The sequence below is a fragment of the Podarcis pityusensis genome (genome assembly GCF_964106645.2).
Source record: "Podarcis pityusensis genome assembly, chromosome: 6".
NCBI lineage: Eukaryota > Metazoa > Chordata > Lepidosauria > Squamata > Lacertidae > Podarcis > Podarcis pityusensis.
The window spans coordinates 81748762-82273516 of NC_138030.1; the positions used below are offsets into that span (position 1 = coordinate 81748762).

The 524755-nt window shown below is 43.4% G+C and overlaps 7 protein-coding genes and 2 long non-coding RNA genes across 21 annotated transcripts; 7 read left to right on the plus strand and 2 right to left on the minus strand.

Moving 5' to 3' along the window:
• The first annotated feature begins 37474 nt into the window (after positions 1 to 37474).
• On the plus strand, positions 37475 to 223127 carry DENND1B (DENN domain containing 1B). 2 transcript variants are annotated; one of them, XM_081010763.1, is made up of 23 exons: positions 37475 to 37540; positions 37612 to 38441; positions 43612 to 43676; positions 86815 to 86858; positions 104561 to 104610; positions 114335 to 114448; positions 125021 to 125090; positions 126878 to 126958; positions 134150 to 134203; positions 134794 to 134904; positions 159254 to 159354; positions 164350 to 164395; positions 166204 to 166305; positions 172947 to 173072; positions 179963 to 180064; positions 186124 to 186214; positions 188314 to 188354; positions 188837 to 188905; positions 194966 to 195022; positions 195972 to 196082; positions 210476 to 210564; positions 212787 to 213003; positions 213720 to 223127. In XM_081010763.1, the coding sequence occupies exons 2-23, from the start codon at positions 38425 to 38427 to the stop codon at positions 214260 to 214262; spliced, it is 2301 nt and encodes a 766-aa protein (XP_080866889.1). In that variant the 5' UTR covers positions 37475 to 37540; positions 37612 to 38424; the 3' UTR covers positions 214263 to 223127. The 2 variants fall into 2 exon arrangements, with proteins under 2 accessions (XP_080866889.1, XP_080866890.1); XM_081010764.1 differs by having other exon boundaries at positions 212835 to 213003.
• Positions 223128 to 240119: 16992 nt separating this feature from the next.
• CRB1 (crumbs cell polarity complex component 1) lies at positions 240120 to 393589 on the minus strand. Its single transcript, XM_081010755.1, has 12 exons — positions 393254 to 393589; positions 357879 to 358466; positions 329834 to 330029; positions 324949 to 325088; positions 322954 to 323136; positions 290633 to 291589; positions 277516 to 278069; positions 273617 to 273782; positions 271593 to 272496; positions 270421 to 270549; positions 269343 to 269469; positions 240120 to 241018 (listed from the first exon to the last, which is right to left on the minus strand). Exons 1-12 carry the CDS (start codon positions 393321 to 393323, stop codon positions 240803 to 240805), a joined length of 4230 nt encoding a protein of 1409 aa, XP_080866881.1. The 5' UTR covers positions 393324 to 393589; the 3' UTR covers positions 240120 to 240802.
• On the plus strand, positions 245589 to 265778 carry LOC308479837. 2 transcript variants are annotated; one of them, XR_013987841.1, is made up of 3 exons: positions 245589 to 247710; positions 255716 to 255939; positions 265495 to 265778. It is a non-coding gene; the product is annotated as an uncharacterized lncRNA (long non-coding RNA). The 2 variants fall into 2 exon arrangements; XR_013987842.1 differs by having other exon boundaries at positions 255716 to 255865.
• A 31493-nt stretch (positions 393590 to 425082) lies between the features above and the next one.
• Positions 425083 to 437733, plus strand: ZBTB41 (zinc finger and BTB domain containing 41). Its single transcript, XM_081010806.1, is given in 11 exon segments — positions 425083 to 425115; positions 425117 to 426269; positions 428299 to 428506; positions 429826 to 429892; positions 430880 to 431027; positions 431364 to 431493; positions 431753 to 431848; positions 432845 to 432951; positions 433234 to 433339; positions 433910 to 433998; positions 434854 to 437733. Coding segments are annotated over 11 exon segments (2778 nt in total). The 5' UTR covers positions 425083 to 425097; the 3' UTR covers positions 435510 to 437733.
• Positions 437734 to 443697: 5964 nt separating this feature from the next.
• On the plus strand, positions 443698 to 467991 carry ASPM (assembly factor for spindle microtubules; the record flags this gene model as incomplete). 2 transcript variants are annotated; one of them, XM_081010749.1, is made up of 25 exons in its annotated part: positions 443698 to 444018; positions 445693 to 445836; positions 447116 to 448409; positions 449699 to 449794; positions 450147 to 450293; positions 452046 to 452288; positions 452510 to 452577; positions 453066 to 453207; positions 453298 to 453428; positions 454101 to 454276; positions 454371 to 454516; positions 454604 to 454689; positions 456012 to 456227; positions 457531 to 457735; positions 457843 to 457988; positions 458098 to 458220; positions 458335 to 458469; positions 458776 to 462123; positions 463306 to 463440; positions 463891 to 464061; positions 464863 to 465055; positions 465951 to 466105; positions 466416 to 466592; positions 467363 to 467535; positions 467626 to 467991. In XM_081010749.1, the coding sequence occupies 25 exons, from the start codon at positions 443698 to 443700 to the stop codon at positions 467729 to 467731; spliced, it is 8277 nt and encodes a 2758-aa protein (XP_080866875.1). In that variant the 3' UTR covers positions 467732 to 467991. The 2 variants fall into 2 exon arrangements, 1 of the variants encoding a protein (XP_080866875.1); XR_013987824.1 differs by lacking the exons at positions 465951 to 466105; positions 466416 to 466592; positions 467363 to 467535; positions 467626 to 467991 and having other exon boundaries at positions 458776 to 462131; positions 464863 to 465001.
• A 775-nt stretch (positions 467992 to 468766) lies between these two features.
• Positions 468767 to 488084, plus strand: F13B (coagulation factor XIII B chain). Of its 4 annotated transcripts, none has more exons than XM_081010323.1 (11): positions 468767 to 468892; positions 476163 to 476363; positions 478465 to 478650; positions 481114 to 481290; positions 481444 to 481620; positions 482281 to 482460; positions 483984 to 484217; positions 485063 to 485305; positions 486323 to 486505; positions 487058 to 487268; positions 487809 to 488084. In XM_081010323.1, the coding sequence occupies exons 1-11, from the start codon at positions 468829 to 468831 to the stop codon at positions 487810 to 487812; spliced, it is 1860 nt and encodes a 619-aa protein (XP_080866449.1). In that variant the 5' UTR covers positions 468767 to 468828; the 3' UTR covers positions 487813 to 488084. The 4 variants fall into 4 exon arrangements, with proteins under 4 accessions (XP_080866449.1, XP_080866450.1, XP_080866452.1 ...); XM_081010324.1 differs by having other exon boundaries at positions 468768 to 468892; positions 485099 to 485305; XM_081010325.1 differs by having other exon boundaries at positions 468793 to 468892; positions 476167 to 476363.
• A 2922-nt stretch (positions 488085 to 491006) lies between these two features.
• Positions 491007 to 508546, plus strand: LOC308479614 (complement factor H-related protein 2-like). Its single transcript, XM_081010356.1, has 5 exons — positions 491007 to 491144; positions 494931 to 494990; positions 498709 to 498891; positions 499761 to 499961; positions 507896 to 508546. Exons 1-4 carry the CDS (start codon positions 491084 to 491086, stop codon positions 499955 to 499957), a joined length of 501 nt encoding a protein of 166 aa, XP_080866482.1. The 5' UTR covers positions 491007 to 491083; the 3' UTR covers positions 499958 to 499961; positions 507896 to 508546.
• Positions 500048 to 511862, minus strand: LOC308479616. Its single transcript, XR_013987759.1, has 2 exons — positions 511492 to 511862; positions 500048 to 500370 (listed from the first exon to the last, which is right to left on the minus strand). It is a non-coding gene; the product is annotated as an uncharacterized lncRNA (long non-coding RNA).
• Positions 511863 to 512098: 236 nt separating this feature from the next.
• LOC308479613 (complement factor H-like) lies at positions 512099 to 522935 on the plus strand. Of its 7 annotated transcripts, XM_081010351.1 has the most exons (9): positions 512197 to 512355; positions 512919 to 513018; positions 514319 to 514483; positions 516156 to 516347; positions 518091 to 518186; positions 518648 to 518818; positions 519790 to 519990; positions 520889 to 521068; positions 522733 to 522935. In XM_081010351.1, exons 2-9 carry the CDS (start codon positions 512955 to 512957, stop codon positions 522762 to 522764), a joined length of 1101 nt encoding a protein of 366 aa, XP_080866477.1. In that variant the 5' UTR covers positions 512197 to 512355; positions 512919 to 512954; the 3' UTR covers positions 522765 to 522935. The 7 variants fall into 7 exon arrangements, with proteins under 7 accessions (XP_080866480.1, XP_080866479.1, XP_080866481.1 ...); XM_081010354.1 differs by having other exon boundaries at positions 512099 to 513018; positions 514275 to 514483; positions 518648 to 518814; positions 519817 to 519990; positions 520991 to 521068; XM_081010353.1 differs by having other exon boundaries at positions 512174 to 513018; positions 514275 to 514483; positions 520991 to 521068.
• The last annotated feature ends 1820 nt before the right edge of the window (positions 522936 to 524755 follow it).

A 524755-nucleotide genomic window follows, 5' to 3' on the forward strand; every position in this document is an offset into this window, starting at 1 on the left:
TGGGTGGGCTGGCCCTGGTTTGTGTATTCCCCACCACCACTCTGTCTAAAATTTTCTGGACAGATCCCTTGGAGGAAGAGGAGAATGCCCGAAATTTGCATACCACTGGGTTGGAAAACATAGATGTTACAGGCAACAGGAATGCTGCTGGATCTCCTACTGAAAGCAATAGGAAGCGAAAATGATTGCAAGGAAGGAAAACAAATTAATAATGAAACAAATGTGGATTTTAACAAATTACTAAGGCAGGGGTCAGCAACCTAAGGCCCATGGGCCACAAGCGGCCCATGGGGGTCGTTTAACCGGCCCACGAGCCGCCCACGAACCAAGCCGTCCGCTTCACAAGTCCCGGTGCGCTGCACTAAATCAGCGCAGTGCGGCACAGGGACTTGCTTCAGCGGTGTCAGAAATCGCGACTGCGCATGCGTAGATGCCGGAAATCACTTCTGCAAATGCGCAGATTCTGGAAATCGTGTCTGCGCAGACACAGAAACCGGAAATCACATCTGTGCAGATGCAGACACCGGAAATCGCAGGTACGCACACTCACAAGTGCGCACAATCCAGCCTATGGAGGGATCTCCGCTGGAGTGAAGCAGTCCAGACAAGGTAAACCTTGCTGACCCCTGTACTAAGGCAATGAATGAGGTTTTTAGTAAGGAAAACTAATGGAATGATGGACCACTTAAAAAAATGCATATCACCCCTAGTTGGTACAAAGTGGCAGTTGTACAAGAGAACCTATGTATAATGTGTGCCACCCCTAGCCCGAGTTTATGCAAGCAGGTCAATTCTGCATGTGGCAAACCCTACCTGTGACTAGCTCACTGTGAGCTGGGAAGTCCTGCCTGTCTGGGCAGTGTTCATGTATGCAAACTGGTCATGAGAAATCTTTAGAGGAAGAGATTATGTCCCTAAGAGATGCGAGTAAGGTTGACAGTTGCCAAGGTGACTAGTTGTGTTGCTTCAGGCAAGTTGCCGGAATAGCAAGAGGTTTGGCCATTTTTATTTTTTTTAATATTATTTTTTTTAGATAATTTTTATTAAAGTTTTAAACAACACAGAAATAAATGAAAAACATACACAATACATGTAACAAAAACACAAAAAACAAAAAAAAACCAAAAGCAAAATTCAACAATAAAAATACAAAAAACATAACAATTTAAAAACAATATCTCTGTTTCATTTCCGTTTTTTAGTTGCTTATTTTCTGGACTTCCTCATACCTCCCTCTTTTGTATTCCAATCCAAATTTATTTGTCCAGCAGTTTCTTTTCCACTTTTTAATCCCAATCTTTAATTTAATAAAATATTATAATATATAACTTCAACTTCTTTAAAGCTAATCCTTGGTCTTAATATCATATACCATTAAAATTTTCCCTCTTAATATCAAATTTCCATTTCTTTAAACATCTTTAATCTTAATCTTTAATCTTAGTCTATCATTAACTTTAACCTGTACAGCTGGAAACCTCTTGTTTTCAGTCCAACATCACTCTAACATTCCTTAATTTTACAGTGTTTCTGAAGGTAGTCTTTGAATTTCTTCCAATCTTCCTCCATCAACTCTTCTCCCTGGTCACGGATTCTACCAGTCATTTCCGCCATTTCCATATAGTCCATAAGTTTCATCTGCCATTCCTCCAGCGTGGGAAGTTCTTGTGTCTTCCAATACTTTGCGATAAGTATTCTTGCTGCTGTTGTTGCATACATAAAGAAAGTTCTATCCTTTTTTAACACCATTTGGCCGACTATGCCCAGGAGAAAGGCCTCTGGTTTCTTAGGGAAGGTATACTTAAATACCTTTTAAAATTCATTATATATCATTTCCCAGAAAGCCTTAATCTTTGGGCACGTCCACCAAAGGTGAAAAAATGTACCTTCAGTTTCTTTACATTTCCAACATTTGTTATCGGGCAAGTGATAGATTTTCGCAAGCTTGACTGGGGTTATGTACCACCTATATATCATTTTCATAATATTCTCTCTTAAGGCATTACATGCCGTAAATTTCATACCTGTGGTCCATAACTGTTCCCAGTCAGCAAGCATAATGTTATGTCCAACGTCCTGTGCCCATTTAATCATAGCCGATTTTACCGTTTCATCTTGAGTGTTCCATTTCAGCAGCAAGTTATACATTCTTGACAAATTCTTAGTCTTGGGTTCTAACAATTCTGTTTCTAATTTGGATCTTTCCACCTGGAAGCCAATTTTCCTGTCCAATTTAAATACCTCCATTATCTGATAATAATGAAGCCAGTCTCGCACTTTGTTTTTTAGTTTTTCAAAACTCTGCAATTTCAATCTATCTCCGTCTTGTTCCAAAATTTCCCAATATTTCGGCCATTTGACCTCCATATTGACCTTTTTCAAGGCTTTCGCTTCCATTGGTGACAGCCACCTTGGGGTTTTGTTTTCTAACAAATCCTTATATCTTAGCCAAACATTAAATAGCGCTTTCCTGACAATATGGTTTCTAAATGCTTTATGTGCTTTGACCTTATCATACCATAGATATGCATGCCATCCAAATACATTATTAAAACCTTCCAAGTCCAAAATGTCAGTGTTTTCAAGGAGTAGCCATTCTTTCAACCAGCAGAAAGCTGCTGATTCATAATAAAGTTTAAGGTCTGGCAGGGCAAATCCACCTCTTTCCTTTGCAGAGGTTCGGCCATTTTTAAAGCCAAATATCATTGGCTTGGCGGGATGAGGGTGGCGCTGTGGTCTAAACAACTGAGCCTAGGGCTTGCCGATCGGAAGGTCGGCGGCAGTGGCAGAGCTTCATGCTCTGGCACCGGGGGGGCGGAGAGCAGGTGGGGGCGGGGCTGGCACATGTCCCGGAGGTGGGGCGTGCCGCCCACAGGGGCGGGGTGTGCGTTCTGAGGGCGGGGGGCGCCGCCTGCAGGGGCAGGACGCCCAGCGCAGGTGGGGGGCAGCCGCAATGGAACCCCAATGGGATCGCGTTGCCGGGGCGGTGTGCTCCCCCCGCACTCCTCTTCCTCCACCAGTGGTCGGGGGTTCAAATCCCTGTGACGGGGTGAGCTCCCATTGCTCGGTCCCTGCTCCTGCCAACCTAGCAGTTCAAAAGCACGTCAAAGTGCAAGCAGATAAATAGATACCGCTTCGGTAGGAAGGTAAACAGTGTTTCTGTGCGCTGCTCTGGTTTCGCCAGAAGCGGCTTAGTCATGCTGGCCACATGACCTGGAAAAACTGTCTGCATACAAACGTCGGCTCCTTCGGCCAATAAAGCAAGATGAGCGCCGCAACCCCAGAGTCATTTGCGACTGGACTTAACTGTCAGGGGTCCTTTACCTTTATCTTTTTATCATTGGCTTGATCCTCAGAGCCTCCCAAAAACTACTGGGCTTGTGCTTCAACCAGGTGCTCAGTTGATCATCACATGATACAATCAGACCACCTAGAAGAACGTCATATGCACACAGTAGAGTTTAGGCATGGTGAGGGGGCAAGGATGGATAAGGGATATAAAAAGGGGGTAGTTCTTGTGAGCTAGGGAATCCTTTGACATCCAGCTGCTGGGATTGAGGCTTCCTGAGGGAAAGCCTCCACAGAAACATGAGCTCACAGTTGCATAGGATGGTAGGGAAGACATTTTGGGCAAAGCGATCTCCAAAGTGTACGTGTCAGAGCTTGCAAAAGGAATAGTGACTGAAATATGCCACTTGCTTTGATTAGGGGTAGCAAAGAAAGGACCGATTTAGATTCCTTGGGGTGGGGACCATGTATACTCCTTGGACAAAGAACTGGGTGAATTGTGTAATGGCTTTAAAAAATAATAATTTGAACCTGCTGTTGAAGTTTGCATAGAGTGAGGCTGGAAATGCAATAAGGATGTACCGTATTTTTTGCTCTATAAGACTCACTCTTTCCCTGCTAAAAAGTGAGGGGAAATGTGTGTGCGTCTTATGGAGCGAATGCAGGCTGCACAGCTATCCCAGAAGCCAGAACAGCAAGAGGGATTGCTGCTTTCACTGCGCAGTGATCCCTCTTGCTGTTCTGGCTTCTGAGATTCAGAATATTTTTTTTCTTGTTTTCCTCCTCCAAAAACTAGGTGTGTCTTGTGGTCCGGTGCATCTTATAGAGCGAAAAATATGGTACCTATTACTATAGCCACCCTGATTGCCCTGCTTTGCAAGTTCTCCACTATGAATTCATCCTTCTTGAATATGAACCTGATCCTTGAATATGAACCTTGAAAGTGAACCTACCTAGACCCTGAGATCATCTTCTGAGGCTCTTCTTCATGTGCCGCCTCAGTGAGAGGTCCAGAGGGTGGCACCATGAGAACGGGCCTTTTCTGCAGTGGCTCCCCATTTGCAGAATGCTTTCCCCAGGGAAGTTCAGCTGGCACCTTCATTATAAAACTTTAGGCACCAGGCAAAAATGTTCCTCTTCAACCAGACCTTGGGCTGATTGATATCTGATGCCCTTTTAAATGTGTTGTGGGCGGTATTGGTTTGTTTTTGTTTTTATTATGTATTTTGTGTGTTTTCTATCTCGTATTTCTGTGTTGTGAAATGAAGGCCGGTATGCAAATCTAAATGATAATAATAAAGGAAGATTATTTGTTTAATTACGGGTAATATGTAGCCCTCCCTTCCTGAAGGAGCCCAGGGCAGCAAACACACAATGAAAACATCTAAAAACAATTCCAGTACAAATACAAATGCAGACTGGGAAAGATTTCTATAGCAGTATGTGGCAGGGAATTCCAAGGGGTAGCTATAAACAAGACTAAAGACCCAAATCCTACACTGTGTGGAACGGACCTCTAGATGAGATCGCATCTGCAGGAGGCCCTGTAGACACACAGTTCTAGACATGATCTGACCAGTCTGTTGTGTAAAAGGTACCATTAATTTATTATCCTGCATTGCAGAGGGATTTACCCTTGTGGTCCTTTCCAACTTTACAATTCTATGATTCCAAGTCACTGTGTGCTTAAGAAACAATTAAAAATATACCCCATGGTAAGCCCAAGAGTGGGGATACCACTCTGCAATGGTTTGGTTTTTTCTGCATAATTTATTCCGCATCTGCCACTTTTGGAGAGAGGCACCAAAAACCCCACTCTCTGGTCACTGAAAATCATATTCAACAACTCCTCTGGCTTTTGAGATTTCGCCAGATATTGCCCCTAGACTTTCAAACATATCTTTACAATTTAAGGGTTAGAAAAGTTTGTGTGTGTGTGTGTTTTTAATGAAAGGTGAGGTCAATTCTTGAAGTCACATCTCCCCCAAGCATTTGCAGTGCCTCCTAGCTTGATGTCATGAGCAGACCTCATCAATACACTACTATTTCCTTCCCCCTGGTAAAGAATGAAATATTGAACGAAGTAGGCCGACGGCTGATCCCAGGGGGAGTTCCACTGGCTACTCCTCTCCAATTTGAAAATGTTGCCTTTTAGCAAAATACTTTGTACTCCGTTACGTGGCTGAACAACCCCTCCTGTCCAAGTCAATGGGATTTAAGCAGTCTTAACTGTTCATAGGTTGGCAGCGCCCGTCTCTGCTCTTTAACCAGTTCCTTACCTCCCTGACAATACGCAAGGTTGATTCCAAATAGACCAGTTTGAATACTGTACTAGCTCATTGTGTATGCTATATCAACAGTGTTACTAAAATACAAATGGTCTAGATTTGCTGTACAGTTGCCTTGAGTTTTCCTTTTCCTTTTTTTAATATATGAAAATGTGGTGCCTCGGTTTCTTAAGCAGATATTTTCTCATCTTCCTAATACAGTTGTTTTCTTCACAAGAAAGGATATCAGTAGGTCAGCATTATAGAGTTGTAGTGCTCTTAAAAGGTAAAGGGACCCCTGACCGTTAGGTCCAGTTGTGGATGACTCTGGGGTTGTGGCGCTCATCACGCTTTACTGGCTATGGGAGCTGGCATACAGCTTCCGGGTCATGTGGCCAGCATGACTAAGCGGCTTCTGGCGAACCAGAGCGGCGCACGGAAACACCATTTACCTTCCCGTCGGAGCGGTACCTATTTATCTACTTGCACTTCATGCTTTTGAACTGCTAGGTTAGCAGGAGCAGGGACCGAGCAACGGGAGCGCACCCCGTCGCGGGGATTCGAACTGCTGACCTTCTGATCGGCAAGCCCTAGGCTCAGTGGTTTAACCCACAGCGGCACCTGTGTAGTGCTCTTACGTGCACCCAATCTGCACTTCTTCTTCCATATTATGAATTGTACATTCTTTTAGCCTTCATTTTAAACAGAAGTATTTTTATTGAAAGTTTTCAATGTAAAATACAATAAAAATCAAACTAATCCAAATAACAGAAATAATAAGAAAACAAGAAATGAAAAGAAAGGAGGAAAAAGAAAAGACAGAAAGAGAAAAAGAGAGAGAAAGGAGGGGGAAAATAACCATAAGGGCCCTTTATCACATCTATATCAGATATCATATCATTTAGCCACACACAGGAAAATAGACCTTTCCAGCGCCAACCTGGGAGCCTACTTTTCCCAGTCTCTACCTTTCCTGCAGGGAACACCTTTCTCCAACTATCCCCTTCCTATGCGTGTCCTCAATCCAAAATAAAGGGCTTCTAATAGTGAAAATAGGGACGCGGGTGGCTCTGTGGGTTAAACCACAGAGCCTAGGGCTTGCCGAGCAGAAGGTTGGCGGTTTGAATCCCCGTGACGGGGTGAGCTCCCGTTGCTCGGTCCCTGCTCCTGCCAACCTAGCAGTTCGAAAGCACCTGAAAGTGCAAGTAGATAAATAGGTACCGCTCCGGCGGGAAGGTAAACGGCATTTCCGTGCGCTGCTCTGGTTCGCGAGAAGCGGCTTAGTCATGCTGGCCACATGACCCGGAAGCTGTACGCCAGCTCCCTCGGCCAATAAAGCGAGATGAGCGCCGCAACCCCAGAGTCAGTCACGACTGGACCAAATGGTCAGGGGTCCCTTTACCTTTACCTTAATAGTGAAAATGAAATGAAATGAAATGAAATGAAACAGCAGTTCTTCCCCCTCTCTGTCACTTACATTATTTTAGCCTTCAGATGATGTTGTATGCAATAGTAGCTATTTTCCAGTCACAATATTCTCCCTCCTCCTTTCTCCATTGAGTTGATGGATTGAAATTTCTGCTAGTGGGACTACCAGTTCATTTGCCAATGAACTTCAACAGAGATTATACCCTGGATTTAAAGAAGGTTGACTTGGGGGTGTTTCAGATATTACACGATGCCGGGGATACAAGAAGCAGAAGCGACTTGTACTTTGTATTCTTCACAACGTCTTAATTGGAAAATGTGCATTTCCTCCCAGGGTAATGTGTTAATCCCCCTGCCCTCTTAATCAGAGGACTGCTTGCACACCGCTCACCATAAAGTGAGGTCCATAAGTTCTCTGCCTGGTTGCCTGTAACCTCACTTCTCTCAGTGAGGGAACCAGCAGAGGACCCTTGGAGGAAGACTTCAGTGTCTGGGCTGAATGATGGGGGTAGAGATGCTCCTTCAGGTATACTGGGCCGAGGCTGTTTAGGGCTTTAAAGGTCAGCACCAACACTTTGAATTGTGCTCGGAAACGTACTGGGAGCCAATGTAGGTCTTTCAGGACCGGTGTTATATGGTCTCGGCGGCCACCCCCAGTCACCAGCCTAGCTGCCACATTCTGGATTAGTTGTAGTTTCTGGGTCACCTTCAACGGTAGCCCCACGTGGAGTGCATCGCAGTAGTCCAAGCGAGAGATAACTAGAGCATGCACCACTCTGGCAAGACAGTCCATGGGCAGGTAGGGTCTCAGCCTGCGTACCAGATGGAGCTGGTAGGCAGCTTCCCTGGACACGGAACTGACCTGCACCCCCATGGACAGCTGTGAGTCCAAAATTATTCCCAGGCTGCACACCTGGTCCTTCGGGAGCACAGTTACCCCATTCAGGACCAGGGAGTCCCCCACACCTGCCTGTCCCCCAAAGAGTACTTCTGTACTTCTTAAATCTAGCCACCATCCATCCTCCAACTGCCTCCAGACACTCACACAGGACATTCACCGCCTTCAGTGGTTCTGATTTTAAAGAGAGGTAGAGCTGAGTATCATCCACATACTGATGAACACCCAGCCCCAAATGGTTGATGTTTTCTTGTGTTTTAGTTTTTGTCGGGAGCTGCCCAGAGTGGCTGGGGCAACCCTGTCAGATGGGCAGCATATAAATAATAAATAAAATTATTATTATTATTATCCAATCCAACCCCCTGCAATGTAGGGATCCTGTCCACAGCTGACCCTGGTGGGCTCAAACCACCAACCTTCTGATGAACAGCTAGACGCACTGACCCATTGCTCTGTGGTTATTATGCAATCTTCTTAACTGTACATGCCTGTTTAAAAGCTGCTGAGCAGCTTGGCACCAGCCAGTCTTTGTCTGGCTCTTGTCTCTGGGTCTTGATCTCCTACTGCTTTCCCTTCCAGACCCCGTGCTTCCCTGGTGACAGTTCACCTTTCTCGCCTCTTCATTTGGCTCTTGTTTCCAGCTCCTCATTTAGCATGTCACCTTAGTTTCAAATTCAGGGCTCCGATGTCAGATTCCAGTTAACTTGACGGTTGGCCAGGACATTCTATGTGACTGGAAAGCTCCAGAAATATACTTTGCAGAGTGGCTTCATTCAGTAACAAAGGAATCAAATACAGTGGTGCCTTGGTTTAAGAACAGCTTAGTTTATGAACAACTTGGATTAGGAACGCCGCAAACCCAGAAGTAGGTGTTTTGGTTTGTGAACTTTGCCTTGGAAGCAGAACATGTTCCGCTTCCTGTTGAGTGTAAATTGAGTCGCCTGTTGCTATGGGAAAACACACCTTGGTTTAAGAACGCTTTGGTTTAAGGACGGACTTCTGGAACGGATTAAGTTCATAAACCAAGGTACCACTGTATTTACGTGTATGTGACTATAGAGTGCTTAGATTTGTGCTAAGCACAAAAATAAAGACACAATCGAAAATATTTGATACAAAAAGAGGGGGGGAATTAGAGAGACTCTCAACAAAGGATGGGGGATAAATTAAGTTCAGTTTGCATTTAAAGGTTGACTTGCTGAATCACACTTTCCATAGCAGTTTTCAAACTGAAACCCAGGAAAGGTGGCAAGGGCACTGGATTAGTGTCTATGGGGCTACTGCTGCACTGATCCAAGGAGGCTGGAACATAGGCCACCAGATCCCATATTACACCCTGTTTCTGGGCAGATGAGGATGCCTCCCTTTCACAGAAGGGATAAACTCTGCACATGAACAGAAACCCTTGGACCAAATGTTCCACATTTTTTGTGTGGGGGGGAATAGAAAGAAAGCAAAAAAAGAGGGAAAATGGCAGCCCTATTGTGAACATGGTCTATTATTCAAATATGGTCTGTTACATTTTTAATATCCTACATGGTAGGATGATATATGCTCTTAGTTGAACTAAAGGCTGCAATGTAATCAGATTCAACTGATAGGAATAGGAAAAAGTCTAGTCCAAGCGCTAATAATCTGCTTTGGAATCTGCACAGGCAACGGGTTTTGATGCTACATCTGCTGTTTTAATGTAATCAGAGAGGGATGATTAAAATGTAAGGGAGCCTTAGTTAAGTGATTAATATAGGTGGCTTTCAGATAGAAAAGACAATTTTTTTCATTTGCTTATGCCAGTACTTTTAGGTATATATAAATACAGCATCCAGCCACGTCTTTCTATATGCATCTTGCCAGATCATAGGGCAGCAAACTAGAATTCTGATAGCCAAAGCGGAATTTTATTCACTTGGAAAAGCACAATGTTCAAACCATACATATTCTAGATTTCAGTCCTGTCTCTGGGACTGGATTTACACACAGTTCAGAACACGAAGTCTCATTCTGAGAAAGAGGGACTGAATTCCTTCAGCCTCTGTGATAATGCCCTGTATCCATACAGCTACCTTGTATAAAAGCTGTGCTACTTCTCTTTGCTTAGAACACCCTTAATCAAGGGTGCCAACTTGAATAAAATATGGGGGTGGGGGTGGGCTAGGTAAGCCCCACCCCGCATCATCACATGATGTGGTGCACACACACCATTTGAATGGCAATGCCAATCAACTGGGGGGGCAGACCCCTCAAATATTTTATTGGGGGCCCCAAAGACCCTTCGGCTCCTAGGAGTTGGCTCCCATGCCTTTAATGCTATATGCTCAGAATCCTTTGTCCTTGCAGAGCAGCCAACCAGTTACAAGCAAATTGAAAGCAATATCTGAAAGCTCCACTTTAAACAGCCAACAAGATACTTGGAGCAGCATCCTTGTTCAATAGGATGCCCCTTAAAAACAATCTGTATACAGTGGTACCTTGGGTTAAAGACACTTCAGGTTACATACGCTTCAGGTTACAGACTCCGCTAACCCAGAAATAGTACCTTGGGTTAAGAACTTTGCTTCAGGATGAGAACAGAAATCGTGCGGTGACGGCGTGGCAGCAGCTGGAGGCCCCATTAGCTAAAGTGGTGCTTCAGGTTAAGAACAGTTTCAGGTTAGTAACGGACCTCCGGGACAAATTAAGTACGTAACCAGAGGTACCACTGTACTTTCTAGATTTAGAAAAGACTAAAATGGATTTTTTAAATAAAAAAATATTGCTAGTATTACAAAAATGGCCAAAGCACTTTTAATTCCTAGCTTTCTCTTTGCAGCTTCTGCCCCTTATTGCTTCCCGTTCAGTGTGGCAACAGCATCCCTCCTTAATAGCTGCTTAATTGTCCTTTAATTAGTTTCTGTTTCCCACAGGGAGCGAGCGGAGAGGGGCCTTTTATAACTGGTTCCTTCTCATGTTGTGTTGCAAAATAGTAATATTAAATAATTAAGGGTGCTGCAATTGTGGATTATTATTTTTTAAGTCGCCGCGGATCTAGTCTGAAAAAAAGGAAGGACAACAGAGAAAACACGAGTGCAACAAATTGGCAAAAGTGGTATCTAGAGCTGAAGGCATCCCTGCATCAGGAAGTTATCAATATCTGATGTTTCATTGTATTTACATTCTGTTGGAAGCTGCCCAAATGGTGTGTGTGTGTGCCTTGTCATGCAATTGATTATGTAGGGTGGGGCTTACCTGGGCCCCCCCCAATGTTTTATTCAAGTTGACACTCATGGATGAATGCCAACCAACCAAACCCAAGTATGACAAGTGTTCTGCCTGCACAAGCAGTTTAGCTTGCCAGAGAGAACAGGACACCCCTCTTCCCCCGACTGCACACTGTTCTGGGGATTCTCCTGACTCCTTCCCAAAGACAACACCTGAGGGTGGGGGCAGCATCTGATGTGCCCAATCTTTGCAAAGCTAGGTCTGCTATGACCCCCCCTTCTCGCTGCCAGCTGTGCCTCTGCTTCTTAGGGCAACCCCACCCCTTGCCGCCTGTCTGCTACTTGCCATGCCTGGGTGGGAGGTCTGCTGCTATGCTCTCCTCCTCTGCCTGTTTGGGGCTGGGGACTCATTTCTGTCACTCAAACAAATAACATTCCAAGCACTGTTTTCCCTGGTTCCATGTGGCTCTGCAGTTTGTTGGTATGTGCATGAACCAGGCAGCATGCCATACGGGGCTGGGCCGGCGCTGAGGGGTGTGGCCTCTGTGAACATGCAATGCTGTTCCCACTGCCGCCATCACATGTGTTTGTTCATGGTGGGTGGAATACATTTAGGTGCCTGCACTGACCATGTGTAGGTGGGCGGATGAGATGGCTGTGCATGATGGGAGCTGGGTCTGGATGGGCTGCCCTGTGCATCATGGCTGTGGACACTACATGCAGATCAGCGCTTCTTTCCCTGCACTCCCCACCCCTTTCCCCAGCACTAATGAATCCAGTATTATACCCGCAAAACAAAAAGAGCCACATTTTTCTAGATGACACTACATCAAGACGTTCTTCGATTAAACATCAAGTTTAGGATGTGCAACTTCTCTGCAAGACAGATGGCTCGTCCACCAAGGAGCATGAAGCTGAAAATGCACCTTATTGACGTTTTGTATGAACACCACCACATTTTGTAACTGGGTTATCTGCCCATTAATTCATGCTCTTTGTTGCTGAGTGATATTAATCTACATAGTTTTATATAGGCTTAATCCTTCATAATGCTTTGTAATTTAACTTAAGGGGAATAAGATCCATTAAATGCTCACTATTTCATATAGTAATACCATAGAAGCTGGTAATGTGATGAAATAAGTTTTAATCTGATAATGGTGCACAATGGATGCTTTTGCTGGGCACTGCTATTTTGATATATGGAGAAGGTGGTACTATTATTTTATCCTCCAGTCTTCCCTTTCACAGAACTCCCAAATTCTTGGCACCATTTTTGGCAACAGATTAGCTGAATCTGTGAGATAGTTTGCATATGCAAATTATACTTGCAATTATTTTTCTGTAGCAGTCACAGCAGACGTAGGTGACAATACAACTGCCTTCAAGTTTTTGCCAAAATGTAAATCCATCCCACTGCATTTGGTGAGGGAGTGCATATGTCTTTCGCAACTTGTGCCCAGAAGGAGCTAGTAAAATTAGAATGGCAAAGCAATATGGGACACTGATTGCTGTCTCTTAAGTCCTGACGTATAAATGGGATGCATCAAACCCCCAACCCCCAACTTTAAAAATCAAGCTGGTGATTTTCACTTATCTACCTTCAGCTGTTTACTACTAACATAACAGAACTGATGCTGTCACTTCGGCAATATTTCTGGGCAAGAGGTGTGAAAGAGAGGCACAATATAATATTCAATGTCTCTGTTGACTTTTTTGGGGGAGGCCAGAGCCAGCGCAAACAAAAAGTTAAAAATAGAATGTGCAAGAATGACCTTGGCATTTCCAGTGCACTATGCGCCTTCCTTAACAAATAGGTGGTTTTATTGCCACAGAACTTTTCAGGTTACACTAGAAAACAAGGGCTGTGAGGGCCTTGCACGTAAATTCACAGACATCCTTTACAAATGCCAGTTTGTAAGCCAGGGGAAAGGCGTTCTGGCCCAGCCACACGCAGGCTCCATTCCAACAAGGTCAGCAGTAAGCAGTGATGTAGCATGCATTGCCAGAGGCTGGGGCAAGGCAAGGATTGCTCCCTGTAACCTCAGTTACGTAGGAATCAACAGGCGGACTTAGCTCGCTGTGCCCCTGAGAAGGTCACCTGCCAGTCACTGTGTTTGCCCTCATAGGTCAGCAGCCTCCTGGCGGGAGTGCTGGCTGGCACTCCTTGGTGGGCTTGGTGGTGTCCCAGCAGCCTCTCCTCCTCCTCACCTGCTCTCCATCAGTTGCTGCCCAAGGGAGGAGGCTGGCAGCAGAGGCCACGGAGAGGCAACGGGATGCTCCCTCACCGCTGCTGCTGCTGCTGCTGCTGCTCAGGACAAGTGCCAGCTCTTCTTCCTTCCCAAGTTCGGCAGTGGTAGCAGCACTGGAGGGGGAAATAGGGACATTCCAGGATCAAATCAGAAGCCAGGATGGCTTATGTAATTCCAGAAGTGTCTCTGGAAAGTCGGGACACTCAGAGGGTATGGAATTTCATGGGGAGACAATAGACGTTGAGTGGGCTTCTTTCTTAATCCTCTAGCTAAGCAACTATCCAGGATTGGTTTTACAGTTTTGCTGCTATGGTCTAGACCTTAACAGCTTTATTCTGACTTCTCCACTACCTCTTTGCCTGCAATTTGTTCCTCTGTTAACACAATCACCATCTTGGCTATGACCTCATCCCTTTCATCCCTTTCAGCAGTTTATCCAATTATTTCTTACTAATAAGTCTTCTTCTTCTTTGGCGATCACTTGTAGCCGAGTAAGATTGTTTTTCATGAACACGGTTTTAACAGTGGGTCTGTAAGTGACTATGGAGGCCAGTTCTGGATCCACACGTCCTTCCACAGTGGGGACAAAGGTTTCTGGGCAGGAGTTGATCAAGGTGAGGGTTTGCCAAGCGTCCCTTCCTCTTAACACGTTTCTCCCTGCCTTCCTCTTAGCACGTTTCTCCCTTTCATCCTGAGTTCAAGCGTCTTCAAAGCCCGTGACACCTTTGGTAAAGGCTTTTCTCCAATTGGAGCACTCGCAGGCCAGTGTTTCCCAGTTGTTGGTGTTTATAAGACATTTTTTAAGATTTGCCTTGAGAGAGTCTTCAAACCTCTTTTGTTGACCACCAGCATTACGCTTCCCATTTTTAAGTTTGGAATAGAGTAGTTGCTTTGGAAGACGATAGTCAGTCATCCACACAACATGACAAGTCCAACAAAGTTGATGTTGAAGAATCATTGCTTCGACACTGGTGATCTTTGCTTCCTCCAGTACACTGGCATTGGTTCGCCTGTCTTTCCAAGTGATGTGTAAAAATTTTCGGAGACACCGCAGTTCATCCAATTATTTCTTATTAATAAGTATATAAGCCTTGACCATTCAGATATAAAGCAGCATTATAAATGCAACCCTAAGAGAAAGGAGAAAGGGATGCAGTTTGTTATATCCTACTGTATATCATACTGAAGTACAACTTCCACTCCCTGGTATTTTGTGGGCCCTACAGGTAAGCTTGTAAGTAGCACCTTTAAATAATACTAGCACACGCAGTGTGCATGCGAAGAGTTCAAAGTGCTTCTCAGATCTTATGCTGGCAAACCTTGCAAGGAAGGTCCAGATCGGCTAGGGCAATGCAATCAGATGGACAGGGTGCAAATAATAAAATCATTATTGTTGTTGTTTTCATCATACTGCAGATCGGAACAGAGGCCGAGAGGTGGCTGGCTTGCCTAAGGCCACCTAGCAAGTTGGTGGCCGAGGTCACATTTCAGCCAGGATCAGTCATCATTATTTTACACTCATCTGAAATCTTCCCTTCGTATTGGTAGTGGAAATGAGTAACCTTGTCCTTCAATCTGAATGTATTTTCTGCACTCCTGTGTTGAAATCCATACTCGGAACAAAGCTTCCAGGCTTCCAACGCTGTATAATGAGGAGCTGAGAACAGGTGTGCTACATTTGGTACTAATATGCAGGGATTAAATAAGAGATGAATGTCAACTTGCTGCCTATTACCCGTCCATTTATACTAATTTTCTTTGCAATCCAGGCATGGCTGAGTTCTAATACTCTCCCCATTTTCTTTTGCTTAATTAAAAGTGGAATTCTGAATGTCAACTGTATTGGAAACGCTAGGCAAGTTGGGGTTTGCTTACAGTTGTAAAATCTAGTTTTCCAAAGTTGATGGAAATTCAAGGGAAGATGTTTGTGAGTCTCTCCGGGCTGTGGTTTATGATTGCATTATCATTCTCATGCCCCTGGCATGCTTTAAGGGACAGTTGCTTGAATCCCATAAGAACATGAACATTTTAAATGGCCAAAAGACATGTCAAGAAATATATATTCTCTGTTTTTTAATGAAATAATTTGTCCAGGTTTGGGGCATAGTTAGAAAAGAGGGCAGGATTGGTGTTGTTTTGTTTTGCCATGAATTAATTTAACAATCGTTCTTAAAACAAAATCTACAGCATTTTAGAAAATTGACCTAAGAAGATTTAATTACATTTGCTAGTGATTTGATCGCTTATTCTTCTGTATTCCCAGCTCGAACAATGGGTGCTTGGTGAACCTGATTTCTGCCCTTGTCTTTCTCTGTCTTACACAACCCCTTGACACATTAATCATGATGGCAAACATGATTGAGAAGCGCCATTGCTCAGTGCTGGAGGCACATGGTTCGCATGCAAAAAGGACTCAGGTTTAAACTTTGCCATCTGGGAATCTGGGTTTTGCAAAGGATTTAAATGTAAGAAAGTTGTTCTCTCTCTCTCTCTCTCTGTGTGTGTGTGTGTGTGTAGTCTGTAAAACATTAACCAAACAAATGCGGAAAGTTTGGCAGATGTCTTTATTTCTCTCTGTCATATTTCTTTTCTTTCTTAAAAAAAAAAAATCAAAATCAGTTATAGATGCAAAATAATAACCAGTGAAATACAGCTAAACAAATACATAAGAATCACACAAAAATTCCACCAGCAAACATCCGGCATGGAGACTGAAATACAAAATGTGTGACATGAAGACACCTGAGTACAAGCACAAAAGAGAGTCCGTGCAATAAAAAATAGATGTTGCAATATCATCAATCTGGAGACAGTACCTACACATTCCATACATGCAAGGAAGCAGAGGGCAGCATTTGATGTAACTGCTTAGTGTTCATTTCTTAGAGCCTCTTGACTGTCTTTAATGATCCTTGAATAGCTCTAACTTACCAAGTTAGTTTTTGCACGATTGCTGTGTTCCACACATCATTCCACCAGGATGCGAGAATAACAATAGGTAGACCTGCTGCATCCTGCCAACCTAGCAGTTTGAAAGCACATCAAAGTGCAAGTAGATAAATAGGTACCACTCTGGCGGGAAGGTAAACGGCGTTTCCGTGCACTGCTCTGGTTCGCCAGAAGCGGTTTAGTCATGCTGGCCACATGACCCAGAAGCTGTACACTGGCTCCCTTGGCCAATAAAGCGAGATGAATGCCGCAACCCCAGAGTCGTTCACTACTGGACCTAACAGTCAGGGGTCCTTTTACCTTTTTAGACCTGCTGCCACCAGCAGGAATATCACAAGGTCTTTAGATTTCACAGTCTTGTTGTCGTCATCAAACATGTTGAACGATGCGTTATTTTATAATTTTGGTAAACTCCTTTGTCACATCAGGCCAAAAGGATTTAGCCAAGGGGCAGCCCCACCACAGGTGGTAACAGCTGCCATGTGAACCGCATCTTCTCCAACAGTCTGGAGTCATTCTAGATGTAATAGGAGAGAGTTGGATGGGAATTCAATACCATTTGTGGTTGAGTGTGAGAGAGGACTCAGCTACATTGGCAAAGAAAAAGCCCTTTATATGCTTTGTTTATACATTCTAACACTGGGACACCAGATGGCGTTGTGGAGTTCTGTTTTTGTTAACCTGATTTCTCGTACAGTGGTACCTCGGGTTACATACGCTTCAGGTTACATATGCTTCAGGTTACAGACTCTGCTAACCCAGAAATAGTACCTCAGGTTAAGAACTTTGCTTCAGGATGAGAACAGAAATCGTGCTCCGGCGGCGTGGCAGCAGCAGGAGGCCCCATTAGCTAAAGTGGTGCTTCAAGTTAAGAACCGTTTCAGGTTAAGTACAGACCTCCGGAACGAATTAAGTACTTAACCTGAGGTACCACTGTACAAAGTTTGCAGTGCTTTTAACTGAAACGCTTATTTGATGTGTCTAGATCCAGCCAGTCAGTTCTTCAATTTGAGCAGACCTCCAACCAGAGATGGTGTGGACTGGGGGGTGGGGAACCAGGACAATGTAGGGCTCTGTGGACAGTGACTTTATTTACTATTGCCAAGAAGATACTGAAGATGCATGGTTTACAAAAGAGTGAAATGGCAGTGCTTGGAACCATAAGAAGCCTTAAGCCATGGGTAGGCAAACTAAGGCCCGGGGCCCGGATCTGGCCCATTCGCCTTCTAAATCTGGCTTGCGGATGGTCCGGGAATCAGCGTGTTTTTACATGAGTAGAATGTGTCCTTTTATGTAAAAATGCATCTCTGGGTTGTTTGTGGGGCATAGCAATTCGTTCATTCCCCCCCCCCCCAATATAGTCCACCGCCCCCCCCCAAGGTCTGAGGGACAGTGAACTGGCCCCCTGCCGAAAAAGTTTGCTAACCCCTGCACTTGTTTAAACCTTTCCTCCTTCATATCTGAACTGGAGCAAGTTCCTAACATTCCCTCCTTCCACAGTGCTTCACCACTGGGAAAACTCCACATATAACATGTGTCAAGGCTGCCTCAGGTCTCAGCTCACAAAAGACCAACGCCAATCTCTTCTTATATACAAAAGTGTTTATTGCAGTTCATTGTTTGCTTCATATCCGAGGCGCGCAGCCCCACGTCTGTACGCTTAGACCGTTGAAGTCCCCTCTGAGTCAGTCCCTCCCCTGCACCAGTTTAAGAGCCTTGCGCTGCTCCACCTCTTTCTCTCTTTCCTTTTCCTCAGGGTCTTCCTGCCCGCTGGGGTTTCGCCCCTCCTGGATTCCCCTGACGCGCTATCCCCCGACTGCTCTTCCCCCCTCCTGCGGGCTTTAGGACCTGGCTCTTCTTCCGGGCTCCCTGTACTTCCGCGCGCCTCTACATTTGAACTTGGCGCGCGCGCCCAACCTCTAACTTTCCTTTTGACAGTTACACTACTCCCTTCACTACTCCCCTCCCCTTCCGGGAGGGTGGCTTGCTCCGACCTCCCTCCCTTCTCTGCTGCCGGAGCTGCTTCCCCTGATACACTGGAACCTCCACCCCCTTCGCTGCACTCTGGCGGGGAGGCTGGTCCTGACGCCCAGCTGCCACTTTGGGATCCCCCGCTGGCCCCCTGTTCCTGACACGTCCCCCCTGGGGCTCCCCTGGCCTTGACCACTGGCGCCCCCTTCTGGGAATCCTCTGATTCGCTGGAAAGACTCATGGAATCTCTTGAGTCATTGTCATCCTCTTCCTCGCTGTCCTGGGATTCATCCCCATCGCTCTCCATCTCCTCCCTACCCTGTGCCTCTGTCCCTGAACCCCTGACAACATGCTTCTAGATTATCTGTTTTTTTGAGCATCCATCCTGATTTGCTTGCAGGTCAATTAAGGTACATGATGTTGACTGGTGAATAATTGAGCATTCATCCTGATTTGTTTGTGGGGAGGCTAGCTGACACTGTTTCAAAGCAAGTGTTATCATGCATTTTTCAGTTGTGTTGCTTGTTGCAAGAAGTCTGAACATTTTGGGAAGCAGCTTTGATGCACAAGACCTTCCAACCAACTATAATTTCATGACCCGAATTTGTCAGTATGTGGTTGGATCCCAGTTGAAAATACAGACCATCCGGAAGTGCCCTTAGAGGGTAAAAACTTCCACCTAGAGAGAAATAAATTAAGTAACCGAGTTGCCACATAACGGAGGCAACAGTGGTAGGATATTTAAAATCCTATTAATTGGAGATAGCAGTGGGATAGTGAGCCTCAACAGGGTGTGTGAGCCTCAACAGGGTGTGCGTTGTGATTTCTCAGTCCAGAATGACTTGTAGTTGCTGTTATTGTTATTATTATTATTAGGATGGACAGATGCAAAAGAGGAACAGGGCTCCTGGACTTCTTATCGTTCATTTCAATTATTATATTTTTATGCCACCTTTCCACAGTTAAAACCATGCTCACAGTTTACTATCCCCCAGCTATCTCCAGTACACGGGGTTTTAAATATCCTACCTGAAATATACTCAGAGTCGCAAAGTGATTTCATGCTCTTTATTCAGCTCATAGTGGTGAGGAGGAATGAATAAATGTCCCCTCACAGTATCTGCTTTATATGCATTATTACACAATGGGCTGCACATGATTGGCTAATTCTGGAATTCTACTGTAAGCCAATCAGGTTGTGGATTCACTTCTATCTGGAGCAGGATTGGGTGGTTCCTGCCAACCAATCATACTGCTGCATTGTTCTAGGACCAATCAGACTGCTGCATTCTGAATCCTATTGTTCTAGGACCAATCAGACTGCTTCAGTTTGGATCCTATTCAACTCAGTACATAACACCCCTCCCCTCTAAGTTCCAGTCCTGCCCGGGAGGTCGCATTCATAGTCCTCAAGGTATGCCGGCGGCCTACGTGTGCGTTGTGGCCTGGGGTGTTCCCTGGTCCGGGCTCCGGGTTCTGGCTCGTGTTCCAAGGATGCTGGCTGTGATGCGGCTGTTTGGTCTGGTGCAACCGGCTCGCTCAGTCGTGGTTCTGGTTCCGGTGTCCTTTCGGCCTCACGGGTCCTCTCTGTATTTACTGATTCTGCCTCTCCTGCTGGACCCTCCTGCTCTATGGGCCTCACTGCCCCGCTGTTCCCTTGAGACTCCTCTGACCTGTCCTCCTCCTGGTTTTCTCCCGGGAATCGTCGCCGTATCTGGTCGCAGTGGCGGCGCCAGCATTGCCCCCCATCCGTTAGCACCTCGTACGACACGGGGCCAGTGACCCTGGTGATTGTGGCGGGTACCCATGCTGGGCCTGCCCCAAAATTCTTTGCGTACACTGGGTCCTGGGCCTCGAAGGTCCGGGGGTTCCTGCCTTCCCCCACCACTACCTCATCCTGAGCTCTATCGGGGTGAAGGCGGTCCAATCTGATTGCAAGGCGCCGACCCATTAGTAGTTCAGCGGGGCTCCGGCCAGTCGTTGAGCTGGGGGTGCTGTGCTGTGCTAGAAGGAATGTGGCAAGGCGGTACTCCCAGTCCCCTTGCGTCATGCGGCGAAGGGTGTCCTTGGTGGTCCGCACCATGCGTTCTGCTTGGCCATTGGTGGCAGGGTGGAACGGCGCCGAACGGATGTGGCGGATGGCGTTCTGCGCTGTGAAGGTTTGGAATTCTCCTGACGTAAATGCAGTCCCGTTGTCTGAGACGAGAGTGTCAGGGAGCCCGTGGGTTGCAAACAGCCTGCGTAGTACCCGGATGGCTGCGGACGTGGAAGTGGACGGTACCAGTGCGACTTCCAGCCATTTGGTGTAGGAGTCCACCACTATGAAGAATGTTTTCCCCTGAAAGGGGCCAGCGAAATCCACATGCAGGCGTGACCATGGTGCTCGGGCGGACTCCCAGGACTGGACTGGGGCCCTTGGGGGATCTGGGCGGGATTCTTGGCAGGCCTGGCAGTGTTTGACCCAGGCCTCTATCTCTCCATCGATCCCCGGCCACCACATATAACTCCTGGCAAGGGCCTTCATTCTTACTACCCCTGGATGTGTCTCGTGTAGGGCTGTGAGGACCCTTTTGCAGAGGGGCTGGGGAACAACGACTCTGCTTCCCCATAACAGGCACCCCTTGTGGGCCGACAGTTCATGTATGCGGGTTGTGTAGCCGGCGAATTCTGGCCCGGGGCTGCTGCTGGGCCATCCCCTCCACACCCAGTCCAGGACCCGGGAGATGACCCTATCTTTCTTGGAATGGTGTGCAACTTCTTGTGCCTGAATGGGGCGGTCGGGAAGCAGCTCCAGGCTCATAACCTCTTGTGCAGGTGCTGGGTCAGGGCCTGTTTCCGGTAGTGGTAGCCTGCTGAGGGCGTCCGCATGGCCCATCGCCTTCCCAGGTCGGTGAATCAGTGCATACTGGTAGCTGGCAAGGAAAATTGACCACCTGAGGACGCGAGGAGACAGCACTTGGGGGGTCTGCTTTTCGGGGGCAAACAAGCCAAGCAACGGCTTGTGGTCAGTCACCACGGTGAAGGGCCGCCCGTACAAGAAATCATGGAATTTTTTTACTCCCTTTACGATTGCCAGACCCTCCTTGTCGATTTGCGAGTAGTTCCGCTCGGTTGTGTTGAGTGTCTGGGAAAAGTACGCCACCGGTACCTCTCTTCCATCCGGGAGTTGGTGCCCCAGGACAGCTCCAATGCCATAGGGTGAGGCGTCGCATGCTAGCACCACCGGCAGCCTCTCGTCGAAGTGTGCCAAGACCGAGTTTGAGACAAGCAAGTCCTTGACTGCCTGGAATGCGGCCTCCTGGCGCTGGCCCCACACCCAAGGGGCCCGCTTGTCCAGGAGTCTGTGTAGGGGCTCCGCTACCGCCGCCTTGTGGGGAAGGAAGGAATGGTAAAAGTTCAATAGTCCCAAGAAGGCCTGAAGTTCAGTCTTGCTCTTGGGCGCTGGGGCATCACAAATGGCCCGTACCTTGTCCCCAGTCGGGTGGACCCCTTCTGCGTCCACCATAAATCCCAGAAAGTCCACCTGAGGCACTCCTAGTAGACATTTTTCCCGCTTCACCTTGAGACCCGCCGTCTGGAAACGGTGCAGAACGGTGCGGAGGCGGTCCTCAAACTCCTCTGGTGTGGGGCCGGCAATCAACACATCATCGAAGAAGGGGGTGACGCCAGGAATCCCTTTAAGGAGAGAGTCCATTATATTCTGGAATATGCCTGGTGCCACGCTGACACCGAATTGCAGCCGCTTTACCCTGAACGCTCCTCTGTGCGTCACAATCGTCTGTGCCTCTGCTGTGGCCTCATCTACTGGCAGCTGTTGATATGCTTGGGCCAAGTCCAGCTTGCCAAAAATTTTCGACCCAGCCAGGGTGGCAAGGACATGGCTGACCACTGGCACTGGGTATGCGTGGGCCGTGAGGGCCTTGTTTATGGTACATTTGTAGTCTGCGCAGATGCGGACCGAACCATTAGGCTTGACGGGTGTGACGATTGGGGTTTCCCAGGGAGCATTAGGCACCGGCTCCAGCACTCCTTGCTCTACGAGTCGGTCCAATTCCTCGTCTATACGGGGTTTCAAGGCGAACGGGACCCGGCGGGCCTTGAGCCTGACCGGTCGTACTGCGGGGTCAAGCTGTAGCGCAATGGGGGGGCCCGTATACTGTCCCAATTTCCCATCGAAAACCCCTGGAAATTCCTTGCATATGGCGTCCACGTCCACTTGTAAGCTAGTGTGGTTCACCCCGGTGACAGCTAGCCCCAGTGGTCCAAACCATGCCAATCCCAGTAAGCTAATGTAGGGGCCCTTGACCACAAGCAAGTCCAGTTGCCGCGTCCGCCCTCGGTATTGCACCCTGAAGGTCCCCACCCCCATTGTGGGGACCTTACGTTTCTGGAAGTCCCGGAGGGTGAATGGGGCCGGCCTGAGTTTGGGACCCCCAGTGGGACACAGTTTCCTTAAGGTCCTTGCCGAGATTATGGATAGAGTTGAACCCGTGTCGAGCTCCATGCGGCATGGGGCCCCCTCTATCTGTACCTCTACATAAATTTTCTCTACGTTGGGGTGGGGCAACTGGTATACCTGGAAGTCCGTGAGCTCCGTCGAGTTGCCTTGGTGCGTTGGGCCCCGGGACCTGGGGCTCTTGGATTGGTCATCTGATGCCTGGTGTCGGGTGGGCCGAGCCCGACACACCCGGGCGATGTGTCCCGATTTTCTACACTGCCTGCACTCTGCGTTGCGGAAACGGCAGGTCCTCCTCTCGTGACTCTCCCCGCAGCTTGCGCAGTTCCCTCCTTCTCGTCGAGGCAGCTGTGGTCTGTGCGCTGCTTGAGTGCGCTGCTGTACTCGGTGCACCTCCTCCCTGTCGGATCCTGAGTCGTCGGTGAGGTCTTCATGGTGGACCCTCGGTTGGGATGGCAGGCTCGGCCGTGCCTCTTGGGTCGACCTCTCGGCAGCTTCTGTTGCCAGGGCCTCCTCCAGAGCGACCTGGAACGTTAGGTCCTTCTTAGCGTAGAGGCGTCGTTGCAGCTTCTCATCCTTCAGGCCACCGACGAGGCGGTCACGAAGCATGTTCTCCAGCTCTGAGAAGTTGCAGAACCGGGCGGCTTGGCGGAGAGAGGTCACAAACCCAGTTATGGTTTCCCCAGGGGCTTGCCGCTTTGCGTAGAAGGCATTTCGACGAGCCACCACTGAGGGCTGCGGCGAAAAGTGCCCCTTCAGCTGTTCCATTATTGTTTTGTATGGAACAGTAGCGACGTCTTCAGGCGCAAGGAGAGCCCGGGCAATTTCAAACGTCTCCTCTCCGCAGACGCTGAAGAATATCGCCCTCTTCTTGGCGTCTTCTTCGTCGGTGACCCCTTTGGCTTCTAGGAGGAAGGTGAAACGGGAGGCGTACGCTTCCCAGTCTCCAGATGCTGGGTTGAATGGCGAGAAGCTGCTGTTGGCTGCCATTCTGAGTTCCTTGTGCCCCGGAGCTGAAGCCTGGATACACGGTGCGAGGCAGCGGTGCGGCAGTTGGCGGTGCTGCGGTGCTGTGTGTGGCAGTCAGCTCAGCGGGATCCCATCCTCGTCGCCAGTGAAATATACTCAGAGTCGCAAAGTGATTTCATGCTCTTTATTCAGCTCATAGTGGTGAGGAGGAATGAATAAATGTCCCCTCACAGTATCTGCTTTATATGCATTATTACACAATGGGCTGCACATGATTGGCTAATTCTGGAATTCTACTGTAAGCCAATCAGGTTGTGGATTCACTTCTATCTGGAGCAGGATTGGGTGGTTCCTGCCAACCAATCATACTGCTGCATTGTTCTAGGACCAATCAGACTGCTGCATTCTGAATCCTATTGTTCTAGGACCAATCAGACTGCTTCAGTTTGGATCCTATTCAACTCAGTACATAACACTACCACTGTGGCCTCCACTATGTGGCAACTCGGTTACTTACCGCAACTTATTTCTCTCTAGGTGGAAGTTTTCACCCTCTAAGGGCACCTCTGGCAGTTTACAATGTATAAAAAATTACAAAATTATAAACGTAACAAAAACAATAAATAAAACATCAAAAAGTGCACAACCAAACGGAACAATTTCCAAATAAATCATAAGAAGATTAAAAAAAACCAAAAATGAAGACCAATAACAGCAACAACCCACACAAACAAAAACCCCTAAATAACACCCCAGCCCAAGAGTCTGATCAGCAGCCTCAGCTTTTGTAGCTGGAGTCAGTCAGGGCCCAGACCTCCAAGGCCAAGTGGAAAAACACCTATAAGTCTGGGAGCAGGTCTTCCAGGACTCATAGCTGTGTACAAGAGATAATTTAAGCAGGTGTGGCCTGCATTAAAGGTACAGGATCCTTAGCCTCTATTTGCCTCTGTTCCACCCCCATCCCCATTAAAGGGACAGGATCCCTAGCCTCTATTTGCCTCTGTTCCACCCCCATCCCTAATTATTTTGCTACTTGTTTTGGCTTTGACTGGGAATTTGGAAGTTAAGCAAGCCAAGTCATACTGGTTTTTTTGCTGCTGAGGAGGGTGAGCCTACCTAGAGACATTAGAGGAGACAAAGAGCTGCTGCTCCCCTGTCCTGCTTTTCCTGTCCCAGCAATGTCTAGTTCTACACAACATGTGTCACGATGTGATCACTCTGTGCATTTCCCCTCCCCCTCCCACCTCAGATCACTTACTGTCAGGGGCAGAAAAACATACAGACAGATGACAGGGCATCACGCAACGCCTTAACAGTAGATGTTACTAGAAGGAGAGGGAAAGAGGGAGTGTTTGCAGTTCTGCGCTCTTCTCGTGGCTAATTTGCACCTCTCTGCGTATTGTTGGCTAGCTAATTATTATGGTTGCTTGAGAAGCGGAATGGCAATAGGAGAATAGGGTGGGGAATAAGGAACTTATACAGTGGTACCTCGGGTTACATACGCTTCAGGTTACACACTCCGCTAACCCAGAAACAGTGCTTCAGGTTAAGAACTTTGCATCAGGATAAGAACAGAAATCGGGCTCCGGCGGCGCGGCAGCAGCTGGAGGCCCCATTAGCTAAAGTGGTGCTTCAGATTAAGAACGGACCTCCGGAACGAATTAAGTACTTAACCCGAGGTACCACTGTAAAGCCATTCCTGAGACACTGGTGAAGATTTGCTGTGTGAAGCAGAATTTAAGAGGCAGTCCGGTTCCAGGTCTAGCATTGGGTAGCAAATATTTCAAGAGCTGTTTGCTGAAGCAGATCTCAGGCTTACCACAGATTTTGTGGAGCACAACAGTCCCACAGGCCCAGCCACATGGACCATTTCCCAGAGTTGCGAACCATCCTACCTGTCTTTCTGATGGCTCCCCATCTATAAAAGAAAATGCAGGTGCCACAGTTCCTTGCCCTGTTCCCATTTTTCTGCCTGCCCCCCCCCCCGCCCATTTTACAAAGGGGCAGAATGAGGATTCTTCATCTAGTAGCCAACAAGATGCAAAGGCATCACATTTCTGCTCCCCCTGGAAGAATCCTTGGAGTTGCCTCTCTCTCTGCCGTAATAGTGAGAGCCTCTGCCATCATCGTAAGACTTGGATCATTGATCGTTTCAAGAGTGAACTCCCTGCTGAATGGGTATGCGACCGGAATAATGCAGAGCTCAGCTGCAGTACATTAAAACCTTTTGGCAAATTGACTGTATAGCAATATATTACTTCTGATTGTTTAGGTAATTGATTTTGGACCATTTCTTGCCAAAAGGAAAACTGACAGCGACAGATGATGCAACTCCCCCCCCCCCCACCGCAAGCAATTAAAGGGGAAAAAATCATCTTCTGTCCTGGTTCTGCTTAGGTGAAGAGTTGTTGCCAGTGTACACTGAGAGAATAATGGGGAGAAGGAAGATGAGAGCAGCCAAGGTCCAGCAAGAAAATCAAACAGGACCAGTCTTAAGGAGAGTTATTGGAAGGCAGCCAACAAGAAGTTGTTCGGAGTCCAGAGATCTGGAAGGCAAAGGATGAAGCTGAGCAGGCTACAAGGACTGACATGGAAGGCAGAAGCTGAGCAAATGTAAGAAATTGCGCTAGTGATTGTTTCCTTTCTAGAAGCTGTGGCTCTGCCCTTTGGCAAGTGAAGTCTCTCATCGTTCACCAGTACTTTAGCCTATACACCAAGGGTGGTTAACTCATGATCCTTCTCCAGATGTTGCTGACCTACACCTCCCATCACCTCTCGACTGTTGTCCATGTTGGCTGATGCTCAGTGGAGCAACATCTGGAAGGAGGGCTGAGGGAAGGAGTGTGTGAAATGAAAAAGAGAGAGAGAATGTTAAAATAACATTCAATAACTTTTTTTTTGTAAAAACCACTTGGGGATTCCACTGCCATTAAGAGACACATGTGTTTTCTTAAACAAAACAAAACACCTGCAAATAACGAACACGCCTGCACCTGAGCAGCTTTTTCTACTGGTGGGCTGCCATGCTGGCAAAGGGGGTTAAAATGCTGAAAGCTGCAATCCTAATACCCTTGCTCAGAAGTAAGCTCATTGAGTTAACTCAATGGGACCTGCTTCTGTGTAGGGCTGTGCACAGGATGGTTAACACCATTGCAGGTGCATTTGGCCAGTTTTCGGACCCTTGGGGTCCGAAAGATAAGAGCCAGTGTGGTGTAGTGGTTAAGAGTGGTAGGCTCGTAATCTGGTGAACCGGGTTCGATTCCCCGCTCCTCCACATGCAGCTGCTGGGTGACCTTGGGCCAGTCACACTTCTCTGAAGTCTCTCAGCCCCACTCACCTCACAGAGTGTTTGTTGTGGGGGAGGAAGGGAAAGGAGAATGTTAGCCGCTTTGAGACTCCTGAAGGGGAGTGAAAGGCGGGATATCAAATCCAAACTCTTCTTCTTCTACAAAACAGGATCGAGTACAAGGCAGAGACACCATCTTTCTAAATTATAAAACAATATCCTATTTCCTGCCCCCCCCCCAATAACAACAGCTACTGATCGCACTGTACACTTGGCTTTTGCATTCTATAAATGCGGATTAAAAAAAATTATATATCAGAGGACTTCTGATGCAACCTCAAAATAGTCATAATGGCCAGCATTTAATTTACAACATGCTGCTGAATCAGAAGGCAGTATGAAAAAGGATTTTCTTAAAGCTTATGGTGACAGTGATTTAAAGCCTGGATTGTGGCCATGGATGTGGGCTGAAGCAGAAACTTTTTATTACTGAAATCAACTTGCTCTTCCTTCCCTTCCTGTCCTGAGGGGGGGGGGGGAGGAATATCCTGCCGTGCAGAAAGGATATTTAGAAGCTAATTCATCAGCCTGGAAAAAAAATTATAGCTCTACATGTAGCTGTTTAAAGCAGAGATGTCTTTCAATGACACCTCCCGAAACCAGCACTGGATGGAGAAGTCAATGAGCTGGAACTCCAACTTGGAATAGAAGAACATGAAATCAATTGACTAACTGGGATGCCAAGTCCAAGAAATATATAAATTGCTTGGAAAATGACTAAGCCTTTTGGCAATGACTCCTATGCAGTGGAATAGTGGCTGAAATCTAAACATGGGTAAAATCACTGACAGGTTTCTCTCCTTGCACAGAATTCCCCAGGTGATGATTCCCATGTAGGTACTGGCCTCAGTATTAATAGTAAACTTTGTTGGCTTTTTGGCTTGAATAAATTTGTGAGTTGTTTTTTTTAAAGAAAAGAATAGCAGGACTGTAATTTTAACTAACCTTAGACATCAGTTAATATTGGAAGGGAAAGGGAGCGATATTAGCTGACAGACTTGAGTGAATGAATTGGAGGTTTGCGAAAGGACTTCTTCCTTGTCTTGACAGTTCCATCCCACCTTTTGTTAAAAGAACTCAGGATACTGTAAGAGTTTGGATTTGATATCCCGCTTTATCACTACCTGAAGGAGTCTCAAAGCGGCTAACATTCTCCTTTCCCTTCCTCCCCCACAACAAACACTCTGTCAGGTGAGTGGGGCTGAGAGACTTCAAAGAAGTGTGACTAGCCCAAGGTCACCCAGCAGCTGCATGTGGAGGAGCGGGGAATCGAACCTGGTTCACCAGATTACGAGTCTACCACTCTTATCCACTACAAGGACCCCTGACAATTAAGTCCAGCCGCGAACAACTCTGGGGTTGCGGCGCTCATTTCGCTTTACAGGCCGCTGGCGTTTGTCCGCTTCCGCAGACAGTTTTTCCGGGTCATGTGGCCAACATGACTAAGCTGCTTCTGGTGAAACCAGAGCAGCGCACGGAAACGCCATTTACCTTCATGCTGTACTTGGGATTATCTCTTGTTGACTTCACAAAAACCCTGTGAAGTGGGCCAGGCTGGGAAAGAGAGATTCACTGCCACTCACCGAGGTCTACACCCCGTGTTACTGGAAGATATAAGGGTGGTGTGCACCCCATCTCTTCCCTGGTGTCGAGCTTGGTGATAGGAAGTTGAAAATAAAGTGTGATGGGACAGCATCACATCGGCAGTTCTGTAAGGGGATGATATCTCTTTGAAACGTATGTTCCTAGAGTGCTGTGTACTCACTAGATTTTGGGAGAAAGTGCTGAACTATATAAACATGATCACACGGGGAAACCTAAAAAATTACAGAGGAAAATATACTGTATTTTTCACTCTATAGGAGGTACTTTTTCCCCTCCAAAAATTAAGGGGAAATGTGTGTGCGTCCTATGGAGTGAATGCAGGCTCCTTGGCTTCAGCGAAAGCAATGTGAAGCCTCCGAAGCGCAGAGGGAGCGCTCCCTCCACGCTCCAGAGGCTTTGCGTTGCTTTCGCTGAAGCCTGGAGAGCAAGAGGGGTCGGTGCGCAACGACCCCTCTTGCTCTCCAGGCTTCAGGGATAGCCGCCTGAAGCCTCCGGAGTGCAGCTGGCTTCAGCAGAGAGGGAGAGCTGCGCAGCGCCCCTTCAGCCAAGCGGGAGGAGAAATGGAAGGGGCTCCGTTTCTCCTGCCACTTCACTGAAGGGGTGCTGAGCAGAGAGGGGGAGAATTTTTTTTTCTTGTTCTCCCCCTCTAAAACAAGGTGCGTCCTATGGTCGGGTGCATCCTGTAGAGCGAAAAATACGGTACTTTTAAAAAATTGCTTTTATTAAATATTTTCTTGGGCAACAAAAGTACATACCGTGCCTTTGCTTTCAGTTCAAAGAGTCCTTTTTATTGATCAGTTACATTCAATGTGAGACACTAATGTTATAGACAGTGTGAGATTTTTTTGGAGGGGGGAGAAAAGGGGGGGTGGAGCGGGGAAGAGAGAAGGGGGCGGGGAGAGCACACTTTCATTCTTTTACATAGTATATGTGCAAGGTTTTCGTGGCAGCGTCACGTGGATAGGTTCATTTTCCATTCATTTATTAGAGGAAAATAGACTTTAGGACTATATTCCTATCGTATGGAAGCTGACAACTGGACAACGAAAATGGATTCTGCATGCCCTAACTGTGCCTAAGAGACTGGAATTGATGACTTGGAAGAGTAAAGATATGATCCCCTTTAATCAATGAATTGATGATATGACAGCACCTGCAACATATGAACGGATTGCCTACAGATGTGGACTTTGGATAAATATATCGACATTTGGAATGAGTTCATACAAAATATAGTAGGTTATTAATAATCATATATTTGTTTCGACAATAATATTTTATATCTATCTATAAAATGTAACTGATTATATTTACCATATTACAGTGGTACCTCAGGTTAAGTACTTAATTCATTCCGGAGGTCTGTACTTAACCTGAAACTGTTCTTAACCTGAAGCACCACTTTAGCTAATGGGGCCTCCCGCCGCCGCTGCACCACCGGAGCACGATTTCTGTTCTCATCCTGAAGCAAAGTTCTTAGCCCGACGTACTATTTCTGGGTTAGTGGAGTCTGTAACCTGAAGCGAATGTAACCTGAAGCGTATGTAACCCGAGGTACCGGTGTATATGTTTTTTAATCATTGTACTTTCCCACACTTTTTCTTTCTCCCTCTTTTTTCTTTGTTCTTTCGTCGTTTTTGTAACTGAAACTGTTTCAAAAAAATATTAATTTAAAAAATAAATAAGGGGCACCCAGTGAAGTGGTGTCAGGGTGGAGGAGCACAAGTGCAATCACCTGTCAGTCCTAGACAGTACTGTAGCCAATATCAGTGATGTTATGCTTGGCCTCTTTCCTGCATTGCAAGGGTGAAACTGTATGCATTCACATTTATACCATGATACCCTTGTGCTCTGGAGTTAATGTATCCAGAATAGCTGTAACTCGGAAGTTGATGCATCAGAAGGAACCACTTCATTGGCTCTGTCCACATATTTCCTGTATCCAAACATGACTTAAAACAATGTGGGAAGAAGAAGACAAACACTTCTCACAGTGCCGTGGTAAAGAATGGCTTAGCTCTTAATGCTCCTACAAATGAATAAGAGTACTCTTCGAATGACAGTAAGGGCCGTGTTCAGCGGACAGTGCCTCTCTCTTCATGAATATGCATTTTGAAGATCGCAGTTGCAGCCTACTTTTGTCACATCAGAAGCGGAAAAAAGTACTGTAAACACACACACAAAAAGGGAACTACAGTTCCATTGATATTTCTGAAGAGTTCCCCATCTGCCCTCCATTGTTTGATTCCTATGTGCGGAAGGAAAACAGACTCACATCTTGAATTTTTTGAAAGGAGAAAGACTCAGTCGTGTCAAGCCACGTAATACAAGAATGGATGCATTTATTTAAGCTCAGTCGGTGCTTGTGAAATGCGCACATTTAAGAAGATCTTAGCTAGGCTTCCCATAGGCATCTGGTCGGCCACTATGAGAACAAGCTAGCTTCTGTGACACATGGTACATGCACCAGTTGTGTTCACATTCTGGACTAAGCTTAGACTATGAACAGAAAAGTAGGCTACAGAAAGGCAGAATAACATACCCTAACTGGAAATGGATACAATAGCTAATCTTGCAAGCATATGATTATTATTATTTATTAATTCCATTTTTTTATTGGTTTTCACAATTTTACAAACAAACATACAAGACAAACAAACATAAATCATAACCTTATTGAAAATTACACTTATTAACTTTGTTAAGTGACTTCTTCACTTCCCCTTGGTTGAATTTCATTGCATGTCCTTTTAACGGTTTTCCAAATCACAATTCTTATGAAATTTAACTTAAACATTAGCATCCTTAAATCTTCACATTATGGAATTAAACATATTAATTAACATAAATAAAATCCTAAGCCAATTAAGTATCTGCAAGCTGTTTTCAGTTAATTTAACTTAGCATATTTAACTAAATAATCATTAAATTTAATCCTCTCTTCCTGATACTCCTCCTCCTTCTGGTCGCAGACTCTTCCAGTCAGGTTGGCTAGCTCCGAAAAGTCCATCATCTTCATCTGCCATTCTTCTATCGTTGGTAATTCTTGGGTTTTCCACTTTTTAGCTAACAAAATATGAGCAGCAGTTGTGGCATACAATTTTTTTATTTATTATTATTTATTAAATGTGAATACAGCCCTTCATCAGTTCACAACATAAAAATACAATATACCATATTTTTTGCTCTATAAGACTCACTTTTTCCTTCCTAAAAAGTAAGGGGAAATGTGTGCGTCTTATGGAGTGAATGCAGGCTACGCAGCTATCCTAGAAGCCAGAACAGCAAGAGGGATTGCTGCTTTCACTGCACAGCGATCCCTCTTGCTGTTCTGGCTTCTGAGATTCAGAATATTTTTTTTCTTGTTTTCCTCCTCCAAAAACTAGGTGCATCTTGTGGTCTGGTGCTATATATTTAAAAATTTAATAAAAATAATAACAAAACAAAACCAAGAATTAACCAACATTTAAAAGATTATTGCTGATTAATCAACCAAAGGCCTGGTAGAAGAGGAACATTTTCATCTGTCACCTAAAGGTGTATAACGAAGGTATCAGCTGAACCTCCCTGGGGAGAGAATTCCACAAATGGGATCCAGTGAAGAAAAGGTCCGTTCCTGTGTGGCCAGATCCAGATCTTGTGGAGGAGGCACATGAAGAAAGGACTGACATAATTGATACCGATTCTCATTTGTTTTCAAGGTTGACCCTTCCCTGTCAATTTGGTTTATTGGTGGTGGATGGTGAACTGGTCCTCAGGGTGACTCACCATTATAAATCCTTGTGCTTTGTGAGTCCAGTGTAGGATATGTGACAAGGCTGAAGCTATTTTTAGTTTGCAGTTCCTTATTCCCACAAAAGTTTGAAACAGGGCTGGAGATATTTGCTGAGGTAGCAAATTTTTTTTTTAGGCAGGGACATATACTTTTTAGTGGCATATTGAGGTGGTTCATTTAACCTTGTTTTGCACTTTTCCAGAAATAAGTAGTAATCAACTTCAGGATTGTGGTTTGTTGGCAGTTTGAGATCATAGTGGACCAAAGCATTACGTACAAATTTGGGTGCTGGTGAAGTGAGATCTTAGAATACTATTGATGGCTTTTTTGAAAATCCAAAGAAATCCTTCAGATGTGAATTTAGAACCAAACCTTAAACTCCATAATCAGTGTCATTATTTTTGTGTGGAAGAGTGGCATACAAAGAATGAATGAATGTGATATCATTATGATTCTGTTATAAGTCTCATTATAAGAAGGGGAGCAAGGTTTTGTTAGCATTGATAAGTCAATAAAAAGTGGACTAACCAACAACCATTAAAAGCATAGGCTTTGCTTTGAATAATTTAATCAAAAGGCATCTCAAAGATATTATTAAGCCTTGGCTTTGTTGCTTAAAGTTAGCACTATATATTTTTAAAATTTCCTGGAAATCCACTTGGCACTGAGAATACTGCGCATTGTATAGTTGACGCTAGAGGTCTAGGACTGGCAATTGTTGGAGAGTTCTGGGGCCGTGACAAAAAACGGGCAGGAACAAGTTCATAGAAGAGGCTGGTAGGTTTCTGGGAGTATCAGGCAGCAAATCATAGCATGAAATCTAGGATCATGATCAGGTATTAAGTTAGATAAGAGGGCACTAATAAGTCAAAGCAGTGTGTGTGTGTGTTCATACAAGCATAGTTCAGATATTCATTGGCTCTACTGAAAGGATATGTAAAGCAGGAACTAATGGTAATAAGGGTGGATAAACAGTTACCAAAAAACGTAGAGAACAGGTTGGCTATAAACTCTGCTATAAAATAGAACTGTTGACAGACCTGTATAAGCAACCTTTACTTGTATAGTGTATAATATTGGAATAGTGGTTTTTACAGCGAAACCTGACAAAAGAGAACTATAACATGTGTTTATTTAACACAGTTTGAATGCTAGGGCTCCAGAAACTATGCAAGTAGCTAAAACAACACACACACAAAACAAAGCAAGAACGACGACTGTGTCAAAGTTAAGGCATCAGGACTCTTGTTGTATAACACACTTTTCTGGCAGCTCTCCTCATTGACCATAGTAAGATTTACTTCAGAGCAAGCATGCATAAGATTGCACTGAATAAACTCTTTAGCCAAGATTTCTATTTACTTTTTGCTATGATTCACAGCCATACATAAGGCGGGGCGGGAGGAGCTGTTGCAGTCAAGAGCCACATGCCAAAAGATTAAACTTTATTAGCAATTAAGTGGAATTGTACAGAAAGTTCCTCGCAGTGAGGTGAGAATCCTCACTTCTTGTTGAACACCACTTCCCATGTGTCTAACGATAAATAAGTGCTGAAACATTTGGATCAGATTACAAATGGCTATGATTAGACTGTTTTAGATCTCTCCTGCTAAGCATGGGACAAAATTAACTACAGGCTGGATAGGTTGTGTCATGGAAAGGGTTAGAGGACAAGGCAATAGAGTGACCAGGTGAAAAAGCAAGACAGCTTAACAGTTATTTGGAAGAGAGGATTTAATCAGCAGGTATTGCTTGTATTAAATTTCCTCTGCAACTATTAAAGGTGCATGAGCCTTGTTCTCTTTTTCACCTGGCCACCCTACATACCAAGTCAGGAAACCGCACAATAACTTTATGGTCTGTCTGAAACAAGAACGGGGAACAGTAACAGGAAACTTCTGGCTCCGTCAAGACACAACTAAGTCCAGTTTCTCCTGTCCATTGCAGGTTACTATCAGAATGCTACATATAATTTACAGTGGCAAGATGCAACCAAGCAACCTGAAATAAACAAACAACGTGAAGCAGAAATAAAATGTGTAAATATTCGAGACAGTTTTGTTAGTAACACTGACGACACATTTCTACGCCTCCATCTAGTAAACTCCTTTGTACATACACCGGAGACTGCATGTCTAACAGGCTTTTTGTAAGATTTCTTTCTTTTTTCTTTTTCTTTTTTAAAAAAAGCTATCCCAGAAACTGCTTTTGAAATTCCCTACTTAAAAACCAAAACAAAACCAAAGCTGAATGTATTTGATTAAAAAGCAATCCAAACAACCACAAAGTTAGTCAAAATGGAAAATCAGAGTGTTTCTCTGAAATACATTGTGATATTTAGGCATTTCAGCTGGCTGGCTGACTAAAGGTTCATTCCTCCCTCCCCCATCCCTTTTTAATTTGGTGAGGAGATGGGGAGGGGGCTTTGTGTACGATTCACGTTCATTCAGTGACTGCAGCATTGCTTTGTAACCCTGTGTAAATGTTTCAGTGACAAGAAATGGGAATAAAACTGCCCCCTTCTTTCCTCTTTGTAACCTTTTTTTAAAAAAAAAATATTTTGTCCAAAACAGGGAAGCACTATTTATAATGAAAGGAGAAGTATATACTGTAGAGGAAATATAAATGACTGGTTCTTTTAAACAATAACCCACCACAAGGCAGTGCAAAGCAAGACAGGATTAAAACCTTAATGTCAGTTATAGGACAATACAACCCATGGTTCAGGGGTGAGTAACCTGTGGCCCACCAGATGCTGCTGGACTACAGCTCCCATCATCCATGACCACTATGTTGGCAGGGGCTGATGGGACTTGGAGTCTAACATCTGGAAATTTAGGTTTCTCCACCCTTGCTCCAGATAACTCAATCACATCAGTGGTGCCTTAAGCTGCAGGAGTCCCAGAAATTGTAGCAGAATAGACATGCATATGCAAGATTACTTTTGCGCTCTTGCGTTGTTTGATCCTAATTAACCACCGCCCACTGGCTCTACTCAAAATCACAAACACAGGGAAGAATCCTGACGTTCACCCATAAGCATATACTGTACTGAAAGAGTAAGGAAGAGCTGCTGTTTAATCACCCTAATTAGAGGTATGACAAGGCGGCTAAACAGTAATTAATCTGTGTTAAGTGGCCCTGAGAATGTCCCCAGATTGTTTGTACAGCCGAGTAGTTATAGCTCATTTAAGGAAAGCTAATATGTATCAAGAGATTCTGAGACAGCAACTATGGAAGATCTAATATATACCCTTGCCCAATTTCCTGTATCCTATAAATGATTTTTAATTTTTTTTTAAAGCCTTGCCGATCAGAAGGTCGGTGGTTCGAATCCCCACGACGGGGTGAGCTCCTGTTGCTCGGTCCCAGCTCCTGCCCACCTAGCAGTTCAAAAGCATGTCAAAGTTTGCAAGGAGATAAGTAGGTACCACTGTGGTGGGAAGGTAAACGGTGTTTCCATGCGCTGCTCTGGCTTGCCAGAAGTGGCTTAGTCATGCTGGCCACATGGCCCAGAAACTGTCTGAGGATAAACGCCGGCTCCCTTGGCCTATAGAGTGAGATGAGCGTGCAACCCCAGAGTCGTCTGCGACTGGACCTAATCGTCAGGGGTTACCTTTACCTTTATGGTTGAGGCAAGTTTGTATTGTTTGAAAGGTAGCAAAGAGTCAGTTTTTATTGTTCAAAAGACAATCTCTGGACACCACTTCTGCAACATACGTTATCGACAAGATTGAAAAACAAAGACATCCTGATAACACACTGCAGAGTCAAACTGACAGAAATTAAGCATTGTTGGGGTAGAGGGATAGGCAGACAAACCAGAAAGGAAGGGTTACAAAGTGTCTTCAGCCACTTTAAAACACACATATACAAATACTTTCATATTCTGTGGAACAATAGCTCTGCAGTGTGTGAACCTATGCATGTTTATTTGGAAGTAAGACCCACGGTGTTCAACAGAGCTGTCTTCTGGGTAAGTGTGCAACAGGAATGTAACCATAGCCAAGTTTTTTTCTGAAAGGACTGCATTTTAATTATGGTGGAAGTTTTAAAATTGTGAGTAACTGGGCCATGAGGAAAAAAGTGGGATGACATTGGGAAAGACATTGGAATGCAATGGTTTGGAATGAGCAGCATCTGGATTCTCTAGTCTAGGACCAATGGGTAGTTAGTCAATACCTAAAAGATTAGTGTGGAAGCACCATGCTATTATTTCCTGTGAAATTATTACAGGGATCAAACCTGCAACCTACCAGTTTCCATCGTAAAGATTGTAGAAGTCCAACTTTCACCCTTGAAAGTGTATGTTGGTAGTGCACGAGACTCTTAATTTCACTTTCATAGGTTCAAGCCCCATGCTGGGCAGAAGATTCCTATATTTGCAGGGGCTGGACTGGATTGGCCCCTGGTGTCCCTTCCAACTCTACCATTCTATGATTCTAAGATAGTTGCTCAACTGCTTGGAAATAAACTCCTTTGATTTACTTCTGAACACAAGAGGGGCAACTAATGTGCATTATTGAGAATATGCTTGTGCGTACGTTCATAGGCTGTGTGGGCTGAAAACAGAGAGGAAGTTTTCCATCCTGGAAGTGGGAGCCGGGTTGCCATATGTCCGCTTTTTCCAGGACACGTCCTCTTTTCCATGACTCATCATAGTGATCCATAGTTAAAAAGTAGAAGTCAGCAAATGTGTCCTCTTTTTTGCTCTTCAGAATACGACAACCCCTTCCTCCCCTTGCAGACTGCTTGTATGTTTAACAGCTGCAACAAGAGGTAAAAATTCAACATACAAGATTAGGTCCCTCCACGTCAGTTGCACCTGTTAAATGTATTTCGTCAAAGTAGCTGTGAAAAGCACAGGAGCCCTGCCAGGGGCAGAAATATGGCAACTTGTCTAAAAAGGAAGGGAGAGGTGGACAGAGGGAAGAGGCACCCTAACTTGCTGGATATCTAAATAGCAAGCAATTTTTATTTTTTTGGAGAGTCATTTTTCAAATCAAAGAAGTGTTGGAAGGGGCCACCAGGATCATAGTCCAACTCCCTGCCACGCAGGAATCTTTCACCAACTCACTACCCTGAGACTGAGTTAACCAACAAGAAATACTGGGGAGAATCTGCAGCCACGAACAATATGTTCTTAGCATACACTTCCAATTTATTGTGTGTGTGTGTGTATCACACCCAGTCCTCCCCTCCAGCTTCAGACTGGGTGGCTCCCACGGGGACAGGTGGAGGGAGCCTCTTCCACCCTTCCAGAGGGAAACTATCAGGCCCAGGAAAACAAGGCCGGGCGCAAGCAGCGATTCGAACCCAGATCTCGCGCGCCGTGGACTGTGTCCCTTGAGGTGGACGGTTGGCAACTTCCCTCCACCTCCCTCCAAAAAAGGGGCTGTTCAGCAGAGTCGGCGGCGAGTCGTCCCGCTCCTGCGCTATAAAAGTGCAACTTTCTGGTTCCCGCGGGCCGGTGGCCGAAAAAGGCCGGCAGGAGCGCGCGCGCCCCGCGTCAGTTGGCAACCTCCCTGAGTCGCTGTACCACTACCACTACTACTACGTATTACTAGTACGGCGAGAAGCGGCGGCGGTTCCTGCGGCTTCTCCTCCCCTCACGCCTGGCCAGGACAGCCTCAGCCCCGGGAAGCGTCTCTCGTCCGGGCTTCCTGCTTCCCGCCAGGTGCCGGCGGAGCCGCGACAGGAACTGGGAGAGAGACGCCTCTGAGGGGAGAGAGAGGGAGGCGCCGCTGCCGCCGCCGCTGCTCTGGCTGGCGACGAAGCGAGCGAGAGGCCGCCGGCGGCCACCTTCGGCCCGGACGCCCCCGGGAGCCTGGCCCGGCCTCCGCCCCGGGGCCTAGAGCGAGCGAGCGAGCGCCGAGCAGGGAGGAGGGCCGAGGAGACCCTCGCGCCCCTTTTCCCGCCTCCTCCTCCGCCCAGGCCGGGCCGGCGCCCGCCTCGCGTCTCCTCCGCGCCGGGGGTGGTGGTGCTGCCGCCCTCCTCCTTCGAGGCGCCCCCGAGATGCGACCATGGACTGCCGGATCAAGTGAGTGGACGCGGGGAGGGCGAGGCGCCGAGAACCAGGAGGGAGGAGGGAGGAGGAGGAAGGGGTCGCGGCTCCTGGAGCCACTGCTGAGGGGACGCCGGGGGAGGCGTCGGCGTGGGGCTAGGCCGCGAAGCCTTCTCCCCTCGCTCGCCCCACACCTCAGCCCCACTGCCAGCAGGAGAGAGGGGCGCCGCGGAGGAAAGACCTTCGCCCCCTCCCCCTGTCTCCGCGGGTCAGGGTCAGCAGCCACCTTACCTGGATGACGCAAAGGCCACCTGCACGCCCTCCATCTCCCCCCCCATCCCGTCTTATTCATTTGTATATTTATATTTGCACCGATATACCTACCATCAAGGAGCTCAAGGTGGTGCACCTGGTTCTGCCCCCCCCACCTACAGTTCATCCTCACAACGACCCTGTGAGGTTAGAGGCTAAGTAAGAGATGGTGAGGGACGCAGGTGGCGCTGTGGGTTAAACCGCAGAGCCTAGGGCTTGCCAATCAGAAAGTCGGCGGTTGGAATCCCCGCAACAGGGTGAGCTCCCGTTGTGCCAACCTAGCAGTTCGAAAGCACATCAAAAGTGCAAGTAGATAAATAGGTACCGCTCCGGCGGGAAGGTAAACGGCGTTTCCGTGCGCTGCTCTGGTTCGCCAGAAGCGGCTTTGTCATGCTGGCCACATGACCTGAAAGCTGTACGCCGCCTCCCTCGGCCAATAAAGCGAGATGAGCGCTGCCACCCCAGAGTCGGTCACGACTGGACCTAATGGTCAGGGGTCCCTTTACCTTTACAAGATGGTGACTGGCCCAAGGTCACCCAAATGAGCTGCTGAGTTGGGGAGATTCGAACCCTGATCCCCACCTCCCCCCAGCACTCTGGCCATTTCAGCAGGCTTGGGAGTGTCCCACCCTTCAGCTGTAGATCTCGGGGCTGTAGATCTCAGCTGTAGATTTGCAGCATGAAAAAGCAAGGTAAAAATACAAAGTACCTAATAAAAAACAAGAACGAAACAAACCAATAACCCCCCCCCCAATATTATTCTTCCTTTTATGTATGTATAAACACTTCACAAACATCATAGGTAACTGAAGATTTCCACTGTCCTTGACACATCTGACAGCTTAAACTTAATTAAAAATGTCTCCTCCTCCTCCTGGGTCCTTTTAAACAGCAGCTTGACCTCTGCACAGTTCACCAGGTGACAGTGCTGTGAAAAGCTTCTCCCCGTGACTTTCAGGAACTAAGCAGCTGCTAAAGGTACAAGAGCAGGCTAGGGTGGAGGATGTTTTGAAGTTGGCAACTCTACTGCCAGCCGGCATGGGGAACCCCTCCCTCAGCATCTCCAGTGCACATTTTCAGCCTCCTTTATGAACATCTGGCACTCAGACTCCTATACCTTACTGGAGGAGTCCTCCTCCTCTCTTCTATCTCCCTCCCTGACTGTCAGCCACATATTTGACAGGAACTGGGTGCTGCTTTAATTTCTGCGAAGATCATCGCGCCTTTCCCTGAAGCCTGCACGTGGTTGGCTGAATATGCATGGCATATCATGGGAACCCTGCAACCTGTCAAAACACTCATACTAGAGTCTATGAAATAGTGGTTTGGCATTGGGGGGCCCTGCAGTGGTATGGGGACCCCTCCCCAATTGCAATAGAGGGCATTTTAGGGTTGTGGGGTATTAGTTTGGTAAATAAATTCCGGTGACTAGTCAAGATGTGAACAGAAGATGCCAAAGAATTCCTAAATCGGTCTTTGTTTACTGTTTTGACATTGAATTGTAAGCCAATATACATTTTGACTGCATTAGCCAATTCTAAAGCAGATATATTTGCAAAGTGAATGATTGGGCTTTCCCCTCTTATTTGCAGTTAAAGCCTTGACCCTGTGAGACTTGCTGAACTTTAGGTTCCGAGTAGTTTTAAAGTGATAAGAAGTTTAACCTCCACTCTAACAAAGTGACAGTAATCTATTTATGATGAACCGTTTGGAATAGACCTGAAAGCCTGTCTGACATTTATTGCTCTGGGTTGACACTTTAAAATATGGTGTGAAGGACAAATAAACTTGAAAGGCCTTCTTGTGGAAGCAAATTTGTAGATATGCACAGCAGGAAGCACAAAAATTTACTACTATCATTTCAGAGACTGAATTGATGAGATGCTTATCTAGTTCCTGAGACAAGAAGTTGTGGTTACAGTTAGAGGGCCTGTTATGATAAAAAGTTTCTTATTTAGTCATTGTGGGTACCTCTGCTGTTAGAAGCAGACTGAACTGCCCAAATTTTATTGCAGCTGTTTTAGGAGGGATCCAAATTGGACACTCAAATAAGGCTACATTCCTATGCACACTTACCTGGGAGCAAGCTCCATTGAACGCATCGGGACTTATTTCTGAGTAAACATGCAGAGGATTGTATGGCAAATCATATTTTGTATGTGGATAGGCATGATAGTATTAATTCCCCACCCCAAATTGAAGTTGGGTATGTGTGTGTTGGAATTTTCAGGGGATTAAGGACTAAGAAGGTGGGCGCTTTTACCTTCTGTGAATTTTGGTTCAGGACGTACAGTACAATATTGTAGTAAACAGAAGAAAAGGAAGTGTGTGATAGAAATGGCTCACAGTCACAACCATATTGTTCAATTTAGCTTGCATTTTACATCACACAAATTAAAATGATCTCTATGCATCCTTTTGGGTGTCTTGTCCCACTCTCCATTTGACCTTCTTGAGTGCAGCATGTACATCTTCAGTTGCTTCTACTACATCTGCTTTGACTTACGTACTTACTATTCAGTCACATGATCAAGAGAAGATGACTTCTGACTCTGTATTTACCTGTTTTGTTCATCAGGGGCTACAAGGGCATGGTAACACATGCTATTTGAGAATCTATTATTACTTTTTTAAAAAATATCTTTTTATTTCTGACAATTTAAATTACAAATACAGAAAGAACATAAACATTAAAACAAAATTAGTACCTTCTTCAATATGAGCTTTTAGTTTGCTCATAGCTCCTCAGGTGTCATTCCGATATTTTTACCATTATCACTTAGAACCTAGCAAAATTATATCATAATTGGTATGTGTGTTAATATTTCAATTTCAGTTCAAATTTTCAGCTGATACCTGATTACCCCCCAAAATTAATTACAAAAAACAAAACAGAGAAAAGGAAAAAAACCCCAAAGGGTTTCAAAGACAAACCCTATTAAAACTATAAAGTTTCAAGGGATACCTCTGCTCTATATATTGGAATCCAATAAGGAAGCAGATCAGCACAAGATTACGTGGCTCAGTTCTTGTTATGATGAATTAAAGAGTTCCTTTGTCTGATCCAAGATGGCAAACAAATCTTACATTTCTCTATGGGGCCTAACTTTGTTTCTTGTTTGTATTATTATTATTATTATTATTATTATTATTATTATTTTAAAAAAGTGGTTCAAAAAAGGCAGTGGTAAAATGGACAAAATTCTTCCTACCTGAAGAGCGACTCTCCTTCCTTCAGTCTAACCCTTAGGTTCTGGATTCTGGTCTCTTGGTTTAAACAAACATTTCTTCATTAGTGAAGCTGCAGTGTAACTCTCTTTTGTTCTCTTACATTGGTTATTTTGGGTGGTGGTTTTCTGCTAATCCCCCCTCCAATGCACAACCCTCTAGTGACTTTTATTCCTCTTGTAACTTCAGAGGAAACTTCTTTTTCTCTCTGCATCTACATGCTGTTCCTGTTCCTGAAATAATTACTGCTTGCTTGTATACTGGTTTCTCTGTTGTTATTAGTCGTGCTGAGCCCAGCATTCTTCTTGAAGAGGTTACGTGCATATGAAGTAAACTGCATTTGATAAGCACTTTTTAGCCAATAATCTCTGAAGTAATCATTTAGAATCCTGGCATTATCCCAAGTTTGCAAATAGCACATAGTTAATTCCCAGACCAATAAACTGGTTTGTGTAACTAGGATTGTTAAGTGAACACCAGACTGGCCCAAGGTCATGCAGTGAGATTGGGTTCATGGCTGAGTGAGGATTTAAACCCAGTTTTCTCTAGTCCAGATCTGTCTGCTTGGTACATTACACCGACTCCCAAAACATTTACATGACATTAGAAGGAAATACTGGTACTGTCATAAGAACTTGGGACGGAGTTTGCATGGGAAGCAGTCGCTCCATGCTATTTTTTTCAGAGCCATATTCACAACATGAAACCAACTCTGAAGCAGTTTAATCCTGAATGCTTTATTTATTTATACGGTTTCATTTATTTATAGCCCACTCTTCCACACATGGCCCCAGGGTGGGCTACATAAAATATCACCATTTCAAAACAATATGCAATTAATGAAAGTTTAAAACCACAAAACTAAATCAAGTTACAAGAGCAGCAAAATAGCAGTGCAACAATGTAGCGGGAGGAAAACCATCCACTCATCCAAAAAAAAACTAGCTAAAGAGGTATCTATACACTGATGGCCCTTGTGTGGGAGAATGGTCCACAATCTGATGGCTTTAAATAGGGAGTGGTTTTCAGCCACTGAGCTCTCAGTTCTTTTTTCAAAAACAAGACATTCTTTGACTTTAAAAGTTTGATTTTTATTTCAGCATTTTAATATGAGCTGGCTGAGGTACAGGACTGTAAGGAAACATGCTAACAAGTTAACAGATAACACATTTTTGTATACGTTGCCCCCCTGAAATAAGTAATCTCATTTTTGTAGTTGGTTTTTTTGCTCACTGTTGGGGAGAAAAGTAATCATTTTTCTCAGAACATAAAAGCAAATGTTACTTCTGATTTGTGACAGGGTATCTGAGTCATTGCATTTGTCAGCCTCCGTGTGGATTCACATGACTATTTTCCCCCCACATGAGCCCTTGCTCCCATCATCCAGTGATCAGATCCACGTGGAAACAGATTGTGTATTACTTGAAGACCACCTGTCCTGCAAGATTGAAAATTGTTTGTTGGACATGAATCTTGATGCAATTATGTGTGTATCTCATCATGGATTGATAGAGAGGAATATCTTTGTGATATGAGGAGGAGAACAATTTAAAGTCAACATGCAGTTGAATGTTAACCAAAAGCAGCGATAATACCCTTGTAATCAGATAGTTTGCATTCTTGTGATGCACGCATAACTAATTAAATGTTTTGTTTTTACTTCCAGGGAAAATCCAGAGAGTACTTTTGATTTGGTGCTACAGGTAAAATGCCAGGCTTCTGAAAATGAAGGTAATATACTTTAGCCATTTGTATTCATCCATATAAATCAAAGGTGCAAAATATATGTTCAGGTTATTTATTTCACATATCTTTTTAAATGTAGGCAATATATCGAAAGACATATGCTTAATTATTGCTTAAATTGGTTTTTTTATGACACTAGATTTTCAATAATAGGAAAATTAATTACAGCTTACTATGTTACATGTGTTTTATTTACCCCTATTATTGTTAGTTGCGACAAATATAATATTTAATTGGAGACATGCAGCTTACTTTAAGTTCATGCTTTAGCTTTTCTGACCTTTTTCAATTTGCACATTCTAATGAATTTAATAAGTTGTGTTTAGCAGTATGTATAATTAGAATGTTTTAAGCAGGTGATTTTCTCTTTGGCTATGCCCCTGTAAGTAGCCATGCTATTTCAGGACTGTACCATTTAAGGATCTAGGTAGGGAGCCATGTCTTAGTTTCTGGCACGCAGCATCATATAATTTGCTTGTGGAGAGTTAGTGTGTATGGGAGAGGCTGCTGGCTAGTGCTAATTTTCTACTTGGAGGGAATTTTTCTTGAATGAAAGTCGTCACATGTGCTGTCTTCCCTGCATCTTGAAATGGTACCATCCTGGGAGTGCTGTGTCATGTGATTTTTCTTTCCTAACTGTGTAAATCAGTTCTTTTTATTTGTTTGGTTCTTTCGTTAGGCTTGGGGCACTGGGATGGCCTATTCCTTCCTTATTACAGACACCTCTGCAACTTGGGTTGTGAACAAACCTGTTAGGACTAAATTACTTGAGGCAGCAGATACTAGACTTTTTAGATAATACAAACATGAGAAAAATATACACAATATCTTGTTTCTAGCATGTCTGTGACAAATAAAATGAGGTGAAATGAAGATGCATGTTTCAAAAAGGAAAAAGCATCTCTTCTACTGTTGACTGTTGGTGGCTACCTCTGGTCCACTCTGTATGAAAGGTACAGGAATAACATGCTTAAACAACCTCTTCAGAAATATGCTATGTGGTTTATGTGACCACAAACTTTGAAATTTTTTCTAGTGTTGTGGGAAGAAAATCAGTATGCCAAAGCAGAAGTGTTTTTGTGCCTTTATGCGGAGCTTTTGAAATGGTATGATCAGCACTGAGGTCTCTAGTCACTGAGCAATAGCAATGATCAGTTGTTGACAATACTGCCATATAAGACATTGCCAAGATTTCTCATTTCCAACATTTGTTGTTTGCAATATTATGGGCTGCTTCTATACCGAATGTCAGCTGGTTTGTTTCACCAAGGTATTGTTGCCCTGTGGGTTGTTTTGTCTTTGGATTGCATCATTGTTCAGGTTGCCATAGGCTAAACTTATTCATGTCATCGACTTGTCCCATTCCCTGATCCGCTGTGTGCAACACCATTTCATGGTTCCTGTTGGATTGCATGTCTTTCCAACACTGCATTTTGCTTTCCTTCTTTACATGTGTTTCTGTTTCCTTACTTAAAGTTCACTCTTTGGTCCTCCATTCAGTTCCTCCTATACTTGACTCCTGATTCTATTCTCATTCTTGGTTAAAACAAACAATTTTCTGATCATGAGACTTTTTTGTGTGCAGTCCAGTACTTTGTACTTCTCATATTAGATCTCTTATAAAGCATCTAGGCATGTCTCAGCTTTTCTTTGTTTTTGTGTAGTCACTTTTTTTTGATAATTCAGTTCTTCTTTTCTAGAATAATCACACTTGGCACTATGTGTATTTTATTTTTGCCCTTCATGCTTCTTGAATGAATGGGGCTGCTCTTGAAAACAGTCTGGAAACTTCAGTTGACCCAAAATGCTGCAGTAGGATTATTAACAGCCACTTTGCTTGGACTGTATCGTGCAAGAGTTGCTATACTTTTGCTGGCTGGTTGGCCTGTCATCTGTGTGTGTGGCTTTTGTGGTGAACTCCATGTGCATATGTGTGTAAAACTGCTGGACTCAGAATATATTGTTTGAGTTGGCAACCCCATATTATTCTGCTTGTTGCCAGTTAATTTTCAAGCGAAATTCAAAGGGCCAGAGCTGACCTTTTAGATTCCTCAATGGCTTGGGCCTTTATAAAAGGCCTTCTATATAAACTCCTACCACACTGGGCTGGTTTGACTGCAGTGCTAAGCAATAGTTTAGTGTTAATGGAATGAGTCTGAATGAACTGTGGGTTTGTTCATTTGCTCCTCTGATATGGCCATGAAGAGCAGATTGAACGCTTCTGCTTTTAAACTAATCAGAGTTCCCTATTAGCCTGAACTTGTGAAACTCTGATTACTTCAAACTCTTGTTAGTGAACAAGCCACAATAGATCCTGGCCTGTTTGAGTAAATTAACAACAGTTCCTTTGGCTTTGGAAGAAATAGTGAAATTGTATTTCGTCAAAAATGGAAGCAGAAGCTTTTGATCTTCTTGTGTCCACACTAGAAGGGGGAGTGTGTAAGCCAGAGGCTTCTGCAGATGTAGTCACGTAGCTTTTAAGCATTATGTACCATTAAGACCATTTAAGTGGTTGTCAGGTACATTTTTTATCTGAGCTTACAATGACATTCTCTAGGAGTGGGGTTTCTTTGGTAGCTGTTTTGTGTAATACACTTCTTCACAAAGACTGCAGGTTGACCTCCATAAAGGTTGTTGGGAAGGACACCCAAGGCCTGTTTGGGCAGGGTAAAATTATTATGTTTGGTTTTTATTCAGTCCTGTCGTTTATCGTTTTAGTGACTTTCATTGGGATAGATCCAAAGTTTACCTTCCTCTGATGGAATAAGGAAATCATTGAATCAAACTCATTCTGGTTTTGGGACTAATAGTTCAGACTTCTTGATAATTCATTGTTGCAAGCTTTCTTTCAGGGCACTATGACTGGAAAGTGGGCTGTAACTTGGTGGGGAGGGGAAGGTGGAAAATATTCTTGAGCCAAGCCTTCTCAAGAGCGATATCCTTGTCTGTTTTCTTTGAATTTCATACCTGCCTTAGCAGGTTACCATTTCTTTAATTTTTTTGTTAAGGTTTAACTTCCCTCACATGCTCCTGCAGCTGCCACCTTAGTTATGATTTGGGTCAGAGAGACTGATGCTTTTAGATGTCTCTTTTGTATGTGTTCCTCTGCCTTCCCCTTTTCATTTTGCCCTTTGTGTCTAGGTTGCTCTTTCATATGGTGAGAGTTGGGTAGTTACACTCTGCACTTTGGAAATAATCGCTGTATGACTTAGATTTTCATACCAGCCTTCCAGGCCACATCCTAGTCAATGTATTTTTAAATGAGAGGATTTGCTGGCAATAACAAGTAAACACTTTTTGAAAAGTCTTAATTATTTTCTTACAGGTGTAAGGTTCCACCCTGTATTACTTATTATCACTTCTGTCTGTGTTATATTTAATTTAGTTTGGTCTCAGGGCAGAGTCCTATCATAGTCTGTCAATTGTTGGTAGCACAGTATAATGAGGACACAGCATTATACTGGGAATACTATGAATTCATCTGACTGTTAAGGCACAGTATGTGTAAATAATATTTTCAGCTTTGCAAGAGATTAGTTTGGTCATTTTTCTATCTTGAATTCACAAATTCAGCACATGCTTATTTCCTAAATAGGACCCTTTCAAGGTCAATATCACAGAATTGTAGGATTTGAAGGAACTTAATGATAATCTGGGGCCATAGAGGATAAATTCACTTCCAAATAATTTTGATCTTCATCTTGTGTCCCAGGTCTTCAGCTGCATCCATTTTACTACCATTCCCTCCCATTTTTGGATTTAATTCTGAATCAAATAAATTTTTTAAAGGACCTGGTCTTTTTCAAATGACAAGTAAAACAGTGCCCTGCCTAGGGCTTCATCCATATGATAGAGTCATTTATTAAACTTTATTCCAGGATCACAGGAAACAACTCTTAAAAATGTAGTTCCAGTGCCACATATCAATGGTGGGTAGGGTCAGAGGCAAAAGTGGGCAGAGCACCTCAGGTGAATTTTACTTCTGTACAGTAGGCAGCTTTCTACATGCACTCACAAATTCTTATCTGTGTTCCACCAAGGCAAGGAAGAAGCATAGTCACAGTTCAAGAACACAGAACTGGTGGGAGATGTGGCCTGGGAAGAGTCTCAAGGGCCAGACAGACAGGCCTGGAGGGTTGCATTTGGCCCCCAGGACTGATGTTCCACATCCCTCCACTAACAGGGTCCCTAATGTTGTATAGGAAGGCATATGTACATTTGGTGAAGGTGGGGGACTTTCTGTTTGAGGTTGTGTGTTTAAAACCATAACTCTTTTATTTCCCCCCACTTTCTAAACATTTTCCCCTACTCTGTCTTGATACTGATAACAGTCCTTCCTCTGACTAGCATTTTCTACCTTCCACTTAAATTAATAAATTTAACATAAAATGTACTGAATTATACAGTTACTTGGTCTGTTGCAGGTCTAGCCTTAAATAGATTTTCATGCTAGGATAATCTTTTGAATATGTCATACTTAGAAATGAGACCCATTCACCCTCTGTGCCTGCACCCTTTTCTTCTTTATGAAAGAGATTTGTATTTTAAATGGGCTTTCTTCTTTGCATCCCATCTGCTCACTGTGCTTGATCTTGCTGTGAAGTTGGGGTTGAGTTTATGACATCACAGTCATAAGTGTTGCTGTAGAAATATCAGAAGCAGAAAATTATGGTCTCCCTGCAAAGACTGAGCAGCAGGAAAGACTGGGCTAGGAGGCAAAAAGACCTTAATATGACCTATATAGTTATCGGATTTTTGTTGAAAAATGTCCACTGGTGGAAATTTTCCAAATCTTTCTGTATTTCTTAAAAACCCTTTTGCTGAAGTATTTTTTAAAAATAGTGTAATGCTGGCTTGTTATCTTATAATTAATATGTATCTTCTGATAGGAGTCAGTTTATTCACATTAACACTTCACTAGTTTGCAGTTGATGGAAAGGTTGTGTCGTGTTACTTATATGTAATATTTGGGCATCAGTGACAGTTTCTCCCCATCATTGTTCAGATTTCCCTCCCACCTCTGATTACTGTTGCCTTACCTCATCCAAAACCTTGCTTTGTGACTTCCTTCTCCCCCTGCCCGGCTGTCTGGTATGAGGCAGGTGTTCACATATGATAGGGCCTTTTTAGTAACTGAATCTGGGGTTTGGAACTCCAGTTCCCAGGAAGCCTGTTTAGCTTTGTTGCTCCTTGGTTTTTTGGCATATTGTGATTATGCTGTTATTTCGGGGGGGGGGGGGGGCTTTGGGGATTAAGCCAAGCTTGCCTTGATGCTGAAAAATAAAATATATTTTCTGAGCTTCCTAGGAACTTTTGTATTAGCTTTTTAATATTATAAGCTGCCTTGGATCTTGAAGTGAGGTAAAATAGACTACAAGAATTCCTCAAAAAAGAAAACACGAGACTCTTCAAGCCAATTGCAGCTCACCAACTGTGTGTTATAGGTGGCCACTTGCTTGACATGCCATCCCCACTCTCCTTTCAGAGAACTTTTCATTTTCAGTTAGTGGGCTGTTGTATGTGGCTGCTGAGGTTGGTAGAAACAGGTTGAAAAATATAGTTTGAGCAGACAACATTACATTTTAAAAAATATATATTGTAAAATCATGTGGAGGCCTTAAGAAAGCAGAAATCCTAGTGTGTTATCACTAATATTAAGATTTGTCAGTTTCACGTTGACAGCTTCTTCCACTTTTGTTGTGTGATTGAGGAAGAAAGATGCTTTTCTACGTAACAAAATGACACTAGTCTTTGCTGGACCAGAAAGGAACCTGGTGCTTACTGTTTAAGCCCACAGTGGGCATCACTTTTGGGTGGAGAGCAACTTCCCTGATGGTTTGGTTGCTAACCAAAACATTTATTTCCTTCTCAGTGAGGTTTTCCAGCTCATATTGCAATTCAGTCTAATATTAGGAACATAGGAAGCTGTCTTATACAGAGTCAGACCATTTATCCATCTAGCTCAGGATTTGCCAAACTTGGATCTCCAGCTGGTTTTTGACTACAACTCCCATCATCCCTAGCTGTCAGGAATGATGGGAATTGTAGTCTAAAAACAGCTGGAGACCCACATTTGGGAAACCCTGATCTAACACATTATTATCTACTCTCCATGGTCTCAGGCTTTTCTACCCCTACCTGGAGATTCTGGGTATTGAACATTGGATCTTTTGCACACCAAGAATATGCTCTGCCACTGAGTTACAACCCTTCCCCAGAACTGGAAATATTGCTGGACCAAACTAACTTTGCAAGGCATACTACTGGTTACATTTCAATTTGTGTTGAGTCTTCACAGACATCCTGGCCAAAGCATTTCAGGCCACACCTGCAGGATGCTGCTGATAACTGCTTGCAAGTTGACAGCCCTTGGCTTTGTGGCTTGTGCAGGTGAACATACAAAGGCATCAAGCAGATGGTTCTGCCCTATATATCTTGCTGAAAAAAGTATGTGGTATCCAAGAACAAGTAAAAGGAGACAAGTGCTTGACAATTACTGCTGAACAACTGCTGGCTTCTTGTTAAGCTCAAGCTTTTGATTCAAACATGTCTGAACCTTCATTTGAACTTTACTATTATTTAGTGGACTGTACATTGTAAGGGATGAATGGATGCGTTCAAAGCAAAATTCAGTGGAAACCTAGTCATATATGTGTGCTTCAGCACCAGGGACCCAGGTTCCAGGAGTGTGCATTGCCATGGCACAAGTATAGTCTTGAGTCTGGCAAATGGGGAAGACTGTTTGACTCTGTTCCACTTGCTAGGCAGCCTTCTGGCCCAGTCTGTATGAGAACAGATGCCATAAAAGAATGACTGGCATCCTATATAGCAGCCTTTTCTCTTCAGCATAGTGCCAGTCACCACCCCTGCACTGACATGGTGGGAAAGAGATATGGTCTCAGTGCTGGTACAGGGTGCATTGCACCCCATGAGAAATTGCACTGATGCAGTGCTTCAGAAGGCAGGATGTTAGCCAAGCCCTGCTGCAAGGAACGGCTTCCTGCCCAACAGCTGTTGAGTGGAGTAGTGCAGCATTAGAGAGAACTCATAAAGTCCTTTTAAAACATTTTAAAACTTTACTTCTGGACCTTTACCTTGAACCTTCTTCATTTGGTGGCTATAGAAGGGATTCTACTCAGGGGAGTTCCTCTGCCTCAGAGCACCACAAGCCCAGAGACGCTGGGAAAGCCACACAGAGAAGACCTGCTGGAAACCAGCTTTCCTGCCTCTCACCTCTGAGCGCGGTAGCACAGCAGCAGCAGGGGCCCCACATGCCTTTTTCAAGCCAGCAAGCACCAGAGTGCTGCTCCTTCATAATCTATAGGGAAAATTCTCTTTGGGCTCCAGGGAGGGTCTCCTCACGAGCCATGAGGACTTTCCAGTATTGTGATGCTGAAGTCTGTAAGCAGAGGGGAAGACTGAGAAAGGCTTTATGGTGACTTAAAAAGTATCCAGGTTTCAGGAACGGAAGTCACATTTGGGTTTGTGCTGCTAAGTTGCGTCAAACAGAGATAGGCAGTGAGCAGTCGATGGGTCACATTTTGCAATCTGCAGCCCTTTGTTGAAATACTGGGAAATGTGCTCCTGTTTGGAGGGTGTTTTATTAGCAGGAATAACGACTGTGTTAATCAGTTACCCTTCTAACTTCTTAAGATGTAGAGGCCTCTGCAATCAATTATATATCTGAAAATGAATTCTTAGGCATCCAGACCTGAAAGTGAGGGAGATGTGTGTCAAGTGATTTGCATGTTGTTGTGTGAGGGCCAGCTGGGATAGTACAGTGGTACCTTGGGTTACATACGCTTCAGGTTACATATGCTTCAGGTTACGGACTCCGCTAACCCAGAAATAGTACCTCAGGTTAAGAACTTTGCTTCAGGATGAGAACAGAAATTGTGCTTCAGTGGCGTGGCGGCAGCAGGAGGCCCCATTAGCTAAAGTAGTGCTTCAGGTTAAGAACAGTTTCAGGTTAAGTACAGACCTCCGAAATGAATTAAGTACTTAACCCGAGGTACCACTGTATTGATTGCTAATTTCATTTAATAGGCTTGAAGAGTGTAATTTAGTAACTTTGGTGGGCTACTTTTGAAAAATCATCTTATGCTCTTAGAATTTCCATTAAGTCTCAGAACAATAGTGTTAGCATGTTGTTTTCCCTAAATGGTAACATTATGTTTCAAGTAGAATTTAGGTTGTTTGCATGCTGATACCTGGATGTACATTGTGGTTGTATGTTAATCTGTTCATTAGATAAACTTTTGATATCCTTGTAGGAGGTAGTCAACTAAGTTTTACTCAGAGTAGACCTGTTGAAAATAATGGCCCTAACTTGGTCATGTTCATTAATTTCAGTGAGTCTGATTAAAACATAGTTGAACACCACCCTATATCTGTAGTGTAGGCAACTTAATGCTAAATTAGGGATCGTTTACTGTATATGGATTTGGTTCTCGGAATAGAAATGACGGGGGGGGGGTGGTATAAATAATGAAGGAAATTTGATTATCCCCTTTGTGTTTTAAATTTAGTTGTACATCTTTGTTCTCCTTTGAGCAAACAGGAAGTTGTATGTGATCATCTCAACCACGTTTGCCTTAAATAGACAAATAGTGCCATAGTGTTGTCATAACAGTTGTGTGCTAAAGGCTCACTGAAACCACATTTCAGTTACAGAAGCTGATGTTTTAAATTTGTACATCTGATTCTGGACAATAACACCAGCTGTTAAAAGGAGATAACCTTATTTATTTAAATAATTTATAAACTGCCCACCACTCAAGAATATTGTGGTGGTATACCTGAAAGAAACAGAAATAAAATACAAAATTAGACCAATCAAAGTATGTTAATTCACTTTGAAAAACCAGCATGAACATTATGCTACCATGTAAAAGCCTGGTTGAATAAAAAAGCCTGAAGGAGATGTCTAAAATAACAAATTGTTGATTTGATTACAAATTCCAGGGAGGAGTGCATTGCAAAGTGCACTAAAAGTTCTGGGCCTAGTACTTGTTAAAATAACATTTTGGGCATGTAGCAGAAGAGTTCAAGCAGGGTTGCATGAAGAGGTGAACTTCCATGCAAACAGGTTCTAGGCTGGTTAGGGCTTTGTATATCAGCAGTAAAAACCTCAGACTCTTTCCAGTAGGTAATTGGCAGCCAGTGAAGATTATTTTATGTACTGTTACATACTGGTGGTAGGTTGCTCCTAACAGCAGCTTAGCCACAGCATTCTGCACCAGCTGCAGCTTCTAGACCGGCCTTAATGGCAACCCCACATAGAGCACAGTGGTACCTCGGGTTACGAACTTAATTCGTTCTGGAGGTTTGTTCTTAACCTGAAACATTTCTTAACCTGAGGTACCACTTTCGGTAATGGGGCCTCCCGCTGCCGCCGTGCGTTTTCTGTTCTCATCCTGGGGCAAAGTTTGCAAGCCGAGGTACCACTTCTGGGTTAGTGGAGTTTGTAACCCGAAGTGTTTGTAACCTGAAGCGTTTGTAGCCCAAGGTACCACTGTCATTCAACCTCGAGGTTACCAATGCATGGATCACCGTGGCCAAACTGTTGCTATCCAAGAATTATTATAGTTGCCAATACTGATAGAAGGTGCTCCAAGACACTGAGGCTATTTGGATTAGTGACAAAGATGAATCCAGGAATATCCCCAACCAACACATGATCCTCGTGTGTGTGTGTGTGTTTCTCCCCAACCCTGTTTAGAACAGGCAATCAACTTATCTACCAGACCTAGGAACCACTCACCCACAGGGCCTCCATCTTGCCAGAATTCAGCTTCAGTCTACTGGCCCTCATCCAGTCCACCACTGCATATCGGGACTGGTTTAAGACTTACACAACCTTTATGACTGACACACATACATACAGATGCAGAATATGTACACATATAGGCAACAGCCTACAAATTTGTTTTCAGACGGCAACCCCCTTTCTTTTTCCCAAGCTGTCTAATCAGAAAAAAGTTTTGAAGTATCAATTTATTTTTGACAAGTAGAATACCACCCCTTCCAGTAATTCTGAAATAAGGTAGAAAGAGGGATAAAAGCCAGAAAAAATAGGTGGAAATGAAGGAACAAACTCTGATGGGATGAAAGAATGAGACAGTTTTCGGAGGCTCTGGGAGCCACATAAAATGAGGTTGGGGGCTGCATGCAGACTACCTGCGCTCTGTCCAGCCATCACACTCTCAGTTTCTGGGTCAAGCATTCTCAAACTTTGTTACTAAAGTGACAATTGCAACAATTAGTGACCTGATTCTGATCATTTATTCATTCTCACCATGATCCTGTGAGATGCATATTAAACTGAATGATAGTGAGTAGCCCAAGGTAACCCAAATTATCTTCCTGGCTGAGTAAGGATTTTTTTTTTAAAATGCAAAAGTCAGTCCTGCTGATATCAAAAGACTCCCTTGCATACAAAGACTTGGTCCAAAGTGCTATTTTAGGTGCATCCAAGGGCATAGGCTTGCCTAGGGTTGTTTTTTTTATTACTTTGAACAGCAAGCCACCATGTCATATCACAAACTGCCTTTGAACTCTCAGCTTCAAAAGTGGCTTGTGAGTTGGCATTGTTTACAAATTCAAAACCCCATTGGGCACACAAAGCTAGTTGTATGGTTCTTTGGGTCCTGGCTTTGTTCTTCTGGATATAGGAGCTGGACAAACCATTCAGCTAGCTGAAGATCTATAGTTTTTTGCACAAACATGAAAAGCTCCTCTTTGCATGTGGTTTGCTGTGGTTTCAAATATGTCTCTTGGGACAATTGTGGCCTAAATGTGCCTTTAAGAAGAGAGGTGTTTTCTGAGCTGTTTTCGGTGGGGTATAGTTTCTTGACATTTTTTCCTCTTCTCTTTCTGTTCCTATTATCTACTTACGTCTTCACCTTACTACTTAATGATTCTTGGCCCTTTGGGAAAACCCACTTCACACTTTAAGAACATTGATTTTAGCCACAGACGTATTTTCTTTGTAAAAAAATGTGTGTTTTAAATGTCATCTTCTTTTTAAAAGTGTTTTATCACATTACAAGCATGATAAATGACAAAAAGTCAGCCTCTTATAATGTTAGAACACTATAGTATTGTGGTGTAATTTAACAGATTCTTTGTTGAAAACTAATTATATCATATTTAGAGGATGTCTTGAACCAGTGTTTTTCAAGAGACATGCTCTCTTCAAATAGCGATTATAATGGGACTTACAAACACAGGAATAGAAAAGATTAGATATTTTATGTTCCTATGGGGGTTTGAAGAGGAGGAGAGTTATTAGGGTCTTCACAGTATAACTTGGAAATTGTGTGCTCAGTGACTATGATTACTACTGTGTAATCTGGCGGTGGGTGGGTGGGTGGGTGAAGGAGAGAGATTGCTACTGTCTTGTTCCCTTATCTCCTGTCTGCAAAGAATTTTCTGCAGCACTCTTCACCACTGCTGGCAAGATAGTTGGTATGCATATCATGGAAGAGATAGGAGAAGCAGGTCAAGGAAACTTTATTATTGTGACCCTCCCCCATTCCTAACCTTTTAGAAGTAGGGAGGGCTGACCCAGTTCTTAAAGACCTGGGAGATGCAGGGTGGAAGGGAGTGTGGGGAGTTTGGTATCACCTTGCCAGTTCGGACCAAAAAATGTAGAGCAGGCTGTCTGATAGGATGTTGATGAAGATGAATTTAGTGTGGTCTGGTATCTGTTTCTGTAGAATTCCTCATGTTAGTGAAAACAGAAAGAAAAGAGGTCAGCTATAAACAACACACAGAAGGCTTTGTAAACCTTGATTCCCAAATGTTACAAGTTTGGATTGTTCTCTTTTGCACACATCATTTCTGCAGAAAGCAGCAGCCCAGTCAGTGTGCTATTGCTGATTTTATTTCAGGCCCAGAAGACTGCTTTGATCCAAACACAGCACTGCCCAACTATAGTGTAGGGAGGAGATTCCAGCTCCTTTCAGCCACATGCTCTTTTTGTTGTTAAAAATAGTCTCCCCCCATCTTGTAGCTTATATTTGAACAGGTTGGCATATGAAAAAGCAAATGTGGCTTCTGGCATAGCACCTCATTTCTTCCTGAGGTGACCACCTCTGATGATTTTGCTTTATATGTTTTTTTAAACTATTCAGAACTAGAACTGGCATACTTCTGGTGTCCTCCGTTATAATGGCAAAAGTGTGTGGGGTTGGGGTGAAGCCCATGTTTGTGATAAGCTAGGCAAAGTCATTGATACCAGAGAGCTGAATTGAAGCTAGTGCACTGCATTTCTTCAAATGAAATGTGTTGGTCAGGATTCAAAGTGCTCTTCGACAGAACTTCTCATGACATCCTTTCCGCAACATCTGTCTTGTGATGCTTATGAATCAGGGATGGCTTGCTGGATCATGGGGTAGGGAGAAAGGCACCCAGGACTCCTCCTGCATGTGAAGTCTAGGCACACAATTCTTTGGCTCATAGCTATCAACTTTGATTCATATTCTACAACACATTGTTTTCATAAGAGGATCTTTTTCCTAATTGCTTTCAAGTTTGCATGCTCTGTATTTTGCTAAAGAGCAATATATGTCTTGCTCTGCCTGTATTGTGTCCTCCCACACCTTGAAGAGGATGGAATGCTGTGTCTCCTCTGTGATTCACTGCAACATTACTTTAATGCTATGGTAAGGATCTGGTTTTAAAGGGATGCCGGTGGTGCTGTGTGTTAAACCACAGAGCCTAGGGCTTGCCGATCAGACTGTTGGCGGTTTGAATCCCCATGATGGGGTGAGCTCCCATTGCTCGGTCCCTGGTCCTGCCAACCTAGCAGTTCGAAAGCATGCAGTGCAAGTAGATAAATAGGTACCGCTCCAGCACGAAGGTAAATGACATTTACGTGCACTGCTCTGGTTCACCAGAAGCAGCTTAGTCATGCTAGCCACATGACCCGGAAGCTGTATGCTGGTTCCCTCGGCCAGTAAAGCGAGATGAGTGCTGCAACCCCAGAGTCGTCTGCAACTGGACCTAATGGTCATGGGTCCCTTTACCTAAGTATCTGGTTGGGACAGGTGTTTTGGTTATGTAAATCCAGTAAACCCAATTGTAATTTATTGTAAAATAGGTTCTTTTCTCCATTGTTCCATTGTCCACTGCTAGCACTGTGAATGCCAACAGCATGCCCATAATGCTGTAGAGCACATCCTTCCCACTGAGGAATTCAAATGTAAGGCTTTGTTGTTTGGACAGATACTTCTTATGACTGGATGACCCAACACAAGCCCTGACCTTACTCTGGTGTTGCAGGAACGCCAACAGGAATGCACGCAGATATGCTGGTGCTGACGTCTAAGATCAGACTGCAGTAAGACCACAATTTATGCAGGACGGATTGCACCTAAAGCCAAAATCGTGTATAGTCAAAACCCATTGGGTTCAATGGCGGGTGCGATTTCCAGTGCCGTTTTCCCCGCACTCCCACTACCTTTCTAACTTTTCTTTTAAAAATGTCATGCACATAAATATAAATACATAAGTTGCAGACATAAATATAAATACATAAGTTGCAGACTTCCTGTGTAGTTCATTGAATACAACAAAGTTAACATTTACCAGTCTACAACCATTTCTTATGGGTGCTACACAAGTTGGCGGAGCATGTATAAGCATGCTGCGCCCCATCACACCCCGCCCCGTCCCACCCCCATTCTGTTCCACCCTACCCCATTCCACCCTTTTTATTATGTGTTTTGTGACTTTTTCAGTCACTTCCTAGTTCAGCACACATGTGTAATTGTGTGTCTTTTGGACACATGTTAATTGGTTGTTGCCTTTATTAGCTGAAATGTTGTGAGCTTAAACCTAAAAAAGAGTAATGATAAAACTAGGCACTGATTGTATGGCAAATATGTAGGGTTGTATTCAAGTAAGTTTTAGTCAGGGTAGGCCCATTGAAATTCATGAACATAGCTGAGGTAAGACCACTAATTTCAGTGGGTCTAATATTGAGTAATACGTAGTTGAATTCTACCTGTAATCTGCTGTAGTTCTTTATTTTTCTCAAATTTTTTGCTTTTTAAGTTAGAACACTAAATAGGTGAGATACTTATTTCCAAAGCTACTATCTGCAGGCTATTCTGATAGTTTCATGATTATTAATTTGCTGGAAGAGTGGATCCAGATATATATTGGCTTGCTTAATTCCAGTGAACAAAAGGAGCAAAAGTGATGAGCAGTGCTCAAAATAATTTATAGAAAATTCTAGCACTGTGTAACAGGGTAGCCAGAAAATTTCCCTGTGTAGCAGTGCTAGAATTAATTTAACAACTGTAGGACTTATTCAGAAGAGAAGGGAGGGGGGAATCCAGCAGTTATTTCTGAATGGAACACAAAACGACTTCCCACTGTGAATGCACTCTTTAAGAAACAAGGATATGCTTTGAGCGGTCTTTATTTAGACTACTGATGAGTGCAGTTTTCCTTTCCATAGAATGTTTGTGTCTTGATGGTGTTCAAGGAAATTATTTTTACAAGATAGGAAATCACTTTGTATCTTGCAGTGTTATTTGGCGGCAGCATCCTTAAAGGAAATCCAGTGTTTTCCCCTTGACTATAAAAGGTTACGTAGGAAGGCTTAAAATGGTAGCTCTTAAGATATTGTGGCTAGTGCTTGGGGGTCACAGTCAGGATTTCACCAGCTGATTTGCTAGCAGAGGCAGGGGCCCTATCAGAGCTGATCCATATGCAGTGGCCCAACATGTGGTAGGAGTTGAGCCAGGAAGCCAAAGTCAGGGAACAAGTCTGGTGTTGGAGCCACGAGCAAAGCAGGAATTGGCACAGAGAAGCAATGCAGAAATTGTGTCCAAGGCCAGAAATGAAGACAGAAGAGCAGTTCCAATGACCTTCTAAGGTGGATGTGGCCAGTCCAAGGCCTGAGGGTATTTAGCCCTTCAGTTCTGTGGCTCTCACTTGGCCACATGTGAGAGCTCTTGGTCACACCTACAAGCCTACTTGTGTAATGTTTGTATACGTGTAAGGCTGAACACATGTATGTTGGGGGAGAGCCAAGGCCTGTCATCCCAGCCCATGCATGTGTGCTGAGTGTATATACCATGTCATCTAGAAAGAGCTAAAGTTAAAAACTAACCAAATAATGAAAAGTTCTATAGAATTGCAATGAGGAGGAATGCTGGAGATAAAGCAATAAACCTGTGGAGAGTTTCTGGAGCCTCTTGTGGGGGCCAATCTACTGGCTTTAATTCTAGTGCCTGCTATCCTTGCCTTTTAGGCTCAGAGCAATGCTTTGCCACATGTTGTTTCCATGATGACCCGGAGTTCCCCAGATTTCTGTTGGATGGTGGCAGTTGCTTCTCTTCCTGCTCTCTACCAACAGTTCTCTTACTTCTTTTCTTTAATTGTTCCTCACAATTGCTTGGGCAGGGGAATTATGACCCTCAGCCTAGTTCACACGTACAAATGAATCAGGTGGTGCTGATAGACCACATGTGATCTTTTGCTAAAGTCCCACAGAAACCTAGGAACCTATATGCTCTGTGGATAGCAGTACAAACACATATCTCTGTAAATGTAACTTTCAGATACCGTATTTTTCGCTCCATAAGGCGCACCTGACCATAAGGCGCACCTCCTTTTTTGGGGGGGCGGAATTCAAGAAAAAAACACGCGGCTCTTGTGGGCTTTTGTGGGAGGTGGGGGAAGTGAGAGAGCCTCGCTCTGTCCCTTCCCCCACCTCCTGCAAAAGCCAGGGATAGCCGTGTGAAGCCTCCCCAGGGCAGCAGGATGAAGGCTCCCCACTGCCCTGCGGAGGCTTTGCGCCGCTAAGGCAGAAGCTAAAACAGCTAGACGGAGCGATGCGCAGCGCTCTCTCTAGCTGTTCTGGCTTCTGGGGTAGCCCACGAAGCCTCTGCAGGGCAGCGGGGAGCCTTCATCCTGCTGTCCTGCGGAGGCTTCGCAGGCTACCCCAGAGCTGCTCAGGAGCTTGTCGGGGCTGGCGGGGGAAGCCCGGCTTTCCCCCAACGCCAGCCCCAAAGAGCAGATCGGGGCTGGCAGGGGAAGCCCAGGTTCTCCCCCCCAGCCCCAGGGACCACACATTCGCTCCATAAGACGCACAGACATTTCCCCTTAGATTTTAAGAGGAAAAAAGTGCGTCTTATGGAGCGAAAAATACATGAGAACTTCAGGGATCTTGTTCCCACAAGTGATTTTTCTTAGTATTGTGTGCATGTGTGTGTGGTATTATTTTTATTTCTTACTATGTTACATATTTTTGTGTTATTATATTGTAAACTGCCCTGTGATTCTCAGATGAACGACGCCTCAGAAAAATGAATGAATTAATTAATGTCTAGTTTGTTCAACATAATTTTGTCAATACAAATCTTAGCATAGATTGAGTTATCTCTACTGACTTTGCCTCTCGTCATTAGAACTTACTTCCAAAACCAATGAAGTTTCCTAAGCATGCTATAGTTGCTCATTTACTTGCTATGTAAAGGGGTCAACAAGGAATTTAAATGTGTTATTGCATAAGAAACTCATTTCAGCAGAGCAGAAGTTACAGAGGATACAGGTGAGTAAGCTTTTAAAAATAGAAACTTAGATCCTTCCGATTTAATAACACCCTGTGCAATTAAATGCAGAATGTTGTTATTAATGTTTAGGTGCCTTGCCCTCCCATAGAGATGCATGAGCAACACTGTGCTGAAGTGTTAATCTTACATTTCCTTCCTGAGTCACTCATTTCCACGAAAGTGCTGTTCAGCTTGGGGATGAGAAGATAGTAAAAAAATGCATCTTGCAGGAGATAATGGCTACTTCTTTCAGTCACACAAGTTTTGGGGCTGTGGTTTAAGTATAGGATTGTGCCAGTGATAAAGCTCAGAGAGTACACTCACGGATTCAGCTCAAGAGAAACTTAGGTTGCAGTCCTCTGGTGCATTTACCTGGCAGTAAACTCATCTGAATGTACTAGTAGAACTGACTTGGTAGAGGATTATGTTGCTTGTCACGGTTCTGATTGTACCCACTTCTTGAACAGTATACCCAACTCTGGTTTTTTTCTCCCTTTCAGGCCAGCTAAAGAAAGGGAGGGTTTTTTTCCATCTTGTTAAGCTCTTACTTCCTTGCTTCCTGTTTGATGTGCATGGGGACGTGGCTGCTGCCGCATGCATCCCCCCCAGCAGGATAGAGGCCACTGCCACTGCTGGGGGGGGGGGGAACAGAGTGCAGAAGTTGAACAGCACCCTCTATGCCCTGACCACCCCCCAGCACATGAGTGTCTGCTCATCAGCAGTGGGGACTGGGTGAGCATGGAGGGCATTCTCTCCCAGCCCCCGCACACATATGCCAGGCGGGGCACAGAGGGTGAAGAGCATGCTCCATACTCTATCCCTGCCCAAGCACCAGTAGGGCGTGGAGGGTGCTCTTTACCCTCCATTCCCACACACACACACTTAGCGCCTGCCTACTGATGGGTGAGTGCTTGGGTGCCAGGTGCATGGGGGGGGGGCTTGTTTGTGCCCCCCAAGATTCTGCACCCGGGGCAATCTTCCTGTCTTCTCCATGCTATACCCCTGGGTCCAAGCAGTCTTCCCCTTGCTCAGCTCCTTTCCCAGGGACAACCTGCTGTTCAGTGCTAAATCAGAGTAAACGTTAATTGCCTTTTGCTCCAATTTAGCACTAAATAGTGCTAAACCTCCTGACAAAATCAGTGCAAACAAACCAGAATGCTCAATGCACAGGTCACCTGTAAGTGACCAATGTTTTGTCAAACCTGAAAATAGCAAAAACCTGGGAGGAGGAAGTTGAGGTAATAGCAAACAATTTTAGAATAGTAACTAGGACTGGAATTGGGGTGTGTGACTTTGGGATAGGTTTCTGTATTTTAATTACGCACCTACCTTGTTTCAAATACTTTGATATTTTAGCTTTTTAATCTTTGAAATCCTAACCTGGATATTTTTAGTGCTACATGGAAATGCTGTTCTATGCTTTTTCTTGGTAGTTTGGTTTGTGCTGACATAGCCTTCTGAACAGCTATCCATATGAGCTGGAAGGTCACTCATGACAAACCCTGTATAGAGGGTCTTGCTGCTTCTAGCCATGGTGGGGTAGGAGACTTTTAAGGCCACAAGAGAAGTAGTGAGCCATGCATGTGGTTATCCAAGTACTGGCCTACATTTAAATGGCAGCACTAAGCAGGCTATCCATGCATCTTTTCATTTATATGTTAGTCTTACATCCTGCGTCTGTGGAAATTGTAGTCCCTTCCCACCTGCAATAGATTAGTCCTAGCTCTTCTTCTTGCTGCAGCTAACAGAATCTTCTCGTCTCACTTTATGTTAAACTATTTATGTTCTCTTTTAACTAGGCTATCTCTGTCTGGGAGGGGTTGCAGTTTGGCGCATCAGGCATACTTGGTATTTGGTGGTTATATAACACTGTGTGTGCCATGGGCCTCCCGTGACAAAGCTGGATTAGTCAGTGTCTCAGCACTGCAGACTGGATCTTTCATGGGGAGTGCAATTCCATCCCATCCCGTCCAGGCTGAACATCACTATCCTGGTTAGACAAATGACCAGCTGTTTGCCTTGCCTGGACTGAGCTTGAATTTGTTTATCGCCATCCAGTTCATTACTGATCCTAAGCACCAAATTTAGCACAGATTTGAAGCATGTGCCTCATGACCACTGCTCATGAAAACTATGCATGGATGGATGGTGCAATTGTTAGTGCTGTTGCTGTCTCTAACATCCACAGGAAGTCAGAATACAGCCTAGGTGGTGTGGTGCTCTCTGCTCAACCAGGAGCCGAATGCATGTAAAGTTGTGTACACACAGGCTTTATTCTGGCCTTCAGCTAAACACGTGAGGGTTGGGAGCAAGGCCAGTGTGCACAGCTCTGTCCTTTCTCTCTCCCTCTCCCTCCCTCCACACACACACACTCGGTGACCAGCTCTCTACAGGTGATCAGTTGAGAACTGTGGCAATAGTGATCTTTTTCTCCCACCGTGCTAGGTGAGGAGAGACAGAAAAAACAAAACAAAAAAACCTCAGAGGACAGGTTTCAGTTCCACCTACAATTGGCATGTAGCCCCAACAGAAAACTCCCAAGAAAAATATGACCTTTGACAGAGAAGAGTTTCCTAGCTCCCTCTGAGTAACGTGTTTCTTAAATAATTGTTAAGGTGATGGGAATGGAATGGTAGATTGAACAGAAAGGGTGCTATGATGTGTTGTGCCTCTTTCAAAAGTGTGGGAGGAGTGTTTAAGGACAATATCAAACATGTTGAAGACTAGGCATGCAGTAAGAATGGCCAAATATTTCTGACACACATTGTATAATGAAGCTGATAACTAGCTCTCATAAAATTATCTGTTGATAGTAGTGTAGTAAATGTGTGAACATAAATCTCAAGTTGATTTAAGGTTCGTTAGATGAGCTTGAAACCTGGAAACACCTGAATCAAATTTCTTTTTAAGTAACTTTCTCAAGTTGATTTAAGGTTCGTTAGATGAGCTTGAAACCTGGAAACACCTGAATCAAATTTCTTTTTAAGTAACTTTCTTACGTATTTTCCTTCCTCTTCTCCATTCAAGTTTGCTTGTCTTCCTATCCTGTGTTTGTTTTTGCTATTTACTGCTTCTGCCAGTAAGTGCATAAACTTGCTGGACTGCTAGAAGATGGCACGAGTGTAGTCACTGCAGCAGAACAGATGCCTGTAGACAAAGAAGCACCAAGGTGTCTTCATTCAGAGCCCCTGAGCTCTTTAAATTCTAGCAAGCTGGATACTGATTAAATTTCTTTGCTCAGCCTGGGTAATTGTTACCAGTAAACTAGGCAGAAATATAAGCATGTTTCTGCCCAATGCCATTGGTGTGTCTTGGTGACTTTATTCAAGACCCACAATATATGTGGCTATCAGTTGATGAAATGCTTTCATTTTCATTCTAAAGCATCAATGATATTGAAATCCCAAGCCTATAAAACTGCATCCTCAGTACCAAGGCACACTATGGCTTGTGAGTTGCTCCATTGCCATATGCCTCACCATAGGAATCTTTTTTGTTGCCACACAAAAAACTTTTAATTTTTTAAAAAATATATATATAAATGACTTGCTTTAGACTAAATAAAGTAGGGGCAAATATATTTTCAATAACAAGCAGTTTGAATGTCATCTTGTACTCTGTGTACTTTAAAGGAGCAGAGAGGGCTGGTAGCTGCATCCCAATAAAATGCACGTACTGACCCATAAGGGAATTAGTGCCAATGATTGTTTAAAGCTCAGGCCTCTTAAAGTTTTCTCCTATCTCTCTATTAAACAATGGAAAGTTTTACCGTATGTTCAAATAACATCTTCATCAGGTTCACAACAGGGTACCTTAGTTAATTTTCAGTTGAGTGCTTGATAGGATTTTCTTTTTCTGGCTGGTTGGGTGAAAGTCTAGACACTGAGAGACGAGGCTTTAGTGGGGCCTCACAATACAGTTATTGTGAATGTTAAGTAGGAGCAGCTTCCTCTGATGTACAGACTCCATGCCCAAACCAGCGATACAAAGACGTGGCTTTTGTTCCAAAGGAGAGGGGCTAATCTAAATGCTCACAGTGTGAAAAACTTTTTTTTTATGCAAGAGAGGAGAAAAACTTGCCTTAAAGGTGAGAGGTCAGGAGTTTAACCTCTGACCGTAAAATAAGAGACCAGCAAAGAGTGGGATAAAACAAGGGCAGGAAAAAACCCCTTCAAGTACCCTGCGTATTGTTTACTCAAAATGGGTCAAGCAAATGATTGTCAGGTGTGGTTACATGAATTCTCGTAAGACGGCATGATTTCTGCGGACTTTAGTTTCTTGTAACTTGCGCAGGTTCTCCCCCCTCCCTCCCCCCAGTTAGATAGTTTGAAGTATGAGGAGTGCTAAAGTAGATTTTTGGGGGGGTTTTTTAGAGCATACATTCAAACACCCCGTGGGATTCCATATAAGGATACCTCAGTTTGCAACATCTGTACACACAACTAAATTTATTCCCTGGAATCTCCATATTTTTTTGTTTCTCAGTAAGAAATTTTATCCTTCCTTAGGGCAGTTATAAAGGACAGCCTACATTGTGGGCTTTCCTCATGCCCGTTTCTTTGGCAGGCAGTGGGAAGAGTGTCCATAGTTAATGCAGAGGTCTTTGGGTGGTCACTGCTATTGTGCAACACCAGGGGAGAGCTGTTCCCAGTTGTAATGCAAAAGAAATCAGGACATTTCTCTCTCTGATCTTGTTTTGGCATTATAAGAACTGTGGAACTTAGGCACAATCTAATTATAAATGATGGGGGTGGATGCTGATAGTTAATAGACATATTTCACATGCTCAGATTTACTGGTCTAAGCCTAACTGGTTACCCTCCTTTTCCCCCCTCTAAGTCAAGCATCAACAATCAAGAGTATGCAATGTAGTGCTGGGATTTTGAGCTTGTTGTCTGGGTCTGCTGTATAGTATAATTTGCAATAGGAAATGGACAGTAACTTAAAGTTTTTGTCTTCCTCTCCTTAAAAATACTATAATCCTAATGACTTGGAAATGAAGTCAATATTTATTTGAATAGAAGGGCATGTGTTATAGATGTATATACAGTGGTACCTCGGTTTATGAACTTAATCCTTTCCGGAAGTCCGTTCTTAAACCCTAATGAAGCCTCCCGCTGCCAGTACCCTTCTACTGTTCGGATTCCGTGCTTAGACCAAGGTAAATTTCGCAAACCGGGACACTACTTCCGGTTTTGCGGAGTTCGTAAACTGAATAGTTCGTAAACAGGGCTGTTTTTAAACTGAGGTACCACTGTATAGTATACTCTCTTTATTTATATGTATTGTATGTATAATGTTAATAGGTTTGAAATCATACTGCAGTAAGCATAATGGACACATGATGCTGCTTTATACTGGCTTGTTTTGCATGTCACATTATGCCAAACTATGCTTATGAACAAACCATGGCTTATCTGAGTGCAACACAGCAACAGTACAACAGGGAAGGAGCAAAGCAGCTGGCATTTCCTCTATGGAAACCTGTGTGCTCATATGTTTGGCTTAGTATGAAGTGCAAACAAGACTATAGGTACATCCAGCCCCTTACTCTCCATTCCAGCTATCATCAGTTCTCCAGGGTTTCAGGCAAAGTAGCCTTGCCCACTCGTGCTTTTGGAGAACTGTTTTTTTCCCCCTATTTTACCATATTTTTTGCTCCACAAGACGCACCTGACCATAAGACGCACCTAGTTTTTAGAGGAGGAAAACAAGAAAAAAAAAATCGGAAACAAAACAGTGGATGTATGATTTTTGTGGTGCAGGCTGTAGCCATGGACATGCTATGTGATCTGATGGTGAATTTGGGGTGACCCAATGCAAAAATCCTGAGGATCCATGGGCTTTTACCTCCCCCTTCCCAGGCAGCCTCCTTTATCCCTAGTGTCCCTTATCTCCCTCCCCGATCGCTTGCTTCCTTTCAACTCCCACTTCCCTCTTTCAAAAAAAGAAAAGAAAAGAAAAGAAAAGTGTGATCTGCTTTTCGTCTCTGGGCAATTTGGCTCCAGGGACCACGCATTCGCTTCATAAGACACACAGACATTTCCCCTTACTTTTTAGAAAGAAAAAAGTGCGTCTTATGGAGCGAAAAATACGGTAACCACAGGAGCTTTCTACATGCAACACATGTGCTATGACTCTCACATAGGTTTCTAGCGGTACTGAGTCTAGACTGGCATAGCAGAAGATGGGATCAGAATCTGCTGTCCCAGTGGCCTACTCTGGATCAAAAGTGCCATGATTAATATAAATAACTGCATCTTCCCGGGGCCTCTGCCTTCTCAAGAAGCAACCCCCTTTTCAAAACTGTTTTCTTCAGAGAGTTGAAAGCATTGTGTCTCTGATCCAGCCTTCATGTTGTGATGTATTTCACAGTTTTGATCTCATTTTCTATCCTAAAGGATGTCTTGTTACCCTTCCTGCTCCTTACGGTGAGTATTGTTGAAATACTTTAAAAAATATCATCCATTACTGCAGAAATATTTTATAAGGCGATGCTTAGGAATAATTAACTAAAAGTATGGGAATTGGTGTTGTCATCTATTTAAGATCATTGTTCACAACACAAACATCACTTTGGCTAGTAATTGCCAGCCTCATTCAGTGAGTCAGCTCCTGTGGTATTTACTGTGTTTTTGTCACTATGTTTTAATATTAATTTAAGATTTCAGTTCACACAACCCCAGACTTCCTGCTTCTTCTCTTCTTTATCTAAACAATGTTTTTGACTTGAAGCTTCTTATTTCCATTAATAATAGAAGTTAGTGGCTTTTGAGGTTATATGAATGCTGAATAAACAAACAAATATACAGAAAAATAAAAATAATTGAATTAAATTTCTCACAATGGCACTAATGTTAGAAGGTTTGTAATCTGACACTTCGCGGACATAGAAAAAGACTCTTTACTCTTCTCAGAATTTAGAGACTCCTTCCAATAGGGTTTCTCTATCAGAAAGGGGTACCGCTACAATTAATTATAAAATCATTAGTTTGGAACCTATTTTTACAAATAGTAAAAACGTTGCCATTAGCAAAGTTACTACTAGTCCATGGTAAAAAGGTAAAGGGACCCCTGACCATTAGGTCCAGTCGTGGCCGACTCTGGGGTTGCGGCGCTCATCTCGCTTTATTGGCCGAGGGAGCCGGCGTACAGCTTCCAGGTCATGTGGCCAGAATGACTAAGTCGCTTCTGGCGAACCAGAGCAGCGCACAGAAATGCCATTTACCTTCCCGCCGGAGCGGTACCTATTTATCTACTTGCACTTTGAGGTGCTTTTGAACTGCTAGGTTGGCAGGAGCAGGGACCGAGCAACGGGAGCTCACCCCGTTGTGGGGATTCGAACTGCCGACCTTCTGATCGGCAAGTCCTAGGCTCTGTGGTTTAACCCACAGCGCCACCCGTAACTTGTTAAAGGACACTTTGAAAGTTTCTTAGAGCAGATAGCCACTTTAGTTGAGGCTACTTTGAAGTCAAGAAGATTTATCTGGGACTTTTCCCCAACACGCTAAATCTTTTCCATACTTTGCTCACAATGCTTTGAAACATTGTGATACTCCTTGGGTCAGAACTGGGGCACCTGTGCCCCCCCTCCCCAGATGTTGCTGTACTACACCTGATATCATAACTGATTATTGACCCTTCTGCCTGGGGTTTGGAATTGGAGACCAACAAGATCTGGAAGTGCCCAAGTTCCTCACATCTGCTGTACAGTAAATAAATACTTTGCAAAGCAGCATTTCCAGTTAACAGGAATAACCAGCCAAGATGGCCATCCAGCTTAATATTCAGTGTGCCTGGTGAGTGATGTGGGCTGAAGCGTACCAATTTTACTGAGAGTTCTTTCAAATATCCATGAGTTTCCAGCTCAGAATTCAGTTTACCTCCTTTCTGTAGATATCCAGTGAGACAGTAATTCAGCATTCATGTGGATTATTGAATTTTGTGATTCTCAAGCCACTTAGTGCTGTTTTGAGGGCCTTGGGCATTTTGCATCATTGTTCTACCCATGTGTTTTGTTTTGTTTTTGGTCCTGCTGAACAGTAATCTGGCTCAATCCTGTATGTACAAATATCACATAAATATAGGTACAAGTGTAACAATCGATAGAAGCGATGTGTGAACTGAATCTCTGCATAAGGCAGAAGGCCTGTAAGTTAGCCTAGTGATATAATTCCATTAAAAGGTTTCTTAGCTGTTGGAGTAACACTGATTTTTCTCTGAGCAGTTCTATTAACCTGCCTTCTTGCTTTGTTCTTACCAGAAGTTTGGTGTTGACTTTAAAGACTGGTATGTGAAGTACGTCAAAACATAGATTTTCAGCTACATGTTGCCTGTCATAGATAAATCAATGCTTGAATGTATGCGGAGCAGCATTTAAATTTTTTTCCTTGTGTTCATGTGGAAGGCCCTTGGGACAGATGGCCCCTCACTGTTGATGGTTCGATTTCAGTGATCACCCACAGCTTCAGAGGAGTGCGAAGAAAAGAAATTGCTTTCTTTGTCAAGGTGTTTTCAATTCAATTCTCACCCATTAGCCCTGTTTCGTTAAGTTTTGAATTACTCCATCAGGTGACTGATGAGTGTATTTCCCCCTCTTAGGCTATTGAAATAGGCCTGGTATAAAATGGAAAAGGAAAATAAAAAAGGTTTATAGTTATTGATTATTAAAGTGTCTTTAAACCATGACACTGCTTGGTATATTTGAACAGTCAACAATATTGAACATGAATAGTACGACAAAAGATGAAGTTTACGGGTAGAGTAGTAAACTTGGCCTTTGAAGTACACTTTTTATATTTACAAGCAGTAATGGTCACAGTTTTAAATTTGATTGTGATTTTCTGTTTAAATCTGGAAGAGCTTTTAAAGACTTCTTTGTGCAAGTAAGAAAGGTTAGGTTCTCAAGTTAAATTCCTAGTGGAATTACCAAGCTGCAAAATATAATCTGATACAGTTGGCAATGTCACAATCAGAGTGGTTTGAATTATGGTATCCTGGATACTCCCCAGAATGGGAATTGATCTATCAGGTCAGGTTTGGCTTCTTAGTGTCAGTGAAGTTCCCTTGTGTGTCCCTGCATTACCTGTGTTTTTAACTGAGGCTTTACATTTCCTTAGTGGGGAAAGGAAAATAAAAAAGGAAGAAATGGTTTTTGGGAACTATTTTTTTAAAAAGGGATTTTCAGGTTGTTTTTTTTAAAAAAACCTGCAGCAGCTCAGTTTTGTATTCTAGGTTTTTATTTACGGAAACACTACTGAGATAACAACTTACAGTTCACTGATATTTGAATGTCATTCCAATTCATTTGTATATGCTTTAATAAGCATGATTAGATTTCCCTTTGTAAAAAGGCTTGAAATTTTCAAGTTATGCAGTACCAACCAACACAGTATTGTTACAGCCCAGTGTCTGCCAAGAGGTAGCAAGATTCCAGGGGGTTCCAGGTGTTTCCATCACGAAATCAAGGCAAATGGTCTCTTGGTGCAGCCTCCTCCAGCCAGCGCTGCATGGAGTTCTGCCTACTTGCTGCTGCTTCTTCCCAGCAGCCTTTGCAGAAAACAACTCCTTCCCTTCCTCATCCAGTACCCCCCCTGTAACACTGGGAACCTATGATTCAAAAGCCTCCTGCAAAAAGCACCTCCTTCTGTCGTGACATTTTGCCATGCTCCCTGTAATCCTAGTAGTCTCCTGCTTTCTTGTCTGATGCTGAATGTCTCACCTATTGTCAGGTTAATGACTCTGTCACCACCTGTCTTTGTTCTTTGCTGGCACCTCTCTAAGCTCCCGAGGAAGCTGTCTTGGCTTGACTTCAAACCCCAAATTTACTAATTTCAGAGATTATGGGGAGAACCTAGCACCCAGGTTTTGGTCCCCTTGCAAACCCATTAACAGTATTGTGCAAGTTGAAGGGCATGATCCTGTACTGAAGACCTGTCTGCTGGGGCATTTTGGGATTTGGTAGAAGCTCTGCTTTGCTGGCAGAATGCCAGATATGCTACAGTTAGGATTTATATGCTCGCATGCCTTCATGGAACACTCCCTTGCTGGTACTGTTCCACTGGAAGGGACAAGAATGGAGTCACAGGCATAATGTGGGGTGGAATGAGGAGGAGCTGTTCACAACCTACCCTGATTGACAATTACAGATAGGTAGCCGTGTTGGTCTGCCATAGTCAAAATAAAAAAAATCCTTCCAGTAGCACCTTTAAGACCAACTAAGTTAGTTCTTGGTATGAGCTTTCGTGTGCAAGCACACAGTGTATCTGAAGAAGTGTGCTTGCACACGAAAGCTCATACCAAGAACTAACTTAGTTGGTCTTAAAGGTGCTACTGGAAGGATTTTTTTTATCCTGATTGACAATGCAACTTTACACCAGCCACAGACATGGTGCAATGAATTGGAGGGGATTCTCCCCCCCTCAAAAAAAAATGGTTGCCAAAAAACATCATAAATTAGGGTATAACTCAGTACCCAGTCACAGCATATACCACCAGTATCAAAACCCCACATCATAGCTCAGATGACAGACTACTCGTCTGGCCTCATGCTGTGCACATTTAAGAACTTTGGTGATTAGAAACTATTGAAAAAGGGGCATTTTCCACAGAAAGGGAGCATTTTGCACAAAGCAACCTAGATTAACAGTTACACAGGAACATGAACATATTGTTGACACCTCTTTGGAATTAAGTGCATGGATGCTGATTTTCCACCACTGTTGTATTTCTATGCTCTTGTGGAGCACACAGTAGGTATGTTGACTATCCCAACATACCAGTCTTTGTACTGGATTTTCGCCCTTGTCTTTTATAGTAACTGTCCTGCACAGCATCTTGTGTTGAGTTAAGGACTTCAGAGGTAAGAATTACGTGCTTTTTCCTGAAGTTCTGGTCTTTCTGCATTCTGGGCTTCATGAACAACAACAACCACCATAACTGGATTTCTTATCCACCCTTTACCATCAAGCCTCAGTTCAGGTTACAACAATCTAAAAATGCAGTGTTGAAATCAGTTAAAGCAAATTTATCTTCTTTGAGTGGCGGAAATAGAAGATATGTTCAGCTGTTAGGTGCATATTATTTTATGCAAGCTTTGTCGTGCTTATCTTTTGTAAAAGATGTGCAACAGCTCTACAGCTTTTTTCTATTAAACACGAAATGATAAGTGCCATCACCAGCCAATGTGCTGTAGGATATTAGCAGTGATAATTCTATTATTTCATTATTATTATTTATTTAAAATATTTCTTGCATCACCGCTGAAGCAATCCCAGAGCAGATTACATTAAAAGCCAGATATATGATGCTTATTAAAACAGGAGCAAGAACTAGAGAAAAAATCCCCATGAAACCAAAAGCACAGCAGTTTAGTGGGGTCCACAAAAGCCTGAATGAATAAATGAATCTTCCACTAGCACTAAAAACTCACCAGAATTGGAACCAACCATATCTGAGAGGAGATGAAATTCCATTACTGAGAGTACCCTCTCCTGCATTGCTGCTTACCACATTTTAACTGTGTCCTTGTGGAGGGATTATTGTAATCTATTGTTCTTTAAAATGAACTCCATAGTGGGCTGTCAGGGAACTGCCATCGGAAGGAAGGGAAGTGAAAGGGCTCACACAGGTTGGGAGAGACTCAGCAGCTGAAGAGGGAACCAGTAGGGGGAGAGGAGCTGAGCTGAGGGAAAGGGAGCTGGAGGGATGGCTCAGAGACACTTCCAGCGAAAACAGTGGGGAGGTTTCAGGACCTCCTGTAGGGACACCCACTCCTCGCCGGAAACTGTCACGCAGAGAGTCCAGAAGACGTGTTTCCGTTAAGGAGCTTTTATGTTGGAAGCGATTCCGAAAGCAACCACTGTCGGAATCTGCCAGCGACTGACGGAGCCATGTTTAAGGGGCTCCGTTACAGACAGAGGTTTGCAAACTTGACCAAACTCTGAGGGACTAGGATTTTACACACAAGCAGCTCATCGTCCCATCACAGCATTCCGACAGTCTTCGTGAGCAGCTTGTGCAGGAGAAGGCATCATGAGCAACCCAGCCGGAACCGGAGAAGCAGGAGCTGGAGCGGGTCCAAGCCTGGAAGAAAGGTACCGGGTGTTGGAGGTCCAGCTAGCGCTGCAGACGGCGAGGCTTGAGGAGAGGAGGGCTCAGGATGCAGACAAAAAGGGGAAAGACACCCAGCTCGTCAGAAAGGTACCAGGATTGGTGCAGAAGTTTGGGGGGGAGCCCAAAGACTATCATGGCTTTCGGACAGAGATGCAATATGCCCTCAATCTGCAGTTTGATGAATTCCCTGACGAGGAATCACGAGTGGCTTTCGTGATTGGGCATCTTGAAAAGGGGGCGAGAGACTGGGTTAGACCCCTGATGGCAGCGAATAGTGACGTCCTAAAGGACACGATGAAGTTCTTTCGCGCCATGGATCTGATGTTTTCCAGCGATATTGAACAGGGAGTGGTCCGCAGACAGTTAATGGCTTGCAAACAGGGGAGCCGATCTGTCCGTGAGTACTGGACTGAGTTCACCATGTTGATCCATAAATTGGGGTGGGATCTATCGGCGGAACCCATTCAAATGCTCTTTGAAGAAGGGCTTTCTTCGGCTGTGAAAGACGAACTTTCCCGGGCGCCCAGGGCGGAGTCTATGGACCAGCTGACCAAATCAGCGCTGACCATAGGAGCGCGCCAGGAGGCGAGAGCATTGGAGAGGCGGGAAGGGAAGGGGGAACGTTGGAAGGAGTTCCGCATTCCAGACATTCCAGAGCCAACTTTCCCGCCGGCAGAGCCGATGGAAATCGGAACAGCGCGCGCGCGCGCAGTTTCAAAGCCCAGTGAGGGGGGAAAGAAGGAGGGAAAAGGCGCCCGGAAATGCTATCTCTGCCAACAGCCAGGTCACTTTGCCAGAGTCTGCCCCCAGAGGAAGGAATGGCAAGGGATGGTAGGAGCTGTGGAGGGAAGAGAGGAAGAAATACCGAAGCAAGTAAAAGCCAACGCCTGGCTGCCACCGTCGGGGCACAGCAGCCAGGCCAAAGAGCAGTGAAAGTGCCCACGCCAGAACCTCCTAAACCCGCCCTAGTGATAGAAGTGGCGCTAGAGCTGCCAAACGGACACCCTCTAAAGATAAAGGCGCTGTTGGACTCAGGCAGCTCCTGCAATTTCATGAGCAAAGAGTTTGCAGCTGAACACCAGATACAGACGATCCCTTTAAGCAACCCCCTGCAGGTGACCACGATCGATGGCAGGGAGCTGTTGGGAGGAGAAGTCAGCTTGCAGACCGTCCCAATGATAATGAAGGTGGCAAGGCACACCGAACTGATAGCGTTTAATGTGGCCACCTTGGGAGGAGCTCCCATTATATTGGGGATGAGCTGGCTAGCGTTACATGATCCGCTGGTGGGCTGGCATCAGAGAGTGGTTTCTTTTGGTTCAGCACATTGCTTAGAACACTGCAAAGAGGGAAAGGGTTTGGCAGGGGCCCAAGCCACCCTAGCAGGGACTGAAGTAACGGAGAATGTGAAGGTACCACGACAATACGCAGATCTCCGCGACGTCTTCAGCGAAAGGGAAGCTGACCAACTACCCCCGCATAGACCCTTTGACTGTCAAATCAATTTACTCCCTGGGGCACAGCTCCCTGTAGGCAAGCTGTACGCCATGTCAGACAGAGAGATGCAGGAGCTAAGAGAGTTCATTGACAAGAACCTGAAGAGAGGGTTCATCAGAGAGTCCAGGGCGGTGGGGGGCAGTCCAGTGTTTTTTGTGGATAAAAAAAACACGAACAAGCCGAGGCTTGTGTGTGACTTCAGGGCCTTAAATGCAGTGTCAGAACCAGTGGCTTTCCCTATGCCCAGGATTGACGACATTTTGACAAGGGTCAGGAAGGGAAAGATTTTTACTAAACTGGACCTAAGGGGGGCGTACAACCTGATACGAATAAGGAAGGGGGATGAATGGAAAACCACCATGTTCACCCCTTTGGGGGCATTTGAATATTTAGTTATGCCCTTCGGCCTACAAGGAGGCTCCGCGTGCTTTCAATCGTTTATGAACCACGTCCTGGGGCCTTTGCTTTACAAGAATTGTGTGGCCTTCTTAGACGACGTGTTGGTGTATTCTGAGAATGAGGAGCAGCATGTGAGAGACGTCAGAGAAGTGTTGAGCAGGCTGCAAGCCAACCAGCTGTGGGTGAAACTGGAGAAGTGTCAGTTTCATACCAAGGAGGTGGAATTCCTGGGGTATCGCCTGTCAGACAAGGGATTGGCCATGGATCCCGGCAAGGTCCAGGCGGTGCTGGAATGGAAAACACCCAAAACAAGGAAGGATGTGCAGAGGTTCCTAGGATTTGGGAACTTCTATCGTAAGTTCATCCGAAACTTTGCCCACCTGACGGCGCCCATTACGGACTGTCTCAGCAGTAAGAAGAAGTTCGTTTGGACTGAGGAGGCGGAGCGAGCATTTGAGGAACTAAAAAGGGCCTTCGCCTCGGAACAACAACTCCTGCATGTGGATTTACAAAAACCGATGAGAGTGGAAACTGACGCATCAGACAGAGCTATTGGGGCGGTGCTTCTGCAGCCAGGGAAGGAGGAGTCAGAGTGGAGACCGTGTGCCTTTTTTTCGCGAAAGCTGAACAAATCCGAGAGGAACTACACGGTGTATGACCGAGAACTACTAGCCATTCATGAGGCGTTCCGGAGATGGAGGCACCTGCTAATTGGCGCACAACATAAGGTGCAAGTGTGCACTGACCACAAGAACCTAGAGTATTGGAGGACGGCACGAGTGCTCAACCAACGGCAAGTGAGATGGGCCCAGGAGTTCTCCAAATTTAACTTTGAGATTTGTTACGTGCCAGGCCCAGAGAACATTAGGGCGGACGCTCTCTCACGCAAACCTGAATATTTGGAGGGGGAGGGAGCAACCCGAAGGAGTTGTTGTTCCGAGGCGAAGGCCCTTTTTAGTTCCTCAAATGCTCGCTCCGCCTCCTCAGTCCAAACGAACTTCTTCTTACTGCTGAGACATGTCATTCCAGAGGACCGCTGGGTGTGTGGGGCGGCATTGGTGGGACAAAGAGAACTGGTAGAGGAAACAGAGAATGATGAATACGCCCAGAATAAGCTCAGAGGTCTTAGGGGTGAGGGAGAGGAACCAGGGGGTTTCGAGGAAAGAAATGGAGCTTTGTATTACAAAGGGGCACTGTATATCCCTGAAGGAGACTTAAGGGGGAGGGTACTCAAGCAGTTGCACGACAGCCCCACGGCGGGGCATTTTGGACAACACAAAACCATGTGGTTGGTCACCAGGGAATTTTGGTGGCCTAAGGTGAGGGAAGATGTACGGGAGTATGTAAGAGGGTGTGAGCAATGCCAGCGAGCCAAAGGGGAGAGGCGGGCACCGGCGGGGCTATTAGAACCCTTACCAACCCCAGAACGACCTTGGGAGGCAGTGTCGATAGATTTTATGACTGATCTGCCGAAGTCCAAGGGGAAAACAGCCATCATGGTGGTGGTAGACCTACTAACAAAGATGTGCCACTTTGTAGCCTGCTCGCATGCAGTCACGGCGGAAGAGACAGCGAAGTTATTTGTAGAACACATTTTTAGGTTGCACGGGGTGCCATTGAGGGTGGTCTCAGACCGAGGAAAACAATTTACTTCCAGGTTCTGGAGGAAGCTCATGAGCTTACTGCAGGTGGAGGTCAACTTTTCGACTGCCCGGCACCCTGAAACCAACGGGCAGGCGGAAAGAGCAAACGGGGTCCTCCAGCAATACCTGAGGTGTTATGTCAATGACAGAGAGAATGACTGGGTAGAAAAGTTGGCGCTGGCGGAATTTGCCTACAACAATGCCGAGAATGTGTCCACAGGGATGAGCCCCTTCTTGGCTAATTATGGGTGTCATCCCAGGGCTTTCCCAGGGGGAGAAGGGGAGAGATGGGGTGTCCCGGCAGCCGAGCATTTTGTAGAAGAAATGGAAGCAATCCATCGTCAGCTCCAACTCAACTTAGAAAAGGCGAAGGAAGAATACAAGAGGCAGGCAGACAAGAACCGAAGGGAAGGTGAAACCATAAGGGTGGGAGATAGGGTGTGGCTGTCAACCCAAGGGTTGCCGTTCAAAGGAGGTTGTAAGAAATTAAGACCCAGGAGATTGGGTCCCTTTGAGGTCATTCAACAGGTCAACCCAGTGGCTTTCAGGCTCCGGTTACCCAACCACATGAAACTGCACCCAGTATTTCACAGGTCGTTACTGTCACCGTATGAGGGGGGACGAGAAGGGATGGCCACTCGGGGACCGGTCATAGAAGAAAGGGAATGCAGCAGCCATGTGGCAGAAATCCTCGACGCCAGATGGAAGGGGGATCAGGTGGAGTATTTGGTAGCGTGGGAAGGAGAACCGGAGTCAGAAAACACTTGGGTAATGGCAGAAGATATCAATGACGAGGTATTGATAGAAACGTTCCATCAAAGGTTCCCAAGGAAACCTCAGCCTGTGGAGAGGTTCCGGAGGGAATACTTTGGGACCACCGATGAGGAGGAGGAGTTGGAAGGATTCTCGGAATCGGAAGGGGAAGGGGAGATGGACTCTGAGGAGGAGGAGTACTTCGAGACCAGGAACTGCAACAGGTGGAGAGAAGTGTTCGGGACATCGGAAGATGAAGGAAGTTCATTCCGGGGTTTTGCCTCCTCACCGCCCGTAGAGGAGGGGGCGAGAGGGGATGAAGGGGGCCCTGGAGGGGAGGTGGATGTCAGGGAACTGCCATCGGAAGGAAGGGAAGTGAAAGGGCTCACACAGGTTGGGAGAGACTCAGCAGCTGAAGAGGGAACCAGTAGGGGGAGAGGAGCTGAGCTGAGGGAAAGGGAGCTGGAGGGATGGCTCAGAGACACTTCCAGCGAAAACAGTGGGGAGGTTTCAGGACCTCCTGTAGGGACACCCACTCCTCGCCGGAAACTGTCACGCAGAGAGTCCAGAAGACGTGTTTCCGTTAAGGAGCTTTTATGTTGGAAGCGATTCCGAAAGCAACCACTGTCGGAATCTGCCAGCGACTGACGGAGCCATGTTTAAGGGGCTCCGTTACAGACAGAGGTTTGCAAACTTGACCAAACTCTGAGGGACTAGGATTTTACACACAAGCAGCTCATCGTCCCATCACATGGGCTATATCATTAAATATATAATACATACAAATTACATAATAAACAATCTGAGAAATGAAATCACAAAAGCAATAAATCAAATGCACACCATCAGAGTGACCAAACATCTCAGCTAACCAAATGCCTGCATAAAAAGGTTTTTACAGTACATCAGGAGAATCTGTGTGGGAAGGGTCTTTCAAGAACCTTGCTCTCACCTTGATAGTATTTAGTATACAGTATAAAGGCTACCATATAACCCAGTGTAGCTGCAGCTTCTGAACCAACTTCAAATGCAGGCTGACACTGTGTGCATCACACTAGTCTACCTGAGGTTACCAGCCTGTGGCCAGGCAGTCCCTGTCCAGTAATGACTGTAGCTTTTTGCCAAATGTTAGGTGTTCTGAGGACAGTTGTACAGTGTTTGCCTGCCATTTTAAAAAAATGTACCATCTTCACTTTGAGGTTTTAAATTCAAGGTTTTAAATTAAAAGTGTTAATTTAATTTAATTTAATTTAAAGGGCAGTTAATTTTACATCTGCTTGTTGACGTTTTAAAAGGTGGCATGTCTTTCAAGCCTACTTGTTAACCCAGGAGATAAGCTGGGGAATTCGTTTCTTGAAATCCCTTAGTTTGTAGGAAGCCAAGCTAAAAGCTTGGCAGGTTCAATTTCATCTTTGTACTTTCTGTGCAATGAACCTTCACCTGATTAAGGTTTTCATTTTGTAGCATAACTAATGGCATTGTAGCAAAACAGGCTTTCCTTTATGCTCCCAGTGACTTTCCATTCTGTTTTTAAATGGTATAGCACAATATTGGGCAAAGAGGATTGACCTTCAGTTAAAGTAGCTCAAAGCTGGATCTGTCTTGTTAGTACCAAAAAAGAAAAAAAAGTGGGGCAGGGGAGAGACACAGGCTCACAGTTATTAGGAAGTTGGCTATTAGTGATCAGCTGAATCTGAAGGGGCTTCCCTTATTATGTGATGGATTTCCAACTGGAGTGGGAATGTTGATTGACTAGGATTCCTGTCCTTGAGTTGGAAACCTTCCATGCAATGAAGTGGGTCTTTTCAGACTCTGCCAAACATGTGTCTGCTTGCTCCCTGGGCATTATCAAGGTGATATAGCTAGTCTCACACATTCCTGAAGGCTCCTTCAAATGTCCAACAGTGAATGCCTGGAGACAGCTTCTCTATCTAGTCTTTTCTGATATATTTGTAGGAATATTATGGACCTTTGTTGTGTGTAAAGTCTCCTTAAATGGATGCTGTTAATTTCAGAATCAGGTTTAAAAAGTTGTGGGCAAGATTTCATATTCTCTTCTTACTCCATGGGCGTACCGGGGCAGGGGTAGGGAGAGCTGCCTTTCCCTGAATCAAGTAAATAAATAAAAATACTTAACTAAAAGTAGAAATTGTAGAAAGATATTGACAGATTTTTTTGAGCACTTGGGGTCAAAATAAAGTAGTTTAAAACAACTGTTGTTGAGACATTTCATTCTGAATATGATAGACAGAGCCAGACAGAGGATGATGACAGGCGGGTGCTCTGTCTTCCCAACATAAATCCTGTCTACTTGCTCCCCCCAACATAAGTCCTGGCTATGCCCATGTCTTACTCTGTTCCTACTTGGAAGTCTTAAGCATGCTTAGGTTCATGCTGGCAGTATCTTTAGCAGTGGTTCCTAATTTGCTGTCCAGCATCATCCTTCTGATTCATGACTAGAGTCCTGTGATTAAGAGCAGATCAGTTTGGGATTAAGAGAAGATCATTGGCCGGATAAGGTAAATGCTGAAATACACCTTTAATCTTGGATCAGGGTGGCGAGAGAACACATAATCTGAGAATTTGCTCTCAGGCCCTTAGCTATGCATAAGAGATTGGAAGCATTATATGTGAACCAGCCCTTCATTATTTGTTTCCATAGATGCTAGGCGGAAGGAACCCTTTAAATAGGTGAAATATGTGCACATTACATTGAGGTCTTTGGGTAAAATATGTCATTAATGAATCTAGATTATTGGTACTGTCAAGTTTGGCAAATAGCTGTATTGGTAAGACCTCAAGTAATGAGAGGTCAAAGAAAGTCACTCAAGTTTTGGGCAGGTTGGTATTTGTTTATTGATTTTATAAATAGCCAGGAATTTGGTAATTACAACTGTATATAAAATGGCTTGGGAAGATAGGATCAATTGAAGAAAGATTAGATGAATTAAGAAAAATGAAATGTGGATCTAATTAACGCCATGATTTGTTTTGATTATAGCCTATGGAAAACAAGGATGCTGTAGATGAAAAATTAATATTATACATTATAATAGATCAAATATTATGCTAAATAGAATATTTTTAATATTATTTATAGAATAGATTGTTTATTAAAGAAATGCCCTTTAAAGAATCTTGAAATACTCTTCATAGGGGCAGTTATATATGTTTATATTTGTGTTTACTTTCGTAATACAGTTTGGTATGGAATTGTTAAATAAAAATATCATTGTTTTGGTTGACAGAACTGCAGAGTCAAAAATAATGTGTTTTACTATCACATATGAACATAGAGACATGCATTTACAAACAAAACTAAAATGTTTCAGTACATGTATTTTCAGTACAGATATTTATTGTTAACTATAAAGTTCCTTGGCATATGGGGAGAATTAAAAAAAATAAAATATAATATTTGTGATGATTAACTATTCCAATTGCCAGATGTGTTTCAACATCATGGACTTCTTCAGTATCACAGATGTTGCAGATAACAGATTAGCTACTCTAGAGTATAATGAGACAACTCATGCTTGAGTTGATCAAAGGTCATGTTCATGTGTTTCTATATATATAAATTTGTTTTGATGGGCAACCATCCACTTTTCTCTGAATCTGGATGAGGGCTTCTTTCCTACTCTGCTGCAGGCTAGGGACACTGTGACAGACATCTTCAGAATAAATCTCAGTCCCTCATGATCTCCTCTACCATGCCATACTCCTTGGATCAGGTCAGAAGCCACCAGAGAAGGCAGTCATTTCTGCCTTTTAGTAACCATAGCAGTGCACTCTACTGACTTGCCGTTATATTGCACCATACAAGAATTATATTTACATTTCAAAGGAAGCATTTTCATTTTAACAACAGCAGCTACAAGAAACTTCCTAGAAAGCAAGCTGAGGACTCAAGGTACATGATGATAGTGTTGTTTTCAGTGTTGCTCTAAACTCTGATAATACAATGAAAAATCAGCTTTTTTTTTTCAGTTGTCCACAAAACTGAATAGAAGTTCCCCCCAAAAAGTTTCTTTCCTAGATTGTCCACACACAACTAATAGTTCAATCCATTCTTTAAAATTGGAGTAATTGGATTCACACATGCACACACACCTCTTTTGGCCAAATATTCCTTATAACAGATTGCCTGATTTTACAAGGTACGACTGCTATAGTAAAGAGTGGACTGATAACATCAGCAAAATTCTTTTCATGAGCATAAATCCACCAAGTCTATGATTTGCATTAAAGTGTGCTTTCAAGTATGTCTTAAAGTGGCACTGTCATTTGCATATTGTCTTTAATCTAACATATTTTAAGTGCCAGACAAGATAGCAAGTGTTCTTTAAGGTTCTCTGCACCCCCCTCTTTTTTTTTTTATTAAGTTCCTCTACTCTGTTTTGCCCTTGTTCTTTCTTTTGATTACTGTTCCTTGGCAAATACTGACTGCTTTCTTCCATACTTGCCCATGCAGCTTTTCATTCAGCTACTAAAACATCTTCCACTTTTATCCTCCTGAGATAAGATTCTGAGACCCTCACCTAAAGTCAGATGTGCCTGACAGTAATATTTCTGGTTTATAATGTGTATCCCTTATATGAAATCTGTTAAAAAATTAATCTGATATACTTTCCTAGCCACTAGCAGCCAATTCTTTTTAATGTGTGTATATATAATAACCTAATAATTCCAACTTTAAAAAGTTCAGTGCTGCACACCAGAACTGTCCCCTTTCAGTTTGCTGGAAGAGAGTTTAAAAACAGTAAATTCTTCCAGTTATAGAATGTGTGTGGTTTTTTTAAAATAAAAAGCCATCTTTTTGTGCTAAAAACTGGCATGACTACAGACTGCTTACCAGGGGTCAGCAAACTTTTTTAGCAGGGGGCCAGTCCACTGTCCCTCAGATCTTGTGGGGCTGGACTATATTTTGAAAAAATAATAATGAACATTTTCTATGCTCCACAAATAACCCAGAGATGCATTTTAAATAAAAGGAACACTTTCTACTCATGTAAAAACACGCTGATTCCTGGACTGTCCGCAGCCGGATTTAGAAGGTGATTGGGCCGTATCCAGGCCCCGGCCCTTAGTTTGCCTACCCATGGTTTACACTGTTCCTTCAGCAGGAATTACTGTAACCAATATAATTTGCTGTGCTGAAATGACAAACAGAAAATCGGTTACAGTATTTCTAACCTTTCTAGTTTGCTCATTAGTATTTAGAGTTCTGGAGTACTCTATGGTATTTTTGTAACCAATTAACTGCAAATGGTACAGAAGTAATGAATGAATAGATAAACTCAATAGATACACTTTGTGAAACTTTTCACTGAAGTCCTTTGGTACACCTCTATTTCTCCCATAACTGGTGGGCAAATACTGTGCATTTTGCAACCCTCTTACAGATGCCAACCAGGCACTGAAGCCTCAAAGGCCAGCAATTTGTTCCAGGTGAAGGACTGTGCATGGTACATTCAGTGACAGTGATTGCACATTACAGAAAATCATAGCTAGTGGGTTATTGTGAAATTGCAGAGGGCTTCCATTCCAGTCGTACCTGCTAGGCAGTGGGAGCCACAACCCTAATATCCTTTACTTAGTATTATGTCCAGAGCAAGAATAGTGATTGGTTTCACTCCAAACCAACCATAGTGTCAAGCCAAGGTTTGTTTGAGTTAAACAAACCATGCTTCCTAGTTAGGACGTACAGCAAAATTAGAAATCATAGTTTGTTGCTCATGCTAGTGGGGGAGCAAAACAGAAGCAATCTCTGCATTCATGGTTTACAGTTAAGTACATTTTACATTAACACGTGTGATATTAATGCGCTAACCATTTAAGCCAGAATGGTGGTCTTTTAGCCACTTTTGAACAAGTAACTTGCGGTGAGAGGATTTGGACTATTGATGATTAACTAATTGATTGTTTAACTATCAATCAATTTTTATTGTATACAGTATAGCCAAAGGCCTTTACAATGGATGACAGAGAATAAAAGGAATCTTTCATCTAAAATCATACACGTAACCTGTAGCAGTTTACAACATAAAAAGAAATTTACAACATTAAGACTTAAGATTGGGGTGCATTTACATAGCTGGAAGGAAGCTTCTTGGCTGCCAGTGCAAATTTGGCTACTTGGTGTGATTGACTAACTAAATGATGTTTGAGCTTTTCTTCTTCTCCTTTCTTTGTTTCTTAAAACAGCTCCTCTTTTTTTAGCCTTTTCTCTTCAACTTCTTTCAAATCACTCCTAAAAACCCACCTTTTCCCATGGAGCCTTTGAGTTAACCCCCAAGCTCCCATGCTCACTCTAGCTAAGCTCAAGTACATTTAGTGTAAACAATTGCATTTTCTTTCCCTGATTACTTTTGCCTTCACTTCCTTTTCTTTTCTCTGATGTTTCTCCTGGCTCAAATTTTAGAGTGTAAGCTCTTCTGGGTGGGAACCTTCCCTCCTGTGCTCAGGAAAGTGCCATATATGCTGATGGTGTGCTCTGTCTACCATGTGCAATTTATTGTTCTGCATTCTTGGACAAAAGGTGGTGTATAAATTGTACATCATTTTCCAGACACCTAACTTTGGAATTGAAGCTGTGCACCGAGGCTTCTGATACAACCCTGCATCTGCTCCCAGTGCAGATCAGAGATATTTTACCAGTTGGATTTCTGCCAACCTCTCTAAAACTGATGGTCAGTGAGAAGGCAGTTCTCCACCAGTCTCCCAACTCAGTGTCTGCCTCGGGGAGAGTAGTCTGTCTTGGAAAAGCTGGTGGCTAGAAAGTGAGCTGTGTGCCATGCCAGCTGCTCTGAAGCCAAAGCTCAGCTTGAGAGAGTTGTATTGCTTCCCAGCTTGATGGGGAGCCTAGTTGCACTGCATCCCAACTGAGCATCTGCTTTGGGAATGTTGGGGTGTGTGTGTGTGAGAGAGAGAGAGACAGAGAGAGAGAGAGAGAGAAAGAGAGAGAGAGAGAGAGAGAGAAACTGTATTAAAAATACATTTTTAAAAAATAGAAAAATAGTTGAGATGCTTGTGCAGATGTTATTAATCTGCATGCATCTTAATAAAAGGATGTGTGCAGTCATGTTTCCTAAAAATAATGTGACCAAGTCTGCACAACATCTTGTTTTTTGCTTGCTATGCCACTTTCAGAGCCTTAGGGAAAAGTTGAAGTAAACCTATTTATTTCCCTCTAAACTGGTTTCTAGTTCTAAAACCTATGGAGTTTATCAGCTGGTCCAATGAAAACAATATGGTGCAAGATTAATTTTTATACAAAATAGTAAAGTTACCAGTAAAAAATTGCCTTTTTATTAGAAATGTTATATATTGACCTCTTGCTGTTTGTATTTCTCTTTTTGGAAACATTTCACTCCATATTGATATTGGCACAAAATAAGATGTTTTGAATATTAATTAACTAAGATGTAGAAATCTGATTTCAAAATGGGATCAAAGCTTAACTAACCATTAACCATTCAGTTCTTGTAGGGTATATTTTCTAATGCAGAGAAAACTGTTGGGAAAGCTTAGATGGTAGAGCATGGGGCTCTTGTTTTCAGGGTTCTGGGTTTGGGCTCCACATTGGGCAAGATTTCTATGTAGCAGGGGCTTGTACTAGATGAGCCTTGTGGTCCCTTCCAACTCTACAATTCTGTGATTCTGTGTTTCCTTTAAATATCTAAAATTAATTGACAGTAACAAAAATATGTGAAAAGTAATTTTTCCTTTGTTTAGATAATTTCTGAGGCTACTTTTAGCAGGTTTCCTTCATACGTTCTCTGTCTTGAGTTTAATATTGATATCCTGTAATTTTTATTAGAGGACACCTGACGCTATGTTAACTTCACTTCTAGTTTTTATTATGTTTTGATTTTTGCGGTTTGCTTTAATATTGTATTGGTGTTTGAATTTTTAAAATGTGTACCACCCTAGAATCCATGTTTGGACACAGGTTTAGACATTTACGAAATTAAAAAATAACTTTTAAATACGGAGGAAGGCATTTAATTTTAACCACCATTAGTCTATCTTAAATTTGCTATAATTAAGATAAGTGTATTGTAGTTTCAATAAATATGAAGTAACTTGTTCATAGTGAAAGTAGGATAGATTATTGAACTGTATGATAATCCCAGGGGCTTGGATCCAAACCTTACTATTTACACGAGTGGAAAGGGATTATTTGCACATAGTGGGGGGCGGGGAGAGGTTCACATGGTGACACTTGCTTGTGTCTTATGGAATGCCTTTCCTGGAGGAGGACCTGGCACACGTGGAAGCAACTTTGTGCAAACCTGTAACCAATATAATGTTCATAAAATCTACATTAGTTGGAAATACTTGGTGAGTCTTATGGTCACTTAAAAATATAAATGAAAAGTGTTTAATCCAGCGCTAATATATATTGAATTGTTATAAGGCATATGTTGATCTAAGCTGTGTAGTGAGTTACAAGTCATCTATGGTGACAGTGTTTTCTTTAGCTATTCCTGTTCTCTCATCCATAAAATCAGCATAAAATTGACTTAACGTTGTTGGGTGTCTAGAAATCAGTCTTCCCAGGAAAAGTAAATTTGGTCTCAGTAGTTCTGAAGAGGAAGTACATAACTGCAGAATAGGATTATGCTTCCTCCTTCTTGTCAAGATGTAGCCTCTTGCTTCTTGTCAACACACTCCTTCCATTCACTTAATCAATTTCCCAGTACACAAAGAATTCTGAACAAAAGTTTTCATACCTGTCAACTCAGGGGGTAGGAGACTCACATTCAGGATTGTGGTGCTGGGTACACCAAAATATCCATCTCTTTTTTTGTGATGGAAAACTCCCCTTCTTACTGTATCTTAAATGAAAATGATGGGAGCACTTCAGAAAGGAAGTGTGAAAATTAATTGATCCTTTGAATATTTGTTAGTGGCCAGTAAGACCTTTGAAGGGATGCAAAGTCAATATCATAATACAAAGTAACATGACTATATTTACTGGTTTTTATTTTGTGGAATGGATTAGAGCAAATGTGGACAGATTTCAAGCTTGTGGGATCTATTGTGTTTTATATATTCATATGGCAATTACCGTATTTTTCGCTCTATAAGACGCACCAGACCATAAGACGCACCTAGTTTTTGGAGGAGGAAAACAAGGGGAAAAAAATTCTGAATCCCAGAAGCCAGAACAGCAAGAGGGATCGCTGTGCAGTGAAAGCAGCAATCCCTCTTGCTGTTCTGGCTTCTGGGATAGCTGTGCAGCCTGCATTCACCACATAAGACGCACACACATTTCCCCTTACTTTTTAGGAGGGAAAAAGTGAGTCTTATAGAGCAAAAAATACGGTAACTGCTGCATGTGTGTTTTATTACTACCTAATAACATACCATAATTGCATATAACAAAGACTGAAGTAGCAGCAAATTTCAAAACAACAGTATCAGACAGAATTATTTAAGTGTTGTGCAGACTGAAGCTTTATTTACTTGACAACTTTTTTATCACACGGAACATCCCTCAGAATGAAGTATTTGGGAGTTCTGCCAGATAAGAGTTCCAGGTACACATCCTACATGGGGTTAGGATTGAAAGAAAAACTTTAAAAAATGCCTCCCTTAAGCTATCAAATTTATTTCTTTAGCCAGTGCTAGTTTGCATAAAACCAAATGATTTTTGGATGTAGCAGGTCCCAAACTTCAACTGGTGAATGTGTAGTATTCTGTGATATTCTTAACTTGTAATTTTAAATTGTAAATGTCAAAAAAAGCTTGGTGAACTGCTTTAAAAAACAGTGATATTTGTGACATTTGAAAAACATTTTGCATTTTTTCTACTTTTAATTCCCTTTTGCAAAAATGAATATTGGAATACCATCTTTAAAAAGGCATTAAAACAGCCACAGAGTAAAAGGCAATGGAAAACACACACACACCACAAAATAACCTTCTATTATTGTGTTAACAAATATGCATGGAGTTTCATAAATATGAAATTAATTTTTTTTTTTTTGAATAATCCCGTATCTGAGTTTTGAGACACATTTTTTTGTACCTGTCTGTGAGCCTGAAGCTACGTTGACCCTCTTTAATATTAATGTACTCTACTCTAAGACTCTGTTCTTTTGTCTCTGATTAATGCTGTCTGTCAATTATTTACAGATCCTGTGGTTTTGTGGAAGTTCCCGGAGGACTTTGGAGACAAGGTTAGAAACATGAGATTGATCCCTTTAAAATGATGGAATAATAATAATAATAATAATAATAATATCAGAATAACCTGCCTTTCTACAGCTTTTTAAAGCTTTCCTATTCAACTGTAGAAAGGCAGATGGCTGATGATAACAATAAAAGACTCTTCACCAGCTGATTTGATCATTAGAATGTGTTTATGGCAGGAAGTATTGCACACTATGATAGTTGCTTTCATGGATTTATCACATTATTATTTTTAATCTGTGTGGATATTATGACCAAACGCCAGTGGTGGCATTTCTTCTTCTGAAGTCATGAATATAGTTCCAGAGGAATAAATTTGGGAAATTATGATTGACATACAGCACTGAAATTGCCACCAGGCGCACATCACCAGTGATAATCTAAGAGGTTGCACAACTGTTAGTATCAGCACTGATGTTAACATGTTGGTTGTGTATATACTGTTGGTGGTATTTCAGTATTCATGAAAATGTTCTCTCTTTCACCAGAGCTACTTTGACACTTGGGCATGTTAGCAGTTTTAAACAGGAGCGTAATGCTTGCAACAAACAGGTGGTTGTCTAAAACAGTGGTTTCATTAAAAACAACAACCAAGTCCTCTAAAAATTATGGGGTTTTTTTTTTATAGGCTTCTTCATTGAATGCATTTCACTCTTTTCATTTTGGTTTTATTGAACAGCATACTTTCTTCTTTCTGTGGCTCAGACAGATTTCTCAGTTTTGCTTTAAATAGTGCCAGATCCTTGGAGAAAAACACCATAAACAACAGTTTGAATTCTGTTTTGAATAGAGGAACCTATATAAAAAGTATGTTGCAATAGCAGTTTGCAGTTTGGCCCTGAAATTCCAAACAAAATTGTCACTTGTTCATGTGTGAAACTCATTCAGATCAATGATACTTCTTTATGACAACACAGAGAACCCCAGTTTATGTGTGTTGTTACTTGGCAACATGTTGCTCACACATTAATATGAAGTTGCAATCTATTCCAGTAGTCAAGAGCTTTAGCTGGACTGCAAATACCATTTGAATGAATGAGACTTTTTGCCTGGGAGCAGCTGTGTTTTTGATTTCACTCTGTCTCTCTTATTCAAATGTTACTATCAAAGGTGCATTTGAGGTTGATTGTATTCAAAGCTTGTGTCCATGCAAAAAGCAAGTTTTATGAAGTCTGTCAGTTGCAAATGTTAGTATTTTTATATGTGTGTGTTCTGTTAAATTGAGCTACAAATGTGTAGAGTTGAATGGCATAGGAAAGGGTCAATGGCAAGGGGAACTGTCCTTGCGATTTGGGCTAAATGCCATAGTAGCAGCTTTGTATGTGGGAGGTGTAAACCTGTGTCCTTTTTCAGCTGTAAATCTTACTGGCTAAATTATTAGAAGCCAACCTAATGAACATTATGTTGCTGTTGGATAAACCAAGGTAAAGGCACATAAGTATTGTGTTCTGTTCCTTTGAGTAGAATAGGTGAGAAATCTAAACAAATGTGAAAAAGCATTACCTTGATAAACTAGAGAAATGGGCTAAAGTTAGTAGCTTGCCACATAAAGATGTTCCTGAGAAAAAGATGCAGAATACAATGCTTTGGTTAAGCATTAACCAAGATAACTGTCAGTGGCTTAGTTCGTTTGTCACTTTAAACTATGGTTAAACTAACATATGGTTTAAAGGTGAATTTACATCATACTGGTGCTGAAATTTCGAGTGTTTCACTCTTCCCCTGCTGCTGCTACTAGTTAAGTTCTGTTCTAGTTTAGAGTTACATCCCAATCTGAGTTTATGGTTTATTTCTCCTGAAACAAACTGCAAGCTCTTTGACATCAGCAAGTACAGTGGACGCTCAGGTTGCGAACGTGATCCATGTGAGATGCACGTTCACAACCAGCATGCGCGGCCGCCGAAACCTGGAAGTAACCTGTTCCAGTACTTCCGGGTTTTGGCAGTTTGCAACCTGAAAAATGCAACCTGAAGAGGTTGTAACCCGAGGTATGACTGTATAGTTAAAAGAAAATGTGTACAATTCATAAAAAAGGTAAAGGGACCCCTGACCGTTAGGTCCAGTCGTGACCGACTCTGGGGTTGCGGTGCTCATCTCGCTTTATTGGCCGAGGGAGCCGGCGTACAGCTTCCGGGTCATGTGGCCAGTATAACTAAGCTGCTTCTGGCGAACCAGAGCAGCGCACGGAAACGCCGTTTACCTTCCCGCCAGAGCGGTACCTATTTATCTACTTGCACTTTGACGTGCTTTTGAACTGCTAGGTTGGCAGGAGCAGGGACCAAGCAACGGGAGCTCATCCCGTCATGGGGATTCAAACCGCCGACCTTCTGATCGGCAAGTCCTAGGCTCTGTGGTTTAACCCACAGCGCCACCCGCGTCCCTTGTACAATTCATACATTCATTCATAATAACAAACCATGAGCCTAGCTTTGAATGTCACTCTTAAGATGATGCCTTAGCTTGTGGCAGCCTGGCATCAGCAGGAGCTGAACAGGTTCCCCTTTAAACCAAAGTTTGGCTTGATGATGGTTTGGCATACAAATGAGACCAAAGTATAAGTAAACTTTATGCTGCTTCTTTTAATTATACTTGCTGAAATCAAAGACTTCCAGACCCCTCTGAAGACAAGTGGACCACAATGGCAACTCGTGTTTTAAGGTAGAATGATGCCTTACCTGTCAAATAGAATAAAGAAAGACTGTTACTGTCTCTCATGCCAGCTTTGGTTTTGTGTGTGTTTGTTTGTATTTTGGCTTACTATGGAACTTAAAAACAAATAGAGACAATTAAGAAGTTCAGAATTTTTGAAAGTATTAGCCCGTATAATTATATTTTGAAATATGTGTTTAGTAATTCTGAAGATACCAGTTTTTGTACTGAATATCTGTAACCAAACTGGTGTGGTGATCTTTGGGTATCTGCACCAAACAGCACAATTAAGCTATTTTTGCTTCATCCTTTGAAAAGAATACATATAGACAATCCTGTATGCACGAAATCTTCAATATAATTATTTGTGTGCACAGACACACTCACTTTTCCTTTCAACATTTGACATGACACTAGAACCATAAAGAGATATGCCTGGACAGCACTAAGGTAAAGGTAAAGGTACCCCTGCCCGTACGGGCCAGTCTTGACAGACTCTAGGGTTGTGTGCTCATCTCACTCTAGAGGCCGGGAGCCAGCGCTGTCTGCAGACACTTCCGGGTCACGTGGCCAGCGTGACGAAGCTGCTCTGGCAAGCCGGCACCAGCGCAGCACACGGAAACGCCGTTTACCTTCCCGCTAGTAAGCAGTCCCTATTTATCTACTTGCACCCGGGGTGCTTTTGAACTGCTAGGTTGGCAGGCGCTGGGACCAAGCAATGGGAGCGCACCCCGCCGCGGGGATTCGAACCGCCGACCATGCGATCGGCAAGTCCTAGGCGCTGAGGTTTTACCCACAGCGCCACCCGCGTCCCCTGGACAGCACTAGCACCTTCTTAACCACAATTTCACTGTTTAGTTCACTACTGAACATACTGGATTCTAAAATTTGTCTGTAAGAGCAGCCTCTTGCTTGCCTCCCCAGCTTGGTTTTTTTTAAATAAAATATTTGCTCTTACAGATCTGCAGCAGCAGTTGCTTTTTCTGGGTTGGTACTTTAAAGCTTGCCAGAAGACGCAGCACGGTCACCACCTCCCTCCCTCCCTCCTAACTCTCCTGTGTGGAGGAAGAGAACTATGGGCATATTGAATCATTGTCTTGCAAGGCTCTGCATGTTTTCTTAGTGCTTTCAGGTACCTGTATGTGCAAGGCTGTTCCCTAGTGGTGATTCTGCATCATTTTGTTTCCACCCCTCTATTTGCTCTTGCTCCTTGTTGCCTGAACTGATGTTGTCCGACAAGTGAAGGCAGAACTTGGTTTGGCAGTTGAGGAGCCAAGTAGCACCTTTAGTAGGATGGCATTTGGCTCAGAGTTGTCAGCTCCTATTTTGTAATCGCTGTTTTAAGACACAGTAGGGTAAATAAAGACAACAATGTTGCAGACTGCCCTGGAATCAGTATGAAGGGTGGCTCAGAACAACTAGGAAAAAATAGGTTTCACTTATCATAAATAAGTGGGCCATTCAGGTTAAAAGGAGATGAGAACTGGAGTGATTTTATTTTGGGCCTAGGGTCAAGTCCAGTTACAGTGCCAAATTGTCTGCTGCTTCCCTTTGCCTTCCTCCTCAAGTTCTAGACATTCACTGTTATGGTTTGCCCTAAACTTTCATTATCTGCCAGGTGAAAACTGGTCAGATTAGGGTGGCATTGTATACTACACTGAAGTGGGGAGAGAGAAAGTGCCATGTGTCTCTTTGAATAATGCTTCCAATGTAATGTATGAAAAAGATTGACCTGAAGTTGGGCTTATTTTTTTGAGGCCAACCGGAGTAGACATAAAGCTGAGGGTGAGCGAGCCTACATAGGAACATAGGTGCCTTATACTGAGTTTGACCAATGACCCATCTAGCTCAGTATTGTCTATGCTGTCTGGCAGTGACTTTCCAGAGTTTCAGAGAGGAAGTTTCTCCCAGTCTTACCTGGAGATGTCAGGGATTGGACCTGGGACCTTCTCATGCAAAGCAAGATGTTCCGTCACTCAGCTGCAGACCTTCATTCTAGGAATGTGGAAGTCTGCATGTGTTGAGACTGCAGACCTTTCAAACATACAAGCACCCTTGAAGGCCCAAGTCAGCTTGTCCCAACCTGATGTTCCAAGCCTCATCGGCCCCAGCCCATGTGACCAATTGTTATGGATAACAAGAGTTGTAGCCCAGCAACATCTGAAGGGCACCACTCTGGAGAAGCCTGAACTAAGTGGTGAAAAGGTAGGGTATAAATAAATTTAATAATATTTAACTCTAAGGTCCATATAGTTAAAGCTATGGTTTCCCCAGTAGTGATGTATGGAAGTGAGAGCTGGACCATAAAGAAGGCTGATCGCCGAAGAATTGATGCTTTTGAATTATGGTGCTGGAAGAGACTTTTGAGAGTCCCATAGACTGCAAGAAGATCAAACCGATCCATTCTGAAGGAAATCAGCCCTGAGTGCTCACTGGAAGGACAGATCCTGAAGCTGAGACTCTTAATATTTTGGCCACCTCATGAGAAGAGAAGACTCCCTGGAAAAGACCCTGATGTTGGGAAAGATGGAGGGCACAAGGAGAAGGGGACGACAGAGGACGAGATGGTTGGATAGTGTTCTCGAAGCTACCAGCATGAGTTTGACTAAACTGCGGGAGGCAGTGGAAGACAGAAGTGCCTGGCGTGCTCTGGTCCATGGGGTCACAAAGAGTCGGACACGACTAAACGACTAAACAACAACAACAACTCTGAGACTTTGGAGGGGAAAGTTCAGAGGGGGAGAATCATCAAACCAGTTCATAAACAAACATTTTTATCACAATTACTTTGCTTGCCTGAATAATTTTAGTGCTTTATTAAATAAATAAAGGATGACAAAAATAGATAGTTTTGATTTGGCAGACTTCAGCCTTTGCTGTGGCAGAGCTGCCTCAGCCTTAGCTGGAGTGAATTGACAGCAGATGTTGGTACAGGTAGCAGTGGCAGATCCCTAGCCAATGCTCTCAAGCCCATCGGCCACTCTCCTAGGTTGGAGGACAGAGCTGTGTATGCCACATGACCTGTCCTGCAACCCCAAAGCTAGTCTCTTTCCTTCAGGTATAGGCCACTGTCCCATTGCTAGTGCTGAAGTAAGATTCAATTGCCTGTCCAGTTGGCTTCAGTACATGGCGTGGGGGGTGGCATTTTGTCCTTTGCCTCAGGCTAGGAAATTTCTTGGTCCAGCCACATGTGTATAAAGGAATAAAGGAAAGAAAGAGGTGGGAGTGAAGGAGAAATGTTGTTGCTACCTGAAAACGGGGGTAATTGGAAAATGGGTTCTTTTCCTAGGGCATAACTCTAAACAATGCAGCTTTCCTGGCTAAAACAGGACCACTGGAGGCTATAATATGCACATAGAGCTATGATATGCACACAGAACTACACATTATGTTTTGTGATTTCGTCTAGGGACTGATATGGATTCCTGGATCTTTTCCATTGCTGGGATATTAGCAGTTTTAGAGGGTGATTTTCAGTGGGAAATGGTGCAAGGGGGAACTGGTTACATGCTGTTCTTTTGCTTCAAGTGCTGCCCGTAAATTGAATGTGGTCCCCCCCCCCAGAAAAAAAGAATAATGGAACTGCACATAATGTTTCCCCTCAGCAACTAGTACAAGTTATTTGATGCTTGCTATAATTTTATAGATGCACATAGAAAAAACCCTGTTAATTAAAAGGCTTTCATTTAAAAAACAAACAAATTCAAATTGGAAATGTTATGTTTAATGATGGAATCAACAGCCCTGCACATGCCCAACACGGTTGTAAGACTAACAGACTATACACCTTTAACTGTGAAAATGTTAGGAACATGCACATGCAACTTTAAACCATTTCATGTTTTTCACCATGAAATTGCAGCTAATGGATTAATGCATTGGTTGATCCAATCCATTTTATGAACATGGTGGGTTTTGGCTCTTATTTTGGGAAGAAAACAGACATTTTGAAGACACAAGGGAGATCCCCTGACAATTGTGGTCTAAAGACTTGGAAGGACCTTTAATCGTCATCTTTCACCTCTGAGCAGACATTAATATCACTTGTACATGAAGGCTCTGTGTGCTTGCAAATAAATGTTTGATGATTTTAAAAGTTGACTTTCCTTGCATTTGGAAGGACAAATGGCAAGCCCAATATATGTATCATGGTTTTGTTTTATAGATTTTTTCCACTAGTTCAAAATTTTGCACTTGATCAGCATATGGTATAGCCAAGCCTCATCTCGAGCAACTCTTTTGTTATCTTGTTATTGTTATAGGTCTTAATGACAGTTGTAAGCCACAGCTCTGGATGTAGGGGTTAGTCTACCCTGGGGAGAAGAGGGAGAAACAGCAGTGTGGATTATGGAAATATGAATTGATCTAAGAAGCAGCTCTCTTGTAATAGAATAGGGCTCAAAGAAAGACAGAGGAGAAGCTGGTGAAAAGACGATGGAATATGATGTGAAAATGATCATTTGAATGCTTTCCTTTTCATTCCCAGCTGCTGTGTTCTGGTGAAAAGGCATGCATTTGTATATCTTAAGGCTGGGTGAAAAAGGGCCAGATGAATAGAATTACTTGTTAGATATGTTTTCATTTTGAGCTGGGTAAATTATGTGCATTTTAATAGACTGTATGCATATGTTACCCATTTTATAGTACAGCTGTAATATTAGAGATTACTTTGTTAAAAATGTTCTCATTTTTATCAAGTGTAACATTTAATTTAATATTGGACAGTCTTTCAGATACTGCGTATTAACCAACAAAAAGTGAATGCTGAATTTGGCCTCTATCCATTGCCTTAAGCAGCAGTGTAATAAAAGCGCAAACATTCCATTGACGGTTATGTGTTCATCATTCCATGAGTTGAACAAAATAATTATTGTTCAGCGTTAAAGCAGTATCTTTAGCTGAAACTCTTGCAGTATCTTTCTGAGTGGTGCGTCCAATAATGTTTGCTCTAATAAGCATATGAAGACTGTTTGACTGATTCTCCTATTCATGTCCAGTGCAGAAGGCAGCTCAATTACTCACCCGTTACCACATTGTCAGTCTTTAGTGACCATTGTCAAACTCCTGCTCTTCCTTTCTAAAGTTTTGACCATGTGCATTGCCATTTTCTTGCATGCTTCTCTTGGTCAAGTTGCCTTCATGACACAGAGAACGTTTTCCACAAACCTGTACCTTGCTTACATGATTTGTGGTGAAGATTCACTTTTGCCACTGGCAAAAGGTCCAGTAGGAAATTATTGAGGTTATTGCAGAGTTTTCCTGTAACTATTTGCAATTTTTTAAAGCAGCGACTGCCAGATCAACTTCCCAAATAATAGGTTTTCTCTGAGGTAAACACAGTGAGAGGCTACCAAATCATGTTGCTAATAACTGGCTCATTTTGGATGTGATGTCAAAGAACCTTGGGCTCATGCATGTTCCCCTTCTCTTTTCTCAGGCAGGGCCAGGATGAGGAGATTGAAAGCTTTCACTTTACTTTACTATGCTTAGCCTTAGCTATAGTTTAGGGAAACAAGCTGATTTCAAACAATGGTTTATTATTTTGACTTGTTTCCTTAAACTATAATTATGATTAAGTGCAATTTTGGGTTCAGATGTAACAAACTGAGTTAAAAATGAAAGTGAACACTTCCATTGTCCTCCTTGTGACTACATTAGAGGAGGAGAGCAGAAAGGGAAATTCACAAGCACTGGTTCTGAAAAGGGAAAGGGAATGATCATGGTTTCCAGCCAAGAAAAGGCAGTTGAGGACGCTGGGCAGGTCCATTGATGGATATAGTCTAAGAATAGGGGATATGGACTGGGAAAGTGTGTGGCCTAGGAAGAGCCCCAAAAGCCAAATAGAGTGGCCTAGAGGACTGTATTTTGTTCCCAAGGTTCCCCACCCCTGACTTAGCTTGAGTACAGAGGCTGTGGACATGATGATGTTTCTTCCTATATCATTTTCAACCAGTATTGGAAAATAGCTTTTGCCTTGGAGAATTTAGGAGTCTATCTTCAAATTGCAGTTTTTGTAATTACTGCCAGAATCCCTTTGAACAACTCATAGCATCTGCACTTTGGCAATATTCATGCCAAGTGTGGTGTAATGGTTAAAATGTTGGACTGTGACCTGGGAGACCAGAGTTCGAATCCCCATTCAGCCATGAAGCTCACTGGGTGACCTTGGCCAGTCACCATTTCTCAGCATAACCTACCTCACTGGGTTGCTGCGAGGACGAAATGGGGAAGAGAACACCACTTTGAGCTCCTGGGGATAAAGAGGTGATATATAAATGTAATAAACACAAACGCAGAGATAAATGTTTGTGGAAGTAATGTGCTAATTATATTATGCATTTCAAATTATCAGGGATCATCCTCCTGTTATGTTTCTGATGTGGTTCTCAGAACTTAATATACCAAACCCTGGCGCAGTTCACAGATTATCAAGTAGTGGATGTGCATAGCTAAAATTATTATTTTGGGGGATCTGAACACAGTATTCAAAAGTATTGTTGTTGGAGCTTCCTATCACCTATCTTGTGATTTCTGTTCTGTGTTTCACACATTGAACAGATTATCTTTAAAAGAAGCAGGCCTGATAGCTGCGGTTATTCTTTACGCTGATCATATAAGTTCAGAGTGGATTCAGAATGAAAATTCAGAAGGACTGGGATTCCAAAGCTGAATCCACTAAAACACTAATTTGTAGTATTCACAACTTCCATATGGTGTTTCTAAAGCCCTGCAAAATGCATGCATTTGTATATCTTAAGGCTGGGTGGAAAAGGTGTTAGATCCCCTTCTGTCTCCCTTCTCCGATTTTCATTGTAAAGAAATGATGGTGTCATTGGATAAATTATTCATTTTTCTTGCTGTAGCACCCAGAGCCCAACTAATTAGATACTGCACAAATATGACTCACATAAGAGTGGTTTTGAGTCTTGCTATGTTTGCCAACCACAGGGTATAATGGAATCTCTGACTATAACAGCTCTAGAATCAGGTGTGTACTCACTTTCTAGAGACTCTTTTTGCTCTGGATGTCTGTGGTGTAGCTCAGCAAATATTTCCGTCGAGGCGTATTTCTTTGGAAGCAGGTTGAGCTACCATGTCTAGAAATCCGCCTTATTTTTATCTTAATTGTGTGATCAGAAAACTTAAATCCGGCACTTGGAGACCAGCATTAAGCAGATTTGTAAACAGTAGAACTACAATGCTACAATGCTACTCTCTGACATTTGTAAATAAATGGGATAAGAGGCAGTAGATTGATTGTTACAACTTTTGCTTTTGGTTTATCAGGAATATTTACCTAAAATTGTTTGCTTCTGTCCTGCATGCAGTTATTGTTTTGGTTTCAGAGGAACCTGAGTAATTGTAACTGCACAGCATCATAGACAATGTGGTATTAGGGGCTGAAGAATGGCTTTTATCTCAATACTTTTTGATTTTAACAATTATAAAATCTTATTGTAATAGATTTCATCCCAATATTCTAATCATACGTTGGATAAACATTAGTTGCACATTATTTTGGTACAATTTACCCTAACCCAATGCAGAGATAATATGATTCAATTTCACATTTCCGTCTAGTTCTAAATGCTTGTTATTCAAGGTTATCTAGGTACCTGGGGAAAACAGACTCTGATAAACAGATTCAGGCTAATCAGGATTTTATCACTTAGGGCCAAACTAGATATTATGATAGGCATGCTTTATTTATTTATTTTAAAACGCATGGTGAACATTGGCCACTAATTATTTTTTATAAAAATTAGTTGCATAGAGCAAGAAGGAGGGAGTTTGCCCCTTTTCTCCTGCAATGTTTTCCCACAGGAAGCAGCCCCCTCAGCTGCTGTTTAGCTCTCAAAGTGCTATTTTTGATAATATAGGTCATAGTTAAGCACAAGAAGCTATGAGGTGGGATTTTGTGTGTGTGTGTGTGAGAGAGAGAGAGAGAGAGAGAGAGAGAGAGACAGAGACAGACAGACAAAGCGTGAGAGAGAAAAAATGGCGCTAAGAGGAAAGGCTTCACCCTTCCTGCGCACCATGATTCTGATCTGGATTGTGGGAAAATTTAAGCAGTCAGCATACTTGTTAATGACTGTGCTTAACATAGCATTCAATTTTACCCTCAGTATCTCCTAGTCCTTGCTTTATAGGTTCTTCATCGCTTTAAGCAAAAATATTAAAACAATCCTTACTTTGGTCTCTGGCTCCAATTACAAAGTTGTTCTGATTATATCTGTATTCCTGCTGGTCTACAGTTCATGTAGGCCGCTTCCCGATGGGAATGGATGGATCTATTCAAGTCTGTCCCATTCCTCTTTCTGCATGAGGATAGGACTGAGGTCTTCTTGTTCCATTATATGTGGATTTCCAACAGAAAATCCTTTAAAATCCACAGGCACAAAACTTTTTTTTTTAATAGTACTTGTGAGGCATTTTGAATGCTGTATCTGTTCCTGTTAAATATTTGTTTGCCTTTGAAACTTTAAAAAATTCATAATACAGCTGCTCATAGCCTGCAGTGATTAGCACGCCTCCAGGAGTGATGGGACTTGATGATTTTCTCTGGCACTCCATGGGAACTATATGGAAAAGATATGGCTGCTCACATGTGAACAGTAAAGTGTTTATTAAGTGTTCATTCCGATTGGTTTGCAAAGAGGTTATATGGTACCATATCAAGCAGTTGTTATTCCACACACTGAAGTTCATTTTCTTGTCATTTTTCTTAATGTTTATGTTTATATTTATTGTGCAAGAGCCAAATGCACATTAATAGCACAGCCTCTTAAGTTTTCTTAACTTCAGTGGGACTTACTCCAAGATCAGTGGGTACAGCATTGCAACCTAAAGCTTTGGAGTCCCTTTATGAAGCCATTGGGAGAGGTCCTTAGGAATATTGGAGCATGACGCCATCAGTCAGCTAATGACACACAACTCTGTTTCTCAATATTATCTGAACCAGGAGAGGCTGTGCAAGCACTAGACTGGTGCTATAATGCTGTAGTGGACTGGATGTGGTCTAATAAACTGAATTTGAACCCTGAGAACACTGAGGCTCTGTTGGCAAGTGGTTCTTGTGTCCAGCAATCTTGCCAGTTGCCTATTCTGGACAGGATTGTACTCCCTCTAAAGAAGGAGTTATGTAGCTTTGTGGTAACTCCTGGATACATTTAGGTGGCCTCCATGACTAGAAGTGCCTTTTACCAGATTTACCGCTGTGGACACACCTGAATTGGGATCACTTTGCCGCTATTGTCTGTGCTCTGGTAATCTTGTGACTACATTAATGCAATGCACTCTATGTGAAGCTGCCTTTGGGCCTGGTTCAGAAGCTCCAATGGCTAGATTGCTGATTGGGGCAGACAGCTGATAGCATGTGATACCTCTTCTGAAACATCTGCAGTGGTTATCCATATGCTGTCAGGTCAGGTTCAACGTTCTTGTATTGCCATACAAAGCCTTGAACAACTTGGACACAGGATACCTCAAGAATCGCCTGAGTCCTTATATCCCAGCTTGTTCACTGAGATCATCTGGAGGAGTGCTGATTGTCTCTCATGTTACAGAGGCCTGGTCTAGACTGTAAGTTAAGCATTTAGTGTAGGTTCCATGCTGTGCGACATTCTTTCAGTAGAGATTTGGCAGCCACCCTCCCTTCCGACTTCTCTTGACGACCTTTTTATGCTGACAGGCCTTTGTAGCTGTTTAATAATTTTTTGATTAGCCACTTCAGTGATTTATCTGTATTGTTTTTAAGGTTGTCTTATATTTTAATGTAATACACCACCCAGGTATTTTATGATATAGCAGCATAGAAATACTTCTATAAACATACATGCATGCATGCATAGAGTTCTCAAGGAACTGAAAAGTGGAATGGTGCAACCACATTTGGAGTACAGGCAACTCCCCATTTGCATGTGAATGCATGCACACACTGTGCTGGGAACCCAGAAATGGGGAGCACCCCGGAGAGGACATCTTTGGGCTCTGGGGAGGGTCTCCTCACAAACCAGAGGTGCAGTGGGGCCTTTTGAGGCTGATCAGCCTTCCTGCCCGACAGCTGACATGTGGGCTAGTGCAGCAGCCACCACTGCTTCCCCATGCGTCAGCTGAGCAAGCCCTGTTGCCCCCTCCCACTCCCCAGTGAAGTGAAGGACATGAGGCAGGAGTTGGTAATGCAGGTGAGCTGTGCATAAGCAAGCTGCCAGCTAGCTCTGCCGAGGCTCTTTTTATTAGCATAATATGCAAAACCAGTCAGATAAATTTTGGACTGTGCCCTTTATACATCTTCCAATCACGCGATCGTCGGGTGGTACAAAGTTATTTGGCACCTGTTTCCACCGCTTTACTTTCCCCTTGAACAGTGTATGACAAAGGAGACAATGGTCACAGACAGGGCACGGCAGACCACTGAGAAAGCCAAAGGTTAGATAGAGGGCATGATGTTCAGACAGCTGTGGCTTGTCTGCAGGTGGAAGTGTGCTCCATACCCAGCAGTCATTCCAGATTCTTCTATTCCGGGCATGCCTTTTTTTAAAACAGACAAGTGCCGTGCTCCATAATATGTTCTGATAATTTGGGAATTGGCATAAATTATAAATATTTAGAGTTATTTAAAATATTATCAAATTTTAGAGATTCTCAGTTTAAGAATGGCAAATAAAATGGTTTCTAATTCTCGACAGAACTGTAATGATAACAAGATTCCTCAATGTTTACTGTGATGTTATACAGATACTAAAAGTGGAAAAAGAGCTATGTTGGTCCATGAGAAAAATTCAAAAACCATGATAGAGCTATACCGTTATTAAGCCAACCAAAATAAATCAAGACAGTATGCAAGCTTTTGTGTACTCCAGAATTCTTCATCAGGCTAGTTGGTACACAAAGCAAGGTGTGGGAAGGGAAAATCTTGGCTGATGGCAATGCCATGAGTCTATATCTGGTGGGAGTCTTGAGACATAATTTGAGAGGAGGTAGCAGGCATTCAAATGAGGTCCTTTAGGTGCTATGAAGGTATCAGATTGCTTGAAGGCCTATTGGGAACCAGAAGCATAGCAGTGGTGGACGCCCCATCCCTAGGAACCGAAAAACTGGCTCTTACCCAAACCAATCTTCATCCTTAGGTGAAACACAAGTTAAAGAGATCTTGTTTCCATCCTCTGGATACTTTTTTTGGGGGGGTGAGGAAGGTTTAAAGAGGAAGGAATTCTAGTTCTGGTTTTTTATTCTTGGCAGATGAAGGTTTCGTGACATTGTCTCCTTTCCAGTACAACAAATGCTCTTAAATGGGAAACAGCAATTTGCCTTTAAATATGTCACCACCAATTAATTAATTAATTAATTAATTAATACCTGCACTATATAAGTGGCTAAAATTGATTTCCTGTGGCCTCCACTAAGCCATTGACTGTGTGATTGTTGATGCCAATGCATGTTCAGCTACTGAGGAGGGAACGCTAAGAAATGAAACGTTTCCAAACTTGGCACTTCCGTCACTGAGGCCTATGGTCAGGAGGCCTTGTGTTGTGCTGACAAAAAGCAGGCGACAGAGGCACTGGCAGGCAACATTGCTGGAAAGCTCAGTGAAAAGGTCCAGGAGATGGAGAACCCAAGGGGCAAAGAGAACAAGAAGGAAAGGCTGAAGGAAAAGAGATGAACTAGCAGAGTGCCAAGCAGCATAGGTCTCCGAGGATTGGAAGTGATGGTCTTCATACAAGATGTCTCCCTTTTTATATCCATTATCCAGGTCTGCCCCTTGATGATACTCCAGACCTACTTGGCATGATATTTCTAAGTCAACTGTTTCGGTCATCGTTCCTCTTTGGTGGCACCTCTCTTGTCTGTACTAGTGGCGCAGATGAGGAAGTGAACAGATGCAGGCTTATATATGGAACATTATCATCTAAAGAGAGTTTACTTTAACTTGCCATTTCCCAGTTCAGTGGCATGTCAGGTTGAAGTGAATTCAGACTGAGAACAGGAGGATAACTGGATCCCCCCCCCCCGAGTATTTTTAATCAGTATGGTCTTTGGGCTGCTTGAGTACTCTAGAGCATCATATTCTAGATTAGTAAAATTATTCCTTTTCCCTCAACAAAGGATGTTGTTTCAGTTTTGTGCCTTGGAGCTTATGCCATTCGTCTAAGAACAAACAGAAATTCAATAAAATACATATTTCGTTGTTGCAAGGGCAGTGTCCAGCATTTGTTTGATAAGTAATTAAATTGTGGACCATTTCTAACAACTGTTTCTAAATTTAAACCATTTCTAACGAGCAAAGTGGTAACTGATTGATCTGATAGCTTTGTTGTTGACGCATAACGGTAAGATTCCCAGTTGCCTGCACTATATACAGAGATGCATTTCTTTCTCTGATTTCCTGAACTGTACATATGACTCCTAGAACATCCAGATGTGTCCAGGACATAGCCAAAAGGCATTATCCAGTAGACATCTTCCTTGTATACAGATATCTATATAATATTTTTTCATTAGCAGAGAATGAACACTTCAGTCCATCTTTGCAGCAAGAGTGGCAGCAATTCTTTACAAATCTGTCAACTTGGTCTGTCTACCAGCCAAGGCACGCCTTAAGTGCAAGTTTAATGGCTTTTTATTTTTCGTAGAACAATGGCCTGTCATAGAAATATTGTCAGTGCTATGCAAAATCAGCACTAAGATGCATAGTAATACTTTCTAAATATATCATTATTTTTACATTGTGTAATGAATATTTTAAACCAACTGCACAGTAGGCATTTAGAAAGCTTCTGGACAGCATGTTATTTTCATTCATTTAAAAATCTGAATAACACCTGTAATTAAGGGAGAAAACTGAGCCCTGCAAGCTAGGTAGGTTTCCATCTATTGATCTGTGTAAACCTGGCTTACACTGTCAGGGGAGAAACAGTCAACTGCTGAGCTGCTTTGTCACTGACATAAGCTGAGAGGATTTTTCCTCCCTATACTGTTTATACACCAGTCTATAGACCTGCTGGCTGGTTGAATTTTAAAGAGTGCGGAGGTTTAAAGACTTGTCCCCTGAGGGATGATCCTGCCAGTTGGGAAGCGAGCTGAGGCTGTGCTTTGCAGACGTTTGTGTTGTGTCTTTGTATACGCATGCGCGCCAATTGAGGATAGGGGGAGGGATGGAAAACAGCAGTGGGAAAGTCTTGTAGTTCATCTGCCTCGTACAATATTGCAGAGGAGACTGATACGTTTATCTATATCTATCTATCTATCTATCTATCTATCTATCTATCATCCATCTATCTATCATCTATCTTCTTTCTCTGTGTGCTCATTTTGGATTGAGGAGCGGAAATATCACAGGAATGTAATGAATTTTTGCAAATACAGATCCCCAGCAATGCCATCATCTGTGCTTACTAATCAGTGTTGTTAAGAAATGAGGGCTAAGTATAGTTTCAGGTGCTCTGTTAACAGGAATCTATATTTAGCACTGTGAAAGCCCAGCATATAAAAAACATACCCTACAGAACACAGAAATGCTGATTTCTCTACTGTGATAGTCCAAATAATCTGAGTAATTATTCAACACTGATTGTTGTTGTTGTTTTTAAAGGACCTGGGCATTAATTTGTATATCTGTATTTAGAGATGAGCGTGCAAACCCAGAGTTGTCTGTGACTGGACCTAACAGTCAGGGGTACCTTTACCTTTTCATTTAGATAGTTTCCTACCCATGTTGACCTGGTCCTAGGAGTGTCTTTAAAGTTTTCAGGTGTCCTCATTGTATTCCAAGCTTCCATCCACACTTGGACCACATATTACATGGGAATGCCTATTGCCAAGCTGTCTCAAAATACTGCCTTCCATTCATGTCAGAAGACTCTTGAGCAGGCAGTATGACAATCACTGATTTGTCATGTATGTGAAGTTGGTATCTGAAATAAGGTGCATCTGTTCTGATGTGTAATTCTCTAACCTAGCTACTCCTTTCCTTAAAAAAAGCCTTTTACTCACAAGTTTCTTATCTCCAGATGTACTAAGGCCTAAATAAATTTTATTTAGCACTTGCTCATATTCATCCTTCCTATGTGTGCTTTTCCCTTTCTCTCTCTCAAAATTTAGATTGTAAATTCCTAATGGCAGAATCCAGTTTCATTGTTTTGTTACTCTGCACAACACAGTGCACACTGCCGGCATTGCTACACTGTACTACTAATGTTCTGTGTGATTTTCATTTTCTAGACTTAAAGTCAGCTGGCAACCCTACTGATGTTGTCTATTTGGGATAATAGTTTCCATTATTACTCTACTAATTTTTCCAGGCATTGTGTAGTTTTTTATACCAACATTATTTCTATATTAACACACATTACTTGCTGCAAAACAACATCTTAAATAGAAAAGCGAAAAACAAGTTTACAATTCTTGTAGGATTATGGAGACATTAGGTTTATTTTCTTTTAAAATTAAGAATGAATTGCGCTTGTGACCTTGTTCTGCTGCCGCTGCCCTAAAGGGTTAACTGTACAATTTATGCTTTGTACCCAGTGAAGAGTTCCAGCTTTTTAAAGCATTAGCTTATGAAACGCATATAGAGTTGTTTAGCTCTCAGTAAATTCAGTTTGCTGCCAACTTGGTTCCCCTTTCTCTGCTTGCATTTTAATTGAAACAACATTTGTATTTTTGAGCCAGGATCTGTCAGAAGTCCCTGTGGCTAGTCTGTAGTACAAGTAGCAGCAGACGTGGCCTACCCATATGGTACGGTGCTTCTTGTAAAATCCATATGGCCTTGTTGAAGGGAATCCCAGCGGGGATGTGAAGGGTGTTAATACCCTTCAGGCCAGGCCTTTTCCTCCTGGGGTTTCCATGGCATTGTCTTTGCAATCTGCCAAAGCACAAACTTAATTCCTTTTTAATAATCAATTATTTCAGTCCAGGAACGTGTGCTATCGTTATATTCTCCCCGAAGCCAAATATTGTTTATTTATTTATTATCTTAAAAACCCAAACAGTATTACAAGTAATTTTTAAGCACCTAACATTCTTTCTTCTGCATTTACAGGAAGTACTCCAGAGTGTACCCAAATTCTGCTTTCCTTTTGACATTGCAAGGTACGTCTGTCTTTGCTTCTTTTAATAACCAAAATTAATACCACTTGTACACAAATCTATTTGTCCTGGAAAGTATGGTTTATTTATTTTTGGGAGACTAAAGTGATGTGTAGCAGCAATGTTTCAGAGAAATTAAGAAGCAAAGTGCTTTTCCAACTGCAGTCTTCAGTTTATAATCTTGTCAGTGTCTTAGATTTTCAAATGTGCCTTTAGGCTTTTAATGGAAAAATGTATACTTTTGCTTTTAATATATTGTTTATCAGAATAGACTTCTTATAACAACATGTGGTCTTTCAGTTTGCGCCAATTGAACTGGAAATGCATTGGTATAAAAGAGATAACAATATGCTTTCTTGATAAAGGTGGCATTGTAGCCTAGTTCAATACTTGGATATAATATTGTGTTCTGAGTAGGTATTAGAGAATCTTCAGAATAATTTCTTTCCTGCTTAAGCAGTGTTGAATTGGAGTTGTATAAACATACAACTCATCTAGGCTGTTGTGCCATGTCTATTCATTTAAGTGGCAGTGGTGCAGAAGAACTTATTGGAAAGTGTCTTGAAAATGTGCAAGCCCAGATGTGCTCTGAGAGTTAGTTTTAAGAATATTGTATGGTTATAAATTTCTAATATCCTTACATTTGCTTAAAATATCCACTGTAGGGCTGCAACATTGAATCACTTGGCTAGAATAATTGATCACAAAGTTTCCTCACTTTATAGATTTTATAGAAAACATGAATTATTTTGAATACAGGTAGTTACAAAAACCAGATGTGGCAGGTGCTATATTAGAAGTGTCATTGCTCCTTTACTATCATGCCTCTTCTATAATAGTGCCTGCTGTGATGTGTGCTTACTTATTTAAAAACAAAGTGTCCCCCCCCCTTAAAAACTGTTGTTTTTTTCACATGGAAATCTGGAAATCTCTGTAATTATAGTTGATTAAATTTCATGTGATTAGTAGGCTATGATTTCTTTAATCAGGTAAGAGCCTTCCTGTATAGTATCATTCAATGGGCAAAATTCTCCACAATTCTTTAATCCAATTGAAAGAAACTCTTCTATTTCTGTCTGATGTTGAATGCCCCTAACCCACACATTGAGCTTCAGTGCCAAGCAGAAATTTTAATCAGAATCATTCATATTTAAACCCAACATTCTCTCAACTGCAGTACACTGTTCTGCCACACATATTGTAGCCCAAATTGAATTTTGGGTAGATTCACAGGTCTTATCCCCCACCCCCAGTGCAAGCAGCCGGCATAACTTATTTTGGATAGATTTGCATATTTGGTTACCTTGAGAATGATTCCAGATGTGTATAGATACGAGATTTGGAAGGTTTCCAGGCATATATTGTTTTGTGACTTCAACATACTGGACTGATGCAGGATTAAAATCTAGATAGTTTAACTGTGCTTAAACTACATGTTCTGGCTCCCACCCAAAACATGCAGACAGAGACTCTCACTTGTAAGAGGAAAGAAAGAAATCTTTAGTCAGGCAAGTAATGGCCCAGGCTTGGCAGCAGATACAAACAGGTAATTGAAGCCAGGGTCTGAAGTGGTTTGGAAACTCATAAGCAACAGGGAAATGGTTAGAGATAGCCTTGGTTAAGGTTGGTGCAGAAAGGCTGTCAAGGGAAGGGCTAGAAAAAGTTGAGTGTGAGAAGAGAGGAAGAGTAGCGAGGGCAGGCCCAGTTCTGTGATCCTCTTCTGATCTGTGGTTAAGTGTCTGGAAGATACACCTATATTGGCCCATTCATATATAAACTCTGACTGAAGTTGATTGACAGTATCAAACTATGCTTAAAAAACAGGTAAATCAAGATTCAAGAAATGGAAGAACTGGAATGTTCAGAAAAGTAGGGCCGAGTGAGAACACAACAAAAAATCCACACATTTCAATATCCTACCTAGAATGATAGTGGCACGTTAAAACCCTATTCTGTTTTCTTGAGGCATCAGCTTTCATAGAGTACAGTCCACTTCATTAGATGAGCTACCTGAATTGAGGATGCCATCATGCATCTGATGAAGCATGCTCTAGATCATGAGAGCAGATGCCACAAAATAAGCCAGTTAGTGTTTGAGGTGATACAAGACTCTGGCACAGCCTGGATGTAATGGGAAACCATGGTCTCCTGTTATTTGACAAAGCTTCAGAGAGCCCCAGGCTCATGTGCTCCCCCTCTCCTCTCCTCTCCTCCTCTTTCATACATTTGTGGAAGAGATCAGAAGCTCTCACTTCTGATTTAAAACAAACCACAGATCTCCATGATGTCCATATTTGGAGAATTGAGTAGCTGCGGCTTTTGAGACTGAGCCAGGATCAAACTGTGATTTCAGATTCTGGCTTGTTGTAAAAGGATAGTTTAAACAAACCACATTAAAAATAATGTAATGTTTGCCTGCATGCCATTGAATCTAAAACTGGTAACGAAGGTAAAGCGAATGAAAATTAGGGACATTAAAAGCACATGAGGCTCTCTTGCTGCCATCCAGTGGTTAGGATTTCGGTAAATAGCATGATTATACGAAGTAATAAATTAAAGAAGCTGAGAACAGCTCGATCGTAGGGATTTGTGTGAGAATAAATGCATAGCAACATTTTAGAGACATGTAGCATATGTATTATTATAGATATAGACAGTATCTTTGTTGATGTGTGATTTCCATTAGCACACATTTTATTTTACTCTTTTTTATGCTACCAAACTACTGCATCATTTTCTATTACAATCCAAGAAGAACTGAATATTCTAAATTGTACATCATGCATATATGATGTACTGTAGTGTTACATCCATAAAAATGCAATACCTCAACAGGCAATTTACCTAAATTCCTATTTGAACTAAATGGAATTTTTCACTGAATAGTGGAAGATGCAGTAACTGCAATATGGAATAGAATTTCAGCTTGTAGAATAGAAAGTTGTGTTTTCTCAAAAGACATGGAAAGGTGGTTAAAGATATAATTTTTTTTTTTGTTTAAATGGATAAATGAAATTAGGTGAAGTGTCCTATATCATTGAATTCATATATTTTATTTTATTAAGAGTTAATTACATGGAGTTACACCACATTATTCACCTAACATAGCATTCAAGGACAGAAGAGACTATAAAAATGCTGTTATATAGTGATTTTTAGGAATATGAATCCACTGTTTCATCTCCAATGAATTACTACTTGCACATGCAGTGAACTGAAGTGGGTTTGAATAACAGTTTTAGCTTATTTGAGAATATGGAATCATCAAGGTTTTCAGAGCCTCCCTGAGAGCTAGGAACTTGGAGCTGAAGGTTTTTTTCTTCTAATAAACAAAAGACCAAATGGTCATCCCTTTATATAAAAGTATTTTAAGGTCTGTTTGTTGCTTTTACTTAACTTACAATACATTTTGTTTGCCTGCTGCTCAGTTAAGCAAATCAATATAACACAGCAGTTCTTAAACAGTTTTTTTTCTATGAACCATTTGAAAATTGTGGAAGTTTGAGATTACTTAATTTCTTTTTAATTTCAAAGCATGCATGCATATAACATATTTTAATAACCATAGCTTTGCCTTTCTAATGCAATGAATATGTCTAATTTATGAGGAAAGTTTTTTGAAGTCTATTTCCATCATCTGTAAAAAAATTAATCAAGTTCAGGACCAAGAATGGATATTCTCCATTGTTTTATCAACTTTTCCATATAAGTTTTATGGTATGTGCTGATTTGGTGTACTTCTCTTTATGAAGTGGATCGTGACAATACAGTTTAGCGTCCAAATATTCTGGAGTAGTATTTCCATGTTGGTGGGTTAAAAAGAATTGCTACTATTAGCTATTTTCAGACTATGTTCTATTGACAGCTACGGTTGAGAAGCACTGTTTCGTATGGTTCATATCTCCATCATCACCATCATCATTTATTATTTATACCCTGCCTATCTGGCTGGGTTTCTCCAGCCACTCTAGGTGGCTTCCAACAAAATATTAAAAAATACATTAAAACATCAAATTAAAAGCTTCCCTAAACAGGGCTGCCTTCAGATGTCTTCTAAGAGTCAGATAGTTGTTTATTTCCCTGACATCTGATGTAAAGGCATTCTATAGGGTAGGCGCCACAACTGAAAAGGCTCTCTGCCTGGTTCCCTGTAACCTCACTTCTCGCAGTGAGGGAACCGCCAGAAGGCCCTTGGAGCTGGACCTCAGTGTCTAGGCTGAACAATGGGGGTGGAGACGCTCCTTCAGGTATACTGGGCTGAGGCTGTTTAGGGCTTTAAAGGTCAGCACCAACACTTTGAATTGTGCCCGGAAACGTACTGGGAGCCAATGTAGGTCTTTCAAGACCGGTGTTATGTGGTCTTGGCAGCCATTCCCAGTCACTAGTCTAGCTGCCACATTCTGAATTAGTTGTAGTTTCTGGGTCACCTTCAAAGGTAGCCCCACGTAGAGCGCATTGCAGTACATGTCCATAACCTGTTCATATAATGTTGCAGCTTTTTGGATAGTATTCTAAGCTTTCAATCTAGGCAGGGTTCTGCTACATTTTTGTTCTAACCCGTTGAAATTTGGAGCCTGACCTATGGAAGGTAGATCCAGAAGTAAAAGTTAAAAGTATGCTCAATTCAAGGATGGAGGTGCATTTCTAGTAAATGTTTGAAGTATTAACAAAGTGAAAAAAATAGTATGGAACTATTTTTGTTCTGTTTGCTCTTCATAACATTGTTAGTTTGTGGGGTGGGTGGGTCAGTTTTCCAATTCTTTGAGTCTTTTCCCCAGTAAGGATTAAAATCTAGACCCAAACTAGACAATTGGCCTTAGCTGACCACTTAAGCACCATACTTAGCATAACCAAAGAAATTGCTCTGTGCCATAGGGTAAATGGGTGGGCCTTTCCTCTTCCCCCATGGCTGGTAGATAGAAGTGCAACGGGAGTGTAGTTGTATGTGAACGTAAGAGAAAGCAGTCGTAAGAATCTAGATACAGAGACATTGCTTGAGCTGTGCTGAATTCAAACTTGTGATGAATGAAGGAGCAAGATCTTTTGGTGTGTTAATGCTATGAGTCCCTCCATTTATGCTCAGGTTGTATATATGTGTAAATAAAACCATATACCTTAAAAGACACCACAGGCTCCACTAACCTTCATTCCATGGAAGCCAAATCCTGGTAAGAGCTGAAACCCCTGGATTCTCTCACCACTAGGATATTGGGGTGGCGTGCAGTAATAATGTTGCTTTTGTTGACACGCCTTTGTTAATTAATTTTTGGAGAAAAATGTTTGCCATGCATAACAAACATTGGAGAGATATGTGGCACCTTACTTGTATTGTAAAGAAATATTTAAGGTATGCAAAATACATTTTTCTTTCAGCAGTGAGATCAAAATGTAGCATGAAACCTAAAGCTTCATGTTGTTGCCACATTCCACAGTGTCACTGTACTTTTCTCATCCCTGTATAATGGCACTAAAGAATAAATATAATAATGGAACTGCCTTTTGTGGATCACATGAAGAATCTTATCTAGACAGGATTTCTGCCCCCAACATTAGCAGATTCTCTTAGGGAACCTTACAAGCTTATCCCTATTGTTTCTCATCAGAAACCTGTATTGACGTATATGCTGCGTACAGGGGGTTTTCATTTAGCACTTATAGCTAATAACCTATTTATAGACCTTCTAACCAGAAGCTTAGAAGTATTAAAAAAAATGTTTAAAGTTGTCTAAACTTATGGTTAGTGAGATTCATAATTTAGTTATGAACAGTTAGAATTTTATTTTATGTATCCCAGATCTGTTGCCACATACTTTCCTTGGATGATCCCATGTTCAAGAATACCATTATGAAATCTCTTGTTTACTCTCTTCATACAAATCATACTTTTATGAACTTCTGTCCTGTTCATTTACAAATACTAACTGAACTACTGTTTTACTACACAACTTTAATTCTTATTTTAAAGCCAGCTTGTATGACAATTTACTAAATATAACATAATAATTTTCAGAGGAATAGCTATATTAGTTTGTTGCAACGAAACAGCAGTCTTGTGGCACCATAAAGGTTAACAGTTTTACAATGGCTTAAGCTTTCATGGACCAGAGTCCACTATTCATTAAATACATGGTGTCTATGGGCTATACATAACTTTTGTGCAAAAACATTCTCTCATATGAATAACTCCCCATTCCTAAATGATTGCACAGAGCCATAAATCTAGAAGAAAGTGCGTTCTTCCTCCAAGGCCAAACAACTTACATTTGATGCTGATGGTGCGAATTTTCATACCTAAAGAGAGAAAATTCTTAATCAGTCCTCAAAGAAAACTTGAAAACACGCCTTGATAATGAACATAACAGTATAAATACTCCCTACCAGTTTTGTTCACTGAAGAACATGTATATTGATTTTAAAACTTTATTCATATAGTAGAGACATTGAGTGTAGGTTTGATGTTTATATACATTAAACATTATTTTTGAACAAAGAAGCAAGGAGAGGAGTATGTGCTGGAATATACGTTTGTGGGTTGTTTGGGGTTTTTGCCTTTGGCTCATTCATTCACTATAGCAAGGAAATTCTGATGAACAATTTTGAGTTTGCAGTATTATTATATAAATACTTCATTTAACCATTTGTATTTGTGCTCCAGTTCAAGGACTGGTGACAATGCCAACAGCTTCCAAGAATATTTTTTAAAAAGCAGTTTCCTTTATTAATTTGTTCTCTTTGGAGTGGCCTGCCTCCTATTTATTACAGGTTGTGTTTTCATCTTTGGTTTGTGGAGTCAGGAATCCTTACAAATCCTACAAAGGGTGGAATGGCCAGTGTAAGGCCTGCCTCTGTGTCAAGAGTGGGGAAGCTTTTTCAGTCTGTGGGCCACATTGCCACATGTTTAACCTTCTAGGGGCAGCACGCCAGTGGTGCGCATGGCCGGAGCCACAAAACCCCTACCCGCACACTCTTTCTTCCATGCTCATACAACCATGGGGTGTATAGGGTGTTAGGAGAGGGGTAGTACCGCTTGTGTGGGAAATGTGCTGTAGAGGGAAGTGAGGGCTCATCAACCTAGGAAGGTAGCCCACCTAGGAGAAGAAATACTCTGACCCTAAACCTATACTGTCTTGCAGGATATCTTTGAGAGAAGAAAAAGCTAAGGACAAAATGGTGACACGAGAAAACAATAATATCCCCAAATAACAAAGTATAAGAGTGGGGACAATAAATAACAATGCTTACTTGAAGGAGCGTCTCCACCCCCATTGTTCCACCTGGACACTGAGGTCCAGCGCCGAGGGCCTTCTGGCGGTTCCCTCGCTGCGAGAAGCCAAGTTACAGGGAACTAGGCAGAGGGCCTTCTTGGTAGTGGCACCTGCCCTGTGGAACGCCCTCCCACCAGATGTCAAAGAGAAAACAACTACCAGACTTTTAGAAGACACCTGAAGGCAGCCCTGTTTAGGGAAGCTTTTCATGTTTGACAGACTATTTTATTTTAATATTTTGTTGGAAGCCGCCCAGAGTGGCTGGGGAAACCCAGCCAGATGGGCAGGGTATAAATTATAAATCATCATCATCTTTATTATTATTACTGTCTTTATCATGACATTGGATTAGAACAGAAAATGATGAAGGCACACGAGCAGAAATAAAGCACAAAGGACTCTGTTACATCACTCAGCACTAGGTCACACTGTTACTTTTTAAGTGTCTCTCCTTCAGATCTTTGCAAGTTGTTCCATCTGGTCTTTTAATCATGCACTTATGAAGCATGGAGAGCTGGTGTGGAGTGGTGGTTAGAATGTCAGGCTGCGACTGGAAAGTCCCATTTCAGATTCCTACTCAGCCATGAAATTCACTGGCATTGGACCAGTTACTTTCTCTCAGCCTAACCTAGCCTAGCCTGGCCCCCAGGGCTGTTCAGATGATAATGGGAGATGGGGATGGGGCAGACCATGTATAGCATTGTGTAGCAACTGGAATATGTGCTGGTATAAGGCAGCTTCCTGGTTGTATGAAGGGCTGTAAAGCAGGTTGCTTTTAATATTCAGATACAGTGGTACCTCGGGTTACAAATGCTTCAGGTTACAGACTCCACTAACCCAGAAATAGTACCTCAGGTTAAGAACTTTGCTTCAGGATGAGAACGGAAATTGTGCGGCGGTGGCGGCAGCAGTAGCAGCAGCAGCAGCGGGAGGCCCCATTAGCTAAAGTGGTACCTCAGGTTAAGAACAGTTTCAGGTTAAGAACGGACCTCCAGAATGAATTAAGTTCTTAACCCGAGGTACCACTGTAGTGATAAATAACGATAAAAACTACTGGGGTCAAGTTGGAAATAGAATTCCGTGCTGAACCTTTCCATTTCCTCATGTAGTCTGTGAATCTTAGCTGGAGGGAGCAGCAGGCTATCAGAACTGAGGCAGCCAAGACCCCAGGGTTCTAGAGGCCAAGCCCTACTGGGATGAGACCAGAATTTCTAAGACACTGCACTGGCAGAAATTGCAGGAGGTCTGAATAAGTTGGGCAAATCAGACAGAGGTTGGGGACAGGGGAGTGCAGTTCTTTCAAAGGCACCTGGGCAGCCAAATGACCGAAGCCAGAATGAAAGAACATTAACAGCCAAGCCAGGGGGAACTGATGGGGAGCCTGAGCAGGTGGAGCTACGCTAGAGGCGGGGTGTGTAATAAACATTATTTCCGTCTGCTTTCTTCAGCCTTGAGTTACTCCTGGTAAAAGACCTTCGAAACTGATCACTCGGCACCTGGTTTTGATCCTGGATGCTCCTGATGGGAGCAATATAATTTGGAAAACTGCTATCGTAATAATATCTGAGCACTTTTTAATAAACCTTGAAATGTAGTCAATTTTTAAAACTTTTAAATAAAATAAAGACTGAAGAATTCTTTCTGCTATTCAATCTTTAATGTGGCAGGCCCTGGCAGGGGCAAAATGTGTGTGTGGGGGGGGGGAGAGGGCAGGGGGGTTATAACCCTGGGTGCACAATTTTGGGGGGGCACGAACCAGGTGTACCCATGCAGCGATCTCCGTCCTGCCCTGCCTGCTGCCAGGGTCTCTAGGCCTGGGAGCCTGGCCTGGCCTCGCTACAGCATCCCTGGCCCCCTCACTGAATGGCTGCTCAGCCATTGTGTGTGTGTGTGGGGGGGTTGTCCAAGGGCCACGTCAGCCACCCGGGCTCCTCCTTGCATGGTGGCAGGTGGCACAGCACAGCCCCGCTTGGCTCCGGTGGCGAGGTGAGACTGGGCAGGCAAGGCAAGCTCTGTGAACCCTCCACGCCTCACCCGCACCTGGTGGCAAGTTCTGTTCACACTCCACCCCCTCCTGGTGTAACGCTACTGAGCCCTGTTTCCCTTGTTCAGTGTTAGAGCGCATGCTTTGAATGGAAAAGGTCCCGGCTTCAGCCCCTGCTATCACAAGGTGAGGATGGAACAGTCTGAAGCCCTGGTGAAATTCTGCTAGTCGATGCAGATGCTACTTGTGCCATGGAGACATAGGCAAATGAACAAACAATTGCCTTTAGTAGTGAATCTAGGGTGAATCAAGTTGTCAGGGGTCCCTCCCCGCCCAGTGACTATTTATAAAACTTTATCTTGTTTGATTTATTAGATTAGAATATTTTTTCCGGTTAGTGTCAGTGTACATACGGTAAATGAATTCTAAGCTCATCTTTCTGGGTTAGAACAGCCTAATATATTTCTTGTCCTCCTAGGGTGACCCAGGTTGGACAGCACTTTACCTTTGTGCTTACTGACATTGAAAGCAAACAAAGATTTGGATTTTGCCGGTTAACATCAGGAGGCAAAGTCTGCCTATGCATTCTAAGGTAAGTAGCTATCTACAACAAATTAGTAATTTCCTTATCCTGTCCAACTACTCTCTCTTAGTTAATTATTAATCATTGGCTGAAAATTGTAGATTCCCTGCTTATCTGAAAAACTTTTATGTGTCCTGGCCTGCTACCATCACAATAGCACTTCTTGACAGTTATAAATGATTTTATTTACTTATTTTTTCCATAAGGTAAGAAGCTTTAATGAGGTGTTTTGAAAATGTACCATATCTGGCCTGGCTTAGCAGGAACTTGTGTAACTTTTTTTTAAAAGGAGAAAAATTCGCCGCATGAGTTGCAATTGAAATTGTCCTAGGACAATGAAGAGAAGTAGTTCTAGTGCAAATAAGTAGATATACTTCTCTTCCTTCCTGACCCAAAAGAAAGAAAAGAAGTTGCATCATAAGAAAGTGTATATGTGAATTTTTCATCCTAAGCTTAGTCACAAGACTGCATTATACCCTTACTTTGCATCCATCTTGAATCAAAGTAGGCTGGTATTTGTGTTACAGGATCCTCGCAGCACTGCTAGAAGCAATGCATTTTTGCAAAACTTTCTCAGAAAGGACTGGGTGTTGGGCTGGTTCAGACAGTTATTCATAGGTCTGATTTCGTTCAGCCCTGCCTCTGTCATCCCGGACTTTCTGTGCCAGGGGCAGCCCATCCAAATTCAGCCTGTGTGTGTACAATACTATGCATATAAGGCAAAATCCAACCTTTTAAGGATTGTCTGAACTGACCTTTTGCAGTTGTCTCTTGTGGATGGATTACTGTTTTGTGTCCTGTTTTGCCCAGTTCATGCTATGTTTTTTTGCACGTTTGTTAACATTCTGTTCTAGTATTTCACAAATAATCATCATCATCAAGCCTGTATTTCACAAATGCAAAGAAGTGACATTTTTGCACCTTCTACAGTAAAAGCAGCGGTACTCTTTATTGTGGGGTATTTAGATGGGCTGATGCAGATGTAACACTGGCTCCACATGAGCCCACTGAAATACTAAAACTGGTGCTGGATGAATGTCAAACATATGACCACAACTTGAAGTGATATTCTGGGCTGGTGCAGATGTAATAATGGTTTTTGTTCCTTGCACTTAAGAGATTTGAAACCAGTGTTGAACATGTGTTCTCTTTCTCCCATTTCCTCCTGTCTTAGGAACATATTCACCCCTCATGCTAAGCAGAATTTGATTTTAAACAGGATCTGAACCCAATAATAAATCACAGTTTCAAATCCTTATTAAATGAGAATCTTAGTTAATATTAGCTGTGACAAAGCTGGCATTCGTCATAACTATACAGGAGGATGCAACTTGCTTCTAAGTGTTAAGCGAGCAGGAAAGGGTTGCTTATGTCCTTCTTGGGGCTATTTCTTTTTTGACCAGTTGCTTTTTCATTGCCACAGCATTTATACTGTTATGTAATCTATGCAATACCCTGAGGCAGCCAGCACTGGAAATGTCCTATCTGACATAGGTAACTGAATCCTCCCTCCATGAACATTGCACTTGTTATCTTCTTGCAAATTAGGCCTGTCTTTCCTCCAGCCCTCAGTTTCCATTTCTCTATAAGCCCTCAAGATTGAAATGTGGTTGTTGCCACATAGAAAATTATCAACTACTTATATTTGGAAGAGATGCTGTTTCTTGCATGTGAAATGTGAGCCCTGATAGCTGAAGGTCTGCTTAGATTTTCAAATGTATGTGTGAGGTAGCATAAATCTTTTTGGTTTCTTTTAAACCAGAAATGAGGTAGCTGTGGCTCTCTAGATGTTGCTGCCTGCACTATCTGTGGCCATTATGCTGAGTGGGACTGATGGGAGTCGAAGGGCCGCAGTTTCCGTAACCCTGTTTTAAGCTGTTGTTTTCAAATTGCCTCTGTGTGTCCTATGATAGGTATTTAATTCAGGGGTGGCTAATCCTTTTTTTAGGGACGTGGGTGGCTCTGTGGGTTAAACCACAGAGCCTAGGACTTGTCGATCATAAGATTGGTGGTTTGAATCCCTGCGACGGGGTGAGCTGCCGTTGCTCGGTCCTTGCTCCTGCCAACCTAGCAGTTCAAAAGCACGTCAGAGTGCAAGTAGATAAATAGGTACCGCTCTGGCAGGAAGGTAAACGGCGTTTCCGTGCGCTGCTCTGGTTCGCCAGAAGCGGCTTAGTCATGCTGGCCACATGACCCAGAATCTGTATGCTGGCTCCCTTGGCCAATAAAGTGAGATGAGCACCGCAACCCCAGAGTCGGCAACGACTGGACCTAATGGTCAGGGGTCCCTTTACCTTTTTAATCCTTTTTTGATTGAGGGCTACATTAAGGAAGTAATAATAGGGGCTATGACTGGAAAGACCTGCTGTCCTACCCTGACATACCTGCTTCCAAATAACCTCCACTAGGGCACTTCATATGAAAGGGAGGAAGGGAACAAGAAAGGAGGAGACAGTAGCATACTGTAGTCAAATGTGTCAAAACAGGCAAGTTCTTGAGTCAAAGAAGGCTTGGTAATCAGAGGACAAACCTTGGTTGCTGCTTGTGTCTGAAGAGAGCTAAACCATAAACCTGGGTTTGGATGACACACTTAGCAAAACCATGGCTTAGCTCAGTGCAACAGCGGAATGACTTGCCCGAGCAAAGGGGCCGTGATCTCCTCTCCAGGAGCCCACATGTTTGCCCTTTTGTGCTAAGCCATAGTCTGGCTAGTGTTACATGTGAACGGGACCAGTGAGTTGATAGTTTGAATTGGGTCAGTGTTTCATCTGTACCAGACCATTGAGAGAAGATGTCTAGAATGTTCACAATAAATAGGTAAAATAGCAGAATGCTTACTGTACGAAGAAGAGGGAATGCCTTTCATGGGCCAATTTTTGCCATTCAACAAGAATTGCATACTGAAGCAGTAATGTATTTTTTTGGTTTTTTTATGAGCATGGAACTGCAGGAAGTGACTCATTTGCTAGTACGGTTCAAGCATAGCAGAATTAGGAGAACACTTAATGGTAAACAGAAGTGCTATAAACAACAAAACACCACAGGCCAAGGTGATTAAAAATGTTATTACAACTGTGGATTTTCACAGTGAATGTTACCTTGTCATCAGTTTGCTCCAAAATAGATATTAAAACATAAACAGCACGACCACAATAAACTGCTTAATTAAAAGCCAAATGAAAGAAACATTTTGCCTCTTTAAAGGAGAGCCTGGGTGCCTGTAAATGCAGCTGAAAACAAATGTTCAAGCAACCTGCCATGCATATGAGCAGCAAAGGAAATGGAGAAACTGCTTGGAGACTTGAGCTATCAGTGGTCGTACTAAAGCAAGAAGTGACAAAGGAAGATGGCAGGCCAACCAGTGGCACTGCGATACATGTGGGAAGAAGGGGACAGACGTACAAAGATGAACTATGAAGTAGAGGACCAGTGATACCCTGGAGAAACCAAGTCAGGGCAGCTAGCCAGAAGTGTAAGGCTGATGTACTAGGAAGCAGCAAAGCTTATAGAGTGATCATTATTTCATGGAAATTAGTTTACTGGGGTTATTGTTTATTGTCTAGGTTATAAATAATCACTGCATGTAGGGTAGCTTACAAGGGTAGCTTAAAGAAGGCTAAGAATAATACTTTTTTTTTTAATCAAAATCAAATAAAATTATTTACATCACCAAATATGTGGTTTCAATTTTATCCTATATCTAGGTTTACCTCTTTAATTATTACTACTGCTACTTAACAGAGAAGTGGCAATTTTATACCACAGCAGGACTGCTGAGAGGGGACATGTACTGGGCCCAGGTGAAACAGGGGGCCAAGATTCTGAGCTTCCTTTCCTTTCTTGTTTAAAAAGTAGAATCTCTGGCCCCAATCAGCCTATTTTGTCTGCAGCTTCCTCCCCAACACTCCCTGTTGCTGGGAGTGGTGTTGAAATATTTTTCTCTCACACCTGATTGGCAAATGGTATGAGGTTTTTGCCTTTCCCTCCCCAAGAAATGAATATTCTGTTAGGTATTTTACATAGCCTGTTACAATTTGGGTTGGATAAGGCATTGGACAGGCCAATCATGTAGCAGAGAACCCGCCCCCCGGCGGGGGCAATCTTACAGGCCTTGGACCTGATTCTGGATGAAGGGGTGACTTTCACCACTCACCCCAGTTTGCCAGCTAGAACTGAGGTGCTTGGCTGCAACCACATTGGGACTGCAACGTAAACACCTCTTTAGGGAGGCCCCAGCGTTTGAACAGGGATGGGGCCATCAGATGGTCCTTGCCCTATGCTTTGCTAGCCCTGCATCCTCTGTATTCAGTAAAGGAAACTTTCAGTAGAGCAGAGGAAGGAACACCAGAAGGGATTCTACACAAGCTGCAAAACACAGGGTACTGAAACAGAATCCCTTCTGCTGTTCCTTCCTCTGCTCAGCTATTCTCACTAAGCAGACACATAGACACCCAACCCAGTGGGCTGCATGCATTGAACCCGCAACTCCTAATGCTTACCTTGTAGCTTCTACTGCAACTGCAACTACTATTTAACGTATAATAATGGTTGTAAATGCCCATTGCATTTGGACAAAGCTCATACTAATCCATTTACTTTGGTTTTGGGTATATCACAGGAAATTAAGCACCTCACTTTACACTTCATTTTCTGGTGTGCACCTTTGCTGAAAGTTAAGGGATTTGCTGATGCCACTCTTCCTATTTTGTTTGTGCATTTCCTTCGCAAATCAGATTACAGAATGGTATTTTGCACGTTGATTCTCACATTGGCTGCTTCCAGACAGAGAGTGCTTTCAAATGTCCAGGCCGTTTTGATTCAGTACGCCTATGAAGCATTGCGCCAGTCTCCATGCTACTGACCCAAGTTAATCTGAGCTGGTAAATTAGCAGGAGTAGTCTAGGTTTCCCTCCTTCAGTAACATATCCCCCCCCTCCCCCACTTCTGGTTTAATGTCTTAACTGTGCAACCATAGTTAGGGATGCGGGTGGCGCTGTGGGTTAAACCACAGAGCCTAGGGCTTGCTGATCGGAAGGTTGGCGGTTCGAATCCCCGCGACGAGGTGAGCTCCCATTGTTGGGTCCCAGCTCCTGCCCACCTAGCAGTTTGAAAGCACGTCAAAGTGCAAATAGAAAAATAGGTACCGCTCTGGCGGGAAGGTAAACAGCATTTCCATGTGCTGCTCTGGTTCGCCAGAAGCGGCTTAGGCATGCTAGCCACATGACCTGGAAGCTGTATGCCGGCTCCCTCGGCCAGTAAAGCGAGATGAGCGCTGCAACCCCAGAGTCGTCCGCGACTGGACCTAACGGTCAAGGGTCCCTTTACCTTTATGCAACCACAGTGCAGAAATTTGCTGTATAGTGGATGTAGTCTAACCTTCTTAGGTTAGGTTATCAATGTTGATTGATCTTCATGTTAAGAGGCAGTGTATTTCTGAATGCAAGATTCCGTGGACAAACAACAACACAAAGCAATCGTCTCCATGCGTCCTTGCCAAATTCCTAGGAGCATCTTTCTGGACCGTGTTATGCTGATCTAGCTAGATCCTTCTTATATTCTTAAGGCACCACATTTGCCTACTTTAATTGAATACTTTAGTTTTGGTCTGTTATTTTGTAGAAGTAACTGCTCAAATAAAAAGTGGCAAGCTATAATTTTTCAGCAAGCTTTAATAAGAATACTGCCATTATTCCTTCCATTGTGACAATTTCAAATTTACAATGCAATGCTAAATGCTTACCAGGCCAGCTTTTTTTTTATTAAAAAAATACTCTGTATGTATAGTTTGGAAACACATCCATCTTTTACTCTTGAGGGCAGTGGGGGGAAATAATTTGAGTGTAAGGAATATATTTAAAGTGAACAGGTCTCTTCTCTGGTTTTTAAAAATTTCAGATATTACAACCTTAACTGTTATCGATGGGCTCTGAAGAGATGCAGATTGCACAAAGGGAAAGACAAAAGCAGATAATAGTGAACTGAAGCATGACTGAATCCATTTGGATAGTCATGTAAGATAGTGTATATCTTTATTTATATTTAAACCTAGAATGTCTATTTTCTGCCATAAAAGGCACAGAAAGGAATGGAGCACAGATCCATAACAGCAGTAAAATTGAACACTGTACAATCAGCCTCTGCATAGCTCACAGATCAAACAAAGATGGAAAAGTGCATTTCTGTCCATAGCTATGGCTTGGGTGCCTTAAAGCAACATCAGGAGTGCTATCAAGGGACTGTGACCCCCAACAAACACACAGCACAGATCAGTGCCCCCTGCACCAATGTGATATAGATTTAGTGCACCCTTCCATCTGAGGGTTGGAGCTAGAGATGCACTAGCGAAAGCAATTCTGGCAATGGCTCGGTTCCATGAATCATTGTGCAAGAACTAGTGCAAGATGGGGTGCAGTGCCTTTTTCTAACATGCGTTTTGAGAGGGGGAAGGCAGTGGGGATCTTAGCCTGGTGCTGACACAGTGTCAGTAGCGTTGAATTGACTCTGCCCGCACCCAGCTACCTGCTGCCTTCCCCTCTTGGTAACTGGCAACGATGCAGGACAGTGGGAAGTCAGGTGAGCAATGTCATGCTGCCTCATCAGCCACTACTGTATCCAGGGGCCAGCAAACTTTTTCAGCAGGGGGCTGGTCCACTGTCCCTCAGACCTTGTGGGGGACCGGACTATATTTTGGGGAAAAAATAGAACAAATTCCTGTGCCCCAAAAATAACCCAGAGATGCATTTTAAATAAAAGGACACACTCTACTCATGTAAAAACATGCTGATTCCCGGACTGTCTGTGGGCCGGATTTAGAAGGCGATTGGGCAGGATCCGGCCCCCGGGCCTTAGTTTGCCTATCCATGGTATATGGCCTTGATTGCTTTTATTAATATAATAATTAAATTCTGCCCTGCGGATTTGTTGAAGGGGAGGGTATAAATCCCTAACATCTATTTAAGAATCTACACCATTTTTTATTTTTATTTTATTGGGTTTTATAAACAAGAATAATGTTGTACAAATAAGTATACCAAGTTTTCTCATGTCATTTGAATATCACAAAAATAGCATAATAAATGTGGAAATATATCTGCAACATATGTTTCTTTGTTAGTGGTCAATGTATAAGTTCTTGGTTCATGAATTGGTTTAAACAATTAGGAAGAAAGGAGGGGGAATGGTGAGTGGAGTGGGGTCGGGTCAGGTGATCTACACTGTTTTGAGGAAGAAAAGTGTATTTTTTTTTGGAAGGGTAAAGAAAAATCACAATATGTTGCAAATTTACCGCACCAGGTTCACTTTATTGGCTACTATTTTCATAGACCACTTAACTCGCCTGCGACTCTGTCACTTAACAATGGCTGCTGTGTGTCGCTTTGGTCTTTATCAGTATCTGTGCTCGATACTTTTATAGTTGGAAAAGAAGAAGAAAGATGAATCATTTTGCTCTCCCCCACTGCAGCTACTAAAATGGAAGCAAAACTGCAAACGGATACGAAATGGCAATATAAACAGCTTAAACAGCACAAGAGGTGGCTAGAACTTTCTGCAGGCTTTCTGTGTGTTGCTTTGCAGCATAGTATTTTCCATTCGTCTGCCTCTTCTGTGGAGCTCACAGTCTGGATTCCTGCTGTTGCCGAGGCTTCTACAGAACCTTTAATCTGCCTTTCACTATTTAGACTGAAAAAGATGTCTCAAGTCCTGTTTAACACACGTTTTGCTATGCTAAATTTGCTGTCTAAATTTAATTTTTCACGTTAATGATGGTGCAGACTTGAGAGTTCCAGTGTAAATTACTGGGTTAACTTTGATGTGTCATTGTTAAAGAACAGTATGCTTTGGGGGTTTTTTTGTTTTGTTTTGTTAATACTCCCTCTCGTAAGAAACCAGGTATATATCTTCCTAAATGCATGAAAATAATTTGACTGGGTTCATTTTGTTAAACTACTGTCTGTGTCTCTAGCTGACCTTATGCATCCTGTGAAATGCAGACGGCATCATTAAAATTTTCAGCCTTGGATTTGATTAATGAAATTTTATGACTGTAAAATTGTCACCTAGATTTCTAAACGAAATGTTCTAATAAGGTAGACAGGTTTATTTGGGAAGCCTTTGTAGTTCTTCATCTCAGACTGTGCTTGAAGCTCTCCCCCCCTTCTTCCTTTAGGCAAATCCCTCAGAAGCAGAATGTTTCAATTTTACACATTTTGTGTCAATTTTCCAGACAGAAAGTAGCCCCTAGACATTAGACATTTAGCTACGGAAAGGCGGTTTCCTTAGTTTTATTTGATTACTAGAAGTTAGATTCCTGCTGATAGTTCAGGACTGTTAGTGGTTACCTGACTGTTTGACAGAAAACATTTCCTTTCCTTTATTTAACCTTTGACTTGCGAATATAAAAGCTTTATCAGAACTGTAGTGGAAGCGCAAGCGAGGTGGAAGTCTACTTAGTGCAACAAAGCTGAAGAATGACTTTGAATGAAAGCCTGAGCGCCTGCCTTGTGGCTCCTTGGATTAAAAGAATATGCTAAATACGTTTTTAATTAGCAATGAAATATATGCTGCCGTTGTTTATGTGACAGGTAAGGGCCACTCTTTAGGTAGGACTGAATGGATTTTAAAAGCATAACACTTCCACATCCGTGATTGATTCTGCAGATGTCATTTTAAAGATTTTGTGCTTTACATGGCAGGCAGGAAATTTGTTGAAGCACTCTCTGAATTATTGAAATTAGGAGATACTGATTAAGCCGGTTTTGTGATCCAGCTTTTTCATGGTTTCTCTGTGTTATGCATTGTACAGAGGTGACCAAATCCTAATTGGCTTCCTCTCCTCAGCTGTATTATTGTGTAGCATAATCATTATTCCTGCCTTAACTGTGGCATATGCTGAAGTGAGTAAGAAAGTTCCTAAGTTTAGGTTCAGAGGATAAACATCACCCTCTTCCACAATAGTTGTTATGCTTAATTTAGGAAGAAGAAAAGGTTAAGGAGGATCTATGGGAGCTTCAGTAGGAAGGGGGAGACAGGAAAGTCCTCTTCCGTGAGCAGAATTTCATTCACGATAGTTTGTATTGAAGTCGATATGTATAGGGTAAGAATGTCAGAGCCAAGCTGGGCAGCATCATCCTTATATGTACATAAACACATGGCGTCTTGCATGTCTCCTCCTGGCAGCTCCTGCAGCCAAATGTATTGCTCTGCTTTCCTTTGGACCACATCAGGGAAGCCAAGAGGGGGGGTCTTGTCATCTGGGCAGCCCAGGACCTCTGTACGCACTGCCCAGGCTTGCGCCCCGGAGAGGTCCCTTCGGTGCAGTTAAAGCAGCAAAAACAATGTGGGAGGCAGCAGTAATGGGTTACTGGGTCTCGGCAGCCACAGCAGGCGCTGTGATTCTCCAGTGGTTTGACTTCAACCCTAGAGGCACACTCCATTGTTTCTCAAGATAGACGGATGCCAACCATATTATTTATATTGGTAGAAAGTAATCTGGGATCAGGGCTGTACACTTGCCCCCTTGTAATAGTGCTCCTTAATGAGAAATGAGGAATGCTTGTGTGTATCTGGGTACCCATAGCTATGACAGCACATTGTTACGATAGCTATGCTCTGCGTCCACTGCTCTGCTTTTGAATACCAGTTTCTGGAAACCAACTGGGAGGGGGAGTACCCTTGTGCTTGGGTTGTACTTGTGGGTTTCCCACAGCCATCTGGTTGGCCACTGTGAGCGCAGGTTGCTGGACTATATTGGCCTTCGGGTCCAGCAGACCCTTCTTATGTTACAAAGAGTGACATCATTCTGCACATGGTGGAGCTGGTTATACCAGTCATATATATGGTTAAGCTGGTGAAAATGTCTAGAGCAGGTTGCCAAAGTCTCTGTTATAATTGTGATAGGTATATTCCTCTCTGAATGCTAATGTACGGTTCAATCTGAACTTTTGGTTTTAAATAATGGATCTATATTATCTGCATCTAGCATTTTTGTCGTTTTAACAGTTGTAGGTTAATGGTAGCTGTTGTTTCATTTTTTAAGCATTATTTTTCAGTTTCTGAAAATAGGGGAAGCTGTTGTTAGTCTTACCAGCGTTGAAAGGAAAATAATTCTAGTATCTAGTATTTCAATATGCAATTAGCTGGACTCTTTCATTCTTCATACTTTAGTGTGTATGTGTATAAAACATATCTCTGCGTGCTTGTTTTTCATAATATATCAAGTTTGTCCCTTTGCATCCAAGCTTTGTGGACTTCCTGTGATATGGTTTTAATGAATGGTAAGTATCAAATGCCCTCTTGAGGATTTAAGGAAAAGCTAAACAAACCAAGAATTGTTTAAAAAAACCACAGCCATCACCATGTACTATCTTTTAAGTATTTTCTTACAAATGAGAAAAAAGTTAGATACATTTTGTTTTGTTTTGCAGGATCAAGTCAATACACTTTTTTCTTATGAACTACTTAGATCTAAAACTTTATTGTTCAATCTTGCTTGAATGCTTTCAAAAAGTGCATCACGATGAAGTCGTTTTCATATTGTGTTTCTCCTTTTTTTAATAAAAGCTTTTATGTCTCTCTTTTCAGCTACTTGCCATGGTTCGAGGTATACTACAAACTTTTAAATACGCTGGCAGATTATTTGTCTAAAGGACAGGTAATTTTATGTTGGTTGTCTTTATTAATTAAATATATGCTTGTTAGAAGAAAAGTCGGCAGTGTTGTTGCCTCTCTCCTTAGCTGGGCTGCGCGCCCTGTGCCTGTCCACAGCTGTGCTCGTAGGTCAAGCCTTAACCAGGGGACGAAGTGTCAAAGAAGCAATCTTGCTTTTCCGGATGCTGGCCTGGCAGGTCGCTCCCCACCCTGGGTGGTGACCATGGGATACTACACCCATGCATGCAACAAAATGTTATAGTATGTGTACCCAGGATGAAGCTCATGCAGTCTATTCTTGGTATTTGTGTCTCTCCCCCCCCCCCATTAGTTCCTAATCTGTTCTGTCTTACTTGCGTGTGACTGCAAGTTTCATCCCTTTCTCTTGACATGACAACCGCTTTGGGTTTTTTTACAATCAAGCGGGATATAAATTTAATAATAATAATAATAATAATATCATCTGTACTCCACCCGTCTTGACTGGGTAGCATTTAAAAAAGAAATAACCAACTTGCCAAAGCGGATGGAACTGGACCAAAATGATGGCTATATCAGTCATCTAAGTAGCATGCTAGTGGAATGGAAAGTGGGCCAACCAGTTATAAAGGTGATGGTTACTATTTTGTACAAGCAAATACTGGAGTGCATTTACCGCTGTGTTGAAAATGCACCAATGTGTTGACTGTTAGTCACACAAACTCTTTTCACACATTCACCGAATACAGCCTATGTACATACAAGCTATATCTGTGCAGCTTTCTCTCTGCGCAAAAGTTCAGTTCATCCCAATGGCTGGTCACCTGAAGGTCAGGAGGTTGGGGCAGTGAGCATGATATCGTTCTCTCTTCATGCACTCAGTTGTTAAAAAAACTGCTGGAACAGGCCAATGGCCCATCTAGTCCAGCATCCTGTTCTCACAGTGGCCGACCAGTTGCCTGTGGAAGCCAGCAAGCAGGATTCAGGCACATGAGCCCTCTTCCCTCCTGTGGTTTCTAGCAATTGGTATTCAGAAGCGCTGCTGGAAGCAGATCATAGCCATCACGGCTAGTAGCCATTGATAGCCCTCTCCTGCATGAATTTGTCTAATCCTCTTTTAAAGCTAATCCAAGTTGGAGAGATGATGGATTTCTGGCATGCGTTCACAGAATATAAATGCAAACATTCGAGATGCTAGCAAGCTTTGTTGTCCTAGTTCCAACTAGGACTCTGTCTCTTATAATATTGACACTGCGATTCGTTTACTTATCTGTTTTTTACAGTTATATACCAATTTTCATTAGATTTTGGAATGACTTTTTATAAGGTTTGCTTTATTGGAATGTTAAAGAATAGATATTATAGAAAGAAATGATAGGGCAACTGGGGTCGTTTTAACCTGCTGCCCAGATAATGGGATAAAAGTAGAACAATATGTGATTTGTTTTTTAGATACTTTCAATGTGATTCCTAGGAAGAAGTGGGGCAGAAATAAAGGCCTGGGAAAGGAGGAGGTAGAAGAAGCAACGACTTTGGAAAGCAGGACAAGAGAAGTAGGAAGGTTCAGGTGTGGAAGAAGAAATGATTGAGGTGGAGAGTAGACCAGAGGGGACAGAGTGAGAAAAGCAGTAAAACCAGAGAGTGAGCAGGGCTTCAATTAGGATTTGCAGAGGTGAGAAATCAGATATTGGTTTAAATTACTAGGAGTTTTAGAATTCATTTGTTACTGTGCACATATCTGAAGTACTGCATTACAGTGACCATGGTTTATATAACTACTGAATAAACATTTTAAAATCTTATTTTTTATAGGAAGATGACTTGAATGACTTGTTAGAAACCTGGTATACGCATTCTGTGCCAAAGGCAAATACTCCGATCAGCTTAAATTTGGTAGGTATTGTCTTCATTACAGAGCCTCATACCAATTAATAATAATAAGCAACAAAAACGGCCCTTTTTATTTACTCTGTATAAGTTGGGGAGCTTGATGCCATGATAAAGTATCCAAATTATATTCTCACTTCTCTCAAAGTGGGAGGCAGATCTCCCCAAGGAGGCACAGGAATTTACTAAGGGAATTGTTAAGGTGGCTTTTGACATCCCCCCAACTCAATATCTGGGCATGTTTTCCCCCTTCCCCTTTTCTTAACGCCACACATGAGCTAATATTGTACCCATTTTTTGTGCTTACGTGCTTGGGGCTATTCTCACAACCTACCTGTGTTTGACCCATGTGTGGATCCCCTGCTATTTTAGACACTAGACTAATTGTCACAAGTTTCTTAGGTTCCATTTCAAATCTTTGACTTGGATGTCCAGATACAGGTAGCTTCAAAAGCTTGTGCTATGGACATTGCCAGGAGAACAGCACTCTTTAGTTGCTGTACCACAGAAAGGAGCTCTATTTTTCTAGGATCTATGGACAAACATACAGTCTTGCACAATGGAGACTTTATATGACTTAGGGATTGCAAATGCTAACTGCTTGTAGTTGTTGCTCAAAACGTCTGGAGGGCACCAAATTGGGGAAGGCAGGGGTAGAATGAGTACCGGTAATAGCCACAGTCTTCACTTGAACACAGCCTCCCAGAAGTCTAGTCCTTGTCACCAAGCTGGATAGATGACACAGATTCAGTATCTCCTTGGTTCCTTGCCTGATTTACCAGATTTTCTTGTTCCTATTTTAATTATTGTTTTGTATTGTTTTTAATGTTTGTGTTTGTGTTTTGTATGATATTTTATGAGAAGGCAATATATTAATAAAAAAGCCCATGCCTGTTTGTTTGGGTTGTGTTTTGACATCCACTATGTGATGACAAGGGGCTAGCTAGACCTGTTTTAAAATACAGTGGTACCTCAGGTTACATAAGCTTCAGGTTACATACGCTTCAGGTTACAGACTCTGCTAACCCAGAAATAGTACTGTCAGGGAACTGCCATCGGAAGGAAGGGAGGTGAAGGGGCTCACACAGGTTGGGAGAGACTCAGCAGCTGAAGAGGGAACCAGTAGGGGGAGAGGAGGTGAGCTGAGGGAAAGTGAGCTGGAGGGATGGCTCAGAGACACTTCCAGCGAAAACAGTGGGGAGGTTTCAGGACCTCCTGTAGGGACACCCACTCCTCGCCGGAAACTGTCACGCAGAGAGTCCAGAAGACGTGTTTCCGTTAAGGAGCTTTTATGTTGGAAGCGATTCCGAAAGCAACCACTGTCGGAATCTGCTAGTGACTAGAGGAGCCATGTCTGAGGGGCTCCGTCACAGACAGAGGTTTGTGGACTTGAACAAACTCTGAGGGGATACGATTTTACGCACAAGCAGCTCATCATCCCATCACAAGTACCTCGGGTTAAGAACTTTGCTTCAGGATGAGAACAGAAATCGCGCAGCAGTGGTGCGGTGGCAGCAGGAGGCCCCATTAGCTGAAGTGGTGCTTCTGGTTAAGAACAGTTTCAGGTTAAGAACAGACCTCTAGAACGAATTAAGTTCATAACCCAAGGTACCACTGTACTTCTTACTGTTTTTTCACTGGCATATCTCCCTTAGAAACCTTAACACACATACTTGTTATGGCACCCTGGATGTAGAACTTCCTCCTTTTGCAGATACTGTTGTCGCCCCCATTACTTGTTTTCCATTGTCAATATGCCACTCTTTCTTCAAGACTTATGGAGATGACTGACTTAATTAGTTCGCTTCTTCTGCTTGTGAACTGTTATGATGATGGTTTCATGGTTGTTATGTGATGTTGCTGTGTTGCATTTTAATGAATTGTTTGTGGATCGCCCCAGAAGCCTTAAGGTTGAAGGGTAATGTCAGGTAACTGCCATCAGTGCCGGAGGGAGAGAGCAAGATCCAGAGGGATTCCAGAGAGCGTCCCGGGATTGGGAGAGGCAGCCCATCTTCTGGGGAAGAGAATCAGCGTAGCACCAGTGGAGAAGGGGGGCAGATGGGGGAAGCGACGAGGCGGTCCCATGACTCCTTGCCAGGGACCAGTGGGGAGAGTAGGGGTCCTCCCTGCCTACGCCCTCCTTGCGCAGAAGGCTTTCACGCAGAGAGAGTAGGAGGAGACTAGGCGTCAAAGAGCTTCTTTGCTGGAAAAAGTTTAAGAAACGCCCACTGACTGATTCTGCCAGCGATTGAGACAGCCACGGGTGAGTGGCTGTCCGGACAGAAAAGGTTCACTCAGGCAACCCAGCCAGGTGTTTGCACCGGCTTACGCACGAGCAACCCCTAGAACCACTACAGGTAGGTTAGAAATAAAAAAGTTATATCTAGATTTGACTCATATGAATTAATAAACCTATGTGAGTAAGGTCTGTTGACCTTAGTGGGCCTACTCTGAGTAGGACTAACATTGGATACAATCCAGAATAAAAATAATATCAATATTGGTAGGCTTTACTGCCCTCCCCTTCTTTTGTTCTACACACATAATCACATGGCGCACAATATTAGCAAGCACTATGTTGCAAGCCACCAATCTTTAATTTGCTCGGGGATGCAGGTAGGGCATGGACACTCGCTTTGTTGATGCACAAATTATTCAGACCAAAATGATCATCTGCACAATTCTAATAGACGTTACATAATTAGGTTTTGAAAAGTGCTTGAAAAGCTGGCAGTCTGGAATGCCATGTTTGACAGCACTCAGTCAGTCCAATAAATTAGCTTGGTGCTGTAGTAAAAACATTTTCCCCTTCTAATTGTCTCTGCCATATACTCCTCTGGGGATCTGGATGCCAAGCTGTGTTCTCTGAGGCTCACACATCAACACCAGTTTTACATAAAATACTCTGAAAATGGAACTTTCTGTAACCAGCCATTTGGCTGGATGAACCAGAACCAGCATGAAAGCAAAGATGGATATTCATTAAGAAAATTTGCACCTAGCAGGAACTGAGAAACACAGTATTCATAATGTAGAGTACCATTGTTGCGGAACAAACTCGAAACTCATGTTACACACAGCTAATAAGAGTATACCGTATTTTTCACACCATAGGGCGCACTGGACCATAGGGCACACCCAGTTTTTTTTGGGGGGGAAATCAAGAAAAAAAATCTTTCCCCCCCAGCCCCAAAGAGCAGCGTACAGGCTGCGCACAACCTCTCCCTGCCGGAGGGGTTGCGCGCAGCTATGGAAGAAGCCAAGGCAGCGAGCGGGATGGATCCCGCTCGCGGTTTTGGCTTCCCCTTTAGCCCCGTGCAGCCTCTTCTTGCCGGGAGACGCTGCGCAGGGCTTTCCTGGCTTTACTGGGAGGTGGGGGGGTTCCCTCACCTCTCGCAAAAGCCCGCAGAAGCCGCGCAACCCCTTTAAAGAGATCGCGGCTTCTCCTGGCTTTTCTGGGAGGTGGGAGAAGGGACTGATGCGGCCAGTCAGTCCCTTCTCCCTCCTGTGGAAAAGCCCGCAAGAGCGCACGGAGCTTGTGTGCGGCTCTTGGGGGCTTTTCCCGCCTGCCTCCCCCCTGCATTCGCTCCATAGGACGCACACACATTTTCCCTTGCTTTTCAGGAGGGAAAAATTGCGTCCTATGGTGCAAAAAATACGGTACATGCAAAGATATGGACATTTATGAACACAAAAGTTTAAACTTAACAGTGCAACGGATATCATACTTTGCTAGTTGCTAATGCATCTTTCTGTTCCTAGAATATCATTGCTGGTTGTTTAAAAAAACAACTGATCCTGATTGCTAGGCGCAGCTTTAATTTATATGTGCAGTTCTGCATGTCATGAAAGGATTTCAGATATTTGGCTGAATATATGCCCAATTACTTCAATACATAGCTCAGTCCTTTGCCATTCCATCTGTTGCTGTGATAATTCCTCATTCATCTTTGGTATTCCCATTTCTGTTTCTTCTGCAAAGAAAAAGAGAAAATGACCTCACACCCTACACCTTACAAACCAAAAGCCCTATATTGTAAAGTTTGAAAACAACAAGGTAGATTGATTGAACTGTTTGTTTTTGCCTTTGAAACATTACATGATGTTAAAGAGAATGGAGTCAAGCTATTTCAGAAAAGTGCGGCTTTGCAAGTTAAACTCAGTTCTTTGGTTTCAAAACTTGAATTTGTTCAATTTTCTCTCTAATATTGGAAAAAGAACAACGAGATCTTTTTTGCAAGTGAGCAAGTTTTGAAAAATCAACCTTGTTTAATGGCGGTGAGTTTAAACTGCTCTGGCTACTCATAGCCCCTCTTGAAAGAAATAATTGCCTGCCAAATGATGTCTCTGTTGATTGCAAGTGATTCATAAATGTCCCCTGAGAAATTATTATGTTGCAGCTCTGGTATAAAAGAAAAAAAATTCTTGAATGTATTTTCTGTTTAGACTAAACCAGAATTGGAAGTATATGTGCAAATTGTATGCTAAATATCCTCTTTACATTTAATAGAGTGACAATAGTTTATTCTTACTGACTTTTTGCTTTTAATTTTTTTTTAATGCCTTTCAACTGTTTACGAATTTCTGAGAAGGCCTCTTTGTAGAACAGGAATAAAAATGTATTATTTTCACTGAATATATTTACACTTGGCACTGTTGGCAGCATGTGAGCAATGCCTTAACATCATATTTCTACTGATATTTCAGTGGTACATACCGTTTTTATCATAATATTTCAGCAGAGGTTGAATATTTTGTTTTTTAATGACTGAATCTAGCTCCTTGGAAGAAAAAAGTTGAATAATTAGCCACCAAAATGAAAAAGAAGGGCTGCACCCCACCCAAAAGTGAGAAAGGTGGTGGTGATGATAGGAAAGAATCCTATATTTCACCTCCCCCCCCCATAAAAAATCTAAAAGGGTTTAAGCTAACTAGTGAAAGATAATATAAAAGTATAGTTATTTTTGCTAGTGATGACTATCTGAAGATCATCTGACATTTTTTTTAATGTTCAGCTTTGTAAATATCCCTGAAGAAGAATGTCAGGTTGAAATTTAAATACATTTGAGGGTTTGGCACCCTTGGGATTTCCCCCTCCATCTTCAAATAAGCATTTTAAATATAAGAATAGTATAAACAGAAAATATTTTTCAGAATTTGGGATGCTTTCTTGGTTTCATAATATCTGAATTTATCCCTTTTCTATGTTATATGAATTCTGTCATTCTGTACATGTACTGGATTAAAAAACACATTCCTAATGTTTTGTGGTTTTTTTTGCTAATTCTTTCTTTTTCTACCACTGTTTGTGTTTTATTTAGCTATCAACTAATTCTGAATGTGAAAAACGTGTTAGTTGTCAGAATTGCCCAATAAGGCTGTAATTGGACAGGGATAATAAAGACCTAGTGGCATAAACACCTTACTTTAACAAGTAGCTATAAATGAACTTACCCAGGTCCTTTCCTTAGTACAAAATTCTAGATCCCATTAATATGGTCTTAGTCTAGTAACATTTTCCCCATTCACAATTATGAGGCTAGCTAAGAGCTTCTGTGATGCTTGTTCTCTCATTGATCCTGAGTTTAATTTGTACACGGAGGCTGTAGTCCTCACCTGGGAGTAAGCCCCATTGATTTCAACGAGACTTCAGAGTAGACATGTGTGGGATTGTGCTGAGGATGTACCTCCATCAGTGCTACAATTAAAAATGCAACTTCCACATTCCCCATCATGAGAAGCAGAGCAGGCCAGCTGTTCACAATAATTGGCAGTTGGTGAATGAGAGTAAGGAAGAGGCAGACCTTACACACCTAAGTTTCCTGTGGTTTCTGGATCCTCAAGTTGGACCAACCCTCACTTTAGTCAATCCTCACCTGCTAATCTCTCCCATTGTCTTGATAAAAACAGCCTAGCGGTGATTTCTGCCCATTGTTGTTGTTTAGTCGTTTAGTCGTGTCCGACTCTTCGTGACCCCATGGACCAGAGCACGCCAGGCACATATGCCTGTTGTCTTTGTCCATGGAGTTTTCTTGGCAGGGATACTGGAGTGGCTTGTCGGGTTCTGCCCATATTGTATTGGTAATCCCATAATGTTTTTCCTTAGAATAGGAATTGCTTTCCCAACATACAGTGGTGGTCCACTTCTCCTTGACCTTCATGGTGATCGTGACTGGTGTCAGAAATAGAGACGATGTATATCTGTAACCCAAGAAAACCTTTAATTAAAACATTATTATTTTTTTAAGCCAGTTTTTCAGCTGGAGGCCTCATACCCTGTGTTTATTATCCATGCTTGTGGACTAGTGAAGCTTTTGACACCTCCTGCGGATCACATTAAAATATGCATGCAGAACCTTGTTAAGTTACATTTCTCATAAACTATTGTGTGTGGGGGGGAAACTTGGGTTGTTTTGCAACCTGCTTGTAAATATTTAACAGAATGAACCCAGTTTTGTAACAATCTGCAACTGGAAGCCCAAGGCTATATTCAACCCTGTGAGGAGTACAGGCTCCCCCCCCCCAGCTGCCAATCTATGAACAAGGGAGATACAAGAAGAAAATCGTGGCTAGGAATGCAGGATTTGTAATGAGGCCACACCCCTCCATCTCCTTATGATTGTTAAAGTACTCTGGGAATTGAAGCTTTATGAGTAGAATAGGGGTCTCCTATCAATACTTGGCACCAGTAACAAACAACAGTTATTTGGGGGAAGACATGTTTAAAGTGGTATGATACTGCTTTAAATGTGTAGGGCAGGTGGGGATCTGGTGTCTGCTGTCTAGGGCAGTAGCGGCTACAGAAGCAACTGTATGTATAGTTCCTTTCTTCTATTTTTCTTCCTGTTCTCCTGATTTTTTCTCCTCCTTCAGCTCCAAGGTTTGAAAAGAGCCTTGTCACATACTCTTTAACACTGATGATGCTCTACATATACGCTGTTGTGTTTTTTAAACTCCTGGAATTAGCAAAACTGTGATTTCAGTAGAAAACAAACACTTTTCTGAAAAGGGTATTTCATGCCTGTGGTCTATTGAATCAAACTATCTGGTGCTCCTGATTACTTTACTAATCATGTCATTCTGCCACAAGAACAAAAGCTAACTAGCCTACATAAACAGCAGTTTATAATACTGCTATCACTTTCAGGACCAATAACTCTGTGTTTTGTTTTGTTTTGTTTTCCTTTCCTTGACCAGCAATCGTATTTCATTACTCCTGATCTAACTGGATTACCAACAGTACCTGAAAGTGTAAGTTTTGTAAGATTTATATGGGGTAAGATGAGATATTTAGCACATATCCACTGAATTATAAGGCTGGATAGAACCTGAAAATAAACTGGTTCAGCTCTCTCCTCAATGGCTTTATTCTCCTTTAATTCATTTACACATCCCAACACCCGCCACTTTCTCCCTTCACAGGCTGTTTCAATTCCATAGTGCTGGGGATTTGCATACTCTAGTGTATATCCATTTATGTAATTTAAAACAATCATTTGCCCACAGTGGATGCAAGGATCGCTCTCATTCTCTCTGTGTGTGTGTGTTTGCAGGCATGAATGTTTAAGAAGTGGTTATGTTTAATAAGCTAAACTAAAAAACTGGTGAGGGAGGGCAGCCTTGTTCAAAAAATGAAATCTGAATATTTTGAAGCACAGTTTTTAATATTGCAAAGGATAACAAGGTGACAAATTTCAGTTAAAGATGCTTATTGCGCAGACATATTTCTTTAACGAGATAAAAAAAATCCCCCTTCAGCAGGGAAATTGGTAGTTATAAGTTTATGCTCCACTCAATTACCACTATTAATGTGTTAACAGTACTTATTCTTTATTAAACAGAGAAATCTTACTGAATATTTTGTTGCTGTGGATGTGAACAACATGCTGCAACTTTATGCCAGCATGTTGCATGAGAGACGCATCATTATTACCTCCAGCAAACTAAGCACTGTAAGTACTTCACACTTCTTTCAAGCAGAATACATTGAGCATCTCAAAAAGACCCTTGCAGATTTAAATATGTTCAGTAGGTACTTATGAGACAATATCTACATACTTTTAAAAATATATGGTTTTAATCTGACTCTTGAAGCACAAAAGTCTGATTTATATAAAGCCTTCTCAGATACATTAAGTCAGGTTAATTATTTTTTGTTATCCAGAGATGAGAGTTCTCTAACTCACTAGAGTTCATTTCTGTGCCTTCCACCCTATAAAGAATCCTTAAGGGCTATTATAAGATCTTTATTATTCACTTGTGGCTTATTCCATTGGAGCTACTTGAAAGAAATCAAGGGGGCATGATAATAGCTAGTATCCTAAACCTGGTAATAGGTAAATTCATCTTGGTTGCAGAGTAGTGTTTGGGGAGCGTATACTGTAATAGCTCTGATTTTGGAGCAGCTCTTCAGGCTGATAATAACTTACTATTCCAAATAGCCTTTTTTATTACAGGTTTTATGCTTCTGCCTATGCTGAAATGGCTTTCTTATGTCATTGCAGATGGCACAGAGATAAAGAGCGCCATGTTTTAACTCTACAGCCATGCCTAAATCTTTTGATAGCCCCTTTTTGTTCTATCCTTTCCCATGGGGTGTAATATACAGGTCTACACCCATCTCAATTAAGTTGCAAGCAACATTGCTTTCAAGCCAATGGGCATCATTGTGTATGCAGAGTGTTGTCTGTTAAGTATAGAAATATATTACTTAGGATTCCTTCAAATCTATTGCATGACATACTTTCTAGTCTGGTAATAGGTGTGTTCAAATGATTCACTGAATGCAAAACCACTTACAGTATGTTCAGTATAATCAGAAATAGTACAAAAATAGTTTTGCACTGTTAGCTAATCTGGATGTACACTAGGCAAGCCTGTACACAAGCTAATTTTAATTTCCTTTAATTTAATGGAATTTATGAGGTTAAACTCAGTTGAGCTGCTTAACTCTGCAGGATTACTATCTGAGTCTTTATAGATAGCAAGAACAGGGCTTTAAAAGCACGAACAAATAAAATCTTGCACTGAGTGATCAAAATACAGTCAACAACTTTATTGGTGCTTAGCTCTCATTCAAATGTGCTGAAAGCTTTGAAATTTGAGATACCCTGAAGTTTTGTTATGCAGGGACGAGAGTGTGCTGAGTAAATAGCATTCTTCGTTTCAAGAGATAAAAATAAGTCCAACATCCATTTATTGACTATAGTTGTCATTCCCTTGTTAAGCTTGTACGCCAGTTGTTAATCCATGGACTTTCTGTGGATTTCTGTTGGTTCTGATTCCGCGGGAAAGAGTGCGTTTTCCAGGGAAAAGCGGTGGGTCAAAATAAATAAATAAATAAATAAATACTCGGACCTGTGTCTAGGGACAACCAGAAGTGCCCCTCTTGAACTTGTGAATATGCTTTACATGGTGAAGGGTGCCTATATCAGTCAGTCTTGCAGTTCAGATTTGGCTTCAGTTTGTTGAAGTGCAATTCAAGCAATAGCTCCTTTTTCAGCAGGAACAACTTAATGCAGGGCAACTGTCATGTAGACGCTGCCCACTGTACTGAAACGGATTGCGTCAGTCGGCAGTGTGACCAGTGCAGAGTGAGTGTAGAGTCAGTGCACATTATTATTATTATTATTATTATTATTATTATTATTATTATTTATATGCCGCCCTGTACCCGGGGGGGGGGTCTCAGGGTGGTTCACAGAATAAAAATCAAGATATAAAACCACAACATATATACTCAAAATAAAAACAACAACCCAATAACACCCCCCCAAAAGAGCCACATTTTAAAAGGGTATAGGATGTCAATCATGGCAATCAGATTTCCATTAGAGTAGAACCACCCTCTCGGTGGTATCTGATGCTGTACAAGCACAGTTCTGGTTTTGCAATTGGACTTTTCCTCTCTCTGCTCTCTCTGCCTCTGCCCAATCTGCTTCCGAAGGCCTCCCAATCCCTGGGAGCAGATTTTGACAGTGCGTGTGTGGGGGGGAGGGACTGCAGATGAGAGTAGGGGAGGTTTCATTGTGTGAGTGAAAATCTGCAGCTTGATTGGATGCAACCCCCTGAATATGTATCATGTTGGGCATTCCCAAAGGTCCAGGGTTTGTTTTGTGGCTCCTTCCTTTAAGGTTGAGGTATCTTACGTGGTGTCCTCCATATGTTGTTGGACTATAACCCCCATCACCCTTGAATATTGGCTGTGCTGACTGGAGCTAATGGGAAGTAAAGTCTGACAACAACTTTGTTAGCTACATTTAAGGAATTTCAGGTAGTAGGCCTCTGTATTCAAATTGCACTTCTACTTGTGGTTGAAATTATTGACCATTGTAGAAATATTGTAGTGGCATTTTTTGCAATGGAATTTTTTAGCACCAGTCACTGTTCCTGTTTTCCAAAGGGGTGTGTGTTGTAAATGGCGTTTCTGTGCTCTCTGGCTTCCGTCACAGTGTGTCCCATTGCACCAGTAGCAATTTAGTCATGCTGGCCACATGACCCAGAAAGCTGTCTGTGGACAAACGCCAGCTCCCTCTGCCTGAAAGCGGAGATCCTGCACCCCATAGTTGAATTCGACTGGACTTAACCGCCCAGGAGTCCTTTACCTTTACCTGTATCATAGTACATTGGGGTAGGCAACCTAAGGCCCGTGGGCCACAAGTGGCCCATGAGCCACCCCTGAACTGAGCTGCCTGCTCAGCAAATCCCTGCACACTGTTCTAAACCAGTGCAGCGCGGTGCGTGGACTCGCTTCCACGGTGTCGGAAATCGCATCTGCGCATGCTCAGACGCCCACGGAGGGATCTCTGCTGGAGTGAACCAGCCCAGGCGAGGTAAACCTTGCTAACCCCTGTAGTACATGGACTGCATGCATGACGTTCCAGGTTTATCTCTGCTTCAGAGAAATAAAAATATATATTAGTCTCCTGATATCTTGGAGATCCCTTCATTAATAGTAGGAAACACTGTTCCAGCTGGATGGAACTGTTGTCTGCATCAATGTAGGGCAATATCAAATGTTCATGTATCCCATCTAGGACCCATTAAGAGTTACCACTTAAAGTAGTAACTGGATTATATCCTAATTTTGCACTCTTCTACACAGACTGTAGACTGAAAGTGTGTGTAGCATGCCGATTATCTATTTTGCATTTCTGCACTTTTACCAGTGTCAGAATTTTTTAAAAATTAGTTAAGTTTAGAGTCTTATGAGGAGTATCTTGGCTAAGTTTGGAGGAAGAAATATTGGCTTATTAAGATGGGATATGAGTGAACCTTTTGCCCACACATAGCCCCTTTATGACATGAGGAATGAAACCCAGAAGTTTGTAAGTAACTGTGCTTTGGTTTCTTTTGAAGGTGGTAACCATATTATCTTCTGGTCCACTTTTTATATTTCTGTATTAAACATTGTGTTTCATGTTTGCACTAACAGCCAAGCCACCTCAATTAGTCTTTTGTATTGCATATTCTCTGATTCTAATGGGTTGTAGCCAACTTGAGTCATACTCTTTGTAGATCCATGTAATGAATGGACATGACTAATTTAGATCCATTAATTTCAATGGATCTATCCTGAGTAGACTTTAGTTGGATGCCACCCTTTGTTTTTATGGTTACCACTTGCATAAAATAAAGCAAATTTTGACTTTATATCCCCAGTGAAAATGTAACCCCTGCATTAGAGTTTTGCTTTCTGAATAAGCGCCTTTTCCTTTGAAAATAGTGTTATCAAATCCATTCTATTGTTAGGGGAGTTGTCCTTTTATCTTTGAGGTTAACTTAATACCAAGTGTTTATGACAGTTCATGCAGACTGAGTTGTGATGTCACCTCCAAGTTATCAGCTCTGTTTCGGTTCACTATCTAAGGGCAGTTGCACCAATAACAAAAGACATAATTCAAGCTCTCTCTCAAGCTCTCCTTACTCTTCTTGTTTTGTGGAGGATAGAAAATTCTCTGAATTTATAAATCACTATTTTTTAAAGATTTAGCACCTTTGCCATTTCAGTCTACCCTGTGGTTTTAAAGGACTAATCCTGATATGTATAGAAATGAAAAAGGGGGTTCTGTTTTTGGAGAGCGCAGCATATAGTGATCAACCTATTTTAATGGGGAAAGAAGTACGTGTAACAAAATAACGATCAGTTCTTTATTTACATATATGCATTTTTACATAAATACACGGTTGCCTTTTGCATAGGTAAAACGTTTACTTTGTATCTGTTTCTCTGTCTTGCAATTCTCTTTTATTTCCATCTTCCTGCATCAACAAGCATCCTGCATGCACTCAGCACTTAAAAAAGGTATGAGAATATAACAACTTGAATGCAGCTTTTTGTATTGCAGTTGCTGTGTGAATTAAGCTAGCGTGGAAACCTTTTCCAGAAAGCCAGTGCTAGAACATTGATTTTATGCCTGCTGTAGGCAGGCAAGCCCTGGATGTTTGGGCCCCAAGTGAACCTGCAGTGGTAGTCTACCAGAACATCATGCTGTAGTCTTGTGTATTCAAAGCAAAGGAATAAATCATGATTTTACAACGGTGCATCAGTTGACTTATTGCTGTTTTGTGACCGCTGGGTAGGAAGGATTGCTGTTTAATGCCATGTCATCGGTTCTCAAGTCAGTCAAGCATGAAGGCTTGTCATATGCCTCTATAATTGTACCTCTCCAGACTTTCTCTAACTAGTCAGCTGGGGCTGTGCATTTTGTCTCCAACACCCGGCTGGCCCGTGCCTGACAGGAGCTTTCTCATCATTCTGTCAGTAATATGTTAAGTAGTGTGTGCCTGTTTTGTGGCCTCTGCTATAGAAGCAGGTGGAAATACTTTAATGCAGATGTTGAAATGTTCTCTCTCCTCCCCGCCTTTTAATAATAATAATAATAATAATAATAATAATAATTGTTTCAACTAACGCTGGACTGATAATTTTGTAAGAGCTGTTCTTGCATTCCACCTGCATAATCCAGGAGAGTTTTTCATTTCTGCAAAATAGGAATCGGGAGGTGAGCTAAAAACAATTTCAAAATTGTTTTGGAGGAACCCCAGTTATTGAAATGTTCACTGTCTTTGCCTTCCATGAAGAACAAACACCCCCCTTTATCCCCAGTGGATCCGTGATGATTGCGCCTTTGGTTAGGCTAAATCATGGTGTATCATAACTCTTAACTAGCCCATATGTGTAAATAATATATATTTCTTCCAATTCCCTTCCAAAACTTGGGGTTTTATTTATAGCTGCCAAGGGACTTTAAAACACTTGAAGGCAGCAGAACAACTGACCAGATGCTTGGGCACGCAAAGCGCTCTCGGTTTGCCATAATTGCATTGTACTTCATCATGCTCGTCTTCCAGCTGATTCTAAGGATCCCCTAATGTGGTACTTTGTCCTAGTGATTCATAGAGTATCCTCATGCTGATTATTACCACCCTTGTATTGAATGATTCTTTGTGAGGAGTCATTGAAACTCACTTGCATCTGATTTTTTTTCAGCAGAATGCTGACTTTAAATGCTTTAAAAACTCCACTGAGTGCTGAAAAACAGGGATAAGTGACTTTTGTTCCCCACAATTCCCAGTGCCAGACTACCAAATGGGTAGGCACCTATTTGGGCCCCATGGTTTTTAGGGCCCCCGCTACAACTCATCAAAATACAATTTATTTGATGTTGAAGGAAAATTACAATCAAGCTTTTTTAGTTCAATGTGAGGGCGGCCCCCAAGAATTCGACTGCCTAGGGACCTCCACGGGGTTTAATCCGGCACTGCCAACTCCTAGGGGCTGAGGTCTCTTCGCCCTCCCTAAAATATTTGAGGGGATTGCCCCCCCCCTCAGTTTATGGGCATTACCATTCAAATGACGTGTGTGTGCCACATCTTGTAATCGATCGTGTGGGGCAGGGCTTACCTGACCCCCCCATGTTTTATTCAAGTTGGCACCCATGGTGAGCCATCTTTCCTTTCTAAACAGTACTCTGACCTGAAGATCCCCCAGACTTTGTGCCCAGTCCAGTTTGTGTGATGCCGGTAGAGGAGAGGCCTGGGTAGAAGACTAAATGTAGGGGCAGTCAGTATATGGGAAGGGGCAGAATAGGATTGTGCCTGTCCGTTCCGTTCTGACCACGCATTGCTTGGCTCTTCTGTGCAGAGTTGACTGATGTGTAGCGTTCGAGATTAGGGCCATTGGGTATGTGAATATGTCTTGCACATTCATTAACCCCATATTTGTAAATAGCTTCTTCATAGAGTGGAGATTTTTTTTTTTTGCTAGTGTAGCCTGAGTTGTTAAAAATAAATACTACCAGGTCACGCGCAATAAAAATGGAATACATGCTGAGATCAAAATATAAGGGCCTGCAGGCCGCATGCAGTTCATCATCCACAAATTGCCCATTTCACTGATGGATAAAGGACCAGGATTTGATTTACACTTACTTCCTCAGTATAAACAATTCTGATTTTAACTGTAAACACATTTTAAATACCCCAGTCTCAGTCACCAATACACTGCTATTACCAAGATGATACAATGGATTTCAAATGGACTGTGTACTGTGCAGCTGCATGAAGTGTCTCTCGCCCTGCCAGGGACACGCGCCAATGATGAGTGGACATTCTACATGGGCAGGTTGCACATTATACAACAATAAAAAAATGTAAATACAAAAAAACCCCTGCACAGAAAGGATTACAATATTTAGCATCATTGTTTTGAATTGTTGAGACTTCCTTTATATGTGCCTCAGTGTCATAGGATTGTGGTGTTCTGAATTTCATGGAGTGTCATCCAAATGTTTGCTTGTGTCATTCTGAAGATGGGGTCCTGTGAAAAAGTGCTTGCTGGTCCACAGCCTGGCTTAACTACGATTTCATCATTTTCAAGGAAATCTATTCTAAAGGCCCTAAAGTGTATTTTGAGTCTTACCTGCTGAGGTAATTTAAAATATTTATGCACTTATTTAAATATGTTGTTGTTTGCTTTATAGATGGTTGCCACCTTATTTTGCAGCATTTTTGTTTTAAAAAAGTGAGCATAAATTAAATATTTAGACTTTGAACAGATGGTTTCCTTCTGTTGCTTTCAAAAGGAACACTACCATTTTCTTTTAGAACGTGTTGCATTGTACTCTGCAGCAGTTTATTGTTTATAGTTGCCAAGGTTTTTATTTTCCTCACCTGAAAAGTAGATGGAGTAGCTTGCTGATAATAACTAAATAAAAGCAGATAAAGGAACTCTTGCTTCTCATAATATATATTACTGTCCTATACACAGGACAAGGCTCATGTAGGCATTTTACTCTGAAACAGACCCAAAGAGGCTATGAGTAAAGGAACTCCCAGTCCTTTTTTCCAGTACTGGTACCTTCATAAAAGTGCAGTGGGTACAAAAAAAGACTCCGTCAGTACTCCGTACCTGTGAATACTGTCACAAAAAGCCCTAGTAACACCTATTTCACCTATCCCTGGAAATGCATCATTGTGGATAAGTTAACCTTTGACCCAGCTTGTTCACAACTACAGTGGTGCTTCGGGTTAAGTACTTAATTCGTTCTGGAGGTCTGTTCTTAACCTGAAGCACCACTTTAGCTAATGGGGCCTCCTGCTGCTGCCATGCCACCGGAGCACAATTTCTGTTCTCATCCTGAAGCAAAGTTCTTAACCTGAAGCACTATTTCTGGGTTAGCAGAGTCTGTAACCTGAAGCGTATGTAACCCGAAGTACCACTGTACAGTGATCTTTCTATCAGCGTTCCTACGAATTGGATGGCTTGAAAAATTGCAAGAGCCATTGTAGGAATCCCTTCCAAGTCAACATAGAGCTAGATTGCGCACTACATCCTCATGTAAGAGCCAGGAAGTACACATGTCCATCATTGTTTTATTTGCATGCCACCTTTCGATAACTAAAACCATGGTTGAGACAGTTTACAACACAATCTACACAATTGCAAACATAGCAAAAGTCATAAACAATAAATGACACATATCACAAAGTACCCAACCAAACTGAACAATTGCTTCACAAATAAAGATATTGAAAACAAAGATACAGAAAATTAACATCAGTAACAACACCTAAACAATACTGCAACCCAAGAGTCAGCAGCTTTTGTAGCTGGAGTCAATCAGGATGCTACCCTCTGTGGCCAGGTGGGAAAAGGCTGTCAAGGCAGGGAACAGGTCTCCTAGGACTCGTAGCCAAGATGGATACACAGTTGAAGACTGTTGGGTGTAAGCATCATGAGTAAGAGATTACTGATGAGCAAACTAGTTTGTGCCGTTTTGCATATTCCTGCACCAATATAAAGAAAGCCCACTACTCCCCCCCTTTTTTTGGTGTTTTTAATAACTTGTTTCTTACGTCAGTATTCTTTGTTAATGGGAATGGAAGCCTTCAAAAAAACTTCCAAGCTTGACTTATTGCCTGGCTGTGGACCAAGCTGCAAGGAGTATTATTGTTCATATTCCATTTCAAATCACAAATTCTTGGAAAAGTTCCTCGTACTTTAATGACTCCGCTGGATCACATCAGCTTTTGAACTGAACCTGCATACAACATTTTTGCCGTCAGTCAGCCAACCAGCCATTTAGCTGCATTGCATCATTTATTTATTTGATTTTATTTATTATGGTTTCTTTCTGCTGTGTGTTTTCCCTTTCTTGAAATCTACTGTTTAATAAGATGAATTCCATCATAGTTACCCCTGTGTCCAATTGGTAGGGGATAAGATGTGGGTGTGCCTTGCCAAAAGTTCATTCATCTTGAGTCTCAAAATTATTATGAGGAGCAGTCTTCAGAGGCCTGCATATATTATGAAATATTTCAGATCTAGAACCTGCTATTCTGACTGCTGGAGATCTAAAAATGTGCATCAGATCCACCCTCCCAGTTCAGAAGTTGCGTGTAACACACACAGAGAGAGAGAGACTTAAAGAGCATTCTGTGAAGATCGTGTGGAAGAGGAATAATGGGGAGGAAGAAGGCAGGTTCTGAACTTTCTGTTACTGTACTCCTGTCTTAAGACAAGAATCCAGTGCAAAAATCCAATACGTTTCTACAGTTTGCATGACTTGGCTTCACACTATAAAGTCAGATGAGAGTATGATCTAAACAGCTTTACTGAATCACAAACTCCCCAGAGTAGTTCCACTCAGTCATGTGTGGGATATGCATCTTACTTTTCCAACTCCGCATAATTCAAATTTTGCTCTTGGTTCCATAAGTTATTTGCAGTACACTTGTTATTTATTTTTCCACTGTAGTACAGAAGCTAGAAATGTTATGTGTGCAAATTTTAACTGTCCTATTTCTCCTCATCCCGTTGAAATGTTCATTCCATTTGTTTCAATTTGGCATGAATCTTGGATCAGAAATTCTGTATGTCAGAGTTTAAGATTTAGTGTCAAGAGACACAAGAAAGCCACAGCACTGGAAGATCTGGACAGATATCCAACTTATTCCCTCAGTAAAAGATCAGAAAATATCATTATTCTTCTTCTTTGGCGATTACTCATAGCCAAGTAAGATTGTCTTCCATTAACAGTGAATCCAGAAGTGACTGTGGAGGCCAATTCTGGATCCACACATCCTTCCACAGTGGGGACATAGGTTTCTGGGCAGGAGTTGATCATGGTGAGGGTTTGCCAAATGTGCCTTCCTCTTAGCACGTTTCTCCCTTTTATCCTGAGTTTGAGTGTCTTCAAAGTCCATGATACCTTTGGTAAAGGCTGTTCTCCGACTGGAGCGCTCGCAGGCCAGTGTTTCCCAATTGTTGGTGATTATACTACTTTTTTTTTTTTTAGATTTGCCTTGAGAGAGTCTTTAAACCTCTTTTGTTGACCACCAGCATTATGCTTTCCATTTTTAAGTTCGGAATAGAATAGTTGCTTTGGAAGATGATAATCAGGCATCTGCACAACATGACCAGTCCAAAGAAGTTGATGTTGAAGAATCTGCCCAGCCCCACAGGCCACTTCAGTTACTAACTGAACTACAAGCAAAGAAGTTCATGTCTTCAGTTTGCTTCTAACTGAGATGCTGTTCCAAATATCATCTTCCTAGGGTCCCGGGAGCAATTTTTTAAGTGTTCCTCTCTCCTGCAAAAGAGTTTAATTTAGGTCATTGCAGGAACACCTTTGTACAGAAATAAAATTCAAATATGTAAATATTCAGTGTTGTCAAAGAAGTGGGAGAAGAATAACATATCAATTAAGGGGAGGATATAGTTGGAGAACAGATAGCTTAAGCAAGAAACAAGATTTTTTAAAATTAAATTTGCTTTTCTTTATCTAGAACTATTCATGTTCGCTTTACAATGAACAGGTATGAAATTCCCCAATTCAAGGGACATGCAATCTAACATATACAGCAGGGATAGTCAGCTCAATAAAGACAAATTGTAGTGAAGAACATAATATGAACAAGATGGTTAGGATGGGAATATAAGGGGATAAAATTGTTCAAGCATTTGGGAGCAAAATGGGGTGGTGAGAATGTCACAGTAGCAATTATTTCAGAAATTGGATACTAAAAGTCACCAAAACAGTAGGCCATATTCAACTCTGCAATTTTGCTGGCTCAATGGATTTCAGTGCTCACAGCAGAATTTCGTCTCCTTTCCCCTCTAGCATCCTGCACACCCTCAAAATGGGTTACCCCCGGAAGTGATTTTCAGCACACATTGGGGCGGGGGGGGGGGGAGGAGAAAGGGAAGTCCTGTTGTGCCAGTGGAATCCCCGCAAAACAGAATTAAGAAAGTCAATAAAGAGTATTTGGAGATTTAACTGTGTGGCATATTAGCAATTTAGTCAAATACAAAGGTTATACTGTAAATGTTACACATTTTTGAGATTGTTAAATATATTCAGGAAGGATAACCTTGTTGAGTCATGATATTAGCATGGAACCTATTTACTAGCTAAGGAATTAAGCAATTCCTCTGGTCACTTCATTAATTAGACAGAGTTGTTTTTAAGCATTCTCATAAGCTTCATAATCCAGCCGGTGGTGTTTTGACAGTTTCCAGAATTAGGCAGAGACAATTACTTTGCTTTAAAAGCAACTTTGTCAAAGTTTCCTGAATTAAGCAAAGGTGTGAACATCTTGTTTTAGGTAGAATAATAGGTGTTTGCAAATCAAGTAGATGGATTTGCATGAATAAGAAAGACGTACGGTTGATTTTGAGCACTACAGTAAGTAGTCTATCAAATACAAGAAAAATATTTAAGTGCTTGCAGATTACTTTATCATCAGGATATTTCTCTAAGGGCATGTGGATATCACACAAAACTATGGTAAAGCAGGATGTGAAAGCACAACCCCATTCCAAGGCATCGTTCTCCCTCCTACCCCCACGGGGTGACCCCACGTGGGGGGGGGGGGTTGGGAGGGAGGAGGGGTGGGGGGAGTAAAATGAACATGCCTGGCAAGGAAGTTTTTGAAGAAAAGGAAAATAGCTGTCCTTTACAGTGAGCCAAAATGAAGTGGAAATATAAACTGTGGGTTAACCTGGACTTTTCAGTAAGGTACTATAAGCCAAAACCTTTTTTGTTGTTGTTGTTTAAAAGTGGTTTTCTTTAGGGAGCCTGTACTGGCAAGTGAAGCCAATGACAAGAACCAGGCAAAGGCACACCTTCAAAGGTTCTAAACGTATAAACGTGCAGTGCTGAGGAATGGTTCCCTGATCAGAAACCCTGAATTGTCCACCCCAAGCCCTGCCTTATTTCTTCCCCCAAACATCAAGCGAAGGGGGGGGGTTGGCTTAGAGAAACCAAGAGGGGTGAGGTTTAAGCGCACAGTCTATTCCAAGCCCCGGCAGCCTTTAAAATTTTACAGGGGGCTCCCGATTTAAGTGGTACCAATGGAAGGGATTGCAGGGTAAATTAAACCCACGCTAGAAGAGTAATAAATCAATAAACGGCAGGCACAATAAACAGCAGGCACAAACACACAAATCAATAAACGGCAGGCACAAACACACGCTGCAAGCACACACACACACACGACTTAAAATTAGAGAGGAACAGGAAAAGGAACCCTGAGGATCATCTAGTCCAACCCAAGCAATGCAGAAATATTCAGCTGTCCCATACAGGGATCGAACTTGCAACCTTGGCATTATCAGCACCATGCTCTAACCAACTGAGCTATCCAGGCTCTCAAGGACAGTGGAGGGGGAAAACGCAGCAGCACCCTGGCCAACAAATTAAAATGTAAGGCAAACCCACTCAGTCACCCAGACCAGCCATGCAATTGGACAGGCAAGGGCAATAGAGGGGAAAACGTACAAGCACCCTGGCCAAAAATTAAATAAAAACGCACAGCCACCAAGGCAGAGGCAGGGGAAGGAAAGCGAGGAGACGAGGGAGAAAGAAAGACAGAGCCACACTCACACTCAGACCTCACTGGGGGCACGTGCTGGGCAAGGGAACAAGCTGCAGCTTAAGAAAGGTAATTCGCACTCAGACCGCACAAACAAATCAAGCACCAGGAGTGGGGGGAAATAGAAGGTTAAATGTAGGTTTTTACACGGAAAAGAGGACACAGCAAGGCAAACCTGGATGCCTGGGTTTTTAAAAGCAGTAAAGCAATGAGTGCACGCAAGCCTCCTAAAGTTAAAAGGCAAGCCAGGAACCAGGCAGCCTCCACACACACAGACCCCCCCCCCGACTCCAAACCTCGTGGCTCTTCCCTGTGATGACTGTGATGACTCCTAGCTGATGACTCACGACGAGAGGACGGAGAAGAATGAGGCCGAGGAGAGGCTGGCACCACCGCAAAAGGCTGCTGAACACGCCCCCTCGAAGGCACCTGGTTGGATGCCTGCCAAGGGGGCGTGGGCACCAGCCAGGTGAGAGGAGGAGGCAGGGGGCTAATGCTCCCTGCTAGGGGCGGTGCTCGGGCTCCCGCCCACAACCACTCCCCTCTCTTCCAGGGAGGAGAGTCTATATCACACAAAACTATGGTAAAGCAGGATGTGAAAGCACAACCCCATTCCAAGGCATTGTTCTCCCTCCTACCCCCACGGGGTGACAGGAATTTGAAAGCTTCTGCTTTTAGTCAAAATTTGTCATATTGTCTGGACTAACCAACAGTAGTTAACATGACTAAGGTTCTGCTTATAGCTGGCATGGCTTGCCATGTCATCTGAACTGTGATCTGTGATTATTGCTAGATTAAACTGAACCAACGTCAAGCTGTGGTTTCTGAAGCCAACTTGCTTAAAATATGTATAGTTAATGTTAACCACGGTTCGCAGTTCAGATGACATGCGAAACTTGAGAAATCCTCTTAATGACACAGCAGGAAAAGCGGGGGGCAGAACAGACAAGCCCGGGAGGAGCCTAGGCCTTTTCACATCTAGCAGAATTATAGTTTACCATTCTGGACATGATCTCAGAGTTGCTTAGATGCCAGATGATTTTCTTGAATTTAGTTTTTGAAATCCTGGACTTCATGTGTTGACATTATAAATCTTTCCCATATTCTGTATTGAGGTGGGAAACCTTTTCTAGCTTGTGGGCTGAACCCTTCTCTCCCCACCCCTGGAGAGCTTGCCCACCTTTCAATATCCTAGCGACATCAGCTGATGTCGTGCTTTAAAATTCCCAATGGAGGCACTTCAAAGTCCAGTGCGGGGTTGTTCAAAAGCCCTTATGCAAACAGTTATGCATTGCTGTTTAAATCTCCAGTTTTCAGAGGTTTAAAGATCAGTACCCAGCTGCTTTCAAATAGCCTTCTGCTTTTCCGTGGACCTCTGGCTAATGAGTGTGGTTAAATCATGCTCAGTTTGACTGCATGCGCCAGTTCCCAGCAGAATCAACCCCCACCCATCAAATGGCATCACCTCCATCTGAGTGACACCAGTTGATTGGCAGGTGGGCATGGTTTTAAAAAAAACGGCCTCCAGGGCCAAATTCGAGCACTCTGGCAGACTAAGACTGGGCAAGGGAGTCCTCACACCTGTTCTATATGATTGTACAAAATTGCCGAGAGTACTTGAGGATAATAATTTAGATTGTTTGGAACTGCTGAGGACTATAGAGAGATGTTCTTGAATGATACACTGTTTTAAGATTGCTCACTTGAATTGTATGAATTTGAAGAGAACTTGAAGACTAAGTAGTCTTGGAGAAAACCATTGGATAAAACCCAAATAGCAATGTGATTTGCAAAAGCTTGCTTCATATGAACAAACACAATAGCAGTATCACCATTGAAGCTGGAAGCAATAGTACTGGAGGCAATAGTGTTTGGTAGTCACATTAAGAGTTAAAACTTTAGGCTACCTTTTTAATCCATGAATTTGCTAGAGCCGTCTAGATAAATGCTTGGTGACTGTACAACTAATGAATACGTAAACATGTTGCAGTAAATGTTAACTGGTATTAGAATCAGTATTTCTTAAGTATTTTGAAATCAGGAGCATTTCACCTAAACATTCTTGTACGTATTCCCAACCTAAGGTATTGTTATATTACTTGGATCTCAAATCGGTGTTTCTCAGACTTTGTGAAATTCTATTCCTTCTCATCTGCTCCTCCAAACTAAAATCTCATGGGAAGATCAGGTATCTGCACAGGTCCCACATTCACCAACCCATCATGTTGGCTCCCTACATATCATCTTTCTATGCGCTGCTTCATCTATGCAAGAAATGAGAATTCTCTTCCTCCTCAGGTGTCCCTTTAGGGTTGCAGCTCGGTGAAACTGCTTTGGTGGTAACCCACTGTGAGTGCAACATCAAACCACACATATCTCTAGCATTAGACTGCAGTATAATGTCTTGTCAGGTAACGGTGGAATCAGACGAAAACATTCCCAGTCAAAACCTGACAGCGTTGCAGAATGCACTGAACAATGACATCAAATGCTTTAGACAACTATAATAATATCAGCAGCGGCAGCCCTTGTGCTTTGCGATAAGATTGGTTCCCAAAGGTCTGTTTTTCTCAGTACCATTCCCCCCCTCCTGCCCCATTTGATATCTAGCAGGCAGTCATTTCCAGGCATGCTTGTTCCTAGGGTTGCCCCCCCAACCAACATTGTAGATCTCAGTTCCAGAAAGTTTCAAAACAATTGCTTTTGCCAAGGAAATGGTCTATTTTCAACTCTGTTAAACTCATTCAGTGTGTGTGTTCCTGGTTCTTTAAAGAGAATGAGGTGGTTGTTATTTTTTTGTCCACACACACAAACTTAAATATTTTATATTAGGAATGAAGATGATGTGCAGGATGTATTACACTGAGCGCTGAAATCTTTTCAAAAATCTGATGATATCTTTGAGAGTGTATTTGTTTTGCAGGATAGATCTCAGAATCTCACATGTCTAAAGCAGCTGTAGAAATATAAAAAATAATAATCAGAGCAATGTGAAGTTTTTATCAGTTCTTGAATCTTGAACATTAATCATTCTTTAAACAAAATAGTAGCTGGAATCAGATTTCTAAAAACATGCATCTGACACAGTAGGTTCTTGTGATAGGTCACAATAGTCACAAAAAATAGTTAGCCTTTAGGGTGACTCTTAAGTCATGTACACACCATACATTCAAACCACATTGCTTCTGCCCTAGTTCTTCTAGGAACTATACATTTATATTTTGCATATGTCAGAGTATGTGCATATATATTGTATTATATGTAGCATAGTACAAATCACTTATTTTTGCCACCATTACATAGAACCTATACCTGTATGGACATGGATGCTTGGATAGTCTAAACCTGAGTTTCAAGTCATAAAAAAATGTAGCATCATACACTCTGCTAAAGGCTTGAAGAAACTTCAGAATAATCTGTTGAAGGAAGGGTGTTCTTTATAAACGCCTGTAAGCCACTACAGCGCACAGCCTGGCTTCATGATTCTCCTGATGGCTCTGTTCTGCTCTTTGCCATGTTGCAGCAAATCCACAGCTTTGGTATAGATGGGTTTTACTTTCTCTTCTGCTAAATGCACACTGACCTTTAGGAATCTGGACTCTCTCCAATGCTGCTAACCTCCTACAGAATGGAGTGTGTTTCCTACTCTTACGGTAGATACCCAAGAGCAATAAATTGGTTAATTCTCTGTGACTAGGCAATTTTGTTTTCAATTTTTTTTATTAATTTTCCAAAATTTTAAACTAACAAACATACATCATAAGTGTACTTAATCCAATCTTAATAACATTGTTAAGAGACTTCCTCAAATTCCCTTGAATGAATTTCATTATATACCATTGTAACAGATTTCCAAAACAAAATCTCATAAAATTTACTTAGTCGTCTTAACATCTTTGTTTCTTTTCATCTTTGCTTTAAACATAATATTCTATAAGTGACTAGGCAATTTTGACAATATTTGTCAGTAGCATTGGCTCCCAGTCTGTTTCTGGGCCCAATTCAAAGTGCTGACTACCCAAACTTAAGATCTTCTATGAGAGTCTGTGCTCCAAGTACCCCTGCAGAATAAAGTGAGATCAGCAATCCCCAGAAAGAGAGCCTTTTCAGTAGACCTATAGCCATCTTATGTAACAGAATTCCCAAGGTGGCTTGCCTGACACCATCTTTGTTGCCTCCACTCTACCCAGTGCCAGCTGAACACATTCCTATTAAATACCTAAAATAACCTAGGCTTCTGTTTTTAATTTGGGAGCAGCAGCAAATTGTATTTTTGTTTACATTGGTTTCTTCTTCTTTTTATTGAATTTATATACCGCCCTATACCTAGGGGTCTCAGGGTGGTTCACAGAATAAAATCAAGATATAAAACCACAAAATACATGATAAAAATAGAAAGAACGACCCTATAGCCCCCCACCACACACAAAAAAAAACACATTTTAAAAGGGTATAGGATGTCCCCCTTTCTTCCTCCTTAAGTGTTTTTATGTTTTACTTTGTCTTTCACTTGTTTTTTATTTAATTCATTTTAGTGCGTCCAAAGAACTTTTGGGTGGCATAAAAATGTCTTGAATAAATGTCAAATTTATTCAAAAGTAAACCTTCTAGTGGTGCAGCAATAAAACTGCTAGGATATTTGCAAAGCTAAGCAGGGTGTGATATGGTTTCAAATTGGATTGGGGGTGTGTGGCGTGTTGAGATTCCTGCATTGCAGGGGGTTGGACTAGATGACCCTCAGGGTCCCCTCCAACTCTACAATTCTAGGATTCTATGAAAATGTTTAAGCTTCTGCAAGACCTAGTTGTTTTTCCTGTAACAGACTAACACAGCTAATCCTCTGGAAAATGGAAAATGAAAAAATTAATATAGATAATGTTTTAAAAAAATTAGGTCAGCATGACTCCTTTTAAATATAATCTAGCAATAAACAATCCACCTAATGGATAATGTTTCAAACTGCATTCCAAAAATTGATAAATAGTTGCAGTTTTCATAGTAAGTTTTACTATTACTTGTCTGTTCTTTTTTGATATCTTATTAACTGTGTAACCTTTATCCATAAACAAAACACCTCAAATAATAAGAAGAAATAATAAAACATCCGAACTAGTCGACTATACTTGGTTTTTCAGCATTTCCCCACCTCCTGGTCACTTCAGTTCTTGCTGCTGCTGCTGCTAGATTAACCATTGTTATTTGAGCAACATGGTCAACGTAGTTAAGAGAAACTTAAGTAGTTTTAGTGTTGTTCTGAATGATAATTTGCTTCTATTAATAGCCAGAACATCATTCCAATAATCCTTAATGCTATCACAATTCCATCATATATTCTTACCATTTGCATTTGGTGCAGAACCCCATCAACATTTCCTGAAATGTTCTTATTACATTGGCTTAATCATATTCACCCCCATTCCCATATTTTCTACTGCCTCCTTTTGGCAACCACTCTTTTGGACTCCTCCATTTTCACATTAACCCTCTTTTTTATTGCTTCTTTTCTCAGCTACCCCTTGCACACAGACCATCCCCATTTCCATGTCTCCTCCTCTCTTCTATTCTGCAACCCTCTTCTTCAGAGGATCTGTTAACTAGATCTTTAAGATGAATCAAATCTTAAGAGCAAACCTGACAGCTTGGTCAGTTATAGAGGATTATGTGATGGATGTTGTACATACATACGTGTTAGCTTGTTAATAAAACACCTGCTTTAATTTACTGTATTGAATCTGAAACTTTATGTAGAAGACAACACATGATACAATATTTGGGGGTATGTTTATTTCTCACACATGATGCAACTGAAGAATGGGAGAGATTTGAATAAAGGAGATATGGAGTAACATTGAGAGGAAAAAAGTGGCAGTGTTAAACAACAGAGGTTTGAGTAGAGTGAGTGGGGGAAACATTGAGAGTGAAAAAGTGGTGGTTTAAAGTAAGTTTTGAGTACAGCGTTAAGGGAATTGAGGAAGGCTTGGTTGTGTTAGCTTTTTGTGTTGGCTTCTCTGTTGTACACTTCTCCACTATTTCTACTTTTAGAAAACTTTTTTTGAAGACAACAACCCTTTAGTCTTCCTCTCTCCCCAGTCTATTCAGTCCTTTTCTCTTTCTCTTTCGTGTTTTTATTTGGATTAGTTTCTTTTATTTATTGTATTATGAAAAAGCTAATAAAATCTTCCAGTAAAAAAACCCTCTCCCATTATTTTTAAACACCAGATTTTGCTATCTCAATGTCCTTCCCTTTCTGCTCCCATGTTATGGCTATTGCTGTTCTGCAACCTGTGTTCTCTTATGCTCCTCTACCCCACCCTGAATCCGTGCAAATCCAGGCTCACAATGCAGTGCTACAAATTCTTCAATGGGAGCTGCATGGTGATGGACTGGTACAAATATAGTATTGAGAGAAAAATTGAGTTGGAGAATGTTGTTAGTTGAAGGAAAGAAAAGTTGTGAAGTTACAGAGTTGAGAAGTCAAGGAGCTGGAGCTGAATAGCTGCAAGAAATTTAAAAAAGGCTGAAACACTTTTAAGCAAGCTGGAATACTGAAAAGAGTTAGAGAGTAGTTGAGTACTGAAGCAGAAAATGTCCAGGAGAAGGCCAGGAAGGGAAATAGAAGCTGAACTCAGAAATACATATTGATAAGTATTAGCTTCCTTATGGAAACAGTCCAGAAATATTGGGTGTGAAGACTTATGCCACATGCTCGGTTCTTTGGATTATAGTTAGTGAGAGTTTTAATATTTAAATTCCCAATTTGTTTCTTTGTAAAGATTACCTGAAAAAAGCCTTTCTTAATGATGATAGAGCATCATGAGGATTTCAGAAATTATTTAGGAAGGTAATTGGAAATGCAGCCAGTGGAATAAACATTAGGGAGGGAGGCAAGCTATTCATTTGCTGAAACATTAAATTATCTCTAGCAAGAAAACAGTAATTAAAATGGCACTTATCTTAAGTAACAATGGGGGAAGAAACACAACTCTGTAACATTGCAGCTGTTTTGTTTAGAAGTAGGAAGCAAAATTTAATCAGAAATGGGCAGCTTAACAGTGGAATTATGACATCTTTGGCTGCCTGTAGTATAGCTGTCAAGCTTGGGCAGTTCGGTGGTCAATAGTGACATTCTATGTGTCAGTGAACAGAGTCTGTAACCCGCAGTTCACACATTACTGAAGCTCCAACTGTCGAACATTCAAGTCCCTTGGTATTACTGCATCTTCCAGCCTCCCCTGGCTGGCTCATGTTTCATTCTTTGGCAATTTGCCCTAATGATATCCCTCAGGAGCTTTCAGACCCCTCTTCTTTTCCATATTTAATCCTGTTAGATTAATCCGAGCGAAGAGCAAACAGGGCTGCACAAAACAGTTGTCTCTTGTTTTTTTGTGTGTGGCTTATTATTATTATTATTTAAAGCATTTTCTTTCCCCACTCCTTCCCCCCCCCCTTTTTAAATGATAGAAATTTATAACTCAGATGGTAGAATGACTCTGAAATGCAAGCATCCTTCTCTGAAATACCCTAGGTTTGCTCAGTCTGTTCATTGAGGATCTCTATGCAAAAGTCCCTTAGAGCATGAGGTATGAACAGCTGTCAGAAGCATTTGAGCTCCCCTGACCACTCCTAGGCAGTGCAGTCCAGGTGGCTGGTGCCCCACCCCTTTTCCAGGACCCATAGGAGAGCCTAGCCTTGATTTCCACCAGCCATTTTCCTTTGTGGGCCTAGATGGTTCTGCTTCTTTCCCTTTTATTTAACTGGACTGCTGTGTCCCACTCATCTCCCTCAACCAGCCTTCCATATTCTATTCTTTACTTTGTTGTTCTTTACTTAGTCGTTTAGTCGTGTCCGACTCTTTGTGACCCCATGGATCAGAGCACGCCAGGCACTCCTGTCTTCCACTGCCTCCCACAGTTTGGTCAAACTCATGCTGGTAGCTTCAAGAACACTGTCCAACCATCTCGTCCTCTGTCGTCCCCTTCTCCTTGTGCCCTCAATCTTTCCCAACATCATGGTCTTTTCCAGGGAGTCTTGTCTTCTCATGAGGTGGCCAAAGTATTGGAGCCTCAGCTTCAGGATCTGTCCTTCCAGTGAGCACTCAGGGCTGATTTCCTTAAGAATGGATAGGTTTGATCTTCTTGCAGTCCATGGGACCCTCAAGAGTCTCCTCCAACACCATAATTCAAAAGCATCAATTCTTTGGTGATCAGCCTTCTTTATGGTCCAGCTCTCACTTCCATACATCACTACTGGGAAAACCATAGCTTTAACTATACGAACCTTTGTTGGAAAGGTTATGTCTCTGCTTTTTAAGATGCTGTCTAGGTTTCTTTACTTTGCGGACACCTAATTTAAGCCCCATTCTCACGTTAGCAGTGTAGGAGGCTCTTCCTTGCTGCTATTGGCATGATGACAGAATCCCTGGACCACAAGGAAGGAATCCACAGAAGTGGCTCCTCTCTCCAGTGGAACCATGTTTTAAAACCTGTGCAGTTGCACGGTGATATTGTCAGAATGGGTCCTGTGACGTGCATCTTCTAAGAGGTCCCCTCTTGGACAGAGAGTGCTCGACCCCTACATAAATTTAAGATCTAACAAATAAAAAGAAGGCCTCTTGTTTTATTGCAGTCCCACAATGGTTTCTAAGCTGTCCTCGGTCAGAAGTATACAATGAGTTAAGCAGTTTTCTGTTATAGCAGCAGGAAATGTATAGTAGATTGGCAGAGTCTAAAAATAACAAAGCAATGCAACGGGTTATATTCAGCTTGCTGTATCTGCCCTTGCCGTATCTGCTGGAAAGGAATATATCTCATTCATATGAAATCACTCTAGCTCTCTTTAACAACGGAAGGGGCTTGTCCAAAGAAGCATATTCATGTTAATCCCTCTCGTATTTCAAATGGTGCTAACAATATGAGAAGGCCCCAAACTGGATACTACGCAGAAGAAGGATTGTTTGTACCCTTTGTGAATTGTACAGCAGACTGGGCTCTTGAGACAATTGTTAGCAGAGATTAACACCTCATTACAGAGAAGCATGATCCCGGCTTTCATCAAACAAGATGCTGTTTGGGCGTTTATTCAGAAAGTTGTTCCGTAAATGGTGCCAGCTTTGTTCTGTCTTCTTGCCATTTTAGTGCCGCCACCCCCCACCCCGTCTCATGTTGCTGTAGTGAAGCATATTAGGATTGCCTCACCCTTGGCACACTAAGCTTTTATTCAGATCTCCTGTGCTGCCCTTCCATTTTCCATTATATTGAGTCAGACCACTGGTCCATCTAGTCTGGCATTGTCAGCACTGGCAGCTACTCTCCAGGGTTTCAGACGGAGGTCTTCTTTCCCAGCCCTACCCAGAAATGCCAAGTATTTTGCATGAAGAACATGCTTCCTTTTCTCTTGGTTTGAGCCACCTTAATGTCACTTGTTTTTTTTACTTAGCAAGATTTGGTGCGGCAAAATTGGAAAAGTGCTTTCCGAGTAAAACGAGCACACACTAATGTCCAAAGCTGCATATGGTGGCCTCCCCAGTTTGGCATGTACAGTGGTACCTCTAGATGCGAACGGGATCTGTTCTGAACCACGTAACCAGCGACGGCACGTCTGCGCACACATGCATTGCTTTTCGCAGCTTCCATGCATGCACGTGACATTGTGAGCGTCTGCGCATGCGCAAGCGGCGAAACCCGGAAGTAACGTGCTCCGTTACTTTGGAGTTGCCGCAGAGTGTAACTCGAACGCGCTCATCCCGAAGCACATTCAACCCGAGGTATGACTGTAGTGTTTAGTAAGCAAAGAGACAGGCATTTCCCGTAACACATCACCTTTCTATGTGTTCCATAATCCATGTTGGAAAAGCATACATACAAACAAATACTAAATAAAATTACTGAATAAAAGATTCCACATTGTTGTCAGAAGGAAATTCCTCCCTTCCCGGTCTAAATATGGCTCAGGCGCCAATTTTGGACGAGGTGTCATCTGGGGAAGGGAGGGTGAATTCTTCCTCTCTGTACAATAAGTTCCCTCCACTCCCCTTCCCCCTGCATCACAGCTAGTCTCTCACTCTAACCTCTGTCACCCCCCAGAACTGGGCTCAGGAAAAACTTATACAGTGGTGCCCCGCAAGACGAATGCCTCGCAAGACGAAAAACTCGCTAGACAAAAGAGTTTTCCGTTTTTTGAGTCGTTCCGCAAGACGAATTTCCCTATGGGCTTGCTTCGCAAGACGAAACGTCTTGTGAGTTCTTGCGAGTTTGTTTCCTTTTTCTTAAAGCTGCTAAGCTGTTAATAGCCGCTAAGCCGCTAATAGCCGCTAAGCCGCTAATAGCCGTGCTTCGCAAGACGAAAAAACCGCAAGACAAAGAGACTCGCGGAACGGGTTAATTTCGTCTTGCGAGGCACCACTGTACTTGGTTTCCATAGGAGACTTTACTAAAGCCAAATTAGAGCCTGGAGAGGGCTTGAGTTAGAGTGAAAGCCTGATGTGTGTGTATGTGAAAGAGAACAAATGTACGTGGTGTGAAAGAGTGTGGGATGGCCAGCCCACTTTCAACTTATCCACGCCCACTTTCAGTTTGGCCACACCCACCGTGGTGGCATGTGGCTCCTGGAAAGTTAGCCACAAGGGAATGCTGCAAAAGTTCCCTAAATAGATTTAGACTGTCATCCTATGCACAGCTGCCTGAGAGTAACCCCCGAAATAAACTGGTATAGATAGGATTGCTCTCCAAACAGTTATTTTCAGCTCACTGCAGTACAGTGGTACCTCAAATGCCTTGGTACTCAAACAACTTGGAACCCAAACACTGCAAACTTGGAAGTAAGTGTTTCAGTTTGCGAACTATTTTCGGAAGCCGAATGTTCTCTGTTTTGAGTGTTACACTTCCATTTTAAGTGCCACACTTCCGTTTTGAGTGTTACGCTGAGGTCTGTCTGTTTTTGCTATTTATTTAGAGTTTTTGTTTTTGTGGCTTTTTGTTTTTGTGACGTGTGGAACCCAGTTCAGCTACTGATTGACTGATTGTGTGACTGCAGTACATTGTTTATTACTTTCATTTTATGGATCAATGGTCTCGTTAGACAGTAAAATTCATATTAAATTGCTGTTTTAGGGGTTGTTTCTAAAATTCTGGAATGGATTAATCCATTTTGCATTACTTTCTCTGGGAAAGCGCGCCTTGGTTTTGGAATGGACTTCCATAACGTATTAAGTTTGAGAACCAAGGTACCACTGTGTGAACTAGAGAAAACAAAACATTAGTCTTTTTTTACTACTTTCTATTACCTATATATTTGCCTGTAGCAGTTGAGTTTTTCAGGAGCCTTTTTCTGTTTAGTTTAATTACAGGTGTCACTTTAAATTTTCATGGGGATGGGGGTGGGGCGAGTTTATTCCATTATGTGTTCCTGTAAGAGCCAATCTTCTACTTTTGTTCACATCAGAGTTTTTTGGATCTATATGTCTAATAATCCTGGGCAATGATAGCAGCCCAGGGAAAAAATTATTTTAAAACAAAACATCCTTTGCTGTGATCACAGTCTGAATAGTACCTGAGTATGGGAGGGCAGCAGAACTAGTTGCCTTTGTCACTTTCTGTGGCAGTATTGTTCCTGTAGATTCATGTCTCAAGAAAAATATTTGTTTGAGGAAGGCTTGCAAATCTGAATCGGCTCCTTTTGAAATGAGAACACAATTGTTTCTCTATGCCTTTATGAGAATGTGACTAATTGTGGTGTTGCCTTTATATTGTTTATATTCATATGACATTCATTCAGATGTTTTAGATACATCTCAGTTCTTGGTAAAATACATTTCAGTTCTTGGTAAAATGTATTCTGCCTCGGAAATTTCTTTTCTTGGTGTTTAAATTAAAATCAGGAATTTGTTACTTTGTTCTCAGCTCTGTGTTTTGTTTTTACTTTTAGTTAACTGCTTGCATTCATGGGTCATCCGCATTGCTGTATCCAATGTACTGGCAACACATATACATCCCAGTGCTCCCTCCACATCTGCTGGACTACTGCTGGTAAGATAGAAAAAAATATATTATTTCCCACTATGGCGACAATCCTTTGCATGCTTTACTAGGAGGCAGCTGCACTGAACACAGTGGGACTTCCTTCTGATTAAACATGCATCAAATTGCATTGTGTGATAATTATGCAAGGTATAAAGCATTCTAAAATGCACTCCTATAGATTGCTTGTTACTATTTCCAACTTCTAGATCGGAACTGACTTGCCTAATGCTGCCCAGTTACAAAGCAGCAGGACTTGAATTCAAACCCAGATTTAAATTCAACATTGATCATTGGTTTGCTGACTAAAACGTGACCACGTTCAACAATGAAATCTCTTTTAAGCCAACAAAACTGAATGTCATATGCAGCACTTTCTGCATACACAAAGTGGCATTCCCCCAGCCCAAGTAATCTATTCACATTCGCAAGGTGTGCCATTACAAAGATATCCTTGACATTTCTGATGTTTGTGAGCAGTATGGAAGTCGTAAGTGACTTTTTCAGCTACTGTTTCTTTCTGTCTTATTTACCCAAGAAGGAGCGAGCACTAAGGTGGTTTTTAGGTAGTTTGCTGCCAGAATTATCTACATTCTGGGGAAATATTGTTGCAGTTCAGCTCATTCTAGCTTCCCCTGCTTTATCCAACATCCCCTACTGCTTCGTGATACAGTATCATTGTGTCTCAGGTGAACCTGGTGTTAGGTCATCTGTGCCTACGATGCATGTCATGAATGAGGGACATAAATTGGTCCCAGCACACATTCCCTATGTTGCAAGTCATTCCCCTGCTGAATCCCTTCTGTGACCCTTGTATTTTGCTGGCCACGTGCATCTGAGCACAAAAGACTATGCTATGACAGATAATCAATACCATCAAAATGGGCACCTGTTTGGGAAAATGCAGGGCAAGCTGCATGCAATATGAACTTTATATATATGTAAAAACAATATTGGGAGAGCTCCCAACTTTGGTTTCAGATCACTTTGATTGTTCTATTTATGTGCAGTGGCTGTTGAAAATCCATAAATGCAGAAAAGAGTGGGTTGTGTTCTCTCATAAGGGAGAAAGCCTATCAAGATGCTGAAGGACTTGTGTTGGATAACCAGTAGAGCAATGCAACTATTGTGGGTATTTTGCAAATAATTTTTGGGTAGCCATTCTAGCACCAGCTGCATCTCACAGCAAGTAAACAAAATATTAGGATTATCAGATCCTAGATGGAATCCAGATGCCATTGACTGGACTGGACATGGTCTGGACAGAATGCTTGTCCCATTTGCTGGCAGGTTATTAGACTTAAAAATGCTGGAATTCTCTAGCTTAGAACATCTAATTTTATGTTTTCATGAAGATGATAAAATAACAGTATTTTAATATTCTTTTGGAAGCCGCCCAGAGTGGCTGGGGAAACCCAGCCAGATGGGCGGGGTATAAATAATAAATTCTTCTTCTTCTTCTTCTTCTTCTTCTTCTTCTTCTTCTTCTAAATATAAGTAAAATGAACTTTTAAAACATTGTAGAAGCTACACCAAATAGTCAGGTATGAAAATATATTTGTAAATTCAATTTGTAAATTGAATCAATAAATTGTAAATTGTAAATTGCAACCTCATCCTGATCCAAACGTATGAATCTTATTTAATAGGCATCAGCTCACAACCTTTTATTTCTTTCTATTGATCAGATCTGGATGCCTTTTAACAAAATAAACCAGAGCAAATCTTCCCTCCCCCCTTTACATAAAGATGTCTAGAGATGAAAGGCAACAATCATCTATGTCTGTGTAGTCATTTGATGTTTTCTGATCTCTACTTCAGATTTTTATGGTCCCCATGGCCTTTGTTGTTTCAGTGCAATCTACTACATTCTTTAAAATATCCCTTCTGTCAGGCAAAATATTTCCCAAATGAGGGAGGAGGGTTGTTTTTCTGCCACCATTGCCTTCTCAAGTCGTCATCCAGCAGAGCTTTTCCAAGTGGTGAATGGGCTTTTGTCATCTGGTTAAAAGAGTTTTGCTTGGAAGCCACTTGTGACAACTTTGCAAGGCGCTTCAGGCACAGAAGCAGTTTGGACAGAGTTGGATGCCACAGTCTAATGGGAGGCATCCAGAGTGGTACTGAGTTCCCTTAAAGAAGTACAGCTTCAGGCATGCTTGGGAGACTGTGATTACTTGTATTCATTATAGTCCGTCTTCAGGTCTAGCCATGGTACTGAAATTGCTGTGGTTGCTTTCCCTGATTGATTACATTTGTCAGGAAATGGGGAGGGGGGATGACTCTGCCTTTTCTCCTTGATCTTGTGGTGATTTTTGATACTGTTGGGTGTCTCAGAGAAGTGGGGGCTTGGCAGCATTGTACTTTGGTGGTACCTCCTGGATCATGTCCAGAAAGTAGTTATGGGAGGCTATTGTTCAGCACCGTGGGAGTGGTCCTGTTGTTTCCTGCAGGGTTCCATCTTGTTTCCTATGCTATTTAATAATATTATATCATATTATATTATATTATATTATATTATATTATATTATATTATATTATTATATTATAATGTTATATTAGTGGGTGAAACCCATCTCTATATCACTGCTCCATCTGAATCAAGAGAGGCGGCCGATATGTTAGACCGGTGTCTGGAGTTGGCGATGAACTAGATGTGAGCCAGTAAATCCTGAAAAGACAGAGGTGTTAGGTGTCATGAGTTCTCATGTCCAGGAGGTGGGGAGATAGCATGTCCTAGATGGGGTTGCACACCCCTGGAAGGATCAGGCCCAAAACTTGGGTGTGATTCTTGATTCAGCCTTGTCACTTGAGGCTCAGGTAGCCTTGGTAACTAGGAGAGCTCCCCCCCCCCCAGCTCCTGCTGGTTCAGCAGTTCTGACCCCTTTTGAATGGATATGACTTGGCCAACGTAGTCCATGCCTTGGTACCTTCCAGATGGGATTATTGCAATGCACCCATGTGGAGCTGGCCCATGAAAACTCGGAAAACTCAGCTCATCCCTGATGCAGTGACCAGATTACTGGCTGGGTTTCCTTTAAAACTCACATAATCCCTGTTTTAAAACAGCTGTACTGGCTGCCAGTTTGATTCTGGGCCCAATTAGGTTTAAAGCCCTAATTGATTTAGGCCTCAAGTGTCTGAAAGACTGCCTTCTTCCCTACATACTCTTTTGGGTGTTAAGATTAGCATAAGTGGCCTTCTTGGTAGTTCCTCTGCCCTCAGCTGTTTTGAAGGGGTGGATGATAAATATTTTTTATTTATTTATGCCCTGCCCACCCAGCTGGGTTTCCCCAGCCACTCTGGGCAGCTTACAGAAGTAGGCTCTGCCTGCAAAAGTGTGTCTGGCTCCTTCATTGTACAGCTTCCATCATATGCCAAAGATGTACCTCTTTACCCTGGCCTTTGACATTTAAGGTATATATATTTTAGGACCCACTCTGGTTATGATTGCAAGTTGTTTTAAACTGTTTTTAATACTGTATTTTATATTGCTGTCACCTCCCATGGATGGTTAATAAAGCTAATCATAATAATTACTTTGGAGGTGGCCAAGAGGAGGGATAATTGATGTAGTAGAGCAGTTCTGGAAACAATAAGAGCTACCAGCATTTTGAGACTTCAGACTTCCAGTACTGAAGAAAAGAAACCATGTATAACCAAAACTCTTTGTAGCAGTCCAGCAAGGCATAACATTGTCGTGGGGATTTGATCTATTTTAAAATGCAATAATTTCAAATACACACTGTGACACAGGTGAAAGAGAATTTTCCTGCATATATTCAATATCACTTCAATTAATTTCCTGTAGCTTTATCATATAGGTTGTAATAACTGATCGTGAAGTGACAAGATTACTCATAACGACAGCTATATCTAATCGCCAAAGAGAATGGTTGTGTCATCATATGTCACATTATGTCATTTTCTTTGGCCACAGTCCTGCCTTCCCTGTGGGGAGGTTTTCAGTGAAATTTCCAGTTGGATGTTGGATGCCATGACTTTCTGATCAATTAGCAAGAAGCAAAGGAGAATGAGTCGGTCTAGACCCCAGCTTTAGCCACTCTACACACGGATTGTCTTGGTTAATTCCCTCGATTCCTCACCATGAAGCACTCAGTGTGAGTGGCTAATGTGTGGAGTCTTTGAATAGCCGAGTTCAGCTTTCCTCTAACCTTGTGTGCTCCAGGTCTTTTGAAATAGAAAACCCATCAGCTCTAGTCAATGTGGCCCAAAGCTGATGGAAATTGTATTCCAAAATATCAGAAGAGCACCAGATTGGGGAAGACTAGTCTGGTGGTATGAATGGAGGTGTGCAATGTCATCACCCGGTACAGTATCTCATACTCTGCCCCTGCACACAGAGGGCAGGATTACTCTATACTATAGTGACACTTCACATAATGAAGCAGCTATGGCAAGCTTAACCTAAAAAAATCTACTTCTGTAATAGTTGAACTCTGATTTTAAATTTTTAACTGTATGGTTTTATTGTTGTAAGATGCTCTGATTTTTTAAAAAAATAAATAGTTCTATATAAATACTTTTTATAACTTACTTTAAAATGAGTAATTAGGAAATCAACTTAAATATGCTGGGCTGAAACCTGGGGCGGGGGGAGTGCTATCATAAATGAAAGCTTGTGTATAGTATCCTCTGGACCACATATCTCCAGCCTTTTAAGACCCAAGACCCACTTTTAAACCAAACATGCATTTAGAGACCCATTTCTTAATTTCTACCATATATATTCATGGTGGTGATGCTCCTGTTGTGATTCACCTTGGATCATGGCACAACCCATTTGTGCATCCTGACCTGTCAATTGAAGATGAGATCTCTAGACCGATTGCCATTCTTAAATATCCAGTGTCACACCGCCATTGAAAGTTGCAAACTACCATCTTACAGTAGCTTTGCAGGCAAATACGGCAAAGTGAATGGAGATGCTAGCCTTTTAGGTTTTCTAACTGTAGTTCACTTTGTTTCATTTTCTTTTAATTTCAGTGCACCCATGCCATACTTGATTGGAGTTCACTTCAGTTTAATGGAGGTGAGTCAGGCTGCCTTTTCATTTCTCTATGCATTTGGCGCATGAGCATATATATATATATATATATATATATATATATATATGGTTTGTTCTCCTACAACTTCCTCCTTTGTCCTGAAAAGTATTCAGAGTGAAAAAAGTGAAGCTATCTTCAGCAGAAATTTGAAAAGTAACCCTGGCATTATTGCAGGAGATGAACTGGAAACGACTGTACGGAAAGTGGGTCCCTTCAGCGACATGTGCTTTTATTTGGTATCCCGTGTTGCTGGGAAATGGAATTAGATGGGGGATTCACATTTTCAGTTGCTGCAGTGTAGGAGTACATTTCTTCGGGTGAACCACCGAACCTATCCTGAATATTCCTCAGCCTGTTTTTGTCCTTCTTTTGTGGTCCTTTTCAGCATGGGCATTTGCTAGCACTGCAACGGTCACTTTGTACTCTGCACTTTTTTGCAGCATCTAGGCCTCTAATATGGAAGGGGAGGTAACTGGAAAAGAAAGAGAACCAGCTGCTTGCTACATGCTGTTATTGATTATATATTGCTTCTTAAAATATATAGCTAATAAGTGAATACTGATTTTTCAGATAGCTAGTGTTTGTGTGTGTACAACTTGTTGCTTGGTAACAAGTAAGTTACATGTGTGATTTTTTTCCTGGTATTTCATTCAGATATTATATAGCATGTTGTATATATGTATATTTTAGGAAGTAATCTATGTCTTGGCAAGTTTGAAAAATTACACCTGTTATACAGCTTCCTTGGCAGGACTGGTGCTTATTTTGTTGTTTTAGCTGGAATATGATAGAACTTTTTTCTAAGGAATTTGAAAGCATCAGTCAGTTGCATGAACTTGAGTGAGATTCATCACAGGTGATTCATAACCCCCACCAAATGTACCTACCCTCTTATCCCAATTTGTCAGAAGGCAAAGAAAGTGCTCCAAGATGGCAGCAGTGAAGCTTTTTTTGCTTGTAGTTCAGTTAGTAACTGCAGTGGCCTGTGGGGCTGGGCAGATTCTTCAAAATCAACTTTTTTGGACTGGTCATGTTGTGCGGATGCCTGATTATCGTCTTCCAAAGCAACTACTCTATTCCAAACTTATAAATGGAAAGTGTAATGCTGGTAGTCAACAAAAGAAGTTCAAAGACTCTCTCAAGGCAAATCTTTAAAAATGTAGTATAAACACCGACAACTGGGAAACACTGGCCTGCAAGCGCTCCAGTTGGAGAACAGCCTTTACCAAAGGTATCATGGGCTTTGAAGACGCTCAAACTCAGGACAAAAGGGAGAAATGTGCTAAGAGGACGGCATGCTTGGCAAACCCTCACCGTGATCGACTCTCGCCCAGAAACCTGAGGATGTGTGGATCCAGAATTGGCCTCCACAGTCACTTACGGACTCACTATTAAAACCGTGTTCATGGAAGACAATCTTACTCGGCTATGAGTGATCACCAAAGCAGAAAGAAGAATTCAGTGGCATACTGTATCTGATCCTAGAGAACTATACAACCCCCATGATAAATAGCCTGATCCTCTATGCATTTGTTTAATCCCACTTTAAAGCCATGTAAGATAGCAGACATTTGCCATATCTTCTGGTGATTAATTCCATAAATTAATTTTGTGTTGTGTAAAGATTCTCTGCTGGCCCTTAGGACAAGAAGAAGCAGGCTAGGAAAAATATTGCCATATTTCTTTATGTTCCTACTCTGCTGAATCCCCAGTTACCAGTAGCATTTTACCTTATTAAAATAAGCAAATGATGCATTAAGATGCTTGTAACCAATTCTGTTTCCTTGTACAGAGAGTGAAAAGTAAATCACTGGAGGATGTGGTGATGCTAAACGTTGACACAAACACTTTGGAAACTCCATTTAATGACCTGAGCAACCTACCAAGTGAAGTGGTAAGCCTGAGAGGTTTCATTCGTTGGTTTTATCCTCTTAGCTGCTTGAATCGCTGACGTTTGTGCCTGCTTTTACTAGCTGAAATGAAAAGAATGCCCCTTCCCCCACAAAAATAACACTATGCCACCAGCTGTATATTTCCTATTTAAGAGTGTTTGGTGTGTTTTTTTTACCTGTTTTTGACAGTTGAGGACACGTTGAGTGGAGCATCATGCTTCGTATTGTAAATAAAAGAAAGAGAAAAAAGATAATTATAAAGCTAGCTGCATTCATTAGGCATAGCTGCTTTAAACGCAAGAGTCTCTTCATCTCATTTTAATCATTATATTACAAAGTAGGCATTTCTGTCTGCCTAGTGGCATAGCTTGCAAAAGAAGAAGAAGAAGAAGAAGAAGAAGAGTTTTTGAAGGCAAAAAGAAGAAGGGGGCCAATTATCGGCTTCTGGTTCCCTGCCACCTGCCAGCACATCTCCTTTTAATTAATGATCTGATGACACTGGTCAATATAATAAGAAATGCTTGTACAGTTGGGGTCAGAAAATGCACACTTTGATCTCATTCAACTTTCTGAAACATTTATTTGTTTTCTCTAAATTATTTCAGTTTTATTTTAATCTCTTCTATCCTGCTGAGGGCTGCATGAACTGAAAATCCTACTCTGTTTGTCATTTGCTTTGGCAGAGCAAAGACTGCTTACTTATAATTCTATTTGTAAATTAAACTGCAAACCCAGTTTGTCATAAAAGACATTGGATCCTTTTGAAAATGACGAAAACTGTCTTTTGTCTGTAAAGGAAGATAAATTAAATGCCAGTTCCTCCTGGACTTTGATCTTATAGAGATTTCCCCCTCCTGCTGCTTATAATGGAACATATTCTACATTTCATGTTAAATAAGATCTCTCCCCCCCCAAAATAGTATTTTACTTTCCCTTGCTATCCTGCATCATGGTTCTGAAAAAAATGCTCAAATTATCATGTGTGCATTTTTGAGGCAGAATTTAGTAAAAGCTGTTGTTACATATCTAGATGTTGGTAAATGTTCCATAATGAGAATGAAATAATAATCTATTATTCATAAAATGAGTGCTAGGTTTTATGTGCTTTTTAAGAAATATGCCACAGTTCAAGGTGATAGGACATTGAAGGCATTTTTATATTTTTATTTTCATTGTAAATTAATTTGAGACTACAAGTTATTTAGTTCCTGTATTAAATTATCATATACTTTCTGAAGTAATTAATCTTGACCAGAAGCAGATTAAATATTCAGCTGAATACATTTGTTCTTTGCTGTTGGGTGGGAGTGGGGGCAGAAAAAAGAAACAAAAATGGGTGTTTTCTCGACTGACTGTGGTGCTCAAATTATTTTTAGATGTATAACCCACCTTATCCACAAGTCTACTTATTCTCATAAATTTGAATCGTATTTTATTGTGCCAAAAACAAACCACTCATTCCTTAATCTTAATACATATATGTTGACCTTGCCGCCTGAATCACCGAAATGAAATTAGCTTATTAGACCCTGAAGCTAGAGTAGTTGCAAAGCGCATGCAGAGTTCTGAACACACAGGGGACTCTCAGTTCTCTTTTGTGAACAGCAGAATGCACTTTGCACCCAGTGGGGATTTCCCATTACATAGGGGGTTTTTTTTGTGTGTCTATAGGTTACAACCCAGCTCTCTTTATGCTCACTAGTCAAAACTGGCTAGAGGGATTGTGTAAACTTATGCAAAATGATGGGTGAGTCACAACTTCATCATGCGAATTTTACAGTTTCCTTAATGACCATATCTTGGCTTGGCATGAGAGGAAACAACATTTCTTAGGCCCATTTTACACACGCCATAGTTACAACTAACAGTACTAATAGCAACTGAGTACAATTTCTGCATCCCTGTATGCCTTTGTTTTCTAACTGAAAATATATATACAGAGATTTCCTAAAACAAGTACATCCAGTGGGGAGATGTCTGAGGCTTTTGAATAATCTCACCAAGATACCCTGGATTAAATATGGTACCTTAAGGTCCTTAGGTACTTCAAATGCCATATTTACTCAAGTCGAATGCACCATCAAATCTAATGAGCACCTCAATTCTCAGAACCTTGAAACCAAAAAAAGTATTTGCTGGCAAATGTACCGGTAAATGTGCCGTCGGATCTAATGCGCACCTTAATTTTCGCAACACAATTTGGCCAAAAAAGGTGAGTGTTAGATTCAAGTAAATACGGGAACTCACTGAGCTCTTACATGAGCAGACTCGCTTTTTCACATGGTATGTGCATTGGATTCTTGTACCTCTCTGAATGGGGGCAAATAGTAAGTGAAAACACTTCAACCTTTTTGGATCAGTGTCTGCAACTACTTGCAAGCCTACAAGCCTACAAGCTACTAATATTAATTAGGCTTTCTTGTATTCACTCAGTAAACAACAGGCTTTTTACAAAGGTGCTTCATTGTATAAAATATATAGCAAAATAAGGAAATACCTTATGTATACTCCATAATTCTATTCCACCCCTCTGCTAAAACAAAGTTTGTTTTGTTATTTGATATTTTTACTGTCCTGATCCCTTTCATTCTAACTCTACCATAAAAACCTTCCTCATGGAGCTAATTTGTTAATTAAAAACACATACAGGCATAGGCTATGTGCACTGTGCAGCCTCTACAGACTTTTTACTTGATAACCTGATAAACACTGTATTATTCAACAGTAAGAGTAAGTATTCATATGCCTGTATCAGTGTTGATAGTAAATTGCAACAATATTGTTGACATTCTATTGAGTAACCATAAGTCCAAAAAAACTGATGTCAAATTTTATAAGTATTTACACAATTATTTAATATACGGTAGATGTAAGTATATTCCTGCATATATGACATAAGGCTCATCATTTTATATCTGTAATCTGTCATTGCCAACTTTTATATTCAAAAAGATAAAAAAAAAGAGTAGCAGTGAAGGCAACTGAAAAATGAAGGATAAACATATGAAGTTGTACTGTCATTGTCTAAAAACTAATTTAATTTTTTTTGGAAAAAAGATTTCCTTAAACAGCAATGTTCTCAAATTAGAATGGCTTTTTAATCTTTTCAGTGATTTGTGATTCCGCCCCCCCCCCCCCACATGAAGGCTAAAGCTTATATCGTTATATAAAGTTTTTATCTACTGTTCAGCCTACAGTAGTTTTAACAGCATATGTTCTCAGTACTGTTTAATATGGAAATGTCTCACTTACTGTGGACGGTTTTTCATTCTAAAGAAAAAGTTATCAGTTGAAATCTGAAAAACATTACTGTTCGGCATTGTGCCTAATCAACTCTTTAATAAATTACCTGAGACTAACGGGCCTTTTTAAATCATTCGCCAAAGCATTTAAATTATACTTACAGGCTAGATGACTTTCTATGCATGTGAACTCTATTAGTTTGTCAGATTGACCAGTGGTCTCGACTGTTCAGAGGTCAGCGGTCACAGTTGTCCTGAATTACCCGTCCTTTTTTTCATGTGGACCCTCTGCTGTGCTGTGTGCTGTAATCTTCTTAATGGCTTCATTCCAATATTCACACATAATATTTTAGATTTATTGACTGTTAGTAATACTACCATGCCAGTAGCAGTTCCGCTACTCCTAAGGTATTCAAAATTGGAAAAATAAATCAATGTAAGGCTTTTCGGGAATCCTTTGTTTCTCTTTCAGGAGGAAAAAGCCCTATTCCTGTCTTCTGCCAAACATACTTGGCTTTTGCAATACATCATTTCACTGTGCATTTGTCTCACACTTGAGAGATATAGCCTCCTCCCCTAAATGAATAGTGGCTTCATTAGGAATAGAAGTTTACTTTTGATACAGTAGTTTAATAATTCTCATTAGTTTTTCTTGTACGCCAGTTAGATTGGAGTCCTGAAGTGTGGTGGAAATCAGTAGGGATGAGAATCAAGCAACCTGATTCATGATTCTAAGGTTTTTATGTCAACAGAGTGTAGTAAATGTGTGAGATTATATCTATGTGTATGTCTGTGTAGTGTGTGTGTGTGTGTGTAATATATTAATCTGAAGTACCAACATAGTGTTCATCTCTTAATATGTAGTATTGAATTCATTTTATTTATTTATTTAAAGTATTTATATACTGTGTTTGGAGACAAAGTCCTCCTGATGTGGCTTACAAATGACTAAAATCCCAACTATAAAGGTAAAACAGTAGCCATCCTCGTAACATACATAAAAGATGCAAATGGAAACAGTTCATATATTGGACCATATGTATCTGTTTTGCAGAGACATTTTCAGTGGTGAGACACTAGCACCAAAAAGGCTAGCAAGCTAGTGCCTGCTAGTCTGATGGAACTAGGCCTGTGAGCAGGGCCTCCAGTTATGAACTTAAGGTCTAGGCAGGTTCATATGGGTATAGGAGATGCTTTAAATAACATGATACCAAACTATTTAGGACTTTAAAGGTCATCATCAGCACTATTTCGGAGTCTGTAACCTGAAGCGTATGTAACCTGAGGTACCACTGTACAACAAATTCTTCACACTAAAGAGCGTCCCACAGCAGGAGGACAACAGCCACTAGTAAATTCAAGTCAATCATTCGTAGTGGTACCACTCGGCTTTTCTGAAAATGCGTATCTTGTCATCTTTCTCTAAAAACTTTACATGAACTAACCTGACACAAGATTCCCTCCAGAATGAGTTCCACAGGGAGGAAAGTGCTTCAAATAGGTGGCCTTAGACCTGGTAACCACTTGCCAAGTTTCAGATGGACTTGTAACCTACAACAGGGTATTTCTGGCTGACCTTGATGCTCACACAGAGTGGGGGGGGGGGCACCTGTACAAAGAGATGCATCTTCAGGTAATCACAGGCCAAAACCATTCAGGACTTTATAAATCAAAACCAGCACACAGAATTCAACCTGCAAGTTAATTGGTAGCTAGTGCAATTCCTTTTGGATTACGGTCAGTCTATATGGTTCCATGGGCTATATTACCTCTTAGCCTGGCACTTGCATTCTGTAGCATTTTTTTGAACCTACTGAAAATGTCCAATTAAAGAAGAACAAAACATTTTTGGCCATACTTCAAAGCCAGCCCCACACTGCAGTGATTGAGAAATGTACACCATATTGAGATCCTTGGAAGATAAAAGTGGTATATAAATGTAAATAAATAAATATAAGTGCAGTTGTTATTGCACCTAGTTTTTTCAAAGGTTGTATATGACATATATATACTTTAATTTAAAAAAACAACTCAGTGTAATAGTAAACTAACTCACAGGTAACAAAATTGCATAAATTTATTTTGCAACCTTGAACTCTGTAACTTTAAAAATTGTAGATTGTAATTTTTTTGTAGTTTTTAAAGATGTTTTAGTGAACATTGGTGTAGGCTCTCCATGGACTAAATGAATCAGACTCTAAACTTTTATCTGGATCTATGGAGTTTGGATATAAATTGAAAAGATCACAGCTATAGGGAAAAGACCTATACTGTAAAGGCCTTTCTGCATAGATTATGAACATCATAACTCAATATTTCCCCCCACAAAACTATAGTTATAATTGGACCCAATGGGGGTCTGTTTCTTTGATCAGATCACAGTAACCATGACTTTACACTGGAAAATGTCACTACTGTGAAGGTTTATCACCTGTAGAGCTGGTCTTTTCTCTGATGCCGTGTTCAGCTCTCATTAGCATTATTCAGAGTTTAGTTGTTAATTAGATTGATGCTTCAATTACAGTCATCACTGACAAGAATAGCCGTGACTGCTTGCATGAAGAAGAAACAAAAGGATATTCATTTGTGCAGGCGGTTTTTCCCCTTCAAAGTATGACATCTGCACTGCTATCTTCATATATGCATAAATGCAGCGGCTGTAACCCCAAAATTTTGCATATGCTGCACACAGGGCCCTGATCTGCCTATCACATTAAACCACAGTTAAATGTTTAATTGTGAGTTACTGCAAACACGCTTGTCCCTCCCTGGCTTCTGCAATCACCTTATGATGCAACAATTATTATTTTTTAAAGATATAATGACCACACCACCACCAACTAGTTAGCAGGGCCCGTTCAGTATCAGAGTGAGACTTTCGTGAAGTCTGTTCTGGAAAGGTAAAGACCTTGTGCGCTTGTGAGTTTGTCTCCTATAGCCATCAGTAAGAGCCCTGGGACTATATAGGGCTGCCCTAAGTGACAAGCTGAGCTTCAACTGAGCCTCCCAGAAAAACCTTAGTAACACACACAAATGAAAGAAACCCGGTCGGTGCCGCCTTAGACAAGTAGGCACATGTTATGATGGTGGCAAGAAATCTGCAGTAGGAGAGGCTCACAAGCCATTTACTGTAAAATAATTAAAGCTTATTTATGTCAAGAGGCCTTGGAGAAAAAAAGAGAGCATAAACCAATTTGCATTAGCCGTTTACTATCCCCCCCTGCTTTCATTTCAATTAACAGACCAGCAGGTGTTCTTTGCAGTTAAAAAGATAAGCTATCAAGGAAGAGGATGACTTTTTGGCTGACCTGCAGACACCATGGTTTGCCTGCTGATTGGGTTCGTGTCTCCCTGTACCAATTTCTGAGGTGTTAATTTAACTGCTCCTCTCTGTCACGCAGGTCTCGGCCTTGAAAAATAAACTGAAGAAGCAGTCCACAGCTACCGGTGATGGAGTAGCCAGGGCCTTCCTGAGGGCACAAGCAGCGTTATTTGGATCCTACAGAGATGCTCTAAGATACAAACCAGTAAGCGATGCAGTTCAAGTATCCATTTCCCATTGACTCTTAAGAGTGCAAATGTTCTTAATGTCTGTGAGGAGGAATGCTAAACATCTCACCAGAGTTAGAAAAAAACACACCCCTCCAGGTAAACAAGTCCAAAGGTTGGTTGTGGAAAGGCAAAGTCCAGTGAACGCAGACTACAGCAGCTGTTGGTAAAAGCCTTTGTGAGCTCATGGGCCAAAACACCCAACAAATACCCCAGCATTTATGTGTCACGTTAGAGACCCAGTGTGGTTGGTATATGGAAAATGTCTGGGTGCGAGTGACAGTTGTGTTGGGCTGTGGGCACACTTTCCAGATACTGCCTCCCAGTTTGCAAATTAAGTTTTGATTTGCAAACAGCCAGAAGTGGCCCAGACTCAGTTTTCCCCAAGTTGCTGAATGCCAGGGGTGCCAACTTGAATAAAATATTGGGGGCGGGGAGCAGGTAAGCCCCCTGCCCCCAATCAGTCACATGACACAGTTCACGCTCACCATTGGGATAGCAATTCCCATCAACTTGGGGGAGGAGCTAGCCCCCTCAACTATTTTATTGGGGAGCCAAAGACCCTAGGAGTTGGCTGCTATGCTGAATGCTGTGGCACTGAGTGCTGTGAATCAACTCCTTTGCATCCTAGTATCTTGCTGAAAAGCTGTACATTTGTAGGTTAGGTTAATATCTGAGGTTAGGTTCTCCTAGAGCAGGTGGCCAACAGTGGCCCTCCAGATGTGGTCAGACTCCAGCTTCTATCAACCCCAGCGAGCATGGACAAAAGTTGGGGATGGTGGGAGTTGTGGTCCAGCAGTATCTGGCCAGCCATAGGTTAGCCCCCTCTGTTCTAAAGCTAATATTTCTACAGCCCTGAAGTTCTTTACTTAGAATGTTGCTTTGCAGCCAACAGCTTATCCATTTTTTAAAAAACCTAATGCTTTGTAACTATTTCATAATTTTAAATATTCTTTCTAGCACCTCATCATAGGCTAGAAGCACTGCTTCTGTTTTTGCACGGGAGCAACTGATGCACAGAGGAAATAAGTTATTGTAGTTCTAAAATTGGTAACTGTGAACGTGGGGTTAAAAAATAGTACTGACCCAGTACTATCGTACTCAGACTTACTGTGATTTTTCCAAGGCTCCAAGCAAAGGTCTTTCCCAGCCTTGCTATCCGAGTTTCTCTGAACTAAAGATTAAACTTGGCACCTGAAGTATCCAAAACATTAGCTCTGCTCTTCTTCCTAACCTTGTTAGGAGGAGTAGATTTAGAAGGGTCCAGCTAAATGATATCTAGTTCAGCTATATTTAGACAAAAATAGGATAAATGTCCAAAACTATGAAAGTAGTTCAAGGGACATAATCATCTTTGCACCGAGATCAATAGTGGATGTGCAGTAAAATGTGGCATTAACAGAGCAATTGAAAAAAGATTTTTGTTCTCAAATATTTTTTCCAGTAGTAAATAGTAATTCCGATACCTTGAAAGCTTTGGATTTTGTTCTGTACCAGTATTGCAGAACTCGTTGTGATTTTGAAGTGAAAGTATAAATTCATTTTCTATATATAAATATTTCAGCACTTTACTGAACATCCCATATCCATTTTCTACTATATGCCAACATTTTGGTTCATGAAGTACTCTTAAAGTTTTTTCTCCCCCTCCCCACTATAGATCTGGTTGAGTTTTACAGTACGTTAATTGTGTGTATACAAATTGAAGAATAAATTTCTAACTAAAATTGCAGCAGACTGCTATATAATCTGCCTACACCCCCAGTAATGTTGTTCCTCTAGTTTGAGTCTAAAGGCTTCTAAGACCTGCTTAGGACAAATCTTAGTACTGCTATCCCAAATATTTAAGTTGCCTCTTCTTGCACTGTTCTCTGCTTGCATTTATCAACATGAGAGGATGCTGCAGGATGTTTAATAGTTAAGAATAAGAGACAAATAGACCTCAAGCCTTTCTCTAATTTTTCGAATCAGTAATCAGTAAGCCTTAGTGTTTAAACAAAGTTATGGGGGTAAATTTCTGTTTAAAATGTTAACATACCCCCCCGCCTCTCTCTGTGTGGTTGCCTTTATTCTTGCAGAGGTGCCACTATCTTTTTTCACAGAGTTATCTTTTTCTTAGCTAGCTTTCTGAAACAATGCCAGCTTTTTAAAAGTGCAATATAAATCAGGTTAGCTGTTTATGTTCCTTACAATCTTTTAACGATGCATGTTTTTAAGAGTGGTGATTTCTTTCAGGTATTCCCCCCCCCCCTTCATGCTTTATCATGAAGACGTACACATTTATCATGCATAATGTCCCCTCCCGCTCTCCCGAGCCATTTCACAAATTATCAAGAAGTTTTTCTGTTCTCCTTTTCTGAATAAGCTTTGTTCATAATAAATGTGATCAAACTTCTGCCGTGGTCTCTTGTCCACTTCTTTTGACCTAGACAGCAAGATTTTCATTGACTTAATCGTTTTTGGCATAGCCTGCTATAACAGAGAAACAGAGAAAAGAAAATTAAGAATGGGAAGGATGACATACTCTCCTATTCTTATCTTTTACATAGAGTTCAGAAAAGAGCTCTGATTCTAAAACCCTCCTCCCCTATCCCACAGGACTCTACCCTCAGCTTCCCCTACTACCCAATCTAACTTTTCCTTCTCCCTTCAGAGTAGGAGTGAAAGAAAAAGCAGAAAAAGTAGTTTGTGACCTACTAGTGGAAGAAGCACAATGGACAGCTTTCCCATCGCACGGGTCACAACTTCACTCTGTTTTTCTTTGCCTCTAGATCAGCCTAAGAAGCACTGCTTCAGGAAAGCAGTAGCAACAGCTCTTTCCAGGGGAGGTGTGCAGTTTAAAATAATTTGACTCCCGGTGCCTCTCTGCTTGTATCCAGCATGGTTTTGAAATGAGCCTGGCTATTAAAAAAAAAAGGAAAAAAAATCAGGAAATAACTCGACACATTTTCAACCTAGTCCAAGTCCTTACTGGCACCGACCTCTTCCCCTTCTGCTCCCTAGTCTCAGTCCCCCAGCTAGGAATTTCCCAGGAATTTTGGGGAGTGTGCCTTCTTTGTCTGCTGTCTACTCTGATAGACAGACACTCACCAGGGTCTAATTTGTTTTTTATTTGTTTGTTAAATTTCTGGACTGTGCTTTATCTGAGGGTCGCAGGGCAGTTTACAATATAAAAAACACAAAAATTCAAAACATGGTAACAAACAAACAAAAATACCTGCTCCCTCACAGTTTAAAAGGCCATAAATGACTGAAGGCCTGGGACAAGAATAATATTTTTGCGTATAGGGAAACTAAAGCAGTTTCTGTGCCAAAGCCAAGCCTAAACCCCTATTGAAGTGGATCTAGAAAAGATATAGTTTCCCCCAAGAGTGCCTGCATCTAGTCCGTGACTGTACACTCATTGCTTATTGAACCTGGTCTTTTCTGAGCGCAAAACATTTTCTCTATCCCTGTGCTTTTCCGTAGCTACCACGTTACTCCTAGGTTTCTAAATCTATCCTGTGTGAACCATGGTTAAAGGTAAAGGGACCCCTGACCATTAGGTCCAGTTGTGGCCAACTCTGGGGTTGCGGTGCTCATCTCACTTTATTGGCCGAGGGAGCCGGCCTACAGCTTCCGGGTCATGTGGCCAGCATGACTAAGCCGCTTCTGGCGAACCAGAGCAGCGCACGGAAACGCCATTTACCTTCCCACTGGAGCGGTACCTATTTATCTACTTGCACTTTGACGTGCTTTCGAACTGCTAGATTGGCAGGAACAGGGACCGAGTTATGGGAGCTCACCCCGTCACGGGGATTCGAACTGCCCACCTTCTGATCAGCAAGTCCTGGGCTCTGTGGTTTAACCCACAGCGCCACCCGTGTCCCTGTGTGAACCATGGTTAAAGAGTGACAAATAAGCGACCCTATTAGTTAAACAACAGAAACATCTAAATCGGTTTGTAATATCTCAGGCAAGAAGACAGCAATCATGTATTACAAACTGAGCAAGTGCCTTGTTTTGCATGGAAAGAATTCTGGTTCATATTGCTTAGCATATTTAGAAGCAAGAATATCTCCTTTGCTAGGCTAGATTTCCCTTTCCTTCTAATAAAATTGGATAGGTTAAGCTCTTGTGCTCAAGATGATTATTCTGTTTAAGTCAATGCATCAGAGTTATTTCCAGTGATATTAAGGCGCTTGCTTAAAATGTGAATGCATCTTAAATGGAATCAGTCCTGCTGTGCCCACCAGTCCATGAAGATGAGTTGGGGAGGGATGGAATTCTACAATAACTGTTGTTAAAGAGGACAGATATCTTGTTTGGCATAGATTTTTGGGGGTCCAAGTATTAGCAGTCTCCTCTTCTGTATAGAATCCCTACTAGGCTTTGATCGAACAACTTTGAAAGTATGTTGTAAATCAATACTAAAAGGACCATTAGAGCATGTGTCCGCTAAGTATCAGCACAGCATTCCTCCAAAGGCTACGTTCTAGACCGAAGCATCACAAGGAACAAACAAGTCAATGGCAGAAATTTATTGCATTAGAAAGACTCTAGGGAATTGCATTGGCAACAGTTGCTAATTTTTGTTTCTGAAGCCTCTTGCAGTAACAATAACTTCCACGAAATCTCAGGAAGAGATCTGAATAAATGGCAAACAGATAAAAAAGAAAGTGCTAGTATCCAAAGAGCTCAGTGCACAAAACACTTCCATGTGTATGTGGAATTGTAGACTGCTGACTGCTGGGTTGAGAATTTCCCCTCTCGTTCTTATACACAACAACGGCAGCGAGGTTGTTGCTGGCTCAGGTATGGAAACAGCAAAAATTGCCTACAATAGAAGAATGACAGTACAAGGTTATGGAGTACGCAGAAATAGCCAAATGAACAGCAAAAATTCGACATCAGGGGGATGAAACATATCAAAAAGAATGAGGAAAATTTATGTTGTATATAGAGAAGATGATGTGAAATAGGGAAACAAATAGAATTAAAATAATATCTCATAACGGGAAAATACAAGAAATTTACTGGATAATAATAACAAAATGAATTAAAAATGTATATTAGGACTATTATTGAATAATATTTGTAAATGAATATAGACAGACAGCAAGAATTTGTATATATATGTAGTGGTTCTAGGGGTTGCTCGTGCGTAAGCCGGTGCTTATCTGCCCGGCTGGATGCAAACACCTGGCTGGGTTGCCTAAGTGAACCTTTTCGGTCCGGACAGCCACTCACCCGTGGCTGACTCAATCGCTGGCAGAATCCGTCAGTGGGCGTTTCTTAAACTTCTTCCAGCAAAGAAGCTCTTTGACGCCTAGTCTCCTCCTACTCTCTCTGCGCGAAACCCTTCTGCGCAAGGAGGGCATGGGCAACGGAGGACCCCTACTCTCCCCGCTGGCCCAGGCAAGGAGTCATGGGACCGCCTCGCCGCTTCGCCCATCTGCCCCCCTTCTCCACTGGTGCTACGCTGATTCTCTTCCCCAGAAGATGGGCTGCTTCTCCCAATCCCTGGACGCTCTCTGGAATCCCTCTGGCTTTTGCTCTCTCCCTCCAGCACTGATGGCAGTTCCCTGACAATATAGAAAGATTTATTTGTTTACGGACATTTAATGGAAAAAATGAAGAAGAACAATCTTATTGAAAATGGACAAAGACAATGCGAAAAGTCAAAGAGGACACAAAAAAGCCAGAAGAAGGAAGGAGGGAAGTCAGCTCGGGAGAGCAAGAACAAATGTGAAATATAATGTATGTGTATTTACAGTATGTAACTAAAAATTCAATAAAGATAATCTTGGGGGGGGGGGGGGAGAGAATTTCCCCTCTCTAGCATAAGCACTTAGTGGCTCATGACAGACCTCTTTTGAGACTCCCACAACTCTCACAGAATCTTTTCAGGAAGATCCAAGTGTAAGCGTAGTCCCATTGATTTCAGAGGGCAATGTAGGCATAAGCTTTTATCTCTGATTTAAGTCAACGGGGCTAAAATGCATACAATTTTGACTGGATTGTGCAGCAAGAATTCAATGGAATATTGTTCATGTAAATATCTCGGAGCCTATTCAGATCTTTTGGATAAACAGACTCAGATAAATTCAGGTGTACCCAGTAGAGAACTAAGCAGCCACTGGAGCCTTATGGGAAATCCACGATGAATCTGCAGGACTGAAGGATTTGATTGGGGAAATGGAGCTCACTGTAGTTTATTATAGAATTTCAGGAAAGTAAAGGTTTCAAAGTCTCCCCACGGGTCATACTTGGCAAATCTTATAACCATGGAGGTCTCGTTCATTCTGCTCTTATATATCTCTTTACCACATTTCAAAGATTTTCCCCACAGGCCAAAAAAATACATAGATATTGCTTTTAACAAACTGCTTGCCTTTCAGAAGAAAGGGGTTAAAAAAAAGTTGCATGGGGAAAAATAAATATAGTTTCAGTTGTGTGGTAAAGGGGGCATATGTGTGGTAAAGGGGGCATAAAAATTATTAGATTTTTTTTTTTTTACTGTTATATGCTTAATAAGATTATGATAAGAATTTCAATGACTTAGCGGCCATGCCAAGTTCCCTTCGGAAGTTTCATGATGTTAAAACTGCAGTCTTGCATAGGTAAGAATGGTCTCAAATCTTGTTCTCTGTGTAAAATGTAAATTAAGATTTGTTACATGTGAACTTCGGGTTTTTGTTACTTCTGTCTCCTGCATTTGTTTGGGAGTCAGCAGATGCCCACATGGCTTGAAGGATATGTAATTCTTCAGGGCTGAAAATTAGTGAGTGATCTGTCTGTCTATATCTATATATATCCATCTCTCGAATAGAACTGCACTGACTGTTCCCAAATAAATATCTTACTAATTTCCTTTCTTGTAATTTAGGGCGAGCCTGTCAGTTTCTGTGAAGAAAGTTTTGTCAAGCATCGATCCAGCACTTTTAAGCAGTTTTTGGAAACTGCAGTGAACCTTCAACTTTTTAAACAGGTACAGAGTGAGTGGATTCTCAGTTTAGTTCTCCTCTATTGTACATGTACAAAAACTGTAGAATGGATTCAATCTGTGCAATATGTTTCCCGCATTTAATATCTATTGACCATTTCTATCAGCAACTCTGGAGATTATGCAAGGAGAATTCAAGAGGTCTAGTCAATCTACTACAGTTCCAAAACTATGCTTTGTTCAAACAAGCCAGGATCAAACTGTAACTTCTGGCCCTGATTCGTTTGCAAATCATGTTTTAAACTAATCAGAGTTCTGCGTTCTGACATAATAAGGAACACTGGTTAGGTTATAAGCAGATGCCTCTGATCTATTCTTCACTGCTACAACAGATTCAGTTCTTCCTCACTGAATCCTAAATTCTAGATTTGAAGCTAGATGTTCAGAGGTGGGGGCTGAATGGAAGCAGTCTAGAAATACTGTACTCTTAACTTGCTGGACTTAGGGAGGTGCTTCAATTCTGCCCTGGACATATCCTTGCCAGTGCTGGCTGCTATTTTCTATCCATTTCTTTTGAGCCTGTAAATGTCTAATTAAATATTAAGAAAGGCGTCATAAGACTTGTTCCTCCCTTGTTGGAAGAAACTGATCCTTAAATGGCTGCCATGAAGATATCCACTGCTTGGATGGGGAGAGGAAAATATAATATAAATATGGCCAAGGGGTCAGTCCAGAAAGGTTATTTTTATAGTGCTGGATAAACACTGCGGCACAAGCTACAGGTCAAAGCAGAAAACGTCATCTCTGATTAAAGCATCAGGAATCTTAGGTAGGGAGGCCGTGTTTAACTAATCTGCTAGCTCTCTTTGAAGATATACTACCATGATAGATAAGTGAAATTCAGAGGGTGGTAGCCAACTTTCACTATAAAAAATGGTAAGTTTGTGTCTGAGATTTAATGGCTGAGGTAGAGATTTACGACAATATAAGTGAAATATGTGCAGCTTTTAATTGGGTAGAACAGAAATAATATTATCTTCCAAGAGGCAAAGGAAGATGTTATAAAACTATTTCATTTTTATAGCCAATGTATTGCCTCTTCTTCAGTTTATTTTGGATATCATCCTTCCTCCTTATCCTTCATCCAGCTGCCTCTTATCCAAGAGTTCTTGTTTGTAATTGGGTCTCTTTCAAGGTTATTTGAGTTATAAGAAGGCTCAATTTAAAACTTTGCTCTATCCAGTGCAAAGCATTCTTCCTTTGCAACAGGAAATAAATCTTTTAAACAGTCCGAAGGCCTATAGTGGAATAATATGTAGATAGGAGAAAGCAGTTTTATTACGGTAGTTTTGGGAGACACATCCATGTGTTAACTCTGGCTCTTTGGGGAAAGTTGAATCATAATAAATTTATAGGCTAGATTATAAGGGCTGTGAATACCAGTGTTATATAGCACCGATAAAACAAATAGGTCATAGAAGACTTTTGACTAGATTGGTGGCTCCGCAAAGGGGCAACTACTGATGTGCCTCCTCTTCACTGCCTTCTAATCCTCTTCAAAACCCACCTACTTCGAAATGGAAATCAACAGGGAAGATATGCAACTGGGAGAGAATGAGAAGGGTATCCTATGTGGCTACAGAGCAAAGCTATGTTATAACAACAATGATGGTATATCACTGCTAATGCTCAAGATCTCCACATTTGCGGTGCTTATTTCACCAATATTATTTGGTTGTGCAGATAAGAGGCCACAGATGGGATGATTTCAGTCTGATGATGATTAGTATGGGACTGCTGGCACCAGCACACTTGAACGAATGAACCCACAATTACTCCAGCCTTGAGTATATCTCATATTTGGTGTTAACTCCTGCACTGTTGCTTACAGCTGCATTGGAAAACCATGGCTGCTACAGCTGATGGCAGCTAGCTGTTACGAAAGGAATCATAAGTAAGAATCAAAGGTCAAGAAGGAAAGATCAAAGCTTGTCTTCATAATCCTAAATCTTAGCACAAAAAAGGTCCCTTAGGGGGAGAAAAAGGACAGCATCTTGATGTAATTTGGAATCGGGAAGTCAGGCTTGCATGTAATTTGGCAAATAGATAACTGGGAGATCTCTTTCCATGATGGTAAATACTGTAAGAAACAGAACATTATTTTTTGCACTTCTTTGCGTGTACTTACTGCAGCATTCAGAAGTGCATCCAGCATTTCCAGCCCTTCTGAAATTTTTGTACAAATGTGCTCTTGGTTCAACGACCACTTATTTAATCTTAGAGGCCACTACGTGGTCAGAGGTGGTCAGTTCCATAATAAAGTTGATACCTACCTATCAGAAAAATGTCATGGCTAATGGAGCATACTGTATTTTTTGCTCTATAAGACTCACTTTTTCCCTCCTAAAAAGTAAGGGGAGATGTGTGTGCGTCTCATGGAGCGAATGCAGGCTGCGCAGCTATCCCAGAAGCCAGAACAGCAAGAGGGATCGCTGCTTTCGCTGTGCAGCGATCCCTCTTGTTGTTCTGGCTTCTGAGATTTAGAATTTTTTTTTTCTTGTTTTCCTCCTCCAAAAACTAGGTGCTTCTTATAGAGCGAAAAATACGGTAGTTCCCAGTTGCACCAATCCTTAGGATTGTGTGTGCACAACGTTAAATCATGACAGTGTGAGACTTTTGTTCCTAAATCAGGGCTACTAGGGGCTAAATGAAGGGTGAGATCCAGTGCTAGTCGTACTCAAAGCAACCCATTGAAATGACTAACATTGGGTATCACCCAAAATTGCTTTGGGAGCCGCATCCAGCTCAATCACTATAAAACAATATACTGTTTTATAGTACACTGTTAGTTTTGTAGGTGAAATAAAATCCAGTCCACCTAACACTGCTCTGTGGAACCACTGCTCATTTCAGTGCAATTCCCATTTGTCTTAAAATGGTCTCCTATGCAAGGTTTCAGCTCCCCACTCCCACCCCAAATCCTAAAGCTTAGCAGCTCAGTTTGTGTCTGTGTAACTTTACCTAATGATTAGACTATCCATAAATCATGTGCTGGTTTTATAGCAAGGGATGAATTTTTAGCTTTTCCCTGAATAGATAATGTCTTGTGGTTCAAGGGATGTTTTCTGCACCCTGGTAGCTAAAGGTGCTTTATCTCATTCTTGCTGTGAAACAATCCAGCGATCCCATACTGTGGTCTGACCATGAACCAAACCCATTTGGGAAAAAGCCAGCTTAAGTGGGGTGGGTAAAAAAAGTTAGCTGAGGAGAAGAGGAAATAATCGCCAGTGATAGTGTGTACTTTGCTACTGCTGTGTCTGCGTTTATCTTCTTCTTTTTTAAAAAATGTACTCGTGGAACAGTTTGTTTCATGTCATCAGTCTATCCATTGACAAGCATCAGATTGTCACTGACGGGTCTGTTTGGATAATCTGTGATAATGTATGACAGTCAGCCAAATAATTAATTTCTATTGGCTCCTGTGTACTGTTTCGGTTAACAGCAATTCGGTAGTAATTCATGTTGAAAAATGTGCAATCAGTCAAATGCTTTCCCCGTTTATCTCATACTTGGGCTACCACCTAACCCTGACCAAAATAGATTACTGCTTGAAAGCATTCTAAAAATGTCAGTGCTTTTGAAGAGTGGGGGAAGACTCTTTGTTTTTATTAATCCTTTAAGGCAAATTAAAGCTTTTAACAAAACATTGTAGTTTCTTTTATTAAGTTGTTTACCATTGTGAACAATTCTTGATCTTGTGTTCTTAATCTGGTGTTACTTCACACCATGCATCTGTGTATAGACAGACTCTAAATTTCTCTGTGGCTCAGATTAGCATTTTCCATGGTTTGGTGAATTGCAGGCATGTCTTAGTCTCACATGCTGATTTCTTATTCTGTTTCCTAGTTTGTTCTAATCAGATAGAGCCATGAGGTCCAAATGGGCTTAAATGGCAACTGTCTCCAAAGCGTGATTTGAAAACAAGTGGGTTAGCATGGTTAGCATTAACCATAGTTTGTCTGATTTTAGCACTGGGAAAAAAGATAGTTAGGCAAACCAGGAAAGAGAAGGGAGAATACATGTGAGGGAAAGGACGGTATAAACCTCTGGCATGTTCCCAGTCCTTCAAACTATGGTGTAAAATGAGCCAATGTATGTACCTAAATAATAAACTTTACAAAGGTAAGTCACAAAGTGTTTGTGGCTATAATTAAATTTGGACCATGTGTGGGTATATATACAACTAAATATGAAGAAATTAATGAAGAGAAAGTGCTATGGAAGGTTCAGTTCTCTGGCCTTGGCCTATAATAATACTAAGGAAATGAATGGACTCTTCTTTGAGTCATCCTGTAAAACTGACTGGAGCATAGTTCTGTTACTCAGTTGAGTAAATCATGAACTTTGCTTCATGAAACAATATGAAATATAAATGCTCAGGTACAATACCGTACAATTCACAGCATTATTTAATGACTATGGAGGTACCCTGGGGAAGAATCAGAATTTGCAAATTAGGCCCTGTAGAATATGTGCATATTACTCTCACTGCCCTCTTGTGTAACACATGCAAATGTCTTCCACATCTGTACATTCCAGATGTGTGTGTGTGGAACTCTCACATTTCTTCACAGGGAGATGAGAGTCCAAGTCTTCTGAGAGGGGTCGTTACTCATTTGTTTTTGTTTTATTATGTATTTTATATTATTATTTTGCATTTTTCCCTTTAAGAACTGCCCTGAGATCTTCAGATGAAGGGCAGTATACTAATAATGATGATTAATAATGATGATGATGATGATGATGATGTCACTCAGTATCTCCATGTCCTCCTCCTGCTGCTACTTTGTTAACATGTTAAGCCACACTCAATTGGTTTGGTTTCTCAACTACATTCATCAAACATCAGCACTGGCACCAACCATGCATCAAGTGGGAAGGTGTTCCATAATTGGGTGCCACAACAGAGTAAGTTCTTTCTCTGGTTGTTGCAAAGCAGATTCATCATTATTTCATTGATGTCAACAATTTGTTTGCTGCTTAATCAAAGTTATCTCTAGGCTGTGTACAAGAAAACCAGTACAAGAAAACTAAAAACGAGTTAAAACAACAACAACAATTTTATTATTTGTACCCCACCCATCTGACTGGATTGCCCCAGCCACTCTGGGCGGCTTCCAACATATATAAAAACATATTAAAACATTAAACCTTAAAAAGCTTCCCTATAAAGGGCAGCCTTCAGATGTCTTCTAAAGGTTATATCTCCTTGACATCTGATGGGAGGGTGTTCCACAGGGTGGGTGCCACTACCAAGAAGGCCCTCTGCCTGGTTCCCTATGGATTCACTTCTCGCAGTGTGGGAACAGCCAGAAGGCCCTCGGTGCTGGATCTCAGTGTCCAGTCTGAACGATGGGAGTGGAGATGCTCCTTCAGGTATACAGGGCCGAGTCCTTTTAGGGCTTTAAAGGTCAGCACCAACACTTCAAATTGTCCTCGGAAACGTACTGGGAGCCAATGTAGGTCTTTCAGGACCGATGTTATAAAATCAGATTTCAATTAAAAGGCTGCCTGCAACAAAAGCGCCCGGGGTTCAGCAGGAAGGGGCCTGTCTGACCTCACCTGGTAGGGAGTTTCACAAAACCGGGCCCTTGATACTGAATGCATGGCTTCTTATGGATGCATGCCATGCATCTGAGCCATGAAGGGACACTAGCAGTGACTCTCCCAAAGGTGCCAGTGATCAAGCAGGAATCAGGCAGTGCTCCTTGGATGCAGGACAGCCAGGAGGATTTCAGCAGCCGATCTTAACACATGGGTAGATTCATATGGGCGGAGATGCTAATTCAAACATTTAGGGTCCAGGTTGCTTTGAACTTTTTAATATAATTGCTAGCACCTTAGATATGGCCCATTAGCAGATTGGCAGCTTGTGGAATCCTCTCAGGAGCATCATCAGAGAATTATCTGACAATAATGGGGCTCCTTCTGTAACTCTGGCGCTTTCTGTAGGGCTGTGAACAAATAAGAATTAAACAGAAGATTTGAAACGTGAACCTTCAACAAAGACGTAATTGCTTTCATCCACTTTTTTCTTTTTGCAGTTCATTGAAGGTCGACTTGCAAAGCTAAATGCAGGAAAAGGGTTTTCTGATGTGTTTGAAGAAGAAATCTCTTCGGGTGGCTTTGGTGGAGGTAAAGATTTTTGTCCATACTGTTTTGGGTCTTTTCATTCTCGTTGCGTTGAAATTATCGTCGTCGTCGTTAAAATTTCTATACCACCCTTCATCCAAGAACCACAAGGCAGTTTACAATGTAAAAACACAGAAATACATACCATAGTAACGAACAAAAACAATAACACCCCCCTCCCCCATTTAAAAGGGCATAGATGGTTGTGAAAGAAATAATGGTGGTTGACAATAGTTTTTAAAATTGGTTTTCAACATGTTGTTGACCTTCACCAACACGGTGCCCAGTGGCCACGACTGAGGTTGTGGGAGGTGTAGTCAGAAACAGCTGGATGGCACCAGGCAGCTGTAGAGAGTTCTCATTATTTCACTAAACAGATAAATCGATATACAAAATGGATGCCGTGTTACTCAAAAGGCAGAACAGCAAAATGACTTCTCCCAAAGTTGGAGGGGAGAGGAAGTTCCCATTGCTCTTCCTCATGCAACCCATGTATCCTAGCCGTTTTTGTCCCACCTGAGCTCTGAGTGCAGAAAGGAAAAACAACCTGGATTTCGCAACCACCTGCCATGCAGAAAACCTAGGAAGCTGCCTTATATACCAGTACAGTGGTGCCCCGCAAGACGAATGCCTCGCAAGATGGAAAACCCGCTAGATGAAAGGGTTTTCCGTTTTGGAGGTGCTTCGCAAAACGAATTTCCTATGGGCTTGCTTCGTAAGACGAAAATGTCTTGCGAGTTCCTGCGGGGTTTTTTTCCTCCCCCCCCCCTTTTCCCCAAGCCGCTAAGCCGCTTATCAGCTGATCCGCTAAGCCGCTAAGCCGCTTAACAGCTGATCGCTAAGCCGCTTATCAGCTGATCCGCTAAGCCGCTTAACAGCTGATCTGTTAAGCCACTAAGCCGCTTATCAGCTGATCCGCTAAGCCGCTTATCAGCTGACCCGCTAAGCCGCTAATAGCGCTAATCCGCTAAACCGCTAATGGGCTTGCTTCGCAAGACGAAAAAACCGCAAGACGAAGAGACTCGTGGAACAGATTCTTTTCGTCTTGCGAGGCACCACTGTATTGTCTATTCTGCCTGACTTCAGCTCTCCAGACTCTAATGGCGGAGCTGTTTCTCCCTACCTGCTACCTCATCCTTTAAACCAGAGCTTGAGCCTGGCACCTTTTTTCATTGTCAGGCATGCACTCTCATCATTGAGAGTCCCTTCCCATTTCTTCGCTAGAATTTGCTGCCGCCTGCTATACAGGCGTTGGTTTGACAGCAACGTGCATTTTGGAAGACGTGGTTCTGCCACCATCGTGTGTAGTATGCAGAAGTGGTTTATAAGAGGTGAGGTGTTTTTCTGGCTTTACCCCAATGTGCAAAGTAAACAGAATTTCACTCCGCCTCTAGCTGTTAGGTTTATTATTGAGTTTAAGAGGCTTTTGAAGCACTGTTGTAAAAGCCATATGTAGCTTGGGAAAGCCTTCACGTTCTCTTTCTTTTTAGCTCCATTTATTGGATTGGAAGTTTCCATTGCAGCAATTGTCATTGCCTCTCACATTGTCTCAAAATCAACAATCCGTTCGCTCTTAATATTCTCTAAAAACCAAACTCACGAGTCTTGCTTGTGCTGCTAAGTAAAAGGAAAGCTTCCTCTTTCAAGCAGTCAAATTTTAACTCGACCGTTGTGAGCAGTTTAATAGAGTAATAGTGCCCTGTAAACGTGTATCTGTTTGTAGTTCTTCCATTTGCCTAATTTTCCTCACCTACAAGGCAGTAGCTACTGTGGACAGCAGAGAAAAAGAAAAATGTCATTTAATACTCTAATATATTACCCCTTATTTCCACTGTATGAAACTAATATTTTATTACAAATTCCTGCAGTTTTATTCAGTTTTCTTCATATTTGGTATGGGCATTCTCTGGAAAACCAACACATCTTTTTGTTTTGTAATAAAGCAGAATACTTCATGCTGATGTTCAGTGAGGTTTCAGTCTTTTACATTCCATAGAAAGTTGGGACTGCATGTAAATATGTAAAGAATATTATGTGTTTTTGAACAAACAACATTTTAAAGGAATCCTACCTTTCTGGTTTCTCTCTCATTTGTGTTTTAGGAAATTCAAGATCCTATCACCAGTGGATGTATACAGTTAAGGTAAGGAAGTGTGTCAATGGTATTTAAAATGTGCCCATGGCTTCCATCTATTCCTATAATGTTGTAGTATTCTCATTTAGCAAATTACAGGAAGATGTCTAGGAATTTGTACAATAGATATGGGAGCATATGCACAATGAACTTCTGTGCAAGCCTCTCTTACACAACTTCTGTTTATACAATCAGAGCTTATGAAGGAGAACTTCCTGGTAGATTGTGCCCTATATGGTTACATTAAAAAGCATTGATAAATGTGTCAGCCATAGGGATGACATATTATAATGCTTGGGCTGTAGCAGACAAAGGCTGACAAAATGCAGCTGTATAAATCTTCTGAGAGGGATATCAGGGAGTGACAATGGCAGTGGTGAGGCCATTGCATTTTATTTTTGCTTTGCAAAACCTTAACCTTTAATTATGCTGGGAAGGTGATCAATGTGTGTTTTGTGTATTTCAGAATATTTATGCATTGTATATTTCAGAAAGGAGGAGCCCTGATCAACACAGCTATGACCAGAGCCAGCCCAGCTATGAAAACAGCATACCAATATGTAAGCTCTAGCCCTGTTCTGTTTCATTTTTCTGCAAACTGCATGTACTATTCTAATCTAAATTACTGCAAAAAAAATGTAAAAAATGAATTTATTTCCAGAACAGCTATTACAGCTTCCAGGAACTAGGGTTGGCAAGAACAGGACCATAACTCCCCCAGTCCTCCTGTTCTTCTTGCCAAGCTTAACTCCAGGATGCAGATAGTATTTTCTCATTTTCACCGTGATGCAGGACCCAACCTAGTTCCTTGCTTAGAAAGGGAACGGAATAATAGAGCAGGCTGCAAGCAGAGAAGAGGACTAATTTAGAGTTCCACCAATTTCCAGGCTTCCTAGTATGCTGGAGTTTGCATGCACATCGTACTCACTGCTCACGATCCAAACTGAAGGCCATTTTTGCCAAGGATACACTGCTACCTTGGTTCTCAAACTTAATCCGTTCTGGAAGTCCGTTCCAAAACCAAAGCATCCCAAAACCAGCGTGTGCTTTCCCAGAGAAAGCAATGCAAAACAGATTAATCCGTTCCAGACTTTTAAAAACAACCCCCAAAACAGCAATTTAACATGAATTTTACTATCTAACGAGACCATTGATCCATAAAATGAAAGCAATAATCAATGTACTGTACTATAAAACAAATAAGACAGTATTGTAGATGATAAAAATTAAAATTATTATTTTTTCTTACCTGCACTGATGATAGTCATTGTTTGCTTTTATCCATTTCCACAGTCACACAATCAATCAATCAGTTACAAAAACAAATTAACCAAAAAAGCCTCAAAAATAAAAGCGCAAAATAAATAGCAAAAACAAAAGTGCCAAACTTAATCTGTTCTGGAAGTCTGTTTGATTTCCAAAATGTTCGAAAACCAAGGCTCAGCTTCTGATTGGTGCAGGCGTCCCGGAAACAATAGCCGACAGCCGCATTGAACGTTTGGCTTCCGAAAAACATTTGAAAACCGGAACACTTACTTTCGGGTTTTCGGTGTTTGGGAACCAAGGCGTTTGAGTACCAAGGTACCACTGTAAAGGGGAAATTCATTTCACTCAAACACAACACAGTTTCAGCTTGGTAAACTTACTTTACACAGGCCTTCATCTCCATCTAAGTACTGCACCGCAGCACTGACTTTCGGATGAGCATTATCTGCCTCTTACTAATATTTTTTTCTTCAGCATTGCATCAAATTCCACATCATCACATTCCTAGATAAAGATGGAATGGGAAGTCAGTTTCCCCATCCATTTTTTAAAATTAGTTTTTATTAAAGATGTTCTTGTCTTACAAAACAAGCAAACCAACAAGTACATATAGTGTCTCCACTTTCAAGTCATAGTCTTTTTCACAGTTGGTTTACATTCATGATGAGACACTATTGTCATAGACATTGTGTGGTTGGGAGAAAAGGCCGTAGGGATTATGATATTCCACCTATTGCATAGTGTTTGTGCAGTGCTTTGTGCCAGCGTCATGTGGGTAGTTCATATATATATATATATATATATATATATATATAGGCATTGCAAGAGATTGGAGGGTTCAGAGCTTGGTTGGTTGCATTCAGTTGGTTGCAGTATGGTTTGTTTTTTTATGTGTGTGTATCTGGGCCAGGGTTGTTGGGTCAGTTTAGCCATATTGATTTGTATTGGGTCATTGTCTTGTTATGCTGTATATGCGATTACGGGGAGCCACACTGGGGTGACGGCATCCTCCTTTGCTTGTCCTCATGCTAGTTTAAGTTGGTTGGTTAACTTTTCCAGTAGGGCGACTTCCCATACATTTTGGTACCAGTGGCCTATGTTCACTCCTGAAAGGTCCTTCCAGTGTCTAGTTATGATATTTCTAGAGTTCCTTCATCAATTTATGGATTGTTAAGATATTGGGGTTATATGTCATTGACTTAGGGCTCACCCATACTTCTACTTGTTTTCCACTTGTCCTGTGTTTTCTAGGGATGGGCCTGAGCAGTTTTGCTTTTGTCCCACCACTTTCCTCCAGAAAAACCACTCTTTAGCACTAAATCGGAACAAACAGCAATCCACAGAAACCCAGATTGCTGTTTGTTCCAATTCAGGTTTTGTTGGGGGAAAGCAGCAGGGCAAACGGGTGTGTGACTAAAACAAGAGTTTCAGGGCACCGGTTTTAGAGCTTCTCTGAAAAATTTGCATAGTCATTTCTAGGCATATTAAAATTTTACATTGAAAAAAAGTAATGTATTTTCCAGAGCCTTTGCTGAGGTTACTTGTTACTGCATCATAACAACTTTAGCCATTTTACTGGCAACCACCCTTTCCCCAAGCAAAACTGTCAGTACTTTTTGGCATTCGTACCTACAGCATAAGCCCAGTTTAATTATATATCATGTGAAACTTAACTCAGTTGGTCAGAAAAATGGATGCCCCTGAGGTGTAATCCCATATGGTCTTAATGGCTTTTCTTTACTGAGACTCAGTTGGAATGAGTGGTTTGAGAATTACCTCTTCTTGACTAGACTTTGCAGCAGTCAAGTATTCATGCCCATAGCACCTGACATTTTGCCACAAGTACACACACTTGGCTTCACAGCAACATTGCAAGTTTAGTAACCCTTCCTTCTACATGGGGATTATCTTCACGTTGGGAACGCTCTGCGTGTGAAGGAACAGCAAGGTTAAATGCCAAACACTGAGGCAAAGGAGAGCCTTCCTTGCCTGAAAACTATTATTCCAAATCACAGCCTTCCTTTGAGGCTCCAGTCATCAATAAATAAATCAGTTCCTTAATCTCTTTTTTTAAAAGAGAATTTTTAATTGTACATCAATTCAAAATCATACCGAACATATGAAGAAAAATAATCCAGGTAAATACATTAAAAGCACTGTGGATTCATGTGCTCATTTATAATTTACACGCAGCTCATTAACAGGTTGTCAGAAAATTACCCTTCTCTTTTTTCCACTAGATTTTCCTCCCTCTATTTTGCCAATTATATCTCTTCATCTGTTAGTGCTGAATGTGCCCACTGCTGGGTCCCTCCTATGTTGTTGTGGCCCCCTTGGGGCTCAGCTGATGGTGGCTATGGCAGTGACCATCTGAATTTCCCACAATGCCCTGACCTAGCATCACTCTGTAGCATTGTGGGAAATTAAAATGGCAGCTCACCATATATTGCCACTGGGAAACCCAGGCATCACTGCTGTGTTGCAGCAAAGCGTTGGTAACCCATTGCTACCCCAAGGTGCCGTGTCATGATGCTACTCCTTCCTATACCCAAACTAAACTTATCAGACTTGCCTAAATCAGTCTGAAAAGATCGCTCAAATGTACATCAGAGTATGGATACTGCTTTGCTGTGTTGCAATGCTTTCAAATAGGCATATGGAGACATCTGAGTGTGTTGTCACTTGCAAGCAGAGCAGTGCAGAGGGACCATCCAAATGCACATAGATATTTAAATTCAGTCTCAGTTACCAGTTTTATTGTGTTTGTTGCGAGGCCCATTTTTCTCCCCAGATCCTTGAAATTGTGAGTGACAGTCCCCATCATAATTTAGAGTTAGTTGCCCCCGGTTGACTTCTGTTTTGCCCAACAGCTATATCTGTGTGGAAAGCTGCTAATCATTGTAGGAATTCTGCTTTAGGAATTTCAATAGCTAAGCTGCATCCAAATCGGGGGTGGTTGGAGCTCCCCTTGCTCTCTTAAAACTTCACCTTTTCTTTAAGAAAACATCCACTACCTTTTATGCAATGGGTGTGTGTGGTTTGAAGCAATTCAGACAACACTGGATTTTTTTTGTGTTAATTATGAATCCCAGTTTGATGTATTAATTACTCAGTTCATGGGGCGCTGCAAAACACTGGAAAATGATGCAAAACAACCTCAAAACTTTGGCACCAGTTTGGAGGTGATCACAAATTTAGGGGTTCATAGTTGATTAAGCTGTGTGAGGTTATTGCATCTCTAAGATTCATTTTTATGCAAGCTGATACCACATAGTGGAATGAAACTTGACTGATATTTTTGGTGCAACAAAATGTAAACCTAATAATGGTGTCAACTCAAAGATGCCACAGTTAGCAACATCGCTGCATAAAATGACACAACTGGAACTCCATTGCCATAACTTTTTCACTATTCAACAAGTGGTTGAACTAAGTCTTTCTCCAAATATACCAGTTACAGATAGGTAGCTGTGTTGGTCTGCCATAGTCAAAGCAAAAAAATTCCTTCCAGTAGCACCTTAAAGACCAACTAAGTAGAAAATCTGTGGTGTCACGTACATAGCTGGGAGCACTGATGGCATATGGTTTCAGAACAGAGTCCATATAACCGGAGACACCCACTGTAATAGTGCCACAGATTTTCTATTGGCACTATTACAGTGGGTGTCTCCGGTTATATGGACTCTGTTCTGAAACCATATGCCATCAGTGCTCCCAGCTATGTACGTGACACCACAGATTTTCTATGGAAGGCACCACATTGAGCCGCATGAAATGGAAGTCCATCAACCTCACCAAGAAACTTGCACAGGTACAGACTGATATCTTCTTTCTTACTAAATGCAAGAACCTGGACATTATACCCAAGGGTCTTAGAATTAAGAACCCTCTACAATCCACGTATCCCACTGAATATGCAAGAAAACTATGCAACACTTTCTCTAAGAAGCTGCTCAAACATCTGATCAGCGTTCTCTACTCTAAACAGAAGCTAATAAAGGAGGAACTCCTTGTATTAGACAACTCTATCAGGAACCACCAAACTTGGCAAGAGTTCCAAAAGGAAAAACAAAACATTTACCACTCTCAACTGGAGCTACTGAAAAAACAGAAAAACAAGAAACTCTCTAACCTTTCCAACCTACAGGCTACTAATCAAAACAAGATCAACAATATTGTCAATCTCTCACAGCAAGCACTCAGCCCAGCTGAGGAATCAGTCCTTTCACGTGGACTGTCATTCTGCCCTGCCAAATCCCCACACATGATTCAGTTCTACGGGGACTTGGAAGCATTTTTCCGCCGTTTACGCCTGAAGGAGTATTTTCAACACACACAACAACAAGACAAATCAGAACAAACAACAACTTCACAACACAACACCTCTCAACCCACTGGAGAACAACAACCACCCTCCCAACAGAACACTGACCACCAACTACCACCGAAAAAGTGTTACACAAAAAGGGACTCCACATGGACCCCTCCTGATGGACGCAATACCACACTGGACTTGTACATTGACTGCTTCCGCCTCAGAATCCAAACAGATGTGACCAGAAAACACCATCGCTTACAACAAAATCTAAACCATGCTGAAAGGAGAGCCATAGATAATCTCAGAAACAACCCAGACATTATAATTAAAGAAGCAGACAAAGGTGGAGCTGTCGTCATCATGAACAAAACTGACTACATTCAGGAGGCTCACAGACAACTTTCCAGTACCGCCTTTTACATAAAATTGGACTCAGACCCCACACAAGAATACAAAAAAGAACTGAACAAGATTGTTAAGGAGCTACCCCCACACATCCAAGAACAGATCCTCACCAACACACCAACAGAACCTCGACCAGGAACTTTCTATCTTCTACCTAAAATACACAAACCAGGAAATCCAGGACGCCCCATCATTTCAGGTATTGGCACTATTACAGTGGGTGTCTCCGGTTATATGGACTCTGTTCTGAAACCATATGCCATCAGTGCTCCCAGCTATGTACGTGACACCACAGATTTTCTACTTAGTTGGTCTTTAAGGTGCTACTGGAAGGAATTTTTTTGCTCCAAATATACCATTATGCGCAAAAGAACTATTAAAGAAATATCATTTAATTAGTGGCGGTTGTTTTTTCTTTTTGGTAACCCAGATATACATATACTGAGATACAATTTTTAATGCACTCAAACCTTATTAACAATCATGTGTGAAATTAGCAAGGAAGTAATTTCCTTTCATTATACCACATAATGTGAGAGATTTAATTTTTAATTAAATTTCACCTCATATGCAGCACTCGTCAAACCATTGTTTTGCAAAGCCATTTAGTTCTTTTTTCTTTTTTTCCTAGGCAAAAAATCATGCAAAACAGGGGATAAAGGAGGTGAGAAGTAAGTTAAAATACAAGGTATGTAACAGAATTTGTACTTTCTTACCTTGTTTCTTTCTTCAGTTTGAAGCACATACCTTACAAATCCCACAAGATTTGTGTTTTTAATGACTTTTGAAATATGCTTAGCCCTTTGTTCAACAATACATTTTTTATAACAAGCCCTCTGGCAACTATCTGTCATTCTATGCATCCACTCGAATAATCTCTTTATTGTTTGCATATTTATCATGGAAAAACAGAGGTCTTCAAAGATACGTTAACAGGATGTATGTTTTCATAAAGCTGATTGCTTTGATATCACAATTGAAGCCTTTGCTTCAAGCTGAGAATTTAAGGCAAGCCAGCATTACCAGAGAAATGTAATTCAGAAGGTGTAGTTGTCTAACTTTCATGAGATCTGTAAATGGTGGCAGTATTTTAGCATGCTGAAATCCCTTAACTTTCAAGAGCAGCAATATAAACGTTTTGGAGGCATGTCCTCAAGGCATTGTTTGTTCGTTTTAAATTTTTATTTGTTTGCCTGCAATATTTAATTGTATAGCGAGTATTTTTAATATTATTTCTCTTCTCCTTCAAGCGTGAAGGCTGATTACATGAATTGGTTGTTAATTGTTCTTCATGAAAGCTTCACTCTATTTAAAAGTTATTTGGCAGCTTAAACATCTTACTATGAAGTTTAAGTTAATTTTGGTGACAGTTTTTATGATATCTTTCCCCCCATCTGTTTAGCAAAAGTGATTTAGTACCATATATGTGTGTGTATGCAGTGACTAACAAAACAGAGATATTAAACTCTTAAAGAAATATCTCTGTTTGTTAGTCTCTGTAATAAATAAATGGTTTCAGTGATTAACTGTGTCTTTTGGAATACAGTGTAAAACTGTCTGAAATTCTGTTTGACGCTTTAAATGTTGCACATATAGTAAGTGCATAAGGATTTTTCAATCTTAATTTTATTCTGTAGGAAACAGAAGATGAGTATGGAATTTGTAGCTCGGGTTTTGTGCAATATACTCCTGTCTACACATTGCATAATCCACAAAGACTTAGCACAGAGAAAAGAAGACTTGGGCAGGTAAGATAATTTCAAGAAGAAAAATCCTCTTGAAAGATATTGAAGAAATATGATTTATTCTCTTTGTCTGATGGGTAGCATAAAAATGTATAAATTTGCCTTATACTGAGTCAGACCACTTCTTCATCTCCTTCAATGAAGGCTAGTAGAGGCTTTCCAGTCCCTGCCCCCTTCAAATTGGAGATACTTGGAATTGAAAGTATTTGGAATTGAGAGCATTTGGACCACTGAACTGTGGTCTGGCCCTGTATAAAGCATGTAAGTTTGCATGCTTTTGTTGAAATAGAAAAGAATGCTACTTGTGTGTGTTGAAATTTGCTTTAAAGGGGCACAAAAATTTGGATGAGTGTGATTTTCAAACATCTACTCCAACTCATCTCCATGCATGCCTGTGATTTTGTTATTTCAAAAATATGTCAAACCAAAACACTAAGTAAGAAGCTTAAGTAAATATCATTTATGTTCATGCCAATGTTGAGCATTAACTGCCACATTAAAAGGATTTGTACAGAATTATTAATGGAACAAGGTACCATAGTCAGAGATTCAAGAATTATAAGACACATATACATTTTAGATTCGTGCTGCCTGGACTTACTATCTAGTAAGGCATTTTCTTGCTCTCATTTTCATACTTTGTACAAGCATTAATCAGAAAGGATAAACAAAAATATTTTATTAATTGATATATTTGTAGATACTCTACTGATTCTGTAATTTTTCCTATCTTACATAGTGTCAAATTATCGATTTGACTTGGTCTAGAAGTTAGATAGCTTTTTAAAGAGGGCCATTAATTGTTATGATTGGTTATGTTGCCTAGTTTTGGAAGTGGGAGAGCTGTTTGGAAACAACAAGCTTTTTATGATACGAGACAAAACCTCCTTAAATTTTGGCTCAGCTCATAAATAAGATCGGGCTTCTTTCGAGCTACTGCTTTTGTAGCTACCCTGAAATCCTAACAAACTGCAATTCCAAAATTCCCCGTTGCATTGACAACTTCCTGTTACTATGGGTTTCGGGCCAAATGACGTCCTAGAGGAGCAGTCCCCTTCCTTGCACCCTCCAATCAACGCTGTTGGAAGGTAGGTTTAGGGAAAAGGAAATGGGACCAAGCTTGCAAGGGAGTTCCTTGGGGAGGGCAACTGCTGAAGAGAAAGCTGGAGATGGTGGATGCCTTGCGGGTACGCATTTGGCATGAGAAAAGTCTCTTTGCACTCTGAAAAGAATGACTCCCTTCAAATCAAGATAGGGACAGTTTGTCCCTCTTTTGTCATGTCTAGTTGCAATCAGTAATGTATGCTAGCAGGTCCTGTGTGTGTCACCTTTTAAGATTGCTTGCCCATTTTAATGGGTGGAATAGTGCCAAGCCAGAACAGTTGAACTCCAGGATCTATTTAAGCAATGCTTTATCTAACTGCGATTGCCAGCATTCATATGCCAGTGTTGGTACTCGCCAAACTTCAGAAATCCATTGTAACATTACATAAGATCTATGCAAGTAGGCAGTCTTGACAGAATCTTCAAAAACTGGGAAGAAAATTATACCGAATATTATTTAAATGTATATAAAATGACATAAATCATTTCATTAAATTTCCCCGATGCTGAGAATAGATATTTTGCACTGTTTGGATGTGCACAAGGCAAATACTGACAATTCCATTTAGGTGACTGCTGACGTGCATTTGTATATCAGTTAAGCAGTTCACAAAATTCCTGTGGGATTGCCCTCGTTCTTAAGTATACGTTGACATTCACCAAGTACCTGATGTTCTCAGTGAAATATACATGCAGAACTACTATTAGATCAGGAGCAGCAAAAGTACAGCATTTGGACCTCCATCCTGGAAGAGCGTGTATATTCGTGTGTGTATATTTGTTGTTACAGTTGTTACTTGCATTTGTTTCCCACCCTTCCCCAGATAAATGGCTCTCCTCTTGCTGTCTCGGGAAGCATTGGGCTGGAAGATTATGACTAAATTTTTGTATGTTGCAGCTCTGCATGTACAGATGTGCACTAGGTGCTTTGCATCTAAGGAAAAAGGTGCAACCTCAATCCAGAGTTCTCTCTGCAATAGAAGTATTACCTGTCTATTTGGGTTAGGGTGTACGTGTTGTCTAGCATGTTCCTCAGTCCCCTACACAGTGTGTTCAAATATACCCATACTCATCCACCTATTGAGGCAGTGGGTGGCACTGTAGGTTAAACCACAGAGCCTAGGACTTGCCGATCAGAAGGTCGGCGGTTCGAATCCCCGCGATGGGGTGAGCTCCCGTTGCTCGGTCCCTGCTCCTGCCAACCTAGCAGTTCGAAAGCACATCAAAGTGCAAGTAGATAAATAGGTAGATTGGAGCTCCTATGAGTGAGTATTCCATGTAAACATATTTCTTGCACAGAGAAAAATAGCATCTCAGGCGAGAACCCTTCTTCCTGACATTTAATATTCACATATGAATGGAGCATACTATTGTGTGAGCTCCCCACCAGTCATCTGAAATGGCACAGTCCAGACACAGGTTTACATACCTCAGTGAGAGCTAGGTGTGAAAAAGGTACAGAACAAGAAACCCCTGTGTTGTACACATTTTGTTTTTGTTGTACTAAATCATGTGTATCATGCAATAAGAATTGCAGTGCTATCTAGTATACTGGTCTTCGTGTTGCTCGTATTGTTAGGTGTGAAAAAGGTACCTGGGCTCTTTGAGAGCGGGAGTTATAACCCCAAGTCTCCAAATTTTAGGCATATGCTTCATTACTTTGGTTACTAGTGCCAGAAAACTAGGAAGATTGTTAGTTTTCTAAGCAAAATGCATACACATGTTTTCAGATTTTAACCTCCATGTTATAAGAATATCGGAAAGCATGCTTGTAGTCAAAGAATATATTTATCACTCACAAAATGAAATGTGCTCAGGACACTTTCCCCCTTTTTTTCTACATTCAAATCTTCTAAATAACTTCCTCTTTACTAATGCTTTGGGTGCACATTGGTTCCCAGAGTTATGATGACAAAAAGTCAATCTCTGCTGTTGATGGTAAGCGCTGCAAATAAAGCTATATATCCAGACCTATGCATCATGCCATGAGCTTTGATGTAAAACATGCCACAAAATGTTTGTTAAACTTTTAGGGTGCTGACTCTGTTGTGGCTGAAACAACAAGCACAGCTACCCCTCTGAAAATGGTTCATGTTTATACGTATTTAGAGGCTCCATATGCTACAGTAGTCAAGAGTATTTTTGTTGACCTGGGAAGTCCTTACAACTCAAGGACTGTGAGCTCCCTGGGTGGACTTTGAGCCTCGGCTCCAAAGTGGAAGGAGATTGCTTCTCGGTTGTTTTCTAAGATAAGATTTGTAGTTCACTTTGCTTGGCTAAACTGTAAATGGTGGCAGATGATAATGATGATTAGTAATTAGTAATAATGATTATGATGAATTAGTCGGCATGAATTAATGTTAGCATAATGCTTCTCGCTTTCCCACCATGTGCAGATAAACATTAAATAAGCTTTGTATTTCTACCCACCTTGAGCATCACTTTATATAAAAGGGTAACCTGGTTTTGTTCATGACTGCTGTGACACAGGCTGTGCAAGGCAATGGGCACAGATTTTCACATTTGCCATGCTTGCTTGCTACATAATCTAAGACAGGTTAAAGAATTTAGCTGATACTGTATTGTGCAATTATGTTGGAGTTTGGTGTGTGTATGAAGGAGAAAGCAAGATAGATAATTCATCTTTGGTGTGTCTCCATATATTTCCCAACCCTCTTTGCTGCATAAATCATTTCCCCCATGCCAACATAACAATGTCTATGTCAGCAGAACATAGGAACAAGAGTTGTGCTTAAGAATCGGTGCCCAAATCTTGATCTTTCATATATGTGTGTGTGCGTGCGTGCGTGTGTGTGTGTGTGTGTGTGTGTGTAGAGCAGCAAAAGGGTGTAGGAAGAGATTCAGTTGTGTGAGTAGCAATTTTAGACTTACTTCTGAATCCCTTAGTCTACAAATTATTAGAAGTATTTTATGCATATTTGTGTTTTAATTAGGCAAGAAGGCTGTATTCACTTTTAAAGAGATTCATTTTTGGTATATGGTGGTAAACGACTATATCTGTAGCTTCTCAGTGTATGTTCCATATAGACACCTAGTTCATCAATTTTTTTAGCAACCCACTTCTGTAAATATTTAATATATTGACAACTGAGAAAGCAAATAGTACATGTGAAAAAATCTGAACTGCAAATGTATAGTTAACACGTTTAAGCATTATGACAGCTAGTGTGTTATCTTCTACCACAAGTTCAGTATGTTCTGTAAACTGATATGGCAAGATCTGTGTTATCTTTGTTTTCAACATATAGGTATCTTTTAAATGTAAAAGACATGGACAATTTGTAGTTTTAATTTGAATTTTTACACTGATCGATTTTTATCCATTTGTTACATTCATGAAAATTAGAAATCTACTGATATATTGCCCAGTTTGTTCTATCTGCTGTTCCACATTAATTGTTCAGTAATGGAGCTAATCTTAATAAATCATAATTGTGTTGCATCATTACTGAGAGCTGCATGCTGGCAGAACACAATTTATTATCTATTTTACATATTTTGTACAAGTTTTGAGAACAGTATATTCTACGTTCTATGCATAAACTAGGTAATCAAGACACCCAACATTTAACGATGGGCTAAGGAGTCTAGAATTATATTGTTAAACAAATGATTTTTACTATTAGATCCCAAACATTTTTGTCTAGGCCAGGTTTTTTAAAATCTGTTTTGTACTGTAAGATAAAGCTTAGCAGTCTTTAATTAGTACCTATGTGTGTGTCTGAATTACAATTTATATATACTGTATTTAATTTCAAATGAATGTGGTCTTTACTACACTTACCCTAATATTGGTTTCTGTTCAGCAACCTTTAAAAGAGTGCCAGTGCAAATTTTACATCTACAGATTGCTTATCCTGTTCTACCTTGGGAAATATAATGTGGTCTTTTAAATAAAAATGAGCCCAAAGATACATAATATTTTCTGTTCAATCCTAGCTCGGGGGGGGGGGGGAGTTTTAAGGTGTTTTCTATTGCTTTCTCCTGAGAGATAAATATTCAACTCGTCATTTGCAAATTTATTTAAAAGGCGGAAATTATTTGGGGCCGAGGAGTTTGACGAATTGGCATTATGAAGCAGTATATAAAACCAAAGTCATCTTCCTTCTTGAAGATCACGTTAATGCCATTGTTTCTGACATCATCATTAGTAGCACTGTCATTTTCTAGAGCAGAATATGAATATGCTTTTCTACCCCAACAAATAGTAGTTTGTATGCCAGTCCACTAATTAGTTCAGTTATTTCCTGTTTTTTTGATGAGGTTTAAATAAATGTCAGGGGTACAGCCATGAAGATCTCCCAATTAGGCTTTTCGTTTGTAAAACCCAGCCCCCTTTGCTTTTGTGTGAAGATGACAGTTCCAACTGCCGCGTCAGTCTAACAGGGCTCAAGGGAAAGGCTACTTCTCTGCTTTTATTGAAAACAAGGCCAGTTTGCCCATTGAGAATAACCGCATTGGTCACAGTGCAGATCAGTTGTTAACAATGAATATTTACTAATCTCTATCACAGCCAGCATAGACTTCTTCTTTTTCGTGTTGTCCAATCGGGAAGGCACTTTAGGAAATCAGTGAATTAAAATGCACCAAAAGGAAACGAGACGGAGAAGTAAATAATTTTCACCGCAAACTATTTTACCGTTAGCAGGGCCTGCACCATTTGTTGTATTAATCCTGCAAGTGGTGGAGGGGGAGACCCCAAAACGAAACACAAATGAGAAATGCACAATTGATCTTTGCCTAAGATGTTCCGAAAAGAATTGTTCTATTTCTGTAAGGCGTGCGTGTCGGCCCCCTCATAGCTATTCTGGGCTGTTTGGTTGTGGGTGTGCAGAGGAGGGGGGTGGTGGAAGAAGAGAGCGCTTAACTGCACTGCAAGTCAAAATTAACAGATGGATTGCCCTAAGCAAGGGAAAAACCACCACAACAAAATCTAGTGAAAGTGGAGGACTGAAGCTTTTTATTGTAAAGCCTTATTAAAACCTTGGCATGTATTTTACTGTTAACTCTTTCGTGCCTTCACGCCTAACTGATAATTCCTGTCTCCTGCGTAAATTAGATCGAACATAGCTTTTCTGATAAAGATCAGAATGGATCCTAAAAAGGAAAGTGAAAGCAGATTATGATATTTTTCAGCATTCACAGTTTGATCGCAGCTACATGTCTTTCTCCTTACTTCTTTCCTTCCTTCAAAAACAGGCATCATAAACTATTGAGCTCTTACTTCTACAGATTCTGGTGGTGGAGGTTTTTTTTGGGGGGGGGCATTGTTTGTTTGGCGTCCATATATGTCACTTTTCAGCTGAATGGTAAAACAAAAAAATCTGTTTCCGCAGCATTGCTTAAAAATAAGGATTTCCGACAGAACAAAGGCAAATATACTGGCAGTTTTCTTTGCTATCGTGAATTTGATTTCCCTAGTATTCCTTTTCACACAAGCATCTTCTCAGCTGATGGGATAGGCCTTGATCCATTTAAAATGAAACATTTGAGAGCTTTAAATAGTTACTGGCTTATAAAATATTGTTGCACTTTTGGCAGAGTCCTGTGTAGCAGAGCCATGAGAACATTTTATAATTAATAAGTTAGCAGTGCATCCTTGTCTCCAATGAAATATATATAAGATTTGTACCTTGAGGCATGCGGTAACTTGTAGCTGCAGTAAAAAAAATGACATTTGGGTACAAAGTGTAGATTTTCCAGTAATCCCAGCAAGCCCAGCGCACCTCGTATCAATATGCATGTTTCAAAAGAGCAAATGAATTACTTCTCCTAAAGATACTGTATTTAAAATACCGTGTGCTTTATTGCTGAAACTTTGTTTTAACAAAGCTCCAGCAACAAAATAGCAACGTAATGTTTGGATTTTGTTAGCTGGACTTTCCGTTGCATCCTGTCCCAAAGATTACGGCATGTGAAATACCATCAGTAATAAAATCTCAAATAGAATTAACGAAGCCTTCAGAAAAGCACCTCAAAATTTGTTGTATGTTGCTTCATGGGGGGGGGGGAATCGGAGTGACGCAACTGATATTTTGAAGTTTTATCCTTGAATAAGAAAAACCAAAGGCCATATTAAACGATGCAGCTTCCTAAGCGAATGTATGCCATCCATGTTGCAGTGTGTGTTCATTTGTAGATTCTGTTTTATACATGGCAAATCTCTTGCAGGCTGGCATGTTGGATCGTTTTCAGAAAGGAGCATGTTCCTTATACATCAGGAACCTCCCTTCCACTCTCCACCCCCCCCTCCCGCCTGCCTGCCCGACCAGCAGAGAAATGGCATACTCAATAGTTCGCTGCCCTCCCGTCCTGTCAGTAAGGAGTAGGTAGGGATGAATACAGTGAGCAAATAAAACTCAATCCTGGCAGGACAATAATCTCATACTGTGATCTGAAGATTGCATGCAACAAATTCAACGTCCCGCTTGCACAGAATAATTTCAGAAACTGGAAGAGGAATACCTGTATGTTTTCATTCGGAATTAGATCAGCTGAAAGCTTTGGAGAATCGTATTGTGGTTTATGCCCACATAACTCCAGTCCTTCCACTGTGTAGTTCTCTGCTGGAAATTCCGCACAATTCTGGGGTAGCGTTAAGCCCTATCTGGCAATTTAAGTAATGTGAATAAAATATTATATGTGACAGATGTCATATACAGTAACAGTGAGCAGTATTGAATGTGTGGTTTGGTAGCATGCTTCGTTTTAAAGAGAAGATTTCCAATGGAAAAATGGTTAATTCAGTCAATTAGGAAAATATTTTGGACAAGAGAAATCATAATCTATAAATTCACTTGGTAATGGCAGTTTTTGTTTTAAAAGAGGATCTTTTGTCTTTTGCATGTCAATTATGATCCCTCTGTATTGCAAAACACTCAGCATATCTTTTAATTAAAAATGAAAAACCTATACGGCTAAAAATTTACATTGTAGATTACAAGACTGCCCTCTGGTGGTGTAAATGCTTTCACTGTATGTAGACAGTGAATGCTTCATGCTGAGCCGTAATTCTTTACAGCTGATCAGCTTTAAGAAACAAAATATTTATTCTTGTCATAGATTTTTTAAAATAGCAATAGTTCCTTCAGTGTTTCATCTGATATGATCTTTTGATGCTTATACCAGTCTAGACCTGCCTTCACTGTGACTTCCGCATAAAGCCATCACCCCCTGTTTTTCATAGCTGTTTGAGGCACACAAACACACTGTTCTCCTGGGCTTGCCCAATAAGTGTGGGTTTTTGGCCCCTGATCTTCTGAGTGTGCTGTGAAAACCCAAATGGAACAATAAATGGCAATGGCGCATTTCCTGAGCACTTTTGCATGTCCTACCCCCTTAATTCACTTTCCCACATTTAACAGGCTTAACATGCAATGTGTTCTTCCCACTAAAAACAAATAGTGCCTGAACCAACACAGCTTTCTCTGTTTTGATCAGCCTTTTCTGCTCAGACTAGCTTAAGGGGAGCTATAAACATGAAATGTAAGGGTTTGGCTAGATTTGTGGTGTTTTATGGTGAACACAAATTCCCGAAAGTTAGTTTAGCCTGGCTAAATTCAACCAAAGTCCATTTTCTCCAGGATGCTGTTTCTAACTGTTGCCTGCCAGATGATCTGGAAAACACGCAAGCAGAGGCAGAAGGCAACAGACTTTGTCCTGTAGCTTGACCTCAAATAACTGGCATTCATAGCTACAGTGCCTCTGAACATGGAGTTTCATCTAGTCATGGTTGGTCGAATGCCCTATTCGGGTCATTTAAGTAAGTGGCTTTCGCTACACATTTAGCATGAAAGTCCCTAAATAAATTATGCATCGGTGAAGAAGTATTTTCTTTTGTGCATTTTGAATATACTACCAAGTGGTTGAATTTGGTTAAAGAATCTGGTATCAGATTTAGTTATTTGAAACAAAGCTTTGTGGGCAAAATGGTTTTGCCAAGTGACAGGTAGGTAGCCGTGTTGGTCTGCCGTAGTCGAAACAAAATAATCATCATAATAATAATAAATTCCTTCCAGTAGCACCTTAGAGACCAACTAAGTTTGTTATTGGTATGAGCTTTTGTGTGCATATCTGAAGAAATGTGCATGCACACGAAAGCTCATACCAATAACAAACTTAGTTGGTCTCTAAGGTGCTACTGGAAGGAATGTTTGTTTGTTTTTGGTTTTGGCAAATTTGAGATCTTGAATATCGCTATATCATGACAGTTGCCTATGATTATGGAAATGGAGACACTAAGCATTTTAAAATATACTGAATTACATAGAATCAGTTCCATAGAATTCATTATTGAAATAATAATAATAATAATAATAATAACAACAACAACAACAATAATAATAATACATAACAGGTCCAATAAAAGGTGGCATTTCATCTGTTCTGCATCTCTTGATTATTATTTTTTAATGGACAATGTTCAGAGAAAGTTTGCATCCATGATTTTTCTGTATGTTAGCATACAACATGGCTATTTATCATGGCAACGTTTCTGCCATTCTGCTACTAGTTTTAATTTTTGTAAAAATTAACAAATGAACTTGTGAAGTATATCTCTTCATTTTGGCCTATTTTTTCTTTTCTTCAAATTTAGTTCCCTTCCAGGACACTTTTCCATACAGCTCCAAAGGAAAATTGCTAGTTGTTCAGTGTGAAGGTACCAGTAAGATATTAGTAAACACACTGTTTTATTATACAGATATCACCAGCAACACCTAGTGGATTCTGCAGCCCTTTTCCTTCCCTTGTTATATTACAGTAATAGATTCATGCTTGAATACCAAATGTAACCGTGGGTGTTTCTTGTATCATGACGTTCATGGTCTTGGCCTTCTTTTTTGGCAGTGTGCCCACTATTTTGAAACACACCACAAGAATTTGCGATTCGCTCTGGGTCTCCACAGTATGGGAAAAGACACCTTTGCACCATGCACATTTTTTTATTACTGTGGGCAGTTCATATCCTCTCTCTCTTCAAGGGTAACAACAGTTGAAAATAAAACTCACAAGAAAATCCTTAGTTAAATTAAAATTTAACCCCAGCTTCGTTTAGTTTAGGGTTTTTTTTTTTACAGTTTTTCGCAGACTTCTGCTGCCTTCTGGCAGGGAAAGAGCTTCATAATCGTAGGGCAGCCAAATAAGACACCTATCTGCTTGCCTTTGCTGTTCTAATATAACATAAAAATAGTCCTAAAGTTTTAATAAGGTTTCTATGAAAGGCGTTTCATAGGGGTGGACAAAAACCTCATCCTGGTTAAATGCAACAAGCAAGAACATGGCTGTTTTTCAACACAAAGATAAGAAATTACACTGACACAGCATTCATTTTACAAAGGGAAAGAAAGGTATTTCTATAAACAGAAATCACACAAAAAATGTAAGCTGGTTTCTAACTTTGTGCAAATGCTCTCCAAATTAAACCTTTATAAACTTTCCTAGAACTTGAAACCAGTTCTGTTTCCCCCCTTCTGTTTTAGCAAATGGAAGAGGGCTGGTGGTTATTAGAATACTGATCAGAAAAGAAGTCCTCCACTCTCAACCCCACCCCCATTCCCCACCTCCCCCACCAAAAAAAAGCCAGAGAAAATTGTGCACAGTTGAAAATGCAGAAAAGACAGAAATTAAAATCTTAAGTAACTGTGAACAGCAGGGGGACATCAGTAAAGGAAAGTTATCCTAAATGACTTTGACAGTTTTTGCAGGTGTGCATTCTATGCTGCTTCATCTAGTAGAGCTTTGAAAAGGATTTACTGCTCTCCTTTTGGGATTTATTAAGGGTTTCTTTCCTCTCTCCCCCTCCCCCCTTTTCTTTACACTGGTGTTCCCTTCCATTTTATAAGCAGGTTGTTTTGCAAGTTATTTGCCACAGATACCTATCGAGTACTGTCCGTTACTTCACGGATGATGAGTGACAGAAATGTTCTCTCCTCCCCCATCTACACACTTCAACCCGTGAACTCGGGGCACTGAAAACAGAGCGGATCCAACAGAGTTTACTTGGTTCCATTTCGCTTTTATTATTGTTAAAAAGCACCTCAGGTTTTCTGTGTGCCTTTGACCGCCCCCTTGAAAGTTTGCCTATTTTTCACCTGAATTCTGGACTGTAGAAGAAAGTGTGCAAATAAATTAAAAAGCCTAAAGGGGGATTTTAAGGGTCCAGGGAACTGTGTAGTTACTCACCTACCCCTAACAAGGCACAGCTCAAGGAGGTTCCCAAACCTTGAAAGCGAAAGAACTGCGATACCCCTGAGCTTGCTGGACTGACCTCAAAGGAAATCCTTGACCAGCTGAGCCAAAGATTTTCCCTCCCCAGCTTATATGACTGGTAACAGTCCGGTCACAACACTGACCGTGCTCTGCCTGTGGTCACAGGGGCTAAGAGTGCTTTGGAAAAGAACAAAAAGGTTGCTCCTAACTTTTAGCTCCATCTTGAAAGAGTACTGGAAACTCAGGAAAATTCCAGTAAACAAGTGCTCGAAGTCTGCAAATGAGAGCTGGACTAGCACATAGAAGAACTAGTCTCATAGTGAAATATAAAAAGCCTCTTATCAGTTTCACTCCCAATCCCTATCTGTATGACTCAGAGCATCCTTTACCAAACTTAGTTGGTGCACCAGCTATTACCGTAGGGATGCAGGCGGTGCTGTGGTCTAAATCACTGAGCCTCTTGGGCCTGCCAATCAGAAGGTTGGTGGTTTGAATCCCCGCAATGGAGTGAGCTCCCGTTGCTCGGTCCCTGCTCCTGCCAACCTAGCAGTTTGAAAGCACGCAAGTGCAAGTAGATAAATAGGTACCTCTGTGGCGGGAAGGTAAACGGCATTTCCATGCATTCTGGTTTCTGTCACGGTGTCCCATTGTGCCAGATGTGGTTTAGTCTTGCTGGCTGCATGACCCGGAAAGCTGTCTGTGGATAAATACTGGCTCCCTCGGCCTGAAAGCGAGATGAGTGCCACAACCCCATAGTCGCCTTCGACTGGACTTAACCATCTAGGGTTCCTTTACCTTTACCATTTCCAGACAAGGGGAGCCTTATCGCAATAGTCCGTAAATATCATGATTGGACTACTGTGTAATTTGCTGTTTGTAGGGCTCTCTTGACCCTTTTTTGGAAGTTGCAGCTGGCTGCCTACTAGCTAATGAGCCAAGTTCATGGTTTTGTTGTTGACATTCAAAGCCCTGGAGAACATGGGCCCAGGTTATGTAGCATGCCAGCTCCCCTGGTACTGATGAGGTTGATCTTTAAGATCTTCCACGACTAGCAGATGGTCACTTTGTGACAAGGTGGAAGCAGGCCTTATGGGTGATAGCACCCTCTGCATTGGCCTTCCTCAGGTAATTCACAAGGCTGAGACACTATTAGCTTTAAATGCCTCTTTAAAATGCGTATGTTTACCCAAGCATTCTCTGAATTTTTATTTTATTATTTTATATACTGCTCTGTTTTACTTGTGACTTACTGTTGCTGTTTTATCTCTAGTTTTTAGGAAGTTTTATTCAATATTGTGTTTTTATGTAAAAAGCCTCACTATGTTTATTATATTTAAATGTTTTATAAATTAAAAAATGGTATAGAAAGAAAATAATAACTGATAAGCCCTGGGTGGTCGTAGAGAAGGCACTGCCACCTCCCGTTTTCTGTATTTAAAGGGGGAACAGTGGTGACCTTTCTCATAGGATTGTTTCAAAAATTAGCAGGATAAAGATTGTAAAACAAGTTTTCTCATTAAAAGAGCTTTTAAGTGACAGGTGATAATATTAAACCTTTAAAAGGTTTGGAGACAGTGACATTTCTCCTCTAATTTTATGCCAGGGTTGTTCTGTATATAGCTATCTCTTTAAATAAAAATACACACAACTAAATGTCACCATCTTTATAGCATATGTCTAGGTATAAGGGAAAACAGAAAGGTGGCCCCACCCTTCCACAATTAGAATTGAGAAAGTACCTATTAATTTTTATTTTCCCATTGGAATATGATCTGCCCCGTCTTAATACAAAATGTTGGCAGAACCACAGTTTTCTGTGGACCTTTTTGATGAAATGAAGATGAGCGTAACAGTACCAGTGGAATTTTGCCAATTTTAATTGGAGAATTCATTTTTCATTCCCCAAAGGCATCCTTTTCTTTCCTTTTCCTTTTCTTTTAACCCTGCCATATTTACAAACTGAATATTCATTGTTTTCAGAAGCTATTCTGTGGACCTTCACAGTAATCCCATGAGGTTTTATTCTGATGTAAAAAACAAAAAACAAAACCCATCCGTGTTTTCTTTAAAAGAAGAATACTACCATCTTATCTTTATATTAGGTAAGCTCAGGGCAAGAATGAACAGAACGAAATAACACAAATTCATGCTACATCCCATCTGTAGGATTTTTTTTTTTTAAATAAAGAGGCAAGATAGAAATTCTTTAATAAATATTGGAATCAGTAGAGCTGGCTAAGACCCCAGCAGAGACTTTGTTTGTGTATGAGAGTAGATATACATTTATTGGCACTTAAATGTCCAAGTGCCTTGTGACATTACATTTGAGTCATGTTCCTCTTGTAGCCTGCCATTCTGTAATATGTCTTGGCTATCCCCTTATTTTTTATTCAACCTGCTAATGCTTCTCCATGGTAGCACATTTCCTAAAGAGTTCCACTTACCTTTTACATTTGTTAAGTGAGGAATAATAGTAATAAAAAATAATAATAATAATAATAATAATAATAATAATAATAATAATGGCTGTCATATCCAGAAGCTTAAATGTACTTTTAGCTATGTCTTCATATTCCTGATGGTGACTTCTTCAATAGTAATATATTAATTTTTATTTTGTACATGTCTTCAGTGCTAGTCTAGAAATTTCTGCTGCACTTTAGAGGATATCTAGTGTATTTTCATCTGTTTTTAGCTTTGATTTCATTTCTGCTTCAGTTTTAATATGTCATTTTGAATTGAGAGAGAGAGTTTACTGGTAACTATATATATGAACTATATATATATGAACAAAATAGTCCTTGCTTCATTTGTGATTTCAACCCCGGTCTGAAACAAACTTTGCTCTGTCCATTGCCTGTCAATTCACCCTGAATTTTTCATCTGAACTACTTTGGATAAGCGATGAATCCATTTGAATACTTCACATATGACTATAACTGATTCTGTGGAAACTTCAGTTGAAATTACTGGGCAGTCTTGCTTATGAATACTTCTGTCCCTTGGCAGCCTATGTGAAAATCAGCAAGAAGCCCTGAAGTGTATAACTTTTGCCTTTGCAGACACGGTTTGGGCATCTCCATGCCAATACATATAACCATGATCCTGCCTTGGACGATGATGCGGACGATGAGATGGATGGAGGAAGCAAGTAAGATGAGTTGTTAAGAAGCCCAGCTTGCATTCAGTTCTTCATCAGAGCAGTTTTAGATGCAGGATAAATGTTCCATTTTGCTGTGTGGAGAGAGTTCTGAGCTGCTGCTAAACTCTGAACATAACCCTGGTGGTGTGGGGAGAAATGGGTCAGGGAAATGCACTCAAGATATTAAGATATTATTAAGCAGCATTCAAAAGCATGTGTAGGACAGAAGAAGCAGTATCTTGACCCAGGAAAGAGCAGAACCAAAGGTTAGAGGCAGGTCCATTCGGGCAAGCAGGACATATCTCCACCAGCCTCGGCCAGCCCCCACCTGCCTGCCTTCTTACTTGCCACCAGCCGTAGGATGTCATTGACTCTGGCTTCACTTCCTCTTGAACTCCCTGCCTCCCGCCGTACCCTTTCCAATGTCCAATGGGCATCAGCCACCACTGGAAAGGAGATTACAGGGAACCCCTCAAGTAGGAATTCCAAACCTGTGCTCTAAGCCACCCTAGTCCATCATGACTCAACTGGTCATGTGCTACAAAAATGGATTGATTGGTGCCTTTGAGTACCCACCCAGAAGAGAGACTTTCTACTGCACCTTTGCACAGTTTCATACTCTCTGCTGGTTCATTCAAAGCAGCCTCTGCATTCGAGCATACAGTGGTACCTCTGGTTACTTACTTAGTTCATTCCGGATGTCAGTTCTTAACCTGAAACTGTTCTTAACCTGAAGCACCACTTTAGCTAATGGGGCCTCCCACTGCTGCTGTGCTGCCGACGCACAATTTTTGTTCTTATTCTGAAGCAAAGTTCTTAACCTGAGGTACTATTTCTGGGTTAGTGGAGTCTGTAACCTGAAGTGTATGTAACCTGAAGCGTATGTAACCCGAGGTATCACTGTAATTAGATTATTCAGGGTAGAATCCTATACACACTAGGAATAAGTTCAGTGAATTCATTGGAGCTTGTTTCTGAGTAGATGTGTCTGAAATTGCACTGCCAGTTGTTCCTGATCAGAGTTGTGCACCCTTAGAGGAGACTGTCCATTGTGTCTCTGCATGACTCACTGCTTGCATTGCCTCTTCACGATTTCAGGGACAGATCGGCATCTTGTAAAGCAACTTATATGACACAGACTCTTCTGAGAGTCAGTACTTCTTACTTACTGTACTAAAAACTGGTCTTTTCATCTACAACAGTGCAATGTACAAAAATTACAAAGAAGTGTGCCCCAGCTGTACATGCATACGTAATTTTATTTGTGTGCAGCCTTTCTACTATTCAAACCATGTTCAACATGAAAAAAACACATAACCACAACATAACGAAAGCATACTATAAATAAAACATGAAAGAAAAAAAACAAAACCAAACTGAGCAATTCCCACATAAATCACAACAAAAGCTAAAATAAAGATACTAAAAAACAAACCAACAACCCGGAAACAACACCCTAGCTTAATAGTGTGTTCAGCACTCAGCTTTTGTTGTTGGAGTCAGTCTGGGTTGTGCTCTCCCAGGCCACATGGAAAAAAGCTTCAAGGCAGGGAGCAGATCTTCCAGGACTCAGAGTCAACCTATCAGAAGTTTAGGAAAGGCTGCTGTAAGACTGAATTGCAGTTGTAACCATGATCCCTTGATCTATGAAATACATTAGGGATTTGCTCTAGAAGAATGTCTGTCATAAAGAAAAAACATGTTGAAATCTAGATAGGCTTCTGAACAATTAATCATATCAAAACAAGTATGATCATAAGGCTTCGAGACTCTCCCAAAACATTATTTGCAAATAAAAAGTTTTGAAAGAGGTGAGTCTGAGTCTATCCTTTTGCAAAGTTAGATTTTCACACACAAAAAGTATATGCATCAAGGCATTGTCACAATGCGTTATAGGTGTACATTTTTTTATTTTTGCCTGCAGCAAGAAACCATTTCCTAGCCTGCCATTTGAAGCAAAGGACACGAAGAGCCATTCATACGCACACACATGAAATTTTAAATAGACACTAAAAAGTTATTTATTATATCTGAATATGCTGCAAGATGAAATGGTTTAAAATAATGCTATGCTGAATCCTTTTTGGTTTCTTATGATGAATACAAAGGGTTCAGAAGTCACTTATTTTATTGAAATTTATCTTTATAATAATTCTCCTGTAAAAAGCTCATTCATTTTCAGATTCATTGTTGCGGTCATAGCTATGAAGTGGTTTTCTGTTTTCCTTTAGATTGTCATCTGAAGATAGTGAGGAAACATCTTGTTGTTTGTATGACAGTGATGACTCTGGGGAATTGGCCAAAACATCTCTTCCTCCTGGAGAAATGGACTTGCTAGGAGAGATTTTGGATAGTCTGAGTACACACAGTTCGGATCAAGGGAAGCTCTCAGGAGCAAAAAGCCTGGACTTCTTTCGATCAATGGATGATATTGATTACAAGGCAACGGTTAGTTATCCCACCACTTGCGTTTCCAGTGTTAAAACTTCTTTGCATCCACATAATCTTCTGTTGGTGATAGGTGCTGCTTGGATGACAGAGTGTTTTAGGGTCTCTCATACATCCTCATTCTTCTGTGATAACCAGGTATTGCTCCTCAATGTCTGACTGTGGTGTAAAAGTGATGTGTACCCTGAAATCTAAAGCAGAGAAAGTGTGCTTTGGCTGCACAACACATTGAGAACACTTCTTTTTACCTTGAAATGGAATTATCTTGGTTTCAGTTTAGCTGCTTAATGTTGGAAAGAGAAAAGGAATTAAAATTTGAATCCTATTAAGAGGTCGTTAGCAAAAAATAAATTGTGATTCAGTTTAGCACATCATTACAATCTTTACAAAACTTTAGTCTATGGTTGCCATCAATTTTGACTTTAATTAATTTTTATAATGTTTTTATAATGTTGCACTATTTTAGTGTTGTTAGCCGCCCTGAGCCCGGCTTCGGCTGGGGAGGGCGGGACATAAATAAAATTTTTTATTATTATTATTATTATTATTATTATTATTATTATCATCAGTACAATGAACAACAAGTCGTTCAGTCATTTTTTTAAAAAAAATATTAGTTTAATATTTACACCCCACTTTTCTGTAAAAACAAAGTGGCTGTTTCGGAGACCCTAGTGCCAAGAATCCTCATGTGTTGCCTGTTCTTCTTATTTCAGAATAAATCCAACACGCCAAGTGAGAGCAATCTGGCTCTGCTTTGCAGTGGTCGAACGTCTGACCCAGCTGACTGGAATCTTGGGCAAGATGACAGCATCCTCACTGGGAAGCAACTTCCCCCGTCTCCAAGGAAACGTGTTCCTTCGACTGGATACAGAGAAAATCTCTTTGTGCCAAAAACAGGAAGTCCCGCCCATATCCCTAGTGCCGATGATGTGAACTTCTTCAAAACTCATGCAGAATCTCCAAGCCCATCTCAAGAAACTATGCAGTTGTGTTCTCCAGGAGTCTTTCAAGTAAAAAAGACTAAGTGGAGCGAAACACTAAGCAGTACCTCAGCAGACGAGATACCACCAAACTTGAGCCAAAATCCATCCTCTCAGGTTCCTTGGGAGAGAGAAGCCAGAACAGGAAACGAAATCCTGGAAGAGGGTGGTCTTCTTCACGAAGTGGTGTCTTTGTGTAAAATGACTTCTGCATTCAACCATGGTTTAAACATTTCAGGGGACAGGTTTTCCAGTAGCAGCGGGAATAAAGCGTAATTTTTTTATTTTTATTTTTTTGAGGGGAGAAATAACGCTCCTGACAAAAGACTTAAGGAAGACAACTCAGGATTCCATATCGCATAGCAAACCAAAACATCACAGAGGAAATGACAAACCTTCCGTTTTGCTAACCTTCATTGTGGTTTGCCTTACATGCCCATTTTCTCCCTCTTGCTTTGAACGTATCTTCGGAACACATTGCTTTGCTGCATAATTTCACAGCGTGGGCCTGGATTGGGGTGGGTGGGGCCATAGCTCGGTGTCAGAGAATATGCTCTGCATCCCGAGCGGCCCATGTTCAGCCCCTGACATCTCCAGGTAGGTCTAAGAAATGTCTGAAACCCCAGGAAGCTGTTTTCCATTGGTCTGGACCACAGGTGGGAAGCCTGTGACGTTTGGGCACATTTCATGTGGGTGAGTGAGCCCGGAAAGAAGAGAAGGGTGCTTTGCCCACTGCCAAAATGCACCCTCCCCTATAGATCACCCACAAGGGAATGTGGTGATCCTTGGAAGTATTTAGGGGCCCCCATCTTGGTGTAGATAACACTGAGCTAGATGGACCTATAGTTTGACTCAGTATAGGGCAGCTTCTCGTTCAGCTACTGCATTCTCAAGTCAAGCTAATAGTTTGGCTCCATATTTAAGCTTCAGCTGGTATTTGGCACCTGCTAGTTTTTACCATTTCCCCCTTTCCCTTTCCAGAAAGGATCTTCCCAGGTAGGCATTGACTTTTATCTTGCCGAGCACAAAGTGAACAAATGCAACATTGTTCGTCTGGAACTCATTAAGTCCTGTCAATCCATGATCCAGTTGCCTTAACGTTTTAGGGACTCGCTTAAATATTGTACAGGATGAAATGCAAATTGTTGGAAAAGAGATGCCATGATTTCACAGCAGTGAAGCGCATGAACAAAGGGAAATATGGGTCGTTTCCAAACCACAGGAACTCATACAACCAACAGTGGTCACTCATGTGACCGTGTGTTATGTAGCAATGTAGTTACCACACAAGAGCCTGGTTCAAATGGGAGCCTCTCCCACATGTTTGTCTTCCTTGGTGAGAACTGTTTTCACCTAGCCAAGCAATAGCCATCAGTGAGAGGAAAGGTCTCTTGATGTATTTATCACCATATGAATTAACTGTTAATGGTTTGTCTGAATTTACCCCCAAATTGGGTCCTTTACCAAGTAGGCACTGTGGCTCTGTCTTCCAAATTCTGAAAAAATGGTACTGTGTGTTTTTAATCTTTTTTGAAGTGCTGAAATACAATGTGAAGTTTACAACTTTTAAAAGGTGTTACTCACTGTCATTATTTTTGCATCTTCAGTTTTCTCAAAAGGAAAAAGCTTGAGCGGAACAGGTAGATTTTTATTGGCATAGAATTTCCACTGTTTTAATATTTCTGTGTTACAATTGATCTGCTCTACTGGGGTTCATGCCAATTTAACCTTCAGAGGTAGTGTTTTAAGGTGATGTTTAGGACTTGGATCATTATTCGATGTGCTCCTTGAACAAATTCTAATGTTTTCTTTTTTAAAACAAAAATGATATCAGCGGCTGAAAAATAATAATATAAAGAAAGTAATTTAACTGTAAATCTGGAAATCTCTTTCTAGGCCTAAGCAAAGGAATCAAGGGCCACACACAATTTCTGAAGCTTAATCATAACCTATAAAAAGATGCATCCAAAACAACGTCCCTGCAATCCAGTGGCTCAAAACTGGCCTGCTATGGATGCACCACAATGCTCACAAATGGCAACTTTTAAAAGTTGTCTTCCGAAAAGTCTTCTCTTAAAAGCAAACCTTTGGTGCGTAACATCAGTGTCCAAAGGTGCCTTTCAAATGAATGGAACGTTTTGTTAAACCATTTGGAAGTGGTATTCCACATATTTATAAAGTGGGTAGAACACTTTTAGGCACTATACGAGTAACAATTTAGCGTGGAAGCCCATGGCAGTGTCCTTTTTCCAGGACCTATCTGCTTAGTTAGAAGGACCTGTTTTCCCTGTGTTTGTGCTGTTCCCTCCTTCCCCCTCCCAATGTCTGTGTTTGTCCTTTCAATTGTCACTGGTGGTGGTCTAGATTGCTTGAGTCAAGGGAGTAGTGATTAGGTGAGGGTATATTTATGTCTCTGTGTACACGTGTGGATGAAGGTGCATGTTCCATAGCCCAGTGCATACAGCAGCTTCCAGTTCTTCCTTCATGAAAAGAAAAACTCTATGCATATGGAAACTTCCTACTACAGCCATAACGGGTTTCTTTCAGTAAACGAGAGTGACAAAATCCTGCATGGATGGTTTCTGAATCATAGGGGGTGGGAGGCTGGAGGAGAGAAAACTAAGAAATGTCTGGAAAAACATGCAGGTTTTCAGTGACTCACATTGTCAGTGAATGTGTTTAGAGTTGCCACGCTAATGTCAAATACCGTTTTTATGTAATTCTTACAGTAACATGAGTAATGTGTAGTCTTGTTGATGAACCTTTGAAATGCTACTTCTTTTTGACCCCACTTAAACTGCAATGTATGTAGATTTGCTAGAACTGTTAGCATTCACGCATCGTTTATCACGGATAAGATTTTTAGAAGGCTAATAGTTGTGCCTTACATTTTTGCCCTGAATAGTTGCCAGTTAGCTTTCTTACTGTCAAAAGAACATTAGACTTGCCAAATGAATCAATTTATCAAATATTTAGTCAGTGTCTACTCTGTTCTCCACTGATTATGATGTAAAATTCTCAAATCACTCGCATCTGTAGCATTTCGATGTTTACTATAGTGTCATAGGAAAACAAATGGTTCAAGTTCTGCTTCGTTGTCACATTTTCCCCAGCATATTCAATGTTCATAGGAACTTATGAAATCACAGATTTTAATATAGTGCTCACAGACTTCAGGTACCCCTTAAAGTTTCTCAGGAATCCCAATTAAGTAAAACTGCTTTGGACCATTAGATTCCTTTCTCCACCTACAAAATTTCATTGAAAGTTAACCTAGTTATTTAAGACAATTCAGTACTAACAGTGCTCTAGCCTTTTTTAGTTGCAAACAAAGCTTGTCACATTTTATTTTATTTTTTTCAAAGATATTTATTAAGGTTTTCAATATATTACAAAAATAAAAAAAAGAAAAAAGAAAAATACAAAATAAAAATAGTTAAAAACAATTCAGTTTTTCAATCACTTATCTTTCATTTGCTTATTTCCCGGACCTCCTCACACCTCCCTTTTCTGTATTCCAATTCAGTTTGTTAGTTCAGCAAATCCCTCCCCTCTTTGTTTATCCTAATCTTCAATCTTAAAGTATTGTAACATTAGATTTTTACCTATTAATAGTCTATTTTTTCATATTCCCTTATAACATTACAGCTGGAAACCACTTAGTTTCTATCCAACATCATTCTAACATTCATTAATTTTACAGTATTTCTGTAGATAGTCTTTAAACTTTTTCCAATCTTCTTCCACCGACTCTTCTCCCTGGTCTCGGATTCTGCCAGTCATTTCTGCCAGTTCCATATAGTCCATCATCTTCATCTGCCATTCTTCCAAAGTGGGTAGATCTTGTGTCTTCCAATACTTTGCAATAAGTATTCTTGCTGCTGTTGTGGCATACATAAAGAAAGTCCTATCCTTCTTTGGCACCAATTGGCCGACTATGCCCAACAGGAAGGCCTCTGGTTTCTTTAGAAAGGTATATTTAAATACCTTTTTCAGTTCATTATAGATCATCTCCCAGAAAGCCTTGATCTTTGGGCACGTCCACCAAAGGTGAAAGAATGTACCTTCGTTTTCCTTACATTTCCAACATTTATTATCGGGCAAATGATAGATTTTTGCAAGCTTGACTGGTGTCATGTACCACCTGTATATCATTTTCATAATATTCTCTCTTAGGGCATTACATGCCGTAAATTTCATACCTGTGGTCCACAACTGTTCCCAGTCAGCAAACATAATGTTATGTCCAACATCTTGTGCCCATTTAATCATAGCAGATTTCACCGTTTCATCCTGAGTATTCCATTTCAACAGCAAGTTATACATCTTTGACAAAATCTTAGTTTTGGGTTCTAACAGTTCTGTTTCTAATTTTGATTTTTCCACCTGGAAGCCAATTTTCTTGTCCAAATTATATGCCTCCATTATCTGATAATAACAAAGGTTGTCACATTTTATTTTAGTATATTAAATTCACCAGATTTTAATATATTATTGGAGCTTGCCATGGTGTTCCTCGGATGTTTGGGGTCATTAAGCCCTTTGTTTTAAATCCCCAAACTTGTAAGGTTCTGACAGCATCTACATATTAGGGGATCTAGCCAACAAGGACTTTCCTTGACATTAGCTATACTCCAAAATTGGAAAAGGCTGTCACAGTAGCTGATGGAGCTAATGGATAATAAACTGTTCTGCCATCTCCTTTCCAAACCCTTGAATAGTGCTCAAGATCATGAAAAGATCTTTGCCAAGTTTCGGAAACGAAAGTTTCTTAAACTAACAGGAGACCTTACGTGTTCACCTGGAATTCTGTGCACTGAGAATGAGCTAGAATGTTGGTCACAGATTGTAAACATTATGCAAAGAAATGAAAACCCTGAAATGACCCAACATTTTGCATGGTGTGTTGTTGGAAATAATGAAAGAAGTCACTTTTTACTGAAACTTGTACTGTTCCCTAGCATTTCAAAGAGTGATATTGCTGCTTTTTGATCGCTAAGAGTTGGGTTATCAAAAGCTGTCAGTACTGGCTAACTCTGCTCCCAAAGATGTCAACAGTAGTTTTCCAATTGATTGAATGTGCAGCCTGCACTGATGAGCACCTTTGAAAATGTTAATTTTCATTGTTATAGAATAGATAAAACAATACAATCTACCAGAAGATTCTCCTGCAGATGTCCCACTGATGTGAATTCTTTGGGGCTTTCACAAGAGAACTTTATGGTGGATTGTGCCCCAAATTATATTAGACAGACTATCTCAAGCAGAATGAAAATCTCTTTTTCTTTTCTCTTTTACATTGTGTCCTTGCAAAAGGAGGATTTTAAATAGCTTGCTTTGTGCAGAAAATGAAAAATAGTAACTAGCTAGTTACCAAATTGAAGCCTTTCATTTTCATAATCATCTGCTAAAACTTTTGTTCATCTGACCAGAGATAATTCAGGATCCTGTTAAGCTACAAAACTAGAAAAGTAGTTCTGTTATCATAGGCTTTTCTTCAGATATTTTTGCTCATAATAGGGCAAGACTGGAGCTGAAGTTATTGCTAACAATACCATCTACTTCTCAATGTAATGCAAGGAGGATAGGTACAAGAGAAAGTCACCTCTCTCCCTAATCTGTGTGGCCAGAGGGGAAAGATTAAATTCCTGCATAGGATATCAGCTGCCTTTGACACCTACATCTTTTAACTTCTTAAAAGAAAGATCACAGGTAGAGATGTAAGAAGGCATTATTTTATATTCCGCAGTATATTCACATGCAGAACTGTTTCCATTCTGCTGCAATTCATCTTCACCCAAAACCATGTTATTCATTTTGCTGTCTGCCGCAGTGAAATTACATAATTTACATAATTACATAAATTAAGTTGTTGTAGCATTATTCCATCCCATTCATTTCAATGCAAAAGAAACGTAATAGAAAAGGGAGGTGGGGGTGGAACATAATTATGTACTGTTTGTGGATTGAGAGCAACATCAACAGTGAATACTTAAATTCACTGGATTGATTTCTATTCTGGACATGGGGAAAATCAACAAAAATGGCCATTTCCATTTCCATTGGTATTCTCCAACATGCCTAGTCACAGGATGACTGCAAGCTCTGCTGATTTTAGCTCTGAAGACCATTGACATCACTCATAAACCAAACTCCTTAATTCTTACAGAAGGCAGCAAACCACCCTAGATTTATTTATATATATATATTTCCAGATCCGAGGCAGGAAAAGGGTGCTTAGGGACCCTGTTTCCTTTTAGTTTAACTTGCCTAGGGGCTGCTTTATAGCTTCCAGGCAGTTAGGACTGGTTCTTTTTCCACTTCAAGGACACCACGATACTCTGTGTGCCATTCCAGACGTTATGACTTATGAGATGCATTGGATCTTAGACGAGTGTAAGATGTTTGCCACCTGTGGTGGAAAATCCAAATGGTGTCTCTCACATTAAAATGGGTCAGAGTAGAGTTGTGCGGTGTGCTGTTATGTAGATCCCATGTGTTTCAGTTGTGTTTGTGTAGGGAGACTTGTGTCTTGGGGCCCCTTTAGTCAGATCTGCCTTTCTCCTCCTTGCCATTCTCGGTGGCCCCCAAAGGCTGCCTTGATATGAGGGAGCCAAACAAGGAATCCTCCATTATGAAGTCGTCTTGAGTGCTAAGCATTAAAAAAAAGGAACTCATTGTTGCATTATGTCCCACCAGCTTTTCACACGCAGCAATCGCCTCTCTCCTCGGATACACTGTACTGGGGGTTCTCCTGGCCCCTTTGCCCCGCCAATTTTGGGGGAGCCCTCTTGTGCACATGGGCATCCTTTCACAGGGCTTCCTCTGATAGGGTGCATCAGGTAAATCCCATGAAAAGAGTTTGTGGACAGCAGACCCATCTCTCACGCCCCACCTGCAACTCTTCTTTGACGAAAAGGTGTTTATAGACTAGTTTGGATGGATTCAGTACACTTCTGAGTGCTTCCCTAACATCAGACATAAATAATATTGTATGTATATTAATAAGCTTTTTAATTTAGATTCTAGGATCAGTATTAATATGGGTGGGTTGAGGAGGAAAGGGACAAGAAAGAAACCGAGATTCTTGGTGAACCTTCTCTCCCCTTCGCCAATCCCAGATATCATGATAACAGCTGCAATCCTATACACATCTACCTGGAAATAAGTCTCATTGAACTCAATGGTACTTAACTTCAGAGTAGATCTGTATTGAATTGCACTGCAAGGGAGATTCCGGGATGTGAGGGAAAGTACTAGATCACAACAAAAGATGGATTTTGTGCAATATCTTTGCTTGCTTTTCTTGTGTGTATATGTGTTTTTAAAAGAATTCATTTTGACAACTAAAAACATCTGCTTTCCCAGTAGATCTTTGAGATTAATTTTTCTGGGGTGTTCGTTTTGCTTTGCTTTGTTTCAGGATCGTGTAGAGTTACATGTAGCATTTAATTACAGTTGTCTTGTGGATGAAAGTACTGTACATTGTCAGTAGACAAATGGCATTTCTGTTGACTGAAGATGACTAGGGACGCCACATTGTTGTGCTATAATGATAAACAGAAGTGTTGCCAATTGCATAGTAGACAACAAACTCACAGCTAATGACGTCTATATTCCACACAGTACTTTGTAAGTACACAGCAGGGTAGTTTTTGTGTTTAATTCACCTGGAAATTCTGCTGCTAACTTCCTCTGTCCTTTGAGCAAGCAAAATAATGTTTGTTCCATACGATCGATGGTAGGTGGCAACTTATGGTAGACATTTGCAGCTTCATAATCCAGCATGTGGCATCCTTAATTGATATAAATGATCGCTCAGATCAATAGATGTTGCAAGTATCTTTTAAATTGTTTGTTAATGATGTTAATCCATGTATTTGATGTACATTTTCTTCTCATGGCCAAGCGTTTTATCAGGAGCTATTTTAAATTAACTTACTTGAATGAGTTAACTGAAGCACTGTGTAATTTATCTAGCTCTAGACGCAACTTACAAACAAGGTTTGTGGTGAATTTCTTTTTCTGTACACACCCATGCTACCCATGAAGCTGTTTCATGGAGGTCGTGAAAATCTAGCATATTTCAATTTATGTCTCAGAGAAGAGAGGGGGAAATTTCTCTTTCTGTGAACAGAAGAACCTACCTTTGTAACGGGCCTTATCTCTAAACAGTTTCATAGCTGCCTTTTACCCAGTTTTGAAGAAATCATTTGATACAGGCATTGTGGGATAAATAATCGTTTGCATGGAAACGCATTTCTTGATCTCTTCTGACAATGCAAAGCTATGTAAATGAATCGAAACTGTGTTACAAATAAAGCCAACAAGGGTTGTTCCTTTTTTTAAAAAAACAAAACAAAAACCAATTAGGGCTTCGATCTGTAGTGTTGCACACCTTAGCTTAGATAACAGGAGATTTTCCTCTAGAGCACCAGTTTCAGCTGAAGGCACCAGGACCCACAGGTGGGGCATACGCTTATGAAAGCAGTGTCATGCCAGCAACCATTTAAAGCAGTAATTTGAGAGAGAGAAGGAGACCACATAAAGGAGTATGAAGCTCCTTGAACATTAATGAAGCTGTGAAGAGGAGAAATTCAGCACATGCAGCTTCTCAGTTAGTTCTCCTTTCCCTTGCTTGACCAGCTGCATCTGCCAACATCTCTTTTGTACAGGAGTCGTATCCTCCTTGCACTTCAAGGAGACGAATGGAGAGAAGATGTGGAGGGAAGGACCCTGGCTCAAAGGTAGGACCATCTCCAGGGATGGTTGGGAAGGCTCCTTTCTTGGAACCCAGGAGAACACACTGCCAGTCAGTCTACTGAGCTAGTGGAACCAGCGGCCTAATTCAACTTGGGGAAGCTTCTTGCATTCCTATGAACATATAGCAGTTGCAGGGGATTAAAAGCCAGTCCCTCATTTTAGGTTGGGATTAGGGATGGGTCCTGGGCCTGAAAGTGTTGGGACTACTGCCCTAGAGTTTAAAGACTGTGGAACTCAAACTCCTGTCATATGTCAAACTCCTCTATATGCACTTTAAATTGACTGTTTTTGCTAATGTTGGTACAAAGTATTTGGTAAACACGTTGCCATAAAGTGCCCCACGGTGTAATATAAAATAAAAATTACTGAACTCAGAAATACATATTGGGTCTTGTTTTTGGCTTGATTGCTCATTTGGATTACATTTGGCTAAAAGCTACATTTGAGAATCGAACTGTTAGGTTATACCAAGGCGGTTTGGAAGCAAGACCGTTGCTCTGCAACATTTGTTTGTTTTGAACATATTTCACAGCTTTCCAGAAGTTAGGGAAGTGGGGAGCCTTTAAAGCTGGACATGGAACCATAGAATAATAGAATTGTAGAATTGGAAGGGACCCTAAGGGTCATCTACTCCAATCTCCCGCAATGCAGGAATCTCAGCTAAAGCATCCATGACAGATGGCCACCCAACCTCTGCTTATAGACCTCCAAGGAAGCAGAGTCCACAGTCTCCCAAGGAAGACGGTTCCATGGTCAAACAGCTCTTACTGTCAGAAAGTTCTTCCTGATGTTTAGTTGGAATCTCCTTTCTTGTAACTTGAAGCCATTGGTTTGAGTCCTGCCCTCCAGAGCAGGAGAAAACAAGCTTGTTCCCCCTTCAATATGTTGGCCCTTGGGATATTTGAAGACGGCTATCCTATCTCAGTCGCCTCTTTCCCAGTCTTAATGCACACTTTTCACAGGTAAACTGTTCTAATTTGTTGGTTTATTTGAGCATTGCAGGGAATTGATCTCCTCTCTCAAAGCAGTGGGATTTTCATTCAGCTCCAGCTCTGACCTGAGATTTTAGCAAGCATTGCCAACCATGTCTTTGCAGTCATAAGACCGAGAAGGTTGTTTACAAAAACCAGACGGTAAATGGTGCACCCAGTGTAACATTCTATGCTTTTTTCTGTGCTCCCGTGATATAATGACCTGGTTAACACATCATGCTAAGCCAAATCATGGCTTGCAGATGCTTCATGCATCCTTGGATGTTTTGCAGCTGTGCTGCAGTGAGCCCAAGCCATAGTTTAGCATAGTTTGCTGTAGGAACCTGTGCTCTTCAAGCTCGTGACAAGCAGTAACCAAGATTTGCCCTATGATTTTATTACTGTTTTTATTAATTTTTTTAAGAATGGTTTAACTGTACAAAATAAAATCAAAAAGGAGGGAGACAAAAAGAGAAACGGCATACTATATCATTATAAGAGTTAATTACAATTTCATATATGCTTATCTAATGTACAGGTATTATTATTATCCAGATACATATATGTTTATTTTTAACCTACTATATTTTGAATAAATGTGTTCCAGATGTCATTATGCTTGGCCATGCAAAGTCTCCATCTATAAGCAATCCGTTCATCAGTTGCAAGTGTAGTTGTATCTTCAATTCATTGATTAAATGGAGCCGGACGCTTACCTTTCCAGTGCATCGGTATCAGTCTTTTGGCCGTATCAAGGAATCCATTTACATTGTCCCGTTGTCAAATTCCATAAAGTAGGTATGTAGTTCTAAATAATATTTTCTTCTGAAAACTTTAGCTCCCCCCCTCCACAGTTATATAATCCACTGCTTTCTCCCAAGACGTAATAAGTGTAAGGCATTGTAAAAACATGTGTTTTAAAGAAGCATTATCCCTACTACATCTCCAACCTTTCCACCTGGTGGTCCGTCCTCAAGTCCTATTGTTACTATTGCCGCTTCCTCTTTTGGTTCTGGTTTAGCAATTGTGGCATGATTTGGCAGAGGGGGCTGCTACTCGCTAATACCTGCATTAGCACCAACTGTGCACATGGAAGAATGCAAAGGAAGATAAATCCGCTAGCATAATCCTGGCCTCACTTAGGACAGAAGCATCTCATGGTTGGCATTCACTTTGGGGCCCTGATGTATCACTTCTGGAGAAACATGCCTTGCGCTTTCTTGAAAAATGTTCTTTTGTGCATTACATGAGAACATGAGATTCCGGGGAGCTGGAAAGCCAGCACTCGCAGGCATGTCAGTAAGACGGACACAGCATCTCAGCAGTTGAAGAAAAATGGCCGTCCAGCCTGCAAAATGACATCTACAAACTGACTTTGACATGAGGTGGGCATGGCACACAATCTGGCTGGCACGGAATTAAAGCCATTCCTTAGAAACAAATGGCAGGTGCGGTTAGCTGCCCTCTATGAACAACGGCATCCCGGCTGCCAGATCAATGTTGGCAGCTTTGATCCCCAGTCAATCTTTTAAGAAAAAAAGAGAGAGGATCCCATCTACTGAGTCATCTCTCAAGCCTGACAGCTACAGTAGCAAGCAAGCTTGTTGGATGTCCAGCTAACGAAACAACAACAGGGGATGCTGCAAAGATGGAAACCCCTTTGAGTTATTCCTGACAGAATCACAGTAATATTGTCAACCCTGAGCAGACCATTCCTCCTTGGATGCGCTGTGAATTCTTCTCACGGTTCTACACAGTCCTCTAAACATACTTTATTTGTTTAACATTTAGTATCTGTCCCATCCTTCCAAGCTTGGGGTTGTGTGGAAATATTCACAAAGGGTTCAAATGCAATAAAAAAGGTCTAAAATTTCCCTCTTGCAACCACTTGATTCCTGGCCACTGAATGCTAGAGTGCCACAATTTTACTGAAAAAATAATAATGGTTCAGGGAGTACTTGTGGGCACAAATAAGGGGTGGAGATATTGTGCTGAATTTCTTCAGGATGCTGTGAAATTCTCCAAACAGTTTATCAGGGGCGCAACTTGCCACTAGCAGTAGGTCCATCACCTTGCCAAGATTTTGTGTTGCAGTTGCTGCAAATGGCAGCTTCTTGCTTGCCTGGATGCAAGGAGTGAGTGTATCTGTGTGTGTTACTCTACTGTACAAGAGTCCAGTTTACATTTCCTGCCCCATCCACATTTGCCTCTGGCCCCATTCACCCTTGGCATATGGCCTCCTGGAGCTTGCCTAGAGGCAATGTGGCCCTGAAAAAGCTTCCCCATCCCTGATTTGGAGGGACCTGACATGATCATTCAGGACAACACTTCAACAAAGGCTAGTAGAATAGGGTCCAATCCTGACTAAACTGCTTTGATTTCAGAGGGACAGATTTACGGACACCCTTAACCTTCCCGCTGAAATCCCTTTGGCCTTCGCTTAGCCTGGGACATGCCCATGGCAGTGTGTGCTTAACAGTAAGGTAAAGGTAAAGGGACCCCTGACCATTAGGTCCAGTCGTGACCGACTGGGGTTGCGGTGCTCATCTCGCTTTATTGGCCGAGGGAGCCGGCGTACAGCTTCAGGGTCATGTGGTCAGCATGACTAAGCAGCTTCTGGCGAACCAGAGCAGCGCACGGAAACGCCGTTTACTTTCCCGCTGGAGCGGTACCTATTTATCTACTTGCACTTTGACGTGCTTTTGAACTGCTAGGTTGGCAGGAGCAGGGACCAAGGAATGGAAGCTCACCCCGTCGCAGGGATTTGAATCGCCGACCTTCTGATCATCAAGTCCTAGGCTCTGTGGTTTAACCCACAGAGCCACCCGTGTCCCTTGCTTAACAGTAAATTTCGTTAAATGATATTTAAAAAAGTAAGACTGGCGTGGAAAATGTGTTACAGCATAAGTCTATATATGTCTAATCAGAAGTAAGCCCTACGGAGTTCAGTGAGGCTTACACGCAGGTAAGCATGCACAGGATTGCAGCCTTTGTGATTTTTTGCGTGGCTGTTTCTCAGGCTGCCTGCAATTCTGCATTCTGCTCTTGCCAGGTATTTTTGTGTGGCTCCCCAAAGGAAGACGGAAGAATTCCAACTCCCTCTCGGGGATTCCCCCTGCTTTTATCGCCGCAATGATCATCACAGGGAAAGTAACGATATCAGATCCAGCGACTTGGATTTTTATCAAGTCTGACAAGGAACAACAACCAAAAACAAAAAAAACTTCCGCGATGCCTCCAGTTATGATGTGGGTTTGCTGGTATGCAGCTAAAGCAAGGGAGAGACTTCGTGGTTTTTCATCAGCCAAGGAGGGGGGAAATGGCTGGCAGCAGCTTTAAATCCCTGGAGGTTGTCAGTCTGGTTGCAAATTCCGCATGAAATCCATCAAGGAGGACGAGGTTTGTGCCTTTAAAAATGCCTGCACGGAGCTCGAAGTTTGTGCTAATTTCTGCAGCTCTGTTTCTTTTCCAAGGCACCTTCTATGCTTCTGAGCTGACGGATGGATTTGAGGATGGTTCACAAGTGCGTAAAGAACACTTGATTACTCAGCTCTCAACAATCCCAAAGCCCAGTGCATAGGTATGGTGTGGCTTTTCAGGTGATGGGCCGTGGCAGGAAAGCTCTGCCTCAGGTTTGGATCTGGGATGGCTCATCCACACATGCAAGTTGAGTCAGCCTGGAGTGAACATGCACGTTTGAATCAGGCCACACATACATGCAATTTATTTACGAGCAACTGACTTGGAATGTGGTCAATGGAAGTGTTTGCTTTTAAAGCAATAAAACAGTGGAGCAGAATCTATGGCCCTTTGGATGTTATTGGACTATTGGCTCCTACCATGCCTGGCTATATTGGTCCTGCTTGCTGGGGCTGCCCATTCCTGTGGCAACAGTGAAGTTTAGGTTGCTGTGTGCATAGTCTCTTGCTCAGCATTTATATACAGTCATACCTTGGAAGCCGAACACCTTGGCTCCCGAACAAATCGGCTCCTGAATGATTGAAACCCGGAAGTGAGTGTTCCGGTTTTCAAATGATTTTTGGAAGCTGAATGTCCGGTGCGGCTTCTGCTGCTTCTGATTGGCTGCAGGATGCTCCTGCAGCCAATCAGAAGCTGTGATTTGGTTTTTGAATAGTTCCGGGAGTTGAGCGGCCTCCCGGAATGCATTCTGTTTTAAAACCAAGGTACCACTGCATTAGGGATGCGGGTGGCGCTGTGGGTCAAAGCACAGAGCCTAGGACTTGACGATCCAAAGGTCGGCGGTTCAAATCCCCGTGACGGGGTGAGCTTCCGTTGCTCGGTCCCTGCTCCTGCCAACCTAGCAGTTCGAAAGCACGTCAAAGTACAAGTAGATAAATAGGTACCGCTCTGGCGGGAAGGTAACGGCGTTTCCCTGCGCTGCTCTGGTTCGCCAGAAGCGGCTTAGTCATGCTGGCCACATGACCCGGAAGCTGTACGCCGGCTCCCTCGTCCAATAAAGCGAGATGAGCGCCGCAACCCCAGAGTCAGCGATGACTGGACCTAATGGTCAGGGGTCCCTTTACCTTTACCACTACATTGGGCACGTGATCTTACAGGATCACATTTTACATGTTCGCTGAGCTAAAGTTGGCTTTAGCCTGCAAACATTTATGCCCCAATAAACTCTGTTAGCCTTTTGCGATGCTACAGAGCGCTCTGCTTATTTTGCCGTGTGGCAAAAGGCCAACATGGTTAGCCCTCTGAAAAATGGGAACCTGGTAGCCATGGAAAGAGACTGTGAAATCGTCTCCTGCCTTCCAGCAGCTCATCTCCTGAACCTATGTGGTGGCATTCCCAAAAGCTGGCTCCTTCCTGTGATGAATGAGGACGATAGAGGATGCCCACACTCAGTTTGCTGTAGGGTAGGAGAGCTGCCACATGCAAGATTTTGTCATGGGTTGCATGAGTAAGCCACTGTTCTGTGCCTGAATCACTCTGCATTCTTAAAGTTTTGCATATGCAATTCCAACATGGTGCAGGGATCAACATTCCCATTCCATGCAATGTGTTGAAGGATGCCTATGATTGTAAGCAGGGGAAATATGGAGAGAATGTAGCTTCCTGTATGCTTGGATCCTTTGGCGATTACTCGTAGCTGAGTAAGATTGTCTTCCATAAACACGGTTTTAAAAATGAGTCCATAAGTGACTGTGGAGGCCAATTCTGGATCCACACGTCCTTCCACAGTGGGGACATAGGTTACCAGGTGGGAGTTGATCATGGTGAGGGTTTGCCAAGCATGTCTTCCTCTTAGCACGTTTCTCCCTTTTATCCTGAGTTCGAGTGTCTTCAAAGTCCATGATATCTTTGGTGAAGGCTGTTCTCCAGCTGGAGTGCTTGCAGGCCAGTGTTTCCCAGTTGTCAGAATTTATACTACATTTTTTTAGATTTGCCTTGAGAGAGTCTTTAAACCTCTTTGGTTGACCACCAGCATTGCGCTTTCCATTTTTAAGTTCGGAATAGAGTAGTTGCTTTGGAAGACGATAAACAACATGACCAGTCCAACAAAGTTGATGTTGAAGAATCATTGCTTCGACACTGGTGATCTTTGCTTCTTCCAGTACCCTGGTATTAGTTCGCTTGTCTTCCCAGGTAATGTGTAATTTTTTTCAGAGACACCATTGATGGAATCTTTCGAGGAGTTGGAGATGGTGTTTATAAGTGCTCCATGTTTCACAAGCACACAGTAAGGTTGGTAGTACAGTAGCTTTGTAAACAAGCATTTTGGTTTCCCAGCGAATGTCCCGGTCCTCAAATGCTCTGCACTTCAATCGGGAGAAGATATATGCTTGGATATCTACCTTTCAAACCAGAGCCTGAAAATCCCATTTATTTACAGTATCTGGTGCTCTCTTGCCTTATATAGAACTTCACTAGTACAGTCAGCCAGAGAACCACCTCTGTGAATCATTACTTTCCTTCCTGCTCTTCACATCTGGTGGGCATTGATGGTTGTGTGTGAAAAGGCGAGAGGAAGCCTTCCTGGTGTTTTGCTTATTTAAAAGAAATGCAATACCAGATTAGTGTTCCTGCATCGGTCTGGCAAAAAAGAGAAAAGAATAGCATATAAACTGCACATAATTTTCTTTGAAAACAAGCTTAGCAACTAACGACAATTCAAAATAAAATAGCACAAGATCATGCCAGAGTTTGCTGAAGGAAGGCAACTTTTTCCTAGTGGCAAACTATTGCAGCCTTGATTGTCGGGGCGAAATAAGCTTGCCCCACTGCAGAAATAATGTGGTTAGAGAATGTGTTTGCATCTGAAACAAAAGGTAGGCGAAAAGTGTGCATTGACTGTGTAAAAAAAGCAAGAAACACTACCACCCTGCTTGCATGGTGATCTCCCTTGAGAAAAAGGCCACAAACCAAATTACTTTTCACATATGTAACCTTTTATTGAATCAGGTCATTGATGAATCTAGACCAATATGGTTCACTTTAACTTGCAGAACTCTCCAAAACCTCAGCAGAAGTTTCTGCTCTAATATCTTTCTCCACTCCAAATATTCAGTGGAATTTGCTTTTCTGTCAGGGTTCAACATAGGGCCAAACCATATGTGATTCCCCCTTCTCCTTTAAAACATTTCACATGCTATTGGAGCCGGGAGAGGGGTGTTTAATCATTCGCCGCATGATGCTTCCCCTGTTGACCGCAGTCCTGCATGCAAGATGATATTTGTGTATGTTTCCCCCAGAGATCTGAGATGGGGTGTGACTTAAATTGGGAAATGGCCAATTGTCCTCTAAGCCTTGATCTTGTAGGGACTTTTGGGGGCTTGCCCCTGCTAGCCTCTGTGAGCGAGATATGCTATCTTTTTTCTCTCCATTTGATATTCCAAGACTCCACCAGAACCTGTGCAGTGACAAGAAAGGTAAAATGCTATGCATGTATCATTAAGTTACACACATAAAACATCTGACATTTTGATCTATTCCAAGGCTGGATGATATGCTTCTGCTGTTTGAAATATATATTAAAGCAGCTTGCTGGGAATTAAAATGTCATTTACAAATATTTGTATTTGACTTCTCGAGTCAGTGCTTGCTCCAGATCCCCCTGGCATATTTAAACCGCAGGGTCAGGATTAGCACTGACAGTTAGGATACTTTGAACAGTGTTGGCATTTCAGCCTAATTAGTTAGGATTTATTTTATTTTTTGACTTTTGGACCTTTTGGTTACTGGCCAGAGGTTTCCCCGCCCTTCGCCTTTCCCTTCTTAGTGTGCTTGTCTCATTTGTTGCTTTTTAAAATGTCAAACAGCCTGTCTTTGTTTATTCCACCCCACTGTGTTTCTCCTTCCCATAAAAAAAAATAGGACTTAGCATTTTCCTGATGCAGATCAGCTAGGCCTGTGCCGAATATTCTCTCATTTCATTATTCACTCCGAAGGCAGCACATTTACCAATGCCCACCACAACCACCACTCTGGAACCTCCTGTTCCAACACTGTTCTGTGCTCATTGCTCTTGCTGCTCTTTCCCAGCCTGCATCTATCTTTTGCCCAAACCGCCACTGGACATTATTGGCGGAGCAACCCACCTGACCTCGTCAGTGAGCAAACATGGGATCATTGCATTCTTGGCATTAGTCTGTCTCGAGAGACAATGGAGTGTGCCTCTGGGGGTGAAGTCAAACGGCTGCATTAGCAGCACTGAAGTGACTTCCCTGGGTTGCAAGCCTGGACAGTGTGTACAGAGGTCCTGGGCTGCCCAGACGACAAGACCCCACTCTTGTCATCGCTGGTGTGGTCCAGAGGAAAGCAGAGCAATGTGTTTGACACCAGGGCTGCAGGAGGCATACGAGGTACCATCCAACCACCTTAGATACTCCACTCTTGATTTTTGTAGGATTTACTCCAGATGTCAGCAAACTTTTTCAGCAGGGGGCCGGTCCACTGTCCCTCAGACCTTGTGGGGGGCCACACTATATTTGGGGGGTGGGGAAATGAACAAATTCCTATGCCCCACAAATAACCCAGAGATGCATTTTAAATAAAAGGACACGTTCTACTCATGTAAAAACACGCTGATTCCTGGACTGTCCGCTGACTGGATTTAGAAGGAGATTGGGCCGGATCCGGCCCCTGGGCCTTACTTTGCCTACCCCTGATTTACTCCTTAGCTTTTTCTTCTCCTGATGATATCCCGCAAGGATCAGAGTTTTCCTTCTCCTAGATAGCTCCTTGGCTGGCCAGCTGTGGCTCGCTAGCTCTGGGAGGTGTGTGATTCTTCAGCTGGAACAGGTGAGGGTCCCCTGCCTCATCAAGCCCAGATGCTGCAATCAGCAGGCATAGTGTAGAAGGGCAGCAGAGTGGAGAGGCTGTGGCTTGGGTGCTCCAGAATCTCTGTGGGACTGTGCTTTGGTTTGGGCTTCAGACACGTGGCTTGATCCTGTACTGGGGATTTGACATGCTGACTTGCTGCCAGGTAGGCCAGGGTTTTTTTAGGGGGATGCGGATGGCGCTGTGGGTAAAACCTCAGCGCCTAGGACTTGCCGATGGTCGCATGGTCGGCGGTTCGAATCCCCGCGGCGGGATGCACTCCCATTGCTCGGTCCCAGCGCCTGCCAACCTAGCAGTTCGAAAGCACCCCCGGGTGCAAGTAGATAAATAGGGACCGCTTACTAGTGGGAAGGTAAACAGCGTTTCCGTGTGCGGTTCTGGCTCGCCAGAGCAGCTTCATCACGCTGGCCATGTGACCTGGAAGTGTCTGCGGACAGCGCTGGCTCCCGGCCTATAGAGTGAGATGAGCACACAACCCTAGAGTCTGCCAAGACTGGTCCGTACGGGCAGGGGTACCTTTAGCTTTACCTAGGCCAGGGGTTTAGGACAACTGTTTTGGTACTTCCAGATTTCACAGATCCAGATTCAGAGCTCTTCTTTTGTTCTGTTTGTGCTTTAGATCTGCATCCAAAGAATTTCATGGGAGTTTTATTTTTTGGGGGGGGGGGAGGGTTGTGGCCATAGGGGCAGTCATCTCTCCACCCCCGCCACCACCAAATGCCTTTGGGGATGATGCTGCAGGTTCCAATCAAGCAGAATAAATTTTTTTTGCACCAAATTCAGTTTTGCACAGATCTTGGAAGTGCATGGAAAGAAATCTACGAATAACTCATTTGCAAAGTTTCTGCTCTTAAAGACTGCATTTTCTCTTTGTGTCTGACAGTGTAAGTTTTGCCTTTGTATAGCAAAGGAGAAACAAAATCAGCACAGGTGTGAAGGGAGCTGAAGGGGCTTTAGACAAGAACCCCAGACTTCTGCTAATCTGTATTTTATAGCTATACATGCCAATGTAAATTACACTTGTGAGGAACTACAGGTGACATCTGAAAGGTCGCCTACAATATTGAGGAAAGGAAAATGATGGACTTTGACTTCTACCACCAAGAGCATAAAAACCAGATGAAGGCTCAGGTAGATTTGGTATGATCAAAAGGATGATTTAAAGTCACAATTTTGGACCCGTCAGCCTTGCTGCCATTTGACAATATTGGATGAATTAGTGGCGTGTGGAATTGCTTTGCCAAACAAGTTGAAGATGGGGATGGAAATTACAGTCTAATAAAACCATAAAGGAAGAAACAACAGTGGTGGCAGAAAGTCAAAGTGGTGCCCCAACCTTTCCAATGATGATTGCTTTACAGTATTTGCTTTGCAATCCTAAGCATAGTAGTTTTGAAGTAAATCCCCCTGGAATAAAAAGAGCTTATGAGAAAACGTTGCCTGAGAGCAAGAAGGGTTTGGTCAGCTGACATTACTGAAAAGCAGTGAGATGATGTGGAAGTGCTGGTCATCCCTTGAAGTTGTAGCCAGGGGGTGAGCATCTGCATGTGTGAACCAGCCCTTAATTTTATCCATTTCATAAAAGGAGTGACGGGATGCATTGCAGTAGAAATGGTACTCTCTCCCATCGAAGCAAGACTTCTCAAGCAGAAGTAAGGGATTCTAGAATATTTTCATGACAGCTTTCATTCTGAAATTTGCCTAGTGCTTTCTGCCCCCCCCCCTTTCAGTGTCAACAAAGCACGAACAGTTTGCAATATGCACTGAGGGGGATGGTAAGGCATACTTTTATTTCAGGACAAGGGTTAGGGTTAGGTTCCCTGATTTATTTCTGCCTAGGGCCTAGGGGCTTCCTGCAGCCAATCAGAAGCTGCACTTTGGAAGTTGAACGGACTTCCAGAACGGATACCATTCGACTTCCAAGGTACGACTGTACTGTGGACTGCAAGCCTATGTAGGAGAGGAAAGCCCCACATAGGGTGCATTGCAGTAATCCTGTCTTGATGTCACCAATGCCTCAACTACTGTGGTTAACCTCCTCTGGTCCAAGAATGGTCAAAGCTGTTGTATCAAGTGCAGCTGGTAGAAAGTGCTTTTAGCCATTTGAGGCTACTTGGCCTCTGTTGACAAAGCTGGATCCAGAAGCATCTTCAGATTGAATGTCTGCTCCTTTGGGGGAATGCAGGTAATTGAGCAGTTTTCTCAGCATACTTTGTGTACCAAGAGGAAAGTCAACAGAGTTTTATGTGACTTAAGGCCTAGCGAATGTGTTTAAGATCGCAGTTAGCATCCTTATATTAAAAAGGGAAATGCTCTTAACATCTGAAAGACGGTAGACTTTCATTCTATGTAATTAACAAAAGAAAACTGCCTTTCAGATTGCAAATCCTCTTCCTTCCAAGATGACCAACGGCTCCAAACACATTTTAATAGCCTTAAAGAGTTATCTACTAGCACTAAAGTTAATGGGACAGTGGCACTGGCCACCAGTCTGGGATAAGAGCCTAATGTTTGTCCTTCGTGGAATGGATGGGAGTTCAGTTTTATTGAAAGAGGAATCGTCTTGCTCTGGGCCAATGTTTTTCATTAGTTCTTTAAGACTGCAATATATACACTTTCCCGGATACAAGTTCAACTGAATTGGACTTTCCCTCCCTCAGTGGACTTGCACTGTAAAGTGGTTGGGGGTGGGCGGGGGCAGGGACTGCAAAATGGAAGTGCATTGCCTAAAAACACAGAGGCTAGGGCATTGTTTTAACATTTTACCGTATATACTCGAGTATGAGCCAACCCGAATATAAGGAACTGGGAGGGACTAGGAGGAGAAAGTATATCCCAGCTTTGAGTCATTTACACAGCTGTCCTGACTTTCACGGCTGCTTCTTACAGACCAGAACCTGTCTCTCTCCAAATATTGTGGGATTGCACTTCCACCAGCCTCAGCCAGCATGGCCAATGGTTTAGGGTGTTGGGAGTTGGGGTGATGGGAGTTGTAGTCCAACAATATCTGAAAGGCTGGAAATTCTTTGTCCCTGTTTAAAAAAAAAAAAAAAAAAACTAAGAGGAGGGACTGGGGGAACTAGGTGGAGGAACTAGGAGGGACTAGGGGAACTAATAGGAGGGACTAGGAGGGACTAGGAGGTGGAACTAAGGAGGGACTGGGGGAACTAGGTGGAGGAACTAGGAGGGACTAGGGGAACTAGGTGGAGGAATTAGGAGGGACTAGGAGGTGGAACTAAGAGGAGGGACGGGGAACTAGGTGGAGGAACTAGGAGGGACTAGGGGAACTAATAGGAGGGACTAGGAGGGACTAGGAGGTGGAACTAAGAGGAGGGACTGGGGGAACTAGGTGGAGGAACTAGGAGGGACTAGGAGGTGGAACTAAGAGGAGGGACTGGGGGAACTAGGTGGAGGAACTAGGAGGCACTAGGGGGAACTAGGTGAGGGATTAGGAGGGACTAGGAGGGACTTGGAGGGGGAACTAAGAGGAGGGACTGGGGGAACTAGGTGGAGGAACTAGGAGGGACTAGAGGGAACTAGGTGGAGGAACTAGGAGGGACTAGGAGGTGGAACTGAGAGGAGGGACTGGGGGAACTAGGTGGAGGAACTAGGAGGGACTAGGGGGAACTAGGTGAGGGACTAGGAGGGACTTGGAGGTGGAACTAAGAGGAGGGACTGGGGGAACTAGGTGGAAGAACTAGGAGGGACTAGGGGGAACTAGGTGGAGGAACTAGGAGGGACTAGGGGAACTAACAGGAGGGACTAAGAGAGGGACTAGGGGGAACTAGGCGGAGGAACTAGGAGGGACTAGGAGGGACTAGGTGGAGGAACTAGGAGGGACTAGGGGAACTAAGAGGAGGGACTGGGGGAACTAGGTGGAGGAACTAGGAGGGACTAGAGGGAACTAGGTGGAGGAACTAGGAGGGACTAGGGGGAACTAGGTGAGGGACTAGGAGGGACTTGGAGGTGGAACTAAGAGGAGGGACTGGGGGAACTAGGTGGAGGAACTAGGAGGGACTAGGAGGGACTAGGAGGTGGAACTAAGAGGAGGGACTGGGGGAACTAGGTGGAGGAACTAGGAGGGATTAGGGGAACTAACAGGAGGGACTAGGAGAGGGGCTAGGGGGAACTAGGTGGAGGAACTAGTAGGGACTAGGAGGGACTAGGAGGTGGAACTAAGAGGAGGGACTGGGGGAACTAGGTGGAGGAACTAGGAGGGACTAGGAGGGACTAGGAGGTGGAACTAAGAGGAGGGACTGGGGGAACTAGGTGGAGGAACTAGGAGGGACTAGGGGGAACTAGGTGGAGGAACTAGGAGGGACTAGGAGGTGGAACTAAGAGGAGGGACTGGGGGAACTAGGTGGAGGAACTAGGAGGGACTAGGAGGTGGAACTAAGAGGAGGGACTGGGGGAACTAGGTGGAGGAACTAGGAGGGACTAGGGGGAACTAGGTGGAGGGACTAGGAGGGACTAGGGGGGACTAATAGGTGGAACTAAGAGGAGGGACTGGGGGAACTAGGTGGAGGAACTAGGAGGGATTAGGGGAACTAACAGGAGGGACTAGGAGAGGGGCTAGGGGGAACTAGGTGGAGGAACTAGTAGGGACTAGGAGGGACTAGGAGGTGGAACTAAGAGGATGGACTGGGGGAACTAGGTGGAGGAACTAGGAGGGACTAGAGGAACTAACAGGAGGGACTAGGAGAGGGACGAGGGGGAACTAGGTGGAGGAACTAGGAGGGACTGGGGGAACTAACAGGAGGGACTAGGAGGGACTAGGGGAAATAATAGGAGGGACTAGGAGGGACTAGGAGGTGGAACTGAGAGGAGGCACTGGGGGAACTAGGTGGAGGAACTAGGGGGGACTAGGGGGAACTAGGTGGAGGAACTAGGAGGGACTAGGAGGTGGAACTAAGAGGAGGGACTGGGGGAACTAGGTGGAGGAACTAGGAGGGACTAGGGGGAACTAGGTGGAGGAACAAGGAGGGACTAGGGGAACTAACAGGAGGGACTAGGAGAGGGACTAGGGGGAACTAGGTGGAGGGACTAGGAGGGACTAGGGGAACTAACAGGAGGGACTAGGAGGGACTAGGAGGTGGAACTGAGAGGAGGGACTGGGGGAACTAGGTGGAGGAACTAGGAGGGACTAGGGGAACTAATAGGAGGGACTAGGAGGGACTAGGAGGTGGAACTAAGAGGAGGGACTGGGGGAACTAGGTGGAGGAACTAGGAGGGACTAGGAGGGACTAATAGGTGGAACTAAGAGGAGGGACTGGGGGAACTAGGTGGAGGAACTAGGAGGGACTAGGGAACTAACAGGAGGGACTAGGAGAGGGGCTAGGGGGAACTAGGTGGAGGAACTAGGAGGGACTAGGAGGGACTAGGAGGTGGAACTAAGAGGAGGGACTGGGGGAACTAGGTGGAGGAACTAGGAGGGACTAGAGGGAACTAGGTGGAGGAACTAGGAGGGACTAGGGGGAACTAGGTGAGGGACTAGGAGGGACTAGGGGGAACTAGGTGAGGGACTAGGAGGGAACTAGGTGGAGGAACTAGGAGGGACTAGGGGAACTAATAGGTGGAACTAAGAGGAGGGACTGGGGGAACTAGGTGGAGGGACTAGGAGGGACTGGGGGAACTAGGTGGAGGAACTAGGAGGCACTAGGGGGAACTAGAGGAGGGACTAGGAGGGACTTGAGGTGGAACTAAGAGGAGGGACTGGGGGAACTAGGTGGAGGAACTAGCAGGGACTAGGGGGAACTAGGTGGAGGAACTAGGAGGGACTAGGAGGGACTAATAGGTGGAACTAAGAGGAGGGACTGGGGGAACTAGGTGGAGGTACTAGGAGGGACTAGGGGGAACTAGGTGGAGGGACTAGGAGGGACTAGGAGGGACTAATAGGTGGAACTAAGAGGAGTGACTGGGGGAACTAGGTGGAGGAACTAGGAGGGACTAGGGGAACTAACAGGAGGGACTAGGAGAGGGGCTAGGGGGAACTAGGTGGAGGAACTAGGAGGGACTAGGAGGTGGAACTAAGCGGAGGGACTGGGGGAACTAGGTGGAGGAACTAGGAGGGACTAGGGGAACTAACAGGAGGGACTAGGAGAGGGACTAGGGGGAACTAGGTGGAGGAACTAGGAGGGACTAGGAGGGACTAGGTGGAGGAACTAGGAGGGACTAGGGGAACTAACAGGAGGGACTAGGAGGGACTAGGGGAACTAATAGGAGGGACTAGGAGGGACTAGGAGGTGGACCTGAGAGGAGGGACTGGGGGAACTAGGTGGAGGAACTAGGAGGGACTAGGAGGTGGAACTAAGGAGGGACTGGGGTAACTAGGTGGAGGAACTAGGAGGGACTAGGAGGTGGAACTAAGAGGAGGGACTGGGGGAACTAGGTGGAGGGACTAGGAGGGACTAGGAGGTGGAACTAAGAGGAGGGACTGGGGGAACTAGGTGGAGGGACTAGGAGGGACTAGGGGAACTAATAGGAGGGACTAGGAGGTGGAACTGAGAGGAGGGACTGGGGGAACTAGGTGGAGGAACTAGGAGGGACTAGGAGGGACTAGGAGGTGGAACTAAGAGGAGGGACTGGGGGAACTAGGTGGAGGAACTAGGAGGGACTAGGGGAACTAACAGGAGGGACTAGGAGAGGGGCTAGGGGGAACTAGGTGGAGGAACTAGGAGGGACTAGGAGGGACTAGGAGGTGGAACTAAGGAGGGACTAGGAGGGACTAGGAGGTGGAACTAAGAGGAGTGACTGGGGGAACTAGGTGGAGGAACTAGGAGGGACTAGGGGAACTAATAGGTGGAACTAAGAGGAGGCGCTGGGGGGACTAGGTGGAGGAACTAGGAGGGACTAGGAGGGACTAGGAGGTGGAACTAAGAGGAGGGACTGGGGGAACTAGGTGGAGGAACTAGGAGGGACTGGATGCATTTCTTAGAAATGTGACATTATGCCGGCATTTTGACGTGTGCCAGTAGGCAACAGAACATATCCATTCAGTGAACTGTGGTGTTTGCAGTACAGAACTAGGGGGAACTAGGTGGAGGAACTAGTAGGGACTACAGGAACCAATAGGAGGGACTAGGGGGAACTAGGTGGAGGAACTAGGATGGACTAGGGGAACTAATAGGAGGGACTAGGAGGAGGTACTAGGGGGAACTAGGTGGAGGAACTAGGAGGGACTAGGGGAACTAATAGGTGGGACTAGGAGGAGGGACTAGGGGGAACTAGGTGGAGGAACTAGGAGGGACTAGGGGAACTAATAGGAGGGACTAGGAGGAGGGACTAGGGGAACTAGGTGGAGGAACTAGTAGGGACTACGGGAACTAATAGGAGGGACTAGGAGGGGGGACTAGGAGGGACTAGGAGGTGGAACTAGGAGGGATTAGGAGGAGGGACTAGGAGGGACTAGGAGGCGGGACTAGGAGGGACTACGGGGACTAATTGGAGGGACTAGGAGGAGGGACTAGGAGGAGGAACTAGGAGGAACTAGGAGGGACCAGGTGGAGGAACTAGGAGGGACTAGGAGGTGAAACTAGGAGGGACTAGGAGGAGGGACTAGGAGGGACTAGGAGGAGGAACTAGTAGGAGGAACTAGGAGGGACTAGCAGGAGGGAGTAGGAGGGAATAGGAGGTGGATATAGTATCTGGTAGGTCATTGCAGGGTGTTGGTTTCTTATTTTACAATTCTGGCTGCTTTGAATTTCATTAGAAAAGTAGGTCAATCGGGGTGGGTAACCTGTGGCCCTCCAGATGTTGGGTGTTTAAACTCAATATCAACCCCACCCAGCAAGATCAATAGTCCAAAATTATGGGGGGGGTCTAGCAAGCTGTAGGTTCACAACTTGATGTAAATTAAGGAACTACATTTTTAAAAAAACCAACAGTTTATTCTCCGTGAAAGGAACTATAGCTTCCTCTAGATCTGTAACAGATGCAGAGAATATTTGTCCTCCAGATGTTGCTCCCATCACTCCTGGTTATTGGCCATGTTCACCTTGGGCTGATGGGAGTTGTAGTTCAGCAACATCTAGATCCCCAAACATGATCTAGAACAACCTGGTGGAAAAAGAGGTGCAATGAACACACCAAGCAGTGATCATTTGAAATGTTTATTTTGCTGCATGAAGAGCTTTCCCCCGCAGTATTAATTTAGTCCCTGATTAAAGAATTAAGATAGCTGTGCTGCTGAGAAAGACCTCTACTCCTAAAACTTCTTGAGATGATTGAATGGCAGACAGATTATCTGGGGTTACATGAGTGTTCCGCTTTGTCTTTTGCAGTGATGGTGAATGCCAGGCAGATGCACAGGGAATGAAACAAAATATGTGGCTTCAGTTGTATCTGAAATGCAGGCACTTAACAAGTATACTAGAGTCATTGCAGTCTTTATAGCCTACAGGCGATTCGACTAAAGCTAAAATTTCCAGTGCAATAAATAAGAATTTCCAGAAAGTGGGAAATGAGATCTGCGGCCCCATAGTATTTCCAGGTATGTGTGTCTGAGTGCTCAGTTCCCTTTCCAAATGCAGTCCCTCACATCTCATGAAGGCTTCCATGAATATCAGAAGAATCGGAGGCTACTGGTGAAAGGGGCAAGCAGAAAAGCCCCCAGGTACACCTGGGATAATGTGCATGATGCTTTGGATACTGACCAAGGTGTCGAGTTAAATGGCAGAGGTCATCATGGTCTAGAGGGGTTTCCTTTCCCTGGTCTCCAGAACAACCCATTGTAGCCGGAGGCTTCCATATACGTAAGAGGTACAGCAAGAGTTCAAGCTAGATCAACCTTTCCATTGGGGGAGGTTGTACCATGTTCCACATTTCGACTCGGGACCCCTCTTTCTCCTGGCGGCTGGGGCTGTAGGTTCCTTGGGTAGCCCGTTTGTTGGAAGTTATGACGGAAGCTGTGGCCGCAAGAAGGAAGATCAGTAACAAGGCCAGTGTCACTGAGCCAATGGCGGTGAAAATATTGGAGGCCAGGTCAGTTGTTAGCTGGAAGGGTGGAAACAACACACAATGTGGTTGGTGTGGAAAGAGAAAAGGAACATGCATAGGAGTTACCATGAAGGGAAACCATGTGACGTGAACAATTTCCATTTAAAGGTATACCTACCAAGGAAAGTCCATCTGGTTAGTCTGTATTTGTAAGTGATGGAGGTATGCCGTTCTGTATTTGCCAAGGAATTAATTCATTTTTCGCTGTGCAAAAAAACCCCTGTCGACTGTTTTGTATACTGAAAAAGTCATAGTTTTGCTGCTATATTTTCTGAATGGCTAAAATCACATATTAAGCAAGATGGCAAGTTTCTGGGCTATAGCCAACATGATAGTTCCACTGGTGCAAGGGACTTCCTCTCCTTTCCCACACCAGAGACGGCTTTAGGGGAGCGCAACCAGTTCATTCACACTGGGTGTAGAGCCTTGGGGGTGCAGCAACTACAGTGGTACCTCGGTTTTCGAGCATCTCTGAAGCTGAATGTTTTGGTTTTCAAACGCTGAAAACCCAGAAGTAATTGCTTCTGTTTTTGAACACTTCTCGGAAGTTGAACAGCTTTTGCTACGTGTTTTTCAGTTTTTCCAATTGAACTTGCAGCCAGCCCTTTGCACCTCGGTCTTCAAACGTTTCAGAAGTCGAATGCTATTCCGGAAGAGATTATGTCCGAGAACCAAGGTACCACTGTATTATGTGGAATGGAAGGTGAGAGGCAGTGGGAGACACAGAAATTTGAGACCCCAGGGTCTGGCACTGCCCACTTTCCCATAATCAGCTCTGGGCAGTTGGGGGACCCTCCAGTGAAGATTAGAGTGTGGCAGGGAGAGGAGAGCAAACAGAAGTCCAATTGTTCCAGTGAGATTTCTCACATGGAGCATTTGATACAATTATTTCTACCCCGCTTTTCAAACTATTCCCCCCCCCCAAACTAGCTTACTTTATCAAAACAGTTTACATGTGCCAAGGGAATCTGCATGTTGAAATTTGTTATATATGATTAATGATGCAAATGACTTCAAATATCTCTCCCAACCAGACTCCCACATTTCCCTGTAGTCTTCAGTGATGCCACCTGTCTGCAGCTGCTTTAGTGGCAAAAAAAAAAAAAAGTCTCCCAGTTGCTTCCTCCACATAATCACAATCATTCTGATCTCCCCCCTGCTTTGTTTTGTTTTTAAGGGAAAAAACGTGTAGGATGGATGGATCTATTATGCTCTTTGATGCGCAGGTTTTATAAATGCAAGGACGTTTTCATGAAATCATTGCCCATAAAGCCAGTATAATCAAACATTCTTCCAATCAGCTGTTGGAAGAAGCTAGAATTTTGAGAGAGGAGGAAACTGTTTTAATGTTATCTCTCTGTTTCTAGTCCAATTTGCACTGGAAACCTCTGAAACAGCAGGAAGTACTATAGGAAAAACACGGTCATTGTGGACAACATCACCCTGGGAGGATTTTGATCGTCCAGGCAGATTTTGCTTTGGGTTTTTTTGATATGTATCCCTAGTGACAATTGAACTGTCAGAGATGGAACATGTGCTTGGGGCAGAACTTTCAAATCCAAAATGTTTTTTTAAGAACAAACGAAAGAACTTGAGAGGTCAAAAGTCTCAAAAGCACTTCCTGGAGACTAGGGAACCTGATTTAGCTACCTGCATGGAGGAATCTTTCTGACGTTGATTCCTACCGATAATGCTTTGAGTAAAAGCTCATCACTGTTTGGGGTTACTTTCTATATAGAAATGGCCTGTAGAATAGCATTTACTTTGCAATGTAAGGAAGTGATAGCATGCCAGGAGAAACATTAAGAGATCCTTGAAGTGGAGGATAAGTAAATCCATGTAGCATTCAAGAAATGTAAACTTGGCTCAGGGCTCATGATCAGCAGATATTACAGCCTCCTTCTGCCCTCATGATTGCCCTCTGTCTGAGGAAATAAAATCAATTATGATTATATTTAGAAAATGTGTTAATTATTATCTACAACACTCATGCCTCTTTTAGGCAAATCTTACAGGACGTGGGTGGCACTGTGGGTTAAACCACAGAGCCTAGGACTTGCTGATCAGAAGGTCGGCGGTTCGAATCCCCGCGACGGGGTGAGCTCCCGTTCGGCCCCAGCTCCTGCGCACCTAGCAGTTTGAAAGCACATCAAAGTACAAGTAGATAAATAGGTACTGCTCTGGCGGGAAGGAAAACGGCGTTTCCGTGTGCTGCTCTGGTTCACCAGAAGCAGCTTAGTCATGCTGGCCACATGACCCGGAAGCTGCACGCCGGCTCCCTCGGCCAATAAAGCGAGATGAGCGCCGCAACCCCAGAGTCGGTCACGACTGGACCTAATGGTCAGGGGTCCCTTTACCTTTACCTTTACCTTTACCTAGGATTAGAAACCACATTTCCTTAAAAGTTATTTTTTAAAAATAATAAAGTCACTCTTAATTCCACCCCAGAGAGATGTGGCATTGATTGGGAAACACTTTCCCATGACCACAACCATTGAGGGGAAGCCAGCACAACTTAAGTCCTCCCCATGCACTGCCCCGTAGTTTTTGCCTTAGGATCGCAGCCCAAACTAATATCCTTGCATTTTGTGATGTGGTGTTTGATACAAAAGCAGTATGTATTGATTGGTAGGCTCGTCGAGGGAACATGGTATCTCTCCAAAATGTAAACCCATGAATATAGCTTGGGAAAATATGAAATATGAAATAGGGGACCTATTCTGTGCAAAATTAATATTGTATAGTGGTAAGGTAAAGGTAAAGGGACCCCTGACCATTAGGTCCAGTCGTGACTGACTCTGGGGTTGCGGCACTCATCTCACTTTATTGGCCGAGGGAGCCGGCGTACAGCTTCCGGGTCATGTGGCCAGCATGACTAAGCCGCTTCTGGGGAACCAGAGCAGCACATGGAAACGCCGTTTACCTTCCCGCCGGAGCGGTACCTATTTATCTACTTGCATTTTGATGTGCTTTCAAACTGCTAGGTTGGCAGGAGCAGGGACCGAGCAACGGCAGCGCACCCCATCATGGGGATTCGAACTACCGACCTTCTGATCGGCAAGTCCTAGGCTCTGTCGTTTAGCCCACAGCGCCACCCGCGTCCCCTATTGTATAGTGGTACCTCAGGTTAAGTACTTAATTCGTTCTGGAGATCCGTACTTAACCTGAAACTGTTCTTAATCTGAAGCGCCACTTTAGCTAATGGAGCCTCCCGCTGCTGCCGCACCGCTGGACCACAATTTCTGTTCTCATCCTGAAGCAAAGTTCTTAACCCAAGGTACTATTTCTGGGTTAGCAGAGTCTGTAACCTGAAGCGTATGTAACCCGAGGTACCACTGTACTCTGAAGTAAACCCCCTCCTCCAAGAAGTGGAAATTCTTCAAAGGTATTGAACTCACTCTTGATAGCAATGAAATCCTAATTAAAAACTTACTTTTTAAAAGAGTTGAACCCTTGGCAGACCAGCATGCATGATTGTTGGGCTGATGAATCATAAACTGAACTTTCGTGTTCCTGATATAAGGGATTGTTTCTTCATTCCTAAAGTATAATGGATTCAGGCCCCACCCCCTGCACCTTGGTTGGTTGGTTGGCCAATTCAGATACTAGCCCTACATAAGAGCCCTTTCCCTTGATCACTAAGTAACTTAGCTGCATGGCACGACACACAACTTTCAGCAGGCTTACAATCTGCTACTTTCATTTCAAAGTAAATTACGCACAGCTTGATGGAGTAATCCTTTGCAACAGTTCAGTTCTCTCATCCAATTTCACAGCTATTCCCACTGCCACCTTCCCTTTCCCATTGCACTAGATAGCAGCATAAACCCCTGGTTCCCACGGCAAGGTCCTGGTCTTCTGGGCAGGTTGCCTTGCTAGCTGTGGACTGACTTTAAAATTGCCAGCAGGCTCGCCAGTCGAGTCCCATCAGGATCAAGTATATATTGCTTGGCCAGCTGATAGCTGGGTGATTAATTAACATAAAAGAACTTGGCTTATTGGAGAGAAGTGCTTCATTAGGTTTTTGTTTTGTTTTTGAAATGGTGACGACGGAAGAGGTTTTGGCTGACCCTAAACATTAGGGTCTGCTAGCCACCATATTTCAATGCCTAGGCACATAGAGATGAGCATTGGCTGGTCTCTGAACTTTACAATGAAGCCCTGAACCATATCTTAGGACACAAAATCCAAAATGTTTCAAATCCAAAATGATTTAAGAACAAACGAAAGAACTTGAGAGGTCAAAAGTCTCAAAAGCACTTCCAGGAGACTAGGGAACCCTATTCAGCTACCTGCATGGAGGAATCTTACTGACGTTGATTCCTACCGATAATGCTTTGAGTAAAAGCTCATCACTGTTTGGGGTTACTCTCTATATAGAAATGGCCTGTAGAGTAGCATTTCCTTTGCAATGTAAGGAAGTGACAGCATGCCAGGAGAAACATTAAGAGATCCTTGAAGTGGGTGAGGGGAGGTTAAGTAAATCCATGTAGCATTCAAGAAATGTAAACTTGGCTCAGGGCTCATGATCAGTCTCTGAACGTTACAATGAAGCCCTGAACCATATCTTAGGACACAAAATAGACTGGCTAATCAGAGAGAGAAGTTGGTGTTGTAAAATGGTCTCTGGAAGGGTGGACGAAAATGCCATACCTTCATCAAGTAATATAAACTTTAAAGCCCTTTGCCACCAAGGGCCAGGCTATTTTGGCCAACTTTAAGTATGTGAGCCTGCCCAGGTTTTATATCATCATAGGAGGTCCTGCTTCCATTGGCAGAGAGCAGAGAGAGGGTTTTCTCAGTGGTGGCACTGTGACTACAGAAATCTCTAAGGAGATTCAGCAAAACCCCTCTCCTGTTTTTAGACTAGGGGTCTAAACTTGTGATCTTCCAGGTGTTGTTTGACTTGAAGCCCCATATGCTGGAAGCTGCCCACAGTGGCTGGGGCAACTCAGTCATATGAGCGGGGTACAATTATTATAAGTCCCATCAGCCCCAGCACCTGGCCAATAGTCAAGCATGATGGGAGTTGTAGTCCAACAACCTCTGGAGGGATATAGGTTCCCCATCCCTATTTATAAAGATTGTTTTCCCCCCTACAAGTTTATAAAGCTCCTGTGCTTTTGAGATGATTTGGGCTCTTTTTATTTTTACAATTTAAGATGCTTTTGGGAATGGATATTTTTAAAAAGTGGAAAGTAAGTAACTTAAAATAAATTAAATACATATCAAATGGGATTTTCTAGGCTCACAAAGTAATTATGTAAAACTACTTCAGACTTAGTCAGACTCTTTTGTCCAGTACTGTCTGATTTAATTGGGAAACGTTTTCTAAGATTTGGGGGCAAAGCTCTTTAACTGGAGAGACTGTTTTTTGACCACAGAATTATATGCCGGCTATGCTGTTAGAATCATAGAATTGTAGAGTTGGAAGGGACCCCGAGGGTCATCTAGTCCAACCCCCTGCAATGCAGGTATCTCAACACACTGTCTCCCATCCAAGTTGAAACCACAGTGGGCCCTGCTTAGCTTTGCAAATGTGCTAGCAGTTTTATTGCTACACCACTTGTATTGTTAAAGCTTTAAAGGGCTTCAACCTGGTCATTATCTGGGTAGGAAAGATGGGAGATTGTTCTGAAAGCTTCTCAGAGGGAAGAGTGGGATGATTTAAGGGGCAATAAATAAATAGTCCGCCTTGTAGCTCTACCTTTTGCATATCATGCCACAAGCAGCCAGATGGCAAATTCCTCACTTGGATTGACATCGGCCACAAACTCCAATTATGTGAGTAATTGTTCACCAACGGGAGCCTGGTGTTCACAACAGGGCATGTGATAACTGTTGGAATAGCCAGTCTTTAGAGACTACGGCTATGCTGAGGCACCAGATGGTTAGCAATATGGGCTCAAGCCAAGCGCTCCTCAGATTACAAGAGGCCCTCGGAGGTCTTTGGATGTAGGCCTTTATGCTGATTACCACTTTATAGAATGGAAATATAGACCTCATAGCCTTGCTTGTCAGCCTGGCATGGCACCTTTTCCACTTTTATTGAGACACTTCTGTCACTCACTTTATGAGTGTTAAATAGGGTTTCCACCAAATTTCACATGAAGTTAAATATGAAGTGAATTTGAAGGTTCTCCTGTAAGGAAAACATCTAGGCTTATGAGGGAAGGCAAAAGAACTTTGCTTTAAGTTCTGCATAAATCCATCCCCAACGATTTTGTGAAAAGAAGAGATTTGTCTCTCAAAGATTTTGCCGAAAGAGAAATTTGGAGATTTCCTCCTCAGTGAAAATGTATTAAATATTTCAAAGGAAGCCAGTAGATCAGGGATGGGGAACCTGGGACTTCTATTCTCTTTCAGTTCCAGCCACCATAGACAGTGGTCAGAGATGATGGGGATTGGTAGTCCATCAACAGCTAAGGGGCTGCAGGATCCCCATCACTGTGTTAGACAAACAGAATTCGTTGGCACTAAGGTTTTGATCAAGACAGCTACTCTGGTGGTGATATTGAAAGGAACTATTGTGGGAAAACAATTTAAAAGGCAAGGAAATGTTTTTGTTTCAAGGTACGTGGTGATTTTCAATGGCATCCTGGTATTTCAGAAGACTAGCCGAATAATAACAACGTTATGTGACAGCATGCCAGAAAGTTCTGAAACCACCTCCCTCAGCAACTAAGCTGGTAAGTGCAAAAATTTCTAAAATTTATACATTTGTAAAATATTGTGTGAAGTCTTGCTGTAGCCCAGTTTGCATATACATGTCTCAGATTGCTACATCTAGAGTTATTATGTTTTGCACCTGTATGTTCCACCCATGCGTTGTCCCTTCCCTCTTTCCTTCTCAGTGTACTGACAATTCAACATTTTCTGGGTTATGGAATCAAAGAATTGAAAAGGACCTTGAGGGTCATCTAGTCCAATGCCCTGCAATGCAGGAAGCTCAACTATATCATCCATGACAGATGCTTTAAAACCTCAAATGAAGTCCGCCACCTCCCAAGGGAGCCCGTTCCACTGTAAAACAACTCTTACCATCAGAAGGTTCTCCCTGATGTTTAGTCGGAATCTGCTTTAATTCATTGTTAATTAATCCATTGTTTCCCATTTCAGCCAAACTTTGAAACGTTGGTTGCTTGGATTGGCATAAAACAGAATCTCCAACCACAGTTCATTTTGGTTTAAGATCCTGGCTTGGTCTGATCTTGGGAACCACAGTTTCCCTGTTCAGACACTGAAATAATAATTAACTTGGGAAATGTTGAAGCATTGCAAAAGAGGAGAGAAGGAGCAGCACATGAGATACATGTCTGAATTGGGCCTGTGTCAGGAGCGCAGGATGGCTGGATGATGAGATTAACCAGATGCAAGCACTAGCATTCAGCGATTTTGCATATGCTTCCCACATTGCTTTCCTAACGCCTTACAATATGCATAGAAAAGTGTTGCGATGTCCCCCACCCCTGACCATCTCCCTGGACAACTAATGAATACCATACACATAACTTCCCAGCCGTTCCAAATTCCTTGGATCTTGCACAGTCAGATATGCTTAGCAATATAAGAAATAACTCGGAGAACTGCCCTCTCCAGTCAGTGCTAGGATTCTGCAAAACAATCCTGGCAGGTTAGCGAATATTTAGCACGAATCACTGGTTAGCAAAATAGCTCTTTGGGTGGTTCATGCTGTCAGACAGCAAGATAGCAAGCCAACAACTCTTCTGTCTGGGTGCAACACTTAAATTGCAGCCATCTTCTGCTTCCAGCTCTAAATATTGATTGTCAGAAGCCAGAGCCCTACCGGCCTCACATATTACACATAGCTGCTATGTTTTTGCTCACTGCTAAGTAGACGATTGTAACCTGTGTGAGCAAGTCTGTCTGTGTATTATCCCCATGAGTAGTTCCTTGGAAGAAAGTTAATCGAGGCTCAGGGATCGCAAAGCAAGCACAACGGATTTGGGTTTGAAAGAAACATGGAAATCATTATTTAAAGAATTGAAATACAGTGGTACCTCAAGTTACAGATGCTTCAGGTTACAGATACTTCAGGTTACAGACTCCGCTAACCCAGAAATAGTACCTCGGGTTAAGAACTTTGCTTCAGGATAAGAACAGAAATTGCGCGGCAGCGGCAGCAGGAGGCCCCATTAGCTAAAGTGGTACCTCAGGTTAAGAACAGTTTCATGTTAAGAACGGACCTCCAGAATGAATTAAGTTCTTAACCCGAGGTACCCACTGTATTTGCTTTTCTTTTTGACGAGATGGTTATCCATGGCTGGATCATTTATCTTGCATCTCAGATCTGAGCCTCTGGATGGTGATTGTCCAATTGTGGCAATAGTGTCTGATTAGCACCCTGTATATTTCTTTTTACAGACTTCTGTCAATTAAAGTGAACTTAGTAAATTGGTCAGTTTCCTGCTGAGACTGTTTTTCAGTAAGTTAGATATCTAAATAACTGTTTTTCAGGATTTAACTGTGTTTGAAGGGACTGCGTTCCAACTGCGGATGGGGGAGGGAATTCAATTCAGTTCACATGTAAAAATCCAAACCTATCTGGTTCATGCTTTTCGAAACACAGCCATCCTTGGAAACGCACACTTTTCTAAATTTTACAATTCAGTTCCCCACCAAGTAATGTGTACAAAATTGCATATACTGGGATAAAATGAAAAAATGCCCTATACTGTGCATATGAAAAGGTGCATATTAGGGGAAGTTACGTATATATAGACAGGGACGCGGGTGGCGCTGTGGTCTAAACCACAGAGCCTAGGGCTTGCTGATCAGAAGGTCGGCGGTTCGAATCCCCGAGACGGGGTAAGCTCCTGTTGCTCGGTCCCAGCTCCTGCCAACCTAGCAGTTCGAAAACACATCAATGTGCAAGTAGATAAATAGGTACCGCTCTGGCGGGAAGGTAAACGGCGTTTCCATGCGCTGCTCTGGTTTCTCCAGAAGCGCCTTAGTCATGCTGGCCACATGACCTGGAAAACCTGTCTGTGGACAAACGTCGGCTCCCTCGGCCAGTAAAGCGAGATGAGCGCCACAACCCCAGCCTCGTTCGTGACTGGACATATTACACTGCCCCGTAATATGCACATTTTTGTGTTCATTATTTGGTTGGGGAATTCCAATTACAAAATTCGGAGATGCGCACATTTCAAAAGATTGCTGTGTTTTGGGGGGGAGTGTGAACCAAATGCCCTGCCCTTGCATACTATATATATATATATATATATATATATATATATATATATATATTGTTAAAGCATACTTGATTTCTGCCTTTAAAAAGCAAGATAGTGACTTTCCTAAAAGAGAAAGGGACTGTCCCTGGAAAGTTGGAACAACTGGTTTGTTGTGTGCAAGAAGCAGAAACCTTTACTGAAAACAACAGCAGTTATTTGGATTTTTGCTAGTTGAAACTACTTCCATTTCAAGATGGAATTCACCAGTTTAGCCTGCGTGGACCTGATCAACCCTCGCACGTCAAGGAGTATAATGAAGATGGGTATTTGAATTGCCATTGAAATCTCTTCCTCAGTCATTGCCTCCCTCTAATAGATGATCCTTATAAGTTTAAGTCCATTTCAAGTTGCGCTTAAACTGGACATCAGGCTCTGACCAGGGTTTGAACATTTGGGGCAGATCTAGAGATCCTTAACCTGAGATCAGGTTCGCAGAATTTAAAAATGTGGCCTTATAGTAGCAGACTGTGCCATATACTCCCCTCCTTCCCTGTGTAGCTTGTACTCCCAAGTGAATCATCCTTTCTAATGTAAATAAAGCTTAGAAGATCCCCAGTAGCTTCTCCTGGTGCCTGAGCTTCATACTCCTGTGGGAATGTTGCATGAAGACAGAAGGGGAGAAAATGAAACCGGAGAGACTTGATTTCAGCTAAAATATTCCAAGACATTGAAATGATCTATTCCCATCCATCTCATTATCTGTAATTGCCCCCAAACCAATGAAGCCCTGTTTCTTTTTTAACTAGCTGTATGTGGTCCCCACCCCCCCTATCAACAGAAACAGGGGAGTTGCCTCATCCATTTTGGCGTCTTTCTGAAATCCCCTTGTGGATTTTACTTCTTACAAGGTGGAAGTTTGACTAGGCACAAATCCCAAAGGGGAGGAATGCTAGCCTTTCAGGTAACGTGGGAAACCAAATGAAGAGCCACACACTTAAGCCCACACTGTGCCTGACTCTGGCTGTGTTCCCATGCAGTTTCTCTTCTGGTTTTGCAAGATTTAAAAGAGGATAAGGTAGGACGTGCCTGTTTTCATCAGGGAAATATTGAAGAGTATGGAGTTATGTGTCCCCTGAGCCAAGGAGATAAGTAACTATATAACCTTGAAGACATCTGAAGGCAGCCCTGTATAGTTTTATTATCATCTTATATATATTGGAAACTGCCCAGAGTGGCTGGGACAACCCAGTCAGATGGGTGGGCTATAAATAATAACATCATCATCATCATCATTATTAAACAGGACAATCCATATTTTAATTGGAGAAATGTTGGAGGATATGTAGTCCTCACAGAACCATAGTTCCTTGGGCATGGGGGAACCATACTTCCTTGGGCGTGGGGAGGGCTTAAGAGGTTTGTAGTGTTGGTTCCAATTTTTCTTTGGAGAGGGGTTGCAACAATGTCCTTGGATAGGTAAAAAGGTAAAGGACCCGTGGACGGTTAAGTCCAGTCAAAGGCAACTATGGGCTCATCTTGCTTTCAGGCCGAGGGAGCTGGCGTTTGTCCACAGACAGCTTTCTGGTCATGTGGCCAGCATGACTAAACCAATTCTGGCGTAACGGGACACCGTGGTGGAAGCCAGAGCTCACGGAAACACAGTTTACCTTCCCACCACAGTGGTGCCTATTTAGCTACTTGCAGTGGCGTGCTTTCAAACTGCTGGGTTGGCAGGAGCTGGGACAGAGCAATGAGCTCACTCCGTCACAGGGATACGAACTGCCGACCTTCTGGTTGGCAAGCCCAAAGAGGCTCAGGGGTTTAGACCACAGTGCCACCCATGTAACCTGGATAAGATGCCCTCAGTGGGCCCTTCTTATGATTCTCACCAGGCCTGTTATTCAAGACAGATAGTGTGGCATGATCCTTTCTCTCCATGAAACCTAGCAATAAGCAGCCACTGAATGAACAGTCAGCATTCATGCCAACAAATTATTCAACAAGTTCTTGAACAAATTTGCTTAACCCTCCCCAAAATGCCTCTGCGAGCAAAATAAATTGGAATGCCTAAGATAAAGAACAAAGCCCAGTGTATTCTAAATTGGGTGTACAGTTTAAATTAATTAAAAAAGGACTGGAAGAGTCTTGCAGTTATTGTTTTAAAAGGGGTCACCTTGGAGCTGAATAAATCATTGGCAAGGCATGTTGATTTCAGCAAGGCATTTGACAAGGTGCCCCATGATATTATTGTAAAGAAGCTGGTAAAATGCGTTCTTGACTATGCTACCACTCAGTGGATTTGTAACTGGCTGGCTGACCGAACCCAAAGGGTGCTCATCAACGGTTCCTCTTCATCCTGGAGAAGAGTGACTAGTGGGGTGCCACAGGGTTCTGTCTTGGGCCCGGTCTTATTCAACATCTTTATCAACGACTTGGATGATGGACTCAAGGGCATCCTGATCAAATTTGCAGATGACACCAAACTGGGAGGGGTGGCTAACACCCCAGAGGACCGGATCACACTTCAAAACGACCTTGACAGATTAGAGAACTGGGCCAAAACAAACAAGATGAATTTTAACAGGGAGAAATGTAAAGTATTGCACTTGGGCAAAAAAAATGAGAGGCACAAATACAAGATGGGTGACACCTGGCTTGAGAGCAGTACATGTGAAAAGGATCTAGGAGTCTTGGTTGACCACAAACTTGACATGAGCCAACAGTGTGACGCGGCAGCTAAAAAAGCCAATGCAATTCTGGGCTGCATCAATAGGAGTATAGCATCTAGATCAAGGGAAGTAATAGTGCCACTGTATTCTGCTCTGGTCAGACCTCACCTGGAGTACTGTGTCCAGTTCTGGGCACCACAGTTCAAGAAGGACACTGACAAACTGGAACGTGTCCAGAGGAGGGCAACCAAAATGGTCAAAGGCCTGGAAACGATGCCTTATGAGGAACGGCTAAGGGAGCTGGGCATGTTTAGCCTGGAGAAGAGGAGGTTAAGGGGTGATATGATAGCCATGTTCAAATATATAAAAGGATGTCACATAGAGGAGGGAGAAAGGTTGTTTTCTGCTGCTCCAGAGAAGCGGACACGGAGCAATGGATCCAAACTACAAGAGAGAAGATTCCACCTAAACATTAGGAAGAACTTCCTGACAGTAAGAGCTGTTCGACAGTGGAATTTGCTGCCAAGGAGTGTGGTGGAGTCTCCTTCTTTGGAGGTCTTTAAGCAGAGGCTTGACAACCATATGTCAGGAGTGCTCTGATGGTGTTTCCTGCTTGGCAGGGGGTTGGACTCGATGGCCCTTGTGGTCTCTTCCAACTCTATGATTCTATGATTCTATGATTCTATGATTCTATGATTCTATGTTAGGACCATCCTTATTTTTGAGGGAAAGTCCTGACCAATTTTATTTATTTACTTTTTTAAAAAACAACATTTATATACTGCTTGATTATAAGAAAACCTCAATGTGGTTTATAAAACATGAAAACTGTGTTCCCACGCTGGAGGAATGGCAGATGAAACTTATGGACTATATGGAACTGGCTGAAATGACTGGTAGAATCCGTGACCAGGGAGAAGAGTCGATGGAGGAAGACTGGAAGAAATTCAAAGACTATCTTCAGAAACACTGCAAAATTAAGGAATGTTAGAGTGATGTTGGACTGAAAACAAGTGGTTTCCAGCTGCACAGGTTAAAGTTATGGAAATTTGATATTAAAAGGGAAAACTTTAAAGTTATATGATATTAAGATCTAGGACTAGGTTAAAAAAAAAAATTGAAGTTATATATTTTAGCATTTTATTAAATTAAAGATTGGGAGTAAAAAAAAAGTGGAAAAGAAATTGCTGAACAAACAATGTGGACTGGAATACAAAGGAGGGAGGTTTGAGGAAGTCTAGAAAATAAGTCACGTAAAATTGGAAATGGAAAAGAGAGTTCGTTTTTAATTGTTGTGTTTTGTGTTTTTATTGTTAAGTTTTGTATTATTTTTATGTGAGTTTTTCTGTTTTTTTTGTGTTATGTTGTTTTAAACTTTAATAAAAATTATTAAATATATATATATATATGAGAAACATGAAAACTGTGGGCCAGCCACCTTCTTTTCTGTATAATGTCCTTGTCTGCGGGCAAACACCAGCTCCCTCGGCCTGAAGCGAGATGAGCATCATACCCCATAGTCAAGTTTGACTGGACTTAACCGTCCAGGAGTCCTTTACTTCATACGTAAGACCAGGAGCCAAGAACTTGCTTTCTTGTCACTCCTAAAATTTAACTGTTATTCATGTAGAATGCAGATTCTCTTTAAAGTGAAAAACAAACTGATAGGCTATGGAGCTTCCTGTTATGTATGGAAGGACAGAGGAAACCTATTCCATTATAAGTAGTTATCATTTTTGAATGATTAAGCTAGACATAGGCTTTGCATGGGACGCGGGTGGCACTGTGGGTTAAACCACAGAGCCTAGGACTTGCTGATCAGAAGGTTGGTGGTTCGAATCCCCACCATGGGGTGAGCTCCCGTTGCTCGGTCCCTGCTCCTGCCAACCTAGCAGTTCAAAAGCATGTCAAAGTGCAAGTAGATAAATAGGTACCGCTCCAGCAGGAAGATAAACAGCGTTTCCGTGTGCTGCTCTGGTTCGCCAGCAGCGGCTTAGTCATGCTGGCCACATGAGCCGGAAGCTGTACGCCAGCTCCCTCGGCCAATAAAGCGAGATGAGCGCCACAAGACCAGTTGGTCACGACTGGACCTAATGGTCAGGGGTCCCTTTACCTTTATCTTAGGCTTTGCATGTCTCTTTTGAATTGTTACAATATTATGATATGAAGTAACAAAACCCTGGGTCTGAATTGTAGTCCGCCAAATCTGGAGACTGTCGGGGTTTAAATGCACACAAAATACATTGAATAATAACAACTAATTAATAATAATAACCTTAATGACAAAAAATGTTCTTATCGTGCACTGCTTTGTCACCTCACCTACAAGTTCTGGTTGACCTTGTTGAATCTTGCTCCCCCTTTTAACTATTGAAATTTGAAGTGGTGCCTCTGGACTAGAGGGCATTTTGCTCTTTGCCTGTTTTTGAACGGAGATGGCATGGGGTAAGGGCAGAATTACAAAAGAAAGATGCACATGGCCAATGGAGGGAGAGGATGAGCCCAGGAAAGGGAACGTAGTTATTCAGTCCTTGACACCTTTTTAAGTCAGTATGATAATTACTCAGGAATAACTGCATAAGGATGACTATGCAAATGGGGAATAAATTATTCATGAGGCAGTGGGCATTTATTATTGTAATTTAAGTGTCATTAGGACATGTTCACATAACTAACACTTGCGGTTAATGAATATATTAAGTAATCTCTGAAAGGCAAATTCGGTGAGAATCCCAAACTCCTTCACTTACAGTGTTTTAGTTGTGCTGAATTTGATACTGCTGTTGTCTGCCACACTCACTCATGTTTTCTATTGTTGTTGCTGTTAGGTGTGTAACGTTGTGAGGAACAGTTGAGAGAGTTGGGCATGTCTAGCCTGGGAAAGAGGCGACTGAGAGGAGATACAATAGCCATCTTCAAATATCTCAAGGGCTTTCACATGGAAGATGGAGCAAGCTGGTGTTCTCCTGCTCTGAAAGGTAGGAGCCAAACCAATGGATTCAAGTTACAAGAAAGGAGATTCCGGCTAAATACCAGGAATAACTTTCTGATGGTAAGAGCTGTTCATCAGTGGAAGAGATGCCCCTGGGAGGTGGTTGAACTTCCCTCCTCTGGAGGTTTTTAAAGCAGAGGTTGGATGGCCATCTGTCATGGATGCTTTAGTTGGTCCTTTCCAACTCTACGATTCTATAATTCTAACTTGCCCCCAAGGCTAAAATAATATTATCCAGCAGACCTTGCACAAGTAGTGTGTGGGCTATTGTTAGCTACCAAGAGAGTAAGGAAGAAGAGGATCCATAACATTTTAAGTCTGTGCCATACAGACCATTCCTTTGTGCCACACTTTTCAAGCAGGCTTGTTTGAGCAGGTACAGGAGCACCTACTCAAAAGTGCAGTCCATATTAGCTCTGCACAGTGACTAATCCAAGTGCATGATGGGAATGGGAACTTGTGGAACATCACCTCTTCCAGTAGCGTGGGGTGTGATACTCTTCCGCGTGGTCTAGTGTGTGCTTGCAGAGTCACGCTTAAAAAGGTAAAGGGACTCCTGATCATTAGGTCCAGTCGTGACTGACTCTGGGGTTGCGGCGCTCATCTCGCTTTATTGGCCAAGGGAGCCGGCGAACAGCTTCCAGGTCATGTGGCCAGCATGACTAAGCCGCTTCTGGCGAACCAGAGCAGCACACAGAAACGCCGTTTAACTTCCCGCTGGAGTGGTACCTATTTATCTACTTGCACTTTGACGTGCTTTCGAACTGCTAGGTTGGCAGGAGTAGGACTGAGCAACGGGAGCTCACCCCGTCGCGGGGATTCGAACCGCCGACCTTCTGATTGGCAAGTCCTAGGCTCTGTGGTTTAACCCACAGCGCCACCCACGTCCCACCAGAGTCACGCTTACCTCCAGTCTAAATTTATTGGGCGTGTTGTCACCTCTCCAGTTTGGAGAGATCCTGTTCCTTTGGATTCTACCACCCTGAACACGTTGCTTTCACCTGAACCTCAAGGATGATAACTGGAGAGACTGGCATTTGATATGTGAAAGGGAAATACAGTGGTCATTCATGAAGGTTGCTTGGGGAAAATCTGACGTCTACAGTGAGCCTTGTCATGGCAGCCGCCTGAGGATGCCAGCTGCTGGTTCCAGATTTATATGAGTGCTACCCCATTCATTCTAATGGAGGAAGCAGATGTATGTATGCATTCTTCTACATGAGTGGATTTTCTATTCCTCCACTATAATGACTATAAGGGAAGTTTTTGATGTTTGATTGGGCAGCTCCCAACAGAATATTAAAGACACAGAGTGGCTGGGCAAACCTGGCCAGATGGGTGGGGTATAAATAATAAATAATAAGTTGTTACGATGATGATGATGATGACGACGACGACGACTGGGGGAAGCAGCATGCACAAGAAATCCATGTTGTCAGGGGTTCAGGAGCAGAGGCAAGGGCAAGGGAGGAAACAGAGAGCGAGGGAGAGGAGGCAGAAGAAAAGATGAGTGATGACGACGACCCGAGATCTCCGAGTCTTTCCAGTGAATCAGAAGATTCACAGAAAGGAGCACCAGTGGCCAGGGCAAGGGGGGAGCCTAGGGGGACACCCCAGGAAGATAGAGCCAGAGGGGACTCAGAGGGGAGCAGTTGGAAATCAGGACCAGCGTCACCGCCAGAGAGCAGGGAAGAGGAAGGGCGCCAGGGATCAAGCGCTGGCAGCTCACAACAGGGGGGAGGGCACGAGTCAGGAGTGGCCACACCTCCATCGGGGAGCGAAGAAACGGTCAGACGGAAGGTGGAAGGTTGGGCGCGCGTGCCAAGTTCAAATGCACAGGAAGGTGGCGCAGTAGGCAGCCCGGAAAGGGAGCCAGGTCCTAAAGCCCGCCGAAAGGAGGGAGAAGAGTCAGGGGGGTCAGCGTCAGCGTCAGAGGAATCCCGGAAGGAAGAGACCCCGGGGGGGCAGAGGGACCCAGAGAAGAACAGTCAGGCGGAAAAGGTGGAGCAAGGCTAGGATATTAAGTTGGTGTACAAGGGGCGGAGACTCAGATGGAGCTTCGCCGATCTAACCATGAGACGTAGAGTTGCACGCAGCAGATTGAGAATGGAAACTGTAACTCAATAAAGACTTTTATTTAATGATCGCTGGCTAGCGTGATCCTCTGTGAGCTAGGATCTGGAAGCAGCTCTGACAGTAAGCTCCATCCCTAGATTGTGGGCATCTACGTCCTCGCGGAGAGGAGAGAAAGTGGGTGCCTACTAGCGAGCTCACGAACGGCAGACAACATGACGGCCGAACAGCAGATAGTGGAACTCAGAGAAGCAGTGACACGACTGAATGCCGAGGCTCTTGCATCCAGGAAGAGAGAGGAGGACGCAGCTGCCGCCTACAGGGATCTCCAGGTCAGGTTGGAAGTGCTTACGAAGCAAGGGCAACTGACACCCAAACCGGAGGGGATTGGGTTGGGGAGACGAACAGGCGGTCTGGTCTCTCACTTCGATGGGAATTTGCAACAGTACCCCAACTTTAGAGCAGATGTAATGTGTGCACTGCAACTGCTGAACAAAGACTTTAGAGATGAGCAAGAGAAGGTGGGATTCATCATGTCCCATTTGCATGGAGATGCTAAAGCATGGCTGCGCAATTTGTGGAGAGATAAGGATCCGGCGCTCCAAAATGCGGATGCCTTTATTAAAGCGATGGATGGGTGCTTTTTATCAAGCATTGACGTGGATCTTGCTCGGCAGGAGATACATGGACTGAAGCAAGGGAGGGCCAGCGTAAGGCAGTACCATGCCCGCTTTTTCGCTTTGGTCAGTGCCCTGGAATGGGACAGAGATTCGGCTCCTGTAAGAGACCTGTTTTGGGAGGGATTGCACGGCTCGGTTAAAGATGAAATTGCGAGGGGGGAGAGACCCCGGACCACGCAGGAGATCGTTCAGAGGGCGCTGGCGGTGGGGGTGCGGCTGGAAGGACGTCCGTGGAGCAGGGACGAAGGGCGTGGAGGGCGCGAACCAGCCAGGGGCTCCTCCTTCCTTCCCAGAGAAGCAGCGCGTGCGCAATCCACGCCTCCGCCAGGAGGAGGAGCGGAACCTATGGAGGTTGGAGGTGCAAGGGCTCAGTCAGCAGCCAGAGCCCTAGCACCGGCAGCAGTGAAAGCGAAGCCTCCTAGAGGGAACAGGAAGTGTTACATCTGCGATGATCCACAGCATATGGCGAAAGAGTGTCCCCAGAGGCTCCACAAGCACACTGCAGCCTCAGCAATGGTAACTGCAGCAACGCAGCAAGGACAACCACAGCAGGGAAACGAAGGAGTCTGGTTGGAGGAAGAGGCACTGGGGCCCAGCCAGACGTGTCAGTGAAGCAGTCCCCAGAGATTTTACAGCCCATGGACCCCCTCCCGCCCAAACCGGTAGTGAAGCTCACCGCGTCGCTCCAGCTGCCCAATGGAATCACCATGGACGTGCCAATCACCATTGACTCCGGAAGCAATGCGGACTTTATAGGGCAGGACTTTGTCGACCGGCACGCTATACAGTTGCTGCCTGCCACGCTGCCCCTGCAGGTTGTCACGGTGGATGGCAGGGAGCTGCTAGGGGGGCAAGTGGTGAAGCAGACGCCACCAATGGTGATGCGACTTGGGAATCACAGGGAAATCATCAGCTTCAATGTCACTCAACTATCGGACACGCCCATTGTATTGGGCATGAGTTGGCTGGACAAGCACAGCCCGACGCTGGCTTGGTACCAGAGGCAGCTGACCTTCGGCTCTTCCTTTTGCGCTGAACACTGCATCGTGCCCAGGCAGGAAGGAGGGGAAGAGGAGTCACAGCTGCAGCTAGGCACGCTGCAAGCGGTTCCCCACAAGTACGCAGAATTTTTGGAGGTTTTCTGCGAGAAAGAGGCAGACAGGCTACCCCCCCACAGACCATATGACTGCAAAATTGACCTGCTGCCGGGGGCGGCGCTGCCCAAAGGGAAGCTGTATTCCATGTCTGAGGACGAACTGCAGGAACTCAAAGAGTTCATAGATCATAATTTGGAGCGCGGTTTCATCCGAGAGTCCAAGGCAGCGGGGGGCAGTCCGGTATTCTTTGTTAAGAAGCGGGACACGCCCCAAAAAAGACTTGTAGTGGACTTTCGCATCTTGAACAGTGTGACCAAGCCATCGGACTTCCCCATGCCCCGAATCGACGACCTCCTCGCAAAGGTACGGAAGGGCAGAGTGTTCACCAAGTTGGACCTGCGAGGGGCATACAACCTCATTCGCATGCGGGAGGGAGATGAGTGGAAGACAGCCATGTTCACGCCCCTGGGCACCTACGAATATAGAGTTATGCCTTTTGGATTGCAAAATGGCTCCCACGTTTTTCAAGCTTTCATGCATCACGTGTTGGCGGGGCTCCTCTACAAGACGTGCGTCTGTTTCTTGGATGACATCCTGATCTTTTCGGAATCGCAGCAGGAGCATGACAGACACGTCAAGGAAGTGCTGAGCAGGCTACAGCAACATAGGCTTTACGCCAAGCTGGAGAAGTGCCAATTCGACGTGACCGAGGTGGATTTCCTGGGCTACAAGTTGTCTGATAAAGGGCTCGCCATGGACAGCGCCAAGGTCCGAGCAGTGTTGGATTGGAAAAGCCCACGCAACCGGAAGGAGGTCCAACGGTTTGTCGGCTTCGCGAACTTCTATCGCAAGTTTATCAAAGGCTTTGCGATGCAGACAGCGGCCATCACGGACACGCTCCGCTCCAAGAAAAAGAAGTTCATCTGGACAGAGCAGGCGGAGCAGTCCTTTCAGGCACTCAAGCGTCTCTTCGCGTCGGAAGAGCAGCTGCTTCATGTCAACCCCAGCAGGCCGATGAGGGTGGAGACAGACGCTTCGGACAGAGCCGTGGGAGCAGTCCTGCTGCAGAAAGATCCGCAGGGGGTTTGGAGGCCGGGAGCGTTTTACTCAAGGAAGCTCAGCAAGTCCGAACAGAACTACACCATCTGGGACAGGGAGTTGCTGGCCATTCATGCAGCGTTCAAAGCGTGGAGGCACTTCCTGATCGGCGCCAAGCACACGGTGCAGGTCTGCACGGACCACAAGAATCTAGAGCACTGGCGCACGGCACAGTTCCTGAACCAGAGGCAGATACGTTGGGCTGAGTTCTTTGCGAATTTCGACTTCCGAATAGAGTATGTCCCGGGGGACACCAACATCATGGCGGATGCTCTCTCCCGTAAGCCACAGTATCTGGAGGAGGCAACGCCAGCGGCCGCCATGCACATCTTCGCACCGACAGTGTGGGCGTGCGCGGCGGCAACAGTTGACCTGGATGCGGTGCGACGAGCGTTGCAGGATGACTCCTTCGCGCAAGCAAAGATGGCAGAGGTGCACAGGGGCACGGCAGCGACCGACGAGTTCCAGCTGCGAGATGGTTTGCTCATCCGTAAAGGGGCCATCTACGTGCCAGGAGACGAACTTCGCGCCAAGGTACTGCAGCAGCTGCACGACGCGCCCACTGCCGGGCACTTTGGCAAGGAGAAGACGGTGGAATTAGTAGCCAGAGACTTCTGGTGGCCCGGAATGAGAGGGGAAGTCGCGGACTACGTGGCGAGGTGTGACACCTGCCAGAGGGCCAAACCAGTGCACAGACCGCCGGCCGGACTGCTGGAACCGCTGCAAACTCCGTTCGAGCCATGGGAGAGAGTGGCCCTGGACTTTGTCACGGATCTGCCCAGCTCGAGGGGCAAGACGGCTGTGCTGGTGGTGGTGGATTTGTTCTCCAAGATGGCACATTTCATTCCGTGTGCGAAGGTGGCCACGGCGGAACAAACCGCCAAACTGTTCATAGACCACGTGTTCAAGGTTCACGGTCTGCCGCGGTCTATTCTGTCCGACCGAGGGCGACAGTTCATCTCAAACTTCTGGCAGAGGCTGATGGGCTTCCTGAACGTCAAGATCAACCTGGCGTCGGCTAGACACCCGCAGACCAACGGGCAAGCGGAGCGGGTCAATGCCATCATGCAGCAGTACCTGAGATGTTATGCGAATCAACAGCCTGCGACGTGGGTGGATTACCTGCCTCTCGCTGAGTTCGCCTACAACAACACGAAGCACGTGTCCACGGGGGTCACGCCGTTCTTCGCCAACAACGGGAGGCACCCTAGAACCTTCCCGGGACTGGAAAGAATGGGGGAGGGGGAGCCGCAGACAGCAGATGCGTTCGCGTCGGAGTTGCAGGAGGTCCACGATCAGCTGCGGCGGCACCTGGAGCTGGCTAAACACGCATACAAGGTACAAGCGGACAAACACAGAAGGGTTGGCGAAGAGATCCATGTGGGAGACTGGGTCTGGTTAGCAGCCCACGCAGTGCCGGCCAGGTCGTTGGCGAAGAAGAAACTAGGGCATAAACAACTGGGGCCCTACCAAGTCGACGAACAGGTCAACCCGGTGGCTTTCAGGCTGGCTCTTCCGGAGGGTTCCAGAATGCATCCGGTGTTCCACAGATCGGTGCTCACTCCCTACAAGGCACCTCACAGGTTTCAGGAACCAGGAACGGCACCGGGTCCGCTCCGAGAGAGAACCGGGCAAGGGGGAGTGGCACAGGAGGAGCGCATCAACGAAGTCACGGAGATTTTGGACTCCAGATGGGGGGAAGAGGGGGTAGAATACCTTCTCGCCAAGGAGGGCACCCCGGCCAGTGCCAACAGCTGGGTGCCGGGCTACGCTTTAGACGAACCTCTGCTCAAAGAAGAGTTTCATGCCCTCTTCCCACATAGGCCAATGCCAGCAGACTTTTTCGACGACTGGCTTTTCACGCCCACGCTTTCAGCCAGCACGTTCCGGGGGTTCGACTCGGACGAGGAACCGACACGAGACGCCCGTTCCCCAGAGGGGTCACCCTCGGGATCTGCTTCAGAACCCTCGTATTGGTGGGATGATCGACCAGAGGAGCAGTTCCGCAGAAGGTGGCTGGAGGGTCCAGGACGAGCAACGTCTCCAGAAGGCAACGAGGGAGAGACGGACATGGACGTTTTCGGGGACGACCCGGGTTTCGAGCACGGCGGCACAGAGATGGAAGCGGAGGTGACCGTCGTCAACGAGAGCAGGGAGGAAGAACCGGAAGACTTCGGATGGCGGCCCGCCACGGGAAGCGAACTGTATCCGACATTCGTCCCCCTGACACGGCAGCACCCAGATCCCGCACCGGAAGGAGGGGAGGGGGGAAGAGGGGGCTTCGAGGGGGGGATGGATGTCAGGGGTTCAGGAGCAGAGGCAAGGGCAAGGGAGGAAACAGAGAGCGAGGGAGAGGAGGCAGAAGAAAAGATGAGTGATGACGACGACCCGAGATCTCCGAGTCTTTCCAGTGAATCAGAAGATTCACAGAAAGGAGCACCAGTGGCCAGGGCAAGGGGGGAGCCTAGGGGGACACCCCAGGAAGATAGAGCCAGAGGGGACTCAGAGGGGAGCAGTTGGAAATCAGGACCAGCGTCACCGCCAGAGAGCAGGGAAGAGGAAGGGCGCCAGGGATCAAGCGCTGGCAGCTCACAACAGGGGGGAGGGCACGAGTCAGGAGTGGCCACACCTCCATCGGGGAGCGAAGAAACGGTCAGACGGAAGGTGGAAGGTTGGGCGCGCGTGCCAAGTTCAAATGCACAGGAAGGTGGCGCAGTAGGTAGCCCGGAAAGGGAGCCAGGTCCTAAAGCCCGCCGAAAGGAGGGAGAAGAGTCAGGGGGGTCAGCGTCAGCGTCAGAGGAATCCCGGAAGGAAGAGACCCCGGGGGGCAGAGGGACCCAGAGAAGAACAGTCAGGCGGAAAAGGTGGAGCAAGGCTAGGATATTAAGTTGGTGTACAAGGGGCGGAGACTCAGATGGAGCTTCGCCGATCTAACCATGAGACGTAGAGTTGCACGCAGCAGATTGAGAATGGAAACTGTAACTCAATAAAGACTTTTATTTAATGATCGCTGGCTAGCGTGATCCTCTGTGAGCTAGGATCTGGAAGCAGCTCTGACACATGTGAACATCCAAGCACAAGTCCCTAAGTAAAACCCTAGGCCCAGCCTAGTAGGGTGTGTTGAATTTTTCAACTTTCAAATTCCCAAAATGAGGATTGCAAAAAAAAGCTGTAACATGACTTGGGAGTTCAAAATATACTTTGGTAAAATTAATATAATATAGTTTGCTTAGTAAGTAAAATGTGTGTAAAATTGCACAGCAATCATTTAAACTGATTGCCAAGTACTTGCAGTTATAGTCTATATTAATATTTTTAAAGGTAAAGGTAAAGGTAAAGGGGCCCCTGACCATTAGGTCCAGTCGTGGCCGATTCTGGGGTTGTGGCACTCATCTCACTTTACAGGCCGAGGGAGCCAGTGTACAGCTTCCGGGACATGTGGCCAGCATGACAAAACCGCTTCTGGCAAACCAGAGCAGCACACGGAAATGCCGTTTACCTTCCTGCCGGAGTGGTACCCATTTATCTACTTGCACTTTAACGTGCTTTTGAACTGCTAGGTTGGCAGGAGCAGGGACCGAGCAACGGGAGCTCACCCCGTCGCAGGGATTCGAACCGCCGACCTTCTGATCGGCAAGTCCTAGGCTCTGTGGTTTAACCCACAGCACCACCCGCGTCCCTTATATTAATATTTTTACTATTACCCAAATTGGTGGCCATCACCATATTTTGTGGGACCAGGTTAGTTGAAAGACCGCCTTATCCCTTACACGCCCAGTAAATCTCTGTGGTCTGTGGAAGAGTTTCTCATGCAAGTTCCAAAGATCTCAGAAGTCTGCTCTGCAGTAACTTGGAGCAGGATTTTTGTGTGTGGCTGCCCCTGTTCTGTGGAACAGCATTCCTCTCGTGATACGACAGGTGCCCATCACCTGCACTTTCTGTAAACAATTGAAAACGTTTTTGTTTCAAAAGCTTTCCCAGATAAATGGGTCTTTACCATGGGTGTCTACTTCGGAAGTCTTGTTTCAAATGCATTTGCTATTTTTAAAAAATATATATATATTGAGTTCACATTGCCTTGAGATGGTTGTTTTGAATGTGATTAGTCAATCAATCATAATTATAATAACTATGTTCTGTGTGAAGAATTATTTCCTTCCCTTTTTTATCTGCCTGGATCTCCCACAATTGAGCATTGTTTGATTAAACGGGTTCTCATATCATGAGGGAGGGAGAAGCTTTTCTACATACCATGTATCACACAGGAAATGGTGAACCTGGCATGTGAACCCCTTCCTATAATTTTGAAGGAAAATGTCACCAGTCCACTTTAAATTCTTGAATGGCAATGCTTCAGCAGCCAGCCATTTTTTAGGAATGCATGGATGTTTATTTCTTTATCGTAAATGGAGCCTTAAACTGCAAGCCTTCAAAAGTAAGTCCCACTGTATTTAATGGAGCTTACTCCCAGGTAACTGGGTAAACGCTGTGCAGCCTTACACTACAACCCTAAGCATTTTTACTCAGAACTAAGTCCCACTGAGTTCAATAGGATTTACTCAGGTATGTTCCTGATCAGTCTCAGTTTCTTCTTCTTCCGTTCCTCCTCCAATTATTATTAGTATTATTTATTATTATTAATTATATCTCATCTTTTCCCCCGGCAGAGACTCAAGGCAGCCTACAGCTAAAATTCCATTCCATTTATCTGTTGAAGCTGTCATACACGATCCCTTTCCTCGCACATTTTTTCTTTACAACAATCTTGTGAGGTAGGTTGGGCGGAAAGGTTGCAATTTCCTCAAGGTGACCAATGTATAATTTTGTGCAGGCCATCAAATGCCAGAGAAACCTCTTGATGTAGAATAGAATGTCCCTTTTTTCATTGGAGCAATGTTGGAGGGCGTGTGTAACACATTGCAGTAATCTAACCTAGAGGTTACTAGAGCATAACTGACAGTCTTTAGACAGGGGCACAGCTGGGCCACCCACCGAAATTTATGGAAGGCACTCCGGGCCACTGTGGCCACCTGAGTCTCTAGCAACTGCAAAGGATTCAGAGGTATGGGAGAACTAAATTATTTACTCACTTGGGCAAAGTATACAACCTCAACCGTTATGATATTGTTGCTGACTCAGGATAGTAATTGAGTCAGATACATATTGTTCTGATGCACTCTTCTTTTAGCTTTTGGTGGGCGACTGGGGGGAGGGAAATGAGGAAGAAAGAGAAATTAAAATTTAAGCAGATAAAAATCCCAAGTGGTTTCTCTTTTTCTGATGACATTTGGTGAAATCAAAATAGCAGGCACCAAATGTATTCTGGAAATGAAGGCTTTCCGTCCTCAGGGAGGGCGGATGATAGTCTCCTTACTTGGAAGACACAAGTCTCAGGAGATGTTTAAGCAATCGCACACCTCAGGGGTTGGGCGGAAGGCGGCGTTGGGGGGACTGAACTTCGGCTTTCTGGGTAGCAGATTCCCGACGCACAGGAAGCAAATGAGAACGCAGGCAACAGCACAAACAAAAATGCAAAAGGGAGATGTAACATGACAAAGGCAGAAGGTTTATTGTTATGTACAAAGACAAGAAAGCTAAGTGCATGCCGATGCCCACACAGACACACAATGTAGCTGAAGAATACACATTCACAAAGAGAAGGACAAACAAGCATGTGTGAAGACAGAAGATGCTCTTGATGACAAGGTGGTTAAAGAAAGCGACAGTCTGCAGGGTTGCATTGACAACACCAGTATTAACAGCATGTATACAGTTCAATAAGACTAGAATGCGGCTTTTCAGTATTGTGTTAGTGATCACATAAGACACATCATACGTATACAGTTTCCCTCCGATATCAGGCTTCTAGCTCTCCACAAATATTCAGAGGGTTATTTATATGCTCCGTGTCTATCTTATATGGTTTTTGTGCTTGATCTATTTTTCATCTCGTGAAATAGCAGCACAGTATGCAAGGGAAATGCCCCTGAGAGTTCAAAGTTTCCAAATTCCATGTTTCCTTACACCAACCTAAAATGCACCTTGCTTTTGTAGATCCCTTTGTGGTGCTTAGCTCTCGTTCAAGTTTCTATTCTTTCCCTTATGTGCCTATAAAGAAATCTTATCTATGGCAATCAGCTCTGAGCTCTTTTGTAATGGAGTTAAAAAATAGTATGCTTCAGCTATGACAATCTCTAAGGCAACCTTCTCCAACCGTGTGGGATGCCCTTCCCTCACAAATCCCAATGGGTTTCCGGCACCAGTGAAAAATGTATCTGTTCACCCAGGCCTTTGGGTACACTGGGTGTGGAGTTTCCAACCTGCCCCTGCTGGTCTTATTTATTGCTGTATGTAATGTGGCGTTATTTAATTTGTGACAGTGCTATTTTTTTTTTTAGAAAAAGAGGTGCCAGAACTCGCCATGAATGCTTTGCTTGTTCTCTTAAATGCCACTGGTGTCTACCTGAGAGGTGCCGGAACTGAGTTCCTTCTGCAAAAAAAGGCCCTGGTTTTACACGGATTGTGTATTTTATACAGATTTATTTAATAAATCTGTAACCCTACACTTCCTCCCAAAGAAGTCCAGCACAGCAAACAACAAGTGATAAAACTACAAAAAACATCTTTTGAAACTATTCCAATAAAGATGTAGGCCGGGAAAGATCTAAACTTAGAAGGCTTATCTAATGTCTAATATTCAAGGGGAGTCCATTCCAAAGGGCAGGTGCCACAACAATAAAGATCCGATTTCTACATTATGTGGAAAGGACTTCTTGATAGGCTGGGGTCTTCAGGAGACTTGCACTGGCATAGCACAGTGATTGATTGGCTGGAAATATAAGGGGTGAAGAGTCTTTTAGGAATGAGGCAAACACCCCCTTGGGAGGGCTGTGTAGTCTGAAATGTGGTATACAAATAAATAAAAATGAAATCCTGGTGCCCTGGACTGCAACTCACATCAGCCTCTGCCAGCAAAGGGAGATGTATTCCAAAATATCTGGATTACACCTGTTTACCTGTTACAGCCCAGTAATTAGTTTATATTATCAGTGGTGGCTGAGAGAACGTGTTTTACTCAATTGCACGATACACGACTTTTTCCATTTGTAAGAACTTCAGAGCATTGGTGGTACATTTGTTCTTTGGTACCAAAGCCAAATTGTGATTTGGGGTGGGAAGAGGAAGGGGGATTTATCATTTAAAGATTTAATTCAACTAATAAACAAGTTAGTTTACCTCTTGTTTTTGCTCCTGCGCTAGCAGACATTAATATTATTTTTGATTAAATTTATATACTGCCCTTCTGAAGATCGCAGGGTGGTTTTTAAAGTTTCATAGGATTATTAAATTGATTGCTTAAGTCCTTTTTGGTACAAAGCAATTTGCAACCAACGTAAATAATAATAATAAAATCACAAAAATCATTAAAACAGATTTAACAGTATAATGTATAAGAAAGCTATAATAATAATTATTATTTATATGTCGCCGATCTGACCTCTTCAACGTTTGGTCTTTGGATGTTACTGGACTACAGTTGATGGGAATTGTAGCCCAACAACATCCAGCGAGCCAAGGTGGAAGAACTCTGACCTCCAAATTTCTTCTCAACTCTTAATGTTCTATGACTCTATTATGAGGCTAGCTTATTTACATTGTTTTCACACGATATTTTACGGATTGATCTTTTAAACATTTTCCGTATTTACTGATACTAGGATTACAACCATATACCTAGCATGTTTCGAATAGTTATGCTGTGAGCCACTTCAGCCACAATTTGGTGGGAAAGCGCTATACAAACGGGAAGTATCTCAAATCCAAACTGCTAAGCTATTCCAGAGCAAAAAGAAGATGCTTTTGAAATATCAAAAACTTGCTTTAGGGATGTTTTGCTTTCATCTCACATTAAAAGCTGAACTGCACCAAGAATCTACTTCACAGCCTCTCCATCAGAATCAGGGCACCAAATAATGCACATTTTAAATATGCTCAAAATGTTAGAGAAACAGAATCAAGAAGAAGAAGAAGAGTTTGGATTTGATATCCCGCCTTTCACTCCCCTTTAGGAATCTCAAAGCGGCTAACATTCTCCTTTCCCTTCCTCCCCCACAACAAACACTCTGTGAGGTGAGTGGGGCTGAGAGACTTCAGAGAAGCGTGACTGGCCCAAGGTCACCCAGCAGCTGCATGTGGAGGAGCGGAGACGCGAACCCGGTTCCCCAGATTACGAGACTACCGCTCTTAACCACTACACCACACTGGCTCTCTCAATCAGCGTGTGATTATGGTTACCCTCGCTGTTCTGATTCCCAGCCTAGCTGTACTTGTTTGGCCAATCTTCCATTGTGCTCTGACGGCTTTAAAAACGACGCCCCCAATCTGACTGCTAGTAGTCGTCCTGTTCCCCCCACTCCACTGCTGGGTCGTCATCCATGCGCAGAATGAGGTAGGAGAGAAGTTGAAAGAGGTTCTGCCACAACAAGAGAGAGACAAAGAAGGAGAGGTCGCTTACGTCTATCTCGCAGCGATCGCCGGCGTAGTTCAAGTCACAGATGCAGTTGAATTTGTTGAGCAGGTTCTGGCAGAGACCCCCGTTGAGGCACGGGTCAGAGGTGCACTCGTTGATGTCCACTTCACATCTGCAAGATTATTTTTTTAAAGGTAAATACATGGGCCAACTACTCACTAATGTGAATGGAAAAGGTAAGACGATGGTATAAATTAACTTTATTATTTATACCCTGCCCATCTGGCTGGGTTGCCCCTCCAACACATATGAAAACATTAACAATGTCCCTATACAGGGCTGCCTTCAGATGTCTTCTAAAAGTTGTGTAGTTCTTTATCTCCGTGACATCTGATGGTAGGGCGGTCCAAAGGGAGAAGACCCTCTGCCTGTAACTTCACTTCTCGCAGTGAGGGAACCCCCATAAGGCCCTTGCACATGGACCTAAGTGTCTGGGCTGAACGATGGGGGTGGAGACACTCCTTCAGGTATACAGGCCTGAGGCCACTTTCAATGGCTCACTGAAATCCTTGGCTCTGCTAGATGGCTTAACTAGGGCAGGGGTTGCAGAGGCCTTGCCTGTGGGGTCCCCCCTTCCCCAAACCCCACCCACCGCCTAAATTAGATTTGATATAAACTGTCTAATGCAGCCATTAGACACTAGCCATTAGGACGCGGGTGGCGCTGTGAGTTAAACCACAGAGCCTAGGACTTGCCGATCAGAAGGTTGGCAGTTCGAATCCCCGCGATGGGGTGAGCTCCTGTTGCTCGGTTACAAATGAAATAAGAGAAAGGTTATTTAGTGGTGAATAGAACCTAATGTTTCTTTTTAGAACCCAATGTTTTCCGGGATTGACTGGAGATACAGTGCTGTTTTTTTTAGAAAAATAAATGCCGGGACTCGCCATGAACAGCTCCCTTGCTCTCTTAAAATGGCAATGGCGCCCTCCTGAGAAGTGCCGGAACTGTGTTCTGGTGAGTTCCAGCTGAAAAAAAAGCCCTGCTCCTGTTTCTAGTGAGTCAAATTACCGCATGAAAAAAAAATTTGATATGAAAAAAATTGTGATTATTATAATAATCTCACCGCCGTCCTGTAAAGCCTGGGAGGCACATGCATTCCAAGAGTCCTTGGAGCTCGGAACAGTTGCCATAGTTGTAACAGGTAATATTTTTGATCTCATTCCCGCACACTGTAGACGGTAGCCGTATATATCTAAAGGGAAACAACACTGGTAAGCCTACAAAATCACTTTCCCCTATTATTTTGCACCTCAACCTCTGACTTTTGTCTTCTGGGTTTCTGGGGGTTTTCCTGTTGTTATTCTGTCTCTCATAGGTACAATAAACCTATCATTAAAATTATGGACTGGTCATTTCTTCATCAGAGAGCAAACGTGCAAATTTAGCAGGGGATCAAATACTTTCCCCCCTCACTGTACATGTTTCCTTGTAAGTAGGGATGGAGAAGAAATCAGGTTTGGTTAGGACAGTGTTTCTCAAACTTGGATCCCCGGCTGTTGGACAAACAACTCCCATCGTCATCCCTAGCTAGCAGGACCAGTGGTCAGGGATGATGTAGTCAAACAGCAGGTTTGAGAAACACTGGGGTATGATTTTAACGTCAACTCACCTAATTCTCAATTTCGAAAGCAATGTGTGAGCTGAAACACAGCTATCCTTTGAAATTCACACCTCCAAATTTTGCTATGCACTTCTCTCTAGGCATGAGTCTGCATGGTTTTGCCTTCGCCCTGCTACTTTCCCCTGGAAAACCCACAAATTTAGCACTAAATTTGAACAAACAACAATCCACGGAAAACCTGATTACCATTAGTTCTGATTCAGTGCTAAATCTCTATCTGTGTAGACAAAGTTTCCCAAACTTAGGTCTCCACTGGTTTTTTTGGACTACAATTCCCACCATCCCTGACCACTGGTCCTGCTAGCTAAGGATGATGGGAGTTGTAGTCCAAAAACAACTGGAGACCTAAGTTTGGGAAACCCTGCTTTAAACGCTATTAGAAAAGAACCAGTCCTATGTACACTTATCTGGGAGCAAAGCACCATTCACAATGATGGACATTTATAAGACTGAGGGTGCCCACGACGTTACCTGATTTCCTCACCATGCAACTCTTAGTAGTGCAATTGCTAACCCAGAAGTTTGTTCAGCTTTTAATCACTGCCTCATTTAAGAGATCGGAAGCGACTGATACTGTAGCGGGTGAATTTCTTCATCAGGCTTCAGGACAGTACCTGCAAAACCTTCCGGTGAAATTCCCGGCACATAGGCAGGAATAGCCATTAATCTCGTCAACACAGGTGGCCCCATTTGCACACAGATGGCCCCGGCAGTCGTCAATGTCTTCTTCGCACCTCGACCCCGTGTAGCCCAGATCACATATGCACTTGTACATTGCGACTCTGTCGCTGCAGTTTCCGTGCACACAGGGATTCGATGCACACTCATCAATGTTAGTTTCGCAGTGGGTTCCAGTCCACCCCTCGGCGCACGTGCAACTATAATAAGAGTAGAAGTCTTCGCATATCCCGTTGTGCATGCAAGGGTTTGAGCTGCAAGCGTCCAGTGGAAGGCAGCCAGTGACGACGGGGTTGGCCGATATCTTGAGGAACTGCTCTTCCTGTGGTTTCTTCATATAACCATCAATGGTTTCAAAGTAGGAGAGGTGGATGCCACCAATTTCCACAGTGCTCATGCATCCTCTGAGCCCGTCCAGGTTATCAAAAGCTTTGTCAGCAAGGTAGATATCTGTCTCTTCTCTCAAGAAGTTGAGGTTTCCTGTGGCAACCATACTTGTGATGTCTTCCTTGTCATTTATATCCATGAGCCATCTCGAGGACTGAGATAAGGGCTCCATCATTGAGAAGGTCACCTGGTGCAGGATCCCATCATTCACCGGCCGCGAGCTAGCCAGGCTCAGCGTATACAAGCTGTTGCCACTTTGCAACTGGAACACAAGTTTGGCATTCTGGATGCGGATGGTGACAAACTCTGGCTCCTTTTCTGCGTAAAGCAGGATTACGTCGGAGTCCCGAGTCCGAAAGCCAAAGGTTATGTTGGTGAGGTCCCTGCTGATGTTCCCATTGCTTCTGTAAAATATTGCACTGCTCCTGCCGCTAAAAATTGCATTGGCAATACCTGTGTAGAGATAGCAAAAGGCATTAAGCATCTAGGAGTGGTGTACTTAGTCATGCACATTACATTTTATTTAACTTTTTGTTCTTTGCCTTTATATACTGGCAAGATAGCTTAGTGCCCTGGATTGCTTTTATAGCCATAAAAAATGCAAACAAACACCCTCTCAGTATATGGATGGAAGATTGAGATAAAATGGTGATAGAGGGATATATATGGAGAGAGAGAGAGAGTTCTCAATTCACTATGTCATAGTTCCAGCACCCTGCAAAAAAGGTAAAGGACCCCTGGATAGTTAAGTCCAGTCAAAGGTGACTATGGGGTTGCGGCGCTCTTCTCGCTTTCAGGCCAAGGGAGTTGATGTTTGTCCACAGACAGCTTTCCAGGTCATGTGGCCAGCATGACTAAACTGCTTCTGGCACAATGGGACACCGTTATGGAAACCAGAGCTCACGGAAACGGCGTTTACCTTTCCGCTGCAGTGGTACCTATTTATCTACTTGCACTGATGTGCTTTCAAACTGCTAGGTTGGCAGAAACTGGGACAGAGCAATGGGAGTTGTCCCCATTGCGAGGATTTGAACCGCCGACTTTCTGATCGGCAAGCCCTAGAGGCTCTGTGGTTTAGACCACAGCATCACCCGCACCCCGCAGCACCCTGCAACGCCCTCTAGGCTCAGTGCCCAGTGTGGTGGAATGAGTCATGCGGCCCTAAATCCACCTCTGGTTTAGCGGGTGCTGAAAAGGCAACAGAGATGCCTGGATAAATGACTGGATTTTTGTCCAGTGTTCTTATAAGGGACCCCTAACAGTGTGTTTCTAGTGTAGTGGCTGCACAATGCCTCCGTCCCCCTAATGCCTACCTGTTTTTGCACCCAGTAATGCTACTGCTTAGCAAATTCTCTCCTGCAGTATAAGGCGAATGAAGTTGCTAAGGAACACTCAACTTCAGAGTGGTGCTATGTACAGCAACAAATGCCCCAATAAATGCATCACAAGGATTGGGAAAGCCTGAAACACTTGTGGAAAAAATTAACCCTGTTCTGCCTTAGTCCCTCAAAGTTAAGGAGATGGGGGTTGGGCGTTAGGGTTTTTCAGGGGGGGGGGAGAGGGGAATACTTGCATTCAAATCCTCGATGCACCAGCTGGCATTGGGCTTCATGGGGGCACGGACTGAGTTCGCACCATTTTACTTCCTCGCAGGCTTTCCCCGCTGTATTTGGTGGGCAGGTGCAAGTGAAGTCATCCCAGATTGAATAGCAAGCGCCACCGTTTTGGCAGGGGTTCGGCTAAAGAGGAGAGAGGGGAGTCAAATGTGAGCAAGCATCTCTAGCAAGGCAATCGAGGAAAGTGGCTGTGGGAGAAAGAAAGAGGCTGACTTATTTCCTATGCCCACTGCTCTGTCATGTTTCCTCATTTTCCTCATTTAAAAAGTGCCATGAAAACACGCTCTGCTGCTGTAAATGCCTACAGTGGTACCTCAGGTTACATACGCTTCAGGTTACAGACTCCACTAACCCAGAAATATTACCTCGGGTTAAGAACTTTGCTTCAGGATAAGAACAGAAATCGGGCTCCGGCGGCACAGCAGCAGCGGGAGGCCCCATTAGCTAAAGTGGTGCTTCAGGTTAAGAACAGTTTCAGGTTAAAAACAGACCTTTGGAACGAATTAAGCACTTAACCTGAGGTACCACTGTACTGGAAAAGTGCCCAAATACAATTGTGGGCACTTTAGATAAGGAAAACAGGATAGATGGGGGTGGGGTTAAATATCCCCTCCCCAGAGCTGCTGCTCCAGTCAAAACCAGGGTCCCCAACTGATGACAGTACAGATGTATCAATGGTCTTAGCATAAGGCAGCTGTCTGTATTCTACAGGATTAATGGTCTCAATTAATCATAGCTAGCGGTTGTATCCAATGCTAGCCCTACTCAGAGGAAATCCACTGAAAATCAATGGACATGACTAACTCAGTTTCGTTGATTTCAGTGGGTCTACTCCAGGGTTTCCCAAACTCGGGTCTCCAGTTGTTTCTGGACACTAGTCCTACTAGCTAGGGATGATGGGAGTTGTCGTCCAAAATAAACAGCTGAGACCCTGCTCCAGAAACAGTTTGGGAAAGCCTAGTCTACTCTCACTAGAACAATTGGGACACAACCCTAATGCTATGAGACTAGTCAGTTATTCATGACTAGGTTTTCCCCATCAATTTTAATGGATTGGGGCCAATCATTTTCAGGCTGCCTGGGAACTCACTAAGTATCGTGAGGAACCAGGAACATGGGATGTCATCAATTCCTTTTGTGATATTTGTGGGTGTCATAGGCCTCCTTTACCATTTTAAGGTACTGTTACAATCCAGTTGCTTTCTGTAGTGGTCTGTATTGCAAAAGCACATTTCCGACATACCAAAAGGAAAATTTTCCTGCCTAGCAGAATTGACTTTTAATTTTTTTCCAGATCTATGGTTCTATAAGATTATCACAGTTGTATTACCTTATCATATCAGACAAGCTTAGATAAGATATGTTTCTTTTGTTCCGAAAACCACTTAAACAGACCATTTTACTTAGTCCTACGAGAAAGGATATCAAAAGATAAAGAAGAAGAGATGATTGAAGGGAAAGTGGTCAAAGGGAGGAAAGGAGGCATGTCAAGTAAAGCCTTTGCCAAATAAGAATGGGAAATGTTTTTGCAAACAACTCTTCATGAAATCCGGTGGTGCCCTGAAACCTTCCTCTTTAAAAAGCCTTTGTAGAGAATGCACAATACAAAGAAGGCCTTTCTGGCTAGAGAGTGTTGAGCACGCATAGGTTTGATGCATATCAAGGCCTGACCTTTAGCAAAAGGCCATCACACATGATTTCAGTGCAAAAGATTCCAGGTTCAATCCCTTGTGACTCCAGACAAGCCTGGAACAGATTCCTGGTCTGAAACGATGGAGAATTGCTCCCACCTAATATAGACAACCGATGCTGTTGCATCTTCCTGCCTTCTTCCTTGCTGGACTACAGGCTGGTTGTGTCGGCTTTTTGGTGAGCTCACAAAAGAGCTCTCTAGGTTCGGTCTTAGGACAGCCGGCAGTAAAAGAAAAGTTAGAGGTATGTTTGGGAGTAGAGATTGCAGACCTTCCAAGTGTTCCTCTTTTCCAGGGGCACAGAAGCCACCCCAGTTTCTGATTTGATCCCAGAATGTCCCACTTTTTCTTAGGACATCCCTATTTTCATTGGATAAATGTTGGAGGGTATGGAGTCATGTGACTCCCCAAGCCTAGGAGATACGGTAAGTAGCTATACAATCTTTAGAAGACATCTGAAGGCAGCCCTGTACAGGGAAGGTTTTTATTTTATGTTTAATATTTTATTATGTGTTTATGTATGTTAGAAGATGCCCAGAGTTGCTGAGGCAACCCAGTCAGATGGGCGGGTATTAATAATAATAATAATAATAATAATAATAATAATAATATCGGATGGCCCCATTTTCATTGGAGAAATGTTGAAGGGTATGTACAAAACAGCTCTCTAGGTTTGGTCTTAGGACAGCCAGCAGAAAAAACCAAATGTTTGGGAGTAGAGATTGAGTAGAAGGGGAAGGGAGACTTTCAGTGGGAAGCAGTAGTATTGTGAGTTATGAACTGAAGCCAGGATAATGTGATATTGCCTACTTTATCACCAAGGCCTGGTTCACGCTGTTTGTGTGGTGACTGCAGCGTCAAATGACAATTTACACGTGTGAATGAGTTATCACAGATCAATCCTCACAAAGAGGTCTGGGGATCCCTTGCCGTTCAGCTGAGCCCATTCATAGATTCTGGGGCAAGTTGACATGGGCCATATAATCAAATTGTGAGAAATCAAATGATGTTTGTGCATGCATGAACTGGTTCTCAGTTTTCAGAGCAGCATTGGGCTATAAATGGAAGAGAACAGAGGAGAAGGGCCTAGGCAGTTGGTGCCTCTCTCTGAAGCTTCGTATGTCTAGGAGACGTGAAAGTAAATTAGGGAAAATGTGCCATTCTTGAAGTCTTTTCTGAAGGGATGATGGTTCGTTCTGTGGAATAGCATGCCTGTCAAGATATAACAGAAGCCCATCACCCACACTTGGGGGGGGGGGGGCGGAATTGAAAACGTTTTTGTTTCAAGCTTTCCCAACTGGGTGAATGGGCCTGTGCCATGGGTGTCCAGGTGTTTGCTAAATTGTTTTGTCTTGAACGTATTTGCTTTTTTTGTGTTTTTATCTGCTTTTATTGTACATCACCTTGAGGTGCTTGCATGAAAGTCAAATGATACATTAATAATGACAATAAGTTGAAAGAAGGGTAAGCACAGGAAAAAGTGCTCAGCATGATTGTAAGCGATTTTTAAAAAACAAATAAATCATGAAATGCTTGAGACACTAAGAAAAAAAGCTGTTTCATATGAAACATACTGTACAGGAACACACAACTGACATTAGAACACATTCCGTCAGCCCACTTGTATTTGCACATATGTAAGAGATGGCGTTTGTTTATAAATCCATTACTTTTTATGCAATGTTAAATGAGGACCGTGTGATTTCTGGCAGATCCAACCCACATAGGGGCTGCCTTTGTATTTGTGTGGTGATACAACATTCCTCTCTTCTTTAATATTTTTACAGGCTCCATTGCCAGGCCCAAATGCCCGTAACATACCATGTGATTAGCCTGCTTCGAAAGTCTGGTTTTACAGTAATTATGAGAATATTTTGGTTTGAAAAACTACAGTGAGTTCAAGTTGCCCTTAATGAATAGCAGGCTTGCTAACTGGTTATCATTACCTTGCCATTCAAGCCATTTCCAGCCTCCCAGATGTTTCTGCGGTCTCGGCGCCCACAAAGTGTGGGGCTGTTTGACAAAAACCTGATCTTACCTGCCTGTTTCGGATATCGTGCTCAGATATTCTTACTGTCACATGCTGTTTTCGGAGCACTGCTAGTTCAAAAGAGAATTCCTTGCTGCAAACATGGAAACGGCACTTTGAGAAACAGCATCCTTACCTGACAGAGGTTGTCTCCGATGCAGCCTGGGGCAATGTTGATCAGCGTGCTCTTTCTGATGACAGAATCTGATGAAGTTGTGACAGGGAAGAATTCCAGTGGTTGGTTGCCCAGTCTTAAATCTTGGATGCAGCCTTTGAAATATCCACCATTTACATGGGTTTCTTGGTCGTCGGGTAATCCTCCGATGTACATAATATCACCGCTCTGGATTTTTATTACAGGGATAGAAATGTAGCCCAGGTTCTGCGAAGACTGGAATAGCTCGGTCTTGTTTGGCTTGATTTTTAAGGATATCAAATAGAAATTTCCATCATTCACAGGCTGTGTTCCAAGGAGTTTGTCAGAGCTTAGGCCTGATGCCAGGAGTTTCCCACCTTCCAACCAGACCTTAAGAAATAGGATTGCGCCTTTTTTCAGAGACAGCAACAAGCCAGAAGGCTTGCGTGTTCGGACAAACATTGAGATTGTCACACTTTCGTTGTCGCTGCCTTCTAAAGGAAAAGCAGCAAACCCTTTGGATTCCTCATGTCCAAATCTTCCTGGAATGTACTCTTGAGTTCACATGGCAAAAAGAGAGAGAGAGAAAATAATACAACTTTAAAACAGGAGTACTGATGGAAAAATGGACATATCACGAAACAGACCGGGAATGCTCTGGCATTCTAAACTAAACTACCTGATGGCACTTTCAGTGGCAAACTACTATGGTTTGTACCACTCCTATGAAAGATGCATTACGAATCCTGCAAAGCAAGTGCAGCCTTTTAAAGATTGAGATATATAATTCTACCTTCTGTCTGAGATGATATGATATAACTGGCCCCAATTCAAAGCTAGGAGACCAGCAATGGCTGGTTCTGATGCTTCAGTTTCAGTCCTTTTGGGAAGGCAAGGGTTGTGACCCATACCTCTTACATTCCTCATTTCCAATCTCACCAGGGATCACACAACATTCTGTTCAGAAGTTCTGTTTTTCTCCTGATGGCCCATCTCTAATGTGTGAGGCAAAGACAGATAACATATTGATTACCTTGAACACTGTGGCCTCAGCATTGTTTCCCTTTTCGTTTTGCTCATGCTCATGCTATTGGTTGTCAAACCTGAATTGGGAAGGATTTCCTCCTGAACTCAAAATTCCTCCTGAATTTTAGAGGGCAAGGGAACTGCTGGCCTCCTCGCTCAACATACATTTTGGATCTTATCTGCCAATCACAGGGGCCAACGTTGGACATTTCTGTCTCCCTGTGAGTCTGATGAAAGTTCTGAGGAACAAGTATGAGAATAGCAAGCTTGAGTCCCATGGAAACACATACTTTCTTAGTCCCTACAAGCTAATTCTAGAAATCTGTCACAATGTAGAAACCACAGCTATTTAATTTAGAAAACAGTCCAGGCTAATTCCCCCATTCCCATGTTGTTACAGCTCAGCCTGACTCCTGCCATGCAAAAAGAGAGGTCAGTGTTGACTGAACCGGGGATGATGTAGAGTGGGCCCCATGAAAGGAAACATTTTCTCTGATGCTTACACCAGAGCAGGGCCTCTAGTCTGAGTGGATCCCAGCTCTTTAGCATATGCAGTATGCTTGTTGATCATACAGCAGACTTTTCATCTTGGGACATCAGGCAGCAATGTTGCTTCCTCTTTCTCCTTCTGCTGTGTTCAGCTCTAGATAAGCTTCTAATAAGGTGTAGGCTGGCAATTGGATATGTGCCTCTTTGTGTCTATTTTGGGTGTTTTGCCATCAGCTCTGAGGGATGTGAGACCCAATATGCTGTAACAATCTTTTAAAAAAATAAATTGGGATTTGCTTTGGCAGTTCCCGTTGTACAGATTTCCTTCTGGTTATAGCCAATCTACTGATGTGCTGTATTTCTCCTCATTAAAGTATACTACACTGAAAATTTAGATGACCAGGTATGATGGCTGATCATCCTTTTGGCTAATGTTTTCTTGATCTGAAATCAAGTATGGCACAAATGCCAATCTCTCAAACAACAACAAACCCCAATAAGCAAAAATCTTAAAACGTTCAAGTGAAAGAAAATGGTCAAACTTAAATCTTATTTTTCTTCTTGTACCTTCAAATCTTAGAATTGTAGAGTTGGAAGGGACCACAGGGGTCATCTAGTCCAACCCCCTGCAATGCAGGAATCTTGCCCAACGTTAAGATCGGCCTTGTACAGAGTACACAGGTTGAGAACCCAGGATATTGTCTGAAGGTACATGAAGCTTGCTAAAGCTAAGCAGATCTTGGTCTAGACCAGCCTTTCTCAACCTGTGGGTCCCCAGATGTTGTTGAACTACAACTCCCATCACCCCTAGCTAGCAAGGCCAGAGCTCAGGGATGATGGAAGTTGTGGTCCAACAACATCTGGGGACTCACAGGTTGAGAACCGCTGGTCTAGACAGAGCCTAGATGGATGACCACCTAGAAACCAGATTTATGCCACCTTGGATTCCATGATGGGTGATCAGCACATGTAAGAAAATAGATGAAGCAACTATACTGCTAACACGAGCACGTGCCCCAAAGGACCAACTGACTTACTAAATTTCAGAGAAGATCACGCCTAGGATTGGACAAATGATGTTGGCTTCTTCTCAAGCTACCTTCACTCTTCATTGAGGCATGGCAACAACATGGCAAAGTTCAGGAAAGAAATCAAATAAATAATAATAAAGTGGGATGGAGTCTCATCATTTACTCAAACAGTGTGGTGACCTAGGGAGGCTTGCCTAGTGCCTTCATTATATATATTTTAGGTGCCACACAGAAACATTCCTCTTCAATTGGGCCTTTGGCTGATTCATATTCTATCGTCTTTAAAATGTGTCTGTGGGAAGGGGGGGATTATTGTTTTGCTGTTTTGTTTTACTTATTTTCTTGTTTTTTTATCCTGTATTTTATTCTGTGAACTGCCCCGAAATCTTATGGTGATAAATCTAAGAAATAAATACAGTGCTAATTAGTGTGGATCACATGGAATGGGAAGCAGCTCCCTGAACACCACAACAGTTCAGGGCAGCTGATCCAAAATATTCTGGAAATTATCATGTGGAAATGGCTTCCCCTCTAGGTCGACTTGAGTGAAGGAACATTAAAAAACTTATTGATGCCTAGTCAGATCATTGTTTCCTCTAGTTCAGCCTTTCTCAACCTGTGGGTCCCCAGATGTTGTTGAACTACAACTCCCATCACTCCTAGCTAGCAAGGCCAGAGCTCAGGGATGATGGGAGTTGTAGTCCAACAACATCTAGGGACCCACAGGTTGAGAACCGCTGCTCTAGTTCAGTATTGTCTACATAGACCAGCATCAGTTCTTCAGGGTTTTAGGTAGAGGTCTCACATAGCCCTACCAGGAAATGCAGATTGTATCTGTATGCAAATCAAATACACTGAACTATGGTCCTTCCACCAATTTAGCAGGATTTAAGTGGGAAGCGGGGAGATGAAGGCAAGAACTGATGTCTAAACAGCCCAGGGAGGCTTTCTGAAGTTAAAGTGTTGGCCCCTTCCGTGGCAAAGGGAGCGCTGAGGTGGTGTATCTTTTGGTCCTCTGCTTCAGGCAGCAAAATATCTTAAGCCAGGATGGCTTCCACAGTGCTATATTAATAGATGAAAGGGCCTCAAATCAATAATCACAATTGGCTAATCTGAACTAAAACCTTTAATGTGTGGTTTCACAGACCAAACAACATCAACAGCGCTAACTGGAGTTAAACAAAACAAACTCCAGCTGTTCAAAAACTTATAATCAGACTTTTCGTTCATAGGGAGGGGAAAGCTGCTTTGGTGCGTGCTCTCTCTCTCTCTCTCTCTCTCTCTCTCTCTCTCACACACACACACACACACACATATTGCTTGCAGTGTTTTATTTTAATGAAATGATTATAAGACTCATGAAAACAGCGGTGATCATTGTGGAAACCTGCCTTCTAAGTGTTACAGGATTCATATCTGGCTCAGTTTATTTAGTATGGGGAAATAAACCCCTGACTTATTTCTGAATAGACAATTTCATAAATAACATGTGGGAAATGTTTTAATTTTGTGAATGAGATGATCTTAAACTTCTTTCTTTACGTGCTTGTTAAAAACAAGGCATATGTCCATAAATCTTTCCCCTCGGTGTTGAAATGGTCATTTTTAAGCATGAAAGGTTAGTTTATTAAAAAAAAAACCACCATCTCTCTCTATTAAGGGAGTACTGGAAAGACATTTTTCTTGTTGAAGAGAGATCGCTTATGATGCAGCAAAGCCGGCGAGTGGCAGTTAGACGCGCAACATTACAAAGAAGGCAAAGGAAGCAGGGTTAGTCTTTAAAAAGGTAGCACAGCGAGCTTGCAGTTTTCAATTACTCTGCTTCAAAAGAAATATTGGATATGGTATGTGGTTTGATGGGCATTTAGCATAACCTTGGTCAATATTAACCTCTTGAGCCATTACGTCTGGATGCAGATGGAAATAAATCAACTTTGTTGCTTGCCTGCTGCTGCTGAGAGAGTGCAGTCTGCAATGGAAATGCTTCCCAGCACTTACTGTTTGTCAACTTCTCTTTAACAAAGATGCAAGTAATTTCTGTGCCACAAAGCACACAGCAGCAGCAGCGCTTTGAAGAGCTCTTCCATTATCTATAAATTCCAAAGCGAGTGTGCCCTTGTACATTAGGAATTTAAACTTTAATGGATAGTTTAACCTAGTAAAGCTATAATCCTGTGCACAATTGTTGTCAATTAAATTTATGCCCTGCCCTTCCTTCCAAAGGAGCCTAGGGAGGGAAACGCACAAGCAATAAAATGTTTAAAAACATCCAAAAGCAATTCCTATACAGATGCTAACTGGGAAAGATCTCTACTTTTTGGAAGAAACCTCCATGCGGCTGACTTGGGAGTAAGCTCCATTCAGTCCACTGGGACTCATTTCTGAATAACCATGATGAGGATTGGGGGTAAAGCTTTAATAGACTGATTGGTGATGGTCAATTGTATTCAGTGAAGTTGCAGTTCCTTTTATGTTTGATTCTTTTTATTTATTTTATGTTGGTTGTGGTAAACAACAACTTGGCCTTTCGCTTCCGTTCAACTCTATGAGTGATTGCAAATCCCGTTGCATTCAGTGGGTCTCACTCCCGAGTAAATGTGTTTAGGGTTCCTGTCTTTGTTTCTTAAGCTGCATGTTGCATTTGCTTCCTCCAACACATGCAAAAGTCACCTACTAGGGCTTTAGTGATATGCAAATGTGGTTATATTTAATCAATTATTCAGTTAAAAGACAATTTCTTAATCAACTGGCTATTCAATATAATTGGTGGGCAACCTTAATATGTGTGCATTTGGTGCACATAGAATCATAGGATTGAGCTGGAAGAGACGACAGGAGTAAGCTAGTCCAACCCCTGGCAATGCAGGAATCTCAGCCTTTCCCTCTGGGCTCTCCCAGCCTGAGGTTATAGCTCTTCCTCAGTCTCCGAAGAAGAGCCTCCCATGAACATTCCCATCACATCCACAGTGTAGACTAAGCCGGTGCCTGAAAACCTGGACATGGTATGGGGTGGAAGGTTCGCAGGCTATGAAGGAAATTTATTGACACCTGCACTAATTATGATAGCTAGGAAGTGGAAGGGGCAAGCAGAATATCAAATGGAAGAATGGTATAGAGAAGAAGAGTTTGGATTTATCACTACCCGAAGGAGTCTCAAAGTGGCTAACATTCTCCTCTCCTTCCTCCCCCACAACAAACACTCTGTGAGGTGAGTGGGGCTGAGAGACTTCAGAGAAGTGTGACTAGCCCAAGGTCACCCAGCAGCTGCATGTGGAGGAGCGGGGACGCAAACCCGGTTCACCAGATTATGAGTCTCTTAACCACTACACCACACTGGTGTGGGATATAGCTATTAATGATAAATTAACACGTGCCATTAAGGCAAGATGGAGAACATGCAGGAGAAATAGTTTTGAAGAGATATGAAAGGTTTTTGTGGAATTTGTACTGTTAAAACGGAAAGGGGTCAAACCACCGCAAGAGGTGTTAACATTTTGGGAGGCTGGATAGTTACAATGGAATGGTCTCAGTGGTGGGGTGCACATTTTTTATTATTATTTATGATTATTAATTTGTCAAAATAAAAAATAAAGAAATCGATAATGTTTTTAAAAACAAAACCTGGACGTGGTAAGTCAGCAGAGCTGTTATGTCAAGGAGATGTGGCAAAATGTAGTATAAGCTCTAGCAGACTATGCAAGGCCTCAAATCACCTCCATTCTTGGTTGAAATAACCCCTCCCCATAGTTCATTCAGCAGGGGGCACTGGGAACTGTCCAGGGTTTTGACTTTAAGCAAGTGAGCTGCCTTGACTTTGCCTGGATTGGGCTTGGCCCGCTTTGGAAGAGCTTCTGCTTATTTCTTCCACTTTTCCCCGAGCCACAATCCCAGTAAGCTGAACATTTATACGAAATGGAGGTGGGTGGGGCTCTTTTACACTCATTCAGATGTATATCTGGGAAATTCTATAGTCCAGGACACCCCGATTACCAGAAATATCTGAAAATGTGGCAGCTGTGTGTCTCTAGGGGTTAGCAAAGTGCATCTCCGTATGATAAATATCTTTCTGGACCATGCAAAAAGCTGTTTGCTTTCTCCACCTAGAAATGGGGGGGGGGGCACAAGGTAAATACTAGTAGGCCACACAGAAAGCTGAAATTTGGTACACCCATAGCCCAAGGTACACTGATTATGACAAAAGTTGGAAACAGGACATTTTTGTACCGAACTTGGAACATGTAGTTTATCTCAAAAAAGAGACCAGTGTTTTAGCACAGAACAAATGAACCTGTGCATTAGGCTGAATTTTGGTGTATTGGAATTTAGCATCCTTGTTTAATATGGATTTGTGGGAGGGTGATACTCCCTTTTGCATCCAGGAACATGTATCTACAGATATTATTTATGTGTGTTTTTAGGATAATATGTGTATGGCAGTTCACTTATTTATGAACATACACACACACACACACACACACACAGAGAGAGAGAGAGAGAGAGAGAGAGAGACTCCTGAACAACAAATGCTATATTCAGTGTATCTTATGCAGTGCTGGCCTGACACTTTCCTGCCTGAAGTGAAGACCCAATGGCACTCTCCCCTTCTGCTATGACCCATGCTTTTAAAAGTCTTGTTGTGCCAGATCTTGTTCCTGCCTTCATTGACTCTGCTGCCCTCATTGTGCTCCTTGAAGCTGGCCCTGCAAAAGCAGAGGTCATCACAGAAATATGACCAATGTTCCTAATATTTTCCCCATCCTCCTCATTCTAGAACCCCTGGACGGTTAAGTCCAGTCAAAGGCGACTATGGGGTTGAGATGCTCATCTCGCTGTCAGGCTGAGGGAGCCAGCGTTTGTCCACAGACAGCTTTCTGGGTCATGTGGCCAGCAGGACTAAACTACTTCTGGTGCAATTGAACACCATGATGGAAACCAGAGAGGACCATTACGAGTGCCAGAGCACACAGAAATGCTGTTTACCTTCCTGCCCCAGTGGTACCTATTTATCTACTTGTGCTGGTGTGCTTTCGAACTGCTAGGTTGGCAGGAGGTGGGACAGAGGAAACGGAGCTCACCCCTTCATGGGGATTCGAACCGCCAACCTTCTGATTGGCAAGCCCAAGTGGCTCAGTGGTTTAGACTACAGTGCCACCCGCATCTTAGAACTAGCACCGTGAAGCCCAGTGTTGAACTCCAAATGATATCTGTGATCAGATCTCCCATTTCTTTGATTTCTTTCTTTTGATAAAATCGAGCTGCAGATTATCCTGATTCATATCAGGACCCCAGTGCTGGAGCCCAGTTAACCCTTTCCCCTGTGCCATTTCCCCCATCAAACACACTCCTGCACCAGTAGGTTTCCCCCAGCAAGGCAAATAGCAATGGGGGGGAGGGTCATTTTCATTGAGAAAACTGTGGGGGGGAGGGTTAAAGGAGCCAGCGTGGTGTAGTGGTTAAGAGCGGTGGACTCGTAATCTGGTGAACCAGGTTCGATTCCCCGCTCCTCCACATGCAGCTGCTGGGTGACCTTGGGCTAGTCACACTTCTCTGAAGTCTCTCAGCCTCACTCACCTCACAGAATGTTTGTTGTGGGGGGGCGAAGGGAAAGGAGACTGTTAGCCACTTCGAGACTCCTTAAGGGGAGTGAAAGGCGGGATATCAAGTCCAAACTCGTCCTCTGTCATAGCAGTCCCAGTCCAAATCCCCTCCCTGCAGCTGCTTTTTGTGTGTTTTTTTGGGGGGGAGGGGAATTAAAGAGCTGGAAGATATGATTACAGCTCTCCAACGTTTCATCTAATCTGACTATCAGTTTATTGAAAGAAGGTAAGCTGATCTTCATTTTGCCAGTTACTTAAATCAACACACATATGTGTGCACAGACATGTTATTTTTTTGCTGACAGGCAGATGTTCTTGGTGAGTATAGGAAATCGACTTGGGTTTCTTTATACCTCTGCCGTGAGCCAAACCTATGCATGAGGTAAACATGTGTGAGAAAGTGTTGCAAAGTTTCAACTAACTAGGCAATATGAGTATACCTTAACCATTTCAGAATATACTTCATGTCCCCTGTTTTCAGAAGAGATGTATGCATGTTTGGATTTTTCTAAAATTTTGAATGCTTTGGACCATCTTTTCAAAGGAATACTCTACAATTTGGATACACTCATGGGGTGTGTGTGTCAGTGAGACTGTTAGTTGCTCCCAATCTTCCCTTCCCTTCCCTTCCCTTCCCTTCCCTTCCCTTCCCTTCCCTTCCCTTCCCCACCTCTCTCTCTCTCTCTCTCTCTCTCTCTCTCACACACACACACACACACACACGCACACACACCTTTAATCAAAATGGTAGGATGCTGTGAATTGAGAAGAATATTGCGGTTAGGGAGAAGTAGGCAGGGGGAGTTTCAAATACTTTCTAATCATTCACAACAGTCCTAATGGAAGTATAAGCTTCTCTCCGAGCTGCATGGTTTTAATTTTGCTTCATATAAAGAGGCAAACATATTTACCAGATGGAGCCCCCCTATCCCAAAGTTGCTTTTCAAACCTTTGGATAAATTACTGCTCAACTTCAAAGCCGTCTGCTACAATTACGGCTCCGGCAATGTCATTTTTCAATAATAAAAAAAGAGGTAGGTGCACACACAGGGTAGCATGTGAAATGATATAGTATTTAAAAAATATCGGAATGCATTTTGAAGCTGAAGCTTTCTGAACAAATGGATCTAGTAAGCCCCCCCCCTCCCCGACCAGATATCAGCTGGTGTAAATCCATATAACTCCACTAAATTCAGTGCAACTGTGCCATTTAACATCTGTAATAGATACGGCGCTTTGGATTGAACCAGAGATCTGCAATGTTGCCTTTCATGTTTCTCCCCTCCCCCACACTTTCTATCTGATTTTGCTGTGTTTTTTTGGGGAGGGTTAATAAAAAAAAACACTACCTTTTCTCACAGATAAAAATAGCTGAATGCAAACAGTGGATGCAGTTTGGTCAAAGTTAAATACGATCAAATATAAGACAAACTCTCAGAGCTAATTGCTTTGCTGTATATGTTCAAGTAGCTCACTGTCTACTGAGTTCAGTGGGCCTTAGGTAAGTAGGAATAGAACTGCAGCCTGATATTTTTATTTTCTCTGGCCTGCGGTGGCTAGTTCTGCATGATTTTATACTTTGCAATTTCAGGAGGAAAGCAGGGATGCCAGACCCATCTCTCACAATTGGATTGCCACCCATTGTTCTGGCTACTGGTTTGTTTCTGGGGACCATTCAAAGTACTGGTACTTTTACCTTTTAAGTTCTAAATTGCATTGGGATTGGATTACTTAAAAGGGTCACTTTTCACCACACGAGCCTGCCTGAATATTCATGTTTGACATCTGGGACTCTCTTCCAGGTGCCCCACAGCAAAGTTAGAAGAGGAGGAGTTTGGATTTGATATCCTGCTTTAACACTCCCCTTAAGGAGTCTCAAAGCGGCTAACATTCTCCTTTCCCTTCCTCCCCCACAACAAACACTCTGTGAGGTGAGTGGGGCTGAGAGACTTCAGAGAAGTGTGACTAGCCCAAGGTCACCCAGCAGCTGGATGTGGAGGAGCGGGGAAGCAAACCCGGTTCACCAGATTACGAGTCCCCCGCTCTTAATCACTACACCACACTGGCTCTCTTAGGTAACAATTATTGACTGGTTAGGTAACAATAGTTGACAAGTGACCAGGGAGATGGGCTTTTCAGTTATGACACCCTGCTTATGAAATGCCCATCCTTGGGAGACTGGCCTGGAACCAACTAAGATGTCATTTGGGCAGAAGGTGAAGACCTTTTTATTTGCCAAAGCTTCTAACTGGTTAATTTGCTGTATCATATTGATCCTAAACCTCTTCTGCTTTGTGGAATATATTTGAAGGAAGTGAAGGCTAAGCAGTAAACCCTATGCAAATCCAGATTGGAGCCCCTAAGACGGTTGGAGGGTGGGTGCCTTGTATGTTTCCTTCTGGCAACTCCTGCAGCCAAGCTGGTGGCAACCATATTATTCTGCTTTCCTTTGGACCAAATCAGTGAGAACAGGGCAGCCTGGGATCTCCATACACCCTGCCCAGGCTTTCACCCATAGAGGCACAAGAGACAGATGGGTGCCAACAACCAGTAAATTAGGTGAATATGCAACAACAAAACCCCTAACAATCTGACCAAAATATATAACTTTTTATGGATTTAGAGGGCCCTCATAATTTCCGGCTTTACATGGCTGTTACCTTAGCATGTGCATAAGTTTGACACTACTAGGTAAGGTAAAGGGACCCCTGACCATTAGGTCCAGTCTTGACCGACTCTGGGGTTGTGGCACTCATCTTGCTTTATTGGCCGAGGGAGTCAGCGTACAGCTTCCGGGTCATGTGGCCAGCATGACTAAGCCGCTTCTGGCGAACCAGAGCAGCGCATGGAAACGCCGTTTACCTTCCCGCTGGAGTGGTACCTATTTATCTACTTGCACTTTGATGTGCTTTCGAACTGCTAGGTTGGCAGGAGCAGGGACCGAGCAACGGGAGCTCACCCCGTCGCGGGGATTCGAACCGCCGACCTTCTGATCGGCAAGTCCTAGGCTCTGTGGTTTAACCCACAGCGCTACCTGCATCCCGTCTACTAAGGAGGAGGCAAATGACAGGTGGTGCCATTCCCTGGACTGGTTGTAAGTAAGAAGGCAGAGGCTGGAAAAGAGCAGGGTGAGGTTGGCAGGACAGTAAAGAAAATGCCTAGAATAAAGTTTAAAAGTCACCTGCTGAAATCTTTGGGGTTTAAGACTTTAACTAAATTGTACCCTGGGTTTGTATATTCTTGAGACACTGAATTAACTAGTTGATTGCAGAGGAAAAGTGGGAAGGAATCCCATGTATCACTGTTGCTATTTTTCATAGCAGTGCAGATAATGGAGGACTAAGATATGCATGTGTGAATTGGCTCCCATACATTTTTTGAAAGGATATCTTTGGCCACTGTCAGGAAGTTGAGATGTTAGCTACATCGCCTCACCAGACAACTCATTATCACCCCGTGGTCACATGTCTCGGAAGAAATCAAAACAACAGCACGAATTGGAAATAAGACAACATTAGAAAAGTCTGTTTTGACTAGCTTGGTGGAAAAGTCAAGATGTTGTGACCCACCTCACATGTGTCGCATCATGAAAGACAATTGCACCAGTGCCTTTCTGCCCTGGGAGCTGTTTTTGCATTTCCCCCCTGATCTGGACCAATATTAACAACACCAGTAAAATCCCTAGAAACTATATAGGGGAATAATTAATTCCTTCTCTCTGCCTCTCTCCTCACTGCCTTAGGGAGCCATTGCAACAATCCCCATCCTCACTTCAGATCTATTTGAATAATTAACAGCCAACATGTTTCACATTAAAGAGAAGGGTAGAAACTGCCATGATTAAGAGGCCTGGGAACAAAAGACCAGAAATGAATGTGGCATATTGATGCCAGCCAGAACAAGTACCAAATATGCCTGCCTGCTATTGGAGAGGCATTTAGCTAGCTTGAAACTACCTGGACTTTTCTACCTGGCTTGAAATGAGTTGTCTAGAGAGAGACAAAACAAGAAAACACCAAACTGGTGTTGTGAGCAATTCCTCGTTCCTTAATGGCCATGGGATGTCATATTGTATAGTGAGACAAGTTGCTTCCTTGTATATTTATGGTAAAGCCTCACTTACCTAGAAGCTATGTAGTCTAATTCATCTCTTGTTCCATAAATGCCTTTCTCTAGTCCATGCTTTGTGTACTGTATAAAAATTCATTGAAGCAAAATGAATTTTGGAAGATAACTTTCGATGGAATTCAAGTCAGCGTTCCAAAATGGGAGCAAATTAAGTGATCTTCCAAATTGTGTACAGGTTGAAATGGATTGATTTTTAGCTGTGTGGATATCTCCTTTGAGCGTGTCAGTGGTCTATCTGTGGCAATAAGCTTTGAGTTTCAGTCCAAAAATGAGCTGGGGGATCTTCATACCTGTGTCTGAATTTTCAAAATATGGACTAAAATTCTGCAAACCTTCCAGTGTCTGTGCATCTGTGATCACTTTACAGAGTTTGTAACTGGTGCATATGTGTGTGTATTTATGTTCTACAACAGAGATGGGTAGGAGTTCACTCAAGTTCCCCAGTGGATCTTGGGCCAGTTTTGGTGGGTTGACACCGTTTACAATTGTAGTGGCATGGATGGCTCAACCGAACAGGTAGTAGTAAGCAGAAAACCCTTGAAACGAACACAATGCCCCCTCCATCTGCATTAATTCTCCCCTAGCATAGCCTGAGTTCTGACTGCTGGCATATTCTTCAACATGGCAGCATTGACACCATCTTTGTATATGCATAGCTTATGCTTATGCAAAGATGGCGGTGAAGCTGTAAATTTGTTGCCACCATTGTAGTTGAGGAATATTCCAGCAGCAGATGACGGACAGTAGCAAAGCTTGGAGTATAGGGCTCTGCAGTCTGATAAGACCTGTTGTACAAAATGATTTCAGGTGGCAATTAAGGTTCTGGGGTTAAGGGCATTACCTTACCTGTAGCACAGTTTGGCTCGGCATAGGGCCTGTAGCAATCGCACTGATAGCTCAGCCACAAGTTGATGCAGCGCCCCTTGTTTTGACAAGGGTGGTGTTCGCACCAATCCTTTTTGGTGCAGCCTGCCTTGACATTTAAAGATGAATCAGATGACATGTTCTCTGGGATTATAATGCTCAAGTCTATTTCAATGTCCTGAAGACAGCCTACAAACGAAGGTGCAGAATGCATATTATAGATGTTTAGTAGAGAGTCATCGCTCCTGTTCCCCACTGGCAAACCACCCAAAAAAGTGCTCTGAAAAGTAAACATTGGCTGCTCGCTATCTATGGTGGCAGTAGCTTTACTGAGACATGGCTCTATACAAGAGCTGTCGAGTAACTTAAGAGTAACTGCTCTTGCTATGGTTACCTCCACTGAATGCCATTCGCCATCACTGACATTCTGTGCTATATGCAAAAAGGCCTTTGACTGGTTATTATTGACTTGCATGGATAAGTGTAAGTAGCCATTCAGTAACTCCAACTTCACAAATGTGCTTTTGTCCCCTCGGTGGAATAGAAAAGTTGTTGGCTGAATAGTCAGAAACCTAAGGTTTATGTTATAGAAACCATCCTGGACAGGCGTTGTGATACTGTTAACCCGAAGGAACCCATTTCCCTGAAAAGACAATGTGGTCATTGTTTCACAGTGTACTCCGGTATATCCATTTGAACATATGCAGCTAAATCTGTGTTGTCCGTCCGTAAAGTGAGGAACACACAGCCCCCCATTTTGGCATTTATGTTGAACACATCCGAGGAGGACTTCTGTGCAGTTCCAGCCGCCATAATATATGCCCTCCTCCTCTCCGGTTAGGCAATGACAAGTATAATTCCCAAGATAATTCTCACAGGTCCCTCCATTTTGGCAAGGGTTCATGTAACATTCATCAATGTCTTCTTCACAGTGGATGCCTGCGAGAAAGCAGAAAGGAAGAATGAAGGCCTTGATCCTATAGACCAGGTTAGGCTTAAAGTTGGGGTGCTTCCAGGTGGAGACTTAAGACTGTAAATGGGTCACTGAGATCTCTCAAATGAGTCATTGCCAAGTTTATTTTTTTAACTTACTGGAGTAAAATACAGCCTGGTACTTTGACTATGGCATCTGGTGAGTGCTGAAAAAACCCCTGAATGCACGAGGAGCACTCATCCCACAATACACACCTGTCTGGAAGCATCCTTTTATCTCTCAAAAACAGAAACATAATGAACCATGTGGCACAAAATATACGTTTTTGTCCCCCAAGTATGGCTGAGTTTGCTGATGGCTGGGGGGGGGGAGGGGAAGGAGATACCTAAACTGTCCTTGCTGTATCTATCTGTCTACTCCCATTTGGACTTCTTAGATCCAATTTAAACAAGATGGTGTACATATAGATAAAACACTGCCCACGTGCTCACTGTTACATTTTATATCAGTGCTTATGTGCATGTTAAATACCCTAGGGATCTGTGGCTGGCATACTCACACTGCAACTTTATTAGCTGAGGGTCTGATTAAAATGTGAAGCCAATCACATGGAATACTGGCAAATCAGTTTCAGCAGTTGGACCTTAATGCTCATGTAGTAAGTCAAGCTCCCACTTTGGAAAACTCTCTCATAGTTGGTGTGAACTGGCTAAAGTCTCTGGCTATAGCTTTCAAGGCAGGTGCATTCTGGGGCTGATTTCCCACTTTCTTGCCTCTTGTCTAGTCACCTGCCCTGGAGGACAGCAGCGCAAAACAGCTGCAAAGTATTTCTAAGTCAGGAAGGAAACATTATTTTCCCCAATTTGTATTCATTTCCCACAGGTGCAAATGACTTGCTTGAGCTGCAAGGCAGCAATGAATGGTGCCGACTATGTTAAAAATATTAACATCATGTGTGTTATATATATATATATAGAGAGAGAGAGAGAGAGAGATGGAAAATAGTTCCAGGAAAACATTTGTTTGTAAATTCAATACATTTCCACCTTTAAATTAAGCGACATGCTTTATAATTAGTAGAAGCAACATAATGTGCTATGGAGCAAAATGCAATTGTTAATGCAAAGTGAATCTAAAGTAACAATGAGGTGAGATTTGTTTGCTATTTATAAACAGCCTGAATGTAGGAAAATGCTTTAGAAACAAAAACAAAGTACGACCTCCAAATAGTAGATTCAATATCAACAGTATTGTCCTATTGCAATACAGAACACATTATTAACTTTTTAAAAAACCAAAACCCAATTGAGGAAGAATTCAGAACTTTTCTCTTGATTCTGAGTTGGCCTCTTTCCAAATCATCTCCCCTGATTATCTACCTTTCAGGTCTGCCAGGTTTCAAGGTGCTTACAGAAGGTAGGCCACTCTATCCTGCAGCAGATGAACTCTATGGTACCATCCCTGTATGGAGTTATGTGTCAGGCCCTATAAGACCAAACGAGCGTCTTATCGGTTTGGAAGCAAAATGAAGAACACCTCAAATAAGGATCTACCATATTTTTCGCTCTATAGGACACACTTTCCCCCCTCCAAAAATGAAGGGGAAATGTGTGTGCGTCCTCTGGGGCGAATGCAGGCTCCTTGGCTTCAGCGATAGCAACGCGAAGCCTCCAAAGCGCAGAGGGAGAGCTCCCCCCATGCTCCAGAGGCTTCGCGTTGCTTTCGCTGAAGCCGCCTGAAGCCCCAGGAGCGTAGGGAAATCCTGCTGCACTCTGGGGGCTTCAGGCAGCTATCCGCAAGCCTTCGGAGCACAGCAGGAGTTCCTGCCGCGCTCCGAAGGCTTGCGGATAGCCGCATGAAGCCTGGAGAGCGAGAGGGGTCGTGCACACCGATCGCTTTGCTGAAGGGGAGCTGAGCAGAGAGGGGGAGAATTTTTTTCCCCTGTTCTCCCCCTCCTATGGTCCGGTGCGTCCTATGGTCTGGTGCGTCCTATAAAGTGAAAAATACGGTCGTTTCTCAAGCAGCTCCTGAGGTAAAGACAAGTGTGTCAATTAAAAGAAAAGTGAAAAAGGCAGCCAAGATGTCATGACAAGGGATAGCATCAGTCCATGCCTTGGAGCCCACACGAATTACTTGCACCTGTGGGAAATCGGGACAAAGTGGGTAAAATAATGACTCACTTAACTGATTTCAATGGATCTACTTGGAAATTGAATTGGTTAGATACCACACATGTATAAGACACAAGACCCTGTGAGCTTCCAGTATTTATTGAATATTGTGGGCATAGAAGTGAGAAAACAATAGTTGTTTTCTCTAGGCGTTTCCATAGTTCAGGCATGGCCAAACTTGGCCCTCCAGCTGGTTTGGGACTACAATTCCCATCATCCCTGACCACTGGTCCTGTTAGCTAGGGATGATGGGAGTTGTAGTCCCAAAACAGCTGGAGGGCCAAGTTTGGCCATGCCTGCTCTAGTTATTTTGTCTAGGTGGGGAATTCCTCTCTTTGCTACTACCTTCTTGGGGTTATTAATTACTTAATTACTTAATAGATTAACAATCACTAACTTAATTATTACTTAATTATTTGGCATTAAGAGGATTTGCAAATAGTGCCCCGAGAGATATCATCATCATCCCTGCTGTGACCCTGCAGTGCCTCGTCCCTAGCTTGGTCCTAGCTCCTCTACAATGTTGCTTGAAACATTCCTGCTCTTATATTACATATCACTGCCTGAGCACTCTTGAAACCTCAATATTGCCAAAACAGGGGTTCCAACTTGATCCCTGAACAGTGCTCCCTGTATGTCTCCCAATGTCCCTTTAAATAGATATCGATGCCGCTACATGATAAAAATGGGTTCAAGGTATAGGGGAAAACATTCTAGCAGACACCTGGGAGAAGTTACGGAACGCAGCACACAAATTCTCTTTAAAGATGGCCATAATAGTTTTCCCAGTAGTGATGTATGGAAGTGAGAGCTGGACCATAAAGAAGGCTGATCGCCAAAGAATTGGTGCTTTTGAATTATGGTGCTGGAGGAGAATCTTGAGAGTCCCATGGACTGCAAGAAGATCAAACTTATCCGTTCTTAAGCAAATCAGCCCCGAGTGCTCACTGGAAGGACAGATCGTGAAGCTGAGGCTCCAATACTTTGGCCACCTCATGAGAAGAGAAGACTCCCTGGAAAAGACCCTGATGTTGGGAAAGATGGAGGGCACAAGGAGAAGGGGACGACAGAGAACGAGATGGTTGGACAGTGTTCTTGAAGCTACCAGCATGAGTTTGACCAAACTGTGGGAGGCAGTGGAAGACAGGAGTGCCTGGCGTGCTCTGGTTCATGGGGTCACGAAGAGTCGGACATGACTAAACGACTAAACAACAACAACAACAATAATAGACAATGATATACCGATTTTTTTCCGTGTATAAGACTAGTTTATTCCCCTAAAAAATAATGTCAAAAATTTGGGGGCATCTTATTCACGGGGTCATCTCCCCCCATTTTCTTAAATTGGAGTCCCCCCAAATAGGGGGCGTCTTATACTTGGTACCTTCCACTGGCATGGATAAATAAAATAAATCCTGCCTATTTACTAGAAAAGTCAGGAAGAAGGCATTATTATCATATGTAGTGGGAGTGTATATTTGCCCCGCTCCCAAAGGAGAGTAAATAATAATAATAATAATAATAATAATAATAATAATAATAATAATAATAATAATTTATTGTCATTGCCCCCTTCGGGGACAACGAAATTACTTGACTGCTCCATAAAAACACTAATTAATCAATACAGTATAATACAGCAAGGGAGATTAGATGACTTTCAAAGTCCGGGCTTCCCATTCAGGGCCGAGATCGCTCTGGAGAAGAAGCTGTTCTTAAGACGGCTCGTTCTTGTGTTCATCGTCCTGTATCTCCGTCCCGACGGCAAGAGCTCGAAGAGACAGTGACCAGGATGCGATGGATCTTTTACTATGTCCAGTGCCTAATCAGCAGAAGATACAGATTTTTTGAATGAAAGGCACAGCGCTCTTGTCATTGCTTCCACGTTTGGATAGGGTAGGTGAAGAGGAAGAACAGAAGGACTGGGAAGAGCCTTGCAGGGGTGAGGGCCGTAGCAGGTGCTTGATAACACCTACTCCTGACCTGATCAATGCCCATCTGAACAGCACCCTCCATAAAACCATTAAATCAAAGCCTATACCATACCCTCCAACATTTCTTTGAAGAAAATAGGGATGTCCTAAGGAAAAGCGGAACATTCCTCCAGGATCAAATCAGAAAACCAGCACGGCTTCTGTAAATCTGGGATTGTCACTGGAAAATAGGGGCACCCAGGGGCGTAGGAAAGGGGGGGGGACAGGTCGCCCCAAGTACCCTCATGGAGGGGGGTGACAAATTATCAAGGAACAATTACTGCCCTACTAGAGCGGTTCATAAAAAAACTTTTTTCTAAAATGCCTGCTCCAAAGGTCTTATCTTACTACACTAGGGATTATATAGCTATATATGAAATTTCATGCATATCAGTTAATATCTTGACCCTCCTCCACGAAAATAGCTGTTTACTTGGCCGTTTTCCTATGTCATGAAGGCTGAAATTTCAATTCAGTGGAGCAGGGTCAAGATATTAACTGATATGCATGAAATTTCAGATATAGCTATGTAATCCCTAGTTTAGGGAGATAAGAAAAGCAGGCTTTTTTTTTTTTAAGAAAAGTTTTTTATGAACCGCTGTACTGCCCTACACTCCACTGGGCTTCCTGGGTCCTGGAAAGTCGGCCTATGTGAAGAAAATGAGACAAGGCCAAGTAGATTAGATAATACGGAGCATGGTGAAATCATAATAAATAAAACCTCCCCTTCAGTAGTTTCAAGCACTACTACAAGGTTCCACATAATATCTGTACTGCATTGTTTACTGTGACAGCACCTGCACTTTGGAACTCCCCGCCTATTGCAACAAAGCACGTGCCTTTGCTAGACTCTTTTCGGGCACCTGCTAATAGCATTCTTCTTTCGGCAAGCATACCTAGATGCTGAGGAAGTTGAAGTAATTTTTATCTTAATATTTTAGCTTTTGTATGTTTTAAAGTAGGATTGTTATTTTTTCTTGATTTTACTGCTGTGGTGTTTGTTTTTTGTTTGTTTTGGTAAACCACGTTGCAGGTTTTTAAAAATAAATTTTATTAAATAAATAAACAATAACTATAAATAAAATAACACAAACCACAACACAATCCATCCTGTAGATTTAAGTATCTGTCCATAGTCGCCTACTTGTTATCAGAGGCCCAGAATCCACATTCCTTTGTAAGAAAATATGAAATACTGTAAAACCATTTTTGCATCAAAAAACCACACAAAACAATGTGTGTGTGGGTGACAAGAAATTTTCCGCACTGGGTACCACCTGACCTTCCTACACACCTGGGGGCACCTGGAGGGTCTGCTATACTTATCTATTTACACCACTGTCCACTCAGATATTTTACTTCTCAAACCAGGCTGAGGAGTCTAAACCTCAATTGAAATAGATTTCTCTTAAGTGTCCAAATTCAAGCAAAAAATTTAATTAAATTAAATGGCACCCTTCAGATATCCCCTCAGACTAAATATAGCAGCAAAACAGTTGCAGTGCTTAATCAAGGTCAGGAATCAGAAAGTGGGGAGTGTCCTTAATACATTTGAACCATTGCAGGGTATGTGCATTTTTAAACTTTTGATTTTTCATCTGAAAGTAGCTTGTAGAGCTAATGAAGGGAATCTGCCTTACGTTCTCAAGGCAGCGCCACCCAACTCTTTCTGTAATTAGCAGCTAATATTGCTTATGTTGGCCTTCTGGGAAGCAAGGCCACTGTCACCCACGTTAACTGGATTAGGGAACATTTATAGAACTTCAGAGCCAGCCACTCAGAGACGCCCATATTTCAGTGGACTGAAAATTATTTGCATGCCAGCGAAGTGTGAGATGCGTCAAAAGTTAGGTGTGGAAAGGGAAGGGTTTCTCAGGCATTAATTGTTTTCAGCCAGCACAGGCATCTGCTAAACCAAATGTTCTGCATTTTGTTATTGTGGGGAGTGGGGGATCAAACCACCCCAGCTTTTATTGATGTTTACAGCGAGCACAAGTTTCTGATTAAGTAAGTATATGCCAGATGTTCTACTCCCTGTCTACAGAATTCAGTAGCTCTCTTCCTGACCATTGTCATGGATTGTACTTGAAAATGAGGCCAGGTATATCCATAGCTGTCAACTTTCCCCTTTTCTTGTGAGGAATCCTATTCGGAATAAGGGAATTTCCCATTAAAAAAGGGAAACGTTGACAGCTATGGGTATATCCCATTCCTTTTTGCAGACCCTTTCCCTTTGATACTTCCTTCATATACTTAATTCTATGTTTTCGTATTGCCCAGTTGCAGCTAACTGTCGTTCATGAAAAATAACTGAGTATGCAATTCTGTGCCCACTTACCTGGGGGTAAGTCTCATTGAACTCAGTGAGACTTGCTTCCAAGTAGGTAAGCATAAGATTGCACTGTAAGCTGCCTTAAATGTGGCTCTGAATAGATTCACAGGCTTACAAAAGCAGTTAATCAGGCTGAACGCGATTCTGTGAACACTACTTTTTACAACTTCGCCAAACACGAAGCAACTGCTTGATATCGTTACTGACAGCAAACTTGGTTTAGGAAAAAAAACCAAAACATTTCTTTCTTCCCACAGTTTCCAAATATATTCTAATTATATTACACTGATTTAATTAGAAATCTGATATTTAGGTGCAGGTAGGTAGCTGTGTTGGTCTGCTGTAGTCGAAACAAAATAAAAAAATTCCTTCCAGTAGCACCTTAGAGACCAACCAAATTTGTTATTGGTATGAGCTTTCGTATGTATGCACACTTCTTCAGATACCACATGAAAGCTCATACCAATAACAAACTTAGTTGGTGTCTAAGGTGCTACTGGAAGGAATTTTTTAATGATATTTAGGTGGCGAGAGATGTAACAGCTAGATCTGAGACAGAAAGAAAATAATAACCTGTGACCGCTACCATAGATAAGCAACACAAGTCTGTTGGTTTAGAAAAATATATACGTGAACAACATTTTCTTCCAACCCTGCTCAAAATATATTCTAATTATATTTTATTAGAAGCAACGTGATACTCAAATTGTAAGCTTGACATCTAGGTCTGAGGAAAGACATTAGCTTAGAGGCTGAAAACAACCAACGACACAACCAAAATTACCTGCGACCATTGTGATTAAAAGAGCCCAAGCTTGTATTGTAGCTGCAACCATTTTCCCCCACAGCAGACGTGGTCCTTATAGCTGCATTGCATATTCCACGAGATAAGTTTGGGGTCTGAAGAGGAAGACCTGAGCAGGTGAATCTGCAAATGCGGTGTGCTTCTCAGTTTAGCTTGGTAGTGTTTTTCCTCAACAAGCCAGATCAGCAGGGCTTAACCTAAGGCTCATTACGTGCTGACGCAATTGTTGCACACTATATATACTTCCTTAAGGAAACCAGCCCTGAGCGCTCACTGGAAGGACAGATCCTGAAGCTGAGGCTCCAATACTTTGGCCACCTCATGAGAAGAGAAGACTCCCTGGAAAAGAACCTGATGTTGGGAAAGATGGAAGGCCCAAGGAGAAGGGGATGACAGAGGACAAGATAGTTGGACGGTGTTCTCGAAGCTACCAGCTTGAGTTTGACCAAACTGCAGGAGGCAGTGGAAGACAGGAGTACCTGGCATGCTCTGGTCCATGGGGTCACGAAGAGTCGGACACGACTAAATGACTAAACAACAACAATATATACTTAGACTGCAATCCTAGACACACTAACCTGGAATTACATTCTGACAGAATTCAATAACTTCTAGGTTAATGTGTTTTTGATGGTGGTATTTGTGTGGTACTTTCCCCTGCCCACCAAACTGCCCACAATATCCAATGCAATTCAGCTACAGCAAAGGTTGACCTATTTAATTGCATACCCTCCAATATTTCCCTGATGCATTAAACATTAAAAAACATCCCTATACAGGGCTCTTCTAAAGGTGTCTTCTAAAGGTTATACAGTGGTAGCTCTGAAGTCGAACGAAATCCGTTCTGGAAGTCTATTTGACTTCCAAAATGTTCAGAAACCAAGGCGTGGCTTCTGATTGGCTGCAGCTCCACTGTGTATAAATTGTACAACTAAACAAACTGTTCTGTTTCAAAGGTGGCAACTACAGTTTGCAGACAGGGATTGGTGAGTATGGCTTGAGCGTTTTGATTCTCAACCCTCCGTTTTAACACTGACTGCCTCATGCTTAAAGGAAATAAATAAATGAGCTGCAGTAATTCTTTACCGCTCAGTATTTTCAAAAGGCTTCTTCATCCTGAGGCGCCACTCCATATCTTATTGAATAATCATGAAAATTCAAATTTTGCCACATCTGTGCTGCTAATTGTCAAGTGATAATTGCTCTTTGCTGAAAGGAGGAAATGCACCTTCATGAGAGAGGCTGAGAGGAAGCGGGTGAGCAAGGAAGTGAAGGCAGCCAGGCTAAAGTAATGGTAATTAACCCTCATGCTTCAGGGCATAAATCCATTGTCTGCTGAAAGGGTTGGAAAGGAATGTTCAGTCCACCCGAATGATCATCCCTTCCCCTTTTACTTCAGCTGGCGAATGGAAGGATCATCCAAGCCTTTTCCTTTCTTCTGTTCATTCTGAGGGCTGCTAGATTCTCAATTGAATAATCTAATCTGGTCCAGCAAACCTCATGATTGTATTAGTGCGGCTAAGGCCCCTCTCTGCCCTGTCTGCCAGAGGCAGCTACGTTATTTTATTGTGCTCGCTGTAGCTGTTCCCTGCTTGTAGCCAACAGATCAACTTGCCTGATCACCACCACAAAGTAAACCGACAATTCAGAATTCCACAGCTCAACTCGCACTGTTTTCTTCTGCTGATAGTGTAATAGTCTCAGTTTATTCCCCGGTCCCCATGTATGATAATCTTTCTCCCTCTCTGTTTTTCCCTTCTTGTTCTCTGTCTTTCCCTCTCACACACTTTCTTGTCCTCCTCATAGTAATACTGCCTTACACAACTGACGTGGTGCTGGTCTCCCCGGTGGAAGAAGAAGAAGAAGGGGGGAATGCCGCCGGCAAAGCAGTGCAACTCCCTCCCTTATCCCAACGGCTTGGGGTAGGCTTGGGAGTTGCGGGCAGGCGGCGCGCCGAATGTCACCCCTCTCAGTGAGGGCACCTGGGATGAACCGCCCCCACCCCCTTCCTACGCCCCTGGTTGAACCTGCCCTATTTAGAAAGTTTCTATTCCAACCTTCTTTGTCACTAAGCTCAGGGTGGGTTATGTCATATATAGGAAATAGAAACAATGGAATGGAATTAGAGCACATAACAATACAGTTAAAACACCATTTTTAAAAAATCATTAAAAAGTCCAGACGATACAGTGGTAGCTCGGGTTACATACGCTTCAGGTTACATACGCTTCAGGTTACAGACTCCGCTAACCCAGAAATAGTGCTTCAGGTTAAGAACTTTGCTTCAGGATGAGAACAGAAATTGTGCTCCGGCAGCATGGTGGTAGCAGGAGGCCCCATTAGCTAAAGTGGTGCTTCAGGTTAAGAACAGTTTCAGGTTAAGAACGGACCTTCAGAACGAATGAAGTACTTAACCCGAGGTACCACTGTACTGCAAAAATAAAAATAAATCTCATAGGTTCATTGCATATAAATGCTTGAGAGAACAGGTACATTTTAAATTGACACCAGAAATAAAATATTGTTGACACCAACTGTACCTCCTAAAGAAAGATATTCCCCAACTGAGCCCGATTCCATGTTCCTGCTAACTGCCATTCTTGGCAGCAGAACATTGAGAAGAACATTGTAGCACATGGGCTGACTGGATCCCAAGTTGTTTGGCACTGGTTGCTGGAGCAGAGACAATCCCTTCTACCCCAATTGCACAGTGCTGCTCCAACAACCACAGGTACTGGTGCGCTGTAGGCAGGTTCATCTGTTTAACCCCTTTCAGAAATCATCAAAAGAGCAGGTGGCTTGACAGGACAAAGTTCCCCTTGCACCCCAGAATACTGCTCACAGCCCCCGCCTATCATCTGACGAAACACCTGTGGGGACGTTCAAAATATTCATCCCCTCCTTCCCACTATTCCTGCACCAATCAATGAACCAGTGCTATTTTTCTAGAAAAAGAGGCGCCATAACTCACCACGAACACCTCTCTTGTTCTCTTACGATGGCGCCCACCTGAGAGGTGCCGGAATTGAGTTCCAGCAGTTCCAGCAAGTTCCAGGGATGCGGGTGGTGCTGTGGGTTAAACCACAGAGCCTAGGACTTGCTGATCAGAAGGTGGGTGGTTTGAATCCCCGTGACGGGGTGAGCTCCAGTTGCTTGTTCCCTGCTCCTGCCAACCTAGCAGTTCAAAAGCACGTAAAAGTGAAAGTAGATAAATAGGTACCGCTCCGGTGGGAAGGTAAACGGTGTTTCCGTGCGCTGCTCTGGTTCGCCAGAAGCGGCTTAGTCATGCTGGCCACATGACCTGGAAGCTGTATGCCGGCTCCCTCGGCCTATAGAGCAAGATGAGCGCCGCAACCCCAGAGTCGGCCACGACTGGACCTAATGGTCAGGGGTCCCTTTACCTTTAAGTTCCAGCTGAAAAAATATAAGCCCTGCTAGTAATATCTCTAGAACATTAACTGGCACCCTGAGTTCCTTCAACCAGAGCCACATTTCTGATGTGGATGGGCAACTGGCCACTGCAAAAGAAGGACCCTCTGGGAGTGGGGAGACAAAGGAGATGGAGACTCCATCCTTAGAAAGATGGAGAACATCTGGGATCCCAGACTTGCATGGCCAGGCAGGTGCCACGAGAACTATGGGCGCTCTCATCAGTCAGATCCTGTGCAAGACCTTGGGTGGGAATGCATACAGCGGGCCTGGGGGCCAGATCTCCATTGGGCTGTCTACCCCAAAGGCTGACTAAGCTAGCAGGAAGGGTGGGAGAACAGAAGGAAAGGAGAGGGACACAGAAAGTGCAGAAAGGAGAACACAGGTAAGGAGGAAAGAATGCACAATTGAAAGTGGAGACTCGACTATCCGCAGGGGAAGGGCCTGTCATGGGGAGTGGGATCACTGATTTGGACCCTGCCATTGGGGGGAGGGGCAGTTCTAGTCTCCTGTCCTCAAGGATCCTGGGGAATAAACCTTGTTCTGCAAGCCTTTGTGGTGGTTCAAGCCTCACTATGGCTTAGGAGCCCCACCACCTGTGCCCTGTGCGGCAGAATCACTCTCTTGCCATCTGCATGTTCGGACATCTATCTGATTCTGTATTCCTGAGGATATAGTCTATATTACAAGCTGTACAAAGGTATGATGGTAAGTGCTATTACCTTTCATCTGTTTTGAAAAGACTGGCCAAGGTCAAAATGTGTTGCTTTCCAAATGGTTGAGAGCACTGGATTAAATAAAATAAAATAAAAATATTGCAGTGGACTTGGCAAGCAAATTTGCTTTCCCTTCTTGACAACACTTAAGGGGCTTAAAAGCATGTTTGCTTCTTAGATGAATTCCATTACATAGAGGGCTTGGGCAACGTCCAATCTGCTATGAAAGGGGATTGTGCATCTTGTCGCTTGTTGGCTGCTTCTTGTTCATCCTAATTGAGATGGGCATGTACAGCCATTGTGCTGTCTAGTGTGAAACTGCTCCTGCCTTTAACTCTTGCCCAGGGAGATAGCAGCTGCGGGAAACAGTTCAGTGGCTTGCGAGAATTCCCTGTATCGCTAAAATGCAAACGCGTCTGTATAATATGTAAAAGTGACTGAGTTTGCATAGCCTCGTTGTCAGACCATGTTAAAACAAAGTCTTGGAGCCAGCAAGGTAGAAAGTGATAGTTTTAATAGGATGGGGCTAGTTGGAAGAGGAACACAGTCCTAAGAGGAGCACAGAAGAAAAGAAAGCCTGTGTGGCGTATATCTGTAACGCACCAATATCCAATCTAGAATAGCGCTTATGTCTAGTAGCTGTGTGCATAACATTTGCCTTTGCCTTTGTGTTTGTTTGTTTTCAAATTGGGTTGGGGTAGAGAAGGCTGGGGGACTGTCACCGTGCCCCATTTCTGAGAGACCTCCTGAAAATAGCATCCATCAATACTGGAACCAGATGAATGGTGAGAAGTGAACTTGGTGAGGCAGCGAAGGGGGCTCACCAGAAGCAGGGTCAATTTGTTGCTGTTATTGTTTTTGTTATTTAAACAACAGGGACGCAGGTGTGGTCTAAACCACTGAGCCTCTTGGGCTTGCCAATTGGAAGGTTGGCTGTTTGAATCCCCGCGACGGAGTGAGCTCCCGTTGCTCTGTTCCAGCTCCTGCCAACCTAGCAAGCTCGAAAGCATGCCAATGCAAGTAGATAAATAGGTACCACTGTGGTGGGAAGGTAAACGGCATTTCTGTGTGCTCTGGTTTCTGTCACAGTGTTCCATTGTGCCAGAAGTGGTTTAGTCATGCTGTCCACATGACCCAGAAAGCTGTCTGCGGACAAACGCCGGCTCCCTTGGCCTGAAAGCGAGATGAGCGGCACAACTCCATAACCACAAAAATACATAAAAACAACAAAAAAATGTTCTTTTCTCCCCATCCTTCTCCCTTCCAAAGGTACTGTGGACATTTAATGCAGTCGTACAGTTATTAGCATCTAACTGAATTCAATCTAGTGAGAGAGAACCATAGAACTGCAGAGTTGGAAGAGGCCATGGGGGTCCTCTAGTTCAACCCTCTTCAATGCAGGAATCTTTTGCCCAGTGTGGGGCTCAAACCCACAAAGTTCATGCTGTACCAACTGAGCTATTCGTAGGTTAGGCCACAGTAGGCTAGGCTGCTTCCCTCTCCTCTTCTTGCACACCCCCAAAATCTGAGGGTTCCCAGATGCCTTCATGACATGGCCCAAGCCCTAAGTCACTTAATGGATTTTGAGGGACTTGTCTAGTTGGCTAGTGCTACTGATCAGGCAAAAGGACATAAAAGAAGGAATGGAAGAGCAAAGGAGTTCTGCAGCTCTACTTAAAACTTTTGCCACATGTATGTGGGAATTGCTGCTTTTCTTTTTTTTAATGCCACGTCCCTCAGCCCCTTCGCTGGGAATTGGAAATGCTCTCATAGTGATATTTTGTGACCGGCTGTGATGCACAGGTAGCCGGCTGGCTGCAACAAGGGATGGAGAGAAAAAACTCCAGGAAGCCTCTCAGAACAGACGTAATTGAGGAATAATAAAATGATAGCCATTAGGTGGCAGCAAGAAGTCTTCTTCTGCAGAGTTCTCTTTGGCGATCACTCATAGCCGAGTAAGAATAAACACGGTTTTAAGAATAAGTCCATAAGTGACTGTGGAGGCCAATTCTGGATCCACACGTCCTTCCACAGTGGGGACATTGGTTTCCAGGCGGGAGTTGATCATGGTGAGGATTTGCAAATCGTGCCTTCCTCTTAGCACGTTTTTTTTAAGCATTATTATATTTTCTGCAGTTATAATAATGGTGTTAATATATAGGGTTGCCATATGCCTGGAATTTCCTGGACATAGTCAGAAGCAGTGTCTGGTTGCAAATCGCTGAAATGTCCACGAAAATCCTGATGTATGGCAATCCATGTTGGAAGTCTAGATTTTGCTGAATTTCCTTTAAAATAGCTCCAAAACATTTGTTGCTCAACAAAAAAGCTCAACAACTTTCGTGTCCGGAAAGGTTAGCTAGGGATGTGTGAGAGTTATCTTAAAAACTTAAAATGGGTAATGCGTCTTCATAATCAAGCTCAGCATCTGTTTCCGACAGTGCGGTAGGAGTCAGTATAAATATGCATTATCATTCACGTTCTTACTTACCTGTAAACACCCTGCAATTAGGAGTTGAGATGCTATGGGGGATCATTTAGGTAAAAAGATAATTTATGTGACACACCACCTAAAATGTACCTTCTCCAGTATTTGTTAGCACACTTTATTTTGGCGGTTTGCATCACAACAAGCTTTTGCATTGCTTGTTGTGAGCTTATTCATGAGGCTCACCTACAATAATTAGCCACGCTAATGCAAGGAACCCCTGTAGTTCCTAGTGTAGGGAGAACTCCCAAGCCTTTGCTGCTAAGTCTGCTGGAGGAAATGCATACAGGCATTATGAGTTGCGTAATACCATATCATTGAGACTTCAAAGTCCAGAGTGGTGTAGTGGTTACACAAATGGGTTAAGACTGTGGAGACGGGGGGGGGGGGTCAAAACTCCCTCTCAGGCTACAATTCTTTATCTACCTACCAGTCCCACTGAATTCAACTGGGATTCCGTCACCAGGAAGAAACCACAGACTCGTTCATTCTGCCCCTTCTGCTATAATTAAAAATAATTCTCAAGAACTTGGACTGGTTCCCATCCATGGTGGACACCCACATTGTTTAATAACCCAGAATATAGTGCCCTGGCCCACAGATCTATGAGATTTATTCATAGATCTATGGCCTGAGGCATTACAACTTAAAATGGCAGGTGACCACCATGGATGGAAGCAGAGCTAACAACCATCCACCACTGAAATGTATATTTTTTGGGGGGGAGGCAATGGGCAGCACAGTGAATGGGGGTGCAGCTGAGTCAGGAGGGTGAGGGGTCCTGGGATCCTCAGCCAGTGCACAAAATGGCCGACTGCATACAGCAAGCCTGGCCCTACCACCGAGTTAGTAGAACAGAAACAAATGCTCCTCTCCAGATATGCCCTCAATATTGTGGCTGGTGAAGTAGCCTTTAGATTCATTATCATCTGCTAAACCCAGAAATGGAATGTTATTTTATTTATTTTGTAGCGGGGGTGGAAAGAGGGAGGGAGGGATTAATCGTTAAATTTAGAAAACAGATACTGTCTGTACTTGACTTCTTTAAAACTGCATTCATTTGTGGAAACTGAAGGACTTCGCATTAAATAACTACAAAACGGCTGTGAAGGAAAGAGGGGTGGAGATGGTGAGAATGGAAATATGTTTACATCTCAGTGCTTTCGAGACGAAGCTGAACACCATTTTGCAGCTGAGAGCATTATGCACAGCGTTCAAGCTGCCCTTGGCGGTGCTGGTATAATTAAGTGTGTGTGTGTGTGTGTGTGTGTGTGTGTGTGTGTGTGTATATATATATATATATATATATATATATATATATATATGAAACAGACTGGAGGGTGTTTAACCTCTTCTCAGCCTTTCCCTCATTTTCCACCAATCTGCGGAAAGACCTGCAGTGACCCATGCACACTAGTCTGGTTTCTCTGTGGAGGATGACATTGTTTTCTCTTTCGCAGACTGGACAGTTTGGGACTTGTCAGTGTTCGCTGCTCTTCCCCCGCATCCGATCTCTGTATGGTGTTTCCACCACGTTCCCCACCTGTTCTGACCCCTTAACTTGAGAGGTCGCATTCTGGAAGCCTCTTGTATGGCAGCGCTGAATTCTACCTCGGGCCAGCCTGCTCAGTCAAGCCACTTAATTTATACGCCAGGCCACAGCCCGGCATGAAGTTCCTGGATTCCAGGTGCAATTATGTTTAAAGGAAAACACGAGCCATTTTGCGCACCCCAGAAACTCGGGAGAGTTCAAAGGGGCGAAGACGTGTATCACACCATCCATAAAGAGTCTGAAATAGATTTGAGAGCCAAGTTTGTAATTGTTACGGACATTTCTGAGCCTCCTAACTGCGACGGCTACGACAGGGTTGTTTTTCTAAGGTGACATCATCCCTGCCACAGGCATTATGGAATCCTTATGTAAGTGGCTACAGACTGGCTTCTAATCTGCATTACTGCAGCTTTAGCAAACATAAAGGAGAACATATAGAATAGCTAAACTCGAGATCTGTTTTCCTGGGATTGTGCAACACACTGTGGGTACAGCTAATTAGGAAATGACTCCCCCTCTCCCCCGCTCTACAGCCGTCTTTTTTACTCCTATAATTTTCCTGTTAAAGATACAGCGGCAAAACGCGCTAGGTTTGTTTTTTATGGGCCTTGGGAAATGTATGTTACATTGCACAGCAAACCAATTTTGCACACGCAAAAGTATGTTTCTTGAAAAAAGAAAAAGTTGCCATCGTTCTGAGAAGGGCAGCTGGCTTGAAATTGTTATAGACCTGGCCCTTTTGATAACGGACTCTTCTAATAATTTCCAGGGTTCCAAAACTACTATTTCACCCTTTCAGCTTCCACACGTTGGAAGATGATAAAAAACAGACGTGCTGGGTGGGGTGTGTGTGTGAGCTAGTGGGATCATACCCACTGCCCTCTCTCACATGGCAACTTTCTTGTATGGATAGACTATGATGAGGGCTTGGAGCAGGGGTTCCCAAAGTGGTTCTCCGGGGGGGGGGGCAGGGGAATTACCTAGAATTGCCTAAGAGGCAGGTGAGGCAGCAGGAGGGCAATGGAGGTGTAAATGACTTTCAGACTCTGAAAATCTGGTTTCACTGCATGAAGGGTACCAATTTTGTTGAATTAACTAAGCTAAATGGTTTTACTTGGACTTTGATTGTATGTGCAATTAATGGTTACCGTTTTGAATTTTATTGATTATCAGGGTCTTTAGTGGATTGTGCAAAGTGCTATTCTGAATCATGCTTCAGGGGCACCGGGGATGAGTTTATTGAACCAAGGAGGCAGTGGCCCAAAAGAGTCTGGGGACCACTGGCTTAGAGGACCATTCAAGATGTTGTCGGATCAGATGTTTTCAGTGGGCAAGGCTAGATTTGTATGCCACATAATTGTAGAAGCCTCTAAGCCAGGCATAGGCAAACTCCGGCCCTCCAGATGTTTTGGGACTACAATTCCCATCATCCCTAGCTAACAAGACCAGTGGTCAGGGATGATGGGAATTGTAGTCCCAAACATCTGAAAGGTCAGAGTTTGTCTATGCCTGCTCTAAGCAATGTACACAAAAGATAAAACATGCATTAAAGGTACCAATAAAAGTAAGTGAAAGTTAAAAACAAGTTGAATTTAAAAAAAATAAAGTAGAAATAAAACAAGCAGTTGAAGTGTGTGTGTGTGTGTGTGTATGCACATGCCATATCTACATAATAAGCAACTATCTTACTTTTAAAATACATCTGAAGGCAGCCCTATTTGGAGAAGTTTTAAATGTTTAATGCTGTATTGTGTTTTTAATATTCGGTTGGGAGCTGCCCAGAGTGCCTGGGGAAACCCAGTCAGATAGGCGGGGTGTAAATAATAAATTATTATTATTAATTATTATTACATATCTGGGTAGGTTTGCCTGTACAACGTATTTTTTTAGGCAGCAAAGGTACTTGCCTAATGTCAGTGGGCAGATGTTCCAGAATCTAGATGTTGCCGCACTGAAAGATCAATTCTTCGCTTACTTATTTAACTTACAAACATTGTCCTGCGCTTGCAGAAGTGCTAGGTCTGCAGATCAAAACGGGCATCTCTGGGGGTAAGGCAAGCTAGTCCTAAGCTTTTGAAGGCTTGCTCATGTGGGGAAAATGTGGGCATTGGCTCATTTGTAAAGAAAAAAGGGGGGAAAAGGGCACCCATTTAACATTGCACGCATAAGAGCGCAGAAGCAGAAGTGAAGACAAATGCATCCTTCATTTACCAGAACAAAAAACTGAGAGATGGGCTTTATGAATTAGTCGATTTAGTAACAGATAATGCAGAACACTTGCCGCGCTTTATGCCTGACTCAACGAAAGCTGTTGAGGAACTGAGGCCTTTTTGAAGGAGACCATTAACATAACCACTGGAGCAGCTGTTCTGAAAGCTCAGCAGATTAAAAGAAGAATAAACTGGCTTAAAAATGCATTCATGGCGATCCAGCCAGGGAGTTGTTTGTATGTACCTAATGTGGGGATCTGTGACTAGATGCAGGTACATAGCGCCCAAAGCATCTAATCCTCCCCAATGAACTTCATAGTTGTAGATGAGGAAGCCCATTTGTCTGCATTTAATTGGATGGGCACATCTAATATGAAGATAGTATCAGTATAATATGAAGATACTATCAGATAGTATGAAGATGGTACCCAGCGATGTTAAAAAAGAGGGGAGGGAGAAAGCCACTGGATCTGGGCCACTGTCTATAATCCTCAGAACATTTCTTTCTAAATTATATTAAATCCCTGCTGGAGTGACTACAAGCACTCTACAATGCAGTGCTGAAATCTGATTAATTTTTCACACCCAAAACTCTTATATTTAATTCAATTATTGGAAAAGAAAATGTTCTTGGATTCTTGGAAATTCTATTTTTGTGTGTGAAACTCTCTTCTGGAAGCGACTTCAAACCTTAGACCTCTCTCGCATTTCTGTGTCTGTGCATAATTACGTGCATGGAAGCTCGGATCAAGATGCAGCCCCAAACACATTTCTCAGGCTGCAAATCCTACTCAGTGGCACTTAAGAGATTTGCACTCTCGGAGATTTTTACGAGTTTTTAAAAGGCATCCCCTGGTCCGCCCCCAAAGCAAAATATGGACCGTGTTTTATCAAGGACTGCTAGCTGAAGATAGGTTGTCCTTCTAGGGGTGACTGGCATGTAGACACCCCCCCTCACCTATAATTTCAGGAAAATCAGAGGCTTATGTTCCCAAAGGTTTCTGTGAATCAATGTCAAACACAGATGTGCCAGGTTCCAAAGATCTACTGCTTGAAGGCTTTGTCAATCACGTCCAGTTGTATTATGCAGCAGAGCTCTGCAACAAGATAGCATGGATTATAGGGGGGGGGAACAAGTCCTCAGTGTTATGCCGGTGCACAAAAGTGCCTCACCTCAGGAGAGTAAAATGTCAGTGTGTGATTGGAACCGAGTACTTATAAACTTCTGTAGTACAGTGGTACCTCGGGTTAAGAACTTAATTCGTTCTGGAGGTCCGTTCCTAACCTGAAACTGTTCTTAACCTGAAGCACCACTTTAGCTAATGGGGCCTTCCGCTGCCGCTGTGCTGCCGGAGCACAATTTCTGTTCTCATCCTGAAGCAAAGTTCTTAACACGAGGTACTATTTTTGGGTTAGCGGAGTCTGTAACGTGAAGCGTATGTAACCCGAGGTACTACTGTACTTTAAATAGCATTTGGATATTTCAGCATGGGGGACGCGGGTGGCGCTGTGGGTTAAACCACAGAGCCTAGGACTTGCCGATCAGAAGGTCGGTGGTTCGAATCCCCGTGACAGGGTGAGCTCCCATTGTTCAGTCCCTGCTCCTGCCAACCTAGCAGTTTGAAAGCACGTCAAAAGTGCAAGTAGATAAATAGGTACCGCTCCGGCGGGAAGGTAAACGGCGTTTCCGTGCGCTGCTCTGGTTCGCCAGAAGCGGCTTAGTCATGCTGGCCACATGACCTGGAAGCTGTACACCGGCTCCCCTGGCCAGTAAAGCGAGATTAGCACTGCAGCCCCAGAGTCGGTCACGACTGGACCTAATGGTCAGGGGCCCCTTTACCTTTGCCTTTATTTCAGCATGGCACGGCAGAGTTTCCATTTGGAAAGCACACATTACAGGAGCTTGTCCCAACTCAGCATTTGGCGAAGCCACCTTCCTTGGCTGAAATAAGGGAAATCTTTAATCCTACAGTCTAAGTTCTATTTGTTTTGGGGGGGGGGGCTCCCGCCTTTCTGGTGCCTATATATATTATTACTTAAGAGTATCTACCATATTGGCCCGAATATAAGCCACACTTTCCCCCCAAATTCCGACTGTGAAAAGTTAAAGTGCGGCTTAATTTCGTGACCTTACAAAAATTGGCTTTTACGATATCGCTGCTTAAGCAGACATACAGTAAAACAGCATGGTTGTGAGTGCCTGTGGAATTTTAAGGGAGCAGCTTATATTCGGGTATTGTCTCCCCCCCTCCCCCCCCTTGAATTTTGAAGGTGCGGCCTATATTTGGGCCAATACGGTACTACTTAAAACTAACCATAAAATACAGAGATAAGAACCACATGGTCTTCATCTTTTTTCTGAGGCTGGTGCAACACTCACTGGAATTTCTGACCCTGTCAGTTCTCCCTCCAACGCCTTTGGTGGCACAGAAATATTAGAACAGATGTTTTGCTTCCAAACAGCATGGGTACATCTTGTAAAGTATCTCATAGGTCTTACAATGTCTTAAAATCCACCTACATTACGCTTTTGATTGTATTTTCAAAAATCCTTCAAATTTAATTGGCTGAGTCAGTAAAAAGGCAAATCAGCTGAAAATGTCTTTACCCAGTTGTAGCTATGAATGGGGGAATCTGTCAATTCTTATTTCTCTCAGTTTCTAATTTTTACAGTCTGTTGTCATTTTGTTTTAATGGCCTTATGAAAATTCACTGGTATTTTAGTGAGGATTTTTCTGAGTATGTACATTTCCCCCAATATAATGCATTTTTAAATGTTATTTTCACCCAGTCTGTGCATTCTTGCACACATTACTTGGCTGAAGGACTGCATTGCAAAATTCAGAGAAGCACCCATTTTGACTATTTGGTACAACCTGTATCAAATTGTCTTGACCTAAATCTTTATAGCCAAAGCAGTGTGCAGTTTGTACTCACCCGTCCCCATTCCCCAGAAAGTTATGTGCTGACAAAAGCTGCGCCACGTATTCTTTTAGCTGACATAATTCTGCCATTTTTGCTACTTTTGTGTGACTTGTTAGCCATTGGAATGGACAAAGAGCTGAAAAGATCCACTCATAGGAGTGAAAACCTTCTTTAGCCAACCCTCTGATTTGTGAAACTTTACTAGGCGCTGTCCACGTTCAATTAGATCTTCACATCCATATGGACTAGAGGCTTGTTCTGTTTTTTTTAAAAAAAACCGAAAGCATAACCCCAAATTCTCTGGAAGACAAATTCTCAAGCCAATAACATGTCCTGCACTTTCCCCCCCTGTGTTCCTGTGAAATCACAGAAAGACACAGTCCTGGCATGTAAGAAGAGCTGAGGGGAATTTAGCAGCGTGAGCTGCTTATATGCAAAACTCCAGTCCCCTTCCTCTTACAAACATTCCCCTCTCGTGACTGAGGTTAAGTGATGCTTATGTGTAATTCAAAGAGAACACTTTGTCAGGATTTCTCCTAAACTAAACAAGCCCCATGAAAGTCAACAGCAGAAGGGGTGTGGGATAGGCTGTTGTGTGTGCAGTTGTTGACAGGGCGAACAGCTTTTCACATTAGGGATGCGATGGATTAAAGAAAGGTTAAAAAAAATGACGGCAAAAAGAAAAACCCTAAGATCTATTTTGAGCTTGTCCAAATGCTCTTTCAAGATCAGAAGGTTTCTGAAAGAGGGAAAAGTGCTTTAAAGTGCTAATTGTCTCTCTCTTTTTCATATATTTTTTTAATTGCAGATGGCACGTACTCACTAGTCCCGAGGGGGTCCTGTGATGCTAGGCTGAGGGCATTATATTACAGTGCAACTGTAGACATGCCTACTCAAAAGTAAGTCCCACTGAACTGAATAGGATTTACCCGCATGGATGCAGGTGGCGCTGTGGGTTAAATCACAGAGCCTAGGACTTGCCGATCAGAAGGTCGGCGGTTCGAATCCCCACGACGGAGTGAGCTCCCATTGCTCGGTCCCTGCTCCTGCCAACCTAGCAGTTCGAAAGCACGTCAAAGTGCAAGTAGATAAATAGGTACCGTTCCGGCGGAAAGGTAAACAGCATTTCCGTGTGCTGCTCTGGTTCGCCAGAAGCGGCTTAGTCATGCTGGCCACATGACCCGGAAGCTGTACACTGGCTCCCTCGGCTAATAAAGCGAGATGAGCACCACAACCCCAGAGTCGGCCACGACTGGATCTAATGGTCAGGGGTCCCTTTACCTTTATGCAAATATAGGCCTGCAGAAACAGTTCGTTCCATTCTCCTCTAAATGTGAAGCTGAAATAGGAGTGGAGAACCTGTTGTATTGGACTCCAGGCCCCATCAGTTCCATCCAAAATGATCAGCATTCACGGGAGTTGTAGTTCAACATCTGGAGGGTTCGAGTTTCCCTACTGCTGCACTAAAACACGGGTCATAGGAGCCAACTCCTAGAGGCCATGGGGGCTTCGGCCCCCAAAATAAAATATTTGAGGGGGCATTCCCATTCCAATGATGTCTGTGCACTGCATCATGTGACTGATTATGGGGGGGGGGCTTATCTGGGCCCCCACAATATTTTATTCAAGTTGGCACCCCTGCATGGAGCAGAGCCTTTTTGGTGGTGGCACTTATCTTATGGAATTACCTTCTCTGAGGTCATGCTTTGGGACTGAATTACCAGGCTAAATGTATTAGGGCAGACTGTTTCAGAAAAGGGTGGCGCAACTGGGAGAAGTTTGCCCCCCTCCCCAGTGATTTCAGTGTTGGACTGAAAACAGATGGGAAAAATAAAAAAGCTATAGATAAGGAAACAATATATCTCAAGATTTGTTAGGGCAAGGAAACAAACTCTGGAGTCTTCTTGTTCTGCTGGGGGACAATTTCAATTCAGTTCACAATTTAAAAGGGAACCTACCTAATTTACAATTACTACAGTCCTTCAAAATTCACACTTCTCTGAATTTTGCAATACAGTTCTCCAGCCAAGTAATTTGTGCAAAAATCCATATAACAGGGGGAACTGTGCATGCATATGTTAATGAAAATAACATACAAAAATGCACTATATTAGGGGAAATTACTTTGCGAAAATGTGTATATAAGGTATATAAGGAAACTGCATACAAAAATGTATATACGATGAAAAGATCGCATTAACATGCTGGCGAATTTTTATAAAGACTTCTTAAAAAATTGAAAACTGGTTTGGAAATGTGGAGAACTGAACTTGAATGTGGAGACTGGAAAAAGGAGAAATGGAGAGGAAACCAGAATGGACAGATCTGTCCATCCCTGTAAGGGGTTTGGCTGCCTTTATTCCTCCCCTCCAAGCTAAACCAGGCAGCTGATGCAGAAGGGATATCGAGAATGCCTACGGCTTTCAGAACAGCAGGCTTTGGAATGCAACAATCACCACCAGTCATCAATATCAGTCTGCTGGATTCCCTCCAGCATGAACCTCCAGGGATCTTGGTAGCTTCGTTGGATGAAAGAAGATGGCAGTAGGAAGCAGTGAATCACTTTGCCCTTTCCCCCAGCGCTCATAGCCCCCCCTAAGTTAGAATTGTGTCCTTATTAAATCATAGAACTGTAGAGTTAGAAGGAATCTTGAGGGTCATCTAGCCCAACCCCAAGCAATGCAGGAACCTCAACTAAAGAATCCATTGCAGATGGCCATCCAACCTCTGCTTAAAAACCTCCAAGGAAGGAGAGTCTACTACCTCCCAAGGGAGTATGTTCCACTGTTAATATCTCCATTGTCCAAAATCATTGTTGCTTATTATGCAATGGTACTGAGAGGCACATGGGAATAAGAGATAAGGAGCTGTCCAGAGCCATCCAGTGGGCTTTGTGTACGAGAGATGACTCAAAGGGGAGGCATGGCTTGGTATCACTTAGGGATGCAGGAGCTATTTTAATGTAAACCTGCCTAATTTACAGTTCCTCAAATGATAGATGGATTGTAGTACACCTGTCCTTCAAACGTCACACTTTTCGAAAGTGTGCAGTGCAATTCCCCAATCAAAAACGAAGAGCAAAAATGTGTTAGGGAATCATTCTGCAAAGAAACAAAAGTAGAAGGTTTCTAGAAGGTTCCAGAGTTTTTCCTTTATGTTTGGGAGTGGCACTCTGAGTTTAATTGGCATTGGCTGGAAGGGCCAATAGGACGACGACCACTGTTTGCAGAAGCCTTATAGCAAACGTCTGTCTGAAGAGTTGTTGTTGTTGTTTAGTCGTTTAGTCATGTCCGCCTCTTCATGACCCCATGGACCAGAGCACGCCAGGCACTTCTGTCTTCCACTGCCTCCTGCAGTTTGGTCAAACTCATGCTGGTAGCTTCGAGAACACTGTCCAACCATCTTGTCCTCTGTCGTCCCCTTCTCCTTGTGCCCTTGTGTCTTTCCCAGCATCAGGGTCTTTTCCAGGGAGTCTTCTCTTCTCATGAGGTGGCCAAAGTATTGGCGCCTCAGCTTCACAATCTGTCCTTCCAGTGAGCACTCAGGGCTGATTTCCTTCAGAATGGATAGGTTTGATCTTCTTGCAGTCCATGGGACTCTCAAGAGTCTCCTCCAGCACCATAATTCAAAAGCACCAATTCTTTGGCGATCAGCCTTCTTTATGGTCCAGCTCTCACTTCCATACATCACTACTGGGAAAACCATAGCTTTAACTATATGGACTTTTGTTGTCAAGGTGATGTCTCTGCTTTTTAAGATGCTGTCTAGGTTTGTCATTGCTTTTCTCCCAAGAAGCAGGCGTCTTTTAATTTCGTGACTGCTGTCACCATCTGCAGTGATCATGGAGCCCAAGAAAGTAAAACCCCTCACTGCCTCCATTTATTCCCCTTCTATTTGCCAGGAGGTGATGGGACCAGTGGCCATGATCTTCAGCAAGCCACTCCAGTATCCCTGCCAAGAAAACTCCATGGACAAAGTCTGAAGAGTATTGCCTGTCAATTCTGCTGAAGGACTGTTGCTGTAATTTACGACGTGTGGGAGATAAGAAAGACTTTTGTTTGAAAGTGTACTGTTAATTGCTGTTTATTTTAACAGTTGAAAATATCTTCGCTACTGTAATGCTTGTACCCGGGCTGGGAATAAAATCTCTTGACCGAGATTTCACAGAGTTTGTGAGTCATCTTTATAACAACTTTGTCATTGTACACCACTTCCGCGAGAGAAAGAAGATAAACTCTGCTAAACGGTTTAAAAGAGGTATTACCTAACCACCAGTATCTGTGCAGTGAAAGTGTGTGGACGATAACCTCTAATAAAATGAGTCTTTTAGAGAAATGTGGATAAAAATGTATATTCCTGATTGTAAAATGTGGTGCATGGAAATAACATCCAAGATGCATTTTATCCTGGAAAATTGTTTTCTAAAATGTGTATGCCAGGAGACAGATGCACCAAAATACTTTTGTATTTTCATGAGGACTTAAAAATCAAAACAATCACATGCTGATGCTGGAATATTGCAAACTGAACTAAAAATTGGAAAAACGAGAAACCGAGACACACCAAGACTGACAGATTCACCCATCCCTAGCTGCAGTACATGTAAAAAGGATCTAGGTGTCATAGTCAATCATAACCTGAACATGAGCCAGCAAAGCTGCTAAAAAACCTAATGCAAACTTAGGCTGTACTAACAGAGCATAGTGTCGAGCTCAGGTGAAGGCATAGTTCCATTGTATATTATGCTGGTCAGCACACATCTTGAATACTGTGCCCAATTCTAGGTGCCACATTTTAAGAAGGACATCAATCTACTGGGGAGCAAGACCAGAGGAGGGTGACCAGGAAGGTGAGGGGTCAAGAAACCAAGTCCTATGAGGAACAGTTGAAAGAGGCAGGTACATTTAACCTGGAGGAGAGAAAAAATAAGAGGACACATGATTGCGGTCTTCAAATATCTGAAGGTCCATCCTGCAGAACATGGAGAAGACTTGTTCTCTTTTGCTCCAGAAGGCAAGACTAAGACTAATTGGTGGAAATGACAGGTCAGCAGATGTTAGCTAGTCATTAAGAAAGACCTCCTAACAGGAAGAGTTGTTTGGCAATGGTGCAGACTGCCAAGAGAGAGAAAGAGGTGGTGGCTGGAGGTATCTAAGCAGAGGATGGATGGCCATCCGTCAGAGATGCTGTAGTCACAGATCCTGCACTGAGCAGAAGGCTGGACTGCAAGGTCTTTTCCAAATCTGTGATTCTTGTGCCAAGAAATTAATGCACATACGTTTCCAGTACCGTGACATTCTTCTCTTTCGCGTTGGCTCAACGCAGCAGGAAAGGACTAAAGATGTTGAGAGAGTCCCCCTGGGGATTTAAGATGCCAAGATGAATAGTGGTGCTGGAAGAGAGGCAGCTAGCAGAGTCCTTTATGAAAAGCCCTCCCCAAATGGTACCTGCAGGCAAGGAGGGCCTAGACTGTGAACAGTATAATGAAGGCCGACATTTCCCCTCTCACAGTAGCTTGCAAAGCACGTCCAAGAGATCTCACAGCCAAAGAGACTCAGTTCTAGCCTACCATTTCCTCCCTTGTCTTTATTGAAGGCTTAAGCCCAGCAGCTGACGTTAGATCTCTTTCCCAGCCCAAGACAGAGTTCACAGCAAAAACTCCCTCTGCAGGCAAAGTCTATTGGCAGAGAAGGGCTAAATCTCCCTAGTTAAGGAGTGGAGAGATGGTGTTGGGCTTGGTCCTGATGAAAGAGGGGGTGGAAATGATTGGAATTTGTTTTTTGCTTTGGCTTTTCATCTGCTGTTGCATTTCTACAATGAGTACTGGTTGCTGAACATTTTGAGTGTTTTACTGAAGTCAGAAATCAGTACTGTACAGTCATACCTTGGAAGTTGAATGTAATACGTTCTGGAAGTACGTTCAACTTCCAAAGTGTTCGACTTCCAAATCACGGTTTCTGATTGACTGCAGCAAAATCTGGGTTTTGATCATTTGGGAGCCAAAATGTCTGAGTTCCAGGGCGTTCGAAAACTAAGGTACAACTATACACGGTATGGTGGGTGCATGGAGTGTGATTGTTGAGTAACTGGGCTTGACAGCAGGAAAAGGGTTTGAACTATTAAGTAAATGCAATACCGTATTGGCCTGAATATAAGCATCACTTTCCCCCAAAATTTTGACCGTGAAAAGTTAAAGTGTGGCTTATATTCGCGACCTTACGGTATGCAGCCAGCAGCACGGGGCAAACAGCGCTAGGAGCACGGTGAAGCGGCGCCCGCCCCATGCATAGTCCCCCGTCCTCTCTCCCAAGGCTGGGAAGGGAGAGAGAGAGAGGAAGGGGAAAGGCCGCCAGCAATGCAGCAAGGCTCCCCCCCCCCCAGTATGCAGCCAGGAGCAGTGCGGACGGGAGCGGCTTATATTCAGGTATCCCCCCCCTCCAATTTTTAAGGTGCGGCTTATATTTTGGTGTGCCTTATATTCGGGCCAATACGGTAGATTTAAAGTGGTTGGATAACAGGGAGAAAGGAAGAGTTATTTTTTAGTGACATATATGTGATATATCACCCTATGTGTTAGTATGCCATGTGGGATAGTAATAACAGGAGTGTAAATTTCACGCAAAGTGGGATTACAGTGAGAGCAGTCTTAATCTGCGACATTTTGTAGGCAGTGATGCGGGATAATAGAGAATCCTTAACAATGCGTGTGCTTCTAAAAATGACTTTTGCAGCTCCAAGACCAACTGGATGTGTCCTGAGGATCACGAGCAAGGGACTGGTCCAGATGCTCAAAGTGTTATACAGTAACTTTTTAGAGAGACCAATTCACAAGAATAAATTGGTATAGTTAGAATATGGTCTGAATCCATCTGTGGTGAGTCACAGTCATGATAAAGTTATGAGACTGGTGGGGTGTGTGTGTGTGGAGATTATGACACACCCAGCTTCCAGCCAGCCAGCTCACAACCCAAAAACAACTCATTGGCTATGCTCTCTCTCGAACCCCTTTTCTAAGGTGTCAATCAGCCCTGAGACTGCACTGTCTAGGAGGGCAACTCTCAGGGCTGGTTCAGCTGCAGGTCAGCATGGAGACTCAGAGATGAGCAGTAAAGTTGATTCTTTATTCAAGGAAGCAGAATCCAAACAGAGAAGCCTATGAACAAGACTGGCTCCCGTAAATCAATTTCCAGACCTGACAATCTGTGACTCCTTTAAGTCTCCTCCCTGTCCAGCTATTTCCTTATCAGTCTTAAACTCTGTCGGGGACAGACTCTCTGCTTTCTGAGCTCTTTGCTCTTCTACATGCAAAGACCTCCATGCCTTTGGAGACAAGGGAGGAAGGGAGATGAATACAGTAGGACTGGCTGGCTCCTTTGAATCTGTTGCAGCCTCAGCCCTCACCTCCTCCTCAGCTGCCTGGCCTACATCTGCAGTACTTTCTGCCTCTTCTTCCTCTCTCTCACCGAAGCCTGTTGCTTGTTCAGCATCCAATCATTCTGCCCACCCCTGTCGGTCCTCTGACCTATCTTCAGGGTCCCACCACCACTCCCTTGGCTTTTCTAGGGGGTTCTCCTGCTGGAGCCTCCCACCACTCCTCCTCGTCCAGCCAGGCCCTGACAGCAACTGACCTTCAGAAATATCATGTGTGCTGATCAATTTGTTGAACAAACAGTGTGTTTGTGTGTCCCACTCACTGACCCTGGAAGAATTGTTAGGAAATATGCTCATGAATCCCCTGTCATTGCTGGAGGTGACTGCTGGACATTCAGGAACCCATGGGCCCATGCTCTCAGTTAACTGTCAAACGAATTACAGCAATCTCTAATCAGCCAAGGGCTTCATTAATCTGTTGATGGTGCAACATGAAACAGAGCCCGCACATTTCCCTGCAAATGAAAGGAATTACTGTTCCCATCGCGGTGGTGTTCTGTTTGTCCTTTTTCACGATCGGCAACTGAGAAGGACTTTGCTCATATTAACTGCCAATAATATTGTTTTAAAATTGTATTTTTAAAGTTACAAAAGATGCAGAAACCCACTCTTGAGCAAATCCACATTGCAACTAAAAAAACAATTGGAATCAAAGCTAAACAGAAGAATCTGGAAAGGAAAGGAATTGGGGAAGGGGTGGTGAGGAAGGTCAGTGGATGCTATGGGGAAGGGGGACTTACATTTTTGAGTTCTGAATACAGTAAGGTTTTAGTCTGTTTCGTGTTTGTTCTTAAACAATAAAATTATATATATATTTTAAAGAGAGTAAAGGTAAAGGTAAAGGTAAAGGTAAAGGGACCCCTGACCAGTTGCAGACGACTCTGGGGTTGCAGCGCTCATCTTGCTTTACTGAGCGAGGGAGCCGGCGTACAGCTTCCGGGTCATGTGGCCAGCATGTCTAAGCCGCTTCTGGCAAACCAGAGCAGCACATGGAAATGCCGTTTGCCTTCCTGCCAGAGAGATACCCATTTATCTACTTGCATTTTTTGACGTGCTTTCGAACTGCTAGGTTGGCAGGAGCAGGGACCGAGCAAAGGGAGCTCACCCCATCGCAGGGATTCGAACTGCCGACCTTCTGATCAGCAAGCCCTGGGCTCTGTGGTTTAGGCCACAGCATATAACAGCAGACATATTCAAAATACCCCACTTTGTTCAGGAAATTAGACTCAAAGGGCAGTGGTTTTCAAAACGTGTTCTAGGATCAGACCTGGCATCTGTACTCAAGAGTTGCTAGGGTCACTGGCATTGACACTTGCTCTGCCCCCGGCAACTGGTGGCGAATGCCAATTTTATTTTATCACAATACAATGGAATGATGAGGCAGCAGGAGAATTGTTGGAAATTTAAATGGTGTCACATAATATTTTCAGAAATGAACATATAGCCTGCACGAGCACCCAGAGTATATTCTGGGGCTCAACCTTGCAAAACTCTGGCTGAAATTGAACACTCAATGCATTGTATTGTATTTTAGCATTATTGTATGTTGAAATGTAACAAACGCTGAAAGTTAACTTAAAAACGAGGCAGAGGGTATTCTGTATTTTTTTGTAATAATTAGCCAGTGCCTGGAAAGGATGCTAAATGAGAAGAACAGTACTATTTAATTAATAAGGTAAAAAGGTAAAGGTAAAGGACCCCTGGAAGGTTAAGTCCAAACAAAGGCGGTTATGGGGTTGCGGCGCTCATCTCGCTTTCAGGCCAAGAGAGCCAGCGTTTGTCCACAGACAGCTTTCTGGGTCATGTGGCCAGCAGGACTAAACCACTTCTGGTGCAACAGGACACCGTGACAGAAACCAGAGCACATGGAAACGCCATTTACCTTCCCGCCACAGTGGTACCTATTTATCTACTTGCACTGGTGTGCTTTTGAACTGCTAGGTTGGCAGGAGCTGGAGCAGAGCAACAGGATCTCACTCCATTGCGGGGATTCGAACCACTGACCTAGTGATCGGCAAGCCCAAGAGACTCAGTGGTTTAGACCACAGTGCCACCTGCATCCTTTATTTAATTAATATCCCGAAATGCACACAACTTGATGGAAATAACATAACATTTCCCAGAATGAAGCCAGATGAGTTGCAGGAACCTAGCTCCTGAAGCAAATCACAGATATATTTTATTATGCGTTTAGGACTGAGCAATGATCTGAGGTGGATTCACCCCACCGTACCCCAGGAAACACACACACACATATATATTCCATTTCTAAAAGTGCTTTTGTTTTATAAAAAGAGTTGTTATTAACGCAACAAACGGAAACGCCGCCAGGCAAACGAGATACTCTCAAAATTGTAATCAACTTTTTATCCGTGCATGGAGAAGAGCCAGGATCATAGCTGTTGGCCTCTGTGCATTGGCTGGCTCTGCACTCCTCTGCTTTTCAAGGGAAGGTGAAAATGGACTACAATTTGTACACCATTTATATGCTTAGCAAGAGAGAGAGAGAGAATCAAATGCATATTCATCACACAGCAGACTGCACCTATAATCTACCCCTGGTTTCTTCCATACGGGAGCATAGCTATGTATGAAATCGTTTGCTTACAAACAAGGATCGTAGGAAGTATAAACGGTATAAATAAAAAGACCAAGCCTTCTAATGTCATTTGTACATTGCAAAAATAGCATGCTAACTTTGCAATGATATCTACAACATACGATTCATTATTAGTGATCAATGTACAAGCCCTTGGTTTAAATAAACCAAGTGGAGTGGATTAAATAAAAACAGCAAGTGGAAACAGGGCAGAACTGCTTAGCTCTGTTTTGTTTAAAGAAGTTGGAAAGAGGGGGGAATGGTAAGCAGGGTGGGGTCGGGTGGTTATGCTTCTATTCTTCTACTTAGTGTATGCGTGGAGTTTTGTGTCAGCGTTACTTGTGTGGGTTCTCTTACTATTCGCTTTTTGTATTTCCTTGGTGGCGAGAGAGGTTGAGGGGTGGCTTAGGGTGTGGTTGGTTGTCTCTGGTTGGCTGTAGTGAGATTTGTGTGTGTGTTTTTGGATCAGGTTAGCCAGATTGATTCATATGTTGTCACCGGGTTCTTGTTGTCTTATCGGGCTGTGTATGTGATAAAGGGGAACCACACCGGGGTGAAGGCGTCTGCTTCTATTTGTCCCCGTGTCTGTTTCAGTTTAGCAGTTAGTTTTTCTAATAAGGCAAATTGTTTGCTTACAAAACAGCCCTAAGCCTCTATTGCAGCGTAAGTCCACCAGAGGGACCCTTCAGACTGTGACACTTAAAAAAACCAAGTCTACAAATCTGGAGGTTGCATTACCTGTGAATCCTGCGCGACAGCTGCACACATAACCCGATGCTCTCTGGTAGCTGAACTCCGAAGGTAGCTCTGGTATTCTTCCATACCAGCTCGACCATGATAGTTCCACACACTCACTCCCGTGGAGGCAGGGATTACTGCTACACTCGTCTATGTCCGTTTCACAGTGAGACCCTGCATAGCCTGCAGAATTGAGAAGGGGTTGTAACTTCAGGTTGTTGAGGACAGCGATCTCATTGTTCATTATTTGGGCTTGTGCTATATTCGCTGTGGAAGCAGCAAAGATAATATTGCAGAACATCTGAGGGGCCTGAAAGGATGAGGCCGGGGAGAGCGAGGAAAGCTGTAGGAGAAATCAACCCACTTCTGTATCCATCTTTTTATATTATTATTAATTGAATTTATACACAGTCATACCTCGTGTTGCGTTAGGTTTATGTTGCGTCTTTTTGGCTTGTGAACACAGGAAACCCGGAAGTGTATCCTTCTGGGTTTTGCTGTGTGTGCACGCGCAGAAGCGTACTGTGCACTTTGCGCATGCGCAGAAGCACTGTATCGCACCGCATGCGTGCGCAGGAGCGGTGCTCTAGTTACGGACTTTTCAGGGTGCAAATAGCACCCCGGAACAGATCGAGTCCGTAACTACCACTGTACTGCCCTATACCTGGGGGTCTCAGGGCGGTTCACAGAATAAAATCAAGATATAAAACCACGAAATACACAATAGAAATAAAAACAACCCAATAGCCACCCCCCAAAAAAACCCCACATTTTAAAAGGGCATAGATCAACCAAAGGCCTGGTTAAAAAGGAACGTTTTTGCTTGGCGCCTAAAGGTGTATAATGAAGGCGCCAGGCAAACTTCCCTGGGGAGACCATTCCACAGACGGGGAGCCACTGCATGTATTTGGCATGAAAGCCATGGAAAGAGGAGTTGGATAGAGTTTCAGCCAGGCAAGACACATGGACTCAATCAGTGGCTTGTAGGGAAGTCACAGTCGCTCGGCCTATCATCACTAACTAAGAGCTGAAGAGCCACCCATTCAATAGGTGCACACTGCTGTCCCCTATTGCACCGGTTTAAAAAATAAAAAGCAAATCAGAAGAAGTGCAGGCAGGGTGATCTTCAGCAACTCCATGCAAGTGCATAAAAGCTGCTGGATTTGGTAGCTAGTGCGGACTGTGCCAGTCAGAGAATTTAAACGTATTTATGTTTTTAAAAGCCATGGCAATGTGTTCTGGCAATGCCTTGTGAAATTGCCATAGCAGGATTAAGCAGGGCTTCCAGACCTGAACCATTAGGGCCCTGTATATCTCACTGCATCACTCTGCAATTAAAAGGAATGGAATAAATAATGCATACTAAATCCATATATTATAAACTTGTTTTAATTGCCTAATATTATTTTGCTGACATTCAGCATATTTTGGTACAGGCAGGCTCACCCGAACCCCCATTTATGTACATTCAACATGTGCACAACTGTGCACACGAACATCATCATCGTTGTTATTAATAATAATAATAATAATAATAATAATAATAATAATATACTGCTCTGTACCTGGAGGTTTCAGGGTGGTTCACAGAACAAAATCAAAATACAAAACCACAAAATATACAATCCAAATTAAAACAACAACCCAATAACACCCCCCCCAAAAAAACCACCCACATTTTAAAAGGGCATAGGATGGCACATTGCACTGAACCTGGAAGTGACCCACAAATGTCATAAAGATGTCATTGAAACCTCACCAAAAGGGCAGAACAGGATGTTTGCATGCTTTTTCAATGGGTTTCAATAATACACAATTTCACTGACACGTGTGGTGCCTCAGAATGTAACTCCCCGGTAAACCGTGGAGGGCTGCCTGCATAGAATTCACGCTGCTATGGTGCATAATTTAATATATTTTTATTGTTTGTTTACACAGAGAGCTCACAACAGTTAAAGAGAGGGGAGCTTGTGTCAGAGAGAAAACAGAGTTTACCTGGCCAGCAGTGGCAAATGTAACTGTCCACTGCATCCTCGCAGGTAGCATTGTTGAGGCATGGGTGGAACCAGCAGAAAGGAATTAACGTTTCACAGTGAAGGCCCATATATCCGCTGCCTGTACAGTTGCAGCTATACCTGCATTGCAATAAAATTGATTAAATCAATGCCATCCTCGGTCTGTGGGCTCGTCTTTGAAAAATCGATGCTCGTGCAAAGATTTTCAGACCCACGTTTGCTTCCACCCTTCTTTCTCAGCTGTTGCATCAAGGCTCCTCCCCGGTATGTTTCTTTAATTTTTTATATTGAATCAGATTCAGAAGGTGCCCTTTCATACTTGACTGCCTCTTCTACACTCTTGCAGTGGTCCATAGCCCCTTGGATGTCCCATATCCATAGAGAATGAGCACGTGTAGGAGAGGTGCCTGGAGGGGGAGACTCCACCCTAACCATAAGGTAAAGGTAAAGGGACCCCTGACCATTAGGTCCAGTCATGGCCGACTCTGGGGTTGCGGCGCTCATCTCGCTTTATTGGCCGAGGGAGCCGGCGTACAGCTTCCGGGTCATGTGGCCAGCATGACTAAGCCGCTTCTGGTGAACCAGAGCAGCGCACGGAAACGCCGTTTACCTTCCTGCCAGAGCGGTACATATTTATCTATTTGCACTTTGACGTGCTTTTGAACTGCTAGGTTGGCAGGAGCAGGGACTGAGCAACGGGAGCTCACCCCATCGCGGGGATTCGAACCGCCGACCTTCTGATTGGCAAGTTCTAGGCTCTGTGGTTTAACCCACAGCGCCACCCGCATCCCCGCGTCCCCCTAACCATAGATGTGTTTATTACAGAGATGGGAAACCTGTAGCCCTTCAGTTGTTGTTGAGCTCCAGCTGGAGATGGGAATTTATTATTATTATTATTATTATTATTATTATTATTATTATTATTATTCCGTTTGCCTTTAAAGGCAAGCCTACCAATTCACACTTTCCTAAACAACGTGCAAACCGAAACACAGCTATTCTTTGAAATTTGTACTTCTCCGCATTTTGCAATAAGGTTCTCCGGCCAAGTACTGCATGCAAAAATGCATATACTAATGTAACACAAAAATGCATTTGGGGAAATCGCTTGCAAAATGTACATATTAGTCAAAGCAGCATACAGAAACATGTTTACTAGGAGAAGTTTGCACTAAAATGTGGGTGAATTTTCATGAGGTTTTCTTTTTTAAAATGCGGATTGTTGTAGGAATGTGGAGAGAGAACTGAATTTAAGATTTGGAAAAAATGAGAAACTTACAGAACTGAAAGGAATAGATTTGTCCATCCTTATCTCCAGCTTCCATCTGACCCAACTAGCTGGGTCAATGAATGATGGGAATCAGAGTCCAGTCTCATTCAGAGAACCACAGTTTTCCCAACCTTGATTCATCAGAGCATCTTATACCTATACACCTAGTTACACCTTCTGATTTCCTATCCAAGTTCCCTCTTCATTTTCTGCCTAGCTCACTTACTTCTCCATTCCATTTCAGCAGCCTCCACTTCTCTTTTTCACAATTTGCCTAGCACCAATGCTTCATATTCCCAATGAGTCATACTTCTTAAGAATCTATCTATAATATGCATTTCTTTTTCCCAATATTAAATCAGAAAACATAATACCAGTGTACGACGGGTGTTCCTGAGTAAGAAAGTTTCTAGATGAGAGGTTCACGTGAAACGCAAACCATTCCCCCCATAATCCCTAGATCTGACATGAAATTTTGCTTCTCGTTTGGTGAAAACCTTACATTTGAAATGGGCAGATTTATACTTCCAATTGTCAAAAGGTGAACTTTCAATTTTCACAGTTCATGTTCATGTGCATGCTCCTGAATTTGCACCCACCTGTCTTCAAATTTTATCATTCCCCAAAATCAAATGGTCTAGTTAAAAAAAAAAAAAAACATCGCCGTTCAAAACTGTCTTGAGAGTCACCTTTGCAAAGTGTGCATGGATAATGTCATTAAATAGTTTAGTGAGTGGGTGTCACTAGCCTTTGTAGTATCTGACAAGAGCCTGGAGTCTCCTGTTATTGTTCTGTTCCTTTTTTAAGAGAGATAATAAACGTTTGTCTAGCTCCCTGGGCTGGTGTGTCCTCTAAGCCTTTCATGACATTCATAGTGCTCATTTGCATTTCAGTTTATCTAATGAGAGCAGAAAACCTGTGTCTTTATTGGAAAGATTTGTTCAGTGGACAGCTTTATTGGCATACACCGACTGCATAGTGGCATAAATAATTGCTATTGTTCAATTCAAGCAGAACAGGGAATTCTCCCTCTGTGTGACATCTGTTCTGCCGCGACAGCAGAATGCAATGCTTTTTGCGTTCAATGTTTAATTCCAAAGTCTGCTTTTGAGACCGCTCAGCTATTGATCAGAAACCATTTCAATCTGAACAGGTCTCTCTTTTTTAAAAACCACCACCACCACAATTCATTGGATTCAGATATTGCAGTTATCTTGAAATGGATTCGTATCCAGTCATTGGGAAACTATGGCTCAGCTGTCACTGAGGTGGCAAACCTCTCTTTATCTGGGCCTTTGGCCTGTATCACTTCAGCCAACTGGTTGGGTGTCTCCCATGAATAAATTCACCCTCATACAAAAATGTTTCCTGTGCAAAACAAAGTGGGTGTCAGTGAGGAAGGTTGCAGCCTAGCCTTCCTCTGGTTTCGTGTTTTAGTCGGGAAGAAGATTCAGTCAGCGGCTTGAAGTTGTGTAACCCAGCCATAGGTTTGTCAGCTCCGTGAGAACCAGGCAATATTTAACTGGTTTTAATTTGGTAGTCTGTTTGTTTCTTTCACACACAAATTCAAAGTTTTGATACTTTAGTGTGTTTTGTTTTTTCAGGGCTTGCCTGGCAGTTGTTGCTAAGTACTGTATTTTTCGCTCCATAGGACGCATTTTTCCCTCTTAAAAACTAAGGGGGAAAGTCTGTGTGTCTTATGGAGTGAATGCAGGAGGGAGGCAGACAGGAAAAGCCCCCAAGAGCCACACACAAGTTTCGTGCGGCTGTTGCGGGCTTTTCCCCAGGAGGGAGAAGGGACTGACGTGGCCAGTCGGTCCCTTCTCCCTCCTTGTAGAAAAGCCCGCAGGAGCCGCACGCTCCTTAAAGGGTATGCGGCTCCTGTGGGCTTTTGCGGGAGGTGGGGGAATTGCCATAGCCATGCGCAGCCTCTCCAGCCGGGAGAGGCTGCACAAGGCTAAAGAGGAAGCCAAGGCAGTGAGTGGGATGGATCACGCTCGCTGCCTTGGCTTCTTTGCTCTTTGGGGCTGGGCGGGGGGATAATATTTTTTTCCTTGATTTCCCCCTCTAAAAACAAGGTGTGTCTTGTGGCCCGGTGTGTCCTATAGAGCGAAAAATACGGTAGTTGCTTTGATACCCAACATCTGGGAGACTACAGGTCTCCCATCGCCGCTTTAGACACTCTAATGCATGGATGGCTAAATCTGTGCCCTCCAGATGTTGCTGAACTACAATTCCCATCAGGCTTGGTCATCATAGCCAAAGGATTATGCAGTCAGCAACATCTGGAGGGTACAGGTGAGCCACCTCTGTTCTGATGTATAAGTGGAGCTGGGTACCAGACCCCATGGGTGTTCATTGAAGCAGGTATTTTAAAAGAGGCTGGATGTCCATCTGGCAGCTGTCTACCAGCTCCATCTGGTATGCAGGCTGAGACCCTACCTGCCTGCAAACTGTATCGCCAGAGTGGTGCATGCTCTAGTTATCTCCTGCTTGGACTACTGCAATGCGCTCTACGTGGGGCTACCTTTGAAGGTGACCTGGAAACTACAACTAATCCAGAATGCTGCAGCCAGACTGGTGACTGGGAGTGGCTGCCGAGACCACATAACACTGGTCCTGAAAGACCTACATTGGCTCCCAGTATGTTTCCGAGCACAATTCAAAGTGTTGGTGCTGACCTTTAAAGCCCTAAATGGCCTCAGCCCAGTATACCTCAAGGAGCGTCTCCACCCTCATTGTTCAGCCTGGACACTGAGGTCCAGCTCTGAGGGCCTTCTGGCAGTTCCCTCCCTGTGAGAACTGAGGTGACAGGGAACCAGGCAGAGGGCCTTCTCAGTAGTGGCGCCTGCCCTGTGGAATGCCTTTCCATCTGATGTCAAGGAAATAAACAACTATCTGGCTTTTAGAAGACATCTGAAGCCAGCCCTGTTTAGGCAAGTTTTTAATGTTTGATGTTTTATCGTGTTTTTAATATTCTGTTGGGAGCCGCCCCGAGTGGCTGGGGAAACCCAGCCAGATGGGCGGGTTATAAATAATAAATTATTATCATTATTATGACAATGTAAATTCCAGCACTACGCAAGAGGATGAACTAGATGACCTGTATAGTGGCATAAACAACAGCTACTGTTCAATTCCAAGTCCAAATCTAAAGCTCTATTATTTTATTATTCATTACCCCCAGTTTTGAATGCCTAAAATATATTTTCCTAAGGAAAGCAGTCTCCATCGCACACCATAAATGGAAGGATCATATTTTAGAGAAAAATCACAATTTTTCCATTTTGGCTGGGTTGAGGTCTCCACTATATTTCTAAATATACCCAGATTCTAGCTGGAATCAGTGAAAGGTCAAATTTTAATAAGAATAAAAAAAAATAGGTTATTGTATTTTAGTATTTTGTTGGAAGTCGCTCAATGTGGCTGGGGAAACCCAGCCAGATGGGCGGGGTATAAATAATAAATTTTTATTTTTATTAATATTCACATTCTCTGCCTACCTGGCCTAGAGGTGGTTCCAGTCTATTAGGATAATGGAAACAAGTGCTTGTTATCTGTTGTAAGCACATTTCCCAACACTGAGATTACGTACCCGTTGATACCATCAATACACTGCCCCCCATTGAGGCATGGCTGACTTGCACACTCATCAATGTTGACGGCACAGAGATCACCCAGGAAGCCAAGTGGACAGGAACAGTAATAGCCACCCAGTCTATCATGACAGGTTCCGCCGTTCAGGCAAGGCTGTGACAAACACTCGTCAATTTCCAGCTCACAGTTGATACCTGTGGAAAAAGACAGATAAAGGGGGAAGTTTGAAGGGTGCGCATCAAAAGCACCTGTTCTGGAAAGTGATTTTGATAAGAGATGGTCGCTTGGCGAGATGTCAGAACCTTTTGGTTCTCGGATCTTACAATGTTTATTTTTATTCTAGTTCTTCTTGTTCCTAGAAATTTTAAGTGGCCAGTAGCCATTGGCGATTTGGAAAAAGGATCAGGTAACCACAATGACAGAAAATAGACAGTAGACCATGAGAATCTTAATCTGATGGGTTCGAGTCTCATGTTGGGCAAAAGATTCCTGCATAGAAGAGGGCTGGACGAGGTGATCCTTGTGGTCCCATTGTAATAAGAATTTTAAGGTCTTAGATATACAATAAATGTTCATAAATGTACCAAGCAAACACGTGCATAAATATATAAACCACATGTCTGAAGCAGCACAGGAAGACAGTCCTGAAATCATTTTGACTCCCAAGCTGACCAATTGTTTCTCTGCAAGGAGGGAGGAGGTGGGAAAAAAAACCTTCCTTGTTACAGGAATTTAGTATTCACCATTTCAAAGGGTGACAGACTACCAGGAAAAGACTACCAGGAAAGGCAATCAGATAAGGCATTATCAGATAACCTGGCAGACAGGAAAAACAACAACATTCAAATTTCTGTTGTAGACCACCTTTTCTGTGATGTAGGTATTATGTATGGAGGGGTGGTCTTGAGCTCCAGGGGAGGGAATTTAAAATGTCTATATAAGGCCTTGCACGCTATTGTTCGAGGTCCTCCTCCTTTCCTGCATGTGAGGGGAGCACCTTGTTGCAACAGACCAATAAAGATCAGGCTTACTAGCTGCTTTGCTTCTCAATATTCTCTGGTTGGCCTCTGTTATTTTCTCCTACCAATAGGGAAGCCATGTAAGGACTCAATAAGGGCTCTTGGATACCCCATAAGGGAAAAAGGACAGATTTTTATTGTTTACAACACCTTCTAGAATTCTCCTCCTCTACTATTCTATGATTGAAGCTCTGTGGGTAAGGCGGCCCTGGGGGATGCCTGGCTCGCTGTCATTTTGCTGTTACGGCAGCAAGCAATATTTAATGTTTAGTTGCCTCTGTTAAGTGGTATTAAAATGCTGTTAAACTTTCATCAGATTTTTTCATCATCATGGCTGTTGTGGTAGCACAAGCTCCCTCTGGGGCCACCTCACCCTAAATGCATTGTTCTGAAGGATTCCATCAGAGCATGGAAGTGAGAAGTGAAATGTCCCTGAAAATCTTGGGAGTGTTAGTGCTGCTACAACTGGGGCAACAGCAGGTAAAGGTAAAAAAAGATAAAGGACCCCTGGATGGTTAAGTCCAGACAAAGGCGACTCTGGGGTTGCGGCGCTCATCTTGCTTTCAGGCCGAGGGAGCCAGTGTTTGTCCACAGACAGCTTTCCGGGTCATGTGGCTAGCTTGACTTAACCACTTCTGGCACAATGGGACACCATGACAGAAACCAGAGCGCATGGAAACTCCATTCACCTTCCCGCCGCAGTAGTACCTATTTATCTACTTGCACTGGTGTGCTTTCGAACTGCTAGGTTGGCAGGAGCTGGGACAGAGCAATGGGAGCTCACCCAATGTGGGGATTCGAACTGCCGACCTTCTGATTGGCAAGTCCAAGAGACTTAGTGGTTTAGTCCACAGCGCCACCTACATCCCTGCAACATAGGACATAGGAAATGGCCATGTAGCTACAGCTCTTTCCTCTTAAAAACTGTGCAGAGGGGGGCAGCAGGAGGGGGAAGGTGATCACTGCCTGCCTTTTGTGCTTAATGCCTTGCACTGGCCCTGATGTTTTCTACAAACTAACTAAACATTAGGACCACAGAGTTGGACCATTGATTTTTCTAGATCCATAAAATCTACATTAGCCACAGGTCTCCAGAGTTTCAGGTGGGAATCTTAATCCCAGCCATACCTGGTTAAATCTGGGGCCTCTTCCTTACAAGGCATGGGGTCTATCACTGACCTACAGCCTTTATGAAGTCTGTAGGTGTCAGGGAACTGCCATCGGAAGGAAGGGAGGTGGAAGGGCTCACACAGGTTGGGAGAGACTCAGCAGCTGAAGAGGGAACCAGTAGGGGGAGAAGAGCTGAGCTGAGGAAAAGTGAGCAGGAGGGATGGCTCCGAGACACTTCCAGCGAAAACAGTGGGGAGGTTTCAGGACCTCCTGTAGGGACACCCACTCCTCGCCGGAAACTGTCACGCAGAGAGTCCAGAAGACGTGTTTCCGTTAAGGAGCTTTTATGTTGGAAGCGATTCCGAAAGCAACCACTGTCGGAATCTGCAAGCGACTGACAGAGCCATGTTTAAGGGGCTCCGTTACAGACAGAGGTTTGCAAACTTGACCAAACTCTGAGGGACTTGGATTTTACGCACAAGCAGCTCTTCGTCCCATCACAGCATTCCGACAGTCTCCGTGAGCAGTTTGTGCAGGAGAAGGCATCATGAGCAACCCAGCCGGAACCGGAGAAGCAGGAGCTGGAGCGGGTCCAAGCCTGGAGGAAAGGTACCAGGCGTTGGAAGTCCAGCTAGCGCTGCAGACGGCGAGGCTCGAGGAGAGGAGGGCTCAAGATGCAGAGAAGGGAAAAACCACCCCGCTCGCCAGAAAGTTGCCAGGATTGGTGCAGAAGTTTGGGGGGGAGGCCAAGGACTATCATGCCTTTAGGAGAGATGCAGGAGCTAAAGGAGTTCATTGACAAGAACCTGAAGAGAGGGTTCATCAGAGAGTCCAGGGCGGTGGGGGGCAGCCCAGTGTTTTTTGTGGACAAAAAAAACACGGACAAACCCAGGCTTGTAGTGGACTTCAGGGCCTTAAATGCAGTGTCAGAACCAGTGACTTTCCCAGTGCCCAGAATTGATGACATTTTGACAAGGGTCAGGAAGGGAAAGATTTTTACTAAACTGGACCTGAGGGGGGCGTACAACCTGATACGAATAAGGAAGGGGGATGAATGGAAAACCACCATGTTCACCCCTTTGGGGGCATTTGAATATTTAGTTATGCCCTTCAGCCTACAAGGAGGCTCCGCGTGCTTTCAATCGTTTATGAACCACGTCCTGGGGCCTTTGCTTTACAAGAATTGTGTGGCCTTCTTAGATGACGTGTTAGTATATTCAGAGACTGAGGAGCAGCATGTAAAAGACGTCAGGGAAGTGTTGGGCAGACTGCAAGCCAATCAGCTGTGGGTGAAGCTAGAGAAGTGTCAGTTTCATGCCAAGGAGGTGGAATTCCTGGGGTACCGCTTGTCGGACAAGGGATTGGCCATGGATCCTGGCAAGGTCCAAGCGGTACTGGAATGGAAAACACCGAAAACAAGGAAGGATGTGCAAAGATTCCTTGGATTTGGAAACTTCTATCGGAAGTTCATCAGAAATTTTGCCCACTTGACGGCTCCCATTACGGACTGTCTCAGCAGTAAGAGGAAATTCGTTTGGACGGCGGAGGCGGAGCGAGCTTTTGAGGAACTGAAAAGGGCGTTCGCTTCGGAAGAACAGCTCCTGCATGTGGATTTACAAAAACCGATGCGAGTGGAGACGGACGCATCAGACCGGGCTGTGGGGGCGGTGCTTCTGCAGCCTGGGAAGGAGGAGTCAGAGTGGAGACCGTGTGCCTTTTTTTCGCGAAAGCTGAACAAATCTGAGAGGAACTACACGGTGTATGACCGAGAACTACTTGCCATTCATGAAGCGTTCAGGAGATGGAGGCATTTATTAATTGGGGCACAACATAAGGTGCAAGTGTGCACGGACCACAAGAACTTAGAGTATTGGAGAACGGCACGAGTGCTCAACCAACGGCAAGTGCGATGGGCCCAGGAGTTCTCCAAATTTCACTTTGAAATCTGTTATGTGCCAGGTCCAGAAAATGTTAGGGCAGACGCTCTCTCACGCAAACCTGAATATTTGGAAGGGGAGGGGGGACCCGAAGAGAGACATGTCATCCCAGAGGACCGCTGGGTGTGTGGGGCGGCATTGGTGGGGCAAAGAGAACTGGTAGAGGAAACAGAGAATGATGAATATGCCCAGAATAAGCTCAGAGGTCTTAGGGGTGAGGGAGAGGAACCAGGGGGTTTTGAGGAAAGAAATGGAGCGTTGTATTACAAAGGGGCACTGTATATCCCCGAAGGAGACTTAAGGGGGAGGGTACTCAAGCAGTTGCACGACAGCCCCACGGCGGGGCATTTTGGACAACACAAAACCATGTGGTTGGTCACCAGGGAATTTTGGTGGCCTAAGGTGAGGGAAGATGTACGGGAGTATGTAAGAGGGTGTGAGCAATGCCAGCGAGCCAAAGGGGAGAGGCGGGCGCCGGCGGGGCTATTAGAACCCTTACCAACCCCAGAACGACCTTGGGAGGCAGTGTCGATAGATTTTATGACTGATCTGCCGAAGTCCAAGGGGAAAACAGCCATCATGGTGGTGGTAGACCTACTGACAAAGATGTGCCACTTTGTAGCCTGTTCGCATGCAGTCACGGCGGAAGAGACAGCGAAGTTATTTGTAGAACACATTTTTAGGTTGCACGGGGTGCCATTGAGGGTGGTCTCAGACAGGGGAAAACAATTTACTTCCAGGTTCTGGAGGAAGCTCATGAGCTTACTGCAGGTGGAGGTCAACTTTTCGACTGCCCGGCACCCTGAAACCAACGGGCAGGCGGAAAGAGCAAACGGTGTCCTCCAGCAATACCTGAGGTGTTATGTCAATGACAGAGAGAATGACTGGGTAGAGAAGTTGGCGCTGGCGGAATTTGCCTACAACAATGCAGAGAATGTGTCCACAGGGATGAGCTCCTTCTTGGCTAATTATGGGTGTCATCCCAGGGCATTCCCAGGGGGAGGAGGGGAGAGATGGAGCATCCCGGCAGCCGAGCATTTTGTAGAAGAAATGGAAGCAATCCATCGTCAGCTCCAACTCAACTTAGAAAGGGCGAAGGAAGAATACAAGAGGCAGGCAGACAAGAACCGAAGGGAAGGTGAAACCATAAGGGTGGGAGATCGGGTGTGGCTGTCAACCCAAGGGTTGCCGTTCAAAGGAGGTTGTAAGAAATTAAGACCCAGGAGGTTGGGTCCCTTTGAGGTCATTCAACAAGTCAACCCAGTGGCTTTCAGGCTCCGGTTACCCAACCACATGAAACTGCACCCAGTATTTCACAGGTCGTTACTGTCACCGTATGAGGGGGGACGAGAAGGGATGTCCACTCGGGGACCGATCATAGAAGAAAGGGAATGCAGCAGCCATGTGGCAGAAATCCTCGACGCCAGGTGGAAGGGGGATCAGGTGGAGTATTTGGTAGCGTGGGAAGGAGAACCGGAGTCAGAAAACACTTGGGTAATGGCAGAAGATATCAATGACGAGGTATTGATAGAAACGTTCCATCAAAGGTTCCCAAGGAAACCTCAGCCTGTGGAGAGGTTCCGGAGGGAATACTTTGGGACCACCGATGAGGAGGAGGAGTTGGAAGGATTCACGGATTCGGAAAGGGAAGGGGAGATGGACTCTGAGGAGGAGGAGTACTTCGAGACCAGGAACCGTGACAGGTGGAGAGAAGTGTTCGAGACATAGGAAGATGAAGGAAGTTCCTTCCGGGGTTTTGCCTCCTCACCGCCCATAGAGGAGGGGGCGGGAGGGGGTGAAGGGGGCCCTGGAGGGGAGGTGGATGTCAGGGAACTGCCATCGGAAGGAAGGGAGGTGGAAGGGCTCACACAGGTTGGGAGAGACTCAGCAGCTGAAGAGGGAACCAGTAGGGGGAGAAGAGCTGAGCTGAGGAAAAGTGAGCAGGAGGGATGGCTCCGAGACACTTCCAGCGAAAACAGTGGGGAGGTTTCAGGACCTCCTGTAGGGACACCCACTCCTCGCCGGAAACTGTCACGCAGAGAGTCCAGAAGACGTGTTTCCGTTAAGGAGCTTTTATGTTGGAAGCGATTCCGAAAGCAACCACTGTCGGAATCTGCAAGCGACTGACAGAGCCATGTTTAAGGGGCTCCGTTACAGACAGAGGTTTGCAAACTTGACCAAACTCTGAGGGACTTGGATTTTACGCACAAGCAGCTCTTCGTCCCATCACAGTAGGTCTGTAGGTCTGTAGGTCCATAAAATCTACATTAGCCACAGGTCTCCAGTGTTTCAGGTGGGAATCTTAATCCCAGCCATACCTGGTTAAATCTGGGACCTCTTCCTTACAAGGCATGGGGTCTGTCACTGACCTACAGCCTTTATGAAGTCTTGCATCGTGACACACATCCCAGGGGCGTGGTATTTTTTTAAAAAACAAAATAATTCTATTAAGGTTCATGGAAGAAACGACAAAACTTAATATCTTTTTCCTTTTTTTAACCACACCAAGACTTTTATCTAAATACAATAAAAACACAAAAAGAGAGGGGGGAAAGACACGGAGAAAGAAAAAGGGTAGAAAAGAGATTAAAAGTGAAAGACAGAAAAATAAGATTCAGAAAATAATTTTCGATTTTTAAAAAGTACTCATGAAATGTGTGTCATGAAATTCTTCTTTCATTTGGCACCTTTCATCTTGATTTCTTCTTCTTCTGATAATGATAAAACAGTGCAAGTTGACGCCTTGATTTTGGCTCTTATTCACCCTCATAAATTGCTGCAGTTTGAGTTGCTGGCGGATTAATTCTGGGCGTGTTCTGTTCGCTGCCCTGATGTGCAGTGCCCTTGGCTGTGCTGAGTTTGTTGGGCATATCTCACATGCTTGTTCTAGTATTGGCGCAGCTCAGCTGGTGCAAACGTAGCAGGGGAAGAGGATCCCGGTTGCCCACTGGTATTTGGCTGCCATGCCATCGAGATTTACTGTGAGCATGGCAATTACTACAGAACAGCTGCCGGTTACTGAAGGCTGCGTTGCTCTGGTCCTATCTACATGTTGCATCATGCCCAGCTCCATACGGATGGCTTTGTATTTACAAGTTCAAGAGAACGTTATTCCCCTCCCCAATGATTGTGCTGGTGTTCCTCTTGTTAGCATTGCTGTCATATGCTGAAGCAGCTTTGTGCTATCCCTACACCATACCACTCAACAGCACAGAAATTCTGGAGCAAAGGTGAAAATTATCCTCATTTTTTTAAAGGAGTCAGTGAACTGACAGTGACTCTAAAAAAAGGGGGTAAAAAGGTAAAGGACCCCTGGATGGTTAAGTCCAGTCAAAGGCAACTATGGGGTTGCGGCAGTGGCGAAGCTGCATGCTCCACTACCGGGGGCTGGAGAGCAGGTGGGGGTGTGGCTGGCACCCCCGGGGGTGTGACATGCATCCCAGGGGCGTGGCACTCCACCCGCGGGGGCGTGACACACATCCCAGGGGCGTGGTATGCCGCCTGCGAGGGCGTGGTGCGAGTTCTGGGGGCGTGACGCCCAGGGTGTGTGGGGGGAGGGTGCACGGCGTGTGTCCAGAGGGACCGCTGTGATGGCACCCTACTGAAATAGTGGTGCAAGGGGTAGTCCACTTCCTCCACACCCCATTCCTCCGCCAGTGGGTTGCGGCGCTCATCTCGCTTTCAGGCCGAGGGAGCCGGTGTTTGTCCACAGACAGCTTTCCGTGTCTTGTCGCCAGCATGACTAAGCCACTTCTGGCTCAACGGGACACCGTGACGGAAACCAGAGCATGTGGAAACACCATTTACCTTCCCGCTGCAGCGGTACCTATTTATCTACTTGCACTAGTGTGCTTTCAAACAGCTATATTGGCAGGAGCTGGGATGGAGCAATGGGAGCTCACTCCATCTTGGGGATTCAAACTGCCAACCTTCTGATCGGCCAAGAGGCTCAGTGATTTAGACCACAGCACCACCCACATCCCTGCCAGTGACTCTAAGGCTGGTGCAGCAGAGGTGGCACCTTCCACATATTTGGGGATACAAATCCCATCATCCCTGATCATTGGCCATGCTGGTTGTGGCTGAAAGGTGCTAGAGTCCACAACATTTGGAATGCACCGTGTTGGCTGCTCTATACTAGAGTTTGTGTCTCTTAGGTCTATCAAGTTACTCTGGAGAGTAATGGCTCTCCATAAACGGTGGACTTGGAGGATGAAAGTCCATAGCATGGTTGTCAGGGCTTAGTCTTGCTCAGACCTGGAACCTGAGGTCTCGGAGGCGGCGGCACAGGGAGAACAAGACTCTCTGGCAGATCTTGCCTGAAGACAAGCTGTTGGAGCTGGATATCCCTGTTCTAGGACTCGTGGTCATCACACCTGTTGCCTAGGTTCTTGGCTGGTTCTCAGGACGTCTCCATCTCTCCCAGGGCCATAGAGCTTCAGGGATGTGGGAGCTGCACATGAACCTATGTAGGAGGAAGGGGAAGGGCATGGAAACACCTGCCGTGACAAGAGCCAGAGTAGGGTGGAACCTCTGGCTCCCTCTCTGAGCTGCTTTATTGCTATAGCAACAGCTCACATCCAAGCTCCAGTTTTCCTGAACTGGGGAAATGGACAAAGATGTCCAAAAAGGTAAGAATTGAACTAAGGGTAGACAAGTCTCAGCTGATGAACACCACAGTCCCATGGACCCTTATCCATAGTATTTAAGTATTATTTATATAAGGTGCTTGTTTATATTAATGTTATGCACCGGCCACGTTTTCTCTAGCACCTGTGCATTTAAAAAAAAAATCTGACCTGTTTTTGCACTCTCTTCACTTTGGTTTATATTTTGGGTTCAAAGGTGCTCTGCCTAAAACAAAGATTGGTGTCCCGCTTTCACTATAATGGGGAATATAAAAATTGCCACAGCGTTACCCCATTTTGGCTAAACTGGATAAGAATTACAGGCACAGGAGCCCCTTCAAAATGGATTACGATGCTAAATTGTCGACAAATAGATCTAGGGGTTTGTGATGAAAGTAAAAGAGATTCACTTTCCCCCATAATCCATTTTAAGGCCCTACCTGTGTTAGACTAACTACAACTCCAGAATCCTTCTTAGTTTCATATTTCCAAGGTGGGGAGATTGACTTTCTCTCTTGCTCTCACATACCTTAAAAAAAATTAAGAAGTAGCTGAATGGTATGTATTGTTTATGTATTTTTAATTCCTTGTTTGTGTTTTCTGGGCTTTATACTACAAGAGAATGTCTAGAATGCATCATGTGGGGTTCTGAAATGTTCTGAGTTTGCTTGTTTTTTGTTGTTAAAATGTAAGGATATTTTAAAAACTTAAATGAATCTTTAACAGAAAAAAAGAGAACCCAGTGCTCTTACTTCTTGCAAAGCCCATGGATGTAGAGAAACATAGACATATAGAAAAGTTTAGCCCTATAAGTTTCAGAAAAAGAAAAACAAGAGAGCAGCATGAGGCTTTGTGAGGGCCCTGATCCAACTTGGGAGTGGGGATTGACATCACAACTGAAGCACTCCCCCTTATCATGTTATTTTTCCACACACGGAACCATCCCCTTAATGTATGATTTTGCCTATTTGGTGCTTCTACAATAGATTTCATTGGCATAGATAGGCAGTGACTTGCACAGACCACGTTGGGGCAATATTACTGCATCATCATCATATGTTTACTTGGCTCCTTTCTAAGTCTTGGCCAGCCAGGACTGCACTAAACCATGGTAGGGAGCAGTTAAGTGATGGGGGCATAGACAATGGGCAGTCAACAACGTTGCCTTACTCTGACTAGAAATAATCCAGAGTTGCACATCTCCAGTGCTCCATGAATGGTACAAGTGTTTTACTTTAAGAACTGGTTCACATACAAACCCTGGGAGTAAATATTGTACATGCTGCGAGACACAGGAGTGAAACTTTGGCCCATGAAATCCGTCCCCCCAGCACAGAGAATGTGTTGTGGGGCACCTGGATATCAGATCACACATCTATATGAATGTATACTCCTCCACCACCCCATACATTCAGTGTACATCTTTTTTTTATGCTGTCTGGATCACTGGATGAACGGGGAACATCTTTCAACTCGAAAATGGCTGCTATGTCCCACCGTCTGTTAACTTTACCTGCTGAACCACTGTGTGAGCCAGTTTTAAGACTAAAAAGGCACCATCATAGGGTTGCCGTATTTCAAAAAGTGAAATTCCATACACAGAAGTTGTTGAGCTTTTCTTGGCAAAGTTGTTGAACTTCGTTTGGTGAGGGGGGCCAAAGTTGTTGAGTTTTTGAGCTAGTTTTCTACGCTTCCGACATTGGTTGCCTTATGTCCAGATTTTCCTGGATGTTTAAGTGATTTCTGCCCAGATACTGTTTCCAAAGGCCGAATCCCAGCTACATCCGGGAAATTCTGGACTTATGCCATCCTTACACCATCATCACATGAAGCAAGTCTCTGTTTTGTTTTGTTTTATTTGCTCTATGAATTCATCATAAGGATTTTTTTTTTTTTAGTGTGCATTTGCCAAACTATGTCTAGTGACCGTAAATCTGTCAGGGCTTGTTAACAGCAGCTCCCTGTGAACATTTGAAAACACAGTGACAAAAATAAACGCAGTGTGTATCGAGAGTCTCAGCATAGCCAGATTCAAAACTATGGGCCGAAAAACAGCCTGATTATTAACATGAAACCACAGGATTTGCTATGTTGGATCAGGCCATTGGTCTGTCAAATCAAGTAACCGGCCTTAGGCAACTGAGCGAAAAGTCCTTTCCATCTATAAAATGTCTAGCCAATGTGATGGATTGTATATGGGAGGGATTCCCCCCCCCCCCGGTCTCTACTGCTGCAGTCAACTTGTAAAAACATGGGATTTTAAGAGACATGGAAGAGGAGGAGGAGGAGGAGGGAAAATGGATATAGAATTGTTTTGGCATTTGCATGCAATGCCCTGCCATAAAAGTTATTCAATTCGGTATACTGTATTTACATTCCTCAAAATTAAAAAAACAGAAGACTCCAGTCCGGTGAATTTTAAACTTAAGTATTTTCAATTAAAGAAAAGGGCACATGTTATAGTTTGGTGACAGACATATCTAGCAGACAAATGATTCAGATGGCTTTCACCTGGAATTTGGAAGGTGATGATAGAGGGAAATGGCTCTCTTCCCCCAACTGGGCAGCATGTCATGTCCTAGCCTTGGGCAAATCATTCTCTCTCTGCCCCAATTCCCCATCTGTAAACAAAATAATAGCCTACCTAACAGCCTACCAAATATGGGCCATGTAAGGAGGCAATAAAGGAAACATTGTGACCCACACAAACTTTTGTGGCTATGGCAGCTTGTGTCTCTAGCAATTCAAATAAAAGTACAGTGGGCGCTCGGGGTGCGAACATGATCCATGAGGGATGCAGGTTCACAACCCGCAGCATCCGCAATCCGCATCTGTGTATGCGCGGGTTGCTATTCGGTGCTTCTGCGCATGAGCAACTGCCAAAACACGGAAGTAACCCGTTCCGGTACTTCCGGGTTTCGGCGGTCCGCAACCCGAAAAAACGCAACCTGAAGCGTCTGTAACCCGAGGTATGACTGTACTGGACAAGATGCAGCAAAGTGTGGGATATTTATCCCAGTCAAATAAACAATTCATATTGTTGATTTGATTGGGATAAGCACGTAATAGGGGTTGAAGCTCGTAGTGTTTTCCTGTGGTACTTCCTAGAGATGATTCTGCGAGATCCACTGGTGGAGGAAGGGGGGTGCAGTGGGTGCGGTCTGCCCCAGGTGTCATCCCTGAGGGGGGTGTGCCATCACCATGCCACCCCCTTGGGATGCTTGCCCTGCCCCCTGGGATGCTAGCCCTGTCCCCGCAGCATGTGCGTCGCCCCGGGTGCCGGAGCAGCTAGCTCTGCCTCTGGCGAGATCACTTCCCTTTTGTGCCCAAACAGGAAGGGGCGTAACTTAATATGCTCCTCCCTGCATCGGCACACACTTCCCCGCATCATGTCTGCAATGTGAGAGCATCTGTGTGTCAAGCTCAGACTCCATTTTTAAGCTAGCCTTTAGTATCCGTTAGTGACTTAATTAGCATTTTTAGCCTGCCTGCACTGTGCTGCTGTATTTGCTATTCTTGAGTGAGTAAATGTTAATTTCACCTTTTCACTAATTTTGTGTGTGTGTGGTTATTATTTTCAGGGGGAGAAAAGGGGGGTTAATACAAGGAACATCCAGTCTGCCTTAAAGCATCCTGGATTATTAATACTAAAAGGCTAAAACTATCCAAGCTCCCTTTTAATCTGCAAAGGAATGTCACTCTCCTGAACTCACTAACATGAGGAAGGAAGGAAGGATAGATCCTCTCCTAGCATCTAATCAAATCCCAACAAAAGTTGACCAAACTGTGGAAGAGGTAAGCATTCTGACCATCGGAGCTGATAGCATGGAATAAAGTGGGGAGGGAATCGTGCAAGGATAAGCAATCTGCTGACAGCTCACTCGGTCAAAGTAGCCGGAGAGCCAGGCCAGAGCAAGCCACTTTATAGACTTACAATGGTCTATTGCATCAGCTGAACCCTGATGGGCTGGCAAAGCAATGCTACCCCCAGGTCAACTAGAGAGCAACATAGCAGATGTCAGCCCAGCAGTTCCTCCGGCTCCAAGCAACTAGAGAGCAAGGTCTATAAGCCTTACCTTTGGAGATTCCAGGTGCTTAGGGATGGAGGAGAATTTTGTTCGGTCCACATTTTAAAGTGAACCTATTTAATTTCTAGTTTGTGGATTTGTATGCACTTCTTTGTGGAGGAAGCCATGGAAGTGAAATGGATATAAAACTGTCGTAGAATCAGAGCGTTACAAGTTGGCTTTAATAGCTATGTCATGAAAAAGATAGGACCAATAAACTTTATCAGGAACCTCAGAAATAGCCGGAGCTGAGGCTCAGTGTTTTATAAGGCCAACATAGGCTGGAAAGTTTAATATCTCCTCTGGCGAAACAACACACACACACAACCAAGTCTTTGTTTGATCTTTCTTATCAGGGTGCCCTTGCTATAAAAAACATAGGATGGACAGCATGCCAAACTTGGGGAGCTCTGGAATACGAGTTAGGATCAGGTAATGGATCTACCATGAGAGGTACATGATAGACCCCCACAATTCAGATGTGAGAGATGCTTTAGCTTTGCATGGAGACCATCTACACTGTCAATCCCCTACGCTCAGCCGTGCCTTACAATGTGAAATCAGGAGCATGAGAAGCCACTGTCTGGACTAGATTTCCAAATTCTGCGGTCTTTGGATTAAAGAGCATTAAAAGTAATGGCGAGATGCTATGTTTGATCGCCAGCCTATCCCGGCACCAGTTGCGTTCCATTATTTAACAGCTGTGCAGCACATGCGCCGTCGACAGAGCGCACATGTGCGGTGCATTATGGTAATAAAAATGCAGATTCCTCTTGCAGCCACCCACCCCCTCCTCTTCCTCTGGCTGCCTTAAATGTTCCGCCCTCCCGTTATCCCTGCACAATAACCTCTTCCATTTGTGTGAGAATTATGTGAGACATTTCTCAGCTCTTTGAGGGAAGAAGCACAAGGCATACCAGCCGCGTAAGAGCAGCCTGCAGAGCCTGCGGAGCAAGTAGCAACCCGGAGCCCAGTAACGAGAGCATTTGGTTAGCATTACCGCTGTCGATTTATTGCAAGTCCTCGGCATGCACATCAAAAGTTATAAGCTTTTTAACATCCTGGGGAAATGAGATGAGGCTGGATGATTCCCCACTGTGATTCATGGTGTCAGGCTGGGATAATAGCAATAGGCAAGCTCCCTCTGACAGACTAAATGAGGATTTTTATTACCAGCAGGGACACCTTGGGGGTTTCAACCAAGAACCCCTCCGGCTCATGCGTTTAACACATCTCACGGCGAGGTGCAGAAAAGCAAACAACAACAACAACAGGCACCACACAAAAATAAATAAATAAAAGGCTTCTGATAAATCACTCCATTAAGCAGACTTTAAAATCCAATATTTTACTGCGGCAGAAACAGCAAACTACCCCTTTATGGAATTTGTACCCTTATTATTTTCGTCATTGCTGCTGGAAGCTGTTCTCAAGCCATATGTCAACGTATGTAGTCTCTTTGGGCTTGTGTTTTATGCCCCACTTTCTTTCCTCTGTTGCCTCTACTTTCAACCTCTCTCATGCTCCTGACAATTCAGCTGTTGCTAGTGACTCTTGGGTTTCCCTGACTGAAGTGACTGGAGCAGAGGGAGGGAGAGGACAAACACGTATTAAATGTGTTGCCTCCAAAATCTGGGAGAGGACTGTCAAGAGAGGAGTCCTGCAGGCTGCTTCTGCGTGCAGATCTTCCGTGTGCCTAAAGTTGGTTTTGTGGTTTCTAAGTGGGGAAGCCTTTTTCGGAGTCAGAATGGGCTGCTTTGCAAAGAAGAGATGGGGTGGGTAGAACAGGAACCAGACTCGACTCTGCAGAACACTGAAAATTTAAGGGGTTTGGAAGGAACCAAAGCATAGCTGTCAAATTACAGATTTGAAAATAAGGGACCAGCAGCCTCAAAAATAAGGGATCAGCAGCCAAAATAAGGGATTTTCAGGGCACAGGTACGTTCAACTGCTGAGCCCCTCCGAGCCAAAGGTAGAAAGCCCAGCCAGCAGCCAAACAAAGCCTCAAGCGGTGGTTTCCACAGCGCAGCAACCCGGCAAAGGGGATGCAGCAAGGAAAACCACCGTCACCTCTCCGCTGGGAAGCGCTGAGCAAAGGCAAGTCCCCAGGCAACGTGGCCGATTTGATTGGCACAAGCCATGCAAGCTCCACCCCCCCAGTCGTTCTTAGACTCCTTATTGGGTGAACAACGCAGCCAAGCAACACAGTTGGAGCCTCCCTCCTCCCTGGCTGGCAGGGAGGGAGGGAGAGGAGCTGCTTCCTTTGAAACCCGGGAAATTTAAGGGACATCATCAATAAGGGACAGCAGCGGGACACAGCGCTGGGATAAGGGAGTTTCCCGCCAAATAAGGGACAGCTGACAGCTATGAACCAAAGCAACGAAGGTCTTAGTAGGGGACAAGGCATGAAACTTGGTCCAAGTCCCAGGCTGGCTTAGGGTCATTTCACAGGCTACAGCTGCTGCCTCCAACCACGAGCTCCACAATTACTGGTTCTCATGCTGCACATGTAATGTAACAATATTTAATTAAAATGGGCAGGCTGGATCCCAAATTAGCAACCCCTTTGTACTCACATAATATGACCTACACTTATGATATGACACTTTGATGACTACCAAGAGGGAGCAATTATGTTACACCTAGTGCCTAGGGAAGCTGTTTATGCAGAGGCCCTCTTGGATTTGTCCATTTCCGTTTGCTCCGTTTCCCATTTTTCTAGCTCTCCGCATTTTGCAGCAATTGGTTGCCTGCTCCTGATAGACCCTGGACTATGCTGCCTTTGGGGGTGATATTTGAAATTGCCTGTAAACATTTCCTTAGCTTGCTTCTTGCACTCTCCTCTCCTCTCCCCGACCCAGACTTTTCCCTTGGTTTGCAGAGGTTAAAGCTCTTGACGAAGCAATCCTAAATCCACCTGCCTCTGAGTAAACTCAGTTTAAAGCTGCAGCATTTTCATCTGAGAAAGCATGCATATGACCATGCTATAAAAGGAAAACAATCTTGCTTGACTCCAGTGAATGTAAATGCATATGAACACAATATATGCCAGCACACTCCTTCCTTTTTCCTTGCTGGAGGCATGCACACACACACACACACACAGAGAGAGAGAGAGAGAGAGAGAGAGAGAGAAAGGGATTCACATATCCAGATAATAAATGGTGCTGAGTAAGTTTGAGTTGCAGCTTTTTCACAATGTATCCAACCACTTCCTTGGCAAGATTAAACCGTCTGTTTTTAAAATTTTAAGAGAGGAAATGTTAAGCTCAATTTACAAACACATCCTTTGGAAACTAGTAATGGGAGGGTGGTGGGTGTGTGTGCGCGCCTCCAGCAGTGCTCCTTAGCGTGAGGACAGAGGTTACAAGTACACAGGACTGTCCCTTTTTCAGCTCTGACATGTTCGAAGGTAAGCGATCAATGCCAAATCATTGGGATGACCAGTGGAAATAAACTGCTAAAAGTTAAAATAAAACAGAGAGAAGAAGGGAGGCAGGGAACCAGTTACTGTTTGTGAACTGGCTGCCCAGTGTCTCTTCACCAGGCCTGCTGGGCAACCCCAGTCCTGTCTAATCTCTGGTTCTTCCCTAACTTGAACGTTGTCCTCTCTCTCATGGTCCCTGGAGGTGAGGGGATTATGTCCTGCTGTCCATCAAGGAGTCCGTCCCTGTGTTACAACCTTAGGCTTGGCTGAGAGTCGCAAGTTACAAATGCAGCTTCCTCCGTACAACAGGAGGTCCGGGTCGAATGTGATCATTTCAGAGCAGCCATGCTGGCAGTTAATGGGCTTTTCCTTCCTTCCCCTCTCCAGCTTTTCCTGTGGTTCGGTAGTTTCTCTCATCACTTGGCCTGAGCTGAGACACCTACTGGTAACAGCAGGGCGGCAGGAAGGCAACACACTTCTTGTTTGAAATAACACTCAGTGTGCGCATGATGGATCTTAACTGAAGGCAGGCTCCCAATGAAACCGATGTCAGTCAACAGAGAAGATCTGTTTTTGCCTTTCTACATACCCCTGCACTCGTGGCAAGGGGGAGGGGACAGTGGCTTAAGTCTATTTTTAATCCACATTCTCCAAAAATGCTTGCAGCCATCATAATGTCTTTGTATACTGTGCAGTGTCTGCTGTTTTTGTCTCGTTAGCTCACTAGAAATTGCCTAATAAACCTTGTTTGTTTAGGAGTGGTTTTATGTGTTTGTGTCCATTTGTTTTTAGATAGTCCTACACAAAATATTCGCCACCTTTTACTTCCAGGTTGGAAACTACCAGTTTCTTCAGGGAAACGCTAACTTACTTTTCTTTTTTAAAACTGGCACGGCATAGCCTCGAACATAACGCCAATGAAAATAGGGACATCCTATTCCACCATCATTTTATTATTTATACCCTGCCCATAGGTTGCTCCAGGTACTCTGTGTCAGGAGTGCATGCAGGAGCCAGGCCCGGGGACCAGTAGGGCTTCGCAGGACTGGGGCCTTCCTAAGTTTGTTCTGGAGAGGTAAGGCGCGGCTGCACAGGTAAGGCTGCTTGGTAACTCATTGCACCTGGTGGCAAGAGCTGGGAAGGGATATAAGGTCAGCATTTCCCTTTAGCTCTTTGCCACAGCAACTTGTTTCCTGCCTTGCTGTGTTTGGCTACTTGCTTCCTGATCCTCGGCTTCTTGACTCCTTGCTTCTTGACCCTTGGACCCTTGACTTCGTGATGCCTTGCTTCTCGACCCTCGGACCCTTGACTTTGTGACTCCTTGCTTCTTGACCCTTGGACCCTTGAATTTGTGACTCCCTGCTTCCTGACCCTTGGATCCCTGGTTTCTGGACTCTCATTCCTGCTCCCACCCTGCCATCTTGCCCCCGGTCCCGACGTCCTCAGCCAGGACTTTGATCGCCCATAGACCAGACCGTGACACTCTGGGTAGCTTCCAACTAATAATAATAATTAATAGAACATTTAAAAAACTTCCATATGCAGGGCTGTTTTCTAAAGGTTGTATAGGTACTTATCTCCATTGCTCAGGGGTTACATAACCCCATACTCTCCAACATTTCTCCAATGAAAATAGGGACATCCTAAGGAAAAGCGGGACATTCTGGGATCTAATCAGAAACCAGGATGGCTTCTGTAAATCTGGGACTGTCCCTGGAAAACGGGCACTTGGAGGGTCTGGTGTGGTATTCTTGTCCCTGTAGTTGCTTTTCCTGTGCTGCTTTCCCCTTGGAAGCTGGTCTTTCCTTCCCAGATCAATCACATGGGTGATTTTACTTAATCAGTGACATTGCAATCCAATTTTGCTGCAAGATGCTATTGGTGAGGGTGAGTGAGGGAAAGTGCGGGGGGGGGGCACAGTTTAAATGAATAAGCAAATATTTTCACAATGAGTGGTGAAAAAATAAACTCCCATCAAAAAAGGCACTGCCAAATTGTTCATAAGAAACTCCAAGTGGTTGCAGTCCCATGTTTTTAGTCTGTATAATGCCATTTAACCATTGTTACTGTCAAAAGAATCTGACAAGTTTCTGTCATGTTACTGAACGAAACAAGAATGGAAATATCCTAGCAGTGCTCTACTTTGAGACATACTTGTTGTTGTTGTTTAGTCGTTTAGTCGTGTCCAACTCTTCGTGACCCCATGGACCAGAGCACGCCAGGCACTTCTGTCCTCCACTGCCTCCCGCAGTTTGATCAAACTCATGCTGGTAGCTTCAAGAACACCATCCAACCATCTCGTCCTCTGTCGTCCCCTTCTCCTTGTGCCCTCCATCTTTCCCAACATCAGGGTCTTTTCCAGGGAGTCTTCTCTTCTCATGAGGTGGCCAAAGTATTGGAGCCTCAGCTTCACAATCTGTCCTTCCAGTGAGCACTCAGGGCTGATTTCCTTCAGAATGCAGAGGTTTGATCTTCTTGCAGTCCATGGGACTCTCAAGAGTCTCCTCCAGCACCATAATTCAAAAGCACCAATTCTTCGGCGATCAGCCTTCTTTATGGTCCAGCTCTCACTTCCATACATCACTACTGGGAAAACCATAGCTTTAACTATATGGACCTTTGTAGTCAAGGATCACCTTGTCAAGGATCTGCTTTTTAAGATGCTGTCTAGGTTTGTCATTGCTTTTCTCCCAAGAAGCAGGTGTCTTTTAATTTCGTGACTGCTGTCACCATCTGCAGTGATCATGGTGCCCAAGAAAGTAAAATCTCTCACTGCCTCCATTTCTTCCCCTTCTATTTGCCAGGAGGTGATGGGACCAGTGGCCATGATCTTCGTTTTTTTGATGTTGAGCTTCAGACCATATTTTGCGCTCTCCTCTTTCACCCTCAATAAAAGGTTGTTTAATTCCTCCTCACTTTCTGCCATCAAGGTTGTGTCATCTGCATATCTGAGGTTGTTGATATTTCTTCCGGCGATCTTAATTCCGGCTTCAGATTCATCCAGCCCAGCCTTTCGCATGATGAATTCTGCATATAAGTTAAATAAGCAGGGAGACAATATACAGCCTTGTCGTACTCCTTTCCCAATTTTGAACCAATCAGTTGTTCCATATCCAGTTCTAACTGTAGCTTCTTGTCCCACATAGAGATTTCTCAGGAGACAGATGAGGTGCTCAGGCACTCCCATTTCTTTAAGAACTTGCCATAGTTTGCTGTGGTCGACACAGTCAAAGGCTTTTGCATAGTCAATGAAGCAAAAGTAGATGTCTTTCTGGAACTCTCTAGCTTTCTCCATAATCCAGCGCATGTTTGCAATTTGGTCTCTGGTTCCTCTGCCTCTTCTAAATCCAGCTTGCACTTCTGGGAGTTCTCGGTCCACATACTGCTTGAGCCTTCCTTGTAGAATTTTAAGCATAACTTTGCTAGCATGTGAAATGAGTGCAATTGTGCGGTAGTTGGAGCATTCTTTGGCACTGCCCTTCTTTGGGATTGGGATGTAGACTGATCTTCTCCAATCCTCTGGCCACTGCTGAGTTTTCCAAACTTGCTGGCATATTGAGTGTAGCACCTTAACAGTATCGTCTTTTAAAATTTTAAATAGTTCAGCTGGAATACCATCACTTCCACTGGCCTTGTTTATTAGCAGTGCTTTCTAAGGCCCATTTGACTTCACTCTCCAGGATGTCTGGCTCAAGGTCAGCAACCACACTACCTGGGGTGTACGAGACATCCATATCTTTCTGGTATAATTCCTCTGTGTATTCTTGCCACCTCTTCTTGATGTCTTCTGCTTCTGTTAGGTCCTTACCACTTTTGTCCTTTATTATGGTAATCTTTGTACGAAATGTTCCTTTCATATTTCCGATTTTCTTGAAACAGATCTCTAGTTCTTCCCATTCTGTTGTTTTCCTCTATTTCTTTGCATTGCTCATTTAAGAAAGCCTTCTTGTCTCTCCTTGCTATTCTTTGGAAATCTGCATTCAAATTCCTGTATCTTTCACTATCTCCCTCGCATTTTGCTTGCCTTCTCTCCCCCGCTATTTGTAAGGCCTCATTGGACAGCCACTTTGCTTTCTTGCATATGAGGGCCACTCCATTTCTTTTACGGGTTTCTTGCCCACAGTAGTAGATATGATAGTCATCCAAACTGAATTTGCCCATTCCCGTCCATTTTAGTTCACTGATGCCCAGGATGTCAATATTCTTGCCATCTCATTTTTGACCACATCCAACTTACCCAGGATCATGGTTCTTACATTCCAGGTTCCTATGCAATATTTTTCTTTACAGCGTTAGACTTTCCTTTCGCTTCCATGCATATCCGCAACTGAGCGTCCTTTCGGCTTTGGCCCAGCCGCTTCATCAGCTCTGGATCTACTTGTACTTGTCCTCCTCTCTTCCCCAGTAGCATGTTGGACACCTTCCGACCTGAGGGGCTCATCTTCCAGCGTCATAACTTTTATATGCCTGTTGTCTTTGTCCATGGAGTTTTCTTGGCAGGGATACTGGAGTGGCTTGCCGGTTCCTCCTCCAGGTGGATCACGTTTGGTCAAAACTCTCCACTATGACCTGTTCATCTTGGGTGCCCTGCTTGGTATAGTTCATAGCTTCTCTGAGTTATTCAAGCCCCTTCGCCATGGCAAGGCAGTGATCCATGAAGGGGTTGAGACATACTGGCCCACATCAAAATCTGCTGAGGAATTTAAGCCTATTGATTTCACTGAATATAAGTATAGCTAACTCTATGCTAAGGGACGTGGATGGCACTGTGGGTTAAACCACAGAGCCTAGGGCTTGCCGATCAGAAGGTCGGCGGTTCAAATCCCCGTGACAGGCTGAGCTCCCATTGCTCGGTCCCTGCTCCTGCCAACCTAGCAGTTCAAAATCATGCAGTACAAGTAGACAAATAGGCACCGCTCCGGCGGGAAGGTAAACAGTGTTTCCCTGCACTGCTCTGGACGGTTAAGTCCAGTCAAAGGCGACTATGGGGTTGCGGCACTCATCTCGCTTTCAGGCCAAGGGATCTGGCGTTTGTCCACAGACAGCTTTCTGGGTCATGTGGCCAGCATGACTAAACTGCTTCTGGTGCAACGGAACACCGTGATGGAAACCAGAGCACACAGAAATGCTGTTTACCTTCCCACCACAGCGGTACCTATTTATTTACTTGCACTGGTGTGCTTTCGAACTTCTAGGTTGGCAGGAGGTGGGACAGAGCAATGGAAGCTCACTCTGTTGTGGGGATTCGAACCGCCAAACTTCTGATTAGTAATAATAATAATAATAATAATTTATTATTTGTACCCCGCCCATCTGGCTGGGTTTCCCCAGCCACTCTGGGCGGCTTCCATAGAAACCAAAAATACACTAAAATATCACAGACTAAAAACTTCCCTGAACAGGGCTGCCTTAAGATGTCTTCTGAATGTCAGGTAGTTATTTATCGCTTTGACATCTGATGGGAGGGCGTTCCACAGGGCGGGCGCCACTACCGAGAAGGCCCTCTGCCTGGTTCCCTGTAGCTTTGCTTCTCGCAATGAGGGAACTGCCAGAAGGCCCTCGGCGCTGGACCTCAGCGTCCGGGCAGAACAATGGGCGTGGAGACGCTCCTTCAGGTATACTGGGCCAAGTCCGTTTAGGGCTTTAAAGGTCAACACCAGCACTTTGAATTGTGCTCAGAAACATACTGGGAGCCGGGGGGGGGCCACCAGGTGGCGCGTTGGAAGATGGCCGACAATAACATCTCTCTGACCCATACGAGGTAATTAAGGGGCTGCTATGGGAAGTATGCAGTCTTCTCCCCCCCCAGGAGACGGGGGGCGCTGCATTGCCAGCGGTGTTCACAATGCACCCCCTGATCCGAGAGATGGGGGTGCCGAACACTTGGCACGAGCCCTCGGTGAAGTCAGATCTTCCTGACACCGATTCCAATTAGCACGTGCTAGTTAGCTTCAGCTCGGAATTATAATTGGAAACATATGATTGGAATGAAGCTGAAGCACATACATCAAGTAATGTTCGAGGATAAGACTGCTGATTTATGGATCTCTGTGACCGGGAGTGACGGATGGATAAGTAAATCTTCTGATGAATCACCACTAGGAGACTGTATGTTTGGAATGAAGGGGGGGTGGAGAAAAAACTTTTTTTTTCTTTGCACGATGTGATATTAATAACCCTTCACCCCAGATAGAAATAAGATCGTTGCGTTTTTATTAATCACAAGCAGGAATTCAAGAACTGTGTGGGATGGATTATAACAGGAGAGAGGATTGGTGAACGGTGAGAAAGAGGAAAATTTTTATGACGCAGTTAAAAAATGGCATCTCGCCAAGACAGGCTTGCCGGAGAAAGAAGGACAGGGGGAGGAGAATCAGGATCGTTCGAAAGAGAAGGAATGTTGGAACGCAAGCTTGACCTGACAGAGCCTCCTGATTCACTTGATTTATTTGGCAAGCCTGAGAAAAGTAAAGGACAGACCGAAGATTATTTTTTTATGGAAGCGTTGAACAGAGGCTGTCCCTGAGCGATAGGATCTTTGAAGAGTACAAAACCCACACAGAGGATGCCTGTTTTCAATCTGCTTGTGAAAATTATCAGAGATCGCAAAGAAAGGAATATACGATAACAACAAGAAGAGAAAGAAAGTAATAAAGGACTATCTAGATTGAACTGGATAGAACTGTCTAATTAAAGCAGTAATATAAGTGATGTTTGGACTCGTTCGGAGTTTTGGACACGTGCGGAGCTTGATGTATGGGTACCCCCCAAAAAATTTAAAATTTGGCTGTATAATTTGGAACTAATGTGATTTGGATAATGTGATGTGATTGGCCTGTTAATAAAAATTATTTAAAAAAAAAGAAAAGAAAAAGAAACATACTGGGAGCCAGTGTAGGTCTTTCAAGACCGGTGTTATGTGGTCTCGGCGGCCGCCCCCAGTCACCAGTCTAGCTGCCGCATTCTGGATTAGTTGTAGTTTCCGAGTCACCTTCAAAGGTAGCCCCACGTAGAGTGCATTGCAGTAGTCCAAGCGGGAGATAACTAGAGCATGCACCACTCTGGCGAGATAGTCCGCGGGCAGGTAGGGTCCCAGCCTGCGTACCAGGTGGAGTTGGTAGACAGCTGCCCTGGATACAGAATTGACCTGCGCCTCCATGGCCAGCTGTGAGTCCAAAATGACTCCCAGGCTGCGCACCTGGTCCTTCAGGGGCACAGTTACCCTATTCAGGACCAGGGAGTCCTCCACACCAGCACGCCCCCTGTCCCCCAAAAACAGTACTTCTGTCTTGTCAGGATTCAACTTCAATCCATTAGCAATTTTATACTAAAATTAATCCCCAACCAAATATCCATCCCACCCCCAACAAAGGAAAAAAGGAAAAAAAGAAATAAAAATTTAAATTGCCACCGACTGCTTGAGGACATTTTAAAGCACATTAACCACCTGGAACAGGGAAGCAATGGCAAAACACTTCCCACACTTCCCCAAAAGTTTGTTCCAAATAAGGGCCTGGGCCACACCCCCTGGGCCAGTTGGGAGCAGGCCCTGCAGTCCTCCCCACAGTCGATGGTCCCAAGATGCTCAGTAGTTTAGACCACAGTGCCACCTACATCCTATTGAGCCAGGATGTGGGGCTTACGTCAGTGTAGCTCTCCTGTCCCAGGAATTGGTCAGCTGAGATGGAGCTCCAATGGACCCTAACATGCTCATTTGGGTGGATCTTGGTTTGGACTGCTGCCTTAGAAGTCAGTCTCTTTGATTTTAGCAGAACTTACTTACAAAGGAGTACTATCAAACGGCAAACAGATGCTTTCTCTCTGTCTTCAAGTAAAGGTGACCAAAGCTCAGGAACTGACTGTTATAGACTATGTCCAATATTAAAGGGTATTATAGGAAATTTCATGGGGAGATTTTGCATGCCTGAGAAATCCGCTCTGTAAAAATGGAATTACTGAGAACATATTGCACTGACCTCCAGCTGCGGTTTCTTTCCCCACTTGAGAGTTTGCTAGTTTAGTTCACATGCAATGCAAATGCCAAGTATATTCAATAATGATTAGTTGGTTCTGCTTGTATGGCAGGTGAAATAGGGACCCAAAGTGATTTTTAAAATGCACAAGGGATTGGTTGTGTTTGCAAAATATATGCAAAATATATGAGGAGGTAATTCGGGGGCTTTCAAAGAACTGGGTTATTAGATACCCACGTTTGGATAAATTAACATTCACTTTTAAGACAGTGCAAAAGTATAAGATTCTTTGGAAAGCTGTTGCACATTGTGGCTGGGGAAACCCAGCCAGATGGGCAAAGTATAAATAATAAAATTATTGTGATTGTTATTGTGAAACAAGAGCCTGGAATTTCATTTTCATACAGTAGCCTCAGTCTATCGATTAAATGGTTAGAGATAATTTTACGTGGTAGTCAGTAATGTAATGAAATTGCGTGTCCAGAGGTTGCAACAGAATAATGAAGCTACTGGCTACATTATGTAGGAGCAGTAGGAAGCACAGCTAAGAATGACCCTGGTAGTCATGAATATGAGAGAGAAAGTTGTATACAATACTGTAGGTCAAGAAGATTGCTAGAACACCTTAGTGGGCACGGAGAGCTGGGAAGGCAAAGATGACTGACAGTTGTGGAAGATACAGAAGGGCATTTGGAAAAAAAGAGACAGAATCTAGTACGTTGCATGGCTTGCTCAATAAACCCTCTCCATAGAAAAGAAAGGAATGGACTGTGGATGAATGGAAACGAGACCTCAACGGTGAGCAGGAAATTGTCTGAACATGACTACTCCACAGACAGGCTTTAGGGGTCAGGAGGCATTGTCTGGGCAGGTGCCAATTGATCTGCAAAGCCACGGTTTAGCAGCATATAGGAAGCGCTCACTGGCATGAAGTCAGCAGAGCAAGGGTTCAAAACAGTGCCTTTGAGGGCAAACAGGGTTCTGTGGGGAACTGCATGGAACACCAGCCTAAATTTGGAGCACTATCCAGTTCAGGGCTCTGTGCAGCTGCTTCTCCTTCAAAACAAAAACGGGCTGCTTAAGCATGCATTTTTTTTTTTAAAAAGCATGTACTTTGGCCCTGTAACAGAGTGCAGTTTGCGCTACATGCTATGCTCTCTTCCATTTCCTCTTTTTGAGCTGCATCAAATCTGACATAATGCAAAAGCTTGCATATCTGACATAATGCAAAAGCTTGCATGCCGAATGAATTGTTTTCCTATTCTTTTACCTTTCCCTCTGCTGTTTTTCGAACATATAATCTTGCAGGTTTCATTTGTGTGTTAGCTGTAGGCTAGGGTTGGGAAACATGTGATCCCCCCCCCCCGAAGCTGCTGAACTCATCTCCCAGGGGTCCCTGCCTGCATGGCTAATTGTCAGGGATGATGGGAGTCATAGTCCAGGAAAATCTAGACAGCTGCAGGTTTCCTGCTCCTGCTGTAGGCATTCACCACTTAACCATCCTTTTCAACTTAAGAGTTGTATAAAAAAATGAAAAAGTGACTCTTTAATAGCTGCAGTATAGGAGTGCTACTTTTTAATAAATAAGATTCGGGAGTAAGGAGAGCAACTGACTTGTTTATACAGTAGGGAAACTGAATGTACCCTGCAGAGACACTTCCCTGCCTCTGCACAATTCCAGTGTAGTGCTAAATGCAGCTAGTGATAGGAACTGGGGCAAAGACACCAAGAGGCAGAGATCAGGCAGGCTACGGTAGAAGCCAGGGGCACCCCACCTCCTTCTGCGACCAGCTTCCCTCTCCTCTGGTCTCTCCGCACCGGAAGAGGTATGAAGATAGTGGAGCAAAGGCAGACAAGGCGTCAGAGTCTCAGATTGCTTGGGAAGGAGCCAAGGGAGGAGGAGCCTTAGCTAGCTGTGGGAAGGCGAGAACATCCATTCAGTCTTCACAACTGCCTTGGAGAAAGATCTACTGGGGAGACTTGCTGCTCTTACTAGATCTGGCCAATAATAATAATAATAATAATAATAATAATAATAATAATTTATTATTTATACCCCGCCCATCTGACGGAGCCCCCCAGCCACTCTGGGTGGCTTCCAACAAAACACTAAAATACAATAACCTACTAAGCGTTAAAAGCTTCCCTAAACAGGGCTGCCTTTAGATGTCTTCTAAAAGTTTGGTAGTTATTTTTCTCTTTGACATCTGGTGGAAGGGCGTTCCACAGGGCGGGCGCCACTACCGAGAAGGCCCTCTGCCTGGTTCCCTGTAACTTGGCTTCTCGCAGCGAGGGAACCGCCAGAAGGCCCTCGGCGCTGGACCTCAGTGTCCGGGCAGAACAATGGAGGTGGAGACGCTCCTTCAGGTATACTGGACCGAGGCCGTTTAGGGCTTTAAAGGTCAGCACCAACACTTTGAATTGTGCTCGGAAACGTACTGGAAACCAGTGTAGGTCTTTCAAGACTGCTTCTTTGAATAAAGAGTTAGCTTTGCTGGCAGCGTGCGACTTATTGCTGACCTGCTCCTGACACCACGCACCTGAATCGGCCTTGGGTTTGGTGAGAAAAAGGAGTTCCACCTGGTCACAGGCAGGAAAATGCATCTATGCTTGCAAAGTACAAACTGTTTATATCAGTAGGAATCAGAAGCTTGAGCTGGTGCAGAATTCACTACCCAGGTTGCTCATCTCAGCAAGACAGTTTGAGCATATTACACTAATGCTGGCCCGACTGCACTGGCTGCCAGTTAGCTTCCGGGCCTAATTCAAAATGCTGTTCTTGACCTACAAAGCCTTTGAGGACTGCAATACCTCAAAGACCGCCTTTCCCTATATAAACCGACCCGGACACTGCGCTCATCATCTGAGGCCCTTCTTCATGTGCCTCCTCCAGTTAAAGTCCGGAGGTGGCAACACGAGACTGGGCCTTGTCTGCAGTGGCCCCTTGTTTGTAGAATATTCTCCCCAGGGAGGCTTGCCTGGTGCCTTCATCACATATTTTTAGGTGCCAGGTGAAAACATTCCTCTTCAGCCAGGCTTCTGACTGATTAATATTCTACAGCCTTTTAGATGTGTCTGTGGGAAGGGGGTGTGTGATTGTTTTGCTGTTTTGACAATGCACAAGAAAGTATGTGCTTACTCGCTGACACACAGGAGAGTAAGTGGTTCACCACCCCTGCTGACTGCCATCAGAGGTGGATTCCATGCTACAGAAGAATAGTGAGAAGAACCATGTACAAACTATACAGCAGAAAACCCAGAGAAGTATGAAATCTGAAGGATAATTATGTTTCAATCTGCACATTACTCTTGAAGCTGCAGATCAGGGTTTTAAGAAGTGTGATCAGCCAAGGTTTCTGCAGAAGCAGCTTTCAGGCACTTCCAAAGAAAAGACTTTGAGGTGCCACGTTAATTAGGAAATTAGTAATCTTGTTTGTTATTCATTGGACATTGTACACTGTGACACCCAACCACTGTGATGGGTGTGATGCTTCTGCAAATGTATAGAGATCTTCCAAACCCCCCCCCCCCAATAAACAGAGTGATCTACCAACAACTGCTCTGTGGAAGGATTCCAATGGAGAGTCAAGCTCCTCGACATTCACCATCTCTGGGTGCTCTACAATCAACTGAGGGGGGCAATTGGGTTGTTGTTTTTTATTTTTATTATGTATTTTGTGGTTTTATATCTTGATTTTTTTCTGTGAGCCGCCCTAAGACCCCTGGGTATTGGGTGGTATATAAATTCAATAAATAAATAAATAGTAATAATAATTATTTCCATGTTTTTATTTTGTATTTTATTTTGTGAACCGCCCTGGGATCTTATGTTGAAGGGTGGTATATGAATCTAATATAATGAATGAATGAATGAGCTCTTACCTGTGTACTCAAGAGGGCAAACACACTCATATTTCCCTATCAGGTTGAGGCATGTGGCACCATTCAGGCAAGGATCTGAAGCACATTCATCCACTTCCAGGTTACAGTGCTTCCCTTGGTACCCTGGCACACAGTAGCAGGCGTACCCACGGACCCGGTCCCTGCACACTGCTCCGTTGAGGCAAGGGCTGGAAAAGCATTCATCAATGTCAGTTTCACAGGATGGACCTGTGTACCCTTCTGTACAGAGGCAAGTGGGACCACCGGGCTCCTCCAAGCACGTGCCTCCGTGGCCACAGAAATGCGAGCCGCAGGTGCTGGCAGCAGTTTCGCACGTAGGTCCGGCGTACCCCGCAGGGCAGGTGCAAGTAAAGCTGAGGTTCCCTGCAGCGCTTGAGCAGGTGGCGTTGTGAAGACACGGGCTGGAGGAGCAAGGGTCGTAGGGTTGCTTGGCACACCTTTTGGCTGGGGTGACACCTGACAAGTCCGGACAGCCGCAGCCACCCTCTGCGGCAGCACCGCCACATTCCGGATCCTTTTGGCAAGAGCTCGACAGGCACCTGGGACCATCTTTTAGGCAAAGTGACTCTAGAAAAGAAAAGGCAAGCGGTTAATGGGCAACTCCGGGGACAATTAAAATGTATAGCAAGAAGTGGCGTGGCTGCAACAAAATGTTGTCGTCTATGCTAAAGGTTGGGGTGGGGGGAGAGAAATTCTGTTCAGGTTGCAGTTTTTAAGGAGAACCTTACAAACTCACCCTTCCCAAAACAATACAGGAGTCAAAACACAGCATTCCTTCAATTTATTTTCTTAATTTTGCAATGCACTTCTCCAGCCAAGCGATGTGTACCCTCAAAAATGCATATATTGGGGAGAAGTGTGCACAGAAATGCATCTATCGGTGAGCCATGACATGCAAAAGTGCAATTTATTATGGAAAATAAATGTCAGGTAGTTTAAGAATTCCAGTTCTCCCTCTGCCTTCTGTTTACATTCCCATTCTCTCTGCTGACACTGCATACAGGGACACGAATCTACAAAGCCAGGGGAACAAATACAGTCCTCAATGCCATTCAACCTGAAGTGAAGACCACTTCAAGTCCCTCCCCAGGCCACATTCCTCACATCTGTTATTTTATCTGCACATTATTTTCCTCCTTCCCTCTTGCCTTCATAACCATTTAGACTGCAGGATCTGTGGGTAGAGACTGTGGAGGCTACACCTGTGTTCTGTGCAAAATTTATCATAGCTTTAGGTAAAGGTAAAGGTACCCCTGACTGTTAGGTCCAGTCGTGACCGACTCTGGGGTTGCAGCGCTCATCTCGCTTTACTGGCCGAGGGAGCCAGCGTACAGCTTCTGGGTCATGTGGCCGGCATGACTAAGCCGCTTCTGGCGAACCAGAGCAGCGCACAGAAACGCCGTTTACCTTCCCGCCGTAGTGGTACCTATTTATCTACTTGCACTTTGATGTGCTTTTGAACTGCTAGGTTGGCAGGAGCAAGGACCGAACAACGGGAGCTCACCCTGTCGCAGGGATTCGAACCACCGACCTTCTGATCGGCAAGCCCAAGAGGCTCAGTGGTTTAAATCTGGCCAAATGTGAATAATGGGTTTTGCAGTTTTCCATAGCTTAGAATGGCCACTTAGACTTTGCCCAAATTAAAACGAAACAAAAACCAAAAACCAACTGTCTTAATAAAACCTCTTGCTTTCAAAATTTGTGTTCTAACTTTTGAATCATGGCATGTTTTATCTTTCTGCTGTATTTTTGTTGCTTTTTTATTCTTACAGTTTTATGCCTCATTTTGCCATTTGCAGAGGGGTTTTTTACTTATTAATTGTAAGCTTCCTTAGAGATGTTATGAGGCTGCAGGCAAATGTAATTAATAATAATAATGAAAATGCATCATCACAAAAAGAGGTACAGTTTTGCATAAAATTTACACATGCTAATTCAGATGTGTAGGCACAACTTTAGAAAGGATTGCTGTGATATAAAGGAGAAATGCAATACATCTTGCTATAATAAGGAGAAATGTGACCAGGTGACCTGCTGTCTGGGTTTTTTACCTTCAAACCAGACTTGGACCAGACAGCCTTTCAAATAGAGGACTGTCGTCCGATAGCCCTGCGATCAGAGGACTGCTCTCTATAGAGCACAGTGCCACCCTACCATAACGTCCTTCTCAAGACACAGACTGAACTGGGTTGCGTGCAGGAAAATGGAAAGGAAAAGACATGAGAGCATCTTGACTTCTGACCTTTCTGTGCAGGAAAGCAAGTTTCTGATTCCACGAGAACCGCTTTTCCTGTGTGCTCCGACCTGCCGTTTGAGTAAGCCCTGCTAGGGGGTATCAGCCTGCTGCGCCTAGGCACATGGGCTTCCTCGTGCTCGAGGTGCAAACATCTGTTCTTCGATCAAGAATATTGTCCCAATTAACAGTGTCAGAAAAGAGTGTAAAAAGGGTTTGAGGGAGGAGGGTTGGATTGAAACCTTCAGTGATGTTGGGAGCAAGATCTTTCTTTGAATGCAGAATAAGAATCGCACAAGTCCCCCCCCCCCCAATTCTCAACCAATTAAGATCACTTAGCAGTGACCTGCTTTGACAGAGATTTCTTTAAAAATTAATATTTAACATCCAAAAAAATTAAAATAAACTGCCGATCACTTTGGATTTAGACTGACTGACACATGAAGTAATTCTCCAAGTCTCTTTAAAAGGCATCACGGCGTTAACCTAATTACTGGAGGAATTAGTGCCAAACATTTTACCCCATCGTTAAGGCCTTTTGATGTAACTGAGATGCTTGGCAAGAGGATCGCCCCTCCTCCGAAAATGGAATATATTAGAATCTGAAGTTTTCTCAAGATGTTTGCTCACAGTAAAGAGCGACATCTGCTGGTTGGCATCAGTACTAATAAAATATTACAGAAGTCTAGTTTAAAAACCCCAAAACCTATGTAAACTAAACTGTTGGGAGTGGTCAGCATTTGCCTTTACAGCAAAATTGATGTACAGGAAAGGGAGGTAAGTGAGCTGGGAAAAGCAAAGCAAATATCTGCAGCTGTCTTTACACTCACTTCTCCCAGCCTCTGCACTTACGTACATGAACCGAACAGAGTGCAAAATAAATGTTTGTGTGCAAGGGCTTTTACATATGGACAAAATCCAGCATCAGCAGACTTCAGCTCATGAGTTCCTGCTCACTAGTCCTGCCTGTGGCAGACCAAAACGTAATACCCAGGAACAGCTGGCATGGTGAAGACGGTGCCGCAGAGCTGTCATCCCGACATTGGTACCACAGCTGCTTACATGGCCAGTGCAGTGCAGCATGTAAGGTTCATGGGCAAACTGGCAACATCAATCTGGTGCTCCAACCAGTGCACCAGCACACCCTCAAACTCACTGCCTGGCACCCGCTCCATCCAGATAAGTGGCAGTGAAACTAGTGTCAGGTAAGTAAAGATAAAGGACACCTCGGCGGCTAAGTCTAGTCAAAGGCGGCTATTGGGTTGTGGCGCTCATCTCGCTTTCAGGCCAAGGGAGCCGGCTTTTGTCCACAGACAGCTTTCCGGGTCATGTGGCCAGCAGGACTAAACCGCTTCTGGTGCAACGGAACACCGTGACAGAAACCAGAGCGCATGGAAATGCTGTTTACCTTCCTGCCACAGCGGTACCTATTTATCTACTTGCACTGGCATGCTTTCGAACTGCTAGGTTGGCAGGAGCTGGGACAGAGCAACGGGAACTCACTCTGTCACGGGGATTCGAACAGTTGACCGTCTGATTGGCAAGTCCAAGAGGCTCAGTGGTTTAGACCACAGTGCCACCCGCTGTGGTGTAATGTCACATGAGCTGGTGCTTATCCCGAGTGATGACAGGGGTGGCTTCAAGGGCTGCGATCCCGTTGCCTCGCCGTGGCTGCCACTGCTGGGTCCTCTCTTAGGCAGCTCGTAGCAGCTCCTGGAGAGTGGGTGAACAGGAGGAGAGGCCACCACATCAAGGCCAAACCCCACATGATGTGCTGGCTCTGAGGGGCAGGCAGAGGGCAGGGTTGCCCTGGGCAAGAAGAAAGGGAATGGAGGGCAAGGAGTCATATATATATATATATATATATATATATATATATATATATATGCTTTGTGTATCCATGCCTAATTTTGCTCTTTTAAAAAAATTATTGGTGTCTGTTTTTCTTTTTGTAAATCTGCCAAATAATAAAATAGAATAAAATAATAAAATCCGGTTTAAGGGGCTTTCTCAGGACAGTGGAGGGTGTATGTGCTGTGTCCCACTAAAGGCACTCACCTGTCTTCTGACAGGAAAGGCTCTGCGGGGGCAGTGGGGCGACAAAAATGGGGGGGGGGGTTGAGGAGGGTCAGTTGCAGGAGGAGTGAGAAATGTCCCTATTTTCGTCTGAGGAATGTTGGAGGGTATGTTACAGCTTCTTGATGCCTTGATTTACCTCCCTAAATTGGAAGGAATCCCACCAAAATGTGGAGTGGAGGGATAGCCCTTCAGATGTGGGCCACTCCCACTATCCCCGAGCATTGGCTAGGATGGCTGAAGCTAATGGGAGTAGTAATCAAAAATATCTGAGGACACCATATTGGGTAAACCTGATGCACTGCTAGAAAGTTTCAAATAATAGCGACCATCAGTTTGTGTGTGCTGTGGTTGGTTGAGAGGCAAGCACAGTTGCCGTCCGGCTTGTGGGTGAGCAGTATGTTAGTACAGTGGTACCTCGGGTTACATATGCTTCAGGTTACATACGCTTCAGGTTACAGACTCCGCTAACCCAGAAACAGTGCTTCAGGTTAAGAACTTTGCTTCAGGATGAGAACAGAAATTGTGTTCCGGCAGCGCGGCAGCAGCAGCAGTCCCCATTAGCTAAAGTGGTGCTTCAGGTTAAGAACAGTTTCAGGTTAAGTATGGACCTCCGGAACGAATTAAGTACTTAACCCGAGGTACCACTGTATGCCATTTTGTCAGAGTGTTGTTTGCCTGAGAAAAGCACTACAATTACTGAAGAAAACTGGTGTCAAGAAACACCCTTACGTGGCATCACTTGACCTTCAGGACCGTCTCTAAAACTAGATTGGGCCATTGACCATGTGCTGCTACAACCTCTTCCTAAACATCAGCTATGTCTTTCCCCCCGAGGTCATGACTCAGAACTGTGCATGGATATCCCTAGCGTTCACCAGTTATTTACAGAAGCCAAACCTGTCACTGAGATTTTAACACAGCAGTGTTCAACTTGTGCTGCCAATGAAATATCTTCAGGTCCTTTGGCCCCACGAAGGATTTTGAAATAACTGATTCCACTGGAAGTGTATTCATCGCCCAAGGTGCATGGTATCGGAGAGTTCTTTGCGGTGGTACACCTAGGCCTGTCACAGTATGTTTGGCATGGGCTCTGACGGATAGCAAAAAAGACAGCCCCATAAATCTGCCAACTCCCCAGCAAATAGAACCCCAGAAGGCTGTGCGTGTTATCTTGTGTTTCTGGATGATACATGACGGCACTTGAGGAAGTGCCAAAGGGAATGAGAACACAGGCACATAATCTTAAGAAGAGTCAAAGAGACGAGAAGGGTTTTTTCTCAGACATCTCCAGCATGAAAGGAGAGAGAGAGAGATGCTATGTTTGGAAAGCAGATAGCATGGCAGGCAAAAAAAAAAATAAAGTGTGTCTGAGGACAAAGAAACAGACTGGTAGAGGGGGCAATAATGCCAACTACTATATGCAGCTCTTAACTCAGGAGCTACAGTAGGGTGCTCCAATGTGTGGGCCGAGGGCCTTTTTGACAGCCCTCAGCAAGATTTGAGGAATCCCCCACCAGTGATGAAGCAAGCCGATTGGGTGCCTAGGGTGGCACACGTTCCCTGTGCCCGGGGGTGGGGCCAGCCGCCCGCGGGATGGGGTGAGTTGGGGCAGGACGCTCCACGGGGCCTCCAAGTCTGCTTGCCTCCTCCCACTCAGCTGCCCTACAGCTGAGGAGGAGGCAACAGGCGGACTGTTTGGGGCAGAGTGGAGCCTGCGGGCGCTCAAGCCACCGTGTCACTCCCAGGAGAGATGCATGGCTCGGGAATGCTGCAAGCCCTACGGTGAGTGCCACCTACCATTTTGTCAAACACGCCCTCAGTGGGGACACCCGGGGCGGTCTGCACCTACCGCGCCCCCCTTGCTATGTCCCTGTCCCCCGCAGCCCTCACACTGCCTTCCCAAAACTAGGTGAGTGAGGGGCTAGGCTTTGGGCGGGAGGTGGGAGTGCTCTAGGACCCTGCCAGAGCCTTGTTCCTCCTTCCCAAAGAAGAAGAAGAAGAAGAAGAAGAAGAAGAAGGAGTTTGGATTTGATATCACACTTTATCACTACCCTAAGGAGTCTCAAAGCGGCTAACATTCTCCTTTCCCTTCCTCCCCCACGACAAACACTCTGTGAGGTGAGTGAGGCTGAGAGACTTCAGAGAAGTGTGACTGGCCCAAGGTCACCCAGCAGCTGCATGTGGAGGAGCGAGGAAGCGAACCTAGTTCACCAGATTACGAGTCCACCGCTCTTAACCACTACACCACACTGGCTCCCAGCACCTCGCTTACCTGGCTTGGGAAAGGCAGTGCGAGGGTTGCAGTGTGTTTCTAATTTTGGCCTTGCTCCCCACCCCTGCACAACAAGGCACTGTGCAGCCTGCAGGTTCCATATCAAAGTACTCTTGAGGTCCACTTGGTATGAAAAGTTGGGCTGCCCTGAGGTTTGAGTTAAAATTCTGAACCAAGTGAAAGAGATTACTTATACCAGTGGTGGAACACTCTGTCACAAGAGACTAGGGCCCTGCGGGACTTGACATCTTTCCGCAGGGCCTGCAAGACAGAGTTGTTCCACCAGGCCTTTGGCCAGGGCACAGCCTGACTCCCTCCTTTGGCAATCTTCGCGGAGCTCTGGCCCAATGGTTGCCATTGGTTGATTTGAATAAATTTTATAATGAATGATTTTAGAGTGTTGTGTTGTGTTGTACTATTGTACTGTTTTATTGTTGTTAGCCGCCCTGAGCCCGGCTTCGGCTGGGGAGGGCAGGATATAATTTATTTATTATTATTATTATTATTATTATTATTATTATTATTATTAGAGATGGGGAGATCCCCCTAAACCCAAGATGTTAATAAATGGTGGGATTTTGATTATTTGCAGTATTGAGGGTGGGAGGGACTGCAGGCCAATGGAAAAAATACAGGTTAGATTTCCCTTCCAAGCCAGAGCCTCACCAGGGATACTGGCATTACCAAAACAAAAGGTGTTGATGGCGTGTCTAAGAGGAATCTTGGGCCTGGGCAGACAGAAGGTTGTCAGGATTACTGGGTGTGAAATAAAGAGTATCTTTAGCAAGATGTGCTGGGAAGAGGAAGGGAGGTGGTCCATCTTTGGCACTCTGGATGTAGGCCGGCTAGGAGAGATGCCCTTGAGGGCTGCTTTGGGGAACAAGCCCTGCTTGAAATGAACATGCTGTAAGATCTGGACTCCCTCCATGCAGACTGAAAGTGTAAATATGTGAATCAATCATTTTTCTTAAAGCTGCTACAGTCTTCAATTCTCCAATGGAGCACAAACCCCAGGGGAATGCCTGGAACCCCCTGGAATTTTGCCGAGAGTGGGGGTGGCACACAACTTCTGTAAAAGTATTATCAAGAGTGGCCAATGTGGTGCCACAGAGCCATCTACACGGATGGTGCTGTGGTCTAAACCACTGAGACTCTTGGGCTTGCTGATTGGAAGGCTGACAGTTCAAATCCCCACCGTGGGGTGATCTCCTGTTGCTCTGTCCCAGCTCCTGCCAATGTAGCAGTTCGAAAGCAAAGAAATGGGAGGTACGCAACAACAGCAGCAAGAATACTCATCGCAAAGTATTGGAAGACACAAGAGCTTCCCACACTGGAGGAATGGCAGATGAAACTGATGGACTATATGGAATTGGCGGAAATGACTGGCAGAATCCGTGACCAGGGAGAAGAGTCGGTGGAGGAAGATTGGAAGAAATTCAAAGACTATCTGCAGAAACATTGCAAAATTAAAGAATGCTAGAGTGATGTTGGATTGAAAATAAGCGGCTTCCAGCTGTACAGGATTTAAAGTTATAGATAGATTAAGATTAAGGATTAGGATTAAAAAAGTTTAAGGAAATGGAAATTTGGCTTTTAAGAGGTAAAATTTTAATGTTATATTATATTAAGACTAAAGATTGGGATTAAAAAAGAGGGAAAGAAATTGCTGGACAAACAATTTGAACTGGAACACAAAAGAGGGAGGTATGAGGAGGTCCAGAAAAATAAGTAAATTTAAAAATGGAGATGAAAAGGTGATATTGTTTTTAACTGTTTTTTTCTCTCTTTTTTGTCTTTTGTCTTTTGTTCTTTTTTTTTTCTTTTTTGGATTAGGTATTGTGTATTTTTTGAATTGTGTATTTCTTTTTTATGTTTTATGTTTAATCTTTTATGGAAACTTTAATAAATATTATTTTTTTAAAAAAAAGAAAGCAAAGAAATGGGAGAATTGATTGCAGATATCATTTGGAGTTCAACACTGGGCATCACAGTGCTAGTTCTAAGATGCGTGTGGCGCTGTGGTCTAAACCACTGAGCCTCTTGGGCTTGCCAATCAGAATGTTGGCAGTTTGAATCCAAGCAATGGGGTGAGCTCCCTTTCCTCTGTCCCAGCTCCTGCCAACCTAGCAGTTCGAAAGCACACCAATGCAAGTAGATAAATAGGTACCGCTGGGGTAGGAAGGTAAACAGCGTTTCTGTGTGCTCTGGCACTCGTAACGGTCCTCTCTGGTTTCCATCACGCTGTTCCATTGCACCACAAGTGGTTTAGTCATGCTGGCCACATGACCCAGAAAGCTGTCTGTGGATAAACACTGGCTCCCTTGGCCTGAAAGCGAGATGAGCGCCGTAACCCCATAGTCACCTTTGATTGGACTTAACCGTCCAGGGGTTCTTAACCTTTACCTACCTGACACTAGTTTCACTGCCACTTATCTGGATGGCGCGTGTGCCAGGCAGTGAGTTAAAGGGTGTGCCGGCACACTGGTTGGAGCACCAGATTGATGTTGCCAGTTTGCCCATGGACCTTGCATGCTGCACTGCATTGGCATGTAAGCAGCTGTGGCACCAGTGTCGGGATGACAGCTCTGCGGCACCGTCACCACCATGCCAGCTGTTCCTGAGTATTACGTTTTGCTCTGGCACAAGCAAGACTGGTGAGCAGGAACTCATGAGCAGCCTAGTCTATACCTGAGCAATGAGCAGCTCAGGCTGAAGAGACAGCAGCTTTATAGGATCAGGTGGAGAATCCTGCTATTGGCTTGCACCACTTGACTGCAGCTGTTAATTTTAGATAATTTCTCCTGTGTTGGTGTGAACACATCCTTGTGGCCTTTTCTCTCACCCAGTACACAATCACTCTTTATTCACTATGGGATGTTGTTGGTTCTTGGTGTATGCAGACCCTCCAAGTGTCCCCATTTTTCAGAGGAAGTCCAGGATTAACAAAAGCTGTCCCGTTGTCTGGTTTGATTCCAGAATGGCCCGCTTTTCTTTAGGACATCCCTATTTTCATCAGAGAAATGTTGAAGGGTATGGAGTTATGTGACCACCAAGCCAAGGAGATAAGTAGCTATGCAACTTTTAAAAGACATCAGAAGGCAGCCTTGTACGGGGAAGTTTTTTAATGTTTTATTATGTATTTATATATGTTGGAAGCCACCCAGAGTGGCTGGGGAAACCCAGTCAGATGGACAGGGTATAAATAATAAAATTATTATTATTATATAGACGTCCCTATTTTCAGAGAAATGTTGAAGGGTATGCCGTTGTGCTTTATACAAGTTGTTAGCTACTTTGAAGACTCTAGCCAAAAACAGATATAAAGCTACCAAATGAATTAATAATCCCATTTCCCTTCCTTAAATGCTGAAAATGCACATTTTTATCAAGTCACCACAATTCAGCGCCCCCAACCTTACACAAGCACAGCCCCTGAATCCCAGAGACTGAACTACTTTCTCTTTGCACTCCATACAAGTTATTAGCGTATGCGTGTTTGCGAGATGGCTGGTGGCTCAACTGTCTTTGCCTATACAGTGGTACCTTGGGTTACATACACTTCAGGTTACATACGCTTCAGGTTACAGACTCCACTAACCCAGAAATAGTACCTCAGGTTAAGAACTTTGCTTCAGGATGAGAACAGAAATTGTGCTCCAGCGGCACAGCAGCAGCAGGAAGCCCCATTAGCTAAAGTGGTACCTCAGGTTAAGAACAGTTTCAGGTTAAGAACGGACCTCCGGAATGAATTCAGTTCTTAACCCGAGGTACCACTGTACTGAGCATGTGTTAAATTGCTGACCCAAAGAAAAATCCAGGTAACTGAGACAAGGACTGAAATTGAGGGGCGGGGGGAAACAGAAACAAAAAGAAGAAGAAGTAGTTATGCCTTCTGTTTCTCAAAAGGCTAATGACGAAGTGGCCCACAAAATGAAAACAAACAAGCCTTTTGGTTATGCCCTGTGATGATCCACAAACAGCACAGCCATAAAAACGCCAAGACCCTGAATATGGAATGTATTTACTCCAGGCCTGTTTTCGAAGCATGCTAGCATGTTTCCAGGGAAACCATGTGTGTGGCTTATTGCCTTGAATGGAGACGGTTGCCGTGGAAACCAACAAAAACAACAGCAATTGCAACCAAAGGAAGAAGCTGTTCCAGTTTCCAAAAGAGAGAGCCAATTACTATTACTATTATTTTTCTGACGCACCCAACTCGGCAAAGACAAAGAAGCAACACATTTTTTGCGGACGCAAACAAAAACAAAGCAAAACAAACACCCTATAGCTACTGTAGATATTAGGAGCAAGCGAAAAAGACATTTTGCAAATGTCTAGGAAGCTGTTTAACAGATGAAAGAGAGCTGGGACCCAATTTCAGAGCTGATTATCAAAGCGGTTTCCCTTTTGCTATTCTGCTCCTATATTAAATTGCTGCACTGCTTAAACAGGAAGGGCATTAAGGGTTCTTTGGGGTCACAGCTACTCTGTGGGCACCCACACACCTTACAGGTACATCGGCACCAGTAACAGACAGGTGACAGCACACACAGCGACAGCATGACAGGTGTCACCACAACACAGCCACACACTTGATCCTCCTTGGCTTGCAACATCCCCATGTGCTTGTTCAGAAGCACTTGCATGGAAGAATGCTTCCTTAACTCTCACTGAGCAGTGGAACTGAAGGCAAGCAGGGAGCAACAGCAGAACGTCTTGAAAGTCGGCGGCAATTATTGCGGGGGGGGGGGTGTCCAGTAGAAATTTGTAACATGGGCCCCCTGCCACATCCATCCCACAATCCCATCCCATCCAAGAAAGAATCCTGAAGTTACAGGATTTGAATGAGAAAAAATCTGCAGCTGAACCGGAACAGATATCTCAAGAACTGAAGGAGACTAAACAAGGAAAGGAAAAAGCACAGATGGAAAGTACCAACCAGAAGCCTACACATGTGGATTATAAACAAGAAGACCCTTGGATTACATGGATTACAAATCTGCAAAAGATGCGAAAGATGAAGGAGGAGGCCCCTGGAGTACTTGGAATTCAAGAACTTAAAAGAAAGAAGAAATATGATGGGGGCCTCCATTCTGAATATGAAGGACTGGTGGAACTTTTGCAGCAGTTGTCTTTAAGTTTTCTTGTGGGAAGAAAACCTGGCTTGATTGGGACAGAACTCCTTCGAGATCCGAAGACCAACATAAAGGACTACCAACAAAACCGGCGGAGAGGGACTGAAAGAGACTTGAAGGCCTCGGATGTGAGGAATCCAGGCTAAGAACTGTTATTGTGGACATGTACTTGGGAAGGGACGAACCGGGGATGGGAGGGGGGGAAAATAGAAAATAGAATTTTAAAAACACTTACGATTTTTGGGTCTAGTCAATATGATTGATGTTTAATAAAAAATGGGAAATCGATGGAAGGGAATCTGAGTCCAACTTAGGATAGAATTTAATCTTCTACAAAAGATGTAATATTAACATGGTAAGGAGGTAAAATAATAACTTGCTGACATAATTATGGGAATTGGGATGTATGAAGGGGGGGTGGGGGGAAGTCAAGGACCAAAGTTAAGAAAGTAAGATTTTTGAAATTATACATGTTCTTTGTCTTTGTCTTTTACGTGTGTGTTATGTCTTTATAAAATGTGAAAAACCAATAAAAAATTTATATAAAAAAAAAAAGAATCCTGAAGTTACATTTTCTACATTTATGAATGGGTATACAAAGCAACTCTGTGTTTAAGCACCAAAAGGGGGGTTGATAGTGACCCCCAAAATGGACAGTAAAATGCTTCAGATCAGGCACATGAAATGTTATGCCCTAAAGACCAGTGCTTGCCAAACTTCAGATAGCTGAGTCACTGTCAGCACCCGCTATTTAAAAAAAAGGAAAGAAAAATAAAATTGATTTAAGAGTCTATTAGAATTACTGCAGAGCACATTTTATGGCGATTGAGATAACTCAGTCAGGTAATATGAAATCACAGCTTATCAGTGTCTTCGTCTCTACAAGACTGTAAGGGCAAGACACTGGAAAAACTCCCAACCTCTAATGATGTAAATGCGATTGCGTGGCAAGTCCCCTCCCCCATGTGAAATGAAGACACTGGACACATTATTTAAGGTTAATGGGCATAAAAAGGCCACAACTTTATTGATTACAGAATTGAAAGGTATTGGCCTTAGGCATTGGCTCCTATCGACTACCCGGCATGGAAGGGTTATCCACAAGCCGTGGAAAGTACGCCAACTAGGATCCCACGGGTGTCACCGCTCGGGGGCGTGCCAGAGGCCCTTACCTCCCTAGGTTTCGGACAAGGCAACGCCCCCCGGAGTCCTCTACCGGACTACCCTTTCCTTGGGGGAAGGTGATGGCGCTTCCTTCCCCCCCATTCATTTGCATAACAATAAACCCCTGCCAATGCCTAACCGCCAATACCGCAGAAGTTGTGACGTTTGCTACGAGGTAGGCGAAAAAACCAAAAGGCTGACAGTGCGCCAAATTGGAAAAATTCCTACCAGGCCCCTTGCAGCGATCAACCGGAGTCCATAGCAAGGTCATAGCTAGCTAAACCTAAGGGTGGGTGGGATGGGAAAACCGCTCAGCTGGCAAGGGGAAAGAGGGCGGTCCCCGGGCATGCCTGGCCTTAAGTAGGCTAGGCCACGCCTCCCCAGCCCGCCGATTGGCGGGCCGGGTCGCAGGCACGCCCGGGGATTCCCTGGATCTCGCGGGGGCAAAAGGCCAGCCCCCGCGTGTGTGGGAGGGGGTAACCCGCAACCCCCTCTCCTCCCAAGCTCGGAAATGGCTTTATAATAACAAGTTTAGAGATGTGGCTGAAATGAACAAAAAACCAAAAAAAAATCCATAGCAGACAACCCCTTATTTGTTGTTTTGTTTTAAATTTTCCAAAAGAATAAAAATCCCCTGAGATGAGTTCCTCCCTGCGTTTCTATCCTGGGGTATACAATTTGATCTGAAGGAAACAGTGAATTTTGCAGGTGCAGCAGGAAATTTACTCTGCAAATGAGTACTTTGAGACAACGAGAACTTTTAAGTGTTTAATTTATTTATTTATCATTGAATACCAACTCTCGTAGCACACAGTTTAGGGAGTCGCTGCTTTATAATTAAGAAGCATTGAGCATCCAGTCCAAAAATCCACCACAGGTTTTCCTTTTGCTTGTTGCAGGTGGAATGGGTGAAGAAATGAAGTTCATGCTAGTATAATGTAATTAGATGCATCCTCTAATTAATCTCTTTATCTCATTAAGAGAATTCAGTTAGCTACCTTGGATTTTCACTGCTGCAGGGCTAACCCTAGGTAAATCCCAGATTATGTATCCTAACAGGTGTTATCTTAGAAATGAGTATCACTGTCTTGTAGTAAGGTTAAGGCTTACTGGGAAATGACATACAATGAAATGAAAAGGATGTTTAAAATAACGTTTATTTTTTTTAAAAAAGACCAGAAGCCTTTCTCTTGGGAATTATAGGAATAGAACTACCTAAATTGTATAGAAATTTATTCATGTATGCAACTACAGTGGCAAGAATGTTACTTGCCCAAAAATGGAAACAGGTCATCCCAGCAAAGGAAGAATGGATACAAAAACTTATGGAATATGCAGAAATGGTGAAACTTACTGGAAGAATAAGAAATCAAGACAACAAACTTTTAATAAAAGAATGGAAATGGTTTATTGAACATTCACAGACAAACTGTAAACAGATAAAAACACTGGCAGGGTTATTGTAATAACCCGCAGCTACATAAGAGTATATAGTTAAAGAAGTTAAATAAATGAGTTAATTAAATTAATCTGGATATGCAGAAGATATTAAAAATAAAGTTAAGGAACTACAGAAAGAGGGGGAAGGAAGTCAAGTTTTAAAATGACTGCAAAAATCAGTGAAAAGTATGTATCTGAAAAGTATAAATAAAATTTAAGAAAGAAATGATTATCACCATTATGTCTGTGCAAGTGCTTCTCAAGGACCATTTGCCAAGGCACGTCACAACAAACTGCAGACTGGAAGTACAGTGGTGCCCCGCAAGACGAATGCCTCGCAAGACGGAAAACCCGCTAGACGAAAGGGTTTTCCGTTTTTGAGTTGCTTCGCAGGACGAATTTCCCTATGGGCTTGCTTCGCAAGACGAAAATGTCTTGCGAGTCTTGAGGTTTTTTTTTTGCTTCCCCCCCTTTATCTAATCTGCTAAGCCTTTAATAGCCTTTAATAGCCTTTTAGCAGCTAATCTGCTAAGCCTTTAAGCCTTTAATAGCTGCTAAACCGCTAATAGTGCTAATCCGTTAAGCCGCTAATAGGGTTGCTTCGCAAGACGAAAAAACCGCTAGACGAAGACTCTCGCGGAACGGATTAATTTCGTCTTGCGAGGCACCACTGTATAGTTCACCTCCAGTAAGTGGCCCAATAGCCTACTTAGATACAGGGTGGTCCAATTTTTCATACCAAGTGGGTTGAAAGAGCACTGTCCCGAACCCCTGGCCTCCCTGGCGGCAAGTCAGTATATCAAGTCCCCAGTCCAGGGTCAATCCATGTGTCCAAAGTCCATAGATCCTGGAGCATCCAAGGTCCATCAACATGGGCAGTTGCACAGACCCAGCACCTCAGCTCTGCTGCCCTTTTATACTTTGCATGATGATTGCGGCATCTGGGCTGGATGAGGCAGGTGACCATCACCTGCTCCAAGCCTGCTCCAAGCCTATCACATCCCTCCTCCCAGAGCTAGCAAGCCCCACCTGGCCAGCTAGGAAGCTGGGCTGTGGGCCCTTGACTGCCTCAGCCTCCTATTGTGCCACTCCCACTGCTCCCTATGCCTGCCATGTTTGTGGGGACAGGGGCATCCCTGGTGATGGGTGCTGCTGCTTTGGCTCCTGTGCACTGACCCCCGTCCCCTCGTCATCTTCCATCACCCCAAGTTTGCATGAAAATGCATATATTAGCATAATAAATAACATAAAAATGCATTATATTAGGGGAAATTGCTTGCAAAAATGTGTATACATTTATATCCGGACCCTGAGATAATCTTCTGAGGCCCTCCTTCGTGTGCCTTCTCCTCAAGAGGTCCAGAGGGTGGCAACACGAGAACCGGCCTTCTCTGCAGTGGCTCCCCGTCTGTGGAATGCTCTTTCCAGGAAAGTTCGCCTGGCACCTTCATTATACACCTTTAGGCGCCAGACAAAAACGTTTATTTTTAACCAGGCCTTTGGTTGATCTTATTGACATCCTATACCCATTTAAAATGTGGCTCTTTTTTGGGGGGGGGGGTGTTACTGGGTTGTTGTTTTTATTCTGATTATATATGTTGTAATCTTTTCTCTGATCCGCCCTGAGACCTCTGGGTATAGGACGGTATATAACCTCAATAAATAATAATAATATAATAATAGACAAAATTGCATATAGAACTGTATGAGGAGAAATGTGACAAAAATGCTGATGAATTTCCAAGGGGACTACTTTTAGATGCGAGCGGATGCAGAAACATGGTGGCCAGAATTTAAGATGGGAAGAATGAGTAACTTAGCAGCTGGCAGCCAGCCCCAAACTAATCCCTCCATCTCCTAGTACTATGTAGAAACTTCAGGCTAAGCCCTGAGAGTACAGTGGTGCCTCGGGTTACAGACGCTTCAGGTTACAGACTCTGCTAACCCATAAATAATAAATTATTATTATTATTATTATTATTATTATTATTATTATAAAAAATAGTACCTCGGGTTAAGAACTTTGCTTCAGGATGAGAACAGAAGTCGTGCGATGGCAGCAGGAGGCACCATTAGCTAAAGTGGTACCTCAGTTTAAGAACAGTTTCAGGTTAAGAACGGACCTCCGGAACGAATTAAGTTCTTAACCAGAGGTACCACTGTATATGAATTAAGGACTGCCTAGCCATCAAATTAGCCTTCTGCCATACAGCACACTATGGCAGATGAATGACTTGACTTTCCCCGACAACGTACATTTGTCCTGAGGAGGAAGGAAAAATTCTTGACTGGTCCCGCCAGAGAGCTGCAATCCCACGCAATTAAGACTGAAATCTACTTAGTGAAATCAATACATTTAACTGCTGCTGTTGGTTTGCCGCTTAGGTCATAGTACACAGCACTGGACAAGCTATGGCCTTCCATTTTCTTCTTTTTGACAAATAACGTGAATTTGAAGCCATGCCGCCCACTCACTGCACCTGAGGATTTCTTTCCACAGCAGCTGTGAAGCCAACTGGCTCCTGCAGTCCGTAGACCATCCGTTGCGAGTCCTCTAGAAATTGTTACCACTGACCAGCCATCACAGATATGTGCCCTCTATCAACAGGACAACCGGGAGGTGTGAAGCTGAACTGAGGTGATAATAAGATTGGGCAAAAGGTGGGGAGGTTGGGGTGGGTAGCTCTAGACATTTTTGCTGCCTGGGGCACAGAAGCACATTGCACTTCCACCTCCCTTCAAGTCATAGTTTTTGGTATTCAACACTGCTCAAGTTATTTTGGCACCTGAGGCAAAAAAAATCCACATGGGCCTCTTTGGTTTCCAATAAAACAATAATTAATAAATAACTTTTTTCTGCCATTTCATTACACTAGGGTAGCTGGCTGCATGAGGCAGCTGCCTAATTGTAGAGATTGCATGCCGCTAGTGAGATTAAAGGTTTATGATCTGAATTTGTGTGTAGTTGTGAGGGAGATGGCAACATGCCACAGTTGCAGCCAATCATCATAGCATAGGTTTATTTTCTAAAAAAACTGCCCCACCCGCTTGTGCATCTACTGCTGCTGTGTGCCTTTCTAAAAGCAGTTGGCAGGAAAATTCGCACAACCGCTGCTCTGAATTATTGTACAAGGTGTGAGCGGAAAGTTCAGTGAGTGGTCACAGAAATCGAACAGCGAGAAATATTCAAACATACCACCTTACAGGCCTTCAAAGTAGGCCCCCTCTGATACAATGCACTGTTGACAACGTTCGTATAACTGTTGGAAACTTCTGGAGAAGTCCTCTTTTCGTATTGCTTTCAGTTCCCTCATCACAGCAGCTTGGACGTGTGAAATGTTGGGAAATCTGTGCCCTTTCAGTGCAGATTTCAGTTTTGGAAAAAGAAAGAAATCCAGTGGGACCTGATTGGGTGAATATGGAGGGTGGGACAACGCAGAAACCTCAGTAACACGCAATATGCAATTCTTCCGCCATCATTCGGACGGACAAATGCCAATCAATAACTCTCGAACTCTGTTGACATTTGCTGCCATTCTGCTTGTCGACGGTCTGCCAGACTGAGGGTCATCTTCAATGGTTTGCCGCCCTTCACGGAAATGCTTAAACCACTCACACGCTGTCTTTCGAGTTACAGCTTCATCTCCACACACAATTGTGAGCATTTCGTGGGTTTTCGACGCCGATTTACCCAAATTGAAACAGAATTTCATATTGACACTCTGCTCCATTTTCTATCACAACCCACGGCACTAGTAACAAGCTACTAAACGCTACCACATGAACAAATCTATCAACAAATGCCTATTAAATGCTGAAACATGTGCACATATGCTAGCTGAGATACGGACAAACGCCTCCGCTGAATTCCCATTATCGCATACAGGAATGATTCGCCCTACTTTCCGGTCACACCTTGTATGTATCTGTATGAATGAGAACATAAAATAGCCCCCATGTCAATGCTTTTTGCACTGGGGTCCTCATCCCGTCACAAGAGACATTAGAACCGTCTGCCCTGTGAGCAGGAGAGGAAGAAGAGCCAAACTGTCAGCATCACAACCCCTTTAAATAGTCTTTAAAAAACCCTGCTTCAATAATACTTTGCTGCTAACCATTTTAAGCCACTCGGGCAGCCTTTTCAGCTTAAGAGCAGGGTAAGAATGCTTAAAATAAATAACTCTGCTCTGTTCCAGCGGAATGGTATATTAAGCAGCAGGTATTAAGCTTCGAGAATGGATTTTTGATTAAAGCACCCTATTAAGGTAAATTATTTTAAATTATTATTTTTTTCCAGCCGGTGCAGGAAAAATGAATATGGCCATAACAGAGCCTCTTCTCTGGTAACTGTGACTTTCCTTGAGCTCAGACAAACCTCCACAGCTGGTACACTTTTTAAAAACAGCAGCAACAGACTGCCGTGCTAGATGGCAGATACCATTGGATTTCATTGGCACAAAAATATACACATATTTATTTATCTGATGGATGGATGGATTAAAGAGCATTTATATACCGCTTAATAGTTTGGAATTCTCCAAGGAGTGTGAAGATGGAAGCTTCTGAGTTCCATATTACATGCTCTTCTGCTTTCTATATTTTGAATCAAGCTCCAAATTTCTTGGCACTCCTTTAATGCCCTTACAGTACAGCTCGACCACAGAAAAGATAAGTCATCTGTAATCTTCCGCAGATACAGTGGTACCTGGGGTTACAGACGCTTCAGGTTACAGACTCTGCTAACCCAGAAATAGTACCTCGGGTTAAGAACTTTGCTTCAGGATGAGAACAGAAATTGCGCGGTGGCAGCAGCGGGAGGACCCATTAGCTAAAGTGGTACCTCAGGTTAAGAACAGTTTCAGGTTAAGAACGGACCTCCAGAACGAATTAAGTTCTTAACCAGAGGTACCACTGTATGTGTCACATGCATAGGGTTTCTCTCTATACCTTGGCAGTGTTGAGAATTGAAGCAAAAAACTATTTCAGACTTAGCAGCTAATTGCTGTGGTGGTGGTGTTTTGATTTGATAGCATATTTGGATTTTATTCTGTTTCTTGTTTCTAAGTTTTATTATTAATTATTATTATTATATTATTATTATTATTTAGGTATTAAAGCTTGTTAAGTGCAGTTAACAAGGGCACTAATTTGGGTGCCCAATAGTTTTGGGCAGAACCATATGAGAGTAAGTTCCAATTTATTAGTGTGCTCAATGTGTATCGAGCAAAAGTGTGAAAGGGAGTGTTCTCAGCGGTTGGAGAGGTTGCACGTTCCCCATGCTCCACCACTGTTCTTGCCCCAGTCATGAGCTCTTCCTCCTTCCCTCTCCAACTGCAAACTCCTCCCGCAAATATTTCCCTGTGTGCTGCATTTTAACTTCACAAAACCCTCTAGCAGAAGAATTTTTCAAAATCTAAATGCAGTGGCATTGCAATGTATGAGGAGGGGAGTCTGCAGGCTAGAAAAGGAAGCTCCGTGGACCACATTCGGTCCACAAGCTGTCTGTTCCTCACCCCAATATATAGCAGAGGTGGCAGTGTGTGAGGTTACTTTCCCACTGCATGGAGAGGTGGAGTCCCCCCAACCCCAGGCAACCCCCGAGCAGAATAATGACTCAGTGTGCTATGGGATTAAAATTGGCCACAACTTCATTAAGTTTCAGATGTAGGGAGACCTTGGCTCAGGCATTGGGCATTTATCCTTTCCAGTCCCCACCCGGGGATCTGGGAGACTTCAGGGTTATCCAGAATGTGTGGGGATTGGGCTGGCTCTGGAGAACATATGTTCAAGCAAAGAGCCTACCTCCCATTTTGCCGCCATCGCAGGGGAGAGCAATGACAACCTCTCGGCGTATGGCCAATGCCTCCCCTCAAGACCCCTTTAACGGGGAACCCTGGGATTACCGCAAGGGGGTGTCACCACTTCACGCCCTCCCACCATTTAGGAAGATAGACTAAAGGATTCCACTCAAGGCCTGAAACCACCAAAGTTGTGACGGTTTGCTAAGGGAAAGGCAAAACCTGCCAATGCAGGAAAATTCCTTTCCGGCCCTTCAACAGCGACCCTGACGTAGTGTCGGAGCCAGCCGTTACAAATGGCGCAGTTTAGCATAAAATAAAGACACAGAGAGCCAGCAATATTTTCAGGATGGTATGAGCAGCTCCTTTCGAACTTCCCTCTCCTCCTGTAGCTTTTTTATTATCCTTTGTCTCTCCCCAGCCGCATGGCCGTTTGCCAATGTCTCACGTTACCTCATCCGGTCAAGGCTTTTATTGCCCCCATCACCATATAGGGTCATCACTGCCCAGAGGAAACACAACTCCATTTAACATTCCAATACATTGTAAAGCTCAGAGTGCTGGTCAGCCGAGGTCAGGGGGCACCCTGCAATATTACAAGCCTTTACCGTGGCTTTATGACTCCCACAACGTAGCAGCACCTGCGTACCTGTGGAGAAGAGGTTAACCTGCAAAAGAAGGCTTAACTCAGGGAGGACAGGGTGGGAGAAGCTCTGGAGCCAACTGACACTTCAGAAGGTAAGGTTCACCTTCTGTTGTGTGGGCAGGACAGTCCCTCCCCTTACCTGGACAATCCCCTGGCAACGCCTCCCCAGGCAGGATTGGGCAATTGGCTGAGGTAGGTGGAGACCTCCAGGTATCCAGCCTGGGGAGGATGAAGCCAACCCGAACTACCAGGGGTCACACTGGGATCCGGGGGGCTGCACGCAGCCATGCAAAAGGTGACCCCATTTGATGTGGGGAGAGGTCACTGTTTGCTGAGGTAAATTTGCAGGCTGTTTCCCTCTGATAGCACTGCTTGGTAAGCAGAGTACCTGATACGTTTTGCAAGAGAGAAGAGGATCTGTACCAGTTAAAATTGAGCTAAGTGGAACAGGCAGGAGATACGTCTTGGGCTAGATCAGACAATATCTCTTCCTTGACTTGAGAGGAGAAGGGGGAAATACTGGGGAATGTAGCTCTGTTTCTCCCAGAGCCTTTCTTCTCCTAGATTCCTCTGAAGTGATGTGGCTTATAGTGCTACTGTGAGAGAATGAGGTGATGGTACAGCAGCAGAAAGCGAGAACTGGTGTTTCCTCCCATTAGAGTTCTGAGAACAATCCATTGATTCTGAGTGCCTGCAAGCAGGATTCCAAACTGATAACCTGGAGCCAACCAACATCTGCAAAACAATCATATGAAGCTGCTTTGTGCTGATTCAGAACAGTGGTCCACCTCATTGAGTAGGGACACAGGAAACTGCCTTATACTGACTCGCCCTATGGGTCCATCTAGCTATGTTGTCTAAGCTGGAATCTCCAGGGCTTCAGGCAAGAACCTACTTGGAGACACCAGTGATTGAAACATGGACCTTCTGCCGGCAAGGCAGATTCTCTCCCACCTAGCTATGGTCTCACAGTACTGTCTCTACTTCCTCTGGCATCATTTCTCCAATAGCTCAGGCTGAAGACTTTCTCAGTCCTATTACTACGAGATGTTTTTAACTGGAGATGCCAGGCCTTGAATATAGGACTACTGCAATGCGTTCTATGCAGTGGCAAAGAAAGTGGGTGTGACGTTAACATATGAGAGTGCTGGAGGTGAAATAGTTAAACAGGTTACCGAATCAGAACCCGGGGGGTGGAGTTAGAGGGACTATAAAACCAGCTCTGGGAAGGGCAAAGGGGGAGTTCGTTGGGAGTCGGGTGGTTGGTTGGAGTGGGAGTGAATTGGGATAGAGTCTGTGGGTAGGTTGAGTTAGTGTAGCAAAATAAGCTGAGTCAGCATCAGTTAGGAGCTAGGAAGACAAGTAAATAACTGAGAGGTGGTTTAGTGAGTGAGAGCAGGTAGTGGAAGTTATAGGTCTGGATAGGCACCCCATGATTGTAATTGACCGATACCGTTTATGAAACCACATGCTTATTAAACTGCAATAAATAAACAGAAGTTTATGTTCCAATTTAACCCTGACTGGACTCAGTATTGTACCAGGTAGGGCTTGGGTGGTGGCAGCGAGAAACAAAGTAGTGGCACAGGGATCAATAGACGGTGAAACATCCGGGGACCCTGTGTAATCGCCACAGGGGGGGTGCGGAGGGTGCAGGCCGCCCCAGGTGTCATCGCTGAGGGGGTGACAAAATGACCCCAAAAAATGAGTTTAAAATAATGATAATAAAGTTGGGCTCTCAAAACTTTTTAGTTCAGTCAACAAATGTAACAAAACGCGGCTGGCACTGGGCACCACACCGCGGGGGCCAGCACTTACCACGGGGCCTGCAGCGTGCCCGAGCCACGCATCTCTCCTGGGAGTGACATGGTGGCTTGGGCGCCTGCAGGTTCCACGCTGCCTGAAACAGCAGTGTGGGACTTGCATCTGACCTCCGCCTCTCCCTCAGCCGCCCTACAGCTGAGGGGGAGACAGCGGAGAGGCTCCTTGCAGTGCGCTGTGCCCCGCCTCCATGAGTGGCTCGCCCCACCCCCAGCTGCAGGATGCGCACGCCGCACCTGGCACCCAAGCAGCTAGCTATGCCACTGGCTCTATGTGGAGCCAGAGGTGACCCAGAAACTGTAACTAAACCAGAATGCGGCAGCTAGACTGGTGACTGGGAGTGGCTGCCAAGACCATATAACACCGGCCCTGAAAGACCAACATTGGCTCCCAGTACGTTTCTTACAAAAGTAGGAGCAGTGGAAAGATATTTTGAACGTTGCACAATACCAGGAGTGCCCGATGCAGCCTCACTCCAGGGCACTGTGGGAAATTTAAATGGCAGCTCACACTAAGACCCTTCCATTTGAGTTTCCCATAATGACCTGACTGTGACACCATATTGGGTGTTCTAGGAATGTTTAAAATTGCAACCTGTAGCCCACTGTGTGCGGGGCAGTCATTATCACTGGTTCACAGATTGAATAATGACCCTTGTTGTTAGCCCCAGAAAACACCGGGTCTCAGCAGCCTACTTGGCCGAGCTGTTCCTTGGCACCTGTTGAGCCCACCTCCTCTATAGTTTCCTTCTTTCTGTTCAAAAGAGCACTGCGTTCCGAATCATAGCAGAAGGAAGGGAGGCAACTGGAGCCTTTGATAAAGCTGTGCTTGACTTTTTCACTGCCCCCTGTTTTAATTAAGTACGATTAGCAAAATGTCATGTGGAAGTCTAGCCGGGGAACTGGAAATAAAATTCATCACCGGGAGCGCCGAGTGAAGAATGGGTTCTGCGAGGCAGCATGGCAATCAAAGCCCAGAGCCTGCCAGCCCCAAACCTTAGCAAGGGGAAACATTTGCTTTCTAAAAATAGTTCTGCTTCTTAGGTGAACTCATTAGAAAAGATTAGCAGAAATGAAGCATGTAATGGCTGGAATGCGGCGGGAGCAGAGAAGCAAAAGGTTGATGAGTGACCCTGACATTTGGGGAAACTTCTTAGAAAACTTGGGTGCTGCTTTCTGTACAACGAATGACTGACTGAATGCTCCTGTGCAAATCTGACTGGATACATATACAGTGGTACCTCAGTTTAAGTTCTTAATTCGTTCCGGAGGTCCGTACTTAACCTGAAAGTGTTCTTAACCTGAAGCACCACTTTAGCTAATGGGGCCTCCTGCTGCTGCCGCGCCGCCGGAGCACGATTTCTGTTCTCATCCTGAAGCAAAGTTCTTAACCTGAAGCACTATTTCTGGGTTAGCGGAGTCTGTAACCTGAAGCGTATGTAACCCGAGGTACCACTGTAGAATCACAGAGTTGGAAGGGACCCAGAGAGTCATCGGGTCCAACCCCCCTGCAATGCAAGAATCTCAACACGCAGTCCTTAGCCACCGACCTGAATCTAAGAGGATAAGGGACATTTATTTGACCTGCACCAGAACCAGGGGTGACCCCCCCCAAACCAGCTGGGGAAATCGTTGCCGTGGTTTTTAGCACCTCCACAGGCAGCGAACATGGCTGTTGTCAATTCAGCCTCAGGTTCAGGGCTGCCTCAGGTGACCCAGTGACTTACTGTAACAACTTCATGGTGAGTTCCGGCACCTATTTTTCTTGGGGGGAAAAGCACTGGGAAGAATCAACTCATTTACAGGTGGTTCCCCTCTATGCTCTCTGTCCCCCACCTCAGCAGGGCTCACAGTGGCAGAGCTAAGGTTGTGTGGTCTTCTCACTTTGAAATAGACTTATGTGTGTTCCTGATTCCTTCGCCTCCATCTCCTGTCATAGCCAGATGGCAAACTCCTTGGGATATGACTTGCCTTTTGTTTGTGCTACTCTGTTCCATACCATTTCCACGGTTGTTAATGCAGCGCTAAAAGTAGTAACATTCAAGGCACCAGGCATCTTTCAGATGTGACCCAAGTAATAGCGTACAGTGGTACCTCGGGTTACAGACGCTTCAGGTTATAGACTCCGCTAACCCAGAAATAGTACCTCGGGTTAAGAACTTTGCTTCAGGCTGAGAACAGAAATCGTGCGGCAGTGGAGCGGCGGCAGCGGGAGGCTCCATTAGCTAAAGTGGTACCTCAGGTTAAGAACAGTTTCAGGTTAAGAACGGACCTCCAGGATGAATTAAGTTCTTACCTGAGGTAAGGTAAAGTAAAGGTAAAGGGACCCTTGACCATTAGGTCCAATCGTGGCTGACTCTGGGGTTGTGGTGCTCATCTCGCTTTATTAGCCAAGGGAGCCGGCATACAGCTTCCGGGTCATGTGGCCAGCATGACTAAGCCGCTTCTGGTGAACCAGAGCAGCGCACGGAAACACCATTTACCTTCCTGCTGGAGCGGTACCTATTTATCTACTTGCACTTTGACATGCTTTCGAACTGCTAGGTTGGCAAGAGCAGGGACTGAGCAACAGGAGCTCACCCCGTCGTGGGGATTCGAACCGCCGACCTGCTGATCGGCAAGTCCTAGGCTCTGCGGTTTAGCCCACGGCGCCACCCGCATCCCTAACCCGAGGTACCACTGTATAAAACTGTAGCTTAGGGAATCTCCATTGTTTCCATTTGGAGCCATGGGAGGAAATGCACTGTGGTATTTTCTTGGAATTCATAGCCAGGCATGAGAGGAGTCTGTGCTATGCTCCTTCCCATTTTACCCCAGCTTTTAAAAACTATGTTTTATTTTTAAAAACACACACACCATAAATAGTAAGGCTAATGGATGAAAACAGCAATCTCATTAAATATCAGCTTGCCAAAGTCTGATTCTTTATCATCTACATATTGGGAATGCTGAAATAAACTGTACTGGGATAATATTAATGTGTGTTTTTTCTGTAAGCACAAGAAAGTCCAATAATGTACTTGAGAATCTGTTCTCTAAATTCACGTTAGCTCTACTTCATTCTGCCCAAATATCAGGTTTTTCTTAATTACTCAAAGCTTTGTATATATCTACACTAAGAAAAACTGGTCAAATAAAATGAACCACATATTTAATATGTCCTTTTTTCATAGCTCCCAGGTTAGTGAGACAAGCTTTTCTGTTAAACAGGCCGAGACCCAGGATATATGCTACTGTCACAGTAATGGGTTTGGTTTAAGCAAGAATAAATGTCATTACCTTGTCTGTTTTTTGTCAGTTCTCCTAACTGTTGTCTCAGATGATTGTGTGTGTGTGTGTGTGTGTGTGTGCGCGCGCGCGCGCTTTTCCAGGTTGGTTTTCCAGAAGCCAGACCTATTGTAAGTGCATAGCAACCTCTGAGAATACAATGGAAGAACAGTAGATTACAGAAAGGAAAAAGCCAACCCCCTGTGAAGGCACAGGATAAAATTTATCACTTCAAGCTAATTCACCCCCGGAGAAGAAATGATGTCCAAGGCTGAAGACACAGCAGGCAAATCAGTCTCCTGGATGTCCAATAAGGATAAGTGTGTGTCTTTGTCTGTGTAAATTTGCATGGTTTTGAGGACCTGGCCGGATCCAGCTGGTTGCTTACATGAGCACTTATCCTGGGAGTGCAATTCAATATGCATAAGAAGGATGCGAAGGAAGAGGAGAGATACTGGCAGAAAATATGCACAAGAGGGGATGGGGGACTGGATCAGATTCATAATGTCTGTGTGTGTGCGCGCGCATACACATACACACACACACACACACACACACACAATATCTGTAAATACACCAGCTTAGAGCTGTCCATTGATTAGAGTTTTTTTTAGTTCATTCAACATTTCCCTTTTAATCAGTTAAATGGTTAATGTATTATATTTAAATAAACATGCCTATGACCATCTGTGCCTCTTTGACACACTGAGGTGTGAGAGAGCTTGCAATTTAACAAAAGAAACATTATAAGAAATGACCATCCTTCATATTTCTCTCTCTCCCCCGACATCTAAGACAGTAACATATTGGAATCAGAAGAGCTACAAAGCATGAAACATGTGGGAGCGTAATAGCCTCAATATTTAAATTTTATTCCCAGCAATTAAAATTTGCCCCCACAGACTAATTAACCAAGACTTCACTTGTTTGATCTGCTGATTGAGCCTGTTAAAGTTTGCAGCTGCAACAGATCTCTAAGTGATAGAACGTCGGTTGCAACTACCTGTTACCTGGCTGACATGACGTCACACCATGGATGAATAGCTATATGAAGCAAGGCAGGAAGGCTGTGCTCATTGGCCATGCCCCAGCCACTGTTTCGCCACTGCCCTTCCAATGGCCAAACATTGGAGAAAGATCTCACCTGGGGTGCCTGTTCAATGCATGCAGTGTGTCCACGTGATTTAGAACCCAATGTGATCAGGGTTCCTCATCACAGGGAGAACCCACACTCATACAGCAGGCTGGTTAATTCTGTGTCCAGGGCGGCTGTCTATCAGCTCCATCTGGTACGCAGGCTGAGACCCTACCTGCCTGCGGACTGTCTTGCCAGAGTGGTGCATGCTCTAGTTATCTCCCGCTTGGACTACTGCAATGCGCTCTACAAGGGGCTACCTTTGAAGGTGACCCGGAACTGCAATTATTCCAGAATGCAGCAGCTAGACTGGTGACTGGGAGCGGCCGCCCGGACCACATAGCACCGGTCCTGAGAGATCTGCATTGGTTCCCAGTACGTTTCCGAGCACAGTTCAAAGTGTTGGTGCTGACCTTTAAAGCCCTAAACAGCCTCGGTCCTGTATACCTGAAGGAGCGTCTCCACCCCCATTGTTCAGCCCGGACACTGAGATCCAGCACTGAGGGCCTTCTGGCGGTTCCCTCATTGCGAGAAGTGAGGTTACAGGGAACCAGACAGAGGGCCTTCTCGGTAATGGCGCCCACCCTGTCGAACGCCCTCCCTTCAGATGTGAAGGAAATAAGCAGCTATCTTCTTTTTAAAAGACATCTGAAGGCAGCCCTGAAGGCAGGGAAGTTTTTAATATTTAATGCTGTGTTGTTTTTAACACTTGATTGGAAGCCGCCCAGAGTGGCTGGGTATAAATAATAAATTATTATTATTATTATTATTATTATTATTATTATTATTGATGCAGCAGTGGGGCAGTCAGTGGGCCCAACCATTCTCTCCTGCAGTGTACGATTATTTGTTGTGTGAGCTGAATAGGGCTCACGTTTCCTTTCAACCTCCAGTGTAGCCACTTGAAACAAAACACACGCATGTATGTGCACACAAACGTCTAACCATCTGCCTGCCTATCTGATGTGCAAAAAAGAAACCTATATTATCAACCCTCCAGCACAAATCAAATTCCCCCAATACTATCCTGTTTCTGTAGCTGTACAGGGTACACTGTCCTACTTCAAATAATGGAGCAAAAGGAGAATGATAAAAGCATTAGAATTTCTCCAAGCGCTTGATGAAACTGAATGCATTTGGGAAAGCTGCTTTTAAAATGCAAACTGGGGGGTTGTGCTGGCTCCCTGCTGCTCCTGCACTCTGGAACAGCCCTGTCTTGCCTACATGTTCCATGAAATTGAAGCAGACACATGAAATGTTAGGAGACGCACAGTCCTTATTCTATCAAACAGAAGTAGTTTTAAGCGCACACACAGAGTTGAAAAACACACAGGATCGTTAACAATGACAACTGCACAGAATCTGATTTTCTTTTTTTGGTTGTGGTTGTGTTGAGGTACATCAGCCAAAGCCGACCTCATAAACACAATGGGATAATGCAGTTGTCTTTGTGGAAAGAACTGATCTGCGTTGGGTCTTCTTCACACAATTTGCTGTCCTGGGATAGCAACATCTAGAATCTGCCCAGCCTCTTATTTGTTTGTGTGTCCAAGGGATGACCAAGAGTCAAAAGCCAACAGCCAGAAGACCAGACGCACTTAACTCTCTAATTTTTCCAAAATGCTAGGGTTAAAATGTTGCCATGTGGAATACTCCTGTTCAGAGTTACAGCCACCTACACCCTTTCCCAGGATACTCAGTTACATGTCATGTGACCCATACCACCCCAAAAAGCTCTAGCCTGAGAGTGTGGCACCCAAAATGGCAGCAGAGATCTTGCGTGAAAAAACAGGATGTCTCGTTTTCCACCCGGGGCAAGCATGTCAATGTTGTGATAAACTAGCACTGCCCTCTGTGCATCACCCTTATCTTCTTGGAGCGGCAGCGAGAGTCCATTGAGTCGGAGGGAAATATTATTTTATTTGTTCATTTAAGCTGTTTATATAGCACTTGCTTACTGAACACATGGAGATATGGGCTGCATATGGATATTTTAGAGACCTGGGGAGGACACAGATTGTGAAAACAGGAGTTACTGAGGGACAACAGTAAGCCGAGTGCCAGTGTGCAAAGGAGAGGGGAGGGCTGTTGCATTGGTGGTTAGATTGGTCTCAACTAGGGCCCAGGGCCTTTTCAGTACTCACCCCGACTTGGTGGAATGCTCTGTCACAGGAGACTAGGGTCCTGCAGGAATTGACATCTTTCCGCACGGCCTGCAAGACAGAGCTGTTCCACCTGGCCTTTGGTTTGGACTCAGTCTAACCCTTATGTTTTCCCTCCCCTTATGGTTTTGATCCATGGGCTACTTTTAAAATGAGGCTGCATTTTGAATTGCATTTTAACCTGTATTTTAAATTGTCCCCCCCCCCATTATGTTTTTATTGTAATTTTACTGGTGTTAGCCGCCCTGAGGGGAGGGTGGGGTATAAATAAAAAATTATTATTATTATTATTATTATTATTATTATTATTATTATTTTAACGCAGGAATAGCTAACATGGTTACCAACAGGTGTCATTGGACTATAGCTCCCATCATCCTTGACCCATTGGCCATGCTGGCTGGGGCTTATGGGAGTTGCAGTCCAACAACTTCAGGAAGGTACCACCATGTTGGCTAACTCTGGTTAATGGCTGAAGAAATAGCGAAAGCTGGTGGGCAGCATTTAAACTCCCATTTTAAAACAAGTAGTTCATTCCCCCCGCCACCGCCCCCATAAGGCAGGCAAGATGCTTTAGAGCCAAGAAAAGAGGGATGGCAATGGTGACTTTTACCACCACCCACTTCTCCTTTTCAGTGACCCAGATATTGCCACAAGTGAATCGCATAAACCCAACGGTTCAAAAGCTGCCCATTTATTTAGTCTGAGCTCCACTTCTGAGGGACCAAATCGTACGTTAGCAGGATGCTGAAATACCGTACCTTCCCGGCCCAAACAAAAGGATGGAGGTGGGAAAAAATGTCATTTGAATGTGTGACCATGAGGGGAGCTATTTAATGGAAGTGGAAGCGAAGAGCTGAAATGTCTCAGCTCATTATCTGGGCTTCTTTCCCTGCCGCCCTCACCAATAAATGAAAGGATTGTGGGATCTTTTCCTCCCTGAATTTGAGAGGGTATTCCAGGACACAGTCTGTAACATCTTGCACTGAGGGAGAGAGAGAGAGAGAGAGGGAGGCTCAGCCAGTTTCCCTACAGGAACAGTCCAAGCCTGTTGAATACACTCCTAGCTGGCTCTTATTCTGCATCCACCTAATGAGGGTCAGCTGAAGCACCAGATTTCTCAAGCACTCATCAGCCACACAATACTTGCTGCCTGCCGGCCTGCCTTTCCTGCAAAACTGCTGGTACTGTTCATCTTCCCTTGTAGGCGAGGGGGCTTGTTCAGAAACCACAAATCCCTTTGTAAGCGGAGCTTTTATCTGACTACAATAATTAGACATTAATTAGGAATGTGTAAAGCAGCAGAGACTGTCCCCCCAGAGAAAGAAAAGTCTCTTTTTGTGAGGACGGCAGAGACTATGTTGTGTCCGTTGCTCAAAGAGAAAACCAGGTTCTCAAAAAATGTGTGACTTTTCTGTTGTGTTACATATTTGAGCTGTTGTGCGCAGAAGAGCGAACCACTCAAAGGCATAGCTGTCAACTTTTCCCTTTTCTTGTGAGGAATCCTATTCAGAATAAGGGAATTTCCCTTAAAAAAAGGAAAACGTTGACAGCCATGCTCAAAAGATGATTCAATAACCCCTTGGGACATTTTAGATTTTTAAAATTCTTGTATTTGTGTCCGGGTGTAAGAATTTGGCTCGTACTACATTCGCAGTGCTCCCCCCCCAAAAAAATAGGTGCCGGCACTCACCACGAAGTTGTTAAATAAGTGCCACACTTTTAAACAACAACAAAAAGAGGTGCCGGTATTGCATACCCTGTTTGTGTGAACGCTTCACACTAGCTGCTGAAGGTTTCCTCAGCATGGATTATCTTTTAGTGCTCGATGGAAGGAAGATTAGGAAAAACTTGTTGGTCACACAGAACTGTTTAGTCAAAAAACAAAAAAACAAAAAAACAACCAGTAGATGAACTAATGTTTTGCTCTAAAATTTGAGAGGAAGATGGTTATTGCCTATGGCAGCCCTACATATGTTTTCGGGCCATAGCTTATTCTCCATTGAGCATAGCCAATGGTCTGGGATGATGGAACTGTAGCTCATCAACTTCTAGAGGGTCTCGAAATCATTTCTGTGAAACAGTCATAGCTGGTCATATCAATAGTTTCTCTTATTAGGAAAATAGGAGGCACTACAGCTGGCAATTGCTGGATATATCTGGTGAAGTAGGTTCTTGACTGAGAAAGCTTTATCCCATGACAATGCATAAGGCACTACAAGGCTTGTGTTTTATTTGATGCTACGAGCCTAGCATGCGTACACTTCTAGAGTGCATTATTATGGATTCATATTGGGTTTCAATATTTCTTTTGCAGTGTGTGAGCTACCTTGAGGAACTTTTGTGTCAAAAAGAATGATATCTTGGGAACAATGCGTTAATGAAACGCATGCGTCTTCCTACTACTGTTTCTGAAGCTTGTGTTAAGTCTCCCCAGGGCTCAGCTCCTGACTCAGTTTTCCCAATGGAAAGCCAGACAGCCACAAAGGGCACAATACCACTGTCTGAAAAGGCTATAGTGCAACCAGAGTAGAACAAAAGTAAACCAGAACACTGCGGTATAAAAAATTGCAGAATTTCAGGAGAAAGTTACAAGATACGCACTAACTGGAAATAAAACAGGGTGAGCACTCCAAAACGTTTGCAGGCACAAACAGCATCGAAAACGGGATTGCAAGGGACGGCCCTGAGAGCAACATGAGCACAAATAATCATGAATATGCAAAAAAGAGAAAGACATCTGGAGCGGCTCATACAATTCGGTCAAAAATAATGGGTTGGATTCTGATGGGAAGCGAGTTGAATTTATGTGCCGCAGAAAGCAATGAGGCTAGTGAATGGGAACTTAACCTGGACGCAACCCATTGTTCCCTATTCATATATAAAGGTAAAGGGTAAAGGGACCCCTGACCATTAGGTCCAGTCGTGGCCAACTCTGGGGTTGCGGCGCTCATCTCGCTTTATTGGCCGAGGGAGCCGGCATACAGCTTCCGGGTCATGTGACTAGCATGACTAAGCCGCTTCTGGCAAACCAGAGCAGCGCACGGAAACGCCGTTTACCTCCCCGCCGGAGCGGTACCTATTTATCTACTTGCACTTTGACGTGCTTTCGAACTGCTAGGTTGGCAGGAGCAGGGACTGAGCAACGGGAGCTCACCCCGTCGCAGGGACTTGAACCGCCGACCTTCTGATCGGCAAGTCCTAGGATCTGTGGTTTAACCCACAGCGCCACCCGCTCCCTATTCATATATACATTAACTCTATTTTTGCTCAAGTTGAGCAGGTCCCATGACAGAACAAGAGTTGCATACATGAAAAGCATGCAACATCTTCTACTGCTCGAGACTCAAAAGCAGAAGTAGGACAGTAGGCTCTTCTTCCATTTCCATGCAACTCCCTGCAGCCTTCCCATAAATTAGGCCGCATTTTATTATTTGGTCCCATCATCGTTGGCTTTGTCAATGGGGTAGTGATTTGAGAGAACATGAACTGGATCTAGTTCATGGGTAGATCTCGGGGAAAGAGTGCCGTGGTAGCAACGTTCAAGTGCTTTCCCATGCAACATGGTCTGGAGAAAGCTGCCAGTGGGGAATCCTCCGCCTTGATCCTTTTGTTGATGTGGTGGTAAAGTTAGTACAGCGCCCCTTGCTATGTTAAGTGCATTTCTGCTGTGCAATAATTTAGCCTGTATTGATGTTGGGAAAGATGGAGGGCACAAGGAGAAGGGGACGACAGAGGACGAGATGGTTGGACAGTGTTCTCGAAGCTATGAACATGAGTTTGACCAAACTGCGGGAGGCAGTGGAAGACAGAAGTGCCTGGCGTGCTCTGGTCCATGGGGTCACGAAGAGTGACCCAATGGACGACAACAACAACAACAACAAGTGCAAACAACAACAACATAAGTGCAAAAGTTTCTGAGTTGGAAGGCGACGTGTGAATCACTGAGCTTTAGAGGGGACATTTTGAGTATGGCAAGAATCCAGTGAAACAGAATCACACATATAGTGCAGCTTTGCTTTCTGTTTCACTACCGAAGTTTCATCCGTCGAGGACACAAGCCATCCAACTCACTTGGCTTGTCTCTTCAGGCTGTGTATGCAGTTCTCTTATGCATTCACATGTTCCTTTTCTAGAACCCAATTTAAGATATTGTAATGGGCATGGTTACCCATAAACGCATGTATGGAAGTGAGAGCTGGACCATAAAGAAGGCTGATTGCCAAAGAATTGATGCTTTTGGATTATGGTGCTGGAGGAGACTCTTGAGAGTCCCATGGACTGCAAGAAGATCAAACTTATCCATTCTTAAGGAAATCAGCCCTGAGTGCTCACTGGAAGGACAGATCGTGAAGCTTAGGCTCCAATACTTTGGCCAGCTCATGAGAAGAGAAGACTCCCTGGAAATGACCCTGATGTTGGGAAAGATGGAGGGCACAAAGAGAAGGGGACGACAGAGGATGAGATGGTTGGACAGTGTTCTCGAAGCTACCAGCATGAGTTTGACCAAACTGCGGGAGGCAGTGGAAGACAGAAGTGCCTGGCGTGCTCTGGTCCATGGGGTCACGAAGAGTCGGACACGACTAAACGACTAAACAACAACAACAGTGGGCATGGTCTATTATTTGCCTGCTAAAGGGTATGGTATGTCTGTGTGCCCACAAGTGTGAGAAGAGACAATGTGTGGCTTGTCAGACACTATGTGTGAGCATGAGAAAGGCAGTAAGTGAATAAGCACGTATCATAGGCACATGTTGCGTTGCTAAACTTGCCGTTGCTAAGAATTGGGGAAATTCTAAAACATCCAATGCAAAAGACATGGATAAAGTTATCACAGTCAACAAAACTAAGCAATGTTAGATTAAGACATAACGGAAATCTAAATTTATGGCTTAGTTGCAACCTTTTTATAGGGTTTTGGAAGGCTGACATGAACTATTAATAATATTAACCGCTTTGCTATAATTTGTTTCTTTTAAATTAGTATATGCTTTAGTTAAGAGAAACGAGGCATTTATGCTACTAAAAATGTGTAATGCATTATCAAATGTATGTTGTAATTTTCAATACGAGATAAGTACGAGATAAAAATTGGCCCCCAGGCCAATTTGAGGTTAGCACTGTTCAAAAAGTTACCCATAACCGCATGCCTTTTCTAAAGTTTTGTCTTCTGTTGATTGATTTATCTGCCTCATGTTAATAACTCCCAGTATCGGCACTATAAAACTATGTGGGTAACAACAGTTTTATGCAGGCAGCAACAGAAGGTGACCCAGATTACAAGGCATTGTGTACTAATGCCAAGTCTTCTTGCTTAATGGCAGCTGCTGTAAGCCTGCCTGATTAAGATTCACATTCGGCAGGCAACAAATCACACAGCCCCTTCAGACAAAAACACAGACACAGAAGAAGCGCGCACACACCAATTGTTGGTTTCAAAACCTGTTCAATAGAACCTTCCCTTCATAAACACAGATCATCCCCTGCCAGCTGAGCCCACTTTAAATTTCATGTTGTACGTACTGTCATCGTTCTGACAAAATGATGAAAGAAAACCCATTTCAAAAGCTTTTTTCACACCACCCTATAAAGTGGGAGTTTGTTGAAAAGGTAAAAAAAAAGTCAATAATGGACACTTCCTTTCTCCTCCTAATGGAAGGGTTGTATTTACAAGAGAGAGAAAAATTAAATGCCCTGTGACATTTTGTGGAAGCTTTTCTCCAAGGTTTTGCTGTCCTCAGATTTCTGTGGCATGGCTTTTAAGCAAACGGCAATCCAAGAGAGCGTCAAATGTCAGAAACAGATGTGATGAACAGATTAATAAGTTGCAATAGAATGCAGAAAAAAAGAAATATATTAACCACCCATTTAACATTTTAAACCTTGAGCCTTAGCACATGTCTAATAACAACAAAGTTCAACACTGCTGAAGAACACAGGAGTATTTCAGGAGGGTCGTCTTTTGAAATAATCATTTGTTCAAAAATGTTTGTCTTGCTGAGCATCTCAAAGTTCCATGGCCCCAAAGCCATCTGTATTATAAGTTTTCCAAAACTTAGAAAACATACTTTTGACATTTAGGTCTCTCTCCCCCTTACCCTGCCTGCCTGCCAACATTTATCATCTTTAGAGATTTCTGCTAGAAGTGTTTTATCTCTTTACCTAGACACAATGACAGAAGAGACAGACAAAATAATGCTTACTTTTTAAGTGAACAAGCAGCAAGAAACTGAGGTAGAAGATGAGGAGAGAGTTAGTTTTTGAATGAGTCATATTCGTCTTGATGGAGCATCCTTCTTTAAAGTTGCCAGTTATCCACGGGGCAGGGGTTGAGATGTATTGCTTCCTACTTCTGCCCTAACCGCAGGCTGACAGTCAAGGCACAGGGTCCATTGCATGCCATCTCTGACTCTGCCCTTTGCCAAACGCAGCACCGCAAACCTACCAACCGAGTTCCACTTAAAAGGCATTTGTGCTTGGGAAGATTTTACTCCAGCCGCACTGGGCGATGTCTCAAACCTGGTACAGATTTCTCCACAAACTGGACTGGAGTCTCTTTTGATTCCCCTGGTTTTGTGAAGAATTCTGCCCACTGGAGAGAAACGGCGCCCCCAAACTGCATGCTGGAACAGTATTTTCCGAGACTTCCCCACCCACCGCTTCCTCAATGCAACGCTCCATTCAGTTACTGTCCCCCAGGGTTGTATTAAAGAGCCCCCGATAGTAACACTTTGCACGTGTGAACAATAGATCTTTTAAAAATGGGCTGGGCAAATAAAGCAATTATTTTAAGTGTTAAGAGATAGAAGAATTAACTCTCTACATAGGATTTTCATTGAGAGAGGAGTCCCTAATGGGTGTGCAATGTCCAGCCACTTTGTGGGTCTCCACCCCATAGCATAAATAAGAATAATTTTCAAATTTTACACGCAAACATTTGAGCTGCACCGGTCAGAGCTCCAAAAACAAGACAAAATAGTGAGGAGATGCTTCAGTTCACTCTTCCAGGCTTTCGGCTATGAAGTCCTTCAAAACCCTCCTGTCCATTCCCCATCCCACTCCCATACAACATTTCACCCTTTACCATTGGCCAAAATCTCATTCCCAATGCACACTTTGAGTCTCAATGAACTCTCTGGGGATCCTTCCCATCTTTTGACGTCCAATATATTTTTGTACTTGTGCAAACCTTGGAGGTTCACTGAGCATACCAATACCTTCCTCCTATGCGTGGGTGATGCTGTTTTAATTACACAACCAATGGCACTCATGCCAGAAGATGAGAAATAGAAGAAACAAAATACTCCAGGGGCCCCTAAAGGTAAAGGGACCCCTGACCATTAGGTCCAGTCGTGGCCGACTCTGGGGTTGCGGCGCTCATCTCGCTTTATTGGCCAAGGGAGCTGGCGTACAGCTTCCGGGTCATGTGGCTAGCATGACTAAGCCGCTTCTGGAGAACCAGAGCAGCACATGGAAACACCGTTTACCTTCCCGCTGGAGCGGTACCTATTTATCTACTTGCACTTTGGTGTGCTTTCGAACTGCTAGGTTGGCAGGAGCTGAGACTGAGCAACGGGAGCTCACCCCGTCGTGGGGATTCGAACTTCTGATCGTCAAGTCCTAGGCTCTGTGGTTTAACCCACAGTGCCACCCGCGTCCAGGGGCCCCTAGTTACTGGCCAAAGTCTGTTTTTTAATACCAGTTTCTGGTAGAACACTGTCCCCATTTTGCCATTTCAGATTTTGGAAGGTGCATTTAAAAACTATGTTATTTGATGCTGTTTTAATCGTTGTTTTGAAGTTTTACTTATGCAAGCTGCTTTGAAAAGAGTTCATTTTTGAAAGGCAGGATGTAAATGATTCAAGTATATTAATAAAAATATTATACACACCCCAGACACTACCCATGAAGAGTGGGGGGCAGCTCAATGCGATATTGTTACACTTTCTATTTTACTAGACATTTTTTTGGGGGGGGGAGAGAAGACACAAACCTCCTGCTTTCTTTTCAGCACCAGCTGCTATGTGTGAACAACATCTAGTTACACCCAATATTTATTCACAAATTAAAAAATTTTGGTCCCACCTTTCAAGGTCTTCTAGGTTTCTAAGGAGACTCACAATACAAAATAATAATTTAAAAAAGCAGTGACTAAAAGCAATAATAATGAGTTAATTAAATGAACCAAAATACTACCAGAAACTTAAAAATACCAGGGAAGCTATTCCCTGATCCACCAAATATTGAGAATTAGCTGCCAATGGCTCGGGATAAGATACGTGTTTTCAACCGGCACCTAAACTTTTAATATTTTAGATGCCTGTCAAACATAGCTGGGGAGTTCATTCAAAACTTGGGAGCTACAACAGAGGAGGTCATTTTTCCACCTCATCTTTGAAAGTAGAGAACACCCAGAAAAAGCCCCCATATATTATCTGTACAGATTTTCTGTACAGATTTTGTACAGATTTTCTGGAAACAAGTAGTCTGGCCTCAATCTCACTGTTCAAACCAGCACTTTGAATTGTACTCTGAACCAAACAGGTACCCAGGGCAGATCCTTAAGCACTGGTTTAATATGATCAAAGCTAGGAAGAGGGCCTTCTCAGTAGTGGCACCCACCCTGTGGAACACCCTCCCATCAGATGTCAAGATGAGTAACTATACTATAACCTTTAAAAGACATCTGAAGGCAGTCTTGTACTGTATAGGGAAGCTTTCTAACATGTTTTATTGTGTTTCTACATAGGTTGGAAGGCACCCACAGAGGTGGGGGCAACCCAGTCAGATGGGTGGGGTATAAATAAAGAAATTACTATTATTATTATTATTATAAAGGTAAAGGTAAGGGACCCCTGGACAGTTAAGTCTAGTGAAAGGCAACTATGGGGTTGCGGCGCTCATCTCGCTTTCAGGCCGAGGGAGCCGGCATTTGTCCATAGACAACTTTCCGGGTTATGTGGCCAGCATGACTAAACCGCTACTGGCACAACGGAGCACCGTGTATGAAGCCAGAGCGCATGGAAACGCCATTTACATTCCCGCCACACCGGTACCTATTTATCTACTTGCACTGGCGTGCTTTCGAACTGCTAGGTTGGCAGGAGCAGCGACCGAGCAACAAGAGTTCACTCCGTTGCAGGGATTCGAACCGCCGACCTTCCGATTAGCAAGTCCAATGGGCACAGTGGTTTATACTATACTACTGTATAGTGAAGCTGCCGTCTGTATATGTACAATGGATTTCTCCAAGGTTTTCAAATCTCAGCTTAAACATGGCTTGCATTTTCAAATCAGATGGAAGCTGGTTTAAGGGGGAAAATTGTAAAACAGCGGTATTTTTCAGGAAGCTACAGGAAATTTATGGATTGTGCCTAAATTCATGTGTAAAGGTAAAGGTAAAGGTAAAGGTAAAGGGACCCCTGACCATTAGGTCCAGTCGTGGCCGACTCTGGGGTTGCGGCGCTCATCTCGCTTTATTGGCCGAGGGAGCCAGCGTGACTAAGCCGCTTCTGGCAAACCAGAGCAGCACATGGAAACACCGTTTACCTTCCCACCGGAGCGGTACCTATTTATCTACTTGCACTTTTGATGTGCTTTCGAACTGCTAGGTCGGCAGGAGCAGGGACCAAGCAATGGGAGCTCACTCCATCGCGGGGATTCGAACCGCCTACCTTCTGATTGGCAAGCCCTAGGCTCTGTGGTTTAACCCACAGCGCCACCCGCGTCCCAACTTTGTGTGTACCCGGCTTCAAATACCAGCTGCAGGCCCATCCTGAAACCAGAGTAAATGGTAATGTACACACAGCCTTAATCCAGCCATATAACCAAAGAGTTGGAAGGGACCTCAAAGGTTGCAGAAGACCTGAGACAATGGGGGAGAATTCAAACTGTAGGAGAATTACAGTGCCTGCTGTTGTTGTGGTCTCTTGCTGGGCAACCAGGACCAGAGCTCCGTGGAGTGGGAGACTAGCCAACCAGAAGAATCACTGAGGTGTACTTGCCTGGAGGTAGACTCAGCATCCAAAGTCAGGTCCAGGCCTAGGGTCAGACAAACTGCAATTCCATGTGGTCAGATGGTCCAGGGGTCAGGGAATCCAATGGTCAAAATAAGCAGGAAGGTAGAACTTGGAACTACAAGTGTTGCTTCCAGTGTCTGACTGAGGCTGGAAGGTCTGCTGAAGAAAGCTGAAGACAGCTGGTTCTGATCAGCGCCTTCTCCTCTGAGTCCCTGAATGCTGATAAGCTACAGGTGGAGTCACTCTGCCTTCTCTCCTTTCAGGCTGCTGTTCAGCAGGTGAAGCTGACTCTGTGGTCACAGAGACTGGTAACGCGTAACTGCTGCCTCTCACATTGTTTGTTTGTCTTTATTTATAGTTTTCAAGTTTATACATTTCACTAATTTTACAATCAACAACATTTCAAAACCTGTTACAGATAGGTAGCCGTGTTGGTCTGCCATAGTCAAAACAAAAAAATTCCTTCCAGTAGCACCTTAAAGACCAACTAAGTTAGTTCTTGGTATGAGCAGATAGGTAGCCGTGTTGGTCTGCCATAGTCAAAACAAAAAAATTCCTTCCAGTAGCACCTTAAAGACCAACTAAGTTAGTTCTTGGTAACTTAGTTGGTCTTTAAGGTGCTACTGGAAGGAATTTTTTTATTTCAAAACCTGACTTCCTTCTCCCTCTTTCTGTGGTTCCTTAAATTGATTTTTAATTTCTGCATATGCAAATTAACTTAATTTGCTCATTTATTCATCTTCTCTAAATATATACTCTTATGAAACTGCGGGTTATTACAATAATCCTGCCAATGTTTTTATCTGTTTTTATTCAATAAACCATTTCCATTCTTTTATGTATATAATTTTTTTTATCTTGATTTCTTTTTCTTCTGGTAAGTTTTGCCATTTCTGCATATTCAATAGGTTCTTGTATCCATTCTTCCTTTGCTGGGCTGCCTCCCACATTGTTTTTGTTGCTTTAGCCAGTCTGAGCGGTATGTATGGAGGTCCTGGGCTGCCCAGATTACATGGCCCACCTATCAGCCTTGCTGATGTGGCCCAAAGGAAAGCAGACCGATGCATTTGACACTGGTTTGGCTGCAGGAGTTGCCAGAACATGGCTTAAAAGCTCCTCTTTCCTGCTGGGAAAGGGGACCCACGTGCCAAAATATTCACAGGTCTTCTAATGAAGGAGAATCCACTCTCCACCTTCCAAAGCAGGACTGATCCACTGTTGAAGAGTTTGTACTATTAAAAAGACCTCCCTAGAGTTGAGCTGAAAATCTCTTTCTTTTGAACCCATCATTTTTGGTCTTCTGCTATGGAGCAGGAGGGGGAAAACCTCGCTGCATTATCAAAGTGGCAGCCCTTCGAATATCTGAAGGTGTTGGTCGTGTTTCCTCTTCACCATCTGTTCTCCAGGCTAAAAGAGCCCAGCTCTTTCAAACTTCCTTCACAGGATTTGGTCTCATCATTTCTGTCTCACCAAGTGACTTTGGCAAAACCTCGCAGTACTGTGGCACTATGTAATAATAATAATATTAATAATAATAATAATAATAATAATAATAATAATAATATATTATTTATACCCCGCCCATCTGGCTGAGTTTCCCCAGCCACTCTGGGCAGCTTCCAATCAAGTGTTAAAAACCATACAGCATTAAATATTAAAAACTTCCCTAAACGGGGCTGCCTTCAGATGTCTTTTAAAGAGAAGATAGCTGCTTATTTCCTTCACATCTGAAGGGAGGGCATTCCACAGGGTGGGTGCCACTCCGAGAAGGCCCTCTGTCTGGTTCCCTGTAACCTCACTTCTTGCAATGAGGAAACTGCCAGAATGCCCTCGGCGCTGGATCTCAGTGTCCGGGCTGAATGATGGGGGTGGAGATGCTCCTTCAGGTATACAGGACCGAGGCCATTTAGGGCTTTAAAGGTCAGCACCAACACTTTGAATTGTGCTTGGAAATGTACTGAGAGCTAATGCAGATCTCTCAGGACCAGTGATATATGGTCCCGGCGGCCACTCCCAGTCACCAGTCTAGCTGCCGCATTCTGGAATAATTGCAGTTTCCGGGTCACCTTCAAAGGTAGCCCTACGTAGAGCGCATTGCAGTAGTTCAAGCGGGAGATAACTAGAGCATGCACCACTCTGGCAAGACAGTCCATGGGCAGGTAGGGTCTCAGCCTGCGTACCAGGTGGAGCTGGTAGACAGCCACCCTGGACACAGAATTAACCTGTGTCTCCATGGACAGCTGTGAGTCCAAAATGACTTCTAGGCTGCACACCTGGTCCTTCTGGGGTACAGTTACCCCATGCAGGACCAATGAGTCCCCCACACCCGCCCGCCCCCTGTCCCCCAAAAACAGTACTTCTGTCTTGTCAGGATTCAACCTCAATCTGTTAGCCGCCATCCATCCTCCAACCGCCTCCAGGCACTCATGTAGCAGCTGTTGGCAAACAGGAGTGGAAGCCCAGTGCTTAAGGTGAAGAACACTGCCATCAGTGGGCTCTGCCTCATGTGGCAAAATGCTCTGAGCTGGCCCTGATTATTACAGTCATCTCTCCCCCAAAGTATAGCTCTGCAGACAGAAGTCCCCCATTTGCTAAGGTGGGTACACTTCTCTGTCTGCCCACATTGGAAACAGGGAAGCGTCCCTGCATTTCCTGCAGAATTAGATGGTTTTCTTCTCTGTCAGGCTATGTTTACATTAGCAACTTAAACAAAGAGGTCATTTCCCCCTGCTGCAATTCAAGCAATTGCTGGGAGGTGGTCTGCTCTTGATGGGGTTACACTGTTTCTGAAGGGGAGGGTACATAGCTTGGGGATACTCCTGGATCCTTTGCTATCCCTTGAGGCTCAGGTGGCCTCAGTGGCACAGAGTGCCTTTCATCAGCTTTGGCCCAGCTGTGCCTCTATCCAGACAGGGATAGTCTAACTTCTGTCATCTGTGCTTTTGCAACCTCTAGGTTAGATTACTCCAACACGTTATAAGTGGGACTGCCTCTGAAGACAGTTTAGAAACTTCAACTGGTGCAGAATTTGGCAGCCAGGTTGCTTGCTGGGGTAAAAAGGTTTGAGCATATAATGCCCATCCCAGCTGCCACTGGCTGCCAATTAGTTTCCAGCCCAATTCAAAGTGTTGATTTTGACCTGTAAAGCCTTCAATGGCTCAGGCAGTGCCCCCTGCCCCCCTTTACATGGGGTTACGTTCTGAGGCACCACATGCATTGGTTAAATTGTGTACACCGTATTTTTCTGTGTATAAGACAGCCCCATGTATAAGATGACCCCTATTTTTTGAGCCCAAAATTAAGAAATAAATACCGTATTTTAAACACAAAACAGAACAACTTTGATATTTTATTAAATATTCAAACACCGGTACATTTAGTACCGTATATTTAAACATCAAACAGTGAGGCAAGCTGTGTAATGGCGGCTGCTCCTGTCAGCTCAGTTTAACTGCAGCTCCAGCTCTCCCACCTGTGTGTTGCACTTTTGTCTCAATATTTACGGTATGTACCATATTTACTCCACGAGCGCATATTTACTCCACGAGGGGGCGACTGAGGGAACCAGGTGGAAGAGACAATGTCTGGAGTGGGGGCTGTTGGGGGGGAGTACCAGATCAGGGCCAATAGTGAGGGGAGGCTGGGGAGGGAGGAGAGAATATGGATGGTGGCATGTATTTATTTATATATTTAATTGTAACATTCCGTGTAGGACCCATGTACCTACGGGACCGCCTCTCCTGGTATATGCCCTGTGGAGGACCTTAAGGTCCACAAATGACAACTTTTTGGAGGTCCCAAGTCGCATGGTGGTTAGATTGATCTCAACTAAGGCCAGGGCCTTTTCAGTACTGGCCCCGACTTGGTGGAACGCTCTGTCACAAGAGACTAGGGCCCTGAGGGACTTGACATCTTTCCACAGGGCCTGCAAGACAGAGCTGTTCCGCCTGGCCTTTGGTTTGGACTCAGTCTGACCCTTATGGTTTTGATCCATGGGCTACTTTTAAAATGAGGCTGCATTTTAAATTGCTTTTTAACCTGTATTTTAAATTGGTTTTTTTTCCCCCCCTATTATGTTTTTACTGTAATAATTTTCTGCTTTTATATTGTAAACCACCATGTTCAGATGAAGGGCACTATAGAAGTTTAATAAACAATCAAACAAATAATAATATGCAAGCTGAGCCTATTTTGAAGGGGCTTACAATAGAGCATTAAATATTTGGACAAAAAAGTTGGTTTCCAGGTGGAAAAATCAAAATTGGAAACAGAATTGTTAGATTCCAAAATCAAGAATTTGTCAAAAATGTATAACTTGCTGTTGAAATGGAACACTCAGGATGAAACGGTGAAATCAGCTATGATTAAATGGGCACAAGATGTTGGACATAATATAATGATGGCTGACTGGGAACAGTTATGGACCACAGGTATGAAATTTACGGCATGTAATGCCCTAAGAGAAAACTTAATGAAAATGATTTATAGGTGGTACATGACACCAGTCAAGCTTGCAAAAATTTATCATATGCCTGACAATAAATGTTGGAAATGTAAAGAGACTGAAGGCACATTCTTTCACCTTTGGTGGACGTGCCCAAGGATTAAGACATTCTGGGAGATGATTTATAATGAAATGAAAAAGGTATTTAAATATACCTTCTTGAAGAAACCAGAGGCCTTTCTCCTAGGCATGGTTGGCCAAATGGTGCCAAAGACGGATAGAACCTTTTTTATGTACGCAACAACAGCAGCAAGAATACTCATCGCGAAGTATTGGAAGACACAAGATTTGACCACCCGGGATGAATGACAGATGAAGTTGATGGACTACATGGAACTGGCGGAAATGACTGGCAGAATCCGAGACCAGGGAGAGGAGTTGGTGGAAGAAGACTGGAAAAAGTTTAAAGATTATCTACAGAAATATTGTAAAATTAATGAATGTTAGAAAAATGTTGAAATGAAGTTATATGGCTTTAGTAGAAATATTATAAGGAATTAAGTACAGATAGGTTAATAGAGTATTAAAGGAAAAAAATAAGGTTAGAATGAGTTAAGATAATTATAGGATAGAAAACAGAGGAGGATGGAAAGGAATTGCTGAAATAATTAACAGAATTAACAGAATAATTAACAGAAGTGGAATACAAAAAGGGAGGTGTGAGGAGGTCGTGGAAATAAGTGAATGAAAGATGGGATAATGAAACTGGTTGATTTATTTTATTGTCTTAGGCTTGTTTTGTTAATTTGATGTGTTGTATTGTATTGTATTGTTTTTCTTTTTCTTTTTTTTCTTTTTTCTTTTAGTGTTTTTGGAAAAATAATAAATATTATTTAAAAAAAAATATTTTGAAGGGGCTTACAGTATTAACACGCTAGAAAGTCTTGCTTCTCCCACAGTCCAAGCCTGGGATTCAAGCAGAAATCACTTGCTCTGCCTTCTGCCTTTAGCCTACTTTTAGCCCAGATCTCTTTCGACAACTCCTGCTATTATACTTCTCAGGTGAACCCCTAGAATCTCACATCGCTCAGAGATTGGGGCGGCAGTGGCGGCAATATTTTGCTCTCTTTATAGTCCGCTTGGAAGCTTGCATATTTTTATGCCAGCCTAAGCTAGTCTAATAACGTACATCATTGTGTGTTATTGTTTTATATCTATAAGTAAAGGTAAAGGTACCCCTGCCCGTACGGGCCAGTCGTGTCCGACTCTAGGGTTGTGCGCTCATCTCACTTAAGAGGCCGGGAGCCAGTGCTGTCCGGAGACACTTCCGGGTCACGTGGCCAGCGTGACGAAGCTGCTCTGGCGAGCCAGCACCAGCGCAGCACACGGAAACGCCGTTTACCTTCCCACTATAAAGCAGTACCTATTTATCTACTTGCACTTAGGGGTGCTTTCAAACTGCTAGGTGGGCAGGAGCTGGGACCGAAAGACGGGAGCTCACCCCGCCACAGGGATTCGAACCGCCGACCATACGATCGGCAAGTCCTAGGCACTGAGGTTTTACCCACAGCGCCACCCGCGTCCCGTTTTATATCTATACAATATCTATACAATACAGCAAAAAAGCATGGGTGGGCAAAAAAATCACCTTGGGTTTTTTTTGTAATTCCATTTGCATCGGCAGAAGACAGAATCTAAATGTAATTTGGCCCTGATAGACTTTTGAAATCATGCAATTTGCTTGCTGTTCCACTTCTCGTGTGTTCCACTTACTCGGGTCAATGTCTTCACGTTGAAAGACGCAACCTTTCCTTGTCTTGTGGTCTCTTGTTCCTCTGATTGCTCCTCTTGTGGTGATTGCAGTTCCGTATCTGTTTCCTGCTCTGAGGACCCATCTAATTGCTCCTGAATTATTGGGCTTCCCATCAAATATCTAATATATTCTCTTTGATGGAAGTGCTATTTCTTTTTCAACTTTGAAATGACTAACACTGATGATCTCAACTTCTACTTTCCTCTGGAGGTGGGGTTGAAGGGCAGTATATAAATTTAATTTAAAAAATAAAATAATAATTTATTGATATGACCGCTGCTAAGCGGTACCCTTTCCAAAGTGGAAGAAGATTGGTCCAAACCCTCTTCATTTTCAGTGGGAGCTAGACGTTTAGTCTCATCCAAGAGGGCCTCTTTGTGACTTAGGAATGAGTACTTCTACTTTAGACATGAGAATAAATTCATTGGTAGGCCTTCCTCCCAAACAGCTCTAACTAGCTACAGTGTTACCTTGGTTTTTGAACGTCTCAGTTGATGAACATTTCGGTTTTCGGATGCCGCAAACCCAGAAGTAAATGCTTCAGTTTTGGAACACTTTTCAGAAGTTGAACGTGCCATGCAGCTTCCGTTTTGAGCTTTCCATGTTGTATTGAGGCTTCCATATTGAGTTTCCGGTTTTTGAATGTATCGGAACTCAAACGGTCTTCTGGAATGGATTACTTTTGAAAACCAAGATACCACTGTATAATTGCTCCCAGTATTATTTTCCCCTTCCTTGGAAAGGAGTTGGCAACTGAATCTTTGAGCTTATCAATTCTGTTCACATAATACAGCAGTGCATGCCCCCCTTTTATGAAAGATATCTTTCATTTTGGATATTGGGAAACATATTGTTCAATTTTTCTTCTTCTGCTTGTGTGACCTACATAGCCCCCAAATGCATAGCTGTCAACGTTTCCCTTTTTTTAAGGGAAACTCCCTTATTCCGAATAGGATTCCTCACAAGAAAAGGGAAAAGTTGACAGCTATGCCCAAATGTTGACACCAAAATTACAAATATTACATGGTTAGTTCTGTTTTCCTTTTTATAAAGCAGGAGGCAAAAAGGGGGCAAGTTCTTGGGGCCACATCCGCCCACAAATCCCCAGTTATGAAAAGTATGAAAATAAGACATTTCTCAACAAGAAAACCTATATTAAGCACTAGCTAAAAATGCCCAGTGTTGCCTGGAAATTCTACCAAAAAAACCATGTTGTTTTTATATGGATAGTATAGTGTGGTTTGTTACTTTTAAGGGCTGTGTAACTCCCTCCCACACTCAGCCTGAGTCTCAGCTTTGGGAAAGCAGGGGCACATTTTCTTGGGCATTAGCCAGGGCATTTCTAAACATGTTCCCATTGCAGATCTTCCTAGTCTGTCTGCAAGAAAAAGTTATGGGAGACAATGCTTGCATCTACTAAATAGGTGACCGAGCTGAATGCCAAGTCTGCACAAATGTACACACAAAATAGTCATTTGACTTCATTATTGCTTTTTGACCCAGAAGGAACTCCAAAATGCCTTACATAACACAATCAAAATCCAAATATATTGGGGCTCCTGTTGCATCACTCTGGCACAGACTATTGCTCCAGGGTTATAAATACCCCACAACACACAATCCAGTTTTTCTTAAACCGTTGGCTGGTTTCCACTACCTTTCATTGGGGTGCCTCCATACAGTGGCTTAATTTGCACACTAGTCATTGAGATACCACAAATGGGCTAAATATAGCCCCCAAATGGAAAACGAGCGAGGTCCCAACTAAAGAAGAATGGCAACTTAAGCTGACAGAATATGCACAACTTGCAGACTTAACATATAGAATAAGAGAACAAGAAGAACATGCGTTTAGAGAAGATTGGAAAACGTTCATTTAAAGGTGAAAGGTAAAGGACCCCTGGACGGTTAAGTCCAGTCAAAGGTGATTATGGGGTTGTGGTGCTCATCTCACTTTCAAGCTGAGGGAGCCGGCGTTTGTCCACAGACAGCTTTCCAGGTCACGTGGCCAGCATGACTAAACCAGTTCTGGCGCAACAGGACACCATGATGGAAACCAGAGCACATGGAAATGCTAGGTTGGCAGGAGCTGGGACAGAGCAACGGGAACTCACCCCCGATGCATGGATTCGAACTGCCGACCTTCTGATCTGCAAGCCCAAGAGGTTCAGTGGTTTAGACCACTGGGCCACCCGCGTCCCACTTTCTCATTTACCTGGAAGGAACTCCCACTGAGCTTGGCGGGGCTCATACTCGAGTAGGACCAAACTGTTACCCTGTGAAAACTTCCCCCTACTGCCTTCATTGTTGCAGCCTCATCAAACAGCATGTCACGTAGCAACACCGACAAGCATCATTGTCGCCGCTTGTCAGGTTAATTTATGTACGCATTGCAGTATTCATCCTAGGACTTGCACATGGTCAGTTAAAGCAGGTAAGGGAAGTGGCTGGATTTCAGATGGGAATTGTGCCTGTTTGTATTTTAACATGTAAAACACCTCCTGGATATCTTTTATGCATTGCAGGCAAAAACAAACAGACTACACTAAGGTACTGTACGGATCCCCCGGGAGCGACAGAACTCAATATAGTGTGTGATTTGGTTATCCTTACCTTTGATGGGTTCTTGCACAAAGAACATGTTTGGGTTTTTTTGTTACTTCGTAGCGTGTGGTTAATACCACCGGGAAGTGATTCCGCCGTCAGAGACAGATGCCAGGTCAGCTCTCATTGCTGTAGATGAAAATTTTGCTATTAGTATTCTCCACCTTCCTACTAATGAACTGTCTAATCACATCGCGGCTGTCTGTACTGATAATCCTCCCCTGTTGCCAAGGTTGCAAGAGGTTTTCAAAAAGAAAAGAAACAATATTTTTGCAACAAGAGCCTTCTACACGCTCCACATTAAACAGATTGCAGACTTTTTTTTAACCTTTTAGACTCAGGTTCAGCAAGTGGCAGCTCTTGGGGAAAACCTGTCATCCTTGAAGGAGCCGCTTGCTAGTAACTTGCCAATTCAAAGGTAAGTGAGAGTGTGGAGTGAACAATCATTGTGGTTCTTTGGCATAAGGACTGGACCTTTGGCCCATCACCCACCTTTTCTTTCCCAGAACAACCTCTTCACCACCTTAGTGAGATAGAATCAGCATGTGTTTCCTGTAATAAATGTAGCTTTCTTATTTTTCCTAAACTCAGAGTGTCAGTGTGATTATATCCAGGGCAAAGTTTGCTCTTCCAACAGGGATTCAGTATTGAGATCAATTTCTTCTGTGGATATATATAGATTTAGATAGATTAGATTAGATAGATTAGATTAGATAGATTAGATTAGATAGATTAGATTAGATAGATTAGATTAGATAGATAGCTAAATATTTAAATTTTCTGTTTTACAATTTGGAATATTCATGTATACAACCTTAAAATATCAGTGATTTCCCTTCTTCTCTTTCCATGGTTCATTTTACATAGCATAAATCCTTGCATATTTTATATAAACTAAACCATTCAGTATTCCATTATTACTCCCATCAAAACTTATTTACACTGTTGAATTTATCTCAATGCTGCCAATGTTTTCAAGGGTACTCAGTCCCCCCCCCCCTATATTCAGTAAACATTTCCCAATCTTCTTTAAACAAATGTTCTTCTTGTTCTCTTATTCTATACGTTAGATCTGCAAGCTGCATATATTCCATCAGTTTAAGCTGCCATTCTTCTTTGGCTGGGACTTTGCTCGTTTTCCATTTTTGGGCTAACAAAACACAGACCGCCATAGTGGCATACATACAATTTCTGCTGAGGGTTTTAATGCCAAACGTCAGCAGTCCACAGGTTGCCAACCCAGATCTACTCTGACTTGTAACAGCCCATCATAGTCTCTGGCAAAAGTCTCTCTCACCCCTTTTCCAAAAGTGGCACATTCCTGGAAGTCTTTCTTTTTAAGTAATTCTCTTGGATCAAAGAACCTTGTGTGGGAATTAGACTCTAGTGCCCATTTGCAGAGCATGCAAAAGACAGCCCTGGTCCCTTTAATTACCGTAGTTCTATTTCCCCCTCCTATAAAAACTACGCAAGACACTCTCTGTATAAACTTCAAAGAGCAAATAACTTTTACTTAGTGTACTTGTACTTGCAGATTAAATATACAACACAGGTACTTAAATTGCTAAAATGCTAAAATGTCCCTGGGGCTTAAGCCTGGGCAGTGTGTATGGAGATCCTCAGCCGCCCAGATGACAAGACCCCTGGCCTCGCTGATGAGGTCCAAAGGAAAGCAGAGCAATACATTTGGCACCAGCTTGGCTGAATGAATTGCTGGAAGGAGGTGTACAAGGTACTATTCAAATATCTCAGGGACTTCATTCCGAATTTGTGTAGGGTTTACTCCTCAACTTTTTCTTCTCTGAAATATATCCCTCAAGGCAGCGGAGATTTAGGATCAGAGTTTTCCTTCTCCTAGATCAGGCATAGGCAAACTCGGCCCTCCAGCTGTTTTGGGACTACAACTCCTATCATCCCTAGCTAACAGGACCAGTGGTCAGGGATGATGGGAGTTGTAGTCCCAAAACATCTGGAGGGCTGAGTTTGCCTATGCCTGTCCTAGATGGGCTATGTTCCCAGGTTGACAGGCCTCGTCAGCCCCTCATTTCCCTCTACAGCACGTGCAGAAACTGCCTTCTTGAATTGTAAGATTTTGAATTTGGGGTTGTAGATTTGTGTGTGTGTGTGTGTCTGTGTGAAAAGATCACAGCTATCTAAAGTTGCTGCACAAAACACGCTAAACATTAGACAGCATTCTAGATCCTGGACCAATACAGAATAAGCCTCTAAGGGATGTCATGTCATTGTCAAACATTTGTTCAGACAGCGTTCATCTTAATTTTGATGCATTTCTTACATGCTACAGCTTTGTACTAAACTTACTACTGGAAGATTGTCATGCTAAATTTATGTTCAGAAAGCACGGATGTGCTCATAACCTTTAACCACTGATCTGAAATTCTCCATACATTGTTTTCTCCAAATCTTGCTCAATCCAAGCCAGAAAGGTATGCATTATTTAAATTCCCAATGCTGAGGACCCAATTTTTCACACCTGCAAAGTCAATGAAAGTGTTTTCCTGCTTTGGAGAGGAGAAACAATGAATTGATTCAAATAGCCACATTATGACTACAAATGTAGCCAACGGCTGCAACTTCAAGCAAAGTTTCCAAGGAGTGAAATCAGTTGGAGTTTACTTCTGAGAAAACATGATTACAATTGCAACACATTTGTTTTAAATTCATAGTTATCATGGGCATCAACAAATTGCACTTAGAATTTTACATTTGTCAGTTGAAAAACAAGCCAGGGTTTTTGTGTAGGAATTACTGTAATGAAACCAAACCTTAAAAGGCCTGCAAAATGTTGTTTGATGCCCCCATAATTTTGAATGTGTTTTTCTGACAGGTGTAAGAGTGCTAATAAGGTCACTGTACCATTTTCTAAGCGTGAACTAATTGGAAGCAATTTTACAGAATGTAACATCTGCATGCTGAAATGTGGGTCAAAGAGAACAAATCTGAACACCAATCTCTTGCAGATGTAGATGCAAAACTTATTATCGTAAAAGGGGCTATTATAAAAAATAAACACTTTCTCCCCGTACAGCATAGTCTTTCAGGAAAATCAGAATTTAACATACTAAACCTGTGCACCAAATTACATAAATAATGCAAATCTATCATAATCAGGCAGTTGACTAGGAGATGGTAGCTAGTTTTCTGAAATGCCCACATGAAAATGGAAGAGCTCTGTTGCACAGGGTACTTATCCAGGTAACTATGACAACATGAGGGGCCTGTAGCTTATACTATCATCAAGCTGCAACTTGACTTTGGAATTTGTGCTCAACCATATTTCATTGGTGTAATATCGTTGTAGACAAGATGGTCTGGAGACAAACAAGGAGAGAAGGTGTAGTCCCCCTCTTTTTCACATTTCTATAGGGATTTTTCATGGAGAGGCTGTCATGTTGGAAAACGATGGCTGGACTAGAGTGCTGAGATGAGCGCCTTACTACCTGTGCACTTCCATCTTTCATTTTTCTAATACAAAAAAAATACCGGATTTGCACCAAAGAGCAGTTTTTTAAAAAGTGTGTCGCTCCAAGCCACATGATGATTTGGAGTCACTCGAATGAAAGGCTGCTATACACCTTCACTCCCATTTTTCCTTTCCCATCTGTACCTGCAAGGGCGAATTTTATTTTAATTTCTAACATGGGTGTTTTGTGCCCGAAAACTTCTGCACAAAACAACTGTTCCACTGTGGACACTGGGAAAGCGAAGGCTGCCTCCTTTCCTTGGAGGTGATGGAAAGAAAATGAGAGAACGGGCGTGTGGCAGTGACCCTCCGTGATATCACACTGCACACGTAAGAAAGCCCATCAGATTGAGAAAATCTGAATTTAGTGGAGGGCAAAGTCTGGACCACCAGTGGGATGAGAACTTTGTTGTGAAGAAAAAAACCAACCAGAGATGCGGGGTTGTATTCAACTAACTTGTATTCAAATTAGACCCACTGAAATTAATGGGCCTGCATTGGTGAGGTCTATTAATGTCAATGGTTCTACTCTGAATACAACCTTTAGTGCTTCTTATTAGCTGCCTTGGAAGGTTTTATATGCTTAAAGGCATAATGGGAATAAATAAATATCGCAATGACATTCAAATGCCTTCTTGCTGAAGAAATATGCTGATAAAATAGTCATAGAATCATAGAATCATAGAATCCTAGAGTTGGAAGAGACCACAAGGGCCATCGAGTCCAACCCCCTGCCAAGCAGGAAACACCATCAGAGCACTCCTGACATATGGTTGTCAAGCCTCTGCTTAAAGACCTCCAAAGAAGGAGACTCCACCACACTCCTTGGCAGCAAATTCCACTGTCGAACAGCTCTTACTGTCAGGAAGTTCTTCCTAATGTTTAGGTGGAATCTTCTTTCTTGTAGTTTGGATCCATTGCTCCGTGTCCGCTTCTCTGGAGCAGCAGAAAACAACCTTTCTCCCTCCTCTATGTGACATCCTTTTATATATTTTTTATATATTTATATATTTTTTATATATTTTATAGTCTTGTGAATAGTAGAGAGCTATGCTAGTTGCATTGGCCATAAGGTCATCAGATGCAATTGCACAAAGATCAGCAAGATAAGTCTTACTGTATGCTATGATTTTCCAAGGGAGCCTTTTTAAAAGGAAAGACTCATAGCCGAAAGAGACCTTAGCACTTTTAAGAGTTCAAGGATGTTTGGCTTCCAAAGGTGAATTATCACACCAATTTCAATCGTGATAATGGATCACTTAGCACTCACTTAGGTATTTGTAGTAACAACCTTAAGGGATGTTCAAACCTCAAATAAATACAGCTTGGAGAAGAATGTAAATTACAGCCACACTATTAATCAGTCTGTCTTTGAAACCAGAAAGCCTGCAGAATTTCTTTTTTTGCTGGCAAAAGAAATTTGGTAAGTTTGTTAAGAGATGGTGTACTGATGTGTGTAATAAGAATTGAACTGAAAAAAAAGAAAGAAGAAACGTCAGAAATTTGGGGTTATTTCTAAATGGCAGGACTGTCCTCGACCATTTTCACATCTGAAGTCAAAATGACACACCTTGAAAAATAATTGTGTGCAACAAAAATAGAAATAGAAATAGAAAAATTAAGTGAGACTATAGAGGAGAGGGGGAAACTGGGAAACAACTTAGAGTGCAATGCCACATTCTGTATGAAAAATGACAATGAATAAAGCAAATATTGATACCCCTTGCCAGTGTGTGTGTGTGTGTGTGTGTGTAATGAATGATACAGGAAGAGACTGGAGATAGAAATATGGCAGCCCACCCTTTACTTGCTCTTCAAAGTCCCTGATTCACTCTGGGCAAAAGAGTTGTCACCTGTTTTACTTGCCCCTACTGCTGTCTCTAAGGGATGCGGGTGGCGCTGTGGGTTAAACCACAGAGCCTAGGACTTGCTGATCAGAAGGTCGGCAGTTCGAATCCCCGTGACGGGGTGAGCTCCCGTTGCTCGGTCCCTGCTCCTGCCAACCTAGCAGTTTGAAAGCACGTCAAATTGCAAGTAGATAAATAGGTACCGCTCCAGCGGGAAGGTAAACGGCGTTTCCGTGCGCTGCTCTGGTTTGCCAGAAGCTGCTTAGTCATGCTGGCCACATGACCTGGAAGCTGTACGCCAGCTGCCTCGGCCAGTAAAGCGAGATGAGCGCCGTAACCCCAGAGTCGGTCATGACTGGACCTGATGGTCAGGCGTCACTTTACCTTTTACTGCTGTGTCTAACTGCTACTTGATACTTTGTATAGGATTGCTAATTATAAAAACATGGCTGCAAGCACCACACAGTGGGAGAGCTCAGTTAAACCTGGGAGAGCTGCTATCTTTGTCCATGTGTTTTACAGTATTTTATTTATTAAATTTACATATTTCCCTTCATCTGAGGATCACAGGGTGGTTTACAATATGGAAACAAAAACACACAAACCATAATAATAAACAAAAACAATACCCCCCCCCCCAAGTTTCAAATCCCATAGATGTTTAATTAGTCAAAGGCCTAGGTCTAGGAGAAGAGGAATGCTTTCACCTGCTGCCTAAAGATGCATAATGAAGACACCAGGCAAACCTTCCTGGAGAGAGCATGCCACAAATAGCCGGGGGGGGGGGGCACTGCAGGAAAGGCACATTCTTGTGTTGACACCCTCCGGACCTCTCATGGAAGAAGCACATGAAGAAGGCATAGCCTCCAACATTTCTCTGATGAAAATAGGGATATCCCATTCCATAATGATAATGTAACTATTTATACCCCACACATCTTACTGGGTTGCTCCAGCCACTCTGGGTGGCTTCCAACATACATATAAACATAATAAAACATTGAACATTAAAAAAATAAACCCCTATACAGGATTGCCTTCAGATGGCTCAGGGGCCAGATAATTCCATACCTTCCAACTTTTCTCTAGCGAAAATAGGGATGTCCTAAGCAAAAGCAGGACATTCCAGGATCAAATCAGAAACTGCAGCTGTTGTACAAGGGATGACTATTATGACTGGAATGTAATTGAAAACAGTAAGATTTTGGAATGCAGAAACAAAGTAAATCGCCAAATGACCAATTCTAGCACGTGGGGGGCCACTAAAATTATTTAATTTGGTATTTGAATGATTAGTATTAGCAATTGTATTATAATTTAGCATTGATATAATGAGGCTATGTAATAATAAAATTTAAGGTCATATATATATATAATAAATGTTCATAAATGTACCAACCAAGCTCGTACATAGATATGTGGACCACATGTCTGGAGCAGCACAGGAAGACCGCCCTGAAACCATTTTGACTCCCAAACTGACCAAATGTTTTCTCTGCAAGGAGGGAGGGGGTGAGGGAACCTTCCCATTGTCTGAGGAATTGGGTAATCACCATCTCAAGGGAATGGACATACTACCAGAAAAGGCAATCAGATAAGGCATTATCAGATAACCTGGCAGACAGGAAAAACAACATTCAAAATTATTGTTATAGACGGTGTTATGTACTGAGTTGAATAGGATCCAAACTGTAGCAGTCTGATTGGTCCTAGAACAATAGGATCCAAAAGGCAGCAGTCTGATTGGTCCTAGAACAATAGGATTCAGAATGCAGCAGTCTGATTGGTCCTAGAACAATGCAGCAGTATGATTGGTTGGCAGGAACCACCCAATCCTGCTCCAGATAGAAGTGAATCCACAACCTGATTGGCTTACAGTAGAATTCCAGAATTAGCCAATCATGTGCAGCCCATTGTGTAAATAATGTATATAAAGCAGATACTGTGAGGGGACATTTATTCATTCCTCCTCACCACTATGAGCTGAATAAAGAGCATGAAATCACTTTGCGACTCTGAGTATATTTCACTGGCGACGAGGGTGGGATCCCGCTGAGCTGACTGCCACACACAGCACCGCAGCACCGCCAACTGCCGCACCGCTGCCTCGCACCGTGTATCCAGGCTTCAGCTCCGGGGCACAAGGAACTCAGAATGGCAGCCAACAGCAGCTTCTCGCCATTCAACCCAGCATCTGGAGACTGGGAAGCGTACGCCTCCCGTTTCACCTTCCTCCTAGAAGCCAAAGGGGTCACCGACGAAGAAGACGCCAAGAAGAGGGCGATATTCTTCAGCGTCTGCGGAGAGGAGACGTTTGAAATCGCCCGGGCTCTCCTTGCGCCTGAAGACGTCGCTACTGTTCCATACAAAACAATAATGGAACAGCTGAAGGGGCACTTTTCGCCGCAGCCCTCAGTGGTGGCTCGTCGAAATGCCTTCTACGCAAAGCGGCAAGCCCCTGGGGAAACCATAACTGGGTTTGTGACCTCTCTCCGCCAAGCCGCCCGGTTCTGCAACTTCTCAGAGCTGGAGAACATGCTTCGTGACCGCCTCGTCGGTGGCCTGAAGGATGAGAAGCTGCAACGGCGCCTCTACGCTAAGAAGGACCTAACGTTCCAGGTCGCTCTGGAGGAGGCCCTGGCAACAGAAGCTGCCGAGAGGTCGACCCAAGAGGCACGGCCGAGCCTGCCATCCCAACCGAGGGTCCACCGTGAAGACCTCACCGACGACTCAGGATCCGACAGGGAGGAGGTGCACCGAGTACAGCAGCGCACTCAAGCAGCGCACAGACCACAGCTGCCTCGACGAGAAGGAGGGAACTGCGCAAGCTGCGGGGAGAGTCACGAGAGGAGGACCTGCCGTTTCCGCAACGCAGAGTGCAGGCAGTGCAGAAAATCGGGACACATCGCCCGGGTGTGTCGGGCTCGGCCCACCCGACACCAGGCATCAGATGACCAATCCAAGAGCCCCAGGTCCCGGGGCCCAACGCACCAAGGCAACTCGACGGAGCTCACGGACTTCCAGGTATACCAGTTGCCCCACCCCAACGTAGAGAAAATTTATGTAGAGGTACAGATAGAGGGGGCCCCATGCCGCATGGAGCTTGACACGGGTTCAACTCTATCCATAATCTCGGCAAGGACCTTAAGGAAACTGTGTCCCACTGGGGGTCCCAAACTCAGGCCGGCCCCATTCACCCTCCGGGACTTCCAGAAACGTAAGGTCCCCACAATGGGGGTGGGGACCTTCAGGGTGCAATACCGAGGGCGGACGCGGCAACTGGACTTGCTTGTGGTCAAGGGCCCCTACATTAGCTTACTGGGATTGGCATGGTTTGGACCACTGGGGCTAGCTGTCACCGGGGTGAACCACACTAGCTTACAAGTGGACGTGGACGCCATATGCAAGGAATTTCCAGGGGTTTTCGATGGGAAATTGGGACAGTATACGGGCCCCCCCATTGCGCTACAGCTTGACCCCGCAGTACGACCGGTCAGGCTCAAGGCCCGCCGGGTCCCGTTCGCCTTGAAACCCCGTATAGACGAGGAATTGGACCGACTCGTAGAGCAAGGAGTGCTGGAGCCGGTGCCTAATGCTCCCTGGGAAACCCCAATCGTCACACCCGTCAAGCCTAATGGTTCGGTCCGCATCTGCGCAGACTACAAATGTACCATAAACAAGGCCCTCACGGCCCACGCATACCCAGTGCCAGTGGTCAGCCATGTCCTTGCCACCCTGGCTGGGTCGAAAATTTTTGGCAAGCTGGACTTGGCCCAAGCATATCAACAGCTGCCAGTAGATGAGGCCACAGCAGAGGCACAGACGATTGTGACGCACAGAGGAGCGTTCAGGGTAAAGCGGCTGCAATTCGGTGTCAGCGTGGCACCAGGCATATTCCAGAATATAATGGACTCTCTCCTTAAAGGGATTCCTGGCGTCACCCCCTTCTTCGATGATGTGTTGATTGCCGGCCCCACACCAGAGGAGTTTGAGGACCGCCTCCGCACCGTTCTGCACCGTTTCCAGACGGCGGGTCTCAAGGTGAAGCGGGAAAAATGTCTACTAGGAGTGCCTCAGGTGGACTTTCTGGGATTTATGGTGGACGCAGAAGGGGTCCACCCGACTGGGGACAAGGTACGGGCCATTTGTGATGCCCCAGCGCCCAAGAGCAAGACTGAACTTCAGGCCTTCTTGGGACTATTGAACTTTTACCATTCCTTCCTTCCCCACAAGGCGGCGGTAGCGGAGCCCCTACACAGACTCCTGGACAAGCGGGCCCCTTGGGTGTGGGGCCAGCGCCAGGAGGCCGCATTCCAGGCAGTCAAGGACTTGCTTGTCTCAAACTCGGTCTTGGCACACTTCGACGAGAGGCTGCCGGTGGTGCTAGCATGCGACGCCTCACCCTATGGCATTGGAGCTGTCCTGGGGCACCAACTCCCGGATGGAAGAGAGGTACCGGTGGCGTACTTTTCCCAGACACTCAACACAACCGAGCGGAACTACTCGCAAATCGACAAGGAGGGTCTGGCAATCGTAAAGGGAGTAAAAAAATTCCATGATTTCTTGTACGGGCGGCCCTTCACCGTGGTGACTGACCACAAGCCGTTGCTTGGCTTGTTTGCCCCCGAAAAGCAGACCCCCCAAGTGCTGTCTCCTCGCGTCCTCAGGTGGTCAATTTTCCTTGCCAGCTACCAGTATGCACTGATTCACCGACCTGGGAAGGCGATGGGCCATGCGGACGCCCTCAGCAGGCTACCACTACCGGAAACAGGCCCTGACCCAGCACCTGCACAAGAGGTTATGAGCCTGGAGCTGCTTCCCGACCGCCCCATTCAGGCACAAGAAGTTGCACACCATTCCAAGAAAGATAGGGTCATCTCCCGGGTCCTGGACTGGGTGTGGAGGGGATGGCCCAGCAGCAGCCCCGGGCCAGAATTCGCCGGCTACACAACCCGCAAACATGAACTGTCGGCCCACAAGGGGTGCCTGTTATGGGGAAGCAGAGTCGTTGTTCCCCAGCCCCTCTGCAAAAGGGTCCTCACAGCCCTACACGAGACACATCCAGGGGTAGTAAGAATGAAGGCCCTTGCCAGGAGTTATGTGTGGTGGCCGGGGATCGATGGAGAGATAGAGGCCTGGGTCAAACACTGCCAGGCCTGCCAAGAATCCCGCCCAGATCCCCCAAGGGCCCCAGTCCAGTCCTGGGAGTCCGCCCGAGCACCATGGTCACGCCTGCATGTGGATTTCGCTGGCCCCTTTCAGGGGAAAACATTCTTCATAGTGGTGGACTCCTACACCAAATGGCTGGAAGTCGCACTGGTACCGTCCACTTCCACGTCCGCAGCCATCCGGGTACTACGCAGGCTGTTTGCAACCCACGGGCTCCCTGACACTCTCGTCTCAGACAACGGGACTGCATTTACGTCAGGAGAATTCCAAACCTTCACAGCGCAGAACGCCATCCGCCACATCCGTTCGGCGCCGTTCCACCCTGCCACCAATGGCCAAGCAGAACGCATGGTGCGGACCACCAAGGACACCCTTCGCCGCATGACGCAAGGGGACTGGGAGTACCGCCTTGCCACATTCCTTCTAGCACAGCACAGCACCCCCAGCTCAACGACTGGCCGGAGCCCCGCTGAACTACTAATGGGTCGGCGCCTTGCAATCAGATTGGACCGCCTTCACCCCGATAGAGCTCAGGATGAGGTAGTGGTGGGGGAAGGCAGGAACCCCCGGACCTTCGAGGCCCAGGACCCAGTGTACGCAAAGAATTTTGGGGCAGGCCCAGCATGGGTACCCGCCACAATCACCAGGGTCACTGGCCCCGTGTCGTACGAGGTGCTAACGGATGGGGGGCAATGCTGGCGCCGCCACTGCGACCAGATACGGCGACGATTCCCGGGAGAAAACCAGGAGGAGGACAGGTCAGAGGAGTCCCAAGGGAACAGCGGGGCAGTGAGGCCCATAGAGCAGGAGGGGCCAGCAGGAGAGGCAGAATCAGTAAATACAGAGAGGACCCGTGAGGCCGAAAGGACACCGGAACCAGAACCACGACTGAGCGAGCCGGTTGCACCAGACCAAACAGCCGCATCACAGCCAGCATCCTTGGAACACGAGCCAGAACCCGGAGCCCGGACCAGGGAACACCCCAGGCCACAACGCACACGTAGGCCGCCGGCATACCTTGAGGACTATGAATGCGACCTCCCGGGCAGGACTGGAACTTAGAGGGGAGGGGTGTTATGTACTGAGTTGAATAGGATCCAAACTGTAGCAGTCTGATTGGTCCTAGAACAATAGGATCCAAAAGGCAGCAGTCTGATTGGTCCTAGAACAATAGGATTCAGAATGCAGCAGTCTGATTGGTCCTAGAACAATGCAGCAGTATGATTGGTTGGCAGGAACCACCCAATCCTGCTCCAGATAGAAGTGAATCCACAACCTGATTGGCTTACAGTAGAATTCCAGAATTAGCCAATCATGTGCAGCCCATTGTGTAAATAATGTATATAAAGCAGATACTGTGAGGGGACATTTATTCATTCCTCCTCACCACTATGAGCTGAATAAAGAGCATGAAATCACTTTGCGACTCTGAGTATATTTCAGACTGCCTTTTCTGTGATGTAGGTATGAGGTTTGTGGGGGGTGGTCTTGGGTTACACCCCTTCTGCGATGTATTTATGATGTATGGACGGGTGGTCTTGAGCTCCAGGGAATTTAAAATGTCTATATAAGGGCAGGCACACCTTTGTTCTGGGTCCTCCTCCGTCCTCCTGCATGTGAGGGAAGCACCCTGTTGCAACAGCTTTAATAAAGATCAGGCTTACTAGCTACTTTGCTTCTCAATATTCTCTGGTTGGCCTGTTATTTTCTCCTACCGATCGGGAACCCACTTAAGGACTCTATACGGGCTCTTGGATACCCCATAAGGGAAGAAGGGCAGATTTTGTTTACAACAGCTATTATTGGATTATTGTAATTGAAAACTAATTATTATTACCACAGAAACTGGGATGGCTTCTCTAAATCAGGCACATCCCTGGAAAATAGGACACTTGATCTCGGGGTCCGGGTAGGTTCATACAGAAAGAGGCAGTCCTTGGGGTATTGTGGTCCCGAGCCATTTGAAGCTAAGGTAAAGGGACCCCTGACCGTTAGGTCCAGTCATGACCGAATCTGGGGTTGCGGTGCTCATCTCGCTTTATTGGCCGAGGGAGCCGGCGTACAGCTTCCGGGTCATGTGGCCAGCATGACTAAGCCACTTCTGGCGAACCAGAGCAGCGCACGGAAACGCTGTTTACCTTCCCGCCGGAGCGGTACCTATTTATCTACTTGCACACGTACTTTCGAACTGCTAGGTTGGCAGGAGCAGGGACCAAGCAACGGGAGCTAACCCCGTCGCGGGGAATCGAACTGCCGACCTTCTGATGGGCAAATCCTAGGCTCTGTGGTTTAACGCACAGCGACACCCGTGTCCCTTTCATTTGAAGCTATCTAGGTCACGAAATTAGGACGCCTGCTTCTTGGGAGGAAAGCAATGACAAACCTAGACAGCATCTTAAAAAGCAGAGACATCACCTTGCCAACAAAGGTCCGTATAGTTAAAGCTATGGTTTTCCCAGTAGTGATGTATGGAAGTGAGAGCTGGACCAAAAAGAAGGCTGATCGCCGAAGAATTGATGCTTTTGAATTATGGTGTTGGAGGAGACTCTTGAGAGTCCCATGGACCGCAAGAAGATCATGTAGCACCCTGCTTGTGGTTAACGCTTAGCTGGAATGAAATATTCAACGCAGCAATAGAGAAATTAAAATAATAATTTATTTGTCAGACAAATAAATGAGAGACACAGTGGTATATGGATACCAAAGCTCTGCCCTTCCAGCCCTGATGGCCAGCACTTATATTCCCTCAGCCCAGCCCCCTTGCTCCTCCTTTGGCTGCCTCTGTCCAATCAGCCTGGTTGAAATTCCTATTGGCTGTTTGCTAGAACCAATCAGAAAAGATACACCCATTTCCTATTACCTTTTATGGGAGACAAAGAGCTATATTTCCTTCTATCCATAAATGGCAGACAAGTAGCCATATATCTTACATTTGCCTTGACCAGGCACCTTAATTACCAGATAACCTTTTTGCCCTATTGCCCTATTGCCCGATTCACTCCAAAACAGATGGCTAATGGTTCTAATCTTATCTTAAACAGAGATCTTGGGTTCACCTTCTCACACACCATCACTGAAATAAGAATCTAACATAAGAATCTAACATTTCTTACTTTCTAAATCCTTTGCATAATTACATTTAAGCCAACATATTTCATACATAACATAGATAGATTTTTAGAAGGAAAGGCCTTTTCAAAGTAAAAAGGAACTTTAATAAAAACAGTTTCGAAAGCAACCCCTTAGATCTACACCCCCCTTTCAAGCCAGCTGCTGTTTCTATTAGCTCTTGCCCTTTAACCTTATGAAAATATGGCTCGAGTCTTCTGTTAAACAATAAATTTCACTATTTACCAACTCTTAATTGTGTCTTTGCAGCTTGATTGTATTCTGTAATTTGTATGGTCAGTGTGACCTTTTGCTCCCAGCCTGTAATTTCCTTTTACAACCCTGAGGCACTCGTCTCCTGCTAATGCTACAAATCAGAGGGGCCCTGTTTAGGAAGATAAACATCTGCCAAAGCACCCAGCACTTTATGCCTGGCATAAAACATACAAACATTTGCAAATATATTTTTAAAGCTCATTTTAAAATGTAGGCATTGATCTGATGCCTCAATCAAACCTATCCATTCGGAAGGAAATCAGCCCTGAGTGCTCACTGGAAGGACAGATCCTGAAGCTGAGGCTCCAATACTTTGGCCACCTCATGAGAAGAGAAGACTCCCTGGAAAAGACCCTGATGTTGGGAAAGATTGAGGGCACAAGAGAAGGGGACGACAGAGGACGAGATGGTTGGACAGTGTTCTCGAAGCTACCAGCATGAGTTTGACCAAACTGAGGGAGGCAGTGGAAGACAGGAGTGCCTGGCGTGCTCTGGTCCATGGGGTCACGCAGAGTCGGACACGACTAAACGACAACAGGTCCAAACCAGCACTTTGAATTGGGCCCGGAAATTAATTGGTAGCCATTGCAGTTGGACCAGGATTGGTGTAAGATGCTCAGCGGTTTTGCCTCGGTGAGCAACCTGGCCACTGAATTGTGCCCCAAACCGTCTTCAAGGGCAGCCCTACATACAATGTGTTGCAGTAGTCTAACCTAGAGCTTCCCAGGGCGTGGAGGACAGAAGTTTTTTTTTTAAAAAAATAATTTTTATTAAGGTTTCAATAAAAAATTAAACAGAAAAGACTTAAAAAAGAAATACACAAATACACAATACAAATCCCAGAAAAAGAAAAAAAAACAAAAAAAAACAAAAACCAACAAAAAAAAGAAACAGAACAATTAAAAACAATATCACCTTTTCATTTCCTTTTTTGAATTTACTTATTTTCTGGACTTCCTCATACCTCCCTCTTTTGTATTCCAGTCCAAATTGTTTATCCAGCAATTTCTTTTCCACTTTTTTAATCCCAGTCTTTAATCTTAGTGTAATATAGCATTAAAATTTTACCTCTTAAGTACCAAATTTCCCTTTCCTTTAACTTCTTTAATCCTAATCTTTAATCTTGATATAGCATTAAAATTTTACCTCTTAAGTACCAAATTTCCATTTCCTTAAACTTCTTTAATCCTAATCTTTAATCTTAGTCTGTCTATAATTTTATCCTGTACAGCTGGAAACCACTTATTTTCAATCCAACATCACTCTAACATTCTTTAATTTTGCAATGTTTCTGTAGGTAGTCTTTGAATTTCTTCCAATCTTCCTCCATCGCCTCTTCTCCCTGGTCACGGATTCTGCCAGTCATTTCCGCCAGCTCCATATAGTCCATCAGTTTCATCTGCCATTCCTCCAGCGTGGGAAGTTCTTGTGTCTTCCAATACTTTGCGATGAGTATTCTTGCTGCTGTTGTTGCATACATAAAGAAAGTTCTATCCTTTTTTAACACCGATCGGCCGACTATGCCCAGGAGAAAGGCCTCTGGTTTCTTAGGGAAGGTATATTTAAATACCTTTTTTAATTCATTATATATCATTTCCCAGAAAGCCTTAATCTTTGGGCACGTCCACCAAAGGTGAAAAAATGTACCTTCAGTTTCTTTACATTTCCAACATTTATTATCGGGCAAGTGATAGATTTTCGCAAGCTTGACTGGGGTTATGTACCACCTGTATATCATTTTCATAATATTCTCTCTTAAGGTCTTACATGCCGTAAATTTCATACCTGTGGTCCACAACTGTTCCCAGTCAGCAAACATAATGTTATGTCCAACGTCTTGTGCCCATTTAATCATAGCAGATTTTACCGTTTCATCTTGAGTGTTCCATTTCAGCAGCAAGTTATACATTCTTGACAAATTCTTAGTTTTGGGTTCTAACAGTTCAGTTTCTAATTTTGATCTTTCCACCTGGAAGCCAATTTTCTTGTCCAATTTAAATGCCTCCATTATCTGAAAATAATGAAGCCAGTCTCGCACTTTGTTTTTTAAGTGGAGGACAGAAGTTAGGCTATCCCTGACAGGATAGGGGCCACCAAGCCTTTCCCTCACTAAACAGAGCAGTAGGACTGGGGATACTGAGCTGCCTGGAGGTTGAGGACGCCTTAAAGCCTCTCATAACCCTGGAAGCAGGGGTGCCAGCTTGAACAGCATATTGGGGTGGGGGGCAGGTATGCCCCATCCCACATAAACGGGAGGCCCTCAACTATTTTATGGGGGGCGGGCGAATAGTTGGCTGCCACGTCCCCCCCAAACGGATACTTTTGCCACTCATGGCGCCTCATGGAGACCGGAAGCGTCTGTTGAGCGGAGCGCCCGCTTTGGCGCGGTTCCTTTGGTGGGAAGTGAGCGCGCGAAAGACGCAGACAGACAGAGCCGCCCACCAATCTCCGCTCGCGCCGATACTTTGGCCCCGCAAGGCTCGACGTAGAACCCGACGTGTACACGCGCGCGAGCTCGGCTCGAGTCCCTAGGGCGTCGCCTTTCATTCGCCCGCCTGCCCGCCCGCCATTGGCTCCTTTCCTTTGCGCCCGCCCCTTCCCCCCCCACCACACGCACACGCACGTGCGCTGGGCCCCCGACTGTAAACATGCCGCGACTTCCTCCGTGCGTCTCGACGCACGCCGGAACCCGGAAGTGATGGCGGGGAAAGAGGTGTGTGGAGCGGGTGGGGGCGAGGTGGCTCGAGTCTCGCTTGTGCGCGGCGGCGGCGGCGGCTGTGGCCGGGAGGGTGGGGGCTGCGAGGGGTGTGTCCGCGCGCGCTGTCAGCCGTCGCCTTGACCGTTATTCGCTCCCCCCCCCGCTCCTCCCCTTCCCTCAGCGGTGCTTCTTCAGGGGGGTTTCCGAGGGGCGCTGCCCTTGATCTTGGGAAAGGGGTTGAAGGGGGGGAAACTAAGGCCAGGTATGTACTTGTGTGTGCGCGCGCGCGTGTGTACGTGCTCGCCTCCGATCTGTTATTGGCCGAGGTTTTTTCATTTCGCTGCTGCTGGCGGCTCGTTCCGATCTCCGTGTCGCAGGGGTGGGAATCTCCTTTTTTGGGGGGTTCACGTGTGAACGTGGCGTCTTAGACACGTGTTGAGCTCGCTGAAGTCGGCGGGAGTAGTTAGGGGCAGAGACGGCTGAGGGGTGGTAAGGAGGACCCAGCAGCTTTCAGACCGCAGGTGGAGATGCTGGTCGCAAATATAATCTTGTGCCAACCAAGCGAATATGGAGCTGTAGAGTTGGAAGGGACCCCAAGGGGTCATCTAGTCTAACCCCCTGCGGTGCAGGAATATGCACGTATGGGGATCAAACCTGTGACCTTGTTGCAGTGGGTCAGGCTGTTAAGCAGTAGGTTGGTGGAGCAAGCTCCCCACAGGCAGGATTCCTGCATTGTAGGGAGGTTGAATTAGATGATGGGGGAGTCCCTTCAAACTCTACAATTACAGTGGTACCTCGGGTTAAGTACTTAATTCGTTCCGGAGGTCCGTTCTTAACCTGAAACTGTTCTTAACCTGAAGCACCACTTTAGCTAATGGGGACTCCTGCTGCTGCTGCGCCGCCGGAGCACAATTTCTGTTCTCATCGTGAAGCAAAGTTCTTAACTTGAAGCACTATTTCTGGGTTAGCGGAGTCTGTAACCTGAAGCGTATGTAACCTGAAGCATATGTAACCCGAGGTACCACTGTATAGGATTCTATGAACCAGTGCTTGTGGTGTGTGTTCATGTATGTAGATCCTACTCTCAGTTTGTTGGCTGCCACCAAAAGTAAGCTTTGAATACAGGAGATGAGAAAAGTTACGCAGTTTCAAGTGTCACAGCCTTCCCTGCTGTGCCCTTTTGTTGATATCGCCTTTTACCATATGTTTCGCTCAGGTCTTAAGCGTGATGCCGGGACAGCAGGGAGAATTTACCTGTGTGACCTTGCCTGAGCTAAGGATTTAAATGATCCCAGGATTTGACTAGCCATTACTTTCATTATCATTACCACCATTGCTATTGATATTCACCCTTCACCAGTGGGTGCCATTCACCAGCAGGTGCCGTTACAGCAATTAAATTTTAAAACAGTTTAAAGAGATCACAATCGCAGGAATGGGGTGGGCCCTGAAAGCACACATCTCGGGTGTCAAGGACGAAGGAAAATAGATGTGAATGTGGAATGAGGCAACTGATACTGGACAGTCATGAAACAGCAGGAAACTGTTGCTTATATAAATATATCATCATCATATTTTTAGTGCCAGGGTGAGGGAAAAGACGCTTGTGGGATGTTGTTCTGCCACTGTTTCCAAAATAGCCTTGACTTTGGGAGTGGGGAGTCGAGGGCTGCCATTTGCTCCATTTCAGGCAGCAAAATGCGTCAGAGTGGTCCTGAATGTGGCAATGTGTCCATGCTACACTGAATAAGCAAATTTTCATGTTTTCCTGGTGCATTTTAAAATTGAGCTGTTAGGGCAGCATTTTTATAGGTCATTTAAGAACTTGGTATGCAGGACTTAAGCATGTTTAATTTAAAGTAAGGCTGCAATTTGAAGAGCACTCAGTTTGGAGGAAATCTTGTTAAAGTCTGAGTGGTAGGCTCATCTAAGCTTAGTTCCTAGTCAACATGTTTTGTGTTGCTACGTCAAGTGTTGTAAGTACACACAAACTGAGTTTTTATATTAAGTAACAAATATTAACAATGTTTATCCACATTTCTCCCCATCATTAACGTATACAGATAAATGGTGCTGTTACTGTGCAATCATAACTCTGTTTACACAGAAGTAAGTTTTATTTGATTGAGTGGGACTTATACCAGGGTAAGTGGTGTTAGAATTGCAGCCTGCCTTATGTATGGAATATATTTTAGTTAATAAAATATCTCCATGTGTGCAAACAACCTTCTCTTATTCTAACATAGTTGTGCAAATATGAAAAATCACCACTTAAAGACCACTTAACATAGCTCTTGTGTAAAGGTTTATGTAAGTGTGCCTCTTGATATGTACTCTTGTAGAATCTTACAGACTAAAAGTTACATTTTTGTCTTTAGAATATGTGTGGGTGGTGACTGGCTTTGAGGGAGCAATAAATATATTTGCAAACCGTATTACCTGCTCACAAGTAACTTAATTCCTGCTGAGAAATTACATGTGGCTGGGTTTCAAACAAAAAAATTGTTTAAATTGTTTGTTTTTTACAGATTATAATTTCAGATATTACTGAAGCAACGCTCTGTTTGAGAGACTTTGGGTTACGTATGAAGTTCCTGATTTTAAAGTGGCACAACTGCAATGAAGAAAAGGAGAAAGCTCACTGCAAATTTAGATGACAAAAACCATCTTGATCATCGGAGGGAATCTTCAGATAAGATTCCTGTTGCAGATTCTGTGCAGAAAGTTATTGCTGGTTCTGCAGGAGTCGCTGCTGCAGACCAGCTTGAGTATTCTAAAGAACTCCCGCCATCAACAGCTCAAAGAAAGCTTTTGAGCTCCCTGCAGTACAACAGAAATCTACTCAAATATTTAAATGATGATCGACAGAAACAACCATCTTTTTGTGATCTGCTCATAATTGTTGATGGAAAAGAATTTAGTGCCCACAAGGTAGTAGTTGCTGTTGGGAGTAGTTACTTTCATGCCTACTTGAGCAAAAATCCAAGTACAAATGTCGTTACCTTGGATCACGTAACTCATTCAGTTTTCCGCCATCTACTTGAATTTCTCTATACGTCAGAGTTTTTTGTGTATAAGAATGAAATCCCCTTAGTTTTAGAGGCAGCTAAGTTTTTAGATATTATCGATGCAGTCAAGCTGCTGAACGCTGAAAATGTTTCCAGTTTGCAGTTTGAAGAGACGTCAGAGAATTCATCCCAGCTAGAAACATCCAGTGAGCAAACTCCCCAAGCAGCAAGCAATCACCAATGCACTCTGTGCAATCGCAACTTTTGTTACAAGAAATCCTTAGAAAATCACTTGTCCAGAGCACACAAAGCTTCTGCCCGGGAAAAAGAACATGGGCTAAAAATGGTCGAGAGCTCAGATACTTCTACCAGAAGATCACTGCGAAATCGCAAATGTCCGGCTAAGTTTGATCAAAATGACAACGAAAGTGGAGCTGCATCTGATGGCAATTTAAATCAAGCGAGTCCTGGCAAGAAAAATGATGAGTCTAACGACGAGTCTAACAATGAGTCTGAAGACAGTGGAAGTGAGTATCACACTGATGAAGACAGGCAAGAGGAGGACACAACTGACACTGAGTCTGAAGAGCAAAGTGAAAAAGAACGTGATGAAGAAAGACATGAGACAGGTGATCCAGCAGGAAATATTTCTGGAGGCAGTCTTTCCACATATATTCCAGTCATTTTTCAGAACGGTAGCAAAAAATACTTGCAGTGTCCTAAGTGTAATAAAATATTTGATCGAGCAGGTAAGTGGGAATCACATGCTCGATGTGCTTTGCCTCTTAGGTTCAAACAGATTTGTGCTCTTTGTGATCATTGCTCACACCTCTAAAAGGGCTTATGCGACACACTGTAAATGCAGGTCCTATATAGAGCATTACAGTTCATATTATTGAGCGAAGTGTGTAGCTGACATCCTTGGAGTAGTAAAAGAAAACTAGAACCTCATGTGTTCTGTATATTGCCATATCCTTTGCGCTAGTATAACAAATACAGCAAGTTATGGTCATGTCATTTAACTACCTGAACAACCGTATTTTGAAATGCATGTGAAAATGACATTAGAAAAAGAACAGTTAGATGTGTAATCCAGAGAATACTTCAGTTTTTCTGGACTTGCTGTTACAGTTCTTTTAAGCACAAGTCATCTTTGAAAAAGACATGCATGTTGTTGTTAGGTATTTGAACACGTGTGTTAATTATTGGAATTGAGAGTAGCTAACATGCCCTCTATATGATGTTGGGCTACAACTTTTGCTAGCCCCAGTCAGCATGACCAGTGATCAGGAAGAATGGGGATTGTTGTCCAGCCATCACCTGGAGGCAGTTCATCATCACCACCACCATTATTATTATTATTATTACTACTACTACTACTACTACCCTGCCTTTCCCCTGATGGGACTCAAGGCAGTTTGAGATAAAAACAAGAATCACTAAAAATAATTTAAAACAATTAAATTAATAGAATTAAAACTATATACATATATAAAATCTGTTTAAAACATATAGGAGATAATTATAATAAAAACACCACAGCACCAGCCCTCTCATTAAAAGCACTCAGTTCCCTGTTAAAGCAATAAGATCTTCACCTGCTGGCAGAAGGATTGGAGAGAGCTAGTCTATCTTCTCCAGGGAGGGAATTCCAGAGTCTGGTAGCAGCCACCAAGAAGGCCCTCTCCTGAGTCACCACCAAGCATGCCAGTGAGGGTCTAATAACAGCAACAACAACAATATATTCCTTATACCCCACCCATCTGACTGGGTTGCCCCAGCCACTCTGGGCAGCTTCCCACATGATAACAGCAAAATGTCAAACCTTAAAAACTTCGCGATACAGGGCTGCCTCCAGATGTCCATTTTCTAAATCATTGGTCTTCATCTGGCGGGCCACGACTTTTACCAGTTGTCGTTGCAACCGAGAGAAAGAGAAGGTCAGATATAGGTCTGATTACAAAGTTTGTTGCCTTGCAACTCTTTTGGGAACACATGATGGTGATGGCTTTATAAACTGAAGCGGCCACATTCTGGCATGTATGTTAGTTGCATGGATGCTGAAATTTATGTAATTGTGACAACTCACAAAAGGCCTGCTGAAGTCATCTAAACTCTGGAGGCTGCATGTTCACTCCCACATGGAGGCACCAGTTGATACTGTGATCCTTCCTGTGGCCTTGCATGCTGTTAATGCTGATCAGCCATCTGAGCCAGGCCTTAATCAATTTTGGTAAAGGTAAAAACAATATACAACAACAAATTTAAATTGGTGAATTAATCCAGGTTCCGGTAAAGTTAAAGACCTCTGTGCTCGGTTATTACAGCAGGGCATGGTCCAAGGCATGGGATGACTAGTGGGTCAAGAAGACTCTAGCAGAGGAACTGAAACTCATTGGTAGAGTCCCTATGAAGTCTGAGGAAGCACCTTAACAATTTCACTGCAGTGCTAGTTGAGATCGACTGAGGTCAAATTGCATTGTGTTTTAGCTCTTGAGTGAGTTTATTCAGGTTGTGAACTAGTGGTGGTGACAACCACATCCCAAACACTGCTAGATCAGCTAGCAGAAGACAGAACAATTTCACAGTTTAGACAACGTGTTCCTCCCCAAATGGAAATACTTCCTTGAAGAAGGGCTTCATTTATTTATGTAAAGCACTATAACCTTGGAAATGCCATCACAACCTATACTTGATGCATAGTAGTACTGAATGTTTGCAGGACTATAGTTGCTGGTTGGTTATCTAATATTTTAACTGGAGTGGTTTGTTTTGTAGGGAAATTTGAGATCCATTCTCGTGTGCACACTGGCGAGAAGCCGTTTCAGTGCGATATCTGTCATCAGCGCTATTCAACCAAATCCAACTTAACTGTACACAGAAAGAAGCACAATGATGAAATTGTATGTCATAAAAAGGAACACAAATGTCCATATTGTAACAAACTGCACGCCACAAAAAAGACCCTAGTAAAGCACTTGAAGAGGCAAGTATGAATGAAATTTTTTATGCTATACTTACATGCTGTGATGATGTGATTTATTTTAAGTACAAGATTATAAACAAGTATTGACGCAGGAGATTTTATAAACTACCTGCTTGAAATATGTGGCAACCATTTATTTTTAAAGTCCATGGCATTAAAAACGTGTGTGTTGAGGCGCTCGGCACATTTTATAAAGTGACTACATTGTTTCATTGCATGGCAAGTGCTTGTATTTTGAGACAATTCAAATGCTTGCCTGCTGTTGATGCTCTGTACATTGAAGGGCTCTTTTCATCACACACACACACACACACACACACACCCCAAACACAAGTGATAGGTGAGGAATCCATATGTATAGCAGTATAGGCTGGTTTCAAATAATGTTTGGGCTAAAGGGCTGGGCATGGAAAGGGCAGCACATGAGAACAATATGTTGCAGCTTTTCTAATGCTGTATAGTTGAAATATACAGGGAATACGTTGGGCTGTGCGTTGGACCTGGGCGAAGTCTGAGCTGAATTAGGGGGAACGGGCTTCAACCCAGATTGTCCTGGGCCAGGTCGGGTCAGGCTGCCCACAGCAATCCAGGGCTATTAAGGGTTGGGGACTGTTAGAAAGAGAGATGAAAGCTAGGAGCTAAATGGCACCTTAAAGCTAGGTTATAGGCACAACAACAGAATGTCTAGACACTCTTTTTTATAACAAAAATTCAAAACTGAAAATGAATGAACTGCAGCTAAAATATTATGTTCATTTTTCGTATGGCCTAGTTCCTTCCCCTGCCCACGCCCCTAATATTCTTAAGAGGGTCTCTTCTCTAGTATTCATAGAGTAGCTGAAGTGGGGAGGCAGAAAAAGGTCCTCCTTTCCTTCCACTCTGCAGTTTTAATCTGAAATCTTAAACGCAGTACTGCACCTAGAGCTTAGAAACTGCTTGCGCTAATTAAATTCCCTGTCACAAAATTTGCCTAGAACAATGGGAGTTTTGAACACTGGTTGGTGAAGAAGGCCGATGCTCTTGGGCGCAGCGTCTCCTTTCGCATTAGGTCTTTTAAATTCTTGTGTAAACAAGCAGTCACAAGGTAGAGGGGTTCACAACATAAAATTACAATATAAAAACACAAAAATCATAGTAAAAATAATATGCAACAACTGCAAATAAGAATATATAAGACATTTTTGCTTCTTTTATGTAGCATGGGGAGTATGTTTGTTGTGGGTACTAATACAACTTGTTTCTAATATTTCTTTCTGTGCTCAAGCATATAATTTCCTTACTCTAGAAATAATTTCTCAATGGATTTTCCCACCCTGCAGATTCCACCCTGAGAAAGTACAGGAATTTCTCTCCAAAAAGAAAAAGAGTGAAGGCTGGAAATGTGATGTAAGCATAACTTTGATTTTATTGGGAAGAAATGGACACTTTTGGTTACTATTATTATTATTTATTAGATTCATAAACCACCCATCAAAAGACCTTAGGGCAGTTCACAAGATAAAGATACAAGATAAAAGCACAGATAAATAGTTAAAACAGAAACAACAAAATGATAATCCCCACTACTCTTTCTCAGATTCAGAGAACTGACTGTGGATACAATCAGGCTGTGTGGATTTTCCCTTTTCAGCTGCAGTTCTTCATATAATGCACTGGTTTCCTTTACTTTCTGGTGCATGTAATAGTGGGGCACAGGGAGCTCCTATGAGGAGGCCCCCCACAAACTCTAGTGTATGGGCGAAAACTCAAACTTCATGGGTTTTGATATCTCCCCCCCCGCCTTATTTTTTTAATGCATAATGCCATTCCAAGTTATTATTATAATAATTTTTTGCATATGTTGGATTAAGACATTCTTAGAAAATGTGATTGGTACGTGGCAGTGATTGATGCCCAAGTTCTTAACACCAAATAAAAAAGACCAGTCCTACTTTCTGTTATGCACATTTGTGTGGAATACCTTCCATTCGTATATAGCTGGTTTCATGGCTGCAACAAAGATTTAAAAATAACTGACTTCATGCGGTAGTATTTTCATCTGGTAGCGTGATCATGTAAATTCATAGTGAATAGTAATACCTGCAATTAATCAAGATGCACAGGAATTCTCTCTTCATGCTGAAGATGGGTTAAAACCTGAAAGAATCAGACATGACTATAGTAGAATAGCCACTAGTCCATATAACATGAGTCACAATGCATTTTCAGAAATATAATATTCTGATGGGTTCCTCACTGTCTAGGTATTAGCACTTCTGTTGATTAAAAACAGAATAATAGGTTTCTTACATTGAAGAAGCTCATGTGTGTGTACATGGCACATTCTAGTAGATGTTAATAGTTAATGGTTGGTTGGCTGTTCTATCACTTTAGATTTGCAATAAATCTTTCACTCGAAGGCCTCATCTGGAAGAACACATGATTCTACACACACAGGACAAGCCCTTTAAGTGTACATATTGCGAAGAGCACTTTAAATCCCGCTTTGCAAGACTGAAGCATCAAGAAAAGTTCCATCTCGGTAGGAAAATCCCATTCTGCTAGTAAATATTAAATATAAATGCATTTTCTTCAGTGTGTATTTGTAGACATAAATCATCATTCACTAAGCAACTTGTGCAAATCTCTTCCAGGATTGTGTTTCAGTATGTATTTTCAACCTGTTTTTAGTTGTGCAAAATAATCAATACTGCTTCCGCTTTTGAAATACGCCTGTATGTATTGAAGGGATTATTAGAAGTGTGTATTTTGCCTGACAGTTTCATGTTCTTGAAGTCTAAAATAATGTGCTTGGCTTTGATGCGATCCTTGTTGCTCAAGTGGAAACAATGTAAATTGCATTTGTGTTTCTTCCCAGGACCTTTTCCATGTGATATTTGTGGTCGTCAGTTTAATGATACTGGCAATCTGAAGCGCCATATTGAATGTACTCATGGAGGAAAGAGAAAATGGACATGCTTTATTTGTGGGAAATCCGTCAGAGAAAGGTAGGTAGTAATATACATGCGTAAAGAAATGTTTTTGTACTAATTTGTTTCTACACACAAAACTCTTAACTTTTCAGAAGTTTTTGTATAATAAATAGGAAAAGGTTGACCTAGTACTTTCAGTCTTTTAAGATCTTCCTAATGGGAACAGTAGTTCTCCATTCTTCAGAATGTATTGGACTTTAATAACTGCGACTATTGATCACAATGAAAAGGTTGGAGTATATATTCTTCAAATATTTTCATTTTTCTCCTCCAGAACAACTTTGAAAGAGCACTTGAGAATCCACAGCGGAGAAAAGCCTCATTTGTGTAGTATTTGCGGGCAGAGTTTTCGTCATGGAAGTTCATACAGGTAACACATGTCTGTATCATTACTTAGGATTACTGATAATGTAATGTCAGAAATGCTCTTGACATTTCGTTTATTCTTGGGCAGAAGTTAGAAAAAGCAGCTGTGGTCGCTTTTTATTTTTTACAAGGTTACCTGGAGTTAGGCTGGAAAAGGAGGGAGGGAAATGAGCGTGTTGCCAGCAAGAGACTCTTAGCCACATGAAAAGTTTTTTTATAGATATATTTTTTTCCTCACAATTTTATACATTTTAACAAAGCAATTTCTAACATTAAAGTACAAGGTTCTTTTGAACCTTCGGACCTCCTTCCCTCCCTCCATGGGTTCCATGTTTACGATTAAATTTGCTGCATCTTTTACCATTATCCATATGTTAAATATCCATAATTATCATTAAAAAAAATCCACATTACAAGTGTCATTACATCCCTGCCAGTGATTTTAACTGTTTACAGTGGTCTTTTAAGTAAATTACAAATTTGCTCCAGTCTTTTAGAAAATACTTGCTCTTACTGGTTTCAGATCTTCCCTGTCAGTTTGGCCATCTCTACATACTCCATCAGTTTTATTTGCCATTCTTCCTTTCTTGGTACTTCTTCCTTCCTTCCATGAAGAGTCCCCCCCCCCCCCAACTGCTGTAAGCTCACTTTTGTGTAGCCAGGTGGGCATTTGAGGAAGAGCTCCAAAATAAAGGAGGATTAAGCTAGGATAGCCAGTTCAGATGTAACAACAGACCACAGTTAACCCTAAGCACAGATTCAGAACCCAACTTCAAATCATGGTTTCTGATTGGTCATAAGGTGATGATTGGGGTAGGTTCAGAGATGTAAACAAACTATGATTTAGAGTTGTGTCTAAATGCTGAAAATACCTCATCCCATGCATGCTGAGCTATTGCTTCGCCGCAGTTCTAATTATGGGGATTGTTGGCAGGCTGCGCTTTAACAGTGAGCACAAGAGATCCCATGCAAAGTTAACCTTGTGCATTTATTAATGCAGACTTCATCTGCGGGTCCACCATGACGACAAGCGGTATGAATGTGAAGAATGTGGAAAGACTTTCATTCGTCACGACCATCTGACAAAACACAAAAGGATACACTCAGGTAGACAAATGACGTTGGCTTTTTCATTCAAAGAAACCCTGGTTAGCTCAAAAACAAAAGTCTTTGATCTCCTGTTGGCCTGTAGAAGAGGGAAATGCATGAATTCAAGGCACATCACAGCCCATACATGCAGGACTGAACCATGCATTTGACTTGACCTGAAAGCGTATGAAAATGTCATGATTATTTGGCAGTGTTCTGACAGACTGGGTTTTCCTTGTTTGGGTGCCTTCGGTCTTTTTTATTAAAGCTCATTCAGATTGTGCTTTTGGTTCTCCGAAGGTGAAAAGGCCCATCAGTGTGAAGAATGTGGAAAATGTTTTGGCCGAAGAGACCACCTCAGTGTTCATTATAAAAGCGTTCATCTTGGAGAAAAGGTGTGGCAAAAGTAAGTTTTCATTTTAATTCTGAAACGCCTTTGTATGTCCCAGTTTCAGTGTAACAAGAAGGATCCTTGTGCCAGCACGCTCCCTTTCTCTGCACACTTGGCTTTAGGGAGACATTGCAGTTTGCCAAACCACAGTTTCCCATCCCGTCCAAACTGGGGAACTCTTGTTTTAAATGCTGCTTGGAAACCAGGATCTTCACCCCTTTCTAGTTTGTGTTTTAGGCTGCTTTGTGGCGAAAAGGCTTCTAAAGTGGCATGTAACAATAATTTTTTAAAAAATGCTAAAACAAAAAATGAGGTTAAGCAGCAGTACAAATCAAGAGTACAAATTAGTTTGGCCCCAAGATGCTGGTAATTAAGTGCACAGGGTAAAGTTGCTTTGACATTTTCTGCTTGTTTTCTAATCTAACACATTTATATCTTTCTCCAGGACACAATTTAAAGCAGGGGCAGGGGCGGGAATTAGAATGTTAAGCCTGTGATTTTGAATGTTAAGCCTATGATCATGTATACACTGAAAATATCCATGGATGTGGAATTTTTTTCTAATACGTTCCATTTTCCTTGAAGGTACAAGGCAACATTTCATCAGTGTGAAGTCTGTAAGAAAGTGTTCAAGGGGAAATCAAGTTTGGAAATGCATTTTAGGACACATTCAGGTAAGCAGTTGTGGACTTTATGCTTTGGCGGATCAGCAAGAATAAATGTGATGTTTCATATTATGGAATTCATAAGGGTAGCATTTTGTGGCACATAGTATGCCTTGGCATTTGAATACTAGCTAACAGTTTAGTGTACAGTTTAGTGCATGTTTGTAGGCTCTCCTATCTCAGAATCTCATCTGAAAAGTTAGCACAAATTAGACTTTGATGTGACTTTCTACATGCCCAAAGTTCTTGATGTTGGAGAGCTGTCAATTGTAGAATTGGAAGGGATCCAATCTAGTCCAATCCCCTTCAGTGCAGGAATCTCAACTAAAGTGGTATATTCTAGGAAGAACTGGACCATGTGATCAGAACTATCAGTTCAGAACTGTTAGCTCTGAGCAGTAGAATAATGAACAAATAAAACAAAATAAAACCCTGCCCATCTGGCTGGGTTTCTGTATAAATCGTTATGTAAGAAAACAGGTTGTCGCAGACTAGATTTCTCATAGTCTAATTAGTGGACTATCTTGGTTAATTACAGTCAGTTGGGATAATTCTTTACCTTTCATTGGTAGGACGTCTTAGCACTAGATATAGATATACGAAAAGCTTTACAAATGCATTTCCCGAATATTAACCTGTTGGCTATTAAAGCAATGGTTTTGTGTGCGTGTTTTTTTTTTTAAAAAACCACAAACAAGAATAAACCTTAAAATCACAACTTTGGTTCCTCCCCCCCCCAATGTTTGCCAAAATATTTAAATTAATAAAACGCCTCTCCATGCAACAAAGAAACTAATAACGCTATGTCCTATTGATATATTAGGAAATATTTACTCTATTTATTCTGACTTTTTTCAAACACAGGTGAAAAACCGTACAAATGTCAAATTTGCAACCAGTCTTTCAGGATTAAGAAGACGTTAACAAAACATATGGTTATTCATTCGGATGCCCGGCCCTTCAACTGTCAGTATTGCAATGCGACATTTAAACGGAAGGACAAGCTGAAATATCATACTGACCATGTGCACGGAGGAAAGTCTGCCGAAGAATCACTAAGCCCAGTGCCGGAGGAGAAAGTAGTCTCTTTGCCAACCCAGTTTGTACCCGATGACAAGGCTTTCCAAAGTGAGTCTAAACCGTTTGTGGAACCAGCCAAGGTTTATCAAGCAGAAACCAAAACAATGCTACAGAATGTATCGCCAGACGTGTGTGTACCACTAACACTGATACCCGTGCAGATACGCGAAACTCAGTCCGATCTTGTAGAACATACCACCCCTGTTTCATCCTCGCCTCACAACCTTCTTTCTTCACAACCTCCTCCAACGGACTACCAGCAAGCGACGGATTTGGCATTTCTAGAAAAATACACACTCACTCCACAGCCTGCAAACATCGTTCATCCGGTCAGACCTGAGCAAATATTGGATCCTAGAGAACAGTCTTATCTTGGAACATTGCTGGGTCTTGATTCAGCTCCCTCAGTGCAGAATATTTCAACTAATGATCATTCGTGATTATGTGTGACAGGCTATTATGACAATAGTCAACAAAGTAATTCACTAGTGCCAGGATTTCTGCTTGTGCAGTTGAACTTCTTCTTCTCCCCAAACCTGCTATGGGGCGTTGAGGGAACCCCCAGATTTAGGAGACACATGGGGAGGGGAGAGGGAGTGTCGTTACATAGCCCAAAATCCTTGTGCAAGTGGAACTACTTCGTTAGAAATAGCCCTTATATTTCCCTAGTCTTGCTTCTCTGTTTAGCAACCAGAAAGCTCTCAAAGCGGAAAGTTGCCAAGTACAAAGGAAAAGAAGTGTCTTTTTAAATGCAGCGGTTCAACATTCAAAATATAATCGTGTGGTTTTTAAATATTGTACAGCTATTTTTAAAACAACTTTCACAAGGTAATCTTATTCGTCAAGAAACCTTAAATGAAATAATTGAGTCATTTATGAATAGCTCTTCTCCTTTGCATTATTAATATGCACCTCTCATATATGAAAAAGGTTTTGGGACGTTCAAAGGTACAAATAACACAAGTTCCTCTTTATATTACAGATCATAAAATTATTTTAACTGTTAAAGTTCTGATCTCCCCAGCTTTGCTCTTCCTGCACGGGGAAAACAACACATTTCCAGGTTTAGCATTGCATCCAGGGATTGTGACTTGCTAGCAATTTGTCATAATGGAAATATAATTCAAATCTGCATGCACACACAGAAGATATAATCGTTCTAAGACACATAGGGCTTTAAAGATCAAACATGGCACTTTTAGTTGGGCAGGGAGAGAATTGGCAGCCATTGCTGTTGCTTTAAGAATTGGTGAAATAAAAGACAGCTGACCCATGCTTTTCAAGGGAATAATTTGAATAAATATCTGTACAGAAAAGTATGCTTCTAGATACTGGTTGTTGAGAATTGCAGGCAGAGGGAGATAGAGCAGTTGTCCTCTGCTCCAGCTTCCTAAGAGCATCTGATTGGCCACTGTGAGAATAGGATACTGGGATGAAATGGACTTCCATCGTGATCCAGTAGGCTGCTCTTAAGTCCGTCCTTCCTTCTTCCTTCCTGGTTTAACTTGAGGCAGTCCTAAGTAAACTTAATTGGAAGTAATGGTCTGTTAATCCATGTGACTTAATTGGAGTAAATATCGGATTAGTCAGACGGTGGCCAGCGTTTTTAGCGTCCAATAACACTAAAAAAAATGCTGATAAATCAGTTTCCACTTCTAGTGCTTTTGAGAACTGTTGCTAGATAGTTGTGGAAAAGACCCAAAATGTATATGAGGGTTGATATAGAGGTTCTGTGATCCTCCTACAAATCTAGTACTTGTTACCTCATTACAGTATTTTTCTTTATAAATGTTCTTACATTTAAACAATCGTGGAACCATAGGCTACTTGGGTGCCAGGTAGTTTGTGTTCTTGCCCATGTTTCAGCACTTAAAACAGATGGTTGCTACAAGCTTCTTTATGGTTAGGAAAACTAAGAAGCTTGTTTTGCGAGTTCTTCTATCTTAATTGTTGTCTTCAGAGTACACCAAATGTGCGTGTTAGCTGTTGAATAGTGCTAGAAATATGTAGAGTTGAAGATTTGAACGTTTGGTCCAAAGAGGTATAAGAAACTCCTGGTTTTATGGCTTTTGCCACATCTGCACATATCCTAAAGACAGGTGGGTATGTGTAGCAAGATTAGGAGCAAATACTCAGAGGTACTGCTGTCATGTAAGTATGTTGGATAAGTGAATTAGGTTTGGAGTACATATAATGCTAATTTTTAGGAATGGGGTAAATCACGTAATCTTTTTATGTATTTTGGCATCATTTTGATACTCTAGAACAGCGATGGCCCTCGAGATATTGCTAGACTACAACTCCCATCCTTGTCCATTGATCATGCTGGCTAGAGCTTATTGCAGTTAACATTTGTGGGAGCCAAAGGTTACCCATCTATGATCAAAAAAAGGAAGCTATACAGCCCTGTGTTTACTAACTGCATTAACTAGAGAGTCTCACGAGCTGGAAGTTGCTTGTTTTTAATTGCTTGTTGTTATTCATTTTTGTTGTGTTTTAACCGACATTTTTGATGCTAAATTACAACTAATTGGACTTGTGTTTGCTCTGTAGCATATTAATTCAGGAACGGTTTCAAATGTGAAGAACACGAGATGGCCCTTAAAAACCTGTTTATACATATGCTGATGTTGTGAAATTAAAAATGATCATTTTGACTTTGAATCTATAGAATGTTTACCATCACCTCTTCACATCAACGTTTCATGCAATGAAAGTTTTTCCCCCTGAGTGTGCAGGCTGTGTGTCACCCATGTGCGCCTCCTGGTCTCCTAAATACTGCATTGCTCGTTAAGCAGAGGAGGTCTTTGCTGAATTGACATCTGGGAATGGAGATGTAGTGGCTATATGAAATGCAAATGTAAGGAGACTGTTCCATATGATGGAACAGCTACCAAATGCCACCAGAAACTTCAGGAACAATTGAAGGTGGAATAACTGGTATATCTATGTAGTACAATAATTTATATCCTGCATTTCAGGATGTAAATGCTTCCAAGGCACTTTACAGGTAACATTAATGCAACATTAAACTCATCAGGATCTTTGGCAAAGGACAGTTGATGGTAGATTGCCTGGGGAAAAGAGGAAGATTAGGTAGAGCTGGCCTTGAGATTTTCATCTGCCTCTTAAAATTGCCAGGATTAAGTAATTATTCATTTAATATTCCCTGTTGAGGGAGTGAGATACTGCACAATGGAATGTGGGTGGCACTGTGGGTTTGCCAATCAGAAGGCCAGCAGTTCAAATCCCTGCGATGGGGTGAGCTCCCGTTGCTCTGTCCCAGCTCCTGCCAACCTAGCAGTTTGAAAGCATGCCAGTGCAAGTAGATAAATAGGTACCGCTGCAACGGGAAGGTAAATGGCATTTCCGTGTGGCTTCCGTCATGGTGTCCTGTTGCGCCAGAAGCGGTTAAGTCATGCTGGCCACATGACCCGGAAAGCTGTCTGTGGACGAATGCTGGCTCCCTCGGCCTGAAAGCGAGATGAATGCCGCAACCCCATAGTCTCCTTTGACTGGACATAACTGTTCAGGGCTCCTTTACCTTTTACCTTTTTACTGCACTATAAATCTGCAACTTATTTATTTAAAGTATTTGTAGGCCGCCCTTAAGTCAAAAAATATATATAAAACAGTATCACAACCAATAATCACACAGGAAGCAGAAAGTCTTGCCAGGCACTTCATCCCACCCCAAAAGCCTGGGCAAAGATAAGACTTTACCTGTTGTGAGAATGAAAATAACTTGGCAGCTGAGCAGGAAGGTACAAAGTCACTGAAGATGACAAATGGAATTGATTCTTGACTTGATTGAGCAGTGTATACCGTAAATCAGATTGGGAAATGAGGTGGGAGAAGTTAAGTTTTTCTTACACTACACTAACAGTGCTTGCATTTCAAATGGCTACCTCCAGTTCATATTGATCAAGCCTGAGACTTTCACATCTGTTAGTCCCTTTCCTCCGTCTATAGTTATTTGCACTCCTCCCCCAAATACCCATTTTTCCTCACCTCAGCTTTCTCTGTACCCCAAAGCGCTTGCTGTAGTTCGTCTGCACTGTCCTTTGCTGTGCCCTGTGTAGGATACTTTGTGTGTGACTGTTAGATCTATATAGAGAGTGAGAAAGAAAAAAAAGGTTTGCCTTAACTGTTTTTCCTGTAAGTGTTTGAACTGATTTGTATTGCAATGAATCAGTCTAATTGCCTGCATATCTCTCAATTTCCCAATCTATTGAAGCATTTGTACAATTCCTTGTTTCTTATATATTTCTAAGTATTTTATAAACAAATTTGAGACACCAGACTTGTAGCTGGCTATTTTGTATGTAGTTTACATCACTACAATGAACAATTAACTGGTTTTATTTCTGGGTTTGTTATAGTTTTTCGTCTTGCATCCATCCACAAACACAAGCCCCAAGCATGCTTAATTTTTTCTCAGTAAAATAACTTTGCCTTTGGACAACTAGGTGGCTGCCGCACAAGCTTATGTGTATTACAGTAGTGATGCTTTTGCAAAAGTATAGCCTTTGTAGATCTGGGAGTTCAGATGAAGGGTGGTGCTCTTTCAAATTATGGAAATGCATCAGTTGCATGGACACTGTCATCCATGTATAGTTGTACCTTGGTTTTTGAACAGCCTAGTTCTTGAACGTTTTGGCTCCTGAACGATCGAAACCCAGAAGTGACTTCCGGTTTTTCAACGTTCTTTTGGAAGCCGAACGTCCAACGGGGCTTCAGGAGCTTCCTGTAGCCAATCAGAAACCACGATTTGGAAGTTGAACAGACTTCCGGAACAGATTCCATTTGACTTCCAAGGTACGACTCTACTATGTCAACACTTTGTGTCCTGGTTTACTGAAGTGGACAGGAAGGAAGTTGGTTTCTTTTCATCCAATACATGCTCATGGTTTGTTTTTTACTCCTTTAGTCCTCCTTTAGACCCCTGACAACCAGCTCACAATGTTGGGTGAGTAACTTCACCTACCTGAGAACCCTGGCCTTGAAGGTGGGGAAGGGAAGGCTTCAACCTCTTGCCTGAACCAGTTTGCCCTGTTGTAGACTTGCAAAGTGGCCTTCACACTCAAAGGCAAAATACAATGGTACCTCGGTTTTCGAACATAATCCATTTCAAAAGGCTGTTTTGAGTTCTGAAACATTCAAAAAGCAAAAACTCAATAACCCGACAGCTATTGAGCCAGTGTGGTGTAGTGGTTAAGAGCCGTGGACTCGTAATTTGGTGAACTGGGTTCGCGTCTCCGCTCCTCCACATGCAGCTGCTGGGTGACCTTGGGCCAGTCACACTTCTCTGAAGTCTCTCAGCCCCACTCACCTCACAGAGTGTTTGTTGTGGGGGAGGAAGGGAAAGGAGAATGTTAGCCGCTTTGAGACTCCTTCGGGTAGTGATAAAGCGGGATATCAAATCCAAACTCTTCTTCTTCTTCTATGCCTCAGGATCCTGCACTCAGCGGAAGCATTTACTTCCAGGTTTTCGGCGTTCGTAAACCGAAATGTTTATCAATGGAGACGTTTGAAAACCAAGGTACCACTGTAGCTTTATCCTCTTTGAATGCTTCCTCCTCGTCTGTGGGTCTGCGATTCTTCTGTAAAATATTTTTTATTTGGTTTTTACATCTTTAAGATTAACACCACACCACAACATATCCACAGTTAAAAGATTCCCCCGAATCTCTGGACTTTCCATCTTCCCCTCCATGGGTTCCGTTGTTAAACTTTTTCTACTGCATCTTTTTTCAATAATTCAAGATTTTTATAACTCCATTATGTCCATAGTTCTCGTTACATTACAAGTGTTATCACAGTCCTGCTAATGTTTTCAACTGCTTACAGTGGTCTTCAAGGTTAATTATTTTTAAAAATTCCCATTCCTTATTAAAGTTTTGGTCTTCCATGTTCCTGAGCTTTCCGGCCAGTTTTGCCATTTCATCATAGCCCATCAACTTGATTTGCCATTCTTCTCTGGTAGAGACTTTATCTTCCTTCCATCTCTGGGCTAACAACATCTGTGCAGCTGTTGTCGCATACATAAAAATACTTTTCTGCTCCCTTGGAATTTCAGCACCTACAATTCCTAATAAAAAATTCTATGGTTTTTTTTATAAAACTATTTAAAACATTTTAAAAAATTCATTATATTTCATTTCCCAGAATGCTTTTGTTACCTTACACGTCCACAACATATGATTAAATGTGCCTTCTTAATTCAATTGAATGTCACTTTTGTCTTCAAAAAAGATCTGTGACCTCATTTTTCACTGGCCAGATGTGGAGTCAATAAGTTTTGTAAGGGTAATGACTATTCATTGAATCCTGGGCTCCCAATAGGTTGAGGGGGTTGCCCCTCCAGCAGATATAATGCACATGCACCCCACAACCAAAATCAGCACAATCACTTCATAGTTTCATCAACTTCATCACAGTTTCTTCCTATCTATTCAAAGGGCCTCTACTGCACAATACCAAATGTAACAATTCACTGATAAATGTATCTGTGTACTGGTTCACTGGGAAAACTTCAGAAATTCATATAGACATGTGAGCTCAGCTACTCAGCAGCCTCTCTGCCTGATAATCTCTGGCATCCTGATACCTGAGTGCCAGACAGGTAGCCATTCCAGAAATAACAAACCCAGATGAAGACAAAAGAGCGTGATTAACTTGACTGGTGTTTGGTGGAGGGCAAGGGATGGCATGGGGCAGGATCTGGGATGCTCAGATTACTGCCACCAGACCTCCCCTTTCATGATGTAACCATGATGTATTAGTGATGTAGTTTGTGGTGTGTGTAACATGGGGATTAGCAGCTAATAAAAGTTTGGGTTCCCTTTTGTTCGGGGCTCCCATCTTGTTTCACCTTGTGGCAGGTGGGAGTCCTGTCGCGACAGTCTTCAACCACTCTCAACCACTTCACCACACTGGCTCACAAGACAATTGTACGGCTGCCATGCAGGGGATGACCTTGGGTTTTCGGTGAAACCATGACCCCATGGGCTAGGGTGTCGAAGGCTGGTTTTGTGGGGGGCTGGGAAACATTGGATTCTCACTGCCAAACATTGCAGGGAGCCTTTTGATGGTGTTTGGCGCTGTTTCGGAGTAAATCAGACGACATCATATTTTTGGCAAAATTGCTCAGGGGGCCAAAGGCTCATTTTTGGGGTTTCTGCCGCCAGACGTTGCAGGGGGCCTTTGGTTGTTGTTTGAAGCCTCTTTGGAGTGATTCATTTTTCAAACATATCTTTCAGTGGGTTAAGCAGTTTTATTCAATTTATTTAGAAAAGATCTAGAGCTGGCTTCATAAGAAAAGTAAAGAGAAATGGTTCTCTCTCTTCTTCAAAAGTGATGTCCCTGAAGTCTTCTTGAATCAAGCAGCTGCCCCCCCCCCCCCCGATCCACATTCTCTCTGGCTTCACTGTTCCTCATGAACAAAGATCAGCACTCACCACATTGTACAATGTTGGGTTCTTGCTGAAATCACAACCCCCCGTATTAGGGTGCTGAAGGCTCATTTTCTGGGGCACTGTGAAATGTGGGGTTTTCATAGAAATGGACAGAAATGGGATTCAGTGGTCGGAAACAGCCTGGGTGAAAATAACATGGATGCCCAGGGGAATCCAGACGTATGGTAACCCATGTTGGATGTGTAGATTTTGAAAAATGGCAACCCTAACTGATCAAAGTTAAAAGGGGGGGCACTTCTCCTGACTGGTAGCAGACAACGTCATCTTAGGCAATGAGATTATGAAGGGTGTATCGACTCCCACAATGCAGAGAGGCGCACATGACCAACAACCAATAAGAAACTCTGAGGACCATCTGTCTGCAAGGTAGGATTATGCAGCTGTCTATTAAGAGGATGAAACCTGCAACCTTTGTATTGTGACTTGTAGCTGAATTTGAATCATTTTCCTTACTTTGTAGCAGCTTGTTTGTAAGAGCGATTCAAAAAAGAGGTTGTTCTAACAACAAAAAATTATATTGATAATTATATATTATTATATTATTATACTATATGGTATTATTATGCTTAATTGTATATAATTAATGGTTATATATTATTCTAATACATTATTATATTATATTATAATATAATATTAGTACAATCAATTGTATATAGTTATTAATTAACAAGAACAACAAAAATAATTTCCCCCGCTGCCCGACTCGATGCTAGAGGTCTCACCGCAGCCTATTGTAAGCCCACTCTCCCGCCCCGCGCATGCGCCAGTTTTAAAGGAAAACTCCCGCTCGCCATTGGTTGAAGGGCGCCGCCGATCGCTCTGGCCAAAGAGGGCGGAGGGAAGGCCCCAACCCATTGGCTGGCGTTTTCCGAACGGTGCGCGCGGCGATTGGGTGCGGGGGCGTTCCGCGCGGCGATTGGCCTCGCGTTTCTCACGGACGCCGCCCTGATTGGTGGGGGCGGCCGGGTTTGAAATTCGGGACTGGCGGTTGGGACTCCTAACTGCCGAGGATCATTGTTATTGTCGGGTTGCGAGGGGGGAGGGGAGGGGGAGACAGGCGGTTTGCTGTCGAGGCCCTTGACCGTATTCCTGAGGGGAGAAGGAACCGGCGGCGACGAGGAGGCGGGGACCCACCTTGGTCGACGGAGCCATGGCCGTCTCGAGGCAGGACGGGGGAGCGACGGGGCTCCGGAGGGCGAGTCCCGGCGGCCCGGGGCGGCGGCGGCGGCGCTGGGCTACGGCCGGCGAAGGGGACGGCGGCGGCGAAGAGGAGGCCGACGCCGCGCTGACGCTGGTCCCCTTCTCGCCGGCGCCCGTGCTCAGCTTCGGCGCCGTCCGCGTGGGCACGTCGCGCCTCCGACGCCTGGCTCTCGAGAACCCGAACGCCGAGCCCGTCCGCGTGGTCGTCGGGAGACCCCCGCCCGCCGCCAAGGGCTTCGCCGTGCAGGAGCCGCGCCACTGGCTGCTGCAGGTGAGGAGAGCGGCGGGGGGACTGATCAAGGAAGGTGGGGAGGGGGCGTCCCTGCTCGGGCCTGTTGCTGGCCAGTAAGAAGCTCTGCCCCGGTTAAGGAAGGGTTAAAGTAGGGACGGAGCTCCGCGTGTGTAATATATATGTGTCTGTGTTTGTGTAACTTTGCATATATACACACACACACACATATATACATATATACATATACATACATACATATATACACACACACACATATTTATATATATATATATATATATATATATATATTTGTGGGTGTGTAACTTTGCATATGTTTGCATATATACACTCTCTCTCTCTCTCTCTCTCTCTCACACACACACACGTATATATTTGTGTGTGGGTGTGTGTAACTTTGCATATGATTTTAAGTGAAGAGATCCTAAACCTGTCAGCTGTGTGTATACGAACATGTATGAGTGTTGGCTGTGCACATGTGAGTCCAGGTACACACTCAGTGCCGGATTTACATATAAGCTAAACAAGGTATAGCTCAGGGCCCCACTCTCTTGGGGGCCCCCAAAAAAATAAAGGAAAAGAAAACTGGATGTACATTTCCAAAATATAAGATAAAAAATAGAATAAAACCTACATCAACAGTGTTTTGTGTTGTGTAGGCTCCTGTTTGTTATGTGCAAATGGCTTTAGATACCTATTAGGTTCATAAATTACCTTATAGCATATATTCAGCGCAAAAAACAGCAACAATTTGTTGTTGACAAAGGACAGCTGGACATTACCTTCAGTAGCTAAGGGCCTCATCAGACCTAAATCCGGCCCTGTATACACTTGTAACACCCAGGAACTTTTCACTGGAGAGTAGTAATATTAGTAGTGTGTAACAACAATCAATTGTTTCTACAGACAAAACTTTACTCAAGGTGACAAATGTATGTTGAATCAAAAGAGAATACTAGGATATTCACAGACGATTTATCAGCAGTTCTTACCAATGATGATGTACAATAGAATATCATTGCATGAAATAGGGTAATGCATATATCTTTATAGTGTGACTACATATTTGCAGAGTATTTTTAGCCATAAGGAATGTGCCCAATAGATTTTAGGAGAGTTTGCTAAAGGATTTTATAGCATAACGGGGTAAACCACTTATTAGGAAAATGGGAAAAAAGTCTGTCTATCTTGCCTGATTTGGGATGGGTGGTTTAAGCTTTCAATTTCTAATGTTTGGGGTCCACACAGATAAGTGTTCTGTGAAGGAGAGGCCTGGGGATATGAGATCTCTAGTGTGTATATGTACCATTTTTCTTGTGCGTTTCTGCATTGACTGAAGTGTTGTGCTGTGGTTTAACTGGTCTTTTTCTGATTCAAGGTGAGGTCCTAAACCTGGTATTGTGAACAGCTTACTGGCTAATATTGTTCTATCAACTTCTTTTCTATGCTATTCTTTTTCTGCCCACTGTAGCCTTTGTATCTCCGCAGGTGCAGCATTGCACTGCTGCAAAATACTAACCACATTCGTATATGGCTCATACGTTATTTGATGGGGGGATGCAATCTAGCCAAAAATATTTAGACATCATTTGTGGCATACACAGAAATGGAAAGAGATTGTAAATTGAGAAGTCCTGCAGTTGCCTGTCAAATGAAATAAACCATCTTTCTATGTTTTATGCTTTTCTTTTGCAGTCTGGAGAGAGAATATTAATTTCAGTAACGTGGACACCACTGGAAGGTGGTAAAGTGCGGGAGCTCATAACTTTTGTTGTAAATGATGTTGTTAAACATCAAGCAGTTTTGCTGGGTTCTGCTGAACAGTCTACAAAGAAAAAGGTACGGAACGTATATATGCATAAAAAAACTTTCCCAGTCTGCTTTGGCTTCCAAAGTGACCATCCGGTTATACAAGTGCTGTAGTATATTGAAAATGCCTCTTTGTAAACCACTGGTAGGAGTGAATGTTGTGCAGTGCATGTTGAAGTTTCAGAAACTAAACTTTCTGATGTGGTATTGTCAGGGGTTTCCATAGGTAATAGATCTGAGAGGTACAAGGTTTTGGAAAGTCTCCCTAGGTCTCTTTCACTGTCCCCTGCTTAATTCTTGATATACCTTCCTTGGTTTGATTTTAACCATCCCTAGCATTGCCAGATGTTCTGAAATCTACACCATTAAAAATGCCCAGTGTGAATAAATATGCAGCGATGCTACCTGTATGAATTCTGAGTATTTTTTTTAAAATGACAATACATGGGCTCTTCATAGCTTCTTATTTCCTTTTACTTTGCGAAGTTGTGTCACTACTCATACTTGCTGGAAAAAATAGTACAGGCACCCCTCCACTTACATGCGATTGACATGCGTGCAACTACACATGCGTGGCGATGGGAATTAAATAAATACAGTACCTTGGGTTATGTATCCCTCTGGATATGTAATCTTTGGGTTACGAACGTGGCAACCCTGGAAGTGTATACTTCCGGGTTTCGCTGTGTGTGGAGAAGTGCTCAATGGCACCACATGCGTGTGCAGAAGGGCGCCTCCAGTTATGGACCTTTTGGGATACAGCCGTGCCTCCGGAATGGATCCTGTCTATAAACAGAGGTACCACAGTAGATTCAAACCAGGAGAGAGCTGGAGAGTCCTTATGGCTTGCAAGGAGCTGAAGAGGACTACAGTGAGGGAGGAAGAAGCTCCAAAGGGACCGGAGGCGCAGTGGCACTTTTCTTCGGCTGCTCAGCCTCCTCAACTAGCAGCTCTTATGTGTGATAGTGCATCAACAGCAGCCACTTTTCCACACATCCATCAGCCAGCCCAAAGCTTCAACTCTAGTTGAAGAGAGAGTTGTATGGACAGATAGCTGGAGAGCAGGAAAGAAATGAGCATTAAGAGGCTTTTAGAGGGTGCTGCTCACACAATGCAATTCTCCTTATACGTGCAGGGCCCTGGAGCATTGCGTAACTGGGGGGGGGGGGAACGCCTGTATTTCTCAGCATTAAGTAGGCTATGAGCAGCATTATTTATACAGTGAGGAAGAGGAAGGGCTACGTAGCTAATAAGGGCTCTCAGTATATGCACATTAATAACTGGATATTTGTGTTGGTGTCATTTTCAGAAAAGTCTTTGGGATACAGTTAAAAAGAGAGCTCCTTCACGGCAATCACAATATCAGAAGAAACTTCCCATAATCAAAAATATAAATGAAACTTTTCAGATGTCCAAAAAAACTGGAAGAGTTAGAAGCCCTCTCCAAGCCTGTGAGAACTTGGAAGTGAATGGATGCAGCATTTCACCTAGTGGGAACAGTGTAATCCTCTTAGAAAATAGCTTCTTACACTCTCCAACTGATCCCATACTGCAAGAAAAACAGCATGTCACTAATTCCCCTCTTTCAATGGGGAGATCAATTCCATATTTTGTTATTGGTACAGCACCATATAATGAATTACAGCAGGATACAAAACAGACCTGTACTTTTATGCCAAAGTGTGACGATCTTGTGGAAACGAAATTGGAAAGTGGACATATTAGTTCAGTGAAAGTGGAAAGTTCTAGCACAGATTCAGTTTGCACACCAGAAAATCTGAAAAGCTTTCCACTGAATCACAGGAAAATTTTAAGCCCTGATTCTTTTGTACACAATAGCTATGAACTTTGTGAAGAGCCTGCTATAGCTACAAGAGTGCCAGTTCTTTCACCTGATCAGTTTTTAAAAGAGAATCAAATAGTTATTCAGCCAACTTCACAAGTACATAAATCGGTGTCCCATTCTTCAAGTTTGGGATCTTACACAATTTGTTCACAACAGAAGGAAAGAAGGCAAATTTTTACTTTTCCTGTGGAGTCTCATTTTTCAAGCAAGCAACTTAATGATGCACACAGTAAAAAAAATGCAACATTTCAGTTTGAAAAGTTTGAACGAAATGCAAGTGGGTGCAAGAAAAATGACCCAGATCAAATTTGCTGCTTCCAGAAAGAACATGGTAAAAAAAGGCCTCTGTTGTGCAACACAGTTACTAAAAGTAAGTCAGGTTGTCCTGAGGGACAAGGAAGGAACTTATTAAAACCAAAATCTAGAAAATGCCTTTCTAATGCAATTCAGCGATCTGTGGATAATGTTCCTGAAACAGCAAAAATGAAAATGTTGCCAGAACTTCCAGTTATAGAACCTCCAGTTATATATCACAGAATTGAAACAGCTTCAGCTTGCTTAGGAAGAACGTCACATAGTCATAAAAGAAAAAGTGGAGAATATTTAGAAGATACTAATAGCGAAAGTGGTAAATATGTGGAGAACTTTGCAAGAAAAAAAATGATGTCCTTTGTGGAAAATGAAGATTGCAGTGCTTTGAAAGCATCGAATCCCAAATGTGTGAACGGAGAAAAGCAAAGTCAGAAAAAGAAACCAGGTAATTTAACCTTTTTTTCTGTTTATTTGGATATGTTAAATAAAATATTTGCCATGGATTGATGATAAAGACCAACTGTGACCATTTATAGCTGCTCTTCAAACAAATTACATTCATTTGATAGGCCTAAAGCGTATTGCTTTCATTTGACATTGAGTCAGAGTAGTCCATCAGTTTAATCTGTCATTCTTCTCTGGTAGGGACCATGCCTTCTTTTCATCTCTGGGCTAATATTGTCTGGGCAGCAGTAGTCACATATATAAATAGTCTCTTCTAGTCCCTTGGAATTTTGGCACCTAGAATTCCTAAGAGAAAAGCTTCTGGTTTCTTAGGAAAGGTTGTTTTAAACATTTTTTTCAATTCATTATATATCATCTCCCAAAATTCTTTTACTACTTTACAAGTCTACCACATATAAGGTGCCCTCTTTATCTTTACATTTCCAGCATTCATTTGATCTTGCTTTATACATTTTAGCTAATTTACTAGAGGTTAAATACCAACGGTACATAATTTTCATATACTTTTCTTTCAAAGTAAAGCATGTTGTGAACTTTAAATCCTGATTCCATAACCTCCCCCATTCTGCCAATTGTATATTATATTCAAAATCTCTCACCCAGTGTATCATTGATTTGACCTTTTTGTCTTTTGTATACCATTCTAAGAATAATTTTTACATTTTTGAAAGTAATGTAGTCTTATCTTCTAACAGCTCCTTTTCAAATTTAGAGGTTTCATTAAAGAAACCTTTCTTTTTATCCATCTTAAATATATCATTAAGTTGATGGTATTTTAACCAATCAGTTAATAATCCTCCTCAAACCTCTTTAATTTCAACTCATGATCTATTTCCATTAATAATTATTTATAAGATACCCAATCATTTCTCATGTTAATTTTTTTTAGAGACATCGCCTCCAGTGGTGAAAGCCACCATGGTGTTTTTTGTTCTAATGATTTTTTTATATTTTCCCCATAAGCTTTGCTTACTACATGGTTCAAAAAGCTTTATAAACTTTAACCTTCTCGTACCACAGATATGCATGCCAGCCAAATAGGTCTAATAAACCATCAGTATTTTTTAATAATAGCCATTCTTTTAACCAGCATAAACAGGATGCCTCATAATACTAAAGGCAAGGAAAATCCACCGCTTTCTTTTTTGGTTTCTTCCCCTTCCAGAGGAATCTAGTAATATATTTCTGCCATTCTCTTTTCCCCCTCTTGTTGTCTCTTTCTGTTGTGTTCTTCACAATATTACAATTCGTTCTTGTTCTAATTTTCAGGTTCCTTATCTAAAAAATGGAGGACTGGTAGGAAAACAAAGAACATTATTCCAGTGGCACAGTCTCAGCTGACATTTGTGAAACCTTTAAAAACAGGTGAAAATAAATTCTTTGTGCTCTGTTATTCTCCACGAAAACAAAAGTCTCTTGGTGCAAGTGGCAGTTTCAACACATTTGCTATATTTTAGCTGAAATTAGATTGACCAGTACAACTTCAGAGTATAGGCATATTCCAAAAGTAAAAGCCTGCAAATTAATACATGTTTTCATTGCTGTTGTGCTGCCCTTGGAAAAGGTGTCTCAGGCCCTGCGCCGCAGTCTACCCCACTGAGCAGAGCTCCTCACTGGGAAAGTCACCTCCTACCTACCTTCTTCCATGGGTGGATCTCTGGATCCAACCTGGTGTCCATAATTGAGATGTAATGTAACTTTTAATCTTTTTTCAAAGACATTCCTAGACATCCAATGCCTTTTGTGGCCAAGAATATGTTTTACGATGAGTGCTGGAAAGAGAAACAGCAACGAGGTTTTACTTGGTGGTTGAATTTTGTGCTTACTCCTGATGACTTCACTGTGAAAACAGACACTTCACAAGGTAAAAGAGATTTGCAGGGTCTTAATGTTTCACATATATAAGAATTACTCTAGACTTCAGCAATCCAGTTTGCTTACTTTAAAATCTTTTCATGAATTTTCTTGTCAATATAAATATTAGTGTAACAATACTATTTCCACTGGGAATACAAAATATAACAAAATTACTTAAAACTGATAAATGACCATCACTTCAAATAAATGTATGTAATCTGATGTGCTATTTCATTTGAGCTGACGTTCTGCACTCATATGCACAGAGCTACTTTAACTTGAAAGCTCACATGTGAAGTGCTCCTTCTGTTACTCGGTGTTACTTTTTTGGAACGCTTTAAACCCATCAATTCCTAAGTTGGGTGGTAGATCTGCAGCCTCTTCTGCCCACCAGTCATCTCACTCAGTTTACAAAATTGATTGTGGAGCCGAAAAAGTGCCACTCCCTTTGCGTGCTTCCATTGTTAGCATATTGGAGCATTTCTTGCTTTATTTATTATAAAATAATATTTATATACCGCTGTATCATGAATATATCGCAGCGGTTTACAACAATATAAAAACAAAACTAAACAATAGCATAAAAAGTTAAAAACAAATTAAAAGCAAAAAGAAATTTAAAACAAACATCAATAGATCATTGTGGGTGAGATACCCTTTAATTGCCTTCATAGACCTGGCAGAATAGAAGTTTTTAGCAAGTGTTTCAGAGTTGGCACGGAAGGTCATTGCTCTCATCTGCTAGCAACAACTGAAGGAAGTTCATTTTTGGCTTTCCAATACTGGCTAGTTCTGCTTCAAGCCATAATCCCTAGTTTGTGTGAAACCCATAGCCAAGAATCTTGGTACGTTGCTCCTGTCCTTCCTGTTAGTGGGCAGTAGCGAAGTGTGAGTGATCTGCACGTTCAGTGTAGACCTTTAGCTGTGGTTTACCATGACTTATAAATGCACCCTTTCCTTTGAGCTTGTATAATCCTGGATGCACACTGGGTAAAGTTTGTGTGAACTCTCTTCAAAGATTGCAAATATTATCATAGCATCGTAGGTGGCAGAGGGTCAAGAGGCCAGTAAGCCCAGTTTCCTACAGCAAGGAAGAACAATCCATTAATTCAGCTTTCCCACCCAATCAAAACATTGTGCTTCTATGGGTATTTTGATCCAGTTGATTCAAGCCAGTGAAATAAACTGCACTTTGTGGAAGGAGGCTATATTTTAATTATTTCATAAAATTTATACATCGCTCAATTGTAAAAAAACAAAACCCCAACAACCCTCAAAATGGTTTACAAAAAGGTTATTATTATTATTGGCTCTGTTTCATCAGCCACTCTGGGCGACTTACAGCCTACAGTGGTATCTCGGGTTAAGTACTTAATTCGTTCCGGAGGTCCGTACTTAACCTGAAACTGTTCTTAACCTGAAGCACCACTTTAGCTAATGGGGCCTCCTGCTGCTGCCGCGCCGCTGGAGCACGATCTCTGTTCTCATCCTGAAGCAAAGTTCTTAACCTGAAGCACTATTTCTGGGTTAGCGGAGTATGTAACCTGAAGCGTATGTAACCCGAGGTACCACTGTATATTAAAACATAATAAAACATCAAGCATTAAAAACCTATCGATGCAGGGCTGCCTTCAGATGTCTTCTAAAAGTTGTACAGTTCTTTATCTCCTCAATGAAATCAAGAAAAAATTACAAACATATTACAACAAAAGTTATAATACCAAGTAGATTTTAACACTTGCAACTGTTTTCTCTCCAGTCAATGCCGTGTCCGTTATCTTGGGAACAGAGTCTCATAAACCAAGTGTTCCTAGAGCACCAACTAAAGAAGAAGTATCCCTAAGAGCTTATACAGCACGGTGCAAGCTGAACAAACTTCGTCGATCTGCTTGCCGTTTGTTTACATCAAACGAGATGGTCAAGGCAATAAAAAGGCTGGAGATTGAAATTGAATCAAAACACTTGTTAATTCGGAAGGACAGACATCTCTGGAAGGATATTGGTAAGAATGTAGCTGTGTTCCAGATATTCCTACACATATGTAGAAAAATTGAACTGTGGTGGGAAATTGTATACAAGAACGTGGCCAGGTCTATTTATGGCCTTCAGTTCTATAATCAACAATCCACAGCTTGATAATAGCAATTTCACGGTATATTCTTAGGTATAACAACCTTTCCAGATTTTTATATTATCCTGCTTTTGCTTCTGTGTCCATTGCAGGTGAAAGACAGAAAATCCTCAACTGGCTTTTATGCTATAACCCACTATGGTTGCGCATAGGTCTGGAAGTAAGTTTGTATTTTCTTAATGTTTACAAAGCGTTCTTTGAGCAAGATATTCTCTTGTAGAATTGCTAAGATTTGTACTGGAATCTGTAGTAATCAACCTTAGGGACATAAAGCTTGGTGATAGTGACTGCCGGTAATCCGTAGAACTGGTCTTAAGACTTTGATATTATCTTTATTTCATGACTCAAAGGCAAGGATGCATAGCTGTCAGCTTTTCCCTTTTCTTGCGAGGAATCCTATTTGGAATAAGGGAATTTCCCTTTAAAAAAGGGAAACGTTGACAACTATGAAGGGTGGGGAACCATGAGGCCACCCCCCTACCCGGCACCTGCCTGCCTGTCATCTGCCATCACTCGTGGTCAAGGGAAATATAATTAATATTATATTGCTATAGTTCTTTTAATAAATCTGCTGTGAAGATCTGAATTCTATTGCTGCAAGGTTTTTGTTTTATTTAAAGTGGATTTTCTTTCTCTCATTAATGAAAGGTAGTCTATGGTGAGCTAATTGCCTTAGAGAGCAACAGCGATGTAATGGGCCTGGCAATGTTTATACTTAATCGCTTGTTGTGGAATCCAGATATTGCAGCTGAATATAGGCACCCAAGTGTGCCTCACTTGTATCGAGATGGTAGGTATTTATTTATTTTTTGCTGTTTTATAATCTGTTTTATACTTTTTAAGATGCAGCTCTACATACAATCTGATATTGTTCTTACAGGACACGAAGAAGCATTGTCAAAATTTACGCTGAAAAAACTTCTTCTGCTAGTTTGCTTTCTTGATCGCGCCAAGCTATCTAGAATTATTGATCATGATCCTTGCCTCTTTTGTAAAAATGCAGAATTCAAGGTATTCCAATTTAAGCCTCTATTTTTGTTTTGTGCATAATTAGTTTTTTTTTTTTTTTTGCTAATTTTAAAAAATTGAATTTTCCATTAAAAGAAGTAGTACCAGTGTTACATAAGAAAAACAAAAGAGGGCAGAATGAATATAGGAAGAAGAAATGTTAGTAGATTTGAGTGTATATGTGTGGAAGCCACAAGATACTAATTTTAAGACTTACATTTGTTTCCCGAGGTGGTAATTTTCTTCTGTGGCTGGAACAGGAATTTTAAGTTGCCATTATCAAATGCAGCTTGATTTTGTGTGCTTATTAGCTGAGGAATAGGCATTTAGCAATTTCTTTCCCCCCCTTTTTTATAAATAATTTTTATTAATTTTTCCAACATAAATTTATACAAAATGAAACATCCAATTCTCACCAACTACTTCTTTTTGGACTTCCATCAACATGTCTGACAATTCTCCGTATTAGCAATTTCTTTTTATTGACTGTGGTAGGTAGTAGTCTTATTAATGTTTGTGACTAAAGTCTATGACTGGTTAAACATACTGGAAGTTAAGAGAATTCCTGTTTTCCTTGCAGTACAGTCTTATGGCTGTTTACTTGAAAATGAGCCCCATGATGTGCGCACAGAACTGATAATCTTGCATGAATGTAATTTGTTGCCTTTTCTCTAGTCTAGTAAAGAGATACTGCTGGCATTTTCCCGAGATTTTCTAAGTGGAGAAGGTGATCTTTCTCGCCATCTATATTTCCTGGGCTTTCCAGTTCATCACGTGCAGACTCCACTCGATGAGTTTGACTTTGCTGTAACAAATCTAGCCACAGATTTGCAATGTGGCATTCGTCTAGTGTAAGTCTTCACTGCATTTTATTGCTGAAGTTATAGAAGGATTTCACTTGAGGAAATGGGCTATATTTTTAACATGGTATCTTTGTATTTTCAGAAGAGCATTGGAACTACTGTCGTCAAACTGGAGTCTTTCCAAAAAATTAAGAGTTCCTGCAATAAGTAGACTTCAAAAGTTGCATAATGTCAAGATTGCCTTTGAAGTACTAAAAGATCATGGAATACAGTTGGAAGATGAACATGGTAAGTGCCAGCAAAGTAGAAAGTAGTCCCCTTATAAAATAAATGTGTGGATGCTGCAAATCAGTAACTTATTTGACTGATTTATAGGTACATCGATTGACGCTAAGGATATTGTGGACCGGCATAGAGAGAAAACACTTGCACTGCTGTGGAAAATAGTATTTGCTTTTCAGGTATTGCGTAATGATTTTTTGGCAGTTAATCTCTGCAACATATATTGAAGATGTGTAGTATGCATCTAGGACTTGCAATATTGTATCTTCAAAAAAATGGGGTGCTGTATAAAAAATGGCCTGTATATAGAAGCCAATACTACTGAAGGGCAGTTCTCAAAAGCAATTCCATGCCTATACCAAATGCACAGAGATGACCTCACCAACTGCATGTAAAGTAGAACATCAGTACAGTTGACTCCCAACTTCCATACATTTAACTTGTACAATCACAGCTTTATGCTGGCAGCCAGCTTGTTGAAATCACAGAAATTGTGATTGTGAAATCACAGAAAGTGTGGAAAGAGCTTTTAAGCTTCTCCACCTTGCTTCCTGGGTTCTGGGAGGTTCTTGTGTGAGATCTTGCAGGATCTCCCAGAGCCCGGTAAGCAAGGTGGAGAGCCTTGCATGGGGGACCAAGTCACACCAGCTTTGGAAAGGTAGAGGTGCTGCTGTTAGGGAGATTCTGGGGTTTTAACTACATGCAGCTTCAGCTTTGCACACAATCCCTGGAACGTAACCCCTACACAAGTTGCAAGATGGGGAACACTGAATATGTGGGAGAAAAGGCCGTATGTCTTACATAGTTAGATGAGCTATGCTTTTATAATTGGTAGTGATGTGAAATGTTACATGAGATGTACAGAACTGGTGCATCAAAAAAGGGAAGACATCGAGGTCTGATGCCTTTAAAAATACTATCAACAAATTTACGATCATTGCAATTAATTATGGAAAAATAGTCTTGATGAATTTTATCACATAACAAAATGTGCTGTGGAGTCGAAAGAGTTCTTGTTCATCTTAAATTGGTTATACAGGTGGATAAACAGTTTACATTTTCTTTCATATGTTATTTAGCCATCTCCAAATTTTAAACCAGAGCAAGTTTGTGTTTTGTCAGGTTTGACATTGTTCTGCCACCAAATGTTCCACCTTAGTCTGCAATTGCTATATTCACCTCAGAGCAGTGATGTGGGCCAGGATATTTTCAGTGCTTTATCTTTCTACTGAAAAATGTTACCGCTGTTTCATAAGTTCATTTTCTAAAACAAGGTTTTCTGGAAAACACATCTTGCTGCTTGCAGAGTAAGCTTCGTTAAGTTAAATGAGAGTTGCTTTTGAATAAACATGTTTGGACTTGTTCTGCTAGCATTGTCCTGATAACATAGTTGTTATTTGTCAACTTTGACAATGCTTTGAGAAATACAGTGATTTACATATCCCTAAAGATCAGAAACTCTCATCTTTAGAAATAATATTTTAAATTTGTTCTTGTTTAGGTGGAGGTTTCCCTTGATAGGGATCAGTTGAAAGAAGAAATTGATTTTTTGAAGAACATGCACGTTACAAAAGTGAAGTCTGCTGCTTTAGAATCTCGTGTTGCCAACAAAGTGAGAAAAGACAGCAGTAACTTTTATTCATCCGAAAGCTGCAGTGAAAATGTAAAGATGCTCATGGATTGGGTCAATACTGTCTGTGGGTTTTACAATGTCAAGGTAAAAACTTTCCCAATAATCAATCTCTGTAGTGACACATCTCTGTTCTGTTTCCTCCCCAATAAGCAAACAAGGGATGAAAGTATTATTTGATAGACCACAACTTTGCTTTACTAATTGATGGAAGCCAGTTTTAATCAGCGGGACTGAGATTTAAGGAGATATTTATTTATTTGGCTGTTCAGCATGTTTTTATTATGGTGCATTATAAATGACTGGAAAATGGCATAATGGGCTGTACTTGCCGCAATCTTGCCTGCCCATTTCTTATTAAACTTCATTGATGCTAGGATGTCATCCTTTTGTGGGGGAGGGGGCCTAATGACCTGACATTAGGGATTTACATATGTTCCTATGAAACAGTACTGACAAAATCAATAGGTTCCCCTTTCCTTTCCAACAAACTGGTTTAAAGGAAACATTTGGATGGACTGTTTAAATCTACAACGACGGCCATATCAAATGGTAACTTGTTGTTGATGCATCAAAGCTAATCTGACGAACACTAAGGATAAATTTACTTGTTTCATGGTCCAAGTTGCTTCTTGGAAAGAATTGGAAAATGGTAGGAAACAACCTTGTACTGAGTCAGACCATTTAACTCAGTCCATTTAACTCAGTATTGTTTGCACTGAATGGCTGCAGAACTCCAGGGTTTTAGATGGGACATTCCTGTTCCTACCTGGAGATGCTGGGGATTGAACCCGGGACCTTTGCATGCAAAACAGATGCACTGCCACTGAGCTGTGGCCCATCCGATGCACATCTCTTAGAACTTACTATTCTGAAAGCTGCCAAAGGTAAATAACCAAATACTGTGTTTTTATAGAACATCTTTCTTTAAGGTTTGTTGTACCAAACAGGACAAGCAGATCCTAACCTGATTTTCTTTGGTACACTACAAATTTATACTTTAACTTAGTACTGTTTTTGAAGATTTCATGCCACTGTAATTTCTGCAAGTGTTCCAATATAATAACCCCTAGAGAACCCCAAGTAAAAGAAGATTATTACCACAATTATCTGGCTGTAAAGAGCAAGGGGTATTAAAGTTAGTAATTTTCAGACTTTGAATACTGTGGTGTAGGAAGGGTATTTCCCCCTCTAGATTTGCTTTTCAAAAAGAAAAGAAAAGAAAAGAAAAGCCATCGGAAGAAAGGAATGCATTGTTGAGTAGGCTAGAGTTCAGAAATGGAGGCCTAGAATTCAGCTTTATTAGCACATGGTATGCTGATACAAACCTTCAAATAGAGAAGCCACTGGCAGAAAATATTTGCTTAACTGGTTTTGTGTTTTTAACTAGGTTGAAAACTTTACAGTATCCTTCTCGGATGGAAGAGTGTTGTGTTATTTGATTCATCATTATCATCCATGTTATGTGCCTTTGGAAGCTATCTGCCAGCGCACAACTCTAACAGTAGAATGCACCAAAAGTGGTACAGTTACTCTAAATTCTTCCTCTGAGTCTGATTCTTCTCTGACTGTACTCAATGGAGCTTTTGATGAAAGTGAGTTCATTAAATGATTATTGAAGGCAGAGGGAAGATGCTTATTACCACTTTTTTTGACTTAATAAATTTAATCTTTTTTGTCTGTTTTTTTTTTTAAAATAAAGCTATAACTTCTTCCGTGCTTTATAAAGAACTCCTTGACAATGAGAAGAGAAACTTCCAGCTGATTAATGCTGCAATTTCAGACCTTGGTGGTGTTCCTGCTATGATTCACCATTCAGACATGTCTAATACAATTCCTGATGAGAAGGTAGTCAACCATGTCTTTACAATTCACCATTGCCTTGTTCAGTCACAACTTACTTTTATCGCAACTTGCTAAGTTTCTGTATGTTCTCTGCTCTCTTGGTTTTCTGTAGGTAGTTATTGCCTATGTGTCATTTCTTTGTTCGCGACTTGTAAATCTTTCTAAAGAGATTCGAGCAGCTCGACTGATTCAGTCAGTGTGGAGGGAACACAGATTGAAAACAAGATTAGCAAAGGTATTTCTCTGAGTTACTTTGCATGTTTCCTAAATTATCAGGAGATAGATTCTACAGTATCTATCAATGCTATATGGGCATACTCAATCAGCAGTGGAATTTTTATTTTGCTAGATTTTTGAAGAAAAATCCAAAGGTGCAGTTGTAATTCAGAAGCATTGGAGAAAATACATGGCCCAGGTGAAACTTCAGAAATTAAAAAAAGCAAAGCAGGAAGAAGTTGAAAGAGTATCTTCTGTTGTCATTCAGGTATGATTGACTTTTCATGTGAAATTACTATGTCAAAATTACTGCATTTCCTAGCCGATTGATATTGCCAGGTGCTGTTTCATTTCTGCCCAGAATAAGATTTCAGAATCAAGTAAAATATGGTTCACTGTTAGAACACTTTATATGCCATACTTTTGTATAAAGAATATTGAATTTTATTGTTCGAGTCCACCAGCTTACTTAAAATATATGCATAGAAAGAATTGGCCATTTTTCTTGTATTAAAACTGTAAATGTGCAGTGAAATCTGATTCTTACAGCTGTGTGTCACTTTTTCCACCCCAGACTTACTGGAGAAGATACAACGCAAGAAGAAAATACTTGCAGCTTCGGCAATATACAATTATTGTGCAAGCAAGGATAAGAACATTCCTTGCTGTTGCTGCTTATAAAAAAGTTTGCTGGGCTGCTCTCACTATTCAGAGGCACTTCAGGGCTTTTTTGATAGCAGAAGCCCATCGCCAAAAATATCAAAGTATGAAACAGGCAGCGCTTGTGATTCAGTCTGCATTTAGAAGATGGAAAGGCTACAAAATGAAATCAAAAGTTGAAATAGAGAAGCGACTGCAAGCAACTGAACTGGCAAAGAAAGAGAGAGCTGCAGTTGTAATTCAGTCATGGTACAGGATGACCAGAGATCGAAACAATTACTTACATATCAGACACAGTGTTATCAAGATACAGGCCTTGTTCAGATGTCTTCAAGCTAAATTCATTTACAAACGGAAAAGACTGTGTGTGGTGGCTATTCAGAAGCGTTACAGAGCTTACAGGATGAGGAAAATTGACAGGGAAACATATTTGCAGAAACGTTCAGCAGCTATATTCCTGCAATCTGCTTATAGAGGAATGAAAGCTCGTTTATTGTGTAGACAAGTCAGAGCTGCCTGTGTCATTCAGGTACACTACCGTGCATACAGAAAGCAAATTTTTCTGAGGCTGAAGTTCTTACAGCTAAAAAAGGCTGCTGTGTGTTTGCAAGCAGCTTACAGGGGCTATAAAGTACGGAAAATGTTTAAGTGTCAGAAAACGGCTGCTGTTAAGATCCAGTCTGCTTTGAGGGCTTATGCTGCAAGGAGAAAATACCAAGCTTTGATTCAAGCTACCCTTGTGATTCAGAGATGGTACAGGGCTTCCAAAATCAGAACAAGGTTTTTGAAGACAAGAACAGCTGTAATTTACTTGCAGGCAGCTCTGCGTTCCTGGCAAGTAAAGAAATGCATTAAGAGCTGGCATGCTGCCGCAATTAAAATACAATCTGCCTTTAGGAAATACATGGCTCTGAAAAAGTTCAGGATGGTGAGAAATGCTGCTCAAACACTTCAGCAGCACTACAGAGCCAAACTTTTGGGCAGAAAACAGCAGCAGGAATATGTTGTGCTTCGCAATAGCATTGTACAACTCCAGGCAGCTTGGAGAGGGAGGGTTGTGAGGAAGGCAATCCAAAGACAGCACCACGCTGCAGTAGTCATACAGTCCTATTTCAGGATGCACATCAGTCAAACAAAGTTTAAAAGTTTCAGAGGGGCTGCCATTAAGGTTCAAAGGTGGTATCGTGCTGCTGTCCTAGCCAGGAGTGAAAGGCAGGAATATCTCACTTTAAAGGTTGCAGTTGTTAAAATGCAAGCAATTTACAGAAGCGTAAGAGCAAGGCGTGAAATTCAACGCATGCACCAAGCAGCAGTTATCCAAGCCATGTTTAAAATGCATCAGAGTAAGGTTAGATATCAGGCAATGAAACTGTCAGCAGTTGTAATTCAGAGGCACTACAGAGCTCATTGCAGAGGGAGAATGGAACGGGGGAAATATCTCAAGTTAAGGAAGGCTTCTCTTGTACTTCAGGCTGCCTACAGGGGGATGAAAGTTAGACAGGAGCTAAAAGCTTTGCACCAGTCTGCAACTTCTATTCAGTCATTTTATCGAATGTACAAGCAGCGAAAATGTTTCCTGCAGCTAACAGCAGCGGCAAAACTGATTGAGCAGTGGTATTGTGGTTGTAAACGTCGCAATGCTCAGATGCGCAAATACAGGCAGATGAAGACTTCTGCCATCCAAATACAGGCTGCCTTCCGAGGTATGAAAGCGAGGCTCCATTTGCAAAAGATGCATATGGCTGCCACCACCATCCAAAGGCGATTCAGAACTTTTCTTCAGAGGCAAAGGTTTGCTTCTCTTAAGGCAGCTGCTGTGACAATTCAGAGGAAGTACCGAGCAATGGTACTCTCTAAACAGCAGCGTGAAGAGTATGTCCAGCTCTATAAAGCTGCCATTGTAATACAGTCTGCCTTCAGAGGCCTGCTGGCCAGGAAACGTGTGAGCCAAATGCATGGAGCTGCTACGGTTATCCAAGCAGCCTTTAGAAGACGTACAGCTTATACTCGATACCAAGCTGTGAAGCTTGCTTCTGTTTCCATACAGCAGCATTATAGAGCATACCGTGAGATGAAACACGCTAGAGGACTCTACTTAAAATATCGCCACTCTGCTTTAGTTCTTCAGGCTGCTTACAGAGGAACGAAAGTGCGATGCATCTTGAGGGAACAACATTATGCTGCAACAGTCATACAGAGTAACTACAGAAGGCACAGGCAGCAGTGTTCCTACAAAAAATTACAACGGGCAGCCAAAGTTATACAGGTTCAAGTCAGGGCCAATAAGCTGTGCAAAACTGCAGCCCAGCAGTATTCCTCTGCTAAAAGTGCCGCCATTTGCATCCAGAAAGCTTTTCGCTGGATGAAGGCAAGACGATGTCAGCAAAGGCACCAAGCTGCCATTGTGCTTCAGCGGAATTTTAAAATGCAGAGAGAACGTAGAAAATACCTTGCTTTGAAAGCAGCTGCTGTAGTCCTTCAGAGACGGTACAGAGCGTCGGTTCTGGCAAGGAGGCTGGCTCAGGAATACGTTTCTGTTTGTGCAGCAGTTATCTGTGTCCAGTCTTTCTACAGAGGATTTAAAATCAGGAAGGAAATTGAGCGCAAACACTTAGCAGCAAAGGTAATTCAAGCAACATTTAGAATGCACAGGGCTAGGGTCTCTTACCTAAAGCTGAGAGGTGCTGCTGTCACCATACAAAATTCCTACCAGTCTTACCTAAAGGGAAAACACCAGCAAAATACACACCTGGCAATTAAGAACTCTTCTGTAATGATTCAGTCCACATACGGAGAGTTAACAACACGGCAAGAAGTGAAAGTTATGCACGTTGCAGCAACTCTCATCCAGTCTCTCTACCGAATGCATGTCCAGCGCAGACATTACAAGTTGATACGCAGGGCTGTGATAACTATTCAGTCTGCCTATCGTGGAACGGTAGCACGCCGAAAGGCAAAGAAAATTTGTGCGGCCAGGAAGATTCAGTCCTTCATTCGCATGACTGTGGCTCGTAGAAAGTTTATTCGCCTCAAAACAGCAGCTACTGCAGTACAGACTCATCGCCGTACAAATAAAGCCATAGAACAATACCAGAAATACTGGGAAGCTGCACTTTTAATACAGCGGCGTTATCGGTCTTACCTGGCTATGAAACACCAAAGAATAGCTTATTTGCAAACTTTGAAGAGCATCATCATTATGCAAGCTACAGTCAGGAGTTTCCTTGAACATCTAAGGCTCTGCAGATTGAAAAGTATCCAGGTATTTAGGTATACTTGCTTCAACATTACTTGTTACTGATTCCTGTAATATATGTACACAAGAACCACTCCTCTGAGTCAAAAGCAGGGTGGGCATTATGGCTAGATTCTTATTATAATGCATATGTTCTTTCCCTCTTTGAATCCTAAACCTCATTCTGTGCTTTTTTCTGTTCTGCTGGTCTTCTATGTTATACAAAATAGTATACCAGCAAAAGGAGATACTGTATGTTTTTCTATACAAAATAGCTTGTAGCAAAGGCCCCAAATCTGTCTTTTATCAAAATCTAAGGTATTTTTAAAAAGTGCTTAAATTTGTCTAGATCTTGTGAATTTTTTTCTACTGATTCAGAAGCGGAAGTGAAAGCCGTAACCAAAAGTGGTAGTGGTGCAGGGGGAAGTTCTAGTCTTTCGTTAGAGCAAGCTGGTTTGCAACTTTCTTGTTCAAGTTCCTTGGGTATTATTATTATTATTATTATTATTATTATTAATTCTCCCCACTCTGCACAGCTCTCAACAGAATTAAAAGCACAATAGAACATCAAACATTAAAAACTTCCCTAAACAGGGCTGCCTTCAGATGTCTTCTAAAAGTCAGATAGTGATTTATTTCCTTGACATCTGATGGGAAGGCTTTCCACAGGGTGGGCGCCATTACCGACAAGGCCCTCTGCCTGGTTCCCTGTAACCTCACTTTTTGCAGTGAGGGAACTGCCAGAAGGCCCTCAGAGCTGGCCCTCAGAGTCTGGGCTGAATGATGGGGGTGGAGAGATATATTTGAGATACATGTCTACTGCTGGTAGTCAAATTGCCTGGCCATGACCTTACAGTTTTGGATTAAGGTCCTTACAGAACTATCTATGCCCATATGACCCAGGGATTCAAGATTGGTACAGGGGCCTTGCTTGCATGACTGCCAGGCAGAGAGGTAAGATGGGTGGGCACAACCTTTTTGTGGTGTTCCCCATGGTTGTGGAACGCCCCTTCCCAACCTCTTCCATGGTAATGTTTAAGGCAGGCTGTACAGATTATTAATGAGTGTTCACCAAGAAGTAACTTTCACTTTTAGTATTATACCGACTGTGATACACTGATAAATATTTTTACTGCTGTTACAATTGTGATGCCGTTTTATACATTTTGAATGTTTTTATGTCCCCCCTCCCTTATGGTTTTGGCACAGAGCCGGCAGAGTTTTCTCCTTCGTTTTGCAGCTGCTGCATATCATCATCTCGCTGCTGTTAGAATTCAGAGGGCTTACAGAGCTTTTCACTCGAAGCAAGCACACTTGCAGCTCTCTTCAGTTCTGTACATTCAGGTTAGCTTTTAGAACAAATGTATTGCTCTAGGAGCTTCTTTCTACCAAGTGCCTCTTCTGTTTTTGAAAATGCTCAGTCTTTTTTATTAGTTCATGTTACAGTGGTACCTCGGGTTACAGACGCTTCAGGTTACAGACACTTCAGGTTACAGACTCCACTAACCCAGAAATAGGGTTAAGAGCTTTGCTTCAGGATGAGAACAGAAATTGCTGCTGCAGTGCAGCGGGAGACGGAGACCCCATTAGCTAAAGTACCTCAGGTTAAGAACAGTTTCAGGTTAAGAACGGACCTCCAGAACGAATTAAGTTCTTAACCCGAGGTACCACTGTACTTACACATGTCTTGAAGTTCCAAGTTTCATCAAGACCATCTCTTTAATTCCTTTACAAATGTGTAGGTAATCTTAGCGAGAAAATATTTTTCTCTTTGTCCTGTGTGTGTTTAAGCAGAGGTGGTATCGAGCAAAACTGCAGAGGAGGAGATACCTTCAAGATCGTGAGAATATTATTAAAATACAAAGAAGGGTGAGGAGACGGAAGAGTTGTGGAAATGTAGCTGCAAATGCGGTTCAGGAAGGCATGAACCAAGAAGCCCTAATCAATGGAGTAACTAAATTTCAGGTAAACCAAGATCCTAGAGAGACTGCTTCTGTTTTATTGAGTCATATGGTTATATTTAAGGCCTTGTTTTATTCTTATGTGTGAGAGTTGTAACCATGGGGCATGAAGTGGTAAGGGCCACAGCTTAGTGATAGAGCTTTGAATACAAAAAGCCCACAGTCAGCCCCTGACATCTTCAGGTGGGCTGTATATGACCCCTGTCTGAAACACAGGAGTCACTACCAGCCTTTGGTAATCTCTCCCTAGGAGCAAGATGTACTAATGGCCTGACTTGATAGAAGGCACTTCCTGCGTTTGCTAAGGATGATGGGACTATTGCCACAGCAGGAATGATATTCTTATGGATTCTAATGGGGTGCATGGCTCCATTCTTAATGTCTACATTTGGACTTTCCTTTCACTTATTCACTGTGGCGAATGGAATTGGCGTAGTTTTTTATCTAAACTACCTTTTATCTAACCTTTTATCTAAAAATCCACCTTTTATCTAAAAATCTGACTATTTTCTGTATTTATATGCTGCTTTAATTGTCAAAACCCGTCAGTAAACATAAAGCAAACTTTCTAGAAACCACTGAAAAAGAGAAAGATAAGAATAAAATCAGCTGAGATATGAACACGTCTTTTCTGTTCTGCTTCTGATCACTGAATGATGCCTGGAAGCCACTGAATGCAAAATATTAATTGTGCTAGAATTGGTTGGAAAACCATAAAATTATATTCCGTAATGTAACAGGCTTTCTCCTCTCCCTTTCCTTCAATATGAATCACTTTCCCCCTTGCACCCTCATCCATCATAAGTCACTGTGGAGAGGGTATTTATGTAGGAAGAAGACTGACACAGCAAAAACGAGAGCTCTGCGAGATAGCTTGTCGATTGCCAATAAAGAAAGCAACGAAGATAAGAAGCTATGCAACAGAACAGCACTTGCCATTGATCGGCTTCTCAAATATAAACACTTTTCTTACATTCTGGCAGCTTTAAAAGACTTGGGTTTGTATTTTTTAGATTAAAAATAATTCCCAATACACCATTAATACCATTATTTCTACAAATTTACCAACATAAAAGGTGTAGCAGTAAAGATGGGGTGGTGGTGGAATTACATCATTATTACCTGCCTAGTACAGTGGTACCTCGGTTCTCGAATTTCTCCATTGATGAATGTTTCAGAACCTGAACGTCGAAAACCCGGAAAGAAATGCTTCTGTTTTCAAACACGCCTCGGAATTCGAACAGCTTCCGCTGTGTGTTTTTCCATTTTCTCAATTGAATTTGCAGACAGCCCTTTGCACCTCAATTTTCGAAAATTTTGGAACTCAAATGGTTTTCCAGAAAGGATTATGTTTGAGAACTGAGGTACCACTGTACTTTCATATTGGAAGGACTAGTTTTCCTGGTGTGTGGTGGAAAATGGGATCATTTGACCAGAGTAGAATGGCATCCAATCCAATCCAACCCCACTTCATGCACTGAGAAGCATGAAACTTCTCTACCCCGGTGGTTCCCCATTAGCTAAGTACCACAGACCCCTTGTTTTTCAAAAGCAATGCCATGGACCCCCTACTTTTGAAAATGTTGATATTTCTGTGGTGGTTTTTGTTATGTGAATGGTGCCACCATGCCCTCCAACATGTCCCAGTGCAGAATTTGGGTGTGTGCTTGTGCAAGTCACAGGACCTGCATGGTGCCCGGAAACATGTGCTTTTGGGTGCCATGCTGCCCATGACAGTTGATGGGTGCCACAGACCCCCAATAGAGAACCATAGCTCCATCTCAATTTCTGTGTGTCAATGAGAACTGGCCACTATTTCCATGGTGCATTTTGTCCAACTGTTGCCACCCTGAAAATAGGCTGATCCATATTCCTTTCTCGCTCCCTCTCCAGAGGTTGTTACCCGACTATCACCCGTTTGCTGTGAAAGTATGGTCCAGAATGAAGCGGTACCCACTATTTTTACTTTGATACGGAGTTGCAATCGCAGTGTCCCTAGCATGGATGTCATACGTTATTCTGTCCAGGTCCTGCTTAATTTGTCAAAGGTACTTCTGCATTTTCAAGTTTTGTTGAATGGTCTCAGTCCCCTTTTTATTGCCAGAATTTGGGGCTTAGAGCTGCTCTTGATCGCTGCTCTTGGACTTGAGAGCTCCAATTCAGAATGGGGCAGGAGTGAGGACACTCCTTCCTGCAAATCCACTAACAGTCGTCAGAGTGTTGTTTTGCTGTTTTCTTTACACTGTACTATATATATCCAGTGTAAGAAGTCTGTTAAAACTGTCTCAAATACAATGAGACCTTCTTTGCTCAAAGTTGGAGGGAAAGTACTTAACCAGAACTGTTTTTCTTTTCAAGTATGAAAAGACAACTGAAGCGGTTTATACAGTGGAGAATTGTGTTGATACTTTACTGGACCTACTTCAAATGTACAGAGAGAGAGCTGGCGACAAAGTTTCAGAGAAAGGTGGAAGCATTTTTACCAAGACGTGCTGCCTGCTTGCTCTTCTTTCAAAGGACTCAAGAAGAGCTTCTGTAAGTTTTGGTTGCTCTCCACTCCATCCCATCATTAACTATTGTGAAATTGTTTTCCCGTTTGTGAGGGATGAGCGGGAGAGATTTGCCACAGTGGCTCGTAATATACAAATACGGCTGGTAGTGTGTTAAAGCTGCTATTTTACACAGCCAGTTAGTGCCAAATGCATTTTACCTCTGTTGAGAAAGGAAGAGGAGTGTTTAAGCTGGAGACCTGATATTTGGGAACAGCAATGGTGCTGTTGGAGGATAATAATAATAATAATAATTTATTATTTATACCCCGCCCATCTGGCTGGGCTTCCCCGGCCACTCTGGGCGGCTTCCAAAAGAATATTAAAATACTATAATACATCAAACATTAAAAGCTTCCCGAAACAGGGCTGCCTTCAGATGTCTTCTAAAAGCCTGGTAGTTGTTGTTCTCTTTGACATCTGGTGGGAGGGTGTTCCACAGGGAAGGCGCCACTACCGAGAAGGCCCTCTGCCTGGTTCCCTGTAGCTTGGCTTCTCGCAGTGAGGGAACCGCCAGAAGGCCCTCGGTGCTGGACCTCAGTGTCTGGGTAGAACGATGGGGGTGGAGACGCTCCTTCAGATCTTTGACAGGCAAGCTTTGGAACTGTGTCACTCTAGGATTGGATGGTGAGGGGTCTTATAACTTCCATTAAAACTGGTGCTTTTCTGTGTGTTTCCTAAAAGTTTATTCCTTTCAGGTTTCATTGAGCTAAGCATTACACTGTATTTAACTGTAAAATGTGGTTTAATTTTTAGGAGATCCGAGGCAGCTCACGAGTAGTTACTCGCCTTCAGAGCCTGTTTAAACTCACAGCACGGAAACATCAAATGGATGCACGAAGAATGCTTGCCAAACAGAAGTTGGCCGCATACAAAAATGGGCATTTCTCTGTCCCAGCAACTCCTCTAAGGACAACAATAGTTTCAAGGTAAGAAATCCTAACCTTTCAATTTCCGTGCTTAAAAGAGAGAAAAAAATCCTGCTTTTTCAGTACAATTTCCTCCCCTTTAACCTACAGGCAGAGACCAGAATGGGTTTTAAGGAAAGATAATATAAAAGAGATTGTTGATCCTCTGCAAGCAATTCAAATGGTATTGGATACACTTGGAATTCCTTATTACTAAAGAATGACTTAAAATGATATTAAAAAAAAGTATTGTCAGGATCAGCTTTCATATTATGTAAAGTGTCATATAAATCTATATCCAATTTTATCAGTATATATTTGTGATACCTCAGTTTTACTGCACATTTTTGTATGTCAGCTTGTGATTGGTATTGTCTTTATTAATTACTTGGATATGATTTGTAAGTAACAAACTAAACTATGTATTTTTTTTAAAGGCTGAGATTTTGTACAATAAAATGGAAACCATTCTGTTTACATTGTTGGCTATGGTTTTTATTTTGTTTTGATGTTCTTGGAGATTTGGGATCTATAACCATTAAGCCTAGCAAAATAGATTTGATATCTGCATATGCATGTATTCCACATTGTGAATCTGAGCAATCTGCTATGGAAAACAAGCTGAACCATATTAGTTGTAAGTGCTACCTTTCTCATTACTTTTATCAAAAATAGACAAAATACATAGTTTAGGATCCAAGATCATTTTTACCTACAAGTGTAGTATACTTGTATACTTGTTTCCAAAATTTCTGAACTTCAGCACAGCTCTGCTGCCAATAAGACCCCTGCTTCCTGCCAACACAAAGGGGATCCTGATACTTTACCCATGATCCAGATGTACTGGGGTAAAATACCATCGATAAATGACTTCTAAAGAGTTCTCCCTTATGCTGGTGGAAATCAGTCTTTCATTGCCCATCAGCAAATCATTTTGCTTCTTTTTTCATTCGCTGGTCTCCTCTCTGAAACAGCATAGCTAAAGCAGCAACAATGAACCTGAGGCACTCCAGATATTCTTGGACTCCAACTCCCATTAACCCCAGCCAGACATGATGAGAGTTGTAGTCCACATTGGCCACCTATGGTTTCAGGTTTTCGTTTCTGAGCCAGTTCTACCAGATGCATACCTGCCTATCAGGCAGGAATATTGTTGAGATGCCAAGGGAAGAGATAGGTACACACAGTTCTATTAAAAGAATAAACTTTAACACTGGAAACAACCAGGGGGGCTTTCCTGATAAATGAGTAACTAAATGTCCTGAGTAAATCACAAGCAGTTGGGATAATACAAGCTTGCAGGAACTACTCGAGATGGGATATAAGAACTGGATTTTCCCATTTACATTGGCTATATTGGGAGACTGTCTTGCAGAAGGTAAAAACACTGAATCCTTTTTTGCTATGGATGCTAAAAAATCCTGGCTTGCGTATTCTAGAAAGTGTTTTTTCACTTTGTAGAGGTAGTTGCAATTAGTATGTTTCAATAAATGCCCACAAATCAAAATGAACTGATTCAATATACTTTAAAAAGTATAAAATCTGTATGTTCTCTTCCCTATTTTGTAATTTAAAATAACAAAAATCTACCCGTATAATAATGTGGGCCAATGTATATATGCATATATACCATTCCAGTATACCAGTCTTCCCCAAGTTGGTGCTTTCCAAATGCTTTATGCTACAACTGCCTTCCAACTAGCCTAGCTGTTGCTATGGAAGTCAAAAGCACCAGACCTTGAAATGTATGTTTTGGGGGAATTGGTGGAGAGCATTACTGAATGAAAATTACCAAGCATATAGATGGCTTGCTGGAGATGTTTTGCATGGCTTCTGCAAAGGTAAGGTTTTTTATTTAAAAAACATGATTAGTTTTACAAAAGGTAACGTTGAAGAGGCAGGCACCAAGTGCAAAAATACAAACCCTGCTGACTGAAAGTCCAGAGGTAGCATTATTATCAATTTACGGTGGGTTGGAAGGTGCACAGGCTATGATGGACTTGCTCACAAATTTATTGACAGCTACACAATTATTATAGCTAGGAAGTAGAAGGGGCAAGCAGAATATAAAATGGAAGAATGGTATAAAGAGGTGTGGGATATAGTTATTAACGATACATTAACATGTGCCATTAAGGTAAGACGGAATATGCAGGAGAAGTGATTTTGAGGAGATACGGAGGGTTTTTGTAGAATTTGTACTGTTAAAGTGGAAAGGGGTCAAACTTGCAAGCGGTGTTGAAAATTTGGGAGGTTGGATAGTTACAATGGAATGGTCTTGGTGGTGGGGTGCACACTTTTATTCTTATTTATGGTTATTTGTCAAGATAAAACAAAATTTTAAATAAATAAATGCAAACTCCAAATAAAAAGAAACACCTCGTTCCCTTCACTCAAAGGTAAAGTTCTGAGTCAAACCTTTTTGCGATGAGAGTGTCAATAAGCATGCAGCTGAAGGGTGATCCAGTTGAGAGTACAGTGGTACCTCGGGTTACAGATGCTTCAGGTTGCAAATGCTTCAGGTTACAGACTCCGCTAACCCAGAAATAGTACCTCAGGTTAAGAACTTTGCTTCAGGATGAAAACAGAAATTGCGCGGCGGCGGCACGGCAGCAGCGGGAGGCCTCATTAGCTAAGAATAGGTTAAGAACAGTTTCAGGTTAAAAACGGACCTCCGGAACAAATTAAGTATGTAACCAGAGGTACCACTGTATGTGCTTGGATTTTCAAAAAATCCAACCAGCATCTCTTAGAATGGCAGTGGTGCCCATCTGAGAGGTGCCAGAATTGAGTCCTGGTGAGTTCTAACTGTAAAAAGCCCTCGTTCTGCGTGACTGGAAGGTGTTGATACTTTTAACACCAGAAACATTATAATTAAAAAAAGCTGACTATGCAGGACGCATAATCTAAATAAAATGCGTCAGCCACTGTCAGGGAACTGCCATCGGAAGGAAGGGAAGTGAAAGGGCTCACACAGGTTGGGAGAGACTCAGCAGCTGAAGAGGGAACCAGTAGGGGGAGAGGAGCTGAGCTGAGGGAAAGGGAGCTGGAGGGATGGCTCAGAGACACTTCCAGCGAAAACAGTGGGGAGGTTTCAGGACCTCCTGTAGGGACACCCACTCCTCGCCGGAAACTGTCACGCAGAGAGTCCAGAAGACGTGTTTCCGTTAAGGAGCTTTTATGTTGGAAGCGATTCCGAAAGCAACCACTGTCGGAATCTGCCAGCGACTGACGGAGCCATGTTTAAGGGGCTCCGTTACAGACAGAGGTTTGCAAACTTGACCAAACTCTGAGGGACTAGGATTTTACACACAAGCAGCTCATCGTCCCATCACAGCATTCCGACAGTCTTCGTGAGCAGCTTGTGCAGGAGAAGGCATCATGAGCAACCCAGCCGGAACCGGAGAAGCAGGAGCTGGAGCGGGTCCAAGCCTGGAAGAAAGGTACCGGGTGTTGGAGGTCCAGCTAGCGCTGCAGACGGCGAGGCTTGAGGAGAGGAGGGCTCAGGATGCAGACAAAAAGGGGAAAGACACCCAGCTCGTCAGAAAGGTACCAGGATTGGTGCAGAAGTTTGGGGGGGAGCCCAAAGACTATCATGGCTTTCGGACAGAGATGCAATATGCCCTCAATCTGCAGTTTGATGAATTCCCTGACGAGGAATCACGAGTGGCTTTCGTGATTGGGCATCTTGAAAAGGGGGCGAGAGACTGGGTTAGACCCCTGATGGCAGCGAATAGTGACGTCCTAAAGGACACGATGAAGTTCTTTCGCGCCATGGATCTGATGTTTTCCAGCGATATTGAACAGGGAGTGGTCCGCAGACAGTTAATGGCTTGCAAACAGGGGAGCCGATCTGTCCGTGAGTACTGGACTGAGTTCACCATGTTGATCCATAAATTGGGGTGGGATCTATCGGCGGAACCCATTCAAATGCTCTTTGAAGAAGGGCTTTCTTCGGCTGTGAAAGACGAACTTTCCCGGGCGCCCAGGGCGGAGTCTATGGACCAGCTGACCAAATCAGCGCTGACCATAGGAGCGCGCCAGGAGGCGAGAGCATTGGAGAGGCGGGAAGGGAAGGGGGAACGTTGGAAGGAGTTCCGCATTCCAGACATTCCAGAGCCAACTTTCCCGCCGGCAGAGCCGATGGAAATCGGAACAGCGCGCGCGCGCGCAGTTTCAAAGCCCAGTGAGGGGGGAAAGAAGGAGGGAAAAGGCGCCCGGAAATGCTATCTCTGCCAACAGCCAGGTCACTTTGCCAGAGTCTGCCCCCAGAGGAAGGAATGGCAAGGGATGGTAGGAGCTGTGGAGGGAAGAGAGGAAGAAATACCGAAGCAAGTAAAAGCCAACGCCTGGCTGCCACCGTCGGGGCACAGCAGCCAGGCCAAAGAGCAGTGAAAGTGCCCACGCCAGAACCTCCTAAACCCGCCCTAGTGATAGAAGTGGCGCTAGAGCTGCCAAACGGACACCCTCTAAAGATAAAGGCGCTGTTGGACTCAGGCAGCTCCTGCAATTTCATGAGCAAAGAGTTTGCAGCTGAACACCAGATACAGACGATCCCTTTAAGCAACCCCCTGCAGGTGACCACGATCGATGGCAGGGAGCTGTTGGGAGGAGAAGTCAGCTTGCAGACCGTCCCAATGATAATGAAGGTGGCAAGGCACACCGAACTGATAGCGTTTAATGTGGCCACCTTGGGAGGAGCTCCCATTATATTGGGGATGAGCTGGCTAGCGTTACATGATCCGCTGGTGGGCTGGCATCAGAGAGTGGTTTCTTTTGGTTCAGCACATTGCTTAGAACACTGCAAAGAGGGAAAGGGTTTGGCAGGGGCCCAAGCCACCCTAGCAGGGACTGAAGTAACGGAGAACGTGAAGGTACCACGACAATACGCAGATCTCCGCGACGTCTTCAGCGAAAGGGAAGCTGACCAACTACCCCCGCATAGACCCTTTGACTGTCAAATAAATTTACTCCCTGGGGCACAGCTCCCTGTAGGCAAGCTGTACGCCATGTCAGACAGAGAGATGCAGGAGCTAAGAGAGTTCATTGACAAGAACCTGAAGAGAGGGTTCATCAGAGAGTCCAGGGCGGTGGGGGGCAGCCCAGTGTTTTTTGTGGATAAAAAAAACACGAACAAGCCGAGGCTTGTGTGTGACTTCAGGGCCTTAAATGCAGTGTCAGAACCAGTGGCTTTCCCTATGCCCAGGATTGACGACATTTTGACAAGGGTCAGGAAGGGAAAGATTTTTACTAAACTGGACCTAAGGGGGGCGTACAACCTGATACGAATAAGGAAGGGGGATGAATGGAAAACCACCATGTTCACCCCTTTGGGGGCATTTGAATATTTAGTTATGCCCTTCGGCCTACAAGGAGGCTCCGCGTGCTTTCAATCGTTTATGAACCATGTCCTGGGGCCTTTGCTTTACAAGAATTGTGTGGCCTTCTTAGACGACGTGTTGGTGTATTCTGAGAATGAGGAGCAGCATGTGAGAGACGTCAGAGAAGTGTTGAGCAGGCTGCAAGCCAACCAGCTGTGGGTGAAACTGGAGAAGTGTCAGTTTCATACCAAGGAGGTGGAATTCCTGGGGTATCGCCTGTCAGACAAGGGATTGGCCATGGATCCCGGCAAGGTCCAGGCGGTGCTGGAATGGAAAACACCCAAAACAAGGAAGGATGTGCAGAGGTTCCTAGGATTTGGGAACTTCTATCGTAAGTTCATCCGAAACTTTGCCCACCTGACGGCGCCCATTACGGACTGTCTCAGCAGTAAGAAGAAGTTCGTTTGGACTGAGGAGGCGGAGCGAGCATTTGAGGAACTAAAAAGGGCCTTCGCCTCGGAACAACAACTCCTGCATGTGGATTTACAAAAACCGATGAGAGTGGAAACTGACGCATCAGACAGAGCTATTGGGGCGGTGCTTCTGCAGCCAGGGAAGGAGGAGTCAGAGTGGAGACCGTGTGCTTTTTTTTCGCGAAAGCTGAACAAATCCGAGAGGAACTACACGGTGTATGACCGAGAACTACTAGCCATTCATGAGGCGTTCCGGAGATGGAGGCACCTGCTAATTGGCGCACAACATAAGGTGCAAGTGTGCACTGACCACAAGAACCTAGAGTATTGGAGGACGGCACGAGTGCTCAACCAACGGCAAGTGAGATGGGCCCAGGAGTTCTCCAAATTTAACTTTGAGATTTGTTACGTGCCAGGCCCAGAGAACATTAGGGCGGACGCTCTCTCACGCAAACCTGAATATTTGGAGGGGGAGGGAGCACCCGAAGAGAGACATGTCATTCCAGAGGACCGCTGGGTGTGTGGGGCGGCATTGGTGGGACAAAGAGAACTGGTAGAGGAAACAGAGAATGATGAATACGCCCAGAATAAGCTCAGAGGTCTTAGGGGTGAGGGAGAGGAACCAGGGGGTTTTGAGGAAAGAAATGGAGCTTTGTATTACAAAGGGGCACTGTATATCCCTGAAGGAGACTTAAGGGGGAGGGTACTCAAGCAGTTGCACGACAGCCCCACGGCGGGGCATTTTGGACAACACAAAACCATGTGGTTGGTCACCAGGGAATTTTGGTGGCCTAAGGTGAGGGAAGATGTACGGGAGTATGTAAGAGGGTGTGAGCAATGCCAGCGAGCCAAAGGGGAGAGGCGGGCACCGGCGGGGCTATTAGAACCCTTACCAACCCCAGAACGACCTTGGGAGGCAGTGTCGATAGATTTTATGACTGATCTGCCGAAGTCCAAGGGGAAAACAGCCATCATGGTGGTGGTAGACCTACTAACAAAGATGTGCCACTTTGTAGCCTGCTCGCATGCAGTCACGGCGGAAGAGACAGCGAAGTTATTTGTAGAACACATTTTTAGGTTGCACGGGCTGCCATTGAGGGTGGTCTCAGACCGAGGAAAACAATTTACTTCCAGGTTCTGGAGGAAGCTCATGAGCTTACTGCAGGTGGAGGTCAACTTTTCGACTGCCCGGCACCCTGAAACCAACGGGCAGGCGGAAAGAGCAAACGGGGTCCTCCAGCAATACCTGAGGTGTTATGTCAATGACAGAGAGAATGACTGGGTAGAAAAGTTGGCGCTGGCGGAATTTGCCTACAACAATGCCGAGAATGTGTCCACAGGGATGAGCCCCTTCTTGGCTAATTATGGGTGTCATCCCAGGGCTTTCCCAGGGGGAGAAGGGGAGAGATGGGGTGTCCCGGCAGCCGAGCATTTTGTAGAAGAAATGGAAGCAATCCATCGTCAGCTCCAACTCAACTTAGAAAGGGCGAAGGAAGAATACAAGAGGCAGGCAGACAAGAACCGAAGGGAAGGTGAAACCATAAGGGTGGGAGATAGGGTGTGGCTGTCAACCCAAGGGTTGCCGTTCAAAGGAGGTTGTAAGAAATTAAGACCCAGGAGATTGGGTCCCTTTGAGGTCATTCAACAGGTCAACCCAGTGGCTTTCAGGCTCCGGTTACCCAACCACATGAAACTGCACCCAGTATTTCACAGGTCGTTACTGTCACCGTATGAGGGGGGACGAGAAGGGATGGCCACTCGGGGACCGGTCATAGAAGAAAGGGAATGCAGCAGCCATGTGGCAGAAATCCTCGACGCCAGATGGAAGGGGGATCAGGTGGAGTATTTGGTAGCGTGGGAAGGAGAACCGGAGTCAGAAAACACTTGGGTAATGGCAGAAGATATCAATGACGAGGTATTGATAGAAACGTTCCATCAAAGGTTCCCAAGGAAACCTCAGCCTGTGGAGAGGTTCCGGAGGGAATACTTTGGGACCACCGATGAGGAGGAGGAGTTGGAAGGATTCTCGGAATCGGAAGGGGAAGGGGAGATGGACTCTGAGGAGGAGGAGTACTTCGAGACCAGGAACCGCAACAGGTGGAGAGAAGTGTTCGGGACATCGGAAGATGAAGGAAGTTCATTCCGGGGTTTTGCCTCCTCACCGCCCGTAGAGGAGGGGGCGAGAGGGGATGAAGGGGGCCCTGGAGGGGAGGTGGATGTCAGGGAACTGCCATCGGAAGGAAGGGAAGTGAAAGGGCTCACACAGGTTGGGAGAGACTCAGCAGCTGAAGAGGGAACCAGTAGGGGGAGAGGAGCTGAGCTGAGGGAAAGGGAGCTGGAGGGATGGCTCAGAGACACTTCCAGCGAAAACAGTGGGGAGGTTTCAGGACCTCCTGTAGGGACACCCACTCCTCGCCGGAAACTGTCACGCAGAGAGTCCAGAAGACGTGTTTCCGTTAAGGAGCTTTTATGTTGGAAGCGATTCCGAAAGCAACCACTGTCGGAATCTGCCAGCGACTGACGGAGCCATGTTTAAGGGGCTCCGTTACAGACAGAGGTTTGCAAACTTGACCAAACTCTGAGGGACTAGGATTTTACACACAAGCAGCTCATCGTCCCATCACAGCCACACTACTACTGAAATAGGCACATTTCAACCAAACAATTGGATAAAGTGGGCTTCCTTGGAGAGGGCCTTTCAAAAAAGGGCTCTTTTCTCAGTGGCTGCCTGCTGAATTTCAGATCGCTCCACTTTGCAGTTAGGGGTACCTGAACTGAATTTGACTCCAGGTTGTTTCTTAAAGTGTGTTTGTACGCTGAATAATTAACACCTCCCACTGAACATTTTTTCTAGGCAGGCTTTGTGACTTACCGAGCATAAAAAATGGAAATATTGCCCCATATTACTATAGTTTTAAAAACTATTACTTTCCAATGAAGCAAGATGAGAAGCTTTCCTATTTCTGTTTGCCTGGCTATACCACAGAAAGTGGAAGTCAAAATGGAAAGATCAACTGCACAATGAGAGGCTGGGCCCCAGTCCCTAAATGCTACCGTAAGTCAATGTGATTTGCCTTTCCAAATATAACAGATTTTTTTGCATGTAGCAGAGGTGGGGAACCGATGGCTCTTGGACCAATTTTGACCCATAAGGCTATATCCCCCTAGCCACTCCCACCTGTGTTAATCTGCTCAATGTCACTCGATGTCATATGCACATACCTGTGTGTTCTCTGTGGGGAATGTTCCAACAAAGCAGATCCCTGCAGAGAGCAGGTTTGAACCCTCCGCTCATCAGCTGGTGAGAGGGAAGTCTTGGCGGGTAGGTTGCTCCATGCGCACACACCATTTTGTGCATGCAAAGTAGCAGCTTCCATTGAAATCCCCTTATGGAAAAGTCCACTGTGCAAATCCTCAGCTCCACATCTGCAAAGGATTTCTGGATATAGTGTCAGGGACTGTGCTGAGGAGGAATGGTGAGAGCCTTCCCCTGCTCCTTCTCAGGATCCTGAATCTTCCCAGGAGCAGGAGGACAGTATAGATTTGGAGCAGTGGTTTGCAGAGGAGCATAGTTCAGAAGGCAGAAGCTGGGAAGAACTGGGTGGTGAACAGCTAGGAGAAAAAGAACTTGGGAGGGAGAGAACAGACTCCCTTTTGCTGGAAAGTGTTCAGCCGCTCAGCCCAAGATCAAGGAGAACAGATAAGGTGGCAGCACAGAAAGCACAGTGGTTGCGATATCAGGTTGCAAGACACAGAAGTAACTTGAATGACAAGGGGGGAAGTGGGTGGAATCCTTAATTGGGAGCACCTTCATTCCTAGAAATGGATTCTTTGTTCTCTCACTATGATCATTAACATTTCTAACTGGTAAGAGACTCCTTTTGCTTTGTTCTGCTTAGCTACTGCCAAAGGGGGGGGGGGGAGGAAGAAATGAAGGCTAAGAAGAGAGGTGCTCAAAGGTGAAAAAAAGTTACATTTTTAAGTAGAGCTACAGTGCACTTCAGAGGGACACAGGTGGAGCTGTGGGTTTAACCACTGAGCCTAGGGCTTGCCGATCAGAAGGTCGGCGGTTCGAATCCCTGCAACGGGGTGAGCTCCCGTTGCTTGGTCCCTGGTCCTGCCCACCTAGCAGTTCGAAAGCACGTCAAAGTGCAAGTAGATAAATAGGTACAGCTCCGGCAGGAAGGTAAACGGCATTTCCGTGCACTGCTCTGATTCGCCAGAAGTGGCTTAGTCATGCTGGCCACATGACCCGAAAGCTGTACGCTGGCTGTTAGGCTATTTCCGTTCCACCTTAAAAGGGAGCAGGCTGTGAGTCACAGAGTCTGCGTATTTCCTGTTCACAGGATGTTTATGTTTTCTGTTGATTTCGTTCTCTCTGTGTGTCGTCGACACTAAAGCAGGCAGTCATGAATTTCTGTGTTCTGATCAACGCTGAATAAACTTGTAAATAATGCTCTCCTGAGTGCAACTTTTGGCTGTGCATTATCTGCTGATAGAGTGTGCATGAGCTCTGGAATGTGGCAAGAAATGTTCTAGAAACTCATGTCGCTAATTGCTGATTCTGCGTGCCTACGGGAGATCGATGGATCGTCCGGCAGACAGCTTGGGGGCCATGATGGACTTTATCTCCCTGGCAGTATCCCAACACTGGCTCCCTCGTCCAATAAAGCGAGATGAGCGCCGCAACCCCAGAGTCGGCTACGACTGGACCAAATAGTCAGGGGTCCCTTTACCTTTTACAGTACACTTCATCTTCTCGTCTCCTATGCTATTTGATGCCCTGCTTGTGGCACCCAATCATCCTGGATACTAGGGTTGGCCCACCCATGAGGTCAAGGGGGGGGGGACTACCTCAGATGGCAGGGTTCACCAAGGAAGCAGATCCCAATGTCAATCGTTCTTCCTTCCTTGTCCCTGATGTAGATTTTCCCTCACCCCTTCTTTGAATGATGCCATTTGGGGGTCCACCTCTGGTGCCCAAATGTATTGGGCCAGTCCTGCTGGGTACTGTAGCTTATGGAGCTATTGGCATGTTAAGATGAGTGCCTCCAAGTCATTTCCATCAATACAAATTCTCTGCCACCTAGATGTGTTAATGAAGGGATCGCCTAATGCTTTCTCCATCTTTTCATTCAACACATCTGATTGTTTAGAGAAATGTACCAAACCCGCCTTGGAGAATGGTGTTTTCTCGGATATGAAAATGTCCTACAAAATCTGGGAGAGACTGCAATACAGTTGTAATTCAGGTTATCAGATTCCTGGAGGTCCCAGGGATAAAACTATACAGTGTCTTGAAGGTGGATGGTCAGCTCAGCCACAGTGTACAGAAACAACAGGTATGGCTTTAGATAATATTTTCCCTCCCACCCCACCTGAAGAGTTGTTCCTAAGGTTGAAAGCTATGTTCTCACCTGATGTATTAGGTGATCATCCAGCAGAGATAATTTCATGGGAATTTTTTTTTTTTTTTTACCTTGGATAAGGAATCTTGTTTTTGTATGGCTATTTCAAGTGAATTTGTGGATGGGCACAAAACTAGTCTAGAACAAAACACTTTGGAAGCAGAATTCTCAAGAAAAGCCTTTTAGCTCTTGAATTTTCTTGGAGGGGAGCAGAACGGCTTACAAAGATGAGTCATTTGATAGCCCAGGCTTGCAATAAAAAAAATACATCGCACAAAAGGAAAAGAGGTTGGAAGGGAGGAGGGAAGAAAAAGTAAACCCAGGCACTGATTCTTAGTTACAGAGTTCTTATAAATGACCAGCTGGAATCAGTACCATTCAAGGAGAGAAGGGAAAATAGCTGCTGTTTGCACATCTGAGCTAAGTAACTGCAGCCTGGTGCGGTGGCATTTTCTAGATGACCAATTGCTGGAAGGAAGAATCTGAAAGGGTTCGCTTCCCCCTTGTTACACCTGTGCAATACAACTAAACTGGAAAGACATTTAAAATTAACATTTTGTAAAATGTGCTTCTTAAATTGGTGGTGTTTGTAGGGGGCTGGGGCCTCAAACTGGGTATTTACGGCAACCAGGATGTTTTCCAGCATCATTGTGTCCAGTATTACTATTTTTTTTGCATCACTGGGCTAGCTTGCCAGTAGAGGGAGCTGCCAGCCTGCTCTTTTCCCTGCATTGTCAGCAAAACCAAGCGAGTGTCTATAGCAATCTCCACTAGAAATATGGCACAGAAAACAGGGGCATGTTCACTGCTGTATATACCGTATTTTTCGCACCATAGGACACACTTTTTCCCTCCTAAAAAGCAAGGGAAAATGTGTGTGCGTCCTATGGAGCGAATGCAGGGGGGAGGCAGGCGGGAAAAGCCCCCAAGAGCCGCACACAAGCTTCGTGCGCTCTTGCGGGCTTTTCCCCAGGAGAGAAAAGGGACTGACTGGCTGCATCAGTCCCTTCTCCCACCTCCCAGAAAAGCCAGGAGAAGCCGCGCAGCCCCTTTAAAGAGCTGGCGGCTTCTGCCGGTTTTGCGGGAGGTGGGGGAATCCCCCCCCCACCTCCCAGAAAAGCCACACTTTGACCACTGGAAAGTCCACCTCAGCCTCCCCAGATTTCCACTGAGACGGCCAGGCTAATCTCGATGGCTATAAATCAGGCTCAGCATTATTAACTGGACTTAGATAAGCCATGGTTCCCCTTCCTACCCTCCTCTGAGGCTCGATTTAAAGCAGCAAAGCGGACGGGAGCCGCCCGCTTTGCTGCTTTAAATAGTTTAGTGCAACATTTGATTCAGAATATTTTTGTGTGTGTTTTCCTCCTCTAAAAACTAGGTGAGCCCTATGGTCAGGTGCGCCCTATGGTGTGAAAAATACGGAAATTGATAAGGTCATAAAAGCGATAGTCCCTTTCAAATGAATTCGCTTTGCAAAAGGAGCTGTCCCGAAAAAGCAAGGGATCTTTTTTGTTTGTTTGTTTCATATGGTGATTGCAACAAAGGTTAGGGGACACAAGAGACCACAAATTGACAGAAATGTCACAATTTAAGACTGTAGTTCGATGTACACTTTGGCTGGATCTAGTCACATCAAAGAAGCGTTTCAGTTTAAAACGCTGTAAATTTAAACAGGGAAAACAGGTAGAGACAAACGGGACTCCACGTCCACTGTCTAGTGGTACAATGTTATATCACACATATAAATCGCTTTTTCTTTACCAGTCTAGCTGAGTCCTTTCTTACTTGGCAGTAAGTCCCATTGAACTCAATAGTTTTGGCTAAACATGCATAGGAGGAAGTTTAGATTTATATCTCTCTGGTCCTCCCAAAGGAGCCAAGGAGGGAATGGGAACGTAATGCATATGAGTGGTTCGTTTCAATGATACAATCTGACAATTACGAATAAATTTACTTGATTTAGCCACACAGTTTTGGGGAGCTAATGGCAATGTGTTTTTATACTGCATTTCCACCCAGTTGGGAGTCATTTACTTTCAGCTGATGTTAAATTTATGTTGTTCACCAATATGAACTAACACAAGTAGGATTGCACCTTGCCCTCTACAGCCACAAATGGAGGCTTTGAGAATCAATCTGAGATCAGCTGAGACCAAGCTGAGATCATATTGCACCTGTTTTGTTTGTCTGCACACTCACCTGCCAGTTATACTTTGCTCCCAGATCATTCATGGCCTCAAAAAAAGAACCCAAAATAAATCCACGAAATGTTCTGATTTTGTATGCCTGCAATTATTCACTATCCCACCCCCCGCTTCCTTTCTTATTTCCAATGTCCATCTGGCGGCTCTGCCATTTCATGCTGAAGACATCAATCCACTTCTTGTTTTTAAGAGATGTGCTCAGCACCAGACCTGGTACATGGCCGCTACCACACAGCCCAGAGAACGTTCAGCCGGAAGGAAAAGCTCAAATATGAATGTGATGACGGATATCGTACGGCGGGAGGCCACACAATGGAAGAAGCACATTGTGAACCTCAAGGCTGGTCCCTGACTCCTAAATGCACCAGTATGTTGAATTTCCAACGCTTCTTCTGCGACTGTCTTGGCTTTGCCTTGTACAACATTTGCTTGGGCTAAAGCAAAAGTTCAGGCAAAGGACCTGGCATTTTCAAAAATGGAAAATGGAAGCCTTGCTCTTTTTCATTCTTGCATTTCTTAGAATTGGGATGTTCGGCACTGAGTCCTGTCGAACACGGAGGTGTTGATCCCAACAAGGGAAGCTACGAAGAAGGAGATGTGGTTCAGTTCTTCTGCTTGGAAGGTTATTCATTAAAGGGGTCAGAATTAATTCAGTGCTATTACTTTGGCTGGTACCCAGAACCTCCAGTTTGTGAAGGTAATTCATCATGACATTGGAGCTAGGGGTTTTCTGTATTCTGCAAAGCACCTCCCCCCCTTTTAATCTCTGTCCCCCCATAATATCAGTACCACAGCCAATTATTTTTCTTTTATATATGTTGAAAAATGGGAAGAATAAGCTGAATCATCTGATGAAAAGTCTTTGAATGTTTACATGTCTTTATGTAGCAGGGTTGTTTGGTTTTTGAACTGCTTATTCTTCTGAAAATGGATGAATTTAATTTTCTGCTATTTGAAAGCAGGTTTGGCATCCTTTCTCCATTTTTGCTGTTTGAGGAGAAGGAGTGATAGCTGCCTTTTATTGATTTGCTGAATTTAACAGAAGAGGAATGTGTACAAATAAACCCTGATTTTGTAAGCTGTTTTACCCTGATCTATGTTTAGAGCATAGCTGTCAACTTTTCCCCTTTCTTGTGAGGAATCCTATTCGGAATAAGGGAATTTCCCTTAAAAAAGGGAAACATTGACAGCTGTGGTTTAGAGACATGAGAAATCCTTCGCCCGGCTACTCGTAAGTAGCTATTCTTACTGGGGAGGAGAGTTACTCTTCCAAACATACAATTCTGGGATTTCTAAAGGATTGTATGATGTTATAAAACCTAACCTGATTCTTTCCCCTCCGCCCATTTTTAACCAGAAAGAAGAAACAAGTGTCCTCCTCCACCTCAGCCCCCTCACGCCAATGTGCTAACCAGTTTAAGAACCTTCCGCCACGGAGACACATTGCGTTTGGAGTGTGAGCATCCCTTTCAGATTGCAGGAGAGGAAGAAATCCGATGTGAGAATGGCAGGTGGACTTCGCCTCCCAAATGCATCGGTCAGTTGTCTTGCGAAACCGGACACTGGGGATTTAAAAGATCCTTACGTTTTGGAAGGTTGTCAATTTAGAGCTTTTGAGAATGGACCTAGAATTGGAGCCTCTCCCTTGGCACACACTCTGGAGAGCCAGTGTGGTGTAGTGGTTATGAGCGGTGGACTCGTAATCTGGGGAACCGGGTTCGCGTCTCCGCTCCTCCACATGCAGCTGCTGGGTGACCTTGGGCCAGTCACACTTCTCTGAAGTCCCTCAGCCTCACTCACCTCACAGCGTGTTTGTTGTGGGAGAGGAAGGGAAAGGAGAATGTTAGCCGCTTTGAGACTCCTTCAGGGGAGTGAAAGGCGGGATATCAAGTCCAAACTCCTCTTCCTCCTCCTCTTGGCCCTAAATTATGCAGTGGACCAACAACAGGTGAAGCTAGAGCCAATGATAAGCAGAACCCACCCGATGACGGGTTGTGAGGAAGAAGGCAGGCAGATGGGGGCAGGATGAGGGCAAACAGGACAATTCAGCTGTGCCTCATTTGCCTTGAAGGAGCAGCCTTTACAGTCCTATTAGGGATTGGCAAACATGCCTGTTTGGGTCCCTATCACTCTCACAAGTTTTTACCCGTAACTCTGTTCCGTTTGTGCTGTAATCTTCCCAACATTTTAATGCATATTTAAACATGCATTTTCAAAATACACAGTTCGATGCATTCTTAACTAAAGGAGCTAATAACCACCAGTATCACCTCTCTTTTCAAACCAGCCTAAGGTCCAATTTGTGGATAAGAAAGTGTTTTGTTTTGTTTTCAGATGGCCCCAAAAAACCCTCAAGCCAGTTAAATAAGCATATCTTGGATACCCTTCACATTCATCAACAGCTGAGAGAATGCCTATTTTTATCAAAAGGCTAAATTAATTCATGAATATCAAATGCTAAGGGTCTTTCTGTATGAACTACGGAACTATTGATAAACCAGAATTTATTACTATTGTTGTTATTATGTATTTATTTATTTATGCCCTGCCTTTTTTCCTAACAGGGAGTCAAGGAAGCTTACAGATAAAAATAAGAACAGCTAAAAACATAGGGAAAAACAATTAAACATTGATAGAATTTAAACTATATATACATAAAAAATATATTAACAACAACAACAAAACTAAAGGAGCTACATTCTAACATTCAAAAAAGTACAAAATCTAGTGGATAGCTAAATGCCAATCAGCACATTAGGCCAAGAGGTGCAGATGAGACAATGCCATGTAGGAATTCACAAATATCAGAATTGCCCTCTTTCCATGACAAGGAGTTTGACCAGCACCCAGGAAGTTTGTTGTGGGTGAATTCTGAAATTTCTCCACTGTCTCTCAGAACCTCACACAACTTAATCTTAATGCTCGTTCAACATGACAAAGTGGAAACTGCAAAGATGCAGAAGGAAACTGACATTGAGAGTGTCATTTGTATGATTATTTGATAAAACGCATGGATGCCAATGAAAAGACTTCTGTTTCCATTCCTTTTTTATTTTTCAGATGTTGGCAGGACAGGAAGCACAGAAGGTCGTCACGGCTTACAAACTGAAGGGAGCTGCAGTTCCCTACCCATAGTTGAAAACAGTTTTATTTTTAATAACATCAATCCTTCACTGGCAAGCTACAAAACTGGTTCTGTAGTGGAATACAGATGTAAACCCTTCCATCTGATAGAAGGACCTAACACAATTCGCTGTGTCCAAGGAAACTGGACAACCCCCCCAGTTTGTTTAAGTAAGTACTGGAGGAGAATGTAGAAATTACTACAAGGTGCTCTCTGTGGGGCTACCTTTGAAGGTGACTCAGAAACTACAACTAATCCCGAAAGCGGCTGCCAGACCGGTGACTGGGAGAGGCTGCTGGGACCATATAACCAGTGCTTTTTTTCTAAAAAAAATGTTTACAGTAGAGGTACTCTCATTTTGACACAAGAAAACCACCATTTTATAGTTCAAATCGGTGTACAATATATGGACAAACATACAAAGATTCACAAAATGTTTAGGGGTATGCGTACCCCTACGCCCCCCCCCCCCAGAAAAAAGCACTGCATAAAACACCAGTCTTAAAGGATCTAAATTGGCTCCCAGTACGTTTCCAAGCAGAATTCAAAGCCTTGGTGCTGACCTTATAAAGCCCTAAACAGCTTTGGCCTTGTATACCTGAAGGAGCATCATTCAGCCCAGATACTGAGATCCAGCGATTCCCTGACTGCGAAAAGTGAGGTTGCAGGGAACCCAGCAGAGGGTCTTTTCGGTAGTGGCGCCCACCTTGTGGAATGCCCTCCCTTCAGATGTCAAGGAAATAAACAACTATCTGACTTTTAGAAGACATCTGAAGGCAACCCTGTTTAGGGAAGTTTTTGACGTTTGATATCTTACTGTGCTTTTTATTTATTGTAAGCCGTGCAGTCAGGCATGATTGTGTCAGTGTCTCTAGGGTGGAACAGTATGAGAAAAGCAGATCATATTCACTAGCAGCTCAGGATACCCCCCCCCCCCCAGTATCAACATTCTGGGTCAGGTAGGCTTTTATGTGAGGGAATAATTGGATGTCAGTTATTCTGTTCTTTGTTCCAGATATAAGCCACTTGATTATTGATCTTTGCCCTGCAGAACCATGTTTGGTCAATGAAGAAAACATCAGAAATCATAACGTAGCAATGAAATGGAACCTGGAAGAAGAATTATATTTCCTACACGGAGACATTATTGAATTGGTGTGCAAGCCAGGATACGTTTTGCCACCGTTGATTGGCGATGCTCAGTTGCTGGCGCAGTGCAATCGGGGAGAATTAAAATATCCCAAATGTGTTTCAAAAGGTAACACTACATTGAATTCCACCCATTATGTTTGATCTGCAGTTTTGTGCTCTATCAATTTGAATCCTATTTGCACAACACTCTTCCTCAGAGAAGCTCAGAATGGCACAACTGGGTTTTTCTTTCCTAACAAACCCCTGTGTGGTAGATTGGTATGATACATAGTGATTTCTATAAGGTGCACCTGTAAACTTCGCTGAAAAGGGCTTTTCAATCCAGATTTCACTAGTCCAAGTCTCAGTGCATTTCCCATTATATCAGGGATGGCTAATCTACAGCACTCAGTCTGCTCCACAATACATTTTTTTGTGGCTCCCCCAAATCTCCCTCAAAGTATCTGTCTATATTTATCTATATGACTGTTCCCATCTGTTCTCTGCTGTAATATTCTGATGCCTAAACATTTTCATATCCTCCAAGCCACTCCAAATTTGTCTATTTTAGTTAGTTAGGTGTTTTTTAATGAATCTAAAATTATTTTTTAAAAAAGAGAGAGAGATACGGATTGCTCTCATACACACCACTTCCCATTTTTTTATTTTCTTTAAAAATATTGGTTATTTTTAAAATAAAAAATGTATTTATTTATTCTACTGACCTCTCCTCTGAGATGCCAATATGTTTTTGTGCCTCCCCAGCCCCTAAACGTGTTTTTTTTAAAAAAAGGAAAATTGGCCACTGCAACTTTGTCATACAGAGCCCAGAGGGTTGACAATTGGTCAGTGCAGCCCTTGACTACAAAGGCTTGGCAACATTCCATGATATGATTCTGCCTCGTTTCTTATTAAACCTGACCAAGAGAGGAATTTTCTTTGCTGCTTTGCCCGGGAAAATCTGCTGTTTAGCACTGAATCGGAACAAACAGCAATCGGACACACACATTCCAAGATGTCTCCAAGAGTGTTCCTTCAGAACTGGCTTGTGAAGAGAAGGCTGGCGCCACAAATTGGTCCTGCAAACTATTTTCTTAGGGTCACTTTCTCTCTTCTGTTTAAACACATTGCTCTCATTTTGCAGACCCAGACGAAAGCTGTGGCTCTCCACCTTCCATAAAAAATGGAGTCGTCATGGGCTTGTTGACAGCGGACTATGCTCATGGTTCATCAGTAGAGTATAGTTGCCATGAATACCATTTTTTGCAAGGTTCGAGGAAGGTGTCCTGTTCCATGGGTCACTGGACTACCCCACCAACTTGCATAGGTACTGTGCAATGTTGCTATTTCCCCCCCAGCATAGTGACAACTTGGAAAATGCCTTATTAACTTGATTCATTGCCCACTGCTTCTGTCTGGTGTTGCTCAACTAATAAACGCTGGGAAAAGCCAGCATTACTTGATGTAAGGCTTTATAGAAGGGGACGGCTCATAGCTCAGGGAGGAGAGCATGCAGAAAGTAACTTATTGATTGCCGTTGACTAAAAAGGTAAAAGGTAAAGGACCCCTGGACGGTTAAGTCCAGTCAAAGGTGACTATGGGGTTCATAGAATCATAGAATCATGATTGATTGGTTGGCAGGAGCTGGGACAGAGCAATGGGAGCTCACTGTCACGGGGATTCGAACTGCCGACCTTCTGATCGGCAAGCCCAAGAGGCTCAGTGGTTTAGACCACAGTGCCACCCGCATTCCTCTTGTTGACTAAAACCACAACTGACCACTCTAATGAATGTTGTAGTACATAGATCATAAAAAACAGCAAACATTTCTAATTAAACTCATGCTATGAGAATATTAACACTGCATTCATTTTCCAAGAGCCGTGCACCTTATCAGCAGAAGAGATGGCAAAGAATCACTTGGATCTAAGATGGAGTTTTGACAATCGACCGTATTTCCTCCATGGAGAATTTGTTGAATTTGTGTGCAAAGCGTACTACTTCAGCTCACCTTCAAGTTCAGCATCTGATTTTAGAGCACAGTGTCAGAATGGACAACTGTTGTATCCACAATGTGTACGGATTAGGGGGTAAGCAATTGATGCCGCAATTGTGTAACGCTGCCTTGGGAGTAAGCCCCCACCGAACTCTGTGAAACTTACTTTTGAGTATACCTACTTAGGATTGTATGATAAACGACCTGTGAAGCATGGAAGAAATTCATTCATGCATATTTCAAACTTATTATATATTTGGAAATATATAATATATATTTGGAAAATATATATTATTTTATATTTGGAAAAGTATATTTGGAAAGTGTATGTTAGCTTAGAAACCTTGTATTTGAAGTGCTAGATCTTCATTTGTAGAAAGGATTCAACTTGGGGGTTCATTCAAGACATACAATCTTTCAAGCGCCTAACTTGAGTACTATCTGTGAGGATGGAATTGCTGCTTATAGATTTTCCCTAGCCTTTTTTTCTTAAGGGTTAGTGGAGCAAAATGGCTCTCCCTGTTGCATCTTTATGCCTCAAATCAAGTTTTGTTGGTAATAGCTGTTGTTGTTTACCATGTCTCTAATTTGAGTGACTTCAGGGTATTTTGGTTTGGGTTTTTTTTTTTTTTAGGTAAAAGAGAGCTGAATAAATAATGTTTGGTTGGCTTGTGGACTCTTTTCCATGTTGCAAGCTAATTGCCAATATGAACTTTGTATATCTGCTGTATATTTGCACAAGACTAATTGAGATAACTGCTGATCTCAACTTAGAACATCATTTGGAGATGTTCATAAGGCACCTATAATTTTATCAGGACAAGTTACTTCTTGTTTATTGTTGTAACAATTGTTTTCTCAAAATTTACCTTCTGTACCATGAGAATAAATAAAAACTGTATTAAAAAAATCTAAGTGGTTTACATTTCAACAAAAATCAATTTAGATTGATGCAAAGATACAAATTCCACATTTGATGCAGCTGCTGCTAATCATAATTATCATACACATTTTAAGCAATATAATTTAGCAATAAATGACCCAGAAATGCCTGTCAATGCAGCATGATGGCCTTCCTTGATGTTTTTGCCGCAGTGCAGAGCAAACATGGGATGAACTCTTTTGATTAAACATTGGGAAAGGTCAGGAGGAAAGCAAAATATTTATCTCCCTTCTTCCATGAAAAGTATGCCTGTAAAGTATTATTGAATCAGAAGCCAGCCTAACTGAATTTGCGAGATTCTTACTGGCCTTGCAAACAAACAAACAAACAAACAAACAAACAAACAAACAAACAAACACCTCAGCTAAGGATATTTCCTCACCTGAACTTTCAGATGTAGTTTTGTCAATTCCCTTATCATCTGGCCTCAGAGAGCTGCTGATTTTGGCTTTCTTTTTGGAGACCAGGGGATGGATTTTGCAGTTCCTACAGCACCTTGCAATAAGGCTTCACAGTATTTTCAGCCTAGGACAGAATAGGGGAAAGTTGAAAAACTGGGCTCTTGTGTCTTCATGGTCTATCACTGCAGTAAGCTTGGGGCAGCCCACACCTCCAGACCTAACTTTAATTTGTTGTCAGGAGCAGCAAGGAGTAGGACTCAGCAACACCATGTAGTCAAAACACCCTCCAAAATTTGGAGAGGGCCTTGTAATTATTCCCAGAAAGGAAAAGGAACAATGAATGCTCTAAGCATAGCCTTTTCAGAATAACCCAGCCATGACTGAGAAGGAATGGTCCTTTAGAGTTCTAACTCTTGATTTATAGTAATAGAACCAGAATAGAGAAATCACTAAGAAACCCTACTAGCATTTTAAAATATCTCTCCACCTCTCCTTCCATCTTCCTGTCTCATCTATCTTATTCCCCACAAAGACTTGTGCCAGTCAGAGTTCCATGCAGGGAGTCATTCAAAATCATATGGAGAATGTGTCATCAACATTTAAGCAACCCTGCTCAAAAATGGTCATTATTCCACTTAATACAGATTTATTGAAATCTTCAGCAGACTAAGCCTTTTATATTTATTTATTAAAAAGCCTTCCAGACCACCCTCAGTCAAAGGATTCCAGTGAAATGTCCAGGCATTGAAAAATACAATATAGGAAAACAATGTATTATCCTTCAAATCTAAAAACGTTTGAGGTGCAACAGTTGGAGGAGAAGAGTGACAATCCCTGAGCAAATAATAAATCATAACCTGGTGCTAGAAAGATTGTAGAGTGCTTGTAGCCAACAGAACAGTCACATCTTCCGTATCTGTTTCACTAAATGAATTAACAGCTAAATGAATTGATGAAGCTTCTACAAAATGTTCCACATAATAACTGGGCATATCAGATCCTGTGTGCTTATAGCAAACTGGCTGTGGCTCCTTATGGACCAGTAGGCTCAGGGAAACGCTCAAGATTTGCAAACGTCCAAAAAATCTTTGATGGGTGTGGGGAACACCTCAATGGAAGCCCAATGAAGACTGAAAATGCTCAGTGGTGACAGAAGGCTAACTGGCTGTTGAGATAAGAAAACTTTTTTGAAATGGAATGGAGTATCCTGGAAAGAAAAGCGATTAAATAAGAAAGGGACTGTCTGGCACAATCCAGAAGCACTTCACACTATATTTGCTGCAAGTCTCACTTGTCCTGTGTAATAATGATGGTGGATGGTCAGATACTATCATGTGTTGCCCGAACTCTTGGTAAAAATGTCGATTTCTTCTTTTGCCTTCCTAGCATTATTGCTGATACTTCAACACTGGAAAAGCAGAAAAGGCTGGTAATACCCTCAAGGGAGAAGAATGTCCCGCTTTTCCTTAGGACGTCCCTATATTCATCAGAGAAATGTTGGAGGGTATGAAAGGTCCCTTCACTTCAGGAAGCAAGAAGTCTGCCGTTATATTTATTTAGTACAGTCATACCTTGGTTTTCAAACAGCTTAGTTCTCAAACGTTTTGGCTCCCAAACGCCGCAAACCAAGTAGTGACTGTTCCGGTTTGCGAACATTCTTTGGAAGCAGAATGTCTGATGGGGCTTCCATGGCTTCCGATTGGCTTTCTGCAGCCAATCAGAAGCCGTGCTTTGGTTTCCAAAAATTTTGGAAGTTGAACAGACTTCCGGAACAGATCCTGCTTGACTTCCAAGGTATGACTGTACTAGGGGCTGCAGCCTCTGCTCATGAAGCCCACCCACCCCTTTTATAATTGTCTTTCCCCCCCAGACCCCTCAATCTGGCTCTCAGAACTCTTCCCAGGCGACACTCCTCTATGATCCTCACTTTATACCTCAAAAAATACTGCCTAGTTGGGATTTGTCCTCAAATCCTATGATGGTCTTGATCATCTGGAAGAGGGTAGAGGGGCGTTTGTGCATGCTCCCCCACACATGCAAATTAGCCTACGGTATACAGTGGTACCTCGAGTTAAATACGCTTCAGGTTACATACACTTCAGGTTACAGACTCCGCTAACCCAGAAATAGTGCTTCAGGTTAAGAACTTTGCTTCAGGATGAAAACAGAAATCGTGTCCCGGCGGCGCAGCGGCAGAAGCGGGAGGCCCCATTAGCTAAAGTGGTGCTTCAGGTTAAGAACAGTTTCAGGTTAAGAACTGACCTCCAGAACGAATTAAGTACTTAACCTGAGGTACCACTGTAAATGTAAAAAAATAATTTTGTTGTTTCATCTGGTTTTGCCTTTGGGCCTGCCCACCTCCAGGTTATTTCCTCCAAATGCTACCTTTTACAATCCATTATTTTTGCAGCAGAAGCCTGATGAACTTTGCCGCGTGGCAACAAGTCAATGATTAATTCGATGGAACTAGACAAGGTGAAAGACCTTTCCAAGGACAGCCACCAGACCTATTTGCTAAAAAGTCCAAACTGGTCATAAGTTTTGACAACTGCCTGGAATACGGACATGAACGGTCTGAGTTACGTTGTTCTGCTCCTCCTGTGGAGATGCTGTATTTTCCAGCAGTGTAAGTTATTCAAGTCAAAATAAGAATTCTTTCAGGCAGAAGAGGGATGGGATATTGGCTTTGGAGAAGTTTCCCCCCCCCTCCCAAAGAGGTAATGTAGAAATTTTGTACATAATAAATTAATAGCCACCCTTCCAAGAGAAATATAAAACTAAAACATGTCTGGTGGAAATGTTGGGATTTGCTACATCCCTTACCAGTTTAAAGTTTCTTTAAGATTTATGTTGCATCTCGTATCTACTGGCCAATGAATGCTTGTTTGTTGCTTAATGATGCTTAATCAACTTCTAATTTCAGTACAATAAAGGCTGTGAATGCACTGGCATATGTTTTTATTCTTCCTTCACTAGGCTTAGACATGTTCAGATTTACCCATTAATTTCTCTCACCCTTTCCTAACTAAAGACTTCTGCTCGGTTGATTACTGTGGTGTTATTTTGTTTGGTGTTTTGAACATGTTTGATGGCATCAGAACCTGGCATAGACAGAGGTTTAGTGTGAGGTTCTTGGTTTTTTACCATTCTGTTCAAATCCAAAGTGACGGTGCAGTGGCAAGCACTGTGGAAGATCCAGGATGACAGCAAACTCTTTGAGCTAAGGGGCGTAGGTCAGAAATTGTGCCGACTCAGAAGAAATCGCCTTGTGTAGACATGTATCAGTATCAGCTGAAGGAGCAGGTTCCATCAGTGTTTCTGCTTTGCAGCATTCCTCTATCCATTAAGTAAGGGGGTGAGGGGGAGAGAGTTCATTTTAGCTATGATAAACCACATCCATTTTTTAAATCTTCCACTTGAAATCAGTTCTACCCCCCAGAGAGACATGCATATTTTTATTTTTTTAAAAAGAGTAACTAAAAACAATAGAATACAAACAGTATAACAGAAACTGCTTATAAAATTAGTGGCAAAAATATATATATTTTAAAAATGTTATGTACTGAAGTTCTCACCCTGGGCCAGCAGGGGGATACTGTAGATAGTTATGCAAATAAGGGATCGAAAGTGACATTCAGTGATTGGATAGTTTTAGAAAATTGTTACAGTTACGTTGTACTGGAGCTCTATATAAGCAGGCTGACTGAACCCTTCAGTTCAGTTCTGTTCTGGCCTGTGAATAAACAAGAGCTGTTTGAAGAATTGCTGTGTTGTCTGATGTGTTCACCCACAACTTAACAAAAAACATCAGTGAGCCACTCTCAGATAATACTTTGATGAGTAAATGAGATGGACAGCTAACCTCCTTTCAGAAATGAACCTCAGCATCTGAGTGCTGCTACATAGAAGGCCTGTGTAGAATAAGGTTACCAGACGTCCCTGTTTCCTGGGGACAGTCCCCAGATTTACAAATCAGCCCCCTGACAAAACCCATCTATTTAGTAGGAAGTTGAAAAGTGTCCCCGGATTCATTGGGGAAAAAAATCTGGTAAGTTCAGTGTAGAAGTCCCAGTTCTTCTTGTCTCACTGGGTGGAGAGACATCCAATGAGGTCTACCTTGTTGCTCCCGCCATAATCCTGAAATACATTTGAAGAAGGTCTTGTAGCCAAGTGGCCAAAAGACCTTCCTATGGCAAAGCTAGTTTTCTGAAACCCCAGCATAGTGGGCTTATTGGATTTTGGAGTATGCAGAAGATCCCAGATCCACCGTGCATGCCTGCAGAGGACCACAGTATTCATTCGCGCAGTTGTTATCCAAGCCTGAATTTTGGTGCGGTGTTCATTTCCCCCTGTGCCATACATTGTTTTGAGAGGAAACAAATACTATTACTACTTTATTATTTAAACCCTGCCCATCTGGCTGGGTTTTCCCAGCCACTCTGGGTGGCTCACAACAGAATATGAAAAAATATGATAAAACATCAAACATTAAAAACTTCCCTGAACAGGACTGCCTTCAGATGCCTTCTAAAAGTCAGATAGTTGTTTATTTCCTTGACATCTGATGGGAGGGCATTCCACAGGGTAGGCGCCACTACCGTCACTTCTCACAGTGAGGGAACTGCCAGAATGCCCTTGGCGCTGGATCTCAGTGAACGATGGGGGTGGAGACGCTCCTTCAGGTATACAGGACCGAGGCCGTTTAGGGCTTGAAAGGTCAGCACTAACACTTTGAATTGTGCTCGGAAACGTACTGGCGGCCAATGTAGGTCTTTCAGAATCGGTATTATATGGTCTCGGTGGCCACTCCCAGTCACCAGTCTAGCTGCCACATTCTGGATTAGTTGCAGTTTCCAAGTCACGGTCAAAGGTAGCCCCACACAGAGCGCATTGCAGTAGTCCAAGCGGGAGATAACCAGAGCATGCACCACTCTGGCGAGGTAGTCTGGAAACAAAGAGCTCTTCCGTCCCTACTTCTGAGGATGGGTCGCCTGAGTGTCCTTTTTTTTGTTTTTTGAATGATTACAAATTTTGTGAACTCAGCCACCTGATTTGCAACACATCCGAGGCAGATTTTAGGGGGGGAGGGGCGAGACCAGTTCGGTCACATTGGGCACAGAGCCTCAGGGGATGCCACAACTATTATTTAGAATGGGGGGCCCCTCTGAATTTTAGCATCGCACAAGGCACAGCTGAAATTTGAGACCCCAAGTTCTGCTGCTGAACTTATTAAGCAGCTGTGCTTCTTGTGGAAGATATTCATTGACATGCTGCACTCATAATTTTTTAAATAAATAAATAAATAAATAAATAAATAAATAAATAAATGATGTGCTGGTTGTCCTCCATTTAAAACTTTAGTAATTGATAAGACCAGGTTGCTGAATGAAATGCTTGAACCAAATGGACAAGAGACTTCTGCACTATGAGCCAAGTTGTTGTTGGATCACTGTTTGTTCCCTTGTATATATAAAAGTAGCTATAGGGGACGCGGGTGGCGCTGTGGGTAAAACCTCAGCGCCTAGGACTTGCCGATTGCATGGTCGGCGGTTCGAATCCCCGTGGCGGGGTGAGCTCCCGTCGTTCGGTCCCAGCTCCTGCCCACCTAGCAGTTCGAAAGCACCCTTAAGTGCAAGTAGATAAATAGGTACTGCTTTATAGCGGGAAGGTAAACGGCGTTTCCGTGTGCTGCTCTGGTGCCGGTCGCCGGAGCAGCTTTGTCACGCTGGCCACGTGACCCGGAAGTGTCTGCAGACAGCGCTGGCTCCCGGCCTCTAGAGTGAGATGAGCGCACAACCCTAGAGTCTGCCAAGACTGGCCCGTACGGGCAGGGGTACCTTTACCTTTTATAGGTGGCTTTGGAGTATAATATCCCTACTTCCCTTTTCCTTTCCACCAGAAATACAGTCATACCTCGGGTTGAATACGCTTCGCGTTGAGCGCGTTCGAGTTGCACTCCGCGGCAACCCAGAAGTAACGGAGTGTGTTACTTCCGGGTTTTGCCGCTTGCACAGACGCTCAAAATGACGTCATGTGCATGCGCAGAAGCGGCAAAAAGCGATGTGCGTGCCGTCGCTAGTTACGTTTACCTCTAGATGCGAACGGGGCTCCGGAACAGATCCCGTTCGTATCTAGAGGTACCATTGTAGCAGATTTAGCTCTTGATGAAAAGCACATCTTTCTCAACATGACAGAATGTGAGTTGGATATTATATTGTTTTTCGGATGAATGAGTAGATGAGAGGGATAAATGTTTCAACCTCCTGATAAATGACAGAGTTTACCAGTTCAGAACTGAATACTTTACTACTGGCATTACTGCAGAATTAATCTGAGTTCCTCCATCAACAAAAGGTGGTCAAGTCCACAGCTTGCTACCTTCTTTTTCACATTCCATTTCTTTCTCTTTCAGTCGCAGTATTTCCGGGACAAGTTCCTTACGAACACCTGGTGGACCCCTTGACTGATTCTGGTAAGCTGGAGAACGGCACCAATGCGAACGTCTGTTAGGGCCCTAATCTTTTCAGCGTAGAATCTTAACCAGGGTTAAGGAAGTGAAGTGATATGTACCTAGAAAATGTCTCCTATGGCCCCAAGCTCAAGACATCACAAGCAGTGCTCTCACCAATTTTTTCATTTACTGTACAGTGGTACCTCGGGTTAAGTACGTAATTCGTTCTGGAGGTCTGTTCTTAACCTGAAACTGTTCTTAACCTGAAGCACCACTTTAGCTAATGGGGCCTCCCGCTGCCGCTGCGCTGCCAGAGCACGATTTCTGTTCTCATCCTGAAGTAAGGTTCTTAACCCGAAGTAATATTTCTGGGTTAGCAGAGTCTGTAACCTGAAGCGTATGTAACCTGAAGCGTATGTAACCCGAGGTACCACTGTATTTGGAGCTGCCACACTGACGTGCTGTCAGGCGTCAGGGAATCCGATCCCTCACGGTAGACTTCCAGGAATAGATAAACAAGGAAAGCTCTTACCAATGTCTTTTATTCAATCATAGCTGTCAACTTTCAGATTTGAAAATAAGGGGTCAGCAGCCTCACATGTCCCGGGGACAGTCTACGGGATATCTAACAATCTGGGATAGCAGCGGGAAGCAGAGGAAAACGGCGCTGGAATAAGGGAATTTCCAGCAAAAAAGGGAAGGTTGACAGCTATGTATTCAATATTCACAGAGAGAGGCAGCCTCTTGGAGTAATGGCATAGCTGTCAACTTTTCCCTTTTCTTGCAAGGAATCCTATTCGGAATAAGGGAATTTCCCTTAAAAAAAGAGAAACGTTGACAGCTATGAGTAATGGTGCTGCTCCGAGTGAAACCCCATCCCCTCCATCTCTCCCATTATACATCATCTCTATGGTGGCTGATCTGTGCCTTCTGCCTCTGAACTCTCTGCTCTCCTACTTTCAATGCCTGCCAGGTTTTGGGAGGGGGGGGTCTGGCATTCTTTCTAATGACACTGAGTCTGTCAGCTGTCTCTCCCCTGGTGCTGCTTCTTCCTGCTCCTCTCCCATTATTTCCTAGCTTTCCCCCTCTTCAGCCTCTGAGATGTGACCTCCCGCAAACCACTGCTGTAAATCTAGACAATCTTCCTCTTCTCTGGAAGGTTCTGGAGGAGGGGAAAGAGGTCTTCACCATTCCTCCTCCGATGTCCAGTCCCTGACATGTGCACATCAAATGTTAATATATTTGCTTACTTAGAAAAGAGCAGGGCTAAATAAATATGAAGAGCCAGAGTCAAACACCAGTGATAATGTATGCTCCTCTTTGCAAAAGCAAATCATAATCAAGTATCCTAATTGTGATTTCAGTTCTCTGAATGATGGTCCAAAACATAGCATCATTCACAACCAGCCAGTGTGGTGTAGTGGTTAAGAGCAGTAGACTCGTAATCTGGTGAACCGGGTTCGCTTTCCCGCTCCTCCACATGCAGCTGCTGGGTGACCTTGGGCTAGTCACACTTCTTTGTAGTCTCTCAGCCCCACTCACCTCACAGAGTGTTTGCTGTGGGGGAGGAAAGGAAAGGAGATTGTTAGCCGCTTTGAGACGCCTTCGGGTAGTGATAAAGCAGGATATCATATCCAAACTCTTCTTCTTCTTCTTCACACACAGGAAGGACATAGCAGGCTGGGGGGAAGGCCTTAGTTTGCAGAAGTGTATATTTTTTAAAACACTTCAGGAAATAAAATCCAAAAATAGCTTTAACAAGTACTGGGCATGTTCAGCGACCATGGAATGCATGCTGTGTGTTGGGAAATGGAAAACCAGATTGGAGGGGGCATGGATTAGAGTATCCTGAGTAGGAGCATCAGGATGAAGGTCCCACTTATAGTAATACTACAACCTTAATTTGTCTAAATGGATGCTTAGGGCAAAAAAGTGGGGCAGGACGATTCTTCCAGACAGTACAGAATATCTCTTTGGAACTGTTCTAGAAAAACATGTGTTGGAAGAAACACACCTCCAATGAAAAAGTTTATTGGTGGTAAAAATGGCAATGGTAATGTGCCTTTTACAGGTCATGTATCTTCACAGGCACTGAACATTCTTTTTCTTTTTTTAATAGAAGAAAGTGTACTGTTTTCCCCAAAATAGCTTTAGGATGTGACTATTAATAATGTGAACATTAATTTGTCACCAATCATTTAAATGTTTGGTGGTGGTAGGTACTTCTTTTTAAAAAAATGTTTTTATTTTATTTTGACAAAGTAATAACCATAAATAAATAAGAATAAAAAATGTGCACCCCACCACCTAGACCATTCCAGGGTAACTATCCAACCTCCTAAAATTTCAACACCTCTTGCGGTGGTTTGACCCCTTTCCGTTTTAACAGTACCAATTCTACAAACACCCTCCGTATCTCCTCAGAATCATTTCTCCTGCATGGCACCGGATATTCGGTCTTTATCAGATAATTTCTAGGCACAATCTATTGTTATTGTTGCACACCACCCCAATCTCCAGGGGTCTCCTCAGAATGAGGGACAGCAGAGACTGTGGTGTCTTTATGATATATGGTTTATTTACACAGACATACAACCTGAGTCTACGATGGAAGGGTTCACAGTAGTAACACCTCAAGAGGGTCTTGCTTCTCCCATAGCCTTGGATTCCAATTGAAATCAGGCATGGTTCTGTCTCCCAACTGCCAAGCCTGCAGCCTGCCGGCCTCTAGCTTCTAGCTCATATAACTCAATCCTGCACTCTGGCATTTATCTTTCTAACTCCTTTCTTTGTTACCTTAATACCATAGTTAGAAGGCCATTACCTCACCAAGAATCTAGCCTGGCTGTTCCAGGAATTGAATCCATGCTGGATGCAGGCATTAGAAGGGGGCTCAGGCATACAGCCTACCTCCACCCAAACTATTCTTGTTATGTACTGAAGTTCTCAGCCTGGGCCAGCAAGGGGATACTGTAGATAGTTTTCATTCAGGTCCACATATGCAAATAAGGGATTGAAAGTGATGTTCAGTGATTGGATAGTTACGGAAAGTGGTTACTGTTGCATTGTAGTGGAGCTATATATAAGCAGGCTGGCTGAACCCTTCAGTTCAGTTCTCTTCTGGCCTGTGAATAAACAAGAGCTGTTTGAAGAATCACTGCGTCGTCTGATATGTTCACCCACAACTTAGCAATTCTTATCATCTTTCATAGCACCAATGAGTGTGAGAGAAAGGGAGTCAAAATTTATCAGGCAAATTGTAAAGAAAGTACAGATCACAGTAGCAATCTGAATCCTCCACATAGCTCCAATTATTTTTTTCATTAAAAAGAAGCAGCAGGAGACCTATTCACAGATCTCCTCTAATGCCTTAGATGCTAAGACTGAACCTGGGATCTTTCAACGCATGTGCCCTACCACTGACCAATGGCCTTTCTCTAGAGACATGTGCCAACAAAAAAAGAGTACTGTGGCACCTTGTGGGTTCATAACAAGATAGATGTTTGGGGGGAGATGCATGATGGCAGGTAAGATGCTAACTGATCATATATCTACTCTAGAACCCAATCAAAGAGTTTATAGGAAGATGCCTTACATCATTTTGTTTCATTTTAAATTAAGATGAATTCCCCATTCTGTTTGCTTTGCCTTTCTAGGTGTACAGTGTATTAGTATCTGCAGTCTGGCATTTATCATAGTGTCATCTGCTATAACAACTTCTTCAATATTTTCATTGTAGAGTCCCCACTAAATTGTGGTCCTCCACCTAATGTTGATAATGCAATGACCCTGGCCTCCTCAAGACGAGAATTTGTACATGGTTCAGCTGTTTTTTATCAGTGCTACAGAATGTACGAAATGGAAGGCACTCCACGTGCAAGATGTTTACATGGTCAATGGGTTGGCGTGCCCAGATGCCTTCGTAAGTATAAAATCGATCATCGTTCATTCTTGTTCTATTAACAAGCCTAGAGTCATTATAATGGACGTGAAGTCTGGCAGTGTGGCAGAGATACATGGCATCCTCTGGCTAGCCCTCCCAATGTCAGAGGCCGAGGGAAAGAGTGGACCTCTCTTCTGCAATGTGTGGGTGTAGCCTAAAAGCTACAGTAAGTGGCAGATAGTACATTTTTACTTGATGCCATTGACCAGCTCGTTCAAGTGAGTTCTGCATTGCACTCAAAGCTATTCCTACCCAGCCCAGCCCAGCCCAGTTTAAAAAGAATTCATCTATATACATGATTACCGTATTTTTCGCTCTGTAAGACGCACCTTTTCCCTCCTAAAAAGTAAGGGGAAATGTGTATGCGTCTTATGGAGCGAATGCATGCTGCGCAGCTATCCCAGAAGCCAGAACAGCGAGAGGGATCGCTGCTCTCCCTCTCGTTGTTCTAGCTTCTGGCTTAGCCCCTCAGTCGCTCCCCCCACTTCCCGGAAAAGCCCCCAAGAGCCGTGTTCCCCTTAAAGAGCCGTGCGGAGCATGTGTGAGGCTCTTTGGGGCTTTTCCCCGAGGAGGGAGAAGGGCAGCCCGTCAGTGACAGGCTGCCCTTCTCCCTCCTCGGGGAAAAGCCTGCAAGTGGCACACACACGTTCCACGCGGCTCTTGAAAGGGAGCGCTGAGCAGAGCCTGGGATGCATACAGGCTCTACTCAGCGCTCCCTTTAAAGAATTTTTTTTCTTGCATTCTCCCTCAAAAAACTAGGTGTGTCTTATGGTCAGGTGCGTCTTATGGTCAGGTGCGTCTTATGGGGCGAAAAATGCGAAGTTTTTCCTTTCTGTGCTTTTCTTCAGAAACTTGTCGAGCAGATGGTGCTGACATGGAACGTAACAATATCAAACTGAGGTCGATAACTAAATCCACATCCATGAGAGCGTCTGACTACTGGATGCAGTTTGAGTGCAAATCAGGATTTCGAAAGGATCCATCATCACCACCTTTTATGAAACAATGTGTAGCTGGGCCATGGGTATATCCAAGATGTATCTAAATCAGTAAGTCTTTCCATGGCAGCAGAGAAATCATACCACACGTATTTTAATATCAGTACTATCACCACAGCAACTAGCAGCAAGATTACTAACCGTTTCTTTTTTCTTTTAAATTAATTTGTATTAGTTTTCCAATTTTTAACAAATCAATCCAAATTATTTAAATTTAATACAATTTTTTAAAAAAATAATTATGGTAGGTTTCCTGCTCCTGTTACAAACATATGTCCATTTGCTTCCTGATGATGGCACTTCATTCTTCTTCTTTAATCACCTTCTCATCTTTTTCATTGTTTTAATCCATTTTCATTGCTGGCCTTCTTGTTTTCTTACAATCAGCAGCTTTGTTGCTTCCCAAACACATAAGAGTCCATTTCACGTGTGTAATCCTTCCAGCACTCTGTTCCCAGACCTGGTGTGTAAGAGACAGTTTATTGCCATCGTCCTTTGTCCATTCACATTCCACTCCTTTGAAAACATTCCTTCCGTTGTTCAAGGATTTGCTGGGCTATAAATAACTCCCCAACAAGATACCTGCTCCGCCATTAAAAATCTGGGGATTATTTTCCTCAGCCCGCAGTTAAAAAGCAAAGTCACATAAATAAACTCCTGCCAGTTATAATTAGCAGTCCTTCATCTCACCAAATAACTCCTGCCAGTTATAATTAGCAGTCCTTCATCTCACCAAATTATTCTCTCTTCCACTCATGGTCCAGCCCAAATATAATTTGAATTTAGTCTGTCCAGCCTCGGTCAAAAGGGGAGTGTATAGAAAAAATTGTAAAATCCTTAGTTGATCATAAATCAATAACTCCCCTTTCTTCCTCAGTGTCAAACAAAACGATTGTGCATGATTCATTCATTTTGCAGGGGAAGTCAAGAAAGAAAAAGACCATTTGGGAACCCTATATGGTTTCCATTATAACCGTTTCATTGCCACTGCTATTACTAATAGTATTTCTAGTGCTTGATTAGATGGCCATCTGCGATCCCAAGCTATCCTGCATTTATTTACATTTCTTTTGTTTGCTACTTATGCTGAGTGTTTTAAATTATTGCGGCGATTCCTGAATGCACATGATGAGGGGTAGCGCAGAAATAATATAAATAAATAAAATAAAAAATATTGACCGGGCCAGATGCTGGCTATATGGAAAGTCTCGGGCAGGGGTCACCAACCTGTTTGGACCGGTGGACACATTTTGAACATTGAGGGAGTGCTGTGGGCGCTAGTCACAAAATGGCTGCTATTGAAGCCTTATTTACCTAGGGATCCATCAGCCACGCCATCCCCGGACCTTGGAGGGAACAAAAGTACCAGGAAAGCAAAATCTTCTTTGGAGAAAAAGTTTATTGAAATCTGTGCACAGAGACAATATCTGTACACAGAGACAACCAGTTGGATAGCTCCTGAAAATATACTGGCTGTAAAGCAAGACACTTCAGCAAACTTTCTTATACTCTCTGAGCACTCTTCCCCCTCCCATACCTTCTCAAATTATTCCCTTACATGGCACATCTATATTGCTTGCTAAACACATTTTATTGCTTGCTAAACATTCCTGTCTTTCTATTTTGCTTGCTAAACACATTTTATTGCTTGCTAAACATTCCTCCCCTCTCCTTTGTACACGTGTCTTTTCTCATCTTTGCATTAGTAAGCATAAGACAGGAAAAGGGGCCTCTTTAGCAGGCCTGGTTAAATCTGCACTTTTGACCCGCCAGCCAAATTTAGTAGGTCTGGTTAGTTATTGCTAACAGCAGCGGTTTCTTGCTAGCTGGCTAGGCAGGAAACGAACTTTTGACCTGTCAGCCAAATTTTGCAAGCAGTCACTGGCGGTGTGCTAACTGTCTGGCCAAAATTTGCAGAAGTAAGATTAGCACAGGATTAGCACAGGAATTTACTGCAGATAGTATTTGAGAGCAACCTTTCTTAGGTACAAAGTTCTAAGCACAGAAAATATTGAGAAACCTTTTCCCATCTCCCTTTACTCCCTCCTCTTCTTTTGAACAATCTATTACTTAGATTCGTTCTGGGGTAGGGGTCTATATTCTCTCATTACAGCAATCACGCGAGGTCCCATCATGCGAGACATCATCTTTCCCATCATATTCTGCAAGCATTGCATCAAGCACGGAATACAAAAGCAAAAAAGCAATAGAAGCATTATTGGGCCTATCACCATACTAACCCTGTTGGGTGGATTGAACTCTCGTGCTGCCTCCCTACTGACCAGAGCATATGGAAGCTGAAATCCTGGGGTGGCAATTCTTACTGGCACTTGTTTAGCAATTTCAATGCACACCTGGTTAAGGCTCCCACCCCTGCAATACTTGCATTAAGATAGGTTCCGTCCCATCTAACGCCTGGATTAAGATTAGAACCTGGTCCATCAGATGAGGTTGGTATAGTAACCTCATCAAACCCGTTTCCAGTAGTCAATGAGCACGCCATCTCTTACCACCGGCAAGACGAACCAGTCGTAGCAGAGGCCAGCAGGCCAGTAAGGGCGGTATGGCTCGGTAGGGTCAGGGCTGTGGGGCATAGAGCAAATCAATACAGAATATAACAGAAAAAAAAAGGAAAAGAGAAAGTCCTTATGAAAGTATTAAATGTCCTGGTGGACTTCCTGGATCAGTCCCGGCACGGGTTTTCACGTTGGGGACGCTGCCCGCGGGCGTCCCTCCCATCCATTTCTTCAGCTGTGCGTTGAGATATATCAGCAGAGCGGTCATCAGCGGAGGGTCTGGAGATGGTCAGCCGAAGGGGTTAATCAGGATTTAACTGCACAGTTCAATCTATAGTGGTCACTCTGGTGTGGTGGACCCAAGGGGTGATGCCGGCGAGTTTCACGGCGGTGGGTGTGGAGAGCAGGACGGTATAAGGTTCCAGCACGGTTGTAGCTGCGTCCGTGCCCAATCGTTTACCCACACTTCATCACCGGCTCGAACTGATGCAGCCAACACACAGGGGTTGTGAGCCTGGGTCCACCTGTCGAGACAAAAGAAAACTCGGAAGAATATCTGGACTTAATTATTCAATTGCATATCCTGACCAGCATGTGGGGACAACATTCTGACATATGGGACCGGTCTCCCAAGCACAATTTCAAAGGGTGACAGGTGGGTTCGCTTTGACGGGAGACTGCGGACCCTGAGTAATGCCAAGGGCAACATGGTCACCCAATTAGACCCGGTTTCCTGTGTCAGCTTGGACAGCTGATTCTTTAGAGTCCTGTTCATTCTCTCTACCTTTCCAGAACTCTGGGGTCTATAAGCAGTATGCAGCTTCCAGTTGATCTGGAGCGCTTTTGCCAGTCCCTGTAGGACTGCATGAACAAATGCTGGTCCATTGTCAGATCCTATGGACCTTGGCAATCCATAGCGAGGGATGATTTCCCTAAGCAGGCACCTGGTTACTTCAAATGCCTTTTCAGTCTTTGTTGGCCATGCTTCGGCCCATCCGGTGTAGGTGCACACTGCCACCAGCAGGTAGCGGTGTAGTCCACAATGGGGTAATTCAGTAAAGTCCACGACAAGATCTTCCATAGGTGCAGTTCCACTGTGCTGAACTCCTGGGGGAGCTAGTGGTCCGGTTCTGGGGTTATTCTTTTGACATAGCAGGCATTTCCTGGAAACCTGGGCTGCCAGTTGGTAGAGGTGGGCTATATAGAAGCATTTCTCCAGCTGCTTGGTTGTAGCATCTGGTCCTATGTGGGTTGAATCATGGTATCTCTGAGTAACCTGCCGAGAAAGGGACTCTGGAATCCATATCCTGTCATCAGGGGTAAGGTACCATCCTTCTTTGGACAATGTCAGCTCCTGAGCGTCTGCAGTGTCCCTTTCCTGCTTCGTATAAGCTGGCTTGTCAGTGGTGCTTAAAATCTCTTCTGGGACCAGTGCTCCAATAACCGAGGCGGGGGCCAGTTCTTGGGCTGCTTCCTTGGCCACTCTGTCTGCCAATCGGTTTCCTCTGGCCACTTCTCCTGGTCCAGTCTTGTGTCCATAACAATGGATAACTGCCACTGCCTCGGGCTCCCATACAGCATCCAGAAGGTTCAACAAGGCTTGTGGGTGGGCCACCTGGCTTCCTCTGGAGGTAAGCAAACCTCTTTCTTTCCATAAGGCTCCATGGGCATCTGTCCCTTTGCCAGGCTCAGGGCTCTGGTAAGCGCAGTTAGCTCTGCCAGCTGGGCCGATGTTCCAGGCGGGAGTGACTTTGCTTCGATCACCTGGTCTTCCAGGGCTACCACTGCATAACCTGCCTTCCGGTGTCCAGCCTCAATGAAGCTGCTTCCATCCATAAATCATGATGGCCACTGGGGGTCTGCTTCATCTTTAAGGTCAGGCCTGCTAGAATACACCTCATCCATTACTTCAATGCAGTCATGCGTGGGCTCCTCACCTACTCCTACCGGTAATAGGGCAGCTGGGTTGAGGGTTGTGGTGACTTGGAATTTCTAACGCGGATGTAGTAGCATCTGACATTTCCTCATTTTAGCCTGGGAGAGGAAATAGGTGCCTTTCGGCAGATGGCACGCTGACTCTTTCCTAAGCGGCCTCGCCCTCCTCTTCTTCTTCTAACGGTGGACCTCCCGTCTTCAGGGCCATCAACTTCTTTGCCTGGTACTTCTCCTTTTTTCTTCTGGGCCTCTTCCTCTCTCTGATTATAAGTGGTTTGGGCTATTTTCTAACATCCATTTCAGGGTGTGGCCCATCTGGATTTTTCGGCAAATATCGGGCGCTGCTTGGGCTACAAAGGCAGTTCTTATGATAGGGGCATGGATATACTGGCGGTAGGCTTCCTTCAGCTTCTTTAAGTAGGCTCCAGGGGCCTCCTCTGTTCCTTGCACTATTTCTCTGGCCTCCACAAAGTTGGTGAGTTTTCTGGCTGCCCTCCTCATGCCATTTAAGACATTCTGGCGATAAGTGGTGAGGGTATTTTGCCCTTCAATGGTCTGATAATCCCAATTCAGTGTAGTTTCAGGATATCCTGTTGCAACAGCTTGATCTCCTGCCCCCTGCGCTCTCATGTGTGCTTGGGCTTCAGCATGAATTCGCCTATCCTCCTCTGTAGCTAGCAGGGCATCCATCAAATATTGCACATCATAAAAAGTGGGGTTGTATGTTTTAAAAAATTCCCTCAAACAGCTTAATGATTTTGGCAGGGTTTCCTTCAAATGAAGGGTTTTGGTTCTTCCAATTACAAACATCTGCACTAGAGAAGGGGACATGTTGAACTGTATAAGTTCTATTGGGCACCACCCCGTTAGGTCCCGTGGGGGCTAGAGGGTCATACACTCTATGGAGAGGCATCACTCTGGCCGCGCCCTCCTCCTGTGTTTTATGTGCCCTATGGAGGGTCACTCTTTTCACTGCCTTCCCCACTCTTTCTGCCACTTTCTTCTCTGTTCCCCTACACATCCCGCTGTTTTTAACATATGGGGACTGACGTCCACTTCTCCTGCATAAGGTTCCACATACTTTCTCAAACGTTCTGCCTGTTCTTATTATCACCTATCAACTTAACTAATCTTTTTACAAATTCCTCATCCTCACCATCCTCTTCTCGTTCCTCCCTTTCTCCATCCTCGCCCAGGTCTACCAATGCATTGTCCACGGGATTGGGGGCTGGGCCATCTGTTCCCTGTGGCGGGGGTGGTGCCAGGGCTGTTGCCGGGGCATGAGGTGGTGGGGCATCAAAACTTTTATCTTCTTCCCTCTCTGAATCCTGGAGGACTGGGGGGTTGTCCTCCTGTCTTCCTGACTGAGCAGATACGGCTGCCTGAGACTTTTTGGCAGCATGACTTCAGCCAGGAGGGGGGGGGGGTTCTGTTCCACATTGGTCTTCCATGTGGAAATGTAGGGGATTTGATCAGGGTGGACATTCAAAATGTTCTGATATAATGGATTAATGAGTTGCAAATCAAGGGTCCTGATGGACGGCCAATTTGTTATTTTGGGGTGGGCCAATCTAATTTACACAATGTCCTCATCCTCCCCTCTCATCAGCTTGAATCCCCAAAAGCATTTCAAAGGGGTACTTTTACTTTGGCCAGAACCCATTTCTTCCAGATACTTCACACACAACAGACCTACAATTGCTCGGCCAAGGGGACACTAAGCCCTGGCCCACACTTGACAATTCAGCCACTAGAGTATCTTGACATGCAACATACAACATACAAAACACACCAATATAATTTCAACATGTAACACACTAAACACACCAAAATAATTTCAGCATGCAATACACAAAACACACCAAAATAATACTGCGCAACCAATCCCCTTATTCCTGGTGGCTGGCACTCTACTGCCCAACCAATCCCCTTATTCCTGGTGGCTGGCACTCTACTGCCCAACCAGGTGAGGCTGATCAGACCTCGCCCCCCTTTTCCTTGGGGGCCCACGCCCTTTCCCTTGGGCTTACCTTTTTCCGCTGCGGACCTGTCCCCTCGGCGCCGTCCTCTTTGTTTTTCTCCCTCAACAAGATGTCTCCACTCCAGAACAGTGTGGCTGGCTCCCCCCACGAAACAGGTGGGGTGCGCACGGAAGCCTGCAAACGCTGCTGAGCTGTTCACCTTGGTTGAGCCTGGCCCTCCGGTCCGTATTGGGGAGAGGGCTTATCCCGGACGAGCCCCCAAAGAAATGAAGCCTTATTTACCTAGGGATCCATCAGCCACGCCATCCCCGGACCTTGGAGGGAACAAAAGTACCAGGAAAGCAAAATCTTCTTTGGAGAAAAAGTTTATTGAAATCTGTGCACAGAGACAATATCTGTACACAGAGACAACCAGTTGGATAGCTCCTGAAAATATACTGGCTGTAAAGCAAGACACTTCAGCAAACTTTCTTATACTCTCTGAGCACTCTTCCCCCTCCCATACCTTCTCAAATTATTCCCTTACATGGCACATCTATATTGCTTGCTAAACACATTTTATTGCTTGCTAAACATTCCTGTCTTTCTATTTTGCTTGCTAAACACATTTTATTGCTTGCTAAACATTCCTCCCCTCTCCTTTGTACACGTGTCTTTTCTCATCTTTGCATTAGTAAGCATAAGACAGGAAAAGGGGCCTCTTTAGCAGGCCTGGTTAAATCTGCACTTTTGACCCGCCAGCCAAATTTAGTAGGTCTGGTTAGTTATTGCTAACAGCAGCGGTTTCTTGCTAGCTGGCTAGGCAGGAAACGAACTTTTGACCTGTCAGCCAAATTTTGCAAGCAGTCACTGGCGGTGTGCTAACTGTCTGGCCAAAATTTGCAGAAGTAAGATTAGCACAGGATTAGCACAGGAATTTACTGCAGATAGTATTTGAGAGCAACCTTTCTTAGGTACAAAGTTCTAAGCACAGAAAATATTGAGAAACCTTTTCCCATCTCCCTTTACTATGGGGGGGGGCATGACGTAACACAAAATAAGAGAGAGTAGTCTGGGCAAGACTAGAAAAAGTTTAACCCGCTTGTTATACAGCTGTTGATAGAACAAAATTCCCATTTCCCTAATACCGATTCTAAATGAAAGCCAGGCTGCCATCCCATATACGCTTACCCTGCCTTAAAACCCATAAAACAGGAAGAATACAGTGGTACCTCAGGTTAAGTACTTAATTCGTTCTGGAGGTCCGTTCTTAACCTGAAACTGTTCTTAACCTGAAGCACCACTTTAGCTAATGGGGCCTGCTGCTGCTGCTGCGACGCCAGAGCACGATTTCTGTTCTCATCCTGAAGCAAAGTTCTTAACCCGAGGAATTATTTCTGGGTTAGCGGAGTCTGTAACCTGAAGCGTATGTAACCCGAGGTATTACTTTTGACTGGAAATGTATAACTAGAACTATCAGCTTCAGTGAACAGTAGAGCAACCAAGATGGACTAAAATGGATGACATTAAACTCCATGTCACTTTGTAACTTTTTGATGACTCTCATTGACAGTCTGATGAGACCTCAACGTCCTGGAAAACATCAGAGCATCAACATAATGAAGATGATGATGAAGAAACAATGGTGTCTTGGCAAATGTGGAATCATAACATTATTGAAAATGGAATGTGCTGGAATGTTTTCCAAGTGACCTGAGTAAAGAAGTGCTGGAAAAGCAGGAGTCCTGGTTGTGCTTTTCTCCCAGATAAACATAGTCTAGGTCTTAATGTGGGTTAAGCAATGTAAGTAATGAAACAAAAATATATATGGGGAATTCCACTCTGCTACTCCTAGTTCCTTTCAATTAGCTGAAGAGTACCTGATCTTGGCCCACAGCGATGACTGGGTAACTATGATTTTTATTCAAAAGTGCTAAGTGTGCTAGGAGGTTCAGAAATTAGGATATGCCATGGAGCTTAGAAATTCTGCCTCATGATTTGATGAGCTGGAGGCCAAATCTTCATTTAGCACCAGAAATGACAACCTGTGATCGCTTTGTCAATGCAAGTATAATGCTATATATATGCAATCTTAAAAAAATTTTATTTTATAAAAGTGTGATATTACATTGCTTTGTTGCTTTATTTTCTTCAAATTTTATGAAGACAATAATGCTCCTTAAATGAAGCATTGCACACCAATAAATTGATTGATTTGCTTCAATTGCAATTGTGAGTCTGTAGTCTTTTATCACCGATTATTTATTTTTACTTTGCAAAATTTCTATACTGCTTGACTGTAACAACAAACAAATCTCAAAGCAGCTTACGAAATGAATAAAACAGTAAGCTTATCAGTAAAAATAGTTATACAGCTGTTTAAAACATTAAAAAACCAATTAAAACCAATGATTAGTTAAATACAGATTAAAACAATGTCAACATTCTACACATCTGGGCAGCCTTTTTGAAACAAGGATGTTTATTATTATTATTAAATTTATTTATTTGATTTTTAAAATCAAAATTTTACAGAGATATATCAAACATAAATCATGAAAACAAAATTCCAAGGAATCTCCTGGACTTGCATCCTCCCCTGTGTGGGTTCTATTATTAATCAGTTCCTCCCGCATCTTTTATGATAATCCAAACCCTTTACTTCTTCCATTATGTCCAGAACCAACTTTAAACTACAAGTGCTATTCCAATCCTACTAACGATTATAACTGTTTACAGTGGTCTTTAAGGTAAGTTATATATGTTCCCCATTCCTTATTAAAATTTTGGTCTTCCTGATTTCTGACTCTTCCAGTTATTTTAGCCGTTTCAGCATTAACTTCTTCTGCCATTCTTCTCTGGTAGGAACTTTATCTTCTTTCCATATCTCAGCCAGTAACATCCGCACAGCCGAAACAAGGATGTTCTTGTTGGCAAATTTTCCGGGGGGACGGCAGACCCCCAGTACCTCTGAGCGTCTCCCAGTAGGCACGTCTCTGGAATGGCATGTCCCTTCACTCCAGAGTGCCCCTCTGCGACACTTCTCATATGAAAAGTGCACACAAGTCTTCCGGCATCACACAGCAAGAAGATAGAACCATCCATAGATCTAAACTACACTTTATTCACAATATATACAGAGAATCCATAATCACGTCTTTGCCCTCCAAACTCTGGCAGAAAACAGAAAGCATACAGCAAAAGTGAAAGTACAGTCCAATACAGTGGTACCTCAGGTTAAGTACTTAATTCGTTCTGGAGGTCCGTACTTAACCTGAAACTGTTCTTAACCGGAAGCACCACTTTAGCTAATGGGGCCTCCTGTCAGTGGCGTAGCGTGGGTTGTTAGCACCCGGGGCAAGGCAAGTAATTTGCGCCACCCTAACCCGTGGATTTTAGCACTCGAGTCTCTTCCACTAGATTAGCGTGCCCCCCTCAGATGTTGCGCCCGGTGTGGCCGGCCCCCCTTGCACCCCCCACGCTACGCCACTGCCTCCTGTTGCTGCCGCGCCGCCGGAGCACGATTTCTGTTCTCATCCTGAAGCAAAGTTCTTAACCCGAGGTAATATTTCTGGGTTAGCAGAGTCTGTAACCTGAAGCGTATGTAACCTGAAGCGTATGTAACCCGAGGTACCACTGTACTGTGGTACCTTTGGTTGCGAACAGGATCCGTTCCGGAGCCCCGTTCGCAACCTGAGAGGAACGCAACCCGTGTCTGCACGTCTGTGCACAAGCAGGTCGTGATTCGCCGCTTCTGCGCATGCGCGTGATGTCATTTTGCGCATCTGCACATGCACGAGCGGCGAAACCCGGAAGTAACCCTTTCCAGTACTTCCGGGTCGCCGAGGGACGCAACCTGAAAAGACGTAACCTGAACCGAATGTAGCAAGAGGTATGACTGTAACACTCTCAGACGGAAGAGATAAGACAGTCTTCCATTCCCACACTCTTCTCAGACATCTCATGTGATTTATACTAATCACACTAGCCAGAATCGGCTACCTAAAATCCTAACAGTTCTTAGCAGGCACCGAAAAAGCACAGTGAAGATGCCCGTCTGAGGTTCATAGGCAGAGAGTTCCAAAGTATGACTGATGCCACACTCAAAGACTGAGCCTTATTCCTTGTCCCACTGGATTCCTCATGAGCAAAGTGAATCCCAATTAAGTCCCCGATTGCAGCAAAAAGCATTTCCCCACCAAGAACTGGGTGTGCAGTAGATTCGATGGCTGTTCCTCCACAGCTGCCTGTTTCTGCCTTGCGGTAGCTGGATTTGCAATACAGTGGTGCCCCGCAAGACGAATGCCTCGCAAGACGGAAAACCCGCTAGACGAAAGGGTTTTCCGTTTTTGAGTTGCTTCGCAGGACGAATTTCCCTATGGGCTTTCTTCGCAAGACGAAAATGTCTTGCGAGTCTTGAGATTTTTTTCGCTCCCCCCCCCCTTTTTCTAAGCCGCTAAGCCACTAATAGCCTTTTAGCAGCTAAGCCGCTAAGCCGCTAAGACTTTAATAGCTGCTAAACCGCTAATAGCGCTAATCCGCTAAGCCGCTAATAGGGTTGCTTCGCAAGACAAAAAAACCGCTAGACGAAGACACTCGCGGAACGGATTAATTTCGTCTTGCGAGGCACCACTGTATTGCCTCTCCTACCAGGTGCGGCCAGGCAGGCACCTCAGGCGGTAGAACTAGCCTCCACAGCTACTGCCTCCTTGCCCGCTGCTCTATGGGGTGCTGGCTGCTACCATATTCACCACCTCTGTGCACAGACACCCCCTTTACTGTTGCCACTAAAAGTAAAAAAGGTAAAGGACCCCTGGATGGTTAAGTCCTGTCAAAGGTGACTATGGGGTTGCGGCGCTCATCTCGCTTTCAGGCCGAGATGTCCACAGACAGCTTTCTGGGTCATGTGACCAGCATGACTAAACTGCTACTGGTGCAACGGGACACCATGACAGAAGCCAGAGTGCACAGAAACGCTGTTTACCTTTCCGCCACAGTGGTACCACTTCATCTACTTGTACTGGCGTGCTTTTGAACTGCTAGGTTGGCAGGAGCTGGGACAGAGCAATGGGAGCTCACTCCGTTGTGGGGATTCAAACCACTGACCTTCCGATTGGCAAGCCCAAGAGGCTCGATAGTTTAGACCACAGTGCCACCCACGTCCCATACCTGCCTCCGGTGCTGCCACCTGCCATAGCTGCTGTGGCAACTTCCTCTGCATCTCTGGTGGTGGGCAGGCAGGGAGGATGATGTAGAGACGGTGACCTTTTCTGTTTTGCTTGAATGTCAGGGACTGGCATTCTGGCTCCTGCCTTGTGGGTGGTGACATATCCCATAAATCACCACTCCCCACTCCTGGTCCTCTGCCTCTCCCACAAGCTTTTCAGAGCCCTGCCACAAAGGTGGAAAAATCTCCCCCGCCGGCCTTGTCTCCTGCTCAAGACCCTCTTGGCACAGTCAAGGGCTGTTTTGTCGACTTCATCTAACCCTTTCATCTGGAAATCCTGGTTTTCATCTCCATCTCACTCTGGTACCCAGTGAAATGTCCTTGCTCAGAATCTCCATCAGGGTCCATCCATTGACAGTTAGTCCCTGAAATGGTTGCTTAGCAACGGGATGGAAGATTCTTCAGAAGCGAGTGAGGAGCAGCCTGCTTCACTGTCTGCTTCTTTAAAGGAACAAAATCTTTATTATTGTTGTTGTTGCATCTTAGTTTTGTTTTCCTTAGAAACAAGCAAAATTAGGCATTCGAGTAGAAAAAGAAGACAGAATATATCAGATCTCATATTTTAAGACTTATGCCTCGTCACTACCAGTGTCAGAAAATGGCTTATCCAGTCAGTTTGTCTCCAGGCAATTCTCTGTGATGACACAAAGGACCCAGAGGATGGGACAGTGTGTATGTCATCCAAATGTTCTGACCTCCTGACATCATAATGAGGTGACCAGAGAGTGCTCGGTCTTCTTTCAGAATCCCATTACTCTTTACCACCACTTTCTTTCACATTTGAGCATCAGGGAAATTCTTCATTGGTGGGTTGGTTTTGAGTTACTCTGGTTCCGAAGTCAACATTACTTTGCTTTCTTATTTTCATACGCTTTTTCCAGAGGAGCTGCTTTTACTGTAGAGAAAATAAGGAGATCGCGAACCTGAGCACAAGCATTACCCTGGTGTTGAAAACAATTTACTGATGTTGACAGGGCATCCTTGTCTCTTCCAACCCGTAGTTTGTGTAATGTTGTATTAAGATCTGCTCTGCTCATTCTGCACCAATTCTCCTATCCCAGACAAGAGGGACCCCCTTTGCTTTGCTGTGATGTATGTGAACAGGGCCACAGAGGTTCTATTTGAAGGCCGGACTTTGTTTTAGTCCTTAATACTAGGATGGCAGTACAAAACATCTCTGCGGGTTTGCAAACCGTTTCAGTGCTGAATGCTGGTGATGCTTTCTTTCCCTCGATGCTATGCCAAACAAGTGTACTTCAAAAGCCACAGTAAAAAAAGAAACCTAGGCATAGGGTGGAAAGAAAGAACTGAACTGGTGCAAGAAAAGGAGAAGAAGTATATTCACAATGTCATTCCTTGCAAAATGTAGTCACAGAAGGGGAATCCTCTATTCTGCTGAAGCATAATGAAGAACCGGCTGTTCTGTATTATTTCATTTCTTCTATGGACATGCTGCACATTCCAACATGGTAAGATATTAAGTCGAAAGACAAACATTTCATGCAGTGAAAGAGCAGGCACGCTCTCTTTTTAAAAAGAAATTATTTATTTCAGAAGACCTCTAGAACTAAGGCTAGGAGCTAAATTCAGGTCTGCGTTTTTGTCCGTTAAAGCTGTGGCATTCTGCAAATAATTCCATCAATAGTTCCAAGAATAATATGGTGTGGTGCTAAGCTGGTTTGCATGAATTTGTGTTTGCAGGGCCAATTGATAGGCAAGGACAGGGTATACAATGTGTTGCCCTCCCTATGTTGTGGGACTCCCACACCTATCAACCCCAACCAGGTAGGTCAACATAAAGAAATCACAGGATTCCAGCAACAGCTGGAGGGCATTCATCTTTAATTTTTTTAAAAATAGATTTTAACGTATTTTAAATTGCTGCAACCAGTCCTGGGATCCGGTCATAAAGGCAGGTAAGAAATATAGTTATGATTATGATTGCCCTGGGTTAGAAATTTAGGTGTAGTGATTATATTACATTTATTGAACAGATTTTATTATTATTATTACTATTGAATGATTCTGCTCTTATTTGTGAAATCTTGTGTTTATATCAACAAAATGCTTTCATATATAGGGCATTTTGTATGCCACTGCTGATAGTAATATTAATAATAATTTTATTATTTATATGCCGCCCATCTGACTGGGTTGCCCCAGCCACTATGGGCATCTCCCAACAAAAATTTAAAAACACAATAAAGCATCAAAGCTTCCCGATACAGGGTTGCCTTCAGATGTCTTCTAAAAGTCAGATAGTTGTTCTTTTCCTTGACATCTGAGGGAGGGTGTTCCACAGGGTGGGTGTCACTACTGAGAAGGCCCTCTTGCCCGGTACCCTGTAACTTCACTTCTAGTAGTGAGGGAACCTCCAGAAGGCTCTCGGAGCTGGACCTGTGTCTGGGCTCAACGATGGGGGTGAAGACGCTCCTTTAGTAAACTTTAACTTTTAGTGGTGTTGTATTAGCTATACATCAATGTGTTGCTATTGCTGTAATTCTGATTTTTGTTGTTGTGATGGTTGGCGTTGTGATGTATTGTTCCCATTGCTGTTAAAAACACTGGAATCCAATGGGATGACAATGATGTCATCTGGATGCTCCTTAAAAAGTGAGTGAGCCAAGGATGCTAATGCCTAGAGAAAAGAGCTGGTGTGGAAGTGACCTTTGATTTGTATTCAGGAACTTACAGCTTTGATCAATTATCATTCTACTTTGAAAAGGATTTTTTCTTTAGTGACTGTGATGATGCTAAATGCAATTTCAGTGTGCACACCTGACATTGATTTTGGAGTAATCATAGAGAATAAAAGAGCTCAATATCTGGAACGTGACCGGTTACAGTACAAGTGCTTCCCTGGGTATGACTTGGAAGGGTCTGGCTGGATAACATGTAAGGAAGATGGATGGACCCCTCGTCCAAAGTGTTTTGGTGAGTGGACTATTTTTGTCAACTTTTAAGTAACGTGGATAGGGCACATTGTGAAACTGGATAACTCCAGCATTTGTGGATCATATGCACTTATCTCAAAATAAAATTATATTGTTGGAATTGGATTGGATATAGCACAACCCACCCACCCCATAACAATGTACTTTTATTGGGTAGCCACAATTACAGGAAATGGCTTTAACTGGCTAGCTAAACCAGGTGAGGGTAGCCAATGGGTCTCAAACCTGCAGTGAGCTACATGTGAAGACAGGCTCTGGTAGATTAAGCATACAAGACCAATAGTGGGTCCAACTGTCAAGAAGGTTCTGCATGTGCTGTAGATGGGGCTTGTCAACCTGGGGAGGTAGCCTATCTAGGAGAAGGAAATCTCTGATCCTAAACTTCCTCTGCCTTGTGGGATATCTTCAAGAGAAGAAAAGGCTACACAAATCCAGAGTGGAGTCCCTTAGAGGGCAGTCTCCTTCCAGGAACTCTTGCAGCAAAGCTGGTGCCACACACATTGCTCTGCTTTCCTTTGGACCACATCAGTGAAGCCAAGAGGCCGGTCTTGTCATCTGGGCAGCCCAGGACCTCCATACACACTGCCCAGGCTTGCACCCCAGGGAGGTCATTTCGGTGCTGCTAATGTAGCAGTTTGACTTAGCTTCCATCTGAACATATGTAGGCACTCTACATCAGGGATGGGGAACCTGTAGCCCTCCAGATGCTGTTGGACAACGCCTAAATTCCCTGACATTTGGCCCTGCCAGCTGTGTCTGATGTTCAGCAACATCTGGAAGGCCACAGGTTAGCCACACCTGCTCTAGGTGATCAGGACTCCTGGTTTTATAGAAGTACCAATTGCATGGAGTGCTAATGCTAAATGTGCACAGGGATTGATTTGAAAAGGTTGCCCTGAATGCCTAGATCAGGCTTCCTCAACCTCGGCCCTCCAGATGTTTCTGGCCTACAACTCCCATGATCCCTAGCTAGCAGGACCAGGGGTCAGGGATGATGTAAACTGTAGTCTCAAAACATCTGGAGGGCCAAGGTTGAGGAAGCCTGGCCTAGATGTTGAGGGCTAGGACCAATGGACCTATGAGGCCGAAGGGAGCTGGAATCCAAATACACTTGGAAGGACAAGAGAATATGACAATGTGACAAGAGAATATACCATACTTTTCCATGTATAAGACTAGGTTTTTTTCTTTAAAATTACAGTGGTACCTCGGGTTACATACGCTTAAGGTTACAGACACTTCAGGTTACAGACTCCGCTAACCCAGAAGTAGTACCTCGGGTTAAGAACTTTACCTCAGGATGAGAACAGAAATCGCACAACGGCAGCAGCGGGAGGCCCCATTAGCTAAAGTGGTGCTTCAGGTTAAGAACAGTTTCAGGTTAAGAACGGACCTCCAGAACGAATTAAGTACTTAACCCGAGGTACCACTGTAATCTGAAAAGGGCTATAATATAAAAAATATCATTTGAACCCAAGTTAATATGTGGGTTAATTTTCATTCGGAATTGAGCAAAAGCTGGATGTCATTTGTAGGCCATAGATTTATAAGCTACTCCTAGGGATGCAATTAATCTAAAGTCAGACCTGGAAGGCTGAATAGGAGAAGCCAATTCCAAAGATGACCCCGTCTCTTTCTTCCTTTTCTTTCAGCACCCTGCACTATCACAAAACAACAGCTGGAAGCCAGAAACCTGCTTTTGTACGGTGGGCAAAAACATTCAGAATTGATTAAAAATGCACATACATTGGAATTCATATGCGTGAAAGGATACATAATAATCTCTCCTTCTGTGAGAACGTGCATTGATGGGAACATGGATCTGCCATCCTGTAACCCTGTCGGTAACTGTATTGATAATGCTATTTCACATCAGTTGGGGGGTTTATCTGAAGGGCATGGGGTGTGTGTTTCTGCTGTGTTTGAGATGGTCTGCTGACACCATCAAATTTTGGCTCTGCTTTTGCCCACATTCAGTGCAAAATGGGTCTTTGCTTTATGCAGAAAACCCATGAGCCCATCACCTTCCAGTTTAAAAGCATCTCCCCGTACCTTCTCCCATTTGCTTGGATAGCCTCTAAATCCCTTAATCTCCTACCAATGAGCTGAAATCATCATCATCAGCATAATGATCATTGGATCCGGCTGTTGTTGTTGTGTAAAATGACCTTAATAAAATCCTATTGGATTGCTTACACAAACCACTGCTGGATGCCTATGGAAGTGAAAACAAACCTTTCTAAGTGAGGATAAATTCATCTGCCTAGTTTTGTTGTCACCAAAGCCAGGAAATACAAGTTACAGTGGTACCTCGGGTTAAGAACTTAAATCGTTCTGGAGGTCCGTTCTTAACATGAGGTACCACTTTAGCTAATGGGGCCTCCCGCTGCCGCCACCACACAATTTCTGCTCTCACCCTGAAGCAAAGTTCTTAGCCCGAGGTACTATTTCTGGGTTAGCGGAGTCTGTAACCTGAAGCGTCTGTAACCCGAGGTATCACTGTATGTAGTTGCAGTGTCTAGGTTTTTTTATCATTTTACCTCTGGGAAGGAGGAACAGGGTAAGAAGAGGATGGGAGTCTGGTGAGGTATTTAGCTTGTGAGCTGCTAGCTCCCCACCCCTGCATAATAGTGGACATGGATATGATATGGAAACAAACAAGCTCATACCTTCCAACATTTCTCCAATGAAAATAGGGATGCTCAATTCATTAATAGTAAGTGTAAGAGTAGTAGTAATAGTAGTAGTAGTGGTAACAACAACAACAACAACAACAACAACAACACCCCAGCCACTCTGGGCAGCTTTCAACATACATAAAAGCATAATAAAATGATACAGGGCTGCCTTCAGATGTCTTCTAAAGGTTGTACTGTATAGTTACTTATCTCCTTGGCTCGGGGGTCACGTAACTCCATACTGTCTGATGAAAATAGGGATGTCCTAAGGAGAAGCAGGACATTCCAGGGTTAAAACAGAAACCAGGACAGCTTCTGTAAATCCAGGATGGTCCTTAGAAAATAGGGACACTAGGAGGGTCTGCAAGCTACCTGAGACATATGTGCAGATGTTTTATATTAACCTTGTCAGGTGGAAGCAACCAAAGGACGATTGCTACTCTGGTAGCATTTAAATCAGACTTTTGCCATGATCAAAATTCACCTCCCTTTCCCTCACAGAGCCCTGTGCTATCTTACTCAATGAAACAGGAAGCTAGTAAACAGAAGAATGTATGAGAATATTTTTTTTATAATGCACTCACCTTGATGATTCGATTGCAAACCAGAACATGTCATTTCAAAAACCTTTCCACATCTGTTTTTACATGCCACTGCAAACCAAAGTGTAATGTGCATTTAGTTTGAACTGGCTGGTAGGGACTGTGCCTCTTTTCATGAAGTAACTTTTGGCAATGATCATATATGCCTTCAGATTGGAGACCACAGGTGTTAGAGATTTATGGGCAACAGAGGTGTGGCACATGCCTCCAGCATCACACAGAGATGTTAGATGCTAGAAAGGGCATTCATAAGATATCTTACCTATTCTACCATTATAACATATGTTATTCCATTGGGTCATTCCAGTGTCTGACCAAGAGACTTCCATCACTGGTGACATCCCTGCCGGTGCCACCACTTCCAAGAATCTGCTGCTGCTAGCATCAGATCTCTCCACACCAGGTACCAGAATGATGCAATGCCCCCTGTTACCCATTAGGCTGCAATAGGGATGGACCGATCTGCCAGTCTCTCAGTTTCGCATTTTTCTCAGTCCTAAGTTCATGGGGCAAAACTCAGCTGAGAGGGGTGTCCTAAAACAGGCAAGAAGGGATTAAACAGCCCTCCCATATTGCCGCTGCTCCAGTCAAATTTGCAGTCCCCTTCTTGTGCAATTGATTTTCATTTAAAAAAAACACTGGAAGATCATATCACTGATCTCCATTGCAATGCATTTTGAGCTGAGGCTAAGTGCTTGCAGGATGGCAGCCACTGTTGATTGCTGGGGTGGCTAGTTTGCATTCTAGAATGATCATTTAATTTTAAAAGCCATGTGGTGGTGGTTATATGTTGCAATTACTGAGCGGTATTGAGGAAGACATTAACCGTACTTCCTAAAATTCCTTTTTCTGTTTCACCACAAGTGATGTGCACCGCCCCAGAAATAGGTGGCGGCAACTTCTTTCCTGTAAAGAGTCAGTACAAATTTGAGGAAGTGATCTCTGCTAAATGTAATCAGGGATATCAGCTGGAAAGCCGCAAGAGCTCTTTTAAATGTACAAAGTATGGCTGGTTACCATCTCCAAAGTGTGTACGTAAGTAATTTTCATGTTGTAGTATTTTTTTTCCCATGTAGTGTTAATCTCAATGACTGATAATGGAATCTGTTTTGTATTTTTGATGGTTTTTCATCTACTTTTCCCCAAGGTGTGTTATGTACTGAAGTTCTCACCCTGGGCCAGCAGGGGGATACTGTAGATAGTTCAGGTCCACATATGCAAATAAGGGATCGAAAGTGACGTTCAGTAATTGGATAGTTACAGAAAATGGTTACTGTTGCGTTCTAGTGGAGCTCTATATAAGCAGGCTGCCTGAACCCTTCAGTTCAGTTCCGTTCTGACCTGTGAATAAACAAGAGCTGTTTGAAGAATCGCTGTGTCGTCTGATATGTTCACCCACAATTTAACAGTGTGTTTATATCATATGCCAGGGCTGGCATTCTGAATTTGCCACTTGTATGGTTTCAAGTACCAGCTCCTCTCTGAACCGTAAACCCCACCTCCAGTTCTTAAATCCACTAGCACACTAAAGAAGTTGTCTATATGTACTGAATTGTTCAAAGAACCCTGAAGAGAGAGCAATGGTATCGGCCTGGCTCAAGGCCTTACATTCCCAATCCAACAAACTGTGGATACACACAGTGGAAGCCATTTGACTTCTGAGGTGCATTCGAAAATGGAAGCCATTCGAAAACCCAAACATTCAGCAATGGAGACATTCAAAAACTGAGGTACCACAGTATCACTATACAATTATGTTGATCCTCGTGGAAAACCATTCCAGTATCAGAGCCACATTACAGGGACCAATATCAGAGCCACATTACAGGTTCCATAAGAATAATAGGAAATATTCACAATTCACAGAGTTTAGGACTGGCGAGTCAATGGGGCTATTAGGCTAACATTGGAAAAACCTGCATTAACAAACAGAATTGAGTACCGTCAAGCAAAATAACTGAAGGTGTTTATCTGTTTTAACAGTCTCTGTTTTATCTCTTTCAAAGCAAAGCAATGTGATTATCCCCATATAGAGAATGGAGCACTATCTTGGTCCAACACATACTACAGTGACGTCTATTTTCCAAAAAAGGAGGGACAGACAATTAGTTTCAGATGCAAGCACGGCTTTCTGCCAGAAAATAAAAAGTACTGGTATAGAATTAGATGCACCAAGTTGGGCTGGGATCCAGAACCGAAATGCTTCAGTAAGTGTATGTTTCTCTTATTCTCCTTGAGCTAAGAAGGCACCAGCAACATTAATGATGGCTGCTGAGGTGCTTTCAAAGAGTTAGTCTACCTAAGATGGAAGTAGCATATAAGTCAAAAGCAGGGCTGACCCGTTCTATTTCATCACCTGAGTCAAAACAGAAAGGTTCCACTCCCGCTCTGCTGTCACTCTGTCAAAGCCTCACTTAGTGGGGTTGCATGGCTGTAGCTTCCAGGATGCGGCAAGATCTTATGAGAGATTGGCGAGATATTGCCGGAACCCAGAAGCTGGATGCAACTGAAGGCTGCCATAGCTCCCTGGTGCTGGCACCTTCCTTCTATGTTTTTCCCACCTGACATTTCAAACTTGCTTGTAAATATGAGCCCTTTCTTGGCATTTCAAATCCCTTGTGCAACAAGGGAGATTTGGGATGCGCGTGCAAGTTCCCACCCACTCCTTATCACATGGTTTTTTTTGAATGCCTGAATAGGGCTAGAATTTGCAAACATTCATTCCAAACCTGCTTTATGACAATCCCTGTGTGTGCGCGCCATTATTCTGCAGGCATGCCTAAAAAGTGCTGAATATCATCTTGGGTGTAGCAGAATGTAGCATTCGGAGAATCTTGGTTCTTTCATTTTTTAAGAAAGTAAGTTTCTTAGGAACTTATACTAGGAAGCTGCCTTATACTAAGCAAGAGACTCTTGGTCAGTATTGCATAGTGTTTGCCATTCAATATTTGGCAGTGGATTTCCATGGTTTCATACAGGGGCCTGTTCCATAGCTGCTTTCTGGACCAGGATGTCCAAAAGTATTTTGCGTACTGTTCTCTAATAAAGGTTTTGTACACATTTCCTCTCTTTCCATTCATGCATATGTATTCGTTTTGCCTTTAGGACAATGCACCCCTCCTAAACCCTTGCCACATGGTGACGTAATTTACGACTCTAAGAATAACTTCATCGAGGGTGATAACGTTTCGTTTCGTTGTGATGCAGGCTATCAACCTGAAAATCAAGCAACGGCCACGTGTACAAAAAATGACTGGTCGCCTACTCCAAGTTGTTCCTCCATGTGTAAGCTTTACTTGATAACTGATCAATACACCTCGGATTGTGGATACAGCCTATCTGATTCTGCCTTAAACAAGCCACATTAACTCCATACCCTTACTGCCATGATAGTTCTGTACCAACAAATTCCTTTAATAAGGTTTTGAGGGGACATGGACTAGAACTGCACGCCTCTGGGCTGACTTAAGACCCATCCACGCTCCTGTTTGTCCTATGATTTCTAAGCAGGGGTTGGAGACGATTTTCTTTTGTCCCACTGCTTTCCCTGGGAAAACCCATTGTTTACTGCTGAATCGGAACAAACACTGATCTGCAGAAAACTCAACGAATGTTTGTTCCGATTCAGCAGTAAACAGCAGGTCTTTCTGGGCAAAGCGGTGGGGCGAAAGAAAAACCTATAGGACCTAGATATCAAACAGATATGTGGACGAGCCCTTAGCTTTCAGTGTGATCCTATAAATCCTTTATTTACAGTGGCACATTTCTGTATTTGCACTGCAGCCCAAACAGGAAATTAGATTAGGTTTCATAAATGGTTCCATAGCAATCTGCTCAGATTTATGAGACCAGAGGCTCAGTCCTCTGGTCTAGGCAAGATGGTTACCACTGACTTGGCTGGATATGAGGAAGTAGTATATAGCAAGAGAGGAACTTCAGAAATGCTATTTGCTATTTGGCAGGATTCTGGCCCACCCCAGTGGCTAATCATTTGCGACTTCCAACCTGTATAGGCACTAGATTTGTTTCTTCTCTCTCCCCCATCTGGATGGGAATTGGTGGATGATTTATTTATTACCTCAAAAAAGGATTAAAATTCCAATAACAGTTAAATAACAACAGGTGGCTGCTACTGCTGTGCTCCCTTAGTAGAAATATTATAGCTCGCTAAACCAGTTGCCTTTCTGAATCTCAACTGAGGGATGAGGAGGGATATTCACAGCTTGGACACTAGGCTAATGGCTTTGGGTTGACTTGCTACCATAAGAGATAGTGAGCAATCAAAACCAAGACTCAGAAATACTGAACATGATGCCCTGCTGATGTTGGATTCCATTTCTCATGAGCCCTCAGCAGATCAGGGATATTGGGAGGAGCTCCAGGAACACACAAAGAGCATCATTTTAGCTATCCTTGCTCTGCTGAAAGGGTGCCAATTTGTATGAAATATGGGTCAGGGGGGAGGAAAGTTATGCCTCCACAACATTTGAATAACAATGCCTATCAATTTCTGGGAGGTAGCCCCCTCAAATATTTTATTGGGGTGGGGGCGAAGGGACCTTGGCCCCTAGGAGTTGGCTCCTGTGCTCTGCTAACTGTACAGTGAGTGTTCTCAATTCGTTCCCATCAGCAAGCCTCATTTCGCAACACGTTTTAGTGCTGCATGCTAGGACAGTAGTACCTCAGGTTAAGAACTTAATTCGTCTGGAGGTCTATTCTTAACCTGAAACTGTTCTTAACCTGAGGTACCACTTTAGCTAATGGGGCCTCCCGCTGCCGCCGCCGCACGATTTCTGTTCTCACCCTGAAGCAAAGTTACTATTTCTGGGTTAGCGGAGTCTGTAACCTGAAGTGTCTGTAACCTGAAGCATCTGTAACCTGAGGTACCACTGTATAAAGAATCTAACATGTGTTGTATTTCCTCAACCCCCCCCCCCATAACATTACAGCTGCATCCAGATTTGAGAGAAGACTTCAGTAGGTCAACCTCACCAGCGCCTGGAGATTAATGTATATATGCTATTTATTTTTATATGATTTGAATTCTTTCTTGATTTTTTATCGTTATGGATGTTGTTTGTTTGTATTCATGCCGTTAGCTGCCTTGTGTAGAAAGTCACAGTACAAATAAATTATTTTTTTAATATAAAAATAGCAAGACTTTATATCTGTAATAACTCCACCCTTTATTATACATATGTCACAATGTTGTGAACTGAAGCATTTATTTAACAGGGGCTAGGGCTATAGCACTCCTCCAACAGGGACCCCCTGGAGGGTAACTCTATTTGGTGTAGGTCATAGGGCCCTCTAAGTGGTGATTTACCCTTAGATGGACTCCCAGCAGATGGGTTGGAGAGATATAATTTGGCTTCACCCAATGCCTATGCCAAACGATTCACATTTGTAACCAATAAAGTTGTGGCCTATTTGAATCCATAAAACCATATGCTGTGTCATGTCTGGTTATTCACCCCTTAGGCAACTGTGGGGTCATGGGGTCTTGGCTCGCAACTAATTTTACATAAGGTTAGGCAAACCAAGAAAAGGCTTGAATATTCACAGAAAATTTAAATAGAGCACTGGAAGAAATTTATGGCACTTAACTAGATGGTTGTATTTTTTATTTATAAAGGCTAAGATAATAAAGACATAAACTGGTAAAGTTGAAATGAATTGAAGTCCAAATTTTACAGCAAGTTCTAACAGAAATAATGAAAAGTAATATGAATATATGGGTTGCACACTTAAGCTCTAAAAGCAGAAAATGGCTCAAACCAGGTTTTCCCATGCGGAACAAAATAAGAGTTCTACCACAGCCAGTTAAAGGGCATCCTATGTAGTATCTTGTTTGTACCCTGGGGACTAGGGGCAGGTGTCTGACACCTGAAAAGCCAGCCTAGATGAAGGCAGTATTGTTTCAAGGGGGGCGGGATAGGTATATATATAGAAAGGAGAATTACTGGATGCCAAGATCCAAGTGTCTTTGGTGAGAGAACCCCAGCAGAGATTTAAAATCACAAAGCATGCAGCAAAGCAAAGTGTGGAAACGTGAGCTATTAGACCTTTAAAATATGCCCTTCTAAGTTCCTTTCAAAGTTTCTCTCTTCCCCTTGCACAGAAAAAGACCGCAGGTTTAGTAAGTTAAAAATGGTTTACTTACAAACCCACCAAAGGTCAGAATCATGTGCTATTCCATACAGCGTTCAGAAGAAGTTGCGCAGGAAGTAAAACTTTGCTTAGCAACTATGACTTGGCAACTATGGGGATCCTGCAAGCAGGGCCCGAGTGCAACAGCATCCTCCCCACTTGTGATTTCCAGGAGCTGGTATTCAGAGGCAGACCCAGCCGCAACCCCGTCAAGAGCCAAGCGGGGCCACATTGCGCTGCCTGCCCACCCAGCCAGGTGGCAATCCTGGTGGCTTGCCACGACACTTAGAGGACGAATCTGTTGGGATACTGCCGGGGAGACGGGGGCATTTGGCAGGTCCCCAGCTGGCTCCAGCCATCAGCCGGTACAGCATCAATCAGCAACACGAGCCTCAGATATGTTTAGAAGCTGTGCATGCTCTTATCAGCAGAGTGAATAAATCCTCGCAACGGAAGTGGCGGACATGTGTAAGCATTATTTACAGCATTTTATTCAGCATAGCTCAGGAACAAAGGAAAAACATGTCTGCTTCCCTTTGGGTCCAAGCAAACAGCAAAAACAAAAGCAATATACAAACGGAAGTTTCCAGCGAGTGCTGGAATGTAAACAGGCATGTGACACACAACAGTCATGCCTGTTCCCTTTTAAGGTGGAACGGAACTGTAATGTATTGAGTTGAATAGGATCCAAAAAGGCAGCAGTCTGATTGATCCTAGAACAATGCAGCAGTATGATTGGTTTGCAGGAACCACCCAATCCAGCTCCAGATGGAAGTGAATCCACAACCTGATTGGCCTACAGGAGAATTCCGGAATTAGCCA

Coding starts and splice junctions, on each gene's coding strand:
- F13B (XM_081010323.1), top strand. CDS start 468,829: ATGGGATATAAGAACTGGATTTTCCCATTTACATTGGCTATATTGGGA. Junction 468,893..476,162: donor GGGAGACTGTCTTGCAGAAG/GTAAAAACACTG, acceptor CATTTTTTCTAG/GCAGGCTTTGTGACTTACCG. Junction 481,291..481,443: donor CCTGACTCCTAAATGCACCA/GTATGTTGAATT, acceptor TGCATTTCTTAG/AATTGGGATGTTCGGCACTG.
- LOC308479613 (XM_081010349.1), top strand. CDS start 512,993: ATGGACATGCTGCACATTCCAACATG. Junction 519,991..520,888: donor TCCAGAACCGAAATGCTTCA/GTAAGTGTATGT, acceptor TTTTGCCTTTAG/GACAATGCACCCCTCCTAAA. Junction 521,069..522,732: donor TCCAAGTTGTTCCTCCATGT/GTAAGCTTTACT, acceptor ATAACATTACAG/CTGCATCCAGATTTGAGAGA.
- CRB1 (XM_081010755.1), bottom strand. CDS start 393,323: ATGACTCATTCAAAAACTAACTCTCTCCTCATCTTCTACCTCAGTTTC. Junction 358,467..393,253: donor GCTGCTTGTTCACTTAAAAA/GTAAGCATTATT, acceptor TTTCTTTTCTAG/AGTCACTTTGCCTAAAAGAT. Junction 323,137..324,948: donor CATTTGCCACTGCTGGCCAG/GTAAACTCTGTT, acceptor TCAATTCTGCAG/GCTATGCAGGGTCTCACTGT.
- LOC308479614 (XM_081010356.1), top strand. CDS start 491,084: ATGAACGGTCTGAGTTACGTTGTTCTGCTCCTCCTGTGGAGATGCTGT. Junction 491,145..494,930: donor ATGCTGTATTTTCCAGCAGT/GTAAGTTATTCA, acceptor TTTCTCTTTCAG/TCGCAGTATTTCCGGGACAA. Junction 498,892..499,760: donor TGGCGTGCCCAGATGCCTTC/GTAAGTATAAAA, acceptor GCTTTTCTTCAG/AAACTTGTCGAGCAGATGGT.
- DENND1B (XM_081010763.1), top strand. Junction 104,611..114,334: donor TTTCCTTTTGACATTGCAAG/GTACGTCTGTCT, acceptor TTGTCCTCCTAG/GGTGACCCAGGTTGGACAGC. Junction 195,023..195,971: donor GAAGTAAGTTAAAATACAAG/GTATGTAACAGA, acceptor TTTATTCTGTAG/GAAACAGAAGATGAGTATGG.